Raw genomic sequence first — 576,716 nt, 5'->3', positions numbered from 1 at the left:
AGCCTGCGGAGGCCCTTTTGCCCACCCCTGATCTAGGTTAACCTTCTGTACTCTGTACATTTAGTAGTCACTATTGATTTGGTAGCCACATATTGTGAGGCTATTCCTATTTGTTTGACTCTAACATGGTATTTTTGGTTCCAGCTAAAGGACACTACCTCCGGCATGTTCAGATTGGAAATGATCTTTTTGTGAATAAATTTTACTTAAAACTTTTTGAACTAGAATCTGTACGTATATTAACCAATCTACTGTATTGAGTTATATCCTCATTGTATATAAGTAGCCAGCTCTACAGCTTGTGGTGTAAATATCCATTGACTTCAGCGGTTCTATGATGATTTATATCAGCCGAGAATCTTCTCGTGACCCTAAGAGGATCCCAGTGCCAGCAGACAAGGGTTTCCTGGTATGCAGCAGTGAGTCTCAGATGGCCTGACCTGTGAGCATACACCAGCTCACTGCTGGCATCATAGGCTACGTCTAGACTACATGGCTCTGTTGACGGAATAGGCAAAGAAGCAGGGATTTAAATAAGGCACGAGGCATACCAGAGTGGTTGATAAAGGCTTCCCTTGTCGACCGTGGCGCATCTAGACTGCCGCGCTGTGCCGGATCAGCTGATCGTCGGCACAGCGTAGCGGCCATTTTAATTTTAAGTAAGCGGGGATTATTTAAATCCCCACTTCTTTGCCTATGCTGAATAAACTATTTTATATAGCTCCGTCAACAGAGCCATGTAGTCTAGACATAGCAAAATGTGTATCTAAAAGGTGTCATGTGAGGTATCTTATCTGATCTGGTAACATGCTGGTTTTCCTACAGTGGCTATGGAAGAACCCCTATCATATTTATCAGTGAGAACCTCACTCCAGAAACCAGGGTCCTTGAAATGATATAAAATGATATACAGTTTAAAAGTGTGAAGCTTGGTGGTGGTAAAAGATATTGGCGCCCAGCGCATGGGAAACCTGAGGTCATGCCCAGGGCTGTCCCTATAGGGGTATGGAGCCTGGGGCAAATGCCTCCCAACAGGCTCCACCCTGCCCTGTCCCTTCGCCACTCCTTTCCTCAAGACCTACCCTCTTACCTGAAGCCTCCTCCCCCTACAATGCAAGCAAGGGAATAACTGGGGGCTGGCACAAGGCAGCAGCAGAGGTTGCTCCCACCCCACTGAACGTAACATAAGAACGGCCATACTGGGTCAGACCAAAGGTCCACCTAGCCCAGTATCCTGTCTGCTGACAGTGGCCAATGCCAGATGCCGCAGAGGGAGGGAACAGAATAGGGATCCCAAGCAGTAGGTCTTCAAGCAATCCCTCTCCTGTCACCCATTCTGACAGAGGCTAAGCACACCATTCCTATCCATCCTGGCTAATAGCCATTGATAGACCTAACCTCCATGAATTTATCTAGTTCTTTCTTGAACCCTGTTAAAGTTCTGGTCCTAACAACCTCCTCTGGCAAGGAGTTCCACAGGCCAACCGTGTTCTGTGTGAAGAAAAAACTTCCTTTTGTTTGTTTTAAACCTGCTACCTATTAATTTCATTTGGTGATCTCTAGTTCTTATGTTGTGGGAACAAGTAAATAACTTCCTTATTCACTTCCACACCATTCATGATTCTACAGACCTCTGTCATATCCCCCCTTAGACTCCTCTTTTCTAAGGTGAAAAGTCTCAGTCTTTTTAATATCTCTTCATATAGGACCTGTTCCAACGCCCTAATCATTTTTGTTGCACTTTTCTGAAACCTTTCCAGTGCCAATATCTCTTTTCTGAGATGAGGCAGCCATATCTGTACGCAGTATTCAAGATGTGGATATACCATGGTTTTATATAGAGGCAATAAGATGTTCTCTGTCTTGTTCTCTATCCCTTTTTAAATGATTCCTAACATTCTGTTTGCTTTTTTGACTGCCTCTGAACATTGAGTGGATGTTTTTAGAGAATTATCCACAATGACTCCAAGATCTCTCTTGATTAGTTGTAGCTAAATTAGTCCCCATCATATTGTATGTATAGTTGGGATTATTTTATTCAAGCGTGCATTACTTTACATTTCTCAGCATTAAATTTCATTAGCCACTTTGTTGCCCACTTTTTGAAGCTCTTCACAGTCTGCTTTGGTCTTAACTATCTTGAGCAGTTTAGTGTCATCTGCAAATTTTGCCATCTCACTGTTTACCCCTTTCTCCAAATCATTTATAAATAATTGAGTAGGATTGGTCTCAGGACAGGTCCTTGGGGGATACCACTAATTACCTCTCTCCATTCTGAAAGCTTACCATTTATTCCTATCCTGTGTTTCCTGTCTTTTAACCTGTTACCAATCCATGAGAGGAACTTCTCTCTTATCCCATAACAACTAACTTTACTTAAGAGCCTTTGACGAGGGACCTTATCAAAGGCTGTCTGGAAATATAAGTATACTATATCCACTGGATCCCTCTTGTCCACCTGTTTGTTGACCCCCTCAAAGAATTCTAGTAAGATAGATGTCCAAAACAAAGAAAAAATACCCTGACCACAACTAAATATACTTTTTTCCCTCTATTCATGATCCGTGCTGATCTGTACTTCAGTTCACTCCCATGTCCAATATTTCTTATAGGCATGGCAATTCTGAGTATTGCATCTGCTCCCTCCAGCCCTTAACTTAGAATTTTCTTTCAAAGAGAGCAGGCAAGGTATCTAAATACAATTCAAATTTCAGCACTGTATCCCCATTGGTTCTTCTGGCCCCCTGCCAACACCTTGCTAGCTAATTGAGTTTAACCCTTTAGTTACTGGATGCTGGCCAGAACTTCTATCTGTCACAATCTCTCACTGCTTCTTTTACTTGGTTGTTAAGCCACAGTGGCACTTTTTTGGTTCTCTTACTGTGTTTTTTTAATTTGGGGTATATATTTAAGTTGAGCCTCTATTATGGAGTCTTTGAAAATTTTCTGTGCAGCTTACAGGGATTTTACTTTTGTCGCTGTACCTTTTAATTTTTACATTATGGTCACTATCTCCGAGCGGTCCAGTTGTATTTACCTCTTTGACCAGATCCTGTGCTCCACTTAGGACTAAATCAAGAATTGCCTCTCTCCTTGTGGTTTCCAGAACCAGCTGTTCCAAGAAGCTGTCATTTAAGGTAGCAAGAAATTTTATCTCTGCATCCCATCTTGAGATGACATGTACACAGTCAATATGAGGATAGTTGAAACCCCCCACTATAATTGAGGTTTTAAAATTTTGATAGCCTTTCTAATATTCCTTATCCCTTATCACTTTGTAGTCACTATCACAATCCTAGTCAGGTAATATTTCCCTACTGCTATATTATTAGAGCATGGAATTACTACCAATAGAGAGTCTATTAAACATTTTAGTTCATTTAAGATTTTTACTTCATTTGATTCTACATTTTCTCTCACGTATAGTGCCACTCCTCCACCAGCATGACCTGTTCTGTCCTTCCAATATATTTTGTACCCTGGTATGACTGTGTCCCATTTATTGTCCTCATTCCACCAAGTTTCTGTGATGCTTATTATATCAATATCCTCCTTTAATATAAGGCATTCTAGTTCACCCATCTTATTATTTAAACTTCTAGCACTTGTGTATAAGCACTTTAAAAATGTGTCACTATTTATCTGTCTGCCATTTCCTGATGTTTTAGACTTTTTTTATTTGATTTTTTCTCATCTGATCTTACCTATACTTTATCATCTTCCATCGTCTTCTGTTTACTAGAACACAGAGAATTTCTATTAATAGACCAGCCCCTAAGAGATGTCTGTCCAATCCATGTGCTTCTCCGCACCCATCAGCTTTCCCCCAGCCCTTAGTTTAAAAACTGTTCTAAGACCTTTTTAATGTTAAGTGCCAGCAGTTTGGTTCCATTTTGGTTTAGGTGGAGCCCATCCTTCCTATTTAGGACTTCCCCTTTCCCAAAAGTTTCCCCAGTTCCTAATAAATCAAACTCCTTCTCTCTACATCAACGTCTCATCCACACATTGAGAGACTGAAGCTCTGTCTGCCTACCTGGCCCTGCGCGTTGTAGCCTGGGAAGGAGTTCTATAAAATTTGGATGGGTAAGGCTCGCCAATCTGGTCAGATTAAATCTGAGTTCATCCTTTATCCCAGATTACAATTCCGTGGAACCACAAGGCTCCCCCACTTGAGGGTCAATAGGCAACGGCCAACAACCACACCTTAACTCAAAAAGTGAAATGGAAAACAGTTTTATTGCTAGTGGAATAATGATTATGATCACCACAGCAAAAACTACAGTAAGAACACAAATCACCTGAATTCCTTCCCAATATGTCATTAACACAATTAACTCCAAACTTATCTAAGTGTACCAAGAGTAATAATAACAATTCCTACACACACAAGGATCCCAAGGTTGAATGGAGAAGGGTGGCTTCCCTCCCCCTAGAAAACCTGGGAGCAAGTGTTAGTAGGATTCCTAAAAGCAGACTTAAGCAAGAAAAGAAGTCGTTATAAAAGAGAAGAATAGAGATAAGTCCTAAGCTTTCTCTGACCTTATACTCACACGTCCCTGGAACAGACTGATCTCTCCACTAAGCGCCGGATTACAGCAGCCCTGATTTTCCAAATCACTAGGTGTAAATACCCCTTTTGGGCGCCAAAGCATTCCGGATATACCACTCTGTTTCCATAACTAGGCCTAACACCCCAAGATTTCTGAGGGTACCATCTTTGATTGGAAGAAATCTTTGGGTATCTTATGAATATTCATTATGGGTGCCAGATGACTTTTTGGACCCTGTCCCTATACCACACAGAAAGGGCGGGAAGCTATATGGAAGCTGCAGTTGACAACTTTCCAGATGCTAGCGATTGCACCAAGAGATTGGAACATTTGTAACTGTCATGTTAGCAGGTTTATACCATAAATTCTGCGTAAGGCTCAAGAAAAAAAAAAACCCAACTTGCCCTGACTGCAGACTCTTGCTTCACCCCTTTATAGAAAATTATAAACACAAGGGCTACGTCTACACTGGCCCCTCTTCCGGAAGGGGCATGTAAATTTCAGCAGTCGTCGTAGGGAAATCCGCGGGGGATTTAAATATCCCCCGCGGCATTTAAATAAAAATGTCCGCCGCTTTTTTCCGGCTTTTAAAAAAGCCGGAAAAGAGCGTCTAGACTGGCCCCGATCCTCCGGAAAAAGTGCCCTTTTCCGGAGGCTCTTATTCTTACTTTGAAGTAAGAATAAGAGCCTCCGGAAAAGGGCACTTTTTCCGGAGGATCGGGGCCAGTCTAGACGCTCTTTTCCGGCTTTTTTAAAAGCCGGAAAAAAGCGGCGGACATTTTTATTTAAATGCCGCGGGGGATATTTAAATCCCCCGCGGATTTCCCTACGACGACTGCTGAAATTTACATGCCCCTTCCGGAAGAGGGGCCAGTGTAGACGTAGCCAAGGCATATAGTTCCCCACTTATATCTTATTGCCATCAGCCATCTTACAGAACCTGGATTCTATAGGCCCCCTGCATTACCAGCATATTTCAAATCTATATTAAAAGGATATAAAGATAACAAAACTATTATTTAACTAAAGCAAATATCATATTAATAGGACAAAATAAGGCAAATAACGGTTAATAGGCTACAGCGTGGAACTGGAAGCATTTCAGAGAATGCTACCACAGTGGTCCTGGATTTCAATCTCTTTCCTAGCAGACTAAATTTGGCCTCCAAAACCTCTCTCCTACTCTTTCCTATATCACCTATATGTACCATGACCACCAGCTCCTCCACAGCACTGCACATAAGTCTATATAGATGTCTCAAGGGATCTGCAACCGTCGCACCAGGCAGGCAAGTCACCATACAGTTCTCTTGTTCTTCAGAAACCCAGCTGTCTATATTTCTAATGATCAAATCCCCCATTGATAACACCTGCCTTTTCCTAATGACTGGAGTTCCCGCTCCCGGAAAGGTATCCTCAGTGCAAGAGGATACCATAACATCCTCAGGAAGGAGGGCCCAACTATGGGATGGTTTCCCTCTGCCCGAGATGAATGTTCTCCTTCCCTAAGCCTTTCACCCTCCTTAACAGCACAGGGGCTGTATGACTGGAGGTGGGACAGTTCGACAGTGTCCCAGAAAGCCTCATCCACGTACCTCTCAGCCTCACTTAGCTCTTCCAATTCATCCACCCTGGCCTCCAAAGCCACTGCACTCACTGCGGTGGCAGGTGCCAGAGTTAGGCTCCACATAGCTGTCCTCGCCTAGCATGCTGTGCTCTCCTTCAGCCTGGCAGGAAGCGGAGCACTCTGAGGTTGGGGTGCTTTGCTTCCCGCTGCCATGACAAATCAGAGAGCAGTGGCTGGGAGAAGGTGTTGGGGCGGGGCAGAGAGGAACAGGCTGCCAGGTTGCTCTGGTTCTTGCCATGGTGAGTGTGGGAAGGTCACTCCTGATGCCACCCTGCACCAGGCCCCCTGGCAATCCCTTGGGTCACCTTTGGCTCCATCCATTGGGGACAGTTGAGACAGCTGCCACAGGGCCTCTTAAATTGTGAGGCCTGGGTCAATCACCTGAAACCAATGGCTCTGATCATGACATCCCTGTATAGCAGATGAGGTATCTGAGATATCATGTGATTACGTGACTTGCTCATGGACACACAGGGTATGTCTAGACTACATGGCTCCGTCAACAGAGCCATGTAGATGAGCTTACTAGACATAGGAAAATGAAGCGGCGATTTAAATAATCGCTGCTTCATTTACATCAAAGTGGCCGCCACGCTGTGCTGATCAGCTCTTTGGTGGCACAGCGAGGCAGTTTGGATGCTCCACGGTCAACAACGGACGCCTTTGTTGACCGCTCTGGTAAACCTCATTTCACGAAGCATAATGAAGCAGTTGACAAAGGCTTCCGTTGTCGACCACCCCCACTAGTAATGGGACTGCTTGAGGGCCTTACACATCCTCTTCTGTGGTGGATGGTTGCCAGGGGACGCTGTACCATGAATTCTGTTCCACCTCGGCAATTAATTCAGCACCTGACGTGGAGCAAGTGACCTAGTTAAGCTATTGATGCTCATTTTCCTGCCAGGAGACTGGGGACCACAAAACACGTATCAAATTCTGATTTCAAATTACACCCAACTGTCAGTTTACTCCTATGTAGCTGAGATCAGCATTTGATACATTGACTATTACTGCACCTATTTTACAAACAGAATCATAGAACACTAGAACTGGAAGGGACCTCGAGAGGTCATCAAATCCAGTCCCCTGCCCTCATGGCACGACCCAGTACTGTCTAGACCATCCCTGATAGATGTCTATCTAACCCGCTTTTAAATATCCCACAACCTCCCTAGGCAACGTATTGTAGTGTTTAACCACCCTGACAGGAATGAATTTAAGTGACTTACCCAATGCCATGCAGTGAATCGGTGGTAGAGTTAGGAATACAACCTGGCCCTTTGGTTTCCTAGTCCTCTGATACAAAACCACATTTCCTTCTCTATACAAAGAAGTATGGTAGATACATTTCTCTGTTTATTCTCTCCTGACTTTTTTTTTCTTTTTCTTCAGGTTTTATTCTCTAAATTCATTCTGTACAGCAAAGGGCCTCTATTTACACTGTAGAATATGGTCTGTTCTTTTGCTTACAGTTTGCTTGGGAAAAGCTTACACAGTCTGGAGGAATTATAAACCTTGACTTGACATACTGGGATTAATAATGCCAATTCAAAAAAGCTAATTTATGGAACTGAGAACTACAGGCACAGCATCTCTAAAGCTCCCAACAAAGTCTGCTGCCACGATATTCAAAAGTGATTGCTGGTTTGAGGTGCATCAAGTTTTTGGTGTCTAACTTAAAAACACTTAAAGGAACTTGAATAAATTAAGCAACTGATCTCTGAAAATCAGATCCCTGTTAAACCTTCAAAAATAGAGCCCTTCCCCCAAAAAGCTATGGTCAATTGCAGGATAAGGGGGTGCTTATCCTGCAATTATTTGTATAAACCCCACATCTTGGATTGCATTGTAATTGCTTTTATATAAAAACCTAGAAAAACTGAGAGCAACATGGCTGTGGCCTGACTGTCTAATTGTACTGTGTCTACTAAATATTAGAGAGAGTTTGTCTGTCTGTCTACCTGTTTGTTCAAGAACTCCTCCTAAACAGTAAGAGCTAGGACCACCAAATTCAGTATACTGCTTCCTATAGATAGGTGCCCTCCTATTTAGGACTACCCCAGGTCTAAGTCTCCCACCCCCCAGGCACCCTTTAGGTAAGGTAGCGTAAGCTGATGCTTCCCTCATTCCAGTTTGTACGGGAACATTGCTGACTGTTCCCCTTCATCAGGGAGCGAGGGGAAAGTGCACCGTTTGCTGCTTTCCTCACTCTGGCTGTGGACCATGGGGCAGGTGAACCTGGACCTACCCCAGCCTACTGCAGAGGCCAGCAGCAGAGGCCATGAAAAGGTGCTTCTCACCTGGCCCCAAACTGCTGCAATGAGAGAGAGCTGAGGTAGTCCTCTCTCCCAGGGGCAGCCTGCACCCTGAACCCCTCCTGCCTGCACCACTCCAGAGCAACAATTCAAATGAAGCCGGGGCATTTTCATTTTATTTTCCCCAAACCCAAATTTAATTGAGTTAAGGATCTGAGCAACATCATGGAAATCTTCAAGTATTTTCATCATTTAAACCCTGTGCTCAGATCCTATGGTTTTTCCAAAGCACTGTACAGACATTAATGTATAAATCCTGGCTCCACTGTGCATCAAGAAAGACTCAGTAAGGGTATATCTAGACAGCAAAGTTATTTCGAAATAACTTTCCTAGCGTCTACACAAGCCAACTGCTATTTTTAAATTAATTCAAAATAGTGGAGGGCTTATTTTGAAATTGGTAAACCTCATTCCACGAGGAATAGTGCCAATTTCAAAATTGCTATTTCAAAATAAGTGCTGTGTAGATGCTTATTTTGAAATAGGGGGCCTCCAGACCTTCCCACGATGCCCTGCTGGCCGTCCAGGCCACAAGGCAACTTCTGACCTGATGCCCTGCTGGAACTGGTTCCAACCAGCCTTAAATGTGATTCAACATCCAGTCAGTGTGGACGTGCTATTTCGAAATAGAAAAACACTATTTCAAAATGCATTTTGTCTGTAGACACGTTATTTTGAAATAAGCTATTTTGAATTAACTATTTAGAAATAGCTTATTTCGAAATAACGCTGTAGTGTAGACATTCCCGAACTCTGCCAGTAAAATGGAGAAAGTGAGGCACAAAGTGGTTTCATGACTTGCCGATGATCACACTAAAAGCCCAGGACAGATGGCATGACAGAACCCATCGCCAGACTAGCCTCTTAGGAACATGTTTGGGCATCTGCCTGATTTTCAAAAGTGATGAGTACCCACTAAATCGTATGATCTTCCATGGGCACTTAGCACTTTTGAGAACCGGGCAGGTGCCTAAAGGTGGCCTGAGGAGGCTAACTTTAGCAATTGCAAAACTCCAATGAATTTCAGTAGGGCCTGGATTTCACCCCAAAATCTAAAGTAAAATAAGCAACAAAACCATTAGCTGTCTTTTTTTTAACCATCTTAAAGTGCAATATTAAATGCAGCTTAGACCTTATCCATCCCCTAGTGGAACTTTACAATTTTGACAGTTAATACTGGTCCTGCAATTTAGCGGCTGACATTTTGAAGCCCATTTGTTGGGAATGGCCCAAAATATAGCTTTTCTGGGAATAAATATCTAGAGAATCCTCCTTGCCAGAGGATGCAGTGAAGGTTAGGACTTTAACAGGGTTCAAAAAAGAGCCAGATAGATTCATGGAGGTTAGGTCCATCAATGGCTATTAGCCAGGATGGGTAGGAATAGTGTCCCTCCCCTCTGTTTCTCTGGAGGTGGGTGACAGGGGAGGGATCACGTGAGGATGACCTATTGTGTTCCCTCCCTCTGGAGCATCTGGCATTGGCCGCTGTCGGCAGACACAATACTGGGCTAGATGGACCTTTGGTCTGACCCAGTATGTCCGTTCTTATGTTCTTAATGCATGAGCCTATACCACATGAGCTAAAAGCAAACTGGCTAGTATCTAGGCTGTAGAGCAGACTCATTATTCTCTCTGTAAGTGCCACTAGATGGGACTGTACACCATGCCCGTAAAGTATGTGGGTAACACTGACACAACCAAGCCCTGACCTTCCTGTAAGTTATGATAAGAGGAAGCTGCATACCAGACTTGGTGGTCCTAGCTCTTACTGCTTAGGAGGACTTCTTAAACAAATGGATTTACATGTGGATGGATGGACACAGAGACAGACAGACACACAAACTCTCTAAAATATATCATAGATTGTTAGTGATTAAGGGAAACTAGTTTTTTTTTAGTAAAATGTATATTCTTTAGCCTAATAATGTCCCTTTTAAAGGTGAATTGAACACAAAGTAAAACTCATTTTTGCTTGTGCCCTTTACTCCTCCTGTATTATTTGATAATCTTAAAAACATTTATGTATTTATGTGTTTGTTTCTGGCTTAATGGTTTAACTGTGGAGATATTAGGAATAGCAAGCTTTGAATTTCCTGGTTTTGCTTCAAAACCGTTTGAAAAAGCTAAGTCCTTCTGCCATCCACAGTAGAGCACAAAGAGCCAGAATTATGCCCTGATCCTGCAATGACTAACATACTCAAATGTAAGTTAAACACATACATAAATCTGGATAATTGCTATTGTGTCCAAACTGACCCTTCTTGAAGTTGGGTTTTACTTTCAACTCAAAAATCATAGCTCAGTTTAAAATTCTTCATATATCCCTTCTCTGGCTGTTCTTGTTGCCTCCAGGACTAAATCTGGCTTAAAGAAACATAGAAACATGCCATTCTTTACAGTACATCAAGATCATCTCATCTGAAGAAGTGGATTTTGTCCATGGAAGCTTATGATTATATATATATATATATATATATATATTTGTAGCCACAGGACTACTCATCTTATTTTAAAGCTAATTGCTATTATAAGTAGCAATACTCTCTCTAGCCAGTAGAGGGAGGAGATTGTTGGTTTAACTAAGAATTATACACAAATATTGCATCAGACTTAACATTAAGGAAGGTTGTTAAATAGTTTATATTTTAAGGTGACAGCAAACTTAATGTAAAACACTGTGCATTGGGTCCACACATTAAAAAAAGTCTATATAGGTGTTTCATTGAAAATCATAGAATCACAGAGTTGGAAGAGACCTCAGGAGGTCATCAAATCCAGCCCTTTGCCCAAAGCAGGACCAATCCCAACTAAACTATCCCAGCCAGGGTTTTGTCAAGCTGTGACTTAAAAACCTCTAGCGATGGAGATTCCCCCACCTCCGTAGTCAACCCGTTCCAGATTTTCATAATTTTTCTGTCTGTGTGTGTGTGAGAGAGAGAGAAGAGAGAGAAAGCTCTGAAATTTTCCATCAAATTAAATATATTTATATTTCAAAATAATTTCCTTTTAGAAGGCATTTTCTAATTTTTCTTTGAAAATATAAGACACTAAAGCTCATTTTTTACCTAAAACCATTTTCAACCTACACTGGTTTTTTTCTGTGTGTTTGTTTTTTAACCAAGACTTTTTTTCAAAAAAGTGAACATGTTTCAGTTGTGGACTCAGTTTTTCCTTGGAGAAAAAAATTACAACAAAATGGAAAAATTACATGAAAACATTTTTCCTGCATAAAAAAATAAATGGAATTGTTAGATCAGCACTTGTTTCCTTGTAGAAAAGCTATGATATCTTAAGAAAACAATGGAAGTACCAAGCAATTAATCCAATAGTTGGTTGTTACTCGCACCACCTCCTCCACCCGAACACACACACTGCTTGTTTCAGCAGATTGTTTTGAGCTTATTAAACGTGTTCAAAACTTGCTTGGAACCAAATGAATCTCTCAGGGTATGTCTACACTTGCCCCCTAGTTCAGACTAGGGAGGCAAATGAAGCATATCGAAGCTGCAAATCAAGCGTGGGATTTAAATAGCCCGTGTTTGATTAGCATATTCGCTGCCAGTTGCCATTTTAAAATGCCGGTCGCTCGAATTAACTCGCCGCATGTAGTCTGATTTAAAACCCTTCCCTTAAATTATTGCAATGAGGAGTAACAGTTAATTCAATGAAGAGTAACAGTGCAATGAGGAGTAACAGTTAATTTGAGGGAAGGGTTTTAAATCAGACTACTGTGTCTACACGCAGCGAGTTAATTCAGGCGACCGGCATTTTAAAATGGCAACCGGCCGTGAATATGCTAATCAAGCACAGATATTTAAATCTCACGCTTGATTTGCAACTTTGGTAAGCTTCATTTGCCTCCCTAGTCCGAACCAGGGGGCAAGTGTAGACAGACCCTTAGAAAGCTTTGGGGTGGTAGAAAATGTCTGTTGTTTATTGTGTTTTTATCTATCTGATCTTTCTGTTTAAATGTTTCAGTTAATATGTTATTTTGTTATACATTATTGAGATTGCAGTAGTGAATATGAGCACAGTTCCCAAATTGTGCAGCAGCACTGCCCAGTCATCTCTGTACTCCAAGTCTTGCACCTCTCGCTGGGAGGGGCTGATTAATCAACTGTGAAGCTGTGATGCCATGCAGCTTAGAGGGAATGCTGCATATGAGCTATAGTAGTGGATCAGGACCCCATTGTGCTAGGCTCTGTACAAACTCTGCCGGCTTAGAGAACTAACAATTTAAATACGGTTTCCAAGCTTAGTAACTGCTTTTAGATAGATAAGTCCAAAGAAAACTGTGAAGAGCTTCAAAAGATTCTCACAAAACTAATATTTTTCTTCATAAGTAGTCCTACTGATTTCAAACATACAACGACCTTATAAGATAGGGAAGTATTATCATGCCTATTTTACAGAAGGGAAAACTGAGTGTCTTGCCAGATGTCACAAAAGAAGTCTGTGTCATCAACAGGAATGGAATCTGCAAAGATTCACTTTTAATTCTGTGCTTTGTTTTGGCCAGAAAACTTTCTTGGTTCAAATTGTGGCTCTTTAATTAAGAGTAAATATCTGTGTTGAAAATATTGTGTTGCCTCCTTTCTAACAACTCCGCTTTTAGAGAGGCCTTAACTTGGCACAATATTTGCAAGTTGTTACCTTGCAAAATCTTCCATATGCAAAAATGTCAATTGCATTAGAGGGTACCTAAACTTTAATGGTGAAAGCTTATTATCTTGTTGTTTGTGATGAGCAAATGACCAGATTTAGTCCAGGGTCCACCTATTGACTTTCCCTGCTTTAATTGGTCTGCATGATAAGGTAAATGCCCTCCTCAGTCATTCAATTGCCTGTGAGCCTCTCTGGACCAGTTGAAGTCCACCTGCCCCACCCTCTCCCCCACCCCCGGTGATGCCGAGACCCCCGCACCTGCAGTGCTGGGAGACAGGTGGGCCAGCAAGACCCCCAACCCTGAGCTTCTCCTCCCCCTTCCTCCCCCCACCTTCCCCTCCCATTATGAAGATTGGGTTGTAGAAGAGCATCTTTGAGATACCCCCACAGTGCCTGTACTTTGAGATAAGAACAGGAAATGCACCTGAAGGAAATCTATTCTCCTGTCACGGAGATAAGGCAATAGAGTGTTGACTTTCTTTTTGTCCAACATGTTGTTACAATGTTGATATTTAACAGGAATCCTTGAAGCCAAGGAAGAGGTTATGGTATGGCCGGGGTTATCTTTTGATCCTCTCTTCATGTCTCTGAATTTTTTGGACAGCCACCTACGCTTCAAAGGGTTGCTGGCCCTTCATTGCTCAGGAAAGAGAACTGATGGCAAGAAAGGGCATCAAAGCATACAATACTTAATATCCAGCAGATCCAGGGTTTGTGGGTAATGAGTCAGGGGAGGTCAAGGACAACTGGTGAATGCAGTGCATGAATTAGCTCAAACTGGAGGATTTCTTGGTGGCTTCAAAGGGGAGTTACTCTAAGGATCAGTCCCAATGAAAGGATCAACCCGTCTATGGATTCCACTAACTCAAGGGAATCATCATGTTGAGTGGAGGTATTGTGTACTGAGATGAACTCTATATCCATGAAATTCCCTGAGGTAACCTAGTCCACTAGCACTGCTAGATTGGACATAGCAGGGTGCCAGACCGAGAGAAGGAGTTGGAGATATATTGAACACCAATTACCAACAGACAAGCATTAGATGGCCTGTTGGGGTGAAGAGAAGAGCATCTGTCCTACGTGGAGTCCCATGTTGGGGCTTGACTTTCCTTGACCTGGGTGCAGCTCAGATCTGGCCTTGATGCAAAGTATTTTGGTTCCCCCAAAGTACAGACATAGGCCTGATGCCCAATGTCAGTTCTTCTCTGCGGCAGAGAGGCAGGTCCAGACCTGATAAATTTGCATGGGAAGGACTTGACAGGGAGGGACCTAGGAGGAACTTTTCTTTTCTCTTGGCAGCATTTGGTTAGGCATTCATCAGTCTTGACACATAGGTTAACTAAAGATTAACTCACGGCCAGTGTAGACAGGTGGCAAGATTTTGTGCAAAAGCAGCTGTTTTTGCACAAAATCTTGCCAATGTAGACACAGCCTGTGTGTTTGTGAGAATGACAGACACACACAGGCTACGTCTACACTGGCCCCTTTTCCGGAAGGGGCATGTAAATTTCAGCAGTCGTCGTAGGGGAATCCGCGGGGGATTTAAATATCCCCCGCGGCATTTAAATAAAAATGTCCGCCGCTTTTTTCCGGCTTTTAAAAAAGCCGGACAAGAGCGTCTAGACTGGCCCCGATCCTCCGGAAAAAGCGCCTTTTTCCGGAGGCTCTTATTCTTACTTTGAAGTAAGAATAAGAGCCTCCGGAAAAGGGCACTTTTTCTGGAGGATCGGGGCCAGTCTAGACGCTCTTTTCCGGCTTTTTTAAAAGCCGGAAAAAAGCGGCGGACATTTTTATTTAAATGCCGCGGGGGATATTTAAATCCCCCGCGGATTTCCCTACGACGACTGCTGAAATTTACATGCCCCTTCCGGAAAAGGGGCCAGTGTAGACGTAGCCACAGTGTGTGAGAGTGACAGAGATTTGCATTGCCAAGCTCCCTCCATCCCCTTCTCTCTGTATGAAGATAGGGTACAGAAGTGGGGGATGGAGGGACACCCTGACATCATCACCCCCCTCTTCTTCTTCCCACGCCCTGCACAGAAGCAGGAGGCTCCCGGGGGGCAGCTCCAAGGCAGACGGTAGGAGCAGCAGGACAGAGGGTGGAGGGGCAATTGAAGTGCTAGCACTTGATAGCTTCCAGGCCAGACAAGTCAAGATCACCTGTCAGACGCTCCAAGCTCTACCAGTAGATCCCAATCTACGGGTTGGTGACCACTTGTGTAGTGAATCAGACAACCTACAACAGGCCAGCTGTACTCATTGGGTTGCCTAGCAACTGGCACTGCTGAAGGCCCTGCTTCCAAACTGGCTCCCTGCAGGCCTTGCTTCCAGACTTTCTGGTGCTGGGAGCAACAGATACTCCAGAATTGTTGATGTGGAGAGAGCGCCTCGGGTTCCCCAGATCAGCTGTGTGAGGTTCACCCCAGGACCTAGAATCTGCACAACATCCTGTGCATCAATTAAGAGTTGATGTGATGCCTAGGGTCTTGTGCACAATCTCTTCACAGGAGTGATTATAATCTAGACAGAATTGTTACCAGAAGGTTTGGATTTGGCTGTTCAGATTATTGTTTTTACCCTTTTATATCTGTTCTGGTATTGAAAGTGATAGTTCACCCTATGAACTTTCCAGAGAAAAATTGTTAACTAAAGATTAGCTAGCTTTTCCCCTGAAGGCCACAGATACAGCCCTTCAATCAAGACTAGGCAAGAAACAATAAATTCTTTGAAAACAGAAATAACATTTATTTTGAAGCAAGGTTACAATGGAAAGGAGAGAGAGAGAAATAACCAAGTAAAACAATACATATTACAAATACAGTCTAAAGAGGGTGGCACATAATATAAGAACATAAGAACGGCCATACTGAGTCAGACCAAAGGTCCATCCACCCCAGTATCCTGTCTGCTGACAGTGGCCAATGCCAGGTGCCCCAGAGGGAGTGAACCTAACAGGTAATGATGAAGTGATCTCTTTCCTGCCATCCATCTCCACCCTCTCATAAACAGAGACTAGGGACACCATTCCTTGCCCATCCTGGCTAATAGCTATTCATGGACTTAACCTCCATGAATTTACCTAGTTCTCTTTTAAACCCTGTTATAGTCCTAGCCTTCATAACCTCCTTAGGCAAGGAGTTCCACAGGTTGATGTGTGCTGTGTGAAGAACTTCCTTTTATTTGTTTTAAACCTGCTGCCCATTAATTTCATTTGGTGGCCCCTAGTTCTTATATTATGGTGTCACGAGTCGGGCTACCCCTCAGTCTTACAACCTATTCATCATCGGGGCTGGCTGCCCATGCACCTTTCCCTCACTCGTGCTCCCCGTACTCCAGTACCGCTTTATGGCTAAGTTCGTGGCTCCGCGGGGAGCACACTTGGTCTCAACCTCGTCGATGAGGTGCCTCTTGCTGTGAGGTGGGAGGGGGACACGGACCCACTCCCACTCCAAGTCCTGACCCAGGACCCTTAAAGGCAGTGGCACCCTAGTGCCGCCCAGTTGGTGGGGCGTTCCCCGAAACTCAACAACCCTCGGGGAGTGTTTGTTCCCCATCCTGGGTCACTTCCTCCTGGTCCTCTGTGTCCGTTCCGGCTCCCAAGCTGCCTCGCCCTGGTCCTCCCGGCGTTCTCCCTGGGTCTCGCCTCTCCCCCCGCTTTCCTGTTCCGGGAATCTTTTGAAAGGCCCGCTCCTCCTGGCCCCGCCTCCTTCCTGGGGGTGATGATGTCAGCCGTGGGGAAGCTCCGTCTGAGACATCCCAGATCTCGGCTGCCCCGGTACCTCCTGGGCATGCGCATCAAGGCGCAGCCCGTACCCGACACTGTGCCCCGCTGCCGCGGCTGGAGCAGTGTTCTCCTCGCCGGAGGCTTCCCCACCCTTGGCTGGCCAGAGAGTGCGGGGTGCCATGCGCTTCTCCGCACTGGAGCCCGGCGCCCCGTCACATATAGGAACAAGAAAAATAACTTTTCCTTATTCACTTTCTTCACACCACTCATGATTTTATAAACCTCTATCATATCCCCCCCTTAGTCTCCTCTTTTCCAAGATGAAAAATCCTAGTCTCTTTAATCTCTCCTCATATGGGACCCATTCCAATTGCCCTTCTCTGAGCCTTTTCTAATGCCAGTACATCTGTACTCAGTACTCAAGATGTGGGCATACCATGGATTTATTTAAGGGCAATAAGAAATTCTCCATCTTATTCTCTATCCCTTTTTAAATGATTCCTAACATCCTGTTTGCTTCTTTGATTGCTGCTGCACACTGTGTGGACGTCTTCAGAGAACTATCCACGATGACTCCAAGATCTCTTTCTTATTTAGTTGTAGCTAAATTAGCCCTCATCATATTGTAAGTATAGTTGGGGTTATTTTTTCCAATGTGCATTACTTTACATTTATCCACATTAAATTTCATTTGCCATTTTGTTGCCTAGTCACTTAATTTGGTGAGATCTTTTTGAAGTTTTTCACAGTCCGCTTTGGTCTTAATTACCTTGAGCAATTTAGTATCGTCTGCAAACTTTACCACTTCACTATTTACCCTTTTTTCCAGATCATTTATGAATAAGTTGAATAGGATTGGTCTTAGGACTGACTCTTGGGGAACACCACTAGTCACCCCTCTCCATTCTGAAAATTTACCATGTATTCCTACCCTTTGTTTCCTGTCTTTTAACTATTTCTCTATCCATGAAAGGATTTTCCCTCTTATCCCATAGTAAATAAAGGCACAGTAAATAAAGACTCGACACAACAATAAAAATTTCAATTAACTTTATGACATGTAGCAATCTAGCACTATGTCATTTAATATTAACTACTTAAAATTAAATACTTAACTCTAAACATCTATTAAAAGTTGATCAGGTAATTGTCAGATGGGTGGGAAAAGATCTCATGCATAATTCACTCAGCTTTACTAAACAAGAAGAAATCCTGTGGCACCTTATAGACCAGGGTGGTCAACCTGCGGCACGTGAGCCGCCTTGCAAAGAAAAAAATTGCGGCTCCTGACGGAACTGGGACAGAACCCGAAACTGCTCAGGTCAGCCGCTCTCACAGCCGGGCCACTGTGAGCCACATGTGCACTCAAGGCCCACACCATTCTACTCACGGCCCCCAGCGCACTGCGTCATATCCTGAACATGCAGGCTGGGTCGCACACAGCATCCCAGCCTTCACATGCTAGCAGCTGGCAGTTGAGCACAGGCAGCAACAGCGGCTCTGGGTGCGACGAAGGCGCCAGCACCAGTGGCGTCTCCAGGACCTGGGCATAAGGTTAGTGGGGAAGGGGGACTGGGTTAGAGCGGGGAGGGGAGGTGTCTTGCTCTGGGGGAGGGGAGCGTGCACATGGCATGCTGGCTGGGGCTTCAGCTGCTTTTTTTTGCTCAACAACTTTGCCCTCGGCTCGTCACGCTGTCTCCACTGCTATTGTGGCTCTTCATCTGGAATGGGTTAGCCACCCCTGTTAGGGTATGTCTACACTACCCCCCTAGTTCGGACTAGGGAGGGTAATGTAGTCATACGGAGTTGCAAATGAAGCCCGGGATTTGAATTTCCCAGGCTTCATTTGCAACTCTGTATGACTATATTACCCCCACTAGTTCGAACTGGGGGGTAGTGTAGACATACCCTTAGAGACTAACAGATTTATTGGAGCACAAGCTTTCGTGGGCAAAGACCCAGTTAGTCTATAAGGTGCATGCATCTGACAAAGTGGGTCTTTGCCCACAAAAGCGTATGCTCCAATAAATCTGTTAGTCTATAAGGTGCCACAGGACTTCTCGTTGTTGATCCAGCTTTACTGGAAGCACACTATAAACATTTCAGGATGTTAAAGAGGAGCAGATTTCTATTTACTTACATTGCATTGTCTATTTATCTCTTGCATTGTCTCGGGTCCTTCTGCTCTGTCAAGAAGATTGCAAGTGATGATGCTGGAGCTTGGTGGCTGCAGTGGTAGGCACACGGGGTTTTTCTGGGTAGCTGTCTGCTAGCACTGAGATAAAACTCTGCTCAGGTAGAGGATATGGAAGCTGGTTGGGCCCTGCTGCAGTGGAAGCCTCCTGCTGGCTGGGTGCCCAGAGCGGGTGTTGCTAGGTAACTCCAGTGCTCTGCCATGGGCTGCTGCTGTTGCTGCAGTTGCGAAGCTCCAAGCAGCCCTTCTCCCACAGGGCTCCAGAGCCACTTCTCAAGTAGCTTCTTTTGTGTTGATATCTTCTCCAGCTCTTCTGCAGTCTTCCTGTGTCTTATCTCTCACAGAGCTTTGCCTCCTAGGGTATGTCTACACTAGCTCGTTAATTCGAGTTAGGTAGGCAAATCAGGCAACCAGAGTTGCAAATGAAGCCCGGGATTTAAATATCCCGGGCTTTATTTTCATGTTCCCATCCGGCCACCATTTTTAAATCCCCCTTAGTTCGAACAAACTGCCAGCGGCTACATGTGGCAGTTTAAAGTTAATCCAAACTAAGTCTTTAGTTTGGATTAACTGTTACACCTCATTCCACGAACAGTAAGGATTTAGTTCAGATTAACTTTAAACTTCCACATGTAGCCACGGGCAGTTTGTTCGAACTAAGGGGAATTTAAAAATGGCGGCCGGACGGGAACATGCAAATAAATCCCGGGATATTTAAATCCCGGGCTTCATTTGCAACTCCGGTTGCCTGATTTGCCTACCTAGCTCGAATTAATGAGCTAGTGTAGACATACCCCTACAGAGCTTCAGCTTGCCAGCTGTGGCCCTAACATTCAATGCAAGATCATGTATTAATTTATTATTTTAATTCCCCTAATCAGTTTTCAGGGATTGTCTATGCTGACTGATGTCAGGTGTACAGAGGTATGACAAATTACAGTAAAACAAATTACAGCAAAACCTCTATTATCTGGCACACTCGGGGATTAGGGTGTTCTGGTTATCTAAAAAGTCTACTTATCTGGGGGCCCCTTTTTGGAGCTGCAACCTCTTCACTGCAGGGGCCACCAGCTGCCCAGCCCTGCTCCCAGCTGGTTGGATCATAGTGGTGTGCTGTGAGGCTGCGCCCAGCCTCGCGCCAGCTGGATCAAAGCGCTGGGCCGTGCCAAGACCCTAGAAATTTTGCCGATTTCTAAGTTTTCTGAATAGTTAAGCACCAGATAGCGCAGGTTTTACTAACATCCTTTAGCTGAGCTGTGACATTATCACTTAGTCAATGGATCAGCATTCTTGTTGCTGCATCTGCCAGGACCTCACAGCCGTCCGGGAAGCTAACAATCCAACCTGCATGCTGAATTCCACAAGCACCAGCTCAATGGATCAATCAAGCTGTTGTCTCCGCTATTTATTGGCAAGAAACACGTGTGCCAGCTGCTGAAACTGGGTGTTATTGTATTGATGGCTTCATCCTGTGGCTTCAACTTGGGCCATGTGGTACACTCACAGTATGGCCGAACCACATACATTCGGTCCGACATTGCAGATACCATTCAGCTGATGTCCACTGAATTCTGTGATACCATCCACGTTTATAAGCCTCCAAGCATCAACTGGAACCAACAGATTCTACCAAGCCTGCCATATCCAGATGTTTACATTGGAGACTTCAATAGCCATCACACAGATTGGGAGTATAAAGAGACTGACACTAAAGTGAACAATTTGCAGACTGGGCATGTCAAAAAGACCTCACCCTGATCCCTGATGCTAAGGAGTGAGGCACAGTTCTTCTAGATGTGATGGTCACTATTTTCCTGACTTGGGCTGGGTCAGTTCAGTTCACGGCCAACCAAGCCAGTAACATGCCAAGTCTGGGATAATTTTCCATGCAACCAACACAGACCATCGCTGGTTCATATTGAACTAAAGCTCCCAGTTGTTAAGAGTTCCAAAAAGAAGTGGTGGAACTTCTGGAAGGCCGACTGGGAAGAATACAGAGAAGTGCTGGAGAGAATGTGGTGACAATACCAGCCCAGCATATCTTAATAAATGACATCCACCATCACTTCTGCAGTGCTATTTACAAAGGACCCTGCAGAGCCATCTCATGGATTGCCACCCTGTCTACATCCTCTGTCTTAATGAAGAGATTGGTGCCTTGCTCAAGCCGTATGAGGCATCTTGTGACCCAGATGTAACTGACCATGTGATCGAATCACTGAATGCTGCCTGCTGAGCCAAATGTAATAAGAAGACCGAAAGGATGAGCTTTACCCACATCAGCTACAAGTGTTGGAATCTGCTCTGATGCCTTGGAGTGGCAGAGCAGCCACCTGTACTCCACTGAGCTCAGTGACACCGAACTAGGTAGGCACCTATATAAAGTGGGCAGTGCACCTTTGGAGAGATAGATGCAAAGACAAGTGAGGAATGGGTAACATATGTTTAAATGTGTACACCAGATCAGAAGCTGCATAGAACCATTCACTGTAACAGAGTTGCAAAATAGACACTGGGTGTCATCAAGTGTGGAACGTCTGTGGGCTTTGACAACTTATCTCCAGAATTCCTGAAAATCTTGGCCCCCATGGTTGGCTTTGGCCTATGAAGTTCTTTACTAGGGTCATCGTCTTGTCCCCATGAACTTTGTCATACTATGCAAAGCACATTTTAACCAGAAAAAAGAATCTGGCCATTAGGTCTACCAGAAGAAACAGAGCAATTCTTTTGCAAAGCAAATTAATTGCACCCAGTTCATTAGCAACTTTATCTGTTTTGCTGGGGAAAATTGTTCAAGGGTCAGAAGAGAAACTGGGATCTCAAACAGTTATGTTGATCAACTGACAAGTTGATGGTCCAATCAGGATGAGAAGCATTAGCAATGACACATTTGTATATGATACTGTTGAAAGGAAGTTTTACAGGAATGAAACTGTTTAGTAGATTGTTAGGGGAAAAATACTAAATTAAAGGCATAGAGAAGAACCTAGAAAGAGAAGCTGAAAGAGAGAAAAATGTTGTAGTTAAAGGATTAGTCTCACCCATCTGTTGAGGCTTTTTCTACAGCAGCACAAATGTTTGCTTTTTTTAAAACACTACCTGTTGCATTCCAATTTGGTGTGAAATTTATAATCTCTTGCTTTTATTTTTAGATTTGAGTTGCTGGTTTTGCTATAATGTGAGCTCTTCAGGAAGGGGGCTGAGTGTATCTTAGTGTGTTTTATAAATAAATCACTGTGTAAGCTTATGGTGCAATATAAATACCTAATAAAACATCAGAGCCCCATTGAGACACGGAGTCCTGTGGAATTGCATGGAATATTTTATTTAATTCTCTAATACAGAACTCTCTAAGTCAGAGTTCACAAACTAGTAGTAGCTTGCCATATCTGCAAACATTTGGAATCTTATAAATAATGATAATTAGCAATAACTTTTTTTTTAGTGTAAGTTATTTGGGCCAGAGATTGCCCTTTTGCATGCCATATTTGCAATGGTAGTCTTTGAAGATCAAAATGCTATTAAATAGTAATACCACAAATCAGGTCAACACTACCATGTCTCACAAACTCAGCATGCTTATGCACAATATCTATTGCACCCTACCTGCTGTGAGATTACATATTGGATACACTGCTGGGATCTGTTTAATGGTTTCATGGGGCTTCACTGACTGAGCACAGTGCAGGGGAACAGGCATGCACTCTGATCTCTGAAACTCTAACCAAGATGGATTGAACTTTCCTGACAGATGGGGAAAACAGAATAGATTCCACCAACACAACCCTAGTCAAAGGGATCTTCAAAAGAGCTGATGTCTCCTGAGGAAGTAGTCAGAAGTGTAAAAAGTCCTGAGAAGTGTGACATTAATGGAAAAATCTTTCACTCTGCACACAGCTGTTAAATGTTGTGTTTGAGATCGCTGAGTAAGTGATATTCCACTACTCTTGCTATCAGTTATCAGCAGTGTGTGTTCTCTCTGCATGTTGCACCAGCTCTGCGCAGACCTTGATCAAACTGTCCAAAAAGATCACAGACTTGGTTCAGTAGTAAGGGCACTCAGACAGGTTTATTGTCAATGAAGCATGATATTAATACCCATCTTTTTCTCTGAGGATACTAAGATGTGTGCCCATTATAAGAGACTTGGTTCAGTGAGGGGCAGGACTTTCTGCTCCTCCTCAGCTAGTCACAGACACTTACTCTGTGACCCCACTGGCATGGTTAGTTATCACCCTTTACATTGTGCCTGTTGGTTCAATAAAAACATCTCTATCCATCACCATGTCATCCTGACCTTATATTTAAGAGGGATCAGTGTGTCCTTGTGTCATGAGCACTGGTCCACCTCATCCTTGGCCAAATGTCCTCCATCTGAGGGCAGATTCAATCTCAGTTAAATATTCAGGTAGTTGACTTCAACACACCATAATCACCTAAAGCATAACAATAAGAACATAATACATTATTTAATAATAATAATTGTGGCTAAATAGCACTTATGCAAAGTCTTCAATAGTTGTTTGCATCCATTTAGGAATCTGAGACCATGCCAAGTGATATCAAAGATGTAATTCTCTTTCCTCTATATAACAGAAAGAGTGACAGATTAGTGTGTGAAAATTACCAAGGGATCTACTTTCTATTCAGGTAAAGCACTGGCAAGAATCCTCAATCAGCTTCTACACCACTGTCAGATTTCTTTGTGAGAAACACTTGGATATCTTAATGATAAGTGCTTTATAAATGCTTGGATTCTCTGTCACAAGTAATTTCCAAGATGTGGTGCCATTGATGTGATCTTTATTTTGTTCCAACTCCAGAAAAAGTAAGTGAAGAATCCCAAACATAATAAAAGGGGTTGATTAATCTACAGAGGGTCTTTGAAAGTCCTAGAAAGATGTTTAGGAAACTTGTCAAGAAAATACAGCTTCTCAGCAAGTCTGTGGCAATCAGCTGTTTATTTCATGAGGCTATCTCTAGAAGAAACAATTATTGCAATAATGTCTTTCATGATCCCAGTCTCATCAGTACAGATGTGATATAGAGATATAGATTTGAATTGGGATTCATTCAATATATTCTTTGTTCTTTTTATTGGTGAAGCTTGTACAATTTGCAGCCAGGAATCTACACTCACGTTGGAGAAGAGAGATGGGTTTTTTTCTCAATACATCTTACCTAAAATTGCAAATTAAAACCATTGAGTGTATCCAATGCTGTTCATTTTCATCCATTCTGTTTTTTGTGAATTTGATATTAGATTTGAATACTGGCATCATATTGCAGTAAAGGTAAAAACAATATATCTGATTTTATTATCATGGCTTTTTCCACTGTTCAGTTTTAGCTCCTCTTTAGCAGAACACCATATAATATTCTCAGTTGAATACATTACTATATGATCCACAAATACAAATTTAGCTGATAAACATGAGACAGGAGGAAGAAAGTTGTGAAGGTTTCCATGTGGCAACTACCTGTCCCTCACTTCCAGCTTGTGTTTCTGGAGGCCATAGAATAAGGCCAAATCCCCATGTCATGATATTTGCAGGGAAGGCAGCTTTTCCACTTACTCCACTTCCTGGAGCTAAAGAGAATAGAAGTGTTACTATTCCAGGCCTCTGAAGTCTTTAAGTAGCCCATGAATGCAGTGGTTAATTCTCAAGTTCTTGATTATGTGAGGGTATGTCTACACGAGCCACCCTAGTTCGAACTAGGGTGGCTAATGTTGTCATTCAAACTTGCAAATGAAGCCCGTGATTAAAATATCCTGGGCTCTATTTGCATGTTCCTGGGTGCCTCCATTTTTAAACGCCCGGTAGTTTGAACTCCCTGCCCGTGGCTTATTTCAAATTTGGGAACATCTACACAGCACTTACGTCAAATTAGAGCACTCTTCCTCCGACTTCTCTTACTCCTCATACAGTGAGGTTTATTGAAGTCAGAGTAAGAAGCCTGTTATTTCAAATTGATTTTGAAATAACGGGCTTGCTGTGTAGATGCACAATACCTTATTTTGGAATAATGTCCGTTATTCCGAAATAACGTTGCTGTGCAGACATGCCCCAGGTCACATTATTCTGATTTGGTCAGTTAGAAACAGTAAAGTTCTGGATATCATCAAAGAAGAGGGCAAAATGAAAGCTGAAATAAATCCTAGAAATTTTCCATCTATAAACTTGAAAAACATCAGATGGTCTGGTAGCACTTTATAGACTAACAAAACATGTAGATGGTCATCTGAAGAAGTGGGCTGTGCCCACAAAAGCTCATACCATCTACATGTTTTGTTAGTCTATAAAGTGCTACCAGACCATTTGATGTTTTTTAAGTTTATCCTGTACAGACTAACTCGGCTACCCCCGAAGCATCTTCCATTTAGTTTGAGTTGATAATGATTTTAAGAAATGTTTTCCAAGAGGCAGTTAAAGGCACTTCTTTAACGGTGTCCAATTATGCACTGGCTTCATCTTGACAGTATCTATCAAAGTGTCTCAGATGCTTTCATGTTTGCAATACATTGCTTTGTCAGACTTCAGAAAAGGGAAGAATTGAGCACCCCAGGGTCGTTGACTTAAGTAGGTGTTGAGCAAATTACCCCATTCCATTTCAGCATGCATTAGTCCATTAAAGAGCAGGAGATTCCTTTGTGTAACCAAATGGATTCAGTATGTACTTATACTAGTCATTTCCTGTAATTCCATGAAGAGCATTCCTATTATCCTGTATTTAAAACATGAATTTTAAAGGAGAGTAACTTAATCATTTGATAAAAGGAAACATTATCTTATATTTGGCAAAAGCAATTAACTGATTCTTTAATTAATAACACTAAACCTAATTACTTGGTGATATAGAAGACTTTTTTCTTAATTATCTTAAACTTGTGTGTAGCTGTCTAATAAATTTAGTTTCTTACATATAAGAAAAATCTGTATGTCTTGACTTAAGTCCATTATTTTAAAATATCCTGCATTGAGGAGGCAAAGGACCTCATGACTATGTAATCTAATTGGTCTTTCCCATCACTTGCTTTTATTTTTATAGAAAAGCTGAGCTTCACTTTTTATTGTCTTTTTCTCATCTAGTACATTTCATTTTTGGACTTTAAGTGAGGAAAAGAGGCACACACAGTTCCCACATACATTGTCATTGAAGTTACTCTATGATTCATCTTGTATAAGATGTATACAGTGGTGAGATTTTCCTCTGGAAAATAAATAATTTTGGAGCATAATTTTATGTGGATGGTGTTCTCAATTTTTTAATTCCCTCTGCAGCCTCTTGACCTTGCATGGGAGTAAGATCTAGGAGATATATATATATATATATATATATATATATATATATATATATATATATATATATATATTTTGAAATTATAATTCCTGCTTTGCATGATGAATATTGCTTAGTTTGAAATAGTTATTTTGAAATAGTTGTAGGGTGGAGGTTCTGCTGCTGCCGTATCAAAATAACCAGGGCTTGACAATTAGGGCAACCTACTCGCCCATGGCGAGTAGATTTTAGCCCGGCATGGCACTGCAGTGCAATCAGCACATGTGCAGCGTGCCAAACCGTGCGGCTGGCGAGCAGGGCTCACCGCCACTTGTCAAGCCCTGAAAATAACTACTTCCCAGTGTCATTCAAAATAAATACTCCCCAGTGCTTCCTGGGACTCTAAGTCGAGGTAGCATGCCACATTAAGGAAGTCTGCCTCAGACTAATTTTGGTGCTTTCCTGTAGTGTGGACACACTCTTTCAAAACAGTTATTTGGGGAGTTATTTCAAAATAAGTTCTTTTGAAATAATTTCCTAGTGCATGCATGCCCTTACTGTGGTTCCCAAAATACATTTACCTTCGAATGAATGGCTGCAGCTGCAGTAATCATTCTTTGAGTTAATTATATAGTTAGCTTTAAAACTACATACATTGCTACACGGGTAAGAATTTTAAAGGGAGGGTTTTACTTGCAGGAAAACTGTCTGGTGTGATCAGTATACACACTGGCTGTGTCTAGACTGGCCAGTTTTTCAGGAAAATCAGCCGCTTTTCCGGAAAAACTTGCCAGCTGTCTACACTGGCCGCTTGAATTTCTGCAAAAGCACTGACGATCTCATGTAAGATTGTCAGTGTTCTTGCGGAAATACTATGCTGCTCCTGTTCAGGCAAAAGTCCTTTTGCGCAAAACTTTTGCGCAAAAGGGCCAGTGTAGACACCTCAGCTTTGTTTTCTGCAAAAAAGCCCTGATCGCAAAAATGGTGATCGGGGCTTTTTTGCGGAAAAGCGCATCTAAAGTGCTTTTGCGGAAAAGTGTCTGTGCCAATCTAGACGCTCTGTTCCAAAAATGCTTTTAACGGAAAAGTTTTTCGTTAAAAGCATTTGCAGAAAATCATGCCAGTCTACACGTAGCCACTGAGTAAAAGAACAGACTATTTAAGAGGTAAAGAACTTACTGAATGCTGTCCAACTCCTTTGTATTTTAGCATGGCTACACTGGAGTGGAAAGAGGAGATATAGAATATGTCTTCATGTAGTTCTAAATCAAAGAATTCAGGACAATAAAATACTAGTACAAATTACACATACCACAGAGGAAAGAAACCTGCTTTTGTGGCTGGATAACATACAAGTGAAAAATAATTTGTCCTTTTCATTTAACATAAATGGTATTCCCTCTTCCATTCAGAAATATAAAGTATCTACTCCCTCTTCTTAAGTCTTATCTCCCTAATTTTTCTGTTCCTCCTCCTCACCTGAGGTAGAAGGCTTTAACAAAACTGTAAATACAACTACAGCATTACAAGAACAAGAAGATGTGATCTCCCTAATTGTGAAATATGAATTGGGTATTTTCTGTACTGGGCATCATACTCCTAGTTAAAGTCTTTGAAATTGGGCTTCATTCTGTTCTCACTTATACGCGCATGAATCAAGACTGAGTCCATTTAATGAAGTTACTGTATTGTAAAACTAGTGAAACTGAAGACTGAATCAAGTCCATTATTTTGTTAAGGAGAAGAGTAATTTTTACTCATGTATGAAACAGAGAATAAATAAATCATACAAATTAAATGTGTAGATGTTGACTCTCCACTCTTCCTTCAGGATTATGCTGATTTTCATTTAAATGACATTGGTGGAGAAATGTAGTAACCCAGTGGTGAATCAGTCATAGAAAGTGAAGATCAAATGTTTCCTCTTCTCACCCTTTCCTCACTGAAGTGTAACCAAAATCTACCCAACTTTGTATGAAAGTTAAATGCTGTCTAATGTGAGCCTATTCTTTTCTCATGAAGATCATAGAGGCAGAAAACCCCCCTGAGATAATAGAAGTTACTCGTGATAATTTCACCCAAGAGAGAAAGGAATCAGGCTTCTGGGTTTTGCATCTTCATAAAAAGAAGAAAAAAAGACAGAAAAAAGACAAATACTAAATATAGCCCAATGATTTGGTTATACATTTTTCTGAGGGTGCTATTAAAATGAATTCTTAGAAATGTGTGTGGTTTTATATGATGAAGTCAATAAACAAATCTTTCAAAGAGTAAATAGCCCAGGGTTGGTGTCATCATGACAAACCAGTAGATTTACTTAACTTAGTTGGTACTCGTGTTGCTCGCTTTCTAATTTGACTTTGAGTCATTACTGTAACTCAATACAGTAATTCCTCGTTTAACATGTGCCTGTTTAACACATTTTCGCAATAGCACGATTTTTTTTTAGGGAACGTTTTTTAAATTACATGACCATCCCCAGAATAACATGATTTCCCCAGCCGGCCTGTTGCTGGCGGCTGTGCAGGGATTCCCCCGCCTCCCTGCAAAGTGGCGGAGGGTTCACTGCTCGCCGCGCTGTTCCCCGCTGACTCCCCATTGCTGGACACCTTGCCCCCCCTCGTCCGCCCCCACTTGCAAACTGGCGGCTGGGTTTCCCCAGCCAGCCCGTTGCCAGTAGCTGCACTGGGCTTCCCCCGCCTCCCTGCAAAGTGGCAGAGGGTTCGCTGCTCACCGTTCCGTTCCCTGGAGACCCCCCCTTGCCAGACACAGTGAGAGTCCCAGAAGACCCGTCACAGGGGCATAGTCCCAACCCAATCCCCCTCCCCTCTCCTACCCTTCCCTTCCCCAGAGCCAAACACCTCCCCTCCCTGCTGTAACCCAGTCCCCTTTCTCCCCCAACCTTATATCCCGGTCCCAACAGACACCACCGCTTGAAACGCAACCCCCACCTTTTCCATTATTTTCAATAGGAAAATTGACCCCACATAACACATTTTCACTTAACACGATCATTTTCTGAAACATATCTATAGTGTTAAAAGAGGAATTACTGTACTGCTTAGTTAGACCACCAAGAGGAGAAAAATGGTACTATGCTGAGTTTTCTACTTAGGTAGATGATAAACAAATGTTCCTGCTGTTTGAAATGTGCATTAAATCATTTAGCTGAATATTACCGTTTATAACAGAATGCTTTCAATATGTACTTACAATAAAAGTCATTTCCTGTTATTCTGTAATACCAACTATCCATTTAAGAGTTTGGATTTTACATCAGTGTGATTTTTTTTATTTCATTCTCTGATAGAAGGAAATGGGAACCATTTATACTAGCTCTTTATTTTGTCAAAGATGCCAATTGACTACTTTATACAATTAGACTCCACTATAATGTGGACTGCAAAATGGCTTGAATTTTTCTCTTAGAAGAAAACCACAATATAATATCAAATCTATTCCAGTTCTCCATTTAATTTAAAGTCACTGTAAACTACATAGGCTATAGCTATGCTGGATTTGGGAGTGAGCCTCCCAGCCTGGTCACAGATTTTTTGATGGTGAAGGGGCCATGCTTGTGTGTTAAAATTAGGTTTGTAGACGGTGTTTGATGATGTGGGCTGGGCTGGAACTTGGGCCTTGAAGCTACGCAGCATCATGTACTTAGCCATTTTTAGTGCACTAGTGTGAGCCCTGCTTCCTCAAGTCTGTGGACCCGGGCCTGGCAAGCTTATGCCCAGATTCAGTGAAGACATACTCTTTCCCCAGCCTTTAAAATGGGTGTGGAATCTTCATGCAAGTTAATGCTTATTAAGCCAAAACTGATATATGAAAGTTTCTCCATGGTACAGCAGCCCTTTTTTGCCCCAACAAATAAGCAGAGTTCAGAGAGGAGGCTGGCAGTTGTGTGGAGTCATTGGATTTTTGTGCAGATAGACCCGGACCCCACGATGTTCGGAAAATATGTATTTTGATTGGAATTTCCATGTCAGTTGTATAGGATTGAAGGCAACTCCCACAACAAGATTCAACAGATGTTTTAAATGTGAATCAAACTGTGTTTAAAATACTTTCTAATTCACTTCAATTACTGTGCTGTGATACGTCCACAGAAGTTGCAAAATTCCATATTTCCTCTAAGAAACTAGAAATTCCATTGTTTGCAAGTAAGTGGCTCTTCTTTTTTATTTTAAATTTGGGTATATCTACTGCAGTATTCTACAAGTCTCTTGATGAAGTAGTATACAATTGTTGCAGAAAAGTCAATACGGAGGCCGGAGACCTGATGAACCGAACTTTATTACACAGCGCTGTGGAGAAATCACAAGGGGATTTCTACTGGACGCAGCCAGGTGAACTCTTTTATACAGTGCAGTAAACAACCACTACTTGACATGCCCAAACTTGTTGCTGGGAAGGATACAGCAGCTATCATGTTTGGCTGAGAGCCAAACATGTTACAGTTTTTCTTTTCCCACCTAAACATGCTTATCCTGCCCCCACTCAGTATTCCCCTTTGACCTGCCTCCACTTATGTTAGGAGCCTGCTTCCACACAGTTCTACACTGAAAGCCTGAAATCTGTCATAAATGGAAATTCTGGACATAAGAGTGGAAGAGAAAGAACATGGTATTGAAAAAAATTCTGGCAGTTACTTGAGAAACTTTACCTTGCCTTTTACTAAACTTTCCATATAAACCTAACTCATCTCTTAAGTGTTATAACCTCACCTCTGGCATAAAGTCTAATTGCTTGAGTTCTGACTGCTGTGTCTCTATGAGACAAAGAACCAGCCCCGCCAATGAGTCTTTACTGAATCCATTATTTTTAGTCTCCAACAGAGTTAAGAATATAAGTTCTCATGCTTGTCATTTTAAGGTATTGTGTAGACTGCCTTTGAGTACAAGGACAGAGAGAGTAGTTAAGGGGTGATTAACCAAAAATACCAAACACCTCCCTACTCCCCAAAGAAAAATACTGGGGAAAAAATTCTGTTGAAATAAAATGGGGGGGGGGGGGGAGACCAAAGTTGTTGAGGGAAAAAAAAGGACTCCTAGACTTATTAAGTTAAAAAAAAATAAAGAAATAAAAAAAACAAAAAAAAAGCATGACCCCTTTTTAGAGCAGGGGCTGGGCTCTGCCACTCTTAACTGGCTGCTCAGTTTCACCACACATGCTCAATATGCCCTAGGTATGACTTTCTGAGAGGAAGCTGTTTGCGATGCTCCTCCCAGGCAGGCGGTGGTGGCAGTGGGCATCTTCTCTGCCTTCTCTCCCTGCTCCAGACCAGACAGCTCCCCTGCAGAACCAGGTAAGGGGGGTTGGGAAGCGCCAGGCTGGGCCCGGTTACTTAGGGTTGCCAGGTGTCTGGTATTGCTCCGGACAGTCCGGTATTTTTGCCCCCGGGCTTGGAAAAAAATCAGAAAATACTGGACATTTTAGGCGTCAGGTATTTTCTGAAATTTTTTACCGGACAGGAGGTGAAAATACTGGACTGTCCAGGTCAATACCGGACACCTGGCAACCCTGTGAATGAGTGATATGTTGGTTTTGTGCATTATTATTTTTCTGTGTGAGATCATCTGAAAGATTATGATAGTCTAATTTGACCCTCATAGTTGTTGTTGGGACATGTAGTGCCCTGCATGAGTTATACCACATGTTCTGATCAGCACGTGTAGGGCCAATTGATCTTGAAAGGTATGTTGTAGGAGGGGTATTAATGATCACAGTGGGGGCAATATGCCTGCAGATTTTGCATCTTGTTAAGGCAGGCTCTGGTGCTGCTTTGGGTTGGATGTCTTTTTGGGTTCTTGCTTATGATGATGAGCTTGATGTTGTTGGAGGTGGTTTGAAGCCAGAAAAAAAGCGGGGGCTAGGGAAAGAATTTCAAGATTTGGTCACCATGAATTGTCTACCGGTAACTCATATGGGTTTCACAGAGGTGTGGCAGTTGGTAGTTTAGGTTGTGCAGTCAGAGGACTCTTTCTTCCACTGTATTGAAGAAAATTATCTCAGTGTATTTGGATAGCCCATTCCATGATGTGATCTAATTCTGTGATGGAATGCCCTTGTTTGATAAAGGCGATTTTCAATGAGTTAAAGCAGGTATCATGAGACTGTCTCCTCAGAGAATATTCTCTGATATCTGAATGCCTGGCTGTAGATAACAAATTTCTTGGTGTATGTGACAGGGCGTTTGCCCTGCATTGGCCCTTTAAGGGCAAAACCCCAGACCTCAGTGAGGGCTGAGAGTGAACCCCCGCTGAGGCAGCTCTGCTAATGAGGGCTCAGCTGGGGGCCATATAAAGAAGGACTCCTGGAGGGAGAGGGGGAACTGAGTGCTGCTCTAGACAGAGAGCAGTAGGGACCTGATTGTCAGGGAAGCAGGAAGCTTCTTGGAGATACAGCAGTGCTGGAGAAGGAAGGCAGGGCTGGGGAGCCTCTGGCCAACCAAGCCCCCAGGCTGCGGGGCCTGAGGCAAGACCTGAAGCTGCTGGGGCTGCCATGGTAGGCAGGGGCAGCAGGTGCATGCCCCTTTGCTGGTGGTGAGTGGCCATCACAGACTACAGTTTGCACCTGAGGCAGGGGCTAGATGAAGACTGACAGTGGGTCACTGGCAAGGTGGGTATGGGGGAACTGGGTGTTCCCTGGGAGAAGAACTGGGGGGGCCTTTGGGGAGGAGAGGATCCTGGAGTGCACAGTGGAGTAAACACCACCACTCCTGGAAGGGGGGCATAGAGAGACTGGAGTGGGCGCTGTTGGAGGGCAGCATCCTGAAGAGGTGAAAGAGAAACATGGGGACACCACCTACAGGGAGGTGTTCAGCCAAACAAGCTAATTCCTAGGACTGCTGGCTGCAGGCACGATGGTGGTGAGTCTGCCCTGGGATAGTGTGGTTGGGGGGACTTAAGCATGGTGATCCATGGGTTCAAGGTTATTGGAAAAATCTGTGATAGCCGTGCCATGTTCTGTGGCCTGCAGTAAAATCTTCTGCACCCATGGCAGCACTGGAGTAGCAGTTCACTTTGCCCTGACTTTTTTTGCTGACTTATTATCCATTTTGGGGGAGGGCAGTAGTGAGCTGTGTTCCCTCTAAGCTGTGTGGTTGGGTGGCCACCCAGGAGAGAGTCATGTGCCACACAGTTGGTTAGCAGATCAGCATATGCTCAAGTTAGGGGTGTAACCTCTGTTAAACTGATTAAAGGGGAGGACAGACAGAGGGAGGGGCCTGCTCCAGGAGGGCAGGCAGTGGGGCCCAGCTGGAGCAGCCCCTGTTCTCAGTGCCCCCTCCCCCTCCATGGGGCTGGAACAGTTTCCCACCCATGTAGGAAGCTGCTCCAGCCCCCACTGGTTAACCTTAACCAGTAAGCCTAACCTGTTAAGGATGAGGATTACCAGTTAACCAGCTAAACATTCATATCCCAAGTTAGGTGCCTCTGCTCCCAGTGCTTTGCAGCCACGGTCCTCCTTCGGGGGTGGGTGTGTGTGTGTGTGTGTGTGTGTGTGTGTGTGTGTGTGTGTTCACATTCCCTGAAACAAAATACAGGACTATGTAGCACTTTAAAGACTAACAAGATGGTTTATTACCAAAGGATATATATATATGGTTGTGACTATTTTCTTCCATTATTTGATCTGAGGAAGTGGGTCTGGCCCACGAAAGCTCATCATCTAATAAACCATCTTGTTAGTCTTTAAAGTGCTACATAGTCCTGTATTTTGTTTCAGCTACACCAGACTAACACGGCTACATCTCTATCACTATCTCACATTCCCTGTCTCTGTACTTCTTCTCTGCCAGAGGGGACAGCCCAGCTTAGGGACTGGAGCTGCTAAGGTCTAAAGACTCCAACCTTCAGATGGTGTGTGCGGCTTTCTTAAAAAGATAGTGCATGAGCTCCAAGACTTCCACAGCAGCCTATTTCTCTCTCTCTCTCTCTCTCCCTCTTTCCGTACCTCCATCTATAGAACAGGGTAGAGGAGACAGCATTCAGAACAGAAGATCTTTCTGCAAGTGCCTTAAAAAGACGGCACACAGCATCTCTGGGGAAACTTCCCCAGCAGCCAGCACACACAGTCCACATCTAGACTGCAGGCTTCTTTTGGAAGAAGCTTTTTGTGGAAGAGATCTTCTGCAAAAACTACTTGTGCAAGAGTGTGTCCACACTGCAAAAGTGCATTGAAAAAGTGATGTGCTTTTGCAGAAGAGTGTCCAGACTCATTGGATGCTCTTTCACATAAAAGGCCACCCGGAACCAGTTCAGGCAGGACTTCAGGTCGCCAGTTGCTTCTGAGTGCTGGTGCCATAGCCTTGCAGAGACATGTGCTTAAAGGCCCCCCCCCCCCCCCCCCCCGGGACAGCTGTGCTGCTGCTGCTGTGTGCTTACTACCTCTTCGAGGGACAGCAAGGCTCTCACACTGCCTGCTGTGGTTGCCCTGCTTTTGTGGATGCCACAGCTTTTTCCTTTGTGCCATGGAGCGGGAGCTGCCTCGGGCATGCGATGGCTCCCCACGGCCATGCTGCAGTTTTTGCAGCACTTTGTGCCAGCTGCCTTCCTGCTCCTGACTGAGCTTGACCCCAAGCTCATTCTGGGGACCCTCTCCTTGGGTGTGAGAGCTACACTCTGGCAAAAACACCCCGCTGTGGAGAGGTGCTTTTGGAGGCTTGACATCAGTTTGGACTGGTGGGACTGGCTGGTGGAGCAGTGGGATGAACAGCAATGTCTCTAAAACTTCTGCATGCGGAAAGCCACCTTTTGGAGCTGTGTGCCTGGCTCCCCCACACCCTCTGGAGATGCAACACCTACCTGCGGCCAACCGCCCCCCTGGAGAAGTGGATTGCAATTGCCCTTTGGAACCTCACCACCACCGACAGCTACCGGTCGGCGGGCAGCCAGTTTGGCATGGGGAAGTCCACCATCAGGGCCCTCCTCATGGAGGTAAGGCACTCTTGGGTTGCAATCCCTGCATTAGGGTGGGGAGTCCTGTTAAAGGGGGACCTTTGGGAAAGGGAGTTGGGGACTGTCGGGGTGGTGTGGGAAAGCCCTGTCTGAGGTGTTGTGCCACCTTCATACAGCCCTGCTGCTGGGGGGGGGGCAGCCTCATAGGGGGTGGCTCCTGGGGTGTTTGAAGGGCGGTGGGGATAGGAGGGGGGCAGACACCTCCCAAGGGCCCAGGCACTCCCTCTCTTTCTCCATTTTATGTGTGTTTGTCTCCTTCTGCAAGTGGTGAGGGCCATAAACTCGATCCTGCTGCAGACGGTCATCCGCTTTAGAGACCTGGACATGATCATGGCCAGATTTGCTGCCCTGGGGTTCCTGAACTGCGGTGAAGCTATTGATGAGGCCCACATACTGATCCACGCTCTGGAGCATCGAGTAGCCCAATATATCAATCACAAGGGCTACTTCTCAATGGGGCTGCAGACCCTGGTCGACTATCGTGGACACTTCACAGACATTTTCATCAATGCCTGTGTCTTCAGGAACTCTACCCTGTACAGGAAGCTGGAGGTGGGCATATTATTTCCCTGCCGTGACTTTGTAGTTGGGGGTGTGCAGATGCCACTGTGCATCATGGGGGACAGGGCTTACTCCCTGATGCCATGGCTAATGAAGCCATACACATGCCACCAGGATCCCAGCAGTGACCAATTTAATGCCCACCTCAGCCGGGCCTGAATCTAGGTTGAGTGCACCCTTAGGTGCCTGAGGGTGTGGTTCAGGTGCCTGCTGGCCTGCCTTGATGTGGGGGAGCACTACATCCCTGAGGTGGTTGCAGCATGTTGTCAACTCCACAAAATGGTGGGAGGAAGGAGGAGGCCTTCTTCCTGGGGTGGAGGGCAGACACTGGCAGCGAGGGTCAAGCCTTCTAGCAGCCATGGACAGCTGCCATCCACCAGGCCCATCAGGCTGGGGTGGGAATCTGGGAGACCTTGAGGGAGAGGTTCTCTCAAGCACACCAGTAACTGTCCCCAGGGCCACCCCAACAAGGGCCTCTGGCTTGCCACCCTATCCCTTTCCCCACCACAATCCCTCCCTTTGCCCCTTCCTTGACCTCTCAATAAAAACACCTGTTTGATTTTGAACAAAATGAAGCCTTTATTTATATTACATTCAAAAAAGGTGTGCGGGGGGAGGGGGCTCAAAACTTGGAGGGGGGGGCAGGTAGACATGCCACCTTGGATGTGGGGACCTAATCAGAATTGGGGTTGGGTGGGTCCGGGTAACACAGGGGGAGAGGGGCTGGAGTGGGGTCAGGGATGGCAGGGAGCTAGGGGGAGGGGGCATAGGTGTCACTTGCTGAGGGAGCAGAGGCATCGCATGGGGGGGGAAGAGGGGTGGGCATAGCGTGGGGGGGCAGAAGGGTGAAAGCTAGGAGCAGCAGCAGGCAGGTGTGCATGATATGATGGCACACGTTACCACACTGCTGCATGAGCTGGTCCCATGTGGGGGTCCGTCACTCAGCATCATTGCATATCTTCTGTGCCAGAGTCTGCCTCATGTTGTGCAGGGGATGCTTGCATGCTGGCGCATGAGGCCAGCCCGGCGCACTTTCGGGGCTGCTGGGTTCTGGCGGCTGGCTGCGGTGGCGCGGCTCGTCCCTCATGTCCAGCTGTGGAGAACACAGAGATCAGTCCTCCATGCGGACACTGTCCCTAACGCCATGCCCTCCTCCGAGCAGTGACTAACAGTCCTTGGGTCAGAGGAGGGAGATGTTCCCAGCAGCAACGCCAAGTGCAGCCCAGGGGACCGTGCTGCCTGCTTCCCACCACCCTGGCCCATGGACAAGCAGGCAAGGGAAGTGTCCAGCCACAGTGGGATCTCCCCATGGGCAGCAGAGGAGCTGGGGTCAGCCTGGCCCTCCCTGGGGTCTGTACACACGCCTGCGGCTCACAGTGCTGCCTGCGGGAGTAGCTGGTGCCTCGCATGTGCAGGCATGCCCGTGTGCTGTGTGGCACTCCTGGAGGTGTCAGGGGTGATGCCTACGCCCTTGTGATTAGCCTCCTTCCAGCCGTGGCAGGTGCTGGGAGGGCTCCCCCTCTGCAGCAAGACGTCTGTAGCCTCCCCTGAGTCTGGCAGCAGGATCCCACCCATGCTCAGGGGCTGCCTGCTGCATTTATGGGCCACACACTAATGCTTCACGTGCATGGACCGCAGCATGATGTCCAGCCCGAGTGACACTTGCCCCCTGTGCACCGGCCTCCCCCACCCTGTGTGTGTGACAAACTGAAAGCACTCACCTGAAGATCTCTCCCCAGCATCCAATGAGGCCTGGGAGAAATCCTTGCTGACAAGCACCGGCTCCAGGGTCAGAGTGATGGTCTTCTCCTACTCCAGCTGGCCCTAGTCTTCCTGCTCCTCCTCTGCTGTGACTTCCGGCCAGGCAACGATGGGGATCTCGAGGCCGGAGTCCATGACAATGGGTGAGGAAGACATTCCACCCATTTGGTGCCACTCCTGGTAGTAGGGGCAGGTGTGGGGTCCTGCCTCTGAGCATGAGCTGCGTTTTCTGGCCTGGACATATCCCTGATGGAACTCTTTTACCTTATTCTGGACCTGTTCCAAGGTGTCTGCACCCTGCCAGGGACTCAGCCATGCACTCAAATATGTCAGCATTTTGGTGCTTTCCGTGGAGATCCTGCAATGTTTTCTCCTCACCCCACAATCTTGAGGAGGGACAGGATCTCCACTCCAGACCAGGAGGGTGCACACCTCTTTGTCCCCCTGGGTGGGTCCTGGGACCCCTGGGGCTGATCCCAGCAAGGAGTTGCGGGGGGCATGAGGCTCTGCCATGGGTGTCAAGGCTTGTGGCAGGGATAGCTGCATGGTGAGGTGCTGATCTCAGGCTGACCTGCCACAAGGCTTGTCCAGGGTACGTGCAGCTTTAAGAGGGGCTAAGAGACAGGAACTATAGAGTCCTGATTCCTTTGGATGGAGTGTCTACCAGGGCACCTGGATTTCCTGGAGGCCTCTTCTTCCCAAAAAAAAAAAAAAAACCCTTCTTCCCCATCCACACTGCCTTTTTCCGAAAGAGCTCTTTCGGAAAAAGGCTTGTTCCTCGTAGAAAGAGGATTACCAACACCGGAAAAAAAACCTCTGTTCTTTCGATTTACTTTCAGAAGAAAGTGATTGCAGTGTGGATGTAACCCAGGTTTTGTCGGAAAAACGGTCACACACTTAGGTTACGTCTACACTATAAGATTTGCTGAAAAAGGCAATGCAAATGAAGCACGGATTAGCATTGTCTTGTGCTTCATTTGCATAAACTATTCAAGCCTTTTTTTGCTCAAGGGGTTTTTGTGCAAAAACAAGCAGTGTGGATGTTTCCTTTTTTGCACAAAAAAACCCTTTTGCACAAGGTTGTTATACCTCCTTTTTTGAGGCATAAGGCTCTTGCACAAAAGGGGGCTTTAGCGGAAAAAGGAAACGTCCACACTGCTTATGTTTGCACTAAAATGGAACGGAAGAGAATATGCAAATGAAGTATGAGAAAATGCTAATCCGCACTTCATTTGCATTGCCTCTTCTGACAAATCTTGTAGTGTAGACATAGCCTTAGAGTCTTTGTGCATATACCACTCACATTCAAAGGCTGTGTCTATACTACAAGCCTCTTCTGCAAGAGGAAATGCAAATAAAGTGCTCATTTGCATAGGTCGTGCTCTCATTTGCATTTCCTTTTCTGATCCCTTTTTCGCAAGAGGTTTTTGTGGGGGGAAAAAAGAGCTGTGTAGCATCTCTAGGCTTGGCAGTTCATAGCCCAGGAACCTCTGAGTTTACTGCCACAGCTACAAATGTTAAAAATTGCTTGCGCCCTGGTGGTACTTTCATGACAAATGAAGCACTACAGACAAGTGGGTGAGAGAGGGAATGAGTCACAGATAAGGACCTACGGATCTCACCACATCATTTCTTTATCCAATCCCCCATTTTAACAATCCCATTGAATGTGAGCTGGTGTTAAACAAGATCTCACAGCTCCTGGATATAGGACTAATAGAAAGGGCTCCCTCAGATGACAGATTCTTCAAAGTATATTCCATTTTTGCCATTATTCAGAAGCATATGCAGGGAGTGGGATAGTGGGAGAGGGGAGGTTAGAGTCGTCCTGGATCTCAAGTGGGTCAGTAAATGGATGAAGAAAATCATTGTAGAGAAAGACTCTAGTTTCAGTGGTAGCATCTATATCTAAAGGGGACTTCCTTGGTTTTCTGGTTCTATCACATGCAAATCTCCAGATTTCCATACACCCATGCTGTCACAGACTGCTGGGATTTTGCATATGGCATCACCCACTGTCTGTAACAAATGCTCCCTGGTGGTCTTTTGATGTCATCCAGAGGGTACATCTACAGTAGCCCCCTAGATCAATCTAGAGAGGCTAATGAAGGCGACCAAAATTGCAAATCAAGCCCGGGATTTAAATATCTTGCACTTGATTTGCATGTTCCTGGCCAGTTGCCATTTTAGAAATTGACTAGCCCAAAGTAACTGCCCACATCTACACGCGGCAGTGAAACGGGATTCTGATTTAAATCCCCTAAATCAAATTAGCTGGTAAATCTCATTGCAGGGGGCTAGTGTAGACGTACCCAGAGTCCTTACCAAGATGTTAGTGCTAATAATACCCAGTCTTAGTTCTGAAAGCATTCACCTGTATCCTATCTAGGGAGCATCTTGTTCAGATCTTGCACCCGAGCAGTGACACACATTGCCAGAGCCTAGACTTTGGATCTATTAGAAACTCATAGATTTGTGATGAACACCAAAAAGAGCTCCTCGTTTCCCTCCACAAAGAGAGAAAATCATAATCCTAGCTATACAAAATAATGATGGGGGTCTCAATTAACTGTTACCACTTGAGAAAGAGAATTTGGACTCATTATGGACAATTCTCTGAAGACGTACTCACTGTGCAGTGGAAGTAAAAAATGCTAAATTTTAAAAACCATTAGGAAAGGAATAGATGATAAAACAGAAAATATGATAATGCCCCTATCTTAGTCCATGGTAAGCCTACTTCTAGAATACTGTATGTAATTCTGGTCATGTCACCTCAAAACAGATATACTTTAATTTGAAAAAAAATACAGAGAAAGGCAACAAAATTATTAGTGACATGAAACAGTTTCTGCATGATGAAAGATTAAAAAGACTGGGACTGTTCAGCTAAGAAAAGACATGACGAGGGATCTAAAAAATTATGGTATGGATAAGTGAATTAGGAAATGCTATTTACCCCTTCACATCATCTAGGAAGCAGAGGTCCCAATGAAATTAATAGGTCACAGGTTTAAAACAAACATAAGGAAGTACTTCTTCACACAGTGCACTGACAATGTGTGGAACTGGTTGCCAGGTGATGTTGTGAAGGCCAATCGTATAAGTGGGTTCAAAAAGAATTACATAAAGTCATGTATGATAGATCTGTCAATGGCTATTGAGATGGTTGGGAATGCAGCCCTATGCTTGGGGTGTCCTGAGCCCTTTGTTTTCCGAATCGTGGGACTGGACAACAGATAACAGATCATCTGGTCATTGCCCTTGTATGTTCATTCTCTCTGAAGCATCTGCAACTGGCCACGGTTGGAATATAGGGTTAGAGGGACAATTGTTCTGATCCATTATGGCAATTCTTATTTTCTTATACATAGGAGAAAATAGCAAAAATGAAATTACGAGTTTGGGTCCCTCCTGCCCCAGTGTAATGGTTCTCATTTGGTATTTGGTGGGGAGTTGATCCTTGGGGTAATGGTGTTTTACTTCAGAGGCTGGGCCAGCCAGACTCTGCTCTCAGGTTCGGGGGGTAATCAAGAAGACACAAATTGCTGAATGCGAATAAATGCAAGGTTTATTAGATATTACAGAAGGAAGGCAAGAGAAGGCTTACAGCATCCCTTTGGCTTCCTGGGGACTCCTGCTCAGCAAAGGCTGGACTCCTGGGCCGTATTGGAGAGGCATCTCTGTACAGTTCCAGATCCTTTGGGAAGTCCAAAGGGTGTTGGCAACATTAAGCAATATATAGTCTATACACAACATCCTAGAAGTAGTAGCTAACTCTGTGCTAAAGCAGAAACCAAAACAACAACTGCCTGTGCGGAGTTTCCCACAGACAGGCTCTGGTTACCATAGAGCTTATCTCAACTATGTGATGAGTTTCCCCCCCCCCACAAACACACTAGGCACAGCCTATCTCTCTAACAAGTTAGATGCTGGGGATTTTCCCTTCTAATAGCAGGCCAAAGCCTGTTTTCTAGTTTGCAGACATGAGAACTGGGAAGATTCACTAACTCCTTGAAATACAATGGTCTTCCAGTTTTCCAACCACAACACATGGCCACAACTCTTGACTGCACATAGGGTTGTGAGGAGGGGAGCCAGGGCTTTCCCACTCTACAGGGCTCTGACCCAGGGTCCTTTGAGCTATTAATAGTCACAACCAGGGCTGCTTAAGGCTCTCCTCCCTGGGCCTCTTCATTTTATCCCCCCTTCCAGTCCAAGGCTTTCCCCTCGTGGGAAAATCCAAACCATAAGTAAGAGAGGGTTACTAATGTCCATAGGATACTTCCCTGTCTGGTTGTTTCTGGGGTGAATCCTCCCTTCCCTCAGGGAGGGTCTCTTTGGGCAGTTGTGTCCAAAGAGTCTTAGGCTTCCTTCTGCACCGCATTGCACGAGCTATGAACTGTAGGTCTGCTCACCTCCAGCTCTGCCACTCAAATGAGCTAACTCCCTGTCTTTAAATTGATCCAGCAGATGGAACATTCACTGCACATACGGCAGAGTGGGACTGGCTGAATCCAAAAGAATCCCTTAATCCCAGGTTGCCCAGTGTGAGTTTGTACGTCCCATCATGCCCAGGTTTTGCAAAGAATGAATTCTGAACTGTATTATTTATTTTATATCCTAGTTACACTTTGTCTGTATGAACTATGTTGTAGCTTGTTATATGCTTGTATAAAAACAATAGCAATAACTTTTTTTTTAATAAAGGAAACTGCCAAGTGAAATTTACCATTCCTGGACATAGCACTCCACATTCTTGGTTACAGAAAAGTATTGTGCTGCTAGAGAGAAGTGGTGGATTCCCATGGAAGGCACTAAAATAGTTTGAATCCTTCCTGGAGGGATGTTTCCAAAGTGTAGTGATAGGAAACCCCTACCATGAAACCCATTACTTGTAAATCTCCACCAGGGACAGTTTGCTCACCAGTCTTATTTAGCATCTGCAGCCAGCCACAGGAGAACTGATGAGATGTCATGAGTAATAGAAACTCCTGTCCACTGCTGCACACTCTTTATTTATCCCATCTGATTAATCTGAATTCATTTGCCACAAATATTTTTTCTTAAAATGACAAATTCAGTGATTTGGGGGCTTGTAAAAATAATATTGTATAGCTCTGATATAGAATCATAGAACTATAGAACTGGAAGGAACCTCAAGAGATAATCAAATCCAGCCCCCTGCTCTCATGGCAGGACCCAGTACAGTTTAGACCATCCCTGATAGACCATTTTTATATTTAACTCTCTAAGTTGTTTAAAAAAAAAGTTTAAGAATGGGGATAACCAAGGCACAGGATGAGAGGTGACCTGTCTATGGTTACATAGTGAGGCCACAGAGATAGGAATGGAGCTTGGCTCACCTGCGTCTCAGTCTAGTGCCTTGTATCCTAGACTAGTAACTGAAAATGAAAAATATGTAATTGAAAGTGGGCTGCAATCTTTCAGTTCTCTAAAGGTGAAACTTTTTTTGTCAATTACCATATTTTTCTCTAACTTTAATATTGTTCTTTCAATATGCTCTTCAGACTTGGCATTCTGTTTCATGTGGATTAATGAAAAAGTAGGAGATGGAATAAAATATTCATATCTGGACTTATTTACAGTCAAAGTGTTTGCAGTACAGACAAGCAGAGCCCATTAGATGCAGAGAAGAGTTTGGAAAAGTGATTTTGCGTCTGTGTTTCCTACCCACTTTATTCAAATTCAGTGCAAACATTCTAATTATTTTTATCAACAGCACACTCTTTTTTGCAAGGATATAATAATATTTTAAAGGAATACTCTAGTAGGAGCCTCCCCAACTCTTTGCTTACTCAGGCTACAGCTTTTCCCATGAGATCATATAAAATCACATTAGTTAATTTCACATCTAAACAAACATACACGCCTCCCTCTCTTCTTTCTCCACATATACACAGCCCACATGCAAATAACACCCTCTCCGGAGTAAAAGCTTAGCCAGGGTGAAGAAGAATTGCTTAAGACGGAAATAGCGAAGTTGGTACCATGAGAGAATTTTCTAATCCTCTGGAGATAACTGGACTGAAACTTTTTTCTCCGAGAATATAACCTTTGTTTAGAAGATGTGGAAAAGAATGTAAGCCTATGCTTAATACGCTCTTGTTCTTCCAGACAACAGCAAGATAAATGCTGGGAACTTTTACATGCTTAAGAGGCACTCAGGAAGATAAGAAAAAACCTTTTCTTAAGGTGAGTGATTTATATGAGGCATTAATAGTTAACAGGAATTAAAGAAAATGTGAATACTTACTTCTCCATTTAGAAGAGAAAAAGAGTTTCTTTCACTCCAATTTTGGTGAATTTTATGCCTGTAATTTCAGATAGTGTGACCAAATTATGGACAAAGATAACATATAAAAATGTAATAGATGGATCAGTAAATTTGTATGTGCTCTTATGTTGAGATTCTAGATGTATGAATGGTATAAAACAAAAATTCCTTTTGTATATTTTTACTTCAGAATAAAAGGACCTCACATAATCTGCAATTATTTCAATAAATTAAAGTTTGATACCTCATTTTCATATCTGAAAATGTCAAACTGACTGAATAACTTTTATATTCTAAAAGTGGAAAAGAATAGATCTTTACGTTATTTAGCCAGATGAATAAAAAAAGAACAAGAACAGAAGTGGGGCCACTCTGCAGTGAATATGGGGAGGAAGAATAATGGAAGTATGAGCCAAAACATAAATGAATATCTTGCCTCACTTTTCAATAGGGGTGATAATGTAGAAAAATGGGGGGGGGAGGCCAAGGAAGGATGGTGAATAGGAATCACTGTATAGAAACTTAAATTTTCACATCTGAGGTGGAAGCAAAACTTAAATGGCTTAATGAGCTCCAGTCAGGGATAACTCATCTCCATCTCAGAATAGTGGAAAATTTGGCACATGAAATAGCCAATCTAGTAACCAGAATTAATAAATCTACCAAAGTAGGTAGGAACAGTATGAATGGATCATGTCAGACTTACTAGATATCTAACTTTGACATGACAACTGATATTTTAATCAAGGGAAATCAGTCAATATGATCTACCTGGACTTCAGTAAAGTATGAAAAATTATTAAACTGGAAAAGATGCAGATTAGTACAAGAATTGGTAAATGGAAATGCCAACAGGTTGTGCTAAAAGGAGACGCATTAGACTGAAAGGAGAGTGCTAGTGGAGTTCCTCAAGGATCAAGTTACTAGTGGAGTTCCTCAAGGATTTGTCTTGACACCCATCTTATTTAATATTTTCATTAATGATTGTGGGACCAAAAGTTGAAAAGGGCTGCAAGACGTTGCAAATGAGACAAAGATGGAAGGCATTATCAATACACAGGAGGATTTGAGTATTATATAGGAAGAACTTGGTGATCTTGAGGCCTAGAATAATAAAAGTGGGATGAAATGTAACAATATAAAGTACAAAGTCATGCAGTTAGGGTCTAATAAGAATTTCTGTTATAAGCTGGGTACTTTTCAGTTGGAAATGCTAGAGGAGGAGAAAGACTTGGTTGTAGGGTTGTCAACACACAAAACCAAACATACTTGACCCTCCCCTAACCTGAGGCACTGTCCCCCTCTCATTCCATCCCCCCTCCCTCTGTCACTCACTCTCTCCCACCTTCACTCATTTGTTCATTTGGTACTAGGTTGGGGCAGGGAGTTGGGGTATAGGAGGGGGGTTAGGATGAGGGTGTGAGCATAGACTGTAGACTGGAGTGCAGATTCCAAGGTGGGGCTGGAAATGAGTGGTTTAGGAGGCGGGAGGGAATTCTGAATTAGGGCAGGGATGTGGCTGGCAGCAGGCTCCAGGAGAGAAGGGGAGTTTGGGTGTAGGAAGGCGCTTGAGGTTGGGAAAGGGGATTGGGGTGCAGACTATGGTGTGGGCTCTGGGTGATGCTTACCTTGAGGGGCTCCCTGGAGGTGGCGAGATGCCCCTTGGCTCCTAGATGTATATGGCCAAGCAGCTCTGCAAAATGAGTACACCTGCCCACTCTCTGCAGCTCCCATTGGCTGTGTTTCCTGGCCCATGGCAGTTGCAGAACTGGCACATGGAGTGGGGGCAGTACATGGAACCCCCTGGCTATCCTTGCACCTCAAAGCCAGAGGGACATGTCACTGTTTTCTGGAGCTGCACAGAGTCAGCTAGGGAGCCTGTGAGCTCCACCCACCAGACTCTTAATGGCCTGGTTAGTGGTGCTGGAGCCACCAGAATTCCTTTTCAACTTGGATGTTCCAGTCAAAACCAGACATCTAGCAACTCTACTCGGTTGCAGTGCTTTTTTTGTAAGAAAAAAGGCGCCGGTACTCCAGGCTCAAAGTTGTTGAGGAAAAAAAAATCCAGCCAAAAAGTTTTTGAGCCCCCCCCCAAAAAAGGAGGGGGAACCCTGCACAAGGGGCCAAAATGTCTTGGGCGGGCTTCCATTGGGAGCCAAGCTGCCCCAGGAACCAGGAAATAAATGCTGGTACACAAGAGGGGAATCCCATTCAATTCAAGTAAGATGGGAAAATAGGTGCCATCCCAGGGTGTGCTGTCACACAAAAAAACACTGCTCGGTTCTATTAGTCAGTTGCAGAATGGGTGAACCACCAATGTTATATGGCCATGAAAATAAAAATGCAGTCATAGGATGTATCAGGTGAGCTATTTCCAATGGAGTAAGAGAATGATTAATTACATTATACAAAGCACTGGTGGTACCTCATCTAGAATATTATGTACAAGGCTCATCCCATGTTCAAGACATATGAATTCAAATGGAAACAGATACAGAGACCGGGTCTACACTTCAGTTGAAAGCCAGCTTAAGGTACGCAATTCCAGCCACATAAAAAATGTAGCTGGCCTTGATGTACGGTAAGCCAAGCTTTGGCACCGTCCTAACAGCAGGAGGTTAATAGGAAATGAGGAGTAGGAGTTCCAGCATCAAGGGGAGGGAGCACCCTCAGCACTGCTAGACCCACTAAATCAAACACCAGAAGATCAACCGCTGTAGTGTCAATCTTCTCTGTAGGCTAGACATGGCCAGAGAAGGGCTGTAAGGGTGATTAGAAGAACGCGGAGCCTAACTTTGGAGAGGAGACTAAAAGCGCTTGGCTTGTTTAGCCCAGGGGGAAAAACTGAGGGGGGAGATGATTGCTCTTTATAGAGGAAGAAGAGGAAGCCCAAGAGGAAGAAAGCTATTTCAGCTAAAGGACTATGTTAGCATAAGAACAAATGAGTACAAACAGGCCATGAATCTATATTAGGCTGGGAATGAGAAGGTTTTTAACCATCTAAGGAGTGGAACTCTGAAACAGCATCCCAATGGAAGTAAAGCAAACAACCTAACCCATTTTAAGATGAAGTTTGTGATCCAAGTTATATGATGGGGTTGCACGCAATAGCAGAGAATTGATCTGATGGCCCTGGAGGCCCTTCCCAATTCCATGTCCCTACTTTAGGGTGGATTTTTTTTTATCAGAATCTTAATTCGGTCTCTGTTTTGTCTGTCAAACCAAAAACACTTGGGAGTCTTGGAAGATGATTAATAATTGTGGTTTTATCAAAATGACCTTGATAACCAATAAAGACAGCATTGTTGGTGAAATAAATTACACAGTAGTGAAGTCAAAGGAAAAGTGTCAAAGAATAAATTGGATAGGTGGTGGGATTTGACCAGAAAAGTGAAGATAAACTCTTGAAACTTATCTAACTGACAGATACAAGTCCCTTTGGTTGAGTAGGAGGGATGAGAGGTTGGAAGGTTTGTGTCTGGGGGAGCTAATGGAGATTTTATCCATATATGGAGATATGTATATGTTCATTTCCCCACAGGAACAATGGATGAATCTCTGGAAAGATGGTATGAAGTAGAATAGAAGCACATGATGCATTTTGTCAAGCCTAGTAACAAGTATACCTGTAGATGTGCCAACTTGGAGACTTTCAGAGGAGACTGTTGTTGGAGCTTGTGCACATTTCATTGGCATATTAAGTGTTTTGTACTGCTGAATCCTGAATAATATTTAAATGGTGTGATCTTTTAACAGAGATTGTTTTCTGGGATGAGAGAGATAAAGTGTTTGTTTTTAGTCTTGGCCTTTTGCCTAGGATAAGTAAAGCAGGTGGAGATATCGCAACGTGGCTTGAGCTTTCCCTGTCTAGATTGCCTAAGACCTTCATAGATGAATTCTGCTAATATGACTTTCAGCTTCTTTAACAAAATGAATTCAAAAAGTAGACAGCCAAATTGCTAAATAATACAGGATAGAATTTGATATCAGCTGTGAACTTTTTCTAAGTTGTGAATATTTTTCAAGTTTAAGTTCAAAGTTTTCAGTTTTTGATCCTTCTATAAGTGTTTTATAATTGACCAATCAAATTTAATGCAGAGATAATTTAAAACAATGGTATTAAACCTTGTGGGCTTAAAGTTTCCTTATTGTGTTTTATTGCTAGTTTATTTTTTCTCGAGTTTATTCTAAAGAATGTATGGCTCGTTTTAGACGTAATAATTCAATTTCTGTTGGCATTGAGGAAAAAAGTTCTCTTGGCACAGGTTAGAGTAGGGTCAGGGCTAAGAATTATAAGATCTTTGACACATATACTAGAGAGTGACTTCAGCCACAGCAGTGCAAATCTAATATATATAGGAGAATGTTTGTATGTTTGTGCACTAATAACTTGGACACTATAAGAGCTACCGCAAACAAACTTTGCATCTAGGAGAAGGTTTTAAGGTACTGTGGGAGGGAAGAGATGAGAGACCAATGCCTCTCCCTGGGGCTGCATGGAGCTTGGCAGTGTGGGGAGAAGCGGTTTCCCAAAGAAACAGCGGGGACAGTCTCTCACTAAGGCCAGCTGAGGGACAAGGAAGTGGAGGGCAGGCTCGGGTGCCAGCGGCAGGCGCGCGGCTCCCTTCTCCCTCCCTCCCCTCAGGCTCCTCACCTCAGTTATATAAACTTTCCCAAGCAACGCGGGTAACTCCAGCTAGTCCAGAATAACTCCATTACTTAACATAATTACACTGGGTTACACTTTAGAGTAACTAAGATTAGAGGAAAGCTTCTTGCAAACTGCTACAAATAGGTAAGTAAAAAAGCGGGAGTTAAAGACAGCATGGTTTTTCCAGCTCTTCGTTTCTTTATTTTCCATCTTACTTTATATCTTTAAATTATTCTGTGTGTTTTGCATTAGCATTTCTTTTTTGATGGAGAACTAAAATATGTCTTAAAATATAAAAATTGTATTGGTTTGCTTTAAAATATATGTTAACTACATTAATATCATACCGTCAGCTTTATCTGTTCATTTAAAACTATTAGAGTTTCATGGAGTACAACAACAAAGTGCCTAATTTGTAGCTTTGAACTTCTCTACCAGCTCTAATGCTGACATACCTCTATCCTGGAAGATCCTAGTCAGATGGCCTAGATCAATGGTTCTTCACATATTTACCATTGTTGGAACACATGGTTATCTCTCTTTTTGTTATGTGGGCTACATCCACACATAATATATATATATATATATATATTATGTGTGGATGTAGCCCACATAACAAAAAGAGTATATATATACACCACCTGTGCAAAAAAAAGGGGGGGGGGTTGGTATTTGTTATATGACAGCAATAGTATTCAAATCAATATAATATCTTCCTTTCAACAGCAGCAAATGTCTATCAAGAGCACTTTAAATTAGCAAAATAAGTAAAAAATATCTGTTAAAATTAATTTTACTGTCTGGATGGCATGGCGTGATACATTCCTACCCTCATGTCCATGCTGTTGGGCTGAGCTCTAAGGGTACGTCTACACTAGCCCCCTAGTTTGAACTAGGGAGGCTAATGAGGGTGACTGAAATTGCAAATGAAGTGCGGGAAACCATGAGGTTTAACTGTTAATTCGAACTAAGGGGTTTACCTCGGAATCGCGCTTCTCTGCCGCGTGTAGACGCGGGCAGTTATTCCAGGCTAGTCAGTTTCCAAAATGGCGACCGGCCGGGAACATGCTAATGAAGCGCAGGCAGGGGCAACTCTAGACTAGCTGCCAGGAACTGGCACCCTAGGCGAACCATGCAATCGGCGCCCCCACCTCCAAACCCCTCAATGATATTGCACCACCATTTGGCACCCCATTTAGCTTGGCACCCTAGGTGACCGCCTAGTTCACCTATATTGACGGGCCGCCCCTGAGTGTGGGATATTTAAATCCCGCGCTTCATTTGCAATTTCGGTCACCCTAGTTAGCCTCCCTAGTTCAAACTAGGGGGCTAGTGTAGACGTACCCTAAGAGAACTCGACTGCTGAGCTTGCCTGCAAAAATGGGGAATTCTGCCCAATACAAAACTCCACCACAGGTAGGGACTGCACTTCCATGCATCCAGCTCCTCACCCAGGTACCCCAGCCACACCCCAGACTGCTCCCCCAGCCAGAGAATGCTCCCCATCATGCAAACAACTTGGCACCGTCTCTCACCCCATCATCCAGACATTCCCTCCAGACACATACTGGGTCAGCTTGTGTGCCTGCCCAACAGAGACAGGATGCCCCGCAGCACTCCCCCCAACTCTCCCCAAACCAACAGGACTTTCTCTCAGCATTCAACCTCCCCCTCCACAGATTGTACCCCAGTTTCTAGCTCCACATCTAGGGACTGAGTTGAAGGATGTCTTTCGTTTGGGCATTTTAAATTAAAGGTGCTGTCAAACTGATTTTGAAGACAGTTGTTTAACGGAGGCAAGCAACAGCCTAATGTAAGGACGTCATTAGGAATCATGACAAATAGGATCTTTACAAACACAGGATTAATTAAATGACAAATGTATTAACCAATGAAGACCAACAATCTAAAGTTCAATTGTGGGTTGAAAGGTTGGGTGTCTCAAGCAGGGGTGAAAATAATTTTGTATAGGTTGTATTATAAAACTGCTGTATTACATGCCCTCTCCCCACCTCCCAGGAGGGCTTAGGGCAGGGATGGGTGTGTGTGTGTGCAATGCGACAGTATCTGTAAGAAATTTAAGTGTGGGGTGGAGGGTATGTGTGTGTGGGGGGGGGTCAAGACAGAGGGTTAGTATGTGTGTATATGGGGGGCTCAGGGAAGGGAGTGGGAATGTGGGGTGGTGAGTCAGGGCAGGAGCTTGCGAGTGAGAAGGAGTTCAGGGTGGGGAGTTGTATGGGGTGCAGGAGTCAGGCTTGGGGGGTCCCGGAGCTCAGAGCAAGGTGCTGGGATGTGTGTGTGGGGGGGGAGTGCAGGAGTTGGGGGATGAGGAGCCCAGGGCAAAGGAATGTGGGGGGTTCAGGAGTCAGGGGTGGGGGTTGTGGACTGCAGCTGCACATAACAAGTCACTACTGCTCTTTTCCCTCTGACTCTGAGGGTATGGCTACACTGTGGGGTTTTTTTTTTGGAAGTATGCAAATTATGCTTTTATTTGCATATCTTCTTCCAATTTTTTCCATTTTACAAGGAATAAGAGGCCTTCCAAAAGACGGTGGGGGGGGGAGGGGGGTTTGGCATTTGGCCCTGTGTAGACAGCCCAAATATCAGAAAATCCTCTTCCAGAAAAAAAACCCTGAAGATATGCAAATGCAAGCACAATTTGCATACCTTCTTCAGAACCCCTCCCCCCCCCCCCACACACAGTGTAGCCGTACCCTCAGGGAGCTAATGGAAAATTCACAGCTGCCTGCATTCCTCCTCTGCCCTCCTCTGAACAGCTAGGAGCAAGAGGAGATACAAATTTGAACACTTTTCCATCACTCCCTTATAGTCAGGGGAAGAGGATGAAGACCTGGTACACATGGCAGCAGTTCCCTCCCACTCCCGAATGGCATGGGGAGCTAGAGGCTGGGGCAGCCCCGTCCGAGGAAGGGGGTGCATACCCTCAGCCAGTGTTTTTCACCTGGCTGGCTGGCTGTTGCTTAGCAAGTCAGTCTGCAGGAGAGACCCGAGAGTCCAGCTGTGAGCAGCTGAAACAGTGTCGTCTTCCTTTCGGAACACTGCACCATGGTTTACCGGCTTACTTTCCCCTCTTGTCTCAAGAGAAAAATAGAGGACATAAATGTGTCCTGTATCATATCAACAGAGAATAGAGTAGCAAAAAACAGGGCTGTCCTCTATAAAAGAGGATGACTGGCCACCCTAGACCTAAGTTGCTGGTACACCTTAGAGCTGCTACCTTTGCAGTTTGGATTCTCCATGGGCTGGGGAAAAATAAAATTGTGTAAGAAGAAACAAGTGTGAAATCCTGCCCTTACTGAAGTCAATAGTGAAATGACAATGGAATTCAATGGGACCAATATTTTCACTTCAAGTCTTCAAGCAAGACTTTTCCCAGTTATTTACAATACAACATATGTACATGTTATAGAAATGTCCTTAAATGCTCAAAGAAATCTCCCAAGAATTAAGAAACTCACTAATGATAAAATTGGTCAATAAATGATGGTTAAACTAATTAATCATACTGTTCTCCCCCATAATCAACTTAATGGGTCTCAGAAATCACATTTCTGATCTCTCGAAATGGGTGTACTGCCATTGATTAACTGAAGACAGAATTGGGCTCATAGTCAGTGCAGGAAAAAGGGAAAATATTTTCTAACATATTGTAGTTTCCTTGCACATCAATAGTAACATCCCTTAACAGAGAAAACAAATTTCAAGGAAAACATCTTCAGTGTAATAGTTTCAGTATAGGAGTCATCTGATAAGTCATAATTCACAGGAAAAATATCAAAAAGCTAAAATCACAGCTCCTCATTCGTAGCTGTGGTTGTTCACTTATTATTTTGAAGCTTCAGCGGGGTAGTTGAGTTAGTCTGAAACAGGAAAAACTTAAAAAACAACAAATAGTCTAGTAGCACTTTAAAGACTAACAAAACATGTAGATGGTATCGTGAGCTTTTGTGGGCAAAACTCATTTCTTCAGATGACCCATCTACATGCTTTGTTAGTCTTTAAGGTGCCACTAGATTATTTGTTGTTTTATTATTTTGAGTCAGTCTTGATCTCAGCCTGGGTGTTCAGAAACTGTCTCTGACAAAAAACTCCTTCTTTCAACAAATGAAAATTAAATCTCCCTATTTTTTTTCATGTCCCTCTTAAAAAAACAAGAAAGTTTGTGAACTGCTGTTCCTTCCATAACATCAGGGGAAAATACACCCTTTATTACTTTGGATTAACAGCTTAGTCCTTTGGTGATCAAATTGCTAAATCTAGGCATGATCATGTACAAATACAAAAGCAGAGTGCACTTTTAGGTAATATAAATGTTTTGTTGGGGTATAATCAGGGCCGGATTAAGAGGTGGGTGAGCCAAGCAGCTGCCTGGGGCGCCAACTGATGGGGGGCGCCTGATGGCAGCTGTAAGGGACGTGCGGCGTCCCTTATAGCTGCCATCAGGCACCTCACACCTGGCTCCCACAGCGCCGGCCAGCAGCCCCCTTCTCCCCATAACCGCGGGCCCCGGGCTGCATGCCAGCGGCCAGGCAGCACATGCGCCGTGCGCACCGGGGCAGGCCTGTGCATGCACTGTGCACCCCGGGAGCGGGCCTGTACTCCTGGACCAGAAAACACTGGATTGTATTCCCAGCTCTGACCAAGGCATGATCAGCAGAGATTCCAGAGTCCTTTTTGAACCCTACCTCCAATTTTAGGACAGCCAGATGCCTGCCTGTCCCCTACCTATATATTAACTTTTGCACTAGCTGATAGTCCTCAAGGGAGAATAATATAACAATATTCATTTAAATGTAAAGATTTTTTTTTCATTTTGAAGGGTGTTTTCTCTCCCCCCTCTAACATGTTAATAAAGTCTTCAACAAAACAACAACATTAATAGTGAGGAGGCATTTAAAATTATTTTTAAAGAAATCTTGAGCCTTTGAGACTGGTAGACTTTTATGGAAGCATTTGTGCTGATGAGCTTTTGTGTAACATTTGGCAAATAGCAAAGCAATTATTGTTTTCCCTCTGTGCATTGCACAGAAATGGTGTCATTTCATACATCATTCAACAACTCTCATTAACAATACCAGAGCGTCTGAATTATCCTGAAACAACAAATAACAAATATGGGTTTGGACATCAATACATCAGAGCAAGTTTTATTTTAATTTCACAACATTACAGGCTGCACTGATTTCAAAGTCACATACATAATACAAAATTGCAAAGAATGTTAGATATATTGGCCCTGATTCAGGAAAGCACTTAAGCACATGTTATTTTTTGTAAGCTGGGGACACCTGCCCACATTTCGTCCCCCTACATTGGAAAAAAGCTCTCTTGACCACCAAATTCTACTTCCTTGAACTTTTGATGTTCTCTATTTTATTGGTTTTGTGTCTGACTCTGCAATCGCACCCTTCTAGCCTGATGTTAAAGATTACAGTTCTAGAATGAAATTCAACCAACTTTCAAAGAAACTGAAATGGTGAAATACCATATTGCCAATACCCAGAAAGGCTATTTTAGAACACCAAATCTTCAGGGATTTGTTTCTTATCAGAGTGATCAGTCAACACTACCAGAATATATAGGGGAATCTTACTGTGATGTATTCAAAACTATGTTAAAATGGCAAGCTGTCATTTTAAGTTTGAAGGCTAAGGCTAGGTCTACACTATAGCCTTTTTTTGGAAAAAGCTATGCAAATTGCGCTTTGCAATTTGCATAGCTTTTTCCTATTGTTTTTCTGTCATTTGGCTCTGTCTAGATGAGACCAAATGGCGGAAAAGCCTCCTCCATGTTTGCTGTTCCACAAAAAAAAAAAGTGGATGAGCGATGCATTCCCTGGACATGGTGGAGTTTTTCCGGGATACCCTCTTGTACCTCTGATATCCTGGAAAACCCCTGCAGTCTAGACATACCCCAAGGGATTCTGCAAGGAAACACACGAGCTGGGCTTTCAGTAGTTAGTATGCAAAAAAACAGCCTAGAACAAGGTGGGTCAGTTAGGCTGCCCCTGGCTTTCAGAACAGCCTGCTTTGTTTCTCTCTGTTTGGTTCTTGTGTGTTAGGATTCTAGATTCTGCATCAGAAATAGTTGTGTCTCCAAATCTTTGATCTGAACAACTCTCAAATTATCAATTTTTTTGACAGAGATTTTTGGGCCAGAAAATCATAAAAGGATACTATTTGCTAAGTAAATCCAGGAAGTTTCCTCCAAAATGACAAAAGTTCTGTAGCTCGCAGTGCTCCCATGTCAAATACTTCTATAAATATTTAAATAGGAGATATTTCCAGGCTCCAAAGACAGGGAAGCCAAATTGTTGCTGAAGATCTACAAATAGTTTAAGTTTATCATTGTCAATAAATTGCCACACAGTTATAATTTCTCCATCCAGTCCCTCAAAATCTGCCCGAGGTTGACCACGTTTGTCTCCCAGTAGTTATTGTCAGAGTTCTGTAGTTATCAAATCTATAATAATTTGATCCTACAATTCCCAAAAAGGGAAGAAGATATGCCAATTTTCATTCAATCTGAACTCATTTTGCGGTCTTTGCAGTCTTGGCTAACAGCCCCGAAGATGCTTGTCTTAAGGGAGATATGATAATTTTTCAATTTGGGAAAATGAAATCCACTCATAGACAGGGGGAACAGTAATTAGTTCAAAGGAAGTCTAGACTTCCTAGTTGCTCCCCCAAACACCATTGAAATCTTACTTTGAATGGCTAAGTTTTCTTTGCGCTAGAGTCTCAGAAAGAATGTGTCCTGCTTCTATGTACCTCTGTCGTTTTATCTCAAATAGACCCAGGCAACTGTGCTGAAGTTGATGGAGTGTTCTGTTCTCTGAACGGCTGACATCTGGGGTGTTGGTGGGAATCCCAGATGGAGAAAACATTCTAGCATTAAGAGTCTCAGATTTTTTTTCTGTTGATTCTTCCTTGCCCTGGCTTTAAAAGCAGAGAAAGCACTTTTGTTGGCTATGAGAATCCCCCAAGCATTGGCTACAATGCCATCATGATCAGGATAGTTTCTCAGCAAGAGACATACCACATGAAGCCTGGAAAAACTGGTACATCCCAGATCAATGGTAATCTTAAAAGGGGAAGGTCCCTCCTTAAATAGGGAAGGGATTAGATTGAAAAGAAACCCTCTTGAAACAACTAAATCAAATAAAAAGTAGTAGTAATCGTAGTAAGGCATACTTATGCTCTATCTCAGGCCAAGGAAGTTGAAAATAAACTGAGCACAGTTCACCCAAGCAGCCCGATATGGCTTCAGGGCGAGGCATGAGGTTGTGTTTGGGGTATTCGTGGGCTGAATGTGGACTACTACCAGAAACCTCCTTTTGTAGGCTCATGGGGGTTGAGCAGCCCTGACATGGAGCACCCATAGGACATACTTCATGAAGAAATCTAGTTACTGCCCCTGGTGAGCAAAAGCTCTCTTCTGTATTTATTTTAGGGATGCCTTGAATATTATTGGGAATCAGTATTCCTAAATATTTCATGTAGGTGGATTGCCATTGAAAATCCTAATTTGAAAAGACCTCTGTGGGTATATTTGTTAATGTCTAGGATTTCTGATTTACCCCAGTTTGTTTTAAATCTGGAGAACTCTCCAAACTTTATTAATATTGTTTAGACGTTAGCAATGGTACCATTGGGTTTAGTTACAAATATAGGAGAATAGGCTGCATAAAATAGGGGTGGCCAAACAGTGGCTTTCAGTTAAAAGTGTGACTCTTGGAGTCCCCGTGCTCCTCCCTTCTCCACCTACCAGACTTGTGGGGCGGGAGCCTAAGGGGAGCCCTCTGTCTGGTGGTGGGGTAGAGGTTCTTCCCAGCGGTGAGAGGTGGGTGTTTTAGGGTTTCAGCACTGCAAAGCGTACATGCTGGAGCTCAGGGCTTAAGCAGGATTCAAATCCTGTGCCCCAATAGAATGCCTCCTGCAGGGCCGAAGCCATGAGTTTGTCAGATGTATCCTGCTCTTGAACTTCTGAAGATTATTATATGCAGCTCAGAGGGTAATCTTGGCTGCCATTGATATAGAGCATAACTGTGTGCTCTGTTTGACCCAGCCTGAGACCATGGAATGTGTTGATTTGCTTGACTGGGAATGACCAAGGTTCTAGAGCTAATTTAAACAGAAGAGGAGAAAAGGGATGGCTCTACCTCCAACCCCATTTGTACTGGAAATGCATCAGAAATAAAAACAATTGTAAATACCATAGAAATCAGGTTAGACTATAAAAACTTAACCCCAGCCATAAATTGGATACCAAGTCCAAATTATGCTATTATATGAAAAAGATGGTCCCAGGTGTCAACATGTTCAGCATTGCAGGACATGTAGTGAAAATGCTCTATGCTGACAGGGCAGAGCTCTCCCATCAGCATAAAAAAGCCCACCCTCACGAGCAACATAAGACATGTTATTGGGAGAAGCTCTCCCACTGACATAGCACTATGTACACTTGCACTTATGCTGGTATAATTTATGTTGCTCAGTGGGGTGGAATGTTCCCTCCCCAGAACAACATAGTTTTGCTGCCACATGTGGTAGTGTAGACATAATCATCGGACTGGAAAGGACTATCGAGAGGTCATCTAGTCTAGTCCACTGAACTCATGGCAGGACTAAGTATTATCTAGACCATTCCTAAAGGGTGTTCATCTAACCTGCTCTTAAAAATCATGGAGATTCCACAGCCTCCCTAGGCAATTTATTCTAGTGTTTAACTATACTGACAGCTAGGACATTTTTCCTAATGTCCAATCTGAACCTTCACTGCTGAAATTTAATTCAGTTACTTCTTGTCCTATCTTGAGAGGTTAGGAAGAACATCGCGATGATCTGGTCCGTTACATCAGCGATCTAAAGACAAAGGGACAAAGGATCTTAATTATGGTTCAGCATGCGATCAATTCAATCAAAAGAATTTCTAAAAAGATTGAGAATTATGCCACTCCTTTGCATGGGTGGAAGAATATTTTTAAAACCAGATTAGGGGAATATCAATCTGTTGCATCAATATTGTTCAATCCTGTGATTATCTTATTAATATTCCAAATAATCATGATCGTGTATGTAATTGGTTTAAGTGTTTATATATGTATGGTTAAGAAAGCTCAACAAGGTTCCCTATCTTTTAAACTTGTGGAGTTCGATTCTTATATTTGATATGATGGTATTCTCCGACTCGAGTCCTCATTACCATCAAGGAGGGGATATATTGGGACTAAAACAGTTCAGTTAGAACTATGCAAAATGGAGGCAGTGAACTTTTGACCCAAGGACTCCATTGTGATCAGAATGCTTGGCAGCAGCTGGAGACTTGGAACTGTGCTGGCAATTACCAGCCAGAACTGGTTTTCAGAACACCCCATCACCTCAGGGTGGCACGCCACAGAAACATTTTAAGGCCCTGCGCAGCTGCGGAGGGGGGGCTTTTTCCATCTGTGTTCCTGTCAGCATCAGACCACCACAGCTGTGGCGAGGAAGGGAGAAGAGTTACCATCAATGATCAGTGATCCACCACCATCACAAAAGTTCTTTGCAGGAATCTCCCTGGAGCTCCTCCCTGTGAGCTTTCAATTAGCTCGAGGGTAGCAGGTCCTAGGCCTTGCCAGCACAGCACCATCCAGCTTGATAACACCAGCACCTCTTAATGGAACAGGGTTTACTTTCTTGGGGTTCTCTCCTGTCTTCTCTTCTCTCCCTCCTGACCAACGGGAACAATTTGGGTCCAGGCTTCATGCCTCCTTGATGAAATCCCTACACTGCTACATACTGTTATTTAATCACAGTTGAGTAAAGATGCTTACTATAATTTGTGTTATTGTTTTAGTTCTTATATGAAATACCCATTTTCCCAGTTATTGTTATTTAATTCCTCAATACATTTGTTATCTTATTTTAGACTGTCCTTCTTTGTTTATACATCACACTGGGAAGGCGCACTAAGGGGTTACTCCAACCGATCATATATGCAGGAAAAGGGGCCTGCATCCTCTGAAACAGGTCCCCCCCCTGATATAAGGGGTCACTTTTTAATTTCTATTTTCTTAGTTGCCCTTGCCCCTAGGTAACACCTGGGAGCCAAAAAGGCACACATACTGGAGCCTGATCAGACATAGCAATAGTACCAATACCACAATCAGGACAGAATTTGTCAAGCCTTGTGCTATTGAGAAATAACTCAATCTTGAATATGTTGAATGAGTTTCAGCAAAAACAAACCAAAAAAAGCATACAAACAAAAACAGAAAACCAAACCCCCAAAAAACCCTAGTCTCTGGCAATAGGATTTTCCAATTTTATACACTTAAATCAGCCATGTATGTATGAAGTGTTAGTATTTCTATGCAGAAATGGAGATGAATCATGAAGTACCAGACCTACTTTTGCTGAAGTATCCATCTATAATAATAGGATGATGGCCTTGTTATTTATATTTGAGTTTCAGAGCTCAAGCAATCTGCATCCATGTCAATCACAGAGCTGTATAACAATACTGCCAACAATGAACTATTACTACTGCTCATTGGGGTAAGAGCATTGGGGTTAGGTTTTATTGTTGTCTTACGATTAATATCTTTTAGTAATTATTCCCATATTGCTGTGAGACAGAATGCTTTTGCAAGAATTTTCTTCCTACTTCACTTTTGAAAATGGAAATTTGGCTCTTCCATTACTTAGGCACTTTAGAAAATATTACCCTCTGTGGATAAAAGATTGCATTACTTTTATCTAGCTTCTAGACTCTTTGCTTGCAAAACCTAATTAAGTACAAAGCCATATGAATATGTGCATTGTGCGCTATTGGTTCCTGACTCTGAAGCACAGTAAGTTAAAGAGCTTTCAATTTTAGCTTTTATAAGAAAAAGACATCAAAATGCCTTTACTTTTACATGACCAATATTGAAAAAGGAAGGTAACATACTATTTTGTGTTACATATGTTTTAACTAATTTTACTGTGTTTCCTGGACTACCTTTATCTCTGGTAATATTTGTTTTCTTTTTGTTTATTAAGTCTTGGAAAGCCAAAAGGGATGTTGCAAGGACATAAAGAGAAGTTGAAAATACCCCCTTTTCCCTTTTGAGCGGCCCCCTCACCCCTTTTCCCTCCAGCACTCGGTATTCTGTGCAGGCATATTAAGTTGCTTTTAAATTTTTGGTCTGTATGCCACTTTACCACAGAAGATGGAGATAGAACACTGAAATCAACAAGTTCCATGGCAGTTGGTGTTTGGCAGTTGGGCTCTAACTGTTAGTTCTTAAGCTTCAGGGCTGTGCCCATGAAAGCTCATGATACCATCTACATCAGTGGTCCCCAACGTTTTGGGGCTGCTGGGCGCCTGGGGGTGGGGCCGCTCACGCGCCGTGCATCCGGGGGTGGGGCCGCTCACAGCCCACGTGCCTGGGGTGCGGAGCCAAGCATGCACCACGTGCCCAGAGCCGGCACCGGCATGTGCCGCGCACCCAGGGCCAGGGCCAGCACCGGCATGTGCCATCACCCCAGGGCAGGAGCCACCCATGCGCCCGGGGCTGGCACCTGCCGCACACCCGGGGGCGGGGCCAGCCCAGATTGCTCCGTGGGTGCACATAAATGGCCCGGCGGGTGCCATGGCGCCCGCGGGCACCGCATTGGGACCACTGATTTACATCTTTTGTTAGTCTATAAAGTGCTACCAGACTATTTGTTGTTTTTTAAGTTTGTTAGTTTTTTAAAAAACTTTAAAAAACAACAGATAGTCTAGCAGCACCTTAAAGACTAACAAAACATGTAAATGGTATCATGAGCTTTCATGGGTACAGCTAACTTCTTCAGATGACGATAGGATAACAAGCCATGTGGATAAGGGAGAAGCGGTGGATGTCATATACCTAGACTTTAGTAAGGCATTTGATACGGTCTCGCATGATACTCTTATTGATAAACTAGGCAAATATAACTTAGATAGGGCCACGATAAGGTGGGTGCATAATTGGCTGGATAACCGTAGTCAGAGAGTTGTTGTTAACGGTGCTAAATCCTGCAGGAAAGGGATAACAAGTGGAGTTCCTCAAGGGTCTGTTTTGGGACCCGTATCAATGATGTAGATATTGGAATAGAGAGTACGCTTATTAAGTTTGCAGATGATACCAAACTGGGTGGGGTTGCAACTTCTTTGGAGGATAGGGACATAATTCAAAATGACCTTAGCAAGTTAGAGAAATGGTCAGAGGTAAACAGGATGAAGTTTAATAAAGAGAAATGCAAAGTGCTCCACTTAGGAAGGAACAATCAGGCTTGTTATCCTATCGTCCATACATACAAGATGGGAAGCGACTGTCTAGGAAGGAGCATGGCAGAAAGGGATCTAGGGGTCATAGTGGACCACAAGTTGAATATGAGTCAGCAGTGTGATGCTGTTGCAAAAAAAGCAAATATGATTCTAGGTTGTATCAACAGGTGTGTTGTAAGCAAAACTCGTGAAGTCATTCTGCCGCTCTACTCTGCACTTGTTAGGCCTCAGCTGGAGTACTGTGTCCAGTTCTGGGTGCCACATTTCAAGAAAGATGTGGAGAAATTGGAAAGGGTACAGAGAAGAGAGACAAGAATGATTAAAGGTTTAGAGAACATGACCTATGAAGCCAGGCTTCATGAACTGGGCTTTTTTAGTTTGGAAAAAAGAAGATTAAGGGGGGACATGATAGCGGTTTTCAAATATCTAAAAGGGTGTCACAAGGAGGAAGGAGAAAATTTGTTCCTCTTGGTTACTGAGGACAGGACAAGGAGTAATGGGCTTAAAGTGCAGCAGGGGATGTTTAGATTGGACATTAGGAAAAAATTCCTAACTGTCAGGGTGGTCAAATATTGGAATAAATTGCCAAGGGAGGTGGTGGAATCTCCCTCTCTGGAGATATTTAAGAACAGGTTAGATAGACATCTGTCAGGGATGGTGTAGACGGAGCTTGGTCCTGCCTTGAGGGCGGGGGGCTGGACTCGATGACCTCTCGAGGTCCCTTCCAGTCCTATTATTCTATGATTCTATGATTCTATAAGTCCAGATCCAAGAATAAATAAGGGAAGGTTGGAGGGGGGAAGAAAAAAATAGAAAAAAATAGTGAATTAGATTGTTCAAGTTACAAGAGGCTAATAAGAACAATTCGCACCCTCTATAAGTGCCCATTATTTGCACTTATAGAGGTGCAAATTGTTCTTATAAATCCAAACAGTTATTCATACCATAAATGTGGGGGGACTGGTTGGCTGTCCCTTCAATGGAGGGTCTTACTTTTGGTGGTGGTGGGTAATAACTAGAAAATGGCATGAAACAATTTAGTCATTATTTAACAACAATGAAAATGTTGTTAGAAGTTTAGTACATATTGTATTAGAGTGTGCTCTTTAGTTTGTAACATCATATTCATACCTGGTCATTGTTGCTGGAAAATAAACATATTACTTTCCAGTATTCAGTTATTAACTTTCATTTTCTTATATAGGAAATTTGAATTTTGTAAAAAAGGTAAGTTATTTAATCTGGGGGAGGGATTTTTGGGGGCTTGGTTATTTTTGGATAATTGCTCTTGCTCTAGTTAGCACACAGTGATATCTGAGATGCTATATTGTTTCAAATGCTCTCTTAATCTTTAGCAGATGTTGTAATAGGTCGCCATCATACTTATAGCACCTGGAAGAAAATGATTTTTTTTTATACTGTGATGTTGCATGTTTAACATGTTGATAGGTACATGATGCAACATATATAGCAGGAGTGGGCAATAATTTTTGGTGGGGAGCAATTCCAAGAGTTTGGAAAGTGGTCAAGGTCCACACTTCTCTGTGAAGGGGGTCTAGGATGGAGATCAGGTACAGAAGGGTGCATGGGGTAAGGGATGGAATGCAGGAGATAGTGTGAAGTATGAGAGGGAGTTTGGCTGAAGGAGGGGATTGTGACCTGGGTCAGGAGATTGGGGTATAGAGTCAGGGAGGGGATATGGGCACAGGAGAGGATTCTGGCCTGGGGGAGGGGTGTAGAAGAGTCTGGGAGGGAGTTGTGACCTGGGGCAGGAGGGTCCAGAAGGTTTTGATGGTGACCTGGGAAGGGAGTTGGGATGTGGGAGAGGCAGGGGTGCTGGAGACAGGCTCTGGCTGGGAGGCTCTTATTTAAGCATCTCTTGGCCAGCAGCCAGCAGTCCTGCAGCACCTCAAAGGCAGATGGGACTTCCTGCCTGCTGTAGCCCTAGATCACTTAAAACTGCAGGCTCTCCCTCAGTGTGGCTCTCAGCCCCATCTCCCAGGCCAATCTCTCAGCTCCTAATGGCTTATTGTTTCCAGCCAATAGGAGCTGAGGATTGGGCTGGGAGAGGGAGATCACACAAAACCTCTCCCTTCCTCCAGAGCAGAGGCACATGGAGCAGCCCTGTGCTTAAAACAGCAGCTGCTGCATGCCTGAGGATCCCAGCAAGGGGGTTCATAGGCCAGATCTGGTGGCTTGGCAGTCCGGGAGACATATCTTGTCTACTTATGATGTATAGGTATAGAATACTAGGACTGGAAGGGACCTAGAGAGGCCGTTGAGTCCAGTCTAACTTTTTCCTAATGTCCAATCTAAACCTTCCTTGCTGCAGTTTAAGCCCGTTGCTTCTTGTTCTATCCTAAGAGGCCAGGAAGAACAATTTTTCTCCCTCCTGCTTGTGACACCCTTTTAGATACCTGACAACCACTATCGTGTCCCCTCTCAATCTTCTCTTTTCCAAACTAAACAAGCCCAGTTCTTCCTTCATAGGTCATGCTCTCTAAACCTTTAAATATTAATGAGAAAGTGAGAACAGCAAATAATGCTGTTCACTTTGGTTACTGTTTCCATTTTAAGAACACTGGATAATTGTAGGTGCATTTTAGAAGTATCTATGTACTTTTAAGCCAGATATGAGAGTCTTCCTCTCTTTTCCTCTTCAGTTACTTCTCAAGATTGTAAGATTTACAAGTTCCATGGAAGGTATGCCTTTGATCTTGGCAGAGAACTCTTTGCAGAGCTTGCCAGTAAAGAGTCTAGAGAATGTAATGGACAGTTTTAAAGAAAAATAATGTTTAGTTCTTTTTGGCTGGAAGGACTGTGGCTGAAATTCAAGGCCTCTTGGATATGTTGAGAATTGAATGGAAGAAAAAAATCTGAGGAGGTCCTCATAGGTATGGTCGACCATCCTAGATATCTGGAAAATTATTCTATTAAGAAGTGCTGGTCACACCCACAATTCCACTTCATCTATAAAAAAAATACCTAGATCTACCAAGTATCAGAGGGGTAGCCGTGTTAACACAGTCTGAATCTGCAAAAGCAACAAGGAGTCCTGCGGCACCCTTTTAGACTAACAGATTGATTGGAGCATAAGCTTTCGTGGGCAAAGACCCACTTTGTCTTTGCCCACCAAAGCTTATGCTCCAATAAATCTGTTAGGGTACGTCTAGACTACAGGGTTTTGTCGACGGAAGTTTTGTCGACAGATACTGTCGACAAAACTTCTGTTGACATAGAGCGTCTAGACACATTCAATTGTGTCGAGAAAGCAAGCTGCTTCGTTGACAAAACTCTGTAGTCTAGACGCAACCCTACAGGCAATAACACCTTCTGTCGACAGAACTCTGTCGACAGAAGGTGTTATGCCTCGTAAAATGAGGTTTACCAGTGTCAACAAAATTGCTGAGTTCTGTTGACGTTATGTCGACAGAACTCAGCGGTAGTGTAGACGCAGGTATAGTTTTGTCGACAAAAGTCCACTTTTGTCGACAAAACTCAGTAGTCTAGACACACCCTGTGTCTATAAGGTGCCACAGGGTTCCTCATCGCTTTTCTAGATCTACCAGTTACATCTACCAAACTGGGTGGGGTTGCGACTTCTTTGGAGGATAGGGACATAATTCAGAATGACCTTAGCAAGTTAGAGAAATGGTCGGAGGTAAACAGGATGAGGTTTAATAGAGAGAAATGCAAAGTGCTCCACTTAGGAAGGAACAATCAGTTCCATACATACAAGATGGGAAGCGACTGTCTAGGAAGGAGCATGGCAGAAAGGGATCTAGGGGTCATAGTGGACCACAAGTTGAATATGAGTCAACAGTGTGATGCTGTTGCAAAAAAAGCAAATATGATTCTAGGTTGTATTAACAGGTGTGTTGTAAGCAAAACTCGTGAAGTCATTCTGCCGCTCTACTCTGCACTAGTTAGGCCTCAGCTGGAGTACTGTGTCCAGTTCTGGGCGCCACATTTCAAGAAAGATGTGGAGAAATTGGAAAGGGTACAGAGAAGAGCGACAAGAATGATTAAAGGTTTAGAGAACATGACCTATGAAGCCAGGCTTCATGAACTGGGCTTGTTTAGTTTGGAAAAAAGAAGATTAAGGGGGGACATGATAGCGGCTTTCAAATATCTAAAAGGGTGTCACAAGGAGGAAGGAGAAAATTTATTCCTCTTGGTTTCTGAGGACAGGACAAGGAGTAATGGGCTTAAAGTGCAGCAGGGGAGGTTTAGATTGGACATTAGGAAAAAATTCCTAACTGTCAGGGTGGTCAAATATTGGAATAAATTGCCAAGGGAGGTGGTGGAATCTCCCTCTCTGGAGATATTTAAGAACAGGTTAGATAGACATCTGTCAGGGATGGTGTAGACGGAGCTTGATCCTGCCTTGAGGGCAGGGGGCTGGACTCGATGACCTCTCGAGGTCCCTTCCAGTCCTATGATTCTATGATTCTATGATTCTATGATTCTATGTAACCTAAACACAAAACATTTCTCATTTAAGAATATAGCGCAATTCCTCCCTTGCCTCCTTTTTTTCCTCTGAGATTGATTGCTACAAAGGCAGAAATATAAGATAACTGGAAATCTTAATGTAGTTGTTTGTCTTTAAGAGCTTACCTTTTTGGTAAGTGACTTATCTTGCTATTTCTTTTTTGTTGTTTCCACTGTCAGGAGTAGAATCTACTACAGAAGGAAAAGGATGAAAAGATGGATGACTTTTCACTACCGTGTCCTAACAATTTCCACCAGTTCACACGTGAATCTTTGGCTGCCATTGAAAAAAGAATTGCCGCCAACAAGAAATGCAAAGACCACCAACCTAAAGAGAAACTTCGACCACAACTTGACCTGCAAGTTTTTCAGAAGCTGCCTACTCTCTATGGAAATCCTCCTCAGGAGCTTGTTGGGAAACCATTGGAGGATCTTGATCCTTATTACAATGATCACAAGGTCAGAATCAGTTTATGCCAAGGGGTCAAATTTCTTCCCTCCCTGATCATTTATCAGTAGAGAGGTTTTTCTGGTTTAGGTGTCGGATCTAAATTTGACATTTGCTTCCTTGGAATAATTGCTGTAAGACAGTTGTATTCAATTAGATTATTATAAAAAAGACATCATACTTTGAATACTAAGTGATTGTGTAATAAAACCTTAGTTTTAAACCAGGGCTACTTAACATGTGGCCCATTTGTTTGCGGCCAGTGGGTAGGAGCTAAAACAGAAAAGGATTTGATATAATGGTCTTCAGTTGATATGCATTTAGTAGTTACATTCCTGGACTGTCATTGCTCATTAAAAGTGCTGTCAGATGGGTGGAAATCAAGTAGATACTGCATTTTATTAATATCAGCAAAACTGACTTAAATGAGGCTGGCATGTTGTGTAGTCGTGCCTTAATTTTTATATTCATGCCCGTCAGTGTGAAAGAAGATATTTGCATATATATGCAACCACACTTAAGTTGCGGCCCTCAGCATGTGCTGTGAGTATCATTGTGGCCCCCAGGGCTTCCAAAGTTGAGTAGTCCCGTTTTAAACCCTACTAATCATAGAAAATGAAATTAATCAGAGTGAGGGACATACACGATTTACATACTGCTTAAGCCCTACAAGTAGGGCTTAGGTAGGACTTAGGAGGTATATGTTAGCCCTTTAGACATGGATGAATGTCACCAGCACTGCATATAACACAGGATGCAGTCTATAAAAATCTAGTGCTGCATGGTAACTAAAAACAGAATTATTGTTTTTTATCTAAAGTGTCTTCCACTATATGTAGGCTGAATCAAAACAACTACATTATGTACAGCTTCTCTCTATATGCTAGAAACCATAACTATTTAATATAGTCTATTTTCAAATGTTACATATTTTAATAAGGAAATACTGCGTGTAAGCATATGCTTTTTTCAGAACCATCTGTTCTTCTAAGATCAAAATTATTTCTAGAATATATTTTAGATTTTAAATATGAACCCAGCTCTCTCACATCCCAGGCTATTTGCTGTACCAGGATGGTTTGTTCTAATTCTCCTTGTTTAAATAATAAAATATCAGTGGCATAGAGACTTGTGTTCATAACTCTGGCATTCTAGATGGGTGCCAAGACCAATGGGCAATGAAGTCACCCCCCTCTGGCCCAAATACTGTTTAATTATTTATATTTAGTGGAACAGCTCTAACAGGAGAGAATGAATAAGGGAGACAGATTGAATGTAGACCCACTGTTAGGATATTATAATCAAAATTAGAGAGCAAGAGGAGAAAAATCCTCCCTGGATCTGAGACATTTTCCTGATTAAAGTTCATAGGAAAAATTTCAGATTTGACAAATCTATATATTTCAATGAAAAATTGTTTTGTTGAAAAATTCATGATCAACCCTCCTGTCAATGTTAGTGAGTGAGTGCTGAGTCAGTCGTTACGCAAATAAAGACCTTGATTAAAGGCCCAGTTCCTGGAAATGCACTCAAATGTTATATAATTTAGAGAGTTAGTGCATCTGTCTTTGTGTCTGTCTGTCTGTTTGGGAGTCTATCTGTTAAAGAACTCCTAAACGGTAAGAGCTAGTGCTACCAGATTTGGTATGCAGCTTCCTCTTATCCTAACTGAAAGCAAGGGCAGGGTTTGGTTGTGCCAGGGTAATGGGATGTGTGTGAAATTCTATTGTTTCACATCAAACAGAAAGGGAGTGGTGTGATAGCAGGGGCAGTCATTCTCACAAATTACCACAAGATTGCAGCAAGCACCCCTGACCCATGGAGCAGCCACCCACCATGCTGTGTGGCCCCCACTCTCTAAGCCAGCCCTTTAAATCATCCTACAGCAGCTGTCCACCTTTCTGTGTGGCCGCCACTGCTATGGGCCAGCCCTGGAGAGCAGCCAGTGAGGCCTTCACTCACCCTGGCCACCCTTGGAGAGAAGGCAGTGGGCAGCCTGCATGCCCCCCCTACCCCAAGCTGGCCCCAGTGAAAAGCTGGCAGATGGGCTGCATGGCTCCCACTTTCCTGGACTGGTCCCGGACCAATACGTCTTTTACTATACATACACACTTCACTCACATGAATAACCCCATTTACTTTAATGAGAACGCTAACATGACAAAATGACTTAAATGCACATTTTGTGGGATCAGGGCTAAAGGAAGAAGTTTCAGAGTGAGAACTTCCAATTCAGTAATAAATTGCCTAAATTTACCTCTAGAGTACACAATATTTTTTACTGAAACTTTAAAAATGTGCAGTACAAATATATAGCAAAGCAAGAAAACAACCAACAACAATTATTAGGAATCTTTTAATTTAAACAAACAAACAAACAAAAATTAAGTTAGGAATCAAACTTTTATATATAAGTATTTGCACAGCTCTGGCCAACAGTAGAAACCCTTAATGTCCACAGTTCATTTTCTGGAACAGTTTGACTAATTAAAATTGCCTCTTTTTTCCTTAAAGACATTTATGGTACTGAACAAAAGGAAAACGATCTTCCGATTTACTGCCACACGTGCCTTGTGTATACTTAGCCCTTTTCATCCCATCAGAAGAGCAGTGATTACAATTTTGGTACATTCATATCCTTTCAGTTGGTTTAACTCAGTTTAGTTTTTTTTTATAATGGGTCTAATATGGGTATTGTACTATGTGTGTCATATTTAGAACATATCCTAGATCTAACCTGTTTCTATAAGCAACTGTATACCTGTTCCAGATAACTGCATAGATAATTATGAATTATTTTAGAAATGATTGTTGCGGCGGTCGCATCGGTCCTGACAGCTGGGGCCCTTCCAGGTTAGGAGCTGGTTTGGTCCATCCTTCCCCTTCGGCTGCCAGCCCTGCACAGCCGTGAGGGTGGGGCAGTCTCCGTCAGCTGGATCCTCTCAGCCAGCTGGGCCCGGCCCATAGGCTCCCTTAAAGTGCAGGGCGGGGCTGCCCCGTCACAGCATCCCAGAATCATGTTTGCTTTTTTTGCAACAGCATCACACTGCTGACTCATATTCAGCTTGTGGTCCACTATAACCCCTAGATCCCTTTCTGCCGTACTCCTTCCTAGACAGTCGCTTCCTATTCTGTATGTGTGAAACTGATAGTTCCTTCCTAAGTGAAGCACTTTGCATTTGTCTTTATTAAACCTCATCCTGTTTACCTCAGACCATTTCTCCAATTTGTCCAGATCATTTTTAATTATGACCCTATCCTCCAGAGCAGTCGCAACCCCTCCCAGTTTGGTATAATCTGCAAACTTAATAAGCGTACTTTCTATGCCAATATCTAAATTGTTGATGAAGATATTGAACAGAGCTGGTCCCAAAACAGACCCCTGCGGAACCCCACTTGTTATACCTTTCCAGCAGGATTGTGGACCGTTAATAACGACTCTCTGAGTACGGTTATCCAGCCAGTTATGCACCCACCTTATAGTAGCCCCATCTAAGTTGTATTTGACTAGTTTATTGATAAGAATATCATGCGAGACCGTATCAAATGCCTTACTAAAGTCTAGGTATACCACATCCACCACTTCTCCCTTATCCACAAGACTCATCCTATCAGAGAAAGCTATCAGATTGGTATGACATGATTTGTTCTTTACAAATCCATGCTGGCTGTTCCCTAACAGCTTGCCACCTTCCAAGTGTTTACAGATTATTTCCTTAATTAGATACCATCTGGGAAAGCATAAGATACAAGTTTCAGTACTTCTTGACTTTTTTACAAATATCATTCTGGGATATATAAACAGAAATGTTGTAAGCAATTCTTAATTCTTCTGGTCTACTCTGCACTGATTAGGCCTCAGTTGGAATAATTCATCCAGTTCTGGGTATTTCATTTCAGAAAGGTAGTGGACAAACTAGAAAAAGTCCAGAGAAAAGCAACAAGAATGATTAAAGGTCTAGAAAACATGACCTACAAGGAAAGATTGAATGAACTGGGTTTGTTTAGTCTGTAAAAGAGAAGACTGAGAGGGGACATCAGCTTTCAAATACCTAAAAGGTTGTTACAAGAAGGATGGAGGTTGAACATTAGGAAAAAAATTCCTAACGGTCAAGGTCATAGGATTTTAAAAATGGTGTATTTTATGATTTCAGATCTTTAAATTGAAATTTGATGGTGTTTGTAGTTGTAGGAGTCCTGACCCTAAAAAGAATGGTGGGGAGTCTCAAGATCATTGTAGCGGGGTTGCAGTACTCTTACCCTTACTTCCATTCATCTGCTAGCAGCAGCATTGCCTTCAGAATTGGACAGCTGGAAAGTGGTGACTGCTGGCCACAATTTTCCTAAAATAACCTTGTGATCCCCCTGCAACTCCCTTTTGGGTCAGGACCACCACTTTAAAAAGGCTGGTCTCCTCCATGAAATTTGCTCAGTCTAGGTTAAAAGCATACAAAAGTCCAGATTTCATGGGAGGACTTTAGATTTCATGGCCTCTGTGAAGAGATAGTATGCATGGCTCTTGAACAATGCACGGAAGGTAATTCATTTGATGGTAAGTTCTCCAGGAGGTGGGGTGGGACTCGCATTGGTAGGCTAGCCAAGTTCAGGCACATCCCTTCGCCAACAGGGCTGCCTGTGTTCAGGTCCATGGTGCAGCTAATGGGCACCATCTGTCCTCTGCACATTCTCCACAATCGAGTGTGCATGGATCACATCTGTTATGTGGTAACTGTATGTACCTACCTCTCTGTACCAATTGCAAGCAAATGGTAGAAGGAGAGCATTGCGGCTGAATTCCCCAACCTGGCACTTCAAGTGTAGGTTAGCAAAATAAAAACACTGTCTGATCCTGTCTCTGCAGTTTCCGGAGACAAAAAAGTTTTCCTGATTTCAGTTTCCCCTGAAATCCATTGGTACTGCCACCACCAAGTGTACAAATCCTCTTTTCCAGGGAAGAAATTACTTGGAATCTTTTCCTTGAGGGCAACCCCCCAAGGAGTTGAAAAAAACCAAGCAAGACTACCCTCAGAAAGAACAATGAAACTGTGTGCTCTCTGGTAATGTGTCTGAAGCCAGGCATGTAAGTTTAAGGACATGAAAGATCAACCAGTACTTGAACTCCATTTTTATGATTAAAACAAGACTATGGTTGCATGCATAGTAAATGACTTGGCGTTAAAAGCCCTGAACTGAAGCCAAAGCTCAGGGATTCTCCCTGGGATTACTTCTTTGTTACAGGAGAGAAAAAAAGAAAAATTAACCAGCTCAGACATAATTTCCAAACCCCAAAAATGAAAACAATAAATCTCATGGACTACCTAGACTTTTTGCTACTTGGACATTCTGATGAACCCAGGGAATCTATTTGGGGAGAGCTCATTTCTTCCCTCTGTAGCTGGAGAAGATCCCAGTCTCTTTCTTTCTTTAACAAAGGAGACTGCTGCCCTCAGTTTGAAATTTTTTAGCTGCATTGGGTCAATGCCCAAAGCTTCCTTCTTCTTATGCAGAGTAACTTAAAGTTAGCTTACCCCTTTCCTTGCTCTCCAGGTAAATTTAGGCTCTCCTTTGCAGCTTCCATTCATGACAGAGGGTAGTACCAAGCAATAATACTTTCCATGCATCTTCTTGAACAAACTATTCTTGGGTGAGGAACAATGATTTTCTGGCTCAAGCATTGAACTGGGACAATCACATCTGGGTTCATTTCACATCTGTCAATTATACGAGCATGTCATTTGAGCCCAGAAATGCAAACTTATTTAGGTTCCTAATTTCTATTGAAGTCTTAATATCATTCTGGATCTGGCTCTTTGTCTTCCTATATAAAAGCGGAGGATAAAAATCAATCCTGATTGATTTCTTATTTGTTTAGACTGAGCTATTTGGGGGTAAAGATGGTCTCTTATTAAGTTTTAAACATAATGCCTACTGCTTGAGTGGACTGTGGTCTAACATCAACATGATAACATACAAATGGAACTGTTAATTATGTCCTAGAAAACAAAAGATATATCAGCAGTGGCTTAAACACTTTTTGTATTAGCACATTGTTCTGATTAAACTGTAATGTTTTTACCTTAACTCCTCCTACATTGTTCACAGTTTTCATTATGTGCACTATTTTAGCCAATTGTGTTTTCATGGCTATTTCTGAGACTCCTAAGAATTCTAAGTTATTTGCATCTTCTTTATGGAAAAAATATGTTGAGTAAGTATTTATATAGGAATTGTTCCCTTATTTTCTAATTCTTCAGAATTACTGCTTTGTGGATATAAAGCCAGCTTCTGTTTTCATTTCCTAGACTGTAAATCCAGAAGCTTCAGAAGGGTAGATGAGTTAGTCAATAACTGGAAAAATTTATAAAACAATGAATAGTCTTGCAGCACCTTACAGACTAACAAAACATTTAGATGGTATCATGAACTTTCACGGGCACAATCAATTTCTGCATTCAGCTGAGGCAGTGGGTTGTACCCACAAAAGCTCATCATACCATCTAAATGTTTTGTTAGTTTCTAAGGTGTTGTAAATCCAGAGTAACTCTTTGGAGTCACTCTGGATTTTCAGTGGGGTAAAAAAGCAGAATCCACCATTTAGTGCCAAAAAAGTGCTAAATTCTTTTCATTATCTTTTGTCCACATTTAATTTATTGGAATCCTAAAATCATCTCTTAATTTTTACACATTTTTACTGAGGCAAGTCTCCAATCAATGCCATGGTTGATGAAGGCTTTTTCTATACTGCAACTTGAATGACAACATTTTGTCATTCATAGGCCTTTCCCCTAAAAGACAAAAGTTCTGCTGCCGCAAGAGGCAGTGTGAATGGCTTGTTGTCAGCAGTTAGCTTTTTTCAACATTCTTTAAAGAAAATTCTACGAGATGCACAAAGTGAACATACAATGCATTAAACAGCCATTTTGGAATCTAGAACGGTTGACAACATGGAATATTGTCAAAAAATTCAAATTGATGGTGATTTAAGATGTCCAACCTGAGACACTTCAAAATTTTAGCAAACAAAAATTTGTCAGAGGTAAGCAAGTATACTGCAGGCACCAATGCTTCTAGCCACATGAAGATTGTTGGCAGCTAATAGCTCAAGTTAACTATAGGAGTTAAGTCCTAATCCAATGCCCACTGAACTCAATGTGTGTGGGGGGAGGGATTCCATTTCTTTAATTTGGGGGCACTGGATCAAGTTCTTGGGTCAAAGAGATAGCACAAAGTGAGTAAACTGCACGCGCCATATAACCTCCTCCATTAATGGCTAATGGTCTCACATTTCTTGGATACTTTACTCTCCAGGTACATTTTCACTGGCATTTACACTTTTGAATTATTGATAAAAATATTGGCAAGCGGATTGTGTCTGAATGAATTCACTTTCCTTCGAGATCCATGGAATTGGTTGGATTTCAGTGTGATTATTATGGCGTAAGTAAGAACATATGCATTTTAAAGAGCTATCATGCAGCTAATTTATTTTTGCTTGTGTTTATTTTCCCTAGAACTTCTCAATGAAGTGTTATATTGTGACCTTAAGACACAACATCGTAAGGAGTGATAATTGTATTTAGGGCTCCTGCAGTCCCTTCTTTGAATGGTATATGGCAGGGGTTCCCAAACTTTTTGGCACGGGGACCAGTAAATCCATTCACAAGCTTTTGGAGGACTGGTAACATTCATTTGCATATTTGCATATTCATTAAGCAAAAGATGAATATTCAAATAAGTTGTTTCTGGTCCTCCCAAAGCCCCCAGTGCTAGCGTTAGCAAAGCTTTTGATACAGTCACCCACAATATTCTTGCCAGCAAGTTAAGGGAATATGGATTGGATAAATGGACTGTAAGATGGAAAGAAAGCTGGCTATTTCAGGGTTTCCCAAACTTTTTACTTTAGTTGGAAACCATTTTTTTCAGTACTGTTTTTTGCAGCCCCAAAATATAAATGCATATACAAAAAAGCATTAAAAATGAATAAATGTTCAGTGTTTCACCCAGCTGCATCCTCCGCCCAGCCTGGGCCAGGGCTTGGGGACCTGGTGCTGCATGGGCACTCCAGGAGGTGGGAGCAGGAGCAGATTGGGGGTAGAGTATCTGGCTAGAAGGGAGGGTGCAAGGAGGGGTAAGGTTGCCAGGTGTCCAGTTTCATACTGGATAGTCCGGTATTTGAGGGTTTTGTCCGGGAAACAAATTGAGAGAATACCAGACATATAAAATGTCTGGTGTTTTCTAATTAGGTAAGTTTTATTATTATTAGGTGTATCAGTCCTTAGCTGCGAATTGCCTGGCTGGTAGATGTGCTCATGCTGCGTGAGTCTACCAGCAACTACTCGAGGGAGAGTATGGGGCAAAATGGAATCCTGCTCCCCCCCTTCTCCTCCCGATCTCCCCAGTCCAGCCCTGCTTCTGACGGCCAGTTCCCCCCCACCCCCCACCGATCTCCCCTGGTCAGCCCCGCTCCCCCGATGACCCCCCCCCCCCGACCAGCCCCACTGCCTCCGTCCAGCCCTGCTTCTGGCAGCTAGTTTTCTCGTTCTCCTCCTCCCGATCTCCCACGTCCAGCTCCCTACCCCCCACCCCATCCCCTGGCCAGCCTGCTGCCCCCATCCAGCCCTGCTTCTGGAGGGTGGTTTTCCAATCTTCCTCCTCCCGATCTCCCCCAGCCAACCCCCTTGCCCCCCGTCCGGCCCTGGTTCTGCCGCCCGCCCTCCCTGATCTCCGCCGGACATTCCTGCTGCCCCCAACCCTGCTTCCGCCAGCCGCCCACCTGCCAGCCCCGATCTCCGCGGAACAACCCCGCTGCCCCCAACCCTGCTTCCGCCGGCTGCCTGCTCCCCCCACCCATCTCCGCAAGATAGCCCTGCTGCCCCCAACCCTGCTTCCCGGTGGCCAGTTCCCCTTGAAAGTAGGAATAAGAGATCCTCCGGAAAAGGGCTTTATTCCGGAGGATTGCGCCAGTCTAGATGCTTTTTTCCGGCTTTTCCCCAAGCCGGAAAAAAAGCGGCGGTCATGTTTATTTAAATCCCACGGGGGATATTTAAATCCCCCGCGGATTTCCCTATTCTGACTTACCTGCTTTGCATGACTTTTCCGGAATTAGGGGCCAGTCTAGACGTAGCCTCATTGTGTGAGAAATAAGGGAAGTTGCATGAAGAGTGCTCTATTTCAAAATAAGTGCTGTATGGATGCTCCCTATTTCAAAATAAGCTATTTCGAAAGAAGATACGCAATTGACGTAGCTCAATTTGTGTAGCTTATTTTGAGTTAAGTCCCGCAGTGTAGACAGACTCCATGGCTGTGTCTACACTGGCATGAATTTCCGGAACTGATTACAACGGAATACTATTCCATTTTCAATTTTTCCGGAAAAGGAGCGTCTACATTGGCAGGCTGCTTTTCCGGAAAAGCCCTTTTCCGGAAAAGCGTCTGTGGCCAATGTAGACGCGCTTTTCTGGAAAAGAGCCCCGATCGCCATTTTTGCGATCAGGGCTTTTTTCCGGAAAAGACTACTGGGCTGTCTACGCTGGCCCTTTTCCGGAACAGTGTTCCGGAATAAGGACTTATGCCCAAGCGGGAGCAGAATAGTTTTTCCAGAATAGCGGCTGATTTTATACAGTAGAGCGTCGTTGCTTTTCCGGAAATTCAAGGGCTAGTGTAGATAGCGCGCAGCTTATTCCGGAAAAGCGGCTGATTTTCCGGAATAAGTGGCCAGTGTAGAGACAGCCTATGTGTTTGTGTGAGAGAACTAGAAGGTGTCAGAGCCATTTTGTGAATCAGTCTGTTTGATCTGCACTCTGGAAATAGAAGAGACTGCTACAGGTTAGAATTACTTAATTTACTTATAGTGGGGAGAATTGATTTTTTTTTCAGGAAGAGACTGTGATAGAAAGGAAAATGATAGATGTATTGTGGCCTGGGGAGGAAGTATACTTTGAAATATTACTTGGGAATTTGATTAAAAAAATGTTCTCTCCTTCCTCTGGCCAAAATATTTTTAATAATAATTTTAATAATTGATGTGGGTTTTTGGTTTCATTATAAGTTCATTGTATTATAGGATGTTGGCACCATTCATAACCAAGCACTAACTTGTAAGTATATGCTATTTGAAATAATCAGGAACTGGATCCTTGATAAATAATACTCAGGATGAGCCCTTGACATTAGATTTGTTAAGGCTCAAGATATTATATGCTCAGAAGGGCTAGCAATTAAGAAAAGTTGTATAAAATATTTTGACTGTTCATGCAATTCAATAGGATATTTTGTCATGTCTTGATTTTACAGATATGTAGGGGAGTTTAGTGATCTAGGCAATGTTTCGGTCCTTCGTACATTCAGAGTTCTGAGAGCTTTAAAAACAATTTCAATACTCCCAGGTAAGAAGCCCAGGTTTTTGAATACTTTCTGCTAACTACAAGTGATTTTCTCCTCCAACCATTTCATTGGTTTGCAGGTGTTTTTGCCTTTAAAAAAAAAATTGAGTGACTTTCAGTGTTACATCTACAAATTCAATTGTTTTTGAATGTGGTTTCTCCAGATTCTTCACCTAGTCAGAATAATTTAAGCATTGGAAACAATCTGCCATTTTATTTATTTTGATTGTTCATCTCTGTGAGCCTGTTGTTTACCTTATACAAGATCTCTTATACAGAAGGCTGTTCTTATTGTCATTATTTATTATTGCTTTGACTGTTCAATGTCCATAATAACTCATCAGACATAATTTATGATTATGATTAATATGTATTAGAATTCATTAATAATGTATCATTAATATTTATCATTGTTGGGTCATGCCCTGTTCAGTTTTTACTCATTCTTAATTAGGCAAATTGATAAGGTGTTAGCTGGTTAACAACCGTATACAAATTAAAAAGGGTCGATGTATTTGGTCCATTGGTCTCTTTCTGGTCTCTTTTGTGTTATTTTTCTATGGGTATGTCTACACTACAAAGTTAATTCAAAATAACAGCCGTTATTGGTGGTCTACTGCAGAGATCGTGGACCTCATTGAGGTTTGAGGGGAGGCCTCCAATGCCCACGATGTCCACACTAGGCCAGGAATGCGGCCGTCTACAGCCACATGGCTGCCAGCTTGGCCACCAGAGGCCACATGCACAGCCAGGAGCAGGTGCACAGCAAAATTAAAGAACTGCGGCAGGCCTATGCCAGGGCCTCCCAACCAGGGACTAACCTGGAGGACTGCCCGCACTTTGAGGCCCTGGGCTGCATCCGGGGGGGGGGGGGGGGTCAGACAGTCCGTGCCCCCCTGGTTGTCATTGACCCCAGGGCAAAGGGCCCTGCCCCTGACACAGGGGAAGAGGAGGAACAGGAGGATGATGGCAGCCAGCAGCCTGCAGGGAGCATGCCCTGCACCCAGGATCCCCAAGCCAAACCGGAGAGCCCGTCAGCAGCCTCATCCGAGGCCGGGGAGGCCTCCACATGTGAGTGACATCCCGGTCCCCTTATGCAGGGCAGGGGGAGAAGGGGGAGCCCAGGGACTGTGCACGTCGGCCTTGACAACCACGGAGCAGGTGGCAACCTGTGCATCTGCCATGCCATCCAGGACATGTGGCCCCAGCTGGGTGCCATGCAGGGATCCTGGCCTGTTCCCCACATGTGTCTACCCGTCAAGGCACATGACAGGCTTCTGATCCCAGGGAGAGACACTGCACACTGCCCTCCCTCCAGATGCCCCCTCTACACAGAGGCAGGGCACATCTCCCTTCCCACCCCCCACACACTATAGGCAGCACAGGGGCTGGGGTGCAGTCCTAGGCCAGCTCACACTCCCGGGGATAGCAGGTGCAGAGACCTGCCGTCCTCACCTTGCAGAGGGGGCTGGGTTTCACCCACTGTGTCCCCAGGGAGAACTGACCACTTCTCTTGTTTCACCGCAGCCGCAGCACCTGCGAGTGCAGGATGCACCACCCCGCCTGGACCATCCACCCGCACCCGGGCCAGCAAGCGCACCCACAACCTGGAGGAGTTCCAGAGGCAGCACCTGTGGTTGCAGGGACGGCAGGTCCACAGCCAGGAGCAGTGGGTGCAAGAGGACCTGCAGCTGCTGCAGGAGAGCTTGCTGGAGCAGGGCCATGCCCTCCGCGAGCACCTGCAGGCCCTGGCAGACCAATTGCTGCCTCCTGCTGCTCCAGCCCCTGCGGCAACCCCAGATATCACTCCTCCTCCCACCCCTGCTCCCCTCCTGCTTCTTCCACACACCCCCCCGTCCCTCCTGCCCCACCCTCCATACTCACTCCCCCCCGGGAATGCCGAGGCCCCCGCACCCGCAGTTCTGCAAGACAGGAGGGCTGGCAAGACCCCCAACCCTGAGCTTCCCCTCCCTCTTCCTCCCCTCACCTCCCCCTTCCAGCTCCCTCCTCCCAGGTTCCCCCCTCCCCTCTTTCACTCTTAGTCCCCCCTCTCTCCACCCCAGTTCTGTTAAATAAAGAGATTTTTTTTGTGGCAACACAGGTGTTTTTATTGTATATCAGGAAGGGGGGTTGGGAGGGAAAAGGGGAAGGAGGTGGGGGTGAAATGTAAGGCACAAGGCCCCAGTGGGGAATGCCAGGGGGACTTCAGTCCTCGTCTGCCTGGACGCTCTCTCGCAGGGCTTCCCGGATGTGGACAGCCCCCTGAAGGGCCTCCCGGCTGGCAGCCATGCGGGGCTGTGCGTACTGGCCAGCCAGACGGGCAGCCTCTGGCATCCAGGCTGACAGGAAAGCTTCCCCCTTCCTCTTGCATAAATTGTGGAGCACACAGCACGCTGCCACCATGTGCGGAATATTGTGCTGGGCGAGGTCGAGGCGGGTGAGGAGGCTCCTAAATCGTGCTTTCAGTTGGCCAAAGGCCCTCTCGACCACGATGCGGGCACTGATGAACCTGGCATTGAAGGTCTGCCGGGAGGGGCTGAGGTGTCCCGTGTACGGCTTCATCAGCCAGGGCTATAGGGGGTAGGCTGCATCCCCCACCAGGCACACTGGCATATCCACGTCCCCGACCCTGCTATGGCAGTCAGGGAAGAAAGTCCCAGCGTGCAGCCTCTGGCACACGGAGGAGTTGCAGTACACCCGCGTGTCATGTGCCTTGCCGGACCAGCCCACATTGATGTCCGTGAACTGGCCCCAGTGGTCAGACACAGCCTGCAGGACCACAGAGAAGTATTCCTTCCTGTTGATGAAGAGGGAGGCCTGGTGTTCTGGGGCATGGATGGGGATGTGCGTTCCGTCGATTGCCCCCTGCAGTTGGTGAAGCCCAGGGTGCCAAACCCCTGGATGACCGTGTCCAGGTCACTGAGGCGGACGACTCTTGCAGAGCAGTACCCTATTGATGGCCTTCACCACCTGCAGAGAAGACACACAAAACCGAGGGTCACTGGGGTGCCCAGGTGGCTGGGAGTGTTTGTTCCCCGCCACTGCCCTGCGCCTCACTCCCAGGAGCAACTCCCACTGCAATCCTGGCCACCGTGGGCCTTTTCCGGAGGCTCTTATTCCTACTTCAAATAAGAGCCTCCGGAAAAGGGCGCTTTTTCCGGAGGATCGGGGCCAGTGTAGACGCTCTTTTCCGGCTTTTTTAAAAGCCGGAAAATAGCGGCGGACATTTTTATTTAAATGCCGCGGGGGATATTTAAATCCCCCGCGGATTTCCCTACTACGATAGGTGAAATTAACATGCCCCTTCCGGAAAAGGGGCCAGTGTAGACGTAGCCTATGTGTCTGCAGTGGTTACAGGTCCTCCCAAAGTAGCATCATTGCACATTTAATTAGCAGGGTATTTATTCCCTTTTCTAGATTATAGAAGTCAGATTATTGCTGCGCAGATGAGGGTGCAGTTCATGCAGTAAGGACAAAAGGAGCCTTATTCCTTCATGTACTTCATGCTCCCTGCAAAAGGATTAGGGACAATTGTTAGAGGAAAATTTCTTTTCTTATTTTGATAATTTTTGTTTTATTTAGATGATGTTTGAACTGAACAGATACATGCTACACTGGTCAAATAACTATGAACGTGTGGCTACAATAGGTTGTTTTGACTTTCAGAAAGAATGATACATGTATTTCAACTTTTTAGTTCTTATATTCCCAAATGTTATCTTCCCTAGGACTGAAAGTCATTGTCGGTGCACTCCTCCAGTCCATTAAGAAACTTGCTGATGTGATGATCCTGACTGTTTTCTGCTTGAGTGTGTTTGCTCTCATAGGCCTCCAGCTGTTTAAGGGCAATTTGAAACATAAATGTGTCAGGAATTTTAATTCCACGAATGGAACTATTTATTTGGATGAAAAGAAATGGGGCTCCTTTGATGAGTTTATTCATGATTCAGGTAAGTTGTCTTCTTTTTTCTTTTTAAGATAGTTTATTTATTGGTGATAGTCAATATAGATATTCATTCCTGAACTGCAAATTATGTTGAAAATACAGATGAACTTCTACCACAGAAAAAATGTTACCCTTTAAAATGCCAGAAAGGTTTGCAAAGGTCCAGGGATGATTTCAGCTATTGGTCCCACAATTCCTTTATTTTTTTTTCCAGCTAAACCATTACTGGAAGCTGTTTACAAAGTTTTCACTAATAGTCTTCTGTGCTTCCCAGGATGATACCATAGTAACTGAAATGTGCATTAGCTCACTTTCTGACATAATTTCCAGAAGATTGGTCTTGTACAGTAAACTAAGCAGTTATACACATACAGTTTTCTGTACATTTAAGAAGTCTGTAGATATCTATGTTTTGATGTGGACCATGAAGAGTACGTCTACACAGCAGCGTTATTTCGGAATAACGTCTGTTATTCTGAAATAACTATGTGAGCGTCTATACAGCTAGTCCGTTATTTCAAAATAATTTCAAAATAATGGGTGGCTTATTGCAGTGTTTGTAAACCTCATTCCATGAGGAATAATGCTTCTTTCAAAATAGCTATTTTGGAATAGCAGTAGTGTGGACGTTCCACTGCTGCTATTTCGAAATAGCTCCTCCCCCAGTACTTCCTGGGCTTCTAAATTGAGGTAGCTCATCCACATTAGAGGAACCTGCTTGGACCAATTTCCAGGCTTTCCTGTAGTGTAGATGCGCTATTTCAAAATAAGCTATTTCGGAGTATTTCTTCCAGAATAGCTTATTCCAAAATAATCGTGCAGTGTAGACATAGCTAAACTAAATGTTCAGCTAAAATGTGTGTTTTCCTTATAAATAAGCTGTATAGCTCTTTTTTCCATATGTGTATCTTGAGTATAATTACTGCTGAAAAGATGGATGAGTAGAACAGATATCTGAAAACACAACACAGGATTGTTAGAGGAAAGAAAAAATAGGTGCATCAATGGAAGAAATAACTTTATGATTTCAAACTACTTATCTCTCTTTTTTTTCTTTTAGTTTTTATACACATTAACTTTGCTATGTTGCACATCATTCATATTTCACTGTAGGATACACATTTGTGGTTCATAGTGTAGCCCCTCTTGTGAGATGTGACTCTCACATCCCCCAGGACACTTGCTACTCAAAGTGATTTCTCCCCTCTTTTGCCTGGGTTGGTCCCGGGCTCTTTACTGTGATGCCTGTTACCTCCACTGAAGGTGACTCTTCATTGTGCCCAGGGCACAAAGGGTGTTGTCTTTTGGAAAACTGACTAATGCTATAAATGGGCAAGGAGTATAAAATCCACTACATAATGACAAAAGAAAGCACTTCTACAGAAACTAAAGAAATGAAATGATACACCCAGAAATAACAATACAACAAAGGGGGTCTTTATTGGAGCAGAAAAATGGCATCCAGGAAAGGAAAGCCTTGGGGTTGTGTAAACTAATTAAAGAACTAACACATTTCACATCTGCCAGCATTCACTACTCTGTGGGGTCTTGGCCTGCCTTTGGTAGCCAGTGCTAAGTTAGGTCACTGACACTCTACATCCTGATTGGCACAAGGCTGGAACTTCCTGAAACCAGGATCTACAGCACATAGCCCTTTAATTTCCTGGCTTATGAGTGGGAGTTAATCAGAGACTTCTTGAGCTGTTTTACTTCTTTTTCAGCTCCTTGGCCTCCCTACAGTTCTTCCCTTTTGATGTATGTTACACTTGGTCATTTTGTGTTATATTAAAATAAATTGTCATTTGGGGGGATAGCACAATTTTTGGGCCAAGAGCCGGGCAAAGTAGCCAAAGTCTATCCTAGGTCCAGTACTATTCAATATTTTCATTAACAGTTTGGATATTGAAATCGAGAGTTTGCTTATAAAATTTGCAGATGACACCAACCTGGGAGAAGTTGCTTGCAGTTTAGTTGACAGAATTAGAATTCAAAATGAAAATAGCAAATTGGAGAATTGCACGAAATCTGTAAGATGCAGATTAAGTGAAAAGTATGATACTTAGGAAGAAAAATGAACAAATACAAAATGGGAAATATCTGGGTAAGCGGGGGGTTGAGGAGATCACACTGAATATAAGACAGCAGTGTGAAGATATTCCAAATGTCAACTGTCATTCTGGATGTATTAAAAGGTATATTGTATGTAAACCATATAAGGGAATTGTCCTGCTGTTTTTGACAGTGATAAGGTCTCTATTGGAGTGTTGTGTCCATTTTTGGATACCACACTTTAAAAGAGATGTAAGCCAATTGGAGAGTGCAGAGGAGATAGAAAATACGATCTATAAGGAAAGACTGAAAGAACTGGGCATGTTTGATCTAGAGAAGAGAAAGCTGAGGAGAGGATGTGATAAGTCTTCAAATATGCAAAGGACTTCACATTGAGGATGGTAATCAATTGTTTTCCATGTCCACAGAACACAGGACAAAGAATTAATCTGCTTAGTTTTCAACAATGGAGGTTCAGGTTAGATATTACAAAAAACATTCTAAATATAAGGATAGTTAAGCAGTGGAATAGACTTCTTGGGAAGTTTGTGGAATCCCCATCTTTGGAATTTTTTAAAGAACAGGTTAGATTAGAGGTTCTCAAAGTGCACTGTGTTAGAAGGGCATGGAGGAACATTTGGGGGGAGGAGTGTAGAGGGGGGTGCAGTGGAACCCTGGCCGGCCCTCATGGGGGGCAAGAAAGGAGCACCATCCAGCTACACCCCACCCCAGCTCTTTCTTGGCACTGGCTCCTGGCTCCAACCCTAACTGGGGCTCCACTCATACTAGTGGCTACACCCACCAGTGTCAACCCTGGCTGGGTGCTTTGTTCCCAGCTGTGCCCCCCCCCCCAGCCTTGGTCCCCAGCCAGAGCTCTGTTCCTGACCCTGGACCCAAACCTACTTTCTGCTACAGCCACAGCCTCAGCCCCTTTACCCTGTCCATATCCTCCCCCATAGAGCAGCTCTCCTGCTCCTAGTCCTGGCTACTAAGGGGGTGACATAGTCAGGGCAAAGGAAGCATGACCCTGATAGGTTTGGGGTCCACTTGGTGAGACAAACTCATGCCAGGGCTGGTCTCTGTGATGCCTCAGATGACATCACTGGATCGTCAACCAACAGAGGAGCTTCCTGAGCAGTTACAACCTCAGACTGAAGATTTATAGGCATCTCTGACTATTTTGTCCTTATTTTCAAATGAGGTAGTGATCCCCTGTATTTTACCTCATCTGGATAACTACATGAACTTCCAAGAACTGCTAAAGCTGATAGCTGAGACCTTCCAAATTCCATTAGAAGAGATACAGGAGTTTCCACAGAAATTGCTGCACATTCTTCATACCATAATGTTGAAGTTTGTGGCACTTCCATTAAAGAGACTTCATTGGACCATGTCAGAAAGATTTGGCAAACCCTTATATTGATCACTTTCACCTCAAAGAAAAGTGACAAAAGGTATCACAGGCCGCCTGTTGAGAGCAGAATACCTGTACACAAATCCAGTGCTTGTCTTTTGGGTGGCGTGGCAGAAAATGAGAAACAGAGAAGGCCAACCAAGAATGAATGCTTATGAAAAAGAAGCAAAATGACTAGATTTAATTGCGGCGAGGAGTCCTGTGGCACCTTATAAACTAGTTAGATTTAATTGGTCATTAGTGTTACTCATCTGCCAGTTTAAAATTCAAAATTTCGAAGTGTCAGAAATCATTAGCATATTATGCTCTTCTAAACTAAAATAAATATATGGATTTTGTTGATAAACTGCAAAAATAAATTAGGGAGGTATTTAAATTTTTATTTTTGGAAGGATAGCCAATTGCTAGAATGTCTGTACAGGCATCTGTGGAAATTGCTAAGTCGGCTTCATGACCTATGGTAGCATAACAGAATATCTTCCATTTGCAGTTCAGACCTTTTCAATGTTAAAACCAACCATACGCTCCAAAAATTGAAATGTCCCTAAACCACACTTTGCATTCTCGTAGTTTATTCATCTGCAACTACACCCACTGATGGGGTGGGGTAAAAGGGGCAACTGTCCTGAGGCCTGGTGATTCAAAAGGGGCTGGGACTCCCATCAGTCATTGCTGATGGGTTGGTGTGGGGAAGAGGGAGTGCGGTAAGGCATGCTCCTGCAGTGCTGAGGTCTTGCTCCCCTCAGCCCCGTCCCTTACAGAAGTGTGGAGCCAGCCCCTCTATGCCTTGAATTGGGGCCTGGCAGATCTGTCAGCTTCTCTGTCTGCAACCAAAAGAAAACAAAGGAGACTTTGTAGCTATTCTAAACAGAGAACATTACATGCATTTTCTGTCACAAGAGAAAAACTCCATAAAAAGAGGAAGTGTTTCCAAAGAGAAGAGTGTCTGCATCAGTCACCTTTCTGTTCTACCCTGAATCTACAAACAAGCAACTGTTTTGTCAGGTTGGTCAAGATTTGCACCACAACCATATTGATAGCTGTAGACTCCTTTCCCCTTCCATTTGGGAACCGTTTACACCCTTCCCAAAGTGGTAGGATTCTCTAACACAATGCTGGAGTCTGAAGATTGTCATACAATCCCATTCTGCAGGTGCCTCTCAGCTCCTTCTCGTGCCTTTTAGGGACCTCTCTCATGAGAGACTATTATAGCAGGAACTAAAAACCCTTCTGTCTTTTTGAGTAGTAGAAGAAGAAAAGTTTCTGCTCCAATTAGTACCTCAAACTTACCTCCACAGGTAAATAAAGTGTCTGGCATCCCACCAGGGTTAACCCTGGCAAACTGTGTCCAGCCCATGGGCCACTTGTTGCTCATTGTTGATCCAGGACGTACATGTTAAAATTAGTCTGAGTGTATTATGCCTTCATTTTTCTTGTAGAAAATTATTTCAAGAAGAATGACACTACAGATTTCTTATTGTGTGGCAACAGCTCAGATGCTGGGTAAGTGCAGTTAACCTTTCTTTGTCCTGACCTTTTAAATTTGTTTCAGTTATTTTTTGGTTTATCTCAGCCCATCAGTGACTAACATGAAAGGCAAATCTCACATACGTAAAGACAATAATAACGGGATCAAGAATAATTAAAATATAACAAATAATAAGAGAGTTTAATGAATGACAGAGGATAGAGTTTGAACCCATGATTTCCTTACTAGGAAATTCTTCCTAGGCCTTTTGGCATGTTTTCTTTCAATTACTTTAACTTTATTCTCAGAAATGTATTTAATATGCTTCCACTTAGTGAATTAAATTTAAAAAGAATGAGGTGGAGAAGGAAGTAGAGTCAGAGTAATCTGCAAGTGGGCCACAAGACATTTTGCTGATGTAAGCTGCTCGTAGGCATGGCCACCACAGCTCCAAGTGGCCTTGGTTCACAATTCTCAGCCAATGAAAGCCGTGGGAAGCAGTGGCCAGCATGTGCCTTTGGCCCGCGCTGTTTCCAGCTGCTCCCATTTGCCAGGAATAGCAAACTGCAGCCACTCGGAGCTGATGGTGGGGACATGCCTACAGAAAGTCTCACAGCCCACCTGCAGATTACCCAGAGAGGCTGAATATTGCCCACCACTGTTCTTATAATCAGACAGAGTATTGTTAGAATTACTGTTAAACTGGACACTCTGACATGTACAGTTGCAACCCTTCCACTTAAAAAAACCTTTAGAATTAGCAATCGTTTCATTAACAGTTAGCAAAATCACAAACACTCTGCTGAGCAAGATAGAGAGAGATAATACAAAATGAGATCTGAGCATCCATAAATTCATACCATCCTTTGCAAAAGCACCTGATTTTAGTCATTCTCATCATGATTGTCATCCTGACATCTCCCAAGGTATGCAGACTAGGAAACAGCTTTTATAATGTGCTACATTGACGCCACTATGCCTTATGCATATTCAGACAGCCTCTTTCCTGAGGGACAGTAGGTCAGAGTCCAGAGATAACCTCAGTTCACAGTGTAAAAGGCAGAGATAGGTCCTCTAAACAGTTACTCTACTACCAGTTCTCCAAATGATTTCAATCAAACTATGGATACGTGTAACTGCAGAACTGAGGCTTAAGAGAAAGTACACTGAAAGAAGCAAAGGAAGTGTTAATTTACAATGTGAAATATTATTTTGTATATAGATAATATTAACATATATCATAGGGCATGTGTTTTTGTATTGCTCTCTCAACCCTTCTACCGTATGTCCGTCTTTCCCACCAAAATATTGTAGAGGTGTGGAAGACTTTTACTTAGCATGAGTTAGTGTTTGCAGATCTCATGGAAGAAGTGAGTTCCTATGTTTGAGTTGTAATATAACTGAAGGTATAATTTGAGTTTTCACAAAAACTGAAACTATTTGCCTTTAAAGTTGAACATTTAAAGCGTTCATCGCTTTTTATTAAACATCTTTAGCTCCTGTCCAGATAAATATGTGTGTCTCAAAGTTGGGGAAAATCCAGATAATGGCTACACCAGTTTTGATACGTTTGGCTGGGCCTTTCTTTCTTTGTTCCGCCTGATGACACAAGATTATTGGGAGCGTCTGTATCAACAGGTATCATATTTACTTAATTCAAATATTAAATAAAACAGTAATGTAGCTGGATAATGTGTAAAGAAAAAAGAGATAAGGAGGTTTAAAATGTACTGATGGGTGCAAGTCACAGAATAAGTGGATTATCTTGTGCACATCCCATTAGCTGGGAGTACTGCAGCTAATTCACTATCTAAGTTTCTGATTGTTTTAATTAAGAATATTGACAATGAAATTGAACATCATGGCAAACACTTAATAGCTTGTGTGTGATGGGTCAATAATTGCAAAGCAGAAGATTTTATTAGACTGAAGGAAAGATTCTAAACAGGGTACATATCCCCTAAAAGGGGGACCACAAGGAACTGGAAGTGATAACATAACACAGAACTTTTCACCTCTTAGTCTGACTGACACACTCTTCCTATTTGATGGCTGTTTGGCAAGGGCATAGGCTCTTTGTTCCATGGTGTTTGCCAGACTTTCTGTGAGGGGGCAACATAATGCTTCCTCATTCCTTTAAACTAACCCGAATGTTCTAGGGTATGCAGTGTAACCGAAGGGGTTTGAAATGTCACTGTGCACTGATCCAGTAGCACAACAGAGCCTCCCCCGCAGAAGTGCAGCTCCCTTTCTGTTGAGCTGAGCTGAGCTGAGTACTGTCCACCATCAGGAAGGTCATTGAAGCTCATTAAGGGGGTATAGGAAGTGGGAAAGGAAGCACATAGGCTGTGTGGATTTAAAGGGGTTTTTTTAAGTATTTTTAAATACACCTTAAAATAATATTTACTACTTTCATATAGTGCTTTACATCTCCAATGTACTTTATAAGCATTAACTAATCTAATTAAATGAGAAGTGTCATTTCAGACTCCTTACTTTAGTGCGTTCTTTATGCTTACAGACACTCAGAGCTTCTGGGAAGATCTACATTCTCTTTTTTATGCTGGTCATCTTTGTGGGCTCATTTTATCTGGTCAACTTGATCCTGGCTGTAGTGACCATGGCATATGAAGAGCAGAACAAAGCTACTATTGCTGAAACTGAGGCAAAGGAAAAGAAGTTTCGGGAAGCCATGGAACTGCTGAAAAAAGAGAAAGAGGTCCATGAACTATTCCCTTGTTAATGTTCGGCACTTTCCACTTGCAATATGTAATATCTGTAGTGTAATTTATCAGTCTTCCATTATCTTTGAGTGTGTATATACAATGACCCTATGGTCACTGATGAGATCAGGTACTGGCTATTATCTTATTCAGAGTTATCACACTGTTTTCTAGAGCAAATATAAATGGTTCCTCATTTGTTGGTAAATACTAAGTGTGAGTAGTGAACAGAGAAATGCAATATTAGTTCATGGTACTGTAAGCAAAATAATATTATAAAAGCTGACAGGGCTAACATTCCATCAGCCTAAAGTTTCAATAGGGACACATGAATATTTGTTTTACTCTTAGGCTGTGTCTAAACTGGCAAGTTTTCCCGCAAAAGCACCTGCTTTTGCGGAAAAACTTGCCAGCTGTCTACACTGGCTGCTTGAATTTCCGCAAGAACACTGACTTCCTACTGTCTGAAATCAGTGCTTTTTGCGGAAATACTGTGCTGCTCCCGTTTGGGCAAAAGTCCTTTTGCGCAAAGCTTTTGCGCAAAAGGGCCAGTGTAGACAGCTCAGATTTGTTTTGCACAAAAAAGCCCCGATCACGAAAATGGCGATCGGGGCTTTTTTGCACAAAAGCGCGTCTAGATTGGCACAGACGCTTTTCCGCAAAAAGTGCTTTTGCGGAAAAGCGTCCGTGACAATCTAGACGCTCTTTTCCGCAAATGCTTTTAATGGAAAACTTTTCCGTTAAAAGCATTTGCAGAAAATCATGCCAGTCTAGACTTAGCCTTTGTCTTTTGGCCTATTTGTGTGGGTAGACTAGGTATTGAAACATACAACAACTCTTTTCTTTGACTCCTTTAGAGTTTGATCTAAAGCCAAGTGGAGTCAATTAAAAGACTCCAATTGACTTCAATGGATCAAGTTCCTAGAGAGCGGAGGGATGGGGAATTGAATATCTGAAATACCACTAAAAACACAGATGGGAGCAATGACCACATACTACTGTGTGACTGTAGTCCTGAAGATAGCCCACAAAGCAACTGTGATTCTCAGTATTTAAGTCTCCATTTTGGGAAATGGATAGATGTGCTACTATTTGAATTTTAAACTGATTCTGCACAGTCTGTAATATACACATAGAAAGATAGGAGTTAAGTGATATGAATGATCCAAAGTTTTATATTTTGTCTTTGACAGAAGGAACATATATTATCACAGAAACACTGCATGTAACCAATTGTTCAATGTTCTATATGGAGTGGGAAATCCTAATATCTTCAATGATCAGCTTGCATTAGAAGCATGAAGTTAGTATTTTAACAATCAATATGAAATGATCATTCTTAACAAGAATTCTAGAGCACAGCAGTACTTTCCATTAGGATGTGTTTACACAACAAGGGTATTTTAATTTGAATGGCTCTGGTGAGGAGCTATTTCGAAATAGCAGCAGTTGTGCATCCAGACACACCCTATTTTGAAACAGGCATCATTCCTCATGAAATGAGGGTTTATTGTTCTGGAATAAGAAGCCTGTTATTTCAAAATAATTTTAAAATAATGGGTTTGCTGTGTGGATACTTACCTTGTTGTTTCAAAATAATGTGCGCTATTTCAAAATAATGCTGTAGTGTAGATGTGCCCTTACTGAGGGTATGTCTACACTACCACCCTAGCTCGAACTAGGCTGGTTAATGTAGTCATTCGAAGTTGCAAATGAAGCCCGGGATTTAAATATCCCGGGCTTCATTTGCATCTTGCTGTGTGCCGCCATTTTTAAATTCCCATTAGTGCAGACTCCGTGCCCGCGGCTACATGCAGCACGGAGTAGGTAGTTCGAATTAGGCTTTCTAGATCCACGAGGAGTAACGGTAGTTCAAATTAGAAAGCCTAATTCGAACTACCTACTCCATGTCGCGTGTAGCCGCGGGCATGGAGTCCGCACTAACGGGGATTTAAAAATGCCGGCGCCCAGCAAGATGCAAATGAAGATGATATTTAAATCCCGGGCTTCATTTGCAACTTCGAATGACTACATTAACCACCCTCGTTCGAACTAGGGTGTAGTGTAGAAATACCCTGATATCCTAATTCTGTATCTAGAGTAACGGCTATGTTTTTTGTGTGCTTACTTTTAGGCATTGGCTGCTAAACGAAATGATACCATGTCACTTTGCTCCTTTGAAATGTCACCTTTATCCTCCAAAGAAGTTAAAGACAGAAGCAATAGGAGACATAAAAATAAGTCCTTAGGGATAGAAGATTATAGAGAAGAACAAAAAGGTCCCAGTTCACAGTCCAGCGGCAGTCAACAAAACTTGGTAATTATTTATCTAAATCTGCAATCCTTATAGTGTCAGTTTTAGAACAGAAATTGTTAAAAAGCACAAACAAAACCCATTAAGAAATAGAATATTGTATTAATAGATACAAGCTAGCATCTGTTTCTTTGGTTTTTAAAACAAAATCTCCTTTCAGCTGAGAGAGGAGACAACATTTCAATGCAAAAGGAAAACTTTTGAGAAAGTTCCATATAAATGAATGCCAAGATATAAGAGTGAGGTGTCAACATGCATTGAAGCATTTTGCTATAACAAAAATATTTTCATGAGCATTTGGAATATGTGTAGATTAAAATATGTTAACATCCCGTGTAATATTGGAAAATTTTAAAAACTACATTGGAACTGGAACTTAATTAACATTCCATAACAGACTTTTGCACCAGTGCAGCTAAGCTGCGTCTGGTGAAGATGCTATGTGTTGATGGGAGAGGGCTCTCCTGTCAGCATAATTACTCCACCTTTCTGAGGAATCTCTGAATAACTTTTAATATTGGACTTACAGACCTTATGTGACTGATTGAGGTACAGGTTGGACCTCCCTTGGTCCAGCACCCTTGAGACTCGAGTGGTTCTGAACCAGAGAGTTTGCTGGACCAGGAAGGTCAATGGTCCTCCACTGGCTGCTGGCCCTGCTCCCAGAATCCCCTCTGGGCCCTGAAACCACTCCTGGCTGCCAGTCCTGGCCACTGGCCTCTCCTCCTGGTACATCAGGGCTCCCAGCCATTGGTCTCCCTGCCACTGGGGCTGCAGCTTCCCAGCCCTGGCCACTGTAGCTTCCTGACTGCTGCTGGCGCTTCCTATCACTAACCTGTCTGGGACATCCCAGCTGTCAGTCCTGCTCCAGGGGCTTTCCAGCCTTGGACTTTCCAGCCACTTCTGTCCCCTCTTCTTCCAGCACAGCTTGGGCCTCCCAGCTGCCAGACTCCCAGCTGGCCCCTACTCCCAGCTGGCCCCTGCTCCCAGCTGCAAAGGCTCTGCGCCAGCAACATCCAACTCCAAACTAGAGCTGGCCAAAATTTTAGACAATGTGAAAATAAATATTTCAAAATTTGGTTTGATGTGAACCAAACTTATTTTTCAAAATTTCCCATACATTGGAAATTGTCAAATTCTTGCTTCGGAAATACTGACACTTGGTATTTTCAAAATGACAGATATGTCCTGGCATGATACATGTAAATTTCAGTCTGCAGTTGCCAGGGTTCCACAGTCAGTGTTCCCTTTAAGCTGAGTAATTGGGTGGCTGCCCAGGAGAGATTCAAATGCTGCCCAGCTGATTAGCAGAGCACCCATGACTGGAAGCAGCTGGCAGCATGTGTTTGTAATGGTGGTGCACATCTGCACATGCCTTGGTGCATATAGCAAAATGTATTCTGCACATGGATGGAAAAAATTAGAGGGAACACTGTCCTTAGTTCATGTGAACTGATCCAGCCAGGGACATCAAGGCTTCTAGACTTCTAGACTGTCTGACTCTCAGGGATGATAGCACACTAAGTTTTTGGATTTGTACAGCCTGTTGGCTAGTTGGTACAGGACTCTAGAAGCCCTGAGGTCCTTCCAGGGCAGTTGAGAAGGTGAGGCTTTCCAAGAGCTGCAGAATGTGGAAGTCTAGCACCTTTGGCCCTGGGACAGTGCACATATTGCAGCTGTTCAGAACTATGGACACCAAAACCCTGGAGTCCCGGTAGTCCACTGGACAAGCTGGCAGGAACCTGGCAGGGGTCCGTTAAAAGCTTCTCTGTGGTTCATTGAGCCATACAAGTTTCATCAATATATTTCAGGTTTGATAAATTGGCATTTTCTAGGTAAACCCAGTTTTGTCAGAAATTTCCCATTGTAAACAAACACAGAATGTCAAGTGGAACAGCATAGATGGTTACAGTGGTATGTCAGCATTCATTTTAGTTTCCCTGTGTAATTCTTATTTCACTTTGTATTGTTTTCTGTTTCTGATGTTGCTCACTTCTTTAAACAGACCCCTGTATATGATGAAATGAGCAAGAAACATTTGCCCCATTATCTGTTAGTGGATTCTTATAATGAGCCACATCAAAGAAAAAGGGCAACTGAGACAGTTAATACCATTACCTGTGTGCTGGATGGTAAGTCATTTCTCATTATTTTTTAATTCAGACCTAAGCATATGTTGATGTGAAAGATCAAAATCTTTAAAAGGGGTGGGGGGAGCTAATAGGGTCTATTGCAAATGCTTCAGTTAGCTAATGCCAGAATTATTATTGCCTGCACATCTTTAATTTGGCTCCCTGTGAATATGTATTATCATCTTACACCTGCCTTTCTAGAGGGGATCTATCTTTAGACAGGATAACAAAGAGGAGCCAGGGAATTATGGTCCTGTCAGCCTCACTTGGATATCTGGAAAAATACTGAAACAAATTGTAAACCAATTTATAAGCAGTGTGACAGACCCAGACCAGCTGGCTGCCCCACACTAATAGAGGGAAGACATCCTGGGGCTTGGGTGAATAGCTTTCTCTTCCCTGAATAGGCTTGGCCCTATTTAGTGCAGCATAATCAATCAGTCATCTGGGGTCAATTAAAACTTGCTGAAAGCCTCAGGCTAATTAGGTACCTGCAGCCAATTAAGGCACATGGAGCTGCTTGAAACGGTAAGGAAGGGGAAAGGAAAAGAGTGAAGGAATGGAAGGAGGAAGTGCTGTGTGGGTGTGAGCTGAGAACTGATGAGCAGGCCAGGTACCAAAGGAAAGGGACTGGGAGGATTGTTTGGGGGAAGTGGCCCAGGGGAAAGCTGCCAGATTGAGAGAGCTACCATAATTCCATCCTTAGATACAAGAGACTGATTCGTTGTCCTCAGTCTTCAGGATGCCTATTTCCATGTAGCCATCCACCCCTTCCACAACCACTGCCTAAGATTAATGATGGGGCACACCACTCTCAATAGTGTGTTCTCCCCTTCAGACTCCTCAAGTCTTCAAGCGTGTGCGTAAAGATTCTCTCAGTGTTAGTCGCTCACCTCCATCAGTGGGAACTATCAGTGTTCCCATATTTGGACACTGGCTTTGCAAAGGCTGGTTGGCAAAAGGTCCGGTTAGCAATATTTAGAGGATTAATACTATTTCAATTTCTGGGCCTCCACATCAACCACAAAAGTCCATGCTAAACCCAGTACAGAGAATAAACTTCCTAATAGCTATTCTAGATTTCACAAGCTTGAGTTTACCTACTAGAAGACGGATTCTCCATCCTATCAACTTTACAGTGCAGAACAACAGGGACGACCTGTCCACAAGTCTTGAGACATATATTGGCCTCTACCGATGTGACTCCCCATGACAGTATGTACCTTAGGTGCCTCCAGACATGGGTAAGAACAGTGTATGCCCCCCAAAAGACACAGTGTCCAAATGTGTCATGGTGCCTTGGAAGATGTTGGATTCTCATATATGGTAGAAGGATTCAAGGAGAGTCTGCATTGGATCCCCATTCTTGCATCCAGCACTCTCAAAGATCCTCACAACAGACGCGTCTCTGAAAGCATAGGGGCTCATCTACAGAAGAGGACAGCACAGAGGAAATGGTTGGCACAGAAACTGGCACTCTATATCAATATCCTGCACTAAAGCAGGGCAAGATGTTGGGCAATGTTTAGTTCACTCCATACAAACTCACTCCAAGTAATGCTGGACAACAGGGCACTGACACTGGGCAGAACAAGATCCCAATCCTTATGTGAAGGGCTGTAATGGCTGTGGAGCTGGTGCATTTCTACCATCGGATAGAAATATCAGCAGTCTATCTAGCAGGCCTCCAGAATGCAAGTGCAGACCCCCTGAGCAAATACTTCTGACAGGAGCACAAATGAGAGCTCAAAGACTCTGTCTTCCATGCATCTGCCAGAACTGGGATATACCTTTTTGGCACCATGAATGAGCCAAAATCCCATTAGTTCTACTCCCAAGGAGAGTATGGCCCCAACACTCTGGTAGATAATCCCATGGCCCTGTATCTTCCTCCTTTAGGTTTACTGTCCTATACCAATAATCCTCAAGATTCTTCTCCAGCTGCACCATATGGAAAAACCACACTGTTCTTTTTTCATCTCTCAATGAGATCCTCTTAGCTAGCAGTTAACCTTACTTCCAGTTTTAATAGCTCTGTCCAAATCTAATGGCAGTTTGGAGCTTAATAAATGTTGCCTATGTGTTTGTATTGAGTTTTACCTGTGGTCATTTAAATGAACCTGAAACTTTTCCAAAATACAGGAATGATTGCATGTGCATGTGAATTAGACCTAACCAATATGCAATTATAGTACTGTTTCATTTAGACACAATCACTGAGCTGTTTATTTCATTTGGCATGGTTATTAGTGATATTGCACACAAAATGCAAGTTGGGGGAGAGAGCACAAAAGTAGTTGTAGTGTACAGGCAGTCCCCGGGTTACGTACAAGATAGGGACTGTAGGTTTGTTCTTACGTTGAATCTGTATGTAAGTCGGAACTGGCGGCCAGATTCAGCCGCTGCTGAAACTGACCAGCGGCTGACTACAGGAAGCCCGAGGCAGAGTTGCCCGGGCTTCCTGGAATCAGCCGCTGATCAGTTTCAACAGCGGCTGAATCTGGACGCCAGTTCCGACTTACATACAGATTCAACTTAAGAACCCCAGGCGTCCCCAAGTCAGCCGCTGCTGAAACTGATCAGCAGCTGATTCCAGGAAGCCCGGGGCAGAGCAACTCTGCCTCGGGCTTCCTGTAGTCAACCGCTGGTCAGTTTCAGCAGCGGCTGACTTGGGAACGCCTGGGGCAGAGCAGCTGGGGTGCTGCTGGGTTGCTCCAGTAGCGCCGCTCCTCGGAGCAAAGCCGCGGAGGACCCGGGAGGGGGGACTGCCCAGATGCACCCCCCCCCCCCAGCAGACCAGGGAGACGCAGAGCAGCTTTTCTCGCCCCGGAGGACACGGGCGGCGGGACCGTGGCGCGTCTGGGCGGTCCTGCCGCCCGCGTCCTCCAGGGCGAGAAAAGCCCTGTTCATAAGTGCGGATCCGACATAAGTGGGATCCGCGTAACCCGGGGACTTGCCTGTATATATTTCTTGCTGAATCAGAATGAAAGCTGTTACCTCAGTCGTATTTGCCAGTGTTCTAGACAATTGCAAGGTATGTCTAAAATGAATAAGGTTCTGAGTAAAAGCCCATTGAAGTTCAGTGGGTTTCGAATCAGGACTTATCTAAAGTAAATGAGTTTAAATACTGATTCATTGATCTGGGGTTTGTCTTTAAAATGAATGTAAGATTGAGTGAGTGACTTACATAGTGATATGAATGGAAAAAGTCTAAAAAAAAGGAATTTGGTTTAAGTTTCACTTTTCTCTGCTTTCATTAGTTGTGGTTCTTCTCTTGTCACATACAACAGCACTAATTACCTGGTTATTGCTTTGTTTTCTTTATCATTTGTAACTTGAAGAATCGCAACAGAAATGCCCTACCTGCTTGAAGAACTTTGCCCTAAAATATCTTATTTGGGACTCTTGTCCACTGTGGTTGAGAATCAAGAAAAAAGTGGCAATTTTAATAATGGATCCGTTTACTGACCTCACTATCACTCTGTGCATCGTGGTAAATACTGTCTTCATGGCACTAGAGCACTATAACATGACACAAAATTTAAAATCCATGATTAAAATAAGCAACATGGTAAGTGAATTCTAACAGTTTCTATCAAGAATAAACGTATGTGTATTTCTACCCAGGATACAAAGAATGGTTATAAGAAAGAAAGATTCATTCATTTATTCTTTCTGTCTATTAATTTTCAGGATATGGGATTCCCAAATGTTACTGTTGTTTCACAATTGTTCTAAACATTCTTTAGAATAAGAGCAGATAAGTCCAGAATATTTATTGAAAATACATTATATAAATACATGGTAAAAGTAGAGTTTGCTATTCAGCTTTTATTGATGTACCTCTTATCTATGCTACTATATTTGTGGGAGGAATTTTCTAGAGAATTGTGCCCCAGGAACTTTTAGGCTGATATGACTTACTGTTTCTATTGTAACAGATCTTCACTGGAATTTTTACTGCAGAAATGATCTTGAAAATCATTGCTCTAGATCCCTACTACTATTTTCAGCAGCGCTGGAATATTTATGACAGCTTAATTGTCACGGTTAGCTTAATTGACCTGAGTTTACGCACCAAAAGTAAAGGAAGAAAAGGACGAGGAAACCTGTTAGTTTTACGTACCTTCAAACTGGTAATGACTCATATATATTCAGTCTCATAAAACTTTTTGCATGAATACAATAGCGAGTATTTCAGTTCCTCCATTCACTGTAAGGAAAATTCATTTCTGCACCCACATATTAGGAACTGGAAACTCATTTTGTCTAATTTCAAACCCATTTGAAAGCTTGAGAAACTAATATAACATTTGTATTTCACTCTGGGATGGTTTGAAAACATGGAATGAAAGGAGCAAAAGGAATCCAGTGTCAAAATGTAGTGAATGTTGGAGCAGAGAATGAAAAGAATGAAAAACAAATTCAGAGGCACTGAAAAGAAATGGAGGAGAAAACATTAATAAAAAGACATGTGCTATCCTAGATTTTAGGAGGTGGATGATACACTACATCATAGTCTTCTTTTTTGTTAGAAACACTTTTAAAAAAAACAATCAAACAACCTTTGGAAAAGTGTGATTTTTAATTTAAAGTGAAAATGGTGTGCAAACACTAACCTGTTTTGTAAATCATATAAACCCCTGAAATAGTATTTCAGGTTTATGAAATCTTCAGGATGAATAGTTCCCTTTCATTACCTCAGTTTGGTTAGGAATGGAATGTTGTTATTCTTCATATTGACTATTGCAACAATATAATCTCCAGCAACAATATTTGGTGTTGTCAACTAGTTCATTCTCCTCCAATATACCTTTGCAAGTTGTTCTTCTGCCAATCAGATATTATCACGGAAAGCAGCTCCTGAGGTGAAAATATTATCAAAATTCAAGGAGTGGCTGACAAGAAAAGTAAATCATGTGATGGACTCTAGTTTACTTTTGAAAAGTTAGACATCTGACCCTGACGTAATGTCTACACAGCAGCATTATTTCGGAATAACATCAGTTATTCCAAAATAAGAAAGAGCATGTCTACAAAGTAAGCCATTATTTTGAAATAATGTCAAACTGAAGGATTTCTTACTCCTACTCTTGTAACCTTCATTTTACGAGAAGTAAGGGAAGTTGAAAGAAGAGAGTTCTTCTTTCTATTTCCTGTTGTGTAAACAGCGCCAAAAGCCGAATTAAGCTATTGTGACTTCAGCTACACAATTGACGTAGCTGAAGTTGTGTAGCTTAATTTGACTTATGACCTTCTGTGTAGATGTGCCCTGAGAGAGGGAAAAGAGAGAAAGAGAGAGAGAAAAAGATGTGAACCTCTGGCTGTGTCTAGACTACATGGCTCCATCGATAGAGCCATGTAGATTAGACAGATAGGCAAAGGCAACTGAAGCCGCGATTTAAATGATCATGGCTTCATTTAAATTTACATGGCTGCCGCGCTGAGCCAACAAACAGCTGATCAGCTGTTTGTCGGCTCAGCGCGCTAGTCTGGACGCTCCCCTGCCAACATCAAAGCCCTTTGTCAGCAGCCCCGTTATTCCTCGTGGGATGAGGTTTACCGGGGCTGCCGACAAAGGGCTTTGATGTCGGCAGGGGAGCATCCAGACTAGCGTGCTGAGCCAACAAACAGCTGATCAGCTGTTTGTCGGCTCAGCGCAGCAGCCATGTAAACTTAAATGAAGCCGCGATCATTTAAATCGCGGCTTCATTTGCCTTTGCCAAAAAAACAAATCTACATGGCTCCGTCGATGGAGCCATGTAGTTTAGACGTACCCTCTCTGATAAACAGTCTCAGGCTAAGCTCATTGTTTTATAGTGCTGACATGAAAGAATAAAGGTGCTTTACCTATTCTACAAACTGTCAGGGTGCGCTAGACTGGCAAGATTTTTCGCAAAAGTGGCTGCTTTTGCGCAAAAACTTGCTGCCTGTCTACACTGGCTGTGAGAATTTTCACAAGAACACTGACTTCGTAATGTACAAAATTAGTGCTTCTTGCGCAAATACTTTGATGCTCTCACTCAGGCATAAGCCCTCTTGCGCAAGAATACTTGCGCAAGAGGGCCAGTGTAGACAGGAACGTTAATTTCTTGCGCAAGAAAGCCTGATGGCTAAAATGGCCATCGGAGCTTTCTTGCGCAAGAGAGCGTCTACACTGGCACGGATGCTTTTGCGCAAAAGCAAATCTTTTGCGCAAAGGCACATGCCAGTATAGATGCTCTCTTGTGCAAATACTTTTAACGGAAAAATTTAAAACAGAGACTCAGAGTTATTTTTGTGCATAACTGTTTGGAGGATTGGTGCTTGTGTGGTGGTTAGATGGACAAGTGGGGATATAACATACATTCTCACTAAAGTGTTTTTGGGATGTTTCCTAAACACCAATTTAGGAACTGCATCTCTGTTCCAGAAAGTACTTAAGGATGTGTTTAATTTACAACACATACTTAAGTGCTTTCTCAAATAGGAACAGATTTAAGTGTTCATGTAAGTGCTTTTCTGAATTGGGATTTTAGCTGGTATTTGTAATTTGTTTGAAGGTATCTCATTTTCTCCCAATGCACAGAAAAGTATATGATGGAGCAGGGCTACTCAACTTTGGAAGCCCTGGGGGCCACAATGATACTCAGAGCACATGCCGAGGGCCGCAACTTAAGTGTGTTTGCATATACATGCAAATATATATGCAAATAGCTTCTTTCACACTGATGGGCATGAATACAGAAATTAAAGCAAACTACACAACATGTAGGCCCCATTTCCACCGATCTGACAGCACTTTTAATGAGCAATGACAGTTCAGGTATTCAACAACTAAAATGCATATCAACAGAAGACTCACCATTGTGGAGTGTGTTCTCAGTGGAGGTCATGTTCAGAGGATCCCACCTGCAGGCTGCGTGTTGAGCCCCGTGTAAACCCAAACTGCATTGTGGCCCACAAACAAATGGGCCAGGAGCCGCATGTGGCCCACGGGCCGCGTGTTGAGTAGCCCTGTGATAGAGGCACACATATTTCCATGTATTTATTTCCCCCTTTGCTCAACCACTACTATTGCCACCTTGTCAATCATACTTGTTGCTTCTTCCTCTTTGTGGTAACGTTTTCTTTTTCATTAATTAGGATTTCTCAAAGAGATCCTATAAGAATTTTATTCTTCAGGATTGGAGATCTACTATAACATTTATCTTTGAAGAACATTACTTACCTATTTTTATTCTCTAAATGCATTGTAATATGGTTATAATAGATCGTCATTCACCAACTCAGAATTATAAGATTTTATCATTTTTACCATTTTATTTTCAAAATGGCAAAGAAGGAACTGACTATTTAAAAGATTATGGGCTTTGGAACCTGACATTTACCAGAGGCAGAGATCTCAAGAGTCGTAGAATGTCATAATGTCTATAAATACAAAGAACAAAGAATTACAGATAAGTAATTATCTTTCTGCATCAGCACATAGACCCTGGTCAAGCAAAATCCTACAATTTTAAGCACTGAAGCTACATGCTTAAAATTAAGTATGATTCATGTGGCTTGCTGGCTTGGTGTGTTTGATACTGTGGTGACAGATGCTATAAAAACTTATGATAGATTGTTGGCTTGATTTACAGAGGTGCTGAACAGCTATAACTCCTATTTAAGTCAATGGGAATTCTGTATGCTCAGCACCTCTAAAATTCAACACATTTGCATGTAAATATTTGTTATTGAAAATGAAAATAAAGTAGTGATTATGATAAGCAGGAACTTAAGTTCTAATTCTAGAAGATATGAAAATACAGAAAGAAAGAAACTCCAATGAGAGGTAGTAATAAATTGCTAGTGATACAGTAAATTTATGTTATAGAATTGTGCAGGATTGTTGTGTCACTGTGCTAAAAGACACATGGATGAAGAGAAGGGAACAAAGAAATAAAATATTCTGCATTTCGTAGTGTTTGAGTAATCTGAAATGTCTGCATAAAAAAGATAATGAGGAATATCTAATTGTCTGTTGTCTAATGCTATGTTTTATGATTACACACAGCTAAGGGTCTTCAAACTGGCAAAGTCCTGGACAACTTTGAATACACTTATTAAAATCATTGGTAACTCAGTGGGTGCCATGGGTAACCTCACCTTGGTTCTGGCCATCATAGTCTTTATTTTCGCTGTGGTCGGAATGCAACTTTTTGGGAAAAGCTACAAAGAGCATTGCCATAAAATGAGTGAGGACTGCAAGCCACGTTGGCATATGATGGATTTTTTCCACTCGTTCCTTATTGTATTCCGAATCTTGTGTGGAGAATGGATTGAGACCATGTGGGATTGTATGGCAGTAGCTGGGCAACCATTATGCCTTGTTGTCTTCTTGCTGGCCATGGTGATAGGAAACCTCGTGGTGAGTTTCCAGATATGTTTATCTTTTTATTACATGTACAGTATAAAATATACTGACTTATAGAGAAAAGGTAGTTGAGGTAATAAGTTTTATTGAACCAACTTAAATTTATGAGAGAGAGAAGCTTTCAAGTTTCTGCAGAGATCTTCTGGTCTGGATTCAGCAGACCAGAAGGAGAGCTCTGTGTAAATTCAAAAGTTTGTCTCACTCACTAACAGAAGTTGGTCCAGTAAAAAATAATACCTCACCCACCCTGTCTCACTATTATCCGGGGACCAATAGGACTACAAAACTGCACAATATATTGACTTGTCTTTCTATGTATGGTAAGTCTGCTAGAGATGGTGGCAATGTGGCCACCCCAACTCTGCTGTGTCCAGTAAATCCCATTTGCCTTTAACCTTCAGAACTCACGCTCATATTTAAAGTAAGATGCTTTCAATATTGCGTCACCAAACCTTTTTACAGGCCAATATTCATTCCAAAGTGGAGCAATTTTCTATCAGAAAAAAGTTATCAATAATTTTCCTTTTAATCTCAAGACTCTGGGGAAATAATCATTAAGGTCTGAATACTCAAAAATATTTAAGCTCCAAATGTCTATTTCAGATCCTAACATCTGTTGAAATCAGTGGAAGTTTGAAGTTTTTGATAAATAAAAATAGAAGTTAGTCTCTTAACTTCTATGTATTTATAGTTTCCATCCATTTCAATTGGAATTAGAGTCCTAAATAGAAGTTTCTGACTCCTTCTGAGCATGAAGCCTTAAGTGTTTGTATCACAATCTGTTTTTTGTTAAAGAACTTGTTTCTCTTCTGAGCTCTTTGCAGGCAGTCCCTGCACTCACACCTGAAGCCACTGAATGGATAGCTCAGTGCAGGCTCCTAGTTCAGTTCTCTTTAGATGCAAGACATCTGATCTTTTTCTTATCCGAAGCTAAATCAGAAATAAAATACACTGAAGTCAATTAACCCTACTGTAAATAAGGTTTCTGAGAGAAAACTAACTCTCAGATGAAGTTTTCATATCCAATAGGGTTTTGAATTATTGTGGGCTTTCTGTGAACCAGTGGAATCTTTGTTTTTAAACAAATATTAAGAAGTGAACATTGTAATTTGTGGAAATAGTAAAAATTTTAATCTAAAAGTAAGGATGAAAGCATTTATCAGTAACTTAAGAGCCCCAAAATATTATTGACAAGGAGTCCTGTAGCACCTTATAGACTGACAGATGTATTGGAGCATAAGCTTTCATGGGCAAAGACCCACTTTCGTGCTACAGGACTTCTTGTCGCTTTTGCAGATCTAGACTAACACGGTTACCCCTATGATACTCGACACCAAAATATTATGGCTCTTTCAAATGATCCTCCAAATAAGCATTATAAACGTAGCAAATTTAGAGTTGATGGGAAAACATCAGCCTAACATGTTTACATGGCATTATCCCACCAATACTCCTTCATTTGCAAGCAAAGTGCAAAATTAAATATGCCAAAAAGATTTATAAGAGGGTACAGGACCTGATTCTTCTCTTGCTTATGCCAGCATCATGAGTCACTCCATTGGAGGAAGTGTGAGGAGATCCATGACCAAAGATTCTCATTTGATACTGTTTTCAAATAGTAAATTGGAGCTGGCAATGATTGTTTTTTAGTGCAATAAAGCCAGAAACATACAGGAAGCTGGGATTGAGAAAAGAGAAAGGAGAAATGGTAGAAGTCTGCTCTGTGGTAGAAGTCTGCTTGGAGATTCAAGGCTCTTGGTTAACCTGCACAGCTCTACATGTGGGCAGGGAAGGACTGTCTAGTTATCTTAGATGTCTATACATAAATGCAAGGAGCCTAGGAAACAAACAGGAAGAATTGAAAGTCCTGGCGTGATCAGGGAACTGTGGTGTGATTGGAATAGCAGAGAGTTGGTAGGGTAACTCACATGTCATGGATGGGTAAAGCTGTTCAAGAAGGACTGGTGAAGGAGAAAAGGTACAGGAGTTGCATTGTATGTAAGAGAGCAGTGTGACTACATCTGAACTACATCCCTCTGTTGGAAGAAGAATGTAAATTAGACATATCAAAAGTGCAAATGAAGCGGGGATTTAAATATCTCGCACTTCATTTGCATAATGACGGCCACCGTTTTTTTTCAAAATGGGGCTTTTCGAAAAAACGGCAGCTTAGATGGGGCATTTTTGACAGAAATGCCCCATTTCAAAAGATCGAGGAGTACCATCTAAACTGCTGGTTTTCTTTCAAAAAGCCCCAGTACGAAAAAAAGGGGCGGCTGCCATTATGCAAATGAAGCACAAAATATTTTAATCCCTTGTTCATTTGCACTTTCAATATGTCTAATTTACATCCCTCTGCTGACAGAGGGGTGTAGTTTAGACGTAGCCTGAGATTGCTCAGAATTGCAGTGCAAAACTAGAGAAAAGCCTGTTGAGAGACTTTAGATTAAGATTAGAGTTGAGAACAAGGGTGATGTTGTGATGGGTATATGCTATAGATCAGAGGGTTGAGGTAGATGAGGCTTTCTTCACACAACTGAAGTTTCCAGAACTCAGTGGTTCTCCCCACTACAGAAAGGATGTGGACAAATTGGAGAGTGACCAGCAGAAGTCAGCAAAAATAATTAGAAGGCTGGGGCACAAGATTTGTGAGGAGGAGCTGAGGGACCTTGTCTTATTTAATCTGCAGAAGGAAACAGTGAGGGGGGATTTGATAGCAGCCTTCAACTGCCTGAAAGGAGGGTTCCAAAGAGGATGGAGCTGTATTATTCTCAGTGGTGATAGATGACAGAAAGACGAGCAATTGTCTCAAATTGCAGTGGGGGTGGTCTAGGCTGGATATTAGGAAAAACTATTTTACTAGGAGGGTGGTGAAGCCATGGAACGGGTTGTCTAGGGAGGTGGTGGCATCTCCATCTTTAGATGTTTTAAGGTCTTATTTGACAAAACACTGGTTTAAATGATTTAACTGGGGTTGGTCCTGCTTTGAATAGATGGTTGGACTAGATGGCTTTTGAGATTTCTTCCAAACGTAATCTTCAATGACTCTATGATCCTATTATCAGGATGGGTAAAGGAAACATAGAGTAGTGCAGGGGTTCTCAAACTTTTTGGGCTCCGGAGCCCATTACATGCATAAAAATTTATATGGAGCCCCAGCGGTCCACTGATTGTATGTGTTGTACCTATCGATGTTTCCAGTTTGTCAACCTTACGGAGCCCCTGGAGATGTCTCACAAAGCCCTGGGGCTCCGCGGAGCACAGTTTGAGAAATACCGGAGTAGTGCATCTGTTTCCCACAGAGTTCTCAGTGATCCCTGGATGGAATTTAAAGCTCTTGGAAATCTTTTGTGGCAGCAGGGTGAGGGTATGTATGGTAACCACCTGGGGATGACTGTAAATTACAATTATACATTTTCAATGGTTTTTTTCAGCTAAAGAATGTCCAGCAGGGGACTTGATAACCAGCTGCCAGGGGATTAAAAACCAAGGAAGGGGTTAGATTTATTTAGTGTAGATTGTGGACTCAGCGCATATCCAAAAAAAAACCATTGAGAGACTAAATCAGTCCCTCAAAATCCTTTGCTGTGCTGGATCTGTGGTCTGCGCCTAATACAGAGGTTGATAGCTCTATTGTACAAATTATCTCCAGCTTTCTTATATCATTTCTGACCAGCTAAATGAACAATGTCCCCATAGTTATGTATATCAATACCTTTGTAATTGTCTGCCCCTCAAGGAAGTGATGGAATGCTTTGATACATCAACTTTTTTTCCTTTTATACCACTTGGAAGTGTTCAGAAGAAACTGAGTATAAGGCAAAAAAGTTTCTTCAAGTGCTAGGCTTCATAAACAGCAGCACATGATGGGTCCCACCATGCATTTCGTGAATTGTCTCCAAATTGATAGTCTTCTCAGGCCCTTCAAACCTTCTACTCACAAACATCCTTCTAGCTTCCACAAAATCTTCAGATGACGTAACTTCTCAACTGATCCATCACAGCTGATGCTATTAGAATTTATTCCTAGACAAAAATGTTCTAAACTAAAGAGAGCATTACAGTAATTTAAAGGTAATTAACATTTTAAAAATGGTGAATCATCCTCAAAACAAACATAAACTGAGAATGTTCAGAGTGAAAGATTAGTGTAAAGGAAATCTAAACATATCAAGCTATGGAATTGCAAAGTTAATACCATAAAAATCACTGATGCATTTTAATCCATGTGGTTGCAAATTAAATTGATTTTTAAAGATGTATTAGATTTAGGATATGTCTACACTTGCCCCCTAGTTCAGACTAGGGAAGCAAATGAACCATACCGAAGTTGCTAATGAAGTACTCGGGGGAGTAACAGTTAATTCGAGGGAAGGGTTTTGGATCGGACTACCACGTCTACACGCGGCAAGTTAAATCGGGCAACCGGCATTTTAAAATGGTGACCTGCTGCAAATATGCTAATCAAGCGCAGGATATTTAAATCCCGCGCTTCATGAGCAACTTCGGTATGGTTCATTTGCCTCCCTAGTCTGAACTAGAGGGCAAGTGTAGATATACCCTTAGATTTCATGGGTTTGGTTGTAAATGGTCAGACAATTCATTCAATGCTCAAACAATAAAGGCTGTAATTATAGGGAGGATGTAGAATATTCTTCAGAAGTAACAAAAAGATTAAATTCTTGTTTGAGGAGCAAAACTCCACTCAACCGTAGTCATTTCCACAATTGATTATTAATTTACCATTACTGGTGTTATCATTTTAAAATATGTTTCAGTAAAATTGTGTGATTTTCATTTACAGTCCTGTATTGGAGATAAGGTCATTGTTTCATGCCACAAAACTTGTTTTTTGGTTTTTATTTTTTGGAGGATCATGAAAACATACCCTTATGATATCTAAATATTCTGCATGAAAAATAATTTGTTAAACAATAATATTTTCATTTTGTCCTGTTAAGGTTGGTGCATTAAGAACAAATTGTTTAGAAATTTACTCTAATTTTAAAGTCTCCTATTTAAATTTCAAAATTATACTGCCATTATTTTCTTTTCCCTTCAATTGTTTTCAGGTTCTCAACCTGTTCATTGCACTGCTGCTAAACTCCTTCAGTGCTGACAATCTTCAAGCACCGGAAGAGGATAGAGAGATGAACAACCTTGAGATTGCAATTGGTCGGATCCACAAAGGACTTTACTTGCTGAAACATGCAACATGGGATTACTGTTGTGGAAAGCTCAGGAATCCAAATAAAGCTACCAAACTGAAAATGAAATTAGCCACTAAGAACACAAATGTGGAGAGTGGGAAAGAAAGAAAGAAGTGTAAAGAAAATTACAGTAACGATGTGACTAAGAAAAAGGGGGACAAGTGCTCAGTTAGCATCCTTGAAGATTTTATTACCAATCCAAATGTGTTTGTCTGCGTCCCTATTGCTGAGCCAGAGTCTGATATTGAGGACTATGAAGAAAATGATAATAAGTCGAGCATATTCACAGAAATGGATTACAATAAACAGGTAAGAAGCCTATGCAGGGAGAATATTGTTGAGACTACAAGTACCAGAGGAGTGGCCATGTTTGTTTGTATCTGCAAAAACAATGAGATTTATTTGGGCATAAGCTTTCATGGGCAAAAAGATAAAGTGGGTCTTTGCCCACGAAAGCTTTTGCCTAAATAAATGTTAGTCTTCAAGGTGTCACAGGAATACTCATTGGTTTTTGAAACTACAGGCTCTTTAATGGAGCTGGCAAAGGCATAGTATGATCTATCTGCAGGAAGTTGAATTTAGAGAAATGCAAAAGAAAACTAAAGGTGCAATAACTAAAGGTGCATTTTTTTTAAAAAGTCAGGGTAATTATCCAGTGGAAGAACTTACCAAGAGGTTTGGTAATTTTTTTTGTATCACGAAGTATTTCTATCGAGGCAGATGTGTTATTTTGCTGAATACAGGAATTACTAGGTGAAATTCTAAGATCTGAATTGGGTAGGAATTATACTAGCTACTCATAGTGGCCCCGCCGATTTGGAAATCTGTGAATCCATGTTCAACAACATTAACCTGAAAGAGGAAATGTATTTGATGGAAAAAGTACATAATGTTAAGGGCTTAAACAGTGAATTTTTAACAAGGCCTCACCTTTTTTATCCTATCAGCATGTCCCAGAAAATAATCCTTAGAACTAGATGGAAGTATTAAGAATGACATGGCTCTATCAGATTTTAATTTTATTATATTATAGTTCATAGAATCACATTTTTTTACATTTGCCTGAATTTTTGCATTTCCTTTTAAACTATGAAGTTATGACTGACTAGACTCTAAAATGTTCTTCTTCACCTAAAGGCTGCTAGATAGTTATAGAATCATAGAATCATAGGACTGGAAGGGACCTCGAGAGGTCATCGAGTCCAGCCCCCCGTCCTCAAGGCAGGACCAAGCTCCGTCTACACCATCCCTGACAGATGTCTATCTAATCTGTTCTTAAATATCTCCAGAGAGGGAGATTCCACCACCTCCCTTGGCAATTTATTCCAATATTTGACCACCCTGACAGTTAGGAATTTTTTCCTAATGTCCAATCTAAACCTCCCTTGCTGCACTTTAAGCCCATTACTTTTTGTCCTGTCCTCAGAAACCAAGAGGAACAAATTTTCTCCTTCCTCCTTGTGGCACCCTTTTAGATATTTGAAAACCGCTATCATGTCCCCCCTTAATCTTCTTTTTTCCAAACTAAACAAGCCCAGTTCATGAAGCCTGGCTTGATAGGTCATGTTCTCTAGACCTTTAATCATTCTTGTCACTCTTCTCTGTACCCTTTCCAATTTCTCCACATCTTTCTTGAAATGCGGTGCCCAGAATTGGACACAGTACTCCAGCTGAGGCCTAACTAGTGCAGAGTAGACCGGAAGAATGACTTCACAAGTTTTGCTTACAACACACCTGTTGATACAACCTAGAATCATATTTGCTTTTTTTGCAACAGCATCACACTGTTGACTCATATTCAACTTGTGGTCCACTATGACCCCTAGATCCCTTTCCGCCATACTCCTTCCTAGACAGTCGCTTCCCATCTTGTATGTATGGAACTGATTGTTCCTTCCTAAGTGGAGCACTTTGCATTTCTCTTTATTAAACTTCATCCTGTTTACCTCTGACCATTTCTCTAACTTGCTAAGGTCATTTTGAATTATGTCCCTATCCTCCAAAGAAGTTGCAACCCCACCCAGTTTGGTATCATCTGCAAACTTAATAAGCGTACTCTCTATCCCAATATCTACATCATTGATGAAGATATTGAACAGTACGGGTCCCAAAACAGACCCTTGCGGAACTCCACTTGTTATCCCTATCATGTGAGATGGTATCAATTGCCTTACTAAAGTCTAGGTATATGACATCCATCACTTCTCCCTTATCCACAAGGCTCGTTATCCTATCAAAGAAAGCTATCAGATTAGTTTGGCATGACTTGTTCTTCACAAACGCATGCTGGCTATTCCCTATCACTTTATTACCTTCCAAGTGTTTGCATATGATTCCTTAATTACCTGCTCCATTATCTTCCCTGGGACAGACGTTAAACTGACCGGTCTGTAGTTTCCTGGGTTGTTCTTATTCCCTTTTTTATAGATGGGCACAATATTTGCCCTTTTCCAGTCTTCTGGAATCTCCCCTGTCTTCCATGATTTTTCAAAGATCATAGCTAAAGGCTCAGATACTTCCTCTATCAGCTCCTTGAGTATCCTGGGATGCATTTCATCAGGACCTGGTGACTTGCTGACATCTAACTTTCCTAGGTGACATCTAACTTTCCTAGGCGCCAGTCTGGACGCGATCCTCCTGAAAATAAGCTCTGAAAGTAGGAATAAGAGATCCTCCGGAAAAGAGTTTATTTTCCGGAGGATCGCGTCCAGACTGGCGCTTTTCTCCGGCTTATCTACAAGCCGGAAAAAAGCGGCAGCCATGAAAATGCAAATCCCGCGGGGGATATTTAAATCCCCCACGGATCTGCCTATTCCAAAGTGCTACATTTGCATCCCTATTACGGAATAGGGGGCAATGTAGACACAGCCACCCTCTCTCTGCTTGTATTCACTATTTTAGGCACACCTCCAGACTTCTCAGTGAAGACCGAAACAAAGAAGTCATTGAGCATCTCCGCCATTTCCATGTTTCCTGTTACTGCTTCTCCCTCCTCACTGAGCAGTGGGCCTACCCTGTCCTTGGTCTTCCTCTTCCTTTTAATGTATTTATAAAAGGTCTTCTTGTTTCCCTTTATGCCTGTAGCTAGTTTGATCTCATTTTGTGCCTTTGCCTTTCTAATCTTGCCCCTGCATTCCCGTGTTGCTTGCCTATATTCATCCTTTGTTATTTGTCCTAGTTTCCATTTTTTATATGACTCCTTTTTTATTTTGAGAACATGCAAGATCCTCATTAAATCCAGATGTAAATATTCTCATTGATATCAGTAGGCTTTGGATCAGGCTTCACTCCACTGTGGGTTCCTTAATTTATTTTAGGTCACCAATGGAAACTTTCCTCCCTTTGTTTCTGTAAAAATAATATTTGAAAATGAGCAGGTCAAGGTTCTTTGTATTCCATTTGGAGAGTTCTGCTTTTAAATTATGTGCCATGTTTCTGCCACCAAAACAAAAAGACAAAATCCAATAAACACAACTGAAATTATCTTCAGCAGGAAAACCACCTTAGACTGAGGGGAGAACAATGTAAAAAACCAGGAGCTTGGTGTAAAGGATCTGAGATTTTCTCTGAGGACTTAACTGAGTTTAACATAGGAAAACAATGGAAGGTTGAGTCATCATCTCTACTTCCAAAAGAGGTAAGTGTGTTTGTATCTAACATGGAATCACCAAAATTGGCTGAGTTCTTATGTATCTCATTAATTTGTTTGGAATCTTATCAAGATTGTTAATCAAGAAACAATTTTGTACTTTAAAATTTGTATTTATTACTCTGTTTTGTGTTAATGACCAAGAACTTCATAATTTGCTAATGCTATGGGAGTCCATCTTAGCTAAACAAGTGTTCACAATTGCATCATATCATTCCTGATAAAATTCACTGGATTAGGTGTATTTAGCTTCACTATTCTGTTTTATTAGTGAAGGGGAGAATAAGTGGATTTCAGTGAATGATAATAGCACCATACTGTGTTTCTAATACTGATAAAAAACGTTAATGCAAGTTGGAGCTTCCTGGTCCGGTGCCCTAGGAACATCTGTGGTCCCACTGGAATGGGGAAGTCAAGGCTCCCCTCCCAGCCATCAGACCTGTCCCCAGGGGCCAGCCCAGGCCACGGGGCTCCATTTCTGACCTTGGCACTCCCAGCCCCTGCCACCAGCCCCAGCCTGGGCTGTGTTCCTGGCCACAATTGGGACTGCGCTTTCAGCCGTGCCAGCCCCGCTGCTGCCATCCCTGGACAGGACTGGGCTCCCAGACATGCTGACTCCGCGGCTGGAAGCCCTGGCTGGGGCCATGCTCTTTTCTGCTGTCCTGGGCTCTGCTTCCAGCCGCTGGCCCTGCTGCCACCAGTTGGGGCTGTGCTTCCAACCCTGGCCACTCCCTATGGGTATGTCTGCACAGCAAAGTTATTTCGAAATAACAGCCCTTATTTCAAAATAAATTTCCTAGAATCTACACAGCCAAACTGCTATTTCAACATAAATTTGAAATAGTGGAGTGCTTATTTCAAATTTGATAAACCTCATTCCATGAGGAATAATGCCAAATTCGAAATAGCTATTTCGAAATAAGTGCTGTGTAGTCTTCGCAGGTAGCCCTGATGGCCACTCTAGTCTCAACCAAGAACACTCCACTCCCTCCCCCTCTCCCCTGGAGCCCTTAAAGGGGTAGACTCTGGCCACAGTGCCTGTGCCAGCTTCAAGCCTGCCAGACCACTGCCCCGACCCAGTGGCCCCAAAACATGAGCCAGCAAACCACTGGCAGCCACTCCCCAGGAGCAGTCTGCCAGCTCCCAGGAGCCTGCCAGGGCCTGGAGAAGACAGATGCCTTCCTGGTCCCAGGTGGAGATCATGGACCTTATTCAGGTTTGGGGGGGATGCTCCCAACATCCATGATCTCTGTACTATATGGAGGAAAACAGCCATCTATGGCAGGATAGCTGCCAGCCTGGCCACCAAAGGCCACATGCGAACCCAGGAGCAGGTTCACATGAAAATCAAGTTGGTCCAGCAATACCCCCACCCCTGAGCCTTGAGTTTCCCCTCCCCTTTCTTCCCCTTGCTTCCCCCTTCCAGCTCCCTCCTCCCAGGTTTCCCCCTCCCCTCTCCTGCTCTCTCTTCTCCCCTCTCCTGCCTCCTTTCCCCAGTCTCACCAGAGTTTTATTCCCTCCCCTCAGTTTTGTTAAATAAAGAGAGTTTGTGTTCATGAAAATACATGTATTTTATTTTACATCAGGAGGGGTAAGTGGAAGGACATGAGGGAAGAACGAGGCACAAGCCCCCAGTGGGGCAGACCAGGGAGGCTCTTAGTGCTCCTCAGGGTGGAAGCTCTCCCACAGGGCCTCCTGGATACTGACAGCCCCCCGATGGACCTCCCAGATGATAGCCTGCAGAAAGTGCAGCCCGGCTCGCAGCAACGTGTCCACAAGAAGCATCAGAGTGCTCAGGGGCAGCTCTGGCTCCACGTTGCAGAGTCCTGTGGTATCCTGAGTGAAGGCAACCAGAGCATGCAGAGACAAAATGCTTTGCTGTGCCTCATCGAGGTAGATAAGCAAGCAGGGAAACCTGAGAACTGTCTGTCCGGGAGTTCCCTTTAAGCACAGACCTCAGATAGCCTCAGACAGCAGCCCCACACAGTACGTCCTGACCTGGTGCCCTGCCGGAACTGATTCCGGCCAGCCTTAAATGCAATTCAGAGTCCACTCAGTGTGGACAGGCTATTTCAAAATAGTAAAATGCTATTTTGAAATGCATTTTGTGTGTAGACATGTTATTTCGAAATAAGCTATTTCAAAATAACACTGTAGTGTAGCCATACCCTACATCTAGCCAGGCTCTCTGGCCCAGCAATATCCATGGCCCTGCCGGATCACAGATGTTGCCAGTACCAGATTTTTTAGTTTCAACCTGTAATCCTGAGTTACTGAAACACTGTGAAATAATTTTATTGAAAAGTATTGTAAAATTACCATTGTCTGCTTTTATTTTTCTTGAAATCTGAATTGCTGAGAAAAGAGGTGCAAAAAGATTGTCCCAGAAAATTCTGGTGTGTCCAGTGTGCTCTTTATGTATGAGTTGAAAGACCGTTAAATAAACATGAATATTCAGCTTTGAAATTTGCTCCCCCAGTCAGAAAAAGGAAACATACCATCTGGCCTGTGAGACAAACCAAGACAGTACAAATTTCAAACACAGAATATTTTAAATGAATTGCTCACAAATAAACTACAGTTGAATTATTATTCTCAGAAATGTTTTAGAAAGTGATTTTGAATAATGAATATATGCAATTTGGAAACAGAAAATATAATTGATTAAATTATTAGTTATGCATTATTCATACATCCCGAGCAGTGTGGCATCCTAAATATGTTGGAATAGGAGGGAAGTCTATGCCAATGAAGAATACATTGTATAATTATATGTGCCATTTCAAGTAAACTGCCATGGGCATTTCATAGTTTCATTCTCAACAGAAATTTTAGAACTCTACAAAAGTAGTCCTTTGATGAAATTATATTTCCACATTTTGCTTTCTCTATTTTTTCATGTGTTGTGCTCTGTTTTAATTGTTTTTAGCCCCAGTTAGTAGAATGTTTTAAAGCCTATCTATGTTTGAAAATCACATGTACCTAAATTTTAAAAAATGGAAATCATTATCATTTGTGAGATTTACTAGAATGATTAATTTGGTTCCTTTAAATATATTGTAGCCTTCTGTTTGAATTGATGTGCAAATATTTCAGGGATCATATACCGTACACTGTAAAGCTGGAGGGGAGACCCATTCCAGGACTGCCATATTATTAATAAGCACAGTACCCAAATACAGTTTTATTTTTTTAATATCTCCCTTAATTATAACTGCTTACCAATGAACTTATTCAGTTTATTTTAAAGCATTATGATTTCATTAAGGGAAAATTGATGTATTGTCTTTCTTGTGCAGCAACTGGATTACATCAGCTGTTCTGAAGGCAGCACAGCGGATCTGACAAATCCTGAGGAGCTTCTGAAACAGATCCCTGAGCTTGCTGAATACTTAAAGGAACCTGATAACTGTTTTCCAAAAGGTAAGAATCTGCTGATTTCCCTATGACTAAGAAGAGAGAACAGCTCACAGTAGCCTCTTCTCCTAGCTAATGCTGAAACACTCAGATTCTCAACACCAAGCCACTCTATTTGCTGAGTATTTAATGATAAAAATACTTTAATGATAATAATAATCAATAATACTTAATTCCTAGTACTTGGATAGTACTTTTCATCCACAGATCTCAATAACAGTGAAAACATATGTGAAATAGGCAGAGAGAACTTGTTGGTATTCGGTTGAATTTCTCTAGGATGGTGAACATGGAAACCCACTTTAAATTGCTATATAGCCAATGCCAGATGCCCCAGAGGGAGTGAACAGAATAGGGAATCACCACGGGATCCTCTCCTGTCATCCATTTCCAGCCTCTGACAGTCAAAGGCTGGGGACACCAGTCCTACCCGCCCTGGCTGATAGCCATTGATGGACCTAACCTCCATGAATCTATCTAGTTTATTATCAAAGTATCAGTTTAAGCTTAATTGGATGTGACAGTGATGATGTCCCATTTTAGGACAATATTCTGGAATCCTAAAAGAGGTCCAGAATACTGTGTAGGATATCTCATGTAACACAAGAGTGACCATACTGGGACACACCAAAGGTCCACATAGCCCAGGATCCTGTCTTCCGACAGTAGCCAATACCAGGTGCCCCAGATGAAATGAACGGTTATCGTGAAATGATCCATTCTCAGTTGCTCACTCCCAGCTTCTAGCCAAAATGTGATGAGACAAAACTGCTTAGTGAGAACATGGACAAACCTCTCTACCTGCAGGGGTTAGGAAAGAATTTCTCCTTGGTATGTTAGTTGATCTCCTCCCTTTGAAGCATCAGGGATGGCCATGGCTGAAGATGGGACAGTGGAAAGGGAAGATCAAGATTTTGAGGCTGTACTGAGCATTCTTTCTCTCAGGTATTTGTTTGCTTGGTGGGTTCTTGCTGACTTGGCCAGGGTCTAATTGATTGTCATATGTAGAACTGGGAAGGAATTTGCCTCCAGATCACATTGGGAGTGATTTTGGGGGCGAGGGTGTTTCACCTTCCTATGTAGTGTGGGGTGTTGGTAATTTGCCAGCATTAACATATCTCACTCATTTCCCTGCCACTGCAGGGGTCTTAGGCATTAGTGTGCCTTGGTGCCTCCTATTTTCTGTCTGTGGCACATAAGTCATCTCCTTTAAGCAGTCTAATTTAGCAGTACTGTCAACTTTATTTGTTTTGATGGTACGAATCTATTGTTAGAAAACACCATTATTTTAGTTGAAGGAGATACCATCATTCTGGATTTTTGTTCAAAATTGCAGAATTGAAGAGATGGGGAGTCTGAAGTAGTTGGGTGGGAAATAAGGATAGGTTATTTATTGTGTACAGTATCTGGAGTTTTTCAAGATGTTTTTTCCCTCTGGGTGTTCTACTATAGATGTGCATGTGTCTCATATCAAGAGATTTTTGGTAACAGTCTGTTCAGTCCACACATGCACCGTAACTATCTTGCACCCTATGCTAAGGGTACACAAAGCAGTTCTGGATCAAATGCAATTCCAGTTACTTTCTTACTGCAAAATCCAACCATGCTAACATTGCCAAAGGAGGTCAGGCAGTGAAGCACCCACAGGGACAAAACATCTTGAAGACAAAACATCCAGCTACTGTACAAAGTAAATAATTTCTCCTCCTCCTTTGAGTAAATTTCCTTAAGGGAGATTTGGTCTGTGTGACTCCCATGTACTATCCCTTCTGTGGTGGTGGGTACTCTGGAAGTCAATCTGGTTCAGAACAACACTCCTGAAAGCAACATCTGCCCTAGTAGTGTGCGCTAGTACATAGTGCTTAGAAATGGCACGAACAGATACCCAAAGGCTGTGTCTACACTGGGCCACTTATTCCGGAAAATCAGCCGCTTTTCCGGAATAAGCTGCGAGCTGTCTACACTGGCCCTTGAATTTCCGGAAAAGCAACGACGCTTTACTGTACAAAATCAGCCGCTATTCCGGAAAAACTATTCTGCTCCCGCTTGGGCATAAGTCCTTATTCCGGAACACTGTTCCGGAAAAGGGCCAGTGTAGACAGCCCAGTAGCCTTTTCCGGAAAAGCGCGTCTACATTGGCCACAGATGCTTTTCCGGAAAAAGGGCTTTTCCGGAAAAGCAGCCTGCCAATGTAGATGCTCCTTTTCCGGAAAAACTGAAAACGGAATAGTATTCCGTTTTAAGCAGTTCCAGAAATTCATGCCAGTGTAGACACAGCCAAGTGGTAATTTGGCATGCATCCACAATAGGAATATTTTTCAACAAGAAGCTGATTGGTACTTAGTGGAATGAGCCATAACAACTGAAAGGCGCTGAAGATTAAAACTCTACCAATAAGCTTAAAAGATATAAGAATCTCTTTGGGAGTCTGAGGGTGGAGATTAAGTTCCCCTAATTCTAGCTGCAATGTGATTAAAAAGTCTAGGAAAGGGTCTAAAAGATTTTGTTTTTTCAAGTAAAAGGCAAATGTTCTTCCAACAGCTAGAGTATGTAAACTGACATCTGTCCTACAAGTATGTCATCTGGGGTAAAACACTGATAACTGTAACTATCTCTGGCTTTGACCTTTGCCTTGATTTCTCACCTTCTCTAGTTCCATTCCCAGGCTCTGGCTCCTGATTCCAGCCCGTAGGCCTGACTGGCCATTCCTCAGTCCTCACATACTTTTCCTCCACCTAAAGAACCTTCCCTGTTGTCTCCCCTTAGGAGAAGAGCCATGTCTAGAGAGCTAGGGTTTAAAAATCATGTTTCCTGCCCTGCTTCTTCTCGGTGGAGACCATGGGCATAGCCTTTTCTGCCGGGCGGAAACTCATATCGCCACCAACTGTAGCACTTGCTGTTCCTTCCCTCCCCATGCCCGAGAGGGACAAAGAGCTTCATATGAGGAGTTATCTTGACCCATGCAAGAGTTTCAGTGACTGTTCTCTTAGACAACTGCAAATAGCTCCACCAGAGTATGCAGAAGAGGAGGACACTGAGCTGGAATCACAGCAATACCAACAAGCATATAATCAATCTTACCTGATGAGGTTAGCATTCAGACAGCAACATCTCAAGACTATCCCTGCAGATAAGGAAGTTTAATGTGTTGACCTTCTAAGGAAGAAGGTATTCTCAGCATCCAGCCACCAGTATAGAACTGCTCACTATAGGCCCTGTTAGCAAAGTATATTTCACAAAGTATTCCAAATTCCTGAAGCTTAAGGACAAACTCCCTCAGTGAGGCAGGGTCCAATTTCAAACCCTCATTGATGAAGAAGGTAAACTGGTAGCAAAGACACAGTAGTCATTGCTAATACCACGGCTAAAGCTATAGCAACTGTAAAAGTTATGTGGTGTGACTTATGGCTTCATTGTTTGGGACTCTCAAGGGAGGTTCAAAATACAGATCTTCTCTTCAAATCTGATCTTTTTATTGAGGACACAGGTGAGGCTTTACACTCGTAAAAGGACTCTAGGACAATCTTCCACTGCAATTGCATTCTATTCCAGCCTGTAAGAGGAAATAACGTAAACATTTGTACAAGCCAATTCCTCTCCCACTATCTTTCTACCACCTTCTCCATACAGACTGCATTGCAAGTGCCAGAAGATCCAAGGAACAAAATCTGTAGCCTCATCCACTTTGATAACAGTCACCCAATCTCATGCTCCAACAAAGGGTTACTTATGTTGGGACATTGAAGAGTTACAAACCTCACAGACACCACCCCATGCTGCTTTCTTAACCTTTTGTGGTGGTCTAGCATACTTCACCCACAACTGGAGGGACATAACAATGGAAAAATGGGTTCTAGATATCATGTTCTTTGGCTACATCTAGTTTCTTTCCCAAGCCCTCTTCAGAGACCACTCTCACAAGGAAATCCTCCATCGGGAGATGGACTTTCTTTCCACAAGGGGCTATAGTGAGTGCTACCTCAATATTGTGGTAAATGAACCTACTCCAAATATTTCTCATTTCTCAAGAAAAGGGGAAGATGGATAGACATTCTCTACTTTTGTCAACTATACATTAATTTATTTTCAAATTTAAAGTTGTTTTGCTTACACTGGCATTCATAATTCCCTCCCTGGAAAAAAGATACAGGACTTTCAGTTTTTGACATGAAAGATGCTCTACTTTCATGTGAACTTTCACCCATACTATAGGAGTTTCTGCAAATGTAAGGTAGGAAAGAAACACTGTCAGAGTTCTCTCATTTGGGCTGGCAACAGAACCCCCGGTTGTCTTTTCAGTGGTGACAGTAGAGATGAGATGACACTGCTCCACCATTTTCTCTTATCTAGATGACTAGCTCCTAACAGGCAGATCCAATTGGGAATTTCAGGTGGCAATCTTATACTTGTTCCATCTTCTGGCATTTTTGAGAATCTGCCTAGATATGGAGAGATCCATCCTGACTCTAACACATTTCTTAGACTTTATAGGTATGATCCTAAACTCAACCTCAATTTCCAAGACAGTTTCCAGGTTATGAAAAGCCCGATGAGACAAGTCACTCACAGACCTGGAACTACAGGCAAGATCTGTCATTCTCTGCTAGGATGCATGTTCCTTGTACTTACATAACAGTAGTTTCACCTCTGTTTTCTACAAGCCTGGTTTTGGTTTCTATTTACCAGACAGATATAGCATGAATTCCAAAGTAGCAGTGTCAGCCAATGTCATAGCTTCCTTTGTCATACCTCTCTCCCACACCCAACATGATTACAATAATAGATGTATACCTCATAGGCTGGAGAGCCTACGTGTGTTTCCATACAACACAAGGTACGTAGACACCTTGAGCAGCCAGTATGTATATCAATTTCCTGGAACCAAGAGCAACCAGACAGGCTGCAATGCATTCCTCCCACCTATACTGCCTCTCTGTGTCCAGATAATGTTGGACATTATGACTGTCTTCTACATAAACAAAGGAAAAGAAGTGCTACATTCATGGATCTGATATATCTAGAATCATTCCCAGGTGCACAGAACTTGCTGGCAGATAATTTTAGTGGGTACTTATTCACCAACTATGAGTAAGTGGTATACAATTCTGTGCTCAACAAAATCTTCACTCCTTGGGGAACACCATCTTGGGGCCTTTTTACCTTAAAATAGAACAAGAAATTCAGCATATATAGGTCAGGATTTCAGGGCTAGTGTACTTCTACTAGCATGAGGTAGACCCCCGCGGTACGTTTTTCCACCCATTTTATGACTACCCTGGTTTTGCAGAAATTTTGCCACAACAAAGCATGTGTTGTTCTCAGTGCACCCAACTGACCCATGCAATTCTGGTTTCCAGACTTGCCCCACCATGAATGTCAACCACCCCTCCCATTAGCATCTGATCCTTCCTGGATCTGCTAACTCAGAACAATGGAATCAGACATTCCAACCAGGATTCTCCTCACCTCATAGACTTGTATTTGGATGAACTTTCATTACCCAAGGCTGTTAAAATGATTTTCAATCACAGGAGACAAACTTTAACAAAAAAAAAATTTCTAATTAAATGGTGGCATTCTCTAGCTGAGTGCAACAAAACTAGTTGTCCCCATAAATTGCAGGTATTCCTACAATTCTCGACTACCTCCTCACTCTCAAGACGTCAGGCCTTTCTGTTAGCTTGCTGCAGATCCACCCAGTACCTTCCACCATTGGGGATAGATCTACTCTGTTTTTACTCAACTGATAATAACTAGGTTCCTGAATGTCTCATTAGGGCTATCCCACCAACACTGTAATGGGGCCTTAAACTTGTACTTTAGTTAGTAGACCATGGTTACTTTACTTAGTAGGCCTACCTGTCTATGAAGGTCACCTCCTTGTTGTTTTCATGTCACTCAGAAGGTAAGTAGGGGTCACTCATAGCCCACACTCCTTATAATACTTTAAAAAAAGAGCAGGGATCTCTTCATCTCTACCTGAAATTTATTCCTAAATTAATTTCCACGTTTCTCATGAATTAATCAATTTACTTCATTGTTTTCTTTCCAAAACCTTTCAGTATGTAAAGCAGCACATGCTTCCCTGAATGTGATCGGTCAGATGAGCTTTGCATTTTATCAGCAAAAAATTAAACCATTTAGGAAGACCACTTAGATTATTTGTTGCTAGAGTGGAATGAACACTGGGTCAAGCAACATTTGCTCAGAGATTCTCTCACATGGATTTCTGGCTGTTTTCTCCTTGCTATCAGGTAGCATGGCTCCCTGCCTTGAATGGGATGAGGGCCCATTCCGCTGGAGCATGAATTACTTCAGAAGCTTGTCTTTGACATATGTCTATGCTGAACATTTTATAAGAGAGCAACCTGGAGTTGCATCCACACTTTCACAAACATTAAGCTTTAGTCCCAGTCTCTTCTGCTGACTTAGTCTTTGGAACAGCAATATTAAAAAATCTATGCCCTCTTCCTTCCTTCTTGACTACTGCTTATTCCTCGCCTATATATGGAATACATGTAGAAACCAGGACACAAAGAAGAAATTGAAGCTACTTACCTGTAACTGGAGGTTCATTGAGATGTGTGATTCCTATATGTATACCACTACCTGCTATCATTCCACTCTGGTTTGGATTGTGACTGGATTTGTAGAAGAGAAAAAGCTGGAGAAGTGGTCAGTCTGCACCTCCCCTTATATTTTGAGTACTGAGCACAAGGATCTCCAGAATGCAAAAATGGACCAATAGACTCGGCTCAGAAGATTTCACTGTCTCTGATACATTGTGCTCACCTGTACCCATATGTGGAATGAAGATAGGGATCACACATCACAAAAAACTTCCAGTTACAGTTAAGTAACCTCCATATCTTCTATCAAGGTGCATGGTGGAAATTCAGTTGCTTTGTACATTTGGATCTAGAATGATTAAATGACTAGAAGTTAGAATGTAGGGAACAGTATTTCACTGTTAAGGGGGTAGACTAGATGACCCTACAACTCTTTTTTATCACTAATTTCTATGATGCGATGACTCCTTCCTGTTACTTTATCCTTCCACCTTTCTGTGCTAACTGCTGTTGAAAAAGCTGATAAACATCTACCAAAGCCATGAGATTCATTCTGTTATGTTGTCTATGTTATGTGAATCTGATCATCATCTCTGTGAGGCCTGGTATACATTAAATGGGAAGGTCAAATTAAGATATGCAACTCCAGCTATGTAATTTACATAGCTGGAGTCAACATATCTTAAATCCCCTTCCACACAGCAGGAGTTTGATAGGAGGAAAGGCTCCTGTTGGCTTCCCTTACTCCTTGCGAGGAGTAGGAGCACCAGTGCTGATGGGGGCACCCTTTGAGTTTGATGTAGCAGGTCTACGCTACACCAGCAGAATTGAATCCTGGAAGATCAACCACAGCAGCATCAATCTGCCATGTAGCATAGACATGCCCTGAGGGTGTTGCCAATACTCTCAACAATATTTGTTGGTCTGGAAAGTAGCTCACTAAAGTGTGCGAGATCTTCCTCATTGATTAAAAATATTGTTGTAGTTTATTTTCAAGGGAAAATGAAAATGGACCCACAGAGAGAGAAACCGCAGAGAGGCAGGTTTAAGGTGATCAAGGTGCTTCCCCTGAACCCAGACATTTCCATAGTACCCCTGTATGTTCATGTACAGTTAATAATCATGTATCCCTCTTTCAGGCTGTGTTCGACGTTTCCCTTGCTGTTTAGTGAATGCCACAAAATTTCCAGGCAAAACATGGTGGAACCTGAGGAAAACATGCTACAAAATTGTTGAACACAACTGGTTTGAAAGCTTTATCATTTTCATGATTCTGCTAAGCAGTGGATCCCTGGTAAATTTAACTTAATCTGATATCTGTCTGAATTTTAAATAAACTTTTAGCACAGGAAAGAGGGTATATTTTCAAAGCTGGTGTGGGGGAGGGGAAGAAGACTGTCCTGGTAAAGGACTAACTTATTTTTAACTGGAAAACACTGTAAGTCAAAAGACAGAATGATCAATTCTAACAACTAGTGATGATTTCCATTCTGGTTGTTTATTGGATTTTTCTGAAGCTTTGTCTGATAGCTATTTAACACACATAGACTATTGGTTTTATATGTTCATCATTATAATCTTTCCTGGTGCTCATTCTCTTGGAACATGAAGCTGAAACTACTTCTGAACTAAATGTTTGTATCCATATGAAAAAATACTCCCCTAAAAGCTATTAAAAATAAAATTCCTTGGGATAGAAGTGGAGTATATCTGCGTAAAATTTACAAGTTGGTAAATTAACGTGAATCTAAAGAGTCTAAAGGCAGCATAAGTTTGTATAACTTATACATTGACAGCCAGAAGATATAATTAACTTTGTCTCCCTCTTGACATACACTTCCTTAGACTTGTGGTGCCCTGCAGTCTTAGGTTTGGTCACTCTGTACTCAATTGCAGAGCCCCACTTTTGTGTTAGTTTCTGTTTTGCATCCAGAACAATAGTGGAAATCGAACAACCTGTTAAACCGCATTCCAGGAGGAATAACAGGTAGTTCGAACTAGGGCTTTATTTTGAACTACCGGGTCCCTGCTGCATGTAGACACGAGCAGTTAGTCCAGACTTGTAAATTTCATAAATGGTGATATTTAAATCAGCAGTCCCTATGTCTATCTTCCTGTCTGCTGAGTCCAAACATAACATTGGTGACAAGGAGCATCCATTTCATGGGTGTCCAGCATAGGTCCCTTTAAGGTGTGTGCCTGTGCAGCCACCCACAGAAGATTCTAAGCCTGCCCACCTCCTTTGAAGAGCCGCGCAGTAGCACTCACCACTCACGTTCCTGCTTGGTGGACACTTCATAGGTTGGCTAATGGGGCAGCACTCTACAGCTTTGGTGGGCAGCTGGGGCAGCTTCACCACAGCCCCGGTTCTAGCTCCAGTGGCAGCCATATGGCCCGGCTGGCAGGCTGCTGCCCTGGTGTACTCTGACTGCAGAGAGGCTGTCCCTGCTGTGGGTTGCGTGTGCTAGCATTGGAGCCAGGGCATGTGCTAATGATTGCTTGTAAATAGGTAAGGATCTCCTCCCTCTTCTGTCATACTCAGTGTGAGGTTTTTAGCCCATTACAAATGTCTATGACATTAAACAAATGTATTCTGTCAGTTACATGCAAAGTTAGCATGAATCTGTAGCATAGAGCTAGGATTAATTTGTTTTTATAATATACATATCAGTTTCATAGATTAAATATTCAAAGGGTTCAGTTAAACTTCTTGTTTATTTTCCTAGATCATTAGGAAAATCAGTAGATAATTAATGTAACTTTACTGGAGGTCTTAAGTGCAGAATTGTGAATTAGATCCTCCTTTTCCTATCTTGCTCTCTTTTACAGTTGTATTTGTTACAAAAAGAATGGGGCATTGTTTAACCTGAATGAGTAGTACACCTTTGAGTTTAATTACAGTGTAAAGAAAATAAGAAAGAGTTCCTTTGAAAAGTACACATTTAAACTAAGAATTTAAATGTTAAAATTAAGACCCTGATTCAGAGATACACTTAATTGTATTCTTAAATTCCTTTGAAGTCAATGCAATTTAATCATGTGTTTAATGCTAATCATGTACTTGGGTGTTTGGCTGCATAGGGCTGGAAACATCAGCTTTAATTTTAAGTACACGATTAAATATTTTTCTGAAATCAAATGTCAACAATAAAGCATACATCTCAGTTCTAACAATTGCTTGTCCTAAAAAAAAAGTATTGCAATCCTGAAAATAATGTCTGTCAATCTGTTAAATCCTGGGCTTGATTTGCAACTTCGAATGCCTACATTAGCCTCCTTAGTTTGAACTAGGGGGCTAGTGTAGACATACCCTAATATACTGAATCTGGTTTAGTGTTTGTATCGTAATCATTTCAACAGCAGCTATATGTCATACCACAATAGATGGTTGTGAACTTCCTCTAAGTCAATGTAGTTAGTGAGAGAGAGAGGCCTTATGCATAAGGTGGTTTAATACTTTGGTTAGTGGCCAGAGCTAGGAATTAAGAGTCAGATTCCCACTGGTAGAAGCTGAAATCAGTGGAACTAATGTGATTAATATCTGCTGAGGAGCTATATGTCTGGCAATGCAAAAGAGAGACAAAGCAAGTCTGATGCAGAGGAGCTGAGGTCAGGACTGCATGGTGGCTTCCCAGCCACTCTTGGGAAGGGCTGCGCGGGTTACCTGGGTTGACATTAATACTACTATAAATGCTATATGAATTGTATTCTTTATTTTGGGGAGTTGGCAAAGAGAGAAACCTGCATATCTAACTGGAGCTATTTGGTCTTCTAGCTGTGATTCACTGGATAGTGCCTTTCTGGGCTACAGTGGAGTATTAATTTTATTTCTGATTTCATATTAAATAAACATTTAAAGTTGTTAATTATCCCTTTTTTTAGCATTTTCTTCCATATCACCTTCCAACACCCACAATATTCTTGCCAGCAAGCTAACGGAATATGAATTGGATAAATGGACTGTAAGATGGATAGAAAGCTGGCTAGACTGTCGGGCCCAATAGGTAGTGATCAACGGCTCAATGTCAGGTTGGCGGTCGGCTTCTAGTGAAGTGCCCCAAGGATCTGTTCTTGGACTGGTTTTGTTCAGCATCTTTATTAATGACCTGGATGAGGAAATGGATTGCAACCTCAGCAAGTTTGCAGATGACACTAAGCTAGGGGGAGATGTAGATACGCTGCAGGGAAGGTATAGGGTCCAGAATGACCTGGACAGATTAGAGGATTGGGCCAAAAGAAATCTGATGAGGTTCAACAAGGACAAGTGTAGAATCCTGCACTTGAGACAGAAGAATCCCAAGCATTGTTACAGGTTGGGGACTGAATGTCTAAGTAGCAGTGCTGCAGAAAAGGACCTGGTGATTACAGTGGATGAGAAGCTGGATATGAATCAACAGTGTGCCCTTGTAGCCAAGAAGGCTAATGGCATATTGGAGTGAATTAGGAGGAATATTTCCAGCAGATCCAGAAAATTGATTATTCCCCTTTATTCAGCTTTGGTGAGGCCACATCTAGAATATTGTGTTCAGTTCTGCCCCCCCACTATAGAAAGGATGTGGACGCATTGGAGAAGGTCCAGCGGAGGGCGACCAAAATGATTAGGAGGCTGGAGCGCATGACCTATGAGGAGAGACTGAAGGATTTGGGTTTGTTTAGTCTGCAGAAGAGAAGAGTGAGGGGGGATTTGATAGAAGCCTTCAACTTCCTGAAGAGAGGTTCCAAAGAGGATGGAGAGAGGCTTTTCTCAGTAGTGACGGATGGCAGAACAAGGAGCAATGGTCTCAAGTTATAGTGGGAGAGATCTAGGTTGGATATTAGGAAAAACTATTTCCCTAGGAGGATGGTGAAGCACTGGAATGGGTTCACTAGGGAGGTGGTGGAATCTCCATCCCTAGAGGTGTTTAAGTCTCGGCTTGACAAAGCCCTGGGTGGGTTGATTTAGTTGGGATTGGTCCTGCCTTGGGCAGGGGGCTGGACTTGAGACCTCCTGAGGTCTCTTCCATCTCTATGATTCTATGAAATGGTAACTCTTCCGGGCAGTGATAGTGAATTTGAAGAAAATTGTGACTCATGAGTTGTGTACCTCAAATATTTTGGGCAATTTGTGACCTGCAATTCCATTTCAGATGAATAATGAGTTTTTGCCATGCTGACAGGGATTGGTCCACAGGCATACAGACTGTGGCATGCTCTACTGTATCAGAGATGGGAAACCCAGGCAAGTGAGTGGGTTGAATGAGTGGCCCTCCTTCTCAGAGGACCACAAGATTATTGTAATCAAGAAGATTTCCTGGGATGGGTTAGTTTTTCTAACTGCCCTTGCACACATAGAATTTGTGGTGTGTGCGAATTGAACTGTAGCAGCACTTTGGATGCAGAAGGAGTGCATGGCTCTTACTGTCAATGTTATGTGCAATCAGAATACACCTCTCCTTCTGTGCCCTTGCTTTATGTGCATATCACTTTAGTGATATTGGGTAGGAAGAAAATTACACAGATGGAAACCTGCAGAATCTGGTAACAGTGCACATGGGCAATGGTGAACAGAATGCGTCATGGGTCACACAGTAAACCCAGAGGCCACATGTGGCCAATGGTCTGCAGGTTCCCCATCACTGTATTATATCCATATATACTATAGTTACTGCAGCAATGAAGGAAAGTTTCTCTCCTGCCCCGTCGATAACAGCAGAATGGTAGCATGCAAGGCATCACGGCAGAGGAGAGTCAGTGACATGGTTTGTTGCTGCTTCAAGGACAGTATTCAGAGCACAGTCAGTTTGGACAAACATTAAATGATACCTTGGCAGCCATTTTTCCTCTGGATTACAAAATGAGTAGATCCAGACATTCTTACTGAATGTATGAGTGCTGCATTCAAGAAGGCCCTGGAGATGGCTATTGTCATTTAAATGACAGAGAAAATTCTCTGGAATTTAGTGTGAACCGGGAAGTATCTCTCCTGTGTTGATGAGAGACACAACCATGAGAACAACCATGAGAGAGACAGCCATGAAAACATGAGGCATTTCTGTGTGGCCATTGTGCACAAACTACACGTGCTGAAAAGGGTTACAGGGCAAACCAGTTCATGGACACACTTAAGTTACCTGTTGTGCAGTTCAACCTCCAGTGCTACAGAGTAACCATTCACCCACCCGATAAATGCTAAATGTAGATTGATCTGCCATCTCACAATATCTCACAATCAACATGGGCGGGGGGGAGTTTATTTTGCTGCAAATTGCCTTTTGGTGTCACATTGGCATCTTCCCTGTTCCAGGAAGCCATAGATGTGATCTTGAATGGAATTAAGTGCTACTTGGACAAAATCCTTGTTCTAGGAAATATGAGTTATCTTTCCAAAATCAATTCAGTCTCATGTCAGAAGCTCTTTAGCATAATCATTCTGACACTGTATGGATGAAGGTTATAGCCTGGAATTCGGTCTGGTGGCTAGGGATAGATGACGACATTGAGACTATATCTACACAGCAGAGTTTTTGCACAAAACTCATGGAGCGTCCACTCCTCAAGCACGTTTTTGCGCAAGAAAATTTTCAGTGAATCAACAGAATAGAGGGGGGTTTGCGGTGTAGATATTCCTCTTTCTATGAGGAATAAGCCTTTTTGTGCAAGAGCTCTTGTACAAAAAGGTGTGTGTGGATGGGAAACAGGTTTTTTGCGCAAAAACAGCCCATCGAAAGCAGCACAGGTGCCCTGGTGGTCATTCTGTTATTGGCAATCAGAGCTTTCTTGTGAGAGAGTGTCCATGCAGTCTGAATGCTCTCTTGCGCAAAAGCACATCGCTTTTCCAATGTGTTTTTGCAGTGTGGACGCGCTCTTGCGGAGTTTTTGCGGAGCTACTTGTGCAAGAAGCCTGCAGTATAGATGTAGCCAGAGTGGAAGATGAAGTGCTGTGTTGTTCCAAAGAAGTGCAAAAAACAATGCTTGTTTCTGAACTGATACATTGTTTTGCTAGAATTGCTATTCTGGAGTAGAATAATTCCTAGCAATTTAAGAGTCTGCAGTAATGCATCCACAATTTTACTTAAGCTATAAAGGGTTTTGTTATCCATGTAAATGACAATGTGCATGTGCCTGGAAAGTATTTTAATATAGAATCATAGAATATTAGGACTGGAAGGGACCTCGAGAGGTCATCGAGTCCAGTCCCCTGCCCTCCTGGCAGGACCGACTACTGACTAGACCATCCCTGATAGACATTTATCTAAACTGCTCTTAAATATCTCCAGAGATGGAGATTCCACAACCTTCCTGGGCAATTTATTCCAGTGTTTTGACTACTCTGACAGTTAGGAACTTTTTCCTAATGTCCAACCTAAACCTCCCTTGCTGCAGTTTAAGCCCATTGCTTCTTGTTCTATCCTCAGAGGCCAAGATGAACAAGTTTTCTCCCTTCTCCTTATGACATCCTTTTAGATATCTGAAAACTGCTATCATGTCCCCTCTCAGTCTTCTCTTTTCTAATCTAACAAACCCAATTCTTTCATCCTTCCTTCATAGGTCATGTTCTCTAGACCTTTAATCATTCTTGTTCCTCTTCTCTGGACCCTCTCCAATTTCTCCACATCTTTCTTGAAATGCAGTGCCCAGAACTGGACACAATACTCCAACTGAGCCCTAACCAGCACCGAGTAGGGCAGAAGAATGACTTCTCGTGTCTTGCTCACAACACACCTGTTAATTCATCCCAGAATCATGTTTGCTTTGTTTGCAACAGCATCACACTGCTGACTCATATTCAGCTTGTGGTCCACTATAACCCCTAGATCCCTTTCTGCCGTACTCCTTCCTAGACAGTTGCTTCCCATTCTGTATAGGGTGGAGATATGAGATGTTCTGCGCCTTTAAATAGTTTGGTCTCTCTGCACTCAGCTGCAGAGTCTCACTTTTATTTTATTTTCTATTTTGCTATCAGAAAATGAAGCCACTGCAGAAGACAGTGACATATGTCAGCTTCCCCCTATTCATCCCTTTTCTGCTAAATCCAAATATAACAAAGCTTGCCTCTTAATTTTGCTGTTTGTTTCATACATTGCATCCAGGAAACCTATATAATACTTTGTGGTAGTTGTTCAGGTCTTTTTTTTTTTAATGAGTCTATCCTTGAAACCAGGGCACCTATTTACATTTATCTTAGGGTCCTCATAGAGACAGGTGATGCAACTCACAAACTTCCACATGTAACAAACAGGTTCTGAGGGACATCACATCTGTTGCTGCTCTCTCTCTAAATTCTCCTAAGGGCTTCCTTTCACTACCGCTCTTTGTCGGTACAGTTGTGTCAATGCAGCTGCACTGATGTAGCATGTCTGGTGAAGATTTGTGGCGTCCACAGAAGAGTGCTTTTCTGTTGACATAATTACACCTCACTGAATGGTGGAAGATGCTGCTTTAAGGCAACTTCATTGCGCAGGTGGATGGCTTTTCAAAACCATGAGTGAAATAAGTTACATCAACTTAAAAGTGACAGTGTAGACAAGACCTAAATTCCTGATTTCTCAGGTAGGGGAAAGGGTCTTCTCTATTTGAAGAAACATATCAACTCTCCAGGAATCTAGCTAGAGCAGAAATGTATGCACAGTTTTGTTCAAGAACCTGCTGCTCTTTGCTTGTTGAAATAAGCAAATATGTATGATTTCTTCGTCATTAAAAAAATGACTACACACAATGTCCTTTCACCTTTGATACTTGGAAGATTCATAGATGTGATATCACATGTGGAAAAGCAAAAGATGTATCAGATTTGGCCTTTTCACTGTTCATTTTCACTGATTTTGTATCTTCTCTTTCTCTGTTTCACTGTTGTCACCCACTTTTCTGCCAAAAATATTGTTGTGACACAAAATACATTAAAAAGAAGTTCAAATATAGAGTGGAGCAAGGATTCACATTTTTCTTCATGTACGGTAATATTTTGTAGCCTCTCCATATTGTATAAGGTCCATTTCATGATGATTACCTTCATAGTACCTACTTATGTGTAAAGTTAAACTCCCATGTAACTGTTTGCAGGATGAGGGTCCAGGTTTCATGTGATTTGGGGTTTCATAATTAAGGGTCTGCAGGTCTCTAATCTCAATACAACATTGCAGTGTTTCACTGAAATTCTGTTGAGCGGGTTTATATCTAAGCATTATTATTTCAGGCATTTGAAGATATTTATCTTGAAAAAAGAAAAAACATTAAAATTATGTTGGAATTTCTTGATAAAATGTTCACTTACATCTTTGTCCTGGAGATGCTTCTGAAATGGCTGGCTTATGGCTTCAAGAAGTATTTCACCAGTGCCTGGTGTTGGCTTGACTTCCTAATTGTAGGTGTAAGTATTGCATTTGATCAGTTCTGCGAACTGGATTACTAAATACAGTCCAAAATTGAGGCACCTTCATTTGATGGGGAACTGATTTTTTAAAAATAGTGACCACCCACCCAAGATTTTGAAATTTGGTTAATAAAAGTAGTCATTTTGTTAAAAATTTTGGTCTAAAAATTTCTATAGCTTTAATAATGTAAGGTAGCATTAGTAACACAGGTCAGATACGTTTGTTTTGTTAAAAAAAATGGGTGAAATCTTGGCATCCCTGCAATCACTGTGTGTGTTATTATTAATTTCAATTGGGGCCAGATTTACACTTGCTACTTTATACCTGTTAGTATCCCTTTTAAAATGTATTTCTGCTTGTACTGTGACATTTCACACTTTTCATGGATAGGATTTTGTAAGCATGATTTTTAAAAATGGAAAATAAGAACACCAGAAGGTAGGATTATGCTAATATTTTTTGTGTGTCTCCATTCAGATCTCCTTAACAAGCCTCATAGCTAACTCTCTTGGATACGCCGAAATAAGTCTCATGAAATCCCTTAAAACCTTGAGAGCCTTGAGACCATTAAGGGCATTGTCACAGTTTGAAGGGATGAGGGTAAGAATAAATAAAGCAACCATTGAAACCCCTCTGTGTGAACATCAAGTATGTAAAAGGATCCTTTTTCATATGGTTTTGCTTTCATTACGGTTCTGCACAGTAGTTACAGTTACATTTAGTTGCGGTTGGTCCTGCTTTGAGAAATGGGTTGGACTACATCAGTGTTTCTTAAACTTTTTGAGGCCACGGAACACCAAACAATATTTTTGTATGTGGAAAACCTATGAAAATGTTCTTAAAAAAAACTTGTTGACAGGCAAAAAAAGATAAAAACAAAAAAGTAAAAACAAAGAAGAGGTCGTAGCATACCTGTGAGTTGTTCACAGAACACCAATGTTCAGTGGAACATAGTTTAAGAAACACTGGACTAGATAATGTCCAACCCTAATATTCTATGAGTCTATTATTTGAATTCAATTTTAAGAGGTGTTTCTAAAACTTTATTTTGTAAAGAATCTCACTGAAATGGCAAAACAAAGTTAAATCATGTTCAAAGTTTATATGTTTGTATTTTCCTGGTGGTTTGATGAAAAATGAAAAATACACACAAAAATAAGACTTCAAAAATCATCCCTTTTTGGCCAATTTTCACTGGATTCCCTCACTTTTCTTCCATTTGAATTCAGACAGAGAAACAATCACAAAGCATTTGAGGATTTTTTAAAAATGAAAAAAATTAACCTTATACTTATAAATCTAGAAAACTAATAAGTAAATTTACCCCTAAAAAATCTTGATATACTTCAGTTTTAATCTGGAATGCCAGGTTTACCTTATAACCATGTGACATGTGTTCATTGTTTGTCTGAACATTTTCTTGATCACTTTTGCATTTTTTTGACAAATGAATAATTCTCTAGGAGTTTGCTTATCTCTTTGGTTTTGCTTGGTGATCTTAGCAAGAACACAAAAGGATAAATCAAGATGCCTTTGAACCAATGGCAAAAATCTCATTGACTTTAATTGGACCAGGATCTAGCCATTAGCACCTGGTTTTGCTATTTTTGTATTTCCTAAATAAGAATGGTCATAGTGGGTCAGAATTAAACTCAATCTAGCTCACTCTCCTGTCTTTGGACAATGACCAATACAAGGTACCCCAGAGGGAATGAAAAGAACAGGTAATCATCAAGTGATCCATTCCCTGTTGCTCATTACCAGTTTCTGGCAAAGAGAGGCGAGGGACACCATTCCTGCCCATCCTAGCTAATAGCCATTGATGGACCTATCATCCATGAACCCTGTTATAGTTCTGGTTTTCACAAAATCCTCTGGCAAAGAGTTCCCCAGGTTGACTGCTAATATTTCCTTTCATTTGTTTTAAGCCTGCTGCCTGTTAATTTCATTTGGTAACCTGGTAACAGATAATTGAGACTGTATAATTTGATATGCATATTTGGGATTATGGTTTCACAATTTGCATTATATTGCATTTAACATTGAGTTTCATCTGCCTTTCTGTTGCCTAGTCACCCAGTTTTATGAGGTATTTTTTTTGTAGTTGGACTTAACCAGCTTGAGTAATTTTGTATCATCTGCACATTTTGTCACCTCACTGTTTATCCATTTTTTTCCAGATCATTTATGAATATGTTGAACAGGACAGGTCCTAATACAGACTCTTGGGCTACGTCTAGACTACATCCTTCAGTCGGCAGAGGGATGTAGTCTAGACAGACCCTTGAGGGGGGACCGCTATTTACCTCACTCCATTCTGAAAGTTGACCATTTTAACCAGTTATCAATCCATGAGAAGACATTCCCTCTCATCCTCATCACAGCTTATTTTCCATGGCAGGCAGACTGAATCCTGCATAAGTGTTTCAAATCTGTCCACAGTTAAAATTGAGCAACCCCTATAGAATTCCACAGCAGTTGCACACGTACAGCTGAAGGCAGTTGTGTAACTAACATATCTACTGCTTTTCTTCGTTCTGTCCTCAAATCATCACCTATATGTGGGAGAATCTTACATAAAGAATTTGCCGCTGCTCTTCCTATAGAAGAAATGGGGCAACTTCCACATTCTGGTAGAACCAGTGACAGTGACGCCTGTCCATGTGAGGGTCCTGTGCCTGTAGGCACAGCTGCTGCTCCTCCTCCCAGTTCTCTGGCCCCACAGCATCAATTGGAGAGCCTTTCCTGGGACAAGGAAATGATGTTGTACGAGTAGCATTCTATATCTCTGCCTATGGCAAGTTGTACTAGCTGTATATTTACAAGTCTGATGTGATATCTTTGTTGTCTGTGGGCCACAGAAAAAAGGTGATATGAGGGATTGTCAGCCATATCAGCTGTCTATATTTCTTATTTATATGAGGGACTTGAACTGAAATGATATACATTTGTGTATAGGCCATTTGCAATCGGTGGTTCATGATGATTTTTAATCCAGACTGGATATTATATTAAACAGGACACATAGAGATGAGGGGTTTTGGTGTATCAATAAAGGCAACATGAGGATATTGGAGCAGAGTTAAGACAGTTTGTACAATCTTATCTAGAGATTTGTTCCTCATTTGTATAATCCCAGCACTCTAAAAATGTTGTTCTCAATAAATACATTTATTTATAACCTTAAAATTATCTTAAAGTTTTTTTCTGGGGATGTCCTTAGTTTCTGTACAAACTATATAGACCTTGAAGGCTTTTCTGGCCATGTCAAGCCCAAAAAGTATAAACTTGACTAGCATAATATTTTATGTTTCTTCTTCGAGTGGTTGCTCATGTCCATTCGAAGTAGGTGTGTGCACCGTGTGCACCGCATCTTCTGGAGCGTTTTCCTTAGCAGTACCCCTAGCGCCGGCAGGACGCCCCCTGGAGTGGCGCCGCCATGGTGGGGCATAAGTACCCCTGCCGGCGCTGCCCCACCTCAGTTCCTTCTTACCGCAGTGACGGTCATTGGAGCGTCTCTATCTCTCTTAGTCTATTAGCTAGTTAATGGTTCCCGTTCTCACATTGGTTTGTAAATAGTTCTTGCAGTTAGATAGTTAGGTTCTTTGTTTTGTTCCTTCCCCCTTGGGGGTAAGGAATGCCAGGGCCGCAAGGCTTCAAGACGTGCGCTGACTGCGGGAAGTTTATGCCCAGGGGTGACCCACACGACAGTTGTCTTAAGTGCTTGGGTGAGGCTCATCTCGCTATTGCCTGTAAGGGTATGTCTACACTACCCCCCTAATTTGAACTAGGGGGGGTAATGTAGTCATTGCAAATGAAGCCCAAGATTTCAATTTCCCGGGCTTCATTTGCATGAAGCCAGCCGGCGCCATTTTTAAATGCTGGCTAGTTCGGACTCCGTGCTATGCGGCTACACGCGGCACGGACTAGCTAGTTCGGATTAGGTTTCCTAATCCGAACTAGCTGTACACCTCGTTCCACGAGACGTCGAGGTCTCGGCACCGGTCTCACTCTCCTCTGACTAAGGGTATGTCTACACTACAAAGTTAATTCGAACTAACGGACATTAGTTCGAATTAACTTTGATAGGCGCTACACTAGCGCTCTGCTAGTTCGAACTTAATTCGAACTAGCGGAGCGCTTAGTTCGAACTAGGTAAACCTCATTGTACGAGGACTAAGCCTAGTTCTAACTTACTAGTTCGAATTAAGGGGTGTGTAGCCCCTTAATTCGAACTAGTGGGAGGCTAGCCCTCCCCAGCTTTCACTGGTGGCCACTCTGGCCAACACCAGGGAAACTCTATTGCCCCCCTCCCGGCCCCGGAACCCTTAAACATGCCTGGCTACGGTGCCCGTGCTAGGTGCAAGCCTGCCAGCACCCAGCTAGCAGACCCTACACCTGGCACGGCTCGAGCCAGCCACCCGATGCCCCCCAGCCCTCCCCCTCTTCCCGGGACCAGGCTGGCAGCTCCCGGGAACTTGCCTGGGACCGCAAGAGGCGGGCACCCGCCTGGTTTAGTGCGGACATTGTGGACCTCGTCCACGACCTCCGCACTAGGCACAGGAAAGTGGCCCGCTAGGGCAGGAGAGCTGCCAGCCTGGCCACCCAGGAGCAGGTGTGCATGAAAATCAAGGTGGTCCACTGAGACCCCCGACCCTGAGCCCTGATCTTACAATGGCTGTACTGGGTCAGACCAAAAGTCCATCTAGCCCAGTAGCCTGTCTGCCAACAGCGGCCAACCTTAGGGGCCCTGGAGGGGATGGACCGAAGACAGTGACCAAGCCATTTGTCTCGTGCCATCCCTCTCCAGCCTTCCACAAACTTTGGGTAGGGACACCACTCCTACCCCCTGGCTAATAGCACTCCATGGACCCAACCTCCATCACTTTATCTCACTTCTCTTTAAACTCTGTTCTAGTTGTAGCCTTCACAGCCTCCTGCAGCAAGGAGTTCCACAGGTTGACTCTTTGCTTTGTGAAGAAGAACTTTTTGAAGCCTGCTACCCATTCCTTTCCTTTGGTGTCCTATAGTCCTTCTATTATGGGAACTAATGAAGAACTTTTCTTGATGCACCCTCTCCACCCCACTCATGCTTTTATAGACCTCTATCCTATCCCCCCTCAGTCTCCTCTTTTCTAAACTGAAAAGTCCCAATCTCTTTAGCCTCTCTTCATATGGGACCTGTTCCAAACCTCTGATCATTTTAGTTGCCCTCCCCTCTCCCACCCTCTCTCTTCCCCTGTCCCACCTCCTTTTCCCAGTCTCCCCGAGTTTTGTTCAATAAAGAGAGATTCTATTTTTGAACACACGTTTTCTTTATTTTGTACATCAGGAAGAGGGGCTAGAGAAGGGTAAGTGGAAGGAGGTGAGGGAGGAATGGGGTACGAGCCCCCGATGGGGAGGACTGGGCTGGCTCTGCGGGCTTCTGGGTGTGGAAGCTCTCCTGCAGCCCCCCAATTTCCCCCTCTCCCCAGATGGCAGCCTGCGGCAAGAGCAGCCGGGCTGATGGCCGAGTGCTATGATGTGCCCAGTGTGGGCACTCAGGGCACTCCAAGCCAGGACTGCTTTGCAAGTGGGGCACCCCTGAGAACTGTCTGTCCGGGGTGGGGGTCGGGTCCCTTTAAGCACAGCCCTCGGCTAGCCTGAGGCAGCAGCTCCACGCGCTAAGTCCTCATCTGATGCCCTGCCGGCACTGCTTCCGGCCATCCTTAACCCCGGTTCAGGGTCCACTTAATGTGGACATGCTAGTTCGAATTAGCAAAATGCTAATTCGAACTAGTTTTTTAGTCTGGATCCGTTAGTTCGAATTAGCTTAGTTCAAATTAACTAATTCGAACTAAGTTAGTTCGAATTAGCGCTGTAGTGTAGACATACCCTAAGAGAGTGAAGAAATCCCGGGGAAGGTCCCCTTCGAAGAAGGCAACTTCGGCTGGGCACCGCGCCGAGGGCTCACCGGTGCGAGTATTGTCCCCGCCGCACTGTCAGCGCCGGGGAGGCCTCGATAGTCCTGGTCACCTGCCTCCACACCGCCCGTCCACGCTGAATATGTTCGAGGCGGCGCAGGATCTTATTAGCCTCACAACCTCCCCTCCATCCTTGGATGACTCGGAAGGGTCGAGGTCACCATCGTCGGAGGCTCGGCTGGCTACGGCTTCGCCTCAGCATGGCCCAGGTTGGCATGCTAAGGTGGCTTATGAGTCGAGACCACCGCATGTGGGGTCAGTACCGATCGCTACTTCGGCACCTTTCTCGACGCCGAACCGTCATTCTCAGGGAGTTTCCAGCCATGCGCGAACTTCGTTGCAGATGAGCTCCTTGCCAGCTCCCCGCCTGGCGGTACCAGTGCCGTATATAAGTAGCCATGTGGCATCCACTCAGACATCTCTCTCCTCCATGGAGGTCACCCAGGAGCCGGCGTCCGTCTCCGTGCCTTCATCTGCACCGGCATCGACGCAGTGGTCTCACCAGCCACTGGGCCTGGGTGCCGCAAACGCCGGCCACAACTCAACTGGCACTGGGCTTGAGCACCCCGGTACCACAGCCATCGGCGGCATCTCAACTGGCACCGAGACTGAGCACCTCGGTACCGCAGCTGCTGGTGACTCAACCGGTACCGGGCCTAGGCACCCCGGTGCCGCAGCTGCTAGCGACTCAACCGGCACCGGGCCTGGGCAACCCGGTGCCGCAGCTGCTGGCGACTCAACCGGCACCAGGCCTGGACACCCCTGTGCTGCAACTGGCGACGTCGCAATCGGACCGAGCCTGAGCACCCTGGTGCTGCAACTGGGTGCCATAGAATCCTCGGCACTGGGTCTGGGTCCCCCGGTGCTGCAACCATCAGCAAGCCTCCCGGCACCGGGCATGGTTCCCCCGGTCCCACAGATAGTGCGGCCCCGACGTACTCATGCTGGTAAGCCCGAGTCCATGGCAAGGTTTGCACCGCATTCTTCCTCGGCTCCACCCTGGCCGGAGTCAGATTATTCCTCGGACTCGGATGCTGTCTCCGTCCGATCGGGCTCTTCGGGAGCATCCTCGGCCCGCAGGTCCAGGTCCAGACATAGGAGGGACCACACTCAACAAACGTGGCCTCCGCACCCGCAGTGGCCTTTCTGGACCCCCTGGGCCTACCATCAGTGGCAAGGTCAGCTGCCTCCTTCTCTGGAGTTGGGGACTTCAGGGCACCGCTCCCAACCATCGGCATGCCTGTCCCGGGCCCCCCGCTCCCCTCTTCGGGCACCGCAACCTGATCCAGCGGCACCGCAATCTCCTGCTCCGGAGGTGGACCCATTGGGAGCGCAAGTTGCCCAGATGGCACCGCAGTTGGCGACAACCGTTCCTGTGCCAGTTCAGGAGTCCTCATCGTCGTCGTCTCCGGACGAGGCACTAGCAGACCCTGCATCGAGTTTGCCGTCAATGGATGCCCGCACGCACCAGGATCTCCTCCGCCGCATGGCTTCCAACCTGGCCGTTCCGGTGGAACCTGTCATCGAGGACACGGATCCAATGGTGGACATCCTCACGGAAGATGCGCCTACGCGATTGGCCTTACCGCTTAACAAAACGGTGTCAAAGATTACTAATGCCCTGTGGCAAACGCCGGCAACCTTGACCCCTACCTTAAAAGGGGTCGAGAGGCGTTATTACGTCCCGCACTCGGGGCATGATTACCCATCCCCGGTTCCTTGTTCGTGCAGGCCGCGGCCCAAAAGGAAAGACTCCCTCAGCCTGGTCCTTCTCCAAAGGCGAGGGAGCCTAAGCGGCTGGACCTGTTGGGCCGTAAGGTGTACGCCACAGGGGCGCTACAACTCCGCATCGCGAACCATCAGGCGATGCTAAGTAGGTATGCCTTTAACACCTACCAGGCCGCCAAAAAGTTCCGAGACAGACTCCCTGTGTAGGATCGTCAGGAGTTCGCGGCTATTGCCTTGGAGGGTAAAGTCATCGCGCGAACCGCTCTCCAGGTGGCTCTGGACACTGTGGATTCAGCAGCCCGCACGATGGCGACTGGTGTCGTTATGCGTCAGGGGGCATGGCTCCACGTCTCGGGAATTCCCCCGGATGTGCAGCATACGATACAGGACTTGCCTTTTGAGGGCAAAGCTCTGTTCTCGGAGCACACCGACTCTAGGCTCCATACCCTAAAGGACACAAGGTCCACCTTGAAGTCCTTGGGCATCCACACACCGGCTCTGCAGCGGCGGCAGCTGCCTTATAGGCAGCAGGGGAGGGCACAGCCCCAGGTCCCCTGTGGGGATTACTGGAGGCGCCGCTCCCAGGCCTCCGGTGGAGGTTCCGGGGCAGCCGCGCCCCCTGGGGGGGGTAGGGGTCGACGTCATCGCCCCAGGACTGATACCCAGTGGGGAGGTCCTCACGGTCCTTCCCATCAGGGGAAGCCCCAATTTTGATACCCTGTTCGAGAGTCCCGTACCAATCTCCCACCCTGTCCCCTCGTTTGGGGCCAGGCTATCCCTTTTTGCCCATGCATGGGCCCTAATAACATCGGATGCCTGGGTTCTGAACATAGTAAATGGAGGCTATTCTATCCCTTTCCTAGGCCCACCGCCCTCAATACCCCCCTAACCGGCCTTAGTAAGGGACACCCCTCACGAAGACATCCTGTGTCAGGAGGTGTCTGTGCTCCTTGAAAAAGGAGCAATAGAGGAGATTCCTCTGCATCTGCAAGGAAGGGGTTTTTACTCCCGTTATTTTGTTGTCCCCAAGCCGAAGGGTCATAAAACACAGGTTCAGAATGGTGACCTTGGCATCGGTCATCCCAGTGCTACAATTAAGAGACTGGTATGTGACTCTCGACCTCAAGGACACATACTTCCACGTGGCGATCAAACCCAGCCACGGGAGGTTCCTCAGGTTTATGGTGGGCCAATACCATTTTCAGTTTATGGTGCTCCCTTTTGTTTTATGTACGGCACCGAGGGTATTCACGAAATGCATGGCGGTGGTTGCCGCATATCTCTGCAAACAAGGGGTGCACGTGTTCTCGTACCTCGACAATTGGCTGATCCGAGTCGCTCGTACGGACAGGTAGAAGCTCACATGGCACTCACAAGAGCCCTTTTCCTAAGGTTAGGACTCATGATAAATGTCGAGAAGTCATCCCGGACTCCCTCCCAACAGATAGAAATCGTGGGAGCCCTCCTCGATTCGAGGGTGGCAAGGGTGTTCCTGCCCAAGAGCAGGTTCCTCTCCATAGTGGAGCTGATCTCGGGGTTAACTTGGTCCCCTATCACGACTCCTCGGGTCTGCTCCAGGCTCCTGGGCCATATGGCGGCGTGTACGTACACAGTCCGCCTTGCCAGATTGAGGATGAGACCCCTGCAGGCGTGGTTGGCGAGGGCCTTCAGCCAATCCAGGGGTCTTTGGGACTCGATAATTACGGTGCCCACAGAAATTCTGGACTCCCTCCTATGGTGGACCCAGGAAACTGTGGTACGCAGTAGGGTTCCCGGAGAGGAGTACACCCATCCTCGGCTCCTATTCCAACTATTCTTGACTACCTTTTCCAGCTTCGGTCTAGTGGCCTATCTTTTTATTCTATCAAAGTCCATGTGGCATCTCTCTCCGCCTTCCACATTGGTATGGCAGGAGTCTCCCTTTTTTCCAACCCGGTGGTTAAAAGGTTTCTTACTGGCCTGGAAAAGCTGTACCCCTCGGTGAGGGCCTCGCTTCCCGCCTGGGACCTTAACGTGGTCCTCCACAGGCTTATGCTACCTCCCTTTGAACTGCTGGCCACGTGTTCCCTGCTGCACCTTTCATTGAAGGTTGCTTTCATCGTGGCCATTACATCGGCTCGAAGGGTGTCGGAACTAAGGGCGCTAACTGTAGACCCGCCCTACCTTGTTTTTTCTCATAACAGTGTAAGGCTACAGCCTCATCCAGCCTTCCTCCCGAAGGTGGTATCACCATTCCACCTGTCCCAGGAGATTTCTCTCCCGTTTTTTTCCCCCAAACCTCACACCTCCTCTAAGGAGCGGGTGCTGCACTCCCTGGACGCCAAGCGGGCGCTGGCATTCTACATTGATAGGACCAAGCCGTTCTGTAAATCACAACAATTGTTTATTGCGTTTGGGGACAGAGTGAAAGGGTCTCCTATTTCGACACAAAGGCTATCAAGATGGGTGGTGCAATGCATCATAGAATGTTATCGACTGGCTGGTAAAACCCCACCCAGGGTGAAGGCACACTCTACCAGGGCGCAGGCGTCCTCGGTGGCCTTTGGTGCCCAGGTACCAATCACAGAAATTTGCAGGGCAGCCACTTGGTCTTCCCTTCACACGTTTGCAACACACTATGCGCTACCTCAGCAGGCCAGGGAGGATGCAAGGGTGGGCTCTGCAGTCCTCGAATCTGTGATGTAAATATGTAAATATATATATCCGGTTGTCTTTGTTCTTAATATGTGCCTTATCAGTGTTGGATTGTTCAAATAAATCCATTTATTGTTCACCTTCCTTCATGACTCTGGTGGTATGACTGCTCCGACCCCTCCTCCGTGGGGTTAGCTTGGTAGTCACCTACTTCGAATGGACATGAGCAACCACTCAAAGAAGAAAAGAACGGTTACTTACCTGTAACTGTTGTTCTTCGAGATGTGTTGCTCATGTCCATTCAACTCCCACCCTACCTCCCCTTCGTCGGAGTGTCCGGCAAGAAGGAACTGAGGTGGGGCAGCGCCGGCAAGGGTACTTATGCCCCGCCATGGCGGCGCCATTCCAGGGGGCGCCCTGCCGGCGCTACGGGTACCGCTAGGGAAAATGCTCTGGAAGACGCGGTGCGCACACCTACTTCGAATAGACATGAGCAACACATCTCGAAGAACAACAGTTACAGGTAAGTAACCGTTCTTTTCTTTCCTTCTCTCCTATTTTGAAAATGGAGTGAAACTTGTAAGAAACAAAAATAAGAAAAACTTGCCTGGGTTTGGGATTTGTTATGAATCTGAAATGTATTCATTTGAATATAGGTCAAGTGTTCTGCTAAACTTATACTCAGCTCTGGATTTTCCCACTCCATTTACATGCTATTCCTGCACTTTCCAGGTTACTCTTGAATTGTGAAAAGACTCCGCATTATCTGCAGCATTCTTTACATATCAACCTGAGATTCATTATTGATGTTCTAATAAGTAATTTTCCACACAACTTGAATAAATGTCACGTTGACATGCATAAAAACAGACCTTTATACTAATCCTCATGATGGAATACTGTCTACTTAGAATCTTGTCTAAAAAAACAAACCAACCAACCAACTAACCAACCAACCAACAAACAAAAACCTTACGCACCAAAAAGGAATATTCAACCATGACTTTCAGATACTTTATTGTTATTTAACAGTGCTCCCTGTTTCACAGAAAACACAGAACAGGTTCCTTGTCCAAAATAACTGACAATCGAAGGGCCTGATCTCACAAACACTATAAATGTAAGAATCTAAGGTGGGATATGATAGGTCTATAAAATCATAATTGGTGTGGAAAAAGTGAATAAGGAAAAGTTATTTATTTATTCACACAATATAAAAACTAGGGGTCACTAAATGAAGTTAATAGGCAGCAGGTTTAAAACAAACGGAAGGAAGTTTTTCTTCACTCAGCACACAGTCAGCCTCTGGAACTCCTTGCCAGAGGATGTGGTGAAGCTAGGACTTTAACAGGGTTCAAAAAATAGCTTGATCAATTCATGGAGGTTAGGTTCATCAATGGCTATTAGCCAGGATGGGTAGAAATGGTGTTCCTCGCCTCTGTTTCTCTGGAGGTGGGTGACAGGGGAGGGATCCCATGAGGATTACTTGTTGTGTCCCCTCCCCCTGGGGCATCTAGTATTGTTCACTGTTGGCAGGCAAGATACTGGGCTGGATGGACCATGGGTCTACCCAGTATGGTTGTTCTTATGTTCTTAATATAATCAAAATAGTTGTCGCTTCAATGTAAGCATTTATGGGAGTAACATTACTCATGTGTGTAACTTTTTGCTGAAAAAGTATTGCTTAGTTTTTCAAAACAATTTAATGTTGCAAAAAGTGGTTTAAGGCCTTATTCATGCGAATACCTATAGTAACTGCATTTTTTAAAATTTTTTCCTAAGGTGGTTGTAAATGCCCTAATAGGTGCCATTCCTTCCATTATGAACGTTCTGCTCGTCTGCCTCATTTTTTGGCTCATTTTTAGTATCATGGGAGTGAGCCTGTTTGCAGGGAAATTTGGAAAATGCGTTACCAAAGAAAACCCTGGATTCACTAAAACTATTAAGGATAAAAAGGACTGCGAAAACAAAAATGACACACAACAATTATACTGGATAAATCCTAACGTCAACTTTGATAATGTTGGCTCTGGTTATCTGGCTCTTCTTCAGGTGGTAAGCTCTATTTTGCCTTTCTGGCATGCAGTGAGGTGGAGTGAAGTCAAAGTTTTTCCTGTTGTTTATCCACATCTGCAAGGAGCGGGAAGCTGTATCTTTGCAGAGTCTGCTGTCCCATTCCCATACCATGTTCAGAGTAGACATGTTAAGTAGCAGTTAATTGGCTAATCGAGTAGTCGATGCAATTTCCATCAACTACTTGATTAGTCAATAAGGAAGGGCAGTTTCAGTGGCTCGTGCCAGGTCTCAGCACAATCTGCTGCTGCTGCTCTGCATTATTAAAGGGACAGGGGAGCTGGTCCCGCAGGTCTACCCACCACCATCTCCCCTGTCCCTTTAATAGTGCAGAGCAGCAGAGGGGATAGAGAGATTGATCAAGTAGTTGATAGGGCTATCCGATAAGCTGCTGCTTGTTGAGTAGTCAACTACTCGGCTACTCGTTCACATCCTTAGTTCAGAGTGGCAACATAGTTCACCCATGCACAGTCACTTATTCCAATGTACACATATATAATGTCTAATGGTACTCTACAAATTGATTAGGTGACCATTTGAAAATCTGCTCCTCTGATTTGCAGCTTTATCCTGTGAAGACGGTACATGTGTTATAATTTCATTAAACTAAAGGCAAAATTCTCTCCTGCACTGAGTAAAGCTCAATGCAGAAATAGGAAGTTGGGGAACGAGCACCAGTAGGCTGGTTCCAATTCCCTGATTCTGGCAATCGACTCCCACTGCAGATAGTAAATGAACCACAAACAACATAAAGTCCTTGCCTTGCATGAAGAATACTGGTGTAGTGGACTGTTGTTGCAACACGCATCCTTCTGGCCCCTGGCATGTTTCCTACAGTGGTAGAGGTGACAGGGGCCCAGCTCTATCACAAACATGTCAGCAGGGAGAGCCCCTACACAGCAAGGGAGTTCTGTGCTGAGCACTTGTGGGCAGTCAGCCATTCCTTTGCACCATCCAAGAAGCACAAGCATATTGTAAACAAATTTAAAAAATCTCTCCCTAAAAGCTAAATATGATTTTAATATTTTTTTTGTTATTCTAGGCAACATTTAAAGGTTGGACAGACATTATGTATGCAGCCGTAGATTCAAAAGGGGTAGGTCATGAATATTAAAATGTTAGCCCTTATAACAATCTCTCCAATTTTTACTTGTGTTTTGTAATTTTCAGATGTATTAGTGTTAATCAATACAATGTATAGGTCAAATCTGTTCATTGTTTTGTAGAATGTATAGGTGCTATCTATTCATTGAATTAAAATGGATGACCATCCATTCAAAATAAGTGGTGTATTATTATTGTTGTTGTTATTATTATTATTATTCCACCCAGCATCCAACCAGGATCAAGGCTCCAGTGCATTAGGTGCTTAACAAATGCAGAGTAAGATACAGTCCCTCATCCCTAGGACTTACATTGAACAAGATAACCAGCATGCAGAGGTGAAAGTAAGCCAGGACAGCCCAGTATACCATATTGGCAAGAAAGAGGCTGGCAAGATCCAGTATGCCATGCTAGCTATTGAGAGCTGGTACAACATATTGGGAAGACACTGTAGTGCCCCCAGCCCCTCCACAGAGCTGCCTGTCTTCCATTTCCATGTGTACAGCAACATCTCCTCAGGAGAACAGGGGTGGGGTGAGGAGACTGGGAGCACTATAGCATCTGCTGGAGGTGTTCTGTTCCTTTCTTCCCTGCCTCTCCCAGCAGGGTAAGGAGTAGATCCCCCCAGCATCCCTCAGCCACGTCCTTCAGCAGGGCTGCTGCTGTTCAGATGGAGTAGAGGAAACAGCTCTGTGGAAAGATAGAGAGTAGGCCTGGGGCTTCTGTTCCTTTCCATGGTGGCAGAGGAAGAGTGGGAAAAGCAGCAGAACTGCTGACAGCTCTTCTGACTGCCATACCACTCTTAGCCCCCTGTCTAGAATGGGGAGATGAGGGACAGGGGAAGAGCATGGGGACCCTGGGCTAAGGAAAGGGATGAGTTACATGGGGAAGTCAGGTCACCCCTCTTCGCTAGTATTTCTCCCTCCCCCACCCCCCCCATACAAAGAAAAAAATTACTTTAACTCCTGCCAGCATGTCTTCTGAGGAAAGGAATGAGCTCAGACATAACCACGTTAGAAAATTATTTTCTCAGGCTTATTCAAAACTTAGTTGCTTTTGTCCAAAAGTAATGGAATATCACTTTAATCAAGGGGTTAAAATGGAAGAAACATTTAGACCAAGCTTCTCAAAAGAAAAAGCTTAAAGTTACGCTCCTAAATAAGTGATATAATTTTCTAATGTTGAACAATCAACAGTTCCCACTGACCTTGATCAAAGCTCTTGGCTACTTGCTGTCTTTGAAAATCATTCCACTAAGGTTTGATTCAAATCTCATGGAAGTCATTAAAGACTCTGGTCAACTTCAGTGGACTTCAATGAACTGGGCATATATTTAGTCATGATGGATAATATTTTAAACAGATGATTAAAAAAGAGAAATATTTTCTTATGTGTTCCTGCATGAAGACAGAATTGTAACTCCTTTTGCTCTCCTTAAAATAATTCTTCCTTCAGTCATTTTTTTTCTTTGTCAGCAGTGTTTGTGGAATGTCCTACAACTTCCTTAGCATAAGTATAAGCAACATCAATATAATTTACAGTAGGGGTGGGCAATCATTTTGGATGGGGGGGCACTATATAAATTTTGGAAGTGGCCACTGGCTGATCTAGAAGTGGCGGGGCCTTGTGCGGAAGGGAAGAGGCCTCAGGCGGAGGGGACGGGGTTGAGAACTACCCTGCTGGCTAGGGTGACCTTGTTTTCTGAACCAGCTGCAGCTAGTAAGAACAGTTTAATTTAAATTATGAAACAGATTAAGCATTTTAACTTTCTCTTGTTAGTTTATCAAACTTCATTTTAAATAAAGTAAAATATTAGTTCAGCACAAAAGGTTTCAGTGTTTTCTTTATTTATGGCAGGGTTCAGGGGCTTCCCATAGACCAGATTTACTTTTCTGGGATTCTGGATTTAGTGGATTTTATGGACTTCCTTAGGCTCCGGGGTAGGGACAAAAATGAGAGGTACAGTGTGTGAGACAGGGCTGCTAGCAAGGATAGCAATAGGGTGCAGGATCTGGGAGGGAACTGGTGTGCAGAAGCAGGTTGGGAATAGGGTGTCCGGCCAGGTGGAGGGAGCAGGAACAAGGGGGGGTGCAGTGAGTGGCCAGGAGAGAGAGTGCAAGAACAAGGGAGGATGTTGGAGCAAGTTGGGGGTCCCAGATCTAGGAGGAAGGGAAGTGAGGGAATTGAGGTGGGAGGGTGTCTGGGTATGATGGGGAACCTTACCTGGTTTCGTGCCACCTTACAGCAACAGCTGCAGCCATGCTGTCCTAGCTGCCTCGGTGGGAGGCCTTGCAGCCACTGTGGCTGCACAGTCCAGGGCCGGAGGCACCTCTGCCACAGACATGTGGCTGTGGGTCAGCACCAGAGGCTGGAGGCACTGCTGCCACAGTTATGCAGCTCAGGGCTGGAGGCACTGCTGCCATGGCCATGCAGCCCTGGGCCAGCCCTAGAGTCTGCATAAGCTGCAGCAGCAGCTACACGGCTCTGGGCCAGCCTCAGAAGCTGGACATGCTGCTACCATGGCCACGTGGCCCCGGGCCAGCCCTAGAGGCAGGAGACACTGCTGCTGCAGTCCGGAGCTGGCCCCAGAGGTGCCGCCACCGTGGCCACAGGTTGCCCTGGAGGCACCATAGCCCAGGGCCAGCTCCAGAGGTGCCACTGCCATGGCCACACAGCTTGGGGCAGACCCCGGAGGAGCCGCTGCTGCAGCCACATGGTCCAGGGCTAGCCCCCTTCCCTCATGGCAGGCATGTCACAGGTTGGGCACGTCCATTAGCGGGCGGGGCCTGGAACTGCCTCACGGGCTGGACCAAAACCCTAGGGAGGCCCGATTTGGCCCGCTGAGAGGCTTTTGCCCACCCCAGATTTACAGTGATCACTTCCATACATGGACAAGGTAGACCTTCACAATTTCAAAGAAAACAAAACAACAGACAGTTGCAATAATACCAGTAAACTATATTGGGCCAAATTCTCTGCCCACTTACTCCATTGGAAATCTGACCACAGGAAATCTGGCATATTTATTTTTAGAAGATATTTTCAAGTTACCAAGAAGGATAATCAAATGCTAAGAGAAACATTGTTTTCAGATAAATTGTCATCCGCATCTGCTATGGTGTCCTTTGATTTAATTTTGTCCAAAAGTCATACTGTAGATTTTCTCTCCCCTCCTCATGTATACTCACTAAAAGCAAGATTTATTGCTGTGCACTATGGACAGTTTTTAACTAAACAACTTTTTTCAGCATTTGTAGTGATGTGGTAAATTTGATACCCAGTAATAAACTGCCTGGGAGGGGGGAGGATATCAATGAACTTATAGGGACCTAATTCTAGGATCAGAGCCATATTATTTTCAGTCGTTTTTTGTCTTTATTATTTTTGCAGAAAGAACAGCAGCCACAGAGGGAACGCAATCCATACATTTATCTCTATTTTGTGTTTTTCATCATCTTTGGATCTTTCTTCACACTGAATCTCTTTGTCGGTGTCATTATTGACAATTTTAACCAACAAAAGAAAAAGATAAGTATATTGGCTTTGTTTCAAGACCCCTAATATATCCCTTGCATGATGTCTTCAGAGTACACTGAAGATCTAAAACTTTGTTTATATGTATTCACGTTTATTACATGGAACAGCATCTGTATTGAATGTAATTGAAGCAGCACTACAAATGAAGTGCATTGCCATTCCTTTCCCATGTTTTCCATTCATATAACCCTTGGTTCCAGGGGCAGCACTTATTCGAGAAGATGTGAAGTCAGCTGTACCATCCCTGGAATGTTACTTCCCTCCCTGGAGCTGACCACTCTAGGACAGGCTCTGAGGAGCAGCTCTGTGATTGGGCAGTGGGCCAAGGCTGGTAGAGAGCACCAAAAGTTGGAGATCAAAGGACAGGGAGTGACTTAATCATTTCCTCGTGTGCCTGAATTTTTAGTAACCTAGTAATTTTTCTGCTTTCTGAGCCAAAGGAGTGCCCCCATAGAACTTTTTAAAATGCATATGGGCCTAATTAGGACAAGTAGGCAAAAGCTAAAAAGGCAGAAAAAGAAATGTTGGCTTCCAATATTTTTGACTCTTTCTCGTCCATAATAATATCATTATCTCCATATACTTAGGTAGACAAGACATCTTTATGACAGAAGAACAGAGAAAATATTATAATGCAATGAAAAAGCTGGGATCCAAGAAACCTCAAAAACCTATACCAAGGCCATTGGTGAGACCACTAAAGTTCTTCCAACTAAAATATTTCTAAACAGTGAAAAAATATAGCAAAATTAACATAATCAGCCAAAATGTATTAATTATATGTAATATATGCATTATATGCAATGCATTTGTTTCCAGTGATGTTTAGAGAATGTTCATAGATTTATTTCTAGACCATGAAATTGCCACTGAAGAATTATAAAGAATAAATATGCATGAAGTCATTCACAGATATACAATTACATATTTACCCTGGAAGTGATTATCTTTCAGAATGGGAAGGCGCTATATTATTATTTTTTACACTCTTCCTTGCTCTAATATATCTGTCTAGAATGGAATTAAATAACATTGAAATATATAAAAACTGAAAGTAAATATATACACTTGCCAAAACAGGGCCACATTTTCATAACTAATAAATACTCCCTTTTTCTCCTACAGAACAACTATCAAGGTTTTTTTTTTGACATTGTAACAAGCCAAGTCTTTGATGTTATCATCATGGTTCTCATCTGCCTTAACATGATCACTATGATGGTGGAAACTGATGATCAAAGTACTCGGAAGACTAACATTCTTAACAAAATCAACATGTTCTTTGTTGCCATCTTTACTACAGAGTGCATTGTGAAATTGTTGGCCCTAAGACGCTACTACTTTACCAATGGCTGGAACATATTTGATTTAAGTGTGGTCATCATGTCCATTGTTGGTAGGTAAAAATGTACAAACAAGCTCAGTAATAGCCCTCTATATTTTTTTCATATGTTTCCATGACTCCTTGATGTCATTTCCTCCCTGCCCCTTCTCCCCATAGAATCATAGAACACTAGAACTGGAAGGGACCTCAAGAAATCATCAAGTCCAGTCCCCTGCCCTCACGGCAGGACCAAGCACGGTCTAGACCATTCTTGATAGATGTCTATCTAACCTGCTCTTAAATATCTCCAGTGATGGATATGCCACAATCTCCCTAGCAATTTATTCCAGTTTTTAAGCACTCTGACAGTTAGGAACTTTTTCCTAATGTCCAACCTAAGCCTCCTTTGCTGCAGTTCAAGCCCATTGTTTCTTGTCTTATCATCAGAAGCCAAGAACAATTCTCCCCCCTCCTTCCTGTGACACCTCTTTAGATACCAGAAAACCGCTATCATGTCCCCTCTCAGTCTTCTCTTTTCCAAACTAAACAAGCCCAGTTCCATAAGTGTTCCCTCAGAGCTCATGTTTTCTAGACCTTTAATCATTTTTGTTGCTTTTTTGAGCAACACACATAGGGTATGTCTACACTGCCACCCTAGTTCGAACTAGGGTGGCTAATGAAGGCATTCGAACTTGCAAATTAAGCCCAGGATTTAAAGCTCCTAATTCGAACTACCATTAAACCTCCTTGCAGGGGAAATAACGGTAGTTTGAATTAGGAGCTTTAATTCGAACTACCTACTCCGTGCCACGTGTAGCCGCGAGCAGGTAGTTCGAACTACGGGCATTTAAAAATGGCACCCGCCTAGGAACATGCAAATGAAGCCCGGGATATTTAAATCCCAGGCTTCATTTGCACGTTCAAATGCCTACGTTAGCCACTCTAGTTCAAACTAGGGTGACAGTGTAGACATACCCTCAGCGACTGTGCAAAATTTCCCATATAACATCACGTGCTTGTTACACTTACATGTTTTCCATGTGAAGCAACTGTACAGCTCTTGTGGGCACAACATACATTTCAGTAAAGTTTTTTTTTTTAAACTTTTAGAGATAAGTAATTAATTTTTTTTAAAATGTGTAAATTTTCCCATCAAAGCTGCCAGTGCTAGATCATCAACACATTAATGTCAGGCATACATCAGTTTTATGAAAAATATAATTCTTTCAGTTAATAATTCAGAAAAATTAGAAATTCTAACTGATTATTCCTTTTTTTAGGTACTGTGCTTTCTGACATTGTTAATGCATTTGAAAATTACTTCTCACCTACACTCTTCAGAGTCATTCGCTTGGCTCAGATTGGACGAATACTAAGACTTGTCCGAGCTGCCAAAGGAATTAGAACACTTCTTTTTGCTTTATTGATGTCTCTTCCTGCTTTGTTCAACATTGGCCTCTTACTTTTTCTGATCATGTTTATTTATGCCATTTTTGGCATGGCTAGGTTTGCTTATATTAAGTGGGAGAGTGGGATTGATGACATGTTCAACTTCCAAACTTTTGCTAACAGCATGCTCTGTCTCTTTCAAATCACAACTTCTGCTGGCTGGGATGGTTTTCTCAATCCTATTTTAAACACTGGACCACCACACTGTGATCCAAACATACATGGTACTGTGGGGGAATGTGGCAAGCCTACTGAGGGTATTATATTCTTTGTAAGTTATGTCATTATATCTTTTCTTATTGTTGTAAACATGTATATAGCTGTTATTTTAGAGAACTTCAATGTTGCCACGGAAGAAAGTACAGATCCTGTAGGTGAGGATGACTTTGATATGTTTTATAAAGTCTGGGAGAAATTTGATCCAGAGGCAACTCAGTTTATTAAGTATTCTGCACTTTCAGACTTTGCAGATGCTCTGGCAGAGCCTTTACGCATAGCAAAACCAAATAAAATTGAGCTCATTGCTATGGACCTTCCTTTGGCCAGTGGAGACAGGATTCACTGTTTTGATATTTTATTTGCTTTTACCAAACGAGTATTAGGAGAATCTGGGGAGATGGACAAACTGAAAGAACAAACAGAAGAAAAGTTTTTGGCTGCCAATCTATCCAAGTTTTTTCATGAACCAATCACAACCACTCTCAGACACAAACAAGAGGAAGTTTCTGCCATTATTATCCAGAGGGCTTATAGAAGTTATTTGATTCAACGGTCCATGAAGCAGGCCTCTCTCTTATACCATCATAGAACTAGTGATGGTGATAGCCTTGAAGATGTTTCACAGAAGGAAGGACTTATTGCATTCATGATGCATGAAAATTATGGTAGGACTCTAGACACGTTTGAAACTGTGTCCTCGACATCTTTCCCTCCATCCTATGGCAGTGTCACTGGGGACACGAATGACAGTCCCCAAGAAGATGGCAGACATGTCTAAATGTAATATACTATTGGTTGTCAGCTGTCTTCAGACAAAGATGAACAATCCATTGTTTAATATTTTGTTATTAATGCTTTAAAACAATCACAGTATATAATGATGTAAATGTAGAACAACGAACACAGTCTTCTTTTTAAACAGCTTCAAAAGAAATGAGGTTGATTCTACCCTTAATTATGGAAGTCCATAAGCTGTAACATTTGTCCTTTCTACCTTCAACTTTATTCAGTGTTTGTATTTAGCTATAACTAGGAAAAATCTGGGTGGCATCACAGCTGTTATATTAGCAGCAGTCCCGAATTAAGGCAGAATTCTTGGTCCAGTCATAGACTTAATTAGAAGAGCACGCTGCTTACTTCTAATAAACATCCATCTACTTAGATTGTTTTGCCTTACTGAAAACCAAGTTCAAGGAGTGTTAGGTAAGTTTCAAGGTATCTGGGAACAAATAGTTATCTGGCAAAAGGGTGGGAGAAAATCTAATGGTTTGTGAAGGATTTGAAGAAGGGTGGGGGATGAAATGTATCCTAATTAACACTTTGATTACAAACCTGATAGACTAAGGCTCCCAATCTTTTCAATTCTGTGATCCACATATCACAAACATAGCTATTGCATGACCCATTGATATGTCAAACTGTACTGGAACTCCTCCAATATGATGAATTTAAACACTAGCCGTGCTATGTATATTATTGTAGTCAAGTTACTGCAGTATAATAATGTAATGAATGTAACACTTAACATTACAGAAACAGTAACGAATTAAGTGAGACTTTTTTTACACAAAATTGAACTGTGAACTGAATTGTGAAATTGGCATCTTTTCTTTCTAAAGATCTTCACAACTTTTATGACATCATGATCTCATTAGCCAGGACTTGTCCACAAAGATTCTATCATAAAATCTCGAATATAATGCGCACCGATGTATAATGTGCACTTTGACTTTTGAATTTTATCATAATGAAAAAATCTATACTCCTATATATAATGCTTACTCCGACTTTGCCTATTGTACATGTATTTTATGATACCTGTCATCATAGATACGAAGGCATCATTAAATATAGTCTATTCAATTATAAGTCTATGGTATGCCGGCACGTTGTATTTCCTGCCTTTTTGTATTGCCGGTTGATTGCACGTACGACTATAGAATACGTGGCATTTTGACGCTCTATTTCCTTTAAATTCGGTTAATTTTAGTAATGTTTATGACTTATTTTCATAAATGTCAGCAATTAATTGACTATAAAGTATTTCATACAAGAAGTAAGACGTACATTTCATATTATTTATTGTTTTTAAATATTTTAAAGCATTCTAGGAATCTCTGCCATTTCAGTTGATGTTGATTTCATGTTTACTGCCGTCTTAGCGTGGCGCCAGCATAGCGGAGGTTTGTCGTCTTCTGACACGGAACTGCCAAAATAAAACTTTAAACAATAACTCCTATATATAAAATGCGCACCCTGACTTTGACCCAAAAACTTAGAAAAAAAGTGTGCATTATATTCGAGATTAAACAGTATACCTTGGCCTAGCTTTAGTCTCTTCTACCACGCATGTAAATCCTATTTAATATAAATGGGTTCATATGATTGGTATGAACCATTTTGCTTTTCATTGTCTGATTTGTCTTCTTTTCTGTCACATTGTCAGATATTCAGAGCCATAAGACCACTCCAGTCTCTCTTGACATTTACATTCTATATTTTAAAAATCTGTTGATTTTTATAGTAACTCTGTTTTCAAGATAAGGTAAAAAATTGCAAGATTCCTGTAACTACCAAAGGTTGCTGGTCTAGGGGAAGCACAGCTTTCCTTTCTTCACTGCAGTGATTTCAGACTAAAAAGAAGCTGAGGATGCGATATTAGACTGGGACTCTGATGTGGGTTCAGTTCTGTGCTTGGCTACAGACTTCCCATGTGACCGTGGGCAAATCATGCTTGATTGCAGTGCAGATGTACTGTAATTTCTCTTTCATTCAGTGCTCCCTCTATAAAATGGAAATAATAATACCTCCCTTTCCCCCACTTTTGTCTGTTTAGATAGTGAGCTCTTTGGGCAAGAATTGGCTCTTACTATGCATATGTACAGTGCCTTGTACAATGTGGTCCCAATCTTCCTCAGAGCTTCTAAGTACTATTTGAATACAAAAATAATAAATAATATTTGTAATGCCTTCTCTCTCTCTCTCTTATTCCCTCTGCTTTGCCGGGACTATGTAGTTTCTCAGTTTGGAGCTTTGGGCCCATGCTATTAAATTCTCCCTATACTTTGAAAGTACACACCATGGGCAATATCCCTTATTAAAGCGAATCAGCTTAGTTTTATTGAAGTCTGTGACTGCACTATTGAAATCAGCAAAACTATGCTAATTCACACCAGATAGAGATCTGGCAAAATTGCTAAATTCTTACATTGTTTTTATTAGAATTACACAATTTTAAAAATGATCATTCGTCTTGTAACCCACCAAAAAACAGAGGGTGGCCCAAAATGATTGCACCTGTAGTGCATGTATTGGGAATCATGCTGCTGGTCCCAGTCCCTTGATTGGCACTTTTCCAACTTAAGGGCTGCAGAATCAGACACTACTCCTTCATTTCCCTTCCCCTTCTCCTCCCTCGCCTGTGCGAGTATTTGGACACTGGACCTGAAGAACAGAATGGTTCTTGTGAGTCTTGCAAAATGACCTACCTTGAGAAGTTAAAGCTACTACTTCATTAAATGGAAAATAAATCACTGAGTGAGCACAATTACATTTACTGATATTTGGGTGGTTAATTGAAAAAAAAAATCCAGGTTTGCAAAGTATTAAAACATATGGGTGTGTTGATGAGATGTGTGATTAGAGATTCAACAATGAGTCCTTTTTCACAATGAAAGTATCATGTGACTCATGAATATATACACATTGAGTTAAACATATAAAATGAAATGTGTATTTAATATATGCTCCTTACACTGTAAGAGCAGTTTAAGGCATCAAAATGTGGGCTTTGTCTCTCCTGGCCCATTGGCCATGTGCATAGGGCATAAACTATGGGACCTTTCTTTCCACTCATTACATTTAATAGTAGTAGTCAATTCTGACTTGATAGTGGTTTCCCACATATTGTTAGCCTATATGCTAATCAGCTAAAGAAATTACCCCAGGCATGTTCCTGGGGAATTATCTTTTTGTAAATGAACTTTACCCAAGCCGATTCAAATGTAAATCATTATGGATACTAATGAGTTATCTCGATTGTACATAAGAAGCCAAGTCCTCAGCTGGTGTAACTCTCCATTGACTTCATGGGAACTGGGCTGATTTACATCACTGAAAATGTGGCCCAAAAAATAGGTAATTTAATGTGTCCAATGGGATATATGTTTAATTAAAAGCCTTCTCGGAAAGTCAACAATCATTTTTAAACACATTTTTATAAAGCTTTGTGTAACTAACCTAAATCTTTCTTGAAAATATATATAAAAATACATGTGTACACATGAAAATACACACATTCATATTCTCTGGCGGTAGAAGACAAAGGAGAAATTTCAAGCCAAAGTGGTGTGACAAGGTGTGACGTAGTGGGGGTACTTGCTGGGCTGTGGTGACCCCTGCTGTCTGGAGCAAGACCCAGCAGGGAAAACCTCGCTAGGCAGAGGTAATGCCAAACTTGTTGAACCAGTGGCCAGACACCCACCATGGAGAGGAACAAAGGAAGGTGGAATGCTGCCCTGACTGGGGGGCAGGGCTGGAAGGGAATTTAGTTAGTTACTGTCTGGGAGCATGGAGGAGAGCCTAGGGAAAGAGGCTGGAGTTTAGGGGCCCAGTCTCCCCCATCTCAAGGGGGCCTGAGGCATCCTAGCCCAGCTCTGTGACCAGACTACATCTGTGCTGTGCTGTATCCTGGAGAGGCAATAAACTTCCTCTAGTCCACCGGCTGGTGCAGTCTGTTTGTGCCATTTCGGGGTGCAGGAGACGGGGGACCCCAACGTGCTGTCACACAAGGTCAGGCCAGAGGGATACAAAGAGTAATGGAAGGGAGGTATATTAGCTTCAGACTGAGTAAATCTTTGTTCCTAGGGCAACTGGCAGAGGTTAGTCCAGAACCAGTGAGAATTTACCAGAGTCAATCAGGGCAACTGTGCACCTGGAGCTAATTAAGCAGACTTACAGAATCAAGTATGCTTATGCTGATTAGAACACTAGGGGCCAATTAAAGAACCAGTGGAGACTGGTTATAAAAAGGCTCCTCTACAGTTAGTGTGAGAGGAGCTGGGGACAGAAGGTGCGCTTCTGGGAACTTAGGAGAAACAAGCACCAGTGAACACGAGGAGGATGACCCTGACAGAAGGAAGGTGCTGGGGAAGGTGTGGGGAAGTAGCTCAGGGGTTTTGTAGCTGTCTTGCAGCAGGTGTTGGAGACTTGTATAGGCGGCTGCTATTACAGGTCCCAGGGCTAGAACTCAGAGTAAAGGCTGGGCCTGGGTTCCCCCAAACACCCATTTCCACTCAGGGAAAAGACTGGCTGAGGAAAAGAAAAGGGTTACCCAGTCCTGCACCACTTGGAGATCCACCGAGACTATGGCATTTGGTTTCCCTTTATAACTTATGCTGGCCAATAATGAGAGGAGCTCAACAAACAGCTAGCTGATGCCCTAGGTGTGATGCCTCAGTTGAGGGCTGCTGTGAGCATCTGAGGCAAGCAAACCCACACCATAGAATCATAGAATAATAGGACTGGAAGGGACCTCGAGAAGTCATCGAGTCCAGCCCCCCGCCCTCAAGGCAGGATCAAGCTCCGTCTACACCATCCCTGACAGATGTCTATCTTACCTGTTCTTAAATATCTCCAGAGAGGGAGATTCCACCACCTCCCTTGGCAATTTATTCCAATATTTGACCACCCTGACAGTTAGGAATTTTTTCCTAATGTCCAATCTAAACCTCCTCTGCTGCACTTTAAGCCCATTACTCCTTGTCCTGTCCGCAGAAACCAAGAGGAACACATTTTCGCCTTCCTCCTTGTGACACCCTTTTAGATATTTGAAAACCGCTATCATGTCCCCCCTTAATCTTCTTTTTTCTAAACTAAACAAGCCCAGTTCATGAAGCCTGGCTTCATAGGTCATGTTCTCTAAACCTTTAATCATTCTTGTCGCTCTTCTCTGTACCCTTTCCAATTTCTCCACATCTTTCTTGAAATGTGGTGCCCAGAACTGGACACAGTACTCCAGCTGAGGCCTAACTAGTGCAGAATAGAGCGGCAGAATGACTTCACGAGTTTTGCTTAAAACACACCTGTTGATACAACCAGCCCAAACCAACGGTACAAATTACTACTGACGCCTCCCTACTGGGCTGAAGCACGCACCTATGACACCTTACCGCTCGGGACAGGTGGCTGCCACACAAAACTCTGCTACACATCAATCTCCTGGAACTCAGAGCCAAGAGGAATGCATGCACACACTTCGCTCCCAACATTACCAACTGCATCATCCACATAAAGCCTTTCTCTGACTTAGGAACCAGTTACAGACGAAGCAATTGGTCGTAACTCGGTTTGTTCGTAAGTCAGACCCCATAGAGTTACACGGGACCTCGCTGTTCGTAAGCGCGGATTGCGTTTGTAACTCGGGGTCCGCCATTTACAACAGCTTCGGTCGTAACTGTGAATGATCATAAGTCAACCGTGTGCAACTTGGGGACCAGCTGTACTTACAGAAAATACAAAGACCAAGTTCTATATAAAAAGTCAGGGCGGTGCCCATTCCCAATCCCTTTGTGCAGAGACCATCTGTTTATATAATTGGTGCATTCACCACGGAGTCACCTTAAGAGCCTCATATCTCTCGAGTGTGAACAATGTCACAGCGGACATGAGAAGCTGCAACTTCTCCACCAACCTCGAGTAGGAGTTTCACCCGGCAGAGCTCACCCCCACATTCTATCGATAGGGCTATCCATCCATAGATCATTTTGTCACTCGGCGGAATACTAAGTATCCTCACTTCTGTTCCTTTGTGAGTCTCAGCCAGGGGTTGTTGGGAAACACTTTCCTGATGAATTGGAGCGAACCACTGCACTACGCATTTCCACCAATCCCACTCATTCCAAGGGTCCTGTGCAAGATTCACCCCAACAGGGCCCAAGTCATCCTGATAGCCCCCTCATGGTCTAGGCAGACCTGGTTTTCATACCTCCAATGCATGTTGCTAGAACCACCATATCCATTTCCTCACCATCACAACCTCGTCTCTCAGAACTGGGGAAGACTAGTCCCCCCTCAGTCTCACATCCTTCACCTACATGTATGGCTCCTGTCTGGTTCCACAGGACTGAATCCCAATGTTCTGAGCAAGTGAAATCTGTTCTCCTTCATAGCAGGAGGCCATCTACCAGAATTACTTACCTGCAGAAATGAAAGCCATTTTCTTCTTGGTGTCAACAGGCACACATCGATCCCCACACAGCTCCATTTTGCTACATTTTTCATCTAAAGATTGGGAGTCTATCTGCTTCTTTCCTCAAGGTGCAGCTGGTGGTGGTAATGGTCTTTCATGATCAGGTCCATGGTTCATCTCTCTATGCTCATTCTACTACGAGGAGATTTCTCCAGGGTCTTCTGAATCTCTACCCCCCCCCCCTCCCCACACACACACAGCGTCCCAGCACCCTCATGGGACTTCAATTTTGTGCTCAATTGCCTTATGCGACCCCCATTTGAACCTATGACTACGGTTGTGTCTAGACTACACCTCTCTATCGACAGAGAGATGTAGTTTAGGCACATCGAAATTGCTAATGAAGTGAGGATTTAAATATCTCACACTTCATTAGCATAAACATGGCCATCGCTTTTTTTAAAAAAAACTCCAACTCCTTCGACAGAGAGGTGTAGTCTAGACACACCGTACATGTCCACTGCCTTTCTTTCTGATGAAGGTACTGCGTCTGATTGCTATCACCTCTGCCAGGAGGGTCAGTGAGGTAGGAACGTTGATGGTTGATCCACCTTACACAGTTTTTTCAAAGGACAAGGCGACTTTACGGCCACATCCTACATTTTTGCCTAAAATCAGTACTTCATTCCACATCAATGAGTCCATAGTTCTTCTTCAAGTGATGTCCTCATGGGTGCATTACTGTTGATGTCAGGCTCATCCCAGCACTGCAGATCAGAGACTTTTATTAGCAGTATCTGGTTGGGCTGCGCATGTGCAGGAGGGTGCATGCTGTTCTCACCTTTGGAGTATGCACCCACGCAAACTCCCCTCAGTTTCTTCATTACCACTCCCACCTGCAGACAGAGCTCCAACCTCTCTCCTCCTCACTTTCTGTAGATAAAAACTTAGTTATAGTTAGTTAAATATTGTTCAGGTTTTCATTCTAATAGTAAGAATTAGTTAAATAAAAAAAAATGTCTTTTACATAATGATCAGTTGTAAATAGTTACGGCACAGTCCCTTAGGGGCAGCACGCTGTGACTAGCAGGCCACCTCGAGCCTCTACTTAAAAAAAAAAAAAGCATTGGGACAGCGTTGAACAACAAAATGCCAGGATCCCCTGGATTTAACAAATGTGAGAAATGCCACAACCCTATGCCAACATCAGATGGCCATGGCTCTTGTATTGGCTGCTTGCATGAAACTCATGTCCCCCAAAAATGTATTTATTGTCGCAGTCTCATGGCCCGCAAGGATAGAGAACTGAGGGTATGTATGCTACTGTTTGTCAAAGCGCTCTATCATCAGTTAAACAAGGAGGGCAGTAATCATCCCAAAGCTGCTTCTCCACAGAAGAAACCCTTCAGCTCTCCTGCACCTAAGATTCTGGCAAAAAGAAAGGTCTTGCCAGCCCGCTCCCACCCATCACGAATTAGCATGGGAAATAAGCTAGGCTCGGGCACTGAACGTCTCTGTGCCACGTCCATAACAGAACCCAAACCGCAATCCCTAAGAGAGCTGACACGGGTGCCACACTTGCCAATGTGGTTCTCTCATCTGCACGTGTCACCTAGCCGAAGCGCACCTCCCATTTCTTTGGGTACCACTGTGTAGTCGTTAACAATGGAGCACCGACAGGGACATCACTTGAAATAGAAAAGGAAGTTACTCACCTTGTGCAGTAATGATGGTGCTTTGAGATGTGTCCCCCCATGGGTGCTTCATGACTCACCCTGCTCCCGTCTTCTTTGGCTCCAGAAATATGAGACAGGGAATACACGAAGAGTCGGGCTGCACATACAAACTCCAAAGGTGTGATTAGTATGCCCCCTTCCACTCATGCACGGCCTGAGCAGATACTGCTCAAAAAAGTGTCCACTCTGCAGCACCGAGATGAGTCCAATACTAACAGAGGAGCACCCATGGGGACACATATCTCAAAGAACCATCATTAGTGCACAAGGTGAGTGTCGAAGACTAACTTCATCAGTGAGTAAGTTTTTTTGCCTACTTTCTTTCCAAAACCTCATGCTTACCCCAGGGATGCCATGCTTTATACTCTAAACCAGTGTTTCTCAACAAGTGGTATGAGTACCCTTAGGAGTACTCAAGAGAAGGCTGGAGGGTATGCCAACACAACTGAAATTTGGAGAAAATTGAATTTTTGTTTTAAGTTTTACAGCGCTTTATTATTTTTGTACTTTTTACACCCAAAAATTTCATCTCCCACCCAGCTACAATTCAGTTGTTTAAACAAATGTGTTGCAATGGCAGAAAAAATTGTGCTTGTCTGAAAACTATATGTAATGGGCTACTTATAATTTTTTTTAAAAGGGGGTACTTTATAAAAAAGGTTGAGAAACACTGCTGTAGGGGCATTGTCCTTTTATGGGCATTGTCCTTTTATGTAGACAGGACACAAGCACCCATGAAGACAATCATCTCAAAGAAATCCAGTTACTGCACCAGGTGAGAAACCTTCCCCTTTCCTTAAATTGCCTTGTCTTTTTGTCTCTATCATGAAGCGTTCCTGGGGTACCCCAATCTTGATCCAGAGGATTTCCAGATGGTTATCATCCTGTATAGCCTGCTGTTATTCCATCTGGGAATAGGTCACTCACATCTCCACCAAGAGCACACTCCACTCCACTTCTACTGACTTTTTGAATGTACCCCTCAGGAGACCACACCTTTGCCAGGCATTACATCATCATGCCTCAGCTTGCGGCTGATACAGCGGTGGCTACAGCACTGTCATCCTAGGCCACCAAGTAGTGACTCTGAGTCCCACCATCCATGCTGAGTACTGCTATGTAGTCACAAGAGGGATGTAGATTAGACATACCGACATTGCAAATGAAGCGGGGATTTAAATCTCCCTTGCTTCATTTGAATAAAAATGGCCACCACGTTTTGCTGAGTCAAAAGTTTGTTGGCAAAAAGCAGCTGTCAAGATGGGGATTGAGTGACAAAGAAAGCCTTTGTCGGCCGATCCCTTATGCCTCATAAAACAAGGCAGGCACAAATCTGGGCACTGGTCCTGGGTTTGATACCTGATGATCCTGGGGAGAGGAGTGAGAGATGTAGTCCATGGGAGGGGCAGCTGGTCAAGGGAGTGATGCTGGAGGTGGGACTATAGAGGTGCCAGCAGGCTCAGGTAATTGACTCATAGTTTCATTAAAAAGATGGGAGAAGAATTTGAGGTGTCACCTTGAAATCTCTCAGATTCAGTAGGGCCAGCCCCATTGATTGAGGCATCCCTATACTCAGCTCTTGGATGGGAATTTGCAGACCCCAGCATGCCTATCTCCTACTTCCCTACCAAAAAAACACTAGCTTCTACACGGAAATACCATCTGATATGAAGCAAAACATTGCACTGTTGAAGAGGGGCCTCCATAAGCTTCCAGCAATGGTGGGGAAACAAGCCATGGTGATTTGGGGGCTCTCCCACTGTGCTTTTAATGTCTACAAGACTCATGACATGGGAAGAAAACAGAGACATAGTTTCTATTGTGATTTTTGTACCTACGTTTGCCAAGTGAAATAGCTCTGATTCTCAACATGGCAATGCCTCTTTTTTTAAGTCAGAGATTTTGCTTTATGCAGCAGTAGAAAAGCATGGGGGTCTGCCATAATGGCCAGATGTCAGGCACTGGCAGCTGCGGTGCAGCTGGAGGCTGTCAGGACCAGCTTCTGCTTTTCTAAATTTTGTTCCTCCGGTTTCCCGGGCAACGCCGAGTAAGTCCAGCTAGTAATATATAAAGGAGAATGTTTGTATGTTTGTGCTTTAATAACTTGGACACCATAAGAGCTAGCGCAACCAAACTTTGCATGGGATAACCTTTCATCCAGGAAAAAGTTTTAAGGGACTGTGGGAGGAAAGAGATGAGAGACCGACGCCTCTCCCCACGGCTGCACTGTGCTTGGCAGTGCGGGGAGAAGCGGCTTCCCAGGGGAAGCAGTGGGGACAATCACTCACTAAGGCCAGCGGAGGGACAAGGAAGTGGAGGGCAGGCTCGGGTGCCAGCGGCAGGGGTGCGGCTCCCTTCCCCCTTTTTCCCCTCAGGTTCCTCACTTCAGTTATATTAATTTTCCCGAGCAACGCCGAGTAACTCCAGCTAGTTTCAAATTCAGATCATGTGCGACTAGGCCGGAGGACTGAGTTACCTAAGAGCCATGGCAAACAGAGTGACAGAGTAGAGACACACACACTCGGGCAGGGGGTGCTTGCGAGAGGTGAGTGTGCTTCATTTCAGGTGTGCATCAGAATGGAACATATCCAACAGCAGTTGCACCAGTGCCAAATACAGAGGTAACTTAACATACCTACTCGATAGTCACCTGTGTATGCATCCAGTTATGCACTGGTGCTTTTTGCCACATCATCATACTGGGAGTTCATGTTCTTGTGATTAAGAGGAGTACAGCTCCACGAGGAGTACAGCTAGTTCGGATTAGAAGCCTAATCCGAACTAGCTACTCCGTGCCGCGTGTAGCCGCGCGGCACGGGGTTCGAACGAGTGGGGATTTAAAAATGGCGGCGCCCCGCTTATGCAAATGAAGCCCGGGAAATTCAAATCCCGGGCTTCATTTGCAAGTGCGGTATGCCTACATTACCCCGCTAGTTCGAACTAGCGGAGTAGTGTAGACGTACCCTCATTGACTGTGAGGGTTTTCTCCTCAGACCTGCTAAAGTCAATCCCCTCCTTTGGGCTTTCTAAGGATAGCTTAGAGGTTGGCACCTCCCTTCAGAAATAGCAAACAGCAGCTTGTGGCATGAAACTAGAAATACAGGGTCTGGCCCATGAAAGCTCATCACCTAATAAACCATCTTGTTAGTCTTTAAAGTGCTACATAGTCCTGTTTTTTGTTTAGGATAGCTAACTGTTAAACTTGTTGAACACTTCCACCTAGTGGTTTTGCTTAAGATGACATATAAAGTGAAGCTTGGAATCTAAGGATTTATATTGTATGCTTCAAGTTCTTGTTCATAAGTTACTATGATGAAGTAAATACTAAAGTGGGTGAAGCCAAATAATTGGTTTTATGATGTACTTTTTACAATTTAGACCTCAGTGGGGAATAGATAAGTAAATAAGACTCAGAGTTATGGGCAGCTGATGAAGGTGGAGTGGAGGAGGCAAGCCCCCAACCCCGCCCTCAGCCCCACCCCTTCTGCTCAGGCCCCCCATTACAGGGAGGGAGAGTGGTGCGTGGACCCAAGTCTCCCTGGCCCAAGAGCATGGAGACGGCGGGTGCTCGGGGGCAGCAACACTGAATGCCTACTGTAGGTGTTCTGAGGGCAAAATGTGGGCGGGGCCATGCCGGCAGTTTGGGAAGGCTGTGTCTTCCCCCATCTAGCATACCAGCTGCCCATGCTCAGACTCCTAAGTCATTTTTTAAAATAGAACAGAAACTCCTAAGTCACATAGGTGCTTTTCAAAATTTTGCCCAAAGGCCTCCTGGCAGAAAAGGGATTTTTTTGTAGGCTAGCCCAAACTGCAGTCAAGGATGCAGGTTATCTTAGGATCTATCCAACAGGTGTATCCTGACAGATTGTATTTTCTTAGCCACTGAGTTACCTGACCATGCTTACCACTTTAGCTCCCTTTTATCATGAACAGAATAGGGAGGCAAGAAACCTGCTTCCTGTTCCCATCTCTGACAAAAGCTTCCAGTGCAAGCTTGCACAAGTCACTCAACTTCTCTGCCTCAGTTTCCCCATATGTGAAACTAGTTCCCCTTTGCTTCTTACTAGGCATAATAGGGTGCTCCCTGTCTCCATAGACCTGGGGACAGACCAGATTTTCACTGTGATCCTGGGGTCCAGCAGCTGCTCAAGATTTGTAACTCAACATCTATTTCTCCTCAGGCCTGTTAAACTCAACCCCCTCCCCCTTTGGGGAGGATGGCACCTACCTTCAGAAATGGCAGACAGACAACAAGCCACAGTGAAATCTGGCTCCCAGCTACAGTGTTATCGAGGTCCCTGCACAGACATCTGAGCAGGCTGCATGAAAGTTCCCTTCACTGAAACAAGGCCAAGAATGGGCGGGGAGAGGGGAGTTTTTAAAACTCCCTCCTATTCCCTCAAATTGGAGAGCAAGCAGGAAAGTTCAATGGAGCCTCTTGAGTCACAGGAGAAGACAATGTTGGACGGTATACGGAGGAAGAAATCTCCAATCTTCGCCAGCACATTGGCTAGGTCTGTGCTGTGATGGCTGAAAAGGCAACAATGCTTTCTCCTTCCAACACACTTATTTACGTGAAAGACCTCATGAAATGTATGGATATCAGTGAGTCATTTGTATACAGTTGCTTATTCCTTGTTCTCTACAGTTGGCCCCCTCAGCTTGGAACCAGCATAGGGTGAAGTGATTCAAATCTCCTTCCTATGGAGACTGGTTTATATTCTCTCCCCTTCCAGTCTCCAAGGTCCCATGTGAGGTCAGGAAGTAGCAACTATTTCCCTGAGGAAGACTTGTAGAAAACCTGTTTGCAGACTGTCCTTTAAATTCTTAATGACAATTGGGAATTAAGAACAAATTACTTAGACCACCCAAAAAGCCACAGCCAAGGAAGCAATATTGACCTGATTTAGAGGGAAAGTGAAGGCACTTATAAAAAGTTAAAAAATAATATATCATATGCACAAAAGGGGAAGATGATTATAATTAATATCAATGAGAAGCTAGGGATTGTCGATAATTGAGAAGTGAAGAATAGAGACAAGGAGAAAACTATGGCTGGCAGAGTTAAGTACAATAAGGGTACAGCTACACTGCAGGGCAAAAGTTGAAATAAGCTATGCAACTTCAGCTACGTCAATTGCGTAGCTGAAGTCAAAATAACTTAATTCAACTTTTGGCGCTGTCTATACAGCAGGAAGTCAAAGGAAGAACACTTCCTTCGACTTCCCTTACTCCTTGTGAAATGAGGGCTACAGGAGTGGGAGTTATTTCGTCATTATTTCGACATAATGGCTTGCTGTGTAGACACACACTGTGTTATTTTGAAATAACATCAGTTATTCCAAAATAACGCTGCTGTGTAGACATATCCAAAGAAGGAGTTAATTAAGTACATTAGGAACAAACAATTATTATATTGGTATTGGTCCAATAGTATGGGTCAATTAATAGATGAAAAGGGTAGAATTATCAATAACAATGCAGAAAGTCAGAAGAGTTCAATAAATATTTCATTTCTGATCTGTATTTCAGAAAAAAACAGATGATGTAGTCATAAATGATAGCACTCCATTCCACTATAATGGATTGTCAAATCACAGATACTACAATAGATGTTTGCTTCAAATAGTGTCCATATGGATGCCTCACTTCAAGTGTGCATGTGCCCTGCACCTCTGTGCAGAGGCCTTTTATTAGCAGTGCATGTTCAGCCTGTATATTCATCCTACACATTCTCATGCCAGTCACCAAAGCTATATGGGCATGTATGGGTAAGCTGCCATCAGTTCTTTCTCAACCACCTTTGGCCAGAAATGGCATTTAGTGGGTGTCCGTTTTTCTTTAGATTCAGGATATAGTTTTTGCTACTTTAGCTGGAAATGTTCCCATTTATTTTTTCCCTTAAAAATGTTTCCCTGATTGATTCATGACTGTCTCAGAATGTGAGTCACTCACTTCACCAAAAGCTGGACGTTTTGCAACTCCAATCATAGTTCCTCAATGATTTTTTGACTAGGGGCAGCCTGTTCATTGAAAGTACAACAGGTGCTGTTAAATAGTAGGAAGGAATAATACAAGACAAACTTTCCTCCAGAATTGGTAAAGAGATCATCTTTGATGTAATGGCATCATCTTTTTATGCAGTCTTGGATTACCTTTTCAAATTGAAAACATCAGGACATTCTGTGTATTCGGTCAAGGTTCACTTAGCATCGATAACAGCTTTCCTCTTCATAATAGAAGGGTTCTGAATTTTCACCCATCCACCACAACGAGGTTCCCAAAATGTCTTATGAATCTTTGTGCAGAAATTAGAGAGCCTTCTTTGCTTTAGGATCAAAATTTTCTTAATCATCTGATGAAACAGCTGTTTGAGCTACTAGTTGCCTCCTGTTACACTTATCTATGACGACAGCTTTTTGGTGGTCATCACAGTGCCCAAAGAGTTGGGGAAATTGGGGTTCTAAATGCAGGCTCTCAATTTACTGTGTTCTCCAGGGAGAAGGTATGATAACTCCATCCGAAACTTTTATCAAAGGTTTCTTGTGAAGACCACATTAACCGAACTATTCACCTGCCAGTTTTCTTTTCTAAGCTGCTTCCAACTATGCAGAAAGCTGTCTTCCATACACTAGATGTCAGAGGAGCAATAGGGCTTTACAGAATCAAACCATACAGAAAGTCCTCTAGACTTTTTGTGTCTATTGTGGATAGATCTATGGCAGGGGTGGGCAATAATTTTTGACAAAGGATCCACTCCAAGATTTTGGAAAATGGTCAAGGGCCACACTCTTCCATGATATTAATGGAGGAGGTGCAGGGTCTGGGATGGAGGTTGGGTGCAGAAGAGAACTTGGGGTAAGACACTGGGATGCAGGAGGGAGACTGGAGTCTGGGAGGGAGTTGGGATGAGGCAGGCGGTTGTGACCTAGGGCAGGGGACTGGAGTGCAGGGGTTTGGGATGTGACCTAGGATAGAAGGGGATTATGTTCTGGGGCAGGAGATTGAGGTGCCAAATCTGGGAGGGGGTATGAGTATAAGAAGGAGACAGAGGGTTTAGGTATGTTGAGTGGGGGATGCAGAGAGTTGGGGCAGAAAAGGGCTGGGGTGCCAGAAGAAGTCTGTGGCCAAGAGACTTAGGGTATGTCTACACTACCACCCTAGTTCGAACTAGGGTGGTTAATGTAGGCAACCGGAGTTGCAAATGAAGCCCGGGATTTGAATTTCCCAGGCTTCATTTGCATGTTGCCGGGCGCCGCTATTTCTAAATGCTGGCTAGTTCGGACTCTGTGCCCGCGGCTACACGCGGAACGGACTAGGTAGTTCGAACTAGGCTTCCTATTCCGAACTACCTGTACTCCTCATGGAACAAGGAGTACAGGTAGTTCAGAATAGGAAGCCTAGTCCGAACTACCTAGTCCATGCCGCGTGTAGCCGCGGGCACGGAGTCCGAACTAGCCGGCATTTAAAAATGGCGGCGCCCGGCAACATGCAAATGAAGCCCGGGAAATTCAAATCCCGGGCTTCATTTGCAACTCCGGTTGCCTACATTAACCACCCTAGTTCGAACTAGGGTGGTAGTGTAGACATACCCTTACTTATCAGCTGCCAAACTAGCCTGCCTGCCTGCAGACCCTAAAATGTTTCCCAGCCAGCCTGCCTGCTTGCCTGGCCATGTGCTTCATGAATAACTGAGGCCAGGAGAAGGGAGTTGATTCTTCTTAGCTGCCTTTTAGTTCAACAAGCAGCTTTTATTGACTGGTTTCTGCCAGAAATTGGCCAACGGGAATGTGTGGGGGTGGGGTGGCTCCTAAAACTTCCCTCCTCCCCTCCAGTTTTAAAACAGAAATGGAGCCTTGAAGCTCCACGTGGTGCTGCAGGGCAAGCGGGGGAGCCTGCCTGAGGCTCCCTGCTGCCTCTGTGAGCCGGATCCAGTGGCTTGGTGGGCCGGGTTTGGCCCACAGGCTGTATTTTGCTCAGACCTGATCTATGGGATCCACTCTCTCCATTCACAGATTCTCTAACTGGATCTCTGGATAGGTGACTGTTTGATTGTAGTTCCAAACTGACTGCACATGCTACAAAATCACACGTGACATTTATAGGTCCACTCAATGACATGGCAGATGCTGCTGTCTTCAGGGCTGCAGTGTGGACCTTGGCATATAGTTTTTCCTGCCGTTATGCTTTGGCTTGTACTGCTAGAATGGATGCTGCAGTAGACAGTGCAATTCTTTCTTCAGTAGTGGTCTCTGTCCCAACCGTTTCACCACCTTAGGAGAGTTACATGAAGTAGTGCACCTGGAGGGAAACTTCTTGAATAAAAAGGAAAAGCTATGCACCTAGTGCAGTAAGTGGAATTCTTCAGAATGTGTACCCTCCCCTGAGTGCTTCACTACACATAGTCCCACTCTGCTTCAGTTTCCTCTCCGGACTTTGCAGAGAGAAGGAACTGAGGACAGTTGGGCTGCACAGCCCTGTATAGCCTTGGTATGGAGCACAAGGATGTGTAATGTGCATGTATAGGCCAAATCCACATTCCTTAAAAAAATTTCCAAACAAAAGTGACAGGTCCATGCACACCTGACGTGGAGCATGCACTAGGAAATCTCAATGAACTCCCAGTCACTGTACAAAGTGAGTAACCTCTCCATTTTTAAATCAGCTTGTCCAGATAACTTGCACCCAAGAGTTTGAGAAGGGCTAACTGAAGAGCTTGCTGGACTATTGATACAGGCAGTCCCCGACTTACGCGGATCCGACTTACATCGGATCTGCACTTACAAACGGGCCTTTTCTCGCCCCGGAGCTCACGGGCGGCGAGTCGCCACCCGTGTCCTCCGGGGTGAGAAAAGCTTCTCTCGGTCTCCCTGGTCTGCTGCGGGGGGGGGGTCCAGCAAAGCCGCTGGACCCCCCCCAGCAGACCAGGGACACCTGAGCAAAGCCGCCGTGTCTTAGCTTTGCTCGGGTGTCCCTGGTCTGCTGGGGGAGTCCTGGACCCCCCCAGCAGACCAGGGGGACAGGAGCAAAGCCGCCCAGGTGGCAGGGGTCCCGCCGCCTGGGCGGCTTTGCTCGGGTCTCCCTGGTCTGCTGGGGGGGAGGGGGCACAGCTAGTGCGCCCCCCCAGCAGACCAGGCTTTTGTTGTGGGACGCCTCGGGTAGAGCAGCTGGGGTGCTGCTGGGTTGGTCCTGTGGGAACCTACCGGGCAGCGCCCCAGCTGTTCTGTCCCAGGCTCCAGATTCAGCAGCTGTTGAAACTGATCAGGCTGATTCCAGGAAGCTGGGGGCAGAGCAACTCTGCCTCCGGCTTCCTGTAGTCAGCCCCTGGTCAGTTTCAGTGGCAGCAGCTGAATCTGGAGCCAGTTCCGACTAACATACAAAATCAACTTAAGAACAAACCGAAGTAGGAATAAGAGATCCTCCGGAATAGGGCTTTATTCCGGAGGATTGGGCCAGTCTAGATGCTTTTTTCCGGCTTTTCCCCAAGCTGGAAAAAAGCGGCGGACATCTTTATTTAAATCCCACGGGGGATATTTAAATCCCCCGCGGATTTCCCTATTCTGAAGTTGAAAATTAGCATGCCCCTTTCGAAAAAGGGGCCAGTGTAGACGTAGCCAAGGACTATAATAGAGTTTAAAGAGAAGCTGGATAAATTCATGGAGGTTAGATCCATAAAAGGCTATTAGCCAGGGGATAAAATGGTGTCCTTGGCCTCTGTTTGTCAGAGGCTGGAGAGGGATGGCAGGAGACTAATCGCTTGATCATTGTCTTCGGTCCACCCTCTCTGGGGCACCTGGTGTTGGCCACTGTCGGTAGACAGGCTACTGGGCTAGATGGACCTTTGGTCTGACCCAGTACGGCTGTTCTTATGTTCTTATGTTATATGTTCTCAGTCCTTCTCACAAGGTTCCTGGAGAGGCCTGCCTTATTCTGGCCTCCATGGTCACAACAAGTCACCACTAAGGAGTTTGGGGTCATGAAACCACACAGCAGTGCCACACACAGCACAGGGTCATGCCCGCACTCAGTCAGCATTCACTCCTGGTCAAGTGCAGCAATGCAGAGGAGACTGATCCCCTGACTGGGTACCTGCCGGGGGAAGGAAGAGGAGGGGACCCCAGTAGCACTCTCTTTGCCAAGCAACCTCTGCCACTCATGTACATCTCCCCCATCACACTCTCCTCCAGTGGACAGGGATAGAAGTTCTATTTCTGTGGGATACCGCCAGTGTTGGACCCAGTGTGTGCGGGACACAGAAGGAAGCCGAGCCATTCCATCTCCCTCCTCCTGCACATAGGCTTCTAGCCTGGTTGGCACTTTCCCATGTCTGCTTGTCCTTGGGCTGTGGGTGTAGCGATGCTCCCCTGGGATGTCTCTGCCCCTGCAAGAAAGTGGCTGATGTCTAGGCAACAGATGGCTTTGCTCGAAGCACATTGCCCAGCTCAGAGATCTCAGAGATTAGAGCTAGGGTTCATTCACAGTGTCTTCTGGCATGACTGCCCTTGTAATTCTTCTTCACAGCTGGCCCAGCTACAAGTGTGGCACATCCACCTCCTCCCACGCCATCTTCCCGACTCGATGGGATCTGCCGGAGCAAATGTGTAAACCACGCATCTAGTGTGGTTCACTGACCAATGCAGTGGCACCTAGACCACAGCAACAGTTAAGATCAAGAGACCTCTCCAGCAGGGGCTGAGAGCCAGCTGGCTTTAGCTCAGAGGGTAGAGGCTGCTGTACTCTGCTTCAGAGGTCTCAGGTTCAAAACTGCCTGGTGGTGGTTACAAGCAGGGGCTTGTACAAATACACCTGGGGAAAACCCAATGTGCGAGCACATGGCCTGCCTCTAGTCCCTCATCTGGTGGCTTTATGAGGAGCACCGCGAGCAGGCTGCTGACTGGGAGGAACGCTGGCTGACCAGGAGCAGTGAAAGGCCACCTGGGACCAGCTGGCATGCCAGCATGAGGCCATGTGCTCCTCCCTCACCTTGGTGATGGAGCACATGGTCTCACACATGAAGCAGATTATCAGGCACCTCCCCACTCCATCCCCCATGGTTTCCTCTCCAAGTCTTCCAAGGACTGCTGGGGCCCCTGAACGCAGGGCAGTGGGATCTTCAGAGTAGCCAAGCTGACCAAGGCAGGTGCTGGTCCCTGAGCCACCCTCTCCCTTTTTCTCCCCCCTCCCAGCCATCGGGTAACTGTGGAAACACTCGGAGGGCAGAACAGCCCAAGCCTATAAACTAAAGAACATGGGTGGAGGGTGGTGACTTTGGGGGCAGGCGACCCCGATGATGATTGGGCTGTAAGCCTGAGGGGGAGCCCGAACATCTTTTGGAAGAGGTGGGATTTCCAGAAGATGTGGGCGTCGTGCGCCTTCCCTAACCAGGGGAACATCTAGACTAGCGCGCGAGCCGACAAACAGCTGATCAGCTGTTTGTCGGCTCAGCGCGGCAGCCATGTAAATGTAAATGAAGCCGCGATCATTTATATCGCGGCTTCATTTGCCTTTGCTGATTTGTCTAATCTACATGCCTCTGCCGACAGAGGCATGTAGTCTAGACACAGCCAAAGGGGGAGAGAGAGGAGGAGTGGCATGTGGGAAGCGGCCATAGAGAGAAGCCTTGAAAGCACGAGTTGCAGCTAGCCTGACCAAGCAGCCGCAGGAAGTGTCTGCCCTCCTGGTGCCCTCTCCAGTGTGCTTCCAGGGGCTCTAAATCCAAGGCAGGCTCCAATCACTGTGGATGGGCTAGTTCAAAATAATTCTGAGCAATGTCGATGCTCCCCCAGAGTGGGGGACACACTTTCGATTTGTTATTTCAAGGGTAATTATTTCAATTTTCCTAGAATCATAGAACTGGAAGGGACCTCGAGAGGTCATCAAGTCCAGTCCCCTGCCCTCCTGGCAGGACCCAGCACTGTCTAACTCATCGCTGACAAGTGTCTGTCTAACCTGCTTTTCAATATCTCCAGTGATGGAGATTCCACAACATCCGTAGGCAACTTATTCCAGTGTTTAACCACCCTGACAGTTAGGAAGTTTTTCCTGATGTCCAGCCTAAACCTCCCTTGCTGCAGTTTAAGCCCTTGCTTCTTGTCCAAGGAAAACAATTTTTTGTCCCTCCTCCTTGAAACACCCTTTTAGATCCTTGAAAAATGCTATCATGTCCCCTCTCAGTCTTCTCTATTCTAAACTAAATAAGCTCAATTCTTCCAGTCTTCCCTCATAGGTCATGTTTTTTAAACCTTTAATCATTTTTGTTGCTCTTCTCCGGACCTTCTCCAATTTTTCCACATCTTTCTTGAAATGTGGTGCCCAGAACTGGACGCAGTATTCCAATTGAGGTCTAATGAGCACAGAGTAGAGCGGAAGAATTACTTCTCATGTCTTGCTCACAACACTCTTGTTAATGGATTCTAGAATCATATTTGCTTTTGTTGCAACAGTGTCACACTGTTGACTCATGTTTAACTTGTAGTTCACTGTGACCCCTAAATTCCTTTCAGCAGCACTTCTTCCTAGACAATCACTTCCCATTCTGTATGTATGAAACTGGTTGTTCCTACCTGAGTGGAACACTTTGCATTTGTCCTTATTAAACTTCATCCTATTTACCTCAGACCATTTCTCTAATTTGTCCAGATCATTTTGAATTTTGACCCTGTCCTCCAAAGCACCTGCAACCGCTCCCAGCGTGGTATCATCTGCAAATTTAATAAGCATACTCTCTATGGCATCATCTATCATTGATGAAGATATTGAACAGAACTGGTCCCAAAACAGATCCCTGCAGAATCCCACTTGTTATGCCCTTCCAGCATGATTGTGAATAGTTAATAACTACTCTTTCTCTTTGCACGCAAGCACTGATTGAAAGGCTGAGAACTATCTTCCTTTCCAGCTGATGGAATGTTGGAGACTGTGACAGAGCCGCTGGGCTCTGCACTCCTGCGGCAAGCACCGCCCGGGGAAGGAAGGAATGGCGTCGGTGCTGCCAGCGAATTATTGAGACATCTCCAGGCTGAGGGTTCACGGTGAGGAAGCCACCAGACACCCTAATCTCATAGCCAGTGCTGAGGTAGGGACAGCGCGGCGGCAGTGGGATGGGCGCGCAGGCGCAGTTGGACAGGTGAGTTGCAACCAGGCGGTACCTGTCCCGTGCAAGGGTCGTGGTGACGCACAGCTCACTTGCATCAAGCAGCAAGCGTGGCGCTGAGGTGACATCTTTAAAAACAGCTGCCGCAGCCCAGGAAGGGGGAGGATTGGATGGTAAGGTGAGGAGCAGCAGGAAGGCTCCGGAGAGGGATAGTGAGGAGAGCGCACCTCCGGCGACAGTCGCGCTGTGACGGGTTAGGCTTCTGAGGTGCGAGCCAACAGGAGGCAACTGGGGGAAGGACTAGGTGGGTAGGAAGTGGCTCAGGGCATAGTTTAAAGCCTGCAGGTCAATGTGTTTCAGGTGGCGTCCCCATCGACCAAGGGGAGGTTAAGGGCGAAAGAGTAATCGTCCCCCCCTTACGGCCCTAGGCCGGAACCCAGAGGTGTGGGCAGGCCCGGATCCCTCTACCCGCCATCCCGCTGGCATAAGGCGAGGAGCATTGAGTGGCAGGTGTTGTATCGAGTTGTAAAATACTAACTGAATTAAAAGAAACTAAGCCTATTTCAAGGAGGCTGATAGACTAAGTTGTGGGAGACAGTCAGGTTGGGTAAGGGCACCAGGACCCTGATTGTGACTACGGGGCGACGCGCCTCCTAGGACACAGGGCGCACTCACTCACAGAGACAAGAAATTCTGTGAGGGAAGGAGGCTGAATACATCCCTTAATGTGCGCTCTACTGTATATATCAGACACTGAACATTTTCTTCATGCTTGGACACATTAGTAGACTCAGGGTATGTCTACACTACCCCGCTAGTTCAAACTAGAGGGGTAATGTAGGCATACCGCACTTGCAAATGAAGCCCGGGATTTGAATTTCCCGAGCTTCATTTGCATAAGCCGGCCGGCGCCATTTTTAAATGCCGGCTTGTTCGAACCCCGTGCCACGCGGCTACACGCGGCACGGGCTAGATAGTTCGAACTAGCAAGCCATTCCGCACTATCTGTACACCTCGTTCCACGAAAGCTCATGACACCATCTACAAAGCTCATGACACCATCTACATGTTTTGTTAGTCTTTAAAGTGTTATCAGACTATGTGTTGTTTTTTCAGTTTATGTTAGTAGCAAGACAGTGATAAGATAGAGCTGATATCCTTTATCTGTTCTGTTCAACCTTCTGTTTCCTACTACCTTTTTTTGTTTTGTTTTTTGTTTTGCTAGTGCTCAGCTTAAAATGTCTTCATCTGAGCAGTCCCATTGGTTTTAACAGCTTTCAGTGATATTTAGTTCTATTGACCCAGCCAACTAAAGTAACAATGCAATTTTTTAGAACACTGATTCTCTGCCTTTTTGGTCAGTGACAAAAACAGGGCCACAAAATCATCCCATGAACCCACCATCTTTCATGATCCTTTATGGCCACATCACAGGAAGAAATAATGGAAAGGTTTTGGTTCATATTGCTTTGGCATGGGAAAGCTGCTGGTAGTGGGCTAGTTCTGCTGTGTGGTGAACACTGGTATATTTGTTTGTGCAGTGCTCTGCACACTGATTTTGACTGGTCCTTGGGCATTGCCATAATAAATACAATTAATAATAAGATTCTTTTCTATCCCCCATTCTTTCCTTCCCTACAGCACACAGTGCTGCTTCAGGAGCCTATGAAGCCAGCTCTCCAGCCCTTGAATTGTTCCTTCCCTTGCCCTGGAGGTGAGCCCTGTGCAAGTGAGGAACTATTTTGAGACTGCATGATGAATAGGAGGGACCTGAAGCAATATGCTCTTTCCTTCCCAAGACCAGGATGTATCTGGATCTGATATTTTTTATAAACAGAGTCTAGCGTAATGGTGGTGTTGCCAACTTTTGCAATTTTATCACAAACCTCAATAATTATTACATGTGTTAATTCTCCAGCTCTTGGAGTCTTGGGATTGTCTTGATAATTCATTTGAAAACCAGGATGTGTTTTTTTAAATTAATTATCTTTAAGCTAATCTCATGATTTTTGAGGCCTGATTTACAAGGGTTGAATGGTTGGGGTTAGGAATGTTAATGTGTTACACTCACACACATACCCACATTGCTGCCTCTGTATCAGAGGCAGCAGGGCTTGAGGAAAGCGGGAGCCAGTGTGTGTGAAGAGCCGGCTTTTAAGACGCAGCAGCTCAGGGAAGCTGCAGGGAGGCGGGAGCTGGTGCTACAGCAGAGCCATCTTAAAAGCCAGCTCCCCACAAGTATCAGCCTCCGCAGAGCCACTTGTCTTCCCACCTGCCCTCTATGGTGCATGTAAACATGTAAGTGCTACATTTTTCAGCAGTTACACATTTATACAAATACATATACTTTTATTTTAAAAAAATAAAATAAATTGATTTTCTGCATCCAGAGTGAAATGCATGAGGGTAGACCAGCACTTAATGGAAAGTAAATGAGATTTTTAAAAATATAAGGTGCTGTTAGTAAGACGTGAAATGGGTTTTTAAGCTATTTTCTTTAACCAAGTAATGTTAAAGGTGAACTGAACACAAAATGAAAATGATTATTGCTTTTGCCCTTTACTGTTCCTGTATTATATATAAAGATGATACCAGCAAATCATTTACTTATTGTGACTTCATTATTTCTCATACAAACTGCAGCTGGTGTGGCCGGCACAGAGGAACCAGGGCTGGTGGAAGGCCAGACCAAGCAAGTGGTCGGATGGTGGAGCAAGCAAGGCGCCTTCTTTCCCTGGGAGGGAGGTAAACTCACACGGATACAGACCAAGGACAGCCACTGTGAGTGGGATACAGTAAGGGAGCAGAGAGGAGCCCAGAAAAGGAACTTTTGATTGTAGAATTTAAGAACATGAGGCAGAAGCCACTGCCTCTCACACTGTGTGGTAAGATACCCTGCTCACAGTTTTATGAGTATGAATCCTGTTTGTTGCATTATCCTTAATTAATGTCAGGTGACTTCCCTCTTTCATTATAAGTTTCTTTTCTACACTCAAGGGTGCGTCTAGACTACAGGGTTTTTTGAAAAAAGTAGCCTTTTTTAAAAAAAAACTTCCCCTGCATCTAGATTGCTACTGCATTCTTTTGTAAGTAAATCGAAAGAATGCAGCAGTTTTTTCGACTGCAGAAAACCTCATTTTACGAGGAAGAACGCCTTTTTTCGAAAGTACTCTGTCAAGAAAAGGCTCTATGTAATGCAAACTGTGCTTTTTCAAAAGAGAACGTCCAGATTGCCTGGTGGGTGCTCTCTTTCGAAAAAGCGGCTTGCTATTTTGAAAGTACTGGTTGTAGTCTAGACGCTCTTTCAAAAGAGGCCTGCAGTCTAGACGTAGCCTCAGACGTTGGCTTTGTGAGTATGGAAGTATTGCTTCTCAGTGGTGCCTCAGGGTGGTGTGTGATTTTTTCCCCCCAGGTTACTGGATGGGATATCGAGCCCATTCTGTGTGGAATTGTTGGAAAGGAACCCTTAGATATGAACCTGGCTCTGCCTGCTACTGGCTCCTCTTAGCAGAAGGGTTACATGTGATTAAATTTTTGCAGGATTGGGGCTTTAGTATCTATAATTGACTGATTCTTGGATCTGCTTTGTTGGCAACTGAAAAATAATAGTTCAGTTTAAGCTTCTGTGTAGTTCTGCTCTTCTGGTTGTTCCTATTGTTTACCATCAAGGCATACTTTACTCAAAGAAACATGCCATCTCCTTTGTTTCTTTACAATTCATTTTTATTTTAAAGGTAATTGCTGCCACAAATAGCAATATTTTCTTTAGCCAGTAGAGGGAGATGTTGGTCTGACAGAGAATTATTCATAATTACTGCATCACAAGTATCAGGAGAGAAAGATTCTTAAACAGTTTCTGTATTGAGGTGATAGCAAGCTTAATGTGGAATCTTGTGTCTTGGGCACATAATAAAAAGTAAGTTATATCATGTGCTTCACTGAATAGCTAATGATTCATCATCTACATGAATCATCAGTCTGTGTTTCTCTGTTAGAGCTATTTGGCCATTTTGCATCAAATTAATGTGGAAGAAAATATTTTATTACAAACAAAACACAAGGAATAATTTAATTTTTAAAGAATTTTCCAGTTTTTCATTGCAAAATTGCAAACCAAAGTCCATTTTTAATCCAGAAACATTTTCTAAAACTCCAAATAATTTTCAAAAGACAAACATTTTTCAGTTTTTGAATGTCAAGTTTTCCTTTAAAAAATATTAGTTTGAAATTTAGAAAAAAATTCCAATTTTTCCATGAAAAGTAATTGGAATACTTGCAGAACTGATGCTGCCTTCCTCTTAGAACATCTCCGATTGCCTGATTGCTGGAAGGAGCAGCGGAGAGGGGAAGGCAGGGGAGGGGGAGAGAACAGGGACACATTTCTGGAGAAAAGAGTGTGGGGTGGAAGGCAGACAGCAGTTGATTCACTGGCTAGAGCTTATCCGGCTTCCCATAAACATACACATTTAGCTTATGTCAGCGGTTGTTTGAACATATTAAAGTGTTCAAAACATGCTATTGTGTTTCCCTTAAAAATAAACTTTTTAGGGTGCAGAAAATGTTTCTTTCATTTTATCTAATTAATTTGGATTTTTTTATCTGCTTTTTCCACTTTTTAAGTGGTTTCAGTTAAAATTGTTTTATTATTATTATTATTGTTGTGTTTCTGTAGTACCTAGGAGACATTGTCAAGTACCAAGATCCCATTGTGCTAGATATGGAACAAACATAGAACTAAAAAAATCTTGTCTCTGCCCCAGACACTTTACAGTCAAAGTAACTTACAGTCTAATTAACTACAAGTTAAACCTCTCTAGTACCCTTGGAACCTGACTGGTTCTGAACCAGATAATCTTCTGGACCATGGGAGGTCAATATCGCCTAGCAGCATTACCAACACTTCCACTGCTTACTGAGCTCTTAGAAGACATTTAGGGGTAAACCAGAGCTAAATAACAGCACAGAACACCGAGAGCTAGGACTTGGGACTGTAAATAAACTGTATGGGACCGCAGGAAACTCGAACACACATCCGACTAACTAAAATAGTTCTGGATGATGGATATTTCTCGGTCAGAGAGTTCTGGACTAGAGAAGTTGAACCTGTACCTTCAGTTATGTTCCTTCATTAACAGTGTTATGACTGAATACTGTATGTACTGAAGTGATGTTCAGAAAGAAAGACAGTTAAAAACAAATACTCAAATAACATGTACCTTTTTATAGGGAAAGTTTATGAAACTCATAAGGAGAATTGTTTTTGAGATGGGACCCTAGACTTGTGAGATTTAGTTCTACTACTAGCTTCACCACTGACCTACTTTGTAGCCTTTGGCAAAACCCTTTCATTCTTTCTATTTCCCATCCTACCTTTTATTCATCTTGGCAATTTACAAGTAAATAACATAAATAAATATTTGACTTCAGTATTTCCTATCTATTTGGATTGGTCTGAACAGAAGAGCTCATTTTATTAAATAAATAATATTATTTTGGTGGAATGGGAGTAATTTCCCAATTTTTAAAGAAATTAATCATTTACCTGATGTATTGTAACATGCTGGTTTTTGTTTGTTTTTTGCTTTCAGATGAAAAATGGTAGATGAATTAAACATTTATGGTAGTGTAGCTCAAAAAAAGCCCTTGATCAGGTGTAGGGAACTAGATTCACCCCGGCTGCAAATAAAAGAGAGGAACAACCAACTCATTGCTAGGGCATGATGTTAGTGTGTGCATTTAAAATGCTAGCAGACAAACCTTACTCTCCTTAAATTTAGCATCGCAACTTGTTATACCCATAAAATACTACCCAGCATTTTCCATTGACTAAAGTTACCAACTCCATCCTTGTTTGCTTCATTGTGTTACAAAATGCATGTAAAGCTGTACAAGTGCATCATCTTGGGGGGAAAAAAACATTTTAACTGAAATATATATGTACTTGACATTATTTTTAGTAGTAATTAACCATGTATAATCCTGAATAAGTTTCCACTAAGATGAAGTCTTACTGGAGATCCCACATGATTATTTTTTAGAAGAAAGAAGGCTGTGGAGATTTCAGATGGGAAGCAAGAACAAAAAGGGATATGAGTAGTGCAGATTCCAAGAGGCATTCATTTGGAGCAGGAACTGGGGGCAGCAGTGGTATTCTGCTGGCAGAGCACAAGATTGGGATAATGAGAGTTGGGGAATGAGAGCTTGGATTGGGTGAAATAGGAAGGAGGTTGAGTGGGAGTCAATGGTTAGGGAGGTGGAGCTATAGTTGCTAATCATCAGTAAATTCATGGACAGTCTGTAAAAAAGAGCTAACATTGGACCAGTCTATAGAATCCACAAAACCTTTTAAATATCAGTAAAAACCAGTGGTTCTCAACCGTGGGCCATATGGCTCCCCAGGGGCCATGCCCTACCTCTTGGGGGCCTCATGGAAAAAACGGAATATTAAATTATGTACCTTTTTTTCCAACTAACAGCAGCTATTAGGTGGGGCCACAGTGGTAAGCGAGGCTCAGAAGGGGGCCATGAGCAAAAAAAGGTTGAGAAACACTGAGTAAAAACCACCAAGCTTTGCAGTGGAGCTGAGGAATCCCTCCCCTTTGGCCCCGAGGTGAGCTCAGTGCAGTGGGTCAGATCCAAGGAGTCTACAATTACTGGGAGATGGGACCAACACTTCCCCCTCACTCCTTCCCTGCAGTTCCCTCCTCTGCCTCTTCCCACCTCCCCCCTCACAGCTGCCTCCCATTCCCATCTCTTCCCTTCCCACCCTCCTCCTCACTACTGCCCTGCCATTCCCTCTTCTCTTCGTCCCACCTCCCCCTCATAGTTGCCCCACCATTCCGCTTTCCACCCTCTCCCTCACAGCTGCGCTGCCATTCCCTCCTATCACCTTCCCCCTTTCCCTTCACAGCTGCCCTGCTATTCGCTCCACTCCCATTTTCACCTTCCCCCGTATTGCTGCCCTGCCACCTCATCCTATTCCCTTCCCTGCTTTGCCCTCACAGCTGTCTCGGCCATTCCCATTTCTTCCCTTCCCACCCTCCCCCTCACTACTGCCTTGCCATTCCCTCCTCTCCCCTTCTTACCTTCCCCCCTCACTACTGCCCTGCCATTCCCTCCTCTCCCCTTCCCACCCTCCCCCCTCACTACTGCCCTGCCATTCCCTCCTCTCTCCTTCCCACCCTCCCCCTCACTACTGCTCTGCCATTCCCTCCTCTCCCCATCCTACCCTCCCCCCTCACTACTGCCCTGCCATTCCCTCCTCTCCCCTTCCTACCCTCCCCCCTCACTACTGCCCTGCCATTCCCTGCTCTCCCCTTCCCACCCTCCCCCCTCACTACTGCCCTGCCATTCCCTCCTCTCCCCTTCCTACCCTCCCCCCTCACTACTGCCCTGCCATTCCCTCCTCTCCCCTTCCTACCCTCCCCCCTCACTACTGCCCTGCCATTCCCTCCTCTCCTCTTCCTACCCTCCCCCCTCACTACTGCCCTGCCATTCCCTCCTCTCCCCTTCCTATCCTCCCCCCTCACTACTGCCCTGCCATTCCCTCCTCTCCCCTTCCTACCCTCCCCCCTCACTACTGCCCTGCCATTCCCTCCTCCCTCCTCACTACTGCCCTGCCATTCCCTCCTCTCCCCTTCCCACCCTCCCCCCTCACTACTGCCCTGCCATTCCCACCTCTCCCCATCCTACCCTCCCCCCTCACTACTGCCCTGCCATTCCCTCCTTTCCCCTTCTTATCCTCCCCCCTCACTACTGCCCTGCCATTCCCACCTCTCCCCTTCCTGCTCTCCCCCCTCACTACTGCCCTGCCATTCCCTACTCTCTCCTTCATACCCTCCCCCCTCACTACTGCCCTGCCATTCCCTCTTCTCCCCTTCCTACCCTCCCCCCTCACTACTGCCCTGCCATTCCCTCCTCTCCCCTTCCCACCCTCCGCTCTCACTACTGCCCTGCCATTCCCTCCTCTCCCCTTCCTACCCTCCCCCCTCACTACTGCCCTGCCATTCCCTTCTCTCCCCTTCCTACCCTCCCCCCTCACTACTGCCCTGCCATTCCCTCCTCTCCCCTTCCTACCCTCCCCCTCACTACTGCCCTGCCATTCCCTCCTCTCCCCTTCCCACCCTCCCCCCTCACTACTGCTCTGCCATTCCCTCCTCTCCCCTTCCTACCCTCCCCCTCACTACTGCCCTGCCATTCCCTCCTCTCCCCTTCCTACCCTCCCCCCTCACTACTGCCCTGCCATTCCCTTCTCTCCCCTTCCTACCCTCCCCCCTCACTACTGCCCTGCCATTCCCACCTCTCCCCTTCCCGCTCTCCCCCCTCACTACTGCCCTGCCATTCCCTCCTCTCCCCATCCTACCCTCCCCCCTCACTACTGCCCTGCCATTCCCTCCTCTTCCCTTCCTACCCTCCCCCCTCACTACTGCCCTGCCATTCCCTCCTCTCCCCTTTCCACCCTCCCCCCTCACTACTGCCCTGCCATTCCCTCCTCTCCCCTTCCTACCCTCCCCCCTCACTACTGCCCTGCCATTCCCTCCTCTCCCCTTCCCACCCTCCCCCCTCACTACTGCCCTGCCATTCCCTCCTCTCCCCTTCCTACCCTCCCCCTCACTACTGCCCTGCCATTCCCTCCTCTCCCCTTCCTACCCTCCCCCCTCACTACTGCCCTGCCATTCCTTCCTCTCCCCTTCCTACCCTCCCCCCTCACTACTGCCCTGCCATTCCCTCCTCTCCCCATCCCACCCTCCCCCCTCACTACTGCCCTGCCATTCCCTCCTCTCCCCTTCCTACCCTCCCCCCTCACTACTGCCCTGCCATTCCCTCCTCTCCCCTTCCTACCCTCCCCCCTCACTACTGCCCTGCCATTCCCTCCTCTCCCCTTCCTACCCTCCCCCCTCACTACTGCCCTGCCATTCCCTCCTCTCCCCTTCCTACCCTCCCCCCTCACTACTGCCCTGCCATTCCCTCCTCTCCCCTTCCTACGCTCCTCCCTCACTACTGCCCTGCCATTCCCTGCTCTCCCCTTCCCACCCTCCCCCCTCACTACTGCCCTGCCATTCCCTCCTCTCCCCTTCCTACCCTCCCCCCTCACTACTGCCCTGCCATTCCCTCCTCTCCCCTTCCTACCCTCCCCCCTCACTACTGCCCTGCCATTCCCTCCTCTCCTCTTCCTACCCTCCCCCCTCACTACTGCCCTGCCATTCCCTCCTCTCCCCTTCCTATCCTCCCCCCTCACTACTGCCCTGCCATTCCTTCCTCTCCCCTTCCTACCCTCCCCCCTCACTACTGCCCTGCCATTCCCTCCTCTCCCCATCCCACCCTCCCCCCTCACTACTGCCCTGCCATTCCCTCCTCTCCCCTTCCTACCCTCCCCCCTCACTACTGCCCTGCCATTCCCTCCTCTCCCCTTCCTACCCTCCCCCCTCACTACTGCCCTGCCATTCCCTCCTCTCCCCTTCCTACCCTCCCCCCTCACTACTGCCCTGCCATTCCCTCCTCTCCCCTTCCTACCCTCCCCCCTCACTACTGCCCTGCCATTCCCTCCTCTCCCCTTCCTACGCTCCTCCCTCACTACTGCCCTGCCATTCCCTGCTCTCCCCTTCCCACCCTCCCCCCTCACTACTGCCCTGCCATTCCCTCCTCTCCCCTTCCTACCCTCCCCCCTCACTACTGCCCTGCCATTCCCTCCTCTCCCCTTCCTACCCTCCCCCCTCACTACTGCCCTGCCATTCCCTCCTCTCCTCTTCCTACCCTCCCCCCTCACTACTGCCCTGCCATTCCCTCCTCTCCCCTTCCTATCCTCCCCCCTCACTACTGCCCTGCCATTCCCTCCTCTCCCCTTCCTACCCTCCCCCCTCACTACTGCCCTGCCATTCCCTCCTCCCTCCTCACTACTGCCCTGCCATTCCCTCCTCTCCCCTTCCCACCCTCCCCCCTCACTACTGCCCTGCCATTCCCACCTCTCCCCATCCTACCCTCCCCCCTCACTACTGCCCTGCCATTCCCTCCTTTCCCCTTCTTATCCTCCCCCCTCACTACTGCCCTGCCATTCCCACCTCTCCCCTTCCTGCTCTCCCCCCTCACTACTGCCCTGCCATTCCCTACTCTCTCCTTCATACCCTCCCCCCTCACTACTGCCCTGCCATTCCCTCTTCTCCCCTTCCTACCCTCCCCCCTCACTACTGCCCTGCCATTCCCTCCTCTCCCCTTCCCACCCTCCGCTCTCACTACTGCCCTGCCATTCCCTCCTCTCCCCTTCCTACCCTCCCCCCTCACTACTGCCCTGCCATTCCCTTCTCTCCCCTTCCTACCCTCCCCCCTCACTACTGCCCTGCCATTCCCTCCTCTCCCCTTCCTACCCTCCCCCCTCACTACTGCCCTGCCATTCCCTCCTCTCCCCTTCCTACGCTCCTCCCTCACTACTGCCCTGCCATTCCCTTCTCTCCCCTTCCTACCCTCCCCCCTCACTACTGCCCTGCCATTCCCACCTCTCCCCTTCCCGCTCTCCCCCCTCACTACTGCCCTGCCATTCCCTCCTCTCCCCATCCTACCCTCCCCCCTCACTACTGCCCTGCCATTCCCTCCTCTTCCCTTCCTACCCTCCCCCCTCACTACTGCCCTGCCATTCCCTCCTCTCCCCTTTCCACCCTCCCCCCTCACTACTGCCCTGCCATTCCCTCCTCTCCCCTTCCTACCCTCCCCCCTCACTACTGCCCTGCCATTCCCTCCTCTCCCCTTCCCACCCTCCCCCCTCACTACTGCCCTGCCATTCCCTCCTCTCCCCTTCCTACCCTCCCCCCTCACTACTGCCCTGCCATTCCCTCCTCTCCCCTTCCTACCCTCCCCCCTCACTACTGCCCTGCCATTCCTTCCTCTCCCCTTCCTACCCTCCCCCCTCACTACTGCCCTGCCATTCCCTCCTCTCCCCATCCCACCCTCCCCCCTCACTACTGCCCTGCCATTCCCTCCTCTCCCCTTCCTACCCTCCCCCCTCACTACTGCCCTGCCATTCCCTCCTCTCCCCATCCCACCCTCCCCCCTCACTACTGCCCTGCCATTCCCTCCTTTCCCCTTCTTATCCTCCCCCCTCACTACTGCCCTGCCATTCCCACCTCTCCCCTTCCTGCTCTCCCCCCTCACTACTGCCCTGCCATTCCCTACTCTCTCCTTCATACCCTCCCCCCTCACTACTGCCCTGCCATTCCCTCTTCTCCCCTTCCTACCCTCCCCCCTCACTACTGCCCTGCCATTCCCTCCTCTCCCCTTCCTACCCTCCCCCCTCACTACTGCCCTGCCATTCCCTTCTCTCCCCTTCCTACCCTCCCCCCTCACTACTGCCCTGCCATTCCCTCCTCTCCCCTTCCTACCCTCCCCCCTCACTACTGCCCTGCCATTCCCTCCTCTCCCCTTCCTACGCTCCTCCCTCACTACTGCCCTGCCATTCCCTTCTCTCCCCTTCCTACCCTCCCCCCTCACTACTGCCCTGCCATTCCCACCTCTCCCCTTCCCGCTCTCCCCCCTCACTACTGCCCTGCCATTCCCTCCTCTCCCCATCCTACCCTCCCCCCTCACTACTGCCCTGCCATTCCCTCCTCTTCCCTTCCTACCCTCCCCCCTCACTACTGCCCTGCCATTCCCTCCTCTCCCCTTTCCACCCTCCCCCCTCACTACTGCCCTGCCATTCCCTCCTCTCCCCTTCCTACCCTCCCCCCTCACTACTGCCCTGCCATTCCCTCCTCTCCCCTTCCCACCCTCCCCCCTCACTACTGCCCTGCCATTCCCTCCTCTCCCCTTCCTACCCTCCCCCCTCACTACTGCCCTGCCATTCCCTCCTCTCCCCTTCCTACCCTCCCCCCTCACTACTGCCCTGCCATTCCTTCCTCTCCCCTTCCTACCCTCCCCCCTCACTACTGCCCTGCCATTCCCTCCTCTCCCCATCCCACCCTCCCCCCTCACTACTGCCCTGCCATTCCCTCCTCTCCCCTTCCTACCCTCCCCCCTCACTACTGCCCTGCCATTCCTTCCTCTCCCCTTCCTACCCTCCCCCCTCACTACTGCCCTGCCATTCCCTCCTCTCCCCATCCCACCCTCCCCCCTCACTACTGCCCTGCCATTCCCTCCTCTTCCCTTCCTACCCTCCCCCCTCACTACTGCCCTGCCATTCCCTCCTCTCCCCTTTCCACCCTCCCCCCTCACTACTGCCCTGCCATTCCCTCCTCTCCCCTTCCTACCCTCCCCCCTCACTACTGCCCTGCCATTCCCTCCTCTCCCCTTCCCACCCTCCCCCCTCACTACTGCCCTGCCATTCCCTCCTCTCCCCTTCCTACCCTCCCCCCTCACTACTGCCCTGCCATTCCCTCCTCTCCCCTTCCTACCCTCCCCCCTCACTACTGCCCTGCCATTCCCTCCTCTCCCCTTCCTACCCTCCCCCCTCACTACTGCCCTGCCATTCCCTCCTCTCCCCTTCCCGCTCTGCCCCTTGCTGCTACCCCACCACCCCTCCCTCTCCCTCCTATTCCTGCTCTGACCGCCCCCACCCTGGCTGCGCACACCCCGCCTGTCCCGGAGAGGCGCCCCGGCCCGTTGCCCCGTGAGACGCGGCTGGCGTCCAGCAGGGGGCGCTGCCCGGTCGCGCTGGCGCCCGCGGGGAGCGCTCCGAGAGTCCGGCGCTCGCTGCTGGAGCGCGGCGGGGGCTGTGCCGCTCGGGCGGGAGGGGCGGTGCCTGCGAACGCCTCCCTTCGGCTGGGCGCTGGGCGTCCCCACACTCGGGCAGGGCGCGAGGGAACCATGCTGCCTCTGGCGCGCGCGCCGTCCGGGATGGGGAGGAATCGCTCCAGCGCCCCGGGGCAAGAGGCGCCGCAATGAGCTGGAGTTTCTCCCCCCCTGGGCAGTTCCTAAGCTGGGCGTAAAACTCGGTGGATACAATGCAGTGACCCCGGGAATAAAAACCATGTGAGTGGCTCTGGTTCCTTTGGGCGGCGGCAGCGACAAAGCAGCGCCTTTCGGACCGCGCCGAGCAGCGGGAAGCTGCACCGTGGGCGTGAGCCTCCTCTGCCCCTCTTGGTGGATGGGTGCCAGCAAGAGACACCGGGAAACCCCCTGAGCGCCCCTCGCTCCTGGCTGCTGCCCTGTGCCCCTCGCGCCCTGCCGGGCTGGCGAGTTCGGCTGCGGACTGGGGAGAAGGAGAAGTTGTGGTCCCAGCCACGCTGATGCTGGGGTGTGAGAGCCGCGGCGTGGCCCCTCTGGCGAGTGACTTTTTAGTAAGTGATCCTGTGCGTTCCCTCCCGCTCGAAAAGCTCCTTGACGAGAGCAAACAGCAGAACAGATGTGGAGAAAGTGATGTTGGAGCCAGTTGGTCAGAAAATAAATAGTTGGGGCGTGGGAGGGGGCAGTGATTTAGAATTAAAAATATATAGTGAAGGCACCGGTGGGGGGGGGGGGGGGAGAGGTATATAGACTTGTTTGGAGTAAGAATAAGCCTGGTGTTGATCTTATTTGTCAAAAAGTTAGCGGGGGAGATCCCATGTCTCCCGACGCAGTTTGCAACACACTCACATTTAAATCGTATGTAAAGGGTACCGGTCCGCATTGAGATCTCTGCTTGGCTAACAGTAATAATATGACAATAAAAGCACGGGGATATCCGGAGGAGATTTCTCAAGACATCTGGGAGGGAGACGGTGACGTCCTAGGGCACCGCGCGAGAGAAGAAAAACAGAATTAAAGCCAAAAATCTGCGCACCCGAAATGGAGCTGCAATGGGACTAAATCGGATTTTTCATGAGGATTTGGACGGGAGGGTTCAGTTGAGCTTTTACAATCACACAGGCACGCACAGAGCAACAGGTCTGGTTTTGCTTCGAAAGGCTGAATAAAGGTGATTTGTGGTGCTTGATCTTAACCTTTCCTGTTGAGTTTGGTGGCATTTGGGGGTTTTTAGCCAAGAGGGGAGAGGTGTGTTAAGGGCTAGGAAACGCAATTCGTTTTTACCAGTTTGGCAATGAGTAACTCTCCCGAAAGACAGGGCATCTTGTGAACTAAACACTGGGTGCGATCCAAAAAGGATTTATCAATACTAAAAATAAACCAGTCCGCGGATGTGTCCAATAGGCTGGTGTCCAGTGTCAACGTTTTCAGGCTGATTTGCGGATTTTAAAGTGTTATTTATTTATTTTGGGGGGGAAAATGTCCTGTCCAAGGTGCTGAAATTCGTTTTAGTGTCATTTCCCAGGATTTATATGTTTTGGAGAGGTGAATTCCGAATTCTTTCTATGTGATTTGAACTGAAAGGTGGCAGCCAGAGGAAATTGGCATGTGTTTTTAAACATGGACAGTCTATTTGATCTTTGCTTTTGGCCTGGGAAAGCAAGGCAGGTGGAGACGCAGATGGAAGTGGCAGAATCCTATAAGCTTTTGGTGGCGGAGACTGTAAAAGGTCAGAGCTGCTGAGTGCCGACCACTTATTTTAATGGCATGAGAGGACAGTGCTGTTTTGGGGGCATGTAATTGCCAAGAAATGTTATACTATCTGGTTCCCGTAAAGTTGGGGAGGACCAATGTCAGAATGAGATGGAATCTGCTGGTTTCGAGATAGCCTCTGTGTGCATAGTCTTATCAGATGGCAAGTGCAGGAGAAAGAAACACAGAAATATAGCTGTTTAGAAAAAAATCTAATTTCTGTAGGCAAAGTAGCTCAGTGATTAAATAATTTTAATGTTGGCCTGTGGTACAAGTTGTGGTATTTTTAGATTTACATGTCAAAAGGTTTCAGCCTTAAGAAGTGGAGTCTATGTAATTCTTCCTACGTGACCAAAGTTAAATCTAGCAATATTCTTATACAAATATGACAATGAACTCATCATACATGAGGGGGATCTAATCTTTGATGTATGTTTCTCTCTATGTTTACTCTTAGGCACTGGTTTTCAACCAGGAATATGAATAGCCCCTGGGGGTATTCAGAGTTCTTTCAGGGGGTACATTAAGTCATTTAAATATTTACTGAGTTTTACAATGATCTACATAAAAAGCACTTGCAAAATTGGTATAACTAAAATTTCATACAGACAATGACTTGTTTGAAGTACTCTATATATTATACACTGAAATGTACATACAATATTTATATTCCAAATTATTTATTTTATAATTATATGGTAAAAATCAGAAAGTAAACATTCTTTCAGTGATAGTGTGTCATGAGAATTTTGTATTTTTATGTCTGATTTTGAAACTTGGGGATGCACAGTACAAATTAGACTCCTGAAAGTGGTGCAGTATTCTAGAAAGGTTGGTTATTAATGATACAGTTTTGTTTTTCTATAGCACCTTACATCTGAGGATCTCAAAGTACTTTACAAACATACAGTTCAGATGCGCACTCCTTTTTTCACATGGAGAAATGTTTTTCTCCACAAGTAGTTCCACTGGTTTCAGGCATGCAACAACCCTAGGGAAGTATTGCCATCCCTATTTCACAGAAAGGCAAACTGAGTTTAAATAATTTACTAGCAGTCACATAAGAACAGTCATACTGGGTCAGACCAAAGGTCCATCAGCCTAGTATCCTGCCTTCTGACAGTGTCCAAGTGATTCATTCCCTGTTGTCTATCTTCTGACAGTAATCAAGTGATCCATTCCCGGTAACGCATTCAATCAATCCACTCCCTATCACTCATTCTCATCTTTTGTAAAACAGAGGATCTAGACACCATTCTTGCCCATCCTTGCTAATAGCCAGGAAGTTTGTGGCATCACCAGGAATTGAAACCACATATCTGCACACTTAGTTCTGAGCTTTGGCCAGAAGGCTTCCTAGTTCTCAGTTCTGGTTCTCTTGCTGGGAGTAAATACACAGTGTACCTGAATTCTAGCACAAACTGACCCCTGTAATCTGTGCTTTTCTTTTTTTTTCATCCAGAACTAAAAGTCTGGGTGTACTTTGACCTAAGAGTGTCTCTTTAGGCTTATCTTGCAAAGTAACAGTTTCTAAATGAGGATGGAAATCAGGTCACATTTCTGGTTCTACAGGATTTATCTCATTTCTCTTTTTTTCTAAGTAATTAGAGTCACTAGTAATGAGGAGAAGAAAACTCTTGCAGCTCTGGAATGTGCCTAATCTCTCTTGCCTTCTTCTAATATTTGTGACATAGAATCAACCCAGGTGATATGTTAGTTTGACATGTGAGGTCCATTAGTGTCAATGCATAGGAAGTGGTTACCTTTAGGGGTTGGTACAATTTCTTGGTCACTCTTACAAATGTATCTGTTTTTCCTATGATAAATAATGTTGCCTTGGTATTTCCTTCTACTTACTACAGGGATCAAGTAGAATATTGCAGATACTGAGGTGAAATTCTTTAGTACTAGGTCATGCCTGACCATATGCAGTCATGCATGGGATTAAGATCCTTCCGTGTGCTACTTCTCATGTCTCATTTTAGGGGTGGGGGAGGGGAGGTGGAACTGTATACCTGATAATTCCTATCTGTCACAAGCTTTTTAAATGTAGAAGTGCCTGTCAGGAAGTAATAAAATAGCACCAACTAAATAATTACTTTACATTGACACATTTAGAAATTCTGTAGTAACATTGAAATGACACCCTTCTTGCCTATTCCCCTCCTCATCTAAAACCGGCCAAACTTTTAAAAATAATTATTAAATGTAACAATCATACAAACAGTGTTTCTCTGCTGAAATACTACATAATTTTTCAGATCAAACTGAACTTTTCCAGTTCACTCATAAGCTTCTCCAAAGGGGTTTATACTGTTAATGCTAACATGCCCTGAACTACAGCAGCGCTACATACCATGTTACATAAGTCTCCCCGTAATTTACAGAAACATATAGTTGTAATAATACTCTAAATCCAGATTATAATTTGACAGTTATCAACAGAATGTGCTTTAACTAACTTTATAATTTCATGCCACATTAATATGGAACATTTTAAAAATAGTAATAAATGTTCAAATTTGGGTGCTTAAAGTTAGATACCTAAATCAAGTGTTAGGTGCCCATAAAGTATCTAATGTTCAGAAGTGCTCAGCACTTCAAAAGAGTCTTTGGAATTACCAGACCGGACAGGACCAGTGGTCCATGTAGTTCTGCATGCTGTCCCTGTTAGCTTCAGGTATTTCAGATGAAGGTTTAAAACACCCATGCAATAGGTGGTTATAGAATAATTTACCGCCTCCCCTCCCCTAGGAAAGTTTCTTTCTATACCCATGCGTGAGAAACAGAAAAGTCCTGTTTTTATTCATTATTGTAAGATAATGTTCTTGTTATCCAGATAAAAGTCCATTTTTGAAACCTGGTGCCTACATATGCAAAAATTACTCTTGTTTATAAAATGCTGTCTGGGAGTCCAGTTCTATAAGCATTCCAATTGTCAAACCCTTGTTGTCTCAAGGCTTGCAGGATCAGGTCCTGAATCAGTTCTAAGTAACCAGCAAAATAATATATATTTGAAAAAGATAATTTCTGCAAAATTTACAGGATGAAATTCACCCCTGCCCAGAGGGTCAGCACAAGTCTTATGCAGCACTTAAATCCTTAGAATAATACCTGTGTTTACTGTACTACGGTGAATTTCACTCACATTGAGGAATAGACTCATGTAAAATATAAACCTGTTTAAAATAATCTTTGTGAGTTTCAGATGAAAACAACCTAGAATGTAAACAAGTGCAAAGTTTATCTATGCAAATATATGGAAAAACTTTAAATTTAATCTGTTCTCTATAAATTATTAGTTGAAAAAGTGGTAGGATCAGAAATGTTAGATTCCTATTTCCCATAGTGAAAGCAAGCCTTGCAAATCTCATTCACTTGGTGGAGTTGTGGTAACAATTATTCAGGAAAAAAATTATTCCAGTTTTACAAGAAGTCAGCTTTAGAACACATCATGTAAGGATCATAATGTGGTGAGTGCCTGTCCATTTAGTATATTCTAAAATCTGATATTTAGAGGTGATTACATAATGTACAATTTAAAAAAAACAACACTACAGCCACTTTAAAATACCTGCCTTGTTATAAGAGGATAATTATGTTGTTTTAATGAAGATGGGTGCTTAGGGGAAGGCAGCTTTATGTACCAATAGTATTATTTTCAATGACATTGACAGTGTTTATGAGGACTTTGTAAAAACTATAGAATAGTGTGTATAAGTTTTAAAATACTGTGTAAGTTTAAGATAACTATGTCCTCCCACACACTAAATAAAGAGTTCTCTTGGTCCCTGTGATAATCCCAAAGCTCACCATGTTTGTGTCTTTACCCCAGTTCCCATCCTGCTGTGGTTCTCATGTTACAGGGATTGTCTTGCCCTTCCCGCAGAGGATAGCTGGATGTGAGTACTTCCCATATTAATATAGAGAATGCTACAGAGGCTCTCTCTGCCTCCTAGCGGCTAAGCATATTTCTTCCATTACATTGCCAGCACAGAGTGAAGATCTGATTTTAAGTTTCAAACATGGTAGAACAATGCACTACTCTGATGTTGTTGGATTGGCTGGTAAGATCTGCTACAATTGGTGCACATAATATTTTACTAATACAAGGATATGGGAAGAACATCAAATAATTGAATGATCTTTCTTTCTTGTCAACAGTATCATTGAAAGGTTTAATCTCCAACTGATGCATTCACATGAATATGAGAGTTAGTGCATCTATGTATATTGATGGGGGAAATAACCACTTTAAATGTTCTAATATTCCATACAATTACCAGGGGTGAAGGATGTTCTTCACAAGCCAGATCTTTTAAGTTCTTATGCAGTTTTTGTTCCTAAATTTCCAAAGCTAATGGTAAAATTCTGCTCCTTGTTCCATTAGTATAAATGCAGACTAATTCCTTTAACTTCAGTGAAACTAAACTGTATTTACACTAGTGTAACTGAAAACAGAATTTAGCCTAAAGGCTTCCAGTTTCGGGGTACTTTTGTGTTGTAATGTCCAAATATATCAGATTTAGTCATATTCTTTGTCTCAAATAATTAATTATTCTGTAAAAGTTTCCAAGAAAGAGTTGTGTATTTAAAATACTTCCACAAAAATTATTTACAAGACTCCTTAGAGATTAATTTTAGAAAATGTTTTCCCTTCTTTTGAAACCAGATATAAGTTGAAAGGTAATGTACTAAGATTAAAATATAGCATGTAATTACATATGGCGCATAAACTGCTTTCCTGATTTTTAGTGGGTTTAGTTTTTTAAAACTTTCTCAACAGACAGCCTGTTAAAGAGAGAACAGTAAATGATGTTATGAAACCACCCATCTTAACTTAAAAAAAGAAATCACCTACAGCAAGCTGAGAGAATGGAAGAGAGAACCAAAAAATCTCTCCCCCCATACCTTTTCTTTAGTAGGCACTACTATAATACAAATATGTTATGTTTTTCAGTAAAACCAATGACTGTAGTATATAAGGGCTGACCAAAAACCCATTGCAGTCAGTGGACGGTTTCTTGTTGATGTCAGTAGGCTTGGGTCTGGACCTAAGTGCTGTATAGCAAAAATAGATCTCTAGAGAGAGATTCATGGTACATTCTAAAGAGTGTTATGTTCTTTTCCTTTCCCTAATAAGACAAAGTTGAGCTAGGGGTATATAATTTAATTTTATATGCAGTACATATAAGCTTTACCTCACAAAGAAAGCTTTTAAACAACCAAGTGGCCTCCAAACAATTGGGAAGAAATACCGCTAACTACTGTTACTTACTGGAGTACCAAAGTGCTCTCATATTCTTTTTGGTGGATTATAAATCATGGTTATGAAAATGTAACCATAAATGGAACTGGTAAATGCAATGTTTATTTCCCTTCCACTGTTCCTTTGATGCACTATTAAATACTCTAATCTGTAATCAAGTATTGTTCTATTTACTGAAAGAATCATTCACCTTTCAGCTACATTTCACACCTTTTTGCTTGTCTCAAAGGATGCTAAGTTAAAAACTTTCAACCTGTTTGCTCTATCATAAACAGAGCCAAGATCCTTCTGGGATTCTCTGGTTTACTGGATTATTTCCAACAATTTCTCCTCGGATTCCAGAAAGACTCTCCAAAACACTTTCATTTACTACACTGTCTCCTTTGAAGTGGCATGGGGAGTGGCAAAAAAGTAATGCTGATGTCCTGCTGAGGATAGAGTGAGTGGCTGAATGTGAGATTTTGCCTGAAAAGTTTGAAAGATCTTGTTTTAGAAATCAGCTATGGTGTTATTTGATCAGTGAGCTAATGTGATATTCAAAAAGTGAAACCAACACTTTTAGATGTGTTTTTTGTGCCTCACACCATGGCAAATCTAGAGCACTTCCCCATGTGGTCATCCTGTAAAAACCTAGTGTTGGGAGACTGAAGTAAGTGAGATCAAACTCAGCCTCTGAGTGAGGCTGCACATATGAACTAAAATCACTATGAACAGTTAACTCCCGCATATCACAGCGTATAAATCCCATTCAGTAGCTTCATAATAAAGGGCATAGTATACCTGAAGTTTTTCAGAATGCTGTCAAAATTATTGTAAATGGTTGATCCAAAGCCTAGTGGAAACAACAAATAGATTCTTCTTGACTTGTGTAGATCAGGCACTCCATTTCTGAAACTTTATTCTTCTTCCTGTGATTTGTAATTTTTAAAAATATTTTTAGATAAATTATGTGATGTGTTGTTTATTGGATTATGTATTGCTGGAATCTGTTAGGGTATGTCTAGACTACATCCTTTTTTCAGGAAAGGGATGTAAATTAGACGTATCGAAATTGCTAATGAAGTGGGGATTTAAATATCCCATGCTTTATTAGCATAAAAATGGCTGCCGCTTTTTTTCGGCATGGAGCTTTGTTGGAGAAAAGCGGCAGTCTAGAGGTTGATCTTTTGAAAAATAAAGCCTTTTTCGAAAGATCTTGTAAATGTCATTTCACGAGGGATAAGGGATACCTCCTTTTTTGGGGGCATAAGGATCTTGTAGAAAAAAGGGGTTTTTGTGCAATAAGAAAATATCCACACTGCTTGTTTTTTGCGCAAAAAACCCAGCGCAAAAACGGATTGGCACAAAATATGCTAATGAGATCATAACTTATGCCAGTGAGTCCCTTATTAGCATATTTTCTGCCAAAAAAACTTGCAGTGTAGGCACAGGAGAACAGGGCTTTTGTACCTTTCATTGCTTTGATGCTCACAGAAGCACAAGAGCTGGCTGGACAGGGCAGAGGAATGGAGTGGTATGCACATATGCTGATAATATTTTTTAAAGGCAGCCCAATGCTGTTGGTTTGTTGGGAGTTGCTGGGCTAAGAATCTCTATCTCTATTGCAAGTGGTATTCTGAAGGGCTGTATATTTATCAAGATTAGGAAGAAATATTTAAAGCCTTTAGGGTTGGTTCAGCGTTAGGCCTATTGCGACTGACAGTCTTCTCCCCACTCCTGCCCTAGGAACATTTTTGGAGGATATTTCTGTTTCACTGGATGAGTCCCCCTTTAGTGAGATGATGATACACTGTATCCCTTTAGCTGCATTCCTGTTGTAAAGCTTCATTTCATTCCCTCAGTCCCTCCTTTGCCATGACTGATAATGACTTTTTAAATTCATCATCACATGGGGTGTGAAATTCCAGAAGTGAGTGCATAGCCCAAGGATGCAGACTCTGCTCTCAGCCACATGCATGTGGAAAAGACCCCTCTGCTCCGGTCAATGCCAAACTCTGCAGCTGCTATTGCAGGCTGGGCACCACTGCTTCCCTACTATGTGTATCTGCATGGATTGCAGATCCACCATGTGCCTCTCTCCTTTTGCACTTCTAGGGAAATGCTCCATGGTACATGTAGTCCAATACCCCTGCTGGGCCTCTCCACCGCAGCCCCACCAGATGTTCTTTCTTCCATAGTAGCCACAGTGGCATGGGGAGCATTACTCCTTAATGCTGGGTGTGTCTAGACTACATGGCTCTGGTGACAGAGACATGTAGATTAGTTTACTAGACATACCCAATTCATTTAAATTTAAATGGCTGCCGCACTGAGCCGATCATCTGTTTGTCTAGTCTGGACACTCCAGAGTCGACATCAAAGGCATTTGTCGACCACCCCGGTAAACCTCATCTCACGAGGCATAACAGGGCAGTCGACAAATGCCTTTGATGTCGACCGTGGAGCATCCAGACTAGTGCGCTGAGCCGACAAACAGCTGATCAGCTCAGCGCGGCAGCCATTTAAATTTAAATGAAGCAGCGATTATTTCAATCGCCGCTTCATTTTCCTATGCCAGGTAGTCTAATCTACATGCCTCTGTCGCCAGAGGCATGTAGTCTAGATGTACTCTTAGATTAATTGAATCCTTTGTTCCCATGTAGTTAGTTCAGTGTTAAAATGGTGGCAGTGATAAGTATCTTTATTTGTTGACTTTTGAAATATTTTTTCTCCCTCCCTGCACTGTCCCTCACGTCCTTATTTGATATGCAAAGCTGAATTTGAGAGCCCTTCATCTTCAGTTCAGTTCAAAACCAGCTGTGTGAAGTAGGTATCAGAATTGCTCTGTTACACGAACACCTGGACTTGGACTGTAGACCATCTGTGTGAGCTGTACGGCTGATTGGTTCATTTTATAAGTCAGGTCACTCATGCTACTTTACAAGTTATCCCTTTGTGGGATAGTCATGGAGTGACACTGGCTTTAGTTTCAAGGGCTTAGTGAGTTTTCCTTCTCAAATGGTGCTTAAGAGCAGCATTGTTGATTGCAAATGGGGAGTGTAGCAATCAACAAATGTCAGGAAATTTGGTGGGTTCTTTCAAATAAACACCTAAAATTTAGCTGCCTGTTTGGCCTAGAAATCGTGCTAGAAATTGCATGCATTCAGGTATTCTTAGAAGAGTTGAATTACTCCCTGATTCCAACCAATCCAGCTTTTCTCATCTCAGTGGATTTTGGTAATTCTGGTCCTGAATAAAACCAGGAAGAATAGAAAAACAAGAAAGTAAAGGTCAGAAGTGTTATCAAGCTATACAGACATGAGGGTGGGATTAACTCCCATTTTAGGCAGTTAAATCCAACATGTAGGTACCCCTTGCCTTCACAATTCCCCTGCTCATTTTCCACATAACCCTCTGAGTTTCTTGTTACAGCCCCCACGGTGCCTAAATTTTACCTCAGTCCTGACACTGCTCACACTTAGCTCACACCAAAGCCCCAGTAGGAGCCACAAGTCAGACTTTCCCTCAAGTAACTTGTCTTCAGGGCCTCATCTAGCAGACATGCTCAGAGCATGCCTTCACCTGCACAAAAGATGGTATGTCATTTTTACGGGGTTGGGAGCAGGTTGTGAGGCACCTCACTACCTCCTACCCTTAGCATGAAAAAGGTCTAGTTTACACACACGTCAATCTAACCTACATAACTCCAGCTACGCAAGTAGCAGCTGAAATCGACGTACCTACTACAGTGTCTTCCATACAATAAGGTGAGTGGGGCTGCTTTCCCATTGAGTTGGTGGAGTACCTGAGTCAATGGAAGATTTCTTGGTGGTTGATTTATCACATCTAAGCAGACAGATAAATTGATCGCCAGTGGGTTGATCGCTGCAGTGTCAATCTACTTTGTAGTGGAGAGAAGCCCAAAGCCTTTCCTGTGCCTTCCAGGGGTCAGCTCCCCACTTCTGCGGTCGGTACAAGCTCTGCCCACTCAGCCTACACAGGCTCTGCTGTCCCTCTCCAGGCTAGTGATAGGTGCACACCAACCTCTGAGCATATGCATCCAGCTCTTGATCCACTGGACATCCCCAGAATTCTCAGATCCTCTGCAGCCAAAGAAAGAGGAGCCTCAGCTGATGAACACCACACCGCTTAACACACAGCACTCAGATTTGTTTGCAGAGAAAGCGAGTACAGTGCAAGTTTGTGTAACAAAGAACAGAAATTCAAGTGACAGCCAGCAAAAAATAGTGGAAACGAAGGGTTATGTATTCAAAAAATCATGCCATGCATTTCACAGCCTAAACTAAGAGAAATCACCTAAAAATCTTCCTACCATGCAACAGCCAGATTCAGCTTTGGTCCTCTGTCCTCTTGCCTCCACACTGGAAGATGCAGCACGTGCCTTTGTCCCTAAAGTTATACTCCAGAAATCCATTGTCATCACTTGCAAACAGGAAACCCCTGACGCTTGTGTTTTCCTGTTTAGAGTCTCCCCTGGAGACTTTGTAATCACTTGATAAGCATTTTGTTCAGACTGTAAATAGATGTTAATTGTGAAGTATACAATACTCAATTATATGTAGACAGACAGATTATAAACTTCTCATGCCCAAAAGAAACCTGCTTCTCATCTTTGGGTGACCAGTGCCAAGTCATGGACATTAAGAACCTAATTGTCAGTGTATATACATAACTTCTTACCCATTATTGGTACATACATTTCACAGTGATCGTGAGGACCAAGGTGACCTAGAGTTTTAGTAGAAATGTTACATAAGGCTTTTCAGTGAATTAGTATTCATGGATCCCTGTGACCTAAGAGAATAACTTCCCAGTGCCCTCGGCCAGCTGGCACAAGTGGTCCAGTGGTTCACAGTCAGCCCCGGTCTTCACTGGGGAGTTATTTTGAAATAATGCTCCTTATTTCAAAATAATAAGCGGAACATCCACACTACCAAGCCCATAATCTCAAAATTAGGGGCCGCTTATTTTGAAATCTGTACTCCTGCTTTCCTCGGGGAATAACACTTATTTCAAAATAGTTATTTTGTAATAGCGTTACCGTGGATGCTCCGCTGCTGCTATTTCAAAATAACTACTCCCAGAGTAATTTTCAGTAACTACTCCCCAGTGCTTCTTGGGGTTCTAAGTCGAGGTAGCGTGTCCACCACAATGGAGCCTGCCTCACACTAATTTCGAGTCTCCCCTATAGTGGGGACACGCTATTTCAGTTTTGTTATTTCGGGAGTTATTTCAAATTTAGTTATTTTGAAATAATTTCCTAGTGTAGACGTGCCCTTGGGGTGCCCTCTAATACAGAGGTTAGAGCCTTTATCCAGGATGTAGTATCTACCTCTGCTTGACATGGAATAGGGATTTGAGCGTAGGCCCCCCCCCCCACCTCCCGGACAGTACCCTAATCACTGGATTATGGAGTATTCTGGAACAAGCCAGCTGGGGACCAACTGACTAAATAGCAGTTCTGTAGAAAAGGATCTGGGGATTACAGTGGAAGCTGGACATGAGTCAACAGCGTGCCCTTGTAGCCAAGGCTAATGGCATATTAGGGTGCATTAAGAGGAGCATTGCCAGTCGATCCAGAGGTGTGATTATTCCTCTTTACTCGGCTCTGGTGAGGCCACATCTGGAGTATTGTGTCCAGTTCTGGGCCCCCAATTACAGGAAGGATGTGGATGCATTGGAGAGGGTCCAACGGAGGGCAACCAAAATGGTTAGGGGGCTGGAGTATATGACCTACAAGGAGAGGCTGAGGGAGTTGGATCTATTTAGTCTGCAGAAGAGAAGAGTGAGGGGGAATTTGATAGCAGCCTTCAACTTCCTGAAGGGAGGTTCCAAAGAGGCTGGAGAAAGGCTGTTCACAGTAGCGATGGATGGCAGAACAAGGAACAATGGTCTCAAGTTGTGGTGGGAGAGGCCCAGGTTAGATATTAGGAAAAACTATTTCACTAGGAGGGTGGTGAAGCACTAGAATGGGTTGCCTAGGGAGGTGGTGGAAACTCTATCCCTAGAGGTGTTTAAGTCTCGGATTGACAAAGCCCTGTCTGGGTTGATTTAGTTGGGATTGGTCCTGCCTTGGACAGGGGGCTAGACTTGATGGCCTTCTAAGGTCTCTTCCAGCTCTATGATTCTATGATTCTAGGCCTATTTAGTAACTCCTGCTGAAGCCATTCCATTGTATTTAAATATGCATTAGGAAGAAAAAGTGATAATGACTCTGTAGCCCAGTGGTTAGTAAACCCCCCTGGGAGGTGAGCAACCCAGCTTTCAGTCTCCTTGCTCCAAAGTATTTAATTAGCTATATGGACTGGAGAAGCTTCAGCAGGAGAGATTGACATTAGCCCAACGGTTACAGCTCTCACCTTGGAGGCTAGAGGCTCAAGTCCTTACTGTATATCAGGCTATGAGTGTAATTGATGTGAACTCCCATGTCCTGGGTGAGTGCCCTAAACAATGTGCTAAAGATTATGAGAGAGGTTTCTCCTCTTCAGTTATTTTACAATATCCCAGTAACCTGGGTTAGGCAACTGACTTCTGGAGCAGGTTTACAAGTGGAGCAAATCAGTTCCCTCCATTCCAGACGTAGCTGTTCACGTCCCTTTGGCTTCACCCTTCTCCCTAGAACTTGCTATTGGCTGGCTTTAACACATCATTATGTTGGCATTTGTGTATCCCATTCTCAGGCACTTAACCCTTTCTATACTTTATAAAGGAAGCCTGGGTGTCTAATTCAAGGTTGTGAATTTCACTAGGTAGCAAAGTCTCTCTTATGACTCCTTACCCACACTGCCTGATTTTGATCCCACTTGCACCTGTGTAAATCAGCATAACTACATTGAAATCAGTGTGCTCTGATACTCTAGTAACAGGTGATGGTACAAAACCCTGAAGGCAGAGGGGAGTCACGCCAGGGTGAGGCAGGGTGACTCTGTGCTTTGTAACTAGATAAACAGCAACAAAGAGGATGCTGCTAGAATACCTCTGCACATTAGAAGTTTAGTTCCATCTTAGTCTGAGTTTTGAGAGACGATTCAGGACTTTGCTTGTTTTATATGAAACAATTCGCTCAAATGGAGAACCAAAGGGAAAAAATATAAAAGGGATGCCTTGCTGTTAGCTGGATAGAATTGCTAGTATCCAGGCTCCATGAAGTAAGCTGTAAAGGGCCATGTTCCCTGGAGGAATTAACTCCCATTGATGGCAATGGCCCAGATACTCAGCCTGTATAATTCAGCATAGCTCCATGGACGTCAGTGGAGCCACACTCATTTACAGTAGCTGAAGATATAGCCCAGTTACATGTTGGTGAAAGACATCCTAAAACAGTGGTTCTCAGTTAGGGGTCTGATGCCATGAGCAGTTTGCAGGGGGGCCACCAAGCAGAGCCAGCATTAGATTCCCTTGTGCCCAGGGCAGAAAGCCAAATTGAAGTTGAGGCCCTGAGCTCCACCACCTTTTACCATTGACTCCCAACAGGATCCTGGGTGATCCTGTGAAGTGATCCTGCTGAGCAGCATCAACGCCTATTGGTTTTTATTCAGGGAAGCTGAAAAAAAGTACCATCTTGCAGGAGCATTCAACACAAAACAGGGCTAGGTCCTCCTCAACTCAGTTTTGGGCCCATAGTGTTCCAAATTGCACTTCAAATTTTTTTTTTAAATGGCAACTTCTGGGTAGGTTAGGTAGGATTTCATATGCATGCTTTTATGTTTTTCCCAGTGCAGTGTTTCTTTGCCGTTCATTTAATAAAGAAATGGTAATGAATGTGAAAATCACTGCTTATTAAAACATGCTTTATTTATAGGAATGTCATGATTTGTTCTGCTTTCTATTAATCTCAGTGTTTCCTATTGCACCTGTCCTCATAGTATGGCATATTGTATGGTTCAATAAGTGACATTATTTACATAATCTTCTTTACTAGAATGAGGCATTACAACAGGTGTTATAATGTAGGCAAATAGCTATTCTGAAAAGCAAGCTGACTCTATTGATCAATGCTCTTTGCTGTGGTTACCAAACAGCATGCTAAAAATAAAAAAAATATATAATCAAGATCAATGTCTAATTGATTTTAAGTTGTCATGTCCAGTTGAAAAACAGAACCAGTGCTCTCTGGAATGTTGTTAATGTTCTGGAGCTTTATAAAGCTTGAAAATAAATGCCTATGTTAATTGCTGTGTCTGAGATCTGTGGTTTCCAGCTTTGTACAGACTTTTAGGCACTTAAAAGTCAGAAAGAGTTCAACTGTTCATTAAACACCTTTGTGAATGTGCAGTTGTAGCCCACACACGTGTTTCACTGCCTCATGTAGTGACACTTAGACCACTTACAAAGAGAAAGAATGAGTTTCCTCTATAGCCTTAGCTGAGAGCCAGCTGGCTTTATAGTTCAAGCTGGAGAAGAGGCTCATGCACTAAGCTCCAAAAGTCTCAGGTTTGGGAAATTCCTGTAAAAATACTCCCCTGTGAGGTTTGCTGCCTGGGAATGGTGGTTTCTTGAATTATAAGAAAATGCAGTGTGAACCACTGACTGTTCAGAAAAAGGACCCGGCATCATTCTCAGATCAGCATTACAGTGATGTGAATTTAAAACACATACAAAATGGAGGAACTCTAATGAGATCTGATTGTGTAAAACACCTCTAACTTGGGATCAACTCTTAGCTGCATCATAATTTTTTTCTCTTTTGTCTCTAGTATGGAACCAAAGCCATGAAGGGCAGAGAAAGGATGCTGGGGTTCAGAACTGTGTTCTCATGTCTCCAGTTTTGACCTATTTCTGGTTGTAGTCAAGGTGTAGTCCTTAGGGCTGAGGAAATTCCTCGAAAGCTTGAGGCTGGGCAAATACCTTTATGCTGCCCATCCTATCCTGAAATTTGCCATTCTTTCTCCTTCCATTGGCCCCGCGCTCCTGGGGTTCTCTCTTCTTCCTCTGTTTAAGCGTGTATGTTTCTGGTTTTACTGCACCATATGCTGTGTGAATTTGGCAAACAAAAAAAAACCCAGCATAATATGTTTGCAGTATAAACATTTCCTACTCTATGGGAGGCACTGTGCCGGTTAGTGTCCCTGGGACAGGTCTGTCTGTCTGTAATGCAGCCTCCATTTGATGGCAGTCAGTTTTGGGGTATGTCTACACTATGGGACAAAGTCAAATTAAGATACGCAACTTCAGCTATGTTCGTTGCATAGCTGAAGTCAAAGTAGGTTAACTTGCCTTTTGGCGCTGTCTACGCTGCAGGAAGTCAAAGGAAGAATATTCTTCCTTTGACTTCCCTTACTTCTTGAGAAAGCAAGGTTACCAGCATCGACTGGAGTGCCCCTCTCACTTTGAATTAGCTGCCTTAACTAGACCGCTGATTCGAACCATGGCAATGCCTGGTATTTTCTGAATTTCCGGCTGGGTGCCAGACCAAAGCCAGGCGGGGGAGCGACTGGGAGGTAGGGCGCAATTGGCGCTGGGAGCCTGTGGTCGCGTGCAAAAGCCGGGCGGGGTGGGGTGGGGGCTGGGACTCCCAGCCACTCCCCAAGCCCGGCTTCTGCTCGCGACAAGAGGCTCCCAGTGCCAATCGTGGCCCCGCCTCCCAGCTTGGGAGCCTGTGGTCATATGCAAAAGCCAGGTGGGGCGGGGACTGGGACTCCCAGCCCTGCCCCCCGCCTGGCTTCTGCTCACAACTAAATGGAGCACCTGCCAGGGGTGCGGCCTCTTGGACTCCAGGTGAAGCCAGTGGCTGCACCCTCCAGCCTCTCCCCCCCCGGCCACTTTGCAGGGAGGCAGGGGAAGCCCTGCGCAGCCGCCAGCAACGGGCCAGCTGGGGAAACCCAGCCACCGGCCTGCAAGCGGGGGTGGAGGAGAGGGGACAAGGCATCTGGCGAGGGGGAGTCAGTGGGGAACGGTGCAGCAAGTGGCGAACCCTCAGCCGCTTTGTAGGGAAGCGGTGGAAGCCCTGCGCAGCCACCGGCAATGGGCCAGCTGTGGAAATCGTGTTATTCGTGTAATTAAAAAAAATCGTGCTATTGTGAAAATGTGTTAAGCGGGCACATGTTAAATGAGGAATTACTGTACACCTGTGTATGGGCTTGGCAAAATCTGTCTGTCACGGAGTGACTGGCCCCTTTAAGAGGCAGTGGGTGCAATGCACCTGTGACTGGATACTTGCTGCCCAGTTAGGCGTAAGAGAAGTCATGTTGGCTTTATAAAGAGAAAGACAGCAGCAGGGCTGGGGCATGTTACCAACTGATCTTTCTTAAGCTAGTGAGGTAGAGCTACTATGAGAGGAAGCTGTGCAAGAGTGTAGGAGCCCCTGAGTTACTAGAGGAGAGCAGCAGAGGGACTTGACAAAGCTTTCTGAGTGAGTTGAAGAAGGCTAAGCTCCTGTCAGGAGGATACAGGAGTAGCTGTTTGGTGAAGAGCAAACTGGAAATGAAGGCTTGCTCCCGGCCTGTCTCGATATGCCAGAGTGAAGTATGAACTGCTGTGTTGTGGTGAGAGACTCTGGGGGTTGTTTTGAACTGTTTGTTATTAAACCAACCCTAGGCAGGGGTGGTGTTCGTGTCATCCTGTGTAGAGCTTATTAAAAAGCATTGAGAAGGGGAAACTGAGGCAGGCTTGTGTGAAGTAATGCTTTACCAGCAATGCTGTTACCGGTCAAGCAGTCCTTTCTATGCTGGCCATTAGAAAATGGCAATGGGGTCAAATAATGACACACACAATCTCTCCCTTTTTTTTTTTGGCCAGTAGCTAAAAACATCACTGTCATTGGTTTGTCCCCTTCCTATGCTAGAGACAGTAAATAAAAATGGCTCTGTTTTAGATATCCAATGGCCACTCGCATTTGCAAACTGAAGTTAGTTAGAGCCATGACATTCTATAAGCAAAGAGAAACCTAGACAGACAGACATAACTATTCATAGTGGGTATTTGGCCATTTTCTACTCACCTTTTTCCAGATGCTGTAAAATAGACATGTCTGTCTCTGGATACAGTCTGCAGACATGGCGGGGATTACGGGGTGGAGAGGAAGGGAAGGGTGTTGTATACAACTAGTCTATGTCTACACTGGCAAGTTATTCCGGAAAATCAGCTGCTTTTCCGGAAAAACTTGCCAGCTGTCTACACTGGCCGCTTGAATTTCCGGAAAAGCACTGACGATCTAATGTAAAATCATCAGGGTTTTTCCGGAAAAACTATGCTGCTCCCGTTCAGGCAAAAGTCTTTTTCCGGAAAACTGTTCCGGAAAAGAGCCAGTGTAGACAGCACAGTAGTGTTTTCCACAAAAAAGACGATCGGGGCTTTTTTGCAGAAAAGTGCGTCTAGATTGGCCACGGACGCTTTCCGGAAAAAGTGCTTTTCCGGAAAAGCGTCCTTCCAATCTAGACACGCTTTTCCGAAAATGCTTTTAATGGAAAACTTTTCTGTTAAAAGCATTTCCAGAAAATCATGGCAGTATAGACATAGCCCTACTGTTCCAGTGCAGTACCATCAATTATCAGAGATAAATCTAGAACTCTGTCCTTCAACTTGCTTGGTTGTATGGAGGGACTGTGTCACTCTTGAACATGTACCATGCATGCAACATGAAAGGGCACAGCCAATCAGATAGGGACTGGCCAAGTTACTCACTTTAGGGCTTGATACTCTAAGGCTACGTCTAGACTACATGCCTCTGGCGACAGAGGCATGTAGATGAGGCTACCAGGAATAGGAAAATTTAAATTTACATGGCTGCCGTGCTGAGCTGACAAACAGCTGATCAGCTGTTTCTCGGCTCAGCGCTGTAGTCTGGACGCGCGGGTGTTGACATCAACGGCATTTGTTGACCACCCAGGTAAACCTCATCCCAGGAGGCATACCTGGGTGGTCGACAAATGCCTTTGATGTCGACACCCGTGCGTCCAGACTACAGCGCTGAGCCGACAAACAGCTGATAAGCTGTTTGTCGGCTCAGCACGTCAGCCATGTAAATTTAAATGAAGCGGCAATTATTTAAATCGCTGCTTCATTTTCCTATGCCTGGTAGCCTCATCTACATGCCTCTGTCGCCAGAGGCATGTAGTCTAGACGTAGCCTGAGACTGGAGGCTGATTGGCATGTCTTCATCATGGGCTGGATCAAGGGCAGCAATTGATCCAGCAGGGGCTATTGTGTCTGTGATGCAATAAATCGACTGCTGAGCACTCTCCCATCAAGTCTGCTTACTCTTCTCATTTTGGTGGAGTATTGGAGTTGATGTGAGAGCATTGGTTGTTGACTTACTACTGAGAAGATACCACAGTAAGCAGACCTAAATATGTCGACTTCAGCTATGTCATTCACGTAGCTCAAGTTGTATAACTGAGGTCAACAGCCTATGGTAGTATAGACAAGGTCAATGAATAACTTTAAGCTCCTGTTTTTAGTATTGGCCTGTGCATATTTAAAGAAAAGTCCATAATAGCTTTGGTAAGGTATGGAAAGTTTACATAACTTTTCTTTGTTAGTAGTTTAGTTTTTGAAGGGATAATGGCTTCTTGCCACAAAGAGATAGGATTTGAATAAAAATGCAATTGAATCCTCTCCTGCTGTAATTATTTATGCACCTGCTTAACTTTAAGTACAGACTCACTAAAGTCAGTTACAAAAGCACCAGGGGCTTTGTATTTTCAATATTCTTTCTTTTTATTACCTTGACCAGCTTTGGAAACATGGATGCACTGCCAGTATTGGCCTTGTAAACCTCAGCATTTGTAATTTACTTCATTCTATGTCTTCAGTAGAACAAACTTTCAAATTCTTTGTATAGAGCTTCAGTCAGATTTTTACATCAATGACTTAAAACCACAAGTGATGTGAGTCCCTCCATCCAGGTTCGTCCTCTCAGCACCCCATTGTAATAGGGAACTACTGTTTTCCCTCTTTGACAGATGAGAAGACTGGAGGCATGTCTATACAGGCAGTCCCCGAGTTACGCGGATCCGACTCCGCACTTACGAACGGGGCTTTTCTCGCCCCGGAACTCGCGGACGGCGGGACCACCCAGACGCGCAGTGGTCCCGCCACCGCATCCTCTGGGGCAAGAAAAGCTGCTCCGGGTGTCCCTGGTCTGCTAGGGGGGTCCCCAGCAGACCAGGGACACCCCGAGCAAAGCCGCGGAGGCGGCGGGGTCCCGCGCCTCCAAGGCTTTGCTCCGGGTCTCCCTGGTCTGCTGGGGGGGGCGGCACACCTAGTGCGCCCCCCCCCCCCCCCAGCAGACCAGGCTTTTGTTGTGGACGCCTGGGGTAGAGCAGCTGGGGTGCTGCCGGGTTGGTCCTGCGGGGAACCTACCCGGCAGCACCCCAGCTGTTCTGTCCCAGGCTCCAGATTCAGCCGTTGTTGAAACTGATCAGTGGCTGATTCCAGGAAGCTGGGGGCAGAGCAACTCTGCCTCGGGCTTCCTGTAGTCAGCCCCTGGTCAGTTTCAGCAGCAGCGGCTGAATCTGGAGCCAGTTCCGAGTTACGTACAAATTCAACTTAAGAACAAACCTACAGTCCCTATCTTGTACGTAACCCGGGGACTGCCTGTACTATGCAGAAGATCGACGCTGCCATGGTCGATCTTCTGGGGTTCAGTGTAACAGGTCTAGTATAGCCCCGCTAGATCCAACTGAAAGGGCATCCCCATTAGCATTGGTACTTTACTCCTTGTGAGGAATAAGAGATGCTGATGGGAACCTTTGCTCCCGTCTGCCTCCCACTGTGTGGACAGTGTGGAAATGCGATGGAAGATACATCGACTCTAGCTATGTAATTTACGAACTTGGAGTTGTGTATCTTACTTCAGCCTTCGGAGGTAGTGTAGACCAGGCCTACGTGACTCCCTAGGTCACTGAGGAAGCTGATGGCACAACAAGGAATTAACCCTGTGTCATGAGTCCCAGATGAGTGTCTGGACCACTGGATTATCTTCCCATTAGCCTGTTCCTAAAATTGCCCTCAACTCCTCTTTCCCCAACTGCTACCCCAAGTTGCTCCAGATCAGGGGTGGGCAAAAGGGCCTCCTTAGGTCGGGGGAGTGTGTGTGGATGTGCCCAAAGACTTCTCCACTCTGCCCCCGCCTTGTGAGCAGCGCGTGGCACTTTGAAGCACCACGCGCTGTTCGCAGGGTGGGAGGAGACATCATGCGCTCCCCCGCCCCCAAACCCTGATTGGCCTGGGGGCAGGAGGAGTGCGTGAAGTTTCCTCCACCCTCACCCCCACTCTTTGAGGAGCACACGGCACTTCAAAATGCCGTTCGCTCGCACAGGCTGGAAGAAGGGCGAGGGAAGCTTCGCACAGCTTCCCCGCCCCCAGGCCAAGCAGGGTTTGGGGGTGGGGGAGCGCTTGATGGCTCCTCCCACCCTGCTCACAGGGTAGGGCAAGAGGAGGCTTTGTGCACTCCCCCCGCCCCCAGGCAAAGGGGCTCCCCCACCCCCAGACCAATTATGATCTGGGGATGGGGAAGCCCAGAAGCATTCTGGCCTAAAATGATTGCCCACCCCCTGCTCCAGATGTTTTCCCCTTCCATCTCCCCAGAAACCTTTAAGACTCTCCCTCCCTACCTCCCCACTGCTTTCTCCAGACCCTCCCACCAGCTCCTTATTCCTTCCTACAACACCTCAGCACCATATTCTAGGTATGCATCTCCCTTAGCACAGCCATACATATGGGAAGGGCTGTTCTCATAGCCTTAGGCCAGCAGGGACTTCCCCCTTATGCCAGAGGTATTCCCTAGTAGGTAGATGCACTACCTTACTGGTCCCTCTCTGCCTGCAGAGTTAAGGTACTCTGGAAGCTGGAACTGAGTGCGAAGTGTGCACAGAGGGATTGGGCTATAGCAAATATGTATGCCAATGCTCATACCTGAAAAGTGCAGATATTTGTGTGTGTGCAGAATTGGAGGCTCACTTGAAGCCCTTCTGAAAACGAATCCCAATGCTAGTTACATCTGTCCATTCTGAAACACCATATTATGGAAAACAGCTCTGGAAGATGGTCACTTTCCCTTTCCTTCTCTGTAAGAAGTGAAATTCACCCCTGTGCAGAGGGCCAGCACGAGGAGTAAAATCCTGGTCTTGTTTGGAAGCAGTGGCAAAACTCTCCCTGACCCTCCCAGTGGGGTTATGATTTTGGCCAAGGTCTGTGTGCCATTTAAGCCCTCAGAATAGGGTTAATTGGGGACATATGCCTACCTCTTACAGGTTGGATTTTCAGAGCTAAAGGATGAAAGAAAAGCTATTGTTGGAATAACAAAGAATTGAAGCTTGTGTTTTCTTGTGATTCAGTGTCAGTGGTCCCAACCCTGAATTTCCTTAATGCAATAAAAACCCTGCAACTCAAACAGAGGAATCTTCAAAACTGCTGAAAAAGGAATGACCGTATTTCTGAGATTAACCGAAAAGGGGAAATGTTTTTTTAAAATGTAAACCAAAGGGAAAGTGCATTTTTAGTTCAGCCAAAAGACTGATTGTACCTGCTAGTAGCAAAAACAACTTCATCAGCTTGTCACAACAGATACTATACACCCAAGGCCATTTGTAGCATTAGCAATACAATAACAAGCATAGAAAGCTGAAAGCTCACGTCACCTGGACACTGGTTACAATCTGTGCTTCCATGCAAATATGCTGTTGGTTTAGCAAGTGAAAACCTGTGGTGGTGTTAGCATGAAAAGCACATTTAATCTCCCTTCTCCTTTTAGATTGTGGCATTCAAGACAAGGTTGCTAATCAGAACTATTATTATAAAGTGCCCATAACCATGCTAGCATTATTTACTTTGTGATTGCTCTATTTTAACTATCTTCATCACATGATGAAGGAGCATAGTAGCTGACCCATTCTCCCAGATAGCAGCCAGAAGATTAAATGTCAGGAGGATTCTAGACCTTGCATTTGTGAATGAAGAGAGAGGCACTTTGGCCCTGAAATGGCAGGGAGCAGGTCAGATGCATTTCCAGTGGACTGATTTCCACTGTCTCTGAAAACCCCTGCCCTGTTTCCTTAGCTTTGACCATATCAAAATCATTATTTCCAGGCACAGTTATTGAGCTAAGGCATCAGAGGGCAGGTAGGCTCTAAAACAGCGGTGGCTAAGAGCATTTTTCGTCTTTAGAGCTAATGATCGGCACCTGGATTTTCACTCAGGTGTGAATTAGCAGTCAGTTGAGAGTGCAGATCCCAAAGGTAATATACTCTTGATGTGTGCTATGCAGACGGTAAGCAGCCTCACATTGCATTGACTGAAGCTTGTGTAGTTGTAGGGTGATTATGTTGCAACAATTCAGTCTTGAAGTGACAGTTGTCTGGGTTACTAAGGTTAAACTTTCTGTTTATAGGAATGGTTGTAAAGACATCCCTGGCCAGTGCTGCTATTTGAGCACTCAGTATACAGCCCTCACATTGCAAACCACTTTACTATGAAGATATATGAGGCAGATACCTTCAACTTATTGAAGTTTTTGCCTTTGCTAGTTCTCTGGTGTTGCCCTTTCTGGCCAACTATTAATCCTGATTTTTCTAGTTTGAGCCTTACCCAGTTTGCTTTTATCCAGGTCTCTCTTTCTCTCTCACAAGCACTTGGAGATCAGGGAAGTAGTTCACTCAGGGTCAGATTATGAGGAGAACTGAGGTTGTGTGTAATTGTAGCCACACACCTGCTGAGTATGGCTCACTGTCCCATGTAATGACACTTAGAGGGAGAATGAGTGTGCTCTACAGCTTTAGCTGTAGAGGCTCATGCACTAAGGTCCCAAGTTGGGTTCTGTCTATTGACATTGCATAATCAGTGTTTTTGTTAAAGCCATTGTATCTTGTATACCCGTGGAGCCCATCTGGTCCTTAGTGCTTTCACATAAAGATTGATTAGGGATAGTAACAGGCTTGCACCTGTAGCACAGAAATCTGAGAGCTTTCAAAGAGAAAGTTTTACAACATTGCCCTAAGTTTGTGATGTTTCTGACAGCAGTAAACAAAGACACTTCCCTTATCAGGTCTTGCAGTCAAATAGTGCTTCATAGTAGATGGGTTTCAAAAGTATTAATAGACTTTGTAGAATCAGCATGCATGTCTGGCCTTTATCCATTGCTCTGGAGAGGTCATTGACCAGTGAGATTAATGCTGTTTTCAGAGCTGGAACCAGTGTTTGTCAGGTCATTTGAAAGCTGACCTGCACAGGTGAACATGATTGTTACATCCTATATCTGGGAGACAAAACACAGCAAGCCTGAGTGTAATGCTTATGTGGAAATGTTACCCAAAGCTGTCCCATTGTGATGGGAATGCCTGAAATGACTCCCATAGGCACCATCAAGCACTCCTAGAAGTTTGGTAGGAAGCCATCTTAAAGTTCTTTGAACAACTTGGCTTCAAAGTAGATGCTTCAGTCAAGTCCTTCCACTAAATTCTAGGACTCTGTGAATGCTGCACATGATGATGTAGTTGCAACATTCCACTATGCTTATCTGTTTAAAACGGCCACCATTGGATGCATGTGCATCTCCTTGCCTTCAGTTGGAGATACACATCTGCATCCAAAGAATCCTGCACAGTTAATGGTATTGAGTACACCGGAAGAGCTCAATATAGGGATATAATTCTGACCACAGTTGATAGTCAGGTGGTCTGTCAGTATTTCAGATGCATCAGTCTTTGCTCATGACCTGATGCCTACCAGCTGAGTGAAGTTTTTTATGCAAACGTTGAATTTGTCATGTGGGCAAATGCCCTTTTCACCTTACATTTGTCCATACATACCATAGCTAGAAAAGACAACATGTACATTTGCCAGGTATTTTGTTTTGGCCTACTAGGAGTTTCTCTTTCTCTCAATTTTCTTTTCAAGAAAGCACTGTGGGAATAATATAATTACCCTTATTCTAGATTCAGATGTGCAATATGCCATACATTGCTGGGGATCTAAAATAAAATCAGAAGTGTGCACAAATGCAGAAGCCTATTGTGAAGTTATATTGAACTACATGCTGCCCACAAAAAACTGGAATCTGCCTCCAGAGGGGTCTTTGTTTACTGAGTGGACAAGGGGTGATTGTCTGAGATTCACATCTTTGTTATCTGTTCAAAGACTTTGCATGAAGCTGAACCATAGTCCCAAATGAGGTAGGTTGGATTCAGTTGCTCTGTTTGTGATTGCTGAAAGATTGCTTAAGGGTAGTGTAAGGACTTTCTTAGGAGACAGCTGGTTCTTCCATTGCAGAATTCCCAGGAGGAAGAGAGCAAGTGTGTGCCCAGATTTTGACACCTGCAAAGAAACATGGATTCTTACCTCAAATTTCCTTTTTTATTAGTTTAAAGACAGATGCTTGGAAGGTAAGGGCCATCATGTAGTCTTCAGTATACCCTGTTGTGTTCAGCATTTGCAGAGTAGTATATGATATCTGCCATGTTTATGAGCATTCTGATGTACCAGTGCATGACATAGTAAATCCAGAAATAGAACAGCCCTTTTCTCTTATCTCTTGTTGGTTTACATCAAACCTTTAATGTTAGAACAAGACCGGGTAGCTCAGTTGATGTGATGTGGCACATTTTGCTTCCCAGAGTCAGCAGTTAAAATCCGTCTCAGGTTAGCTGTAGCTCCAGGTTATTAGCATTTGATCATTGTGTTGCTATAGGCTAACATGGGCTGCTGTGAATCAGGCATTTGCCTTTTGGACCAGTCAGTAATCTGGGCTGCAAGGCAAACCAATAGGTTGGTCATACTTTGTCCCACAGCAGCCAGCAGATGCTGTTTTTGGTGGCTGAGTGATCCTAGCAGCTGATTGGCAGTCTACTTGCTTTGCCTGTTCCAGGAATGAAAATGGAAATGTTTCTGTTGAACAAGGACATGAGACTATGCTGGTCCTATAGCCACAGATCTGACACTGGCACCTTTCACAGCAGGCATCATTTTGCTGTTTAGAAGCTGTCAAGCCAGTTTATAACTTCTGATTTCTAAGTTTTGGAAGCCTGAGCACTCAATGGGGTGTTATGTTCAGTCTCTGGAGACCTGCTGTACCCACTCGATATGCACAGCTAAGCTGATGGCACTTTGATTCCTGTCAATTACTGTGCACTTCTCAGATCAAAGAGTATTACAAAACATCCCACCGTTCTAAAAGCAGTATTGAAAGGGGGATGGCAGTAATTGAGGCTTTCATTTGAGAAAAGGTGCTGGGATGGGAGCCAGCAGCAGTTACGAGAAGAAGAAAAGTTAAGGACTGTAAGGCTCTTAATACAGGAGTCGTCTGTTCTAGGAGGTAACTCTTAAAAAGAAGCAATATGACTGGCGTAGTGCTTTTATTTTGATTTTATAAAGCGAAGCTGGTACAATTTTTTTTTAAAACCTAACTACTAATCCAGAGATATTAGCTTGACCTGCCACCCACACGAATATACTCAGTGAGCCAGTATAAGTCCTCCTCCCATCCTCAAATCTCAATCATTCTGACAGTCAGAACACAGAGGAGCCCTACAGCATGTCCCTACGGTCAATACACCTATTTCAAACTAGGTTGGGGGAGTGAATGTCAAAATGCTGTATGGAAAACATCCTCCCTCCAGCATAGAATCGTAGGACTGGAAAGGTGCATCTACACTGAACCCTTAGCTTGAAATAAACTACACAATTTGAGCTACACAAATTGCATAGCTTATTTCAAATGTATTTTGAAATAAACTGCTCTTCTGAAATGTCCCTTAATCCTTGTGTAATGAAGTTTACAGGGACATCAGAATAGCAAGCTTGTTATTTTGAAAGCTATTTCAAAATAACAGACTTGTTTAAAAGATGTGGAATAGCTATTTCAGGATACCAGAGGCCTCCCTCCCTGTCTAGATGCACCCGATGACCTCTTGAGGTCTCAAGAGGTCATCAACTCCAGTTCCCTGCACTCATGGCAGGAGCAAACATCATCTAGACCATCCCTGATAGGTATATATCTAACCTACTCTTAAAAATCTCCAATGATGGAGATGCCACAACTTTTGCAGCTTCCCTTTTATGGCAGGAGCTGACTTCCTCCAATAGCAGCAATGACAGTATCACACAGGAAGAAAAGCTGGCTCTCAGTCAAGCTGTTCACAAACCAACTATAGCCTTATAGGGTAAAACCAATGCTTTGAACTCTATCTGGAAAAATGCCAGGCAACTAGGGCAGGTAATAGAGAAATGTCATGATGTACTTGTAGTGTGAAATAAAATTCAACAAGCAGACAGCCTTATTTTGCTCTGAATTGAGTCTGTGAACAGTCTTCATTGACAATGTAGTAGTACAACCTCCTGGTGACAAGGCAATGTAATCTACTATATATCTGAGAGAGTGACTTTGTTTGTTCAAGAACTCCTTCTAAACGCTCAGACCTAGGACCACCAAATTCAGTATAGAGTTTCCTCATAACTTAAAAACAACATAAGGGCTCAGTTATGCCAGGAAAATGGGTTGTGCCTGGAATGGGATTACTTCTCATAAAACCATACAGAAAAGAGTAAAAATCACCAGGTACTTGAAAGGGGCTGGCTGGAGGCATTGTCCCAGCTCCGAGCCTCAAACCGCCCAGGTATCTCTTGCGGGGGGAGGAGGAGGGGGGAAGGGATGAAGTTCCCTCCCAGATTAATATGGGGACATTGCTGGCTATTCCCCCTTGTCATGGAGTGAGGGGAAAGTACACATTCCTCACTCTGGCTAGGAGCACTGGGTGCAGATGAGTTGTGCACTTTGCTCTTGCTCCCTGACAGGGACAGGAAGAGAAAGAGCAAGCAGACCTGGTATGAATTGGGGGGAAGGTGGCTTTGCCACACATACTCACCTGCCCAGAACTCCTCCTCACCCCCCGACCATGATTCTTTCACATCCCCAGCTCCCTGAACTGAGACCCTCCTTAATGACCTGAGCAGCAGCTGGTAAATGAGCTAGTATTATATAACAAAAGGAAACATGGACCAGTGTACGTAGCACTGGACAGGAAGTCAGAAAATGTGAGTTCTAATCTTAAATCCCACTGGACTCCTGTATGACCTTGCACAACTTCCTTCAGCTCTCTGTGTTCCTGGTTTCTCTCCCACCTTTCATCTGTCTTATTTAGGCAGGGGGAGAACAGAGGGGAGTGTCTCTTTTTGAACTAGGCAGCAGGCAAGCACACAATAAAACTAGATCTCAGTTGGGGTCTCTCTGAGTACGTCTAGACTGCAAACCTCTTTCGAAAGAGGCTTTTTCAACAGATACTGTAGAAAAAGACTCTTTCGAAAAAAAGCGTCTAGACTACAAACAGTCTTTTTCGAACAAGCCGCTTTTTACAAACAAGCTGCTTTTTTGAAGGAGAGCACCCAGGCAGTCTGGATGCTCTCTTTCGAAAAAGCACAGTTTGCGTTACATAGCGCCTTTTTTTTTGAAGGAGCACTTTCGAAAAAAGGCGTACTTCCTCGTAAAATGAGGTTTTCCATGGTCAAAAGAACTGCCGCGTTCTTTCGATTTACTTTTGAAAGAATGTGGCAGCAGTTTAGACGCAGGGGAAGTTTTTTTTGAAAAAGGGCTACTTTTTTCGAAAAAAAACCAAAACAAACCCTAACACCCTAAGTGTTACTGTAATATGATTACTAGGGCTGAGTTGGAATTAGGGCTTCAAGTTGGGGTCTGTCTATCATTGGACACACCTGCAAATGTTTCCCAGCTAGGCACTGAAACTAACATTTCAATGAAGTTGATTTCAATGCCTATTTTGCGATTGCCATGCCCAGTGTATTCATTAACACTATCTAAAGCCCCTGTCTGCACAACAGAATCTTCTGGGCCAAATTCACCCTTGGAGAAGTATAGAGAGGAAAACAAGAATTAATCTGTCCCATGGTGATTAAACACCATGCTTAAACATGACCAAAATCCATATGTGTTAGAGCATAATTTGGCCTTGCTGATATAAAAGGGACCAACCTGTACTAAACAATGTGGATACCAGGAGTGGCAGATCTAAATTGATGGTATTTGAATTATGATTATTTAATTCCAGCTGAAAACCTTGATTTTAATTAATCAGTTTTCATCATGTTTTGTACTTGTACTTTATTTTCCTGAAGAAAGGTTGATTCTCATTGGTTGATAACCATAAAAACATGTTGATTTGCTACAAAATGTAGCCTTTATGCTAAATTAGGTTCTACTTTTTGATAACCAACAGGATGCTCTGTGTCTATATGTACTTTTATTTTAGCAGCTATACTGTGTAGCTTAAATTATATTTATTCTTCTGAATTTTTTACATTTTTATTATGGTAGAAAATGGGGAACAATGCATTTTCCCATTTAACTTTTTTTTTTCTGCATATGATCTATGTCAAACTCTAGATGGAAATTAGAAGTAAATTAAAATGCACAGAATAACATTTTAATGTTTTAATTAAATAAAACTGCCTCAAATGTGTTAAATGCATAAGAGAAAAGTTCATTAAAAGTTTATCAAAACATTTTGCATTGAATACTAACTGATCTGTTAAGCAAAGGAAGTATTAGCCGTAGTTGGTCAATGGAACTGACTGATTTTATCCTATAAAACTTTAGAACTAGTAGAAATCATCCTCTTACACCTTGTTTTTATTCATTGACTAGAAGAGGAAACCCATTTTTTTCAACTCCCAGTTGAATTAATGGATTACTCATTAAACTGAATTGGTTGAATAAAGTGAAATGAATAAAACATACTCTCTGCACCTGCAGAAGATGCTGAAGTATCAAAAGCTGGTTTAGCGTTTCAGCAAACTCCAATTCCATGTACTTAGCCAGCAACTTCCATCAGTTCTGTGGTTCAACTTTCTTTAAAACACAGCAGTAAACATAGGCTGTGTCTAGACTGGCAAGTTTTTCCGCAAAAGCAGCTGCTTTTTCAAAAAAACTTGCCAGCTGTCTACACTGGCCGCTTGAATTTCCGCAGGAACACTGACTTCCTACTGTCTGAAATCAGTGCTTCTTGCGGAAATACTGTGCTGCTCCCGTTTGGGCAAAAGTCCTTTTGTGCAAAGCTTTTGCGCAAAAGGGCCAGTGTAGACAGCTCAGATTTGTTTTGCACAAAAAAGCCCCGATCACAAAAGTGGCGATCGGGGCATTTTTGTGGAAAAGCATCCGTGCCAATCTAGATGCTCTTTTCCACAAATGCTTTTAACGAAAAACTTTTCTGTTAAAAGCATTTGCGGAAAATCATGCCAGTCTAGACGTAGCCATACTGCTTAATGTTATTTTTATTTAATTTAAATGATTATACATTTTAAACTTTCACATAAATGATAAAAATATAAGTTTAAATTGTTTAAGTAAAAATATTTTTTTTCATTCAGCTTTGGTTTTAAACCCATTCCAGTGCATATCATAGAGTAAATGGGGCGTAGTGAACCCTCTTCTTGAGCTGAGATGCTTTAAATCATTGTCTTTGATTGTCACCCCATTCCTGGGATAGCACAAGAGTAGCTGTATGTCAGGGGGGATAATTTCCACTGCTTGGTGTGCACAAGGGGAGCATGTATTCTAGCATTTATTAAGAGGGTACAGACTGCTTCTGTTGGCACCAGCCCACAGAGCAACTCCTTTTCAGGCAGTTTGCTCAAGGAATCATAGAATTATTGAATACTAGAACTGGGAGGAACCTCAAGAGATCTTCAAGTCCAGTTCCCTGCCCTCATGGCAGGACCAAGCACCATCTAGATCATCTCTGATGGATGTCTATCCAACCTGCTCTTAGGTATCTCCAGTGATGGAGATTCTACAACCTCCGTAGGCAATTTATTTCAATGTTTACCCACCCTGACAGGATTCTTGTCCTGTCATCGAAGGCCAAGGAGAACTATTTTTCACCCTCCTCCTTGTAACATCCTTTTAGATTCTTGAAAAATGCTATCATGTCCCCTCTCTGTCTTCTCTTTTGTAAATTAACCAAGCCCAGTTCTTTCAGTTTTCCCTCATAGGTCATGTTTTCTAAACCTTTAATCATTTTTGTTGCTCTTCTCTGGACCTTCTCCAATTTCTCCACATCTGTCTTGAAATGTGGTACCCAGAACTGGACAAAATATTCCAATTGAGGCCTAATCAGCAGAGTACAGCAGAAGAAAGACTTCTCATGTATTGCTCACAACACTCCAGTTAATGCATTCCAGAATCATGTCTGCTTTTTTTGCAATAGTGTCACACTTACTTAGCCCACTCACATTTAGCTTGTGGTCCACTATGACCCCTAAATGTCTTTCAGCAGTACTCCTTCTTAGACAGTCGCTTCCCATTTTGTATGTGTGAAACTGAGTGTTCCTTCCTAAGTGGAGTACTTTGCATTTGTCCTTATTAAACTCTAGCCTGTTTATCTCAGACCACTTCTACACTTTGTTCAGATCATTTTGAATTATGACCCTATCCTAGAAGCACTTGCCCCCTCCCAGCTTGGTATCATCTGCAAACTTAATAAGCATACTCTCTATGCCAATATCTAAATCATTGATGAAGAATATAAACAGAACCAAAATATAAACAGAACCAAAACAGACTCCTGCAGTACCCCATTTATTATGCCCTTCCAGCATGATTGTGAACCATTAATAACTACTCGATGAGAATGGTTATCCAGCCAGTTAAGCACCCTCCTTCTAGTAGCCCAATCTAAGTTGTATTTCCCTAGTTTATTGATAAGAAGGTCATGCGAGACTTTGTCAAATGCCTTACTAAAGTCTAGGTATACCTCATTTACCGCTTCTCCCCTATCCACAAGGCTTGATATCCTATCAAAGAAAGCTATCAGATTGGTCTGATATGATTTGTTCTTTACAAATCCATGCTGGCTGTTTCCTATCACCTTATTATCTTCCAAATGTTTGCAGACGAATTCCTTAATTACATGTTCCATTATCCTTCCTGGCAGAGAAATTAAACTGACTGGTCTGCAGTTTCCTGGGTTGTTCTTATTTACCTTTTTATAAATGGGCACTATATTTTTCCTTTTCCAATCTTCTGGAATCTCTCCCAACTTCCATGATTTTTCAAAGATGTTAGCTAAAGGCTCAAATATCAGCTTTATCAGCTCCTTGAGTATTCTAGGATGCATTTCATCAGGCCCTGATGACTTGAAGACATCTAACTTTTCTAAGTAATTTTTAACTTGTTCTTTTTAAATTTTAACTCCTAAACCTACCCCATTTCCACTAGCATTCACTGTGTTAGGCATCCTGCCGGCATCAAACTTCTTGGTGTAAACTGGAACAAAGAAGTCATTAAGCATCTCTGCCATTTCCAAGTTTCCTGTTATTGTTTCTCCCTCTTCACTGAGCAATGGGCCTGCCCTGTCCTAGGTCTTCCTCTTGCTTCTAATATATGTATGGAACGTCTACATTTGGCTCATTTTGTGCCTTTGCCTTTCTAATCTTGCCCTGTGGTGTTTGCTTATATTTATCTTTTGTAATTTGACCTAGAAGAAGGAGAGGGCAAACAGTTCCTGCTCAGAGGGACTTGGGGTTCAGGAGGGTCAAGGCTGTGACAAAGGGTTGGTTTGTGTGTGTGTGGGCTTTGTGAGGGAGTTTGAGTGCAGGAGGATACTCTAGGCTGTTGGTTGGGGTGCAGGGTCCAGGCAGCGCTTACCATGGCTCCCAGGAAGTGACTACCAGGTCCCTGCATCCCCTAGGCTCCAGCAAATGCCTTGTGTCTGCAGCTGCTGCACTTGCAGCTCCCATTGGTTGTGATTCCCCGCCAATGGGAACTGCAGAGCTAGAATTTAGGGGAGCACTGCAGAAAGCCTCCCTGCACCTCAGGGCCACAACATTCTGGCAGTTGTTTCTGGAAGCTGTGCTGAGTTTGGACAGGTATGGAGTCTGCCTTAGCCCTAGGCCCTTGTTGAAATGCCAGATGGACTTTTAATGGCCCAGTTGTCAGTGTGAACTGGAGCTTCTTTTCAATAGAGCATTCTGGGAAAAAAACAGACTCCTGGCAACCCTGTCATGGGCCTGTGTTCATGCCACTCATCTTGTTCTTACTTCGTCTGCATCTCATCTTATATTTACCCAGTCCCTCCAGAGTAGCCCTTAGAGCAATCCACATGCTAGAAGTTACAGAACCAGTTGCGTTAACATTAGGAAAGATGAACAAAGCTAGGCTGGCAGAAGGTTTTTTTTCTGTATTGTTTTGCATGGGGATGGCTGTGACAGCCACCATTTTGGAACAATCTGGGGACTGAACTGGAACCTTCTAGAGCTAAATGATTGAGCTTTTGTCATTTCAATCTAAGAACCTGGCTGCTGCTGTAAACGACTCCGACCCTTTTCAGATTGAACACGTAAGTAGGTTCGCTGTTGGGTTATAGTATTCAGTCTTATTAGACAGCAAAGGGGCTTGATGAAGAGATGTCAGGGTCTGTTGGAATTATTTAAAAAAAATACATGCTGGACCTTTGCTGACTTTGCTACCTGTGGGGGAAGAGCACGTTCATAAACAGCCAATATTCTTATTTATTCACATCACTCTCCAAATTGACCAGCAAAACCCAGTATAAATATTGGACACTTTGCACAAATCCAGGAGTGATGGTAACTGTCAGTCTTGAATGTTATCATTATAAGTCAGTATTAAAAATTGCTTGACTGTGTGACTACATGATAACGCAATGCCTGCAGGGCTAGTAAATCATACTTTCTGATTGCCACTGGTTTAACATAATCAGAATGCTTGATGTCTTATTCAAATACTGCAAGAACAGGAAGTCTTGATTAATGCTGAATTAGCAGTCTTTGTTGTAATGTAGTTTCTGGTCCAATGGATATCTTGATGATAGTGTTTGGTCTGAAGGCCATAGATTTATTGGTGGTCACAGATCAAAATACCTTCATTTTCATAAATTATGCTGCTGTATTTATGTTAACAGATGCATGAAAGTCCAGAATCCATGAGCCTGAGGGAAATGTTAACATTCTCAACAATTAACTATAACACTACTTCACAGAACGATAGTGAATGTGAACCATGACTGCACCTTGTCCTCCAAAGTGAAATTCAGAAAATGCAGTTGTTAGGTTTGACCGTGCCATTTCATCTACGGACCATGTAGCAAGATCACATAATCTTAATTAATGGATTGTTCTCATGGAACTCTGAATTTATGCTTCCCCTGGTGTACATCTCCTTTCATATTTCCTCTATAGTCTTTCAGTGATGCCAGCCCTTATGTTTCCTCAGACATACTCATCTTTACACATTCCATGAGGGTCCTGTCGACTTGGTTGCCATCTGTGATTCAACTAGGGACCTCCAGAACTAAAAGCATCTGCCTCTAAAGCGTGCACCATGTATTGTAGCCGATAACTGTGCCCCATTTCTCCTCTTTGGGATGGACAAACAGGAGATCAATTAACACTCCCACTGGACAGTTGGCTACACCCCTTATGTCTGGATGATCCCCCCTGGTGCTATTTACCAAGTTACTTCCCTCTCTACACCCTAATCCGCCACTAAAATTTCATGCCTGCTATGAAATCAACCAGAAATAAAATGTACAAGGGAAGGGGGGAACCCTGTAAAAAACAAAACTATCATGATGTCTACATATTCCTGAGTTAATGTGCTTTCTTCTCATCAGTGTTATTCTCCCTCTTTTCTGTTTATGAGCCTCTCTTGACGTGCATTACTAAACTTTATTTTGAATGCTCATCACAGCAGGGAATAGATCCCCGATTGCAGGTTCCACCACAGTCCCTGAATACCTCCAGAGCCAATGCACAGGAGCTGCAGATAGAGTGGATGTGCCCATTAGGAAACACCCTAGGTGTAAAGAAGAATTCCTAGTGGCTCAGGGCTAGTGGAGTGGTGATACATTGTCCATTATTGGTGCCCCTGAGTAGAAATGAGGCTGAAGCAAGGCGGTGGTGTCTTACCGGACTGCGGAGGGAGGAAGTGTGCAGCAGTGTTTTCTTCACTCTAACCATTCTCTGGTGTTCCAGCTTCCTGGGCCTGCTGTAGTTTGTTGTTTCAGAATCCAGTGAGGCAGCAAAGGTGATGTGTTGATGCTGGCAGACCAGGTTTGTGTATTCAGGCCAATTTGCTTGTGTGTTAGTATAGATCAAAGAGATTGTTGAAGATAGAACAATGTACTTTGGTGCTTAGACTTCATAAAACCCATGGGATGTTGCCTGTTATGTTAAGCAGCAAACATTTACACTGCATATACCCCTGTAACTAAATATCCCATCAAAGAAGCCTTGTGGATTACTAATGAAGGACTTCATCAGAAAAGAGTGCTAATTTCAAAGCAAATGTGTCAGAGGTCAGAGACTCAAAATGTGTTCCTCACGCCCTGCTTCATCAAAAGAAAAGCCCGTAGGGACTTCAGAAATGCCAGGGACACTGCCAGCTTATTTTCTGTGGACCTCCTCACCATATAAAACTAAGCTGTCCAATATTTAATGTCACCCCACAATCTGTACCCCCAATTCCCACTATCAGTGCCAATATTATCACCTTGATCTCAGAGGAGATTGTAAAGGATCAGAATGACTTCATAAATTATATTAGGACACAATCTTGGGAATGTAGTGAGGACTTTAAGAGTGAGAGCGTGAATGGCATTGGGTGTAAAGGGTGGAGAGATACTGCATCAGAAGTCACTTTGGTTGAGGAAAGTTTGGTAAGGGAAGAGGACAGACTCTTTGGCAAAATTCAAAATATTTTAGTTTTGACTTTTTTGTGACTGTTTCTCTGGCAAAAGTTCTCTTTGAATGAGAAGGTTTTAAGGGTGATGATGTGGTTTGGTGCCAGGTATTTGCTGCCTGCTGATATCTTAATAGGCAATACTGTAGCCAGGTCTAAGCATGTAAATTATTATTATAACCAGGTCCCAGGGTAAGTATGGATCTGATTTACCTGTTTTGTTGGTGGTCATCAGGGAAGGCTGCAAAGAGGAGGGAAATGAGCTCAGTCTTTGTCTGTTGTGAGTAGCAACTTGCCTTCTGAGGAGGAATTTGAAATTCTTCTCTTGGGCCGCAGCCTGCTCTCTCAAAAAGAGATTGTCACACCCCACAAACTAGTCCTTCTCTGGACTAAGAGGGGACTGGAACTCCTAGCGATGCCCTAGCTAGGGAGATTGTTTTATGGATGCAAGATTTGTACTATAGGAAAGTTCTATAGTAATCCTGGCAAGATTTGCAAGCAGATAGCTGAGCCTGAGAAATGCAGGAGAGAATTGTGTGCTTTCTGGCACAGTTGCCCATTTGCAGGACATTTAGGAGTGAGGCAGGGGAGGGAAACTGACTGACTGAAATAGAATCGTTATTAGCCTTGAATGTTTGAGTCTGTGAAAGATTACGGTAAGAGTTGTGATTGCACCTCAGACATAAATCAAGGGATTAAAGAGGCATTTGTGAGTGTGTCTGTAGGTATTGTGAGACCTCTCACTCTACCTTTCAGGGATGGAAGGAGAGAGTTATTTATTGTGATGGATTCTGAAGCCACAGCCTTGTCTAGCATTGAAGCTGAAACATAGGCTTCAGCTTTAGTCACCATTTTCAGTAGAGTAGATTTGTCCCAGAGAAATTGTGACAGACCATGGTGCAAATCTCATTTCTGTAGTTTTCAAAAAACTATGGTAATTTATGTTAAGTAAAGTATATAAAGGCTGCTTCCTGTCACCCAGAAACGAATGGGCTAGTGGAAAGATTTAATGGAACTTTAAAGCTACGATAAGAATATATGTCTCCAGGCATGAAAATTACTCTGATCTTATATATGTGCACGGAATTGTAAATCTACTGGGTTTTCCCCCTTTGACCGCCAGTATGGAAGGCATGTGAAGAGATCATTAGATTTGATTTGAAGCTCTTGGGAGAGCAGTACTGAGGAAACAGAACAGCCACTGGGGGAGTAAATCACTCAGTTTCAAGGAGAATGTACAACTTATGATGAATTTAGTCATGCAAAACTTTGAGAAAAAGCAGGAAACTGAAAAAGTTTGGTGTGATTGTTATACTGAAGAAAAGTTGTTTGAGACAGGTAATTTGGTGTTAGTGCCAATCCCTAGAAGAAAAAAACAAAACACAGGATTATTGAGAAGGATCTTTGGAGGTGATTGAAAGAATGAATGAAGTCTTACAAGATACAAGGAAGCCCAATGGCAAAAGGGCCGTGCAAGCCCTGCATGTCAGTAGATTAAAAGCTCATCATGAAAGGGAGATGACAGTAAGTAAAACATGATTTCTGGTGCTGATGAAGAAACGATTTCCATCTAGGGTTGCCAGGTGTCTGGTATTGAACCAGACAGCCTGGTATTTGTGCCTTCTGTCCTGTAAAAAAATTCAGAAAATACTGGACACCTAAAATTGTCTGTTTTTCCCGAGGCCGATGGAAGGATGCTGGCTGGGTGGAGGGGCCTTGGAATTAAAGGATCCGCGGCTGCATTTCAGCCTCCCCGCCTTTTTTTGTTGTTTTTTTGCTCAACAACTTTTCTAGCTTTTTTTTTTTTGCTCAACAGAATTTTTTCCTGGTGTTTTTTTGGGGGGGTTCGGTATTTTTTGTGAAACCATCTGGCAACCCTATTTCCATCCCTTATTTGACTTAGTCAAGGAATGCAGGGAAGAAACTTCTGCTGAAAAACACTGAATTCAGGGAGGATTTAAATCCAGTCGTAAAGCAGGCAACGCTGTCTTTTTTTTTTTTTTAAAAAAAAGGCACCACAAACAGGTATTTTCCTAAAAAAGCAATTTTTAACTGACAGTGTTGTACACTCCATTCAAATCGTGGGGCACCACTCTGTTGTTAGCACAGCATACTCAGGTAAGGGGGAAAAATTCAGAAGGAGATGGAATACATGCTTGAAATGGGGGAAAACACTAAGAAAGCCTTTGAGTGTTGCTGATTGTAACTATATGTAGAAAGGACAAAGCCATTAGCTTTTGTGTGAATTACAAGAAACTAAATGTTATCACACAACCTGACTGATAACCCACACCCCCAAACAGAAGATTTACTGTAGTTATTGGGGGTTCAAAATTCATAAGTACTTTGGATTTGATTTGTGGGTCCTGGCAGATTGTCCGAGATTCTGATGGCCAGAAAAAAATCTGCTCTTCTAGTGGAATTTTGCCTATATGAGTTTAAGGCTATGACTTTTGGATTAATAAATTAAGGGGCTACCTTTCAGCAGCTTGTCAAACATTGGCCAGAGCATATATAGATGAGCTGGGTATTTTCAGTAGCTCCTGACAAGTCCGCTTAAACCATGTGCAAATTCTGTTCCAAAATCAGAGAGAAACCAACCTCACTGTCAAGGACTCCCAATGGGTTGCTGATTTTTCTTACTTAGGACACCAGGAAGACACTGGGTTGGTTTGCCCTGACCCTTTAAAAGTGGAAGGCATTCATAGCTGGCCTGCTCCTTGAACCAAGAAGCAGGTCCAATACCTTCTTGGCCTGGCCAAGTATTACAGAAGGTTCATAAAGAGATTTAGTAACACTGTGACCCTAGTAACACACCTGTTTGGTTAGTTCCGATTTCAGCAAACCATCTGAGCTGTGTACTAATGCTTCTAACATTGGTTAGGGCACAATACTGATGCAAAGTGGTATGGGGGGTAAGAGGCATCCCATTGCTTACTTAACTGGAAAACTCATTCCCATGCTGAACAAAACTATGCTGTAATTGAGAGAGAATGCTATGCCATTGTCTGGGATTTTAAGCAAGTTAAAACTTATTTATGCAATGCAACATTTACTATTTTAAGTGATCATGCTCCTTTGGCATGACTGCACTGAGCTAAGAGATCCAATTCTAGTTTCTGGCAGACCAGATCACACCATAGTGCATTCTGGCCACTTGTGTATTAGTTTAGATTACTGAAGACAAAAGAGTGTATTTGGTGTCTAGACTTCATAAAACTAATGGGATGTTACTGGCATTATTTTATTTTTCTCTGTAGCCTATTATGATGCAACAGCAGCCCTGCCTACCGTGGGGGGCAAAGGGATATTTGGCCCAGGGCACAGTGATTCAAAGAACACTGGGCCCATTAAATCACCACCGGAACATTGCGCCACATGCTTCATGGCTCTACCCCTGGCTCTGCCCCTTCTCCCCAAGGCCCCACCCTTTCTGGGAGCGTGGAGCCATCCCCTCCCCCTCGTCTCCCCTGTGCAGCATCAATCATTTTCAAATATCACAAACTAAAACCACCAAAGAAGCCTTGTGGAATACTAATGAAGGACTTTATCAGAAAAAGCGCTAATTTCAAAGCTAATGGCCATTGTGTGTCAGAGGACAGAGACTCAAAAAGCATTCCTCACTCCCTGCTTCATCAGAGGAAAAGCCCGTGTGTGTAGAGCCACTGTCAACTTGTTTTCTGTCAGGAGAAGTTATAAATATGGATTTAAGGAAAGGCCCTCGATCTCTGGACTCTTATTGGGAAGCGTACCCAATAGAAGTGGAAATCTCCAGAGATAATCTGGTATCCTGCAAAGATTTTGGGAAATCTGGCAGGTAATTATATCACTGCCACCATTTTCAATTACAAATTGTGATTCACCTGTATATGCATTTTACCTGCCTTAGCATCCCAATAACTCTGTTCTTGGCTCATAATTTTTTAGTTAGTTTACTGTAGAATTGGGTACTAGTATTGTCTTTGGTGTGAGAGCCAGAACACCAGTTGATCTGGAGGAAGTGACTAGTCTCTTGGAACTGGGAGCAGCAACCAGCAGAGTCTATGGCAGGGGTGGGCAATAAAACAGTTCACCAGGGTTGGCCCCTGTTGGGCCACCACAGCTATATTTACCTGCACCTCCGCAGGTAGGGGCGATTGCAACTCTCGTTGGCCACGGATCGCTGTTCTCAGCCAATGGGAGCTGTGGGAAGTGGCATGGACCAGGACACTGCTTCCTGCAACTCCCTTTGGCCTGAACAGTGATCCATGGTCAACAAGAGCTACACTCACCCATACCTGTGGAGGCACAGGTAAATATAGTGGTGGCATTTGCCCACCCCTGGACTCAATTGTAAGACTATTGTAGTGATCTCTAGATGCACATTTTGTTACTGGCTTGTTGAAATCTAATTACAGAACACACTACCAGCTTCGGGTGTTTGTCCTGCTTTCTGACAGTCTGCCCTGAGGTAGGCACTCACAGTTGTGAGCCACTCCAAAGAGTGTGACAGGTGGCATATGACCAGCTTTGCCTCCTCTCTGAAAGCTCGTAGACTGTTGTAGTGCTGTGTTAGGGAAAGAGTGGTGTATGTTCAGTGTTTCTATGGAATGTGCATGTTTTATGTGAGGAGCAACAGTACAGAGAAGAGGATGAGTGCAGATGTCAGAGCATGTGATACATGTTTGTAAAAATAGGTGGGCAGGCAAAGTTTTGTGAGTTAAAAAGTTAAAATCTAAGTTAAAAAGGTTTTAGGCATTTTGGTTTAATATATGAATATGAACTATAACTCATTTGTAGAATTCCTGGCCCCAGGAATTCCTGATTTCTAATCCCAGATCTGCCAGTGACTTGGGTCCTGAGTCCAGGCCTTGTCCAGGTCCTTTAAAACTGGACTGCGGTGCTGGCGGGGTTGTGGAGGGACATTGCTACTGCCAGTACCCCTGGAGGAATTGTAGCTGACTCACCCAGAATTCCTCCTGGGAGCTGCCTGAGAACACATGCTGCTACCTTGGGAGAAGCGGCAGCAAGTTCGCTTCTTGGCACCTGACTGCCAGGCTAGCTAGTGGTATGGATGAGCTGTGCTGTAGCCTCTCTCTCACCTGCACAATTCTCTGTTCCCTGTGTGGGGGCTCAGGCTGTCTGAGCACTTTACGTGTCTCAAGCACCTGAGCTGGACCAGCTACAAGAAGGCTCTTACCTTCTGATCCTACTGCCAGCAGGTGTAAATTTAGTGTCCTGCCATTAACCCTGTAGGAGGAGATTGGGAGTAGGGATGTGATAGTATAGTCGATTAACCTATAAGGGTGTCTGGGACCTACGCCTGCTGCGGCTCTGCATTTAAAATGTATTAGGAGCCACGCAGGCATGTAGCCTGGCTCAATTCCAGCTCGCATGAGGTCTGGGAGCTTACACCCGCCTCTGGACAGTGGCTATTGCCACCCCATGCTACTACTTCTATAGTTTTTAAACTGTCTCCCCTTGTGAACCAGCTCCCACCTGGCATCCCACCCTGCTGCCTCTGATACAGAGGCAGCAGTGCAGAGTGGCAGGGGGCTTCTCGGCTGTGGGGCTGGAGCGCCCTGGCTGCCATCCCCACCCTTGAAGACTATAGAACAGTCGAGTAACTGATAAGAATTCATGAGGTTAATCGACTATTCAATTAACCAATATTTAACATCCCCGGTTGAGAGATCATCACTTCATGCAGCTCACAAGAGGCCTGGGTTTTGGAGTGGGGAAGAGGCACAGCTTCCTCACCCTAAACATCCTGGAGCTCCAAGTGGAAAAGGTTGTCTGAGATGAGAGCTGGTGGAAGTCTCCCGTGTGCTGGGGCTGCTCTAGGTTCCCTCCTCCTTGGCATCCTTCCTCTGGGTGATGGGATTTGAATGGCAGAAGAGGCACCACACAGAATCCCCATTGCGGTACCAGCCAGGCCTGAATTTGGCCCCAAGTGTGATAAGTTTTAAAGTTTTCCTCTAAGATGAAAGTCTTTATTTAAAGCCCATTTAATGTAAGTTCCAAAGCCAAAATGCAACTGGCCCATTTGCCCAAGACATCATTTGAGAATACTTTTATCCGACAGTTATTCTGAGATTAAAAACAACTGGCATTCTTCAGTTTCTTGGATTCCAGGCCATCATTTATTCATCAGAATCAAAGTGCTTTATGTTTTTATGTGACCAGTTAGACAGAGTCTTACTGTCTGCCTCCTTTTTGTTTTTGTTTGCTGTACACCCAAGGTTTTGAAGCTGTTCCACCAACTAATTTTTTTGCTATACCCTCATTTTCAGTCACTCAACATTCAGAAAGAGCCATTTCTCTGGTTGAATGTTTCCATGTTGCAGTCTAATTCTGAAGCTGTATTTTGGTACTGAAAACCTTAGTTTGTTCTTTTGTTTTTTGAATGCGACAAGGAGGAGAAAATGGGAAATGATACTTTATCAATTTAAAATATACTGTCAAGAGTATAAAATATTCTTGATATCACACTAGGACAAGCAGGGCTCCAATCAAGAGCCCAGTTCCTATTTTGTAAGTGCAATCACAAACACATAGCAATAGATTTCTGTCCCCAAAGGTGTGAGAGTCATTTTAGCTGCTCAATATCTGAGTTGGGGAGAGGGGGACTCGATTCTTTTTGGGTCCCATTCCTATGCTCATATTCATTAGGCCTTGTAGGAAAATGTCCTCTCCCCCCTCCATCCACCCACACTGGGTACATCTAGACTACAAGCCTCTTTCAAAAGACATCATCTAGACACCCACAAGACTTTTTAAAAAGCAATCTGCTTTTTTGAAAGAGCACCCTGGCAATCTGGACACTCTCTTTCGAAAAAGCCCTGTTTGTGTTCAAGAAAGAACTCTTTTGAAAAAAGGCATTCTTCCTTGTAAAATGAGGTTTACCGTTGTCGGGAAAAAAAGCCGCATTCTTTCGATTGAATTTCGAAAGAATGTGACAGCAGTCTAGACGCAGGGGAAGGTTTTTTGAAAAATGGCTACTTTTTTTGAAAAAAACAGAGTAGTCTAGGCATAGCCACAGGGAATTTTGGCTTTTCCTCGACAAACCAGTTTTCTTTCCAGTTTTCAATTTTGCTTGACAAAAAAAAAAAAAAAAAAAAAAAAAAAAAAAAAAAATTGCCATGGAAATTTCTGTGTTTAAAAACTTTAACCTGGATTTTTTCTATTTAAACAGAAGTTTTGATGGAATATTTCCAAGCAGCTCTCCTATTCTGTCAACCCTGAAAGGGAGCTTTATATAGTACTTCTGCTTACATAAAATCATGGAGGATAGGTCCAACAAAGGATGTTAGCCAAGGGGGTGGTTAGAAACATAACCCTATGGTCTGCGTCTCTAAATCTCCAAGCGTCAGAAGCTGGGATTTATCATCTGTTAAATAACACTGTTTTATTTGTTCCCTCTGAAACATCAGAAGACAGGATATCTGGCAAGCTGAACCACTTGTCTAGAATGATCTAGAATGGCCATTCTTATGTTCTCAGTGCACATACCAATGTTTGTGTTTTTAATGGGACTTTAAAAAAAAATCTCTCACCTATTACTCTGTGAAAGACCCATAGCAACTGAGGAAAGGAATTAACAACTATTCAGGGGAAACTACAAAACCAATTACAAGTGTAACCCAGAGGCACTGAGACCACTGAGAAAGGGAGCATGAGATCTGATCTAGAGACTTATCTAAGAGCCAGCTGGCTTTGAGCTCCTAAGGTAACAAGTTCAGTCCCATCTGCTGATGACCTGTGTTTGTTACCTCTACACAGGCAAAGTGTTATTACGTGCACACACTATCAAAAACAGATTTAATAATAATCTGCCATTGGAATTCTGACTAATACAGCTGCTTGAAAATCTTTCTTTGAAACTATTTTTGATAGAAAAGTAGGTGTTTGACTACATGAAGTTTATTAAAGTTTCTGCTTTCCCCAGAAAATGTTGAATTTTTGTCAGTTATGCTGCCCCATAGGAGCTGTATTTCAGTTGCCTCAAGCCTCCACTCACTTCTATGGACAAGGTTCCCTAGCTAGGATATCTCTCTCATAATGCACCATGGCTAGGTACAGTAGACTTCCAATAATCCGGAACCTTTGGGACCTAGGTGGTGCCGGATTATCGGATATGCCGAACTATCAGGAAGTATTATAAGGTGGCTTGTATATATGTAGAAGCTGTAGAAATCATTTTCATATTTAGCTAGAAGCCATCTTGTATAACAGAAACCATTTCAGCTTTTCTCTCAAGCATGTAGACCAGAGTGAACTTTCTATCACCCCATGTGCCAGGCCAAGACAGATGTGCTATTGGAATGTGTTAATTGGGCTGGTTTAGATAGGAGAGGTACTCCCTTGAACCTGTCCGCCATCTAGGCTTTCTTTTCCTAGCTTAATCGATGACTTCTGTAATTAGATGCCCTGACGTCAGGCTATTTGGTCAAGGGTATAAAGATACTAGGATTGATTGTATTAGGCAGCCTCACTGGGCCCGGCTCTGCTGGGACCACTTTTGGCTCACTTTGCTTTTATTGGCCAATAAAACTGTCTGTTTAGCCGCGTAAACTGAGTGAGGCTTTTGCTTCAACATTATATATATATATATATATATATATATATATATATATATATATATATATAAAATGTTTTTAACCCTTTTTATTGTAGCACAAGCACTGTCCAGTGTCACAGAATGCCAGTGGCAGACTGACTCGGTCCCGTCCGGTTTCACTCGGTTCAGTTGCCGCCGCTGCTGCCTTGTGACTCGTTTTTTGCAGAAGCTCGCTCACTAGGCTCTTGCCATTTTGATGCCAGACTATCGGGACTGCTGTACAATTGGATGCCGGACTATTGGAGTTTTACTGTATTTCCCTAGGCACTGCCTGCCTTCTCTGAGTCAGTCACTTGCTACATATTTTTAAAATGACTGTTCAGTTAGGAAGTCTGGACCAGTTCCAGACCATTGTCGAACCCTTTGTTTCAAAAAGCATGAGGTGATCTTCTCAAATGTTTCTGATTTTACACATTAACTATTTGGTCCCATAATATAAATCAAGCAAGAAGCCCTAATAGAGTTGCCACTGTTGCACTCTTTCCTTTTTCCTCTTCTCCTGAAAGAACTCCCTCTTCCCCGTCCACACACGCCTTTTTGTGAAAGACCTCTTTCGCAAAAAGGCTTCTTCCTCTTAAAATGAGGATTATAAATGCTGGAAAAACCCCTCTGTTCTTTCTATTTTCTTGCAGAAGAACGCAATTGCAGTGTGGATGTTCCTCAAGTTTTGTCGGGAAAATGGCCATTTTTCTGTCAAAACTCTGTATTTTAGACATACCCTTAGAGTCCTGGATTCCATTTTCAAAAGTGTCTTCAGTGCTTAGTGGCCTAAGTCCCATTGAAAGTTAATTCAGGTTCCTAAGTCACATGAGTACTAAAGTCAGCATCTGTTTAAGAAAAAGTAAAAGCAGCCAGGCTATTTGCAAAGTACAGCAGCTAGGCTGGGAGAAAGGGAGCTTGATGTAGAGGCTAAAAGCTACATAGTATTTATTTTTAAAAATAGTTGAAAAGACGGAAAATAAAAAAGTTTACCATCTCTCCTCCCCCACATCCTTACCTTAATCTGTGTCATTTACATACCTGGTTGTAGTGTAATGTGATGTTAATCTATTAGTTGCTATTCAGTATCAGATTTCATGTGGGTTTTCCATGGGCCAGACAGAAATTTTCATTTTTCCTACTCCAGGGCCATCCCCAAAGTCCACTGAAGTCAAAAGAAAGATTCCGTTTGGCTTGAGTGGGCTGTAGATTGTTTCCCCACCTCCACCCCTGAGTCTAGGTAAGTTCTTAACTCTCTGAATGATAAACTTGGCCTCCAGACATACGCAGTTTTTTATGGTAATCAGTCAGGATATCCTGCCTTCTTAGAAAACAACAATCTGTCACTCTCACAGGGTGAAGAATCTCTTTCCCTCTATCTGAGTGGGATATCTGCCAGCTTTTCCAAACAGCACTGTCAATCTCCATTCCACCAAATAACCAAGTACATTTCAATACATTTCAGCAAAAAAGGCAAACCCTCTTTCCTCATGATACTGCTCTGCAGTTTGTCTTTCAAGATCCTCCACTTCCTTTACCCACAAAGATAATTTTGCTGCTGTAGTTCTAAATGTCTGCCCTGTGATTTGGCTCATACAGGTCTTAAGTCACAAATATTCAGAGTTAGGGTCCCACCAAATTCATGGTCCATTGTAGTCAATATCATGGTTATAGGGTTTTTAAAATTGTAAATTTCATTATTTCAACCCTTTACAATGCCGTGAAATTTCCTGACCCAAAAAGGAGTTGTGTGCGGAGGGGTTACCAGGTTATTACAGGGGATCTTGCATCTTACTTCTGTGCTCCTTCTAGAGGTGATGTTACCTTCAGAGCTGGGCAGTTGAAGACTGGCAACTGCTGGCCGGGAGCCTGTTTCCGAAGGCAGAGCCACCACCAGCAGCGACGCCGAAGGAAGGATGGCATGGAATGGTATTTCCACCCTTACTTCTGTGCTGCTGCCTATACAGCAGGGCCCAAAGCAAGCAGCTGTCACTCTCTGGCAACCCAGCTTTGAAGTGAGCAGCCCAGGAGTATGAGTGGCATGGTGTGACTTCTGCACTGCTGCTGGTGGGGTGCTGCCTACAGAGCTGGGTGTCCAGTCAACAGCTGCCTCTCCAGCCACATAGCTCTGAAGATAGCAGCACAGGAGTAAAGGTGGCATGATGCCAGCTCTGAAGGCAGAACCCCACCAACAGCTACTGTTCTCTGGCCATACAGTTCTGAAGGCAAAGCAAACGTGAGCGGGGCAATACCACAACCCCCGTAAAATAACCTTTCAACCCTCCTGGGTTAGGACCTCACAGAATCATAGAATCATAGAATACTAGAACTGAAAGGGACCTCGAGGGGTCATCAAGTCCAGTCCCCTGCCCTCATGGCAGGATCAAGCACCGTTAGATAACCGTGATAGATGTCTATCCAACCTGCCTATCCACAACCTCCGTAGGCAATTTATTCCAGTGTTTAACCACTTTGACAGGAAGTTTTTCCTAATATCCAACCTACACCTCCTTTGCTGCAATTTACGTCCATTGCTTCTTGTCCTATCATCAGAGGCCAAGGAGAACTATTTTTCTCCCTCCTCCTTATAACATCCTTTTAAATATTTGAAAACTAGTATCATGTCCCCCCTCAGTCTTCTCTTTCGAAACTAAAACCCAATTCTCTCAGTCTTCCCTCATAGTTCATGTTTTCTAATCCTTTAAACATTTTTGTTGTTCTTCTCTAGACCTTCACCAATTTCTCCAAATCTTTCTTGAAAAATGGTGCCCAGAATTGGACACAGTACTCCAAATGAGGCCTAATGAGCAGAGAGTAGACAGAAGAATGACTTCTCATGTCTTGCTCACAACACCCCTGTTAATAGATTCAAGAATCATGTCTGCTTTTTTTGCAACTGTGTCACACTATTGACTCATATTTAGCTCTCAAACCTCCAATTTGAGAAATGCTGATCTCCCCCGTTAAATGTGTATTGTAGTGGGTAAAAGATGTAAGAGCAGATTTCATGGAGTGAGACCAGATTTCACAGTCCATGATGCATTTTTCCTGGCTGTGACTTTGGTAGGACCCTCTTGATAATTCATGTTCCAGTAGCACTTGGCGATCCCATTCAGGATCAGGGCTCCACCATGCTGAGCACTGTCCAAACACAGGTAAGGAGAGTCCCTGTTCACAAGCACTTACAATGAAAGACAAGTGGGAAGAAGGGGAATGAGGTGACCGTAATAAGACCACATGGGTCAGCTCTGTGTGCAACTTGGGGGAGTGGTTGAAGTGGAAGGAGATATATGGAAGAACCATGATGAAAGGAGTATGATGGGTGAGACAACCCCTTGGGGGTGATTTCCGGGGTACTGACAAGACCACTGCCATCCTCCTTTTTGCTCTCTGAGGCTTCTCGCCACCCTGTCCTGCTGGGCCAGCTCCCTGGTCTAACTCAACGAAGGCACAGAGCTGAGAATTATGCCCCCCCGTGCCCCTGAAAAGCAATGCAAACACTGAATCTCTTCAGGTCCAAGGAAAATGAAGTTTTGGGCCTAGCTTCCTGGGATACCAAATGGGATCAAACCCCCCAATGAATTATTTGGGGAAGCCCCTTTTAACAATGAAAGGGGGAATGTATACACTGATTGCTTCTCCAGGTAATAATTATTTACACTGGGCTTGATAGAAAATAAGAGTGACTTTATTAAGTACAAGCAGTAGGATTGAAGTGGTAATAGGTAAGAACAGGCAGAGCAAAGTAGATTAAAAATAACAGAAATCTCTTAGGGTATGTCTACACTAGCCCCCTAGTTTGAACTAGGGTAGCTAATGTAGGCATTCGAACTTACAAATGAAGCCCGGGATTTAAATATCCTGGGCTTCTTTTGCATGTTCCTGGGTGGGCGCCAATTTTAAATCCCCTTAGTTCAAACTGACTGCCCACAGCTACACGCGGCAGTCAGAAATTAATCTGAACTAAGTCCTTAGTTCGGATTAACTGTTACTCCTCCTGCAATGAGGTGTAACAGTTAATCCGAACTAAGGACTTAGTTCAGATTAACTTCTGACTGCCGCGTGTAGCTGCGGGCAGTCAGTTTGAACTAAGGGGATTTAAAAATGGCGCCCACCCGGGAACATGCAAAAGAAGCCCAGGATATTTAAATCCCGGGCTTCATTTGCAAGTTTGAATGCCTACATTAGCCACCCTAGTTCGAACTAGGGGGCTAGTGTAGACATATCCTTAGCTACTTCTACACTAAAACTTCAGTACAAACTTATTACAGACTTATTACAAACTCACTCTAAAACCAGGGCTGTTCCTCACCATGGGGTCTTTGGTTTCTTCCCTCGGGTGTGCCAGCCAAAGACCAAAGATTCCTACTTTCCTATTGTTTTTAAAGATTCCCTTTTTGCATGGGAAGTCCCATAATGTATTTTGCGTCTTAAATCCCATAATGTATTCCCTACTCCATATGTCTGATTTTACACACAAAAATGATACACGCACCAAAATAAGGTAAACAGATCCAGCAGATTATGACATGAAGATTGATAGGTTACCTGAAGCAATTTGTCCATAGCCCTTTTGAGTTATATGCATTCGTGTCCATAACACCATTTCGTAAAGCATGGGGGGGGGGGGCGGTACGGCACAAGAAGTAAGGGAAGAATGAGGGTATATGTGAGGGAGATAATGTGAAGGGGTGATCTGTTGAAAGAGATGAAAGGCAGAGCGGAGGAGATGCCCTGGGAGTAGGAAGGAAGGTGATGAGAGGGGAAAAGGCAGAAGGTGAGGTGTATGGTTACAGATCTTAGGAAGGTTGGGACCACAGAGGGGGACAAAAGGAAGTAGCTAATCATTGTCTCCAAGCAAAAATGAGCCACAGCCTGTTGATATTGCAAGCATTTGGGAAAGTGTGTGGTGGGGCTTGGTGCCTCACACTGAGTCTTTTGGTCCAGTGGAGCCCTGGAGGAGTAGTGGAGGGCTTGGAGCATCTCACACATTCCCTACACGTGCTGGGTTAACTAGCCTGTATTGCCTGGCTTTCCCTTCTCTCATAGCCAGCATTCTACCCAATCATCTACTTTAGTCTCTTTGTTTCCTGTGAAGTAGGGAAAGCTTCATTTCTCCACGTTTTTGGTTCAATGGGGGCTTGAAATGCATGCTTTATTCCTGACCTAATTAAGTACCAGTTGATGGAAATCCTGTTATTGCTCCCAGCATGCAACCCAGCCCAATATGTAAGTATAATCTGCTCATTGGTTTCTGTATCTCTATTATTTCTTCCAATGAATGAAAGACCTCTGTATCTCGATGAGGAGACTAGTGATTAGCTCTGTATTCTGTAGGTGTTCTAACAGAAATCACAATTCTAAAAAAGGCCCACTGAGTCATACAGACTCACTAGTGGTCTGCGGCCGCCTTATAGGTGGTCCGTGGGAAGGATGCCCCCAAATGGCATCTCTCTAACCGCCACCCTCTGGGGCAGGCCTGGCTGCTTGCTTTCCCTGCCGGCCTGGGACACACGCGGTGTCTCCCAATTGCAGCCCACCCCCCACCAATGGCCCCTCATTACCAGCTACAGCTCACGCCACAGCATTCCCCAACATCTACCAGGCAAGTCCGCACTACCTCCGTCCCACCGCCCACTCTATCCTTCTCCCCCTGCGGGATTGCCTCTGGTGCGCAGGGCCCCCAGTCCAGCCACGCCGCCTCCTCCTCCATCTCCAGGCAGCAGACAGCTTGTTTTTTGTTACAGTGGCTGCCACTGCTGCCAGAGGCACCAGCCAGTCTGAGGCAAAACCCGACAGAGCCGCTCCTGCACTTCGGCACCTTGGAGCTGTCACCTTAGCTCTGGCAGGGGCCGTGCGAACCCCCAATTGGTCGCTGAGGGGTGGGGCTCACTTGGGCTCGGCAGGTGCACTCCTTGCACTGCTGCTTTCTCTCCTCCGCCCCATTCCTACCCCACTGGGGGACCTGAAGTGCACAGAGCTGCTGGCTCTGCAGCTCTCCACGAGCAGGGTCTGTCAGGGAAGGTCAAGGCTTTCTTCACCTTCCCTCCCGCCGCAGGCCCTCCAAGCGTGAAGCCAGAGCTGGTGCTGCAGCCTTGTGGCTGTGCGGGCTCCCACTGCGTGGCAGGGGCTGAGTTCCCTCCCCTTCCCCACCTGCTGGGGGAATGGCAGAACACTATCTGGAGGCTGTCCAAAGCCAGGTAAGCGTTCCCCCTCATGCCCTGACCTCCACACCCCTATCCTTCTCATTCACTCCACTGCCCCCGCCAAGACCTGGTATCCCCAGCTTGCTCCAACACTCTCCCTTGCTCCTGCACCCTCCCTCCTGGTCAGATACTCTACCTCCACCCTGCTCCTGCATCCATCATTGCTCCTGCACCCTCCCTCCTGGCCACACACTGCACCCTCCCTTACTGCTGCTCCCTTCTCCTGGCCAGACACCATATTCCCAGCCTGCTTCTGCACCCCACCTCCCTCCCAGATCCTGCACCCTATCCCTATTCCACTTGCTGACAGCCCTGTCCCACACAGCGAACCCTCATTTTTGTCCCCATCCTGGAGACTCGGGGGGGGGGAGGGGGAGTCCATAAAATCCACTAACTCCAGAATCCCAGTAAAGTAAATTTGGTGTATCGGAAATCCTGAACCTTAGTCCTCCCTGTACCTTCCCCTCGCCCCATGGGCCAGAGGAGTGAGATGTCTCAGTTGTGGGCCACATCATTGGGAGTTGGGGTTTTTTGGAAGCGTTTTTTGCTTCTCACTTGTGTGGTCCTCAACTGATTTTTCTATGAGTCAGTGGCCCCCAACCCAAAAAAGGTTCCCCATTCCTACCATGGAAATAAAGAAAACATTGAAAACTTTTGTGTTGGATATGAATTAATAGTTTACTTTATTTAAAGTGAAGTTTGAGAAAGTTAAAATGCTTAATCTGTTTAATAATTTAAATTAAACCGTTCTCCCTAGCTTCAGCACTAGCAAAATGGCTCAGGCGGTAATTATGTAATTAACGGTGAGTTTCCATTAGCAACTGGTGGTTGGTGGAATGGTTTATATTGAGCCAGGTGGTCCACGGACCAAAAAGTTTGAGAACCACTGCTTTAGGCAATCAGTATACAAAGTTGTGTTTTATTTATCAGCATTGACTATCACATAATATTTTAGGACATGTTTAATCATCATTTGATACTTACTGGTTATGGTTAACCAGAGCGGGGCTGGAGCAGAACCCCACACAACATGGGCAGAGGGCTGCTTTCACCCGGAAGGACATGCTATGGACAGGGACACTTCAGCCCCGCTGGAGCAGGCCATGTCCATGGTGGGACCAGCCCAGCCAGAGCAGCGTACTATGGATGGGGTCACTCCAGCTCAGCTAGAGCAGCCCCAGCTTGCGGCAGGGAAAAGGGCTTGCTCCAGCCCACCCACCCTCATTTAAGTGGTTAACCAATTAAAGATAAGTTTTAACTAGTTAACTGATTAAATGGGATTTTAAATCCCTAACTGTCTAGGGCTGAATAGATTCCAACTGCTCACCCCATTACACCAATTTTATGCTGATGTAGCTCTATAGTTTTCAACATAAGAACATAAGAACGGCCGTACTGGGTCAGACCAAAGGTCCATCTAGCCCAGTATCCTGTCTACCAACAGTGGCCAGCACCAGGTGCCCCAGAGAGGGTGGACCGAAGACAATGATCAAGCAATTTGTCTCCTGCCATCCCTCTCCAGCCTCTGACAAACAGAGGCCAAGGACACCATTTTATCCCCTGGCTAATAGCCTTTTATGGACCTAACCTCCATGAAATTATCTAGCTTCTCTTTAAACTCTATTATAGTCCTAGCCTTCACAGCCTCCTCTGGCAAGGAGTTCCACAGGTTGACTACACGCTGTGTGAAGAAGAACTTTCTTTTATTCGTTTTAAACCTGCTACCCATTAATTTCATTTGGTGTCCTCTAGTACTTCTATTATGGGAACTAATAAATAACTTTTCTTTATCAGCCCTCTCCACACCACTCATGATTTTATATACCTCTATCATATCCCCCCTCAGTCTCCTCTTTTCTAAACTGAAAAGTCCCAGTCGCTTTAACCTCTCCTCATATGGGACCCATTCCAAACCCCTAATCATTTTAGTTGCCCTTTTCTGAACCCTTTCCAAGGCCAAAATATCTTTTTTGAGGTGAGGAGACCACATCTGTACACAGTATTCAAGATGTGGGCGTACCATAGTTTTATACAGGGGCAGTAAGATATTCTGGGTCTTATTTTCTATCCCTTTCTTAATAATTCCTACCATCCTATTTGCCTTTTTGACCGCCGCTGCACACTGTGTGGAAGTTCTCAGAGAACTGTCCACGATAACTCCAAGATCTCTTTCCTGATTTGTCGTAGCCAAATTAGCCCCCATCATACTGTACGTATAGTTGGGGTTATTTTTCCCAATGTGCATTACTTTACACTTATCCACATTAAATTTCATTTGCCATTTTGTTGCCCAATCACTCAGTTTGGTGAGATCTTCTTGGAGTCCCTCACAGTCTGCTTCTGTCTTGACTATCCTAAACAGTTTTGTATCATCTGCAAACTTTACTACCTCACTCCTTACCCCTTTCTCCAGATCATTTATGAATAAGTTGAAAAGGATTGGTCCCAGGACTGACCCTTGGGGTACACCACTAGTTACCCCTCTCCAATCTGAAAATTTACCATTTATTCCTACCCTTTGTTTCCTGTCTTTTAGCCAGTTCTCAATCCAAGAAAGGACCTTCCCTCTTATCCCATGGCCATGTAATTTACACAAGAGCCTTTGGTGAGGGACCTTGTCAAAGGCTTTCTGAAAATCCAAGTATACTATATCTACTGGATCCCCCTTATCCGCATGCTTGTTAACCCCTTCAAAGAACTCTAACAGATTAGTAAGACAGGATTTCCCTTTACAGAAACCATGTTGACTTTTGTCCAATAAATTATGTTCTTCTACATGCTTCACAATTTTATTCTTTACTATTGTTTCAATTAATTTGCCCGGTACTGAAGTTAGACTTACCGGTCTGTAATTGCCAGGATCGCCTCTAGAGCCCTTTTTAAATATTGGTGTCACGTTGGCTACCTTCCAGACATTAGGTACGGAAGCCGATTTAAAGGATAGGTTACAAACCACAGATAATAGCTCAGCAATTTCCCATTTTAGTTCTTTTAGAACCCTTGGATGAATGCCATCTGGTCCCAGAGATTTGTTAACATTAAGTTTTTCTTTTTGTTCCAAAACCTCCTCTAATGACACTTCAATCCGGGACAGTTCCTCAGATTCATCACCCACAAAGGACGGTGCAGATTCGGGAATCTCCCCAACATCCTCAGCCATGAAGACTGAAGCAAAGAAATCATTTAGTTTCTCCGCAATGGCTTTATCGTCCTTGATTGCTCCTTTTATAGCTCTATCATCTAGGGGACCCACAGGTTTTTTAGCTGGCTTCCTGCTTCTAATGTACTTAAAAAACATTTTGTTATTTCTTTTTGAGTTTTTGGCTAGCTGTTCTTCAAAATCTTTTTTTGCTTTTCTTATTACATGTTTACACTTGATTTGACAGTGTTTATGTTCCTTTCTATTTATCTCACTAGGATTGGACTTCCACTTCTTAAAAGATACCTTTTTGTCCCTCACTGCTTCTTTTACATGGTGGTTAAGCCACGGTGACTCTTTTAGGTCTCTTGCTATGTTTTTTAATTTGGGGTATGCATTTAAGTTGGGCCTCTATTATGGTGTTTTTAAAAAGTTTCCATGCAGCTTTCAGGGATTTGGCTCTAGTCACTGTGCCTTTTAATTTCTGTTTAACTAACCTCCTCATTTTTGTGTAATTCCCCTTTTTGAAATTAAATGCCAGGGTGCTGGACTGCTGAGGTGTTCTTCCCACCACAGGAATGTTGAATGTTATTATATTATGGTCAGTATTCCCAAGCAGTCCGGTAACGGTTATATCCTGGACCTGATCCTGCACTCCACTCAGGACTAAATCGAGAATTGCCTCTCCCCTTGTAGGTTCCTGCACCAGCTGCTCCAAGAAGCAGTCATTTAAGCCATTGAGAAATTTTATCTCCGCTTCTCTTCCTGAGGTGACATGTATCCAGTCAATATGGGGGTAATTAAAATCCCCCATTATTATAGAGTTCTCTATTTTGGTAGCTTCTCTAATCTCCCTCAGCATTTCAATGTCAGTATCGCTGTCCTGGTCAGGTGGTCGGTAATATATCCCTACTGCTAATTTCTTATTATTGGAGCATGGAATTACTATCCATAGCGATTCTATTGAACATGTTGATTCACTTAATATTTTTATTTCATTTGATTCTACATTATCTTTCACATACAGTGCCACTCCGCCACCCACCCGGCCTGCTCTATCCTTTCTATATATTTTATATCCCGGTATGATTGTGTCCCACAGATTTTCCTCATTCCACCAGGTTTCAGTGATGCCTATTATGTCAATCTCCTCATTTAATACGAGGTACTCTAGTTCACCCATCTTATTAGTCAGACACCTAGCATTTGTGTAGAAGCACTTTAGAAATTTGCCACTGGTTATTTGTCTGCCCTTCCCTGATGCATTGGATTCCTTTGTATGCGGTTGTTTGTCTGCTCTGGCCCATGGTTTGCCCTCTCCCCTCTTCTCTTTCTGACTACAGCTTAGAGAATCTCTATCAATGGATTCTCCTCTAAGAGAAGTCTCCCTCCGATTTATGTGCATCTCTGCACCAATCGGCTTTCCCCCATCTCTTAGTTTAAAAACTGCTCTACGGCCTTTTTAATGTTTAGTGCCAGCAGTCTGGTTCCACCCTGGTTTAGGTGGAGCCCATCCTCCCTGTATAGGCTCCCCCTCTCCCAAAAGTGTCCCCAGTTCCTAATAAATCCAAACCCCTCTTCCCTACACCATCGTCTCATCCATGCATTGAGACTCTGAAGCTCTGCCTGCCTACCTGGCCCTGCGCGTGGAACTGGAAGCATTTCCGAGAATGCCACCATAGAGGTCCTGGATTTCAGTCTTTTTCCTAGCAGCCTAAATTTGGCCTCCAGGACATCTCTCCTACCCTCAGTGCGAGAGGATACCGCAACATCCTCTGGGAGGAGGGTCCCAACTACGGGATGGTTTCCCTCTGCTCCCAGTAATTGCTCTGTTCCCTTGAGACTTTCATCCTCCTTAAGAGCACTGGGGCTCTCAGACTGGAGGTGGGACAGTACTACAGTGTCCCGGAAAGTCTCATCAACATAGCTCTCTACCTTCCTTAGCTCCTCCAGTTCAGCCACCCTGTCCTCCAAAGCCCGAACTCGGTCTCTGAGGATCAGGAGCTCCTTGCAACGGGTGCACACATACGCCACCCGCCCACAGGGCAGGTAATCATACATGTTACACTCGACGCAATAAACAGGATAGCCCCCACTCTGCTGCTGGGCTGTTGTGTACTCCATTTTTCTAATGAATAAGTTTAAGTATAAACTGGGATTCTTTTTAAACCTCTGGAGTATAGATTATTCTAAGAGTTATGTTTTAAAGAAGGTCACAAGTGCCCTCTAAACTCCCTCTCCAAACTCTCCTGTTAGCTGTTCCTGGTCGCGCTCCTGTGTAATTAATTGGGAAGCTGGCCCTAACTCTGAAGTCTGAGTAGCTTAAAGTGAATGAATGAATGAATTCTAAGGCCAATCTCTGATGATTATACAGAGCAGATACCAAAACCTGATGGGCTTCAGTGAATTGTATGAGCTGGAAAATGTGCCTTAGTAACTGTATAGCACTGATCTCCTCTGATGTATTTGTGCAATCCAGCGTCTGTCTATTTTGAAATAGCAGCACCTGCAAAGAAAGCAGTACTGTATATGTTAGCTCATTAAAAGTAATATTAAGTATTTTATCATTAGAGAATTGTTACTTTGCACCAGTATTTAATTCTAGGCATAGCATTTATTTTTCACCAAATACTATTTCAATATGAGAATGAAATCCTCTAAATTCATTTCCTTTTAGCTCATGTTAGTTTTCACAGGATTTTATCTTATCAGTAAGTCAATGGTAATGTCAGAATGCGATGATTCTGCTACAGTAGATGCCAGCAAAACTCATTAAACTGGATTTACAAGCAGATACAGTGGTGGAGGCAGAGTTGGTTGGAAGCTGATAAAGGGCTTGTAGGTCAGTTATTCAGAGGTTTCATTTTTGATGTACTGTGGAGGCTACTGCTTTTTCCTGACATGATCGTAATTAAGTTGTGTCCCTCTTTTACTTACGTCAGTTATTCTTCACTTTTTGGTTTTAGGGAAGAAGTGTCTCACCATCACATTATGTGATATCATAACAACCTATAGGGTTGCCTGCCAAAGCATGTAACAAAGAAACCAAATCTCATGGCTGTATTTACATGACAGTATCAATATGGCTAGTTACTTCAATACTGTACATTTCCTAAAATCTAGCCTCCTGGAATAATAAAAATCTTAGCTATTTCAGTGAGATTTTGTTGGAGAGTTTCAGAAATGCATACTTCTGAGTTCTTTTCTTCTGAGTACAATGTTTGGTATGTGTGGCTCAGGGGATTGGTAATATGATCTGTAGGTCACCAGTTTGAACCTGACCCAGGTTAGGAGGGAGTGCAAGTTATTACCACTTGTTCACTGTTCATGGAACTATGTGAAATTAAATCAGAAGAATTTAAACCCATTCCTAACAAACAGGATGTTTGTGTCTCAAAAACTACTACCAGAATGGTCAGTATTCCTGTTTGCACTTTCAACAAAGGGGCTAAGTCTGGTTTGAATGCTTGTACAGAGGGAACTCTCTCAGCACATGCACACCAAAGAAGTGCTCAGAATTTCAGGTTACTGCTTTTGTTGTTTATTCTAAAAATAAACAGAGGCTGTCAGCTTCCTGTGCTGTCTTTCATGAGCAGTAATTTAAAAGAAAACTGCCAGCAACATACTTTCTGACACATATGGCAATCTTAAAGGTTTTTATGTACTTTAAAAGCATTCCTTTCCATCTGTCTTTAGTCACAATAAATTACATCCTCTGCTGTTGTAATTGGTGTAGCTCCATTGAAATGAGCAAAGCTATGCTGACTTAGACCAGATGGAGATCTGGCCGATGATGATCCACGTTGGGAAAATTCACTTTGTAAATCATCTTTTGTGGACTTTTCTAAATTATGCTTCTTTTTTTTAAAAAGGAAAGAATAAAACTGACATCAGCTTTTGCAGAAGTAACGAGTGCATTCTCTGAGACTTCAGGGATTGTTTTGCTCTGTTCAGTTCACCTCTCCTTGTTCTCATGTGTTATACCCTCCTAACATACATAGCAAAGGCAATGTAAAAATCGTTCAGTATACAGAGACTCTCCTATAACATCTTCCAGTGAACAAACTAGAAGTACTTTACAACTATGACGTAAGGCCTTGTCTCCACTTACCGGGAGATTGATGCTGCAAAGATTGATCTCCCAGGGTTCAATTTAGCTGGTCTAGTAAAGAGACACTAAATCAACTGCTGATTGCACTCTTGTTGACTCTGGTACTGCACCTGATAACAAGGAGTAACAGAAGTCAACGGAAAAGTTTTTCCCTTCAGCCCCCCACAGTGGGGTGCTGTGAAATTCAGACTAAGGTACATAGACTCCTGCTATGCTATTCACATAGTGTGCGGGTTGCATATCTTAGTTCAGTTTTGTCCCCTAGTATATACTTGGCCTAAGCTTGTGATTAGAATTTTTGGAAGAACCCAAGTGACTTAGGAGCCTAGGCCATGTTTTTTTCAATGAGACTTGGGAGCTTAGGGGGATTTAAATGCTTTTGAAAATTGTATTTTATTTGACCATTTCCAAACTCTTGGCAATAGAACCAGTATGCCACCCCATTCTGCTTTCTTCATAAATTAGTTTATGTGCGTGTGCACACACATGTGTTTCTATACCTATGCCTGTAACCCTAAATAGGACATGCTAATCATTTCTTCTTCATGTCCCTGTCTCAGTAGCTGCATGTTTTGCACTGCTGGAGGCAGCACTCCACTCTGGAGCCAAAGGGAGATGCCAAAGAGAAACAAAGGGATGGGAAGAGGAAAGCAAATGTGATCTGCTGCATCAAATAATTTAAAAGAAAGTTCATCTTTGATTTTTGTAGCTGGGCTTGCTCAGACAGTAATGCCCATACTTAGATCTAGTTATCTCTTACACAAAACGTACCACTGTGGGATACTGGGTTCAGTTTGTTTTTGTTTCACTTTTACATTGATTATAATTCCAGTGGAAACAACGTTGCTGGTTAAGGGCCAGGGTCTGTCACCCTAGTTCATGTTGAGCAGAATCAGGCTCTCTTGGTCTTTGGACATGTTTGTTTACCTGGCTCTGACTAGCACAGCATGTGCACTCCTGAAAATTAGTAATGTATTTATCTTGAACCTACCTGAGGTGGGAAGGGAGTGCTATTGGAAAGTGAGGCACAGAGAGATAGTAGCCTCCGCAAACTCGCAGAAAGAAGCTGGGGAACAGCAGAGACCTGAACCCAGATTCCTGAGTTCTAGACTAGTGTGCTGACCACCAGGCTGTTCTGCCTTTCTTTTAGGGCTAGATTGTGTCTCAAGGTCACTGACTATAATAAAAAACAGCCTGTTGTTGTGTTGCCTGAGGCATACCTTGGGAAAGGAATTGTAAACCCCTATTTCTGGCTTCACGGAGTAGTAATTTGCTGCTAGCCTTCACCAGGTGGTCAGTTGCAGGTGCAAACTCCTAGGCACTCTGGCCCAAGGTATAGGGAGCAAATCATAGAATCATAGAATCATAGAATAATAGGACTGGAAGGGACCTCGAGAGGTCATCGAGTCCAGCCCCCCGCCCTCAAGGCAGGACCAAGCTCCACCTACACCATCCCTGACAGATGTCTATCTAACCTGTTCTTAAATATCTCCAGAGAGGGAGATTCCACCACCTCCCTTGGCAATTTATTCCAATATTTGACCACCCTGACAGTTAGGAATTTTTTCCTAATGTCCAATCTAAACCTCCCCTGCTGCACTTTAAGCCCATTACTCCTTGTCCTGTCCTCAGAAACCAAGAGGAACAAATTTTCGCCTTCCTCCTTGTGACACCCTTTTAGATATTTGAAAACCGCTATCATGTCCCCCCTTAATCTTCTTTTTTCCAAACTAAACAAGCCCAGTTCATGAAGCCTGGCTTCATAGGTCATGTTCTCTAGACCTTTAATCATTCTTGTCGCTCTTCTCTGTACCCTTTCCAATTTCTCCACATCTTTCTTGAAATGTGGCGCCCAGAACTGGACACAGTACTCCAGCTGAGGCCTAACTAGTGCAGAGTAGAGCGGCAGAATGACTTCACGAGTTTTGCTTACAACACACCTGTTGATACAACCTAGAATCATATTTGCTTTTTTTGCAACAGCATCACACTGTTGACTCATATTCAACTTGTGGTCCACTATGACCCCTAGATCCCTTTCCGCCATGCTCCTTCCTAGACAGTCGCTTCCCATCTTGTATGTATGGAACTGATTGTTCCTTCCTAAGTGGAGCACTTTGCATTTCTCTTTATTAAACCTCATCCTGTTTACCTCTGACCATTTCTCTAACTTGCTAAGGTCATTTTGAATTATGTCCCTATCCTCCAAAGAAGTCGCAACCCCACCCAGTTTGGTATCATCTGCAAACTTAATAAGAGTACTCTCTATCCCAATATCTACATCATTGATGAAGATATTGAATAGTACGGGTCCCAAAACAGACCCTTGAGGAACTCCACTTGTTATCCCTTTCCAGCAGGATTTAGAACCGTTAACAACAACTCTCTGACTACGGTTATCCAGCCAATTATGCACCCACCTTATCGTGGCCCTATCTAAGTTATATTTGCCTAGTTTATCAATAAGAATATCATGCGAGACCGTATCAAATGCCTTACTAAAGTCTAGGTATATGACATCCACCGCTTCTCCCTTATCCACAAGGCTCGTTATCTTATCAAAGAAAGCTATCAGATTAGTTTGGCATGACTTGTTCTTCACAAACCCATGCTGGCTATTCCCTATCACTTTATTACTTTCCAAGTGTTTGCATACGATTTCCTTAATTACCTGCTCCATTATCTTCCCTGGGACAGACGTTAAACTGACCGGTCTATAATTTCCTGGGTTGTTCTTATTCCCCTTTTTATAGATGGGCACAATATTTGCCCTTTTCCAGTCTTCTGGAATCTCCCCTGTCTGCCATGATTTTTCAAAGATCATAGCTAAAGGCTCAGATACCTCCTCTATCAGCTCCTTGAGTATCCTGGGATGCATTTCATCAGGACCTGGTGACTTGCTGACATCTAACTTTCCTAAGTGATTTTTAACTTGTTCTTTGTGTATCCTATCTTCTAAACTTACCCTCTCTCTGCTTGTATTCACTACGTTAGGCACACCTCCAGACTTCTCGGTGAAGACCGAAACAAAGAAGTCATTGAGCATCTCCGCCATTTCCAAGTTCCCTGTAACTGCTTCTCCCTCCTCACTAAGCAGTGGGCCTACCCTGTCCTTGGTCTTCCTCTTGCTTTTAATGTATTTATAAAAGGTCTTCTTGTTTCCCTTTATGCCTGTAGCTAGTTTGATCTCATTTTGTGCCTTTGCCTTTCTAATCTTGCCCCTGCATTCCCGTGTTGCTTGCCTATATTCATCCTTTGTTAGTTGTCCTAGTTTCCATTTTTTATATGACTCCTTTTTTATTTTGAGATCATGCAAGATCTCCTTGTTAAGCCAAGCTGGTCTTTTGCCATATTTTCTATCTTTCCTACACAGCGGAATTGTTTGCTTTTGGGCCCTTAACAACGTCCCTTTGAAATACTTCCAACTCTCCTCAGTTGTTTTTCCCTTCAGTCTTGCTTCCCATGGGACCTTACCTACAAGTTCTCTGAGCTTATCAAAATCTGCCTTCCTGAAATCCATAACCTCAATTGTGCTGGTCTCCCTTCTACCTTTCCTTAAGATCATGAACTCTATTATTTCGTGATCACTGTCCCCTATACTGTCTTCCACTTTCAAGTTCTCAACTAGTTCCTCCCTATTTGTTAAAACCAAATCCAGAACAGCTTCTCCTCTGGTAGCTTTTTCAACCTTCTGAAACAGAAAGTTGTCTCCAATGCAGTCCAGAAACTTATTGGATAGCCTGTGCCTCGCTGTGTTAGTTTCCCAACATATGTCTGGATAGTTGAAGTCTCCCATGAAGGAACATAAGGGCTATAGGTCTTATTCCCCTTTATACCTCTGCTTAGGTATGCTGCCCAGACTGTAATCAGACCTTTAGGGTAAACGTCACCCATGTGAATTATTGTATTAATTTAGATGGACTAAAGGGGACCAAAAGGTCAAAGGGGTTAGTATAAACCAGTCTTTGTCCAAAATTAAATGGTATAAAATAAGGTGCAGGGTTTGCTATACAGAGACCTCAGCCTGCTTAGTACCATAGCAAACACACCATTAAAAAACTTTTGTAACTGCAGAACACTTAAGTGCTATTGAAAGTTAATGGGATATAGATTCTGCAGATAGAGGAAGGAAGGAAGGAAGGAAGGAAGGAAGGAAGGAAGGAAGGAAGGAAGGAAAACAGAGCATTTGAAATATAACATTAAATAAGGCTTTTGTTTTAATAAGATCTCTTTTTCCTTTTCCCTTTAGCTGGGGAGTTTTTGCAAGGGAAAACTCCTCGTTTGACAGTCTTTTAGATGGTATGTCTTATAAGGAAAAAAGTGAAGAAATTAGTAGCGATGGGATGTGGCTGCTTAAAGTCTGATCCTGTTCCTGAGAAGACAAAAGAACAGCAAAGCTAGAAATACTGCTTGTGCCTCAGGCATCGACTTTCACTTGCAACCTTGATTCTGGAGAAATGCAGGCACAGTCTCATCCGCCACCCCCAAAATTGGCAAACTTGTACCAGCTGGTATTGCTTTTAGTGGCATCTTTCTGGTCACAGGCTTACAGCAGTGTTGTCTTGGCTGGCTAAGCCTGCCTCTTACTAGACAGCAGGGAAAAGGACATGGATAAGAAAGAGAAGAAATAAGGTGAGAAAAGAAAGGGGCACATGGAAAAGGGGCAGAAGGAAGAATAGACCAAACTCTCATATTCCAGGTTGTATTCAGAAATTAGTCAAAGTGGTAGTGTCATCTGGCTCCTTCTTTGTGGCCTGTTCAAGATATCTCTCAGGAGTAGGACAGAGAAGATGTAGCATCTGAGGAGACGGTGAGGGTGGCAGCCATGATGGTGAAGGTCTATCCAGTAGCCAATTATGATCCTAAGTCTCTCTCTTTAAGGCTCTGAAAAGAGAGTGATGGCTGGAAGAGTCCATCCCTCCTTTGTTTTGCCCCTCCCCGCCCCCCGACTTAAGTGATTCACTGATTTCTGGTCCTCCACTCTTCTTGTTTACCAGTCATAATGTTGATACAGACTTAAGTGGTCTCAGTAGGTCTTTTTGTTTGTACTAATTCAGTCTTTGTACTAATTTGATTCTTTTATTTTTTTCCGTCTTACTTTTGTACCTCTTCCCATCCTCATTTGTTCTGGAGAGTGTGAAATTCCATGAACTCACTCACTTTTCAAATCGAACTCCCAATTAGGGTAAATCTGTAGACCCATTTATCCCAATGCTGGAGAGACAGCACAAGCCTATATACCACACAAACCCTGTTTTGAGAACTTGAGTGAGTCTTAAATGGTGCCCGGGTCTTGTACACAGCAGTGAATTTACCTGTAGAAATAAAAACTGAAAGACATCTTCAGGGTGGAAAAAAGTAGCTGAAGGGATACAGTTCCCAAGGAAATACTGATCTTATCAAATATGACAGTTTTAATGTTGACATTTTATTGGTGGTTTTCATTCAATGCTATGACATAGTAACCAGTTGTGTTGATACTTTGATATCTGATCAACCTTTTGTTTACATAACCAATCCATTTTTATCAGCACAGGCTGGTGTTGCCTGGATTTAAGTAGGATTAAGGAGAGAAATATTCGTTCTGTGCATAATGATACTACTGAAACAGTGTATTGGCTAGGTCTTTGAAGCTTAATGCTTCAAAAATGTGACTGAGAAGAGTGGAAAGATACAGACTGTTATGAAAAATGTGAGTCACAATAACTATTATCACATAAAAAACTGTGTTTCAGCTCTTTGATTCAGTCATTGATGATTTTCCTTTTTAGGTTGTGTGCTTTCAAATTGTATTTAGAAACATCTGGGCTGACCGAAGCTATTTGTAGAAATGTTTGTAATTCATAGATTAGAAGAAATTAAACATAATAAATACTCATTAAATTTCAACCATTTCTTTAATGTGTCTGAGTTTGAAGAATAGTTCTTCAAAATATACACTTTGAAATGTAGTAGGTTTGGTAAGAGTAGTGTAGGAATGAAAAAAAAAGACATTTAAATCTTTTTTTCAGAATGAAAATGATGGTAAATATGAATCTTGATAAGAGATTATAAAATAAGTAGCAGTAACTGCTGTAATTAAGATTGCATAACCATTTCCACTCTAACATTTTAGTTTTAGTCACTTGCAATTTGCTGAAACTTCCATCTTTTGATTAAAATCAAAAGGTTTGATCTATGTTTGGAGCATTTTTGTTTTCTTTTTAAAAGAAAGTTCAAGCAAAAATGGTTCAGCCATTTTTGAGCATATGAAGAATGCAGAATTCTCTTTCCCATTCCCTTGTTCACTAGGAACTGCAGATTTCAGTAAGGTATGAAAGTAGTGCTCATTAAAGAGAAGTGTCTTAGGTTAGTTCCACACCACAGGGCAAGGTTGGAGTTGACTTACCTTAAGCCGAGCTTCGGCGCCATCCTCCCGGGGGACGATAGATGGGAAAAATGCTCCTGCTGACTTTCCTTACTCCTCATAAGAAATAGGAGTACCAGTGCCATTGGGGGCACCCTCAGCATTCGATTTAGTCGGTCTTTACTAGACCCACTAAATCAATCACCAGAAGATCTACTTCCACAGTGTCGCTCTTCCCACAAATGAAGATGTGGCCTTCAAGTGTTCTAGTGAAAATTAAATTTGATGTGACTACATTATGGACCCTTGAAAGTTGAATGATACACTTACACAGTAAAGTTTCCACACTTTCTCACATTATACTTGTGTACTATTAAGGAAGGCTGCACTATGCATACATATGCAGCTAGCTCGGCTTTGTCCGTAAAATGTAGTCAAGGACTGATTCAGGTTTTGACCAGTAAATTGCATGACCTGAAAGTGTGCATGGGCTGAGCAAAGGAGCTCCTCTGCAGCTCTGGGGACAGTAAACATAGGATATAATCATTCCCCTTCTCCTCTGAGCACCATTTTGGTTCCATATTAGAGTTGGGCTACTGGTCCTGATATTCATATACATTGCACTCTCGGACCTGAATTAAGCTTCTCGTGTAGTAATTTTCATCTGTGCAACAAGTATAAAAGCTATTACCTGTGTATGTGAGTGGGGAACGCTGATTTGGTAGCATTCTACATTCACTTAATAAGTGCAAGTCAGGAGAATCCAACTCACTTAGACTAAGTGCCCGTCTCAGTTCCTGGCTCCACAAGCCGATGATTTCCAGTTGATTAATTGTGATTGCAGCTGGCATTTGAAGGTTTCTCCAGTGAGAATGATGGGCAGGAACTGAATGGGCAGAAATTACTGCTTGACTGTACTGTGTCCTCTTTCATCGTTCTCTGCATTGCTTCTCAAAATCTTTTCATCTACTTTCATGATAAACAAGCCAAAGAAGAGAACATTCTACACCTTACCTCTTTGGTGATTGATTTGTTTAATTTTTCTTTGTCTCAGTAACAGCCCTGCAGTTCCCTCACATGATGGCCTCTGGGATGCCCACTTCTGACATAGTTACTTCAAGAGATGATTGCTCTTCTCTCTGTTGTGCATAGACACTTGAGATCCATTTGGATCATTCTACTCAGGCAAACTCCTGCCTTAAGAAACCACATTAAAATATTCCTCAAATATACTGTCTACATTCCTCTCTCTCTATTAGGAAACCACCTCTGTTAATCAACCAATTTTTGTCATTCCCTTCAGTGGTCATGAAGACGTGTTTCACATTAGGGTCAATAAGAGGAATAGCTGGCTTCTGTCTGCTGACGTTATTTATGGGAATGAAAATGCCATTTATCTGTAGTTGTGGGGTTGAGTCACAGAACAATGAGAGTATAAGAAAACTCATTTCTGTTTTGTTGAAAGGTTTTTGTAATTTCTTATTTTTTATGACAAAGGGGAACAAGTTGGTAATTTAAGGGAAGATATAACTGAACCCAAAGACAGTGTACTAATTCACCTGAATCCTAGTTGTTCAGATTGGGAGCAATGTAAAGTATGATACACATCAGTGATTCCCAAAATTTAGAGTCGTGACCCAATACTGGGTCACAGGGCTTGGAGCACTGGATTGGCAGCCGGAGCTCTCCAGCAGCCATTCGGGGTGCTAGGTGAGTGGGGAGGGGACTCTAAAATTATAATTATTGGGTCACTGGAATACACAATTTTTCCCAACTGGCCACAAGAAAAAAAAGTTTGAAAATCTGTGATATACAGGATAAGGCAAGTCATTCTCTATGATATGCCATGATCAATGACAATCCAATGAATTCATCTTAAAACAAAGTCAGAACAGGAAAATAATAGCTATTTGAAAGACTACTTTACTCAAATAAATTGAGTCAATAAATATGTTCTTTCTCATACAGAAGTGCAGTTAAAGGTTTGTTTGTTAACATAAATGCTGTCATTACAGAGTTTAATAGAAGCAACCTATGTGGACTTAGCCTGTATAAGTAGATGAATAATATTTGAAAGCAGAGAAAAATAATAGCAGCTGAACCAAATACGGGTGTTGCCAAAACCTGTGTAGATTTTGTTTGTCACTGAGTTAGATTTTAATTTAGTAAGAATGGTTGTGCTGCTGTGAATTAAAAAGCTTCTTCATTTCCCATATGTTATGAGTTTTATTGATACATATTAGAGAATGAAGCTTATTCTTGCTGACAACATTTTTTTAGTCCATCCTTGTATAGGAGACCACCTCATGGCCTAAGCGCAGTTGAAGTCCCACAGAAGACTTCAAAATAGGGCTTCAAAAGTTCATAGGTCTTGTGCAGGCTCTTGGCATGTGGATGGATTTACCCCAGTTTTCTTAATACTGTACTTTTAAATTCATTTTAATAGCTATCAGTGTGTCCTTTAGGAAAGATCAATAAATCCATTATAATGCTGGTGAGTTAATACAGATGCAAGAATTCCCAGTTCCAGACACTTATTTTCCTTTCTGACAGGTGTTGAGAATGTTCATGAGGATACATACTCAGGCCAAGATGTTCAATCTTGGGTGCCAAAAGTTCAATCAATCTGTATTTTGATAACTAAATAGTACTAGGTTGATTTTTTCAGAGGTACTGAAGTGGATGTGTTGATTGCTCAGCACCTGTGAAAATCAGACCACTTTTACTAAGATGCCCAAATATGGATTTAGGTGCTTAACTTTAGACATGCATATCTGAACATTTGCACCTCCGCTTTTCTAGGGTAGTGGGAGGTAAAGCAAGAGAAAACATGCAGCCATTAAAGGCACTGATAGGAACAAGGAAGATGCCCCTTCCTATCCGTAAGCAAAAGTAAGTGATGTAAGAGAATGCTACAGAAGCTTAAGGTGGAAAGTTACAAATGCTCATAAGTGACTGCAGAATCTATATCCCATTGACTTTCAATAATACTTAAGTGCCTTAGCACATAAAAGTCTTTTGAAAGTGGGATTTAAGTGCTTTTCAAAATTTTACCCTCTTCAGATATGACCACTCTGACAACTCCTTATTTGGATTCCTTTTCCAATTAGTTGTACAGGTTGAATGTCTCTTCTCATAACCTGACTGGTACCAAACCAGAAAATTTGCTGAACCACAGGAGGTCAAAACTGTCTAACAGTATTACTAACACTTTCACTGCTTACTGGGCACTTAAAAGACATTTAGGGATAAAATAAAGCTAAACAACAGCACAGTACACTGAGATCCAGGACTGGTGGCTATAAACAAACTTTATAGGACCATGGGAAACTTGGTCACATCCATGGTAAGTGGACATCTGGCTACCTAAAATCATCCTGGACTACAGGGCTGTGTCTACACTGGGCCACTTATTCTGGAAAATCAGCCGCTTTTCTGGAATAAGCTGCGAGCTGTCTACACTGGCCCTTGAGTTTCCAGAAAAGCAATGATGCTCTACTGTACAAAATCAGCCGCTATTCCGGAAAAACTATTCTGCTCCCGCTCGGGCATAAGTCCTTATTCCGGAACACTGTTCCGGAAAAACGTGTTTACATTGGCCACAGATGCTTTTCCGGAAAAAGGGCTTTTCCAGAAAAGCAGCCTGCCAATGTAGACGCTCCTTTTCCGGAAAATCTGCAAACGGAATAGTATTCCATTTTAAGCATTTCCGGAAATTCATGCCAGTGTAGACACAGCCCAGATGTTGATGGACCAGAGAGTGCCAGATTAGAGAGGCTCAACCTGTATTTTCTGTAGTGTTTTATTGAACGTTTATGAATGGGCAAAATACCAGATTACTGCTAACTCATGTGTGTTCTGGTTTGCCAGTTCTGCAGTCACTTACCTTGATTCCTTTTGTTTTAGTTGCTTCCCCTGCTAAGAGTAAAGACCAGTACAGAAGAAGCAGGATGAAAAGATGGCCGACTTCTTGTTACCACCAGGTTCTAACAGCTTCCACCAGTTCACGCCTGAATCCTTGGCTGCTATTGAGAAGCGAATTGCAGAGAAACTTGCAAGGAATGCCAAGCAGGAATACAGAGATCAGCCAGAGGATGAAGAAAAGCCTCGGCCTCAGTTTGACTTACAAGCTTGCAAAAAGTTGCCTGGTATCTATGGGACTCTTCCTCCAGAGCTCATTGGGGAACCACTGGAGGATCTCGACCCTTACTACAGTGACCATAAGGTTAGAGTCTTCAGAGTTTGCATTTGCTTTCTTGGATGGGAGACATTTTATACAGGGGACTCTGGTTTTGTCTTTCCTCGCTCGGTAAAAATGGTTTCTTCTGGTATAAGTTTGAAGAGCGAATGTGGGCAGAACTTCCCCCAAAGAACTAAAGAGAAGGGCATAGTGGAATAAGGGCACATCTACACTAAAGGGGAAGGTTGACTTAAGATATGCTACATCAATGTAGCTGGAATTGATGTAACTTAAATTAATGTCCATGCTGCCAGGTGGTCAATAGGAGCAAACACGCTCATCAGGTTCCCTTAGTCCTCATGAGGAGCAGGAGTACCAGCGCCGACGGGAGTGCCCTCTCAGTTGAATTAGTGGGTCTTTGCTAGACCTGCTAAATTGAATCCCGGGAGATTGATCGTGGTAACTTCGATCTTCCACATAGTATGGATGAGGCCCAAAAGCTTGACTCAAGTAATTCTGAACGTTAATTTATATTATGTGAGAGAAGAATATTAGATGAGTTAAATGAAACTGTGGGTTCCATCTAATGTATCCCTCCCCCCCCCCTTTTTTTTTTTTGGCTGACATTCATGCCTGGATCCGGGTCCTGTGCGTTACTTAAGCCTAACTTTTAAGCCTTTCTTGTTAAAAGTTGATGTAGTAGCTTGGGGTTTGTGCTGACCATTTCCCCGGAAGGGAACTTCACCTACATAGCATAAGAGGTATATATGCTAACCATTCCTGAAAGGTGAAATTCATTTCTCTGTGGAGGGACAGCAAGAGTTGGGATTGGTCCTGCCTTGGATTTGATGACCTCTGAGATCTCTTCCAGCTCTATGATTCTATAATTCTCTGATTCTAAGAGCCCAGATACCATTTCATTCTAATTTAAGATGTCAAAATAGGGCTTAGGGTGGAATTTAACTGGTATAATGTGCTGGCCAGTTGCTTCAGGATGAATTTCATCCTGGAATGAATATCACCTAGTGAGAATTGTATGGGCTGGACCAAAGCTACTCTAGTATGAACAGGTCCCTCCAAAGACAGTTCACAGTATGACTGCATATTTTGCTTGCTACAGCTTGTTTATCCTGTACTTCAACCACGCTATAACATGGATGAGAAAATAACAATGCCAACACACACACCATTTACATTTTTCATGTGTTCCTCTTGACTATCTGTTTTTTCCCCATTAAGCTTGCAATTATCATATGCTCCCTGAAGTAATCACTGGCATTTTTGTTTATTCCTTCCACAAATGTACATAGCAAAAGTTAAACAGATTCAGAAATAGATTATTTATTGGAGATGTCTGGAGTCAGTCTATAATAATCAGTGACTATCTAAATATAGTGTGCCTAAGCAGAGGCACAGATGTAGGATTTTAGTCTTGAAAGTAAGGTTCTTGAAGGGTGAATTCTGAAACTGCTTAAAGCTCATATTAGAAGTGCCTTCATCTTGCTGCCACCATTCACAGGACAATCTCTCTGTTGCCTAGCTCTGTTCATTTCCCTGCTATGCTGGCAGCAGGAAGGATGAACTGCACAAGGAGATCTATTCTAACTTTCTGCCTGTTGAGGATCTCTTCTACTTGGGGTGACCTTGGAGTGAACCTCTCAGACCCAGCTATTTTTGGCCAGGAATCACTACTTGGTGAATGAAAGAAGGAATTAGTGTATTTTGTATAAACAAGCTACTGTATGTAGATGACTACCACTAAGTGCATCCTCACATGGAAGATTTAGAAGAAATACTAAACCACTGATATGATCAGGTGAAATAGCAGGAGACACAAAGGAGCCTGACAAAGGCCAGGTCTATGCTAGCACCAGCAGCTTGGTGTAAGGTACACAACTCCAGATACATAGAATACGTAGCTGGAGTTGGGTTACCTTAAGCTGAGCTTGGTGGTGTCCCCACAGTGGGAAGCTGACAGGAGCATTTGAACAGGAGTACTGAACATCGGCAGAGGTGCCTTCTGAGTTTGATTTAACAAGTCTTAACTAGACTTGCTAAATCAAACTCCATAAGATTGATCACAGCAGTGTCGATCTTCCATGGAGAGAAGATGTGGCCAAAGATTGAAGTCATGCTGATGATTGAAGGTGTCACAGGTAAATTGGACATAGAGATTAATGGAGTCAGACTAAACTAGACTGACCAATTCAGATACTTCTGTGCATAGTAACATAGCAGGTTTGAACATGAGATAGAGTCCTGATTAGGGAGTGCTGAAAGAGAATGGAATAACATCATAGAGGTTGTGTATGATAAACCTATGCCATTGAAATGAAAACCACAACTATGCAGAAGGGTGGTGCACACTACAACATTACTTAGTGCGAGAGCATTGTTGAAAAAGATGGCAGGTTTGATGCTTAGAGGTATTTGAGATGAGATGTCTTCGCACCATAAGAAGGGGGTCTCACAAAGAGACAGAATATGAAATGCAAGCATTAGGATAGAAATCAAAGTTGTGATGTGGCTGACAAAGTCCAAGAACTGCAACTCTATGGATCTGGCCACATGGAGGATGAATGAAGAGTGCCAAGTGAAAATAGCATGGGAAGAGAAGGTGATAGGAAAGAGATTCTGAGGAAAGCTGAGATAGCAATGGATGAACATTTATTGAAGATAGAAAGTAGGCGGTCCTTAGTGCTGCCTTTGCATGATGACTTAACTCCAGCTGATGAGATCAGGGGAAGAAGATAGGTATACATGAACAGATCTGTCATACTTCAGTCAGATCAATTTGTTATCATTCAGGAAACATGTTCAACAGTCCTGGATCATGAGGGTTGATATAGCTCTCGAGATTACGCTGTGTTACAGGTTTGGATTCTTATGGCCTGACTCTGCAAGGTGCTGAGCATCCAACTCACCAAAACAAGGTCATCAGTAACCACACACTTTTAGAATGGGAGATAAATGTTATATCTCAGGCACCACTGTGGGTGACACGGGCTTTCAGAAGAATCTGTATAGGGAGGAATTCACAGCTCAGAAGAAAGGAGAGGAGGGAGGCTTGGGGCATTTTTCATGAGGCAGACAAAGACTCTGACGTAGGATAGGTCTTTTGGGGAAATTGATCATTGGATGAATGGAAATTTGCATCCAGAAGGAACTGAGAAGGAAGTTAAGGACACTGGGACAGGAGGGAATATGCTGTTGGAAACTGTGTGAGAGGGCCCTGATGTATAAATACAAACACTAAATTTTCTCATTTAATTTTCCATTTTGTTTTCCAGACATTTATAGTCCTGAACAAAGGGAAGACAATCTTTCGATTTAGTGCCACTCCTGCCTTGTATATGCTTAGTCCTTTCCATCCAGTCAGAAGAGCAGCAATTAAAATTTTGGTACATTCATATCCTTTGACGTGAATTCTCACCTGTGATGGTTATGTATTACATGTGGCTGTGGGTATGATATTATCTGGTTTTATCAAACTATTTAAAAGCTGGATATTTGCTTTCATTTACTGCAGACATGACTAGAAATGTGCTGGATTTCTCCTAAATAAGATATGGAAAATGTCATTTTTTTTAATAAGAAATACAGAGCTAACTCCTACTTGCTTTATTCATGCAAACAGACTTCAGTGAAATTGCTTGTGTGAGTAAGAGAAGCAAGGCTTGAATCAGAGGTAATAGAAGGCACCTTTGAGAGTCAGTGTGGGAAATTTGCTGTGATACATCAACAGGACAAATTTCATCTGTTCACTTCCCTAGTTCGAAGCAAAGTTTGCACATTTGATAACTTTCTTCTGGAATGCATACATACCTCCTTCAGCACTGTTCCACTCCCATTTTGCACTTGTATGTGGCGGTTTAATTGAATCACTGACTCTTTTCTTGCCAGAAAATGAGAATTGGTGATCATGTGATGATTCTGTTGATTCCTGCTGGGGCATGGTCATTGTCAGAAGACAAGATACTAGGCTAGGTTCATGTTTGGTTTAACCCAGTATGACCGTTCTAATGCTCCTATGTTGTGGTTGAGTGCATACAAAACTGTGTGGGGTTAGCATTGCTGTTCGCTCTAGACATCTCACAGTGGGTGAAGAGAAGGCAGGATTGTTGTCTCCTCTTCAACTTTATGGCTACATCTATACTGCACCCTTCTTCCACAAAAACTTATGCAAATGAAGTGCAGAGTAGAATATCGCCACCATCATTTGCATAATTAATTAGGGGCCGTTTTTGTGTAAGAGGCTTTTGCGCAAAAAAAAGCTGTCCTTTTTGTGCAAAACTCCCCTCTTGTGCAAGGGCTGTTCTTTTTTTCAGAAAGCCTCTTGCACAAAAACAGCCCCGTAATTAATTATACAAATGAAGCGCAGCAATATTCTACTCCACGCTTCATTTGCATACGCTTTTGCAGAAGAAGAGTGCAGTATAGACATAGCCTATATTGGGTAGCGAACCGTGCAAAGAAAGGCACAACACAGTTCTGAAGTCAAGCTGCATATGGCTGCTTCCCAGTGCAAAAGGCCTGATCCTGCACTCCGAGATAAATGAGTCTTTACATCCTTCCCCATAGCCTCTTAGTGATTTGGCTAATGACAAGATATCAAAATTAGAGCCACACTCACACAGCTGTTCAGAATTCCTAAAACTTGTATGACGATACGGAATAAATGAGGTGAGCTTCCTTAGCCCTGAGTAAGGAGATTTTGAGGTAAAACCCTCTTAAACAAGCATACACCTGAATTTAAATAACCTAACCAAAGACAATTTTCTCTGTGGTTCTACCAAGATTCATGTTGGATTCTCCAATTTAATGAAGAACCAATCCGGATTGAAATATTTTGCAATTTTTTATTTGATTTTTTTTAAACTTTCCATTCTATGAGAATTGTTGATATTTCTACCTCCAATTCAGGATGAAAACAAATAGTGAAATATTGGAATTTCAGCTCTAGTCCTGAAGAAATTTAACTAAGATATAGTTTTTTTAAAGTATTATATTCCATTTTTCTCCATCTGTCTAGGAGATTTTAAATATGCTTCAGCTAAGTCCAAACACCAATTCATCTATTTGGTATAAAAATTCCTGTAGTTTGTTTATATGCACATCTTACCAATTCCACTGCCTTGCTTTTTGCTGTATTGTCTTCTCTCAAGTTCTGCACAAAAGTTCCAGTATTGATAGCCTCACACAGCTCAGAATCCACGCATTGCTAAAATGACTGGATGATATTCTAGTATGAACCCAATCCACATGAGCAGTGTCCATAGTTACAAAAGAGTAATGATAGGCATCAAGGAGATGAAATAGAATTACAGGCAGTCCCCGGGTTACATGGATCCGACTTACATCAGATCCCTACTTACAAACGGGGTGAGGCAACCCCGCACTAGCTGCTTCCCCCCAGCAGACCAGGGAGACGCGAAGCTAGTGCCTCTCCCCCCCCCAGCAGACCAGGGAGATGCAGAGCGGCTTTTCTCAGCAGACACCTCAGCTTGAGAATATGTACCAGTTCCAACTTACATACAAATTCAACTTAAGAACAAACCTACAGTCCCTATCTTATACGTAACCCGGGGACTGCCTGTATTGATTTGTTATCAAATTCAGAAAATTCCCTTGAAATGGATACATCATCCAGGGGAAAAAATAGCTCATACTCTTCCATCTATGTTTCTCTCAGAGAAAACATATGTGAAGGTTTAGAGGACAAAAATTCAACTTAAAAATGAACAAATATCACCATGCAAGACATTCCCCCAATTACTCTCTTCATAGTTACATCTGAACAACTTTGCTGAAGTCAGTCAAGATCAGTGGAATCCGATTGGTCTGAGAGAAGAATTTGGTAACTCCCATCTGTTAACAGAAAACATAAATATACAACTAGACCTAATCAATTACAGGTCTAGGGGCCTATCCTGCCTTCACACATGGCCATCTGAAGCCAATAGATATGGTGTATATGTTGCAGAGGGCAGAAATATGCTGCCAGAAGTGGATGGGGACCCAAACCATAAGAAGGAAGGAAGAACTTTTCTCAGTACTTTCAAGAGAAAAAGCAATGAAAGTCTGGGGCATACATTTCAGAGACACATTGAAACAAAAAAATATGGTCCAATCAGAAGCATAAACTTTTGGGAATTAAAGACCATAAAGCTAATAACATTTTAGTTCCAGAAACACCTCAGTTGCACTTCGTAACAGTTGTCTCATGCATCAACAATCAGAAGGAAGGAAGAAAGGGATCCACTCTCATTAGAAGAGCATTAGAGTTCCTACATTAGTCAGTACACCCTTGTCAGTCGATAAAGGCTATTCATGTCAAAATAACTGTAAATATAAAGGGCAGCTGGTGAACAGGAAGTCAATATTCCAAGCAGAATGGAGCCTCAATTGGCAAATGCTCAAGCAGATAGTATCACAGACATGAACTCAGAAGCTGGATCTAGTGCATTGCCTGAGAGTATTCAGCTGTCTTTTTTTTTCCTCTAGGAGAAAAACCAGAAGAGTGTCAGCAAATGTGGTACATTGTCACAAGCATGAATCAGGTTGTTTAGTAGATACGATCTCTCCATTTCCAAATGGAAAAGGACAGCATAGGAGGCAAAAGGAAGAATCTTCCTACAAACAGGATGAGGAGCCCAAGTTTCTTAGATGAAACAGATTTATCTGCAGCTCCTTTTTGGGGGATTTCCATAGAGAGAGGACCTAATTTTTCAGTGAGACACATAGCCTCACTAGTTCAGTTTATCTTTGACAATCTGACTATTGAGAAAGATGTTCTGCTAGGGAAAAAAAATCTGTAAGATGTGATAACACTTTAATTGAAATATTTTGCATTATTAATGTGTCAAGCATGTTTTTGTATCTTTTCGCCCATTTTAATGCATTTGGATTCAAATACATTATTTGGTGCAGCCACATTCTTGAGAACATCAGGCTTATACACATTCTCAAAAAGTGGGAATAGATGCTATATGGAGGAACAAGTGGTCTTTGGGGTGAGGTGGACCTACTCTGAGGGCCCTCCTTCCCATTCCAGGATTAGTCTGCAAGAAGATGGAGCTGCTTTCTTCTCTTCCTCCTCCTCCTCCTCCTCCTCCAAGAGTGGCATTGGGAAGGAAAGACCAGCTTCCACTTCCAGCCTAGTGCCACCAAGGATAGATCATATCTTGAATGAGGCCAGATTTGTGTCTCCTCCTAAATGAGACCAAAGTCATATCTAATGTGTTTAAGGAGTTGAAAGGGTTATTTCTGCTTCTAGCTGATAAATGAAGTCCCAGCTCCCGTCACGAAAGAAGATACTGAGTTGGTGCATTTCTCCCATAAGGACAGGCAGGGGAGATCTACAGAGATGGAGCACCTCGTCACTTTTCTTGCTTTTGCCATCTTTCTCCCAGATCGTACCAGCCTCCTGACACTACTTTTGCTGGAGGTCAGTAATGTTGGAGATTATTGCTCAACAATGTAGACTCTTTTCTCTTTCACTACTCAAGACCTAATCTTGTTCTTTCTCATCCAGGGCAGCTGGATTTTTATGAGGAAATTCTACATTAAAGTAATGGGACAGGAAATGCATCTGTGGCAAATATATAAGGCTTTTTGAACTTGTTTAGCAGTTTGGAACATTACAGTATGTCCCAAGGGAAAATGGATTAGTGGAAAGAGGGACATTCAAAGAGGGACAATACATTCAGTTCCTAAAAACACTAAGCACTTGGATTATTATTATTTTGGGTTTCTATTTTACTACAGTAAAACTCCATTGGTCCAGCATCCAATGCTCCGGCACTCCTGATAGTCCGGCACCATCGGGAACCCGGAAGTGCTCCGGGCAGCCGGACAATTGGAGCTGCTCTGCGCCCGGCTTTCCCGATTCAGCAGCTGCTAAAACTGACCAGCAGCTGAATCGGGAAAGCCGGGGGCAGAGCAGCTGGGGTGCTGCCGGGTTGGTCCCGTAGTGCTGCCCCTCGGGGCTGCGGGACCAACCCAGCAGCACCCCAGCTGCTTTTGGGGACTCCTGTGGCAGAGTAGCTGGGGTGCTGCCGCGTTGGTACCGTAGCACTGTCCCTCGGCGCTGCGGGACCAACCTGGCAGCACCCCAGCTGCTCTGTCCCAGGTGTCCCCAAGAGCAGCTGGGGTGCTGCCGGGTTGGTCTTGCAGCGCCGAGAGGCAGCGCTACGGGACCAACCCGGCAGCACTTCAGCTGCTCCACCGCAGGCGTCCCCGATTCAGCCGCTGCTGAAACTGACCAGCAGCGGCTGAATCAGGGACGCCTGGGGCAGAGCCGGACTATCGGAAGGGTAGTCTATGAGGGGTCTGAGGTGGCATCCCCGCCACCCCACCCCAAGCCCCTCATAGCCCCCCCCCTCTGATAGTCTGGCATATCTGATAATCTGGCACCCCCTGGGTCCTAAAGGTACCGTATTATCAGAAGTTTACTGTAGTATGAAGTCAGTGAAACTCTCATGCTTGGTAGAACTTTGACCCTTTGGGGAAGTTGGAATGGGGGTCAACACAAACCATATCGTGTTATTTAAAAAAGCTTGTGATTCTCTCTATACATTTTGTTAGTCTCTGAGGGTATGTCTACACTACCCCGCTAGTTCGAACTAGCGGGGTAGTGTAGACATACCCTGAGGTGCTACAGGACTACGTTTTTTAAGGTCAGAGACTAGCATGGCTACCTCTCCAAATCTTTTTACCATATCCTCTAATATCCATTGTGTGCCATCCTGTGGTGAATAATAATCCTAATATTTCAGACAATTTCCTGATTGTCATAGCTTCTGGGCCACTCTTACTCTTCAGATCTGCTATCTCCTTTCAATAATTATCCCTTCCTTTCAGTTCAGTGAGTTGCTTGAATTGTTAGGCCCTTGCCCTGGCCTGTGTGGAGCTGTTCTGGCACCTGGGGTAGGGAATCTCACTACTTCAACAGTAACCTGCAGTGGCCTTGGCTCCCGTTCTTGGTGGTTGGCACTTACCTTTCGTAGTTTCTGCAGGTGATTTCAGATTGATATATGAAAAGAGAGATTGGTGTGAGTTTGGGGGCAGAAGTGAGTGGTAAAATTTGAGTTCAGATCCAAAGTTCAAGGACTGAGAAGGTTGGCCTGGGAGTTTTGTTTGAACATAAGAATGGCCGGACTGAGTCAGACCAAAGGTCCATTTAACCCAGTCACCAGTCTCTCAACAGTGGCCAATGTCAGATGCCCCAGAAGGAAAGAACAGAACCAGATAATCATCAAGTGATCCATCCTGTCTCCCACCCCACCTTCTGACAAACAGAGGCTAGAGACACAATCCCTGCCTGGCGTGGTTCATAACCATTGATGGACCTATCCTCCATCAATGTATCTAACTCTGTTTTGAAACTTGTTAGAGTCCTGAACTGCACTACATCTTCTGGCCAGGAGTTCCACAGGTTGACTGTGCATTGTGTGAAGAAATACTTCCTTTTGTTTATTTTAACCTGCCACCTGTTAACCTCAGTAGCTCTAACTTGCCAAGGAATAGTGGGGACTAGTATGAATGGGAAATCCAGCATTGTCCTTTCTGGGCTTTCTTAGTTAGCCCGTTGATGCAGGTGCAGTCAAGATTCTGCTCTTCTGAGCTCTCAGTAAGTCTAAAACAGGGGACGGTGTCTTTAATATAGTGGCAAGTCCTATTTTTACCTTTTGCATCTTTCCTTAGCAGGTTATAACTGGGACTTATTAGCATTCCAATCATCTCATCAGGTTTCGTTCATCCTAATTACACAGCTCCTCTTACTTATTACTCCACACTTCTAGTACTGGTACATAAACAACTGAAAAAAATCTTTTCATGTTCTTCATCACATTGGCTCAATTTGTTTGTGGCATACTGAGATTTATTTTGCACCAGAGTTGTCGCCTTAGCACCTTCCCCTGTGGTGTTAATTTAATGCCCTCTTGACTACTCCAGCTAGTTTCAAACCAAGAAGATTAGTTTCTTTTACCTCTAATAAAGACATCACAGGAATGTTACTAGATTCAGTTTCTTACCGCTTTATAAGACTACATGGATATATAAGATGAATTCGGGGACTGAGACAGGGTGATTATAAATCTTTAAACTGAAAGGTTTTCCTTACTTAAGCTTAAATGAGGCTTTTGCTAGTTTGAAAAAGTGTTAAAATCACTTCCTCCCCATTTTTTTCATAGAATTTTCACTGTATTTGAAAAGTAATTCCCAATTTTCTAGATGCAGCACAGTCTTTTTGTACCTGAAAATATGGAAGAGATAAAACTGTTACTCTCCAATCTAAGCCTGAGTTAAGCAAATTAGGCTGACTCCCAAACATGCTCTTTCAGTCACTCACTAAGAGGCATAGGCCTCTGCAGTGGAAAATGTGTTTGGGTGAGTATTCCCTCTGAGTTCAATTACTGGTTTCTAAGTTTGCACATGGGAATACATGGAGCAGTTACTATCTATTTAACTATATGCTGTTGTGTACGTTGTAGATCAGAAAACATTCCATGCTGAATTCAGCACAGATTGTAGTTTCATAAAAAGATGATTTTCATGTGACTTAGATGCAGACATTTCAGACATACCCTCAGAACTCATGGGAGATTGCTATTCTGTAACAGAAAATGATCACAGAACTATGATAAGGGAGGGAAGTGGAAAAGATGTGCATATTTTCTGAATTAACAACAGAAATTCTCATTCAGGTTCTCCTTTCTCTCTCTTGCATGTATCTCAAGTCATTTTGACCATATGCCAGGTCATTTTCCTAGGCCTTCTGTGCTTCTCATTAAAGATGATATCAGTAAAATGTGAATTAATATTAACAAATGAGAGTCCCATTGCAGTTGGTAATTTTTACAGTGTGCAGCTTTTGTTTTAAAGGAAGTGATTCAGGAAACTCAGTTTTCAAACTTGGGAACCAATTTAGGATGTCCAGTTACATTAATGGGATCTCAATTTGCTATTTAGAGGAGTAGAATGCATATTTAGTCCAAATAGCCTAGTTTCCTAAGGGATATCTTGGTGTCCTAACTGAGGCACAATATTTGCAAATTGGGCTTCTACATGTGCAAAATTCTGGTACTGGAGCTACTAGCCTTTGGTATCCTTCCATACCCACAACATGATTCAAAGCCTAATAGAGTGAATGAAAAGACATGATCTAGACTAGAGCATGCCCCGTTCCCAAGAATGTTCAGATGACCCAGTTCTAAGAGCAGGAAAGCAGCAGCTTTGAGGGAGAGTATAAAGAAATTGAAGATGAATACATGATTTTCAGACAGTTTTTTTTACACAGTCTCACCCTCTGTATTATTATCGGTATATATACTGATATTTTATTCTTTGTTTCCTGGTACAACATAAAGTACTAAAACAGAATTAGCAGATGAATGGTTTCCCTTTTGTAGTTTAAAATGCATAACTGCTCCTCTCATACTCAGAAACGTTCACACTTCAGCACACTGTCACAAAATCCAAGCCTTCCCATGATTATATGTTTTGAATGTTTTATTCACTGAATGCCGCACAGTAAATGCCGCCATTTTACTGTAAAAAAAAAAAGATGCATAGAAGATGCAGGTGATTTTAAAAGGGGTAGTGCCCACAGATTGTACTATAATTAGGGGTTCAAGAATGTCTTCATTTATAATTGCACACAACTTCTGTGTGTTGATGTGTAAGCATGCTATACAATATGAATGACTCATTAGCTCAAATATGCACAGTGCTTGAAAAAATTAAGGACCTTTTATGAGGTCTTTTTACCCAGTTCCTTTTTTTCCTTAACTCGTGTTTACATTGTTCAGTATATTTATCATGTGCACTATTTTAACCAATTGTGTGTTCATGGCACAATCGGAGGTTCAGTCATGGAATAAATATGTTGAGTAAGTATCTCTGCTGATCTGTATATGCCCTGTCTTTAGCTCTTTTATACTCTCTTTTGTTGTTGCTTTCTCATTTTGTTTGATTTCCAATGTTATCCAATTTCCTTCCATTAATATTGACTTCTGTGCAATATTTGTCCTGACAAAATGTTTTGCCAGGTGTTTCTCGTCTCTGAAAACTGCCTTAGAAAGTAAGTTAACAATTTTCAGTCTACCAAGCTCATACTTTCTGCTGAATGCACCTGCTATGCTACATTTGGATGGAATCATGGTATGATGAGAGCTCCATTTGAAATTGGCCTACCTTCCTGAGTTTCCATTTAAGAGATTAATAAACTGCATACAGTATTTATAGAACATACTTAGCTCAAACCTAAAGGCACAATCCAAAGCCTGTTGATATTGATGTTACTGAACTTCGGGTCAGACCCATGATGAAAATGGCTGTGGTACATACAAAAAATTGTAGATATATTTTATGAGCAACCACCAAAACTTTGAAATTTTCTGTGGGTTTTTCTGTATTTCAGACGGTCAAAGTGCAGAAAACCCTCCAAGCTTTAACTGACAGTTTCCCTTTTTTTTTAAGCTGGCTTTAAAATTAAGTGTGATAAGTTTGCATTTCTACAAGTTATTTCAAAATGTTCCTTATGGAAATAGATATGCGAGCTAATCAACATACAGTGCATTAAACAATTACTTTGGCTCATTGAACCAATCAGCAGGGACTTTTTATTTTTGTCAGATATATGATAAACACAGCCATCTGCTGTTCTCTACCCTGGAGGCTGGTCAGTTAGGGCCTCAGGGAGAGACAGCAAAGTATCCTTCTCTTCTTTAGGGCTTCTAAGATCATGGAAGGCACATCTTCTGGTTAAAAAATTGCTTCCAGAAATTACTAACTTTAAGCCAACTCTGAACCTAACAGCTGATTTGATCATCATAACATCCTAATATCAGGATGCATCATGTATTTCAGTATGAGTATACTATCCTACAGCTATGTCAGTGGCTTTCTTCCAGACCTCTTTCCCCCAGTGTTGTCTTTTTCCTGTTGGAAATTGTTACAAAGTACAGTGCCTATCTTGTATTTGACTAAAGTATGGACATAACATGTATGCATGAAAAACTTAAAAAACAACAAATAGTCTAGTAGCACCTTAAAGACTAACAGAACATGTCGATGGTATCATGAGTTTTCGTGGGCAAAACCCACCTCTTCAGATGACCATCATCTGAAGAAGTGGGTTTTGCCCACAAAAGCTCATGATACCATCAACATGTTCTGTTAGTCTTTAAGGTGCTACTAGACTATTTGTTGTTTTTTAAGTTCTTCCTGTTACAGACTAACTCAGCTACCCCTCCGAAGCTTTTGATGTATGCATGAGTCAGTCTACAGGTCTGTACTTTGAAAGTTGAATATTTTAGAGGGAAAAATTAATGTGCTAGACATTTCTTTCAGTGAGTAAAATGGTAATAGTGTCTCCAGTACACCAAATAGGCTGTACAACAAATCATAGTCAGAATAGAAGCATTCATTGATCACGCAGCATGGAATGAATCCTTCCCTTTTCATTAAAAAAAATACCTCTCAGTCTTTCCTCCTCAAATTCAAAGCCCAAACTCAATGGTAGCTCATTTTGAAGACCGGAATGATCCAGTGAATTTTAATTCAATAATTATTTGTAAAATTAGACCAATAATACATTTAGAGAAATGAAAATGAATCTCTTTTGCATCATGCCTCAGTAAGGATGCAGAACCCTACAATAAAGAGAGCAGTGCTCTATACATATATTATAAAGCATCACTTAAAAAGAAGTGGAATAAACACTTAAATCCATTTCTTTTTTAAAAATGTAACTTGGTCCCAAAAGATCAGTTATCATTGTGGCTTCTGTTGTTATAGAAACCCTTCAATTGCTGAAGGACCTCCTCCACATCCATTCAGACTTAGAAGATGACTGTGAAATCAATTAAACTGTCTAGCAGGTTGAACAAAGTGTCATTTTAAGAAGCATATGTTCAGCAACGCGATTTTTAAAATTTTTTTGTACATGTTTTCACATTTATTAATGAAAAATAAGCTTAAAGAGCCCCTGTCAATTGCACGGCCTGTATTTTGGATTCCTGAAGCAGCACCAGATCTAGAAGCCAGGAAGATCTAAGTAAAGGACATGCTGCCCTAGTGAGAGCTCGGGGAGCATTCCTCTTTCAAGACTGCAGGGAGGCTTACAGATACAGTAGGACTGCTAGCTCACACCATAAGATGGCGGGGGTACTGGAGCAATCTCTGTGGGGGCCGGGGAGGTACCGAGAGTCATTGAATCAAAACAGAAACAACTTCTAGCTAGCAGGTGCGGTAGCCTCCTATTAGTGATGTTTGATTCCCACTGGCTGGTGTGGAGGCAGGGCAGGGCCACTGACTCTTTAGTGGCTAACACTTACAGGGCCCTTGAGAGGGTCTTTCTTTATTTGTGCTCAGCTGAAGAACAAAGGGCACCAAGACAAGGAGACTTTGCATCCTGCCTTCCTCTTGGTGCACAGTCTGGCCCTTATTTGCTACACTACATATTCTTGCAAAATCTCAAGCCAAACTATGGCATTTGCGTATTCATACCATTCTCTAGATTATAGCCAAAGAGGTCAAATCTTGGCCATCTTGAAGTCACTGGGAATGCTCCCATTGACTTTAATAGAACCAGGATTTCACCCCAAAAGCCAGAGTCTAGCACCCGTTAGTCAAGTCATGATTCCTGACTTAGTGGTTTTGGGATCAGGTGATATACGCCCAGGTGTGAGTGGGCAGTAAAATTCCAGGCATGTATTTAGTGCACAAAGGCTAGAACCTGACATGACCAGACAGTATCAGTAATCTGGGGAATGAGAATTGCACACCAACTGCTATTTCCAGTGAGGAGGCCCAAAAATGTGGTAGCCTATGACTTGTGAGGCTTTCTTGTATATGGAGGCAGGCCTACAAAAATAAGAATGAGAATTCTGCCTCATTATCAAATGTATCATCACTTCATCAGAGGAGTTAAAAATAAGAGGCTAATGGAGGTATGTGATACAGAGAACTGTTGGTGATGTGTTTAAAGGCTATTATTAATTATTATGATTTCTTATTATTATTATTATGAGGCATGTGTCTGTTAGAGAGATGCCCAAAGTAAGCACTTACAAATGGAAAAATGAGGCTGTCTAGTCTCAGCTGGTTGGATCATGTAAAGGACAGTCTTTGTAACTATGTGGACAAACAAACAAACAAATCAAGATTGATGGGAAAAGCTACAGAAAGAGGTTCAGAAGTCAATTGAGTTGAGACTCTGCATAAACACAAAGCAAAGAGATGGCCCCTGCCCTAAAGCACTTACAAATTTTCTACTGAGGTTATTAAAAATCCATTTCTTTTTGAAGTTCTGGATCTATATAATTTCTGTTCTTGATTAGAAATGGTCCTGAGGGGAAATCCTCCAGATCTGTCTAATCGTCGGGTAAAATCTTGGCTCCATTGAAGTCTGAGGCTGGGTTTCACTCATAAACTTTACGGGGTGAAAGAGGCCCCAGCTCTGAATCTTATAGCGTGGGTCCACGGCTACCATCCATACCAAATGTGCTCAGTTTTGTTCCAAATAGGTTTATTGCAAAGGAGAACTCATAGGCTAGTTCTCTCTGTTTTGTCATTCACAGTGAAGAAGCCATTGGTAATGCAAATCTTACTTTAGTAAATGAAAACACATGGCTTCCCCCTTTTTAAATTCAGGCAGGTCCAAATCATTATATGTAATCCATATTTTCAATTAAGGCATTACACTGCTATTTAATGCTCCTGGCAGGTATTACGTACCACAGACAGTGAAATGCCAGGAACTTTGCTGTTGGAAATCTATTTCTTTTTAATGAATAAGGAAGAACCAACCCATTATTTAATCTATTGAGCATTGATGTGGCCTGGGTAGAAAGAGATGAGAGGTATGAATAGAACCTTTCACTTAAATACAAGAAATAACAAGGAATGCTGCATAACCCATTCCTTTCCCATTGACTGTGGCAGGCGTGCTTCAGAGTCCAGTAATGTAACATTTCTAGATAGTTTTCATGCCTGACACAGTGACTGCAAATTCATCTGGATACACTGCAATGAAGCCTGCATTCATTATAAGGCTGTCATATATGCTTCCCCATTTCTCACATGGTCATCTGGTCCACACATGAAGCTGTTCACAAAGGGCCTGATGCCACATGAGTAATCCTGTTGTAATGAGTACAAATTTCTCATCTGAGTCGGTCTGGGCCCAGAGTGAATAAGCTGCGTGTGCCTCAACTCCTTCTCCACTAACTGCTAATGGTCTTGATTTTTCTTGGACACTTTATTCCTCAGGTACACTTTTACTGGCATTTACACTTTTGAGTCATTGATAAAAATATTGGCAAGAGGATTTTGTATGACAGAATTCACCTTCCTTCGAGATCCATGGAACTGGCTGGATTTCAGCGTCATTGTTATGGCGTAAGTAGCACTCCATTGTTCTCTTTCAAGAGTGTGATATGCAGTGTAACTACTTTTCACCTATTCTTAGAAAATCACCAATGTTCTAGCGCAATAATTCAGCTACAGCAGATCACCGTGGAATTATTCCTGAGTGGTTCTAGAGCAGGGAAGTAGGAGCCTGGATTCCTAGATTCCAGTACAGATTTGGGCAGCTTGCTGGGTGATCTTGGGCAAGTTATTTAACCTCTCTGTGCCTCAGTTTATCTATCTGTAAAATGGTTATAATAATATCTGCCTACTTACATGGTTTTATGAGCATTCATGTTTGTAGGTGCTGTTAGATCCATAGATGGACAATGTTATGTGAATGCAAGTGATAAAATACATAAATACATCTGGAAAAACTTAAAAAACAATGTGTAATCTTGCAGCACCTTAAAGACTAACAAAACATGTAGATGGTATCTTGAGCTTTCATGGGTACCACCTACTTCTTCAGATGAATGGAGTTATTAAAGGTCCAGTTCTAAATAAATAGGGAATAAGGGGAAGAAAGAAGGAAAAAGAAGGGAAAAAAGGGAGGGAAATAGAGTGTTCATGCTACATGAAAGCTGACAGAGAAAGTGCAAATTGTTCTTATGTACCTATTGTTTGGTTTTTACGTTTTTCCAGTTACAGACGAGCTCGGCTACCCCTCTGAAGCTTATAAATGTATCTTAGTGATAACTGCACTGCAAAAAAAAGGAAAGCTTTCTGCTTTGTAATTCTTCCATCCCTCACACAGACCACAAAAGTAGCTCTCATGTTTCAGTTGTAACTGTTTCTTTGTTGGAGACAGAAAATAGTAATTTGTATGTCTAACAGGGACTGTTAATAATAAATAACACATTTTAATTAGTAGTTACTAAAGTAAATATTCTGTTAAAAAAAAACACCTCACTCCAACCCCTAATAACACAACAGAAGCCAGCAAAATAGTAAGATGACTGAAAAGGAAACAAGAAGTTCTGAGCTTTTCCCTGAAAGATGCCTTGCACCGCTTTGGCATATGTAGAGTGTGGAAGTGCTCAAGAATCTCTGGCTCACAGAGGACATGGTATTGAGAGGAAGTTAGAGCATAACAAAGCTTCAGGCTTTGCAACTCTCTTGGGCAATTCTTTTGGTCACCAAAAGAATATTGAGATCACAAACCCTTTTTGTTCCTGCTCCCTCCCCTTGTAACATAACCAATACTTTTTCTATGGGGGATTTAAGTAGAATCTCCTGTGGTGGTTGTTAAGCTAAGCAGAAACGTATTGCATATACTGGGAACAAGGTCCTTTCACTACTTCCTACCCCATGGTTGAGTGCCCTATGCACTGTAAGGGTAGTATATTTTGGGTCTTGGTGAGCTGTTCTATCTGCCCAGCCAAGAATGTCTCTGGTCTACAGCAGCTCTTAGCTGATGCAGTCACTCATGTCTGACTCTGTGCCCATCTCACCATCTGGCTCCAATGTAGGCAATGTGAGTGGTCAGAATGAAATGAATTCCACCCATTTCCAGCTGAAACATGGGCTCATATTACAGGCTCGTACACGGGGGAATGAGGGGGATGAATGCACCCCCATGGTTTCCCAAGTTCTCCCAGGTTGTCTGAGCCTCTCCCCCATGCTCCGGCCAGCCAGGGAAAGACGGGCTGATTTCCCTTCCCTACCCCAGGAATGAGGCTGGGGGTGGGGCTGGGCCACTGTGTCAGGAACGGAACAGCCACCACCCCTTTCCACAGTTTGGGTTGGGCTGCCACATGGACTGCTTCTTCCCCACTCCTCCTGGGTGGCCGGGGAAGTGGGCTGCCAGTCTGCTTCGTGATCCACCGGTTGACTGTGATCAATATCTTGGGCACCCCAGATATTGAGCTATAATTGGGCTATAATTGGCCCTGCTGGGCATCCCACAGACACTGGGCGATTAGCAGACTGTTGTTCTTCTCAGTGCAAAGATGGCTGCCAGTTAGGATGCCAATATAAAGCAGACAGTAGACAAAATGATGACATGTATGTATTAGCTTTCCATCGCTGACAGTTTATTTTGAAACGGCTGTATACAGGCAATTTCACCGCAACTGTGTTGATTCCTTGTGTTAATATTATTCTAGTTTAAATTAGTATTTATTTTTGAAATTTTTAGGCACAACTGGAATATAACTGGAAAATAAGGGACCATTTTAAATTTAAATGAAAATAATTTAAAAATAAATCCCTTTGTAAAAAAATGGTCCCTTATGTTCCAGTTGTGCTGGTTTTTATTCAAAAAAGATTTAAATATCACCCTGGGGAGAAAAGAGCAGCAGGAAAGATACATTTTAAAAATTATATTTTAAAAAATTGCAGTCCACATTAGGGATGTTAGCGACTAGTTGACTACCTGATAAGCATAAGCTTATTGGGTAGTCAACTGCAGTATCAACTACTTGCTTCACCCCCCTTGCTACCTCTTTGAGAGGCAGCAAGGCAGGGGAGACAGGAGCTGGTACTAGGGGGTGCCAGCTTAAAAGCCAGTTCCCCCCAGCACCTCTATGAGAGGCAGCACAGAGGGCGGGAGATAGGGGAGGCTGCTGTGAAGCAGACCCTGTCTGCGGGGGTCCCAGTGGGGAGCTGGTTCCTCCCCTCCCCCCACAGACAGGGGCTGCTGCTGCCAAGCAGCCCCTGTTCACGGTGGCCCGTGCTGGCCATGCTCAGGGGCTGGTCTGGCAGCAGCTCCTGTCCATGGCCAGCCCTGGCTGCCATGAACAGGGGCTGATGCCGGAGCAGCGCCTGCCTGGAGCCAGCCCTGGCCACCACGAACAGAGGCTGATCCGGCACCAGCCCCTGTTTGCAGTGGACAGGATTGGTCCAAAATGCTCGCGCTGGTCCAAAATGCTGCGCCACCACATTTTAAATGTAGCAAGAGCTCTGCGGCTCTGCAGAGTGGTCCTTATCGACTAATTGTGTAGTTGATACAATCAACTACACAATTATCCAGAAAACTGCAATTTCACATCCTTAGTCCACCTTTACAAAAAAAGCATCCCACCCTAAAGAAATTCCTGCGTATGGGCCTGTCTTAAGACTGAGGCCCATATAGATCACCTCAGAGAGGTCAGAACCAGTCAATCAGCTCCTTGATACACTTTCACATCTTTCTTCAAGCAGACCTGAGTGTGCAGGAGAATCTGGGCCATCGATTTCTGTGGAATTATAGCAGCATAATCTGGAGCGATTCCATAGGGAATCTTGCCACATGCTATATTTTGCAGCACAGAATACACTGTGTTTATTTTGTCAATACCTTCTTTTCTCTCTTCCTCTTTGCTTCCCCAACCACCCTCCACTCTTGAAATTTCTGCCTTTGCTTTTCTTTTCACCTGTTCTCTGCTACGTTTTTCTGCTGCTTCCCCGCCCCGTTCAATTTTTGTTCTCTCTCCCCCTTTCTCCTCATTTGTTTAAAGTCTCCTTCCAGCAGAATGCAAACTCTGATAACACTGATATTTGAGCTGAACACCTGACCCATCATATTTCAGTGGGTCCAATTAGGTAAAACGTGTCCATTCATCCCTGGCCCAACTAAGGGCATTGAAGTTCTTTGCAAGATTCTAATGGGGGTAATTTTGAGACCTAACTTTCCATTAATATTAATGAAAAGAATGTAATTTGGAGGTATAAAATAATTATCATTATTTTCTATAAATATAGTCCCATTGATTTCAGTGGTCTTTGACTGGGGCATAGTATTAAGATGGCCAGATTCTGATCCTATAATCCTAAATTGCTCTGGCTGAAATCAGCATGTGGACATACTTATGATAAGCATTTAAAAATAGCACAAAGAAGAAGAGGTCCTTTTGGGGGCCAGCCCTATTGTAGTTGTCTGTTTGCATTAGTTCACGTGAAATATGTTCCTCCTGCACTGCTGTGTGTGATTCTTTTGCATTGCGTTTAAAAGTAGAGTGAAACAATGCACAGCCAGGGACTGGAACTGTTCTGCCATCCCCCCTACAGGCATGGAATGGCACCAAAATAGCAGAAGCATGGTTGTGTAGTTCTGTTCATGCAGGACTCTCCCACTCTGGTGTATTATGGAGCCGTGTTATTCATCGGCTTCCTCTACACTAGCAAACAAAGGACTTTGAGGGTGGACCAGGAAAGAAGAACAGTAAGAGTGGTGGACCTGCCATGATGCAAAGCCTACCTCTCCTTGCGGCTGCAAAATGGCTGTGTATCTCCTGCGCTGTTGCGCCTCAGTGGAGTGGGTGGGCAGTGTAGTATTCTACCCTCACACTACTTGGAGGGGACATTCTTTCCTGAGAAGACCATCACAAAAGAGAAGACCATCACAAAATTTATGATCTACTTAGCTTACCTAGGACTTAGGCAGTTCACAGGTCTTTTGCTGGCTCTGCTTCAGTAGGATGATTTTCACCCACTGTGTGCAGAAGCCAGCATTTGGCCCCCAAGAGCCTATGGGATTTTTGCTCTTTGTGATAATGTGTGGGTGTTTTAGTTCTTGAAGTGGTACAAAAACTATGTGGGGTCCAGTTCTCCTGCCAGCAGCTTCATAGCACCTCCACAGCAGGCTCCATTAAGTTCTCTAGCAAGTGTAGAAATGCTGCACTTCCTGTGCACTGTACATACCATCCTGGGGTTTCCTGGGACCTTTCTTGCTGGGGCAAACCCAGGACAGGGCAGTTTCTGGCTGCAGTTACTCAGAGTAGTAGAAAGTTTTGTTACCTCATTTCTGCATATAGCAGCTGCTAATATTAAAGAGTTATCGAGAATGTCTACTGAGAAGCCAACTGGTGTGGCTAGAGAATAGGGCCCCAGTATTTTGTTCCTAGGATGCATGCCAAATTACTGACCAAATGTTTTTAATCACTTAAAAATGTTTTTAATCACTTAAAAATCACTAAAATAGAGGGTCTGCAGTGGGGAAAAAGCCGCAGATGAAACAAAATTATGTCAATAATCAACTGCTTCAGATTCAGTTTTTACTCCTGTCAGTTTCTATTCCAAGCCATTCTGTATTAACATATTTTAATCAAATGTGTTTTTGACAGAATTGAGGGGTTCAGTGATTGGATAGGGCTGGAATGGAATGGAATGGAATACTGATGCAAACCACGGCAAATGGTTCTTCAGGCACTCAAGTAGCAGTGAGCGAGTTAAAATTGATTGCAAAATGATCTGAGTGTTATGAATCCTGTTTCCTAGGTATATAACCAGAAGACAGTTAGAAGCTATGGATAATGGGCTCTACTCTGACACATTTTGTACTTTACATAAATGCAATTTGCAAACCATTAAAACCAGAAGTGTACTAAATCTCAGGCAGCTCTATAGTCTTGTTTGCTTACAGTTCGATTGATACTACTGGAAGTGCGGCCTATGCGCCTGGAAACATGAGCAGTGAATAGTGTGTAAGGATTCAAACTGGGATGGAGAGCACTGAAATCTGAGGTTCTCTCCCAAACAAATTCATGGGTGTAAAGCTTTGGTGTGCCCAGCCAGAACATATACTGGTGATCTGAGTTAACTGAACAGCTATCAGGAGGAGATAAAGTCATTTTGTTAGCTAGTATTATTGTACAAATCCCATATTTCCTTTTAGAGTTATTGGGTCATTACTGTGAAATAACCATTACTTTCCTTCCTAAGCCCATAATGGACCAGTTGTATAGGCCTCTTGTAGTACAATAGATCAGTAAGCATTCCAGATTGTACACAGGATCTGTTTTCCATATTGCATGGGAGTATACATACATAGTACCCTGCACACTCACTGGGATTGCTCTTTATTATTTAAAAGCTAGACTGTGTACAAAAGGCAGTATCATTTGATTATATGCTTATCTACAGATTATTAATATGCTCTTACAAATCTGCAGTGAGTAAAACCATAGCCATGTGCCATTGGTTACTTATAATTTCTGGACATTTTGGGAGTTCAGCTGCATACAGCCAGGATGGTATTCAAACCAGTCTGGAGGAGGCTCTGCCATTAGGAATTGAATAACAGCTGCAGAAAGAAGTTTTCATACCATCTCTAGCTGCCAAAGAGGGCTTTAGCCCTCATTTGACTCGAAGAGAGAGGTAGTGAGGGTACACTAGAGGAGGAGCTACTGATTAGATAATCCTGTGTGCACCAACTCTCCCCTAAAACTCGGGAGAACAGAACCAGTGTTGCTATTGCTAGGTCATATTAGTAGGCGTGGAGAGGCTGCTCTGTAACACCTCCAAAGGTATCTGTCCAAAACTCAGTGAACTTCATCCTTGAAACACCAGTTCCACTGGATAGTTACCACAGGATTGAAAGTTACCACAGGATTGCTTCAAACCTGTCTTCTGCAACTGCAGGCAAAGACTCTGTGATAAATAATTTTTTCATCATCTCTTGGAGCTCACAGTAGTTGTACAATGTTCCAAAGCAATATATGAGAAATAACCCTATGGAATTATTTATGTTGATATTTTCTCATGTATTATATGTGATTGATTTATTTCAGGGAATATTTTATACTTAAATTTCCTATCGTAGTTTTATAACTTATTTTCCAGGTTTTTTTCTTTTTTAAGTTTTCAATCATTCTTGCGGGGATTAAAATGGAAACAAGATGGTATAATGTGTATAATATGCACAGCTGAGCACAGTTACAACCAACTCCTACTTATGGTTTTAAAGAACATGATGCCTAATTCATAAGATTTATGATGTAAGAAACATTTAACATCCTGTACAATATGATATACTCAGGAAGAATGGCATCTAAGAACAGCCTTGTAAAGTGGGTGTACTGTTCATTCAGGTGTATTTATTTTTATGTGTGAATGCACCATTCATTCAATCCAATAGCATGCTCTACCGTATAATTCCAAATAACTGTGATTTAATTCTACAGGTATGTAGGAGAATTTGTGAAACTAGTCAGTGTTACACCTCTTCGGACTTTCAGGGTATTGAGAGCTTTTAAAACTATTTCAGTAATCCCAGGTAAGAAGCCCTGATCCTTGCATATTGGCTCTCAGCTACAAGTGATTCTCTCTCTGTCTCTCCTTGTCCCCTTGACTGTTGTTTTTTGCTGGCGTTTTGTCATTGTCTGTGTGTGACTTTCCCTTGTTACAGATACATAACTGAATTTGTGGACCTGGGCAATGTCTCAGCCTTACGAACGTTCAGAGTACTTCGGGCGCTGAAAACAATCTCAGTCATTTCAGGTGAAAATCAGGTTAAACACTCAGGCTGCGGTTAAAGCCTACATGCCATTTCCAGTAGTAAATACAGTGAATACAAATGACTTACGACAATAGATACTGAATGGGAATGGATGAATGTAGGGAATGTGACCTGTCAATAGAAGACTTTTTCATATGTTTTTCAATTCATCTTTGTGGGCAAAAAGAATCACAATTGTTTCCATAATTACAAAGCTCACTAAAACGAGTACTATTGTATAATAAGCTTTTTATACAGTGTATCATTAATCATATCCATAAAGTACTCATTCATGAACCATATGAAAATGGCAATGAAATTCCATTAACATCTTCAGATTTTTATATTAAAAATGAAAGAATAAATGATAATGTCAAAACGTATTAGAACTTGCAAGTGCCTCTGTTGACAACTTAAAGTTTGTGCTAAAAACTGAACTCATTTCAAGGCTGAAAACATAGGTAGCTTAATTCTTCTGGCGCTATCTTGTTTACATTAATTCTTGTCGTGTTGAAGTCAGTGGGAATTTTGGCATTGACTTCAGTGGAGATCAGGTCTCTCCCAATTGATTTTTCACCTTTTTAATGGAACAATCCCAGTGTTTTGACCCGGTTCCATTTGTGAATTAACCCTTTTCCCAGAGCATAGTTTTAATCAAACTATTTGATCCCTTTTATTGTTGTTCCTTACAGTGATTAATAATTGTTTCAAATTAGTGATTTATTCAGAGATGAGCCCATTTCAGAGCTAGCTCTTTGAAGATACATTCTTGCCAAGTGTTATCTATGGACAGGTCTCATTCAGCCTCAGTGTTTAAAATATACAACCTGCATGGCAAGGTAGAGAAGATAGCAAAAACCGTGCATGGTAGATCCTGTCAATGATTATCCTGAACAGATGTTGGCAATTACATGTCAAATATATTTGAAAAATGAAGAAGATGGCACAAAATCTCAAGCACGGTCATTAAAGTGTAGTGAAATGTTTCAACACAGTAGACTAAAAACACTTGAATATAACGTGAAAATCAAGACAAATGACCTAGCATAAGCCTTTATGGGCATGTGTGTTATCAGCTATGATAACCAACAGCCACACATAGCTTAAAATTTAGGCATAAATTCACTGATTAGGATGTGCAAGTTTTAAGAACACACCTTGTGCAATTACAGCCAGATCCTGCAAACCTTGATCATGCTGAGCAGTACCAGACTCCACTATTAGTATCATTAAAGTCAGTGGAACTTCTTGCAAAGTAAGATAATAGTCAGTGTGAGGAAAGGTAGCAAAATCTGGCCTTTAATGAGTAGTTTTAGAGGTTTGAAGCTTCTGGACACCTGTAGTGTTTCTGTTTTTTCTATTTAATTTGTCATCATGGAAAGTTAAACCCAAAGTAGCAGGCAAAAATAAGATTTTTACAATTAAGCTGTTCACTGTGAAAATGTTTTTGCTTGGGAAATCTTTGGCTCAACTGCAAGCAGAACTCAGTGATTTACAAATCGCAAAAGGCAATAATAATAACTAAACAAACAAACAAATAAAAACTCCTAACAACAAATGATCTCTCTCGCCTTTGCCAGTAATTTGAAGATTAACCTGAAGGGACAGTCGTCTCCAGGGAACGCCTTTCAGTTTCCATCTTGTCTTCAATCCAGAACCTCCTCAGAGCATAGCCTACCAATTTTGCTGTTATGTGTGGTGATTCTGTGATGTGTTAAGAAATCAGAAAGTGGACAGAAGCTTGTTTTGATTTCAGACAATAAATAGTTGTTGCTATTTTGTAATGAGAAGAGGGAGAGGACAAGAGGCTGTTATTTAAAATACACCCAATCCTTTCTGTAGTATTAAATACTTGATTTGAGCCATTTGTTGGTGAAAGAAGATATCAACTATAATTTGTCAGTGCAGTACACTTATATCACATGTTTTCTTATTTTCCCCTCTAGATGTAGACTCAGCTTACTTTCTTGTCGCTATTTCAATACCTGGTTGCAAGGGGCTGAATATTTTGCTAATAAAACTCCAGGGAGTTCTGCCAGCAGAGAGTTTGGTCATTGGATTTTACCATCCAAAATGTCTGTGTTTTGAGCATGCAAAGTTACACAAATGGAGAGCTATGAATCATTAGGCATCTATTTAATTCCTAGTAAAACAGAGATGCATGAGACCTCTTGTGCTGTTTGATAATTTCAGCTGAGTTATCCTTTAAAAAAAGTATTAAGATAAGTCTATTTTGGAGCTCAATTTGAGACTTTAATAGTAATACTGGGTTACCTTGAGATGAAATAGTACAACATGTGTTGATTTAAATATGAAAAAATGCTAAACAGTAATATCTTAAAGGTATTCTAAGGCTGCATTGTGTTTTTAATGCCTTGGTTATTTCTTAGTTGAAGAGGGTTATTGCTGGAATTCACTTTCTTTTGTCAAGATCTGAGGTGATATCCAATCACACTTTTGCAATATCTGGCAATTTCTTTTTTGAAATACCTGACATTTGTGAGCTCAGGGAAATTGCTTTCTTGAAATAATGGGCCAGATCCTCAATTAGTGTAATTCTTCCATCCAGCAAAGTGCTCACTGACTGATTTTTCAGAAACATTCAGTATTATCTTAACTCTGCATTAGCCTAAATCAGTGGGAGTTTTACCATTGATTTCAGTGGGAGAATCCAGACTAATGTTTAGTGCTTTTGAAAATCACACTCTTAAGTGTGTACCTAATTGGAGTAGACCCACTGAAGTCAAAGTGTCCATTGAGTTAAATAGACACCTTTTCATTAGATTTCAGCAGCATGCCATTTCCATGTATACTGGCTCAGAATCTGACCCAATCAGTCTATGTTAGGAATTTAAGTGCTGCTTTAAAAAAATGCCTTGTCTCTGATTTCTTCATATATCTCCATCCACTTCAGCTGCTTCACTTGGGAATAATCAAGTCCTCATGTATGTAAACTTAAAACATATTGTAGGTGATTTTACCTATTAATTAGAACTTTGCACTTTGCTTATAATCATGTCAACTAGACATTGTCCATTTAATTTTAAAATGACATTCTTGAACCAGCCCATGGGCAACTCAATAACACCAGTCAATGCCCCATTTGGTACGCAATCTAAATATCATGGAAGTCTATGGAAATCTTTCCATTGACTGCAGTGGACTTCAGATAATATGTGCAGAGAAATCCCATCAGTCCTTGATAACTAATAAATAAAACACATTAAGCCCCAGTACAGGTACTCATTGAAAAAGGCTAAACTCGGGCTGTGGAATATTGTTAGCAGGAACAAGGGTCATAAGCAAGAGCCCTCACCTACAAAGGATGAACACTGGAGACTGCAGTATAAACTCTGCCAACGGGAGCATCTCTGCTTCAATGTTGGGATGTGAGAGAGAGGTGGTGTCAGAGGTTAATAGATTGGAGGCCTTGGGGACCTGGTCCAGCTCCCATTGAAATTAGCGCACGTCTGTCATTGACTTTGGGAGTTGGATAGGGTCCTTAAAGGCTATAAATTACATGCTGGTTCCCATTCCATACTGAATTTATAGGGAGAGCTCAGAGCGCAAATCTTTAGACCTTATGGTTGAAATTTATCTGTGTGTGGAGTGACAGCAAAGGACCCTGAGCGCCATTTAAATCCCACTTATGTCCAACTAGAAGATTTACCCAGCATTGCCCAGGTCTAACTCTAATAAATTTCATTTTTCTTCTTTTAAATCATTGTTGTGGCATGGGTCTGTAGGCCACCCCGGAGAGAGAGGACAACCCCAGCCCTCACTCACCGCAGCAGCTGGGGGCCAGGTGAGAAGTGTTTCTCCATGGCTGCTGCAGCTGTAGCGGACACAGCCAGGGGAGGTGTACATGTGCCCTGGCTGGGGGACAAACTGACACACAGACAAACAGACACACCCAAAAGCTCTCTGAAATATGTTATTGATGCAATCACTTTCTCCACCCCTGCCTCCTACTATATGGAGTTATGGCTGTCCAGGTCAACACCTCTGGCCTCTTGCTGCCCCAGTGGTCATTCAGCAGTATAACTGGCCCTCCCGCCTGACTCCTCCCTTTCCACTTTATGAGAAACAATTGAATTCCATGCATATCCCATTGTCCTGGTACAACCAACCCCTAACCTTGCTTTACATTAGGATAAGAGGAAGCTTAATAGCAAATTTGGTGGTCCTAGCTCTTAGGAGGAGGAGGAGTTCAGCCGTTTAGGAGGAGTTCTTAAACAAACAGACTCAGAGTTGGACAGACGGACACACAGACACACATTTCTAAAATACAGAATAAGATTTAAGCCCCACTTTAAAGATGTATTACAGGAGGTCTTGTTTTGTCCCTCCCTATAAGATTCAGTTTCATCCTTACAGTATCTATGTACTCCGCTCAGGAAGCAAGCAGCAGGTGGGAAGCTGTCTAGAGGGCAGCAATCAAACATGGAGGTGGAAAACACATGTTATATGTTAATGTCTTTATATAAGATGGGCCTAGGAAAAACTCATCCTTTTCACTGAGAGATGATCTGCAGAATCACTGACAGTCTTATACATTTTCCAAGATAATAAAAAATTCTCAGCCACAAAAAATACACGGTAGCTAACAACATAATACACTCACTGAAGTGTATTCTTTTCTTGCTACATACAAGTAACTCCAAGAGACATTAGTGAGAAATATGCATATCTCAGGAGATGAGAATAGACAAAATGATAGCAACCATAGCGCAAATCACACTCTGTGGTTTGATTTTGTTTTTCTTTTCTTTTTCTGGGAATATGCAGGAAAGTGTCTGATGTGCAGTAAGTGATTGCCAACATCTGGTATGGAAGGCATACTCAATAATGCTAATAATCTATTAAATTTTATAGAAAGAATGGATGGTTGGGGGGATGACTGTTTTCACTGTTTGATGTTGCTTGCATTGTTTATGGTTTATGATTTGCTTTTGAATACTTATTATTTGATTAACCTTTGGTGGTGTCCTAATGCATTAACCTCTACTATTATTAACAGTAATGTTTTGGGCCAAATCCCACTTGTTTACTCCCTCTGTTTATCTAGGTACACCACAGCATCTGAATTTAGTGGCTCTACCCATGTGAGTAAGGCAAGCAGGATTTGGCCATAAAAGTGTGGAAAGAATTTAGCCATTCAGAAGACTATGTCATTAATTAATCAGTAAGGACCTGATCCAAAGCCAATTCATGTTAATTGATTTGTGACTTCAGTGAGTTTTGGATCAGGCCTTAAGACTTTCTGCTGCATGCTGCCCTGTTTGGTACTTGACCTGCAAGAGTTAAATAAATGCCTTTTAATGCTCTATAAATAGTACATTCTATTAAACTGTATTGCAGTGTTCTCATTGGCATTATTTCAAAGGAAGATTAGTTCCATAGAAGATTTAATAGTGGTCTAAATTTGAATACATCTAGCAATTATCTTTACAAAACATGGAGACAGGATCTGGGGAAAGCAAAGCACCCGCAGCAAGGTTCTGAGTGCCCTCAATTCTTGTTGACTTAGCTCTCATAACACCAGCATTGTAGTGTTTTGTCTAGTGATGATTTAAATATATTAGCTAGTGATACACAAGCTGAGTGACTAAGAGAATGACAGTTACCTCTGCATATTGATTTTATGGGATAAGACAAAAATACAGTGATCCTGCAAGAAATATTCCAAATCGCCTTCTGGTTTTACCCATAAAAATACAACATACCAATAAAAGTGAAATAAGAATAATTTATTTTAATCAATAATTATAATTGAATTACTAAAATGCTTTTCCACTAAACTGCTCAAGTTCTAAATAAATAAATAAAATGGAGAACCCTCTAAAAATTGAGTTCTCTGGTCCTTGCAAAGATTAAACATATAAAATGAACACTGGAGGATAATCAGTCCATTTAAAACCCTAGCAAGTAAACTGCTAGAGTAAGTTTCAGAAATTGACCTTAATATTAAACAGCAGTGGGTCCTGAACTTGCAAACCTTTCCTCATGTTACATATACCTTACCAATGCAAATAAATATTCTCAGGGTTGAATCTTAATATTCTCCTTGCTCATACAAGGAGTCCCAATTCTTCTCTCTCAGGTGAACAAAAGTTTGCGGTTTCAAATTTTTAATTGTCACACAGTGTGGGACATACACCACATTAAATTGCTGTGTGAGATATCTTGTGATATGTCAAATGCTATCAAGACATCTGGCAAGCTAACTAATGGGGCCACAGTACTAAAGGAATACAGATGGACAGTCTGATCTTGAATTCATATGAATATAAGTGCATGTCCTGCAGGACTTTCACATGGATTATTGTGAGAAAAGTGTAAATGATTAGAATTTGTGGGTTAGATGTTTTCCCCTATCTAAACCCCAATTCTTAGTCATACATACCACATTTGAGTAACTGCAAAAAGACAAATGACAATATATGTAAAGAGCAGCCAGTGATGAAAGCTCCAACAAAGCATGTCAGTGAGTTAGATAGAAAACAATTAGAAGAACTGCTCTAATGCATTTAGAATTGATTTTCCTCACTGGCTGTTTTGTTACTGTTCAATTTAAAACCATTAACTGTCTGATACTGTTTTTCTTAATACCCACTCTGCCCCCATTGACTTGTGTGGGAGTATTGCCTGAAGAAAACCTGAAAATTTGAGGTGTAACCAAACTTTCTGTAGATACACAGCAAGGCAGAATAAAGTCTCCTATTGGGACACCTGTTTCTTCTTGATTTGTTAATGTTAATTTGGGGCCCGATTATCACTGCCATTCAGGCACCAAAGTAAGTGGGCAGGTTTCCAGAAGAGCTCAGTACGCTCAAAATTCTGGTCCTTGTGTAGGTCCCTCAAAAAAGGGGAGAACTCATCTCAAAAAATATTACTTGGCATTGATAAAGGTTTAGAAAAGGGCAACAAAATGATTAGGGATTTGGAACAGGTCTCATATGAAGAGAGATTAAACAGACTGGGACTTTTCATCTTAGAAAAGAGGAGGCTAAGGGGGATATGATAGAGGTCTATAAAATCATGAAACGTATGGAGAAAGTGAATAAGAAAAAGCTATTTACTTGTTCCCATAACACAAGAACTAGGGGGTCACCAAATGAAATGAATAGATAGCAGGTTTAAAACAAACAAAAGGAAGTTTTTCTTCACACAGTGTGTGGTCAGACTGGGGAACCCTTGACAGAGGATGTTGTGAAGATCTGGACTTTAACAGGGTTCATAAAAGAACTAGATAAATTCATGGCGGTTAGGTCCATCAATGGCTATTAGCTAGAATGGCTAGAAAGGTGTCCTTAGCCTCTGTCAGAGGCTGAACATGGATGACACGAGAGGGATCCTGTGATTATTACCTGTTCACTCCCTCTAGCACATCTGACATTGGCCACTGTTGAAAGACAGGATGTTGGGCTAGATGGACCTTTGGTCTGACCCAGTATGGCCGTTATTATAAAAACTGGACCCCACTGTGGGTGCTGGGCACTTGAAAATCTACTGGACACTTGAAAATCTAGCCCTGAATTCTTTTGAAAAACTAGCTCTGGAATAGTGTTTCTACAAATCTTTCTTTTCTTTTCTTTTTTTTCTTTTTTTGCCACTGTACAGAGGGACAAATGTTACAGCCCTTTCTGTCCCACCGTGGCATAAACTGGCTTTGCACAGGAGATCCAAGAGAGGTTAGAGAGAAAACATGACCTTCCTACAGCCTAATTTAGTTCAGTAATGGCTGCATGACCATTCCACTGTCATTAATATACTGAATGGCTTCTGATAACCATTGCACACTGCACAGAAGTGTAATTTGCTTATGTTTGTGGATCCATGAATGGGCAGATTCGTTGGCCCATGCTGAGACTTCAACCTACTGCAGAAAAATCTATTTCCCTTTTTTCCCTAAAAGTTTGAATAGAGAACAAAATTGGTTTGCTTCCTTACAGCTCCTTGTGTACATTTTGTTTTTGTTTTTGTTTTTTTTAAGCTTTTAGATTTTTTTTCAACCCATCCAGCTCTAACCCAGTGTTCATAGATATTTAGTGCTATGGGGTGGAATTCCTTGAGTATCAAGACCTAATATGTATGATAATGTTCAGGGGACAGATCAACTCATTGTGAATATTTCCCATAAAAAACCTCCCCAGCTTACTCTTACATTTTTTCTTTTAAATTAATTCCCTTTAATGGTACCATATTAGTGTTGTTAAGGACCAAAAGCATTCGTTATTGTAATGGAATGGTCATTAAAATGAAAGTTAATTAAAAAAACCATAGCTGCTAGTGGCATGCAATTGCACTGGAAGTCCTGCTAGATATGTGACAAATAAGAAGGCTTTTTAAAAAAGAATGAGTCTTCCTTGGTGCTGTTTACCTCATGTAGCACCTTGACCTCATTTTATGTGAACTAATTGAAGTTAGTGGGACTATTTGCATGAGTCAGTCAAGCAGGATTTAGCCCTATTACATAAGGTGTCCACACAGAAAGCAGAAAACAGATGCTTCTTCATGTTATTAAAAGTTTTACGATTTTCAAAATATCTTAGTGACTTAGACTCCAGAATCCAATTTTCAAAACTCAATGACACCTATACTCCCAAATCACTTCAGTATTTTTGAAAATTTTAGCATGTGTTGACAAGTCCATTATGTAAATTGTTAATATGTTTAAAGATAATACGCACCAGGAATTTATTGAAATACTGCATACTGTCTATTCAGTTTTATTTTACATATGATCAATTTTGTGTCTCACTGTTTGTCTTTTAGCTCAAATATTTTTTTCATTAGGTTTTAATGTTTTTTTCAACAAACCTAAATAGGAAGAAATTTGTCCAAAATATTAGGCCCAAACTACATTTTCACATGAATCACTTCTGCCTTGTTTGTGCTATCAGGTTGCAAACATGTCATATAGACCCTTTGGTTAGGCACTATAGCTTTGGGAGTTTCAGCTCTCAAATGGAATTAACAATGCCGTTGTTCCCATTTTTAAGTCTATGAACTCTTGGCTTTTATCTCCCTAGGACTGAAGACCATCGTAGGTGCACTTATCCAGTCTGTTAGGAAACTTGCTGATGTGATGATCCTGACCGTTTTCTGCTTGAGTGTCTTTGCCCTCGTAGGCCTCCAGCTCTTTATGGGCAATTTGAGACACAAGTGTGTTAGGAACTTCACAGAATTTAACTCTACCAACAGCACATTTTATTCAGGCGTTCAGAAGTGGAACTCCTTGGATGATTTTCTTAATGATTCAGGTAACCCCTTCTCTTTAACCTTTAAGTTAGTTATCTGTCTCTGCATTATGATAATTCAAACCTATGTACAAACCAATAACTGCTTAAAATATGGATGGACCAAACTCCTCCCCCAGAACAGTTATTCTTCACAATGGCCAAGTGATTTGAAAAACTTCAGATGTGGCACCTGTTTTTGCTGCATTGTTAGAAGCAGGGCTATCTTGTTGGCACTTCATAGGCTCATGTGATAATTGAAACAATCACTGTGGTGTTGCCATTTCTTGAGACTTTTTGAGTCCCATGATATTTGATGTTTCTTAAAGACCCAGTCAGATGGTTATATGAAAATCTGACCTTTCTCACTCTTTTTTCCCCTTTTATTTTTAGTTCTCATAGTTAATTGGAAAAGCTTGAAAATGGGATCCCAAATTACTCCAAAAACCAAAGGCAAATAAAATGAATGCAATCTTTTACTAATGACAAAAATCTCATGATTTGGACACTTGACTCCCGATGTGGAGTTGGCAGTAGTGCATTATCTGGTGCTGTGATAACATTACCAGAAGCTCTGCTTTCTAAATCAAAGCATTTCCAAGCAATCTATAGGTTGTTTTTCTTTGAATTACAAGTAAAAATATGTTCACACAACAAATTTTACAAAATTACCTTTTGGGTAAATACATTTCATTGTCAGAATGAATGCCTCCACTGTTGATAAAAGGTCTGATCCGAAGCCTGTGGAAGTCAGCAGATTTTCATTGATTTCAATGAGCATTGGTTCAGGCCCTAAATAATTTAATGATGCTGCTGAGGAAAAGTAAATAATAGCAGCATGACAGATGTGATTCATGGTTAATTTATGAAAGGTGAAATCGGCGAGGATTTTGTTACTTTATTTTGAGAAAAAGGACACCCTGGTGGTTATTTTGAGAAGAAGGACACCCTAGTGGTTAGGACACTAACCTGTAATTCAGATTGGAGTTCAATTCTCTGCTCCACCACAAAATTCTTGGGTAACTCACTTAGGGCTAGAACTTTCAAGGACATTGAGTGTCTAGGTGTGGATCTTAAAATTCTTTTAAAAATATGGTTGTTAGCATGCCCATGTCTTAGGTCTTGAAACCCTGTGCAGATTCAAATGTGTATCCCTGGATGCAAAACCGTATCCACAAAGCTGCAGGGCTCTGCCAGGAACCGCAACAGCAAAAAGAGCATCATGTTGGGCCATTGCTCCCAGGAGCCAATGCCCTGTGCCAGCAGCTCCTCTGATGTGATTGTACTGCCCCTTGGATAAACAGATAGGATGGAGTGGGAAGAGAATTTGGCTCTGGATCACTGTGTATAAAAGTCAGGAATAGCCTATGTAGCAATTGTCTCTGTACAAACATAACTAATATGAAATATTAATTATCTGAGTTACCAGGTGTTGCTCAGGTCTGTAATTTGGGAATTCCATCAAATGTACTTTGTTTCTTCATCCCTATAAACTCTTATCAATTACAGTAAAACCTGTGTTATCCGGCACACTCGGGGATTAGGGCGTTCTGGTTATCTAAAAATTCCGGTTATCTGAGGGTCCCATCAACCTAGGAAAAACCAATGGACAATAATAGTAACATTCAAGTTTTTAATATTGGCAGTTCTGTAGAGTGAGGCAGTTGGTCTCACATTTCTATTTTGAGTTAAAGATGATTAGTACTTCTTAAATAAAAAATTGTTAAGCCAATCAAGGTAACCAAGCCAGGTCTGTGCACCTGAAGATGTAATAGTATTGTGGCTGGAGGAAATGCCAGTAAACAAAGTTTTTTGGTTAACAGAGTGCTGGATAACAAAGGTTTCACAAATGTTTTAACATTAAAGGGCTATACTCAATTTGGTTTCCAATAACATTTTCTTTCAGTTTTCAAACCTTAAGCATTGATTTGACTGTGCCAAAAAAGAGTACTAGTGCAAATGTCTCTACTTCTTTTCTGTACAGTTTATTGAAAAGCAATCATATTGTGAAAAATCATCCTATTTTTCTGGTTCATCATGGTTCAGTTTCTTTTAACAGTCACTCAGTTAAGTCAGTTTTGAGGACTGTACTTGCTTTAGTGATTCTGACTCTTTTTCTGTTTGATTTTATGTAAAGCAATCCCATTCCAGACACATCCCATTTTCCCAGCATAAGCAAACTCTTCCTTAGCTTCCTCTTATTATAACTTAAAGTGGTATACTGAATTTGGTGGTCTTCGTTCTTGCCATTTAGGAGCTGTCCTTGATTAAACAGATAAATAAACTCTCAAATATATAGTAGATGTGATGGGGAAATACCTTTATTGGCTGGAGGAGTGGAAGGGGAATGTGACCTCGTAGATGAATAACAGCCTTAGTGTGATGATGGTTTTGACTGCCTTAGGGTTTGGCCTTGCGGTATACGTAGTAAATAATAGTAATACTAATTAAAGGTTTTAACATGTTTTTATAATGATGGAAAATGAAGACCGAGTGAGGTAGCAGTGTTCAATTACAAATGGTGGACAGGATTAATTAAACAAAATGGAAGGAAGTGTTGAGTCAGTTTGGAAAGATATTGGGGGAGCAATGAGAATGAAAGAAAATAAAGAATCAAATGAAGTAAAAATCTTAAATGAACCAAAATGTTCCATAGAATCTCTATGTGTAGTAATTCCATGCTATAATAATAAGAATATAGCTGTAAGGATATATTATCGACCATCTGACCAGGATTGTGATAGTGACTGGGAAATGCTAAGGAACATTAGAGAGACTATAAAAATAAAAAAACTCAATAATAGTTGGGGATTTCAGCTATCCCCATATTGACTGGGTACACGTCACCTCAGGATGGGATGCAGAGATAAAATTTCTTGATACCTTAAATGACTGCTTCTTGGAGCAGCTGGTGCTGGAACCCACATGGGGAAATGCAATTCGTGATTCAGTCCTAAGTGGAGTGCAGGATCTGGTCCAAAAGATAAATATAACTGGATCGCTTGGAAATAGTGACCATCATGTAATAAAAATTAATGTCCCTGTGGTGGGAAAAACACTTCAGCAGCCCAACAGTATAGCATTTATTTTCAGAAAGGGGAACTACACAAACAGGAGGAGGTTAGTTAAACAGAAATTAAAATGTACAGTGACAAAAGTAAAATCCCTGAAAGCTGCAGGGAAACTTTTCAAAGACATCATAATAGAGGCCCAACTTAAATGTGTACCCCAAATTAAAAAACACACTAAGAGAACCAGGTTAAGTGCCACCATGGCTTAACAACCAAGTTAAAAGAAGCAGTGAGAGATAAAAAGGCATCATTTAAAAAGTGGAAGCTAAATCCTAGTGAGGAAAAAAAGGAGCATAAACTCTGTTAAATTAAGTATAAAAATCCAATAAGAAAAGTCAAAAAAGAGTTTGAAGAGCAGCTAGCCAAAAACACCAAAAAAGTAATAGCAAAATGTTTTTAAGTACTTCAGAATCAGGAAGCCTGCTAAACAACCAGTAGGGCCCCTGGATGACTGAGATGCAAAAGGAGCACTCAAAGATGATAAAGTCATTGCAGAAAAACTAAATGAATTATTTGCTTCGGTCTTTACAGCTGAAGGTGTTAGGGAGAGTCCCAAATCTAAGTAGTTTTTTTAGGTGAGAAATCTGGGGAACTGTCTCAGATTGAGGAGTCATTAGAGGAGGTTTTAGAACAAATTGATAAACTTAACAGTAACAAGTCACCGGGACCAGATGGCATTCACCCAAGAGTGAATGTACAAGTATACAAGAGGAATGTGGGGAGTGTCTTTCTGCTTCTCAATTGGGGGGGCCATGTCTCTGAGGGTTTGGTTGCAGTTTTTGCTTCTCACTTGTATACAGCCCCTGACTGATTTTTCTGTGGGTCAGCAGCCCCCAACCCAAAAAAGGTTCCCTATCCCTGGTCTAACAGGTAGTCCCGAGCTAATGTAGTATGTAACCCCTGTGATTCTGTGCTGTTGCTTTTTAAAGCTCTAGTTAGCTAACTCTGTCTAATTTCAGTCACCTTTATAGTTCATTTGGAGGGAGGTTCGCACTAGGCAAGCAAGATGATAAAAGAAATTGGAAATTCTTCGATATGAGGTGAGATTAAAAAATCGGGACTGTTTATTCCTCCAAAATGACAAAGGAAAGGTGACTTGAAGTATTTGAAGCATGGGTTAATATAAAATTAAATTTATTGGTTTGTTTGATGTGCTTGGACAAACTAGGACTAAGAGACATGGATTTCAGCTTAAAGACACTTTATGTAAAAATGGTTGGTTTTTTTTTTAAAGAAATAAGGTGAAATCGGTGGAATGAGATTCCAGTGCAAGAAGGGGCATCAAGCAATATTCATGTATATAAGTAACAGAAGGGGGCTGGATACTGAGCACTTCTGAAAATCTGGCCTTTATTTACCTACTTAGATAAGAGCTGTGCTCTTTGAAAATCTGGCCCCACTTGTGGGTAATGCACAGTTGAGAAGCTGGGTCTTAGAGACCAAGAGTTTTAAAAGTGACTTTTGGTTTTGGATATCTCAGTTCTTAAGTATCCAGTTGGAGAAGTCTTAAAGGGGTCTGCTTTTTAGAAAGTGCTGAATACACTCCTTTTAAGATGTCCTCGGTTGGGCACCCAAATATTGAAATACTTGAAATCATTAAACACTTTTGACCAGCTAACTCTACAAAATTTGATAAATTAAAGGTGTATTGGTTCTGTTTTGTGCAGTAGCTGACTGCCCTTTTTGTGGGTCGGGAGAGAATTTTCCAGGGACCTTCCTTTTTCTCCAGACTAGATTATAGGCTTTTTGCATGGTAGTATTTTTATTTTCCTTTAGCACTAAACGATAGATGTACCAAATGTCTGAAAGAGCGTTAACTTTTTTAAAAAGTCTATATGATACTGACTAGAGATTGCAACTTTTTTCAACTTCACTTTAATCAATTTTTCACTGAGTTGTCCACAGTGGTGATCAATTCTGAACAATTCACTTTCTTGAGCTGATATTTGTTAATTTAAAATGCTATATGGCATAAGACTACTTCCAGTGACTGTGTGTGTGTATGTGTATTACTTTCCATTTATCTTTCACCATGTTGCCCATTTGCCTAGTTTGCTTAGGTCCCACTGATGTTCCTTCTCTGGATTTGCTTCATGTAAATAATTGAATCACATTATTCACTGCTTTCTTCATTTTTGCTATCATTAATAAATATACAGGTTGAACCTCTCTAGTCCGGCACTCTCTCGTCTGCCAACATCCATGGTTCAACATGATTTTAGTTAGCTAGATGCCCGCTTTGTATGGGCGTGGCCAAGTTTTCCATATTCCCATAAAGTTTGTTTACAGTCACCAATCCTGACTCTCAGTGTTCTGTGCTGTTATTTAGCTCTAATTTACCCCTACATGTCTTCTAATAGCCCAGAAAGCAGTGAAAATGTTGGTAATGCTACTAGACAATATTGACTCTTGTGGTCTGGCAAATCTTCTGGCTTAACAAAGGTCAGGTCCCGTGGGTGCTGGACTAGAGAGGTTCAACCTGTTTTAAAAACAACCTGGCTTAGGTTAACTTATTGTTAACTTTCTTCCATGACATTTATTCATACTCTTTGCTTCTGTCTCTGCTTCTTTTGTATTTAAAAGTCTGAACATTTTTTCCTTTCTTTGTTTTACTATTATGAGCTGAGTAGGTTTTCCATATTCCACAACTGTCTCTGTAATCATAAATGCACCTGGTTCATCTAAAGCTTTGCTTTCAGTTTCATCATGTGAATTATGCCAAAAAACAGCATTTCCAGAGAACATATTTAAGCACTTTGTTGCATATTGCTGAAAAACATATGTCTGAGCAAGTGGTGCTCAGTATGCCTTGTTATGTTCCGTTCAGCTTACAGTTTCAATAGCTATGCCTGCTGTGGCTAGCCAGCATGGGAAATGTGGCATGAGATTATTAAAAGACTATTAAAATCCACAAAATGCATATTTATCTTTAGACATCTCATGTCTCATCTGCCTTGTCACAGAGCCATAAGATGGTCTGCTATGGAGGAAGCAGTGGTGACCACTCTAGTGAAGGTTGTGTAAGTCTTTCAGTTCCAATCCTTCTTTTCAGTCATAGATATATTTTGGAAGTGTTCCTCTTTTGAGCTGATGGTGGCATGAGGGGGTAATTCTAATGTGCTTTTAAAAATTGATTTAATTTAATCTGGGACCACAAACAGTATTCTGCTCATAATAATAGTTTGGCTATTGTGTGTCATCATTGCAGGGCAGAGTTAAGGTTATTTGGGTGCCTTCACCTTGTGTTTCCATAACACTAATTATTTTGGATTTCTTTTATGTTTAAACTTAATTCTGAATTTCCTGGGTTAGAAACTCTTGGTTTTGGGATAGGGACAACATTCTTACATTGTTTTTCCTTTAGGGCATGTTTACACTAAGGAGCTTAGAGCAGCACAGCTGTACCACTGCAGCTGCACCATTCCAAGATCTCCTCTGTCCCCACTCTATGCTAATGGGAGAGAGCTTTCCCATTGACATAATTAAACCACCCCATCAAGCGACGGTAACTGTGTTGGTGGGAAATGCTCTCTCCACAACAGTGCTTCTGTCAGTGTAATTTATGTTGCTCAGGAAGGAGGTTCACACCACTGAATGACATAAATTATACAAAAAAATGTGCTACTGTAGACATAGCCTCAGTTTACTGGCACCTACTCTGCCTTTAGTATAATTTACAATCGTTTTTCTCTAGGACTAACTATGAAGGCTTCTATCATTGCTCAGATGTCTGTTAGTCTGTTATGAAGACATTTCTTGCAGCCAGAGGGAGATGGGGAGGAATAAAGTGGTTTAAAGTCACCTTTGCACTTTCCCGATCCTGGCCTTCTCTGGGTCCTAGAAAGCCCCACTCTAACAGAAACAGCTCTGTAAACCTTTCTAAATTTTTGCAGCCTCCCTGAGCTGCCCTATGGGCAGGGTCCCACCAAATTCAGGACCCTCTTTGGTCAATTTCATGGTCATGGGATTTTAAAAGCCATACATTTCATAATTTCAGATATTTAAATCTGAAATGTCGAGGTATTGTAATTGTGGGGTTCCTGAGGCAAAAAGAAGCTTCTTGTGGGGGCCATGGTATTGCTCCCTTTACTTCTGTGTTGCTGATGGCAGAGATGCTGTCTTTAGAGCTCTGTGGCTGGAGAGAGGTGGCTGCTGGATAAGACCCCAGCTCCTGCTGCTAGCAGCAGTTCAGAATTAAGGATGGCATGGTATGGTGCTGCTGTCCTTACTTCCATGCTGCTGTCTTAGGAGCTGGGCTCTCTGCTGGCAGCTGCTCCTCTCTGGCTACCCAACTTTGAAAGCCGCTTTGCAGAAATAAAGCTGGCAATATCAAGCCCCCCCTACAATAACTTTGTCTCCCCCCCCCCCCATGACCCTCTTTTGGGTCAGGCCTGCCAGTTGGAGAAACGCTGGACTCCCCAGTGAAATCCATACAGTATAGGGTAAAAACACACAAAAGACCAGATTTCACAGCCGTGAATTTGTTGGAGCTCTGCTTAATGGGCTGCTGTGCTGTATGCTGCAGTCCTACCTCTGGCGGGCCCTTCTTGCCCTTATGCTCCAGTTTCAGCCAGGCCTTGAGGAGGGAGGCCTTTTGAAGGTAGGGTTATGGCTCTTTCCTACAGTGCCTGCATTTAGGAATTCCTGCCCCAACTGGTGCTGGGTCTTTTGAAGTGCCTTTCCATTGTAATGGCTTTAACCCTAGCAGTGAGGACATAATATAAGGTCCTTCTGTAGCAATGTCTTTGATCAATAGCTGAAGAGTTGTACCAATTCCCTTTAATGATCATTTGACAAGAATCACTCCTTTTCACCTGACTTCTGAAAATCTTTACTTTAACAGCAATTATTTTGAATGAACTTTAATAGCATTTACACAGGCAAACTGCTATTTTGAAATAAATTTGAAATAGTGGAGCCCTTATTTCAAATTTGGTAAACCTCATTCTATGAGGAGTAACACCAAATTCGAAATAGCTATTTCGAATTAAGTGCTGTGTAGAAACTTAATTCGAAATAGGGGGCCTCCAGCTCTTCCCAGGGAGCCCTGGTGGCCACTCTGGGCACAACCAGGAAACCTTACTCTCCTCTCCCCCAGCCCCAGAACCATTAAAGGGGTAGACCCTGGCCACAGTGCCTGTGCCAGCTCCAAGCCTGCCAGCCCAGAGCTAGCAGTGGCCACCGGGGCCCCTGACCCAGTGGCCCCAAAACATGAGCCAGCAAGTCACTGGCAGCCAGCCCTCCACCGCTCCCCAGGAGCAGTCTGCCAGCTCCCAGGAGCCTGACAGGGGCTGGAGAAGGCAGGCGCCTTCCTGGTCCAGGGTGGAGATCATGGACCTTATTCAGGTTTGGGGGAGATCCCCCCAACGTCCATGATCTCCGCACTAGAAAGAAGAATGCGGCTGTCTATGGTATGATATATGCCAGCCTGGCCACCAAAGGCCACATGCGAACCCAGGAGCAGGTTAGCATGAAAGTCAGGTTGGTCCAGCGAGACCCCCAACCCTGAGCTTCCCATCCCCCTTCTTCCTCTTGCTTCCCGCTTTCAGCTCCCTCCTCCCAGGTTTCCCCCTCCCCTCTTCCACCCTCTTTCTTCCCCTCTCCCACCTCCTTTTCCCAGTCTCCCCAGAGGTTCATCCCCCCCTCAGTTTTGTTCAATAAACCCAGTTTCTATTTTTGAACATACGTGTATTTTATTTAACATCAGGAAAGGGGGCTAGGAAGGGGTAAGTGGAAGGACGTGAGGGAGGAATGGGGCACGAGCCCCCAGTGGGGAGGACTGGGGAGGCTCTGAAGTCTTCTTGAGGTGGACGCTCTCCCTCAGGGCCTCCTGGATCTTGACAGCCTCCTGATGGACCCCCCGGATGGCAGCCTGCAGCAACTGCATCTGGGCTGATGGCAACGACTCCACGAGACGCCCCAGCATGCCCAGGGGCAGCTCTGGCTCCATGTGTCTGAGTGCTGTGGTGTCCCGAGTGCGGGCACTCAGGGCACTCCAAGACAGAACTGCTTCGCTGTCCCTCATCAAGGTAGACAAGCAAGCGGGGAACCCTGAGAACTGTCTGTCCAGGGTGGGAGTAGGGTCCCTTTAAGCACCGAGCTCAGTTAGCCTCAGGCAGCAGCCCCACACACTAAGTCCTAACCTGATGCCCGGCTGACACTGGTACCGGCCTGCCTTAACTTCGGTTCAGGGTCCACTCAATGTGGACGTGTTATTTCGAAATACAAAATGCTATTTTGAAATAGTTTTTGCGTATAGATGCATTATTTTGAATTAGCTTAATTCGAATTAACTTAATTAAGTTAATTCGAAATAGCACTGTAGTGTAGACATACCCTCATAGCCCATGTACAGCACAGGCCTGTGGAGGTGGTAGTATGGAGCATCGTCACCTGAGGGAGGAGACTAATTGTAACTGTACCTTGGGGAGGCACATTTCTTCCTAGAGCTTCATAATACATTTTCCTAAGGCCTCCCCCAGGCTTCTCCACATCTCCTATGGGTTAGTTAGCGCCCCGGGAGGAAGTGCCTGCACGTAAGGGAGCTAAGGGACCCCAACTGTAGTTGATCCTTCCAGAAGAGAGTACAAAAGGGGAGGCATCTTGCACTCTGCCAACTGATGTATGCACTCCAGGGCTAGGTACAGGTTGAACCTCCCAAATTCAGGACTCTCTGGTCCTGCAACATCCGTAGTTGAGCCCCAGGAAACACCCGGGGGCATCGGGGCTCTCCCTGCTTCTGGGGACTTTGATTCCCCTCATAATTTCTTTGACATTTGCTGCGCCTCTCACCTACACCTGGTACCCTCTGGCGGCCAGGCAGCCTCTGCCACCCTTTCTTCTCCCCCACCCCCTGACTGAAGCAGGGATGGCAGAGGCGAGTGGCTGCAATCCCAGCGGCAGCAGGGTGGCCTTAGTAGTGGGGAGGGGTGGCTGGGCAGCCCTGGGTGGGGAATCCCTGGCAGCAGCAGGGCCAGTGGCAGCTGGGTGGCCCCAGCCTGGAACCCTGGAGGACACCCTGGAGCAGTGGGACTAGCAGTGGCCAAGCGGTCCCCACTAGGGACCTTGGGGCAGCGGGCAGGCAGCAAGGTGGGAGTGGTGCCAGGCCAGCTTTACCAGGGCCAGTGGCAGGGCAGGGAGCCTCAGGGGAGGAGTCCGGGAGTGGGGCAGCCAGCCGGGGAGCACTGACCTCCCTGATCTGGCAAACCCCCTGATCTGGGAAGCTCAGGTCTGGAGGGAGCAGGATTGGGGAGGTCCAACCTGTACAATAAAGCTCAATTACAATTCCCAATATAGATTTATTTTTCAGATGCTGTTTTGAAAGTTCCTTGTGCAACAGCACTGTTTGTTGGGTGGTAGGAAGCGCAAGAGACAGGAGGTGGGAATGCTAAAAATATTGGGGGAGAGGGAGACAAAGTGGAGGGAAAGCAGAATATTGGGAGATGCAGTGTGAAAGGATTTGCAGAGGAGCCAGAGGGTACCGGGTGTACGTGAGAGTAGCAGCAAATGTCAAGGTAAGTACGAGGGGAATCAAAGTCCCCAGAAGCAGGGAGAGCAACAGGAGAGCAGCTGAACATAATAATTATATGCAAACCCTGAGAGTGGGAAAGAACTACCTGGCAGTGCCATTTATTCCTGAGCATTCTTTCCTAACAATACCTTTGATACAGCATGTTCCGTGGCTTTTGTGTGTGACATGTTTTTCATCTTCAAACTCTATTTCTCTAGTAGAGATTTCACTGTGTGTGATATAGCCAAAATGCAATACAAATTTGTTTTAATCACTGCAGGTTACCAGCAGGTGTGTGTGGGAAGGAAACAGGTGGGAGAAAAATAGTTGGGGAGATTCTTTGTTGATTGGTTTCTTTGTCATACAACAGCACTGCACAATTATGGCGCTTTCAGAGTCATTTTTAAAATTGGGATCTGGACATTTTGGTGGCCTCTACTTCTCAATGCTGTCAGATTTCTGAGAGGGGAAATTTACAAGCCAGTATTCAGCCATGTGGCTGAAACAGAGAGTCCCAAATAATAGCCACTTCTGTGCAGCTTTTAATCGGCAAAAGGGCTTTATTCTGGGCAGTGAAGAACTATAATTGAACACCACTCAGATTTTGCAAATGAATTTTATTTTTTCACAATTAGAGTAAATTTATTACACATCACATGCATTCCATGTTGAACAATGAACCGAAGCATCATCTTAGCTGGGCTTCTTAAGATGGGAGCAGTAGTTACCCTCTAAAATTGTGTGGCTTACTGTCAGGGTAGCTGACGGCTTTTGTGGCCCCCTGGCCAAGGTGGCATGGAGCCTGGCTCTGTATTCCTGGAAAGAGTGGGGCCTCGCGTGAACGGGAGGTCCAGTGCAGCCAGCCCTCAGTGCTGCATTGTGTGCTGCACTCCCCCCTCCCCCCCCCCCCCAGTCCTCACAGCTACACAGGGAGCACCACATGGCCCTCCCGTGGCGATTTACAATGCCCTGGTCTCCAACTGCTGCCACTGCCACTGCCACTAGAAGACCCAGGCCCTTTTGAATCACTGGGCCCTGGGGCAATTGTTCTTTTTGCCCCCCGTCAGCGTGCCTACTTACTGACATGACACTATCTTATTTCTCTTCAGTGGTCCACAAGCCACTGACATGTTTGATGACTTTCCTTCTTTTGTGTGTGTGTGTGTGTGTGTTGGTTTTGCAAGAGAGATCATGGCTTTTTGCCTAGTAGCCCTATGTAAGTGCTGACTTTTATGCACAGTTCTGCCTTGTAGGTCTTGACATAAGCTGATAAATATTTTAATTTGGAATGAATTACCTTTTCCAGTAAATCTGCCTTTGTTTACTTAATAGACTATGCTGTGAACATTTGCTTAGAACCTTTCTATTCAAGGAGCAATGTGCATTTGAGTGGTTTTGTCCTGTGCTCCCTATTCTGCACGGGGTGAAAATGAGCCAATATTTTTAAAAAGCTATAATAAACTGGAAAGAGCTTAGAGAAGAACAACAAAAACTATGAGAAGCCTAAAGTATTGATTTGGGGAAAGACTCTAACAGAACAATGTATCCTATAGGCAGAGTTGGAAGGATGCCTGTTGTTAAGGTTCCCTGATATTTTCTATTGTCCAGTTTTCAGTTAGGTACAACTTTGCCAATCTTCAAACATTTGGGATGACATTGCCCATACTAGGTTTCTGTTTTAGTTGATTTTTAATGGTTATTTTTTTAAGCTTCCATAAAAACAGTTTTAGCTGTATCCACACTTTGTGTGTGCAGGGGGAAATTGGTTTGTTCATGTTAAATTGTTTTGCTTTTGTAAACACAAAACACAACAAATCCTCCTAAAACCACTACTTGGAGAAACTCTAGCACCTCCATGCTTTTGGAGCCAATTTCGAAATTTGGTAGGAGGATAGCCATGGGTACATGGAAGGCTGTCCTTCAAAAATTCACCTAGGTTTATCCAAATTAAAAGCCCATGAAAAATCACTGTTTGCACATAATCAGTAGTGGTTTGTTACGGGTTGGCAGCAAAGACCTCCACACATTCCATCTGCTGTGAGCTTGCTCCTCTGCCACCAAAGTGCGTCCGGCTCCAAGCACCTTTATCTGTGCTGACAACGCTCCCTGACCTCACATAGCATGAGCTCCTGACTTTTAATCTAGAAGAAAGAGTGACCTTTTGACAGCTGACCTGTTCGTCTAGAAGAAGGAGTGTGGGGAGAAAGCTTTGTATGACATTATTCAAATTGCATATTGCACTATCTGCAGAAACTTGCATAAAATTGTACGTTTAAGATTAGCACACCTCTGCTCTTGGCAATGGGAAGGGTAGGACGTGGACCCACATGCAGTTTGGCAGTGCTTTTGGTGAGCTCATAGATGTTTGAAGAGTAGCTGAGTTGGTACCATTGTGCTCTAGGAGCTTCTGGAAAACAGGGGCTGCTGGGAGTTTTTGGGCCGCAGAGGCAGGGGCTGCTGTGGGAGGAGGCTGTCAGTGGTTAAGGATGTGTAGGGGCAGTGGGTGCTGGGGCTGCTGGAGCGAGGCTAAGAGTGGTTGAGAGATGTAGAGGGGCAGTGGATGCTGGGGTAGGGGCTGCTGAGGGTTACTAGAAGGAGGCTACACTGTATAGTGGGTGCTGAACCTGGTAAGGGGCAGAGGTGTTGGGAGTGAGGGGGCTGCAGAGGCAGTGAGTGCTAAGGAGCTGGGAGGAGAGACAGTTGTTTGTGGGGCCTATTTGGGTCACTGCTGGAGGAGATGAAGTGCCTGAGGGCTTATGCTGGGGGGAGCCTGCTGCACCTGGTTGTGGAGGGTGGCTGAGAGCAATATCAGGCCCTTCACCTTGTGGTGGTGTTGCCATCGCTTTCGCATGGAGAGGAGGAGCTGCGGGGTCTTACTAAGCTGGTATCACAGCAGTAGGATTTCTGCCTCATTCAGAGCACACAGTTATGGACAGTTAAGGCAGAGAGTTGTGAGAAGTTAGTTTTCCTGTGTTTAAGACACAAGATGAGGACCCAAGAGAGCTGGGTCCTATTCTTGGCTTAAGATTCGCTTACATATTGGCAACAATAATTTGGTCTAATTCCTGATTTTGCAACCTTAAAGTTATTTTAATTCAATTTTAATGTACTGCTTTTGTTTATTATTGATAGAATAAAGGAATAAAACCGGTGTAGTTATCTGTCCACTAGCATTTGCATACAAATCTGAGGGATGTTTTGGAAAAAACACAGATATAAACATTGGCTAAACAACCTATTTTCCTATTTTTCCCAAACCTTGTTCTTGGAAATAACTGAACTGCTCTAGCTGACGCTTTCCAAAATATTCATCTTGAAGTAGTGACCCAAGATGGAAAATTTGAACCCACATGATTAAAGACTGGCAAAATAATAAACATTTGAAAACAGCAGCTTTATAACTGAAAGCATAACCTACCTTAGCAGCATGGTTTTGTTGATAGTTCATGCTATAATAAGTAGAAATATAGACAAATTAAAAGTAAAATGTGGACAGCTGGCTAAGCAACAACTAAGGGAAGGATTGGAGATTTTCACAGTTTATGAATAAGGATGGAAATAGGAAAGAATCGAATGATTTAGGATAATAATGGGAGGGGTATGACTAAGAGTACACTAAGGGTATGACTAAGGGTGCACCTATGATGTAGGTGCACTCTTCTGTCGGAATAAGCTATGTAATTTGCACTATGCAAATTGTGTAGCTTCTTCTGAATCTAAGTCAAAAGATCTTATTTTGAAATTTGGTGCTGTCTACACAGCGCCAAATTTCAAAATAAGGCGCTATTCTGACAAATCCCTTAACCCTCCTGAAACAAGGGTTACAGGGATGCCAGAATAGCATGCTCACTGTTTCAGGAAATAGCAGGTGCTTTTAAAGATGCGGCATTGCTATTTTGGGATACTTCCAATATCCCGAAAGAGCAATGCAGTCTAGATGTACCCTAAGAGTAATAGGGTAAAATTAAGAAAAAAAAACATTTGAGGTGAATATCACGAGAAACCTGTTTTGAATAAAGACTCTCCCAAGGGAAACAATAAAAACTTTGTAACTGAAACATTTAAAACTGGATTTTCAGAAACAGTGCTAAATGTTTGGAAGAAAGATGTACCTGGAGACCTAACTGCTTCTTTCCATCTTTAATTCCTGTAAATTCCTAATTCTGAGAATAATTTGCAACACTAGGGCCAGGCCTACACTAGACCCGGTAGCTCGGCTTAAGGTGCACAACTCAATGTGGAGTGCCTTGTCTTAAGCCAAGCTTGGCAGCATCCCCACAATGGGAGGCTGATGGGAGCAAATGCTCCCATTGGCATCCCTTACTTCTCGCAAAAGGAGAAGTACCAGATGCTGGTGGGGGCATCCTCTGAGTTTGATTTAGCGAGTCTTAACTAGACCCACTAAATCGAACTGCAGAAGATCGATCACGGCAGCAGCAATCTTCCTTTTAGTGTAAAGACCTTACTATTCTTTGATATTATTGCTGACTTAATCATGCTCCCACTAAAATCTATGAGAATTTTTACGAGTGAACTCAGTGGGAGCAAAATGAGGATGCACATCATTCTCTTGTGTTTTACTGGAGATGGTGTGGGTCAGATGCTGGGAACTCATGCAGCCTAAGGGAATGTATCTTTCTCTCAGCCAGCGGTAGAGCTTTCTTTTGGAATTTATTCCATCTTAGAACATTTCTTTCTGACAGCAAATGTAGCTAGAAGTTGCCTACTGCAGAGAAAAAGAAAGATGGTTCCTATTAAGGATGCGAAGAACAAAATAAGTTGGCAGTTATTAGTTTATGGCTCCATACAAATATGACACTGGACCTTCATCTGTAAAAACACAGAGGAAAAAAAACACTTGTAATAATTGTGGCCTGCTCTGGACTATATACTTATCTTAGTTACACCTGTGTCAACCCTGAATGCCACCGGACCGAGTTATTTCAGATTGACGTAGGTGTAACTGAATACTGGATCTGGCCCTTTATCTTTTGTGTTGTGGTTGGTATGAGGTCGCTTGCTTGTGATGGGAAAAGCAAACATTCCTTCCCTGCACAGTCATGCTGTTCTGCTTTATAAGCTCTCTGTCACATCGAAAAACATCTGAGCACCAGTCAACACCATCTCACCCAGTGCCTCTGTTGAGAGGAGAGAATAGGTTAGAGAAATAGTCATTGTCCACTGACATAAGTGGATATGTATACATTAGACTACAATAGGCTGATAAACTTGGAAGCTTGGACTATAAGGCTGGTTGCACGATATTCAGACTTGCTGAGCATCAGCAGTGCAAATTTGTTGTTTCATTGGACCCCTCTGAAAATCAAGCCCTAGAAATCTAGTGCTGGCCCACTGGCTTGGGAGGCTCACTTATTGGGAACTGTAGTATTGTAATAGGAGATAGAATTGATTAGTCCTAAGTGGCGGCTCTGGAGATCACAGGATCTGATTGAAGAGGTGCATGTTGCTGAACCATTCAGCAATGGATACTACATTTTAATTACATTTAATTAGTCTCCAAGTGTGGCAAATAGAAGAAGCGTAAACTCTGGCAACTCCAGTGTAGAAGCATAATTAGGCAGGCCAAAAAAAATTTGAAAGGCACCAAGCAAAAGATTAAAAAACAAGCAGCATTTTTAAGTGCATCAGGAAGCTTGTCAGACAGTCAGTGGAGCTGCTGGATGAGTAAGGTTCTAAAGGAACACTCAAGGAAGATGAGATAATTGCAGAGAAGCTGTCATGGACTCACAGGACTTGTGCTCTCTTAGCTCCATAAAATCCCTGGGAGAAACCCCCTTCAGTGCGGCAGCCCTTTTTGGGGACGGGGGTCCACACTGTGTTGGGGGTGAAGCCAGAGGCCCCTCCACCCCCTGGAACTGCACCTCTCTGAGCATCCAGGTTGCCTGTCTCTCGCTGTGGGCTCTGTCAGGGAGTCCATCTAGTCTGGAGCCCCAGGGCCTCCCCTCCCAGAGGGAATAATACAACTCTCTGATCTCTAGACCAGAGTGTGTCTCAGCCAGTGTAAAACCAGAGGTGAAAGTAAGCAAGAGCAAAAGCCAGCAGGGAGCTATTTAAAGAGCTGGCAGGGAGCAGGATTGCAAAAGGACAGTACCTGTAAGAAATTTTAGTTACTTTCACTGGCCCAGATGGTATTCACCAAAGAGCTCTGAAGGAACTGAGATATGCAATTTCAGAACTACTAATTGTGGTATGTAACCTATTGCTTATATCAGTCTCTCTGCTAGATGTAACCCTGATTTAAAAGGTGGGGGGACGGGCCAAGAGACAATCCTGGCAACGACAGGCTAGTTTGCCTACATTCAGTGCCAGGCAAACTGATTGAAATTATAACAGTAGAATTGTCAAACACACTGATGAAATCTATGATTGGGAAACAGTCAAGGAGGTTTTTGTAAAGGATAATCATGGCTCCCTAATCTATTAGCAGTTCTTCAGAAAGTAAATAGAGGGAGCCCCCGACATGCCACCGCCCGAGTTCCAACCTCCCCTCCCCGCCCCCCCCCCCCCCAAATTACAACTATTTTTGTAAGTGCAGAAGGGGCCAAAAAACCCCAACTTACATCCTCGGCCCGCATTTACGACTTGCGATGCTTCCCCAGGAACCAATCTCGTCCAAAGTTGGGGGCCGCCTGTAGGCATGTGGATAAGGGTGATACTGTTAATGTACTTGGACTTTCAAAAAGCCTTTGACAACATCTCTCACTAAAGGCTCTTGAGCAAAGTAGGCAGTCATGGGACAAGAGAGAAGGTCCTCTCATGGATCTCTAACTGGTGAAAACATAAGAAACAAATGGTGGAAATAAATGATTAGCTTTCACAATAAAAAGAGGAAAATAGCAGGGGCACCAAAGATTTTTACTGGGACCTGAGCCCTTCAGCATATTTATAAATTATCTGGAAAAGGAAGTGAACAGGGAGGGGCTAAAATTTGCAGACAATTAAAAAATTATTCAAGATAGTTAAATCCAAAGCTGACTGCAAAGAGTTGCAAAAGGATCTTATAAAACTGGGTGACAGAACAACAAAATGGAAGATGAAATTCAGTGTTCTTGAATGCAAAGCATATTGAAAAATATCCCAACTATACAGACAACATGATGGGTTCTAAATTTGCTGTTACCACTCAAACAAGGCATCCTGGAGTCATTAAGGACAGGTCTCAGAATTTTAAGAACTATAAGGGAAAAGAATAGATAAGACAGAAAATATAATGTCACTATCTGAATCCATGGTATGTTCATATCTTGAATACAGCATGGTATTCTGGTCACCCTATCTCAAAAATATGTACTGGTTAGACCTCCCTTGTCCAGCACAGTCACTGGTCCCGAACAAGGGGATTTGCTGAATGAGGGGAGTTCCCTCCCAACATGGTTCATGCAGACCCCAGCTAGCACTCCATCTGAGCACCACTGTTGCCTGCCCAGCCATGGTTCCCCAGGCGGGAGCTCCATGGCTGCCACTGCTTCTGGGGCTGCCGGGGCTGCCAGGACTGAGACGCTGTAGCTGCCAAGACTCGGCAGCCACTGCCAGCCCCCCATTACCACCCAAAGCAGGGGCCAGAACTCCCTGTTGCATCCCCCTCCTTCAACATGGAGCTCTTCGCTGTGTCGTGTGGCCCAACATCCTTATACCTGGACTCTGTGGTCCAGGAACATCCATCCAGTAGGACCACAGATGTTGTCGGACCAGAGAGTCCAGGTTAAGGGAGGTACAGCCTGTAACAGAATTGGAAAGGTATAGAGAAGGGCAACAAAAATGTTAAGAGGAGTGGAACTTCTTTCATATGAGGCTGGATTAAAAAGACTTGTGCTGTTCAACTTAGAAAAGAGATGACTGTGGGGGACATGGTAGAGGTCTATGGTGTGGAGAAAGTGAAGAAGGAAGGATTATTTACTCCTTCACATAATACATGAACCAGCGGTCATTCAATGATGTGAATAGACAGCATGTTTAAAATAACAAAAAGAAGAACACAGAATGCACAGTCAACCTGTGGAACTCATTGCCAGTGGATGTTGTAAAGGCCAAAACTCTAACTATGTTAAAAAAGGATTAGATAATTTCACAGAAGATGGGTGTAGCAGTGGCTATTTAGCCAAGATAATCAGGAACGTAATCTCGTGCTCTGGATGTTCTTAAACCTGTGACTTTCAGAAGCTGGGACTGGATGACAGGGAATGGATCAGTCAATAATTGTGCTGTTTCAATTATTCTCTTTGAAGCATTGGGCGCAAGCCACTGTTAGACCTAGTATTGTGCCTGATGCTTGTGTTCTTATATAACATTTGGGTCATGGTATCTAAAACTGATCAGCAATTTTTTATTTTGTTTTGTTTTAATTCTTTTTTTCTAGCCAGCCTTATTGGTATACTATATGTTTATGTGGCTGAATTCTGGTATACATGCAAATGCATTTGCACTGTAACCTTTCTGAAAATGAGTGCTGACTATTGAGTACTAATTGCAGATGTTTGATTTTTTTGCAAAACAGAGAAAATAATATAGCACCATCAAAGTAAATGCATATAACTTTCAGTTGATCTTGGGCCATTGTTGTTGTGCCCTTTCTTTCATTATTTAATATGGCAGGATGATTATCTTGGGTTTTTTATACTCCTTTAGAGAGAGGCATACACATATGTTCAAATAAAAGTGCATGGCACATTGCACATCTACCTTTAAATACACTCTCCCTTTTAGTAGAGCTAGTCACACATTTGTATTTAAAACTTTTCTTTTACACAAAATGGTTTTTTGTCAGAAATAAAAAGAAAGGGGATCAGAAAAACAAAAGAAAATTGGTTTTCAGTGTTTTTTTATTTAAAAATCAGATTTTTTTAAAAAGTAAAAATGAAAGAATTGTCAACATTTTCCTCAAAACATACTTACTATTTTTAAACCATTTCTACCTTTTAGAGCTAAACTGTGTTGAACGTAAATAGCACTGTGTTGCGCTGACTGTACTTGTGTATGATACAGTCAAGGGAGGTAAAGCTGAGGCAGGAGGGAGCAGTAGAGCATAGCCTGTGGTGTCATGGGAAGGGTTCTGTTCTGTTCTTCATCATTGTTGTTCAAAGATCTGTTTTCCCCAGCACAGTAGGATATGTCTGCACTGCATAGAATTTATGGTGACATGTGTGGTATGTGCACAACACACACCCTAGCACAGCTATAAATAGCTGTATAGCTGGTAAGGTTCTGCGTAGGGCGAGCGGAATACAGACATACTAGATCCATGGAGGTATGTATCCTACATGGTTCTCTATGTGCCCAAATAGTGCATCCCCTGTCTACACTGTCTCCCTACTGCTTTTCCTGCTGTAGGGAGCTGCCAGGGCCTTTTCTCACCCCAGGAAAGACTCCAGCAATGGGGAGCTGCCGGAGCCTTTTCCTAGTGCTTCCCTTCTGCCAGAGCCTTTCACTGCAGCATGTAGCTAAGCATACCCTGCATGCCACCACCAGTAGTGTGCTGTTTAGCCCACCATTAGACAGAAGGCTGCACCAACTTCCTTTGAATGATGATGTGACCAGTGTGCGAGCTTATGATAAAACAGCAGTTTTGTTCTTCAGTGATACTACTGAAGTTACCACTGGGGAATCAGCAATTCATCCCCTCTTCGAATTCACACTTCACATGGTAACTGTCACTCTTGCAGTGCAGACTAGCCTCCATTGCTTAGATATCTTCCACCAGCAGTGCCTCTGTACTGATTCTCCCCAGTGCATTTCATAAACCTCTTTGGGATTTAGCATCCTGTTGGCTTTAGGAATATAAATGTTTGAGTCAACAGCAGATGACAGATCATATGTGCACTCTTGGGATTTTAAAACTCATCCTGAACACTGTGACTTGTTTGTACACATTCTGTCTTTCTAGTGCTCTCGGTCCTGTCTTTCCTGCATCAGCTTTTTGCACTGTATCAGTGTAAACAAGGATGAAATGTCACTCCAGTGGCTCCAGTCAGCCAAGGAGGTAGAACTCTAGCAGTGGTGAGGAGTAATTGTGCATCACCACCAAAAGATCTGAAATGAGATCCAAGGTCTGGAAGCTGAGGCTAGACAAATTCAGACTTAAAAATAAAGTGCAGGATTTTAACTGAGAAGGTAATTAGCCATTGGAGCAATTTAGCAACAGTTTTGATAGATTTTTCCATCATTTGCAATCTTTAACTCAAGATTGGATGTCCTTCTAAAAGATATCCTATAGCTCAGCCAGAAATTATGGGCTTGAAGTTGGAATCACTAGGAGCATTATGCAGGAGATCAGACTAGAGGATCATAATGGCTCTGTCTAGCCTTAACATCTAAAAAATGACAGCCCTTCAGGGTATATTCTTTTCCATATTGTTCAGCACCTACATGCATTGATATAATTCCTTAACAAAATGCAGTGCACCAGAAGTGTGCTGTTTATCTCTTATCATATGGTCTCCTCAAGTATGCTCATTACCCTAGAGATATGCCAGGACAATATCTGTTGAAGGGATTCTTCAGAAATAGCAAACAGGGTTAAAAATCTTGGCAGTGTTTTGAACCAAGATCTTTCCTATGTGGGGCGAAATACAAAAGCACATAGTATGAGCAATGTGTAACATTATCCTCTGATGACTTGTGAACACCAGCAGATGACCTCATGATCACGAGGCTCACTAACTGCAATTTCCTCCTAGTAGGAATCAGAACAGGTTTTTGCATTGCTGGTAGCTTATTGGAAATGCAACAGCATATTGGGTCACTGGCTTAAACTGTGTTCCTTGCATTGGTTTTGTATATAAGCTTTGACTCCTGGGAGAATTCTGCACCATTACACAGACATAGAATTCATGTTCCATGCGGAAATTATTTTCTCTGCAGAAAATACATTCTGCTAAAGAGGTGCTGCAATTGCACCTTTCACTCATCAGGAGGTGCTGGTTCCAGAACAGAAAGTAGTTCCTCCTGGGCAGGAGCAGTTAAAATTCTGGATAGGGAAGAGAAGAAGCTAGATTCCTCAGAGTCAGGAGGCATGGTCTATGGGGGGGGGACGGATAGCAGGGGGCACATGGAGCTCCTGGAGGATCACAGACTGGGTTTCAAAAGGGTTAGTGGGGGCAAGACTGGAGCAGGAACTGAATGCAAGGGAGGGTGCAGGGACACATGGTGATGGGTGGAAGGGGTTGGTTGAGAGGGAGTGTAGGGGCACATGGGGAAAGAAAACATGGGTGCAGGGACATGTGGGTGTTGGGGGAGAGGGGGTTGTCTGAATGGGGATGCAAGGGACACATGTGGCAGAGCCTGACTAAATGGGAGAGATTATAGGTCAGCAAGGGTCTAACAATCCCTCTCCCAGAAAAATAACTCCCATGCTTTTCCCTCCCACATGCAACAATCCTCCAAGTTCACACTCAAGCTACTTCTCAGCAATTACTTCCCTGTTCCTTGGCTCCTCCATTACTCCTGACTGCCCCAAGCCTTTGCACTGTTTCTGACCAGTGTGGGAAATGCATTTCTGTGTTGTAGTTTCAATGAATTGTTGCTTGGTGTTCTGTATTTATATGCCTATTAAGGAATCTATTTGTCAAAAATATTTCCTGAATCTTTCCATTTTCTGTATTGGTACAGATGTACTTGCTAAGAGGTAATTTGAAACAAATTTACAAAATAATTGAAACTGGCATGACTTTATTATGTTATTTTTACAATAAAAACACAGAAGTTAAAAAGATTGTGCACAGAACTTTTAATTTTTTGGGGGGAAGTAGGGACATAGAATTCCCCCAGGAGGAATAAGCTAGCATTCTTGGATTCTAAAACCATTAACAATGTAATCTCATGCAGAAAAGGAAACCTCTTTGAGCATCATCTGGTTCTGCTCACACAATGCTTGCTATGTAGTGCTCTCAGTCTTATGTGTTAAGTCAGCAGGGAATTACCACTTTGATATGAGTTCTAATATATGTAGAATATGTAGGGTCTGCATGTATGCTAAGCAGGGTATGCATCTTGCTCCTTGCTGAAAACCATCTCAATCCACTTTCACCTGCTTCTAGAAAGCATCTATTATTATTGAATCCAGATCAGCAATCAGGGCCTGATTAGACTCTGTACTCCTCTTCTCCCCTCCCCCCCCCCCATTTGCTTTTTAGAATGGCTATTGTTTATATATACATTTACCCTTATATTCCTATTTCTTTTAATATTAGGGTTCCATGTTTGTTGTCTATTTGGATGTTAAAAGAATGTATTTTAATTATGCTATTGTTACCTTTATTTTGTGTTCTTTGTCAAATAAAGGCTACTAATGAATTTTAAATACCAATGGCAATATCTAAGAAGCTTTAAAATTAGATATTTTAGTTTTTACAAATTATTCCACAAGAACTGAGTATGTTTGTTCCTGAAATTTAAAATCAAACTAATCTCTGTATGCAACCCTGCATAGATTATTTTAAATATAGATTACTTTAAATATATATATTGTTTGGTGGATAATTGTCAGTCATTGTATTCATTTGGGAATGTGTTTGTTAGAAAGCAAGTTGTCAATTCATGATTCCTTCCCTTTTGTGACAGAAAACTACTTCATAAAAAATGGAACTACAGAAGCACTACTCTGTGGCAACAGCTCAGATGCTGGGTAAGTACAATTAAAAATATCTTTTCTTCATCTCTTTTTCTTTCTTTGCTACATTTTGATTCAGTTCTGTCCACTTCTAAGACCATGTCTTCACTTGCCACGCCAGAGATCGATCTTCTGGCATTCAGTGTAGTGGGTCTAGTTAAGACCCGCTAAATCAAATGTTGAGTACGAGTTGGTGCCGGTACGCTTCGCGGTCATAAGTTGTAAGAGAAGTCGGTGGGAGAGTCTGAAGATGGTGCCAAGCTCGACTTAAGGTAAGCTGACTCCAGCTATGTATTTTACACAGCTGGAGTTGTCTACCTGAGCTCAAGTTTCAAGGTCTAGTGTAGACCTGGCCTAAGTGGGACGAAGTAGGGATTTCAACTTCCTAGTGTCAATAATGATGGAAATAAAGATGATAATATCATACATAATAATACAATTTTCAAAACACTAGCGGAAAGAGGTTGGTGTAGCTCACTTGTCAAGGTGTGAATTCTTCAGCAACCTCATTACAAGCTCTTTTTCAATCTATTTAATTTTTTCCTCAAAAAGGTGCTTGAAACTCAATATCGTTTTGGCTGAGTGATAGTAGTTGAAAGGAAAGATGAAGAAAGAAACAGAAAAGGAGGATGAGGAAATAGACTGATGATTAACTCCAGTAGTTCTAGCAGAGGTAGTACAGAATAATAAATTCAAACTTTTGGCTAGTACTGAAACCAACATGCTTTGGACATGCAAAGACACTTTAATTTGTGAGCTGCATGTGCATGTAATTGAGGGGCAGAAGAATGTATTCCAGTTTTTCAGACCTCTGTTGGCAGCAGAAATAGCAGATAATATAGGCCTCATGAGATGTTAATTCAGGTTAGCTGCAGAGAGGCAGGGTAGATACGTTCCTTCAAATACCATGTGTACACACAGTCCTCATCCTTCTCAACTACCTCTGATCCTAATTCTCCAGGCTCAGTGGAAGGTGGTGTTGTGGTGAAGGGATTTTACCTGGGAGGGAGTGGCTCTTGTGAACCTGAAAGGATTTGGAAGGAGGTTAAATTATGAGGTGAGAAGAATTTATGGTGGGGCCAGGCAGAGGGTTTTAAGCCTGAGGGAGGTTGTGCAGGAAGGAAGAAGGGGGAACTCAGAGTGAGGGAGAGAGAATTCTGAGGCTGGTAGGTAACTGAGAAGAGAGGGTGTGGATCTGGTTGAGATGGGCTAGAGAAGCACCTGAGTAGGTTGGGGTGGCTATATTTGGACAGATGATTGTGGAGGAAGAGAATGGGGATGTGATTGGCAGGAACTGTGATGTGTGTGGCTGAGGGGAAGGTAATAGGAAGTAGGAGGATAAAATCTAGAGTGGACTGTAGGGAGAGGCGGAGAGAAAGAAGAGGTCAGGACTAGGATAAAACAGTAAAGGGCCCCCAGAGAGAGAAGCACTGTTTTTGCCTGCCACTGTCTATATCTGTATTTACATGCACACAAAGTATAACTGGATGTGTCAACCTTCCCCCTGCATGTCTTGTATGTCTGATCTGTATTGCCAGGCTGATTTAGACTGTAAGCTCCTGGGCAGAGGGATTTGCTTCAGTAAAGGTTCATCGTCAGCATTGAGTAAATAAACATGGCTGTTAATAATGCACTGTGTTAGTCCAAGCTCAGGCTGGACTCCAAGGCTGTAGGGGAATTTTGTAGGAGGTCTCAGGACTTAGAAGTTCACTGAGGCCCTCCAGATAGTGACAGTTTAAACAAAGGTCCTGCTAATAAGTAGATTTGAGTCCTGGCTGGCAGCAGGATACCCAGACCTTAGTTCTGTAATGCCACTGGGGCTAGTGGGGAGAGCAATTACTACTGGAGGAGACTAGGATCAGGAGGTTTAGAAGAGGTTGGGTACTGGACTTCGTTTCCTCCCATTGGTCTCTGAGTTTAAATTAGTGCCTGTTACAGAGTAGTCAGCTCTGTTAATGGCCTGAGAGGCTATAGTCTGGCAGCCCTATTTCTTTATTAGACCCAGCTGCCGAGAGTTCGGATGATGCCCATAAAGGGCTGACAGCTCACAGCTGGATGTGGGGAGGACACTCATGCAGTTATATCCCGGACAGTTCTCTTTTTAGCTGATTTGTCCTCTGTCCGATAATAGAACAAACCCTGATGTGCTTTGGTCTGGTATCAAATAGGGGGACACCCTTTTTAATAGCATGCCGCTCCACCCCAGCCAGCCTGAATTCACATGCAGTGCACACTTGAAAATGGTGTCTGTTCTGCAGCGTGATTTCACACACACCGTTCATTCAATGTCATCCAGCAGGGCTGGGTCACCCAGACACAGGGATGGACCCACTCCATTCCCAGAAGTGCCAGATTTGTCCAGTGTTCTGGGAACATGCGAGCAGCCACCCTAGTTGGATGGAAGCTTCACGAGGGAGGTTGGTTCCTGTAACTGGCCCTGGAGGAGAATAAAAGTCTTCTGCAATCTGTGTTGCTCAGAGAGTGTCTTCTGCAATCTGTAGTAGAGAGATAGAGAGAGACTTCTGTTTGCATTAATAAACTGTGCCTTGAGGAAGGGCCTGAAAGTGATCTGGGCATGGTGTTTAGTCTTTCTGGGGCTAGAAAGATGCACCAGCAGGGTTATATTCAGGTTTTCCAGTTTGGAACAAAAGCTGTCAGCACCTCCACTATAAAAATTGTTTCAGCATCCATGCAGTAGGTAATTTTTCTGCTTTATCCAGTTTGAGTACGGTGTCCAGTTTTAGGTGCCAGATGTGGACAAATTGGAGAAAGTCTAAAGGAAAGCAACAAAAATGATAAAAGATTTAGGAAACCTCACCTTGGGGGAAATATTAACAAAACTGGGCATGTTTAGTCTTGAGAGAAGAAGAATGAATGGGCACCTAAGAACACTCTTCATCCTTTTATGACATTCCCCTATCATATTGGATGCTCAATTGTTCTGCATGTGTGCTGAGGATAGAATAAGAAATAATGGATTTAATCTGCAGCAAGGGAGATTTAGATTAGATATTAGGAAAAACGTTTTTACCCATAAAGATAGTTAACCTCTGGAATAAGTTTCAAAGAAGGTTATGGAATTCCCATCACTGGAAGTTTTTAGAAAGAAGTTAAACAAACACCTGTCAGGAATGGTGTAGGTTTACGTGGATCTGCTACAATTCAAGGGACTGGACTAGATGATTTTTGAGGTCTCTCCCAACCCTGCATTTCAATTATTCTTTTTTAAAAGTTAAGGTGTGGAAACATGGTAGGGTATTTTAAAATGACCATTTGTCCCAGGAACTTCCTTCAGAATGCCTAAAATGCACCTTTAATATTTAATCAATTCAAATACTTTTAAAAATCTAACTACAAAATGTTGGTTCTGGATATAGTGCTGTATCAAGCAGAATTTGCTGGGTTACCAGGTATAACAGTGAAGTAGAAACAAGGCTTAGCATCTGCAAAAGTGTTGGAATGAAAAGTCAAATGATTACAGACTGTCCACTGTTGTTTGCATTGTCATTATAGCCATGTTGGTCTCAGGACATAAGAAAGACTAGGTGGGTGAGATAATTTCTTATATTGGACCCACTTCTGTTATCGCCCTCTCCAATAGGTGTTGTTCCAATAGAAGATATTATCTCACCTACCTTGTTTCTCTCAAATGAGTGTGGGTGAGATCAAAGCTGTTCTTTTTCTCATAGGGCTCGTCTACACTGGCCCCTATTCAAAGTAGGAATAAGAGCCTCCGGAAAAGGGCACTTTTTCCGGAGGATCGGGGCCAGTGTAGACGCTCTTTTCCGGCTTTTTTAAAAGCCGGAAAAAAGCGGCGGACATTTTTATTTAAATGCCGCGGGGGATATTTAAATCCCCCGCGCATTTCCCTACTACGACTCATGAAATTTACATGCCCCTTCCGGAAAAGGGGCCAGTGTAGACGTAGCCATAGTGAACGTCAGTGACACTTATTCAGTGTTTCACAACAAACACATTCAGGCACTAAGTTACTGGGAAAAAATCCTCCTCTTTGAGGCTGCATCTAGACTGCAAGCTTCTTTCGGAAGAGATCTTCCAGAAAAGCTTATTTCGAAAGAGAGCATCCATGCAGCAAAAGCGCAATAAAAAAGTGACGTGCTTTTTTGAAAGATAGCATCCACACTGATTGGACGCTCTCTCGCATTTAAGCTGTGATTAGTCTGGACGGAGTGGCCACTAGGGCACCCGAGTTATTTCCTGGAGGCCTCTTCTTTCGAAGAACTCCCTCTTCTGCATTCACACATGCCTTTTTCCAAAAAAGCTTTTTAGGAAAAAGGCTTCTTCCTCGTAGAATGAGGTTTACCGCCATCGGAAAAACCCCTCCATTCTTTCAACTTTCTGTCGAAAGAACTCAATGGCAGTGTGGCTGCAAGTATTGTTTTTCCGTGAAAATGGTAATTTTTCCAGAAAAACGCTGCAGTGGAGACGCACCCTGAGAAATAAGCACATGTCAGGAGTCAGCAGTTGGAAGTAGTGACATGACCATGATGTTTTTAAAATTCCTTTTTGTTTTGTGTGACTAATTCCCCATGGCTCCCAGCCACCTCTGGGAGATGGGGATGGGCGGGAGGGGGCTAACTGCTGCTGTCACACACACACACCCCTGTTTGAGGGATGGGGTGCAGTGGGGGAGGGATGATAGGACAGTGACAGAAAAGGGCAGGACTTGGGGACAGGAGAGTTGCGAATATGCAAAATTGTGAATAACTAACACCGTCTCTGATGTGAGCAAGAGCTGGGCATGTATCACCAGCCACCCCTCAAAATAGACATATACAACCATGCAGCTGGCTTATCTTTGAAAAATCCCATAGATGACATAGGTTTTAAAGAGAGATTTGAATAACAAATGGGAGGTTGATTGATGCACTGGTCAAGGAAGTCTTCCAACCATGGAAGGAGATAAACAGAACAGAATGGAGGCTGATTCAGAGGGGGCTAGCAGGCAGGCTTGGGAGCAGTGGAGTGAAGAAGATGAGTATAACTGGAAGTGAGGAGAAGGATGCAGGTGGTGCACAGATGTAGAGGCTTGTGGAGGTGAAGGACTGGAAACTTGAGCTTAATGGGGAAGGAGAGGAGAATCCAGTAAAGGGATATAGGAGACTTGATTATTAGAGTGATCATTACAATTGAGCTGTCTGGAGTGGCTTATGATCCTGAGTGCCTGCCTCAGGACAGACTGTCAAAAGCAGAGCAGACACTCCAAACTGGTAGTGTGTTCTATATTTAGATGTCACCAAGCCAGTAACAAATGTGAGCCCCTAGGTCACTATACCAATCTTATGATAGAGTCATATATAGTCCACTTAGACTCCTTAGTCCATCTTATGACCCAGACAAACTGGACTTTAGTGATAAATGGTCGCTAAAATCACACCACGTTCAGGTTGCATCCAGTCCCAAGAGATCAGTCACTTTCCCCCAGATTTTACATCAAAGGTAATGCCTCTGATCAATCCGGGTATGTCTACACTACAAAGTTAATTCGAACTAACAGATGTTAGTTCGAATTAACTTTCATAGGCGCTACACTAGCGCTCCGCTAGTTCGAACTTAATTCAAACTAGCGGAGCGCTTAGTTCGAACTAGGTAAACCTCATTGCACGAGGACTAAGCCTAGTTCAAACTTACTAGTTCGAATTAAGGGCTGTGTAGCCCCTTAATTCGAACTAGTGGGAGGCTAGCCCTCCCCAGCTTTCCCTGGTGGCCACTCTGGGCACCACCAGGGAAACTCGTATGCCCCCCTCCCGGCCCCAGACCCCTTAAAGGGGCACGGGCTGGCTACGGTGCCCGTGCCAGGTGCAAGCCTGCCAGCACCCAGCCAGCAGACCCTGCACCTGACACGCCATGAGCCAGCCACCCGATGCCCCCCAGCCCTCCGCCTCTTCCTGGGACCAAGCTGGCGGCTCTCGGGAGCCTGGCCAAGACCGCAAGAGGCGGGCACCCACCTGGTCTAGTGCAGACATCGCGGACCTCATCCACAAACTCCGCACTAGGCACAGGAAAGTGGCCGTCTAGGGCAGAATAGCTGCCAGCCTGGCCACCCAGGAGCAGGTGTGCATGAAAATCAAGGTGGTCCACTGAGACCCCCGACCCTGAGCCCTGAGCTTAGAATGGCCGTACTGGGTCAGACCAAAGGTCCATCTAGTCCAGTAGCCTGTCTGCCGACAGCAGCCAACTCTAGGTACCCTGGAGGGGATGGACCAAAGACAGTGACCAAGCCATTTGTCTCGTGCCATCCCTCTCCAGCCTTCCACAAACTTTGGGCAGGGACACCATTTCTACCCCCTGGCTAATACCACTCCATGGACCCAACCTCCATGACTTGATCTAACTTCTCTTTAAACTCTGTTCTAGTTCTAGCCTTCACAGCCTCCTGCAGCAAGGAGTTCCACAGGTTGACTCTTTGCTTTGTGAAGAACAACTTTCTGTTACTAGTTTGAAGCCTGCTACCCATTCCTTTCCTTTGGTGTCCTCTAGTCCTTCTATTATGGGAACTAATGGAGAACTTTTCTTTATGCACCCTCTCCACACCTCTCTTGCTTTTATAGACCTCTATCATATCCCCCCTCCGTCTCCTCTTCTCTAAGCTGAAAAGTCCCAGTCTCTTTAGCCTCTCTTCATATGGGACCTGTTCCAAACCCCTGATCATTTTAGTTGCCCTCCCCTCTCCCGGCCTCTCTCTTCCCCTCTCCCACCTCTTTTTCCCAGTCTCCCCCAGTTTTGTTCAATAAAGAGAGATTCTATTTTTGAACACACGTTTTCTTTATTTTGTACATCAGGAAGGGGGGCTAGGGAAGGGTAAGTGGAAGGAGGTGAGGGAGGAATGGGGTACGCGGCCCCGATGGGGAGGACTGGGCTGGCTCTGCGGGCTTCTCGGGGTGAAAGTTCTCCTGCAGCCCCCCGATTGTCCCCTCCCCCCAAATGGCAGCCTGCGGCAAGTGCAGCCAGGGTGATGGCCGAGTGCTGTGATGTTCCACGTGTGGGCACTCAGGGCACTCCAAGCCAGGACTGCTTTGCAAGCGGGGAACCCTGAGAACTGTCTGTCCGGGGTGGGGGTCGGGTCCCTTTAAGCACAGCCCTCGGCTAGCCTGAGACAGCAGCTCCACGCTCTAAGTCCTCATCTGATGCCTTGCCGGCACTGCTTCCTGCCATCCTTAACCTCAGTTCAGGGTCCGCTCTGTGTGGACATGCTAGTTCGAATTAGCAAAACGCTCATTCGAACTAGTTTTTAAGTCTAGCTGCGCTAATTTGAATTAGCTTAGTTTGAATTAAGTTAGTTCGAATTAGCGCTGTAGTATAGACATACCCTCCCATAGTAACTATCCAAAGGTTTCTTAAGTTGGAAAAAGAGAAAGGAGTTATTTACAGGTTAAAACGAGCAAATTAGTTGCCATCTAAATCGTAAGAGCAGCTGAGTTGTAAGTGATCTGTATCTCTGGTTTCAGTTTAGTCTCTGGTCCTGTCAAAGTTCAGACAGATGGAAAATCATTCAGTGGCTTTGTTTTGTTTCCTTTCTTCAGCTTCCAAATCTACAGGAGGAGCTTCCTTGCTTATAGTATTTCTCATGTGTGATAGGGCCGTTGCACTCACCCAGGAACCTACCCCTGCAACAAATCCCGTTGCCAGCTCTGTCCAAGCGACACCATCACAGGACTTAACCGCATAAGTCACAACATCAAGGGCTCATATAATTGCACATCCATTAATATGATCTATGCCATCGAATGCCAGCAATGCCCCTCTGCCATGCATGTTGGCCAAAATGGACAGTCTCTATGACAAAGGATAAATGGACACAAAGCAGACATCAGAAATGGTAACACACATACACCAGTGGGGGGAGCATTTTAACCTGCCTGTTCACTCAATCATGGATTTAAAAGTATCCATTCTTCTACAAAGGAATTTCACCATCCAGTTACAGAAAGAGACTACAGAGCTGGAATTCATTTACAAGTATGACACTGTTACCCTTGGCTTGAATAAAGACATTAACTGGTTAATGCAATTTCCCCTGCCTGTAACATCCACATTTCCACATCAAAAGGTATAAATGAGACACATCCAGCCTATTTAATTATCCTCATTACCATGGGTCCTACAATTGACAGGTACTTCTTTTGCTGTTACATATATATTGGATTCTGTTATTTCCACTCCAACTCATCTGATGAAGTGGGTCTGACCCACGAAAGCTCATGACCATATATATTTTTGTTAGTTTCTAAGCCCTGGTCTACACTAGGGAGTTATTTCAAAATAACCCCCCTTATTTTGAAATAATAAGCAGAGCGTCCACACTACCAAACTCACTATTTTGAAACTAGCCAATTAGCCCGTCATAAGACGGGATTTTCAGGTCTTCTCTCCTGAGTGCTCTTGCTCTGTCTCTCTCTCTCTCTCTCTCTCTCTCTCCTCCTACTGCCTCTCCCCTCTCTCTCAGCTCTCCTCCGCCTCCTGTCTCTCTCTCCCCGCCCCCCTTCCCTTTCCCCTTCCCTCCCGCCATGGTGCTTGGCTGAGTGCTGCCTGCTCAGTGGGGCTGCCGCGAGGGAGGGGGACGGGGTGGTAACGTACACGTCCAGGGGGCAGGGCCGTGTATGTCACCGCCCTCTCTTCCCCTCCCACCCCGGGGGAGCCCAAACAGCCCTCTGCACTGCTGGCTCCCCTGGCGGCCCGGCTGAGGGGCGCAGCACTCAGCTGAGTGCCACAGCGGGAGGGGACGGGGGAACAATGACGTACACGGCCCCGCCCCCTAGCCGTGTACGTCACCGCCCCTTCCCCTTCCCCTCCCTCTGTGGCGGCTCAGCTGAGTGTGGCGCGCTCAGCCAGGCCGCCGCGGGGGAGGAGGGCTGGGGCGGTGACATACATGGCCAGGGGGCGGAGCTGTCTACGTCACTGTCCCTCCCCCTCCCGCTGCGGCTCGGCTGAGGGGTGCATCTCTCAGCGCCACAGCGGGAGGAGGAAGGGGGGTCGGTGATGTACACGGCCCCGCCCCCTGGCCGTGTACATCACTGCCCTGCCCCCCTTCCTGTCCCACTGGGGCTCAGCTTAGTGGAGCGGCGCACTGCCAGCGCCACTCAGCTGGGCCGCGGCCGGGGAACAAGTGGCGGCAAGTGCCCGTTTGGGGTCCGGCTGCGGCCAGTGGCTGTACCCCCCCCGCCAAGTCTGCTTCCTGCCCCCCTCCTTCCATCCAGCCCCACGGCCCCCGATCTCCCCCCAGCTCTGCTTCCCGACGGCCAGTCCCAGGACCCCCTGGACATCCCCCTCCTCCCCCTCCCACCAGCACTGCTTCCCTTCCTCCGGGCCCCCCCCATTCTCCCCTCCAGCCCCACAGCCCCTGATCCCCCCAGCTCTGCTTCCCGCCCCCCTTCCAGCCAGTTCTGCCTCCCTTTCCCTCCCTGAGTGGCGCCCCGTCCCCCCTTTCCCTCTCTCCATGGTGCGCTGCGCTGCGCCGCTCAACTGGGCCCAGCTGAGCGGCGGTGCTCCCGCCAGGCCCAGCTGAGTGGTGGCCATTTGCCGCCCAGGGCCCAGCTGAGCGCTGCGGGTGAGCAAGCGGCGGCAAGCGGCCTTTTGGGGTCCGCACTCCCCATGCTGAGCGGCACAGTGCACCACGGAGGGAGGGGAAAGGGGGCCGCTCAGCTGGGCACCGGGCGGCTGCTTGCTCTCCCGCTGGGGCCCAGCTGAGTGGTGCAGCACTCAGCCAAACTGCCATGGAGGGAGGGGAAGGGTGGCGGGACATTGATGTACACGGCCAGGGGGCGTGGCCGTGTACGTCAGCGTTATAGACTCACAGACAATGGGCTACTATATATATGATAACTGGCTGGTTATTTTGAAATCCTACTTTCCTTGGGGAATAATGCAAATTTCCAAATAGTTGTTTCAAAATAGCATTAGTGTGGATGCTCCGCTGCTGCTATTTTGAAATAACTACTCCCCAGAGTAATTTGAAGTAATTACTCCCCAGTGCTTCCTTGGGCTCTAAGACGAGGAAGCGCGTCCACAATAATGGAGCTGCCTCAGACTAAATTTAAGGCTCCCCCACAGTGTGGACACTACCTCAACTTGGAGCCCCAGGAAGCACTGGGGAGCAGTTACTTCGAATTACTATGGGGAGTATTTTGAAATAGGAGCAGCGAAGTGTCTACACTAACAAACAACCTGGATCCCTCGGCTTACATAAACACTAAATAAGATACTGATCTGGAGCAAAATTAACATGCATGTGAATTGGTCTGGTCTCCAGCTAGAAGTTTATCAGTTCTCAGCTAATGCCTGCAGCATGAGCAAGAGCAGGCACCTGGCCTGCCCGTGTCCTATCTCTAGGATGGAGAGTTAAAGGATCTTGCAGTCGTACTTGCTTCATTTTGAATTTAGCTAGTTAGTAATGAACAGGAAAATGTGTATCATGTACTTTGGATTTAAAAGACAAATCTAACACAGTGTAAGTGAACAGTTAGCATGAACGCAATGGGAGTTTGAGTTAGGGATATTAATTTAAATTAATTGGCTAATCGAATAGTCAATGCAATTTGCTTCAACTATTCAATTAGTCGATAAGGGCGCCTCTGCCTTTGAAGTGTAGCAACGGGGTGGTGAGTGGCTGGCTAATTCTCCCCTCCCACCCCCCACCGTAAATTAGCAAATATACCCCTGGCACAGAAAAGTCTTGTATACCCCACGGGTTATTCTCATGCGCAGTGTATACAAGATTTTTTTTACTGAAATAGAAAAAACCACGGGGTATATTTTGGTGCAGGGTATAGTCACTAAATTACGGTATACGGATCTTGTGCAAAAGGGGTTTTTGCGCAAAAAGGACCCGTCTATACTGCTTGTTTTTGCGCCAAAACCTCTTGTGCAAAAAGCATTGGCCGAGATATGCAAATGACAGCATGACAAATGCTAATGAGCGCTTCATTAGCAAACTCTCTGCCAACAAATAACTGCAGTGTAGACTTAGCCTGAGGGTCCTGCCTTACCTTGCAGTGGCAAAGCTCTAGCCTATAAGCAGAGATGTTGGCACCAAAATTATTAGTGCAGGCTGTCATTTAAAAAGACCAAACCAAAACATAACAACCCACCCTCAACATTTATGTTCGTCCCTGCCACATGTTTGTAACTCATAACAATAATGGGAAAGTGTTCTTCTTCATGTAACCAATTGGCTGCTGCTCATCATCCAACTAGAAAACACCGGCTGTGCTGCTGAGTGGACCAGATACATGCCCATTGTCTTTACTGGACCACAACCGCATAGCTGATGTGATGGTGGAAGACTGTCAGTGAAAGGGTTCTACCAACTTACATCAAGCTGATATATTATTAATGTCATTACATTATGGGCGTGCTCTTTTTTCTTACTGAAATTGTAACCTGCTAATTTTGTAAAAATGCTTATAAACCTGGAATCTGGTGTTTTTCCTTATCAAAATAGGACACAAATTTAGAGGGGCGACATCAGCTTGGAATCTAGTCAGATTTCTATTTGTGGCCTCACTTCCTAGTCCCCTTCCCCGAAAAATGAAAATGAGTTTCAGCTTCTATACTTGTCCCTGAGTTTTCTCCCAAATTTTGTGACTTTTGCAATGATATTTTCCTATTTTTTTCAGATTTTTTTTCTCTTTCCACACAAACAAGAGAAATTGTCTGTGGGGAAAGTGTGACACTGACTAGACACAAAGTGCTGTCATATGCACAAAGTAAACAAACTAGGCAGCACAAGATAAAAGATCCTTCTGTTCCATTTGTTTTCATTGTTAATAAACTCACATGCTACTTGTACCAATAGTAAAGAAAACAGTTTTTCTGAGCAGCCTGGGTTTTCAGTCAGTGGTGTTCTTTTCAAGTCTCAAGGTCAGACAGTTTAACATATTTTTTCCTTTCTCATGACATGTACTATATAGTCAGCTTTTGGGCTGTAGTCTACACTATCATACTAACAATGCAAGTACATTTGTATCATGTCTGTACTGATATTGCCAAAAAGGCTAGTGAAGAGGAAGGAAAATTGGCCTCTAAAGCTACTTCAGGATATAAAAAGAAGGTACCTTTGGCAACTGCATCCTAGTAACTGTTGCTATAGAAACTTTAGCTACCTTTATTCTCACTGTGACCTTCATTTTTCTTAGCAGGCTACATTAAAATAACATATGTATAGAATGAAGCATATTTCTAAACAACTTTGTAACTCTCTTACTCTCACCTTAGTTTACAAAGAAAAGGAATTCAGAATGGTAATCCTCTCAAAGCGGGTGAAAAGTTATAAGATGAATCCTAACCCTGATTTAAAATATCTTTATAAACGTATTTGTTGTGTTGCTCTTTCATGGAGGCAATCTATACCAATACACAAAACTCTATCTGCAACCCATTTTTGGTCATAGTTACCAAGCAAACAAAAATGGCATTTTAGTGACAAGCTTTGCTTGCAGACATATTAACAGCCCTTGCATACAGTGTATCACAATGATGCTATAGTCCTATGCCCTTCAACTGGAATAATAATCTTTGCACTTGCATATCCTCGATCAAATGATTTCAAAGTACTTCACAAATATTAAGACACTCACCACACTCCTCTTCAGAGGGTAGTAAATATGCCTCACCCTGAGGAATAGGACATTGCATTTCCTTCATTTTATATACATTGCACTATACTGCCCCATACTGTATCTCTCACCTGGACCTTGGCAGTTTGAAAGGTATGAATAACTTGCATGCCCACATATACCATTCAGTATACAACATCCTCTCCCTCAGCTGCTACTCCATGGACAATAAGGAAGCAGTGTCATGTCACACAGCTCCAACTGTGCTGGAAACCGTGGCATTGAAATTAATAAGCCTCCATTTATTGCTATTATTGATTATGTATTGTATCGTCCAAAGGCTCCACTTGGAATTAAGACCCCATTGAGCTGGGTGTAGGTACAGACATAGCAAAGAGATCCTTTGGCTGGAAGTTTACTATCCAAAAATGCAAACAAGCAAAGTGTAGGGGTTAGTGATACAGGTTGCAAATGAATGAAATTGGTGAAGATTTGGCTCAGCTGGGCTTTGTTATTTATGCAGGGGAAGGGATGGGAAGCAAAGGAATAGCTGCAGCTCATTGGCTGCTTAGCTAGCATCATCTAGGTCTCTTGGACACCTCAGCAGAGGTGAATCATAAGGAGGATAAGGTACTGGCTGCTGGGATCTTATCGGGAAATATTCACCATGCATACAGGCAGCCTGGAAGAAAAAGTGGAGGTGTTTGAGGGCTTAGACATGCAGAGTACTAAGCATGCTGGCCCCAAATCAACAAAGTGTGTGAGTAACTTTAAGCAAGAGTCATTCCACTGAAATCAATGGGACTGTTTGTGCTTAAAATGAAATACGCTTAAAGGCTCTGTTGGATTGGGGCTGGTCTGCTCAGCATCTGACAGGCGTGAGCCCTACAGGAGAAGTTGGCTGGTGTGTGGGAAAGGCTAGGAATGCTGACAGAGCGAGGACAGACTTGCTGTTTTCCCTTAAACCCGTGGCATCTTAATATGCTGTTAAAGATGATGTCATTTGGTGTAGAGCTCGATGCATTACTTTAAATGTTAAAGCCCATGATCCAATTATGTGATAATTTAATCAGCAGCATTAATAAACTTATTACAATCCCTCTTAGTGTATCGCCTATTTGAAATGAATGTAACTAAGTTATGATGTAAATAACACTTGTCATCTACTTTGTGCTGGTTCAAATCATGCTGGAATGTGGATAGTATGTTAGTGGCAGAAGTGCTCTTCACATCAGTGTAAAAAAACCACAAGAAAGCATGCATACAATCTTGTGAAAAATTCTAGAGCTGGCGGCACACATTTTAGTACCCAGTTTGAGGCTAGGTTGTATATTTGTAATGCCACATCTCTGAGTCAGTCATGGGCACCAAAGACTGAATCCAAGACTTCTGGATCTAAAAAAATAACATCTCTGCTAAAGTAGCCAGCTCTGTTGGTCCAAGCCAAAGTGGGCTCACCAGCCACACCCAGGACTTGTAGGTTATACATTTACCACCTGTCCCTGTTAAGGGGCAGTGAATTGCTATGCTGCAACAATACAAGAGCTTCCTCTGCTACTGGCCCATACTAATACTAGGATATGTCTAGACTACATGCCTCTGTCAGCAGAGGCATGAAGATTAGGCTACCTGACATAGTCAATGAAGCAGGGATTTAAATAATTCCCACTTCATTAAAATAAACATGGCTGCTGCGCTGTACCGACAATCAGCTGATCTGGCACAGCGCGGCAGTCTAGACGCAGATCTGTCGGCAGGGGAAGCCTTTGCTGACCGATCCCTTATGCCTCATGAAACGAGGGTTACAGGATCAGTCGGCAAAGGCTTCCCCTGCCGACAGATCTGCGTATAGGCTGCCGCGCTGTGCCGGATCAGCTGATCGTCAGCACAGCGCAGCAGCCATGTTTATTTTAATGAAGCGGGGATTATTTAAATCCCCACTTCATTGACTATGGCAGGTAGCCTAATCTTCATGCCTCTTCTGACAGAGGCATGTAGTCGAGACATACCCCTAGAGTTCAACCTCCCTTTGCTGGTTTGTGCATTAGGGGTGGAACCAAATGCCCACTTCCTACCCAGTGCCCGATAGGGCTGTTGTAGGTACACAGTGTTTGTTTACTTCTGTGTGCCTAAAGCAGAAGGGGTTCTTACTTCCATTTGCATGGGTGTATAGCCTTGGCCATGACCTGGCTCTCAGGATATAGGTTTTACATGTGCCTGAACTGAAAGGCAGTGGGATGTTTTTGCACAAGCCAGTGGACAGAGCCTATATGCAGCCCCTTTGAGGGATACCCAGACCAGCTGATTGCTTAAGCTGCCAGAGCCTCTCACGGGGTGCACTCTCCTATTTTATGTCTATTATTATTGCTAGGCCAGTGGTGGCCCATCAGGGTTCTGTGTGCAGCTCACAAGACATTTTGTTTGCTGTTGCTCATGCACAGGGTTGCCGGATTCTGTTGGTTTCTGTCCAGATTATGTTTTGTACACACACGTAAAGGAAGGCCATATGAAGTGAGGTACATGCTCATTGCCCACAACATTGACTATAAAAGCCACATGCTTCCTCTACCTCCAATCAAAGTGCTGTTACAATTCAGTCGGCACACCTCACCAATTCTAGGTACACCCGCGCAGTGAGCAAAACTACCCTATCCCGGGAAAGCGTCTTGGTTATGACAGTCTTGCAGCCCATTGAGGTGAAGGAGGGTAACTCATGCATCCCGCTCACTAGTCTAGGTTTCCCATTGCTGTGCTAGGCTCATTTAGTAAGTCCCACAGTTCTCCCTTCCTTTCCCTACTTGGCTTCAAGCCTAAACAAACCTGGGAAGTCCAGTGGTCCTCTCTTTACCTGCTAAACTCAGGCTTTCCCCTCTGCTGTGTTGCTAAGAGGTGGGGGGGAGATTCCTGTTCTATTAAAATTTGCCAATTAACTTTTATTTCAGTGATTTCAGTTATAAATAGTTTTCAGAATTTTTCACCTTTTTGTTATTCCAAACTACAACTTTTACAGGAGCGATTCTTTATCACAGTTCTTTTAATTTAAAAAAATTCAGTTGGTATGTGTCTCCAATTTTTGTTGTCTGTTTATAAACCATCCCATTTAATAGATGGAGTTGTGTTTTTGCTACTTAGGTCAATTGGGAGAACAGACCTTTGCATAGCTCCTCATATGCTTAAAGACTTCTTCTGGGATGACAACATCAGCAGCTGTGAATTGCTACCTCCTAATATCATGTGACTATCATTTTGTATATTTTCAGATTCTGAAATATTGTGATCCAACACAGAGTTGTTCACCAATCTTCTTTCACTGCAGAGCCCTATTAGTTCATTAGAGTTTGGATCAACAGGTTGCTTGGTTTGTCCAGATTAAAGTCTTAAGCCAGAGCATTTTGTAATTATGCCCCTCAGCTATTACTACCTGGAATGTCCAATCTGAGTCATTATTTAAAATGAGACCTATTCTTAGATCCTTTAATTTTCTGTACTGGTGCCAACAAACTATAGTGATTATGGCCTGATGGATGGATGAGTAGATTGGTGCTTTTAACTGTTCTTAATCGATGTCACCGTAATTGTATTGTGATTAATTGTACAGCACCCTGTGAAGGATGTTATATTCATGTGGTTTCTCACTGTTGCCAGTCTGAGTGAAATCCCATCACTCTCTTTCCCCTGGAGTTGTCAAGCATAAAAAAGCAACTAGAAAATCCAAAGGGAAAGATGCAACATCTGGAGTAAAATCCAGAGTTGGTTTTTTTTAAAAGAAAAAGCACCTCAGAAGGCACAGGGGTGGTTCTAAAATAATCTAAAATGGGAGCCCTTCCAGCTAATAAGTCTCCCATGGCTTTTTCATGGGAAGCAGCCACTTGTAAAAATGTTCTTTCCCACACAGTGCTTCAATAGTGTGTGTACAACCTATGGATCACCGCTCCTTGTGGGGGAGTTTTTCTACAGTAAGCTCCCTTGGAATTGCAGGTCGGAGCAAGTGTACACGATACTAGGGAAGTATGGATCTTTGTCTCCTTGGGTTGAAAGGCTACTGCAGATATTGGTTAATGGAGTTCTTTAGATTAAGTGATAGAGGCTCATGCTTTTAGTACCAAAGGCCCCCAAGTCTGAAAACTGCTGATGTCCTTGGTAGCGTAGGTTGTACACGTACTCCATGATCATGCAAGATTTGTTATTAGCAATCTGTGATATACCTGTCAGGTCATCTTATTGTAACCCAGAGGTACTGACACTACTGAGAGGGAGAGTGACGTCTGCTCCTCAGCCTTAGCTCAGAGGCAGCTGGCTTTTAGCTCATGCATAGAGGCTCATGGCTTTAGCTCCTAAGGTCCCAGGTGCAATCTCACCTGCCTATGACCAGGGTCTGTCGATCTTACCACTGGGGTTTTGTCTGAGATGAGCTGCTGGGAGGCTTCTGAGGCTCGGGATTCACGAGGTCCAGTGTTGTTCAGGAGCAGGCCTGGAGCTTCATTATGTTAGTGAGAAGACTACCATATTGCAGGGAGATGTAGGCATAAGAAAACTTGCACAAATTAGGGTGGGATTATAAACAGAAGACACTGACAGGGTTTCTGTCACTCCCTGCAGCACCAGGAAGGGTTATGGCATCGTTCCTAGTGCTTTTCAAAAGAGAAAACTGGCATCCCTCTCAGAAAACTGTCTCACGTACATATAAGTAGCTGGTTCAATTCTCATCCACTCAAAAATAAGTCACCTCGGTTAGTGATGGTGGCAGTGAATCTGAAGGGAACCTTCTCGTGGCAGTGAGGTCCAATCTCAGACTCCGTCATATTCATAATTGATTGAAGAGGGTCTCCAGAGGGAACACATTCTAGAAATCCTTTATCTGTGCTGTATTTGGAGACAAAGCTCTTCCATTGACTTCATTGGGAGCAAGGTTAGGCCCAAAGGTAATGAAATATGATATCCTTCAAGCCACATATCAGATGTCTCAGCAGCATCTGCTCTTTTCAGATCATTACAGTAAAGAAGAGAATAGTGACACCACCCAATGGGACCACTTGGGATTGTTTTCAGAGGAAAGCCTTTCCATCCTTGAAAAAAAAAAACCGGATTCCAAGCAAAGTTCACTCAGCTTTCCTTGAAAAAACGAATGAGACTTACAAAAACTTCTCACATCCTGCCTGGACATGCTGCCACGAAGCAGGCAAAATTAATGTTTCTCCAGATCACTGGAAAAATATCCTAAACATGCCATCGACACTGTTAGGTGTCTGCAGTATCAGATCAAAGACAGAAATCTGGCAAATGGTGACAATAGATGCCTTTGTGCTGGGACAGGAGGCTTACTTAAAAGGTTTACTTTGCACAAGAGAAATGGTCAGGCCACAAATTCAGAGGAACCGCGTAGACTTTAGAAAAGAGAACAGCTGGATTTTTATCCCTTTTCTTCTTCCCCAAGCCAGTCATGGTAAAATCATAGTAATGCAGGAGCTGTGGCTCTCAACAAAGGGAACCAAAGTAGGGAAGCTCAGGAAGGAGGTCCTTTTCTTAGACTGGGAGAAAAATAATTCCTTTTTTCTTCTAAGATAGTCAATATGACTAGATCTTCAGGGAGTGTAAATAAGCAGGAATCTAATGAAGCACACGCAGTCACAGATTATATTTTCACTTGTATGTCTAATCAAATGTAAACTATGAGGTGGAAGGTTTCTATCTTCATCTAAAGTCCCATGCAGAGATAGATATGGATGCATTTTTCAAAGTTTCAGTATTCTTTTTTTCTTTTTGCTTTCAAAACAGATTTATTTCAACACTTGTGCTTGACTAATGATATTAGATTAAGCTTCTTAAAGTGTTGCTGAATTCATAATATCGGTGTCTGACACTGGAAGAGATTTGGGCAAATTCAAAACTGACAGTGCACTGAGGAATTATCTGAATCCTGAGGTTGCATTGCTAACTTGTAATATGGAGATATGATCTATACCATATACATAACTGTTCTGTTCTTAAAATAGTATTTTGTACTATGACCTTTTTCCCTCCCCCAGAATCACCACATGACTAACTTTGAATCCATTCTAATTTTGGCTTACATGCAGAGATTTACTTTCATTTGCTTATTATTTTTGTTTTGTTATTTTTTTATGTTTATTATTGCTTTTTGTCTTGTTGTCTCTTTGTATTTTGTTCTGCTAAACATTGTGCTAAAAACAATCGTGGTTGAAACACCTTAATCTATAATGGAAAGTGTGCATGGTGGGGTCTTATTATTCTGTCATAAAATATGCCATACTTGTGGGATGTGTTTTCCATTCTGCATGATAGGTGAAGAAGTGTTTTACAGGATCAACTGACTGGATATTGCTGACTAATAGCCCTGACTATAGATAGGATTACCATATTTCCCTATGCTGAATAGGGACACCTGGTAAAATAACTTGTATTCAAGCAAATTCAATGGCAATTAATCAGAACGATAAAGTACAAAATTTAAATCATCACCAGATTGAGGAGATGTGTATGCACGCACACATCTCTCACATTAGGGGATGATGACTGACCTTCCCCTGCGCTCTCTGCTCTCGGTGCTCGGCTAGATCCCTGGCACAGACATGCCTCTCCTGGTGCCATGTCTTCTGAGGCTGCCTTTGGAGGGTGGGGGGTGAGAGTTTCTGCCAGGGTTTCTTCCAGATTGCTGCCAGGGCCCACACAAGAATGTAGTGAGCAGCAGCAGAATGTTGACACTGTGTGAGACGGAAGGGACAGGAGCTGTTTCCACTGGCCGGGGAGGATGGGGGGAGATCGGTGGTCTGGCCCATGACTCTGTTGAGTTCACCTCTTCTCCCCGCCCCTTCCCCCAACCCCCGCAGCTGGAAGCAGTTTCTCCCTTTCTGCCTGCAGTGTTGAAAGGCAGCTAACACTTCCAAGCTGCTGCCGGCCACAGACATAACCCAGGCAGCTCCTATCCCCCAGCTACAGTGCAGGCAGGAAGGAGTTAAGCCTGAAGGCTGTGTGGTGCACCAGGGCCCAGGGAACCTGACCTCAGGGGCTTCAGCAAATGCAGCCAGAAGGATGGTTCAGCAGGTGAGGGTGCCCAGGGGACAGAACAAGTCCCCTGCTCCCTCAGGGCAGAACCCAGAGTGTGTGCATCTCCCCCTCCCCCCACTGCGGAGCCTGTAGGTTCGGGATGTGAACAGGCTGGAAATCATTCCTTCCCTCTCCCACGCCCCATTCCAGAGTCAGAGAGGCTCCTATGCCAGCACTGTGCTAGGTTTGGTAAGTGCAGGGCTTGGCTCCTCCATGCCAGCATCCGAGGTTGGGAGGATCTTGGGCTTTCTCGGGGGGCTGCCAGCCCAGTCAAAGGTGGTAGGCAAAGGAGCCGGCTAGCCGGAATGTTAGTGTGCTGAGTGCTCTGGCCAGGGGCTTGTTCTCTGCACGGCTCTGGAAGTGGAGTGCACCCTCCTGGGAGGGACTTGGAGGAGTAGCAGGGCTGGATGTGAAGGGGCATGACAGGAAGAAGAGGAGCATGTAAAGGGGTGATGGGTGGAGCAGGTAACTGGCTGCCCGCCTCTACTCACCAACCATCACAGCTCACAGCATGCAGCTAGTCTGGGGGGGGGGGGGGGGAGGCAGGTATGGCCCTGCCAGCTGAGAGCTAGCACACAGCGGGGGCTGTGCTGACAAAACAGCAGCAGGGGAAGCAGCTGGCCCCATGCTTTGCCTCTTTGCCCTGTCACCCCAGCCTTGCCCACTCACCCCCATCATTGGCCCCTGAACCCCAGCCCCTCCCATTCATAGCTGCTGAGTAAGTGGCTGGTGAGCTGGCATCTGCCAAGCGGTAGGGCTCACCATTACTGATCGGGGTTGGGGAGAGGGGAAGAGAAACAGACTATATGGAACAATTTGCCCCTTTTAAAGAAAATGTCGGGCTTAAATACAAGACTGCCCCTTTAAAAATGGGACATCTGGTCACCTTAACGATAGACAAGTTAGAAAATTGATTCCTCTTTTTCACTGGCAGAGGTCCACATTCACCAAGTCCAATGTGCAGCGTGTTGCTCTGTTCAAAAACACGGTTTGGCAATCATTCTGTCATTAACATGCCTTCACAAAGCCATGTTATTGTAGCCCTTCCTAACCATGTCTACCAGAGCTTTTATAGAGCTGGGAGATCCTTTTGAGGCTCTTTGCTTATGTCCTGGATAGAGGAGAGCTGCTGGAACAACTGTGTGAAAAAAGGCATGCAAGTTTTGTGGAGTTCCTCTTTTCCTGCCTATTAGATGGATCTGGTACCCTTTCCAAATGACTACTCACATGGTTGCTTTAGTAAGTGGTAGGGTTAGTTGTAATTAAAGGGCTTGGTTGCTGTGTAGGGCAGAGTGTTTTAGAAAACAAATATTTGTAAGGAGTTGTGAATTTTAATGAGAGAATGTTTTCCTTGTGGCGTGGCATGCCATGCAATAAGGCAATTTGCAAGATGCATGGACTAGAAGCTTTCCTGAAAGAAGCAGCCTTGTAGGTAAGGGCTTTTCTTGGCGTGGATGTGAAATCTCAGGCTCCTCTGGTGAGTAGACAGAAGGATTGGGCACTTTGGGTGTGTCTGCACTATAGAGGGTTTTTTGGGGGGGGGGTTGGAAAAACTTCCCTTACGTCCACACTGCAATTGTGTTCTTCTGGAAGAAAATCGAAAGAACAGATGTTTTTTTCCAACATTGGTAATCCTCATTCCATGAGGAAGAAGCCTTTTTCCGAAAGAGTTCTTTCAGAAAAAGGTGTGTGTGGACGGGGAAGAGAGCATTCTTTCAAAAGAAGAGGAAAGAGGAAAAAGCACAGGCCACTCTGTCCCTAATAATCACTGCTGAAATGCGAGATAGTGTCCATTCAGTGTGAATGCTATCTTTTGGAAAAACAGATCGCTGTTTTGACGCTCTCTTTCGGAAGAAGTTTTTCTGGAAGATCTCTTCCGGAAAAGCATCTTCCAAAAGAAGCCTGCTATCTAAACATAGCCTTAGATGGAAGGTTCACTGCTCCCAGGGAGTGCATAGTAGGTCAGGCTGAAGATCTGATAGTTTGAATCACATAAGAATATTGAGCCTAAATGCTCAGCTGGTATAAATCAGCATAGAGCCCATGGGTACACCAGTTTAGGGTCTGTTCCAGTATCTCAGCTGTTCTCAAGATGACCACAAGGGGTAAGAGAAACCTTTTTTATTGTTGTAGTTAAAAACCTGGTGATCAAGCTTCAGTTCACCTGTTTAGGATGGATCGTTTCAGTGCATTATATATATATTAAACCATAAATATATTTCTATGTAATCTGAATGTTCACATGAGATGGAACAACTTGCTTGTATATTTCTATGTTTGTAGCTTTTGACTGAAAACAGCCAGTGTCAGCTGTAGGAAAACCAGTTCCTCCACATTTAAGCTGCCTAGAATGAGCTTTATTTTCTATTTTTATTTGTAGCACGTGTCCAGCAGGATATAGATGCCTAAAGGCAGGTGAAAATCCTGATTATGGCTATACAAGCTTTGATACGTTTGGCTGGGCCTTTCTCTCTTTGTTCCGCCTGATGACACAGGATTGCTGGGAACGTCTCTATCAACAGGTATCAGATCCTCTTGTGAAAATATGAAATAAACCAGTCATCCAATTACAATGATAAACTGGTTTCTCTAGGTAGTGAGTTAGTGTCTGGCAAACCGGGGTGTGAATCTACTGTAAAGTAGCTTGATGTTCCCTATCTTTTTGTGTGAAACACTTTCATGTTGTAGTGCACTGCAGAACTTTTAGTGCAGAAAAGCTACACAGCAAATTAGTGAGTGGCAAGCTAGTGTGCTTTAAACTCATGGCCTGGCTTGCAATGCACTAACTCACTGTGTAGACAAGTCCAAGTCGAAAGTTGAAGTTAAGAGAAATTGGTGGCAATTAGACACAGAATGAATTACTGTCCTGTCAGGACATCCTGATTAGCAACCATCAGTTGCTGCAATGAATTTTTAGGAGATTATTAGTGAGTGGATGGCTCGAGGGGTTGTTAAATGTGAGAAAGAAGTTCTAAGTAACTTGTTTGACTCTGAAAGCTATCACCATATAATGATGGTTGGTGTAAAATGAGGTGGTGATCCCAGTCCCGCTCAAAGGAGAGTGATTTTCACCTTACAAAAACCATCACTTCCCTTGGCATGCTTCTTAACAGTTGCAGTGGAGACCCAGAATTAAATGAATATAGAGACTAAATTGTATCCACACACCTAGAAGTGTTCTCCCCAGAGCAAATTTTCCAACAAGAAGGCCCTGAGGTTCTTGTGCAAAAATTGTCTGAGCAATAACTTCATGCAGTTGTAGCAACTGTGTGTGCAAATGGACAGGTCAACTAAATGCTCATTCTTGCATGCATTTGCTGTAATTGTATGTGCAGGTTTCAGGAACTGCATGCAGAAATAAGGCACAACATTGCATCCAGATGGTTGTGTGTTCAAATGGGCTTCTGTCCCCTGAAAATTTGGTTCTCAGTTTCAAGACTGAAACGCGTGGGTATGGAAATCAGGAAAGAGTCCATTTTGTATGGTTCTTTGAATAACCTGAGGACTCCAGTTTACTGTGCCACCATCTGCATAATTTAATTGTATCTCATGAAAACTAGTAACACATTGAAATAGAAGTCAATTAAATGACTGCAATTCATTTAATAGGTACAAAATTATAGGTATAGATTTGGAAGTTTCAAGTTGTGACTGAAATGGAAGGCTGAACAATTAGCACTTAGTAAATTTACCACTGTCTGAGGGCAAGTTGTATATTAGCCCACAACATTTATGGTCAAGGGGCAGGTTTCTGAAGGTCTGTCAGACCTCAATATGCTGACTTTTCAGTGGAGAATATTTTTGCTACAGTTGATTTTAAGTTAATCTGTTATAAAACTCAGACATGATATTCATGAGGAAAAAAACACTCATTTTAAAAATGCATCTTGCTGCATGACACAAAGATCACCTGATTAAATTATGGCAATTTCATGATAATTTTGCGACTTATGATTGTTTCTATATTGAACAGGGTTCTGTTTAGGCTGTTAGAAAATCTAATTCAATCACAAGTAAATAAATATAAGTCCTTTAAAACATTGTGTAAACCTTAATCGTACATCAGATTCTTTATTTTTGTGTTTATAGACTCTGAGATCTGCTGGGAAGATCTACATGCTTTTTTTTATGCTGGTCATCTTTCTGGGCTCATTTTATCTGGTCAACTTGATCCTGGCTGTAGTAGCCATGGCTTACGAAGAGCAAAACCAAGCCACTATTGCTGAAACAGAGGCAAAGGAAAGGAAGTTTCAGGAAGCCATGGAAATGTTAAAGAAAGAGCAGGAGGTCTGTAAACTATTCTCTGGTTCGTCTTGGCCTGAACATGCAATACCACAACACTCAGTCTCTTTATTTTAAAGGTATAAGACCAATGAAAGAAAGGCTCTGTTTAAAATGAGTTGCTGGTTATTGTCTTATTCAGAGCAGTTACAATCCTTTCTAGAAGAAATGTATTGGTAATGGTTTGTGACTGGAAAGGGTTTGCCTACACACAAAAGCTGTACCAATATAGATAAAATGGTGCAACTTCCACATGCCCCTACACCTACCTGCCCAATGGCATGGACACAGTGATATTGGTACGGGACATAAAACATTTGCATAATGGTCTGTCTGTGTCCGCACCAGTACATCTTTTTTGGTAAACATGACACTCCGAACTGCAGCAGTTACATTGAAACAAAACTTTGTGAAGTGGGCTGTGCCCATGAAAGCTCATGATACCATCTTCCTGCTTTGTTAGTCTTTAAAGTGCTACCAGACCATTTGTTGTTTTTTAAGTTTATCCTAAAGGGTATGTCTACACTACCCTCCTAGTTCGAACTAGGAGGGTAATGTATGCATACCGCACTTGCTAATGAAGCCCGGGATTTGAATATCCCGGGCTTCATTAGCATAAGCGGGGAGCCGCCATTTTTAAATCCCCGCTGCTTCGAACCCCGTGTAGCGCGGCTACCCGGGGCTCGAACTAGGTAGTTCGGACTAGGGTGCCTATTCCGAACTACTGGTACTCCTCGTTTCACGAGGAGTAACGGTAGTTCGGAATAGGACCCTAGTCCGAACTACCTAGTTCGAGCCCCGGGTAGCCGCGCTACACGGGGTTCGAAGCAGCGGGGATTTAAAAATGGCGGCTCCCCGCTTATGCTAATGAAGCCCGGGAAATTCAAATCCCGGGCTTCATTAGCAAGTGCGGTATGCATACATTACCCCGCTAGTTCGAACTAGCGGGGTAGTGTAGACATACCCGTACAGACTAACTCAGCTACCCCCTGAAGCATTTGGATTAAAATACCCACACTTCTCATCCATGCTTTTTAACATTTTTTTTCATTTGCTTCATTAATTTTACAGTTTCAAACCACTGCTGTTTGACAAATAAGAGCGTACGTTTACCTCTTCAAATATTTACAGTTTAGGGCCTACACAGCTAAAACCCTTTGTTACAGACAGTTTAACAGGTGTTTCCTGAGATTAAGCTTTCCACAATGTGAAATGGAGCTTGATTTAACTTGAGCTTCTGGTGGTATCTACTCCCCACACCTTGATTCCTTCCCCTGCCCCACTCATTCCCAGTACCCCTCTCCCTGCTCCATCAGCTTCCATCTCCACTCAGTGCCTCACCCAATCTCAGTCCCCCATAATCACTTCCTCCCTGTCCTCCCTTCATTTACTCCTGGTCCCAGTCTCCCTCATTCTTACCCACCTGCCAGCCTTCCTCCCACCAAACTACGTCTCTGTTCCCCTCCCCTACAGGTCTGTCTGTCTTTAATTTTTCCTCTGCATTTGCACCTCAGCTTCCTCCTCCATGCTGCCTATGCCCAGTGGAGGGTTCATTGAGAACACGAGGGAGACAGGCTCTCTGCTCTCTGTTCTAGTGTCTCACCCTGGCCCATCATAAGCAGATCTGAGGAGAGTCCTGCTCAGCCCCCATGTGCATGCCCAAGAGCAGACAAATTCTTTAGCAAGCTCTTAAGCTCTTGCAAGTATCTGCTGAGCATATGCAAATGGTCACAGGTGGGCAGGTTTCCATGGGACAGCAAAAGTTACATCTCTGATATTAAGGACAGTCCCTTCCCCAATTTCAAGTGGAGACACTAGAGCTTCTCACAGAAAAGGCTACCAGGATTATTTATCATGGACAAAACAATGTATTTCAGTAGCATTGTTCTCTGAAACATTTTGGCTGAAACTTTCAAAAACAAAAAATTAGCCTGAGGCAAGCAGGGAAAATTTCAGCCCAAACTGTTAAAGTTTGACAATGTCATAAGTAACTGAAAACAAGGTCTCATACTGGAAAGACTAGGGCAACCTTAATAGCACCATTTTTGTAGATAAAGCAGAAAGGAAAATTTCAGCTGTTCAGAATGGCATTTATGGTACGTGGTACAAAGAGAACACAGTTCTAATTGAGAGGCTTGCTTGGGGCTGATCAGTCAACTTATGTAATTGCTCTAACACATTCCTAAGGCTGAAGCTAACACCAAACGAGTAATCTTTGAGAGGGAAAACACGTCAGCATACCAATTAAATCCATTGATGCAAATAGACAAGATGGGGAAGATCAAATCTTTTATTGGACCAATTTCTGTTGGTGAAAGAAGCTTTGGAGCTACACAGAGCACTTCTTTTGAAACACAATGGTATATGAGAACAATGCCCCAGGAAAGTGTCTGAAACCTCTTTCTTCTTCTTTGCTGTAAGCAGTGTGTTCAGAGATGTATCCCAAAAGAGTTAACTTTTGCTGTTGTGTTGTACACTGTTTGATGGAGGGTAATAGAGCTACCTCCACTCCTTAAAATATATGCCTGTTTCTTTTTACAGCTGTTAACTTGCTGCATTATTTTGACTGATACCTGGGGGCGGGGGCGGAATCCTCTGTTTCTTAAGGGCAATTGCTTGTTTGATTCTGATGGCTTACAAAACATAACAATGAAGATTCATAAGTTTCCACTGTAGGAACCTTTAGCATTGTTCAGTGATCATCTGATACCTTCTGTATTCTGGCAAGGAACCTGCAAATGGGGCCATGCTGAGTAGGAACCCTAAACCTAGTTCTAATGCTCTCCCTCCACATTTTATCTTATTTTGTGCAAGTCTGATATTTGCCAAGTTTCATTTGCCTCTTGGGAGGTGCAAAGCTGCCTGTTCCTACCCGAGAGAGTCTCCAGCTCTCATCAAATGCTTCATCATGGATTTGCAGCTTATTTTCTAATATTCTGATTTTTCTTTCCTGGCTTTCCACTGATTTTTCAAGACCATCAGTTTGTGCTGGCAGGCTTATTTTAAGTCAGCTGCCGCTGGGTTTCTAGCCACGCTCCTGTTATCAGAATTTTTGTGCAGTGATTCCATACGATAGCTGACGAAGAGAACATGATGCGGAGGCATGTGGAGTTGAAAAGTCTGTCTTATCTTCTTTTACACCCCTGGTTTGCATTTGTCGCCTCGGATCCCTGATCAGCGCTGGCGCTGTCATTACTTGGGATAAGATTTCATTTATAAAAATGTGTCAGCCGAAGTACCTTGTGTTATTAGTACCATCCTGTGAAGAGTACAGAGGTCTTGCAATGCACAGCCTGTTGGCAGCCGGCTACGTGCTATGCCTAGTCAAACTTTTTGATTAGAAGAGCACTGCCAAGGCTTGGTAGCCCTAAAATTTCACCAGCCTAGTTCATTCTGGTTAGAAGTAATACATCATGTGTGCATGCATTCATGTGTGTGTGTGCACACTTTTTGCTGGTTGCCCATGTTGGTGCACTACCTATTGAATGATATAAAAATCTCGCTCTGGAGCACTTCAGAAAACAGCGTTGCCATGTCTCTGCCTAAGCACAAGCAAGGAGGCGAGTGCTTGGATAAGAACATGATATGAATCTGTGAACTTATGGTCTAAGGCTACATCTACACTACAGAGGTTGGGTTTTTTTTTTGAAAAATGGCCGTTTTTTAAAAAAAAAAAAACCTTGCGGAGCATCCACATCTCAAGTACGTTTTTTCACAAAAAAAATCAAAAGAACAAAGGGGTTTTTCTAGTGTAGGTATTCCTCATTTTACAAGGAGGAATGCCTTTTTGCAAGAGAGCTCTTTCGCAAAAAGGTGTGTGTGGACGAGGAAGAGGGGGGTTTTGTGCAAAAAAGAGGAAAGAGGAAAAAGCGCAGGTGTCTTGGTGGCCATTCTGTGCATAACAATCAGAGCTTATTTTTGAGAGAGCGTCCATGCAGTTTGGATGCTCTCTTTTGCAAAAGAAATTGCTTTTTCTATGCGCTTTTGCAGTGCGAACACACTCTTGCGCAAGAAGTTTCTGCGGAAGATCTCTTCCGATTGCAGGCTTCTTGCACAAGAAGCTTTTGTCTAGACGTAGCCTTAGACTGGAAGCCTAGTATCCTGAATATATTGCTAGTGAGTCATCCTGTGGATAAGTGGAGATGTTAGATTGTTGCAGTGCTGAGATGAGAGGGTGGACAGAATTTTTTAAAGACCAGTATAAGACAAATGGAGTCTTTTTACAGTTAGTAAAATATTGTGACCTATCCATTTTATAGCATTTTAGCCTTCTGTGTGAGCTGAAACTTATGCATGAAAAATAATTGCCAAAATGAATAATCATGATTACTTACTGACCTAAACTTGTATCTGCTATGTTCATTTTTAAGGCACTGGCTGCTAGAGGAATTGATTCAATGTCACTTAGCTCATTTGAAATGTCACCTTTAGCATCCAAAAATGCCAAAGAGAGAAGAAATAGAAGAAGGAAAAATAAATCCTTGGGGCTAGAAGATTATGGGGAAGACCAAAAAGTTCCCAAATCTGAGTATAATGATAGTCAGCGAAGAATGGTAAGTTATCTGAAACGTCAATGATGGTTTTCTTTACTCTGTACTTTGGTGAATAATCTGAGCTCTCAATGATAGTATTATAATTAAAACAACAAAACCTTTAATAATAAACAAGGATTAAACATTGAGCATTGTAACTAGCATGCACAAATTCTTTTATGTTATAAATGTGGAGAGAAACTTATCTACTCTAATTTCAAAGTCATCTTTTCCAATGCCTGCTCATTTTTCTCATTTTTTTGGAGTTTTTTTAAAGCATTTCAAACTTTCCTGTCTCATTTATTTTCATTGTAACATGTTCATTGTACTTTTCATCCATCTAGTTATATCAACCATATTCCTACTAATAGGCTAGTGTCTATTTTGCTTTCTAGCGGTGTGCAATGAATACCTGAAAATTTTTTCTTAGCTTTTTAATATTTTTCCAGTCTCTTCTCAGTACACACTTTTTGGTGCTGTTTTCACATTACACTGTAGGAAAAAAAAGAATATAGAAAAGCCTGTTGTTGAAAATGGTCTAGATGGTGCTTGGTCCTGCCATGAGGGCAGGGGACTGGACTTGATGGGCTCTCAAGGTTCCTTCCAATTCTGTGGTTCTATGTGTGAATGTGAGGCTGCAGATATTAAAGATACTGATGACAGTTGCAGATATTAACATTGTCTGGTTAATAGGGGGCAAACTTTAAAGCAGTTTATTTGTTATTTTTGAATAGCCATGTAATGGGCTAAGTCTTTTTAATACTTTATTGTCAATATATTTAGGGACATTTGGCAACCATAAAAAGTGCATGGAAAATGTGAAAGTGGTATAAGTAGATGTGACAAATTAATGACTCCCCAGCTCAAAACATTTATACGTGACACATTTAGGGTGTTTTATCCTGAGAGGCTGAGGCTTTCTTGATATTGTTTAATTAGCTGAGTGAATTGCATTACTAATTGCACCATTATTAATGCTAGAATTGCTGTTTTAATTAATTCTGAGTGGGTTTCAAGATACCAAATACCAAAATGATCTGGAACCAGAGCTGTACATTTGTAAGTGTGTTTCTTAGGTTATATTTCTTCTTTGCATTTTTTTGCCCCCTGGATGTCATATGCATGAAGAACATGGAAGTAACATTTCAAGGCTTATAGTAAATCATCTTTGTGAAGTTGTGCCTGGCATGGTTTGAGGGAATACGGCTGAATCATCATCACTCAAATGAAATCTGAGTGGCTGTAAGCACACTGCCAGCCGGAATCAGTTTCAATGCCTGTGTCGTGGAAACACAGATATGGATTTTTGACCATATAGTAAATGGTAGCAGTCAAAATGAGCTGCCCTTCTATACAGTGGGCTTGTTATCATTCTTTCTTACACTGGTGTAAATCAGCAGTAATTCCACTTGAGTCGATGGTGTCTCTCTAGTGTAAATGAGATCAGAATCAAGCCCAGAACATTGCATTGGGATGGTTGCTGCTGAAAAATGTTGAACTCTAGTAATAAAGAATTGGACCATGGAAAAAGTTGAGATGGAAGTAACAAGTACACAGGCCACAGAGGTCACAAAGGTAAAAAAGCCAAACCGTATATTCCTACCAAATAGTGTCTCTCAGTTTATTTCCGCTTTACGGATGAGAGAGAAGAAGGACAGGCTTTATGTCTACGTACATTTCCAAACACTGTTTTCAGTATTCCTTTTCTGTTTGTTTTTAAGTTTGCTTAATGTTGGGCTTAATCACTGCTGATGATTTCTCAGGTTTGCAGTCTCTTTTTAGCTGATGACAGTGTATCATCAAAATAGCCAGTGTTTCTATTCACGGGATAATGCGTTGTAGTTAAATGATCTGACACTTTCAGAGACAGCGATACATTTACATTGGGATCCACCGCTTCTCTTGTCATTCTGTTTCATTTTTTCTTCTTCTTCTTCCTCCCTCCTCTTCTTATTTTCCTTGCGATTCATTTCTTCCCTTGTTTTTTTCTCTCTTGTTCTCTGACTTCAAAGTTCATTCCTTAGCCACCTTTGAAGATGTACTGTGAAACCTTAAACAGGGTCTGGATTCACCAATCACACTATTCATACTTCTCATCTCCCTTCCGCATGTCCTTTCACTCTGATCACATGGAGAGGGAACAGGAGCAAAGAAAATGTTATGGTACTGTGTGAACATAGCCCTGGCCCTTTACGTTTCAGTACATCTTTAACAGCTGTGTATGAAACAAATTGATGGCTAGGAATGGTTATTAAATCTCAAAATCATATTTTGATTAATACAGCTAAAGTAAATCCTTATCTGAGGCATTGGATTTAAAATGATACTTAATGCTTGTCCTCATAATGGGGTGGATCAACTCTGCAGTAATTGATACACCTGCAGTCGATTTAGCGAGTCTAATAAAGACCCACTAAATCAATTGCCAGTCATGCTCCTGTCGACTCCAGTACTCCAGCAGAACGACATGAGTAAGGGGAATCAACGGGAGAGTTTTTTCTGTTGACCTTCTGCAGTGAGGACCCCATAGTAAGTAGACTTAAGCTACGTCGATTTGAGTTATGTTAGTAACGTAACTCAAATTGAGTAGCTTAGATCCTTCTGTCCTTGTAGTGTAGACCTGCCCTTACTGATCTCCTGCAGTAGATTGACAAACTCAAAACCTTCATGGCTCCCCAAAATGTGTTGCAAAATGTTACTTCTTTTTCCCCTTTTTCCTTTCTGGGGGCTTCCAGACTCTCCTTGACATTAGCTATGGTCCAAGTGCAAACTCAGTGAAACGCAGAGCCAGCCATGGAAGTATATTCAGTTTCCAATTCCGTGGCAGAGACATTGGCTCCGAAACAGATTTTGCCGACGATGAGATCAGCACTGCCGGGGAAAATGAAAGTCAGCATGGCTCACTCTTAGTTCCAAGGACTGGGAGACGTTCAAGTGTGCAAAGTCAAGCAAGCTATAGTTCTCGCCCTCCTACACCAAACTACATGCAGAATGGCAAGAGGAACAGCTCAGTGGATTGCAATGGTGTGGTTTCCTTGATAGGAGGAGGCACTGGGGTGCACAGCCCAGACACGACTTCTCCCTCAGGGTTACTGCTGCCCCCGGTTATTATGGAAAACTCTGGAACAGGTGACATGGTGAGTACAATATGAGTTTTGTATGGTTTACATTCTTGTTTCTTTCACCAATGTTATTGGCATTTGCTATGATCTCTGTAAGTAACACGCAGCCTCAAACAATCACCAGTCCTCCCCATACAAATTGTGTGAAGAACACAGGTCAAATCTCACATTGATTAGCATATTGTTCAGCCATAGAGAAGTTCATGTCCCTCGGATGGAAGTTACTCACAGCATTCTGTGTGGAGGCTAATATTTGTACTTTGGTCTTCATCTGGATTCTTTTGCTCAAAAATGCAAATATGTATGAAAAATGAAATCCTCCCACACCATTCTTCATATGGTAGGTCTCTGGTGGGTTACTTCTGCCATTTCCACCTCTGGCATTTTCTGGTGGACAAAACCAATATTTTAAAAATACTCCTATGTGGACTTCATTCCATCCAGCAATTTCCCCGCACACATCTCTGTGCTCCTACAGTTTCTACCTGGATACAGCTAGCCATGAGTTACTCTAGAACTGTTTGGGGGTTGCTTTACAGATCCCACATAGCTACCAGGGAGACTTTAGCATCCACTTCAAATCAATCTCAAATTAGTACAGCAGATGATTAACTGGGCTTTGACTTCTTGCAGAGTCTTTGCCACAGAGTACTGGGGTGTAGCAATGTAATAAAAATAATTGGCTTTCCTATTGAAATGACCTCTTTATTTAAGAATAAATAACAAGGGTAATACTTTTAGGCCCTCATAGGGGGAGCAGAGCAAAAGGGGCAGTTGCCCTGGGGCCCAGCAGTTCAATAGGCCCAGGGTTCCCAGCCATCACTGTGAGTTGCCATGGAAGCACTGTGAAGCCTGCTCTGGGCTGCTGTCAGGACTGGCTGGAAGTCGGGGGGGGGGGCAGTTTAGCTTGCTACAGGTGGTGCTGAGGGCTGACAGTCCCAGCCCTTCCCCTTTTGCCTGAGGTCCCGCCCCTCCCAGGAGGATGAAGCTGCCCTTCAGGATCTGGCAAGTCTGTTTGTCCTCCTGTTCTGCACCATCGTTTGGCAAAACATCAGCTGCCATTTGCAAATGCCAGGTAAAAAAGGCAGGTGCAGTATGGAAAAGCTGACTGCATAAAACTGGCAATGCCCTGGCCTGCTCTCGAATTATTGTCAGATTATCAACAAGTGAGACTTGAAGTAGCTATTTTCCCAGATCTGAATAGCTTCTTCCATTTCCAGCTTTGGACTTGATATATTCCTGACTCTCTGATCTGCCCCCATTCAACTTGGAAAGATCCCTGTGGGACCTCTAATCTTCCCCATAGTAGTCAGGAACCTCCCCCCCCCCCACCACATACCCAACATTCAGTACTTCCTAGCATGTCCTCTCAGCTCCCCAATACACTCCTGCACAACCTCTTTTATAATTCATTTTAAAAACCGACAATAGGTTTGCAGTCTCTTCAGTGGTCATTTCATTGCTCCCTTTCTGGAGGCTTCCTGAAATGTGTTCTGCTTCCCTGGACTGAGATCCTCACAGGCTCTTACACAAACTTGCAGGGGGACAGGAGTGTACAAGGACCTTCTGTTCTTCTTGCATGGCCTACACAAGGGACTACAACAATGGCAGTCCCTGTACAGCCCTGTGGGTGCACAACACTTCAGAAAGGCTGGCAAAGGAGGCGTCTGGTCTAGAATTCTATCACCTCCCCTCTGTGCAGGGCTGAGGAGCAGGACAGCTGCACTGGTCAAGCAAGCTACCCCATCTTAAGTGATGACATAGCCTGCACAGTCCTGCAAATAGAACCACTTGTAAACTTGAAGATGAACAGACTTTAGTATGATTAACAAAAGTATTTGTGTTCTTTTTTATCTGTTCCCAACATTAAAGAGATGGATATTCTTCCAAATATTTGCACCTCCATTTTATGTAACCGCTAGAAGATTTACCTGGTGTTGCTTGGATCTTTAACTCAATTAATTTTTGTTTTTTGAAAAATGAAATGGAAATGTGCATGCTTTATTTAAATCATTGCTCTGGGGTGGGGCAGGAGGATGTGCGGTTCAGTATGCAGGCTGCCCTGGGGAGAAAGGACTACCCCATGCTGCTGCGGTGAGAGAGGGCCCCATCCGAGAGCAATGATTTAAATAATGCATGTACATTTTCATTTTATTTTATTTTCCAAGAAACAAAAATTAATTGAGTTAAGGACCTGAGCCATGCCTGGTAAATTTTCTAGTAATAAATAAAAGTCAAACTTAAGGACATTAAAATAAATTACATAATGAATGCTATGGATAGTGGGATTCTGAGATAAAGCAGTGTGCCTGTTGTAATTCTGAATTCATTGTTATGTATTTAACGTTTATTAAGGTTGATCCGATACAACAAACCATACAGGACAGTTTGATTAAGTGTAACTTTGCATGAAACATGCCATAGGTGGGCCAGCTATGAAGCACGAGGTTTCTGAAGAATCATTTTCTTGTGCATTTATGAAAGCTGCCTGCACCAAAACAGAAAAAATGGTGATAGTTTAGTGGTGTTCCCTCTTTTGTTTGTCTGCCAATGCTTCAAGGTGCCAAGCACCCTCCACCCCAGCTCTTTTGGTCAGAACTTCACAGGGAATATTTGGTGCTTTGGCCAAATTGGGTGGGTTCTTACGGAAATTTTGAACACTGCCAGCAATTGCTCTTTATTTGCCAGCTTCTTTCAAATACATATGTTGAAAATTAGCTGGGCTAGGTGGCGGGAGGGAGTGTTGGAGGCACGTCTGTGGTTGTCTAGGAAATAATGCTAAAGCTCTATAGCAACAGATGTTCATTTAGTGATGCAATGTGAAGGATGTTGTGTCTTCTGTGAAACAGGTTTGATATCTAATCTATCCAGAAAATGTGAGCTGGAGCTAAAAGCTAATTGGCAGCAAGCCCGTTGTCTTACAGATTCATTATTTAAGAGAACTGTGCGCAAATTAACTAAACTGTGGTGCAAATGCAGAACAACTGATAAATTGAACACGACAGTGTGTTTTAAGATAAAATGGACCTCCTTTTGGAGTATTGTTTGTATTTTTGAAGATTTCGTTCAAACATGTTTAAACGAACTGGGTTGCTCAAGAATGAAGTTATTTGTTTCCTTAAAAAAATCAGATATAAGAATAGTGAAGTTGTGAGGTTCTCTGTATTACTAATGTATCTTCGCTCCTGACTGTAAAGGTCCATTGCTTGAAGTGTTAAGGCAGTTAATGTGATGTTAATATGTTCCCTGAAATGATGGAACCAATACAACAATGAATTTTGAGGAGTTCACATCAGACAACAGTCATCCTCTATAATTTTGCAAAGATATTTATGTATTTAGACATTTCTGTGGTGCTCACCACATTAAGATTTGAGTATCTTCATTTTTGAGTGGCCCAACTGAGACATTTCAGCAGGCCCTGATTTCAGATTACAGGTGCTCTGTGCCTTATGGAAATCATGCCATTTTAAGACTTCTCAAACTGATCACTGAAAAACAGAAGCAAAATACAGGACTATGTAGCACTTTAACGACTAACAAGATGGTTTATTAGATGATGAGCTTTCGTGGGCCAGACCCACTTCCTAAGATCAAATAGTGGAAGGAAGTGGGTCTGGCCCACGAAAGCTCATCATCTAATAAACCATCTTGTTAGTCTTTAAAGTGCTACATAGTCCTGTATTTTGCTTCAGCTACACCAGAATAACACGGCTACATTTCTATCACTGAAAAACAGAGGCACCCAAAACCACTAATCACGCATGGAAATATTTATCTGTAGGTTTGTCTGAAGTAACTTTCGTACTAGAGATTTTATGTCAGATACAGTAGTTCAGATCCTGAAGAACAACATGGTGGCTATGTGTTATTCAGCTGCCCAGCCAAGGGCTAAATCAAGATCCTGCCCATCTTTGGGAATGGGAAATATCTGTTCCTTTCTATTTTTCATCTGGTGGAGTAGCAAACCCTGCAGCCTGCAATCTGAGTCGAGTAGCAAACCCTGCAAGCTTGTTACCTACACGAGTGATCTGTGAAAGCTTGGTCTGTAGACATTCTGGTAGAGGTGGGATATTGTCTAGGTGTATGTATGTGAAGTGAGGGGGCTACTTGTTAGACATAGGTAGCAATGATGCTCCATCAGTGAGGAGCCAGGTTTTTTGGTTTTCCTCTCCTCTAATTCCCAAAGACCGTTACAAAACAGTACAGAGATCGCGTCATGGCCCATGTCGTCCTGTCTGTTGATGTTCATAGATAGTGTTCTAATTGCCTATATCGGTGTCTGTACAGGAGCTCTGCTTGTTTGCTAAGCCATCCTGCTGTCTAATGTGCAGCCTCAGGGCCTACTCTACCCTAGAACATTAAAACAGCTTAACTGTGTGACTCAGGGTGAGAAAAAACCACGTCCCTGAGCAGTGTTCCCTTTAAAGTTTAAACTGTGCAGCAGTACAGGTGATTAATCAGCCCCACCCAGTCAGTCAGCTCCCTGCACAGAGCCCATAGCTTCTAACTGGGCAGGGCTGATTAATCACCTGTGAAGCTGTGCTGGGAACACTGCCCCGAGTGGTGAAGACAACTTAACCTTACTACAGACAGTCCACAGACAAATTCTTCCATCCACCTAGCCATTGCTTCTAGGGGAGGTTCATCCTCTATGCCATTGTGAGAACTCCTCTCCTCGCTATAGGGCTACGTCTAGACTGCATCCCTCTGTCGACAGAGGGATGTAAATCAAGCACATTGAAATTGCTAATAAAGCCGGGATTTAAATATCCTGCACCTCATTAGCATAAACGTGGCCGCTGCTTTTTTTTCGAAACAGAGGTTTTTTTAAAAAAAAACGGCAGTCTAGACGCGGATCTGTCGAAAATAAAGCCTTTTTCGACAGATCCTGTATTCCCCAAAAAATGAGGTTTACAGGATCTGTCGAAAAAGGCTTTATTTTCAACAGAGCTGCATCTAGACTGCCGGGGGAGGGGGTTCAAAAAAACTTTGTTTCAGAAAAAACTGGCGGCCATGTTTATGCTAATGAGGCACGGAATATTTAAATCTCAACTTCGTTAGCAATTTTGCCGAGCTTAATCTACTTCTCTCTGTCGACAGAGAGGTGTAGTCTAGATACACCCTAGGTAGTGTCTATACTGACACATTGTAGTGTTTGAAGTGTGGACATACCCTAGGTAACACCTAGAGCACCTGTGTAAACAATTGCTACTTTGCCACGTGTTTCTTTGCCCTTCACCACACCTGTTGACATTTATATGCCATATACAATCACCTGAAAAACTGGAGAAAGAGAGACAAAATTCTCAGGCATTTGCCAAAACAACAAATTGTTTTTCAGCCTGTGTAAAAGCAACAGACCCTGGTTGTCAGGACCAAACATGAGGCCTTTGGAGTTTAGTGTATAAACCTCTACTGCATGAGCTAAAAGCCCCACGCTGCCTAGCTAATGGTGTAGACACATTGATCTCCGTCTAAGTGGTCTTGAATGGGACAGAACACCACACCCAGTAGGTGTGCAGGTTACACGTGCAATCTAGAAACCCAGTGAGATCACCTGGGGAATAAAGTAACATATTATAAGAGTACGGTGCACATTCCCTGAGTACAGGTAGCCCAGTGTCAGGCAATGGCAGCTCAGATACAAAGGAGGAACTGACATGGAATTCCTGACATGGTTTGTGAGCTCAGTCCAAGAAATCTAAGCCACGTCTGAGTTGTGAGCACTCTTGGAAATTTCCCATATTTGATATAATAACATGCTGTGTATGGCCTGATCCTGTCATTGCACCCATTGTATTAACATATTGTAACTCAACTGTTTCATTGCTGTTACCCTCAATGCACACCAAAGTGAGTGAGAAAGAAACTAGGCTCTTGTACTCCAATCCTCATTCCTGCTCTGGCTCTGTCAGCCCTTGAAATGAGGAGTTTCTGAAGTTAATGTCTCTTCCCCTCTCCTCAGGTATGCTGAGCACTGTTCTGGGATGCCGAGAGTGCCAGCCCTTGGTTTTTAATAGAAAAGGCTTATGAATTAAACAAGCAAATTGATGCCATGCTACAAGCTTAGGCTTCAGTGCATTTGCAACACAGTTATTTGTACACAGGTGACCAATGGCTTTGCTGTGCCGTGATAAGAATTTCCGTAGTTATTGAAAAGGTGAGAATAACATCTTGCCCACAACAGGTTAACCAATTTGAACAGAATGGTATTAATGAGCTACCACAATGCTATCTCCTGTAGCTTGACACATCAGATCCACTGAGGATTCTTAAGTAAATAGCAAGAGATCTCTGCTTGCTGGAAAGAGTTTCATTAGGGTTAAGTTGTAGACAGTATTCCATCCTCTCTTGCCTTCCAAAGCCAGCCGTAGCCCTGGGGAAATCTTGGGGTTTTGGCATTGTTTGTTCAGTCAAACAATTGTTTTTAGAGGTTAGAATAGGCAAGGAGCTAGAGCTGAGTATAAACCTCTGGGGTCATTGTTATTTATAGCTTCTTAGTATGTAGGTACACACTGATGGCCAGCTCAAGTGTTGTTGGTGAATCAGCCTCAGGAGCAGATCCACGTCTGGGACTTGGGAATAGCAAAGTCACTGATTAACTTGGATTTTGAGCATGGAGGGACAGCCAAATATAAGCAGAGGTGAAAGAGCTTGTGCCACAGCAGTGGCAAGGAGACCCTGAACAGCACCAGAACTAAGCTTGCAGAGACTAGCTTTCAAATGGAACTCCATGTTTCCAGTTTGAACTGTCGGACTGGTGCTATATTATAGGGTTAGGTCTAAAGCCCACTATATCAACAGGAGTCTTCCCTTCCCTAGGACAAGCAGATCTAGTTCTTCATTGCCAATCTGAGCAGGCAATGGATGTCTTTAGATTTCTTACTAAGGAGTCTGTTCACACTGGTCAGTTCCTGAGGCTCCTATTGGTCAGATTTCCTCCACCTCTAAAATAACAGAAATGAACAACAGAAGTTGCTCACTTGACTTCTGGGGGGGTGCTGGGCCCTCAGCACTTTTAAAAACAAGACCATGTATTTAGGCATCCATTTTTGAAAAGATTGGACTTTGGTTTGACTAATCACAAAACCATTTGCTGACCAAACCAGCTTTTGATTGTTGACTGCTATACAAAAGCAAGGATTTTTTTCCTCCTAGCTTTCCCCAAGACTGTTGAAAAGGCAGAATGTCAGTGTGTTCCCTATACTGAGGAAAAGTGCTTGTTGACAAAGAAAGCAATCCAAAAATCACCACTCCAACGTAATGCAGACAAGGATTTGCTAAAACGCTAAAATCAGATTGGTTTTGCCCTTAGCTGCTACCACTGCACTTGCAGAGCTTTTACACTGTTGCTAGTTTCAGCTTATTTGCAAACTTTGCTTAGGTAAATCCTGAATGGGCATATACCTGCAACTGATTATGCAAATCTGAGATAAACATTGCAGGCTTCTTTAGCATGCAGTGCTGCTTCTCCTTCTATAATGGCATTTCCGCAAAATTAAAGCCCTTCATTTCATGGTTGTGTGCTATGATAGTCTCCTTCAATCTTATTAAATATTTGTGCTGTCACTTTATTGGGTCCATTGTTTATACTGTGGCCTGTCCACCCCTTTTTTATGCTTGAAAAGGCTTTTACAGTACAGGGGAAATTAAAGCTGAACCAGCTCCAAATGCAGCCTTTAAAATGCTTCCATAAAGGTGCCTATCTTCATATAGCAGCACCAGCACCCTTCAGAACTGTGGCTACTCAGAACAAAATATGACTGCAGTGTTATAGATCCTCATTTGCATGAAAATTACAAATATGTATATATGTGTGTCTCTATGGAATTAAACTAATACAAGTGAGAAACATTCCTGACAAACAAAGAAACCACATAGAAATATTCGTTTCTTGCTGGAGGTGTCTTTTTTGAAAAACTCTGATGTGCTTTCATAGCTGGACTTTAAAACGATCTCTGCACTACTTTAAAAATTGTTAATTTTGTTTCATTTCTATTGAAGAATAAGTACCGTGAATTATTATGCCTGTTGTCACAGACTCACAAGTTGTGCCCACACTTGGCCTGTGTGGTCCTCAGGGGGAATCCTCTTCAGTGCGACAATCCGTTCTCAAGGATTCATGCTGTCTTGGGAGTTAAGCAGCTCTTGCCTCCTGGGATCGTACCTCTCTGAGCCTCCAGCATGCCTGTCTCTTGCTATTGTCTCAGAATTGGGTATACTGTGATTATTGAGAGGAAAATAGAGAAATTGGAAAATCCAGTTGGATTTGAAATTTTCAGGTACTACAGCTCAAACCTCTCTAGGCCGGCACTCTCTGGTCCAGCAACTTCTATGGTTCGCCATGATTTTAATTAGCTGGATGCCCACTTATCATGGGTGTAGACAAGTATTCTGCAGTCCCATAAAGTTTGTTTACAGCTACCAGTCCTGGCTTTGTGTTCTGTGCTGTGATTTAGCTCTAAGGGTAGTTCTAGACTGCAAGGCTATTCCAAGGAATGCATCTGCTATTTCAAAATAATTTTCAAAATAACAGATGCGGTATTTCGGCATCTCTGTAAACCTCATTCCACGAGGAATAAGGGATGTGTCGAAAGTGCTTTATTTCAAAATTTGGCTCCGTGTAGACGTGCCAAATTTCTAAATAGCCTATTCTGAAATAAAATCAAAATAAGATACGCAGTTTGCGTAGCGCAAATTGAGTATCTTATTTCGATTTTAGAGTGTAGTTTAGATGTACCCTAATTTACACCTAAATGTCTTCTTAGAGTCCAGTAAGAAGTAGAAGTGTTGGTAATGCTGCTAGACAATATTGACCTCCCATGGTTCAGCAAATTCTTTGGTTCAGCACAGGTCAGGTCCCAAGGGTGCCTGACTAGAAAGGTTCAACCTGTATAAATAACAAAGAAGGTAATGCTTGACTCTGTATTCTATTATGTTGACAGTCCTATGCAAACAATACTCTAATAGTGATATATTTTATAATGATAAATATAACAGGAAGTTTGCCTATGAACAACCCTGTTAGAAATGTAATGTGGTAAATCTGTTAAATTGATTGTTGCAATTTTGGACCTTAAGGAGTATATCCTGTGGGTTCCTGGGAGTAAAGACCATGTTTTGCATAATGGCAGCCAAGGTATGTTTCTTGACATAGCGCTTCTACATAAGACAGCAGAGGTATAATATTTTTCCTTATAACCAAAAAGTTGGGTTACACAGGACAAAAAAACACTGGTATGTGCTAAACTGTGTGACAGCAGGTAGGAGGATGAAATCATGGTTTTAAAAAAAGAAGGGTTAAATAATCCAGAAGAATTTGAAGTGGGAGATTAATTTATACTTCATTCTGCAGAGAAGGAATTAAAAGAGCAATTTCTTCCCTCTTACTCTTTTTCGTTCATTTGTTACTTCTTTTTCCTTTGGAATTTGTTTCCACAGTTCCTTTGCCAGACTATTTCTTTCCATTTTGTTATATTTCCTTTTGCCTTTATGTGCTTTATTTTGTATTCCAAATGGGTGTAAATGGCTATGTAATTTTGTGAATGTTTTCTTCTTTAATAAAATGTTTTTGTTTCTTTGTTTAGTGGAGAGAAATTGAAGGGAGGAGGGGAATAAACAAGCTAATTTAGCTAAAATCTTTTTCCCTGTTCCCCTTCTCCATAAACTCCAGATAACTTGATGAGTTCTTGTATTGTTAACATTTACAAGATTTTGTTTAAATAAGTTTGATTACAACAACTTTTCCTTTGTTATGATTTTGACTTGACGTATGTTGATCAACTTCTTTTATAAAATAAATTAATAAAGCATATTCTTTAAATGTCACTGGTGGTAGTCTGGTTTAGCAAGTGGTTGATTTGGTATTTTAAAATTCCTTATAGTAATTTGCTCTGATCTGCCAGTGGTTGATATTTCTAGCTACAGAACTCTGATGTTCTATATTGTTAGGATGATTATTATTTTATTTGTTGTTGCACCTAATGGCCCCAGCCCCACTGTGCTAGAGTTTATACAAACACATAACAAAAAGGGCAGTCTGTACTTTGAAGAATATACAACATGCATGCAGAACTGGTCACTTACCTATAAAAAATGTATATATATGAAAAGATGAAAAGGGCAACAAAAATGATTAGGGTATGGAACAGCTTCCATTCAAAGGGCAGGAATTGTGCATTTTTAAAAACTAAGGAGGGGTATATGATAGAGCAAGGGTTTCAAGCTCACAGCCTGTGGGCCATCTATAGCTAGAATATTTCTGCAATTCAGCCTGGGAGTCTCTGTGGCCTGGGGCAGGCTTGTCCATATCCATCCACCAAGCCCCGGCCCTTCCTGCTCTGCACTCTCCTCCTCCCATTGCACCCTTTTCCCAGTCCTCTTTCCCCACAAGAAACACAACCTAAGAGATTACAATGGGGCTTGATATGGGGCAACAGCAGGGATTGACTCCCATACCCGCATGCGCTGCAACAGCAGGAGCCACGGGGAAATGGAGCACACACACTCCAGGGTTGCAGGGAATGCTCCAGCCATAGATGGCCTGTGGACCGTGAGTTTGAGATCCTGTGATGGAGGTTAATAAAATTACAAATGGCCTGGGGAAAGTGAATAAGAAAATGTTATTTGCCCAATTGCACAGCACAAGGACTAGGAATCACCTGATGAAATGAACAGGCAGAAAGTTTCAGACAGACCAAAGAAATACTTCTTCACTTAATGCACAGTCAGCCTGTGGAAATTGTTGCCATGGGACACCATAAAGGCCAAAATTATAACTAGGTCCAAAAAAGAATTAGATACATTAATGGAGGTAGGTCTATCAATGGCTATTATAAGATGATCAGGGATGCAGCTATGTTCCAAGTGTCTCTAAATGTCAAAAGTTGGCACTGGACAAGAAGGGATGAATCCCTCAAAATTACCCTGTCCTTGTCATTCCCTCTGATGCATCTAGCACTGTCTACTGCCAGAACGAATAATACTTGGCTAAATGAACCATTGCTCTGACCCAGTACGGCCATTCTAATGCTCTGAAAAGCTCACAGTCCAGACTAGAAAACTAGTTTGTAGGTGTGTTTTGTTTTTCAAACATGTTATCACTGTCACTGAATTACACTTCTTGCAGAGACCCTTCTTTGGTAGAGAAGTCACCTCTAAGAGGGATCATAGAAGATTAGTGTTGGAAGAGACCTCAGGAGGTCTACTCCAACCCCCTGCTCAAAGAAGGACCAACCCCAACTAAATCTTCTCAGCCAGGGCTTTGTCAAGCCAGGCCTTAAGAGCTGGAGACTCCATACTTCCCTACGTAACCCATCCCAGTGCTTCACCACCCTGCTAGTGAAATAGTTTTTCCTAATATCCAGTCTAGACTACCCCACTGCACCCACTGTGCCTTGTTCTGTCATTTGCCACCACTGAAAACAGCTTAGTTCCATCCTCTTTGAAATTCCCCTTTAGGTAGTTGAAGGCTGCTATCAAATCCCCCCTCATTCTTCTTTACATGAAATAAGACCAGTTCCCTCACCCCGTCCACATAAGTGATAAGCACCAGCTCCCAAATTATTTTCGTTGCCCTCCACTGGACTGTCTCCAATTTGTCCACATCCTTTCTATACTGCAGGGCCTAAACCTGGATGCAATACTGCAGATGTGGCCTCAACAGTGCCAGACAGAGAGGCATAATCACTTTCCTCGATCTACTGGCAATGCTCCTACTAATGCAGCCCAATGAACTATTAGCCTTCTTGGCAACAAGTGCGCACTGTTGACTCATATCCAGCTTCTCCTCATATCCTTTTCTGCAGAACTGCCACTTAGCCAGTCAGTCCCCAGCCTCTAGCAGGGTTCTGGTATAGGTAATTCTGGACCCTATCCTTTCCCTCCGGTATATCTACCTCTCCCTCCAGCTTAGTGTCATCCATAAACTTGCTCAGGGTGCATGCCAACCCATCGTCTAGATCATTAACGATGATGTTGAACAAAATTGGTTCTATGACGAACTCCTGGGGCACTCCACTTAATACTGGCTGCCGCCACACAGGGTATGTCTAGATTGCATCCCTCTGTCGGCAGAGGGATGCAGATTAGGCAGGTCAATATTGCAAATGAAGCAGGGATTTACATATCCCGTACTTAATTTGCATAAAAATGGCCACCGTTTTGGCCGACTCAGCACTTTGTCAGCAAAAAGCGGCAGTCTAGAGGGGGATCTGTTGAGAAAGAAAGCCTTTTTCGACAGATCCTGTAAACCTCCTTGCAGGGGAATCAAGACTGAGGGGAAAAACAACTGAGGAGCGTTGGCAGTTTTTCAAAGGGGCATTATTAAGGGCACAAAAGCAAGCTATTCCGCTGCGTTGGAAAGATAGAAAATATGGCAAAAGACCGCCTTGGCTTAACCACGAGATCTTGCATGATAGAAAATAAAAAAGGAGTCATATAAAAAATGGAAAGTAGGACAAATGACAAAGGATGAATAAGGGAAACAATACAGAAATGCAGGGGCAAGATTAGAAAGGCAAAGGCACAAAATGAGCTCAAACTAGTTACAGGAATAAAGGGAAACAAGAAGACTTTCTATAAATACATTAGAAGCAAGAGGAAGACCAAGGACAGGACAGGCCCACTGCTCAGTGAGGAGGGTGAAACAGTAACAGGAAACTTGGAAATGGCAGAGATACTTAATGACTTCTTTGTTTTGGTCTTCATCGAGAAGTCTGAAGGAATGCCTAACATAGTGAATGATAGTGGGAAGGGGGTAGGTTTAGAAGATAAAATAAAAAAGAACAAGTTAAAAATCACCTAGAAAAGTTAGTTCCATGCAAGTCACCAGGGCCTGATGAAATGCATCCTAGAATATTCAAGGAGCTGATGGAGGAGGTATCTGAGCCTCTAGCTATCATCTCTGGAAAATCATGGGAGACAGGAGAGATTCTAGAAGACTGGAAAAGGGCAAATATAGTGCCCATCTATAAAAAGGGAAACAAGAACAACCCAGGAAACTACAGACCAGTTAGTTTAACTTCTGTGCCAGTGAAGATAATGGAGCAAGTAATTAAGGAAATCATCTGCAAACACTTGGAAGGTGGTAAGGTGATAGGGACCAGCCAGCACGGATTTGTAAAGAACAAATCATGTCAAACCAATCTGATAGCTTTCTTTGATAGGATAACGATTCTTGTAGATAAGGGAGAAGCAGTGGACATGGTATACCTAGACTTTAGTAAGGCACTTGATACGGTCTCGCATGATATTCTTATCAATAAACTAGGCAAATACAACTTAGATGGTGCTACTATAAGATGGGTGCATAACTGGCTGATAACCATTCTTAGAGCATAGGTATTAATAGTTCAAAATCCTGCTGGAAAGAACAAGTGGGGTTTTGCAGAGGTCTGTTTTGGGACCGGCTCTGTTCATTATCTTCATCAATTATTTAGATATTGGCATAGAGAGTATGCTTATAAAGTTTGCAGATGATACCAAGCCGGGAGGGGGCAAGTGCTTTGAAGGACAGGGTCATAATTCAAAATGATCTGGACAAATTGGATAAATGGTCTGAGGTAAACAGGATAAAGTTTAATACAGGTAGTCCCCGAGTTACGCGGATCCGACTTATGTCGGATCCGCAGTTACGAATGGGGTTTGCTGCCCGTCTCCCTGGTCTGCTGGAGACCAGGAGACCAGGGAGACGGGAAGCAAAGCCTTTGAGGATGCTGGCAGCGGGACAGCTGCGGCGCGTCTGGGCTGTCCGCTGTCCGCTGCCCGCGTGCTCCGCGGCTGTCCCGCTGCCGGCGTGTCCCGCGGCTTTGCTCCCCGTCTCCCTGGTCTGCTGGAGACCAACAGACCAGGGAGACGGGGAGCAAAGCGGAGCAAAGCCGCGGAGCACGCAGGCAGCGGACAGCCCAGACGCTTTGCTCCCCGTCTCCCTGGTCTGCTGGTCTCCAGCAGACCAGGGAGATGCGGAAAAAAGCCGCGGAGGACCCAGGCGGCAGGACCGCGGTGCGTCTCGGTCCCCCTCCCGCATCTCCCTGGTCTGCTGCGGGGGAGGGCGCAGCTAGTACGCCCCCCCCCCCCCCCCAGCAGTCTAGGCTTTTCTCCGGATGCCTGTGGTAGAGCAGCTGGGGCGCTGCCGGTTGGTCCCGAGGAGCAATCCAGCAGCACCCCAGCCGCTCTGCCCCAGGCGTCCCCAAGTCAGCCGCTGCTGAAACTGACCAGCGCTGACTACAGGAAGCCCGAGGCAGAGTTGCTCTGCCCCGGGCTTCCTGGAATCAGCCGCTGATCAATTTCAGCAGCAGCTGACTTGGGGATGCCTGGGGTTCTTAAGTTGAATCTGTATGTAAGTCGGAACTGGCGTCCAGATTCAGCCTGTTGAAACTGATCAGAGGCTGATTCCAGGAAGCCCAGGGCAGAGCAACTCTGCCTCGGGCTTCCTGTAGTCAGCCGCTGGTCAGTTTCAGCAGCGGCTGAATCTGGACGCTAGTTCCGACTTACATACAGATTCAACTTAAGAACAAACCTACAGTCCCTATCTTGTACGTAACCCAGGGAGTGCCTGTAAGGACAAATGCCAAGTGCTCCATTTAGGAAGGAACAATCAGTTTAACACATACAGAATGGGAAGCGACTGTCTAGGAAGGAGTATGGCAGAAAGGGATCTAAGGGTTATAGTGGACCACAAGCTAAATAGGAGTCAACAGTGTGATGCTGTTGCAAAAAAGGCAAACATGATTCTGGGATGCATTAACAGGTGTGTTGTGTGCAAGACACGAGAAGTCAGTCTTCCGCTCTACTCTGCGCTGGTTAGGTCTCAGTTGGAGTATTGTGTCCAGTTCTGGGCACCGCATTTCAAGAAAGATGTGGGGAAACTGGAGAGGATCCAGAGAAGAGCAGTAAGAATGATTAGAGGTCTAGAGAACATGACCTATGAAGGAAGGGTGAAAGAATTGAGTTTGTTTAATTTAGAAAAGAGAAGTTTGAGGGGGGACATGAGAGCATTTTTCAGTTATCTAAAAGGGTGTCATGAGGAGGTGGGAGAAAACTTGTTCATCTTGGCCTCTGAGGATAGAACAAGAAGCAATGGGCTTAAACTGCAGCAAGGGAGGGTTCGGTTGGACATTAGGAAAAAGTTCCTAACTGTCAGGGTGGTCAAACACTGGAATAAACTGCCCAGGGAGGTTGTGGAATCTCCATCTCTGGAGATATTTAAGAGTAGGTTAGATAAATATCTATCAGGGATGGTCTAGTCAGTACTTAGTCCTTCCATGAGGGCAGGGGACTGGACTCGATGACCTCTCGAGGTCCCTTCCAGTCCTAGTATTCGATGATTCTATGATTCTATTAATCTCCTCCAAATGCTTCAAAATGGATTCCTTGAGAAACTGCTGCATGATTTTTTCAAGGAACTGTGGTGAGTTTGCAGTTCCCTGGATTCTCCTTCTTCCCTTTTTTTTAAGATGGGCACTACATTTGCCTTTTTCCAGTTGTCCAGTATCTCGCCTGATTTCCATGAGTTTCTGAGGTAATGGCCAGTGGCTCTGTAATCGCATCACGCCCTTGGATACATTACATCTGGCCCCTTGGACTTGTGCATGTCCGGCTTTTCTAAATAGATTCTGAGGTACCTAAGGCCAGTGGGGGTTCCTGGTATATATGGAGCCAATGATGCAGTGACAGCAAATTTCCTAGATTGGGTTCAGGACATACCCCCATTAACATAGCATCTGAGCAGCCTGTCTTTAATCTGTTTATTCCTACTACACCTATGTGAGGGAGGGAGCTATTATCATCTCCCTTTTACTGATGGGAAACTGAGGCATGGGGAGGCTGAATGAGTTGTGCAAATCACACATGAGATCTGTGGGGAGCAGGGAATTGAAACTTGATCTCCCAACTCCACTGTCCCTTCCTGCTGTGAGAACATTAGCATAAGTAAAGCAAAAGGGCTTTGTCTCTGTTTGAAGCTGTAGCTTGTATGGAAAGAATTCCTGCTGTTTGGATTCTTGTAAGGTGACAGTAGTAGGTCTCATCTTAGATACCATATGTGCATGAAAGTATACTATCCTCTTGCCTAGCTCAATATTACCAACCCCAAACTGTCAGAATCATGAAACTGAAATAAAAATTAAGATTTTTTTTAAATTGTTTGCAGTGCTTTTACTTGATTACTGGGTTTTGTTTTTTCTTCAGCCATGAAGGCTAGAAACTTATATTTTTATATTTATATTTTTTCTTAAAATGAAAGCTATGATGCTCACAAAATCACAGATGGAACACCAAATATCGTAACACTTATGATAAATTCCTAAGGAAAGCCATGTGATGAATAGACCCTTTTCATCTCTAGCATTTGTTTTGTTTGGTATCAAAGGCCAATAACTGAACCTTTTGTTCATATCCCTTTTCCTCTGCTACCTATATAATTAAACAGTTAACACATTTCAGAAATAATGTTATAATTATTGTAATTAAATGGAGTTTCTTTCACAAGCTGAGCCCTTACTGAGTAGATGTTTCTCTGATGTTAGAAATACCCTTCATACTCACTTGCAGTTTTTTACATGTTCGGTCCGGATCAGTGCATCTAGTTCAAGGGGCAACATTTTCAAAAGCATGTGTCAAACTTGGATGCTTAAGTGATATTTTCAAAAGAAACATTGCCCCAAATCTTTAAGGGTAATTAGAGGATTGTTCTGCTCGGTGTTGCAATGCCCAAGTCCCATTTTCGAAATAAAAGTCTCCTGAAACTTAGGGTTGTACCTACCTAACTGACTTTTGAAAATGGAATGTAGCTGATTTTGAAAATTCTACTTCATGTCTGCCCTGACTTCATCCTCTCTCGTACCTTGCTGACCAAGTATATCCATTTACAGACCTCTCCCTCTGATGAGGCGAGCAAGAAGCAGCTTTTGATTCCCCATCGCCTTTCTGTGGACCAATATGATCAGCCATTTCAAAGGCAACGAGCAGTGAGCGCAGTCAGTATCATTACCAGTGCCATGGAAGGTAAGACATTCCTCATTGCTTCCTTAATTCAATCCCACCTACAGGTTGGTAGGAAGGACTATAATGGTTTACATGTCAATATCTTTTATGACAAAAAAAAGTTGCTATGCTAGATGTTAGTTAGAATCATTCCACACATCTAGTGGGCTGGATTGCAGCCCTACAATCCAGAGGAGTCGGGAGCAGAACAGAGCTGTGTTTCCCTGAAGCAGGGCTGGAATTCGGACTGTGAGGGTCATAGGTTAGCTTCTGCTTCCCTCTGGCTTCGGGGGGAAGTCATCTGCAGGAGCCCTACTGACAGAAATTACTGCCTACTCTGCTCCTCTCTGGAGCAGGCCAGTGCATGGATGAGGTGAGTCAAGATACTGCCATTCCCCTCTTACATGCATGGGAGAAGTATCCCACTAAGAACTGCTCCCCTTTCTCCACAAAAGGTCCAATGATGCGAGTAGCCCGCACAGGAATATAAACGAGGTCTCTACATCCATTTTGCATCCAATTTAACATACAAAGGAGAAAGGGCAATTCAATGACAAATATTTGTAAATAACCATCAAGATTATATGTTCAAAACTCTCCCACTGCCAGTCAACTCAGCTGCATTGCAGGTGAAAAGTTGTATGAGACATGTCTCCAAAAAACAAAACCATTTTCAGTCTTATCTCGAATTTTCCCTAAAAGCAAAACTCGGTTTCTGAAAAGAGCAGAGTAGGTGAAAATAATGAATTTCCAGCCGCATCAAGTTCATGACTTTGCTCAAGCATGTGGACTTTCACCATCCCAGCCACTAAAATGTTAGTTCAGTGGCAGGGAGGGCAAAATCTTGGATCGTATTTATGATTCCCTTCAAAAATATTAGTATTTGTCCATAAGACAAAAAATACTAGATTCCCAATTGTATTTTGAGACATATGCAGAATATAAAGTAAAAATTGCTCTTTTTATGTAAGATATCTTTATTACTTGTTCTTTATTCAAAGGTCTTTAAAAGGTTCTAGAACAATATTAGCTTATCAGATTGCATACACTATTAACTCTTTTCTAACTGCATCCTCAGTCATTAATCACTTTGGCTACATCTAGACAATAAGCCTCTTTCGAAAGAGGATTTTTTGAAAGATACGTTTGAAAAAGCCTCTTTCGAAAAAGAGCGTATAGACTACAATCAATACTTTCGAAAAAGCAAGCCGCTTTTTCGAAAGAGAGCACCCAGGCAGTCTGGATGCTCTCTTTAAAAAAAGCACAGTTTGCATTACATAGCGCCTTTTTTTGAAAGAGCACTTTCAAAAAAAGGCGTTATTCCTTGTAAAACGAGGTTTTCCACGATGGAAAAAATTGCCGCGTTCTTTCGATTTACTTTCGAAAGAATGCAGCAGCAGTCTAAACGCAGGGGAAGTTTTTTTGAAAAAAGGCCACTTTTTTCCAAAAAAACCCTGTAGTCTAGACACACCCTTTGAGGGTAGGGAGGTTATTTTAATCCCTCCTTCAAAATGTTACATCTGGCAACAACTATTATGGTTGGAAATGATGGCCAAAACTGAGACATTTCAAAATATTTCTAACAAAGAAATGGTAACAGGCACTACTTTATGGGCCAATATATGTAACCCACTGTAAGGTCACCAACCTCTTTCAATTAGACTCAATTACTGAGTCTCACATGCTTCCAAACCATGTGTGTCTAGATAAAGTCTGTGCACAGATTCTTGCTCTTGAAGATTTTTCAATTGTGAGGTTTAATTGGTTCTTTGTTCTTGGGATGTTGTGTTCTGTTTTCAGTTTATAAATATGGATTATGATTATATTTTTGTCCTGTTTGTATATGCATCCAGCTCATGGGATGGACAAATATTCATATATCTACCGTAATTAAATAAATAAAAGTGCCCTCTAAAAGTAAGCACACATCAATTGCCATTCACAAAACAGCATTTGTGCATAAAAGCCAGCATCTGCAATTTCAAAATGGGTAGTCAGAAGTTGGATTACCCAATCTATATCCACAAATATGAGGTTGCACATGCAAATTTGGATTATGTTCACACAATAAATTATTCACGTTTTTTCAAGCCTGGTTTTTACATGCTTCTTTTGATATTGTTGTGCCATATACACCTTGGTATATCTCACCTCAGTCAAAGTTATAATCAGGCTATAGCTACACAACAATAGTAAGTCGACTTAAGTGATGCAACTCCAGCTACGTCAATAAAATAGCTGGAGTTGATGTTCCGTAAGTCGAGTTACTACTCTGTGAGAGGGTCGATGAGATAAACTTTCCCATCAACATCCCTTACTCTTCTCGTCTGGAGTAGAATAACCGGGTCAATGGGAGCATGATCTGCAGTCGATTTGGTGGGCCTTAACCAGACATGTTAAATCTACCACCAGAGGATCAATCTCAGAGCATCAACCTAGGTTGTAGTGCAGATGTAGATATAGGGTAACCATATTTCTCTATGGTGAATACAGAAAACCTAGTAAAATTGCTTGAATACAACTGAATTCAATCACAATCACTTAGAACTATATAGTAGCCCTTCCCTCCCTGCCCAATATACTATAAAATTTCCAGGGCCTCGTGAGGGAAGGGAAAGGCATGGACTTGGTTATAGGTGTAGGATGACTTCTATTTTGAGCGTAGGGGCCAGCAGTGCTCAAGCTAGCTCCACATGAGAGATTTGGGGAGGGACCTCAACTCTGATTCACCCTTGCAGGCCACCCAGCCTGTCTTGGTTGTAGCAGGGGAAGTGCTACCAAAAATTATTATTCAAACGGGCTCAGCTCAAAAAGTTTGAAAACAGTTTAGGGTGCAGGGAGGGAATAGCTTAGGGTGTGGAAAGAGGTGCAGCGAGGGGCTATGGGCAGAGGGAAGCTAAGACTGTAGATAGAAGAGTAGCTAGAGGCTATGTGAGAGCAGGATGCAGGGAAGAGGTTGCTAGGGACTGTGTGTGGCCAGGCAATATCCCAGAGATGGGCAGGGAGAAGGTAGGGGCTGTATGCAGGCAGGGAGTAGCTCAGAGTGCAGGGAAGACATAGCACCCCTTACTGTCCATGCACCCCTTACTGTCCATGTAAGAAAATGGGGCTGGGGGCTGAGAGGCAGCTCAACCCCCTGCACCAGCAGCAGCAGGAGGAGAGGAGAGAACACCACAGCTGTGTGTGCCAGGGCATCAGCCAGAGGAGCTGCTGCCCTGCACTGCCAGGCTCTAGCATCCCACCGCCACACTGGCCAGGGATCAGGAAGAGAGAAGAGGTCAGGCTACCCTGGAATGCCCCTTTGCATTGATGTTTGGGGGGCAATATACCCAGTGCCCCTCAGCTCTGCCCATGGGCTCAGGAGGCTTCTGTGGTGTGGGGAGCACCGGGGAACCAGGATTCAGCCCTGCCACTTATTGCGTCAGTGGGGAGGCAGGACCGGAGCTGCAACCCCCCAGCTCCTATCTTCAGCCATGCAGCTGTCACCAGGGCTTGGGCATTCAGCTCTGCAAGGGGAATGTCAGGGATCGGGGCTTCAGCCCTGTGAGGGGGGTGCTGGGGATCAGAGCTGCAGCCCTGTAACTCCTGCTTCAGCCCCGCAGGGGTGCTGAGGTTCAGGCTCAAAAGGCTTGTGGAACCCCATTCAGGGCACGTCTAAACCACATTCCTCTTTCAAAAGAGGAATGTAAATGAAGCAAATCGAAAGTGGAAATGAAGGGCGAATTTAAATATCCTGCACTTCATTTGCATATTCGCATCCCAGGGCTTTTTCACAAAAGGGTTTTTTGAAAGTGAAAGCACAGTTTAGATGGGGTTCTTTAGGGGGAAAAAACACCCCTTTTTCAAAAGAACCTGCACTCCTGAAAAAATGAGTACGGGTTCTTTCGAAAAAGAGTTTTTTTCCTAAAGAATCTCATCTAGACTGCACTTTCACTTTCGAAAAACCCTTTTTCGAAAAAGTGCTCAGACGTGAATATGAAAATGAAGCACGGGATAGTTAAATCTGCGCTTCATTTGCACTTTCGATTTGCTTCATTTACATTCCTTTCAAAAGAGGAATGTAGTCTAGACATAGCTTCAGAATCCCTGCTTTAGGTGACACACCCCTACTCCGTCCTTGCGCGCATACACATGCACTCATGTGCACGCGCGCACACACACACATACACACACACACGCTCACACACAGGGCTGCCTCTCCTCCTAACTGATGTTCCCTCTTCCTGCTTCTCCACCCTGCCTGAAGCCAACACATGCTCCCCCTTGCCACCACGGGCTCACATTCACCCGCCAGACGCAAACTAGGGGCAGCCTGGGACTGCACCAATTGCCGATTGACCTATGAGAGAGCAGAAAGTACTGGCCAATTTGCCCATTTTTTTTAAAAAGGCAGAACATGTAAAAGAGGGCTTGAATATGGGACATTAAAAATGGGATGGATGGTCACCCTATATAATCTGCTTAATGAGTATCATTGGCACTCATGCTACATGAGAATGTATCAGTTTTCAGATGAATCCACTTTAACATAATTAGCATTAAATTTAATGAGTACATCCAGCTTTGTGTGTGTCACTTGGTCATCAGTGAGGATGCCACTGATCACTGTGGCTTTGAACCTGTATCATACTCCTTACGGCGCCTCCTTGCAGTCACTTGTGTGTATACTTACACTGAGCCAGCTCCAGGATTTGTACCTAGACACTGAGCCAGCTCCAGGATTTGTACCTAGCCATCGTGTGGGTTCTGTTCTGTATTGCATGCACTCCAGAGTAAGGAAGGGTTTAGAGCCAGTGTTTCATTTATTAACACTGGGACATTTTTAGAAATTCAGATCCACATCTGAGTTTGGCTTTCACACTCTTTGTCTTCCCTTCCTCCCCTGACTCAGAATATTTATCAGGTGGCTTGGTGAGAGCTCTGATTAAAGATAAGTGATTGCCAAGTAAACATTTCTATAACAGCCATTTCTGTAATATTGATTGTGAGCAAGCTTTTTTTCTGGGCTTCAGATTCATGATTCTGTTTGAATAGAATCTCATCATAATTTTTTCCAGAATAGATCCTTGGTCACCATAATGTAGAAAACTCTTTTTCCTTGACATACAGAAAGACTGTGGAAAGGAATTCAACTCTTGGTCCACAAGTCATAAGCCATGACAATGAACTGTGGTCCCTCTCCCCACCATTTCTTCCATTCAACAGCATTTCAGTGTATCCTGGCTACAGTTTCGTACTTACTGATACATTGTTATTAGCAGAAATAATTTTGCAAAACATATCCCCTCACAGAACCATGCACTGAACAAAAGAAGTAACAGAGATTTGCATTCAGAAACCATCTTTGTTATACGGCTGTGTTACAAATCTGTTTTCCCAATTTGATAAATAGGACGGTGAGCCCTTGCTGATAAAGCTTAGCGGAACCCGCCATGTGTAATTCATAGATATTTAGAGTGCCTGAAGTTTTGTTGCTAAACCAAATCTAAATGTTTGTAAGCTGGCCTGGCCACAACTGGTCATTCAGTAGCTGTGGGAGCCTGAACTAAGTATATCACTCCAGTACCGGTCATGGACATGGTAAGCGAGCATGCTTATCTTAACTTGCTCCGCTCTCCATGGCAATCAGCACCCTATTTGTGTATCCTTGTAGCAGCAGGTGTGCTGTAGACGTGGCCTTTTAAAGCCCTCAGAGCCTGTCCATAGGAATACAGACATACTGAAGCTAAAGGCCAGTTACTATAGGCTAAGACATTTCCCAGGGGAAAGGGAAAAGGGAAAGGCCTAGGCAGGAGAGAAGAGCAGACAATGAGCCCACATAACTCAGGCAATAACTTGAGTGTTGTCCCTAACAAGTTTGATCTGAGGAAGTGGGTCTGGCCCACGAAAGCTCATCATCTAATAAACCATCTTGTTAGTCTTTAAAGTGCTACATAGTCCTGTATTTTGTCCCTAACTCAAGCACTATCCACATACAAAAAAATATTAGCCTGTGTATAGCGGCGCTTTTAACCCCAGCTGGCTGGTCCCTCGCAGGGTAGAGGCTATAGCTGAAGTCAGCACATCTTGTCAGCTGCTATCCCTGCTCCCTCTGTGCAGCAAAAGTTACTTCACATGTGGCCACTCTCACTCAGGACTTGCTAACTCAAGCGGAGTTAACGGAAGGGTAGGTAACTGGAGTTACTCTGCAGGGAGGATAAAACCTTGGTTTCTCTGCCCAATGTGTCATTATTTACATCAGTTGAAAGCAGGTGCACATTATGCTGCCGAATTACTGAAAGCTTGATTCACTGGTGTCCTAGCTGGGCTTTCTGCCAGCACAGTTGTTGTGTGTAGTTTTCAGTCCCTCAGTTAAGGTAACCAGGACCAATGCAAATTTGGGAAATAAATAAATGACACTAGAAAATATCCCGAGTTCATATCACCAAATTCTCTTCAAATAGGAAAATGATCCATTTTTCAGCCAAATAATCTGTACTTTGGATAGTTAAATTATTGTGGAGCATCTCAATGTACTGATGAATCCATCATTACACATGATGTATCTTTACTAACCCCCTTGCTCCTGGATCTTGCAGCTGTTTTTCTGGTGGCTTTCCACGGAAAGACCAATATTCCAAAATGGAGTCTTGACTCTACAAATGGGTTACACATGAATTCAGTTGCTCCCATGCAGAATCCTATTGGCCTGAAGTCCCAGCTGGGGAGTAACTCTGTAGCTATTTTTAGACCTACTGGGGATGCTCCTTCCAGCCCTATCCCTCCCCTGCTTTGCTTTAAAGTGTAGACCACATATTGAGTATGTGAAGTTTCAGGTCTCATTATTGATATAAGAACATAAGAATGGCCGTACTGGGTCAGACCAAAGGTCCATCTAGCCCAGTAGCCTGTCTGCCGACAGTGGCCAGCACCAGGTGCCCCAGAGAGGGTGGACTGAAGACAATGATCAAGCGATTTGTCTCCTGCCATCCTTCTCCAGCCTCTGACAAACAGAGGCCAGGGACACCATTTCTACCCCCTGGCTAATAGCCTGTTATGGACCTAACCTCCATGAAATTATCTAGCTTCTCTTTAAACTCTGTTATAGTCCTAGCCTTCACAGGACTCTGGCAAGGAGTTCCACAGGTTGACTACATGCTGTGTGAAGAAGAACTTTCTTTCATTAGTTTTAAACCTGCTACCCATTAACTTCATTTGGTGTCCTCTAGTTCTTCTATTATGGGAACCAATAAATAACTTTTCTTTATCGGCCCTCTCCACACCACTCATGATTTTATATACCTCTATCATATCCCCCCTCAGTGTCCTCTTTTCTAAACTGAGAAGTCCCAGTCATTTTAACCTCTCTTCATATAGGTCCCGTTCCAAACCCCTAATCATTTTAGTTGCCCTTTTCTGAACCCTTTCCAAGGCCAAAATATCTTTTTTGAGGTGAGGAGACCACATCTGTACACAGTATTCAAGATGTGGGCGTACCATAGTTTTATACAGGGGCAGTAAGATATTCTGGGTCTTATTTTCTATCCCTTTCTTAATAATTCCTAGGATCCTATTTGCCTTTTTGACCGCCGCTGCACACTGTGTGGAAGTTTTCAGAGAACTATCCACAATAACTCCAAGATCTCTTTCCTGATTTGTCATAGCCAAATTAGCCCCCATCATACTGTACGTAGAGTTGGGGTTATTTTTCCCGATGTGCATTACTTTACACTTATCCACATTAAATTTCATTTGCCATTTTGTTGCCCAATCACTCAGTTTGGTGAGATCTTTTTGGAGTCCCTCACAGTCTGCTTCTGTCATGACTATCCTAAACAGTTTAGTATCATCCACAAACTTTACCACCTCACTGCCAGATCATTTATGAATAAGTTGAACAGGATTGGTCCGAGGACTGACTCTTGTAGGACACCACTAGTTACCCTTCTCCATTCTGAAAATTTACTATTTATTCCTATCCTTTGTTTCCTGTCTTTTAACCACTTCTCAATCCATGAAAGGACCTTCCCTCTTATCCCATGGCAATGTAATTTACACAAGAGCCTTTGGTGAGGCTAAATAGTAACAGAGAGGTAGCCGTGTTAGTCTGATCTTGCTAAAACAAAAGGAAAAACTATGTAGCACTTTAAAAACTAACAAGATGGTTTAATAGGTGATGAGCTTTCGTGGGCCAGACCCACTTCCTCTGGCCCACGAAAGCTCATCACCTATTAAACCATCTTGTTAGTCTTTAAAGTGCTTCATAATTATTCAGCTAGTGCTGCCTTACGTACATGGGGCCTGTGTCTCCACTGCCTTGCACCTTGTGTAATTGTGTGTGCCTTTGCAAAGTGTGTGCAACATACTTCTGTTCTGATTTGATAGCATCCTGCAACCACATGGCATGCACTTTACACAGATGTAAATGCTGTAAGATGCAGGATGGAGGAGATGCAGGCCATGCATCTTACCATGCATACATATTCTTCTCTTTTTATGATAGAAACCAGGCTCCCTTGCAAAGTCTGATTAAAAGAGTTATATTCAGGAGAACTGCTTGGGCATTGATAGCAAAAGTCTCCTTCATTAGAGGCCACAACTAAGGCCTGAACTAAGTACATCAATTCTTGTGTTAACAAAGTACATTGCACCCCATTGTGTGAGGCTCTGTACATACGATAAAGGACAGCCCTTTCCTTTACAATCTAAATGGATAACACAGATAGGGGATAGAAGCTATTGACCGCTATTTTACAGCGGACGAAAGAATGCAGAAGGAGGAGCGGTGAGATGACTTTCCCAAGGTCACATAGGAAGTCTGTAGCAGAACTCAGAATTGATCCTAGATCTCCTGAATGCTAGCTCACAGTCAACTCCTAACTGCAAGGCCACCCTTCCACTGTTTTTAACATGACATTCCTGCAGTAGCTCACTGTCTGCAGGAATCGACCCACAAGAAGAATGACCATCATTTGCCAAAAAAATAGTAAGTGCTTTCTGTATTTTTGTTTTATTATGTCTCAGAGGTCTAGCCGTGCTAGAGGTGTAGCCGTGCTAGTCTGTACGTACGTACGTACACACACACACACACACACACACACACACACACACACACACACTCACACTCTCTCTCTCTCTCTCGCTCTACAATGAGCTTTCATGGGCAAAACACACTGCTTCAGATAAGCTTGAGTTGGAAGGGAGAGGAAAAAGAAAGTACCTGTCATTATAGTGCTGGTGCTAATGAGGCTAATTGAGTGGGCTGGAAGTGTCCCATACTTAGCTTTTTATGTCAATGAGGTGTTAAATGTAAGGAAGGCTGGTTTTATAAAGGGACATCCAATTAATGTCTTCGTTCTTACCCAGGGAAACAGCATCAAATTTGCATATGAAGGTCAATTCTGTACTGTCTCTCTGTAAATGGCTTATGAATTTCTTTGTAGAAAAATGGCTACTTTTAAATCCTAGATTGAGTGACGAGGCAGGTTAAAATGTTTCCTTGCGGGTTTATGTTGTTATCATTTCTAATATCTGAATTGAGTCCATTTAAGTTGTTTTATTAGAGCAAGAGTGCTAACAGCAGTCATAAATAATTGTGTCCGAGAGTTTCCATTTTATATTCCTCTGGGTTTGGTCTCTCATAAGTTTCTGAAACTTTTACCTGTTGGGCTGAAAATTTTCAGGCCTAGAAAATTTCATTATCTGAACTTTTTTAAATTGGATTTTGTGTTTGAGTACCAGGAAAGAATTCTTAAAAATCCATTCTCCATTATAAATATGATTCTTGTATCTATTTTTAAGTTTTCTTGTATTGAAGAGACTGAGTTAGAAAGTTACCATTTGCCAGGGAGGTAGTCTTCTTTGAGAATAAGCATCTTTGAGTATTCCCGGAAAAAAATTGGTTTTGATTTGACTGAGTCATGATTTTTATGAGTGCGGCTACATTAACAATAGCCTGCCAATTTTACAAATAGATCTGAATGGATATCTGCTTTGTTGGCCTACTGGGCAGACTGAAAAATCAGAGGGAAGGAGGAATTGTTTCAGGTGAACCCGAAATTGATATGTTTTTAATTGTTACACAAAATTTGAAAAAAAGAAAGTTCAAAGTCAAATAAAATGTTTTTGTTCAAAATTGAGGAAAATCCTTACACCTGAACAACACAGGCCATATCTAAAGTGCAAAATTATGCTGACCTAACTTATATCAGCATATAGCCAACACAGTTACAAAATTACTTGTGTGTGTGTGTACACATTACTCCTTGGTTTAGCAATATGCATTCTCATCAGAGCTTGTATTCATTGTTCTGTCAGTGTAGAGCAAAGGCGGGGAACGTTTTTTGGGCTGGGGGCTACTGACCCATAGAAAAATCAGTTGGGGGCCGCACACAAGTGTTGTAGCCCCCGACTGAGAAGGAGAGACACTCCCATATTCCCCTCACACACCAGAGCCTAGAGGGGTCCGGGCTAGTAGATTTTGTGTGTGTTCCAGCCCCACAGGAGGATGTTGGGATGGCTGGAATGCCAGTGCAGGCGCCCCAATGCTGGGGAGGAGCCCTGAGCCTCAGGGACCAGATCCAGACAAGCCGGTGGCTGCATCTGGTCCTCAGGCTTTAGGTTCCCTACCTCTGTATAGAGTATTGTGGGATAGCTCCTGAAAGCCAGTAACAGTCAATGGAAGCAATGCAGTGTCTGCACTGACACTACATCAACCTAATTACATTGACCATGATTCTATGCCACTTGGGGAAGTGGTATTACTAAACCACCAGTGTAGAGAGGCACTTTTTGCAGGAGCCGAATATACGTCATGACATTTCCACAGCTAGGTTAATGCAAGGCAGGTTACATTGACCTAACTGTGGAATGCAGACCAAGCCTAGTTATAGTGACCAAGCCCTCAGTGTAGGCAGCATTTGGGATTATTGTCCATTGTAGAGGACCTACTCCAAAATGAGAAGCTCTCCAGTCAACCTACATAGCAACCTCACTCATGTCTACCTCAGAGCAGCTGTGCTGCTATAAGTATAGACACGCTCTCAGACTCCTAAGTGCCTTAGTTACTTCTGATAATATGATTTGAGCCATTTAAAAAAAATCTTACCCTATATTTATGTTCAGTGAGGTAACTTTAAATTAGTCGGTGTTCTCTTTTCTCCATTGTCTAGGCTATCACACCTAAGTGGGAAATGCATTTGAACCTTCATATTAAATGAGATCTGTATCACTGCTTTGATTTACGTTTTTCCTAATGTTACTTTTGTGACGTTATACGGTTTGAAGATTAAGCCAACATTGATTTTGGTACTATGCGCTATGCAAAAAATAAAGATATTTTATACACCCAAGGAGTTTATATTTTACCCAGTTGTTGGGGGTAAACTGGTTAAAAAATAAACTTAGGTTCTACCAAATTCACAGTCTATTTTAGTCAATTTCATGGCAATAGGATTTTTTAAACAGTAAATTACATGATTTCAGCTACTTACATCTGAAATTCCATGGTGTTGTAACTGTAGGTGTCCTAACCCAAAAATGAGTTGAATGGAGGCATAAGGTTATTTTAAGGGTGGTTGCAATACTGTTACTCTTCCTTTTGTGCTGCTCCTGGTGACGGTGCTGCCTTCAGAGCTAAGCAGCTGGAGAACAGTGACTGCTGATTGGAAGCCCAGCTCTGAAGGCAGTTGAAGAAGTGTGGATGACAACACTGTAACCCCCTTCAAATGACCTTGGGACACTTTTGGATCAGGACCTCGAATTTGAGAAACCCAGGTCTCCCCTTTGAAATATGTATCGTATAGGATAAAAGCACACGAAACACCAGATTTCATGGGAGAAAACATGATTTCTTGGTCTGTGACACATTTTTCAAGACTTTGAATTTGGTAGGGCCCTAGGTATGAGCAAAAATCGGATTCTTGATCATTTCAATGGATGCTGGTGGGGTGTGTGTGTGCTTTCATTCATTTAACATGTTCTCTTCTCACATAAATCAGTGTTAATTGACTATGCCTTCATATTCTGCTTCTCACTTAGAGCTTGAGGAATCACAACAGAGATGTCCCCCATGCTGGAATCATTTTGCCGTTAAATTTCTCATTTGGGATTGCTGTCCGTTGTGGTTGTTAATCAAGAAATATGTAAAGTTCGTGGTAATGGATCCATTTACTGACCTCACAATCACCCTTTGCATCGTGATGAATACTCTCTTCATGGCCCTGGAGCATTACAAGATGACAAAGGAGTTTGATGACATGCTTTACATAGGCAATCTGGTAAGTGAATTTGAACCTCAAATTGTATTTGGAGAGTTTGTTTCTGCTCTTTCAAGTCCTGATGGCTGAAAGCTGTTGGTGCTAGAGGTCTTGTGAAGAACCCAGTCAGGTGCTCTCAGCAGAAGGGTATCATTCTTGATATGGCTGCCCTCCTGGTGTTTGAAAATAAATTAAGAAAGGATGTGTATGTACTATCACTAAGCAAGCATACTCTGCTGCTTAACCATGGATAGTAAAGTGTCACTTCACTGATGAGACCAATAGATTTCTAGCAGGTAACTGTTATAGGAAATAAAGGAAGAGGGATCTTAGAAAGCTTTTAAAAATCAATAATAAACATGTGTAAGTCACTGAACATTAATTATTTTTAAGTTAAAAAATACTATGGAAAAATAAGCTAATTACCTGGTGGAGCAGTAACCTGGAGTTGTCCCATTTGTAGTTATACCACAGCCAAGATTTTCAAGTGTTTAACAGAGTTTAATGCCAGGCGGTACACCACATCATCTAGTCCAATCTCCTGAGTATCACAAGCCACCAAGATCTCCTAGGACTTACACATTAAACCCAACAGGTTTTCTCAGTCTGGGGCTTTCCAGCTTGAGAGAGTCTATAGTGCTCTGATTTCACACAGAGCTGAACACTCACCTTTTTGGAAATCAAGTCCTTTTAAGTGTCCTCAAGTCAGGCAGTCAGAAATTGAGGCACTCAAAATCACAAAACCCTTTGAAACTATTAGCCATATTCTAGAGACAATACAAACAGTACACAGGCAGTCCCCGGGTTACATACAAGATAGGGACTGTAGGTTTGTTCTTAAGTTGAATTTGTATGTAAGTTGGAACTGGTACATATTGTAGGGGAAACTCTAGCCAAACATTTCTCCAGAGCTCAGTTTTATTCTCCCACACCTCACTTCCCTCAGTCCTTTATTCTCAAGCTGAGGTGTCTGCTGAGAAAAGCCGCTCCCTGGTCTGCTGGGGGGAGGGGGTGCTAGCTTTGTGTCTCCCTGGTCTGCTGGGGGGAAGCAGCTAGTGCGGGGTTGCCTCACCCCGTTTGTAAGTAGGGATCCGATGTAAGTCGGATCCATGTAACCCAGGGACTGCCTGTATGTTCCTAGAGCAGGGGTGGGGAACCTAAGGCTGAAGGGGCGGATCTGGCCCCCGGCTTGCCTGGATCTGGCTCCCGAGGCTCAGGGCTCCTCCCCACCTGAAGCATTGGAGAACCCATGCTGCCACTCCACTGCAGGGCTAGAGCACTCAAAATCTACTAGGAGGGGGCCCCCCTAGGCTCTGGCATGCGAAGGGAATGTAGAGAGCGTCTTTCTCCTTCTCAGGGGCCAAGGTAGTGAGGGTTTGTGGTTTTCTTTTGTTTTTGGCTTTTCACTTGTGCAGCCCCCGACTGATTTTCTGAGAGTCAGTGGCCCCCAAACCAAAAAAGGTTCCCCACCCCGTCCTACAGTTATTATCCAAAAAGAAGCACATACTGGATGCAAGGTTATTTTCATTTTTGTAAAAAACCTGGAAGTAATCAATTATTAAAATATTAAACAATATATATTTGTGGGTCTGTCCATTCACATAGTTTCACCAACATGTACACAAAGAGCTGATAGGTACAGATAAGCACAAGCAATGGCTAGGCTTCTCAGAGTACTCCTGGCTCCTGGAATCTGCTAATCATCTGATACAGAATTTTCCCTTACTACTCCTTTCCATTCTCAAAACTGCACCAACTGGCTTCCTGCAGCAATGTCAGTTACTGTCCTAGGCCAATGGACCAATCACCACATCATAAGTCTTTCAGTCTAAAAAGATTTCCCTTTGTAGCTATAGTCAGTGAAGGATTATGTCTTGCTCCAAGACCTATGTTGTTGCTCTTAGTAGATACAAGGAGCTAAAAAAGCCCTCTCATTGGGAGATGTCAGGTCCCCTCAGCAGCAGACTCTTGTGCAGGAATTGTGGTACCTCCTCTTACTCCTCATATGGACAAAATGGAGGTCACTCAGAACCTGGGGCTTTTCAGCAGGTGACCAAGTGGCAATTCTGCAGCTGCCCACTCTGATAACCTAAAGCAAAGATGTTCATTCTCCCTGCTCCTTACCTAGCCTGTCATCTTCTCCCTTTGCCCAAGCTGCAGGTAACTTTAGACTCCAGCAGTCCCTGTGTGACTCCCCCACCATTCTGCCTGACCGGGTCTGGATGACCTATGTGCAGTCACTTGGATAGAGACTGAAAACAGAGATAGGGGGTAGGGAGAAAGTAGTTGATAAGCAGTTCATTTTATCTTGCTCCAAATTTCTCAGTCCTACTGGGTTTAGAGCCATGTCTCCTGTTTGTAATAAAGATGACATAATAAAACCAAGCAGGCATTCTTCTTGCTGTGATGTTTGCAATTCAGTGTAACTTCAGTTGTTCAGGTGAAGTATCAGTGGTGCAAGACCACGCTTAGCCCTTTCCCCTCAGTTTTAATAAACCCAGACTTGAATGGGCACAGAAGGGTAAATCTGTCTCCTCAAGGTTTTCACTATTGCAACATTCAGAATGAAACCCCAACATTTCAAAGTGGAATGGAGCATCAGTCTCAAGACAGTCAGTCTGGCTGACTGGAGCAGTGGACATTGGAAGTTCTAGGTCCCCAGTTTTGAAGAGGTTCACTTGGTGGGACATGGACCTCAGAAGCCCTACAGCGCCTGCTGCCTCTACAGCCCCTTAGACTGGCCATCTAGCAGCTGGGCTGTTGAGGACACAGGTGCATGAACTGGCAGGAAACCAGGCAGGTTTTTGACAGAAGTTCTGTCGCAGCCCTAGCTGAGTTCAGTTGGAACATCTCTGAGATGAGTCTCTTCAAAATGTTTTGATTTCGGCAAATTAGCATATTCCAGTGAAACAGTATTTCAGCTAATAACTAGCAACTGGCTAGTTATTAGCATGACTTTATGAAGAATCTCAATCTGTCTCAAGTCACTGCACTGCAAATTCCTAAAGGAGCAAAATCAAGATTCTTTTCCTCCTAACCCAACTTAAAAAAAAGACAACAAAAAAAACCCCTAATAGTTCTCTGCTGCTTTCTGATAAGAATATTCCCTATAGTTATCCCTCCAGCCAGTAGGGTAGTATTAAATGGGAGGAAATAATAGAGAATAAAAGACTATTTTTTCTCTAAAAGTCGTGAAAGAAACAATAGGAAAAAAAGGAAGCAAGTGCCCTCTTCCTCTGAGAATAAGTAGAGAGAGTGCAACCCTTTCTCTGGTACTTGTGAGAATTGGTTCTGATTATGTTATTTGCATCATAAAGTTACACAACAAAGCTCTGATTCTCTTGGCTCCTTGGGCTCTTCATTTAAAAAAGATAATGTTTTTACCTGATATCAAGAAAACTAGCAGAACCATACATACGTCTCTGCATATTTCATCTGACCAGGCAATCTTCAGTAATGCTAGTTCTTCAATACCAGACAGCAATATTTTCTGTATTTTTCATCCTTCCAAAGAAATCAAGAACTTAGTGATTTACATTAGGGATTTTGTGGCTAGATACTTTTATTACAAGAAAAGATTTAAGATGAAATCCCTGAAAACTGTGACAGTAGCATTTAACTCTAAAAGGATTCCCATCATCAGTGGGATTCCAATATTCTTATTTTTACACACACACACACGCACGCGCGCACACACACACACGCGCGTGCACGCACACACACACACACACACTAACAACATCAATCATTCTTACCATAACCTGTATTATAGCCAATACCAGTTCACTGCTCTACCTCTGAAGACAATGTCTAACATAATCCCCTACCTGGATGATTATTTAGTGGAAGCAGGTTTTTTGTTTGTTTTTGTACAATCACAGTTAACATTGAACAAGGTTCCAGGGATTTTCCAGCTTGGAATTTATAACTAATACACAGAAAAGTCACTTTTGCCTTTACAGATTCTGGTTCCCTCAGACACTCTGATGTCTTGTTAGCCCTAGCTTTTCCATCTCAAAAGACAATTGATTAAAAAGCAATTGTTCTTCCAGAGTCATCCCTCAGCAAGACAATGCATGATGTGTTCAGCATGATAATATCAATTTTTGGGTCAGGATTCTCCAAGCAACTTCACAGATACTGACTCTTGTGATTAATATCCCCATGGAGTTTGTAGTGTCCATCACTAGAATCCTAGGTATCTCTACCCATAGTGACTCAGAAATTATTAACTTGTTGTGCAGTACTGCTGCTGGAGATCAGCTGGGCTGAAGTAATTTAGCATGCTGGCCTTCTAAGAAAGGTGGGCCACCCACAATGTTTTGACCAGACACATTTTATCTTCCTGATCAGAAAGAGAAAGGCATTTTAGATATGGGAAAAGATAAAATGCTTATCTGGAAGTCTGTCTATGTGTTTATTCATTTCCTAAGCATTATAGAGTAAATGTCATGGCTTTCCCAAAAGTGGGTTTGGCCATTTGTTCCTTAGCTTTGCCATTTTATAATTCTATGTGATCCTCCCTTATTTTATTTGGTTTTCCTACTTATTACTTAGAGACAATTAATCTGTCTTGCTGACAGAATTTCCTCTTGTATGAACATTAGTAGTTGACTCAAGTCCATTATAGGGATGTAAAATCCTGATGAATCAGTTAACAGGTTAAACCTTAGGTTAACCGATTAAGCAGAATTCCATGGGGCTGCCAGCTCCTATTCCCATGTGTGGGGCTGGTGGTCCCAATCCCCCCCCCCAGGGCTGCCAGCAGCAGGAGCCAGCTTCTGCTCCCACTCCTCCCTTTTCTCCTATGCATGCGGCTGCCAGCTCCTGACCCCCACGAGGCTGGAGCAGCCCGCCACAGGCAGAGGGCTACTCCTGGGTACCAGGTAACTGGTTACCTGTTCACATCCCTAGTCCACAGCATATACATATCTTCTGATCTCCAGTGTGCACTAGCAAAGGCTGTTGTGTCATAGAAAATCAGGTGCTGCAATATGCAAATGCAGTAGATGATTTTTCAAGCCACACAGACATGTGCTTCTTTCACTAGAGGGTTGGAGCCAAAATAACCCTAAAATATGTGGAAAACTATGCAGCTACATAATAACTTCTCTTCTAAGCCCACTATTTACAACATTGGACTTAAGGAAATCTATTATTATGAAGGGATTTTAAAAAAGCACCAGGCTTGGCATTTTCACACAGTTTGCAAGTATGGGTTCAAATAAGACACCTCCTTTAAAATCAAGTCTGGCATCAATAAACAGACTTCCCTTCCCCATAAGCATATGCATGTTATACAGAAAAATGTTTTCAAGATTTAAAAAGTTTCTCTATGTGACATTTGAACTAAGTTATAAATAAGCAAAGTGTTTTCAAGGCACTTTCAAAAGCAAATTGACGGGTCTATTTTTAAAAGAATAATAAGGCTCTATTTGGAGTCTCTAATCACCATCACGGCCAGCAGTAATCTGAAAGTGTGAGGACTACACTGCATGGGATTGGTGCAATAACTGAAACAAAAAGGGCTAACTCAACAGGTACTGAAACCCAGAAGTACATCTTTAACTGTGTCATGGCAGTCACTCTCTCCTCTCCAATGAAATGGACGGACTTAAGTTTAAAAAAAACAACCTTTATTTCCTCCCCTTATTGTTGAGATTCCTTTTTATGACAGAGGGAGATGAGAATAATGTCTTAATGCAAAGGTTCAGCTCATTCCCTGCTGTTGTCTGTTGACAGCAATTCTAATGTTATAAAAGGATCCGACAAGCCCAGAGTACTAATAATAATGACAGTCAGAACCCTGCATCTTAAGATGGGGAGCTGTTTGACTGGCTGGCTGGAAGGAGAGAGGAAGGAAGGGTGCTGGTGGTGAGAGGTAAAACTACTGGAAAGGAGGCCAGCTGGTGGATGGCATCACCCAGGAATGAGGGGTATTAAAGGTTCCGTCTGTGCTGGGACCCTCCCTTATTCAAGGAGCAGAGTCCACAGTGCTCACCTTCCTTCTCATTTCTGGTGGTAAATATACTAGGTTATTGGCTACATTGGCTGTGGGCATTACACTAGCCACCACGTTGAGTGGGGCTGGAAAGGAATGTTTCCCTTTCCACCATATTGGCCCAGGAGCAATTGGGGTTTTTTGCCTTCCTCACAGCAGGTTCTGGTGGACCCTGTTCATGCAGAACATGATGGGGTGTAGGCCATATGGCGCAACTCATTGTGTCAGTGTATAGCGGATGTGCAGTGCAGGTGCCCTATAAAAGAGGCATATAGTAATGGATAAAAGTCATTGGGAAAGAACATAATGGAGAAGTGCTTGGAAAATGAGTGAGCTGGGGGTAGATGGGGACTCCTGCGTCTGGTACAGCATAGTGCCAACCCCCCATCATTGTTGTCCACCTTACCCCTCCTACAAGAGGGGCGGTTGGTAAGGTCCCAGCAAGGGAATTGCTGGAGAGATCTGGATGGAAAGGGGGGGAGTTGTTTGAAGGGGACTGTAAGGTCCTGGCAGTGGATCTGCTGGAGGGACCTGAGTGGAAAAGGGGCTGGGGAGGGAGAGCTAGTAAAGGCACTCCCATTGCCCTGAGTTAATTGTGGGGGAAAACAAGGGAGGGTTACCTGCACTGTATATGCTATCTACCGAGTAGTCACAAACATCTAAAGATAATGTTGTGTCCTGATTAAACCCATATTGCATGTCTCCTCTCCTTCTTTCAGCATAGCCAGACAATAAGTATTCATTGTACAGTAGAGATGAAATAAGAAAGATTTGCTGACAAAATGTTGTCTCTGTATTTTAATTCAGCATATCGGCAGGATGTCATTCATGCCAGGGAGATATGTTTACAGACTGATCTCACTTCTTTTTTTCTTTCCACAGGTCTTCACTGGGATTTTTACAGCAGAAATGATCTTCAAAATAATTGCCTTAGATCCCTACTACTATTTTCAGCAGGGCTGGAATATTTTTGACAGTATAATTGTAATCCTAAGTCTAATGGAACTGGGTTTATCCAGCATGGGAAATCTATCTGTTTTACGCTCATTCAGATTGGTAATGTTTCCTTATTCTCTTTTGCAAAACTTAACCCCTTTCAAGAATTTAATAGATTATCTTAAAATTACATTCATTGAAAAGGAAATTAAATTTTACAGTGCCTGTAGTGACACTAATTGTAGACTGTGGGCCAAATGGAATTATTCCAGATTTACAGCAGAGTAAATGAGAACAGAATTTGACTCTGTGTCTAGCTGTGTCAGTTATTTGCAACACATTTAAGCTGAGTTTGCATAGAAGTTAATACAAAAGTTGGTACATAATTAATGAACTGTGAAGCTCGAGGAACTAATAACGTGTCACTTTAAAGATTTTTATTTCTTAAATATATAATAAACATGCCACTGTATTTTAAATATAGTCAAAAATGGATAGCCCTGCATTAGTCACAAACTGATTTTTTTTCCTCCAGAACCTATCACCAAAACACAGAACCTGTCTTTCATTGAAAATCCTTAACTGTCAGGGCCTCTCAATGTGTGGGAGGGTGACACTCCATTAATGGGAGAATTTGTTGACGTGTTGGATCAGAAAAGTAGTTTTCTTGCCAGCCTGATCTTTGCGTCGCATTCACATGCCAAGATGTCCATGCTAATCGTTATGACCATTATGTTGCTTCAGAAGTTTTGAAAAGCAATGAAAGCAAACTTTTTAATTGCCCTAACTTTACCATCTGTAAATATTTGCTGCTTGAAAATGCAACTGCATGGCCTGATGTTGCCAGTGGCTGAAAGCTTCCCACAATCCTTTTTCAGTAGGGATGAAATTAACCCCTGTGCAGAGAGCCAGTATAAGGATTAAGCACCATTAAGTCCTCAAAATAGGTCGTATGTGGGATTTAGGTGATTTATAGGCCTTATGATCCTCTGCACAGAGGTGAACTTTACCCAGGGAGCTGAAAAGTAGCAGTATCTTATGCCTACTCAGGAAAACACAGGCGTTTCATGGGATTGGGCCATAGAAAATCCAGCACAGCGCTGGGCAACCTAGGCTAGTGAGTGGGTCTCATGAGTGTCCCTCCTTCATCTCAGTGGGCCACGAGATTGTCATAACCAAGATGGTCTCCCAGGAGAGGATAGTTTTGCTATCTGTGCTTGTGTACCTAGAATTTGCAGGGTGTGCTGATTGAACTGTAGCAGCCCTTTGATTGGATGCAGCGGGAACACACAGCTCTCATAGTCAAAGTTGTGTGAAGTTAGCAGGTAATAAAATCCCCAAACAGATTCCCTGACTTACTAACTAAAAATTGGTGCACTCACACACTCCATGAATGAGCCTCAGGTTCACAGATGACTCAGTCACTGCAGAGGGGCTGGTCTCTTCTGGCAGGGATCCTCTTCAGGCGGGAATCAGGCTGCTTTGGTCCCAGGATTTCCCCTCACCGCAAAGGGGTGCAGGGCTCAAGATGCAGGCCACACAACTGCACCAAAATTCAAACTATAACCTCCTACCCCAGCATTCAGACCCACACAGCAGGCAGCAGCCCCAAACCAGCAGATAGAGCAGAGCTGACCATGCGGTGACTGGTCTCACCCAGGAGCTGGAGAGCCAACTCAGCCTGGCTGGGGAAACCTCCCAGCAAACTCCACAAACTGGGAATCAACAGTGGAGACATAAAACCCAGCTGAGGGATCCTGCCTTCAGGTCCCTAGAGGCTAGTTCTCAGGGGGAAACTCTGCATGCAGGCCTGGGGCTTACTAGCTCCCACCCAGCCAGTCCTCCCCTTGCCCTGGCTGGCCCAAGACTCCCCCAACAATGGCCTCTCCTTCCCACCCTGAACTCCCTTGGAGGGGCATCTCACTCCCTATGGGTTGCCGGGCAGACTCTGACCCTGGTAGGGAGAGGGAGCCAAGGCAAACTCAGAGTGCCTGTCCCTGAGCTTCCAGCATACAAAGCCCCAGGACTCTAGGTCATCTCCTGGGGGTTACACATGGGCTACTGAAAACAAATCAAGCTCCAGGAAGGGGTACAGTAGTCTGGAAAGATTGAGAGCCATTGACATAGGACACACCCATCTGATCGTAATGCTGCATAGCTTATTTGCAGAAAAAAATCTTTGTCTGTCATGGGAGAAGCACAAATTGTAGTGTAATTACTATACCTATTGGCTGCGTCTAGACTGGCAAGTGCGGAAAAACTTGTCATCTGTCTATACTGGCCGCTTGAATTTGCGCAAGAACACCGATGATCTGATGTAAGATTGTCAGTGTTCTTGTGCAAATACTATGCTGCTCCCGTTCAGGAAAAAGCCCTCTTTCGCAAATGTATTTGCGCAAGAGGGCCAGTGTAGACAGCTAAAAAGTGTTTTGTGCCAAAAAGCCCCGATGGCGAAAATGGCGATCGGGACTTTCTTGTGCAAAACCGCGTCTAGATTGGCACGGACGCTTTTCCGCAAAAAGTGCTTTTGCGCAAAAGCATCCGTGCCAATGTAGACGCTCTTTTCCGCAAATGCTTTTAACGGAAAAACTTTTCCGTTAAAAGCATTTGCGGAAAATCATGCCAGTCTAGACGTAGCCATTGTGATTTTAACAAAACAGCTGCACAAATCATGCTGTATTGCACATTGTTTCCTAGTATTAAAAATATTCAACATTTTACCCATTTTTAAACAATTGAATACCCAGAATGTCTGTCATTCTATGAGCTGACACTGTGCTTTTCTGTTTTTTTCACAGCTCAGAGTCTTCAAGTTGGCAAAGTCCTGGCCAACCTTAAATACTCTCATTAAAATCATTGGTAACTCCGTGGGTGCCCTGGGTAACCTCACCTTGGTTCTGGCCATCATAGTCTTTATTTTCGCTGTGGTCGGAATGCAGCTTTTTGGAAAAGACTACTTACTAAAAGTCGAAAAGATAAACAATACTAACAAGTTACCCCGCTGGCATATGTATGACTTCTTCCATTCATTCCTTATTATATTCCGGATTCTCTGTGGAGAGTGGATTGAAACCATGTGGGATTGTATGGAAGTGGCTGGGCAACCACTGTGCCTTCTCGTCTTCTTACTGGTCATGGTGATAGGAAACCTAGTGGTGAGTTTTCAGGATTTCTTCACCTATTTCTATTGTTTATGAGCAAATGTACTCCCTTTTCGCTCAAGAAATTGCAAATCTCCCATGATGCACAGGTATTGTTCTATATCTATGACTTTCTGGAAAATTGCCTTTCATTTTCATCCAAAGAACTTCTTTTCATGTCTCAGGGACAAAAACTGCAGAATTGCTTTACTGATCTTGAAAAAAAGCATTAATTCTCAGAGGAACAGAATGGCTTTCATTAGAAAAAAGGGACTTGAATTGATGATCATGATTGCTTTACTTAAGTTCAACCAAAGTCTTATGTGTTTTAGTGGGCCATAAGTGATTCATGGCCACGTGCTATACAAGAGTAAATTCAATTTAACTGTCTCCCTACCAGAATCTATTTTTAGTTCAATTCATTTTTGTTTTTGAATGTATGTAGCCTACTTGATCTATGGGGAACTTAGGTTATGTTTACTGTAAAGTCACTTTCTTGTTTGTTTTGTGGTAGAATATTTCATAAGTAAAGGATGAGTTACACAAGCTCTGAACCAAGTAAGACTGAATCTTCTGTCCCTGTTGTTTTATGGAGCACTTTGCTGGCTTGCAGTCATTTTGGAAATGTTTTGCTTATTCAGCTTACAGAATGTTTCTGGCATTGTGGATCTGGTGGGCTTGGTGTTGACACTATAAGCTGTTTAAAATGGGTTGTGCTGAAGAAATCTTGGAGTTGGTCCCTGTTTGTTTTATAGTATTCTTTTCAGAACTCAGCATTTTGGTTTGAAGCTCTAAGTATAAGATACCGACTATGGGGAAAGCAACTGAAGGAAACAGAGTGAGGCATTTATATCTGAAGCTAAACTAAATTTAAAAGATCAGATTTATACTGAAAACTTTTGATACAGATTGCAACGTCAGTTTTATAGCTGTTGACTGCAAAACAATGGAAAGATTAAAATCTGGTTTAACAAAAGGCAATGAAACTTTTTTTACAGATTTTCCTTTGAAGCTACATTTGGCCTGAAGAATTAGGACACAGTAATTTTTTTCCTGCATATCAAATGTGCTTCTTTCTTGAGGTTTGACATAGGAGCTGGAAAATTAACCCGTCCCTGCATGTCCTCCAAACAATTGTTTTACTCTTATTTAAACAATGGACACAACCTTTGATAAAGAAAAATTAAAATCATATTTAGCAAATATGAGAGAGAATATATGACTATGCCAGATCATTCCTTTAGGAGAGAGGGGGATCAAGTAAATTTTTCCCTAGTTATTAACACTCATCGTATATCCTTAGACATCTTATGTGAGGATCAGGAAATATAAATCAGATTCAGATGAGATTACACTAACATGTATATATTTAAGCTTTTGTGTTTATCAGCAAATCTTTCTAAATGTAATATTGACAGACTGCATCACCATGAACAATTCTAAAATTACCACTCTATCAGAAATACAATTGTTAACTTCATCAATTTCAGGAAATAGTTTTGTAGGCATGCTGTAACTGCTAAATAATTTGGAAGCGATTTATTTTAGGTTAATTAGCTCATAAAAGGTAGAAGAAAGGATGAAAATGGTTTTTTTTTGGGGGGGAGAGGTTTAACCTAAGAGGAGAAGGGGAAAGTAAACAGGATGATGAATACTGAATCACAAGAATTATGTAAATGGACCACGTTACACATAGCTTTCACAATTTTGGTTTTAATGATCAGATTGCAGATTGTGGACTCTGTTCTCTTAGTGAAATCAGTCAAAATATCCAGTTGCCTTCAAGTGAGCATTGGGTTGGACCCAGACTCTTTTACTCACCTGCTAAATAGAATTAGTCACAAAATGTGTTTAGAATATCATTAACATAAATTAACCCTTCATCCTTTGGTGGGAGAAGGCTCCAGTCCTGTGTGTGCTAATATATATAGGAGATTTCGTTCTATAAATAACTATCAAGCACTGACACTGGCATCTCATCAAGAAAGTTTTTAACTCCTTTTGCTCCTTGTTTCATGTCTCTGTTTCATGTCTGGGTTATAGAGCTCAGGGCTGAAAAGAAAAATATTTTCATGTTGGATCCTACCTCAGTTGTACTCAGAATCTTTCCTAGATCCTGAGAGCAGGAAGGGAAATTCTTGCCATTTATTCATATAGACAAGGGTTTTCATGCACATCAAAATTATGTATGTGTGAAATCATAGAATCATAGAGCTGGAAGAGACCTCAGGAGGTCATAAAGTCCAGCCCCCTGCCCAAGACAGAACCAATCCCAACTAAAATAAATGTATAGGTACTTGGAATTGTGTCCATGGCATCTTTGCCTTCTGAATCTGTAAAAATTCCCATAATGTGAAGTATATTTACTTTTTAAATTCCTCCAGGACTCCTTTTAGCAATGAGCTGGATTGGCCTTCAGTGAAGCTACATATATACAGGTGATTCAGAGACATAAATGTTATGATCCCATGACATTTGGCTTCTGGAACCTGGTTTGTATATACTGTAGTGCCATACCCTAAAGGGGACACATGATTGCTTAGTGGATGTCTTGAGTAACCTCACGCTGTATAACAATTTAACTTTTTTGGGGGGGGAGGGATGGAATTTTAGTAATTCCTAAATCTTCCATGAAAATACATACTTCCTGAGAAGTACATTGGTGCATTATGGTGTAAATGTGGAATTCTGCTTATTGTTAGGCAGCCCATGTTGGAGTCATCCTTCTAACACTGAACCCCAGATCACAGCCACAAAATTATGTACTGTGTAACTGTTCTTAGCACCGTTATACAATGATGCTGTCATCACATTGCATTTCAAGTGTCATTGATGTTGCTCTGGAGGTTATTACAAAATCAGAGGAGGAATGTAATAGCTATCCCACACTTACAGGAAACAGCTTCTGAATCTCTAACTGCATAATTATGTTTACAGTAAAATCTTACAAATGAGCTAGCATGTTTCAGATACAAATTTGGGTCACTGGGGTTAATAAGGCAAACTATAGACAGACAAGTTATTAAAAAGGGATATAGTCAGGTCTGTAATGAGGTACTATCTCATTCCTGGCCGCTGTTAGTGAAATCTACTTGTGCCTCATCATGTCATGTGCGCTGTCACTAAGGACCCAAGTGTGATGCCACATGCCTCTCAGAGGAGAATTTTGTAAGATGAATTTGAAAACTTTTGAATACTAGCACAGGACTTTGATATGATTGACAAAGCAAATGCCAGAAGCGGCAACTTTGCAACCTGCTTGTTTTCACGTACACACGTTCACACGCTTCTCCTTTAAAAGGATTTGCGAAGTATTTTCCTTTTTTACTCCAGAAGATGAATACCAATCTGACATCCTCTAATGAGAGTCCACCAAGTAATGCCCGCCCTGATCCAAGCACCTCCAGGACATCATTTTCTGCAGTGTCAGGATCCATGAGCCTCTGCCAGATTTTACTGCTGCCTTTACACAACTGCTTCCCTCATTCTGAGGTCATAAGCATCTCAGGATGCATTGTGTTTAATTAGAGAAAACAATTGAAGTAATCAAGCAGTTGGTCAACAGGACATGTCTTAAAGATAAAAGGGAAACAGGCTTACTTTACAAGATCTCTAGGGTTTCCCTAGTTATTTCATGGCACTTTGTGGAGCATCTTATGTCACAGAATGTGGTAATTAGCATTGGGACCTGGAGGAGCGGTAACTAATTAAAAGGGCTTGGGCATGAGGCTGATACATACAAGAACCACCATATGGAAAGCTCTGTATCAGAGGTATTATTTAGTTTTTAACCTTTGTGTCAATTTTATCTCAAGCCAGAACAATTTTGTGTAATAACAAACTCTAACAACAATGATCATTTAAGTGCCTGGCCCCAGAGCTGCCCCGCATGTCTTAAATGAGACTTTATCAGGTCTGCTTTAGTTAAACTTAGTGGAAACTTTTCTGTTTGAAAAAAGTTAGATGTGTCTAACATGTATTTCTCTCCCCTCCCCCCAACGCACACACTGTTTCCATTTCTCACAACAAGCCTCTAAGGCATATTCTTTCTGCCTTACCATAATGTGCTGCGTGGTTGTGACACACTTAGAAATCTGAAAATGTCAGCATTCTTGAAACATTCGTCCTTCTCTGCTTTCAGGTTATAACTCTTATCACACAGGATGGAGTCTCTAATTAGGTTCCTTGAAATGGAATTCTGGGAGGATGACAGTACATTCAGGTTAAATTAAAACTGTAGTCTGGAATTGGTTTTATGCCAGCACATGTCAAGCCTGGTTCGCCACTTTGTTCCTCTACTTTTGTCAAATGTATAAAATAGTACAAAACTGGTTTGGCTTCAGTACAATTTGCAGTGGTGTGAGCAGAAAATCAGGCCCAGTTACAGAAGATATGATCCAAGCATGATATGTCAGATGCCGCACATTGTATCACCGCAGACATCAGTGACGGAGGACTTGCTGACAGTCCCATGATTTGTACAGCCTGAGGCAGGATATTCTTGATGGAGGAAGGACTCCTGAACTCACTTCTTCCTTTGCTATGACAGAGCCTGACCCTGTGTACATTGAGTACATGTTTCCACAGACCAGGCCTGTAGTCAGGCCTGCCAAATGGCAGGGGCGGGGAGAAATTGCCTCGAAGCTCCATGATTCAAAGGGGGCTGGCGCTCTCAGCTGCTGCCACTATTACTACACTGAGGGTTGGGGTGGTGCGCTGCACTCCATGTGGCACTGAGGGATGGCTGCCCGGGCCCCGCCCTTCTGCCCACCTCCTTCCCTGCATTTTACCCAGGGGCCCACAGAGGCTATTTGCCTCCCTTGCCTGTAGTTCAGGCAGGCCTATGGTGGCAGAAGCAATTGAGAAACCAGACATGGAAAGTAAATATACCCTCTTCTTGCAGCAGATGCCTATACCTGGGTGCAAGAACCATCGCTGTGACATGTCTTTTCCCTTCCCTTGATGCCTGTCCCACTTCTCACCCCTTTGCAGCTGTGACTCCCCCCCCCCCCCCCCCCGGCGCTTCTCTTCTCCGAAGCAGAGATTCACGTAGATTCCCTGCCGACAGGCTGATTGGGACACAAAAGGTCCTGCTTAAACTGAGACTAGACCAGACGAGACATGCTAAGCCCTGATTAGTCCCCATCTCCTGGAACTATAGCAGCATCTTTTCCCTTCAGGGAGTGGAGTATAGAGAGACCAATGAAAAGTAGCCCTCCCCCCCTCCTTTTGAGAAAGTGAGAGAGTCTGAAAAAAAGCGCTCCTTTTTCCAAGTGACTGACAGTCTCTTAGGCTAGCCAGTGAGTGGGGATTTGTGTGTAGACGGGAACTGAATGTAAAACACAGATAATTTTGCATGGGGCCAGCAACTATGTGTGAGAGGCTCAAATTGAGTGGGGAGGGGTGAGGCTGTGACTGGGAGTGAGGGTGAGGAAGGCAGGGAGTGAGTGAGGAGGGGAGAGGGTGTGACTTGGAGTGGGGGGAGAGGGGGAGAGAGTGTGACTGGGAGTAGGAGTGAGGAGGGCAGGGAGTGATTGGAAGGGACGTGAGGCTGTGAAAGGGTATAGGACATGTGAGAAAAGTAGGGGGTAAATAGGGAGCAGAGAGAGTCTAACATTGGGATTGGGGAGGGGAGAAAGCGGGACTGGATTTACACCTAGGGTTCTGGGCTTGGGGGGAGCTGGCTTGGGTTGTTTTTTTTAATTAACGACAAAAGGGCACATAGAATCTTTGGAGTCATGTGTTTCAAGAATTCTGTAGATGGAGTCCTTTACTGCTAACCTACATGCAAACTCCAATCTCTGTGTGTGTCCCTGAGATCCGGGGTCCCCTGACTAGCGTGTCCATCCCCTGTGCTCACCGCCAGATGGGGGAGAAGGTGACCCAATCCCTCTTACCCCATCTCTCCTGCATCACCCATCATTGCCAACCCCAGCCTCCTGAAATCAAGGCCCACCCAATTGTCCTCCTTTGGCTACGCCACTGTCTGACACATTGCTTCGGTTCACAAGGGCAGTGGCAACAAAAGAGCCTTTCAAACTAGAGGACTAGTGTTTACATTCTAAGGCCATCACCTATTGTAACACTGTTTAATATTGGACCACCCAGTGTTGGTGCACAGGACAGTTAATTCATGTTAGTATGTTTCCGTGCTTAAAATTAAAAAGTTTCTGTGAACTTAGAGCAGGGAATGCAGATTTACAGATACTAGCAGGCAAACTTGCCTTATATGACGGATAAATTGTGCATGCAAAAATGTGCATCAATGTCATGAAATGGCTACAAATGCAGTAGAATATAAGGCATTCAAAAGGTTAACAAACCACAGGGCCACTGATGAAGCTCCTTGTCTGAGGTGCCATTTGCCTGGTTCTAGATGTATGAGACACATAGTGAGTAACAGTGCTGGATCTAGCTGGGGCAGTGAGGAAAGAAAGGTGGTTGATGGAAACAGCATCGCTGAGGAAGGAGTGATGGAAAAGTGAGGAAAGAAAGAACAAACACATTAAGTTGAAAGAAGTTCGTGGTAAATAGACTTCCCAGAGCCAGTTTTTAGTTAACTAAAATATAACAGGGACCACGGGACGAGACAGAATCGATGGACTGGGCAGGGCCAGAGGGAAGGCACTGGTGAGTGTACTGCAGTTGTCACCAGGCAGCCAAGTGCCTCAGCCTGACCCTGCTCTGAGTTTGTGAGGGGAGTTGGACTGAGCTCTCTCTTTCCTGGTTTTGGTTTGTTCTGAGTTGCATGATTATATGTTATGTGAAATTGAGCTGAAGTATTTATCCTCTTATTTAGAAGCTTATTTTTCAAAGCAAAGCAAAAAGTTCCATTGACTTTAATGGAAGTAGTGTCATATCCTATGTGATGGGGCGTCTGCCCCAAACTGACCCTTTAAAGAGTTAAAACCCTGGGAGAGGGGTGGAGCCAGCAGCTTGTGACAGAAAGCAGCCAGATGGGGCCCAGCTGAGGGCAGTATAAATAAAGGGTTCTGGAGGGGAGGAGAGACAGACTCACTCTTGCTTAAGCTGGAGAACAGGAAGGATCTGGCTGCCAGGGAAGCTAGAGGCTTCCTGATAGAGAGCAGGGCTCTGGGAAGGCAGGCAGAGCTGGGGAAGCTCTGGCCAGGCAAGCTCCCAGGTTGCAGGGCCTGAAGCAAGGCCAGAGGGCACTAAGGAATATAGATGGGATAGCAAAAGGCAGCAAGTCCACACCCCTTTGTCAGTGACGAGTGGCCACTTCAGACTGCAGTTTGCCCCGGTAGCAGGGACTAGATGAAGACTGGCAGTAGGGTCACTGAGGCAAGTTGGGCATAATACGTAGAATCATAGGGTTTAAAGAGTCCTTTGGAGGACATCTAGTCAAATCCACTGCTCAAAGCAGGACCAGTCCCAACTAAATTATCCAGTTAGGGCTTTGTCAAGCCAGGACTTAAAAACCTACAAGGATGTAGAATCCACCACCTCTTTAGGTAACCCATCCCAGTGGTTCAGCACCCTCCTAGTGAAATAGTTTTTTTCCTAATATCCAACCTAGACCTTCCGGCACTGCAACTTGAGACTATTGCTCCTTGTTCTGTCATCTGCCACCACTCTAGAATAGCCATGCTCCATCCTCTTTGGAACCCCTCTTCAGGTAGTTGAAGACTGCTATCAAATCCCCCCTCATTCTTGCAGACTAAATAAGACCATAGGCCAAGAAGGATTAGATCGTTAGCAGTAAATGTCAGTAGACATCTATTTCACTGAGCACACACAAACTGAAAAAATATTTCCATCCATAATAATTGAAAGGTACAGATAGTCCAAGAAAGAAAAATGCTCCTGGAGACCTTATTAGAGTTTGACTTCAGGGCATTTACTTTCTGATATTGACAACTTATGTTTTAACTGTAAATCTTTAACATTTTGAATCTGAGTCTTTTGCCATGAAATACTTGTTGTGACCTGCCCTTCTCAAACACCTCTTCCCCCAATATTTTCTTGCAACTGTGAAAATGTTTATAATTTTTAAAAAAAAATCTTAAAAATAAATACCAATATTGTCTGTCAGGTATATAAATTGAAATATTGAATCTAGCCAAGCCTAACTATATTGATTCCCTAGGGGGGCAGACAGATTTGTGGACCCTGAGCAAGGTGTGGGGGGCAGCTCTATGCTCCCAGCAAGGGCAGGGCCATGGTCCGAAGAGATGGGTCAGGAGCAGCCAGCCCTCAGCGCTGCCTGGAGCACATGTAAAGGGCCAACAGCTCTGACTGCCACCACTTCTGCAGTAGCAGCTGTGGCGACTGGGGGTAGCCGCAGACCCTTTTGAAATGCCAGGTCCCGAGGCAACTGCCCCCTTTGCCGCCCCCTAGGATTGCCAGAAACCAAAAATACTGAACACCCAAAAATAACCAAAAATACTGAACACCCTCTCCTTCCCCCCCCCCCCCCAAAAAAAACACTGGGGAAAAAATTCTGTTGAGAAAAACAAAAGGGGGGAGACCAAAGTTGTTGAGCAAAATAAAATAAAATTTAAATTTAAAAAACAGCATGGCCCCTTTAAGAAACGTTTTTGAGACATTTTGGCCTTTACAGGCTGCCGGCGGTCGCCCGCCATCTTGCCTCCCTGCGCCGGGCTGGAGAGCTCCCCTGCAGAACCGGGTTAGCACCCGGGATTTTCACCTCCTGGCTAGGAAAAAAATCAGAAAATACTGGGCATTCTAGGTGTCCGGTATTTTCTCAATTTTTTTTACCGGACAGGAGGCAAAAATACCGGTCTGTCCAGTTCAATACCGGACACCTGGCAACCCTATGCCTGCTACTCCTTTCCCCCATGTTGGTAGACCTGATTACTCCTTTCCTTATCTCTGATCTGCGGTCTTGAAGTTTGTCTGGCATAAAATGGGCAGGGAACAGGCTTTCTAAAGTTGCTTTTATAGTCCTAATGCTCCATGAATATTTGATAGGAATAACAAAGCAAATCCAGGATGGCAGCCAGGATTCTGTGACTCCCTCAGTCGTTCCATAAGCCTGCAGTTTGTCCCACAGGTCCAGTTTTAAATAAGAGGACACTACTTGTCTGTCTAGTCCCTGCACTACCCTACACCAATCCTGGCTACACAGACATTTTCATAAAATGATACATTCGATCCATCAAACTATGGGCCTATTCATAATTAGAGCCCTGTGTATATCAGAGCTTTAATGTAATTTTTAAGTATTTCTAAAAGGAAAAGGTCTACGACAAAGCCTTTAGTATAAAATTTACCTCGGCTATTCAGTGTCAAGAACTGAATGAATTAAGTTGCCATTTAGAAGTGGTGAATTTTCTTTTACAAATAAAAACCTTGCAGTTTACACAGGGCCCTAATCATAGCCATTAGGATTCATGTATGGATCTCCCCTTTTCCACAAGGATGCTGAGATCAGCCCACTGGAGCAGAATCTCCCTTGCTTCTAACTTCAGAGGTAGGCAGTGGGCAGGCCAGAGTAATAGTATGCAGGACTATTTGCAGGGGGCAAATGAGTGTGAGTGCAGCACTTTACAACCAGGGGGGAAGTGGGATGAAAAGTCTGAGGAAAAATTCATAGTGACTTTCTACCCGAAATCCCTTCCCATGGGCATCTATGTGAGAGGGGACCATCAAGCCCTTTGTAGTTGCCTACTAGCCAGTAATTATGAATGTCATTAAGTAGTTATGTACTTGATGAAAATGTCCAAATTATTTATTTATCCAGTCACAAAAATTCAGGGTTGTTTTCCCCCTCTCTTTTTAAAATACTGTACTTAACAACAAAGCAAAGGGACCCGCTGCTAACCAAAGCATTAGGGATGTGATAAATATTTGATTTTGATTAGACTGGCATACTAATGTTGCCTTTTGTTCAATGTTTGCAATCGAGTAAACAGAACATCAAGGAACGGCACAAATGATGAGTTGGGATGCATTTCTAATTCAATGTGTTGCGTGGCTCCTGTGAATATCTTTTAGATTGCACATTTTCTAAGGCATGGACTGGGCCATCATTGGCAGGGGAGCAGATAATAAGGCAACTGGGGAAAGAGAGAGGCCTAGTAGTTACCAAGTATCCAGTAATTATGTATTTTATCATGTAGTTATGTACTTGGTGAAAACATCCAGATTGTTTGTTTATTTAATCATCATAAATTCAGGCTTGCTCTTTTGCTCTCTCTTGGAAGTACTTGGCAACAAAGCAAAAGGACTGCTTCAATAAAAATATCAAATATTTACATCCCCTGACCCTCAGCCTCTCTAAAAGAGGGGTCAGAAAGTGTCAGGTTTATATGTCAGCCACGGTCTATGTCAGCTGTGGCCAATCCACGGCTCGTGAGCCGCATGCGGCTGTTCCACCCCTGGGGTGCGGCTCACAAAGACTCCCCCCCACCCCCGGCTCATAAAGCTGCTCCCGTGCCCCCAAAAACGTCCCTCTCCTCCCGGCTCCCCGTGCTGACCTGTGCAGGGGAGCTGACTGGTGCAGCCAATAATGATGGAGAAATAAAGACGGTATCAGCCAAAAAGCCTCTAAATGCATTTTCTTAAAGGGGCAGAGTTTGGTGGGGGTTTTTTGTTTGTTTGTTTTTTGCTCAATTAGAGCAAAAGTACTTTTAAAGTCCTTTTTTTTTTTCTCTCTTTTTTTTTCTTGCTTGACAACTTTGCCCCGGCTCTTTGTGCTGGATCCACTGATATCTTGGCTCTTTGCCCAGAATGGATTGGCCACCCCTGGTCTAGGTGAAGTGATGACTTACACTGTTTATAAATTCTTTGACTAGCACAATGGACAGAGGTGCTTACTTCAAAAAGTCCTGGCTTGAGGGCCAGTCAAAGCTTGTTGAAGTTAATGGAAAGATTTCAGCTAAAGTCACTGGGCTTTGGGTCTGGCCCTTAATGACTAGGTCTGAGACATTCTCAGACATTAGCAGTATCTGTACCAGGCACTGTTTAGCACTGCATAAGAACAGCCCTATTGGATCAGACCAACGGTCTCTCTAGTCCAGTGTCCTGTCTTCCTACAATGACCAATGCTAGGTACCCCCAAAGGGAATGAACAGAGCAGGTAATCATCAAGCGATCCCACCCCCGTCACTCAATCCCAGCATCTGACAAACAGGCTAGGGACATAATTCCTAACCCATCCTCCATTGATGGACCTATCCTCCCCAAATGTATCTAGTTCTTTTTTGAACCCTGTTAAAGTCCTGGCATTCACAACATAAAAACCCACACTCTTTTTGGAGACCAGAACACTCAGTCTCTTGCAGCTTAGACCAGTCGTGTTCAACCTTTTTTTATTCACAACCCCCAGAACACTCAATTGGGAAAAAATGTTTTTCAGCAAAACCAAAAAAACCATGGCCCCTTTAATTTAAAGCACCGCTCCGCTCCTCCCACCCCTGCTATGCATACGTTGGGTGCCGAGCCGGGAAAACAAAATGGTGGCTAGCCCAGCATTGTGACCTCCCAGCAAGACAGCCACAACCCACGGGTTGCGCACCACTGCCTTAGCCCACTCAACCATTTGTTCACTTACTCCTTGTATGAGCCGGAGGAAGAGTGAAGAGAAACAAGGACCTAGATGTGTGGGACTCTTCCCAGACTGTACATATACCTGCCACTACAGGTCAGAACCAGTCCTGAAAAGGGCCTTTGTACAGTGCCACCATCTATCTCTGCCATAAGACATGTGACAATGATCAATGAAGTCAGAATACTTCTGTGTTCAATTGAAATGTGATTTCTAATAGGATTGACTTTGTGGAAGTTTAGTCCAAAGGTCAAATTTCAAGAATTTAAGTGGCAAAAGCTTGTAAGAGCTGTCACTAAGGCAGTAAAGGATGCATGCTGGGGACCAAAGATAAGGTCAGTAGCTTTGTTTGAAGCACAGATAAGGTCAATGACTGAAGCTCTGTCAAGATGCCAGCATTTTAAAAACACATGAAGTATTTTGGGAAAAGTTTTCAAGACCTGAGCTTCCATTATTATAAAATTAGTTAAGGATGCTTCATCCCAGAGGAATGAGGCCTTGATTCATTAAAGTTTCTTGGCCCCAAAAATGCATGAAAATGGAATTAGGACACTGGCTACAGTTTTTAACAAGTTTCCAATGATCTTATTTTCTTTTCAGATTTGCGGTATGTCAAACTAGAATTGCTATGGCCAATTTCCTTATTTTTCATTATATATCCCCAGAGGGATTTACCACCCAAAAATTACTGCTTAGCTTGACCCAAATGATGCAATTCTGAATTAACTTATTATTTAGCACCTAACAACAAACATTTTCTTGTTCAAATGCGGGTGAAACATTTTTCTGAAAATGAAGAGCTGATTAAGAGGGTTGCTAACAAGTGCTACTGTGAAAGTAAAGCAATCTCCTTAGAGGGGAATAAAGTATTTATACTGAAGGTCTTACCCATCACCCATAATTTACGTAAACTAAGGTGCAAAACTGCAAGAAAAGAAGTATACTTTTGCAGGAAACTCTGGGGAAGATTATTGAGTCTTCATTTGGGATTTAGTGGGAAGCTCTGAAGATGATGAATAGTTCTTTTCCTGTTCCCATGTGGCAGCAGTCTTCTTGCATAGGTATTGACAGAGATGTTGAGACTATATCAGACCAGAGGTCTAGCTACTCTAATCCTTGACCAACACCAGACGTTTGAGACATAGGTGAAAAAGATTTCATACACGCAGAGAAATCCTCATCCATTTGATGGGGAAACTAGGCAGGCATCGAGGAGTCCTGTGGCACCTTATAGACTAACTGAAGTGTAGGAGCATAAGCTTTCGTGGGCAAAGACCCACTTCGTCAGAGGCATGCATCTGACGAAGTGGGTCTTTGCCCACGAAAGCTTATGCTCCTACACTTCAGTTAGTCTATAAGGTGCCACAGGACTCCTCGTCGCTTTTGCAGATTCAGACTAACACGGCTACCCCTCTGATACTAGGCAGGCATCGATACCAAATAGTAACAAAAGAGCACAAAACCTAAAGTATCCCTTTATATTTCTCTTTGTAATAAGGTTAGTGTCACTGGAAATTAAATTATCCTGATCCCTCGACTAACCTAGTATGGTAAAGTCAGGAGACCTTCTTTTGAATTCTTTCTCAATCATTTTTGGCTACAGTCTGTATCGTTATTTCATGCCTGACTAGGGATGTAAGTGACTAGTCGAATAGTTGATTAGTTGTGTTCCCCACCCCTAGCAGCAGCAAGCAGCGGGGGAGAACAGGAGCCAGTGCTGGGGGAAGCCAGCTTAAAAGCACTGCACTGTCTCCTGCTGGCTCTTAATACATTTAAAAATCAGAAGTGAAGCAGGGGGACCCAATGCAAGCTGGGACAGCTGATTCCTGGCTTGCACTGGGTGTCCCACTGAACTTTAGACTTTTAAATGTATTAAGAGCTGGCAGGCAGGCTCTTAATACATTTAAAAGGCTGGTGCGCAGCGGGAGGGAGGGAGGACCCTGCATGAGCTGGGATTCAGCTGTCAGGCATGAAATAACAATACATTTAAAAGACAGAGCCGCAGTGGGGTTAGCTCCCTGGCTGGAAGCTAAGCCCGCTGCGGCTCCCCTGCTTATCGACTAATCAACTACTCAATGGAAAATCAATCGACTAGTCAATTAGTTGATTAAACTAAATTTAACATCCCTATGCATGACATTGCCAAAGGATTTCCAAAATAGGTGAAAGAACATGTGCTGACTCTTCCACATCAGAAGTGAGCTCTTATTGTAAAGACTGGAATGCAACTTGAGCTTTATCCTTTTTAGGATTAAATATGGCTCATGGCCAGGCTTCTTCAGGCTTACAAAACGTTTGCAAAATTAAAAAATATATTGTTGACTCCTAAAAAGAAAAAGATGTAACGTTGTGTATTAAAGGCATGTGATATCACCTTGCTAATGCTTAGATTCCTACTGTCCCAAATTTAGAGACTAGATATATTTTACAATGCAAAATGACTCCATTTTACATTTTAGACAAGGACTATTAATTATAATATTAAGCCAACTGTGCAGTGTCTAGCCAGAACAATCTTAAAGGAAAGAAGTGAAAGACTCGCTTTGTAGTATCTCTAAATCAATAATTGGTTCCTGTGTTAACTATGATGTGGTATTTGGTGTTAGTAATTACAGTAACCAATAGTTATGGGAGGTGTTAATATCTTGTTATAAGAAGTGTACTTGGTAACAGTCAAATATAGAGGTTTGCTTTACATTCATGAAAAAAACTGAGCAAGTATCTTGAGTGTTGGAAGTAGTTGTATATTTGGTTTCTGCTTCACAGATAAAAAGTGTGTGTTTGTACAAGATGTGTATTGTATTAGTGTCTGGGGACTCCTCACTGTAATGGTCATAGTAAGGATGTTAAGGACTAGTCAACTGGTTGACTATCTGATAAGCAAATGCTTATCAGATAGTTGAGTCGACTAGTTGATTGTCCCCCTCTTTGCTGCCTCTATTAGATAGAGGCAGCAAAAGGGGGGAAACAGGGTACTTCAAAACGGCAGCACTGCACAGCTGATCCAGAGCTCAGCTGTGTGGCACTGCTCCTTTGAAGCACCGCTTCAGTGTTTCAAAACAGTGCCTCACGGAGCTGACCCCGGGCTCTGTGCAGCATTGCCCCTTTGAAATGCCGCCACGGCGTTTCAAAGGGGCAGCACCGCATGGAGCCCAGGATCAGATATGTGTTGCTTCCCAATTGAATCGCCATCACAGTGTTTGCGGGGAGCCCAGGGTCAGCACAGGTTCTCTGAATCCCCTGCTCGACCCCAGGCTTTATGAGGGCACTTCCACTTTGAAATGCACAAGAGCCCTTGCTGGGGACTCTTGTACATTTCAAAGCTGGCATGCGTGTGTGCAGCCCAGAGTCAGCGGGACTTTCCACTAGCCCCAGACTGCACACGGAAGTGCCTATCGACTAGTCGAGTAGTCAATGGAAATTCCATCAACAACTAGACTATTAAATTACTTGATATTTAACATCCTTAGTTCATAGCAATGAGCAAAAGGTCATAAGGAATCTGAACAAAATTTCCACTCTCTAATAAGGCTTAATAAATGCAGTGCTTGTACCTTAAATATAAGATAGATAAGGTGGTTGAGGTAATGTCTATTAGTGGAGCAAATTTTGTTGCTGAGAAAACCAAGTTTTCAACTTGTCCAGCGAGCTCTTCTTTTGAGCTGGGAAACTCCTCTGTCACTCCTAAACACAAGGTGGAACAGATTATTACCATAAGTAGTTAACATATATTTCAAGGTACCATTCCAGGTGAAGCAGCCTATTAACATCCCTCCAGAGTAGGGAGGAAAGGAAGAGGGAGGAAAACAACTGGTGTGAGGGGGTTGCTAGTGGGTTGTTATCATGTTAACGAAGCCAACAATGTAAAGTAGTAACACTGCCCAGTCAGGTCACTACACCGGATTGGGGCCTGCATAGTAACTTGCTAAAAACCTCCAGATTTACCCTTTTAAATTTAAAATACTGTCACTTCTCTGCTAATTGTATGATAACTCAGGAGGCTGGCGTTGATACCAAGAAGCTGCTGTGGTGGTTTTACTTTATGGCTACATCTACACTGCGGAGTTATTTTGGGTTACCAGAAGTACTGTGTCTTTTGAGCAAGCCTGTTATTTCAACATCTAATGGGCTCACTGTTCCAACGTTCCTGTAAACCTCGTTCCACAAGGAATAAGGGATGTTTCGGAATAGCTCTCTATTTCGAAATTAACTTGAAATAAGTTATGCAATTTGCATAACAAATTGTGTAGCTTTTTTTGAGCTCCGGGTGCAGTGTAGATTCACCCTTTGACAATTAAGACCAGTGTGAACATTCCAATGGAAAACATGATTTGTCCCTCCCCATAATCACATCCTGGTGAGAGACAGTGGTAATGATCTTCAAACTTGTATCCATTACAAATGAGTATAATTGATCTGCCTTTCTTGGCATATATGCCATACTCCTCACCAGGCTATCTGCAGTTTTGATGACATAACACAAACAAAATCCATCTACTTTATCTCTGTTTGTTGTTAACCAGTTTTAAACTGGATAATTTTTTTCTAATGCTTTTGGAATATATTGAGCCCCTAACATCCCTTAAATAACTGCCTTGCCAGAATAGGCTTAACAACACATTTGGCTGAGAACAATTTTGCCATTCTAATTATCTTATTTTGTCTCTCTAGATAGCTACTTGAGCTGGCCTAAATAACACTATTAGAGTTCTAATTGTACTGGTGAATTATAGCCTCTTTTGATGTCTGTTGAGCACCCTATGGGAACATATGTGATTTTACATCATGGCTGCAGTATGGAAAGGAATATGTCTTGCCAGTGTTCCCTGTAAGTTGTGTACTTGGGCAACCACCCAGGAGAGTTTGAAATGCTGCCCAGTTGACTAGCAGAATACCCACCATTGGTGGCAGCATGTGTTTTTATTGGTGGCGTGCACAAAATACCTCATTGCAGATAACAAAATTGATTCCACACATGGAAGGAAACAATTAGTGGGAACATTGCTCGCCACCACCAATCTCACTCACTCGCTCACTTACTTACACACATGTACAAATGTGCATGTTCTAAATTACAAAAAGCAATAGTGCAAGATTTTTAAAAGTGGAAGTGATTTTGAGTTTCTCTGTGCGAAACAGGAGACACGTTAGAGCAGTGGTTCTCAAACTTTGTGGCCTGCCGCCCACCCTGTTCTGAGCACGTCTTTTTGTGGACCACCAGCCAACCATCCTGACAAAATGGGCACAGGCCAGATTCAGCCCACCAGACTCACCTCCCCAGGAATCCGCCAACCTTGCCGGGGACCGCTGCTGGAGCACCAGTGCAGGCTTCCTGATGCGGAGGCGTAGGACAAACCCCGAGCCCACAGGCCACCTGCAAGATGGTTGTGGACCACTGTTGGTCCACAGACCACACTTTGAGAACCACTGCCCGAGAGGGACTTATTTTCAGAAAATGCTAAGCACCCATCTTCTCTCAAAATATGCCCAAGTTGGACTCTCAGCATTGCGGCACTCGAAATCACTAGTCACTTTAGAAATTCTTAAATCTTGTCTACAGTGGTGAATAGTAAGCCATACATGTTACATTAGTTTAAATGATAAAAAATGAGCAGTGTAGATATCTGCTGAGAGATAAGGAGTGTCACATGGGTCACTTTGAATCAGTACTTAGCAATATGAACATGCCACATGTGCTCAGCCTTGTTTTAGGAAGCGAGGAGGCAAGAAATTTGGATTCCCAGGCTTGGAACTTCTTAGAGCCCAGGCGAATATGCACCTAATCTCACATTTTAAAAAGTCACTTGCACATTATAGCACAACATTTCAGACACAGTCTAGCAACAATAATGCTTACAGAGTGCCTTTTCTCAGTCATTCCCAGGCCAGATTCACCACTGTTTTATTCCAGCTTTATGCTACAAGATAGAAGGATTGGGCCTTATTCTACTCTCTTCCTTGTGTAAACCATAAGACTTTACTGAAATCATTGGAGTTATACCAGTTTTACATGAGCAGATGAGACAGAAGCCAAGCCATTATATTCACCCAATTTTTCTCTGTGGATAAAATGTATTTTTAACTAGCATAACAAATTGCAGACCATATATTCTATAGAGCTATTTTGATTTATACTAGATGAGGTTCTAATTCGCTATTTCATTATATTAAATTAGAAGATTTACTCATTGTTGCTCAGGTCCTTAACTCAATTTTTGGTTTTTTTGGAAATTAAATTGAAAACATTTAAATAATTGCTCTGAGGATGAGAGGTTCAATATGCAGGTTGCCTTGGCGAGATAGGACTTACCCCAGCCCTCTCTTACCAGAGCAACTTGGGTCTAGGTGAAAAGAGCTGCTTCATGGCTGCTACAGCTCCAGTGGGTGCAGCCAGAGGAGGGGTTCATGTTCCCCAGCTGTGGCAGGTTCAGGCTTGTCTACCCCTGCACTCCGCAGCCAGAGTGAGGACTGCAGCAAACTGTGCACTTTTCCCTCATTCCCTGACATAGAGAAACAGCCTGTAGTGTTCCCATACAAATAGGAAGGTGGGTAGGGTTGCCAGGTGTCTGGTATTGCCTCCTGTCGGGTAAAAATTTCAGAAAATACTAGACACCTAAAATGTCTGGTATTTTCTGTTTTTTTTCCCTGCCAGGAGGTGAAAATAGCAGACACCTGGCAACGCTACAACACACTCAGCGCCCAGGCCCAGCCCCCGGACCCTCCGATGGGCCCTCCTGGACCCCTCGCCAGGCCCCCGTGGACGTTCCCCCATCCCCCTGCTTACCTGGTTCCGCAGGGGCTTGTGTTATTGCTGGAACAGAAAAACAAAATGGCCACTGGCAAACAAGCCTCTTCTTAAAGGGGCCATGCTGATTTTTTTTTTAATTTAAAAATTTTTTTTTGCTTAATTGCTGTTTGGGTGCTTTTTTTTGACTCAACAACTTTGGTGTCCCCCTTTTTTGGGTTTTTTTTTTTTGGAGGGGGCATGTTCGGTATTTTTGGTTAATCCATCTGGCAACCCTAAAGGTGGGTGCCTGGTGTATGGGAGGCTTGGGTCTGGGGCCATGCTGGATGGGGAGCCCCTTTCATCTGCCTAATGATTCTGTCTCTTTTCTGTATGGTTTTGTGTGTCCTCGTATGAATCGGGGGGAGCTTCACCCCCTCCCCTCCCCTGCTGTCCCTAAAGGGCACCTGGGGGTGGGAGACATGAGGTTGGAGGAGTCCCAGATGGGTGGGGTGCATCCCCGACAGCCCTTTTTACCTGCCTAGTGATTTCTGTCGTTTTTTTCTGCATAGTTTGATGAGAAGCAATCCCATTCCAGGCACATGGTAGGAGGGATAGCTCAGTGGTTTGAGCATTGGCCTGCTAAATCCAGGGTTGTGAGTTCAATCCTTGCAGAGGCCATTTGGGGCAAAAATTCATCAGGGATGGTACTTGGTCCTGCTGAGAAGGCAGGGGACTGGACTTGATGACCTTTCAAGGTCCCTTCCAGTTCTAGGAGATAGGCAATCTCCATTATATATCACATCCCATTATCCTGGCACAACCAAACACTTACTTTGTTTTAAGTTATAAGAGGCAGCTGCATACTAAATTTGCTCATACTAGCGTAATCCACACACCTAGGCTATGTTTACACTCGTGTCTTCTTGCGTGAGTAATATGCAAATGAGGCTAAGCGTTGAATATCGCCGAGCCTCATTTGCATACCTAATGAGCCACCATTTTTTTCAGAAGAGGCTCTTGCGCAAGAAGGTGCGTCTACACTGCCCTTTCTTGTGCAAGAAAAACCCTCTTGCGCAATGCCGTTACACCTATTACTTGAGAGGAAGAATGGCATTGCGCAAGAGGGTTTTTCTTGTGCAAGAAGGGGCAATGTAGACAGCTCCGTCTTGTGCAAGAACCTCTTCTGCAAAAATGGCGGCTCATTAGTTATGCAAATGAGGCTCGGCGATATTCAACGCTTAGCCTCATTTGCATATTACTCGCGCAAGAAGACGCGAGTGTAGACATAGCCCTAGTGTGGTTCACTGTTCTATGCAGTGGCACCTAGACCACAGCAACAGATAAGATCAAGAGACCTCTACAACCAGCGCTGAGAGTCAGCTGGCTTTTAGCTCAAAGGGTAGAAGCTCCTATACTAAGCTTCAGAGGTCCTAGGTTCAGAACCTCCTGGTGGTGGTTACACTAGCTCTTATTGTTTAGCCTGTTGAACAAACAGGCAAATGGGTGAAAGACAGAGAAACTCTCTCAAATATATAATAGATTAAAATTAACAAATCAATAGACAGGACATAGTTTTACAAAATATGGTAATGAAGAGTTGATGAGAGAAAGTGCCTTATAAAAGTTTCCCTTCCTAGCATCAACCCGTTTTATAATGTCAAGTACGATCACCTACAGACCTAGTGTGCAGGCCAGGAATACTACATCCAAATTCACACTTATTTTCATTGCTACATTTTAAAATAATTGGTGAGAAACTTTAAACAAGGTATTGTCTTTCTCCATCCTATATTCTTATTTTGCCATGAATCCATAATGCCGAATTTATGATATCACGATCATTTTGATAGCAAGAGACTGGGATGTCACAATCCTGGGATTATGACTTCGCTGCAGGATAAAGGAGAAAGTGGACTGAGAGCAAATAAGCCTCTTATCCAGGCACAAATATCTGAAATAATAGAAAAGGGAATATAGAAAATAACTGTTCATGTAAATTGCTTTTTGCAGAAGTGTTCTCTCTTTGTAAATTTTGCCCCAGGGTGAAAATGTACAAAGGACTAGAAAATATACTTCCAATATAGGAAATAATCCTCCACTGGCAGAGAGATGGACTAGATGACCTTTCATTACACATTTCTGGCTCTAACTTTAAAAAAAATACCCTCTCTGAGCTGGGTTTGTTTGCTGCCTCTAAGATTTCGCTGTTATAAAAAGTTAATTATTTCACGGTATTTAGTTTTCTAAAAATCATACAGATCATAAAGCATGAAATTGCAACTTTACAAGCTGCCCTGAGTAAGGGGAGCATGTAGCTTTATCACCCCAGGAGCAGACTAAATCCCTCTCCGGGCCCCTTTTTCAGCTACGAGCATATTATTCCACTCATGGAATGTTTAAATCATCTGTGTTTAACTGGCTACTCTAATTAGCAAGTGGGCAGGAGGATAGTATTGCGCTGTTCCTTCCCCCATCCCACCCACAGAAGGGAATATCAAGTGAGTACTGTGTCAGGCGAGGAATATCTCCTAACCAAAGACAGAGTCAAAATATAAGCAGGCCAAGCACAGAGCCTTACTTCCCCTTGCTCACTTGTAAAGGCTGCAGTAATCTAACCCCACGTTTTTTCTTGTTTTGCAAGACAAAGTGATACATGGAGTGGGGGAAGGGGATAAAACGAAACATAATGCAGACAGCCAATACTATAAAGGCCAGACATCTACTATACTCCTGCTAGAAAACCTGCTAACCCATCTAGCTGGAGATTCCTCTTACATTTGGTGGAATCTTCCGATGGCGCAGTGTTTTTCAAACTGACTCAAAAGGTGGTCCCAAGGCTATTGTAAGGGGGGGGTCACAGGATTACTAAACAATTGCTGGGGGAAGGGGATGTTGGATGGGATGGAAGGATACAGCAGCTGCCGCTTTTCAGATGCCCAACTTGGAAGGCAGCAATAGCAGCAGCAGCAGTGCAGACATAAGGGTGGCAATACCACGACTATACTCCTAGGAATATGTACAGTAGTTTACTATCACATTTTTGTGGAGAGGGGTCATCCCAGCCTGAAATACTTTCAAAGGGAGGGTACAGCAAAACAGTTTGAGAACCCTAAATAGGGACCTCATAGTAGCTGTACTTTCGCTTCTACCGCCTACGCCTTACAGGAAATGTTTATTACTGGTAAATGAGCAATATGACTAGCTCTGGCTACCAGAATGATCCTATAGGACAAACAAAAGGAAGCCTTTTTTCACCCAGCTGCCCATCTTTGAAGTGTCTGTTCCTGGGTCTGGTCTGGGTCTACTAGCTAATCTTGTGCAAGTGACTTCAGTGCCTCAGCTTCTCCATGTGTAAAATGGGGGTAATTATATTTACTTCTTTTGCAATGTCCTTTGAAATCTATTGATTACAAGCATTATCTAAGGGATAGCTAGCTAATATATAGTGAGTAAATATATTTTAAGACCATTAGTTTGAATTTTCTGAAGGACCTGGTGATTTTTTTTCTCAACTTTTGGGTTCCTGACATGAAGGAGTGCAAAGGGAGCTAATTTTCCAGCACTGTCTGAAAATCAGGCCTCTCTGGAAAATGTGGCATAAGGTCAAATGCTGGGAGTGAGTAAATATGAAGTGCTTATAAAGCAGTTCACTCTATTTAAGCACTGAACAATATACCTCTGAGGCAATCTTGTCATAAAAGAGGGGGCGAATGAGATGTGAGGTTTCTTTTTTTTTTTGTTAAAAGCATGAACTGTAAATAGGGCTTTGTGCAAAATGTCAGCTGCATTTCGGAAAGGAAAATGATATTGACTTGATAACCCAGGATAAATAATACTAAAAATAAGAGCTACTGTATACAGCTGCAGGTGTGTTTGTATAAAGTTGCAGCTCGGGAAAAGGCCCAGAAAAGCAGTGATGAATAGACTAACTGCAAACTGAGTTTATTTCAAATAACGACACTAGGACTCAGTCGATAATAAAGCGTGGTCATCTGCGGTTGGTCGTGTTCCATGCCCAAAGGGAGGTTGTTGCTGGAACTGATTCCCTACCATGTTCCCTGTGTAGTCCTTTCATGTACAAAATGGGTGTGAAGGGCTAGGAAATCAGACTGTTTTCTACCCATTGTGTACAGGTGCAAATGGTTGAACAAAAGTAGAAGCAAGTGGGAAATCAGGCCCCCAGGATTTAAACAGCAGTCACTTGAGGAAGATTGATATTGATTTCAGTTCATCCTTAGTTTGCATCCAGCCAGTCTTTCAGATTGTGATGCTTAGGGGTCTTCTTTCCACAGTGATAAATATCTCTGCCTTTAAAACCTGTCTTAGGACTTAATGACTCTCTTGGTAGCTTGCTCACCATTACATTTTCTGTTTCTATGTATATGTGTCCAGCTCAGTTTACCCCTGATATACAATACATCTAATTGCTTGGTTTTTAATTACCTGATTGGCTGCATTTCTTTGAATACCTCCATCTGAGCACAAGAGACCCAGGTCTCTGTCATTTTAAATTTTGATTATGACAAAGGAGAGGCACACAAACTGTTTGTCTAGCATTCTGAACATGAGTTTACAGAATCCAAAAGGTGACTAGTTACCAAACAATTAGCTGTAATTTCACATTGGTTTCTAGTTTGAATACATGCTGCTAGTTCAAACATATCTGTTAAGTTTCAAGGGAGACAAATATAATTCTAAATGGACACAGGGCATCTGCATTCATTATAATCATTGTGATTACAGCGAGTACTTTGTGAATCAATCATTACAGGACACTTCAGACAAAGTGTTACCAGTATAATGAAGACCATACTCATTTGCAAAAGGTTACAGACCATGCATTCTGAGTAATTAAAAAGAGAGAGAAAGAGAAACTTCTAGTTAACTGAAAAGCTTCATGCCAGCATGGATACATTTTTTGTATTTTTTAATATATATACTAATAAAAATCTCAAATAAAAATTTATCAGAAAGAGGAGGATCTGACTTGGCTTTTGTACTGACCTAAACTGTGTCAGAGTACAAAAAATAAACTTCCTACACAAAAGTCTATTGTGCTGGAAAAGACAGTGAAAACTGTCTATGCTAAAAACTCCGTGTGAATTCCAAGGCCTAGATGTATATCTCATTCATTGGTTGGATGGTTGTTTAGGAAGCAATCAAGGGGATACCGGACTGTTTCTTAACTTTTTTTAATAAATGTCTATTATCTTTTATATTTAGCCACCGCACCTGTCACCATGGCAGAGCTAGCTGCACCTCTGCCTGTTCTCTGCGTGCATCCACCTTAGGCATCCAGCCTCTTGTCCTTGTCTGCCTGGGGCGAAATAATGTGGCATTTGCAAGTGGCACAGCTGCACTGATGCAGTTGTGCTGTATAGAGCTGCTGGTAAAGATGCGCTAAGACAGCAGGAAAGAGCTCTCTCGTTGGCCTAATAACTCCTGCCTCTGCAAGAAGTGGTAGCTGTGTGAGCAGGAGAAGTTCTCCCACCTACATGTCATTGTCCACTCCGGTGTGCGGATCTGTATAACTCACGTTGCTCAGGTGTGTGGATTATTCACATTGCTGAGCAACATGAGTTATATTGATATTATTTGTGGTTTAGCTATCGCTTTAGGTCAATACCAACTTCACAGCTGTGAAAAACGTGTCATGGACCCTGAAATAAGCCCTTCCCCGTGACATCTGATATATCCTTGTTCCTAGGAGCACGCCATCAAAGGGAGCTTCCTACCTCAGACTAGGGATGTTAGATAGCGGGTAATAGAATAATTGAGTAACCACATGAAATCTTATTGGTTACTCAACTATTTTATAGCCCCCAGGGACAGGGTTGGCAGCCAATGCACTCTGGCCCCACTCCCAGGGAGCCCCCTGCCACTCTGCGCTCCTACCTCTGTGTCAGAGGCAGCAGTGTGGGGTGCCGGGCAAGAGCCAGTCCATGAGGGGAGCGAATTTAAAAAACAGCTCCCCTCGTGGACTAGCTACCTGCCATCCCGTGCTGCTGCCTCTGTATCAGAGGCAGCAGTGCAGGGAGGCAGCAGCCCTTGTCCTTGGGGATCCAAACTCCCCACGGGCAGAGGCTTCTGCACAGGGGTGGGAAGGCTGCCACACAGAAGCCTCTGTCCACAGCAGCCTGGGCTGGACACAGACAGAGGCTTGTCTGGCAGCAGCCTCTGTTCACGGGGATGCGGGGGTCCTAACTCCTCACAGACAGAGGCTGCTGCAGCCTCTGTATACAGGGAGCTCAGACAGTTTCACAGTAGCCTCCCCTGTCCTGCCCCCCATGCTGCTGTCTCTGGTAGAGACAGCACTGGGGGAAGGACAGGCAGCACCACAAAAACAGTACTGGGGGGAATTGGCTTTTAAGCCAGCTTTCCCCAGCACCAGCTCCTGCTTCCCCCGCCTCCCTTTGCTGCCTCTGGTACAGAGGTAGCAGGGGGGAATGCGAGTAGTTGGCAAGGTTAACCGATGAGCCTTGGCTTATCGATTAACTGTATACTCAATTACTTGTTTGCATCCCTACCTCCGACTGGGCAGGGAAAAGACAGGAGACAAACTGCTTTTGTCGGTGGGAGGGGAACCAGACCAGACCTCTTGGAACTTAAGGACCCTACCAGTGACCCAAGAGTGTTGTTCCACGTTGAATCAGCCATTTCATAGAACACTAGAATTGGAAGGGACCTTGAGAAATCATCAAGTCCAGTCCCCTGCCCTCACGGCAGGACCAAGCACTGTCTAGATCATCCCTGATAGATGTCTATCCAACCTGCTCTTAAAGATCTACAGTGATGGAGATTCCATAACCTGCCTAAGCAATTTATTCCAGTGTTTAACCACATTGACAGTTTGGAAGTTTTTCCGAATGTCCAACCTCAACCTCTTTTGGTGCAATTTAAGCCCATTGCTTCTTGTCCTATCATCAGAGGCCAAGGAGAACTATTTTTCACCCTCCTCGTAACACCCTTTTAGATACTTGAAAACCACTATCATGTCCCCTCTCAGTCTGCTCTTTTCTAAACTAAACAGGCCCAGTTCTTTCAGTCTTCCCTCATAGCTCATGTTTTCTAGGCCGTTAAACATTTTTGTTGCTCTTCTCCGGACTGTCTCCAATTTCTCCACATCTTTCTTGAAATGTGGTGCCCAGAACTGGACACAGTACTCCAGATGAGGCCTAATGAGCGTGGAGTAGAGCCAGGAGAATGACTTCTTATGTCTTGCTCATAACACTCCTCTTAATGCATCCCATAATCATGTTTTCTTTTTTTGCAGCAGTGTCACATGGTTGACTCATATTTAGATTGTGGTCCACTATGACCCCTAAATTCCTTTCTGCAGTACTCCTTCCTAGACAGGCACACCCCAGTCTGTCTGTGTGAAACTGATTGTTTCTTCCTAAGTGGAGTACTTTGCATTTGTCCTTATTAAACTTCATCCTGTTTACTTCAGACCATTTCTCTAGTTTGTCCAGATCATTGTGAATTATGACCCTATTCTCCAAAGCACTTGCAATCCCTCCCAGCTCTGTATCATCTGCAAACTTAATTATACTTTCTATGCCATCACCTGACCCAACACAGACCCCTGTGGAACCTTACTTGTTATGCCCTTCTAGCATGATTGTAAACCATTAATAACTACTCTCTGAGAATGGTTATCCCTCCAGTTACGCACCCACCTTATAGTAGCCCAGACTAGGTTGTATTTCCCTAGTTTATTGATAAGAAGGTCATGCAAGATTGTATCAAATGCCTTACTAAAGTCTAGGTATACAACATCCACTGCTTCTCCCTTATCCACAAGCCTTGATATCCCATCAAAGAAAGCTATCAGATCGGTTTGACATGATTTGTTCTTTACAAATCCATGCTGGCTGTTACCTGTCACCTTATTTTCTTCCAGATGTTGGCAGATGAATTCCTTAAAGTCTTGCTCCATTATCTTTCCTGTCACAGAAGTTAAACTGACTGGTCTGTAGTTTCCTGGATTGTTCTTATTTCCCTTTTTTATAGATGGGCACTATATCACTCTGTAGGTCCAACTGAATTTTAGGTACCTACTTTTTTTCCCTTGGGAAATATGCAACCAACTACCTCTTTAAAATAAAGTGGTTTTATGTAGGAGTTGGAACAAAGCATGAGAGAAAAAAAGAAGTTTAAAACAATGAACAACTGATAGACACATTTAATCTAATCTTACGCTTCACTACAAGCTAATTAGAAAGAGCTGAAGTTACAGGAACGAAATAGAACGAATTAATATTCTCTTACCCAGCCCAGATTTTCCTGTGTGCATGTGGGTGTTTAAATCTGGCTCTGTTCCTGGCTCTGTTTTTCTTTGGTCAGCAGAAGCATCCGTTAAGGCCTACCCTGAAGCATGCCCTATGATGGCAGCTCCATTGTTTGAACAATTAGACCCATTCAATCTCAATGGGTTTAAATCATGGGCCTATCTCTCGTGGATGAGCATGTTGAAACTGTCAGATCCCCTTGATTAGTCTAACACACCATTATAGACGTCAATTACATTTTGGTTACAGAACAAAATAGGCATTTAATGCAGCCACTTATAGTCCTATATTGTCACAGTTACATGCTTCCCATCAGAAGACAGGACCTGTAAGTAAGAGAAATCCAGATTCTCTGACTAGTAATTTGAAAATGAATTGAGTTTTCAAGAGTTGTCCAGCCTTTGGGCACATTGTGCCTGATTTTCATTAACGGCAGCTCATCACCTCTGAGATTGAAGCCAAAGGTGTTCCAGTTAGACTCCCAAAAACACAAGCAGCCCAAATCAGAGGCCACTTTTGAAAGTGTTGAATTTGGTATCTGTAGGGATGTTAGTTTGGTGCTTAGCCTGAGTGGACTGCATATCAGATATCTCAACTGTTAACTAAAGTATGTTATCAACATCTAATTAGTACTATATTCTATATTTTTAAATGTACATCCATAGACATCCTATAGACAACCACCTAACCTCAGGATGATTGTTTCCAACAACCACAGGACATATCACACTAATACCAACCCTGGAACTTTCCCTTGCAACAAACCCCGTTGCCAACTTTGTCCACATATTTACTCTGCTGACACCGTCATTGGACCTAACTATGTTAGTTACAAGATCAAGAACATATATTCCTGTTCATCCAGAAATATAATTTATGCCATCATGTGCCAACAGTGTCCGTCTGCTATGTATATTGGACATACTTCTCAGACATTTTGCCAAAGAATCAATGCACACAAAACAGACATCAGACAGTTTCACAAAGAAAAAACAGTTTCTTGCCATTTCAACCAGACTGGGCATTGTCTCAATGACCTCACTACATGCGTTCTGCTTCAAAGGGACTTTAACACAAGACTACAAAAGAAAGCCTCAGAACTGTCATTCATGCTTCAATTTGACACTTTACGAATGGACCTTAGCAAAGATGCTAATTATCTTACCCATTACAAAGATAGCTTCCCCAATTATCACCCCTAATATCATTATATCGTAGACACTAACTTCCCCCCCTCACCCACCCTCTGTTCTAAAATCTGATTTGTCAGTTTTATATGTGTTCACTTTTTTTTGATTGTATCCCTCTGGTATATATGGTCATGCCAATTTTCTTCCACAATTTGATCTGAGGAAGTGGGTCTGGCCCATGAAAGCTCATCACCTAATAAACCATCTTGTTAGTCTTTAAAGTGCTGCATAGTCCTGTCTTTTGTTTCATTTATAGTATGTGATGAATGAACTTTAGATTAGGTTCTGCCTTTTCCACCTTTAGAGCATGTCTACAGTAGGAAATTATTTCAAAATAAGTTATATCAAAATAATAACTCCCAAAATAACTATTTTGGAATACCGTGTCTTGAAATGAGTCCAAGGCAGGCTCCCTTAATGTGGATGCACTACCTCGTCTTAGAGCCCAAAGAAGTACTGGGGAGTAATTACTGTGAATGACTCTGGGGAGTAGTTATTTTGAAATAGCAGCAAAGCATTCACACTACTGCTATTTCGAAATAAACGTTATTCCTTGTGGAAAACAGGAGTTATTATTTTGAAATAACCAGTCCATTATTTTGAAATAATGAGCTCGGTAGTGTGGATGCCCTGCTTGTTATTTCGAAAGTCGGGGAGTTATATTGAAATAAAATGGTGTAGAAATTACCTGGTGTAGACCAGAACTCAGATTCCTAAGTGAAGAGATGGCATCCCAAATACATTACCAATGAATATTTGCTTCTGGTACATGCTATCATAAATCTTTGACAGACAAGGAAAGTACATTTATTTCAGTCCAAAACCATTAAAACCAATGCAGATATTTGAAAGTGTTTCCAAATTTATTGCCATAATTAAGTGTTACAAACATTTATGTCATTTTATACTGTGAAATATAAATAGCATTGTAAAGCTGAATAGAAACCAAAGGAGCACCAGAAGCATTTTTCTTACAGTATTTTATTACAACTACCAGAAACCATTTTGCTGTACAATTAGTTTCCTTCTTAAAGCTAGAATGCTAGTCATATTGGCAATCATAGTAAAACTTGAGGATATTTTCAACTGTGTCTTAACATGAAAGTTATCACTCTCTTCTGTTCTTGGGTTTTGTTTTCTGCTTTTAAACTTTTTGGAGGGTCATGACATTACTATCTATGCTAAACTGTTATTCCTGAAAAATATATATTTTTTAAATCTGTGGGATTCTGAGTCTCTCATTACTTTCAACATTGTAAATCAGGAGCAACTCCATGAATGTCACAGCAGGTAGCAGTATTAGTCTGTAACTTTAAAAATGAGTAGTCCTGTGGCACCTTAGAGACCAACAAAAATATATATTGTATCATGAGCTTTCGTAGGCAAAACCCACTTCAAGATCATCTCATCTGAAGAAGTGGGTTTTGCCCTTTGCTAGTCTCTAAGGTGCCACAGGACCATTCGTTGTTTTCCACAGATGCCCGTGGGCTTTCCTTGGTGTAAGTGAAATCAGAATGAGACTCTGTAGTTCCCAAGCCTAAGTGTTAAGTTTCAAAGCAATAGTACCATTGATTTTCTTTTGACTTTAATTAATTTCAGGTGCTCAACCTGTTCCTTGCCTTGCTTCTGAGCTCTTTTAGTGCTGACAACCTTTCAGCACCGGATGAAGATGGAGAGATGAACAATCTGCAGCTCGCTTTTGCTCGGATCAACAGGGGACTTCAATATGTGAAAAACACAACATGGGATTTCTGTTGTAATTTACTTAGGCATCCGAAGACGACAGCTGAAAAGAAGGCAATGATTAAACTTGCTGCCCAGAACACAGATGTCCTTCACAATTGTGTGAACAGCCATACCATTGCAATTGCAGAGAGTGGTAAAGATGTGGAGAATCATAAAGAGAACAATGCTGAAGCCGGGACTGACAAAAATGGGCAGAAACACCGATTGATGAGTGACAATGATGATTTTCTGACCAACCCTGACTTGTCCATCTGTGTTCCCATTGCTATGGGGGAGTCTGATATTGAAGATCAAGAAGATGAGGAGGAGCAGAGCACATTCACAGAAACAGAACAGGTAGGGAGCCAAAATGTTTATTACCGGTAGTTCATGGAGAGGACATCCATTTCCACATACAACTCTAGATTTGTATGCAAACATTTCAGGCCATATCCTGCCTTGGATATGTACCTGCCACTCTCATTAAACTTCAGAAGAAGTTGCGTGTGCATATCCAAGGGCAAAATTCAGCCCTTAACAAGGGAACATCTACTATCATTGTATCCTTTCTCTGTGTCTAAAGGAATTATGTCCACAAGAGTAACTAAAGTCCCCTCCCACATCCAGCTCAGTTCTTTACTTTGAGTCACAGGAGTGCTAGAGAGGTCCCTTTGGTTCTCTGGCAATTTAAAATGATGGTGGTTTCCATATATGATGAGGGGGAAATGGATTGATTTGGGTCACATAGCAGAACTTCAGCACCAAGTAGTTCAGTGGCTGATTTAGGAAGTACATTTTCTAGACAGGAAAACAAAGAGTTAGTAACATGCCTTCATTGATATTGTAGACTTATTTGTTCTACAGAGCTCTCAATAGAGCCGGTTGGAAAATTCTGAATGTTTTGAAATTTTAATGAAAAATGGAGAGAAATCATTCACAACAAATCTTATTTCCTCTCACTTTTTGAACAGCTTCTGCCTCTTAGGTTCATGGATCATAGTTAATTACGTTGCAGACAAAGCCTTTAGCTCTGACCCAGCACCCATTGAGCTAAATGGAAATTCCATGGATTTCAGTGAGCCCTTTGGATCAAGCTGAAGGGGTTTTTTGGGTCTCAGAATGTAAGGAAGCATGTTCAAACACTGTGTTCTGGGCCTCCTTGGAGAGGCATAATATGAAAAAAGCATAACTAAATGACACAGTAGAGAGTCACAAATAGATAAATTTTAACCTCTTATGTTTCACTTTGGAAAACTTTTTCAGTGTTATTGCACTCTGTCGCCAGCAAATATTGCCATATTGATTAATGAGCTGACAACAGAGAAGATGGAGAACTAGAAATCTAAGTGTTATCAAGCTATGTCATCCAAATAGACACTGGGATAAGGGAATATGCAGTCAGAAAATATTTGTAAATACCTGAAAGCAGGGGTGGGGAACGTAAGGGCCAAGGGCCAGATGCAGCCCCCAGCTTGCCTGGATCCAGCCCTGAGACTCAAGGACCTCCAACATTGGGGACACCACGCTGGCACTCCAGCCCCCTCACTGCCCAACTGCAGGGCTGGAGCACACAAAATCTACTAGGCTGGGTCCCTCTAGGTTCTGGTGTACAAGGGGAATGTGAGGCATGTCTTTCTGCTTCTAAGTCAGTGAGGGTTTGGTGATTTTTTCACTTCTCATTTGTGTTCAGCCCCCGATTGTTTTTTTTTTCCATGGGTCAGCAGCCCCTGACCCAAAAAAGGTTCCTCACCCTTGCCTTAAAGGGTTATTTTTCTTTCCCTTAATTTAAAGGGACATGCATATTAAAATAATCCATTTCAGTGGAGGTGGCATGGAAAGTAAATTAAATCTAAACTTGAATGTGACTATCTTGATCACATCACAGGTACTGAATAGGAAGAGGGAAATGGGATGACTTAAGAGTTTAGTATTCAAGCCTCATTCACTAGATTGATAGTTACTAGGCATTATAACTATGCTAACTTCATTTTTGTGGGAAACATATAAGAAGCTGGGAAATAAGCTTCCTTATTCATGTTGCACTTTTAAAACTTAGATCATGTTATACTTCCGGATTCTGCACTACTCCTTATCCCAAGAAATGCCTATGTTGCCATGATAATCACAGTGAATTGTGCAAAGGGAAACCAAGAGAAATGCAAATGCAATTTATATAAATGCATTGAAAGACCCATGATTATGGCTAAATATCTCTTCTAGTTGAGGGCATTACATACAAAAGAAACAAGAGCTCCTTGGGAAAGATTGTTATGCATTCAAATCTATTCTAACTTTCCCCTAATTGTAATATATATAAAAACAATTTTGGAACCAGTGAGAATGATTGTATGCTTGTGTGTCTAAAGAAGGATGCTTGGATGAGAAAATGTCTCCTGCTTCACTGAAAGATGTTGGTTGAAATGGGATTTAGTGGTCACAGTTTGGCAGTTACTTAGAATCTTGCTTTATTTGCTTCTGTTAAGTAGAATATATTGTTGTTGCCTGGGAGAGGAGGTAAAGGAAGTGTATAAATCAACATGTATTAATGAGTATTCCTGTCTGACATCCATGACAAGGAAGCTCACAGTTCTGCCCACTCATTGCTTCTCGTGGGGCTTCCAACAGTGAAGTAGAGCATCTGACGCAGAGTCACTGGAAATGTGCATTAGAGGGGAAAAAAAGCAATTTTGATGCATCTCATAGAATGTTGAGTGCAAGAAGAGATTTTTCCCTGTATACGGGAGACATTTAAAACTTCTTCTCTGTGCAGCCGGTTGCCACTGTGATTAGCCTATTATATTGTCGAGTGCCTAGAATTTTGATGTACTTCTCTTAGACTTCATTTGCTTCTGTGCTTCTCAAGTGCATTGTTAAAAGAATTAACACAGTTGGTCAAATTCTGTAGTCCTTTTTCAGGCAAAACACCTATTAAAGACATTAGATCATATTCTGCTCAACATACATTGGTGATAATCCAGTTAGCTGGCATAATTGAGGGGCTGATGTCAGTTTGCCTAAATTGGGACTGCAAGATTGGATGCAACATTGCTAGAAAATATGTATTCTTGGTGCAGTAGAAGCCTTCTGACTTCAAGAGCCTTTACATCAAAGGAGAGTACCAGAAAACTCCACAGGAAAGAATAAAAAGCCATTTTCAAGAAAGCCTCAGTAGTTAAGTAAAACTGCACCCATGTTGGTAAGTGTAGCAGCCTGAGCATTCAAATATTAAGAAACCCTTTTACAAATGTATTTTCTATTCAATGAATTAGGAAAAGTTTTAATTTCAACTGGCATTTCTATTATCTCAGCCAATGCTGGCAGCAGCCATCTTGCTGAAAGGTACCAATTTGTGACACTGTCAGTATGGGAGCCTGTAATAACCTGGTACACCTGTGAACACCTTAATCTCCCTTTTTATAACTGAGATACACTGACAGTAAAGAAATATGGAAGAGACGTGTTTGCAGCCTACGCATATAGCTTAGAAAGAAAAAAAATCCATAATGGAATAGAAAATGACAGGTAGGACTTAGGTCCAGAAAATATGATTGGGTAGGTGATGCCTCCACCCCATCCAAACTTAGTGGATCTGTCTTTCTTTCATGTATTTATTAGGTGCCAGTCCTTGTAGCATTCCCAATGAGTACTTTAAGATACAGAGACTAAAAAAAATTCATCATTAATTTAAGCATATCACAGGAGCAAGAATCACCATAGTAAGTCATCTGTGTATTTTCTGTATGTTCAATTGTCAGTTGTCTGAAAACAAACTAATGATAAAGATTTTTCCAGTACCTTTGAGATAGAAAGTCCAAATATTGATTGTTCTCTGAGGAATGAAAAAGCCTTTCTGTATAGTTAAACTATTTTAACGTACATCTTGTGATGCAGCACAATGGTGCCACAGTAAGTGTGTGGTCACAACCTTTTCAGATTGTCTTTTCAAGCACTATTTTTGCCTCCTTGAAGGCTTGAATCATGGAAATCATGTTCTAAACCCATGTAAAGTCCTTTCAGAACTCTAAGCATGACCACCCTCGTAGCTGTGACATCAAATTCACAGCTCTGAAAGAATGGGAGGAGATCAAGGAGACATTTCATCCTTCCACCATCTTAATCTGCAAAAATGAATTCATCTCACTAACAAGGCCCTATAGGAAATTATCTTAAAGTTACCATATTACAAGGTTTTAGAAATCAAAATGGGCCTGATCCAAGCCCCTTTTGCATCACTCCACATGCTACCAGGGGTGGTTCTTTAGCTTTGACCCTACTGCTTCCTCCAGAGGAGAGTGTAGCTTGCTCAAAACAGAGCATCTGGCTCAGAGTCTCTACAATACTCTTAGACTGACTCTTACTCTACAGTACTCTTATCTTGGCTGTTTGGAGACTATGTACTCTGACTACGACAGCTCGCATAGGGTGAAGTAGCTGTGTAGATGGTGAGGCATGGCTTAGGAAAGTAGCGTACTGACAAATTGGACCTGTGTACATCCCTACACAGCTCTATACTCCCCCAGAAGGTGCCTTTCCATCCAGACTGCTACTTTCAGCCATGCAGTGTCATACTGGCTCCCACTTCTAAACCCTTTCCTGTCCCAGGCAGAGTCTAGCAGGGAGAAGACAACTGGGAAATGGTCCACCCAGCTCCCCCTTGCTAGAGCCTTTTCTCACCCGGGCGAAATGCGTTGGCAGTAAGGAAAGGCCCTGGCAATCTCCTACTGCTAGAGCCCTCCTGTGCCATAGTGTAGGTCTCTGGCAGTAGAGAGAGCCTCTGGTAGAGGGAGGCAGAAGGGATGGCGGTGAAAGGTTCTGGCAGTGAGGAGCTGCTAAAGACTTCCACACTAGCTTCCTCCACCAAGGCTTTTCACTGACGCATGTAACTACATCCTGGGGTGTGGACACAACTTGCTCTTCACTGCTGCATGAAGCTACATATGCCCTGTACACAACCCAAGGTGGTGTAGAGCGTAGATGTAGCCTCAGGGAATGTCTACACACCCCAGCCCAGATGTGAGTAGCAGCCTGTGTACATGTACCCATGCTCTCTGTGTTCTGGCTAACTCACTAAGAACCGCAGTGAAGATACTGCGGCACAGACTTCAGTTTGGATACTGCATGCCTGCCTAACCCGAAAAGACCAATTCAAGTAATTGAATTTGGTCAGCAGAGCCCAGTCCTCTGTCTGCATCGCATGCTGGTTGTTGATTAGCTCAGTGACAGCAGCAGTGCACTCACATGAGACTATATGTCAATGTCAAACACAGTGGGCCTGACTGAGCTCACCCAGGGGAGTTACTCCTGATTTACACTTGTGCCAGTGAGAAGAGAATCTGCACTGCAGTGACTAGTATGGGAAAGTTTTCTGTCACACGCGGTGTTAAAGCCGTGATAAAGCTGTGCCTGGGTCCTGTGCTCAGCAGAGATAACACCTCTTGCAGTGTCTTATTCCATGCAATTTCCAGCCAGTAGGACTCGCTCACTTGTTTTTGAAAAGTGCCGTCATTGGTTCGTTAGGATGGTACGGCTCATTGGGTCATATGGAATGTGCTTGCCGCCGGCTGCCATAAAGGAGTGCATCTCTGCTCATTATACTCCCTTGCAGCCGGCAAAGGTAACTCTGAATAACACCCCCCCTTTGTGTTTCCTAATGGGCCAGATCCCACACGGCTGCTTTGTGCCTCCTTGGTTTTGCAAAGAAGCTGAAAAGCCAACAGCTCCAGCCACCTTGGGATTCCCCCTGAAAGGGGAGATTGTTATGTAGCATCAAGTTACTAGAGTTGCTACTAGGCCACTCCATTCGTTGATGCATATGGGCTGTGGGTGACCCCATAGCTTGACAAGCCAACCCCCACCCACCCTACCCACCAGAGCCTCTGCCTGCCCCCACTGTGGCTACTGCTGGCCCCTCCCCAGATTGCCCCTAGCCCTCCTGCCCTGTGTCCTGCACAGTTCCAGTAGGGCCTGGTTTTGCAGACATCCTAGTTTCTTACCTGAGTAACTGCAGTGACTCCAACGGTATAACACCTGATTTACCCTGGCATCACAATCAATCCCATTGACCTCCATAGGAACCGAGCCTGCAAAGTCCAGGTACCCAGAATTCCAAACTGGTGTCAGTTACACTCATTTTGCACAACCATTGAATACCAAATTGGTCCAGGTGACACTACTTTGCTACGTGCTTTCATTGTCTGATCCATGATTCTTCCTTGAGGGAACTCGCACTGAAATCAGGGTTAGTTTCACTGGTCCCCAATATCTAATTTACATTACTAATGTATGACCGCAACTGAGCTGTTTGGAAAACTGAATGTCCATTCCACAGGAAATTCAGACATTTTGAAATATGTTTTCATTTGGAATTGGAACAAAAAGTCAAAATTTCCCATGCGACAAAGTGGATGAAGTAATGTCTTTTATTAGACCCACTTCTGCTGAGACAAGTTTTCATGCTTAAAGAGAGTCCTTCTTAGGTCTTGCATCTATCAACATCTGTTGTTTTAATAAGGAAAAATGCTTTGTTTTACTCATGTAGAAACAAAATATAATATCATAATATATATTAAAATAATATTTTATATAATACAAAGGTTGAAACAAAAAAAAACCTGATAATGTCAAAGCAAAACATTTTGACATGATCAAAATGAAATGAGAATGTAGAACATTTCGTCAAAATTGACACATTCCCCCAAAACCTTTCAATTGCGATGAAAACCTGTCCCAGAAAAAGTGTTTGGACCAGCTTTTGTCATCAGCTTTGAATCTAAGTGTAAGCCAGGAGTGGGCAAATACCAGCCAGTGGGCTGGATCCAATCCACCAGGAATAGCTTCTGGTAGGCCGCCACCACTATATTTTCCTTCATGGCCATAGGTACCATTGACTGCAGCTCCCATTGGCCACAGATTGCTTTTCCTAGTCTATGGGAGCTTCAGGAAGCAGTGTCCTGGTCTGTGATGCTTCCTGCTGCTCCCATTAGCCAGGAACAGCGATCCACGGCCAACAAGAGCTATGATTGCCAATACCTGTGACTGTGCAGGTAAATATAGTGGTGGCAGCCTGCCAGGACCTAACCCTGGTGAATCGCCACCATGTTATTGCCCACCCTTGGTGTAAATGAGCACAAGTTGATGTAACTTACCAGCTGAGTGAAAGTGCCTGGAAAAAAAGATTCAAGAAAATTACTGTGGCTGAAAAGAAGAATGTGAACGTCATTGGCAAATATTAACCAAGAAAATCTTTACATTTGTTTTCACATTCACATATGTGTCAGCATTGAGATTTGTTACATCAGTTTGTTACATCAAGATATAGCAGACAGGACTAGACGACTTGCTGCCAGTCTCTTCATTGATTTGATTAGAGCAGTCACACTGCTAACAAAGGTTTAAGGGTTATCATTTAGTATAAGATGCCTGGAAATCTATTTCTCCATAGCATAATGCCTAAGGTCCATGAAACATTAGAGGGCAATTTTAAAAAAAAAACAGCCTGGCACTGAAGGAACCGATATCGGGTATAGCTGACTTGACAATATGCATTTGGACAACTGCCCAGACTATGGACTACATGTCAGTCACGGTCTACTGGGCGCCATTTCCTAGTACCCATGTTCCCCTAACCCCTAGCAAAATGCTGCCCTGAAATGAGCATTTCTCGTTTTCTCCCTTTAGTAAAGAACACACTGCCACTCAACATTTTTGATCCAGTTACAAAATGATTTACTTCCTAGGCCCAGAGGGATGTGTGCATGGAAGTGAGTGTGCATGTGAGAGACTGAAATTGTCATGTCTGATAATGAACACAAAATATCTAAATTGAAAATAATGGCAGCGATAAGCCAGTCAGATGTTCTGTTATTATTGGTTGTAATAACACGGCACTCTTGATGATGACAGAAATATTAAGGCCTTAACTGACTGAAAAGATCTGTGGTTATTTCAGTCACTGTGTTAAAGCACATGGTGTTTCTAGGTGAACTTTAGAAGTACAATAACTAGAACTGAAACTTACATTGGAAAAGCTCATTTGTTTAAATTCCCCATATTATATTGTGATGAGATCCTAATTACCAAAAAAATATAAAGTGTGCAGTGATTAAGCATCAGGATGCAATTTAGCAAAAGATATTCATTTGAACTCTGAACAATGAACACTTACGAAACGCTTTTGCTGCCTATTTAAGCCTTTTGAATTGATAGGATAAATTAACTTTGGCAGTGCATCCCTTCGCCAAGTTCCCCTACTTTGACTCATGGTAAAACTGAACTCTTAGCGGAATGAAACTATTTGATTATGGACAATGCACTCCTGGCTGTGGAAAATGATCTTAGACCATTAAGACACAGCGATTAGAATTAATACTCTCTACTTTTCCAGGCCACAGTTCAAACTCTTTTAAATGTTCTGGATTAATTTGAGAGAGAGCATTCCAAAAGTGTTCTATTTACTTTCCTGAGAGAAGGCTTTTGGCAGAGAATCCATACGTTGGGCAGAGACAAGGAAGTTAGTTCAGCTGTGTCTGGGATGATAGATAGCCTCAGAAGTTTTAGATATGATCTTCTGTAGTACCCAAAAACTGAAAAGCATCTGGACAGATTTGACTTCAGCACAGCTATGACAATTTACATCAGCTGAGGATCTAGCCAGCTATAATTGCGTTGATATTTAAAGGCCAGATACTCTTGCTTGTGCTGACTACTCGTGGAGTAAGGTGTTGTTCAGTAGGAATAAGTGTGTACAATCTGTCTACAAATATCTGAATTGCCCCAGTGATTTACAGGAAAAAAATGTTTGGAGATCATTTGGTGACCAAATACTGCCTTCTTGTACATGCACGAATGAAATCAATTGGCCAGTTCTGCCCGTAGCTATGCTGGTGTAAATCCAAAATAAAGATTTAATTGACTTCAGTGGAGTTTTTCCACCACACACTAGTACAAGAGAACACTATTGGATGTCCTGAACTTATTACCTGAAGGCAGTATTTGACCCACTGACTTTACAGACAAATATAATTGTGTTTTATGTAACCAAGCCTACTTGTGGAGCTCACAAGCACAGTTCAAACCTGGTATCTTAGCTGCTGCTTCTGCATTGTTTACTGAAATGCTTTTCTGTCTCTCTATATAAACTATGCTCCCATTAAAGTTGTGCATGATGTCATCTTTTTAAAAACCAAATCACATAGAATTTGTATTATGAGTAAATTGATCCTACTTCCTTTGGGACAGATTGTATCTATATATAAGAACTGGTCAAATGGATTAGATTAGTATTCTGTCTACTCTGATTCCGCTTTCATTAACAATTACGAGTACCAAATGTTTCAGAGAAACGTACAAGAAACTCTTTAGTTACAATTTTAGGATATCCTGCCCCCCAGGAAAGTTTCTTCATAACCCTAAACCAAAAGGAATTATATCCCCTCAAAAGGTCTTCTTTATTATTTAATGTTTTATTTGATTAATATGACTTGGGATATCCTTGTATTCATTTTCTCTCCCCCCCCCTCTCTTTCTCTAACACTCATACAAACAGAGAGAGAGAGAGAATATATCTAATCCATTTTTAAAATCCTGCTGCACTTGACCTCAAGGTACCTTGTGGCAATAAGTTCCACAGACTACTTTTGTGTTGTGTAAAATGTATTTCCTTTTATTCACTTTGAATTTGCCACCTCTCAGTTTCATTTCATGTCCCCATGTTCTTGCATTGAGATACAGGGAATAGAAGCTCCCAACCTACCTCCCCATGACCATTCCTTATTTGGTATATTTCCTCCCTACTTGCTTAGCCCACAGAACAGGCAGTTACAATTACCGTCCATGTTAAAGCACTGGGTCTATCCTGCTATGTTCCCCCAGCGGCACTGAGACCTCCAGAGGGGATAGAGAGGAAGTAGATCCCTGGAGCTGGAGGGGGAGTAAACTGTGTCAGAGAGGGCATACGCTGCCTCTCATGCCGGTGAGCTCCAGGAGGTGGTGTCACATGCCTCAAAGCACGACAGCACCCCCCAAGCTTTAACTGAAATGCCTGTTTGAGGTGTGGGAGTGAAGATGTTCCTCTGGCTGCAAGGTGCTAATAGCGCTGTCTGGGGGCAGCTCTTGTGTGTGTGCAGATGCAGTTATTCAAGTGGAATGATGAATTGGGTAGTAAGTGAGGGAGGAGGAGACCTTTCCATAACACTTAGGCAACTTGAATTTCTACCATTGGTTTTTCTTTTTCTTTAGACAATAGTTTCCTTGTGGCCCGAATGAGTCAGTCAAGCCTTCTTATGGAGACAATTCCTTCTCCCAGATCCTCACTGTCCAGGAAGTGCTTTCCTTTGCAGTCTTCATGTCTTCTCTGACAGCCTTTGGTCTCATGACTAGCTATGTGTTTCTGGATTACCCCTACACTGCTACAAGCTTGCTCAGTGCACTGCAGATACTGAGATCTGCACAATGCAGAGTGATTACTCTCTCTCTATGTTACGATTCCCCTGTGGTATAATAATTGCTGGTTTGTCTCTGCTTTTTCATTTAATTTGGTAGTAGCAGCCCTGCTTTTCTGATGTGATTCTTCAAATGTGGATGGGACGTTGCTCTTATGAATACACTTAAAAACCAGCAGCTTCATAGCAACCCTCCTTTCCTCTTATTAGTCTTTTTCTCTAATTAAGGGAAGAATGGAATTTTCTATGCAAATTTGGGGATTATTTTCTAATTTGCACCAATCTTGCACCAGCATAAGGATGAGGAGAATCAGTTCCATATGTATTTAGCACTGGCAGAAATGAACAGCAATTAGTAGTTTCTTTGGGTTTATTATATTTATTTCAATCCTTTTTAACTACATTTTTCCAGGCTCTTTTTAAAAAAAGAGTGAATTTAGCATTTCTGAAGCAGTGCAAACTCCTTACACAGCAACATTTATGTGCACTTTTTTATTAATCCCCATAGCTAGCAGTTAGATAAATGGTAGTTTGGTTTTCATGATCATTTAATTCTTGAACTTTGTGCTGAGGAAGGGTTACTGGGTGAAAATGGTTGCAAAGGAATGGTGCCAATCACTGACAATCATGGTGATGTTGTGATTTTCATGGCTATCCCCAAAATATTTGCATTAAGTAGCAATTTCCTAAATGTAATAGATTTTAGGGCCCGTCGAGATCATTTTGATCATGTAACCAACTTCCTGTGTAACACTGGCCATTAGAATTTCATCCCAAATGTCCTGCATGATCAAGCCCAATAATAGAGCTGGGAAAATCACTGATTTTTGGTTCACTGACAGTTCTAAAAATTTGGTTCTGGGTCAAAGCAAAATTGAAAATTGTCAGAATGTTCAGTTAAGCAAACAGTAGGAAAAATTTCATGGTGGGTGAAGTAACATTTTTCATTCATTCCAAAATAAGCTGTATTTGGTGTATTTTTAATAGAAAGAGTGAAATAAAAGGCTAGACTGAAAAACCCAGCAATAGAAGGAAGTGCTAGTACCCCTTTATATCCACTAAGCAGGCTCACTGATAGCTAGGCTGGGGCAGAGGTTGGGGAGTGGGAGGAGGTGAGGGCGTGGTACTTACCTCAGGTGGCTCGTGAAAGAGACTGACACACCTCTCTGGCAGAAGCTTTGAGGCAGAGGGATCAGAGGGACTCCACATGCTACTGCCTGCAGGCACTGCCCCCACAGCTCCCATTGGCCACAGTTTCCGGCCAATGGGAGCTGTGGAGTCAATGCTTGGGACAGATGCAGCACAAAGGGCTTCTCTGTTCCCTCCCCTCACTTAGGGACAGTGCTTAATGCATCCAGGAGCAGAATGCGGAGAGAGCTTCCAAATGCTTTTAAATCACCTTGGCCCCCAGGCATTTGCACCCTTTGATCCCCCTCTTCCCCCCCCCCCCTTCATTGGCAGGCCTGCCATTAGGAATTGGGAAAGACATCTCCATTATTTCACATAGCCCAGTAAACAACCATGAAGCCTCCATGTCCCATTATCGGTGTTATTAGCCATTCAGTCTTTCCTATTATTAAATTGTTTACACTCAAAGACTGAATTTTGGAGGCCTTGCAGTTTAAAATGACCTGCCAGTGATTAAACCATTCATTATTGCAATGCTGACTTGTGTTCCTCCAGCAAAACAGTGAAGCCATGATGTCAGCCATCCTGCATTGGCTAAAACTGTAACATCACTACTATTGGCTGTATTCTCTTCCGACAGTAATGGCGTGACCATTTGACAACTTCCTACAATTATCCTGGTATTTTAATTCTCACCCATGTCAAGGGGTGTTGTGCATTCCTAAAATGCCAGCACAATCCCATACGCTATATAAATCCTACATAATCTCTTGAAATAGGTCTTCAATTAATCTTGAGTGGTACATACGCCTAGTACTGGCACATTGCACAGGGGTGAATTTCATCCTTGGTGCACAAGGCTGGATTAGCACTCTGCGATATGTTCTGGGCAAAGGCCCTTTTCCAGGAGTCACAAATCAGTTTATGGTTCCATTGTGGAAATAAAGTGAGGCAACCCATAGCCTGATCCAGTTGACATACCTTTCCAGCTCAGCTCATCTGTGTTGGCCATCAGTTGGGATGTGTCTGTGTGTGTGTGCGCACATGCCCTCACCCCTGTTTACCCACATGCTTGGCAGAGGGAGTAGCCACTGAGTTTCATATGCTTTATGCTTTGTGGGGTTGCCTAGAAAGGACAGTCAGGGGCTACGTCTACATTGGCATCCCTTTCCGGAAAAGGGATGCTAATGAGACGAGTCACAATTGCAAATCCGTGAGGGATTTAAATATCCCCCGCGGCATTTGCATTTGCATGGCTGCCGCTTTTTTCCGGCTTGGGGATAAGCCGGAGAAAAGCACCAGTCTAGACGTGATTCTCCGGAAAATAAGCCCTTTTCCAGAGGATCTCTTATCCCTACTTTCAAGATACAAATATTCCCTGTATCTCAATGCCCTTTCCTCCGGCTTATCCCCAAGCCGGAAAAAAGCGGAAGCCATGTAAATGCAAATGCCGCGGGGGATATTTAAATCCCCCGCAGAATTTGCAATTCCAAAGTCTACATTAGCATCCCTTTTCTGGAAAGGGGTGCCAATGTAGACGTAGCCAGGGAGTATAAGCATAGTCAGAGTCATGATCAGAACCAACAGTGAGTGAACTGTTGAAAAAATCAGTTTTAGTAGCTCACCTCTGAAAAATATGACATGGAATTGTCTTTCTAACTTGTATAGGGTGGAAACCTTATGTTTCCACTGGGAAGGAATAAAACGAGCCCTTGAAGGTGACTGGTATTTGTTTTGTTTTGCCAGCACCAAGTCTTTTTTTCAGAGGCCAGGAATTAGCACTGTCCCCCTTTGAGCCTCTGAAACTTAACCACTTTCACTTCTACACACGTGCATTCCAGGGGCAATGAGCGTTCCTCCGTATTTATGTGTGTCAACGACAGGCAGGTGGATCCATACACCAATGAACTTGAGACACCACGCTGATTACACGATAGTTTCAACACAAAGCCAATGTGTCTGTTTTTCTTGTGTTCTAATCAGCTCCGAGTATGTTTTTGGGGTTTCTTTCTACTTGGTGGTTTAATTTTAAAATAAAATATACTGGTTTGCTTCTTGTTATAAGGGGACTGAAGACCCAAAATCAAAACTAGAAATGAGAACAAAAACCAAAGTTTTTGAGGTGTGCATACCACTGATTTAAGTGTAGATGTCTAAAGGGGAAGGGGCTGATACATAGACTCTGGACCTCCTAACACTTATTCTATATGCATGACATCAGGGTACTAACCCATGGGGGGCCCTGAGCAGGAATTCTGGGGGCAGGGAGGGAGGCATGCCACATATAATAAAAAGTGAACGGCTTCACTCTTGAGCTGCTTGGGGCCCTAAGCCATTGTTCAACCTGCTTATGCCTAGCTTCAGCCCTGCAAAAAAAAGTGGGAGGGGAGTTGTTTTGCTTTATGTTTTCACTTCATAAATTAATAAAAACAACCGAGTCTGTCAGTATTAACACAACACATATTGCTGTGACAACTCAGCACTTGACACAAAAAATTCAAAAGAAATTACATAAACCACCTACAGGAGGGAACTTTACTGGAGATAAATCTACTGCCGTTCATGCCAGAAGAACAGATGGCCTTGAATCAAAACAAAACCACAAACAGTCCCACGTTAAACGAAACAAAGTCAATACTTCTTGGAATCTGTGAGGAAGCTTGGATGACCCTGCAATGTGTGCTGACAATGAGAGAGGTCATGCTAAATGAGAATGGGTTTACCAGAACCAGCATCAGTTACTTCCAGTACTTGATCTCCTGATACTCAGAGTGGGATTGACAGGCTGTTTTTTTCCTCAGGTCTCCCCCTCAGCTGTAGCTTGCAGGCCTAATCAAAAGGTGCATTGTAATGACATTCCATCCTGATACAGTATCCCAGTACCATTGAATTTTGTCCCAATGGGATAGTTTTGGACCAACACAATAACATCATATTACTGGGGCTGTGTCTACACTTAGGGTATGTCTACACTACAAAGTTAGTTCGAACTAACGGACGTTAGTTCGAACTAACTTTCCTAGGCGCTACACTAGCGCTCCATTAGTTCGAACTTAATTCAAACTAACGGAGCGCTTAGTTCGAACTAGGTAATCCTCATTCCACGAGGATTAAGCCTAGTTCGAACTTACTAGTTCGAATTAAGGGCTGTGTAGACCCTTAATTCGAACTATTGGGAGGCTAGCCCTCCCCAGGTTTCCCTGGTGGCCACTCTGGCCAACACCAGGGAAACTCGTCTACCCCCCTCCCGGCCCCGGACCCCTTAAAGGGCCACGGCACGGACCCTGCACCTGGCACGGATCGAGCCACCCACCCAATGCCCCCCAGCCCTCCCCCTCTTCCTGGGACCAGGCTGGCGGCTCCCGGGAGCTTGCCCAGGACCGCAAGAGGCGGGCACCCGCCTGGGCTAGTGCGGACATCGTGGACCTCGTCCACGATCTCCGCACTAGGCACAGGAAAGTGGCCAGCTAGGGCAGGAGAGCTGCCAGCCTGGCCACCCAGGAGCAGGTGTGCATGAAAATCAAGGGGGTCCACTGAGACCCCCGACCCTGAGCCCTGAGCTTACAATGGCCGTCCTGGGTCAGACCAAAGGTCCATCTAGCCCAGTAGCCTGTCTGCCGACAGCGGCCAACCCTAGTGACCCTGGAGGGGATGGACCGAAGACAGTGACCAAGCCATTTGTCTCGTGCCATCCCTCTCCAGCCTTCCACAAACCTTGGGCAGGGACACCACTCCTACCCCCTGGCTAATAGCACTCCATGGACCCAACCTCCATGACTTGATCTCACGTCCCTTTAAACTCTGTTCTAGTTGTAGCCTTCACAGCCTCCTGCAGCAAGGAGTTCCACAAGTTGACTCTTTGCTTTGTGAAGAACAACTTTCTGTTACTAGTTTGAAGCCTGCTACCTATTCCTTTCCTTTGGTGTCCTCTAGTCCTTCTTTATGGGAACTAATGAAGAACTTTTCTGTATGCACCCTCTCCACCCAACTCCTGCTTTTAGAGACCTCTATCCTGTCCCCCCTCCGTCTCCTCTTTTCTAAGCTGAAAAGTCCCAGTCTCTTTAGCCTCTCTTCATATGGGATCTGTTCCCAACCCCTGATCATTGTAGTTGCCCTCCCCTCTCCTAGCCTCTCTCTTCCCCTCTCCCACCTCCTTTTCCCAGTCTCCCCCAGTTTTGTTCAATAAAGACAGATTCCATTTTTGAACACAATTGTCCTTTATTTTGTACATCAAGAAAAGGGGCTAGGGAAGGGTAAGTGGAAGGAGGTGAGGGAGGAATGGGGTACAAGCCCCCGATGGGGAGGACTGGGCTGGCTCTGCGGGCTTCTGGGTGTGGAAGCTCTCCTGCAGCCCTCCAATTGCCCCCTCTCTCCAGATGGCAGCCTGCGGTAAGTGCAGCCGGGCTGATGGCCGAGTGGTGTGATGTGCCCAGTGTGGGTACTCCAGGCACTCCAAGCCAGGACTGCTTTGCAAGCGGGGCACCCCTGAGAACTGTCTGTCCGGGGTGGGGGTCGGGACCCTTTAAGCGCAGCCCTCGGCTAGCCTGAGACAGCATCTCCACGCTCTAAGTCCTCCTCTGATGCCCTGCCGGCACTGCTTCTGGCCATCCTTAAGCCCGGTTCAGGGTCCACTTAATGGGGACATGCTAGTTCGAATTAGCAAAACGCTAATTCGAACTAGTTTTTAGTTCTAGACGCGTTAGTTCGAATTAGCTTAGTTCGAATTAACTAATTCGAACTAAGTTAGTTCGAATTAGCGCTGTAGTGTAGACGTACCCTTAATAGTTTCAAGCTCAGCCATGGCAGCACTTTAAACTGAATGTGCCGCCACAGCACGAGTGCTGGGAGAGAACTCTCCCAATGCTCTGTGTAAACCATCTCTGTGAGGGGAGCAGCTAACAGCTCTGGGAACATGGCTCCCAGCACTATAACCTGGTTCACACTGGCATTTTACAGCACTGTAACTTGCGGTGCTCAGGGGGGATGTTTTTTCACATCCCTGAGCCAGAAAGTTACAGAACTGTAAAGTGCCAGTGTAGACTTGGCCTGAGGGACATCATGTCATGAATGTTGCGGACAAGCTAGGTTAGGTTAGAAGTTCTCAAAAGCTAACCTCACGGGAAGAGTCCCTGATGCCAGCTCTGGCTGTTAGTAAATACTGACAAGTTTTTGATTGACTTTACCTTAGCTATGCAATATAACAATTCCTCAACAATTCAAATCAACCGAGTCACACAGTTTGTTCTCAAAGGCTTCACAGTTTCTCATGTCTACGGGTGCACAACCTTTAGTGCACAAATGAGCTTGAGACGTCAGCCAGATTACCCTGAACTTTCAACATGAAACAATTGTTTCTGTTGTTCTAGCGCTATAACTGATACTCTGCCATTAAGATTACTTGGTGCTAAGTTGCATGCACATTGCATTAAAAACCCTTTTATGGCTGAATGCCTTACTAGTGTACAATATACTTTGCATATTAGGCATTTCCCCTGTGCGTTTTCCTATTTCTAGGGATATACTTTTAAGCCTGTAACTTCCAGAATAAACCAAAACGGTAACCCAATGATTTGGGAGAACTCTTTGACCTGTATGTAACTGGTGCCGAGCTGTGCCTGGCAATTTTATGTAGTATATACTTAAGCACAGAGTACAGACTTGGTCATGCATAATTTAATTTATTAAAGTTAAAATATACATTAGACCTCATGCCCTCTGAAGCAGGAAACTAGTAATTTAATTTAAAATTAATTTGCTACGAAAGCAGAAAGACATTTGAATGGGGCCGATACAAACTTGACATTCTGAGAACATTTGTATGAAAAGCAATTTACTTAACCAACCACTCTCTTTTTCTCCGGTGTTATTTCAGATAGTTATGGTTTGAATAAAGAGCTCTTTCTCTTCTCCCTTCTTCTGCTGCCTCCTGCAGTGAAAAAGCTGTAGAATCGAGGAAGGGAGGGTACGACATGGAGGGGTAGAGAAGGATACAGAGAAACTTGTTTAAAATACTGTTGTTAAAATCCAGTTACACTTGTAATTTTTTTCTCAGCATGGAAGTCCCTCCTTAAGCATTTCAGCACAAGTCTTTGAAATCAGCCTGAGCTTGATTAATATTTTAGTAGCAGTGGCAGTAATGACATGGAGCATGGTAATACTCTGTTAATGTATTGGAGTTATAAGCTAGAGTCTCAGCTTGACTGATTTATACATATCTTGCTTTTAGGAGGCCTGGGGGGAGGGAGGCCAGGGGCTGGGCCCAGTTGCCGAGTGTGCGTAGGGTTGCCAGGTGTCCGGTATTTTCACCTCCTCGCGGGGAAGAAAACAGAAAATACCGGACATTTTAGGTGTCCAGTATTTTTCTGATTTTTTTACCGTACAGGAGGCAAAAATACCGGACTGTCCGGGTCAATACCGGACACCTAGCAACCCTACTTGTCTTACAAATTTAGGGCTCTATCCTACATACACAACTGGGCATAATTCTTAGTACTGTCAGTAACATAGAATTCAGCAATAGTAATCACCACACCCACTAATAGGTGTCAGAATGTAATGGTACTGCTTGTAGTACTACACACTAGGCCTAGTAGAAACCATTGGAAGAATATGGCATTCATTGTCATTCAGAATCTGAGCTCCAAACAGTCCCTGTTCAGCAAACATCTGTGCATGTGCATAACTTTAATCATGTGGTTAAATCCCATTGATTATGGCTCCAGGATGTATTTAAATGCATTGCTGAGTGGGGTGGACATAGTCATGTGTTTAAATTTGTTCCTGAATTGGGGCCTATGTAGAAACAGAAAGCTGACAATAATGGGAGAAGGTTATGCTTCTCCATCCCCTGCTTTAATATTGCTTTATTTTTTTCAATGTTCTGTAGGTTTCCTTCCTCTTGAATTTATGTGTTCTTTTTCATATGGTTTTCTTTCCACCATTAAGTACAGATGCATACTATCCCATAAGATATTGCCATCTTACCTACCTCCTTCACACAGAGCACAGTCAACCTGTGGAACCCCTTGCCTGAGGAGGTTGTGAAGGCTAGGACTATAACAGGGTTTAAAAATGAGCTAGATACATTTATGGAGGTTAAGTCCATTAATGGCTATTAGCCAGGACCGGTAAGGAATGGTGTCCCTAGCCTCTGTTTGTCAGAGGGTGGAGATGGGTGGCAGGAGAGAAATCGCATGATCATTACCTGTTCGGTTTACTCCCTCCGGGGTACCTGGCATTGGCCACTGTTGGCAGGCAGGATACTGGGTTGGATGGACCTTTGGTCTAACCCAGTATGGCCATTCTTTGTTCTTATGTTCTCCTATGCTTACACTAAGGCTGTTTAGCCTTTTGTTGGTAAAACTTTTGTCAATCAAGGGTGTAAAAAAAAAACCATATCCCTGACCTACAAAAGTTTCACTGACAAAAGCACCAGTGTAGTAGTCAGCACTGTTCCAACATAGCTACTCCACCTGTCGGAAGTGGTTTAATTGTGCCAGCAGGAGCGCTCTCTTCCATCTGCATCGAGCAGTGACACTGGAGAATTACAGCGTTGCAGCTGTAGAAGTACAGCTGGGCCTCTGTATGGTCTGTAATGTAGATGTCACACTGCTGCCTGATTTTGTGACTGCAGATTGCATCTCTTGATTATTTGACTGAACTGAAAGTGCCTCTCTCTGTTTACGGTCACTGGAGAAAAATTCTCTTGCAAAAAGCAGAGACTGAAAATAGTCAAGATTGCAGAATGATTCCTCCCTCTAGCAACAATATCTGGGAAGAAAGCTGCCCTCACATTTTTTACATCAAAGAATCTTAACATATACAACTGCTAACCCTCAAAAGTTACAACATGAGCATGTGTAATCCTCCTGCTTGCTATTTTGCCTTAAAGTGTCATCCCTCAATGAGGGCAGTGCTTGCTAAGGAGTTTTGTTTACGAAATAAGCATGCTACCAAAGAACAAGAAAATAAACATATCTAGGGTTATCTCCAGCAGGAAAAACAGCTGCAGCTAAGGGGGCAGCAATGCAAAAGCCCAGAAGTCCGGAGTCAGACCTCTGAGATTTGTGAAGAGTTAAGTGAGTTGTATGTGGATAAACAATTGAAGGTTGAGCCACCACCATCACCACCACCATTACTACTAGGGCAAAAAGAGGTAACAAGAAACTACTTTCCTACCTGATATTGCATGAAATCAGTAGACCAAGATAATAATGCATGCAATAGAAATTAAGGTGGGTTTATTTGCTTTGAAAAAACAACGTCTCTGATGGCAAGGAAGAGATGATAAGAAATTGCTTTGGTAGCCTTGATAAAGGAGAAGAGATTCTTTATAAAAACACTAGAGAACTTGGAAAATGCATTAAAAAATAAAAATATTTGCAACTGTTCTCCAAGTTGTATCAAGGTATGCAACCATCGAGGAAACCTTAATGTTACCATCCATGGCTTTAGGATCTGAAGTGTATGCAATTCCCTTCCAAGAATGACTATGGAAACAAAGCATTGTTTTTTGGATACATTTAGAGGCATGTCTGCTGACTTCACTGGATCAAAATAAATTTTTGTTCCTTTTAGCACTGCAGCCAACACAGCTATGACAATATAAGCACCAACCACACCAATAATTAAGAAATTGTAATGCCTGGTGTAATTAAATTGGTGTGAGCCAAAGTATGAGTTTCCAACTGACTCTCAGACTTGTCTGGGAGGAATGCATATTATTTTTACAAATTTGATAGAATTATTGTGATATTCCACAAAGTTTGACATTAAATAGCAGAGCAAAAATCTTGACAAATTGTATCACAACATTGAGTTACCCATGCTGCAATATGCAGATGTACTGATTTACTTTTTTTCCATATGAATTGAACATCTGATATAATAGATAAATCTATATCTGTGTTGTCTTTGTAATCCGGAATTCCACATTTTGAGAGGTATTGTTTTTTGTAGTTCTAATGTTGCTTGAATATAGGGACCATGATCTCTGCAGGAACGAATTGGAAGGAAAGAAAGTTGTTCAGATTTATGTAATTTTAAGGTCCATGCTTGCAAAAAATGACTATTCCCCACCCACAACGTAAAATACTGAAAAGTCTGAACCCAGCAGAGGTCACATGGAAGGAGCTCTGTGGTATTATGGAGAATTCACTGAGCCAGTGTTCTCCTTTCAATACCCATTGATTCACACATGTATTATTGTGACTAGAAAATCCATTAGCCATACGCTCTTTAGTTAGAATAATTCTCAGCATTTCATTTGAACCCTTGTCCCCAGATTAAAAGGGCCCTAAATTTAAAAAGAGGGAGACTTTGAAACTGATATTCCAGCCTCAGGGGGGAAATACATTGTAAAGAATGAGAGATCACAAGCTAATAAAATCTAGAGATATCTCTGGCTGAAGATGAAAGTCCATCAGGAATTCTTTGGCATGAGGAGAGAGGCTTTCTACGTGTCACATAATAGTGAGGAGAACCTAATTTCAGGTTTACATTGTGTTAGCCTGTTGTTATTGCCCTCTCCACCAACAGTAAATTTTAATATCTCTACAAGAGAACTGTACTAATGCAGGAAATTGGAAAAAAAATCTCCTTTGTTAGTTTTGGACTGAAATGCCCAATTCTGGTAAAACATTCTATCTATGATATATTCAGCAGCACAGTGATAAAACAATAATCCCCATTTCCTCCTTCACCTTTAAATGGGTCCCAAAATACAAAAGCCGTCTTCATCTAGTAAAATACAACTGATCCTATTTGTGGCTGCTCAAAAAGAGGTGGAGAAACATGGCAGTATTCCATGGAACACTGGAAATCAAATGGAAGTTCACATCAGGCTGTGAATTCCGGCATTAAAGAGTAAAGCCCAAAGGATGCTATTTTTGAAGGTCAGTGTCTGCATGGACATTAAATGCCTAGAGTCCTACTCTTCACGAATAATTTCTGTGAGGTCTCTGGGGGCAAACAAGGACAAGTTGATCTATTTGATAAATGTCCTAGGAACTTGTGACTAGCCATATAAAATAAGTAATTGCTAGGATGTCTTTTAACAGATTTGTTAGGCCCAAGAGAGAGGATTTTCAGTGATTCGTTCAGCAAGAGGAAGTCATAAGAAGCATTGAATGAGTCAGGAATAAAACAATGTTGATGTCAGTAAAGAATAAATTATATGATTAAAAATTCATCTCATCTGAACTGTCAGAGGCATTTGAGAAATAGAATCATTGATGTCGGAGATGGAAAAGACCAGTTAGGATGATCTGATTCATCTTTTCTATTGAATATTGCCCTGAATGTCTTTAAATGTGTCAAGCAACTGGGATTTCCACTATTTCTCAAAGCAGACTGTTCCCTAGCCTAGTAAATCTCATTGGCAGGAATTTTTTCCTGATAACTAGCCTAAATTTTGCTTTTCTGACCTTTATCTCATTATTCACTTGTACCATCATAAATCATTCCTCTTCTTTCATGAATTTATACTTTGTAAATTTTAGAATACTCTTATCATCCCCCTGCACCATTTAGTCTTCACTTAACTAAGAAACACATTAATTTTCACATTTAATCTTTCATTCTAACCCAATCCCTTCGTCCCGCTAATCATTTTTGTTATTCTTTCAAGTCTTTATCTCTTTTTGGTGTTGAGATACCGAGAGCTAACACCGTATTCCAGTGGCAGGAACCTGAGACCGGCATAAAGAGTAAACGTTACTCTGCTGTTAAGACATGATGCTTCTGTGCATGCAGAAACCACATAAGTCCTCTGCACTTCAATATTCCACTCATGTCTGATTTGCTTTCTGATATTATTGCAGCTGTGCCTTGAAGTCACATTTCTCCTTTCCACTGAATAAATGTCCTTCGGTTAAACTTTCCCCCAGATGTATTGGTTTGTACTTTTCCTCATTTTGCTGTCTTCCATCCATGTTGCTAATCTCTTTTCCTCTGTCCTTCATGTAGGTCATCACTCTTTCCAGTTTTGTATAATCTACCAATTTTAGCATTCCGTCCCTCGTCTCAATCATTCATTAAGATAAGGCTGGAACTAATTCTGATTCCTGGAGTAAACCAGTTTCTATTTGCTGTTTGTCACTATCTTATATTTATTGTCCTTCAGGTAGCTATCAATTAATCAGACAGCGGTTGAATCCAAGCTAATTTGAATGAATGTTAAGAGAAGATTTTTGTGTGGCACTGAGTCAGGTGCATTACTAAACTTTATGTATGGTATCTGCCATTTTTCTACCATCCACTAACTCTGTGAAGTAAGACTAGGTTTTTCAGCTGAAGATAATACGTTTATGAGAAACATTAGGCCCTGATTCTTCTGTATATCTGAGTGCAGGTGACCAGGGCAGACAGATGTTTGTTACTCCCTGATTTAGAGTGGCTCCACGCAGAAGAAAAACACAGGAACAGTCTGAAGTTATGGCACTGATGGAAGTTGCCTCAAGGATAGGTCTCCACAGCAATTAGACTCCCACAGCCTTAGGGAAAACGATGCCCGTAGCAACCTCGAATTTTGGTTGTCCCCCTCTCCCCGCCATTGCTCCTGGCCCCATCTGCCTCTCCCAAGAGCCTACCCTTCCCTTTTACCCCTGCTTCCTCCATGGGTTCCGCTGCCCCATTCCCCCTCCTGCTGCCTCTCCATCTGTCCCTTCCATTGCCGTACCATCTTACTTTCACCTCTGGTGCCCCCTGATCACGGTACTCTGGACGGTTGCCCTCATTGCCCACACACAAAGCTGACTTTGTCCATGCTGACCCAGGCCAGCTCACATGAGGCTCGGGCTGTAAAATTGCTGTATAGATGATAGGGCTCAGGCGGAACCATGGGTTCTAGGATCCTTTCCCTTCATGGGGTCCTAGAGCTCAGGATCTAGCTCAAGTCTGAACAATCTACACAGACATTTTCAGCCCCATAGCCCAAGCTCTGCGAGTCAGTCAGCTGACCTGTAGTAGCCATGGCCATACCATGCATCCTTTATTCCAATGTAGCTGTGTCCCTAGTGGCCCACCAAGTGGACCTTACACTGGTGGAAGATCTGGCATAAGAGACACTGTCCATTTCCAGCTCATGCTCTGCCCCTGACATGCTTCCTCTTTCCCCTTATGCCAGGGAAATAAGTAGTGACAGCTGTCCCTGTTGTATGCTAGTAAAGGGAATCCCCCTTTCCAAGACCATTTTGCAATGCTGTAGTGCACAGTGGTCTAGACCATCTAGGGAGTCCATCCTTAAGCCTTTGTAAATAATCTACAGTTCATGGTCCTCTAGGAGTTTACTGATTTTATCCTCTTTATTCCATTATTTTAATAAAGATCTACAGACAAAGACTTGGGGTAGTTAAAGTGCAACAGATAACAATTCTTTTGCCAGGATCATTCTCCTTTCCTTTCTTCAAAGCTCAAGACTATATTTGCTGCTGTGTGGTCTTCTGGTCTCTTCCCACTTTTCCATGAATGTTCAATAATGGTTGTCAGTGGTATGTTAATTGTTTATCAATTCCCCTTGGGCCTCAGAATGTATATTGTCTGTATATATTAATGAAAATAGAATATACATTATATATATGCTATCATATATACTACAGAATGTATATTGTACTGTAAAAATAATTAATGTTAATGTTGAAGTGCATGGAAAAACAACTGAGAACATCCAAACAGACATAGTATCTGCAGATTTGTGTACGTTTGGATGTTCTCAGTTTGTTTTGTCATGCACTTAAATATTAATTATTTTACAGTATCGTCCTCACTTGTTACTTATCTAGATTTCAACAATTTTTCATGGTGAAGATTTTGAACAGGAGATAATTATTTTTATCATTCTTTAGTTGTCATTAATGACAGCTCCTTCATCAAATGATACTTTGGGTCTTGAAAATATCTTGCCATTAATATGTTTGTGAAACCTCTTCTTATTCCTTTTAGCTAGACAAATCCGAAATTTTCATCAAAATGATTTTTTCTTGAAAAATACCATTTTGGGCAAATTTGAAATGTTTAGAAAAGCGTGTTGATTTTTGACAATTGTGTTAGAAAAAACAGAAATGCAACATTTTGAGAATGTCAGAATATCCTCTTTAAATGTTTTCAGAATGGAACATTTCAGTTATTCATTTCAAAATAACTTTCTGAAAATAAATTTGTTTTTATATTAAAACATTTTGAAAGTTTTTAAAGGATCGAAACCATAATGAAAATGTTTCAATTTTATCAAATCGAAATGTTTGGATTGACTTGAAACAAAAACAAATGGAATGTAATTTGGTGTGAAATTTCAAAATGTATTCTTTTCATTTCTGGCTAAGATTAACTTGATTTGCTTTTTTTTAATATTTTTTTGGGAGGGTAAGAGTGGCGGCTGGTGTTTCTTTCTCCTACAAGTCTTTCCTCTTTTTTCTCCTGATTCTTCAGTGATTGCAACCATTCTTTTCCATCCCCTGTACAGACCTTTAGACTTTTGTCCAGTGTCTTCTGAAGCCACATTTGCTGCTGCTGCTGCTTATTCTTTAAATGCTTCTCAAAAGAACTATTATCTTTTGCACTTTAAGTACTGCCCACTTGCCTTTCGCACTGATATATTTTAATGCTTCCCCATAATTCCCTTCCTCCATAGATCATCCTTATAGATTTTCTAATTCTTTAGAATGTGTGTTCCTGAAATCTAATACAATTGTACTGTTGTAGTATTTTTTGAATTCCTTAGTCCTCCAATGCTGAACTCCCATAGCTACTGGTACCAAGCTGGGTCTCTTCTCACATTTTCTGACATTTTCTTTCTATTAGTGGAAAGTACATCCAAAACGGTTTCCCTTCTATTTGGAGTTTCTACTTTTTTTATCATCAAGTTGTCTTGTAGTGTGTGTAATTTAGGAAGAATCTTGATAATCCACTTTAAACATTGACTGTGTTTATAACTCAATAGATAAATGGGCAAATAAAATCCATTATGAATTTGTATCCAGTGGTTCCGACTGTGATGATAATTGTCCCAGCATTATTTTCATTCTTGTCCTCATCTAACCTTATAGACTAGTCTGTAGCCAATGAGCCATTCTCTTCATATTTTCATTCCAAATAGGAATTTTTAGAAAATTTTCTTAATTAAGACTGTGATTGACTTTGTTTTTGCCCTCTCTCTTGAAATGATATTTCTCCGTTCTTTAATTGTCTGTAGCCCTTTTTCCTAGCCAATTTAGAGACTTGTTAACCCTGTCCATAACTATGACCTAAGAAGTGTTACAATTAATTGCAGATGAATAGGTTTTGTTCCTGTATGTAAGCATTTCTGGAGTGAACAATCTGGTCCATTTTAGTATAACTTTAGTTTCTGTTTGCAATTGGCTGTAGAGTTTTTACATGGACTCTGTACATTCCACAGCAGAAGGCTCACTTTCACATTAATAATAAGTATTAAAGTTGTAGTTGTTCTTTAACTGCATCATCGTCTTCATTACAAATATGTTGCAAGCACATCTCACCTTTCCCCTAAGCATCTCAAAGTACTTTACAAGTGTGGGCAAGTATTATGATCTCACCTTGTGGATGGGACATAATACTAGTACAAACTGAGGCTCACAGAGGTTCAATGGTTTATGAGAGTGAGTTACTGAAAGAATAGCCCATGCCTCGCGACAGTGTGTATTAATATATTGCCTAATAGACACTAACTGAATTTGGTTGCTCCATTGTGATACACACTAATACAACACATTCTATGACACACTGTGCCCTTAAGAGTTGCTAATCTAACCAAAGAAGACAGGTGGTGCATCAGAAAAAGAGATTATTATCCCCATTTTACAGATGAGGAACTGATATGTAGATAGAGGCAGTGTCACTTTGGAAAAATCGCTTAAAGCCCCAAGCCCAGGAATAAATGCAGATCTCCTCATCAAGTATCTTGACCACTAGATCACATTATATCATAATAGTATTGCATGCTCTTTTCCAGTGTATAAAACATGAGTAAAGAACGCAGGCCATAAGAAAACTGTCAGGAGCTCTCCCATACTAAATCTCAAGATACAATTATGTGGCAAAAGAGAACTTTATTTTAATTTATATATAAAGTTTTAAAATAATACCTCTCAAGTTTTCTCTTGTGAATGATTTTGTTGTAGATAACACGGTGATTGTGCTAACAAAAAACACACACAGGAACAGGTAGATTTGTTATCGTGGAGAATGGACAGTATATAAAATGCATGGCAATTTTTTCCTCTGTTATAATTCTTTGCTGGGATGTTGTTCAGCTGAATTAAAAACACAGCAGCTTCCTTAAGAGAAAATTGATCAATTTGTTCTCCTCATCTTTGCCCCTGTTGCCCACAAGCCTGATGAAATCAGTCTCTCTGAAGGCAGCACAGTGGATTTGGCAAATCCTGGAGAACTACTTGAACAGATCCCTGACCTGGCTGAAGAGTTAATGGAACCTGAGGACTGTTTTCCAGAAGGTAAGGCTCCGCTTATTTCATTGTGATTGTAACGTGAGAATGCTTCTGTTCACCCATCAAACACGTCTCCACATTAACACCAAGGTGTTCTGGCTACTTGCATGAGTATTTCACCGATGCACTTCATTTCACAGATACCACTATGCTCCAAACACATATGCAATAGGCAGCCGTTACTTGTTAACATTTGTCTGTGAATTTCTAAAAGCCTGATAAGACAGGAAGCCTAAAATTGCTGTTCAGCTTTTAGCTTGATAGGCTTTTCGCATCCTGCTTTGTGCAATGCAGCTTATTTTATGAAGTTGTTTTGACCTGGCGCTCTGTCTTCAAAGACAAGTATGTACTCAGAATCAGCACAAAGTTATCTGAGCTCATTGGAATGTAATGGGTTAATAGACACCACGTAGAAAGTTCATGATTCTCAGGAGAATGGTTTGAATTTATTTTCCTGTCTGTTCCTTACTGTTGTTTCAAAGTTAAAAAAAAATGAATTGTGAAAGAAATGAAGATTAGCATGCTCACTAATTTTGATTGGATAGATGGTATGATACAAACAGGGCATTCAAGTAAATTATATTAGATAGCATCCTAATGCTTTTACATATTAATATCAAAATATGCCAGCATTTTACCAGTTTAATCTCCACCCATCACTGAAATGCGGGGATAAAACACAATAACTGTATTGACAGCCCTTAGCTTTAGTTAAATCCTTGAGGGAAATGTCTCTTAAATGCAGTTTCTTCTCCAAGTGAGTTTCTGTTCCAATTGATTTTTCAATTAGATTCTTCAGTTCCATTAGGTCTCTGTGAGAGAAAGAAGGTTAGTTGAATTTTAGTTAATCAATCAGTTATATTCCTTTGAAAATTCAAGGCATATTATACTCAGAAAAGGCAGCTCAGATGGGATCAGACAGGGATAATTCCCAGGGTATTTGAGAGCCCTTGAAGTCAGCAAAAATGTGTGTCTGAGTGTGAGAGAGATGATTGAATGAGGTAAGGAAGCCCTGCAGGGCTTACAAATGTCTCTAGGACCTAAATATTTTCTTGGCAGCTCTGCTTAAAAGCAGTAGTCAAGGAGTAATGCAGTTAACTGACGATAGCATGCTACTATGCTGCAACTGTTCCAGTCAATACAGTAGATTAGATGTGGTGTTTCCATTCTCTCATAATGTACTTCTTATTGAGGCCAGTGAGCTATAATCCTTGCTACTAAATTGTAATTCTAATTGCACACAAACCCCCCGCAGTTAAAGAACATTATTACAGCTGCAAAGTCAAGCACTCAAAAGTTAGGGATAACGGGATTAAGATTGCTCATGCTTCATGGTACAGTCTTTAAGTAGAAGATAACTATACAAATTATTTTCCAGGGGATCCCTGCCTCATTCAGTGAATTAATAGCTATATGATATTTCACCATCCTTTCTTCTGCAGTGCCCAGCCTCATTCACGATTCATCTTCTAACATCTGCAACAGAATAGGCAGGGTTGTACAAACAATTGCTTTGCTGCACAATCCTGATTTTTTCTGAGAACACCATCCCCCAATGTAATTAACAATTATTTTTAGAAAAACCACCAGAAAGCCTATTGTATCACACACATCTCTGTCACTTGAGCTAACACAGTAACTGTTAACAATAGTAAGCTGTTATCTGCTCCATGGACCAACAATAGGAGAGAACAAGACAGGCTTTGCCAGTTGTGAAATCACTATACGCTGTCTGCAAATGACTGTAGAAATTCATACCCTTTCAGTGTTTGGAAAGGGAATATGATTGTAGACCAGAGATGGGCAACCAAGGCTAGTGACTGGGTCACGAGTGGTCTTCCTTCATCTCAATGAGCCACAAAAATTGTCATAACAATTGTTGAGGTGGATGAGGCTTTTTTAAAACAACAAAATCATCTGAAGCACAGGATTTGGTGCTGATGGGAGACTTCAACTATCCAGATATATGTTCGGAAACTAACACAGCAGGGCACAGACTATCCAATAAGTTCTTGGACTTCATTTAAGACAACTTTTTATTTCAGAACGTTGAAAAAGCTACTTGGGGGGAAGTTGTTCTAGATTAGATTTTAACAAATAGGAACTGGTTATGAATTTGAAAGTGGAAGGCAGCTTGGGTGAAAGTGATCATGAAATCATAGAGTTTGTGATTCTAAAGAATGGTAGAAGGGAGAACAGCAAATTAGACACAATGGATTTCAGGAAGGCAGATTTTGCTAAGCTCAGAGAGCTGGTAGGTAAGGTCCCATGGGAAGCAAGACTAAGGGGAAAAACAGCTGAAGAGAGTTGGCAGTTTTTCAAAGGGACATTATTAAGGGCCCAAAAGCAAGCTATTCTGCTGCGCAGGAAAGAGCAACTATGGCAAAAGACCACGTTGGCTTAACCAGGAGATCCTGCATGATCTACAAATAAAAATGGAGTCATATAAAAAATGAAAACTAGAACAAATTACAAAGGATGAATATAGGCAAACAACACAGGAATGCAGGGGCGAGATTAGAAAGACAAAGGCACAAAACGAGCTCAAACTTGCTACAGGCATAAAAGGAAACAAGAAGATATTCTATAAATACATTAGAAGCAAGAGGAAGACCAAGGACAGGGTAGGCCCATTGCTCAGTGAGGAGGGAGAAACAGTAAAGGAAACTTGGATATGGCAGAGATACTTTTAATGACTTCTTTGTTTTGGTCTTCACCAAGAAGTCTGACAAAGGAATGCCTGATATAGTGAATGCTAGTGGAAAGGGGGTAGGTTTAGAAGATAAAATTAAAAAAAGAACAAGTTAAAAATCATTTAGAAAAGTTAGATGTCTGCAAGTCACCAGCGACTGAGGAAATGCATACTAGAATACTCAAGGAGCTGATAGAGGAGGTATCTGAGCCTTTAGCTATCATCTTTGGAAAATCATTGAAGACAGAAGAGATTCCAGAAGACTGGAAAAGGGCAAATATAGTGCCCGTCTATAAAAAGAGAAATAAGAACAACCCAAGAAACTACAGACCAGTCATTTTAACTTCTGTGACAGGAAAGATAATGGAGCAAGTCATTAAGGAAATTATCTGCAAACACTTGGAAGATAATAAGGTGATAGGGAACAGCCAGCATGGATTTGTAAAGAACAAATCATGTCAAACCAATCTGATAGATTTCTTTGATCGGATAACGAGTCTTGTGGATAAGAGAGAAGCAGCAGACGTGGTATACCTAGACTTTAGTAAGGCATTTGATACAGTCTCGCATGATATTCTTATCAATAAACCAGGCAAATACAACTTAGATGGGGCTACTATAAGGTGGGTGCATAACTGGCTGATAACCGTTCTCAGAGAGTAGGTATTAATGGTTCACAATCCTGCTGAAAAGAAAGAACAAGTGGGGTTCCGCAGGGGTCTGTTTTGGGACAGGCTCTGTTCATTATCTTCATCAACTATTTAGATATTGGCATAGAGAGCATGCTTATTAAGTTTGCAGATGATACCAAGCTGGGAGGGGGAAAGTGCTTTGAAGGACAGGGTCATAATTCCAAATGATCTAGACAAATTGGATAAATGGTCTGAAGTAAACAAGATGAAGTTTAATAAGGACAAATGCAAAGTGCTCCACTTAGGAAGGAACAATCAGTTTCACACATACAGAATGGGAAGGAGTACGGCAGAAAGGGATCTAGGGGTTATAGTGGACCACAAGCTAAATATGAGTCAACATTGTGACACCGTTGCAAAAAAAGCAAACGTGAGTCTAGGATGCATTAACAGGTGTGTTGTGAGCAAGACATGAGAAGTCATTCTTCCACTCTACTCTGCGCTGATTGGAGTATTTTGTCCAGTTCTGGGCACCACATTTCAAGACAGATGTGGAGAAATTGGAGAAGGTCCAGAGAAGAGTAACAAGAATGATTAAAGGTCTAGATAACATGACCTATGAAGGAAGACTGAAAGAATCGGGCTTGTTTAGTTTGGAAAAGAGAAGATTGAGAGGGGACATGATAGTGGTTTTCAGGTATCTAAAAGGGTGTTACAAGGAGGTCGGAGAAAAAATGTTCTTCCTGGACTCTTAGGATAGAACAAGAAGCAATGGGCTTAAAGTGCAGCAAGGGAGGTTTAGGTTGGACATTAGGAAAAAGTTCCCAACTGTCAGGGTGGTTAAACACTGGAATAAATTGCCTAGGGAGGTTGTAGAATCTCCATTTCTGGAGATATTTAAGAGTAAGTTAGATAAATGTCTATCAGGGAAGGTCTAGACAGTATTGGGTCCTGCCATGAGGGCAGGGGATTGGACTCAATGACTTCTTGAGGTCCCTTCCAGTCCTTTTATTCTATGATTCTATGATAACCAAGACTGTCTCCTGGGATTGAGTAATTTTGCTAACTGCACTTGCGTACCTAGAATTTGTGCAGTGTGTCCATTGAACCATAGCAGGAGTGCATGGTTCTCGCAATGTTGTGTGCAGTCAGCATGCACCTCGCTTCACGTGCCCTTGCTTTAAGCGTGTGTCACTTTTACGATACCACTAGGAATAAACACTATATCAAGGAAAATCAGCAGAATCTGGCAATCCTGTGTGTGGGCAACAGTAAACAAAACATCTCACGGGCCACTCATACAATCCCAATGGACAGCATGTGGTCCCAGGGTGCAGGTTGCCCACCACTGTTTTAGACTTTCCTGCAATTCTCCAACCTCCGCAGTCCATCCCCCAAGCTTTTCCTCCCATGCTGCACCTATTCCTCACCCTCACTCTGGCTCCTATCCTTCCTCTTGATCCTGTTCTCCTCTTCTGCTCTCCCTAATTCCTTACCTCTCTGCATCCGTATCTAGGTTTCTTTCCAACTTTTCCTGGGCATAAGCAGGAGAGCACTGAGTGCACAGGTCCTGAGCCTTGCACCACAGTGGCTCTGGCAACACACGGAGGCTCTCGAGTTTCTCAATGAAAGTTTTTAAAAAATGTTTTTCACATGGACAAAGCAATACATTTTTCCCTTATTTCATTTTCAGAAATGCCTGAACCATTTATCCTGAAATGTTTCAAATCAATTCAGCCTGAGTTACAGTTCAACACTATTGTGCTACTGCTTCCACTGGCCCATGTTCTCTTTGGATTGTTTGCAGAATTACAACTGGTTCATTATCTTCTTGCTTCAAAACAAGCTATTCAAAGGGACACTCTGGTCCCCGTTTTCTCCTCACTCCTTAATGGGGAAGCAGTTTTTCACTGAGCACTTCACATGTACATTTTCCCACTACCAAAGTCTTTAGACTTGACAGTATGCTTAAAAAATATCTTCAGAGGAATTGCTGAAGTAGATGCCTTGCTCTGCAATCACTTAGTACCAACTAATAAGCATTTTGTTTTGCTCAATTTATTGACTTCCATGAAAATATGACATGCACAACCTGATGTTTCAGAAACAATTAGAGTAGAGATCATGGCTGGATAATTCAATGGCAAGGTGAAATAAATCTGGTATCAGCTGAATAGCAGTGAAAACTCAGGTCACAATCCCTAATAACTGCTGCTAGTGGCAATTTATAAATGCAAAAGAGAAAAGGGGCCTCAAATAGATCCCTGTAAAACACCACAGCACAAGTCTAAAATGACCCATAGACACTGTCACCGGATAATGTTTCAAATATGATTAAAACCAAGCCAAGGCCAACAAAAGACTCTGAACATAGGATACAGTAATTAATAGTGTCAAATGCTGCCAAGAGGCCCTCAAGAACTAGAACAGAAATAAGACCTGGTTTGGTTTTGTTCAGGTTATTGTGCACTCTGAAACCTAGGAAAGAGAGTTGTAGTTGACTTTGAATGATTCTTCAGGTATTTTAGATGGAAAGCACCAGATTTGAAACTGAACTAAATCTCCTCATCTACACAAGTTGGCTTCTCTCACATAGGCCTTATTATTATTATTATTACTATAGTGTGTTCAAAATGTGATGGAATATTCAAAATTGAATAGCTACACTCACAACCTTTTAGTTTTAAATGCCCCCCGAGAAGGAAATAGGGGAATCTGTAGTCTGCAAAGCCATCTACAGACTGAACCAAATCTGTGGCTTTGTCAGAAGCCCATTTCTATATAATCCTAAAAGCAGAGCAGGAGGCAGATTGTGATTCAGAGATCCTGTTTCTGGTTTGGGTGTGGTGTTGGGAGGAATTGCCTTGTGTCAGCCACTAGCTGGCATAGCCTGTAACCCCTGATTTGCCAGCATAGCTGTGCTAGCCAGTGCATTTGTGATTAGCCAGGACTGGACATCACAACCCAACTTGGATAAAATCTGTTACCTCAGAGATCTAAGTGTACGACTCTAGGAGCTCATATATTAGAGGAGTTCTATGGCTTGTGTTGTACTCAAGGTCAGGTTAGAGTTTCACAATGATCCCTTCTAGCCTTCAGCTCTATCAATCCATGATTCACATCCATGTCGGTAACAGCCTTCCATGTTCTACAGCAGCCCAACTTCATTACCCAAGTATAGTTACATTTCATGATGTTTAAAAGTGATTGTAATTAGGACCTTACACCAAAAGATAACTACAAAATGGCTTTAAATTAAATATAACACTAACCAAATACATTCTAACAAATATTATTCAAGCACAGATTATTCCATCGAAACATACAAGAAATTAATCTAGTTTTATTTACAACAGATAATCAACATCCCCTTCTAACTGATACAGTTTTGACTGCTGTGTTTGAATATATCTCTGCATAGTAAATGATTGTGGATTTTTAACAAAAGGTCCACAGAAAGCCTCAATTTCATTACTCATCAGGTTTTTAATGTGACATCATGCTAGCATTTTAGCTTATAAAGTAATAAGTTAATATAATACAGCTCACTTGCCTTTAATGGAGATACTTGCATGAGAATGCACAGAGGTAGTGAGATTAGCCCTTAACTGGAGAAAACAGGAAAACTTGAATGCAACACAGAATATTCACACAAACTGCACTGGACATTTGCTATTATTGTTTTCATAATTCATTTGCCATTGTTGCAGGCATTCGAGTAAGAGCTTTCTCTCTCATCATAGAGCCCTCTCTTCTACTTGTACCTGAAGTGAAATCTGCTGTATAGGATGCATCACACTCTGCTCACAAGAAAGCTATTGTCAGATTGCAACTTTAGCATTACGTAATTTATGGTTTCACTACTGGAGACCATAGTGGGCAAAGGAAATAACTCAGTAGCTGTGAAAAACAGGCAAAAAGTAAATGACATTATATGAGACTGATGCATTTGGACATGTTCCCAGATGAAAAAAATCCCTCTTTTGGTCAGAAATTACATCCACTCTTCTGATTTGAATTGAAAACACATTGTTATTGGGCTAAATTCACCACTATATAAGCCAGTGCAACTTTATTGATTTAACAGGCAATGCCTTAGACTAGCAATGGTGCTCTCTGTGGGTCTGATATTGTCACTCCATACTTATGTCAAATAGAACCTTAATCCTTAAACAACACTTTGGGGAATCAATGGATTTAATCACAAGTTAGGATGGCAGAATCTGTGTATCTCTAGATCATCAGGTGGAATCTGCCCAAGTCAATAACGACCACTTATTAGTACTTCATACATGTGTAACAGACTGAAGTGATTTCTACTTTATGTGATGCCAAACATCATAACACTTATCTTTTTGAGGCCTAGATAATCACTGGATTCACCGGGTATGAATTTGGCACCTAGGCTCCCTGTATGATGAATGCAAAGATATAAACCTATAAGAATGAAATTCACAAAAGCCCAGCATGCTGAGCAGCCTAAGATAACCAATGGGAGAGGGGGATGTGCTAAGCTTTGCCCTTCGCAGGTTGTTAGAGGCCTACGTCTACGTTTCAGGAAAGTACCCATCTCTGGATGGGATTCCCAGCCAAGAATCCTCACCTCAATGGTTTGTTTGCACCCTCAGCAAGTTCCAGGATGACACCATGTCGGAGCTTTCTGATATGCCCATGTCTATGAAATACACAGGCCCTGGATGTTAAATATTCCTGACTGTTTTTTTTTCCCTCTTTCAGTCTGTGTCCGATTCTTCCCTTGCTGTTCAGTGGACACTACAACATTTGCAGGCAAAATTTGGTGGAGGCTGAGGAAAACCTGCTACAAAATAGTTGAACACAACTGGTTCGAAACTTTCATCATATTCATGATCCTGCTGAGCAGCGGTACACTGGTAAATTTAGCATTATCTCTTAATAGGTTTAAAGTATATGTGTTTCTAAAGGGTGGAGATGATGAGCTAGTTACATTCCACTGCAGAAAAACTCAACCCGGCTGCTAGTTTTCCAAAATATGGTTCGTTTGGGAATAAAACTTGTCTTAGACCTTGGTAAATTCACTGTCTTGCCTCAGCATTTTACAAAGATGTTCACTAAAAAGTTAATGCCAGATCCTTCCACTCTTATTCCCATGCAGTAGTACATAACTCCATGCATCATCCAATGGCAGCCAAACACCACATGAGTTGAAGATGCTCCAAGATGGAGCAATAGTCCTCCTCAAGGGTTGGTTTCTTCAGGAACAGACTACAGGCAGTCCCCGGGTTACGTACAAGATAGGGACTGTAGGTTTGTTCTTAAGTTGAATCTGTATGTAAGTCGGAACTGGCGTCCAGATTCAGCCGCTGCTGAAACTGACCGCCAGTTCTGACTTACATACAGAATCAACTTAAGAACCACAGGCGTCCCTAAGTCAGCTGCTGCTGAAACTGATCAGCAGCTGATTCCAGGAAGCCCGGGGCAGAGCAACTCTGCCTCGGGCTTCCTGTAGTCAGCACTGGTCAGTTTCAGCAGAAGCTGACTTGGGGACGCCTGGGGCAGAGCAGCTGGGGTGCTGCTGGGTTGCTCCAGTAGCGCCGCTCCTCGGTGCTACTGGACCAACCCAGCAGCACCCCATCTGCTCTGCCCCAGGCGTCCTGATTCACCCGCTGCTGAAACTGACCAGCAGCGGCTGAATCAGGACCTGGGGCAGAGCAGCTGGGGTGCTGCCGGGTTGGTCCAGTAGTGCCCAGAGCGGCGCTGCAGGACCAATCGGCAGTGCCCCAGCTGCTCTGCCCCAGGATACAGAACAAAAGCCTGGTCTGCTGGAGGGGGGGGGCACACTAGCTGCGCCCCCCCCCCAGCAGACCAGGGACACGGGGAGCAGAGCCGCAGTGGCAGCGGGGTGCCGCACCTCTGAGGCTTTGCTCTGGCAAAGTCTCAGAGGCGAGGGACCCCGCCGCGGCTGCGGCTTCAGTCCCGGTGCCTGTGGTCTGCTGGGGACCGTCCCCAGTAAACCACAGGCACCGGGACTGAAGCGGAAGCAGCGGCGGTTCCCCCGCTTCTGAGGCTTTGCTCTGGCAAAGCCTCAGAAGTGCGGGAACCCGCCCGGTGCCCCTGGTCTGCTGGAGACGGTCTCCAGCAGACCAGGGGCACCAGAGCAGCTTACGAACGGGGCTTTCTCGCCCCAGAGCTCGCAGGTAGCAATCCGCCACCTCAACCTCTGGGGCGAGAAAGCCCCGTTCGTAAGTGCGGATCCAACATAAGTCGGATCCGCGTAAGTCGGGGACTGCCTGTATTGAATTCTGAAGTAATGTTGGAAGGTTGCCCTTTCCTAGATTTCACTGGCTAAGAAAGACACAGATCTCTTTTTTAAGGTGTGAGTCAGATGTTCCTTAGAGGATGGAGTTCAGAAGAAGGTCCAAGGTCAGGACCATCCTTACTTTCTCTTTTGCTGGTGGTGGAAGGGACAGATCTCAAAAAAACAATTTGTTGTAACATGGGTTTAAGCTTATTGGAGCAGCTGGTACAGGAACCCACAGGGGAAGGCAATTCTTGATTTAGTCCTGAAAGACTCCATAATCGAGGCCCAACTTAATGTATACCCCAAATTAAAAAAACATAGAAGAACTAAAAAAGAGCCACCGTGGCTTACCCACCATGTAAAAGAAGCAGTGAGAGATAAAAAAAAAATCTTTTAAAAGTGGAAGTCAAATAGTGAGGTAAATAGTAAGGAGCATAAACACTGCCAAATTAAGTGTAAAATGTAATAAGAAAAGCTAAAAAGGAGTTTGAAGAACAGCTAGCCAAAAACTCCAAAGGTAATAACAAAATGTTTTTTAAGTACATCAGAAGCAGGAAGCCTGCTAAGCAACCAGTGGGGCCCCTGGACGATCGAGGTACAAAAGGAGCACTTAAAGACGATAAAGTCATTGCAGAGAAACTAAATGAATTCTTTGCTTCAGTCTTCACGGCTGAGGATGTTAGGGAGATTCCCAAGCCTGACCTGTCCTTTGTAACTGACAAATCTGAGGACTTGTCTCACACTGAAGTGTCATTAGAGGCGGTTTTGAATTTAATTGATAAACTTAACAGTAACAAGTCACCGGGACTGGATAGCATTCACCCAAGAGTTCTGAAAGAACTAAAATGTGAAATTGCGGAACTGTTAACTATGATTTGTAACCTATCCTTTAAATCAGCTTCTGTACCCAATGACTGGAAGATAGCTAATATAACGCCAATATTTAAAAAGGGTTCTAGAGGCGATCCCGGCAATTACGACCAGTAAGTCTAACATCAGTACCGGGCAAATTAGTTGAAACAATAGTAAAGAATAAAATTGTCAGACACATAGAAGAACATAATTTTTTGGGCAAAAGTCAACATGATTTCTGTAAAGGGAAATCATGTCTTACTAATCTAGAGTTATTTGAAGGGGTCAACAGACATGTGGACGAGGGGGATCCAGTAGATATAGTGTACTTAGATTTTCAGAAAGCCTTTGACAAGGTCCCTCACCAAAGGCTCTTATGTAAATTACGTTATCATGGGATAAGAGGGAAGATCCTTTCATGGACTGAGAACTGGTTAAAAGACAGGAAACAAAGGGTAGGAATAAATGGTAAATTTTCAGAATGGAGAGGGGTAACTTGTGGTGTTCTCCAGGGGTTAGTCCTAGGACCAATCCTATTCAACATATTCATAAATGGTCTGGAAAAAGGGGTGAACAGTGAGGTGGCAATGTTTGCAGATGATACTAAACTGCTCAAGGTAATTAAGACCAAAGGAGACTGTGAAGAACTTCAAAAAGATCTCACCAAACTAAGTGATTGGGCAACAAAAGGGCAAATTAAATTTAATGTGGATAAATGTGAAGTACAGTAGAGTCCCGATTATCCGACCTAAACGGGACCGACAGGTGGTCGGATTACCGAAAATGTTGGATGATAGGTACTCTACTATAGCCAGCGCCGCTTGGTTCCCATCCCTGCATGGCCCTGGCCCCTTCCCTCCCTGCAGCTCCCAGGCGCGGGCCGGGAGAATGACCCCACTCGCTACCCCATTGTTCTCCTGGAGCCGCTGATGCCTGCAGTTCCTGGGAATGAAGTGTCGCCGGCAGGAGCAGCATCAGCGGCTACAGGAGAGCGATGGGGCAGCAAGCGGGGCAATTCTCCCGGCCCACGCCCTGGAGCCACTGATGCCGCTCCTGCTGGCGCTGCTTTGTCCCCGGGAGCTGCAGGGTCGGATAAAACGGAATTTCGGATTACCGAAGGTCGGATAATCTGGACTCTACTGTAATGCACATTGGGAAAAATAACCCCAACTATACATATAATATGATGGGGGCTAATTTAGCTACAGCTAATCAGGAAAGAGATCTTGGAGTCATCGTGGATAGTTCTTTGAAGACATCCATGCAGTGTGCAGTGGCAGTCAAAAAAGCAAACAGGATGTTCGGAATCATTAAAAAAGGAATAGAGAATAAGATGGAGAATATCTTAAATATCTGAAATACTGCGTACAGATGTGGTCTCCTCTTCTCAAAAAAGATGTACTGGCATTAGAAAAGGTTCAGAGAAGGGCAACTAAAATGGTTAGGGGTTTGGAATGGGTCCCATATGAGGAGAGAGACTGGGACTTTTCAGCTTGGAAAAGAGGAGACTAAGGGGGGATATGATAGAGGTCTATAAAATCATGAGTGGTGTAGAGAAAGTGAATAAGGAAAAGTTACTTGTTCCCATAATAGAAGAACTAGGGGCCACCAAATGAAATTAATGGGCAGCAGGTTTAAAACAAATAAAAGGAAGTTCTTCTTCACACGGCACATAGTCAATCTGTGGAACTCCTTGCCCGAGGAGGCTGTGAAGGCTAGGACTATAACAGGGTTTAAAAGAGAACTAGATAAATTCATGGAGGTTAAGTCCATAAATGGCTATTAGCCAGTATGGGTAAGGAATGGTGTCCCCAGCCTCTGTTTGTCAGAGGGTGGAGATGGATAGCAGGAGAGAGATCGCTTGATCATTACCTGTTCAATTCACTCCCTCTGGGGCACCTGGCATTAGTCACTGTCAGCAGACAGGGTACTGGGATGGATGGACCTTTGGTCTGACCCAGTATGACCGTTCTTATGTTCTTATGTATGGAAAGAATTGAGAACCACATGAACTCAGTCGGTCTTGGCTTTATGATTATAGTTCTAGTCTTGGATCCCCTCCACAGAGGTTTCCCCCGTACTCAAATTAACTTTTCTGCAAAATAGGATGAAAATCTTAATTGCTGCCTTTGGCTTTTCAGAATGCTAGCATTCAACATGTGGCTTAGTGTATTGGGCTGATTAACCATTTTGCGCTCTGGAATAATTATCGAGGTTCTGTATATATGGACTGGGATGGACACACATGCACACTCTCACTCACTTGCTCTCCCTTTTGTGTTCCCTATAGTCCGCATTCAGGTAAAGAAAGATCAGCATGTTTGTGCTTATCCATTTAGGCCCTGATCCTGCAAGCACTCATCCACATGGGTGACTTTACATATGTGAGGAACATTACTGGCATCAACAGAGCTCCTCACAGATATAAAGTTAAGTATACACAGATGTCTTTGAAGGACTGGGGCCTTATTTTGTTATTCAGAAACAACACACTAAACACTCTCCATCAGAGTGAGGGACACAAAACCAATTCAGACACAAGACAGTCTTGTAAATTTAGAACATAAAATATCAATATCCTACTACTTAATATCTGGTTAATTTAAAAATCTTCTCAGGAAAAATAAGTTAAATTATGAGCAACCCTATGCATTTATTTTATTTTTGCCATGACGATTATTTCATATCTTAATTGGATTTTGATTGAGGTAGGAATAGTAATGGTTTGCAGTAGCTCTGTTCAGCATAGCATTTTGTCCTAGATTGTCAAAACATGTTATAAATGTTAAGTAAACCTATGGTTGTGGGATACTTTGTAATAAATTAACCCTGCAAAGAGCTATTAATACTCAAAAAGCTGGTGTGTTTAGTTGAGAGGCCCCTGAAGAAGAAAGAATCTGAGCACTTCAGGGCACAAGGAGGTGCATGGGAGGCAGTCACTCAGTTACAGGGATTTTCAAATGTGCATATGGAATTTGGAAGCACCAGTCCTATTAGCACATCATTGTTTTTGAAAATCTCCCCCAAAATCAGAAATAAAAATAAAGAAAGATGAATAGTCTTCATGCCTAGAGTTTAACAATCAAATTATGTAGACTAGACACCTCCCTTATATATGTCATAACATTTCTGCTTGTCTAGCAAAATACAGTTTTAAGTGCATCTTCATAATGAACAATTGTATGCAGGAAAAAAAGAGAGTTACTCATTACATTTAGAAATACAAAATATACATTTACTGTGACTTCTGGTATTAGTGACTTCACATCAGACAATACTGTTGACTTGGACTGTGATATTAACATTTTCCACTGTAGTACTTCAGGGCAATTGTAAAGTGATGCTTTATATTTCCAGGCATTTGAAGATATTTACCTTGAAGATAGAAAAAACATTAAAATCTTGTTGGAATATGCTGACAAAATTTTCACTTATATCTTTGTCCTGGAGATGCTTCTGAAATGGGTTGCTTATGGCTTCAAGAAATATTTCACTAATGCCTGGTGTTGGCTTGACTTCCTAATTGTAGATGTAAGTATAACTTTTGAAATATTATGGTCCCTGCTTTGGGTTATGTAACATGCGGAAATGCAGATGAAGTCAGATGGCATTCATTCATGTTGATTACCACGGGAGCATACAGCCTCGCAGGGCCCATGGGCTAGTTGTAGGACTGGCCTTGTGTTCCTGTAAGGGACGAGGCCTTGGGAAAAAGGGGCAGGGCCAGGGCAGCTACCCCTCAGCACCACCTGGATTGTGATGCATCCCCATAGCCCTCAGCACTACCTAGAGCACACCACATTAAAAGGCCCAGGGCTCTCCTACCAGTGATGTGGCCTGGAGGCCAAGGCCTGGGGCTGTTGCCCCTTTTTTCTTCCCTCCTCCCCCTGTCAGTTGGCCTCATGATAACTTAATATTTATAAACAGTTATGACTAACTGCTCCTTTCAATGCAAAACAATCCACGGAAGCACTTATTTGAATTCATTTGCCATGGAGAAATCTCAGTGTGGCATAATAGCAAACATATAACTATAATTTCCCTTCCTACCTTATTGGCATTAATAAAATGATCTTCATCTCTTAATGTTCCCTCTCTGTCCTGATAAGTTTGCCAGTACTTGCACTTGCAAAATGATAGGCATCGTTCTGGGAGGAAGAAGCAACCTTACATGAACCTTGACATAAAATGCAAGGCTTGGTATGTCATGGAGCATCCTCTGGCAAACAGGGTGCCAGAATGAAAAGCAGCTTTGTATCATTACACAGAGGCGTTAGTGTGCTAATTTAAGTCGCACTTCATTTTCAGCCGTAAGAACTCACTCTTTCTCTTAGCATTTCACATCTCATTCCACACGCCAGGCTCACACAAGGTCTGGTTACCTCGGACTGCGCAGCACATGCCCTCAGCACACAAGTCTTTTAGCAGATTAGTGGAGCTATCTCCTGGCATAGCTTCCTAGGGAGGTTGCCAGGAGTACGTAACAACATGTTCAGTGCCATCTCCCAAGTATTTACAGTTGAAGAAGTCCAGGAGATGAAGGCATGAAAAGTGTTCTTGAGCTGAAAGTGGCTTCTCCAGTATAAAGTCTTACAAGAGAATCTGATTCCCTCATACTGTCAGATAGTGGAATTTGCTGTTCTTAGTTTTCCTAAAAGGGAAATCCCTAAAACTAGACAGCAAGACTGAATCCAGGTAAGCCCACTACAAGAATGATAGATCCAGATTTTTATACTTTCTTCCCCCAAAATTCATGGGTCTTTAGGCGCTGGTAGAGATCAGCACAGATACAAATATGTAGATCCCAAAATGCTGCTGTGCTTGGATGTGGGCTTTGAACCTGCATCTGCAGCCTATTAACAGGGCTGGTGAATTCACTCGAGACTAAATACACTGGACCAAAGCTTTTTTTTTTTTTAACAGACAGATGAACAGGAATTTTTCATCTGATTGTATCAAAAATGGGTTAACTATCACAGTTATCCCCTTTACTCTTTAAAGTGCTACATTGTCCTGCATTTTGCTTCAGCTACCCCAGACTAACACGGCTACATTTCTATCACTAGTTATCCCCTTGGCACTTTTACTATCTTGACGTATTTGTGCCTAAGACTAGTGAAGCTCTGTGCATACCTGTCATTTAGTTGCTTTTAACAAATGCCCTTTTTCCCATTTTACACCAGAACCTTGTGTCTAGGGATAACTGCACTTTCTTTGACCCCAGTCCAGAGGAGTACTTTATGTACTTCAGTGTTCCCTTTAAGCTGTGCACTTCTGTGGCCAATCAGGAGAAATTCAAAGGCTGCCCAGCTGATTAGTAGTGCTCCTACAAATAGATTTTGTGTTTCTTTTAGTGGTGCACATTTTACACATGCCTTGGTGCACACACAAAAATAATTTCGTACATGGATGGAAAAGTTTAGATTGGGAACACTCACATGTTTAATGCTGTGAAGGTGTTTAAGTGCATTGCTCACTCAGGGCTTCACCTAAGCTGTACTATTTTTTAAATTAATGTGCATAAAGTTCATTAAATTATACCACTGTCTCTTCCTTCTATGTATTCTGAGAAACCTCTTAAAGAGAATGCATTTACTTTTCGCTCAATAGCTTCAATGACAGAACAAGGCATGGTTTAATGGTTTGACCATAAGACTGTAAGCCACCAGCTCCAGTGTTATAATCCTGAGACTGGCTCTCAGCTGTGGCTTTGGTAAATCACTTAGCATTTCTGCCTTAGTTTTTCCATCTGTGGGATGGGGATAGCGGGAATTGCCCATAGTACCTCGTAGGCATTCAGAGGATTAGTTGCAGATGTCAGTAAAGTGCTTTGGAAAATAGGAAGTGCCATATAATAGCTGAGTATTGTCCCTACTGTATACTGAGTAGAAAATTTGTGCATTGAATGCATCAGAACAATTTGAAGCTTTAATGCAGCTTCATTACAAACAGTTTCAAGTGAGTTGTACAGTTGTAATGAATGTATACTTATTAGAGTATTATGTGTGTAGCATTTAATTAACACCGAAGGGAGTAAAACTCAAAGCCCAAGCTAAGATTCTGTCCTCCAGCTGTAAACCTTTCATTTAATAAGTGTTACTTTTTAATCCTAAATCAGCATCTGACCCAGAAAGTTTCTTTGAATAATGGTGTTTGTACATGTAACACTATGACACACTGAACATTTACTCTCAGATATTTCTGGTGATCTAGATATTTTGGTTTCTCAAAACATATTTTAATTTTTGCTTTTGCAAATCCATTTAGTTAACCAAAAATTGCTTCTGACTTGAGTCACTCAAGTAACTTAATTGACCCAATCACTTGTCTATAGAGTTCCCAGTTGACAGATTTTCTTCTTGTCTCTTTCTGATCCCCAAAGTCACTTTCCAATGTTTATGAAAGTCTTGCCCTACTTTTTTGAAGGTTTTAACAGATGCTCCTCTCCAACTGGTATTGTTTATCCATGCAGTATGACTCTGAAGAGGCACACTGACATGCTCTGATTTTCCTATGCAATTTTTCCTTTCATTTTAATTTCTTCTGTCCTTTGAGAACCAAATCTACTGCTGCAGAAATGAGTCAGGGAATGAAAGGATGAAACTATTTGTCTGACTCTCTTAGTTGTGTTTGTTATTCAGAATTAATCACTTAACGATTCTCGACTTGCCAATTGATCCTGCCTTGAGGGCGGGGGGCTGGACTCGATGACCTCTCGAGGTCCCTTCCAGTCCTATTATTCTATGATTCTATGATTCTATGAATTGTTCATGAACAGTTTATTGTCAATATTCAAAATTCAAGTGGTGTTGGCTGAATTTTTTCATTGGAGATGTTAGTCAGATGGTATCATTTGTGTTCTCTGGCCTTACTAATGCAAGTCTTAGAATCAGTTTTCCAATGCCAATGCTTACATAACCAGTTCGGAATTTGTTTTCAGTAAATATTTGCTGGTATTCCATTAAAATTCAATTTCTACAAACATTTCTGCTAGGGAATTAGCTCCCTAGAATCTAAATATTAAGTGAACACAAAAAGGTTTTAAATCATGTTACATTTGTTATTTAAGTAAACATTTGAAACATATTTCGGAGGTCTTTTTTCAGCTGTGACAAACCTTTGGTACCGATTTGTGCCTGTAGAACAGCAATGACTTTCTCATAATTGTAGATTAGTAAAGTAGATTCCAGATGTCAAAGTCTGGACACCAAAAATACCACAGTAATCCACATTGCCAGATATAGCATCCCTGAAGGATGATCTGTGATAAAAAGCCTCAAAACATCTCAAATGAATGTGCCGATTTAACAGAAAGTGCAGGGTTTAAACATATAGCAATACAATAATGCCATATTAACAGCATAGCAACAGATTTGTTGAGGGAAGTGGCCAAAAAGCAAAATACACCCTGATTAAAACCTAGCTGGGAAGGACCTCTGTAGAAATCTACTCAAATACTGGATACACCTACCTAGTTTTCAAATGTATTAATACAGACAAATCTAATGCAATCAATTTACAGTGAGCATGGATTTCTGTGTGCACATGAGGCAGGATGGTAGCCATTGCAAACACACAGTTGTCAATTACGAATATACTGAGGATCTGAAGCTTGAATACGTGTGAATATCATTTTGATTTGCACCAGATAGAAAGAAATAGTGATCATGCACAATTTTCTTTATTAGGATGTACATGTATATACTTACACAAAGAATAGCCATTTATCTAAACATTTATGCAAACAAAAACTTAGAAAGACTAATAGAAATGTGGGGCTGGAAGGGGTCATCTAGTCCAGCTCACCTTCATTGAGCAAGGCCTTGATCATCCTTGATAGGTGGTTGGCTAACCTGTCCTTAAAAAACTCCAGTGATGAAGATTCTACAACCTCCTTTTGTGCTTAACTATCTTTATAGCTGGAAATCTTTTCCTAAACCTTACCTAAACTCCAATGCTGCAGATTATTTCTTGTCCTACCTTTAGTGAATGTGGAGAACAGTTGATCATTGTCCTCTTTCTTATAGCCCTTGATACATTTGAAGACTGTTATTAGCCTCCTCTCCCTCCCCCCCTCCCCCAACCTTCCTTATTCAAGGCTAAATATTCCCAGTCATTTTAACCTTTCCTCTTAGGTCAGGTTTTCTAACCTTTGTATCATTGTTATTGCTCTCTTCTGGACTCCATCCATTTGTCCACATCTTTCTTAGTGTGGCACCCAGAACTGGACACAGTATTCCAACAGAGGCCTCACTACTGCAGAGTAGAGCAGACAGTTACCTCCAAAATGTCCTATATGACACTCCTATTAATACACTTCAGAATAATATTAGCCTCTTTTTTTTTTTTTTTTGCAATTGCATCACATTGCTGGCTTATATTCAGTTTGTGATGCACAGAACTCCCCAGATCCTTTCTAGCAATATGCTCCATAACCATTTATTTCCCATTTTGTAAAAGTTCATTTGATTTTTTTTCCTTCCCAAGTGTAGTACTTTGCCTTTATTGAATTTCATATTATTGATTTCAAACCAATTATCCAATATGTCAAGGTCATTTTGAATTCTAATCCTGTCCTCAAAAGTGCTAGCAACCCCTCCCAGGGTGATATCATCAATAAATTTTATAAGCATATATTTGACTCCACGATGCAAGTCATTAATACTGGATTCCACTAGATATAGCTTCCCAGTTTGACAGCAAACCACTGATAACTACTCTTTAAGTATGGTCTTTCAGCCATATTTGCACCCATGACATAGTAATTTCATTTCAACCATATTTCCCTAGTGTTCTTTTGAGAATGTCTTGTGGGACTTTGTCAAAAGCCTTAATAAAATCAAGATATGTGGCATCAACAGTTTCCCCCATTCCACTAAGCCAGTAGCCCTGTCAAAAGAAATACATTTTCTTTTGGGGGGGGGGGGAGGGAGTTGGAGGAGTCGGTTGCAGTGGGGCTATGGAAACAGGAGGCTGGCACTGGGAGGGTCTGGTGATGGGGGACTCTAAAGGGAGGGGGCCTGGCACTGGGGGGGTTGCGTGCAGGAGACTCTGGGGTCAGTGGCTGGTGCTGGGGGGTAGTGGAGGGTGGGGGCTCAAGGGGTTAGGGCTGGCACTGGGGAGTTCTGGGGGCCGGGGCTACTGGTGGACCGGTAACATTTTGTTTGCATATTTGCATGTCTGTTATTGGCATAATTAATATGCAATTATGCAAATAAAATTTTACTGATACGCCAAAAGCTTGTGAATTGGTTTGCCGGTCTCTGGAATAAAAAAGGCTGGGAACTACTGATCTAGACTATCCCTGACAGGTATTTATCTAACCTGTTCTTAAATATCTCCCATGCTGGAGATTCCATAACTTCCCTAGGCAATTTATTCCAGTGATTAACCATCCTGACAGCTAGAAAGCTTTTCCTAATGTCCAACCTAAACCTCCCTTGCTGCAATTTAAGCCTATTGCTTTTTGTCACAGGTTAAGGAGAATAATTTTTCTTTCCCCTCATTGTAACTGTTGAGGTACTTAAAAACTATTATCATGTGCCCTCTCAGTCTTCTCTTTTCCAGAGTAAACAAATTTAGTTCTTTCAGTCTTCCTTCATAGGTCCTGTTTTGTAGAACTTTAATATTTTTTGTTGATTTTTCAGGACCTTTTCCAATTTCTCCACATATGTCCTAAAATATGGCACTCAGAACTGGACACAGTATTCCAGTTGAGGCTTAATCTGCATAGAATATAGTGGAAAAATTACTTCTCATGTCTTGCTTACAACACTCCTGTTAATACTTCCCAGAGTGATGCTTGCTTTTTTGCAACAGTGACATACTGACTCATATTTAGCTTGTGGTCCACTATGACCCCTGGATCCCTTTCTGCCATACTCCTTCCTAGATAGTCGCTTCCCATTCTGTATGTGTGAAACTGATTGTTCCTTCCTAAGTGAAGTATTTTGCATTTGTCCTTGTTGAATTTCATCCTGCTTACCGCAGACCATTTATTCAGTTTGTCCAGATCATTCTGAACTATAATCCTATCCTCCAATGCACTTGCAACCCACCGTTCTCCCCCCCAATTTGATATTATCTGCAAACTTTATAACTGTACTCTTTCAATTACATAGAACAAATACAGGAGCAAGTAGACTTCATCAACCATGTATGTTTGCATAGTTCTTAATGTTCCTTTCAGTTGTTTTTTCTAATCTAGTAATACTAAATTAGCCTTACCTAGTTTGAGTTTCATTCAGCTATCTCTAATCCAGCTCCCAAGTTTTGTTGGCATTACATATGTCATTCCATCACACTAGCAGGTTCACACATACACAAATGGCAGTTTAGAGACTGGTGTCATTCAAATATTTAAGGAACTGCAATAAATAACATCCTCACTAACCATATCCCAATGGATCAATGTACACATTGTACAAAGGGGGAACAAAATAGTACTCTAGAGAACCTGTCATGAAAGACTTTTTGGAGAAGATGAGCAATTACCTTAATTTATATCTGGGAGCGCTCAAAAAAGCAGCCACTTTTTCAACTTCTCTAAACAGCTACAGTATACTCAACAAATCCTCATCGTCAATAGTATCTATGTCATCTTATTATATCAGCATAGGCATATAATCTTCATCCTTCTCCAAAAGATAAACAATTAGTCTATATCGATGCAATTTCTGTAATATCATCATCATCTTGGAAAATCCCAAAAGGACACGGTGTCTTTGCAAACTAAGCACCCGCTAGAGCTCTAGCAATGTTGTTAAATTTTCTGGCTGGATGTTCAGTTTATGTCCATAATTGTCAGTCTTATCAAGCCACCCAAAGCTTCTGACACCAACATGACCACCAGCCATATGGTGGCAATCATTGGTACACACTTGGGAATTTTTTAGTCTTCCATCCTAATAATGTATCCATACCAAAAAAGTCACTGAAACCAAACATGCTGATGGAGGCTGTTGCTGGGTTTGCCTTTGAATATCTTCATCTCTGATCTTCTCCTGCCACCTGATATGGAGCAGCTGATAGACTTGACTTAAGAATCCAAAACATCAAAAGTTCTTCATCTTTCATCCATGCCCACAATTTGACTTCTTTGTAATAGAATTGGTATAAATACCATCCTATAGACTTGTAGCTTTGTAGCAAGCTTGATGTTGCAGCATTCTCATAAGGGCTCCTGAAAAGTTCAACACCTTCTGTGTCACTTTCCATATCTTTGATGGTTACTACATGCTCAATGTCTGGCCAAGACAGATTAATACTGATTTGGTTGCAATCTAGAGGCTGCTTGATAGTAATGGCCAGGAACTGAGTTTTATATGGATTAAAAAAGAAACCATTGGGTGCAGCTTCTTACCCAACCAGATTGGCCAACAAGACATTTTCATTAGTATATTTGGATTGTGATGAAGAATGGTGTTCAGCTCAATATCACCAACAGCTATCTCCTCAACTTTATCCAGAGACCAATTAATGCTGATATTGAATAAGAATGGTGAGAGTATCTAGCCTTGCCAAACTCCTGGGGAGACAGGAAACTATGCCATGTATCTGCTGTTGATTCAGACACAAGATTCCATTCCATTATAGAACTCTGGGACACCGAGTCGCCTCATCAGATCCTACATGCTTCCTGAAGACACTGAGTCAAAAGTCAGATGGAAGTTTATAACAAGTGTCATGCATGGCTTATTTAATTCAGCCATCTTTTCCCAAAGCTGTTTCAAACTAACTATCTGGCTGACAGCGGAACAACCAGAGCTAAAGCTGCACTGAGTTATTCCAATATTTTCTATAAAGTTATTACTGACTCAATGTATTCATGCCAAAGGGAAGACTTTCCTGGGGATGGACAACAGCAGAACGCCTCTACTGATGCTATTCTGTCTTATCAACCTTTTTGAACAGAAGCAGAACGATACCTTAATAATGTCATTGGGGATGGTAGTAATGCTCCAGATGGTTCAACAGAGCCTATGCAACCTCAGGGCAATTATACTTTCTCCTATCTTCAGTAACTTGGGAGTAATGTTACAAACCCCTGGTGCCATCCCTGGCTTCAGCTCATGGACTGCAACCTGGATCTCTTCTGGATTGAATGAAAGTGTGTGTACTGGAACTTCCTGTCACTTTTCAAGTGAAAGTGAGACTTCAGCCACCAGGCACTGCTGAACTTGAGGTGAACCATCCACTTCTGCTGACTAAAGTGCATCTCTGACTTTGATGGCAGCCATTAATGAGCAGAAATTAGCTCAATGCACCCCAAATCTCTTCTAACCAAGCAATCAAATTGCTTTCTCTTCTGTCATTTCAAGACATCTTTGCTGAGCAATGCCATCTCAGTGCTGGATTACTGCAGTTGGAGCTCAGAAAAAGGTGACCCTACAATCTGAGGTTCCAATACACATTCTTCAAGAACAAAAGCAAAGGTTGAATGGGTTTGACTTTAGAATGCCATCAAGCCATTGTGTAATTAAAATAAGGAATCCTGATGGTTGACTCAGGTGGCCAGTTTAGAACCAGTTGCCACCAGCCATCATCTCTGCACTCTTTATTTAACATTATGATGTTGATGGGTATATGTGGCATCAGCCTCTGCATTAAAGAAGCCAGTCAGTAGTAGCATTCAGAGCCTACAGGATCAGTGTATCAACAGGAAGGTCATTCTAAGACATTCGTCAATTGTCCACTTCCATGTTTTATACCGGCCTTAAAAAAATTGAAAGGTGTCATTCTCCACAATTCTGTCTGACAAAAGTGATAGTTGGAGACACCTCAGTCAAGAGGTGAATGGATGGGAAGCAGATTAAAGGTAAATTGAGTATGGGCCCAAAACACAATACTTTGTCTCGATTTTCAAAAAAGATAATGATATGGACCAAGGGCATGAAGGCAGAATGGCTATTGGAAATGAGTGTACAGAAATGGAAATTTCTGTGGTAGCACATGAGATTGCTAGTCCACTTTTTTAGATAAATGAAATGCAGTAGATCTGATATACTGGGACTTCAGGAAAGCATTTGTCACATGGGAAATTATTAGTTAAAGAAGATGGGGATGAGCACAAGAATTGAAATGTGGATAAGAAATTGGCCAAAGGGGAGAAAGCAACAGGTTGTGCTGAAAGATGAATTATTGGAATGGCAAGTTAATAGTGGAGTTTCTGAAGGATCAGTCTTGGGACCAATCTTACTCAATTATTTTTATTAATGACTTTGGCACAAAAAGAAATGTGCTAATAAAATTTTCTGATGATACAAAGTTGTGAGGCATCAAAAATAAGGTCTAGCTGACCTTGAAGATGTGAGCAACAGAAATGAAATGAAATCCAATAGTATAAAATTTAAGGTAATGTACTTGGCATCTAATAATAAGAATTCCTGCCATCAGGTGGGGGCTCATCAATTGGAAGCAACGAAGAAGAGAAACCTTGGTGCATTGGTCGATCACAGGATGTAGACGAGCTATCCATGTAATGCAACAGAAAAAGACAAATGACTTTTTGAATTCAGAACATCATGAAATCATTGTGTAAGAAATAAAAGGAATCTTAGGACAGGATACAGTAGGTGTCAAATTTCCAATAGAGTTAGAGAAGTATTAATGCCATTGGATAAGACACTGTACGCCGTCATATGGAATAGTGTACAATCCTGATCATCCATGTTCAAGAAAGATGAGTTTAAACTGGTTCAGGCGCAGAAAAGAGCATGATCAGAAGAATGGAAGGCCTGCCTTTTGATAAGAGACCGAAAGAGTTTGGCTTGTGTAGCCCAGCCAAACAAAGGCTGAGAGGGGGATATGATTGGGCTCTATAAATACACTGAGGGAACAGTCAAAAAGTGGTTTGTTTTCCCCAGTGGATGGAGAATGGGGGCATAGACGGGGTTTGCTTTTTTTGGTTTTGGTTTTTACTTTTCTTCCTCTGAAGCCCCAGAGATGAACTTATCTGGAGATGGGACATTGAACAGAGTGGGCTATCTTGCTAAGCTGGCACTGACTGTTATGTCTCCCAGGAGCTTACATGGCAGGTTCTTTCTCACATGTTCAGGATCTAGTTCTTTGCATATGTGAGGTTGGGAAGGAATTTTCCCCTGCGTCAGATTGGCAGTGAACTTGAATGCTTTTCACCTGATTCTGCAGCATGAGGTGCAAGTCACTTGACAGGATTATCAGGCTAAATCTCACTGTCACTGTGGGAGCCTCAGGCATTGTTGCATCTTGGGTCCTCCTATTCTTTTTGTGGCACATAATAGTTTAGTCTCCTGTGGGCTGTAGCACTTTGGTCTAACTTTGGTTGTTGGGTTTATTGTCAGGTGTAGGGAGAGGGGGTGGTTCCCTGTCATATACAGGAGTTCAAACTAGATCTGATAGTCCCTTCTGTACATAAACTCTATAACTATGGTTCTATAACTTCATTTTCTTGAGCAAGTAATCAACCATCATGTTCTCAAGAGAAACTGGCATCTTATTCTTTTCCTTCTGGAAGTATTGGCAGTATCCTGCAACATAAGTCCCAATACTTCCTACCTTGCATACATCAGACAAAAGGGAAAGAGATCTAATTCACAGATCTTGACCCAGACACCGTCCCTTCTCTCTCTGGCTGGGATCCTCACAAGTGTCACCTACTGAAAAACTTTAATAGAGAAGATTGTGTTTGTCCCACCCCCACTTTCCCAGACAATCTCTTCTACTGCCATAACAGAAGATATTGCTCAGAATTGCAGTGAACTACAAAATCATTTGAAAACCCTAATGCGAGAAAAGAGATTTGACTCTGGTGCCACATGCAAACTAGCAAGATTACTCAGGCTGTCAGTGACAGTTGGAGTCCACAAAGGACTTTTCTTCACTTACTGAAGGATTGATATTCCATTGATCAAGCTACCGGAGTTTGAGTTAGCGGGTCTAGTAAAGACACTAAATCAAACACTGAGGGCACCTCCGTCGACCACGGTACTCCTTGTTGTCTCGAGGAATAAGGGAAGTCAATGGTACATCGACTCCAGCTATGCAATTCACATAGCTGGAGTTGTGTATCTTCCATCAATTCTCTCCACTATGATAGACCGGGCCTAATTGGGATTTTGTCGTTGCTCTTGTGGAAGTGAAATAATGTTTTAATACAATTTGCTGGCCAGAAGATGTTTCAGGAGGATTATCCCACTTCTTTGTGAATGGAGCTGTAACAGAATGTGCCATTGCCATTGGCTGCGATCTGATTGGCTTGTACTTAGAGACTTGTATTTTTTTGGAGACAACATCCTGTGTTTTAGTTTGAGACCTGTTCACAGGTGTTCAATTGTTAAGTGCAGCACCATTTTCTGCAGAGTACTAAAATCAAACACAGAGCATTACTTTCCCAATTAGTTACCCGGAAATTATGTGTTCTAAGATCCCTATGATGAACTTAGAAGGAATGCCTGGCTGCTCTGTGCATTACACTTCTAACAGGTTTTGAGACCAGCGGTTTGCAACTAGCAAGTCTTGCTACTCAGCAATCCCAGATCAGGAACTGAATTGAATTATGCCCTGATGTTTTATTGCTTTTACATGATAATTAAAAATTTATCTGAGGTAAATATTGATGGCTTGTGATTACTAATTTTCTATTTTTGTATTCCTTGTTGATTAGTGAGGTGATTTCTGTTTGCTTAGTCACTAATTGCACAATCTGCAGTAATCAGTTGTTCCCTAACAGCACTGAAGCTCTGTTTGTATTGTTTGGAAAATATCTTAAAATCATGTGCTAAATTTCATCTCACCTTTGTTAGGAAAAATGTACAAGAATAATATGATGACAGTGGAGAGAGCTAAAGAAAAAAATAGACCTTTTCACATGGAAGAGTCATAAGAGTAAATTAGTTACTAAAAATCTACATGATATAACAAAAAAATTATTACTTCAGAACAATATTAACATTTTGTCTAGTTTTACTCCAATTCCACAGACCAAGTATGGTTATGGGATTCTTTAAAACTAACCCATTATGCCTCTTTCCAGGTCTGAAAGCCCAAAGACAATTAAGGAAGAAAGTTCCCACCCTTCAGATTTTGCAACCTTTTCTTCAGTAGTAAAAAAAGGTGTGCTTGCAAACATGTAACTAACACAAGGCAAAACCCTCATGAAGAAAAGGCAGCTGCAGTTTCAACATGTGTTATGAGATTAAGGTGAAACTTAGAATCACCCTCAATTTGCTAACTCATGTTAAAACTGCTACTCTTCTACTCTTCACCAGGATTTTAACTTGTGTTAATTTTGAGGTTAACTAACATGGTAAAAGTATCAGAGGGGTAGCTGTGTTAGTCTGAATCTGCAAAAGCGACGAGGAGTCCTGTGGCACCTTATACATGCATCTGACGAAGTGGGTCTTTGCCCACGAAAGCTTATGCTCCTACACTTCAGTTAGTCTATAAGGTCTAGCATGGTAAAAACACACTTCTTTTACTAGTGAAGGCACCAACTTGGTCTCAGAGTGCTAGCAGGTGAATGAATCAGACAAATGTTGTGTTGGGTGGATAGCAAAACAATTAACAGTAGAAAGCACAGTTCCGCAAGAACTTATCACCCACTGCCAACGGTAGTGAATTGTGGGATTTAGTTTAGATGGCTTTTTAAAAAGCATTCCTTATTTAAAACAAAATGCCCCTAACTTAGACATGCCACCTGTCTGCCATTTAAATACTCAGGTAGCTAATTCTGCAGTTGATCCATTTATGGGATAGTCATGGAAGGTAATGGAAGTTCCTTATACTAGTTAAATGTATCCAAAAGCAAAGGGCCGGCATGAGACATATGCAGCACTTAGAACCTATTTTCAGGGCTAAAGTGGGATTGAAGAAGGATTGACAAGTTTAATGCATTGGGTCTGGCGCCCATGCATTTGGCAGCCCAGCTAGAATCCTGGGCATCCCGGAGACTGAGCAGAATTATCCTACAGTTACTCCTCCCAGCCATCAGAAATACTGACCCTAATTAACAGCACTGCAGGCAGTCAGGGCCTCTCTCCACTGCTCTCAACATTCACCTTGCCGGTGCCCAGTTGGCATGAATCTTGTGGCAGGGAAGAGAAGGAGGAGTCAGCAGGCTGCACAAGCGAGTCATGGTTGGGAAGGTACAGAGAAAAGGCAGGAGAGCAAGTGCAGGAAGGGGGTAGAGTGATGATAAAAACAACAGGAAAGGACAGGGACAGGCTACGGTGCTGCAAGGTGAGCAAGGATAGTTGGCAGTGACCAGGTGCGAGGATGTGAACTGAAGGGCTGTAGCAATAGAGCTGGGGGCTGAATAAAAGAGCCTACTCCTGGCTTTACCTTGTATCCAAATCTGCTACTGCCCAGCCTTGACTGTCTCAAGCTCTCCTTTCATTCCCTCTGCCCTCTTCTTGAACAAGCCCCAGATCTCCTCCCCAACAGTTGGCTCCAGAGTCCCTCAACAGCTGTTCTCCACTGATGCTCCAGTCTCCACTGTCACCACATTTGTGCCACTTGCTCCTGTGGGGAGGGATCAGTAAGTTTCTGCCTCCCCCATGCCTGCCCTGTGGCTGAGAGGCAGCCTGAGGAAAAAAATAAGTGTCTTTCTCACTGGTGAAATATACCACACCGGGTATGGCACAAAACTCAGCAGCTGTGCCTATGTAATACATAGTGTTGTGGTAGCCCACTGCACAGGGTTGAAATTCACCCATGAAGTGGCCACAGTGTTGGCACTGCAAGTGGTTTGCACTAGAGAAAGCAGATTGAGGGTCAAAAGATACAGTACAGTCAATATTCTACCCTTGTTTGTTTTTGCATTATGACTCTTGAGCTGCATTTCTTGGCAGATGTATAGAATTAGTATACTCCTATTTGCTGCGCAGAAACTGAGTGTTCTGTGAGGCTTATTTGAAAGTAATAAAATGTTACATAGAATGTACCTGATTATGTAGATGCAAATCCATTTTGGGACCATTCAGTGCTGAGCAGATTCATCCACACAACTGGCTTATAACACGGAATCTTAACCATAACTCAAAATTTTAGAGACCCTGCCTAATAAATGATTTAAGCTTCTCATGTAGAATTTTTTTACATTTTATGTTTCCCACATCAACCATAGAAATTCTAAAAAAAAAAAATTAAAAAGAGAGAAACTAACATGATACACACATTGGGAAAACATGCAATTTCAGAGCCTTATCTTGTGAAAACGTCCCCTTGTATCTAATCTTGTATCTTCTTTCATCATGTCATTCGTAACATAACTCCAGGCAGGATCCTGATGTAAGTGTCCCTAAGAGATGCCCAGGACCCTCAACTCCTACTGACTTCCATAGAAATTCAGCATCCTTGGCATCTCATAGATTTGAGTCCCCAAATTGTAAACTCCCTAGATAAGTGATTGTCTTTATTTTCTCAGCAGTCACTCTGCATACTTCTGGCCCACTAATCTGAACTAATAATAAAGAATTCTCCTGACAGCAGTCCTCTGTTTCAGGGAGAATGCCAGGGAATTAGTCGGTCCATTGGCCTGCAAACCCTTTTTAGAAAAAAATCCTTTGTGTTTGAAAGTTAAGCCACCCTTTGGATCAGGGATGGGCATTCATTTTTAAAAGGAGGCCACTTCACAAATTTCTGAAGTGGCCCCAGGTTTCCCCAGAAAGGGTGTGGCCTTGGGTGCAAGGGATGAGGTCAGGAGACTTCCAGTGCTTCCCCACCCACAGATCCTGATTGAGTAGGGTCAGAGGAGTGGCAGAGCAGCTGCAGGTCAGATCCACCAATTTGTCAGGCCGCATCCAGCCCCTTTGCCCACCCCTGCTTGGGATGGACATCAAGTTTGTTACTGTACTGACTGTAACTGCAAGTGAGAACATTCTTTAACTTTAAGCTATGTCCAGATGTGAACCACTGGGCAAGGTGCGGAGGGGAGGTAGTTCTGCACTCCTGGAAGAGGCAGGCTCATCTCCCCCCACAAGCCCTTCAGCACCACCCAGCAGCAATGTAAAGGGACTGGGTCTCCAGCCACTGCTTTAGTACTAGTGTCCGGGAGCACTTGGCTCTTTTGAATTACCTGGCCTTAGAGCAACTGTCCCCATTGCCCTCTGACCCCAGGCTTAATCAAACTTTCTGAGCCAGCTTTTATCCCCATTACACCAGTGTCAGCCACTATCAATGTTACAGGGATTGCAGAGCTGTAATCAAAGGGCGTATTTGACCCTGTGTGTCAAGGTTTGGCAAATCAGGAGGTGAGCATGGTTCTGAAAATTGCCTCATCCTTTTCCTGTCACCTCGTGGATTTGGTTGTGTGTTGTGTGTGTGTTTGCAGGAGGAAGGGTGGATTTGGGAGGGCTGACAATATAAATGAAAATGTTTGTTTGTGTGGGGAAGTTGATAAGCCTGCTGAGCTTTTCCCCTTCTAGCTGTGTGTGATCTCACTGTGAAAGACCTGAGAAATTAGCTGAGCTTTAACTTTTGATTCCCAGTCATCTGCATTGGGAATTCACTGGAGCTGTTAGAAAAAGCCTGAACAGGTGTAACGGAGGTGACAGAGAGTAGGAGAACAGATAGATGCAACGAGCATCGTCGAAAAAACAGCAGGAAGCAATTAGAGGGCAGAAATGATTTATTTAAAAGCATTTAAACCAACAGGACTGGCATATGCTATTACAACAAGGCTGTCCTCTCAAAAGGAAACATTCCCTTGCCAACTGCACAAATGATACATAGTGAAGCAATTGAGGACATGGAATATTAATAAGAAAGCTTCCTGGCCTTGGTTTGATTATTATGGCTAAAAATGAAGATAACACAAGTAAAAGTATCTCAGAGAAAAAAAAGTCTATCCATACACCTCATTTACTGAATTCCTTTGTTTAAAATGGCTCAGATCTAACTTTTTTGAGTGATCTCTGATTTTACAATTAATTATGAACCAAAAATTCTATCTAAATACTTGCTTGGCCCATAACATTGTAATATCTGTAAATACTGTATAATCAGTCATGAATTTCTCTTCACACAGTCTGCCTGTTAAGGAAGTCATTTATTTGTTTGTTTATGTTGCAATAGAGCATAGGACCTCCCATTGTGGACTAGTATCCTGTTATGTTAGGTTCTGTATAAAAAAGTAACTACCCCAGGGACTTTACTGTGTAAACATTTTACTTGCAATGAGGTGACACACAGGGAGATTGCAACTTGCTCAAATAAATCTGTAGCAGAATCCATACCACCAGAGGTTCCTGTCTAACGCTCTACAACCACAAGACAACTCCTTCTCATTTATGCTTATAATTGAAAGCACTTAGATATCCAATTATCTGATTTGTATCTTACAGTCAAGTAGCTAGATGTCTAAGGAGTACTTCACAAGCTGAAGGGGTAGGTTGATGCCTTTTTTTTAAAAAAAAAAAATAGAGGTAATGGAATTAATGCTCATTAAGAAGGATGTTGGAAGAAATGCCAGCTGTGCTAAGATTCTTTAAGATTTCAACTGACTAATTGTATTGAAGTTGCTTTTCAGCTTGCATAAATAGCTCCAACGTTCATAATTTTCTGAAATTATTCTATTTTGGGGTTCAGTCCTGCTCCTATTTAAATGAATTGGCACAAAATTAAGACTAAGAACAAGATTTTCCTAGCATAAATGGGAGTTAGGCAACTGACTCCTTTTTGTCCCTTTGCACATCTACCCCATGCCTGGCCTCTATTCAGACAACAAATTTGTAAAAAGCCAGTAAGCTAAATACAAGTAGGCATTTTTGACTAGTAACTAGAAAAATGGGCTTTTCCCACTTAAAAACAAATTAAGTCTTAAGGATAATTTAGAAATGATGACTTTAGGTGCCTGATTTTAATCTAGTCTCCTTTTTGTACCTGGAGTTTTGAATGCCCCTTAATAACAGGTGAAGTTTTGCACCTTCATTTATTCTCATTTTGATATCTAACTTCATGACAAAGGCAGTTATTTATAGACACAAACTGTAGGTTCAGAAGAAAAGGTTGGGATTAAAAAAAAAAATCTGTCAACTCTCTAACCTCCCACAGGGCTAAACCTCAATGAGAAGTAGTCTCTGAGTTTGAAAGAAAAATATTACTCTAGTATTTGGCATTTCTACAGCACTTAGCATTCAATGATCTCAAAGTACTTTTTAATACACTTTAATTAATTAAATCTCATTACATATCTATGAGGCAATTAATCATAACAATTTTACAGATGGGAAAACTAAAACCCAGGGAGAGGCTAAGTAACACAACCAATGTCACATAGGAATAGGTTTGGCAAGCCAGTCAGTCAGTTGATTGGACAAATAATATTAACTGTGACCAGTCAATTGACCAACTGTTTTTTGAACACAGTCGAATAGTGCTAAATATTTCAGCACCTGAGATAGGCAGCAGTCTACATTTTGTATTTCATCATGGTGCCATTTATTAGCAAGCCTACTTAATCTGCTCACTCTGCTATATGTTAGGAGGAAGGGGAACTAACTGAAAGATGAGCATTTTGATTTACTGGAATCTTCTAGAACAACTTTATATATATATATATATATATATATATATATATATATATATATATATATATATATATATATTTGCATATGAGTCTGCATGTTATATGGTAATTTCAAAAGCATATTAAATAAGTCAGAGAGCGCTTACAATATACACTGACTAGACAAATATTCTGAAATTAACTCAGAATAGATTGAGAAAAGAAGAGGAGGGTTCACAGTCATTAAACCTCCTTCCCCAACACAAAGTGAAAAAATGCATAGACATTAAGATGTTGGAAGAATTACTTGACACCTGCATAGCATAAATAACATTTTTAAATGATTGTTTTCCTTGATAATTTCTATATATTTGTTTTATTTCTATTTAATTTAATTTAATTGTTCAGTCTTTAATAATGCTCACACTTAAATGTGTACCTAATATTGCCAAAAAGGTGGTAATTTCTGTTTTGCTTTTTAGAACTTCATTTCATTGTTTCACATTTTTTAGTTAAAATATAACTCAGCTAAGTAACTGTTTTTTAATTAGACATAAATATCTATTTAAATCTAAGCCTGCTGGAGACCATAAAGTCTTTTTTGTTCCTGTTATGATAAATTGGTTCTTGAAAAGGCTTGGCTATTTTTAGACTGGTCAAATACTCAACCCTACATACAAAATCTCCAGCAGAACCAGGGCTAGAACTCAGTTCTTTGTGCTCCCATTCCTTGTGGCTTTCATCAGAATATTGGTTCTTTTCTGGGGTTCAACTGACAGTGATGGAGAGTGCTTTCTGTGAGGCATGACTTCCACTGGTGTTCACCATTAGCTCAGTACAGGGCTCTGTGTTACACAGGAACACTAACATGAAATGGGTGGCACTGAAGACAATGAAGATGAACACTAGAAACACTGAGGTGTCTTTAGAATTATATAGATCTAGACATTTTTGATGGTGCAGAAGCAGTCTCTGATTTCTAGTAGCGAAAGAAGCAACTTAAACTGGTCTTATTTATCACACATTTCATTAAAAGCAGGAACAATAAAAATGCAGGATGCAAACAGGTCTAGTTTTCTGTTGAAGAGGAAGAACAAAGAATATGAGCAGGTCTGGGAGGTATTCTACTCTGAATGTCAAAACAGGATATGACTTCTTATGCATAAAAACATGGAGCTTTGTTTTTTTAAAAGGTTAGTTTGTGCAGCTCTTACCCATGCGGGTGAGCATTTAGGTGCAAGAGCATTGAAGTCAGTGTGACTACTCAGGTGAATAAGGACCCAAAGTAGCTGCCAGGCTCCTTGTGGTAATCCCCAACTCCAGTCTTTAAAAAGATTGGAATAACAGAATCAGTGGATTCAAATGGCAGAAAAACATCCCTGGTTGTATAGAAATGGGCTATGTGCTTCAAGAAAGAAATTAGTCATCACATTATCTAATCCTAAAATACAAGGTTGGCCTTTGTGTGGAGTATTGTGGCCATATACAAATCTCCAGTACATACTTGCTGAGGCCCTGACAAGCCAATGAAATCCATGAAAAGACTTCCATTGTCTTCAGTGGCTTTTAAATCACACCCTGCGTTACTATAGAGGCAGAATTGTTAACAGTGGCTAGACTAATCTGCACACCAGTGGGGGGTACTGTTCTCTGGGATTTGTGATTATGCAGAGTCCATGCACTGGCATACCACTTGGGGTTAATCTGGACAAATACAAAGCAAAAAAGCAAGTATGCCACTTGGAATTTCATTTTCAGTACCACTGGAGTGATGCTTTACTCAGATCAACTTCTTCTAGGCATTTTATTGTTAAAAGCGCGGGTCTAATGAACCTGTATCAATTATTCTGAAATAATAGAGCAAGTAATTAAGGAAGTTATCTGCAAATACCTGGAAGATAATAAGGTGATAGGTAATAGCCAGCATGGATTTTTAAAGAACAAATCATGTCAAACCAATCTGATGGCTTTCTTTGATAGGATAACAAGTTTTGTGGACAGGAGAGAGGTGGTGGATGTGGTATACCTAGACTTTAGTAAGGCATTTGATATGGTCTCGCATGGTATTCTTATCAATAAACTAGGCAAATAAAACGTACATGGGGCTACTATAAGTTGGGTGCATAACTGGCTGGATAACCCTTCTCAGAGAGTTCACAATCCTGCTGGAAAGATATAACAAGTGGGGTTCCGCAGGGGTCTGTTTTGGGACCGGTTCCATTCAATATCTTAATCAACGATTTAGGTATCAGCATAGAGAGTACGCTTATTAAGTTTGCAGATGATACCAAGCTGGGAGCGGTTGTAACTGCTTTGGAGGACAGGGTCATAATTCAGAATGATCTGGACAAATTGGAGAAATGGTCTGAGAAACAGGATGAAGTGTAATAAGGACAAATGCAGAGTGCTCCACTTAGGAAGGAACAATCAGTTTCACACACACAGAATGGGAAGCGACTGTCTAGGAAGGAGTACGGCAGAAAGGGACCTAGAGGTTATAGTGGAGCACAAGCTAAATATGAGTCAACAGTGTGGCAAACATGATTCTAGGATGCATTAACAGGTGTGTTGTGAGCAAGACATGAGAAGTCATTCTTCCGCTCTACTTTGCGCTGATTAGGCCTCACTTGGAGTATTGTGTCCAGTTCTGGGCACCACATTTCAAGACAGATGTGGAGAAATTGGAGAAGGTCCAGAGAAGAGCAACAAGAATGATTAAAGGTCTAGATAACATGACCTATGAAGGAAGACTGAAAGAATTGGGCTTGTTTTGTTTGGAAAAGAGAAGATTGAGAGGGGACATGATAGCAGTTTTCAGGTATCTAAAAGGGTGTCACAAGGAGGAGGGAGAAAAAATGTTCTTCCTAGCCTCTGTGGATAGAACAAGAAGCAATGGGCTTAAAGTGCAGCAAGGGAGGTTTAGGTTGGACATTAGGAAAAAGTTCCTAACTGTCAGGGTAGTCAAACATTGGAATAAATTGCCTGGGAAGGTTGTGGAATCTCCATCTCTGGAGATATTTAAGAGTAGATTAGATAAATGTCTATCAGGGATGTTCTAGACAGTACTGGGTCCTGCCATAAGGGCAGGGGACTGGATTCGATGACCTCTCGAGGTCCCTTCCAGTCCTAGTATTCTATGATTCTATGCATTTTTAGGTCCTTGAGAGGTGACTTCCAAAACAGAGATGTGGTCCTCTGTTCCAATAGATACAAATCTTCCAGTTAATTGCAATGACCTCAATGAGCCATCAGTCTGAAAAATTTCCCATTTAAATCAGTGGGGTACAGGAAGATTTCTTGACTACAAATGTGTGTGTGTTACTAATATGGTATAGGTTGAATCTCTCTAATCTGGCACCCTTGGGTATGTCCACGAGGAGTACCGGTAGTTCGGAATAGGAAGCCTAATCCGAACTACCTAGTCCGTGCCGCATGTAGCTGCAGGCACGGAGTCCGAACTAGCGGACATTTAAAAATGGCGGCGCCCGGCGATATGCAAATGAAGCCCGGGAAATTCAAATCCCGGGCTTCATTTGCAACTTCGGTTGCCTACATTAACCACCCTAGTTCGAACTAGGGTGGTAGTGTAGACATACCCCATGAGAGCTAACCAGTTCCAGACAAGAGAATTTTCTGGATAAAGGGAGATCAATATTGTCTAGACCATCACCAACACTCCCATTGCTTACTGGGCTGTTAAAAGACATTTAGAGGTAAACTAGAGCTAAATAACAGCACAGAACACTGAGAGCTAAGACTGGTGGCTATAAATAAACTTTATGGGATTATGGGGAACTTGGCCACACCCATGAAAAGTGGACATCCGGCTAACTAAAATCATTCCAGATGACAGATGTTTCCGGACCAGAGACTTCTGGACTAGAGAGGTTCAACTTGTAATAAAAATATCTAGTTGTCTGTGTATATAGGAAAGGGAACTAAACATTGGAAGGTAGATATTCAGCTGCTATAAACTGTCCTAAGAAAAAACAGCATGTGATCCTGCAATTAAAGACTGTACCATAATGCATATGTGCAAGGGGGGTGAATTATAGTTTCACAAACCCATTGGCTTTTGCTGCCTTGCAGTTTAGGGGAGCACACCACAGCATCACTTGGTGTACTCATCTATGCTCAGTTGCTGCCCTTTCCCATCCACAGCAACTCCCTGCCCTGCCTCCTTCCTGGCCTGGCTCTGGTCCTGGCTCTGACAAACATGGGGCCACAGGATCTTTCCTTTCCCCCAAGACTCCCTTTCCTCATCCATCACCTCAAGTTCTCCCCTTCCTTTGGAATGGCCCTACTCCCACCAGTCCTTCAACATTCCCCCCCCCCCCTTCCTCCAGGATTCTCGCCTATCCCAGCAAATCTTCCTAGGAAGAGCTGCTTAGGAGCCAGAATCCAGGACTGAGGAATCTTAACTCCACCTTCCAGGAAGCAAGTAGATAGGCAGGGCCCACCCCCTGTGAGATCTTGCCCCCTTTCTGGCTCTGGTGCTGCCAGATTTGGGCAGGTATTTGGGTGGCTCAGAAAATTAGATTGGGGGAGGGGGGGAATTGGGGTTGCCAAACATCCAGTATTGGCCTGGAGTGCCCCAGAATTGGCATTAATCTTCCAGTGACTATTGAACACAATCCTGGAGATTTGAATTGGATATTTTAAGAAAATGACATTGTCATGTTAGGGGAAAAAACCTCCCCGAATAGCTTCAGTCAGAGTTAGCAACCCTAGGTGGGACTGACCTCCCTCGAGCTGCTATGTTGTGAATAATGCTGGATATAAATCAAGACTGTCCATTTGTGCAGTTGTGGAATATAGACAGCACCTACATAAAGTGCCACTGCATGTTCTGGGATTTAGTTTGATTTGTTTTTAATTTAACTATTAATACATTTTTAAATCAACTCTTTTCCATTTATAATAAACCAATTTAAAAGTAACTGATTTTGTATGTTGCACATTCCTTTTCCCTATGCCCTATCCCTCTTATCTGTAAAGATTGTAAACTCTTTGGGGCAGGATCCACCTTTGGCTCTATATACGTTCAATGCCAAACACAACTTATGATAAATTCCATTTCTTATTTATTTATGCCCCAATGGTGCCCAATGAATGTTGGGTTCTCATTGGCTATGTCTACACTCGCGGCTTCTTGCGCGAGAAATATGCAAATGAAGGTAAGCATGGAATATCGCCAACCCTCATTTGCATACCTAATGAGCCGCCATTTTACAGAAGAAGCTCTTGCGCCAGGGGGAGCTGTCTACACTTCCCCTTCTTGTGCAAGAAAAACCTTCTTGCGCAATGCCGCTACGCCATTTATTTTTAGGAATAACAGCATTGTGCAAGAGGGTTTTTCTTGTGCAAGAAGGGGCAGTGTAGACAGCTCCCCCTGGCGCAAGAGCCTCTTCTGCAAAATGGTGGCTCATTAGGTATGCAAATGAGGCTCGGCAATATTCCACGCTTAGCCTCATTTGCATATTTCTCGCACAAGAAGCCGCGAGTGTAGACATAGCCAATGAGAACCCAACATTCATTGGGCACCATTGGGGCATAAATAAATAAGAAATGGAATTTATCATCTAAAGAAAATGCCATTATCCTTTTTAAATATTGGATTTTAATCCATGACAATCACTCATAGAAGCTTTATTTAACTAACTCCTATAGGGTATGTCTACACTACCACCCTAGTTCGAACTAGGGTGGTTAATGTAGGCAACCGGAGTTGCAAATGAAGCCCGGGATTTGAATTTCCCGGGCTTCATTTGCATATTGCCGGGCGCCACCATTTTTAAATGTCCGCTAGTTCGGACTCCGTGCCCACGGCTACATGCAGCACAAACTATGTAGTTCGGATTAGGCTTCCTATTCCGAACTACCAGTACACCTCGTTCCGAACTAGCGGACATTTAAAAATGGCGGCGCCCGGTAATATGCAAATGAAGCCCGGGAAATTCAAATCCCGGGCTTCATTTGCAACTCCGTTTGCCTACATTAACCACCCTAGTTCGAACTAGGGTGGTAGTGTAGACATACCCATACAATGTATATTTTACAGCTACATATTACTTATCACCAGACCCTAAAGCTGATTTACAAATTCCACTGTTTATCTCACCAGAAGCAGTTTAGCAAGAACTTTAAACATTTATTAATTGGCTAGGTTTTTTTTATGTTTATTTTATCAATCATTCTTGCTCCTGCCGTGGAAAAAAGTGTCTATATTCTGTGAAGGGACAGTTTAGATACATGTTACTAGTTCTGTTAAGCCACAGAGATAACACGAAGCCTGCCTATAAAATATTTGGCATGGGCCTGGCTATCCCCAGGGCTGTCTGGAATGGGCACGGTAAGTGGTTAATCACCACTTTTTTTTTAAAGCCAGTTTTTCTTGAGCACAGCATTGAAAGAACAGGAAATGAAAGCATTAGTAAATAAATGTTGATAGAACAGTGATGGGACTAGTTTGTCTGTATCTTTCCTGATTGCAAGAAGCTTAGAGCACCACTAGAGCCGACAGCTGAAACCAGCTTCCTCTCGGTTTGAGTTATATCATCAGCTTGGCAGGGGAAATCTTTATACATGAAACTGTCCTTGACCAATCATAAGGCGCGGGTGGGACAATCTTCCCTAAATACCAGGATGAGAGGGTGCCCTACAATGCAAGCCTTTCCACAGCAACAGGGAAAAAAAGCCACAGTAGAGCAGGCAACATCATGTTTATTTTGGTCTGAGCCCCGGAGGTCTTCCTGGCAACTTTAATTCTATATCTGAGCTGGACATACTGCTTGTTTCAGAAGCAGCATCCGTGGAACAAATGTTAGGAAGTCTTTAATATAGCGACCGACAACCTAGGCTCGTGAGTGGGCGTCATGACTGGTCCTCCTTCATCTCACTAGGCTGCAAGATTGTTGTAACCAAAATGGTCTCCTGGGCTAGGGAAGTTTTGCTAACTGTGCTTGCATACCTACAATTTGTGGGGTATGCAGTGCTTTGATTGGATGCAGAAGGAGTGCATGTGCCCTTGCTTTTAGTGTGTGTCACTTTGGTGATACTGGTATAAAAAGAACAACATGGATGGAAACTTATGGCATCTGGCAACACTGTGCATGAGTATTTGCAAATAAAATGTCTTGTGGGCCACACAGAGAACTCTGACAGGCTGCCTGTGTCCCTCAGGCTACAGGTTGTCCACCCCTACTTGAATAGCATTTGGGCTAACCTCTGGTTTGTTTCCGTAATGAGATGAACTGTGGCTGGGTGCAAAAAAACACCTTATATTTGATGAAACAATACGTGTGCCATCTGCAACCTTACTCCTATTGCATAGCACAAGAAATCTCATTGGGTGAAACCCCGACCCCACTCATAAGAGTTAACTTAAATTGATTTAAATTCATCCATTGACTTTATGGGCGTATTCAGCTGAATTAGTGCTACTCATTGCTAGTAAAGTTTGCAGAAATAGTCATACAAAGGGCAAAAGGCAGAAAAATTCTAAACAGGTTTACTGTGTAGTCAGTAGTGTCTGTGGGACTCCTGCTCCTTGAGCCAATGAGGAATCATTAGGGCTGCCAAAAAATGGCTTTTTGTTATGATTTGATGGGTACATGGAAGGTCAAGGAAAGGCTAGGGAAAGCACTCTGACAGTCCAGTTTGACACATATTGTCATGTCTCAACATGTAAGGAGACAGCAACTGTGAAAGTTTATCATTAGTATTACACAATGGGTGGGCTATAGACATGGGGTGAATTAAACTCAGGGTGCATCCCACATTGTCATAACCATCCTGGGCATAGAAACATAGGGTTGGAAGAGACCTGAGGAGGTCACCGAGTCCATCCTCTTGCCCAAAGCAGGACCAACCCCAACTAAATCAACCCAGCCAGGGCTTTGTCAAGCTGAGACTTAAAAAACTCTTCATCACCTCCCTAGATAGCCCATTCCACTGCTTCACCACCCTCCTAGGGAAATAGCTTTTCCTAATGTCCAACTCCAGCCTGCCTCACTGCATCTTGAGATCATTGCTCCTTGTTTTGTCATCTGCAGTCACTAAGAACATCATCTCTCCATCCTCTTCGGAACCTCCCCCCTCCCTTCAGATAGTTAAAGGCTGCTATCAAATACCCCCTCACTTTTCTCTTCTGCAGACTAAATAAGCCGAAATCCCTCAGCGTCTCATAAAACATGTACTTCAGCCCCCTAATCATTTTATTGGCCTCCAGTGGACTTTCTCCAATGTGTCCACATCCTTTCTGTAATGAGGGGCCCAGAACTGGATGCAATACTCCAGGTGTGGCCTCACCAGTACTGAAAAAAGAGGAATAATCACATCTATAGATCTGCTGGAAATGCTCCTCCTAATGTACCCTAATATGCCATTAGTCTTCTGGGCTACAAGGGCATGCTGTTGACTCATATCCATCTTCTCATACACTATAATCCCTGGGTCTTTTTCTGCCAAACTGCTGCCTAGCCTCTCGGTCCCCAGCCTGTAACAGTGCTTGGGAGCAGGGGCGGATATACGGCAGGGCAAACGGGGCGGCCGCCCAGGGCCCCGTGCTTCAGAAAGCCCCGCGCATGCGCCATGGCGCCACTGCGCATGCAGCGTGGCAAAGGGGGGGCCCCGCGGAATTATGCTGCCCGGGGCCCCACAAAACCGTCATCTGCCCCTGCTTGGGAGTCTTCTGTCCTTGAACTTCATCAGATTTCTTCTGGCCCAATCATCCAATTTGTCTTGGTCACTCTGGACCCTACCGTCCAATGTATCTACATCCCTACCGTCCAATGTATCCACCTGCAATGAGGTGTTGTGATGGGCTTGCCTCCTCTTCTATCCTGGAGGACGAGGGGTGGGAAGACGCGAGTCCGTCATGCCCAGACCTGTCCCCGTCGGTCCCGTCCTGGGACATCAGGCTCTCTATGCGCGAGGCTCCTTAGCCCCTCATCATTGGGCACTCCTCATCTGTCACGCTCCCTCACGTGGAAGGGAGGGGAAAAGGGGGTCCGGGCTCGGGCCCGCCCTCACTCACGGGCCCCAGCCCAGGGCCCTAAGGACTCAGACTGCCTGCCAGTCTGGGTCCGGCTGATGGGGGTGTGCCCCTAAACGCATCAGCCCACGGGCTTCCTCACCACCCTGCCCTGGGCTACTTCCTTTCCCCATTCCATGGTCCTTACCCCGGCGGCGTCGGGTCTCAGCAGGGCGAAGTCTCAGAGTCCATCAATGTCCCTCCTGTTGGGTCCAGCCTCTCGGTCCAGCTGCTTCCTCCCCTCTCCTGTGTTATCTGGCGGGTTTTAAAGCTCCTGCCGCCCCGGTGCACCAGAGTCCATCCCGCCCCCTACCTCGTCCATACCATTGATTGGCCTCTCGGCTCGTCGGGGCTGGTCTCTGCACCTCTCTGGCGGCGCCTCTGCGCTCGCCCAGCTGAGCCGCGCTTTCGCGCAGCTGAGTCGTGGCGCTGCCCCGCCAAGTCACGCCTCCGCTCAGCTGAGCCGCGGCTTTCCTGCTCAGCTGAGCCGCGGCACTCTCTGGCCGAGCCGCGGCTTGGGAGCATGCGGCGCACGGCCGGTATCTGCTCCACGGCTTCTCGGCCAGGGCACAGACCCCCCTGGCTCTTAGTGCGGGGTCTTGATGCCCCGTCACAGGTGTGACAGTTAATCCGAACTAAGGACTTAGTTTGGATTAACTTCTGACTGCCACGTGTAGCTGCGGGCAGTCAGTTCGAACTAAGGGGATTTAAAAATGGCACCCGCCCGGGAACATGCAAATGAAGCCTGGGATATTTAAATCCCGGGCTTCATTTGCAAGTTCGAATGCCTACATTAGCCACCCTAATTCGAACTAGGGGGCTAGTGTAGACATACCAAGAGAGATGAAATTTCTGTACTGCAGACCCCTTTCTTTCTTTCCCTTTGTTTTCATGATGCCACAGCTTTAGCATGTGAGGCTATAACCACTACCTAAGATGGTTTTCGTATAAGCAAAAATCTGTAGCCACTCATCCAGTCCTATAGTCAGGAAAACATAAAGTAATGCTTTTTTGAAGCTATCCTGTTTTCCTTGTATTCTTAGCAACCTATATTCCTGTCTTCTTGCGGTGTCTCAGTTCTTCATGGACAATCTTTCATTCTGTGTAATTGTGCCTGCATTCCTACAGCAGATACTAAATTGTTTCTTGGACTTTGAATATGTCTCATAACCAGTCTTTGTGCTTCTTTAGTAACTATAAATTACCATTCAGGTTACAGTGACCTGTTAGCACTCTAAATGTAGTGACTTCACTTCTTCTATAATAGTAAGTATACTTTTAGCCTCAAGTTTAGGACATGTTTATAGAACATTCATTCTTTTTTCTCTTCGGTTTATAGATCTTGCCATTCTGAGATAAGTTTTGTCTTAACTGAATTTTTGAAGCCTTGTTTACTTTTAACATTAGCCCAGCAGGTTCAAGCTTAACAATTTCATCCTTAAATTTATAGGCATTTCTACTTTTTCTACCTGCAGCATACACAGTGATATCATACTACTCAGTCCATATGCAATTTGCGGAGTGTGGGCCTGGATTGACTATAATATTTCTAACTAGGACTGTCAAGTGATTTAAAAATTAATCACAATCACACTGTTAAACAATAACAGAATGCCATGTATTTAAACATGTGGATGTTTTCTACATTTTCTAATATATTGATTTCACTTCCAACAGAGAATACCAACTATACAGTGCTAACTTTATTTTTATTACAAATATTTGCATTGTAAAAGCCCAAAAGAAATATTCGTCAATTCACCTAATACAAGTAGTGTAATGCAATCTTATTATCATGAAAAATGAACTCTCAAAGATAGATTTATATAAAAAAATAATTGCACTCAAAAATAAAACAATGTGAAACTCTGTTGCCTACAGTCCACTCAGTCCTGTTTCTTGATCAGTCAATCACTGAGACAAACAAGTTTGTTTACATTTGCAGGAAGTAATGCTGCTCATTTCCTATTTACAATGTTACCTGAAAGTAAGAACAGGTGTTTGCATGGGACTTTTGTAACCAGAATTCCAAAGTATTTATGTGCCTGATATGCCAAACTTTGATATGCCCCTTCACGAGGTAGCAGTTTTAAAATAAACAAACGGAAGTGTTTCTTCATGCAGCACACAGTCAACCCGTGGAACTCCTTGCCAGAGGAGGTTGTGAAGACCTGGACTTTAACAGGGTTCAAAAAAGAACTAGACAAATTCATGGAGGTTAGGTCCATCAATACTTATTAGCCAGGATGGGTATGAATGGTGTCCTTAGCCCCTGTTTATCAGAGGCTGGAAATGGATGACAGGAGAGGGATCACTTGATGATAACCTGTTCTGTTCACTCCCTCTGAGTCATCTGGCACTGGCCTCTGTTGGAAGACCAGATACTGGGCTAGATGGACCTTTGGTCTGATCAGTATAGCCGTTCTTATGGCTACCGTTCCAGAGGACATGCATTTATGCTATTGTTGCTTGTTAAAAAAAATAATGTGTCAATTAAATTTGTAACTGAACTCTTTGGTAGAGAATTGTATGTCTCCTGCTCTGCTTTACCTGCATTCTGCCATATATTTCATGTTATAGCAGTCTCAGGTGATGGCCCAACATATATTAAAAACATAGGAATGGCCATACTGGGTTAGACCAATGGTCCATCTAGCCCAGTGTCTTGTCTGCTGACAGTGGCCAATACCAGATGCCTGGCGGTAGGGAACACAACAGATAATCCCCATGTGATCCCTTCCCTGTCATCCACCTCCAGAGAAACAGAGACTAGGAACACTATTCCTACCCATCCTGGCTGCATATTGTTTAAGAACACTTTAACTACAGTTTTGACAAAATGCAGAGAAGGTACCAATGTGAGATTTCTAAAGACAGCTACAGCATGCTACCCAAGGTTTAAGAATCAGAACGGCCTTCCCAAATTTTAGAGGGCTGAGGTGCGGCGCATGGATTCAGAATTCTTAAAAGAGCAACACTCCATTGTGGAAGATACAGAATCTCAATCACGTCCCCTCTTTCCCCCCTCCCCCCGCCCAAAAACAAAGTCTTCTGCTGGTAGCATCTGGTTCAAATTAAGAAAATTAACATACATTGGTTCATACCTTTTTTTACGTTATTATCAAGCAGAATCTGTCATCAGCATGACCTCTGGAATGGTGGTTGAATCATGCCAGGAGCATATGAATATTTAGAGAATCTGGCATGTAAATATATTGCAATGTCAGCTACAGAAGTGTCATGTGAATGCCTGTTCTCACTTTCAGGTGACATTGTAAACAAGAAGTGGGCAACATTGTCTCCTGCAAATGTAAACAAACTTGTTTGTCTGAGCAATTGGCTGAACAAGAAAAAGAACTGAATGAACTTGTAGGCTCTAAAGTTTTATGTGAATTGCAAAATATTCTTTGCCATTTTGACAGTGCAAATATTTGTAATAAAAGATAATATAAAGTCAGCACTGTACATTTTGTATTTTGTATTATGATTGGAATCAATATATTTGAAAATCCCAGAATATTTAGTATATTTCAATTGGTAATCTATTGATTTAACAGTTCAATTAAAACTGTGATTAACCACAATTAAATTTATAATCATGATAAATTTTTTTAGTTAATCACATGAGTTAACCAAGATTCATTGACAGCTCTATTTGTAAGTATTGCTTTTGAAGCGGAATTAAATGTTTGATATCCATAATCTATAACTGGCCTTATTAATGTTGTATATATTATCAACAAAGTATTCTTAACTGTACCCCAGCAATGCTTTTAAGCAGATTTATTATATCTTTGTATTCAGTCTTGATACTATCTATATGACCCCCTCCATGTTAATTGGTTATCGAGCATAACACCTAGGAATGTACAATTCTGAACTCCCTGTATTTTTTCTACGTGTAGATATAAATTCTGTTTCCCCCACTCTCCCTTCTTGTGAAGACCATTCCTTTTGTTTTGGCAAGTGAGAATTTACCCCAAGTATCTCCATATTCTGAAATTCCCAAGTGCCTCGTCAGTTCTGTCCACAGCTATCTTAAGATTTCTATATTTGGCCCATATAGCAGTCACCTAAAATAGTGATACCTATTCCTTCCTATGGATTCTCCAGGAGATCATTAAACAGGATTGGGCTGACAATACTTCCCTGTGGAGTGCTGTTAGTGAGTATATAAATATTCAGCAAAGCTGACCCCACCCTCACTTGTATGATTCTATCTCCAAGGAAATCTCTATCCACCAGAACATTCTTTCTCTTGTTCCAATTGTGGTGAGTTTACACAACAAGCCTTCCCTCCATAACATGCATACACTTTTTCTATGTCCAAGAAGACAGCTATTATAAACTCTTCTTCCTAGGGCTTTTTAATTTCTGCTTCTAATCTTCCAATATGATTAACTGTGCATCTTCCTTTTCTGAAATCAATTTGTACACAGTTTATAATTTCATTTTTCCAGGCATGCAGATAAGGAAGAACTTAGTTATGTAGCGGGCACAAAGGAGAGACAAGAAGGAACATGGGAAATTAAATCAGTATCTTAGACATCTGTATGCTAATGCAAGAAGGTGTGGGGAATAAACGTGAAGAACTAGAAATACTAGGAATAATCACAGCTATGACATAGCTGGCATCACAGAGATTAAACTAGCCAGACACATGAAGGATAACAAGAAAGTATTATACAAATAGTTTAGAAGCAAAAGGAAGGCCAAAGACAGGATAGACCCATTACTCCATCATGGAAAGACTAACAAAAAATGTGGAAATGGCAGAAATATGAAATGCCTTCGTTGTTTCATTTTTTACCAGAAAAGTTAGTAGCAATCAGATGTCTAACACAATGAACTCCAGTGAAATTGAAATTGGATCTGGGGTTAAAATGGGAGGGGAAACATGTTAAAATTACTAAAAGTTAGATGTCTTTAAGTTAGCAGAGTCTGCTGAAATGCATCTTAGAGTATGCAAGGAGATGAATGAGAAGATATTTGAGCTATTAGTGACTATCTTCATAAACTCATGGAAGATGGGAGGTATTCTAAAGCATGGGTTCCCAAACTGGGGGGGGGGGGGGGGTGTGAAGAAATTCCAGGGGGGGTGTGAGGCAACCCAGCCTCCCCCCATCAAGTTTTGCTGCCCTGTTCAGTTCCTTTTTTTTCCCCTCAAGTTTTGCTGCTATTTGGAAGGGGGGCGTGAGGGTTTTTCAAAAATCAAAGAGGGAGGCATGATGCCAAAAAGTTTGGAAACCACTGTTCTAGAGGATTGGAAGAGAGCAAATATAGTGCCCATCTATAAAAAATGGATAAAGGACACCCTGGGGTGTCAGCTTAACTTCAGTAGCCAGAAGAACATTAGAACAAATAATTAAGCAATCAATTTGCAACACCTAGAAAATAATAAGGTGATAAGTAACAATCAACATGGATTTATCAACAAAAAGTCATGACAAATCAACCTAACAGTTTTTTCCGGTCATCTGAAGAAGTGGGCTATGCCCACAAAAGCTCATGATACCATCTATATGTTTTGTTAGTCTATAAAGTGCTACCAGACTATTTGTTGTTTTTTAAGCTTTTTCTTTAACAGGGTAAAATGCCTTGTGAATAGGGGGAAGTGATAGAGGTGATATAGCTGCACTTAGTAAGGTTTTTGACACTATCTCATATAATCTTCCCTGTTTGCTTCCTCTAATTCAAATACAGACATTTCTCATAGGGGTTGCTGTGTTAGTCTATAAAGTGGGTTATGCCCACAAACGTTCATGATACCATCTACATGTTTTGTTAGTCTTTAAAGCGCTGCAAGACTATTCTTTGGTTTTTAAGTTTTTCCCATTACAGGCTAACTTGGCTACCCCTCTGAAGCTTTAAAAACAATGGGTAGTCCTGTGGCACCATAAAGACTAACAAAAATATATAGTATCATGAGCTTTCGTAGGCAAAAAGCACTTCATCAGATGATCAGCTGAAGAGGAATAACCAAAACCAAGTATTTTATAACAGGGAAAGGAACGGGCGGGGGGGGCGGAACCCTGTTAATTGTAGGACCGGTGCTATTGAGGCTAATTAAATAGACTGGACATGTCCCATACTTAGCTTTCGATGTAAATGTGAGGTGTTAAAGGCAGGGAAGACAGATATTTCTGTTCTTTTTTCTTCTTAATCCGAAGCCATTCCTTATCCTTTGCCTCTAATCTCCATTTTCAGTGTCGTTTCCAGCCTTTTCCTTCCAGCCTACACAGCCATCCTGCAGCGCTGCAAACAGTCCGCTCCCCCTCCTCTCCCACCCAAGACCACCAGCAGCCCAACTAACTCCCTTTCTCATTATTTTTCTTTCTTTATGGTGAAGCAGATGACTGAATAGCCTATAGCCACCACCATCTGGGTCTGTAATTCCTCAGTATTTAGCACTTTGTTTCCCCTCACTCTGCCTTATGTAGTATCCCAGCACTTTTTAATAATACTCTTATTTCTTCAATGTTTTTACTAAATCACGCCATGTAATTATTTTAACATTAAGTTATTTGAGTGCCTCAACAAACTTTGTTCCTTTCTTTGTCACAACCCTGATACACCCACCAAAGGTGGCCAATTGTTTCTTCCTCCTTACAGAATGCACAGAGTCCATCTTTGTGTCTTTGTATTTATAAAAGATTTTTGTTTAAGCCACAATTGCCAGTTAGTACTCTAAACAAATCCCATCATTAGCCCTATTCAAGTCCTGATGTATGTCATAAACCTCCATTCTAGGGCTCAATTAAAAAAATCTTCATTCTCTTTTTTCATTAATCTACATTTTTTACCATTCCTCTTTTAAAACTTTTCTGTGCTAGGCTTTTGAATTCCTGTTTACTCAAGGGTATTTCTAGATCAGCCTTCTACTGCTTACAGCATTTTATCAGCTGTGTCCACCATTTCATTCCCTGTTATCCCACTGTTGCTGGGATTCAACCTAATGCTACATGTGTCCCCATGGGTACTAGCTCTCTTATTAGACATATAACTTCATTGATTTAATCACTTCTGTATACTGAGACACCCTTTTTTTAGTGCCATAAGGCCTGAGAATGAATCTGAAAAAATGATTGCTGCTCCTGTGTCTACCTCCCAGAGCCAATTTAATGCTATCATTATTGCTGCTAGTTCAGCTATTATGACAGCTACATAGTCAGATATTCTTGTAGATGTACTAATTCTCAATCTTGGTATATAACATACTGTCTCTTCTCTTCCTGTTCTTTTTTTTTTTCTTTTTGGGACACATCTGTATATGTTTGACAAAACTAAATTTACTTTTCATGCATATTGGTACACTTAATCTTTAATACCTACCATCTCTGTTTTACCCTTAAATTTATAAAATCAATCTCAATCCACATTGGGACCTACAGCTTTCCATCATAGCTAATTTTCCCATGTCTAAAAGTTTTGACTTCATTCAGCTGTCCCTTGTCTTCCAGCTCCAGCATACATGCTCTTAAGTCAAGCAGCCTACAGAGTTCTAACATCATGTGCTATATTTCACCTATTGAATTCCAAACAACCCTCATCAATTTGTTTGGAACTTGAATCATTGCAGTTCTGATTAACTTTGGCCTGGGAAGTTAGTTCTAGTAGTTTCATTCACAGCATAATGCATTTCACTAAAACCTATATGTAGCACACATGTAGGTCTTGTAGTAAATTCACCTCACACCATTTGCAGTGTCTGGCATTTTCAATCAAGCCAAACTCCCCATCAGGTGTAGCCTATGTAATTAATTGGCCTTGTCTATGAAACCTTAACCCCTTCAGGGTTGGAAGGAGGGCAAACACCTCATCAAAATGCTACTGAAATATGATTGTTTTGATGTAAACATTCAGATGAACTCCTTGAGGGACAGACACTTAGAATCATAGAATCATAGAATAATAGGACTGGAAGGGACCTCAAGAGGTCATCGAGTCCAGCCCCCCGCCCTCAAGGCAGGACCAAGCTCCACCTACACCATCCCTGACAGATGTCTATCTAACCTGTTCTTAAATATCTCCAGAGAGGGAGATTCCACCACCTCCCTTGGCAATTTATTCCAATATTTGACCACCCTGACAGTTAGGAATTTTTTCCTAATGTCCAATCTAAACCTCCCCTGCTGCACTTTAAGCCCATTACTCCTTGTCCTGTCCTCAGAAACCAAGAGGAACAAATTTTCTCCTTCCTCCTTGTGACACCCTTTTAGATATTTGAAAACCGCTATCATGTCCCCCCTTAGAGATGCGCTTGTTTCCCACAACTCTTTTAGAAGGGGACTGCAAATAATTTTTTTAATCAAATGCCATAGAAATATGTGCTCAAAATATATATCTGAATGTTCTGTATAGCACAGGAAAAGGAACTTGTGGCACATTGGGAACTTAAAGCGTCCCCTATTCTCTTTCCTACTGATCTTTAGAGTCCCGACCCACCATAGATCACCACTCCCACTTGTAAGTCTCTCTGTCCCACACTAACCTCTTGGAGCTTGTCTTCTCTAGGGAAAAAAGCAGGCCCGTAGGCAGGAATTTCTGGGTGCAAGAGGGTGCTTTTTATGTAAATGTGGACTGCAATTTTTTTTAAATAAAGGAGTTCAAAATAGTCATGCATTGAGTGTGCATAAGAGAGGTTAATGAAAAATGTGAGTGGAAACAGTGATTGGTAAAATGATTTTGTTATAATATACTAAAAAGCTAAACAGTAATAAAGGTTTTATAGAAATTGCCTTCTGGGATCATGGCCGGCAGTGTGGCCACCATGGCCCCTCGCTCCCTCAATCACTTCTGTCTGCTGCTGCTCTACCTGCTCGGCGAGGCCAGCACTGGGTGACTGTGGGTGGGGCTTCTGGCCAGCAAGGCTGAGCCTGGGCCGCTCCTCATGGGTAGGGGGCGCTGTTCCCCCGACCCTGCTGTGCTGACACTAGCTCTGCCCTCCCATCCCCCCACAACACAGCGCTCTCCTATTCCCCTACCACAGTGGTTCTCTAACTCTTTGGCCCATGGCCCACCTGGCTCCGTGCAAACCTTTCTATGGCCCACGAGATGCTAATGGAAACTCGCCGTTAATTACATAATTACACTCAAGCTGTTTTGTTAGTGCTGCAGCTAGGGAGAATGATTTACTCTAACCAGTAAGAAAGGAAATATTAATTTACATTAGTAACAGACTAAGCACTTAAACTTTTTCATGTTAGTTTATCAAACTTCATTTTAAATAAAGTAAAATATTAATTTATGTCCAATACAAAAGGTTCCCATGTTTTCTTTATTTGTGTGTGGAGAACCTTTTTTGGGTTAGGGGCCACTGACCCACAGAAAAATCAGTTGGGGACCACACAAGGGAGAAGTAAAAAAAAAAAAAAAAAAAACTTCCAAAATCCCCATCACTCACTAATGGCCCCCCAGCCCCACCGTGGGAGGGGGCGGCACAGGGAGGACTGAGGTGCAGGGCTTATGATAGAATTATAGGGTTGGAAGAAACCTCAGGAGGTCATTGAGTCCAACCCCTTGCCCAAAGCAGGATCAACTTTGAGATTTACTCTTCTGAGGATCCAGGGTTAGTGGATTTTGTGGACTCCCTCTAGGCTCTGGGATTGGGCCAAAAATGAGCAGTGCTCAGTGTACAGGACAGGGCTGCCAGCGAGAGGAATGGGGGTGCAGGATCTGGGTGGGAAGTGGGGTGGAGGAGGGGGTGAGGGTACAAGGTCTGGATGAGAGATAAGGTGCAGGAGCAGGCTGGAAATAGGGTGTCTGGACAGGAGGAGAGGGCAAGAGCAAGTGAAGGTCCCATGTGTGGCCAGGAGAGAGGGTTCAGGAGTGGGCTAGGCTATCTGGCCAGGGACGAGGGTGCAGAAGCAAGTCAGGGATAGGTGTCCGGCCAGGGGAGAGTGCAGGATCAAGCTGGGGGTGTGGGATCTTGGTGGGGGGCATGGAGTGCAGGAGTCTGGTCATGAGTAGGTGAGGGGGCATTTACTTGCCTTCGGGTCCCATGCTGGTCCCAGTCATGGCCTCCTGCTGCTCCCATTGGCTGGATTTTGGTCAATTGGAGCAGTGGGGAAAGCTTCCAGGCAGAGTGCCTGTGTGCTGTTGTTCCCCCTGCCAGGGGGAGGGGAAGTGCTTCTTCCCTGTGAGCTGGATCATGCAGCGAGTCTCGAGGTGTTCTCCCCTCCACCCCAGTGGGAAGCCAGCACTGGTGCTCCAACTTCATGGGGGGGGGAAGAGGAGGGAGGGCGAGGCTGGAGCACCAGCATGGCTCCCAGCTGTGGGGAAAAGGAGGGGGCCTGAGCTTGAGCCACGGAGCCCTCTCACGCTTATTTAGGGGCATGGAGGGTGCGTTCCCATCCTTCACACACACTCTGTGCAAGCGCCCGAAGAGTATGTTCTTAACTGGGGTCAGCTAACACATGGTGACTTATAAAAGGCAAACTAAAAATGCCACGGCAGCTTACAATGATAACATGTTAGCAGTTCTGTGTAAACCCTAGGTTCCCCTATAGTCTTTGTCTTGACCTGCTAATACGTGTGAAGACTACAAACTGCCTGGTCATCACTAGGATTTCACCTCATCTTCGTTATAGCATGTTAGCTAACATAAGTTCATATGTTAATATTTTTTCCCTAATGAAGATAGGAAATTTAATTTAGTTTTAATTTTATGGAGACCACGGACTCTCCATAGGAGTATGCTTCATTTTATAATGTTACAATATTTCATGGTTTTTAAATGTATTTTTATCTAGCAAATCCAGTGGGCTATAAAATTCAAATATTAAAAGAGTTAGAAAAATGTGCGCTATTGTTAAAATTGGGGCTTACATTCTCTCCACCAGTGCTTTCCAGATTCTTGCAGGGTTCAGGGGGCAAGTTTTATATAATACAGAACAAGGCGGTAAGCTATCAAGCTTGCAAAAGAAAAAAAAACACAAATTAGAAAAACGCTGACTTTCTTTTTTGCCATGCTTATGTGGGGCAGTCAGCACTGATTTTGAAAGCTGTTTGATTTTTATATGGCCTTTAGGGTCACAGTTAATCAAGTCCAAACAGCCAACGCTCTGCTGTAGTGATTTTCCTATAAATAAAATTTGTCAGGGAGCTATCACATACCTTTGAAATCAACAGTAGAGTATTTAGACAAGTTGTCTCGAACTGAGGGAGGACTGACTCCAGCCTTGTAAATCATTGCCAAATATCACACAGCTTGACGGGTTAATCCTCTGGATAGATACCTAATACTGTGTAAATCTGTGTCAGGAGGGTAGCAGCACCTGTGTTGTATTTCAGGGTGACATATGTGGCACTCTGGAGAAACTGGTAACCCAGTGTGGGCTGAAATCTGGCTTATAGGATTTGAGCAATGTACCTTCTCCCTTGAGCAGAGGTGGACCTATGCCCCATAAAACTGGGACTGAGGGATGAAGAGAAGAAAGTACATGTGTGGGCGACCTGAAAACCTATCAAAAGTTTTGCCTTTAAACCATGCTGGGTAAAAATAACAGGCGGAGAAAGATCTTGGTCGCACTACGTTTTAATCATTTTCTTATAAAAATACATTTTAAAAAACCCCCGAAGAGCTGAACTTTTTAGCAAGTGTGTGGGTTTTCGGTTTCTGTTTTTCATATAATCTCTCATCCTATTCATAGGAATGCACACGGCTCTCTTTTCCGTTCACCTCCCCCACAGGCAAACAACTGTGGACAAGCGCTTAAGGACTCCGCAGGACTAGTGCCATTGTCTGGTTTTGCCAGACAATAGAAAAGAGACACCAGGTGTGGTTTAATTAGACTGTGACGTTATTCGCTTGAAATATGTGGGAGTACCTGGCAAGAAATTGTACCATAGAGGAAGGAGAAGGGTCATCTCCCCACTGTTAGTTCCAGCCGCCCTTCCTCCATTTCTTTAAAGAAAACTAGGAAAAGGAAGGGGTTGCCTCCCTGCTGTACAAGATAGGGGACCACCTTCTTCCCTCTTATTCAACTCCTTTAAGGGAGGATTTCCTTCAGTCCCTTTCCTACTCCATGTTTTTTGATTCCCGTATTCCTCCAATATTGAGTAACTGTAGTGAACATCCACCACAAGATTCATGTAATCAGTTGAGACACTATAACCGAACCCTCTTACTCCCCCGCATTGGGTCTCAGACCAGCTGTTGGAAAGGTGAAAGAAAAACCCATTGTGGCCCATCTGTGAGGAAAAAATTCCTTCTCTGGCCCCTTAACAAAAAGAGCAACTAACATCACGTCCACACTAGATCAAGGAGTAACCGGTCTTTTTGCCATATTCCTGGTGGATGTATGCTGATACCTTGAGCCTCATAAAGGTAGCCTCTGTGGTGCTGCAGGAGTATAAATATCCTCCTACTCTTCCAGTCAGTGAGAAGGTGAGTGCCATTACTTTTTCCTGGCCTGGGCACAACTATTCCCTGTCTATCCCTGTAAATGTTCCCTCTTCTTCCCACCCATTTAAGAAATTCGGAAAGGAGAAATGCCCCCTTTTTTCCCAACTAGCTGGACAAAAAGAAAATGTTTGTGCCAAGGTTGCAGTGGGCACATTACTCATTTTTTCAAAGGGGGTACGGATAGAAATAAGGTCAGGCACCTTCTGAAATTCCTGCTGGGGCAATACACCTCACAGGGCTGTGTATATACGCTGTGATGGAGTCCTTAGTAAACAGGGAATACCTCAGTAATGGCAATGACGTTACAACGTTGAGATCAACAACCGAAAAGCTATTTTATATATGCACACAGCACATGTGGGCTGAATCATAAGAACTTCCAATACCAGATGCCCCAGAGGAAGGGATCACAACAGGTAATCCACACATGATCCCTCCCCTGTCACTCACCTCCAGAGAAACAGAGGCTATGGATACCATTCCTACCTATCCTGGCTAATAGCCATTGATGGATCTAACCTAGCTCTTTTCTGAACCCTGTTAAAGTTCTAGCCTTCACCGCATCCTCTGGCAAGGAATTCCACAGGTTGACTGTGCGCTGAGTGAAGAAAAACTTCCTTTTGTTTGTTTTAAACCTGCTGCCTATTAATTTCGTTTGGTGACCCCTTGTTCTTTTATTACAGGAATAAGTAAATAACTTTTCCTTATTCACTTTTTCCATACTAGTCATGATTTTATAGACCTCTATCATATCCCCCCTTATTCTCCTCTTTTCTAAGCTGAAAAGTCCAAGTCTTTTTAATCTCTCTTCATATGGGACCCGTTCCAAACCCCTAATCATTTTTGTTGCCCTTTTCTGAACCTTTTCCAATGCCAATATATCTTTTTTGAGTTGAGGCGACCACATCTGTACGCAGTGTTCAAGATATGGGCATACCATGGTTTTATATAGGGGCAATAAATTATTCTCTGTCTTATTCTCTATCCCTTTTTTAATGACTCAACATTCTACAGAAAAACTCCACTGGTCCGGCATCCAAAGCTCCAGCACTCCTGATGGTCCGGCACCATCGGGAACCCGGAAGTGCTTGGCAGCCGGACCATTGGAGCTGCTCTGCATCTGGCTTCCCGATTCAGCTGCTGCTGAAACTGACCAGCAGCTGAATCGGGGAAGCCAGGGGCAGAGCAGCTGGAGTGCTGCCGGATTGGTCCCTTAGCTCTGCCCCTCGGGGCTATGGGACCAACCCGGCAGCACCCCAGCTGCTCTTGGGGATGCCTGGAGCAGAGCAGCTGGGGTGCTGCCGGGTTGGTCCCGCAGCACCGAGGGACAGCGAAACGGGACCAACCCAGCAGCACCCCCGTTGCTCTGCCCCAGGTGTCCTGATTCAGCCACTGCTGAAATTGACCAGTGGCTGATTCCAGGAAGCCTGAGGCAGAGCATCTGGTGTGCTGCCGGGTTGGTCCTGTAGCGCTGCCCCTCGGCGCTGCAGGACCAACCCTGCAGCACCCCAGCTGCTCTGTCCCAGGCATCCCCAAGAGCAGCTGAGGTGCTGCCGGATTGGTCTCGCAGCCCCGAGGGGCAGCGCTACCAGACCAACCCAGCAGCACCCCAGGTGCTCTGCCACAGGCGTCCCGATTCAGCCACTGCTGAAACTGACCAGCAGTGGCTGAATCAGGGACGCCTGGGGCAGAGCCGGACTATCGGAAGGGGGAGCTATGAAGGGGTCTGAGGTGGCATCCCCCCCACCCCACGCCCCTCATAGCCCCCCCTTTCGATAGTCCAGCATATCTGATAATCCGGCACCCCCTGGGTCCTAAAGCTGCTGGATTATCGGAAGTTTATTGTATTTGCTTTTTTGATTGCCGCTGCACATTGAGTGGATGTTTTCAGAGAACTGTACACAATGACTCCAAGATCTTTCTCTTGAGTAGTTGTAGCTAAATTAGTCCCCATCATATTTTATGTATAGTTGGGATTATTCTGTCCTATATGAATTATTTGACATTTATCAACATTAAATTTATTTTGCCATTTTGATGCCCAATCACTTAGTTTGGTGAGATCTTTTTGAAGCTCTTTACAGTCTTCTTTGGTCTTAACTACCTTGAGCAGTTTAGTATCATCTGCAAATTTTACCACCTCACTGTTTACCCCTTTCTCTAGATCATTTAGAAATAAGTTGAATAGGATGGGCCCCGGGACAGACCTTTGGGGGATCCCCCTGGTTACCTCTCTCCACTCAGAAAACTTACCATTTATTCCTCCTACCCTTTGTTTCCTGTCTTTTAACCTGTTATCAATCCACAAAAGGACCTTCCCTCTTATCTCATGACAACTTAGTTTGCTTAAGAGCCTTTGGTGAGGGACCTTGTCCTGCAATCCTTTCTTCTTACATGGGCAGCATTCCCACTAAAGTCAATTGGTAGAGTGAAGAATAAGGATGACAGAATTTGACTTTATGTTCATGCCATATTAAGGCTGAGATTTCAATCATAACATTCAAGATTCTGAGAGTCAAAGGCAAAGTAAAAGTAAATAACCACTTACAGCATGAGGCCTGAGTAGGAGTGCGGAAGGAAGAGTGAAACTCCTCGGTGATTCAGGGCAATGTGGTTCTAAAGGTTGTCGCAGCACGAGATTTGGTTGGCTACATTAATAAAAGATGGTGACGACACTACCAGGTGGGACGGAGCATCCCAAATGAGTGTCAGTAAAAGCTTTACACCACACTAATTCTAATGAAATTCAGAAATGTTGCAGAGTTTTAAAAGTTTTAGTACGACTATTTTTCATAGGCCTACCATCTGTAAAAGCTAGGCTGACACAGTAAATCATGAACCCCAAGTGAGCAAACCTCACAAAGAGCCAGAAAAAATCACTACTTAATATATGAAACATACAATATATCTCATCTCTCTACCTATTGAGCTTTTATACCATGCTTATCACCATAGTATAGAGACATTTGCTATCAGTTTTCTTTCCACTCCAGCCACAGGAGATGAATCAGTGAGGTAAGTTTGCCTATTGCACCATGTTAAAGAATGCATCAGTGGCCAGTGCTCTGTTCTCTAAGCTGTTGGGCTTCATCCCACACAGCTGTGCTGATTTACACCAGCTGAGAATCTGACCCATTGTGTCTGCCCCCACACAATGAGTCCAGGAGCTGCTACCCCACAGCTGGCTGTGTCTAAAAAAGGCAACAGAACAACTAATTTATTTTTAAAAATTAAAACATTGATTGAATTGTACGGTTATGTAGAGATAATTACTGTCTAGCCTAGCTTTCTGTAGTGAAATGACTACACTCAGAAGAGTAGGGATGCCCCCAGGGTTAGGATGCTAGCTGGGACTTATTTTCTGCTCCATCACAGACCTCCTGCATGATGTGTTTCTGGCGCCATCTGTAAAATGGAGGTAATAGCCCTTCCCCACATTACAGGGTGGTGGTGAAGGTAAATACTGCAAAGCACTCAGATATTACAGTAATGGGGACCATATAAGCATCTTAGATAGACAAAAATAAAGGATTTATCAAGGTGAGCAATGCACATATTAAGGCAGGTAGCAGGTAAAATCTCAATTCCTGGGAACAAAAAAGATTGTAAAGATGAAGAAACAATTACTCAGCATATTTTACTTATGAAAGCCAGAGAGATGCTTAAGTGTGTGGGCGTAGCTTCTTTTTATCACTCGCTGGTCAGTAAGAATGCAGGCTATGAATACCAACTGTGGCTGTGAAGCCCATTTACTCCGTGTTTGTTCCTCTGACCAGTAATCTCAACTTCCATTCAATCTGCACAGATTTCAGTTGTTTGCCTGATAGCAACAACACTTGATTATGACCAGCTGGGCGCTATGAAATCTCTCAGAACACTGAGGGCATTGAGGCCCCTTCGAGCCCTATCCAGATTTGAGAGCATAAGGGTAAGGGTATCTTTTAGTGTCTATGAATGAAGTATGTGCACCTTCTCATATTTAATGCCCAGCACCTTCTCATATTCCTTACAGGAAAATAACATGGAATCTTCTCTTTTAGGTGTCGTAGGGGGATCCAGATAACGGTGAAAGATTATATACATAATTCTTTTTAAAGAATCCATAATAAACTCAGAGCTAGTTTAGGGGGAGATTTTTAAATTGTTTTTTAGGGTTGATAATTCAGAATGCAATGGCAATCTTAAAATCTTCCACCAGTTTAATAAATCATTGGATCTTGCAAGATCGTAAGGTGATTTATTGGGCGAGAACTAAATTGTAGTACTTACATGATTCAGTAATACTTTTAATGGTGATAGATGCAACACGTTTTACGAGGCATAAGGGATCTATTGGAAAAGGCTTTCTTTAGCAAAAGATCAGCCTCTAGACTGCTGCTTTTCTCCGACAAAGCTCCGTGCCGAAAAAAAGTGGTGGCCATTTTTATGCTAATGAAGCGCAGGATATTTAAATCCCCGCTTCATTAGCAATTTCGACCTGCCTAATCTGCATCCCTCTGCTGGCAGAGGGGTGCAGTCTAGACATACCCTAAGACTCCATTTCTGTGAGTTTACATTAAACTGGAAAGCAAATTTTTATGTTCTGAGGGCATCATGGAAAGAATTGTGTATATATCCTGGTGTTAAAATCTTTTTCTTTCTGCATTCATCTAATTCTATGGCTTCCATTTAGGGTATTTCGTCATTGTCCCACTAACTGGTTTTTTCTTTTCAGAAAGGAAAGGCAGAGGAGAAGTAAAATGGTAGGATTGTGCTAATAGTTTGGACTTTTGCTTTATGTCTCCATTCAGGTCTCTTTAATAAGCCTCATAGCTAATTCACTTGGATACTCCGAAATGGGTCCTATTAAATCCCTTAGGACCCTCCGAGCTTTGAGACCATTAAGAGCATTATCACGATTTGAAGGGATGAGGGTAAGAGTAAATAAAGCAACCATCAAAGCCCATATGTGTGAACATCAAGCATGTAAAAAAGCCATATTACTTTGGCTTGTTTTCATTATGACTGCAAAGGAAATGAATGATAATGCTGTGTGGGGAAAAAAAATCCTCCATTGTATTGATTGCATTAGTATAGCTGCAGCTTTTACTCTCTTGTGGATTTCATGACAAGCTAATCCAGCTGCATAACTTGTCATCCTGTTTTAAAAACAGCTTTTTGGCTGAGGTAACATCTGGCTAACAATTATCTCTTTAATGATCAGGCACATCAGAGATAATAATTTTGCTACAGGTTTGCTCCTGTCACCAAATTTTATTAAAATTAGAATGAATCACAAAGTTGTTGAGGACTTTTTCCACTAATAAAGAATATGAATATTAGAGGTACACTATATATAGAAAACAAATAGGCAAATTCACCAAAACTTTTCTCTGAAATATTTGAATTTTAATATAGAATGCCAGGATTAGCCTTGGAACAATGTGACTTGTGTTCATTGTTGTGTCTTGCATGTCTGTCCTCTCCCATTTGCATTTTCTTGAATGTATGGATGGGTTTTCTGGTACCATACATATTTATTTGTGCTTGTTTAGCATTGCAAGTATGTTTAAGTATATTTTGGGCTTTGTTTTTTAAACTGTTATTATCATGCATGACTATCAAATGATGATAACTGCATTCTGTATCAGTCATGGTTAACACTAATACTGTAGATCACATGGCAAAATAAAACAAATCTCTGTGTGTCACAATCTGGAACATTGAGGAGTATATAAAGTATCAATGTAAGCTCCATTTCCAAGATTGCTGATTCAGATATATGTACAATGACATCTGTCTTATCGGAGACCTAAAATCTCTAAAATATGTCCCTAAATTCGTAAGGTATTAATGATAAAATAAGATTGGTACATGGGGGCTTCTTTTGCTTCTAGATCACAAGTTCAAAGTTAAGATAAGGCACCCTAATGATAAAAAGCCTATATATTTTAAAGAGTTCATGGTTTCAGCTGACATTCTAGTGCTTCATTTTCCATACCATAATTGTACATAGTAAAACAGCCAGAGGACTGAATAGTCCTAGAAATTGAGCTAACCCTATAAATTAAGTCCATTGTTGGAGCAATACCAGGCATCCAAATTTGAACTGTTTTGGTGCGAAATACTGCATTCTTCATACAATGCCCCTATGATACCATATTTTAAAGAGTATTCACATACACACACAAAATAGTGCAAATAGAGCTTCAGTGATGTCACTTTATCAGAGCTTCATCAATTTAATAGAACTACTTCTGTTAACACCAGCTGAGGAGCTGACCCCATCTCTTTATTCAGAGTGGCTGTGTCTACACTGGCCACATAACCCGTAATAGCTATGGAAATGAGAGAAGTCAGAATAGGGAAATGCGCGGGGGATTTAAATATCCCCCGCGGGATTTAAATAAACATGGCCGCTTTTTTCCGGCTTGGGGAAAAGCTGGAAAAGAGCGTCCAGACTGGCGCGATCCTCCGGAATAAAGCCCTTTATTCCGGAGGATCGCGCCAGTCTGGACGCTCTTTTCCAGCTTTTCCCCAAGCCGGAAAAAAGCGGCCATGTTTATTTAAATCCCGCGGGGGATATTTAAATCCCCCGCGCATTTCCCTATTCTGACTTCTCTCATTTCCATAGCTATTACGGGTTATGTGGCCAGTGTAGACACAGCCAGTGCCACATACCCAGATTGACCTACTATAGGCCACATTGCTTTTCCACATTCAGGAGTCCTAGAAGGAGCAGAGCAAATATGCCCACAGCTGAGAGTGATAAAAACCTGATCTAGACCCAATGTCGCACCAGTTTTACTAAAGATGTGATTTGTGTGCAGACATCTTAAACTGTTTTCCACCTGACTTACACTGGATTTGCTTAATCAAAACCCATATAAACCAGTTTTAAAGTGTTATAAGAATGTCCACACATGATTTTATATCAGTATAACTAAATGATTGTTAGCCCAGCAACTTCGGTGTGTAGACAAATCCAAAGTATCGGGCATTGAAGAGATCGAAAAGCTGAGGGAGTAGAGAAACACTGAGGGAAGGTTGTTGACAGAGCTAGAGAAGTTGGTTTGTGGTAATCCTGCATGAAGGAGGCCATTTTCTGTTACATCAGTCCCAAAAATTCTGTTCCTAAAATATCCATATTCAGAGGTATCTAAGGTTTCTTCACATTACGTTCTTTTGCTCAATATCCCATCAGTATAGTTGGAATGTATACGTGTTTGTGCCTCTTTCTCTGAGCTGTCAGAGGTACTGAATTCACTTGTAAATTATGCTAAAGTATATTTGAGAATAAATGTTTAGCATGTCTAACGATACTTATGATAACTAGGGACAATAAGACCTTTCATTATTAGGGACTCATATTTTCCAAAATGCACAAGGAAAATTACCCAAGGAGAGAGAGATTAAATCATGTTAATGTTGAGATGCAAACAGAGTGGGGAGATAATAATTTGTGCAGTGCCTTCAGTTGAGGATCTCAAAGTAGTTTACAGAGCTCAGGTATAAGCAAGAAAATTCTCATAGGATGCTTCACTCATCTGTATTTTGCCTAGGCTTTGAAGTGAAGTGGTCCCAACTAAAGGATAGTGAGATAGATAGGTGATTTGGGACCAGTGAATTGGAGGCATTGATAAGTGGTATCTCAATGATCCTAACCACACAGAGGGTCCCTGATGGCATGGCAAATGGGTGTATCATGACAATGCCTTCCACATCCCATTGCTTCCTATCTGGCAGTGGGCTGAGTCCTAGTGCAGGCAAAAGAAATCCTTGGCTTGCACCAGCCCAACAGAAGCTTCTGTGACATAGGAGGGAGCTACCCTTTGGCTATCCAAAAGGAAACCCCTATGGAAGGAGCCTCCCCCAAAGAAAGTTCAGCAGAGGCTTCTGCTTATGCCCAGGGGAAGCATAATGGTGCATATACAGCTGCCAAATCTTGCTGCCAAAAACTGTCTGACTGATAGATCTCAAAAAGGAATTATAAATAAGCAACTGTTCTCCAGGGAGGCAGTATTTCTAGTGTGGTCTCAGGGATCTGTTCATGACTGAAAGTTCAATGTCATTGTCAATGACGATAGAAATGTAGCCGTGTTAGTCTGGGGTAGTTGAAGCAAAATGCAGGACAATGTAGCACTTTAAAGACTAACAAGATGGTTTATTAGATGATGAGCTTTCGTGGGCCAGACCCACTAAGTGGGTCTGGCCCACGAAAGCTCATCATCTAATAAACCATCTTGTTAGTCTTTAAAGTGCTACATTGTCAATGACCTGAAAGAAAATATAAAATCATTGCTGGTAAGCTTGCTTATGGTACAAAATTGATGGAGTGGTAAATAATGTTAAGGCAGATCAATTATACAGCACAAGCATGATAGGAAACTGGGCTCACTTGAACAACATTCATTTTAATACAGCTAAATACTGCATGCATCTAGGAACAAAGAAAATAGGACACACTTGTAATATGGGGAACTGTGTCCTGGAAAACGGTGATTGAGAGTAAGCCACAGAACATGAGTTTCTCTTGTGATGTGATGGCTAGCAGAGCTTTTGTGATTCTTGGAAGATGGGCAAGGGAATATATCAAGTTGGCATAGGGAGATGATATTACCTCTTAATACAGCTTAAGTCAGACCATTATTAGAATGATAACATTCTAGCATCCATGTTTTAAAGGGGGCATTGAAAAATTGGAAAGAATTGGAAAAGAGCTGCAAGAATTATTCAAGTTCTGAAAACTCTGCTTTGCAGAGAGAGATTTAAGAAGTTCAGTCTATTTTGCTTATCCAAATGAAGGCTAAGAAGTGACTTGATCACAGTCAATACTATAAATACTGACTTGGGGGGAAAGTTCTAATAGTAGAGGGCTCTTAATCTAACAGACAAAGGCATAATGAGATTCAGTGTCTAGAAGCTCAAATTCAGACTAGAAGTAAGACATACATTTCTAACACCGAGACTAATTAAACACTGGGACAATTTACTTAACCATGTGGTGATTTCTCCATCACTTGAAATCTTTAAATTGAGATTGGATGCTTTGCTAAAAGATATGACCCTAAATTATCCAAAAGGTATGAGCTTTATATCAGAATTACTGGGTGACCTTTTCTATGGCCAGTACTATACAGAAGATCAGACTAAATGTTCACCATGGTTCTTTCAAGCTTTAAAATCTATTGGGCATATGATCACCTGGTGTAATTGTCCAGGAAGTCAGTGGAGCTATAACAGTTTACACAAACTGAGGATCTGCACCATTATGGATCTGAGAAAGGAAATACTAAATTTAGATGACCTCCAGGTGCCAAGTAGGACATTAGGTGGCAAAAGGCTACCCCCAACAGAAATTATGTGGAAAGAGGTTTCAGGCACAGCTTATAAGGTATTAATGGGAGTGTGGTGTTAAGAAACTATATTTTATAGATGACTGTACAGTATATGTTATTTCTAAACATAACAGACATTTGGTTATTATCTTTGTGAGGTTTGCATCTCAACTTTCACATAAATTCTTAATAGTTTCTTCTGTTTACATAATCAGATCCTTAACCAGCTGTCACTTGCATTGGTAGAAATTAGAAGTAGCTCCTTTTAAACAAATGGCATTACATTGGTGTAAAATTAGTATAAATCAGAGGAGAATTAGGCCCTTAGTTAATAATTCATTCATGGAGGTGTTGCATGATTTCCTTCAAGTCTTGTGTCATATTTTGTTATCTACAAGCCACTGAACATAATTCAGCACCAGGAAAAAAAGGAGGATGCATGCATGACCATCATTTGTATTATCTAGCCTTGTATGATTGTGTTCTGTTCCTATGCATGATCATATGCATTGTAATCTCTCTGTCTGTAAGAGCCATAATGTTTTCCTCTATGTCATACATAGTATAGCTGCAGTAATTTGGGGTCGCATGGATGGACGTTGAACAAAAACATCACTACACTAAAGAGCAAATGAAAATTATTAAGACATCAGTTTGGGCAGTATTCCAATGATCATTTGCTTTGAAATTATTTTGCACTCTGGCTTATAAAATAAAGGTTCAGTTAAAACTATAAATTAAGAATGCACTAAATCTAAAAGTAAAAGAAAAAATAGCAAAAGGGACGGTGGTTGTAAAAAGTCCACATATGGCAAAATAGGTACACACAGCTGGTCTTGCAAAAATTTGCTCCTTTCAGAAATGTGCAAAATGTAGTTCCAGGCCTTGAAAGAGTTATGCAATTGTGTATTTTCTTCAATATACCAGAATAAACTGCCTGCTCTAAATATGTAAAATAATTTTACTGTGCTCTTTTATCCTTTCCAGAAACACACAAGTAATGGTGAAATGAATTTGATATTATTGGCTTGTGAGAATATTGAGCACTAATATGAAAGAAAACAAGAACTGACATTTTCCATAACCAGATTCAAAACTGAATAAAATCTCATTTTTATGGATCAATATCACTTTGTCTCAGTTTATGAAATGTAAACGGAGAAGGGGAAAAGCTTAATGTCTGCGTATTAGATTCTAATCTTGAAAGCATGAAACAAACAAGGAGACAAATTCATATAGTAAAGTCTGGAATCTGTAGAAAGAATGCCAGTATACTTTGTGTTGGTCCTGCAAAGTAGTGGCAGAACCTAGAGTAGCTGTGGATATGTAAAAAACAGTACAAGCCATTAATATAGAGTGAAAAATACATTTGTGATAATGATTTTTCTTGGGAAAATGTCTTTTATGTTATGCTTAGCATGCATCAAAGGCTTTGACATTTTGGATGGTGGTTTAGAATGCTGAATAACATATATAAGGTGGTTGTTATATTAACCTTATATTTTGGAGTGCATGTTGATATTACTGAAATGTTGTGATTGGAAACTATAGAATGCACATTGTGTATTCCATTTGCATTGGTTCAGATGCATATTCCAAGCACTGAGTTTTCTTCCTATGACAATTGTTTATAAGTACTTTAATTGACTGGGTCCTTTCTGTGCAATATTTAGATGTGTTTTTGTATATATGGGTTTGCACACTAATCCTGCCTGGAGCTGATAGGACTGTGCAGAAAACAGAATTATATAGATTTTGGTACAGTATGTAGTGAGATAATGTGAAGCTGATATATATTAAATCAGGATGTGTTGGCTGTTTTAATGCTACATCCTGTCGAGATAGGAGTAGTAAATGAAGGGATTAAATCATAAGAGTAGATCCTCCATATTGATGGTCAGATCTTCTTCCTAGCTGCTCTGGTCCAAGAATTTCAATGAACCTGTTTTCTCACAGTAATAGTGACTTCCAATCAATGGTATCTTTGACAGATGAGACATCACTGGATCAATTACTACTAAGATAATCAATACTCTTCATAGAATTACAATTTCAGGGATTGTCTGGGTGGGGGCTGAAATCAGGAAGAGGTTTAGATACTTTGCTGCTTCTCTTCCTCTCTCCTGGTACCTTAACTATTGTACAGTAAAACTCCATTAGTCCGGCATCCAATGCTCCAGGACTCCTGATGGTCCTGCACCATCAGGAACCCGGAAGTGCTGGGGCAGCCAGACAGGCTTCCCCCATTCAGCTGCTGCTGAAACTGACCAGCAGCTGAATTAGGGAAGCCGGGAGCAGAGCAGCTGGGGTGCTGCTGGGTTGGTCTCGTAGCGCTGCCCCTCGGGGCTCCGGGACCAACCCGGCAGCACCCCAGCTGCTCTTGGGGACGCCTGGGGCAGAGCAGCTGGAGTGCTGCCAGGTTGGTCCCGCAGCGCCAAAGGACGGTGCTGTGGGACCAACCCGGCAGGACCCCAGCTGCTCTGCCCCAGGGGTCCCCGATTCAGCCGCTGTTGAAACAGAACAGCGGCTGATTCCAGGAAGCCTGGGGCAGAGCTGCTCTGCCCCGGGCTTCCTAGAATCAGCCGCTGATCTGTTTCAGCAGCGGCTGACTTGGGGACGCCTGGGGCAGAGCAGCTGGGGTGCTGCCGGGTTGGTCCTGCAGCGCCGAGGGGCAGCGCTACAGGACCAACCCGGCAGCACCCCAGCTGCTCTGCCTCAGGCTTCCTGGAATCAGCCGCTGGTCAATTTCAGCAGTGGCTGAATCGGGATTCAGACGCTGCTGAAACTGACCAGCAGCGTCAGTTTCACACAGCAGGCTGAATCCGGACGCCTGGGGCAGAGCAGCTGGAGTGCTGCCTGGTTGGTGCCATAGCGCCGCCCCTCGGCGCTGCGGGACCAACCGGGCAGCACCCCAGCTGCTCTATTGCAGGCATCCCCGATTCAGCTGCTGCTGAAACTGACCAGCAGCGGCTGAATCAGGGACGCCTGGGGCAGAGCCAGACTATCGTAAGGGGGGGCTATGAGGGGCCTGGGGTGGCATCCCCTCCCACCCCACTCCAGACCCCTCATAGCCCCCCCCCCCCCTTCTGATAATCCAGCATATCTGATAATCCGGCACCCCCTGGGTCCTAAAGGTGCCGGATTATCGGAAGTTTACTGTAACTATTGTGTCCTGCTGTCCTCCCATTATGTGTTTAACACATCACTAAACATAGGGTCCAATATGAAGCAGGAAGATTCTGAGAAGTACGGCAACATTGTTGTTGTTAAGAACAACAATTGGTTGCCAACTGGAAAATCCTCTTTGCATGAGTGAGATACTGACAGATTATTTTTAAGGTACAAAAAAGAAGAGTATTATGTGTTCTTAAATTTTTCAAAATAGCAATTCAGATATTCAGCTAGTGTTAATCCAGTTTACATCAGCTGAGGACTGGCCCAGTTACTTGAGTGTGCAAAAGAGCTACTTAGGGCTGTGTTCATGTAAAGGCCTACAGTAACTATATGTTTTTCTTTCATTTCACTTATTTAAGGTGGTTGTGAATGCCCTAGTGGGAGCCATCCCTTCCATCATGAATGTTCTGCTCGTCTGCCTCATTTTCTGGCTCATTTTTAGCATCATGGGAGTGAACCTGTTTGCAGGAAAGTTTGGAAAATGCATTAACAAGACAGCAGGAGATATGCCTTTAGACTCTAAAGTTATTAATAACATGAGCGAGTGCATAATCTATAACGTGACAGGCAATTTGTACTGGACCAAAGTTAAAGTCAACTTTGATAACGTTGGTGCTGGTTACCTGGCTCTTCTGCAGGTGGTAAGTTCAATAAAAAATGCTTGTTCTTGTTAGGTAGACACCCAGTGCTTCGGTCATACAAAATGCTGTCATAAGCCCCCACTAAAATCAGTACCTTCTAGGATCTGATTCCAAGTTAATAATTAAACTTTTCCTTTTTACCTGAACTGCCAAACACATTTTTAACTGGTATAACTGATTTATACTTTTGCTGATTTATACTTTTGCCAACCCACCAGTTGCTGGTTTTAGACGGAGAGTAAGAGTTTCCAGGAATATACTCCATGCACCACTCTTATGGGGGTCTTCCTGGAGGTTCTCCGACCCCACGGGTAGATAGGAAACCATTTTGTTCTTCTTCCTTTTGTAACCTAAAGCAACATTGAGGCAGAGTTTCCAAAATGAAAGTCACAGTGTGTGAAGGCAGGTGTGCCTGGATAGAGTTGATTTGCTTTACTGAACCTATGATGGATCACCAGTGTTCCATTTAGACCTTAAGTGAAAAAGGCCTGGGTTCTCTTCTCATGTGCATGTCATAAATTGGCAGTAACTCAGATGAAATCAAAGTAGTTAATCCTGGAGTATGTGACAGGCCCAGACCAGTTGGCTTCAGTAGCTTGATGGAAGGGAAATATAATGGCCGCTGGATGAACAGTGTTCTGAGTGACCAGGGCAGGGGCTGCTATAGAGCAATTAAGTCAGGCAGGAACCCAGAGTCAATTAACAGCATGCCTGAAACAAGACATGCTAATCAAAACTCCTTCAGACCATTAAGGACCCGCTGGGGCTAGTTTAAAAAGCTTCCCGTTAGAGAGGGCAGGGGAGCTCAGGACTGGGCGTGAGGAGATACACTGGGAGGAGCAGGAAGGATGTGGGCAGGTGCCAGAAAGAAGGTACCTGATAGGAGTCATTTGGGCAGGTAGCCCAAGAAAAGGCTGCAACACTGGTAGTGAAGGAAACTCTGCCTGTTGCCACTGCCTTAACATTCCTGGGCCAGAACCCAGAATAGTGGGTAGGTCCAGGTTCTCCCCAACGCTCCCCTCACCACTGCACAATGTTTCCCTCAGAGGGAAAAGTGGAACTACAGAGGAGTTTCTCCCCAGACTTGTTGACTGGCCTGAGATTAAGGTGGCTCAGGAGGCTGTGACCCTTGCCCCTCCTAAAGGGTGAAAGGCTACGTTGAGGAATTAAGGACAAAATCACTGACTAAAATCCTTTGACCACCTAGTAAAGAAGTTCCAAAGTTGTCATCCAACAACCACTAGCAGTCTGCAGAGGACATGCTGTGTAGCTGGTCACATGATGCTAGCTCTGCTTCCTCCAGCTGCTAACTTTAATTAAAAGATAGCTAATTGCTATTAATGCCCAGCCCCTCACCTGCTTTAAATTAGAGTAGCACCACTGACTTCAGTAGAGCTCGGCCCATTTATACCAGCCTTTCGTGCATTCTAATCATTTTGTTTTATGTCAACCGTTGATTTAGTTGTAGGAATGGGAAGGGAAGTGATCCATACAAAATGAAAGACAAGGTGTCTATGAGATAATCTGTCAGCACAGTGAAAAAGTTTGACCCTTCCTTGCTATACTAGGATTCAGATATGTCCTGAAGTGATCATAGCCAAGCTCCTAGTTCTTCTTCAAGTCATGTCCCTATGGATGCTCCGCTTCAAGTGAGTAGCCACTTCCTGAGACCTCGATCAGAGATTTTCTGCTAGCAGCATCCTTTGGGCTGTGTATGCATCCTATATATCCTCATGCCACTCACCAAGGCTGTAAAGGGCTGCACCTCAAATTAGGGATGTAAGCGACTAATCAAATAGTCAACTATCTGATAAGCATAGGCTTATTGGGTAGTCAAGTGATGACTCAACTACTCGCTTCCTCCTTTCCCCTGTTGTCTCTGTACCAGAGGCAGCAAAGGGGGGAGGAGCAGGAGCTGGTTCTGGGGGGAGCTGGCTTAAAAGTGAGAGGGCAGGGGAGGCAGAGCCACAGCAGTCCCGGCTTGTGCCGCCCCTGGGAGCTAACCCCTCTGCGGCTCTGCACTTTAAATGTGATAAGAGCCCAGCAGCTCTTACTACATTTAAAATGCAGAGCTGCAACGGCAGTAGCTAGCACCCTGTCCTATCGACTAATCGAATAGTCAATGGAAATTCCATCGAGTACTTAATTAGACAGTTAACTGTTACTTAACATCCCTACCTCAAATCACTCTGTTTCTTCTCAACCACTTCAGCCTGAGACAGAGCCCTATCATGTCTGCCTTGAGTGTGCCATGGCTCACTTCTTATTTTTAGTTAACTATTATTTAATATTAGATTCAGTCATTGATAGTAGATAAGTAGTAGGAGGATTAACTTTGTTCCTCTCCCTTCCTTCAGGGAGCCTTACTTTCTGGCAGGATATGCCTGGCTCTCCAGGATTCAAATGTTTCCTTTCTTGTCAGGAAACTATTCCGATGAGCAAGAACCACTCTGTGGGTATGTCTACACTACCCCGCTAGTTCGAACTAGCGGGGTAATGTAGGCATACCGCAATTGCAAATGAAGCCCGGGATTTGAATTTACCGGGCTTCATTTGCATAAGCGGGGCGCCGCCATTTTTAAATCCCCGCTCGTTCGAACCCCGTGCCGCGCGGCTACACGCGGCACAAACTAGGTAGTTCGAACTAGGCTTCCTAGTTCGAACTACCGTTACTCCTCGTGGAATGAGGAGTAACGGTAGTTCGAACTAGGAAGCCTAGTTTGAACTACCTAGTTCGTGCCGCGTGTAGCCGCGCGGCACGGGGTTCGAACCAGCGGGGATTTAAAAATGGCGGCGCCCCGCTTATGCAAATGAAGCCCGGTAAATTCAAATCCCGGGCTTCATTTGCAATTGCGGTATGCCTACATTACCCTCCTATTTCGAAATAGGAGGGTAGTGTAGACATACCCTGTGTGTGTCTGCTGCCTGGGGGAGTCATACATCTGCCAGAAGTGTAACATCTGCCTGGCCCTTAAATCTTGAACAAGGAAGTACCAAGAGATCAAGTTAAGGCTGCTAATAATGGAGTGCTCCCTTTGACCCACTTCATAATCAAGTCTGGAGAAATTCTTTCCTCCTTCTCCCCCCACATGGAAGTCTGTCTCTGGGAAGATCCAGCACCCCTTTGGCATCAGCAAAGGGAAGATTCCTGGGCCTCCATATAGCTCCAAAGGGAAAGAGCTTTAACTCCCTCCCATAAGGAGTCTGCTCTCTAAAGACTTCTGTCCTCTGCTAAGTGCATGTTCTCAGAAGTCTTGACCAGTTATGGTACTCAGTTTAGTACCATAGACATGAAAGGTTCTCAGCAGTCTAAGGAGAAACATAGCTCTGCCATATTCCTTTTACCATCTCCCAGGAACAAAGGAGGTAAAGATAAGCACTCTTCCAGACCAGTGTCATTGTACACAGCTCCATCTTTGGCACCTCCCCAGTCAAGACCTTGGGTAGTGTGCTAAGTGAAGCATCAGATACCATCAGTGCCTACTTTGGTGTGCTCTAAATCCTTCTATTGTCAAGCACACCACAACATTAGTACCAATCCTCCACTTGGTACTACAGGGATTTCAATACTCAAAAGTGGCGGATGAACCAGAATCTCCACTTCTCGTGGGTACTGACTACCTCTCAGTACCAAATCCCCAATCTCCATGCCACTTTCACTCTCCAGTACCACCAGACTTCCCACCTTTTTCTGTTTGTACCCCCAGTTAGAGGATATTGAAGGGGATAAAGGAGGCCTCCATTCATTCTCTTTCCTCTAAGGGCAGGCTTCTCCCACCCACATGTACAGGAAGTAATTCTTTGACATACATAGGGAAGATCCTCATGCATAGCCCCAAAGTGGTGGGAGCAACCACAGGGGCCATCCACACTATATGGACTAACCCAGTGGCTATATTGAAGTCTCTGGGCTGTGTACCAACAATTTGCCAAATCACCAACTCAGACACATCAATAAGTTAGAGATATTCCATCCTGTTCTTGTTAAACGAAACCCCAACATGAGGAGACATTTCAGGAACTAGGGCAGATAAAAAAGCCATCCCTCAAATGCCTGTCTCTTTATTGTCTCCAGGTGAGGCCATGACACCTCCACCACCACCAATGGCCAGTGATTTCCAGCTATATCAAGATCTTTTAAAGCAGATAGCCAGCATTCTTCAAATTACCACCCAAAGATGTCAAGGATTTGCAACACAAATTATTTGACATTTCGCAATCAACACCACCTACAAGAGTTGTGTAACTCATTAATTAGGTACTCTTGGACCCAACTAAGATTGGCTGGTGAATAGCCACTACTATCCCACCAGCTTGCAAATGGGCACACCAAAATATTATGTTGCCTCCAAAGATTCCAAAATTTTATTCTCCCTCACAACCCATGCAATGCTCTGGTGGTGGATGCAGTGAATGGGCTGGTTATGCAACACTATACCATGTCTGCCCCACATGACAAGGACTAAAAGTGTGTAAAGCTCTTTGGACAGAAGTCCTATTAATTTGTGACCCTGCAATTTCAGGTCACAGACTATCAGGCAGTCATGGCTAACGATAATTTCACAAACGGTAATACATTTATGACCTTTTATTGATCATCTTCCATGGGAACAGAGGAGACAATTTCAGACCATCATTATAGAGGGGCCAGTTATTAGTCAGGGTGTCTCTTCAACTGTGTCCTTGGATGCTGCAGACACCAATGCCAGGTCAATTTTTATGATGGTTGTTGTGCATAGACTCCAGGAGTTCCCATGAGGTCTCAGTCTCCTCTTGGATGTTTGAAAGTTGTTCTCTGAACCACTGATGAATCTCTTCACACACTAAAAGACTCCAGAGTCATGTTAACATCTCTAGGTATATGTAACTCCTATAAAAAAAAAGAAAATTGAAGAGGTCACCAACTGCTCAGATATCTCATCCTCTCATTTCTCTGGGTTTCACAGATCTACCAAACCCCTAGGAAGAGACACAAATTCCAGCCAAAGAAAGCTTCTCATCCTCCTTTCAAGTACCTAGTAAAAATTGAAACAACAGTTTTGATGCGTCATTCAAGGATTTAAATTCTTCCACACATGTAGTTTACCAGCTGCAACCCATTGTTCACTTCCTCCATTTCCTATTTCCAACATAGTGGGAGGGGGGTCACTCCAAACAAGTAAAACCCAGAGGTCATAGTGCTCAGAATCTCAGGTTGCATCATCCACATTACATCTCTGCCTTTCTCCCTTGCTTTCCCCATCCCTCTTTAGGAATAACTCTCACACACTTCTGTTGAGACAAAAAATAGACACTCTCCTTAATTTAGAAGTGAAAGAGCCAGTTCGAGCTCTTCTCAAAGGAAACCAATTTGAGATCTAAGAGTATCAAACAAATTTGAAAGTCTCAAAAGTTCAGGAGGGCGGCCTCTGGCAGATATGACCCATTGACTTGAAGCAGAAGATTGCATTTTGGATCTCAATCTGTGAGATGCCTCTTTCCAGATAGTGATAGACCCATCTCACAGAAAATAACTAAGCCTAACAGTCAGCCAGAAACATTTCAATAATGAATACTTTCCTTCCACGTCTTCTCTGTTCCAAGGGTCTTCTTAAAGGTCCTAACCATTGTATCTGCTTATCTTCTTTGAGAGGCAATTTTAATCTCCTTGCTCAAGTTTAAGTCTTACAAAACTATACTGTCATCCACTCGAACAGTCCTTTCCCTTTTCCAAGAACTGTGTCTTCAGCTCAGTGTAAGAAAATCCATAATAAACTGTGCAGAGAATACAGTTCATAGTGGCATACTTGGATTCATTGGCAGCCAGGGCCTACTTTTCCACAGACATACTCATAACTATCAAATCTACTCAGAACCATTCAAAGGAGATTCTGAACCTCAGCAAGGAACTCTCTATAGGCCCAGGATCATATGACAGCTTGCACTTTAATAACTAATCACAACTTCACTGCTTCTAAGGTTGGCACAGAACAATCTATTCACCAACAAGCAACTGATTGGAGAAGCAAGTCGCAGTTCCCCTTCATGTAAAGTACTCCCTAGACTCGTGGAAAAATCAATTGAATGTTGGTGCAGGCATTCGGTTTTTTTGCCCTACTCCAACAGTAACCATGGCAACGAATGTATCCCTACTGGGTTAAGGAGTTCACCTCAAAACACTCATGGCTCAAAGCACATGGTTACCTCATTTCATCTCAAAGGCTATCTAACTTAGTCTCATACTTTATTAAACTTTGTTACTAGTTAGCTAGTTTAGATTATCCAGGTATAGCTCAGAAAGCCTCCGCAGCAGCTTTCAGAAATATTCCCATTGCACAAATATGTAGAGCAACTAATTAGGAATCTGTTCCTATATTCACGAAACACTACTCCCTAGCAAGCCATTTAGATTTGACACCTCTTTTGGCTAAGCTGTTTTATAATCTCGCATCAGATAGGAAAGCTGTATGCCATGAAAGTCTTGTATAATTATATCAGGCCATGATTATTCTGCAGTACCTTCCAGAACAAATGATCATCATAGCATTATATAAATATTAGTAATAAAATAGCATGGATTGGAGACATGCTTCAGAGTGAAAATGGCATAGAACAAAGTTAGCACAACTTGTCCTTGTTTGTTGCCGAAAGCTCTGAGCCCTTTAAATCACCACCACAGCGTTGTGTAGCTTGCTCCGGGTGGCTGTTAGAGCTGCCTGTAGAAACGGGGCACTACACGGCACGCTCTAAGCAGTGCTGTGTGGCCAGCTACCCTCAGCCCTCCCCCCCTAGGAGCATGCAGCCAGCTCCCTTCTCCTCCCCACACACATACACACCTTGCCCAGAAGTCCAGCATGGCTGTCGACTCTCCTGGTGGTGGCTATCTTGGATTTCCTCCCTTTTAAATAGAGTGTCTCCCAGCCCCAAATTTGAAGTGTTTGTTTTATTTTAAGATAATTGGCTTTTGGTTGCCTGGTAAATATTGAGGGCCATTTTCCCACAGTCCACCTATCCTCTCCCTCTGCTGGTTTACTGCATGGTGTCTAACCAGTAACCTCATAACAAAATGTAATCATGTCCCAAGATGAGTTTATCCCCAGATAATCTCATCACATGACAATTTTAGTTGAAAATGATGTTTCTCTGGAGAGCTTCCAAGCAGGATAATATCACAAACACTCCTATGAAGATTTTTGTCACTTCTTGATCCAGTATGTAAGTGGCTAGTAATTCCAGATAAATAATTTCCTTTCCCAGTGATGTGTTTCTTTCATTCCTGATATCTGCTCCTCTTTGCAAATGAAGTGTCTAAGGAAGTCTTCCAGAACCCTAAGAGGATTTTTAATTATCTCACTTGTAGACCATTTGCTAAAACATAAAATCACAGTTCTGCAGTCCCATAATGTTTTATCTTCAGCAGATCAATTCACCAGCCAATGTCAATAGGTACAACCATGTTGCATGCTAAATGTTACACTCTCACCCTGGCTGGAATCTAGCACATTTCCTGTAAATAACCAGGGATAAAATGCCTAAAGATAAAAGATTGGGAGAATGGTGCAAGTTAAGATCATATTGCAACCTCTTATTTCCTCCAAACCCAGTCTCTCTGAACACCAGATGAAATTGTAAGTGGAAAGTGACAATAAGAAGATGGGAAAGCTCTTTCATGGGATTAGAAAAAGAGCAGCAAAAAGAAACCATTAGAGCATCTGAGAGGGATCAAAATGACAGGGTTAAATAATCATTTGTTTCAATGAAATCACTGACCACCTCACTGGCCTTCTAATCTCTTCTCAGATTCTCTAAACAGTTATATAGATTTTCCAAAAGGTGCTGCTTTTCAGGGGCTAATCTGTTTTATCCAGTAGGTGAGAATGGGTACAAAGTTATGAACACCATTTTATGTGTATTCATTAAAAATAAATAGTGTTGACCTCGGTATGAATTTTCCATTAGCTAAGCAGGATTTAAAAGCAAGAATAGAAAGCATTACCTTAAAGATTTAATTTAATAATAGTATATAATGGCGCTTTTGAAAAAGCACTTTGAATATACCTAGCATAACACAAAGGGCTGGGTGCCCATTGAGAATCATGCACAAATTCCAATTAGGGAATTATGTGCTTAAATGCCACAATAAAAATTCAGAACAAGTGTCCTGAAGATACTGAAAAATGTTGGAATGTTCTGCTGTCCTGCACTCATGCTCTCAGTATGCTGCTGTAAGTCAAGATAACACAGTGGAAGTAAATGTAGCTAATTCTTCCCACACACCAGTTTTAAAAGCAATGCAAATCCATTGATTTACTCCCACATTACAGTGGTGTGAGTAAAATGAGAATGAGGTTCAGTGGAAGTGCACAGGTGTAAAACTAGCATAATTTAGGCTAGAATTAGGCCTAGTGTTGTATCAGTTTAGTATCATGGCAGTAGATTTTGATATTCTAAAAATAGGATCGTGGGCTGCATTTTCATTCTGAGAGGCTATACCAAGGCCCTTTTACACTGCATTGGAAGTTTGAAAGGGCTTAAATTATATTCATAGAATCATAGAATCATAGAATAATAGGACTGGAAGGGACCTCAAGAGGTCATCGAGTCCAGCCCCCCGCCCTCAAGGCAGGACCAAGCTCTGTCTACACCATCCTGACATATGTCTATCCAACCTGTTCTTAAATATCTCCAGAGAGGGAGATTCCACCACCTCCCTTGGCAATTTATTCCAATATTTGACCACCCTGACAGTTAGGAATTTTTTCCTAATGTCCAATCTAAACCTCCCCTGCTGCACTTTAAGCCCATTACTCCTTGTCCTGTCCTCAGAAACCAAGAGGAACAAATTTTCTCCTTCCTCCTTGTGACACCCTTTTAGATATTTGAAAACCGCTATCATGTCCCCCCTTAATCTTCTTTTTTCCAAACTAAACAAGCCCAGTTCATGAAGCCTGGCTTCATAGGTCATGTTCTCTAAACCTTTAATCATTCTTGTCGCTCTTCTCTGTACCCTTTCCAATTTCTCCACATCTTTCTTGAAATGTGGCGCCCAGAACTGGACACAGTACTCCAGCTGAGGCCTAACTAGTGCAGAGTAGAGCGGCAGAATGACTTCACGAGTTTTGCTTACAACACACCTGTTGATACAACCTAGAATCATATTTGCTTTTTTTGCAACAGCATCACACTGTTGGCTCATATTCAACTTGTGGTCCACTATGACCCCTAGATCCCTTTCCGCCATGCTCCTTCCTAGACAGTCGCTTCCCATCTTGTATGTATGGAACTGATTGTTCCTTCCTAAGTGGAGCACTTTGCATTTCTCTTTATTAAACCTCATCCTGTTTACCTCTGACCATTTCTCTAACTTGCTAAGGTCATTTTGAATTATGTCTCTATCCTCCAAAGAAGTTGCAACCCCACCCAGTTTGGTATCATCTGCAAACTTAATAAGCATACTCTCTATCCCAATATCTACATCATTGATGAAGATATTGAACAGTACGGGTCCCAAAACAGACCCTTGAGGAACTCCACTTGTTATCCCTTTCCAGCAGGATTTAGAACCGTTAACAACAACTCTCTGACTACGGTTATCCAGCCAATTATGCACCCACCTTATCGTGGCCCTATCTAAGTTATATTTGCCTAGTTTATCAATAAGAATATCATGCGAGACCGTATCAAATGCCTTACTAAAGTCTAGGTATATGACATCCACCGCTTCTCCCTTATCCACAAGGCTCGTTATCTTATCAAAGAAAGCTATCAGATTAGTTTGGCATGACTTGTTCTTCACAAACCCATGCTGGCTATTCCCTATCACTTTATTACCTTCCAAGTGTTTGCATATGATTTCCTTAATTACCTGCTCCATCATGTCCTCTTTAAGGTCTTATTATAATGCCAAAGCAATAGGGTAAAGGAGAACTAGGCCTTGTAAGTTCACTGGTGTGTTAACAAGTGTGGGGAGGAGAACAGGGAGGCTGAACGTCCCTATTAAAATATATATCCTCATTAATAGCAGAGGGGGACAAAAAATCACTCACCAAACACATTGTTTCTCTATAAATGTTCTTTTATTCAAGTTTCAGTGGAAAAAAACAATCCCTCTGAAGAGCCATCATTAGTACCGGTTGAACCTCCCAAGTCCAGCCCCCTGGGGACCATTCCGAACCAGAAAATTTTCCGGACCACGGGAGGTCAATATCGTCTAGCAGCATTACCAACATTTCCACTGCTAGAAGACAGTTAGGGGTAAATTACAGCTAAATAACAGCAGAGAACACTGAGAGCTAGGACTGGTGACTGTAAACAAACTTTATGGGACCGTGGGAAACTTGGCCACACCCATGAAGAGTGGACATCCGGCTAACAAAAATCATTCTGGATGTCAGATGTTTCTGGTCCAGAGAGTTCTGGACTAGAGAGGTTAAACCTATAGTGAAACTTTTGTAATGGCTTATCTCCAGATTAGTCTTATGTTCTTCACACAGACCTTATCTTCCTGTATGCATTTTTAACATGAAATGTAATCCTGATCCAAAATGCAGGACAATGTAGCACTTTAAAGACTAACAAGATGGTTTATTAGATTATGAGCTTTCGTGGGCCAGACCCACTTCCTCAGAGATTTTGATCTGAGGAAGTGGGTCTGGCCCACGAAAGCTCATCATCTAATAAACCATCTTGTTAGTCTTTAAAGTGCTACATTGTCCTGCATTTTGCTTCAGCTACCCCAGACTAACACGGCTACATCTCTATCACTGTAATCCTGATCCACTGTGTATGATGGGAGCATGTTCTTTACAACTTTCCCATCATCCTGTCTGCTGAGCATGGTGTGCACCTGCACATTCACAGCATTTGATTACTCTCTTCCAAGCTGAACAAACCCCAGGAGCCTGATTTTGCTCTTATTTATGCTGCAATGAGACTCTATTGATTTTCATAGTGTTGCCCCCAATTTATTCCTGGAAAGCAGAATTGGAGCTTCACAGTGAATGCACCCAGGAGCTGGTGCTCACCAACTTGAATAAATGGGTCCATAATTGGGTCCTGAGTCTTTAGAATCTTTCTAATTTTAAATCAGCTTGAGATGATGGTTGAAAAGATCATGATTTAACCTCAAATGAAGTTAATAGCAGTCCTTTGTTTTCCTGCAATCTGGCAGATCTGACCCCCTCTGGGTGTGGGGTTTAGGGGGTGTAGCAAAGAGAAAGGGATGAGACCAGGATGCCTCTGATCCAGCAGTACCCAGCTATCAGAACAGACTGAATTAGGGAGCCACAAAGATAGGATAAAGCTCCCTTCCCTCCCCCCACTTCAGGTCCGCAATGAACGTAGCTCTGCCAGGTGCAAGAAGCAAGGCCCTATTTTGCTTTTTCCTGAAATCAGCCAGGCGTATTTTTATTCTTCAGTGACGCATTAGTATTTCCCATTTACTTCAATTTCTTACCTGCAGAAAGAAGCTGTTCTGAATTCTGGAGATTTAATTGCCACGTTTAAAAAAAAATAATCTCTATTAAAAGCCATTATTTCACCACTAAAAAGTTCAAGAAAGAAAGAAAGAAAATAGCATGAATAAGAAAACCCGTAATGGAAAGTGACCTTGCTGTGATCTCAAGCACCTATATGAACAAAAATTAATGGATATATTTTGCTTTCAAGAAAAAAGCAATTTATTAACAATGATGAAAAATGTTCACCATAATATTTTCCAGAAAAACACAAAGCAGCAATGTACATTTGAACATAGGCTTATGATGTTCCTAATTATCTGTTTTTGATTTTTCTTTCTAGGCAACATTTAAAGGTTGGATGGATATTATGTACGCAGCAGTAGATTCACGAGGGGTAGGTTACTCAAAATGAATGCTTTCTTCTTGCATCCTTCTTTCCTGTTTAGTTGAATTGTGCACCATTCTCGCTGGTTAGCAATAAAACTAGCTGTGTGCAACAATGATTTTCTGTTTTGAGTAAAAGAAAGAAGGAGTATTGTTTAAATTAAATGGACTCTAACTATACTATAGTTTATACTACAGTGACTAAACACTTCAACTACATTGCAATTAAAATGTAATTACACTGTAGTAACATTATCCCGGGTTATCTGAATCCAAAGCTATGGTAACTAACATCTATTTTCCAGATGATGTCAAGAAATAAATCAGTGGGGGACACAGCACCTCTATCTGCTAAATGATTAGAACACACAGGAGTGCTTTCACTCAAGAGTAATTGTTTTTACTGAGTACAAAGCACATATCAAAACTAGCAATCCTCTAGAAGCACTGCAAATATAGTTACCCCAAAGTCTGACATGGTCTTGATGGACAGCCCACAGTGGCCAGCCTGTCTTCTGTAGCTGAAGAGTTTGTTGTAGATTCCAAGCTTGTAGAAATCCTGTCAAAAGAACTTCTTCCAGGCTTCTCCAAAGTACACGCTCTAACTAAACTCTTTATAGGTTTTCTCTTGACCAAGCATATACGCGATAAGAGCCCCAATAGGCTAACAATCTCCCCAGCAATAGCTTAGCAGCAATGAATAATAATTCATTATTCTACTTATCATCAAAGCAACTTCAGCAAGAAACTTATGTCATATCTCCACTTACTGGAGGATCAACGCACCAGCAATTGATCTTCTGGGGTTCAATTTAGCAGATCTAGTAAAGACCAGCTAAATCGAATGCTGAGGGCACCCTTGCTGACTGCGGTATGCCTCGCTGTTGCAAAGAGTAAGGGAAGTCGACAGGAGAGTTTCTCTTGTAGACCTCCCCCTGTGGGCCCCCCCCCAGAAAATTGATGCAAGGTATGTCAACTCCAGCTATGCAATTCACAAAGCTGCATCGATTTTTTCCACCAGTGTAGACCTGACCAAATGCAGGCTCACCCAAGCCAGGGTCAGCAGTTCACATTCTCTCCCACCACTATCCCCATTCTCCTGAGTCTGTCCTTTCATTTTATCAACACTGCAATTGTGTAGATGTTTTTGTTTTGTCTGCCTAAGCCGAGGCCAGATTTTTCCTGACTCTGTGGTACCCTCATTTCTAGCTTACAGTGACTAAGTGCACAAGATAGTTGTGGTTATATCAAATCAATTTCTCTCATAACAGTTATGCTACCAATATCCATGATTACCACTAGTTCATATAAGCAGGAATGTAGCCAGGAAATTAATTTATTTGTTCCCCTTTTTGATTTCATATTTATGCATTACAGTGGATATATTCTGAAGGTGCACTTTTTGATGCATGTACCCAGTACAAAATCTTCTAACCAAAGATTAACTACATGAATTACACTCTATATTTACACAGCAAACAAAGTGTAGTGACATTGTGACCATAACAAAAGTATTATAAAGTATACCTAAAATGATTGTGGCATTTGAGATACCAATGGTGACCTTTTAATGGCAAGCACTGACTACTTAAACACTGAATGGGTACTTACATTTTATAATATTTTCTGGGTTATTGAGTGACAGTTTATTTTTAATCTTTTGATGTGTATGATGATGGCACAATTTTTTCTCTCTCTTCTTTTTACAATTGCTTTATATATTTGCAGTGTGAAGAACAACCTGAATGGGAATGTAATTTATACATGTACCTCTACTTTGTGATTTTCATCATCTTTGGGTCTTTCTTCACATTGAATCTCTTCATAGGCGTCATTATTGACAATTTTAACCAACAAAAGAAAAAGATAAGTATTGTATACGCTGTATGGTACCTTGTGATGCAACATGGAGGCGCTCTCAGGATAGATTTAGAAACAGCAGTGCAGCCAGTTTAGCATCTCAATTAACAGAATATCCCTTGGAACCATCTTGCATTGCTGTATGAATTCACAATTGTAGAAGCCTCGTATTGCTACACAGGGCAAGTGCTCTGGAACACTGAGAGTCAGATTTTGCTCGTACTAATCAGGCAGCAGTGTTAAAAGCACTAGCCTAGGGCGGGGACCCTTTGGGCTTGTCTACACTACACTCCTGCTCCTTGTGAGGAATAAGGGAAGCCGATGGGAGCATTTGCTTCCATCGCCTTCCTGCAGTGTGGACGGTGATTTAAGATACGTTGACTCCACCTATGTAAATTTGTAACTAGAGCTGTGTATCTTAAGTCCACCTTCCCCTTTAGCATAGACCAGGCCTTAAGGATTAATTGTGTCTCAGGGCACAACTTTTCCCAAGTTCCCCACTGTGCAAGGAACAGTGTGTGCAAATGGACACCATCCTTTAGAATGTTTCAGCCTGTCTGCCTCAAAGCAGCTGAGCCTTCCACCTTTGCTACACTGTGTATGCACCCAAGGTTGGAGCTATCCATACATGTGACTATGTCCATACACACAAAGCAAAGGAGGATGAAACTCCTAGCATCCTCCCTCCCCCCATGTATCTACACCAAGAGTCATAGTGTGGGTTACTTCTTACAGTATTACAGTACTAAACCCCATTGGGCACTTATTGGGTATTAAAAGGAAGAAAATAGAAAAGAAAGGAAACTTCCAATACCACAAACTTTGTTTACATAGCAATAATATTTATTGTTCAACAAAAGTAATAGTAGCTTTATCTCCCTATACTTAGGTGGGCAAGACATCTTTATGACAGAGGAACAGAAAAAGTATTATAACGCAATGAAAAAACTGGGCTCCAAAAAACCCCAAAAACCCATCCCAAGGCCACTGGTGAGAATATCTAGGTTATTCCAATTGAAATAAATATATATATATATATATATATATATATATATATATATATATATATATATATATATATATATATATATATATAATCAGTCAATGTCTTTCATTATGCGAATATAATCCCCTGGAAAAATGCCCCTTTTATAATTATAATTTGTTTGATTCAGCCATTGTTTCAAAGTATATCTTGTAATCATCTCTGCACTGAAATGATTTCTGGTCAAATCCATGAATGCTGTAACACCATCAGCTATTGAGGCCTGTAATAAATAAACTGGGTACCCCAGTCCCAATTTGTAGTAAACAGGCTACAATTTCATAAAAGCTACCACTGCCATGGGCAGGTATGTTGGTAGAGTCAGCAAAGAGCCTTAGGATTAAATGGACATGAAAATCCAATCAATCCACCACCCCTTTTTTCATTTACGAAGTTCTATGTGCAAACTGTGACCTATTTTCTTCAGGATTCCAATTGTAAAAGAGAGGGAAATATAATTTTTATATGATCTAAGTCTTATAACTAACCCTCATGATCCTTTTCTTTGTTTCAGAATAAATACCAAGGTTTTATTTTTGACATCGTTTCAAAACAAGCCTTTGATGTCTCCATCATGATTCTCATCTGCCTTAACATGGTTACCATGATGGTGGAAACAGATGACCAGAGTCAAGAAAAAGTTAACATCCTTCATAAAATCAACATGCTCTTTGTTGCCATCTTCACAGCAGAGTGTATCATCAAAATGTTGGCTCTAAGACACTATTACTTCACCAATGGCTGGAACATATTTGATTTTGTTGTTGTGATTCTATCTATTGTGGGTAGGTAAAACTCAGGGGTGGAGAAGTCTTTTTGCCAACACTGAAAAAATGAAAAAAGGCAGAAAGAAAGAATTGGGTTTTGCCTGTATTACATGCTTTCTGCAGTATGATGCTGAGTACCTTCTGTGAGTCATTGGGTACCCTCAGCTCCTCCAGTGGGTAAGCCAGCTATGGGAATGGGTCCTAAATGTCTAAATTATATTTAAAACATATAAAAATAATGCTGCATAACGATCAAGTGTGGCATTACCAGGCAAAGTTAGAGAGGGTGGTGGATATGCCGAACATAACATAACATAACATAAAATATGCTGAACAAAAATGGCTGGCTAAGTGGATAAGGTATCAACCCCTGGAGACAAGTATCAGAGGGGTAGCCGTGTTAGTCTGGATATGCAAAAGCAACCAGGAGTCCTGTAGCACCTTATAGACTAACAGATGTATTGGAGCATAAGCTTTCGTGAACAAAGACCCACTTCATCATCTGACATGCATCTGACGAAGTGGGTCTTTGCCCACGAAAGCTTATGCTCCGATACATCTGTTAATCTATAAGGTGCTACAGGACTCCTTGTTGCTTTTGCCAACCCCTGGAGACTGGGTTTGTGGATTCAAATCCTGCCCCTGCCTGCACTAAAAGAAGTGAAGGCTATTATTGGAAGGTGAGGAGGTGCCTGAGCTGGCGAGGTTCTTTGTCTGGCCGAGGGCAGCCAAAATGATTAGGGGGCTGGAGCACTTGACCTACGAGGAGAGGCTGAAGGATATGGGCTTATTTAGTCTGCAGAAGAGTGAGGGGGGATTTGATAACAGCCTTCAACTTCCTCAACTGGGGGGTTCCAAAAAGGATGGAGAGAAGATGATGGCAGAACAAGGAGCAATGGTCTCAAGTTACATTGGGGGAGCACTAGATTGGATATTAGGAAAAATTATTTCACTAGGAGGGTGATGAAGTCCTAGAATGAGTTACCTAGGGAGGTGGTGGAATCTCCATCCCTAGAGGTTTTCAAGTTTCAGCTTGACAAAGCCCTGGCTGGGACGATTTAGTTGGGATTGGTCCTGCCTTGGGCAGGGGGCTGGACTGGATGACCTCCTGAGGTCTCTTCCAGCCTTAGGATTCTATGATAACAGATAAACCCAGGTAAAACATACATGTTGTGTTCTGAAAGTAACAAGTAACACCCTCCCATGCCCTGGCATTGATTTCAATGGTAATTTAATGGCTGATGGAACAAAGGCTGGTGTGTTACAGAAATGGAAAGGGTTAGTAGTTTCAATGCGTCAGCCTGTAAAAGGAAAAATTAAAAAAAAAAGCCCACATGGGTTTTATTTATTTATTCATTTGTAGTTCAGTAGTGTCTAGCAGACCCAGTCAGAGACCAGAACACCATTATGCCAGGTGATGTCCACGCACAAAATAAACACAGCATTTATGTTCTACCTGGATGTCCCTGCCCCAAAGAGCTTACAGTCTGAGTATGAACTACTAATTAAAAAAGAAAGTAGCAATGAAAGAGTGTGATACTTTGAGATGAAGGACTGATCAGATGGACAAAGGTAACCAAGGAATTCTAGAGATTATTTCCTCTAAAACCAGCGTTTAACTTTCATATCTCCTAAAGATGTTACTGCTGTGCTTTTTTTTTTTTTTAGTCAGGGGGAGATGAACACACGGGGTATTATAGACTTTCACCTCAGAAGCAATGGCTGAAATGGTAGTGACTGAAAGATATAACTGTTTGTGATCTCAGACCCAGTTTGCAATAAGCAGGCATTCGCATCATAAAAACTATCACTATACATCTTTGTAGACTTAACAAAGAGCCCAAGGATTGAATGGGCATGAAATCCAACTAATCCATCCCTCACTTAGCTGGGTGTCTGCAGATTCTCAATCTTTTTTGTTTTTCCTGAGGCCTCCTCCAACATGTTATAAAAACCTCCACAGTCCACCTGCGCCACAACAACTGGTTTCTGCATATCCAGTAGATTCAAAGCCGATCTGGCATTAGTTAGCAGAGAGCTGGACAATTGCCTCTGATCCTACACTACACAGGGGTCCCTGCAAAGCTGACTTGCTTTAGCTTCAACCTCATGTAGCTTAGGATTTGGCTTTCTGTCCTGAGCCCCAGGAAGTCTAATGCTGGCCCTGGTCTTTGGTTTATTTTGGAGAACCCCCAGAACCTGCTCCCAGCCCCCCGCCCTCCCCCAGGGCCTCAGAGTTCTGGCTGAAAACTGCTGCTCTGGGGGAAGGCACAGGCATAGTTACCAGGATAGCTGGGAGGGAGTTCATTGTTTGGGTTGGCAATCTGGAATGGTCATTGCTGTCCATGTATTGATTGGTTGTTTCTTTTTCTTAAAGGTACCGTGCTTTCTGACATCATTCAAAAATATTTTTTTTCTCCTACACTCTTCAGAGTCATTCGCTTGGCTCGGATTGGCCGGGTCCTAAGACTTATACGGGGAGCCAAAGGAATTAGAACTCTTCTTTTTGCCTTAATGATGTCCCTCCCTGCTCTGTTCAACATTGGTCTCCTCCTTTTTCTGGTCATGTTTATTTATGCCATTTTCGGAATGGCTAATTTTGCCTATGTTAAAAAGGAGTATGGGATTGATGACATGTTCAACTTCCAAACCTTCGCCAACAGCATGCTCTGTCTTTTCCAAATCACAACATCAGCTGGCTGGGACGGGCTTCTCAATCCTATTTTAAACACTGGACCGCCACATTGTGATCCAAACCTAAAAAATGCAAATGGTTCAAAGGGAGACTGTGGAAGTCCCGCTGTGGGGATTCTATTCTTTGTTACTTATATCATTATATCATTTCTCATTGTGGTAAACATGTACATAGCCATTATTTTAGAGAACTTCAGTGTCGCCACAGAGGAAAGTACGGAGCCTCTAAGTGAGGATGACTTTGATATGTTTTATGAAATCTGGGAGAAGTTTGATCCTGAAGCGACTCAATTTATTGAGTATTCTGTACTTTCAGACTTTGCAGATGCTCTGGCAGAACCTTTACGCATAGCAAAACCAAACAAAATTAAACTCATAGCTATGGACCTCCCCATGGTCAGTGGAGATAGGATCCACTGTTTGGATATTTTGTTCGCTTTTACTAAACGGGTACTAGGAGAATCTGGAGAAATGGATGCCCTTAAAATACAGATGGAGGAAAAGTTTATGGCTGCCAATCCATCTAAAATTTCTTATGAACCAATCACAACCACACTCAGACGGAAACAAGAGGAAGTTTCTGCTATTATTATCCAGAGAGCCTACAGGAGTCATTTGTTTCAACGCTCCTTGAAGCAGGCCTCTTTCTTATACCGTCACCAGGCTTGTGATGGTAACATGCTTGAAGATGAGGCACCTGAGAAAGAAGGTCTCATTGCATTCATGATGAATGAAAATTATGGTAGGCCAATAGACAAATCAGAAACTGTGTCCTCAACATCTTTCCCTCCATCCTATGACAGTGTCACAAGAGCCACTAGTGACAACCTCCAACTAAAGATAACAGACTCTACCAAAAGTGATGAACATGTAGATTATTTGCTATCTCCAGACAGAGATAAAGAGTCAATTGTTTAAGTGTTTGTTTAGAATGCTTTAAAATATTGTTTACAGAATGTAATGCTGTAACTACACAACAATTGAAGCAGCCTTCTTATTAAATATTAGTTGCGAAAGAAACAATGAAGTTTTTACCCTTAACTATGGGAGTCGATGCGTTATAACCTTTGACCCTGCTCTTTTCAACATTGCTCAATATTTATATTTATATTTATATATGCACAGGAAGAATTTGTGCAGGGTCATAGCTGTTATATCAGTGGTGTGATTATGAATATGCTAGACTGTAAAACAGTAAACACAGTGTATCTATCTATCTATCCACAGATAAAGCCAGGCTGTAAACATTCATTTAAGGTCTTACTCATATTAGTGTGTTTACTTATGGCAATGTATGACCTTGCATTCTAAAAAGAAAAAAATATATCACAGCTGCTGTAGCAAAATGTAACACTTACTGTATATGTTGTGAATGGTCTTTCATAAATTTATTATATTTGATATTTTTTTACTTAAATCAAATAATTGTCTCTCTTTCCATGGAGACAAATGATCCTTACACTCTACATGTGAAACACTGAACCAGGGTAACAGTAATTGGTGGGACTCCCATCTTTCACAGAGGAAAGTTGTTGCAAAGTAAAATATGTACTCAACAATATATAACTGTTTATAACAATATGACCTCCCCTTTGGGACATGTTATCAGTAAGAAAAAAATTAGAAGAAGGAAAGTGATGTCAGATATTAAAGAGAGAAATGGCTTGTTCTACCCTACAAGAAATCAGACAGTAATGGGTGCTGCTTGTGAAACTATTAATAAAAATACTAATTTTAGTATGTTTAAAAAAATATGCTTTGCCTGTTGCAATCAAACTCTTTGGGAAATAGGTTATGACCCTGTAATCAGATATAAAGTGCCCCAAAGCACTATTTTCTGTTAGAGTGGGATAGGATCTGTTTTCTTCAATGACACGGCACTAAGCATGCTTACTGCAAACTCCATGCATCAACATTACTCTCTAATGCTTTGATGCAGGTGATTGTGCAGTGTGGAACGGTTGTTACAGTGTTATCAATGAGGTGAGAGAGTCTATACAAAAGTTCTGATATTTGGAACCCCATCTTGGCTTCCATCTTTTACTTAACTGGAGGCCATGTTTCGATTACTGGAATACTTTCCTTTTTGCAGGCAGACTGAGGAATATTTGCATGTTAAATACCGATCAGCCTCAGACCAAATGTAATCAGCAATGGTATCCCATTATAAGTGACTTAGGAGCAGACATTTTAATGGTTTTATACTGTAAAAAATGTAATTTATTATCTAACTTCTAGCCTTGTCAGAATGTGAGGAAGTGTCTATGGAATATAAAGAGATACGTCCATGGTTACAGAAAATCTTCTCTTTGTTATTTTCAAATATAATGGTACTTGGATTTGGTTGTTCTTCATGGGAGGTCTTGCCTGAGAAGTCTGTAATGAGCCATTGCACCGCAAGGAATAGTAGCCATGTTTTTCACCTCGGAGAAAAAGAATTATCAAGAATGTATTTAAAATATACTGTAGTTGAGATTTAGTTACATTCTGGATTATAAAGGTGTCAAAATCCATGTGGTGCTGTTACTGAGAATCTTAGCTGTCCAGTAACAAGACCATGTCACAATGAAATTTTCCTGTGACCACATTATCTGTTGACAAAATAAGTCAGAATATGTGAAGAAAACACACAAAATAGTATGAATACATAGATATTAATGAATTTTCTTCATCCAGTAAGAGGTGTCTCAGGCATTCAATTATGTGAGTGGTCTATTGGTTATTCAGGGGCCTTGGTGTCAGGACCTCTGTGATCTGTTCCTGATTCTTGTGTGTGATGTTTAGGTAAATAATTTAACTTCTCTGTGCCTCAGTTCACCCATCTGTAAAATGGGGATAATAATACTTATCTACCTCACAGGGATGTTGAAAGACTAAATTAATGGCTGCAAAGCACTATGAGGATGAAAGGCACTCTGTAAGTATTATTATAATCATTCTATATTGTCCCCAAATCCTCTTTTTATGGTGTACACCATAAAGATGTTCCTTCTGGGATTTTGTTGCCTTTGAATCTTGTATGTAATTAGATTCCAACTTAAGGGAACTACTCCAGATGTGTTTCTCAGAGTGGAATTTCTTCCTCTCCCACCCCACATCCCAATAAATTTTGCTCATGACTTCTCAAGTTAGAGAACCTTTGCACAGATTCCTTGTGTAATTTATGCTGTAATATTATACTGATTGTACATATCACCTGGAGAGAATATGTGATATTTTATATTTATATGTGTGTATCATGCAAGTTTTTAGAGTGTCTGACACTCAAACAACATGACCTACTGATTAAAATTTTGTCTCTTGAAAGAAAATTATTGATCACTAGAAATGAGCTGCTTCCTGTAATTGAAGGTTTAATTAGGAAAGACTATATACATATACATACCAAACTTCATCACATTTATTCATTGACAACTAATAGGATTATTTTCAAAGTTGAAGAACAAAAGGGGGGGGAAGAAAATGCTAATTGAATGGATATTGTTCAACTAATTTCTTTAAAAAGATCCTATTTTTAGACCGAAAGAGTGAATACCTTACATGATGTATTGAAAATTGCTCACATTGTTTTCTTATTTAAATTGTGTTACTTGATTTAGCAGATTCTATATTAAAGTGTAACTTCTTAATATACGGTAAATAACTTTGAAGCCAAAAAATAGAATGATGTGATAGAAGATTAGCTCGCCACTGATTATAATACAAGAAAGGTTTTCCAGCACTCATTGGACCCCTGAGATGAGCATTATTTTAATTATTGCAAGACCCTATCAGATCAATACAATTGCAAACCATATTATGTTGTAGCCCAAAGCTGTAAAAAAGTCATTCTGAAAGAGGGCCTGAACTATAGATGTTTACAATAAAATTTCTAAAAATAAATTGTAAATCGGGTTCAAAAGCTTTGTAAAATGAAACATTGGTTTTCTATTGGATTTTTCTATTGTTTTCTGGAACATTTCTTGAGAACTGAAGTATAATTACTGCATTTGTATTATATGTCGGATTCCCTTAAAAACTTCAAATACCTGACCTGCAAGTCTTTACTAAAGGAGCTATGGATCGCAATCTGTCAGTGGTACAACCTCCCAGTATAGTGATTTGTAGTTAGTGACTTGATAGTGCATACTGACTATACGCATGATGGGTGCTGTCATTTTCTGCTCATTTGTTTAATAAAAAGTACAGCATGAATCATCGAACTACAAAAAGAGCACACAAAATTTCAGCCAATATAATAGAATATACTAAGCCATTTGTATATGGAAAAAGCCAAGTTTACTATGTTTCTTTATTAAATAAATAAGGATAACACATGCTTTCTGTGCCAAATTATTTTCTTATTATAACCACATTTACATGATTTCTCCAAATCTTGCTCGGCAGCCAAATTTGGTTGACAAGTGCAGAAAAACTTTTTTCGTGTGTATTAAACGGTAAAGTAAGGTGACTGATGCACATTAAAGGCTTGATCCAAATCTTGTTAAAGTCAGTGAAAAGACTTCCATTAACTCTAGCAGAATTTAGATCAGGCCCTAAAAGCTTCTGTCCAAAGTGAGTAATATATAAGACCCATCCTGCATGTCTAGCTCAAACAATCCTTGCAAGCAGACTTTGCAGGAATATGGAGTGTGTTAGAAATGTGGAATCAAGCCTCAGTAATGTCAAAACCTTTTGCACATGTAATGTTCTCTCGATAGTAACACAGATTTCCCGTTTAACCATATTGTTATGATTATTTTATCTGCTTTGAATTAGGTCTTGTCTACACACAGACTTGCACAAGTTTAGTTAAACCAGTGTACGCCAATGTTTGGACACTTTGATTTAAGAGAGACTTGTTCCTAATCACTCTAAGATGAACCAAAGTGAGATTGGTTTAAACTGAAATTAGTGTTTGCACAGTCTTTTTAGCACTGGTTCAACAAAATTGCTTTAAATCACATCTGAAGTTAAAGTAGTGTATCAATACATATAGACAAACCCTCATTCTCCTTAAAAGATAGAAGTAGTTCTGAAGAATAAATAATCTACTGAATTCTGAGCAATCATGGGTAGAAAGCATAGAGGGGTGCAGATCCTCAGTAGGTATAAATCTGTGGAGCTTCACTGAAGTTAGTAAAGCTATGTCAGTTTTCCACCAGAGTTGGGCCTGTTTTGCCTGTGTGTAAATTACATAAGTTCCTGATTATGTTAATACAGGCAGTCCCCGGGTTACGTACAAGATAGGGACTGTAGGTTTGTTCTTAAGTTGAATCTGTATGTAAGTCGGAACTGGCGTCCAGATTCAGCCGCTGCTGAAACTGACCGCCAGTTCTGACTTACATACAGATTCAACTTAAGAACCCCAAGCATCCCCAAGTCAGCTGCTGCTGAAACTGATCAGCGGCTGATTCCAGGAAGCCTGGGGCAGAACAACTCTGCCTCAGGCTTCCTGTAGTCAGCGCTGGTCAGTTTCAGCAGCGGCTGACTTGGGGACGCCTGGGGCAGAACAGCTGGGGTGCTGCTGGGTTGCTCCAGTAGCACCGCTCCTCGCTCCTCGGCGCTACTGGACCAACCCAGCAGCACCCCAGCTGCTCTGCCCCAGGCGTCCTGATTCAGCCACTGCTGAAACTGACCAGCAGCGGCTGAATCAGGACCTGGGGCAGAGCAGCTGGGGTGCTGCTGGGTTGGTCCAGTAGTGCCCAGAGCGGCGCTGCAGGACCAATCAGCAGCGCCCCAGCTGCTCTGCCCCAGGGTCCACAACAAAAGCCTGGTCTGCTGGGGGGGGGGCACACTAGCTGGGCCCCGCCCCCCAGCAGTCCAGGGACACGGGGAGCAGAGCCGCAGCGGCAGCGGGGTGCCGCGCCTCTGAGGCTTTGCTCTGGCAAAGTCTCAGAGGCGCGGGACCCCGCCGCGGCTGTGGCTTCAGTCCCGGTGCCCCTGGTCTGCTGAGGACCGTCTCCAGCAGACCAGGGGCACCGGGACTGAAGCCGCAGCAGCGGTGGGTTCACACGCTTCTGAGGCTTTCTGCTGCAGACCAGGGGCACCGGGAGCAGCTTACGAACGGGGCTTTCTCGCCCCGGAGCTCGCCGGTAGCAATCCACCACCTCGACCTCCGGAGGGAGAAAGCCCCGTTCATAAGTGCAGATCCGACGTAAGGCTAAATTCTTGGGCAACTTTGAAGAGATAGTAGTATGTAGTTTGGATTAAATTCATAGTGCGCCATGAGTGCAGGTCAATTTAGGGAGTGCGGTTATAGTAAGCTATGGCAGCTTGCTTTGGTTTTAGTGGGAATTTTCATAATGACGTCAGCTGTAGCAATAGGAGCGCAAATAGAAAAAGACATGTTGATGGCTTTGTAATCAGAGGCAGGCCACTACCAAGGTCTAGTAACAAAGGACTCCTGTGCAGAGTGACAATAAGACTTATTTTTATTGCTATATGGTGTGGGTGCTGAGAAGAGACCAGAATGTGAGTTAAACAGAGAGTAAACAGGCAGGAAAACAACGCAGAAAAACAACTTTGAAATTGTAAGTGAGAGAGGCAGTTTCTTTGTGTTGATTTTTACATTTTGTTGTGACATAAATTCCCTTTTTTTCCCCCAAAGAACAAACATGCTGCTGAGTGTTTACATCGGAGAAAGAAATAGCACCCATGTCAAAGGGAAAACATGTGAAAGCAAATAGTCCAAGTGGAATGGCTCTTGGCAGCAAGTAAAAAATGCTTCAAAGTCAAACGTCACTGATAACCTCTGGAGGACTGAAGGTGTTGGACTGCAATGAGGGTATGTTTTTGTCAGCACCTCTGCAAAAGCTATTTTAGCAAGCTGACAACTCTGCCGTTTGAGTCAGTTTAGGTGCCATGTGGTTTTACATGTGCCATGTTCTTAAAACCCATTAAAATCACAGTTCTGGAGTACAGTGTTTCTCAACCTTTTTTTATAAAGTACCCCTTTTAAAAAAATTATAATACCCCCAATACCTGCAGTTTTCAGACACACAAGATTTTTTCCACTATTGCAACACATTTGTTTAAACAACTTAATCGTAGCCAGGCAGGCGATGAAATTTTTGGGTGTAAAAAGTACAAAAATAGTAAAACACTGTAAAACTTATAAGAAAAATTCAGTTTTCTCCAAATTTCAGTTGTATTGATGTACTCCCCCTCCCCCGGACTTCTCTCAAGTACTCCTAAGGGTATTCGTACCACTGTTTGAGAAACACTGCACTGGTATATCCTACAAACGACAGTGCCTTGCACTAGAGGGTTGGAATTTTGCTATTCTAGGGAATTCCAGTACTCTTTTGTTTTGAAAAGTGGCTATGGACAATGTTACACACCGTAAACATTTCACAATCAAATCAGATTTCGAACTGCTACGAGATTGGCTTTAAAAAATCAGGAGTTGGGGTTTTTTTAAGTTTTGGGTTTGTTTTATTTAGCTGTAGGTTTCTAGGCCTTTTGGATATCTTTGGGTCACATTTCAAGCTTTTCTTCTAAACAATGAAGGCTAGAAGGTTCCCACACAGCCACATGACTCCACAAGCAGGAGCTTTAAGGAAAATATCAAATCTTGCAACGCTTGTGACACGATTGTGAGAGGTGGCCTCACTGGGAATGAAAATGCCAGGCCGTGCTGAAAAGGGACTATGTCCAAAGTCCTTTTTTTACTCAAGTGATCCACTCTTGCGTGAAATCCTGGCCTCATTGAGGTTCCGAGAAGTTTTGTCACCTACCTCAGTGAAACCAGGCTTTCACCCCTCACTCACTTCTATCACCCTAGTCCTAGTTTCTCCCCTTAGTGACAATAATATAGTTTTATTGCTCTTAACCCTGCAGCAGGAAACCAGTTAAAGGAAAATTAGGTAATTTCAATCCAAGGAGATTTTACTAGCATCACATACAGGGCTGGATTACCCAATAGGCAGACTAAGCACATGTTTAGGGCACCAGCAAAGCAGGGGCACCAAAAAAAAAGAGATTTTTACAGTATAGTATTGTTTTAATTTTGAATTACGTATGGGGGGGCACCATAATCTTGTCAATGCTTGGGGCCTCTAAGGGTCTTAATCCAGCCCTGATGACATGTTGTAGAGGGGGAGGGATAGCTCAGTGGTTTGAGCATTGGCCTGTTGAACCCAGGGTTGTAAATTCAATCCTTGAGGGGGCCATTTAGGGATCCGGGGCAAATCTGTCAGGGATGGTTCTGCTGTGAGGGCAGGGGGCCAGACTTAATGACCCTTCCAGCTCTATGAGATAGGCATGTGTTACTAAAGCACAAAGAAGACAGAGACTACTCTGGTGTCACTCAGAGGATGGTCCATCTAGGACAGAAACATACCCACATATTGGCTTTGATCTCCTCTCTGTCCAAAATGCCCTTTTGTGATCCAGTGGGAGGCGGCTGTAGTGAAATACTAACTCTGTCATCTCACTTTCTATCTGTTTTGTTAATTTTTAATCGCTGCTTTTTAATGAGAGGTTGAATCTTTTGTGTACATCATGAGTGGCTTTTTTCTTAAGCTGAGTTTACACCTGTGCATCCTCACTGGCAGTGTATTTTGGAAACCATTGGGCTGCATTAGCAGTAAAATGGGGACATAATCTGGCCAGCAGAACCTTTATTATTCATGGTGTCTGAAAAGGAAAGAACTCAGGGTTGATTCTGTAGGGCTGGTTAATAAAACTTTTTATGTGTAGCCTCAGCACACTCGATAGGTGATTGGCAAACAAACAAATGTGGAACCCCACAGTTCCATTTTACAGTTGCTCTCCAGAGCCTAACTGAATCGGACTTTAAATGCCTGGCCACGCTGACATATTAATTTCCACTGCCATCTAAGGGAGAGTTGCAAAACAATTTTGAGAGTGTGTCACAGGCAGACCAGGTGACCTGGCCACTTAAGGGCCATTAGGCCTGCTGCTAGCCAGCCCTGTTCAATCACTCTACCTTTCTCATAATTAGCTCTCCCAGCTTATTGGGCCTGGACTAATTTGGATCAGGTGACAGTCTGAAGCACCAGGGCTTCATAAAAGGGCAGAGAAAAATCACCCCTGGCATGGTGTGGAGGCAGGGGTTAGGCTCTCCTGCATTCCCTGCGATGGTAGGAGCCACAAAGGAAGTGGAGGGCACTGGACAAGTTCATTCACTCAGCTGCACTCTGCTTCCCTTGAGTGGCACCAGCCCCTTTCCCACAGTGATTCCCGAAGCCACATCTCATGGGGGATGGGGAGCCATAAAGGGTGAGTCTAGACTACAGGGTTTTTTTGAAAAAAGTGGCCTTTTTTTAAAAAAACTTCACCTGTGTCTAGACTGCTGCCATGTTCTTTTGAAATTATATTGAAAGAACCCGGCAGCTTTTTCGACCATGGAAAACTTCATTTTACAAAGAATAGCGCCTTTTTTTGAAAGTGCTCTTTCGAAAAAAGGCGTTATTAAACGCAAACTGCTTTTTTGAAAGAGAGCATCCAGACTGCCTGGGGTGCTCTCTTTCAAAAAAGAGGCTCTCTTTTTCAAAAAAAAAAAAGAGGCTGCTGTCTAGATGCTCTCTTTCGAAAGTGGCTTTTTCGGAAGATTCTTTAGGAAAAGCCTCTTTCGAAAGAGGCTTGTAGTCTAGACATACCCAAAGGGAAAACGACAGGACGATGGTGGGAAGGGACAGGGCTTGAGGGCCAGTAACCCTAACCCCCCACCCCCATTGTCCTCTGGGAGTCCCAGGCCTGATGGCAAAATTGCTCCAGCCAGGGATGGCCCAGGAGTTTGAGACCCCTGCTATACAGAGTCTACAGTTTCATTCAATGGCTTTCAGTTCTCCCACTATGTAAATTGTTCCAACCCCACTGGATGAGGGTTAATACTTCCTCACATGTTGCGGGGAGGAGGCAGGCTGAATGCTGCATCCAATGGACTGTGAGGTGCACTTTCCCACAAATGTAACATGGACAACATAGAATGCAACAAGCAGAAAGGATTTTCCCCCTAGACTCACAGGAGGCTTGGAAAACCTGTTGAACTAAGCTGGGTCATATTGGAAGAATTGTGAGAGAAAAAGTCCATTGGAAATGTGAAGGCTTCCATTGTATGGGACACTCCAGACCCTAAAATACTTGAAAGATACCCCTAAGCATTTCCCATGGTGTGTTGGCTGGTAATTATTATTGTTCATTATCCCTTTGGAAGTGCCCTAAAGTCTGTCAAGAACATATAATCCAGGCTTGGTACAGAGCAAATTAGGCCTTGAAGGTGAATACTAGTCCAGCTCCTACCTATGCTCAGTTTTTTCTCTGCAGGTGACAGCCATGCCAGATAGGAATAGAGTAAATTTCCTTTCCTTGTCAGGGGAGTAACAGGTCTAAGAAAGCTCTCCAAGGGCTAGCTTGCTGTGTGAGGAAACCGGGAGCACAGCCTATGAATAAATCCTTTTACTTCACTGAAGACCAGGGCTGGATTACCCAATAGGCAGACTAAGCACGTGTTTAGGGCACCAGCAAAGCAGGGTCACCAAAGATAAATCAGATTTTACGGTATAGTATTGTTTTTATTTTGAATTACATATGGGGGGCATCATAATCTTTTCAGTGCTTAGAGCCTCTAAAGGTCTTAATCCAGCCCTGCTGAAGACAATTATAAAGATTACGGAAGGGGTCTGTCTATATTTGAAGCATACTTTATACCTCAGGGAAATGTGGTTTAGGAAAGATCATGTTGTCACTAGAAAATTCAAGAATTTCAGGAGGATGATATTCCTCTAGATGACTGAAATCCAGATGACTGGTCCCGTACTGCCAGACAGACGTCATCTTCATAAATAAAATGCCTGTAAGTAGTGTTAGGAAAGTCATTTGTGAAAAAGTTGAAGTGCCGGTGCTAAAACTGAGCCCTTAGATAGACTGTTGTTTGGGGGCCTCTAAGAGCCATTTCTTTATCCAAGTAAAAATTGAAACAGCAGCCTCTCACAACACTCCCCTACCTGTGGCAACCCACTCCAGTAGGACATTTTTTTTTTAATTGTATCCTTTGGTATATATGGTTGTGACAATTTTCTTCCACTATTTGATCTGAGGAAGTGGGTCTGGCCCATGAAAGCTCATCACCTATTAAGCCATCTTGTTAGTCTTTAAAGTGCTACACCGTCCTGTTTTTTGTTTCAGCTGCACCAGACTAACATGGCTACATTTCTACCAGTAGGACATATGGCATTTTGTACAGTAGGCCTATAGGCCACAAAACCCTGACGCTCTAAGGCTTGTCCAGGCACTGACCCATCATTAAAACAGCTGCTGTGATTGCTGCAATCACTGGCTGCCTGGATTAAATATATGTGAAGGCCTTTATAGCTCCTGGCAAAATATGCTCAGACTTCTGACTAGAGGTGGACTGGCCCGGCAGGATACCAGGAATTTCCCGATGGGCCGGCGTCCGGTGGGCCATTGTGTCCACATGCTGTTGCCCCTCATGCCGAGCGGCTCCGCATCCACGCTGTATGTGGCACGCAGAGCCCAACCCACCGCCTGCACCACCTGCCTGACATGACGCAGGGGACGGCACTTGAGGGGCATGCAGAGTGATGACATGGGGAGGGCCATTCTCAACCCATTTCCTGGGCCTATTTTGATTGCCAGTATGCTCCTGCTTCTGACCCATATCTAGGTTTTTGCACACCTTTCCCAGGGTGTCAAGCCAATGCTGTAACACTCTGTATATGATCCTCTAAGTTCTGAGGGATGCCCAGGTGCTACCAGCTTCCAACTCACCTAATGTGCATACAGACTTTCCTGCCATATTCGTGTAGGCATTTCAAATGCCACAGAGCATGAATACTTCTGACCGGTGCCTTGACACCACAACCAGTCTGTTTGACTCGCTGTGACTCACTCTGAAACACCTTTGTTGCTCCTCTGTGATATAGTGTCCTTGGCCCGTCATGGAGCGAAACTAAGGTTTATATTCCAAACTCTCATCTGTCAAAGAAGCTAATGGGTCAGACAGGTCTGCCTGCAAGGTACAGATTTGCTTAGTGGTTATCTCGTCACAGAGAGATGCTCTGAGAAAATGGCCCCTTAAATATAACCACCAAAGCATTCTCGAATCATAGCACTTATTATGCAGCTGTGTGCAATGCCACAGAGACATTAGGCAGCATTATACAGAAATGTTTACTTCTGATTTCCCCCAAGCCTTGCTTATCCCTACAGAAAAGTAAGCTATGAAATATAAGTGTTCCTGAAGGAATCACATTAAACTTGGTTTGTCTCTTCCCTTAGCTGGAGGCTTCCAAATAAACCCGGCTGAAGTATGCATTTATTTTATACTTTTTGCATTGCCTGTTAAACCCACTTGTCCCAACATTACTGGGCTAAGTTGGATTGATCTCCTACTCAGTGTTGCCTTGGACTCCCTCAAAGCCATATAGTGGCTAAATTGATAGGAATTATCAAGCTCTTACACGCTCTAGGCAATGATACCTTAATTTCCTCAGGGGGACTGTTTCTCCATCTCTGTCTTTATTAAGAGGAAATTTTGACGCTGTTGGTCTACCCTATTTGGACACTTACCCACTCCTGTTTAAGAGCTTTCCCACACAATTTCAAAGGTCATTGAGACGCGCGACTATAAACTGGACAGAGAATCTCCTAGAGATGAGCACCAACGATACCCATGAAACGCAGGGGTGAGGAGCCACCGGCCCCCACACAGTCCACGAGGGATAGATGCTGACAGACCCTGAAAGGCTTTGTTTACATGTCCGGAGTCACAGCTGCTCGTAGTGCCAGTGGTTCGCTGTTCCCAGCCAATGGGAGCTGCCGGCCAGGCAACTGCTTCCTGCAGCCAGGGCCATTCTTAGAAGAGTGCACAACCTGGGGAATCTCCCCCTGCCCAAGTACCCCAGACCCAGGGCTCAAGGCAACCCCCACAACTGCAGGTCCCACCCTGCCTCTGTTACCCACCTCCCCCACACGATGCAAGCTGGAGAATTGCTGGGGCATGGCACGGGGAAGCAGCAGACGGTCCCCTCTCCCCTGCACTCATTGCAGTGGACTAACTACTGCGTCCCACCCCACTGTCCTCTCCCGGCCTGCTGCTCTTGGCTTCTCTGTGGCAGCAGGAAGCACCACACCCTGGTGCCAGAGCACTCTGCTTCCTGCTGCCACCGAGAAGCAGAGTGCAGCAGGCCAGGAGAGGACAGTGAGGCAGGATGGAGCAGAGCAGCCTACCAGACCACTCTAGCTCCCACTGCTGCAGTGAGTGCATGAGGTGTGTGTGTGTGGGGGGGGGGGTTATCCCTGCTGCCACCCCACACCAGGCACCCGGGTAATCCCCTGGGTCCCTTCCATAGGACGGTTGATGTGACCACCATAGGGCCACGTTGAATCTGGCTGGCTGCCCTGAATCATCCTTTGGACATAACAGGAAAAGCGAACCATGGCCACCGGGATCATGGGTAATCGTGCCAGCCGATGCTCAGGAAAAACAAACCATCTGGTGGCCTGTCAGGAGCTAACCCTGAGGAACTGTCTGCAGCCCGCATGCTGGAGGTTCTCCACCCCTGATGTAGAGTCTGAATGACCTGAAGTCAATGGCAAGACCCCCGTTCACTTCAATGGGCTTTGATCACACTCACACAGGATCTGCTTGAGCTATAGGCAAAGTAGGCAGGGGCCTCCGGCAGCAGAGTGATGGCCATGTCAGATCTGAGAATTGTAACTTGGGATATGGGCGTGCAACACCACTCACTCAAATTTGGCCCTGCTGCCCCTCCATTATGAGAGTGGGGCAGGTAGGCCAAATCTGCTGCCTTAGGCCTGTGAAGAGGGTGGTGTCACACTAAAATTTTGTCTAAGAAGCCCTACACGCAGATCCAGTTTAAATCCACAGGCTTTAATGAGGATGGGGTGGGGAATATGGTTAGGGTTGGTATTTGTGGGGAGGTCAGAGTACTTTTGATTATTTTTGTGGCTAAATCAGGGAAGGTAGTTGACTAGCTTTGCTTAAATGCTTATGGATTATTAATAAGACATCAGAACAGAACATAAAAACATAAGAACATAAGAATTTCCATACTGGGTCAGACCAAAGGTCCAGCTAGTCCAGTATCCTGTCTGCCGACAGTGGCCAACGCCAGATGCCCCAGAGCAAGTGAACAGAACAGGTAATCAACACAAAATCCCTTTCCCATCACCCATTCCCAGCCTCTGACAGAGGCTAGGGACCCCATTCCTATCTAATAGCCATTGATGGACCTAACTTCCATGAATCTATCTAGCTCTTTCTTGAACCCTGTTAAAGTCCTGGTCTTCACAACCTCCTCCGGCAAGGAGTTCCACAGGGTGACCATGCACTGTGTGAAGAAAAACTTCCTTTTGTTTGTTTTAAACCTGCTACCTATTAATTTCATTTGGTGATCCTTAGTTCTTATGCTATGGGAACAAGTAAATAACTTTTCCTTATTCACTTTTTCCTCACTAGTCATGATTTTATAGATCTCTATCATATCCCCCCTTTAGTCTCCTCTTTTCTAAGCTAAAAAGTCCCAGCCTTTTTAATCTCTCTTCATATAGCACCCATCCCAAACCCCTAATAATTTTTGTTATCTTTTTCTGTACCTTTTCCAATGCAAATATATCTTTTGAGGTAACCACATTTGTACGCAGTATTCTAGATGTGGGCGTACCATGGTTTTATATAGAGGCAATAAGATATTTTCTGTCTTATTCGCTATCCCTTTTTTAATGATTCCGAACATTCTATTTGCTTTTTTGACTGCCACTGCACATTGAGTGGATGTTTTCAGAGAACCATCCACAATGTCTCCAAGATCTCTCTCTTGAGTAGTTGTAGCTAATTTAGTCCCTGTCATAGTATATATATAATTGGGATTATTTTTTCCAATGTGCATTACTTTACATTTATCAACATTAAATTTCATTTACCATTTTGTTACCCAGCCACTTAGTTTTGTGAGATCTTTTTGAAGCTCTTCACTGTCTGCTTTCATCTTCACTATCTTGAGCAGTTTAGTATCATCTCCAAATGTTGCCACCTCACAAAAATGTCTAGAATACAGCTAGGGGTTTATCTAGACATAAAACATACAGCAGCACAGCTATGCCTCTGTAGTAGGTCAGTGAAGACACATCATCTATGCTGATAGGAGGCTTCTCCCATTAGCATAAGAACTCCAGCACTTCAAGAGACAGTAGCTGGTTTTACAGGAGATTTTGCTCATCAACCTAGTGCTGTCTACATGGGAATTAGATGGGCTTAACTACAGTATATCCATAATTCACAAACGTGAGTGACATAGTCATATTGATCTAACTTCCCCTTGTAGGCCAACCTTAAGTGATATTTTTCCACTATACCCTTTCTGGGTTAAAAAAAAATTAGAGATCTAGCGATCCTGAAACACTTTGCAAATTTGTGTCAACTTTGCTGAATTATTTCAATTAAAATGAACCAAAAAATAGAAACATTTCAAACAACCCCCACTTTGATATTTTTTATTTGTAATGAGCAGGGATGGCCACTCACTGATCCCCGGGGAGGAAGCTGGATGGGCTGAGCTGAAGCCTGCCCCTTTAAGTCCACAGCAGCCTGGGGGAGGGGCAGGAAGTATAAAAGCTAGGCCCAGACGCTCACTAGGAGACCAGCTGTTGGAGGGCAGAGGTCTACCTGAGAAGGCTGAGGAGCTGGCTGAGGCAGACAACTGGCCTGAGCCACCAGGCCCTGGCCTGGAGGAGGAGATGACCCTTTTCTCCCTACATCTAGACTGGGACCATACAGACCCTGGTGACCCACCCCAACCAGGAGAACAGGTACAACCAGAGGGGGAGTCTGGAAGTGGCCCAGGGGAAGCAACGGATGATCAGGCAGATGTCACCTTTTAAAATGGGTCACTGGGCTTCGGTGTGGATCCCCTGCTGACCCCAGTGGCTGCGAGGCTGACACTGCTTGGGCTGGGACGTGGTGGAGTAGGGAGGGCCTACGTCCCTCCTGCCACCTCTGCATTTGGGTGGCAGTCTTCCCCCTCCCCACTTGTGCTACAGAAACTGTTTGCTTGCCTGGGCTGCCATTGGACTGCAGAAACTGTTTGTTTGTCAGGCCCACCCTGAACCAGGGCCTGAGCTATGAGTTTCACTGTGGGGAATTTTGTTTGTTGGCCTGCCTTCCAGCCCTAGTCTTAAAGGGGCTGCTGGGCTAGGATGTAGGGGCCTGAGCATTGGGCAGGGACTCAGGACTGAACAAGAAGTCTCACATTATTCAAAACCACTTTTTGTTTCAAAATTTCCTTTAGTTTCTTTTTCAAAACTAGGCATTTGATATCTTCATGAAATGGTTCATCTTGGGGCAAACACAAAAATCATTCTGACCCAAAATGATTTTTTTTAAACTTTTTGATGACCCAAAGCAAATGTTTTAATTGCCAGCAAACCAACAATAAAAAATACATGCATATGTAAGCTTGTTTAAATCTGCTCAGTAAACTGAAATAACATTGGGAAGGCTGAAAAATATGTAACTTCTAAGAGGCATTTCTAGGAGATGTTCATCTGGTAAGGACACCCCTTTCCCAAGCTATGTAAAGGATCAGAAATCCTCTTACCTTCCAGGGATATTTGTGGGCAGAAATGTACTCTTTATTTTAAGGAATGTGAGAGCATTTATAATTTAAAAATGTTAAGTGTTAAGAGGTACAAAACATTGAAGGACTCAGTTACAATTGCATAGCGAACTGACAACAAAACAAAATGTTGGCAGAGCTCAAAGGTGTGGTAGCAAAATGGTCAGAAGGAATGCAAGGCATGGTCTTTGTCATGCAGACTCCTCTGTAGAAAAGGTCGAGAGGTTTTCAAAAAGAAGCTGGCAGCCCAAGGGTGCAATGAACTTGGAGTTTGCTTTGTCCTTGTTTCTGGACCCTTCCTACCATATAAATCACATCGCAAGAGATAATGGAGGGAGCGAAGGCAATCCTTTCACTATAGGCGTCTTGTTAAGTGGCAACAACAAAATCTGTTACACAGCCTGTGGCGAGGAATATGACAAGTGTATCTGATTCAGTTGAAATTGAGCATCACTCCTCCCCCCTGCATCTTACAACAGCATAAATACTGCCAATCTGTCCAGGATGCTCTGGGCATGTCTGCCAGCAGCTGTCCCTCCGTGAACAGAGAACAGGTATGTAAGAACTTTGGTGTACTTTGTGCCCCACTCAGCAGGAAAACTCCAACTGATGTTGCTGCAGATCCAAAAGGTTTAAGACTTAGTCACCCAATCTACCTAATCACTCTTTAAAAGATCTCCAGGTGGCTGTCTTGTCCAGTTCTACAAGCCAAATACACAGAGAGGCGTTGGAATTACAATTCATCCACAAATTCAGTTCTCACACTGATGACCTCCTCAATCAAGAACGGATGGCTGGGATATTATCAACCTAATATTCAATGAAGGTGCCAACAGTTCTTTGTCTGTGTAGATTCTTGTACTTGTACCCTTCCTATCTAACTTCTATCCTGTGATCCTTACCAGCTTCTTTTAACTAGCCAATCTTCACATGCTTATAGGTTACCAGTTCTGCCTACTTGTTTTCCCTTTGATATTTTCATACCCTCTGCTCCTTGTTTCCCACCCCTTCCTTTTCTTTTCCTCCCTCCCTGCCCTTCTCCCCTATTTTGGGTCTGCACATCCTAAACTCAAACCTCCGGTCATCTGAAAAAGTGAGCTGTGCCCAGAAAACTCATGATACCATCTACATGTTTTGCTAGTCTATAAAGTGCTACCAGATCATTTGTTAAGTTAAAAAATACATAATATTTCAGTTGTACAGCCAGCAAGGCCCATTATGTTATGCAAATTTCATTATTTCTATCAATTGGTGCAAGAAGCAGCAGGCAAGCTGTCAGCATTAGCTTTAAGTTGCCACTTAGATATTGTATGAAATAGTCAAGCCTGGTGACAGACATCAGTGATGACACTCAAGGCAAAGCTGTCCAATTTCAGCCCCCTCACACCCTATTTCCTGGGCACCAGCCCATGACCATGAGCTCCAAGTTCTGGCTTCATTCCTGAGCCAAATCTGGAGTTTGGTGGAGAGCAGGCCTAGAGTTCTACAGCTTAGCCAGGCTCCAGCCTTGCAGCTTGCTAAGCAGAAGTCATTTTCTGCTTGCAAAGCTCATTGGGCACTGGGAACGTAGACATAGGTCCCCAACTGCTCCATGTTAACTTTTGGTGATGCTCTAAAACAGCATCTCCCCCTCCAGCTTCTTCTGTCTCTCTTCCCCATGGCTACGTCTACATTGGCCCCTTTTCCGGAAGGGGCATGTTAATTTCAGCTATCGTAATAGGGAAATCCGCAGGGGATTTAAATATCCCCCGCGGCATTTAAATAAAAATGTCTGCTGCTTTTTTCTGGCTTTTAGAAAAGCCGGAAAAGAGTGTCTACACTGGCCCCGATCCTCCGGAAAAAAAGCCCTTTTCCGGAGGATCTTATTCCTACTTTGAATTACCATGCCCCTTCCGGAAAAGGGGCCAATGTAGACGTAGCCCTTGCCTTTCTGAGGGCTTATTCTGACAAGGATTACTTTCTTCTTGTTGTGCCATCTTGACTACTCTGAAACCAGATGTCTCCTAGCCACAGAGCAAGCACGTGAGATCCACTACATTACTCAGCTCATGTTTGGTATCCAAGGCCTATTCAACTTTAGACTCCCCCAAGGAGGCAATCAACAGGAGTTGTGAAGGCATGGCCTACTGTGGAAGGTGTAGTTGACCTTTGACTTGGATGTCTGAAGGGCAGTTCATTCCTGTCATTAGCTGGCCCAAGCTGGAAAAGCTAATGATCCAACCAGTGGACCAAATTCAGTGATGAGTCCTGGTCATGTGCCGCCTGAGGCATGTTGCACATATGCTAAGAAGATTTGGGTGTCTAATTCCTGGGAATGGGACTGGCAAGCCCAAGCCTATTCCATAGATCAACGATGACTTTTGACTGTTACTACAAGGTCTTTGACTTGCAGCAAAACCAGAGTCAGATGAAAGGACTATGAATCTGGGTCAAGTTTGAAGGTATTTAGATGCTAAACTCACATTGATTTGCATGGGGATTAGGTGTTTAAATACCTTTGAGAATCTCTGCTTTAGACTCGTTCTGATTTCTCTGAATCTCTGGCTCAAGAACTGCAAGATGGGGCCAAAAGCCTCTATCTGCTAGCAACGTGGCCTGGAGATGCACGTATGTCTAGAGATGAACAACTCTGCAACTCCTTAGCCCATTTCCATGACTGAATATTTTTCATATTTTATAAGTGGCTTAAATATATCCCGTCAAACATAAACTGAACAAAGGAGATTAAAATATGATCCTAATGCAAGGAAACAATTGAAAGCATTTACTCGAAATCCCTATTGGTCTCCTCTTTATGCTGTTGCAGCAAATCTTCTCTCCAAGGAATAGCCCAAGTGAATGGCCACTCTTCTGAGGGATTCTGTCAGGATTATAGAATCCTCCACCCATCACACCACGGGTCATGTATTGGTAGCAGCATGTCTCCTCAAATGTTGTTGCAGCCTTAGGAGCATAGCAGTCTCTATACTTGCTGTGACTTTCACTGAAGGGAGGTATTGACCTGGTAGGTAGAGAGTTGTCAGTCAACTCTTTTGTTGCCCTGCTGTTGTGGTTCAAGATATTATCCTGAAGGATAGCCCCATATCATGGGCTCCATGATACCTGCTCTCACTTGTTCTGCTGAGCACGGAATCACACAAGCTCAGGAAAGAAAGTAAAGAATGTATTCATTTAGAACCGAGAGGTAAGACAACTATAACTCAAGGGGTTACACACTTTGTTAGTGGGTTTGAAATAGTCTTGAAATTCTCTCCCTTTTGTTCTTCCAATATCTATCAGGCATACAGAGGATTCCATAACAGAGGTCAAACTGCGTGCTTTCGACCATACCTAGGTTTGTGTTACTACTGGGAGGCCAGATGTTCTCTGGGGTGGGCCTCTGGCTCTGGAACGTTCTTACCCCACTGGTGTGGCTTGGCCTGTGGCTGGCACAATGCAAGCCTCACTTCTTCAGGGTCTGCAGTAATCCTCTCATCTTGCCCAGGTGAGATGAATGTGGAACTGGCCTGCTGATCCTTCAAGATGGGAATCTTCAGGCTGGGTTTTGATTCATTTGATTTATACAAGATATGATCTGTAAATTTGGCCAATATTGAAGGACACATTTGGTCAAAAAAGTAACATCGATGGTATTTCTTCAAAGCACTGCCAACAGTGACTTGTTTCTCTTTAGTTCCTGATTCTCTAGTTTTTTATCTACTTACTCTTTCCCACAGAAAACAGCACCTTGATAAGTGATAGGGCTTTGAAAAACTCAGTGATGTGTAGGATGAATCCCTTGAGGTCGCATATAGACAGTGGGCCCCGATTCTCCTCCCATACTCATTTTACAGTGATGTAACTTCACTGGAGTGCCTCTTTGTTTTGTTTTTTAACCAAGTGTGAAGGGAATTGGGCCTATAACTCTCATACGCTGCAATGAGAGTGTCCCTGTGTTGACAGATCCTGTACTCCTCCCCATGGCCAAGGGGGGATTGGGTCATTGATCAGTGCTCTATAATGGTCACATAGAGGAGCAGTGGTATTGACTAGTGGATAGGTCTCTCCAGTGCTCTGTATTCTGGTCCTGACTGCTGTTGAGCTGTTCTGTAACCTTAAGGAAAGTCACAACACCTCAAAGTGCTTCTGCTTCCCTTCCCACGTTGTGCCTGTCTGTCACCTTGTGACAGAGGCTGTCTTTTACCATGTTGTATAGGTCTCTGGAATTGGTTGGTGTCTAGCTGATACCTAATTACAAATACTTGCTGGAAATATTACTGGAAAACCTACTGTCCATGTAGGCCATTTTCTCAAGAATAGTCACCGTCGAGTCACTATTAAGATAATGTTTCACTAGCTAAGAATGACAACATATTTCTTAGGGGCACACAGTAATAAAGGCCGCACAGTAATATGCTGCACATGCCACACAGCAAAGTCATGATACTGAAAAAGGTAACTGGACACTTGATACACCAAATGTGGCAAATCACAAAGGAACATGAAGGAATAATCAGTCAGATCCTTAGTCACAGGAACACTCTAACCACCCCGAAGCATTATATATCATCTTCCTCATAGTGATGATATGCCCATGCCTAACAACTGTTACAGTCCATCAGTTCCGAAAAGCACACACGTCCATCCGCATATAAATTGAGCTAAGTTGATCCAGACTAACTTTTGCTGCATTCATGACTTCTGGTTGTGTATCTGACAGAAATCTAGTCCAATTTCTTCTCCCGCCATCACGTTTTTGGTAGGATTAGTCCCTCCTTACAGGAAGAAATACCAATCACTTTCCATTTTATATTTTAATTTTATTTTTTTTACCCAGGAAGTCAAACTGGTCCAATCCATTTAATATTTGACAACTGGATATGTGCTGCAGAGAGTGACCAAGAATCTTTGTGTTTCCGGACAGATACATTGAATGAGACAATTGGGAATGACTGTCTGGTTGTTTCATCTGGCTGGCAGGAAAGACTGCATTTGTCAGAAAGCTTCCATTAGTTGTGCATTCCAGTTATAATCTCCCTGCCCTTGCATGGTAGCATCTGTTTCAGAGCCAGTATTATATAACCACAATTGGCTTGCACAGAGCATGCTAAAACTGTGTTTAGGAGAGCCACTGATTCCACAGTATAGGCGTCAGAATGCTTTTTTTTCCCCTTGAATAAAATTGCATGCTACACTTCACCAGGAACACCAGGCATCTCTTCTGTTGATTTTGTGTTTTTTAAATCCCCCAAATTTCATTAAAAAAGGTATTCATCAGTCATTGAGCAGTGTTGCTCTAGATTCCCAATTTAGAAGTGTGCTGGAAACTGCAGGGTTCACATGAGATTCAAAATAGTTTTAAAGAGATTTAACAAATATTTAGAACTAGTGACAGTCGGATTAAGTGCTGGGTAACTCCAGTGTCAAATGTGGTGAGAGGCTAAATTTTTTTTTTTAAGTGACTGGCAAATAGTCTGAAGCAGATCGAGGGATTAAGAAACAGCTCACTTAGGATTGTAGAATTCATTTCAGCAGTTCCTTTTTAAAACTCTGATGCCTACGCATCTGTTGGACATTATATTGGAAGGCATTGTGATGAACAATGGGTGGAACTTTGCATACCTGTGCAAAAACCTCTCCATGGAATTCTATTAATGACACTGGAATGTGCTGCCCACACCACCACGTGGGACTACGGTGGAAATTTAAAGGGCCCAGGACTCTGACAGCTACGGCTGTTGCTGCATCCCAGGGCAATGGCCCCTTTTGCTTCCCATATCAGCGGCCTTCTTTAACCCCATATGGCTGGGCTTTGGCCCACACTTTCAAAATTTCTCATTCTGCATCAGCACCTCCTCCCTAGTAAGAAAACTGCCTTTCTGGTCCTGCTAGGGAGAATTTCCATCAGTGCAGGCATTTGTCAGACAGCCATACGCTTCCCTTCACAGGTCCCCCGGCAAGCCTTGTGTGGGGCGGGTGCTCAGAACAGGAGGGGCCCTGTTAGTGGGGAGAAGGAGGGGAGTCCCGATCACATACATAACTGTGCAGACTCTTGGTTGCACAAGATCTCATCAGTATCTCAGACTATGTCTACACTGGGGGGGGGGGGGGAGAGGTTCATAAAAAGATACACAAATTGCTAAACGCAATTTGCGTATATTTTTCCACTTTTTTCGGAAAAGGCTTTTCCAATATTTGTCTACATGGGTCAAATGTCAGGAAAAACCTCCTCTTTCGGAACATCCCTTATTCCTCATACAAGGATGCTGAAAGAATGCGCCTGCTTTTTCAGGAACTGTTCCAAAACAGTGGATGCGGCAGAGCTTTTCCGGGATACCTCCGGTATCGCCAAAAAGCTCTGCAGTGTAGACGTAACCTCAGAGTGGGTATGAGGAGAGACACCAGACTCAGAACAGCGCCTGGTTGCTGTAAATTGCATTAGAGAAACCTTGAACAAGGAAGGTGGAAAGATGACTTGAAGGCACCGTAAGTGCCCCATTCCCAATGGGCTGCACCCTTCTCTTCTGAATTGCTAGAGGTGCAGTACAGAATCACTGCCCTGGGGTTTGATACAGGAGTGCTATAGACATGAGAAGTGTCTATGTAAATAGCCCCAAGTGCTACTATCTATGTGGAGTTGTTTCTGTCAGACTAATAAAACTAGTTGTGCCCTGAAAATGGCTTCCTCTGTACCACTCTCTACATCTTCTCATCACAGGGATGAGCTGGCTTCCTAAAGGTAACATGTAGGCTACAATTCTGGATCCTCTTTGACTGGATGTTTTATTTCAGGACTAGAAAGCAACAAGTTTTCCAAGATGAGATTTTGGGTACGTCTACACTGCAATGCTATTTCGGGATACCAAAGGTAACTTGGGATACCAGAGGTCTTTTGAACACGTGCACTATTTTGAAATATAGCAGACACGCTATTTCACCATCCCTATAAACCTCATTCTATGAGGAGAAAGGGATGACTTGAAATAGTGCTTTATTTAGAAATACGCAAAATAAGCTACGCAATTTGCATAGCACAGTTTGCATATCTTATTTTGAGTTTTGGGTGCTGTGTAGATGCACCCTTTGACACACTGCGCAGAAGCAAAGCGTATCTGATGGGGCATATATGACTCCCAGAGAGGGCTATCGAACTTCTAGGATGATGCTATGCAAAAGATGCGATTAGTGAAGAATTCTTTTTATGAATTTCAGTGGTCAAGAAGGCTCTCTCCCAGTCTGGCAGACACAAATCTGACCTCTGTTGTTTATGCTGCTAATAGAATCATAGGCCTGAAAGACTTAAGAGGTCATCAAGTCCAGTCCCCTGCATTCATGGCAGAATCAAGCACCATCTAGACCATCCCTAACGGGTGTTCGTCTAACCTGTTCTTAATCTCCAGTGATGAAGATTCCACAACATCCCTAGGTAATTTATTCCTGTGCTTAGCCTCCCTGACAATTAAGAAGTTTTTCCTAATGTTCATCCTCCCTTGCTACAATTTAAGCCCTTAACCTCTGATGGGACAAGAAGTAAAAGAGAATAATTTTTCTTCCTCCTCTTTGTAACAACTTTTTAGGTACTTGAAAGCTGTTATGTCCCTTTTCAGTCATCTATTTTCCAGACTAAACAAACCCAGTTCTTTCAATCTTCCCTCACAGGACATATTTTCTGGACCCTGAATCATTTGTTACTTTTCTGTGAACTTTTTCCAATTTGTCCACATCATTCCGGAAACGCAGTGCCCAGAACTGGAAACAATGCTCTAGCTGAGGCCTATTCAGTGCAGAAGAATCAATTCTTATTTCTTTTGTCATCTCTTGGCTGGACTACAGCAATAGGATATACCTGGTCACAAAGGGTTTGGTGCTTAGAAAATTCTAACTGGTACAGAACATTGCAGGAAGCCAACCTAAACTACTTACTGAGAGTACATCAGAGCAATCCTCTCCTCCTTACATGGGCTTTCCAACAATACTGAATCAAGTTCAGGATCTTTCCTCAAGGTGTTCCATGGCTTAGGTCCAAAGTATGTAAACAGTTGACTAAAGCTGTGGGATAGAAGACTGACAGCTTTGCTCCTTTGACACAATGGCGCACTCTGAGGAGGGTAGAATTTGTTTGTGTGTGCAACTGAATGCTCTAAGAGCCAAGACTGAAGTGAACTCCCCAGGCACTAAGGACCATCACAACCAACAAGAGGCAGAATGGCTATTTTGTGATACCTCCCAAAATAGCACTGCAGAGTAGATGTAGCCTGGATGGGAAAGACTCCAAGGGTGCATCTACACAGCAGGGCTTGAAATAAGCTATGCAAATTGAGCTATGTCAATCGCGTAGCTTATTTCAAAATAGCTGATTTCGAGTTTTCAATTATTTCAAAATAGAGCATAAAATGAGGGTTACAGGAGTCAGAGTAAAAAGTCCTCCAGCTTGACATTATAGCCAAATAGTCTGCATCTACCCAGCTGGCAGTTATGTTATTTAGAAATAATGTTAGTTATTTTGAAATAATGTTACTGTGTAGACATGGGAAAGTTCTCTGTAGTAACTTAGGCTATGTGTCTGGCTGTAAAGTCTTGCTGAAATGCTCACGGTGCAACTGAATTCCATATTTGGAGTTTGGAAGGAATTTTCCCTGGATCTAGTGGCAGAGAGCCTGGGGGGTTTTCACCTTCCTTTGCAGCATAGGGTACAGATCACTTGCATCTTTAAATTAGTGTAATTGGTGGATTCCCTGTAACTTCAAGAGTTTAACTCATCTAAAGATTATGGGTCTATTAAAGGAGTGAGGGGGAGAGGTTCTGTGACCTGCAATGTGTAGGAGTCAGACTAACTGGTCATCTTGGTCCCTTCAGGCCTTAAAATCTATGCAGCTATGATGGTGTGAAATCTCTGAAACAGACAAAAGCCATGACACAAAGTTAGTCTCATGTAATACCATCCACTTGTCTGCCAATACACAGAAATAAGTCTTACATTTGATTTCAGTTTTCACTCCAAGTGTCTGCCTAGAAGGCAGCAGAATGAGCTGAGAACTTTTCCTGGTCATGTTCATATGATTCGATATATTCCACTATTTCAGTAATCCTTCCAGGGTGGTACCCTTGATTTGTACTCCTAATTAATTTAAGGGATAGGATTTTCAACAATCCCAGATGCTTCAGAGGAAGGTGAAAACCCCTATAATGGATAAGTGTAGAATAAAGTATCTTCCTAACATTAGGCACTCAGACTATGGCTAGACTATGTTCTATTTTCAAAAGAGGATATGCAAATTCCCATGGAATTTTTCCTTTGGGGGGGGGGGAACCTTTTTAGGAAAAAATGCTTTTCCTTAAAATGAGGCTTATGGAACTTGCATATGCTCTTTTGAAAATAGAACGTAGGTTAGAAGTACCCTCAGTGTTTGGTGCACACCTTGTAATATACTGTGCACTGGTTAGAGAAATGTGTATCCTAACAACTCTGGAAGTTCTCACTGTTCACGCAATCTTTTAACCCTACCAACAATATCTTAGCCTCCATGTTATGTCAATGAGTCCAACAGTTAGTGTAGGCATTGTCTGACTTTTTTTTTCATAACTTATCATTTTTAAACTGGCCTTTTAAAGACACTGATTGTATTCTTGTTTGTTGAGCAAAGGTAATTTAAGAGCTCCCAATATATCCTCTCTAAATCATTCATTTTCTTATACCCATACAACATCAATACCAGTAGTTTTCTTTCTAACCTGCAAGTAGTCAAAGTGATTAGTGAGGTTTAGGTGCCTCAGTTGTGGGGTACCATCTAGGATGTCAATAAGTAGTTGAATAGACCATTAACCAATAAGCCTGCTGCGCCCACCCTATGCTGCTGCCTCTATTGGGGGGGGGGGGGGAGGAGAGATCAGGGAAGGCTACTGTGAAGCAGCTTCTGCCTGCGGCAAACCCTGAAGCGGCTTCTTCGCAGCAGCAGCCCCTGTCCACGAGGGGTCCTAATAATACCCAGGTTTTCCTGAACAGTTGATTTAGAGCCAACAATATATGAGGAGTTTAGGTTATTCCTTCCACTGTGGATTATGTTGCATCTGTCACTGAGCTTCATCTGCCACAGTCCTGCCCATTCCCCTAGTTATGTGCTGTCCCGGAGGACGGAAGCTCATTCTGAGGAGGGAAAATGTGGCTTGTGTATTCTGAAGAAATGTTTTTATTTTCCAACTGGGATAACTTGAAGAGACTAGAATCTATACTTTGAAACAATGTTTTTCCTTCCACTTACAATGAGTCTGATTTCTTCAGGAGACTAAACTCTTCAATTTGTATTTCCCTTCTTTCTCCCCCCTCCCACCCATTTTTTAACTCCTCCCCCTTACTATCTTGTGTAGAGATACCCACAGAGTGTGGAAAGCCTCTTCTCACATCAGAGTTATTTGAAAATAACTTTACTAGCATCTACACAGCCAAACCGCTATTTCAAAATTAAATTGAAATAGCGGAGGGCTTATTTCAAAATTGGTAAACCTCATTCCATGAGAAATAACGCCAATTTTGAAATTGCTGTTTCGAAATAAGTGCTGTGTAGACCCTTATTTTGAAATAGGGGGCCTCCAGCCTTGCCCAGGGTGCCCTGCTGGCCACTCTGGCCGCAACCAAGAACACTCCTCTCCCTTCCTCCCTCCCCGAGCCCTTAAAGGGGTAGACTCTGACCACAGTGCCTGTGCCAGCTCCAAGCCTGCCAGCCCAGGAAACAGTCTTTCCTGCCCTGAGCCAGTGGCCCCAAAACATGAGCCAGCAAGCCACTAGCAGCCAGCCCTCCACCGCTCCCCAGGAGCAGTCCCCCAGCTCCCAGGAGCCTGCCGGGGCCACAAGGCAGGAGCCTGCATGGTCTAGTGCAGAGATTATGGACCTCATTGAGGTTTGGGGGGAATCCTCCAATGTCCATGATCTCCGCACTAGACGGAGGCAGCCCGGCCACCAAGAGCCACATCTGTACTCAGGAGCAGGCGCAGATGAAAATCAAGGAGTTGCAGGCGGCGTATGCCAGGGCCATGGGGGGGCAGCTCCCAACCAGGGCTGACCTAGACCCTTGCCCCTATTTCGATGCCCTGGACCAACAGGCGGGACAGGCCATGTCCCCCAGGTGATTGTCAACCCTGCAGCAGATGGCCCTGACCAGGGCATCGAGGAGGAGAGCCAGGAGCTGCAGCAGACCAGATGGAGGGTGCTGAGCAGCCAGGTCTCCTGAGCCACCCCAGCAGGCCTGTTGCTGGTGTTGGTGGAAGCCTAGTTCGTGCCCCGTGTAGCCGCGCTGCACGGGGTTCGAACCAGCAGGGTTTTAAAAATGGCGGCTCCCCGCTTATGCAAATAAAGCCCGGGAAATTCAAATCCCGGGCTTCATTTGCAAGTGCGGTATGCCTACATTACCCTCCTAGTTCGAACTAGGAGGGTAGTGTAGACATACCCGTATTGACTGCTTCTCATTGGGATTGAGAGAAACGCTGCCTTCTCCGGAGTGAAGATCGCAAGGGTGAGAATATACCTGCTACGTGTCTGTTTTTGTGTATTTGTGCGCATTTAATAAGATCTCAGAGAACCAAAAGGGTTTCATGGTACCTATAAGTGACTTTTTATTGTAATTTCTGTCTTGTCCTTTTGTAGTGGCTGTCATCTGTAACAAAGCAGTAACATTTAACAGCTAAACTTGCCTTGTAACAATAAAATAGTAACTGTTGAAGCTTTAACCTGACTCCTCCTGTTGCTGTAACAGAACCAGACACAATTAAAAGAATCCTAGCCAGTCAGGGGTAAATGCTCAGAGCTGAGCATTGAGCTGTGCCGCCTCCACAGGGCAGACGCTTGGGGCACCCATCAGCCTCCCTGGCTGCCCACTGCAAAGGGACTCTGTCCTAGCAGTTGAAGACTCGGGTGTGTGATAAGGCTCACAGACCACTCACTACCCTGGCCACCAGATGCAGCAGGATGCCCTCCCTCCACACAGCCACTCTACACAGGCAGGGGACACTTCCTCCTTCCTCTGCCCCCCTAACACACACTCTATATAGCACAGAGGCATAGGTGTGGTCTTGAGGTAGCTCCCACTCCCAGGGATAGCAGGAGATTCTGAACGTGGCCTGCGTGCAAGCACATCGACTCTGATGGTGCGGGCCACAGTCATCCTTGCCTTGCAGAGGGGGACTGGGCTTCACCCACTGTGTTCCCAGGGATAATTGACCACTTCTCTTGTTTCTCTACAGCTGCACCCTCTTCCCCCCCCCCCCCCCCCCCCCGCCCTGGGACATGCTCCCACACTCGAGGGCTCTGCAGGACCACTCGTGCAGTGGAGAGGTAACAGCAGCAGCACTTGGGGGCACTGCAAGTCCTACACTGCATCCTCCAGAACTGGGTGCAAGAAGACCTGCAGCTCCGGCAGAAGCAGCTTGCCCAGATCCTGGGGCAGAACCTGCTGCCTCCCCAGCTACTGCTGCTCCTCCCACTTCTCCATCCACCTCCTCTACCCCATTCCCCTGGGGACTCCAAGGCCCCCCACACCCGCGATGCTTGGAGACAGTTGGCCCAGCAAGACCCCCAACCCTGAGCTTTCCCCTTCCATCTTCCTCCTCCCAGGTTTCCCCCTCCTCTCTCTCCCTTCTCCCACCTCCTTTCCCCAGTCTCACCAGAGTTTCATTCCCCCCTCTTCCCCCCCCCCATTTTGTTAAATAAGGAGAGTTTGTATTTATGAAAATACATGTTTTATTTTACACCAGGAAGGGGGTTAGGGAGGGGTAAATTGAAAGTCATGAGGGAGGAATGAGACACAAACCCCCAGTGGGGCACACCAGGGAGACTGTTAGTGCTCCTCAGGGTGGAAGCTCTCTCGCAGAGACTCCTGGATACTGACAGCCCCTCGATGGACCTCCCAGGTGGCAGCCTGCAACAAGTGCAGCCAGGCTCGCAGCAACTCATCCACGAGAAGCACCAGAGCACCCAGGGGCAGTTCTGGCTCCATGTTGCAGAATGCTGTGGTGTCCTGAGAGCGTGCTCTGGTTGCTCTCAGTCAAAAATGCTTTACTGTCCCTCATCAAAGTAGACAAGCAAGCAGGGAAACCTGAGAACTGGCTGTCAAGGGGTCGGCTCTTTAAGCACAGACCTCAGTTACGGTATGTCTACACTACCCCACTAGTTCGAACTAGCGGGGTAATGTATGCATACCGAACTTGCTAATGAAGACCGGGATTTGAATTTCCCGGGCTTCATTAGCATAAGCCGGTGCCGCCATTTTTAAAAGCCGGCTAGTGCGAACCCCGTGCCGCACGGCTACACGCGGCACGGACTAGATAGTTCGGATTAGGAAGCCTAATAACCATAAAACTATGGTTCACCTACATCTTGAATACTGTGTACAGATGTGGTCTCCTCACCTCAAAAAAGATATTTTGGCCTTGGAAAGGATTCAGAAAAGGGCAACTAAAATGGTTAGGGGTTTGGAACGGGTCCCATATGAAGAGAGGTTAAAGCTACTGGGACTTTTCACTTTAGAAAAGAGGAGACTGAGGGGGGATATGATAGAGGTATATAAAATCATGAGTGGTGTGAAGAGGGGGAATAAAGAAAAGTTATTTATTAGTTCCCATAATAGAAGAACTAGAGGACACCAAATGAAATTAATGGGTAGCAGGTTTAAAACTAATAAAAGAAAGTTCTTCTTCACACAGTGTGTAGTCAACCTGTGGAACTCCTTTCCAGAGGAGGCTGTGAAGGCTAGGACTATAACAGAGTTTAAAGAGAAACTAGATAATTTCATGGAGGTTAGGTCCATAAAAGGCTATTAGCCAGGGAATAGAAATGGTGTCTCTGGCCTCTGTTTGTCAGAGGCTAGAGAAGGATGGCAGGAGGCAAATCGCTTGATCATTGTCTTCAGTCCACCCTCTCTGGTGCACTTGGTGTTGGCAGCTGTTGGCAGACAGGATACTGGGCTGGATGGACCTTTGGTCTGACCCAGTATGGCCATTCTTATGTTCTAAAGCCCCCCGATGGACCACCCCGGCTGGCAGTCTGCAGCAAGTGCAGCCGGGATGATGGCAACAACCCTACGAGATGCACCGGCGTGCCCAGGGGCAGCTCTGGCTCCATGTGGCTGAGTGCTGTGGTGTCCTGAGTGCAGGCACTCAGGGCACTCCAAGACAGGACTGCTTTGCTGTCCCTTGTTGAGGTAGACTGTGACGGGACAGTGGTGGCCTGCACTAGAACGGGGCGGGCAACAGCCCCGCCGCCGACCGAAACCCCAGGAGGGACGGCTGTGCCGGCGCACCGGCAGGAAAACACGCCCGCCGCTCGTGGCGGGGAGCAAAGCCTGGCAGCCGGTGCAGGCAGCTGGGGCCGGTGGAGCGAGCCGGACATGCGCGGCCCCGGCAGGGCGCGCCGAGAGATGGCCCCGCCCCCCACGCCGCTGAGGACAGAAGCGGGGCATTGAAAAGGAGGCGGCTGATCCGGCATCGAGAAGGGACGCCGCGGAGACGATCCCTCCCGCCGCGGTGGAGCCGGACGAACAGGACAGAGGGCAAGGACCCGATCCAAGAACCCGGCGCCGCGAGCGAAGAGGGGAGGCCAGGCTATTCGGGGGGCAGGGATGACCCCACGGGGGCGGCTAGGAAGCAGCCCGGGACAGGGACCTTTTGGCACCCAGGGGCTGACGCACTACGGGTTGGAACCCCGTCAGCCGGGTGAGGGAGTGGTAACCCCCAAGCCCTTAGGATCCCGGGCTGGGACCCGGTGGAGAGGGCGGGCCCGGGTCCCCCTAGTTCCCGCCCGCAACACAGCACACTTTCCCCCACGGGGGACTAGAGACAAGGACCCGGAGTAGGAAGTGATCCCTGGGAGGTGGGACCGACACCTCCCGGACCGAAGGGGTGGACTAGGGCTCGCTGGGCCGTGACCCTCGGGGAGGGGCACGAGCTTGCGCCCATAACGGACCCTGTCACATAGACAAGCAAGCGGGGAACCCTGAGAACTGTCTGTCCGGGGTGGAGGTAGGGTCCCTTTAAGTACAGAGCTCAGTTAGCCTCAGGCAGCAGCCCCACACACTAAGTCCTAACCTGATGCCCTGCCGGCACTGGTTCCAGCCAGCCTTAACTTCGATTCAGGGTCCACTCAGTGTGGACGCGCTATTTCAAAATAGCAAAACGCTATTTTGAAATAGGTTTTGTGTGTAGATGCATTAATTTGAATTAGCTTAATTCGAATTAACTATTTCGAATTAAGTTAACTTGAATTAATGCTGTAGCGTAGACATACCCGTAAAGAGGCCTGAGACAGCAAGGTGGTAACAACCCTGCATTAGGCTGCCTCCTAGGAAACAGCCAGGAGAATGAAAGATGATAAACCCAGAAAGTGAAGGGCTGATTTGTTAAAGAAGGTGAGGGTCCAAGAACCTGACCTGAGTGAGAGCAAACTACAAAGGGTCTGTCTGGAGAAGCGAAGAGGCCACCCCAAAAAGTGGTGGCAATGAATAAAAAATAAACCCCAAAGCCAAAATGGAGAACCAAAACGGACGCTCTAAAATGGCTGACTCAAAATGGAACGTCCCAAAGAATTTTAGTCTCAAAATGAAACCACAATTTCCAATAGAAATCTTGAAAGAGGCCTTCTTCCTAAATCTCCCACAGGGAGAAATTTGGATCATCCTACCTTGCTCTAGCTCCCATTATCTTCACTGAGCATTTAAAAGGTCAGAATGATCACTTCTTGCCAATACCATTGCAGAGCACGATGTACACTGTGTAGGCTGGTAACCCCTTCTGGGCTTTGGGGAGGTAACTCCCAACAACCAGTCAAACTGGTGTATCAAATGCTATACCTGGTCAAATTTAGTCAGAAGCAAAGCTTGACATCGTTCATCGGGTATAGCCCTTGATCGCCAATAAGCATGTGCACTCAGGGCCTCTGCTTTGTCTCATCTAAAAACCAGCAGCACTGTACCTTTTGTCACCACACTAGAGCTTTATTTCAGGGCTGGCTCACCAGAAAGGAGATCACCTGCCAAATCCCCAGCATCTACCTCAAGTTGGAGACCTCTCAAGTGTATCTGCCCTGATGCCAATGAGTCTGTCAGATACACAGGAATGGCAGTGCAACGAGGCATGACTGCAAGCAATGCCTTAAACGCACAATCTTTTCTCAGTCTGTTTTTGTGAATCTACTTTCCTCTTAGCTGTAGAAATTAAAGAGCAGGAGAAGAAACAGAAATAAATATTTCCCTTTCTGCTGGAGCGAAATACACAAGACATAGCTGCTAGAGGCGAACTGAGGGGCGAACTCCAGATTCCTGTCTAGAGCGGAGAGTGATTTCCAACTTAAAAGCTGATTAATCCAAGTGCTTTTCAATTTACAAGGCAGAGATCAATCAATAATTATCCCATTTAATCCCAACACAAATCCTTTAATTTTTTTTAATTAAAAGCAACCAAGTACCATCAACTGGGACAAACCAAAGTGCATTAAACCCTAGAATCCTGGGGAGACATTAACCTCAGCTGTAAATTGTTCATGTGATTTTATTTTGTCACTGCCAGGTTTATTGGCTGCTTTGTTTGCTGCCCTTGAAGTTGGGGGTAGACAGACCTGAGCTCTCCTTCCAACTAGGCGGGGACTTGCAGATCAGACAACAATACCTCATCTAGCAGTACAATCAGAAACAGAATGTGGTAAACTCCATCAGATTTCTTCTTTCTAGCAGCAGATCCTCCCCCCCCCCCCCAAGGAAGTCAATGGCAACAGAAGGACCAACTCAAAGCCTGGTTCGCTGGTCCCTTGTAGGCTTTTTGGCATTGCTAGTGGCTGGCTGGCATGCCTGAAAATCACAAACCCAGCCCGGGAGGGTAGAGAATTACAAGCGAACATAATGTCATTCTACAGGCTCAGATTGAAGTCTTTTTTCTTGACTAGAAATTAGTAGGTTGTAATTATAGATCTAATCAATTATTTAGCATAAACAGCTCAAACGTCCCTGGAGTGCTAACCTGGTTGCCGTCAGCTTCCACAGAGATGAGAACAATGCCAGTCATCAGGGTAGGACGGCCCATGGGAATATGGACGTATGCTTTTGTTCTCAGCTTTCATTTGGCGGTTGAATCAGGAATCGTGTTTGTAACGGATTCTCAGCTAACTCAGAGTGACATTTCTATTAGTCCTTACAATGAAGCTAACTCGTACCTTTCGTCAGAAGGGCAAACAGATCTCCATGAAATGGGCACTTTACATATTAATTTGATCCTGCTACCACTTTACACTAAAGCTTACATTAATTAAAAAGGCCATTGATGCTGTTCAGCTGAGTTTGTCAAGTCATTCCTAAAATAAAGACACCAGGCTACAAGAAACAAAAGGAACCCCCCGCATCTTGTTTCCATTCCATAGATTTACCTCCCTATTGCTTCAGAGGGATAGCCGTGTCAGTCTGTAACTGAAAAAATGTAAAAACTAACTAATAGTCTTGCAGCACCTTATAAACTAACAAAACATGTAGATGGCATCATGAGCTTTAGTGGGCACAGCCCACTTCTTCAGATTAATGGAGTTAAGAGGTCCAGTTTCCAAATAAATAGCAGAGAAAGAGAGGGGATGAGGGAAAAAGAAGGGAAAAAGGGGGGGAAATTGTTAATTATTATCCCTGCTAAATGAAGCTGATAGAGTGGGTACTAAGGCTAGGTCTACACTACAGCTTTTTTCTGATTTTTTTTAAGAGGCTTTTCCGAAATTTGGCCCGTCTACACTGGGCCAAATTTCAGAAATTCCCCTCCTTTGGAAAATCCCTCTTCCTCATGGAAAAAAAGGTGAAAGAGCAAATGTGTTCCTGGAAAACCCCTTCAGTGCAGATGTACCCTAACTGACAATTTTCCACCCTTTCTTTCCCCTTCTTTCCTGCCCTTCTCCTCCCCCCCCCCATTCCCTTCTCTTGCTGTGCTGTTTATTTGGAAACTTAACTCCATTCAGCTGAAAAAGTGGGTGTGCTCACAAAAGCTCCTGACACCATCTATATTTTTTGTTAGTCTCTAAGGTGCTGTGAAACTATTCTTATGTTTTAAGTTACCTCCCTATGCAATCCACTGGTGCATGTGTACATTTCAGATCCCTCTGTCTGCCTTTCCATGGAGGATATGAGTAGTCCCATCCATAATGGCTTGGCTGTTTAGCTAAACTCTGACCAATTGCATGCCACAGGTCAAAGACAAGGGCTAACAGATGCAAATACAACCAAACAGTGACACACTCCCCTTAGCTTTTAGAATGGCTTTACAATGGTGCAGCTGCAATTTTTCTTTTTGCCTAATGTGACAGCCTTTTAAAGAGCTGTTGAGCTTTAAAAGCCTGTTTATATTAGGCTTTAAAAAAATAAAGTCTTTGCAGTACTATCCTGTACAGTAATGTCTTTGCTGGCATCCATGGAGGAGGCAGCTTCCTTTTAAATGGTTTATTATTGGTGTGCCTACTGCTTTGTTTTCATCTAATTTAACAACCTCTAAGAGCAGTCCCTCCCCAATCCCCCCCCCACCCCCCCCGAGCTGGCAACTATTGCTCTTTAAAAGGCATTTGGATAAAATAGACGTAATAGATAGCAAAATAACTTAAAATCCCTTAGGACAGCAACAACCCAATATACATCAGGTTTGATGAAAGAGAAATCCCCTGCCATACAGGCAGTCCCCAGGTTATGTACAAGATAGGGACTGTAGGTTTGTTCTTAAGTTGAATCTGTATGTAAGTCGGAACTGGCGTCCAGATTCAGCCGCTGCTGAAACTGACCAGCGGCTGACTACAAGAAGCCCGAGACAGAGTTGCTCTGCCCTGGGCTTCCTGGAATCAGCCTCTGATCAGTTTCAACAGGCTGAATCTGGACGCCAGTTCCGACTTACATACAGATTCAACAAAGAACCCAGGCGTCCCCAAGTCAGCTGCTGCTGAAACTGATCAGCGGCTGATTCCAGGAAGCCTGGTGCATCTGGGCTGTCCTGCTGCCCGCGTGCTCCCTGGCTTTGCTCCCCGTCTCCCTGGTCTGTTGGTCTCCAGCAGATCAGGGAGACGGGGAACAAAGCCGCGGAACATGCCGGCAGCGGGACAGCCGCGGCGTGTCTGGCTGTCCGCTGCCCACGTGCTCCGTGGCTTTGCCCTCCGTCTCCCTGGTCTGCTGGAGACCAGCAGACCAGGGAGACGGGAAGCAAAGCCTCTGAGGACGCCGGCCGCGGGACAGCTGGATCCGCGTAACTCGGGGACTGCCTGTATACTTCCTTCTACATGGCAAATAGTCACCATACACATTAAACTAAAATGCCTTGCGCTCTTCCCCAGAAAAGATGCCTTGGGTATACCTTAGCACACAAAGAGACCTAAGGAGTCCTTTAATCCAGGGTCACTTGCATAGTAGTACATTAGTAATACCCAGTGTGACGTAGGCATTCCCAACAGGCTGTTGGAAACAAGAATGTTGGAATTGCCTAGTGACTTTTGGCTGCCCAGTTTGAAAAGTCAATCCCCTTTCAAATTTCTCAAAATGTCTCATGTTGGGCACCTAAATCAATAGTCGTGTATGGAAAATGTAGACTGTGTCCTAGATACTAAACATGGTGCCTTATTCTAGACTCTTCTTGCATCTTAGTGGGGTTCTGTCATCCCATTAACAATCCTGAGAGCCAGGAGTCAGTAGGGCTGGTAACATTTTTGTGGCAAATAGTATTTTTCAACTGAATTTACTATCAAAGGGCCGCCAGAACTATTCATGAACTTGGGTTACACTTGGTGAATAGTTCCAGCCCAATAAAAAAATGAGAAACATGTTGAAGTCAGAACAATTCAGTTTGACAGTTTCAAGATGAACCTTTATGACGTATCAGTTTGAATCAAACCATTTCTTTTCTGGAAAGGCATGTTGAATTGCCCCAAATCAATAATATTTCAATTTGATGAGGAAAACCACCAATACAACAATGTTGATTATCAACAAGCACATTTGGAGAGGGGATTGTTCAGTCTGGCCACCAAATCAAAAACATCCATTCTTCTTCGAGTGCTGTCCCGGTGGGTGCTCCATTATAGGTGTCGCTGCGTCCTCGCACTGGTGACTGGAGTTTTTTCAAAGCAGTGCTCTACCGCATCGCACATGTGCAGAGGCTGTCTCCTAGTGCCATTGGCACCCGTTGACTGTGCGCATGGTGCAGCTCCCTCACTTCCTTCTCTACCACCCTCAGCAGCAGATGGAGCTCCTCACAGTCATCTTTTTGCCTGAAAAAAAAATACAAAATAGAGACTTTAAACTTCTTAATTTCTTCCCCAGTTTGAACTCCAATTCATTCTAAAAAAAACCCACCCATAACTATTTTTTTGTTCAGCCTTCCCCTGTTCATTGGACTTGTACTCTAAACTTCCTTGGGGTCTAACTCCCACCCCCTTTTTCCTCGAAACAACAGTCACTATACCCAGTTCCCCAGGGTTCAAGAACTGTGACACTTGCAGAGATGCAACCCTGTCTCTGGTAAACATTCCTCTTGTGTCAAATGTCCAGGAAAAAGCCATATTCCACAGAAGTGCTTTCACAGCAGCAGCTTGAAAGCCAGAGCCAGGTAAGAGAGAGAGCTTCACCTGAAAATGATATTACTGGAAAAATCACCACAGCCTTCAGGAGAGGACCCTGCCAGTCAGCATAAAACTGAGGCTAATAACAAGGCTCAAACTTCCAGCAGTGCCAGTAGGCACAATCAGCGACTTATCTCTTCATAAGTCAAAAGCTTCTCTAGCTAGGTCGCTGCTCGCAGGGCTGAGTTCGGCTACAGTGAGCACCATTGACAAGCCAGGCACCTTTGGAATCAGCTCGGCGCAGAAGTGGGTGGATTCAGAGCCAAAACAGAAAGTCTCCACAGCAGCATTGTTGATGCTGACATGAGACTCGGCACCAAAGTTGACCCGTAACAAGATGCCACCCCCTCTGGCACTGACATCGGCACAGACTATGGCATCGACACACAGAGCACAGTCAACACCGACCAATATCAAGGCGGCACCAAAGCAGAACAGGCCGAAGCAGTCTTCGGCTCTAAGAATCTTTTCCAAGACAGTGGCAGTGGTCACAGCACAGTTCCAACAACAACACGGAAGGTCAGTGGGTGCCAATGGCACCATGAGATGCCTTCTGTGCATGCGCGGTGCAACATGCACGACTACAAAAAAGTCTCTGACCGCCAGCATGAGGATGCAGCAACACCTAAAGTGGAGCACCCACAGGGCACACATCTTGAAGAACCATCGATACGGCACAAGGTGAGTCACTTCGTATTTGTTCAGTTCTAGAAGCGAGCCCAGATAATTTTATAAGCCCATTTGACCTGAATTTATCCACTCTGGACTCAATGTTTTTTTTTTCTTTAAACACATTATTGTCTCTATACAAGTGAAGATTAATTCCATAGACGTAATGCATTGTATTCCCATTCAGGCTCTCAGGCAGCTCTCAAACAGGCAGGCACACACTGCTGCTTAACTTGGCAAATCGACTACTATTCTGGATTATTGATTATGTTTCTCTACATGAGCCTTGTTAGAGAGCACTCTGATTAGAGGCTCTGCTCTCTGACTTCTAAATATGTATTCTCTGCCTGAGGGAAAATGAAAAAATTGGGATTTCTGGGGCTTTCTTGTGCACAAATTGAGCATAAGTAATTGGAGAAAAGGTGGTGAGTAGCAATGTTAGTAACTTTGAAACTGTAGTTACTGATAAAAGTGGCTGGGTGGGGGATGATCATAAGACCTATGACAGAGCACCATCTGGTTTCACCCATTATAGATAGTTTGACTGCTTTTGGGGGGGTTAAAATTCAGCTAATGGAATTTGGCAGTGTCCTAATCTTCACCCATGGGAGACACAGATGAGTAAAAGTAGATCTGAAAGAGGCTCCTGCAACGCCCATTGACTAGGATTAAATAAGTTAGTTCATGCTGTAGCTTAAATGGATCAACACTGCCATAAGTCCAAAACTTCATTCCTTAGAATGAATGTGGTTAGATTGCTGCTGTCCTCTGTAAGGCCCATGGTCATTGTGAAGACATTCTGAATGTAAAGGCCATGGCAGGGCAGCAGTGTATTATTCAGTGATGTTCTGAGTGACCCCCCAGTGCCTGGCTCCAATAAAAGCGAGCAACCACGTCCACGTGTGCTCTCTCTCTAAAGTATTTTCTTCTATTGCAAATCATTCAGAATAAAGTTTGTGCTTTTCCTGTTTGGGGAGTCCGTATTTTGATCAAGCCTCTCAATTCCTTTGGACCAATCTTTTTTTATTGGGAAAGCCTCTCTGAACTCGGATTGAGTTATGAAATCAGACAATACTAATATATATAGTCGAGAGCTGTCAGATATCCTGCTGGACTTCCTCCAGGAAGGGCAGAGGGGAGTATTCAGGACTTCTCTAGCTCAGTCTGATTTTGTTGGGGTGCCGATGAGAGCTCTGAAATTTCACTCATGCAGAGGCCTGTGTCCCTCCCATTGTTCCCTCCTCAGCTCACGGGTGCTCTGGGATTAGCATTTTTGCCGACTCACTGTGTGGCTCTGGAATGTCTCTTGGACTTGCTGCAGTTGCTGCTAGCGCACAGAAGATATGCTGTAAACTCATTAGCTGTTATCAGTACAGTGCTTTTAGCACACAAGCAAAGGCCGACCACCTTGGCAATGCAAGAAGTTTGATTTCTCACACCGCTTTTGGGCATGTACCGCAGAGGGTTAGAGCTATGGGAATCTTGCAAGCAGGGTAAAGGGGAGCACAGCTTCCCACTGCAATAGAGCTCTTTTAATATAGGGGGAGATCAGACGAAAAAGGCAGCTTCCACTTAGTATTCTGTGCAGGTTTCCATGTGCATCACAGTAGTATCTGAGTGCTTTCCAATAATACATAATGTCATATGACTAACATCTGTACTGTTTGTTCCAGTCCCCGCCCCAGAGAGAAGAGTGTGTAGTGGACTGTCTTGTTTGGGAAATTTGTATATGTACATACACGTACATACATGTGTTACCATGCAGCAAGCCGGGTCAAAGAAATGAGTCTTGTGCTTGGAGTAGAAGGTGGTGATGTTTGTGAGGATCATTAGTAGCTGAGGGAAGTGCATTCCCCGGTCTTAGTCTGGCCCCTGAGAAAGATGTGTCCTGTGCAATGCTGACAGACCCCAGACCTCTGCAGGCAGAATGGACCCTGGGAGCTCTGGAGCATAGTGCATGAGCTTCTGCCCCAAGAGCTAAAAGCCAGCTGCCCATTGGCTATGACTGTTGAGCAGACTCTCTGTAAGTGGCCTCAGTGCCACTATATGGGACAGAACACCACACCTGGAAGGTGTGTGTGTTACATACTTACCCTAGCTGAGGAAGGCTACATCTACACTGGCATGATCTTGCGCAAAAACTCTTTAACGCAAGAATTCTTCATTAAAGTAGTTGTGCAAGAGAGTGTCTACACTGGCTTGTGCTTTTGCACAAGAGTATCCATGGCAGTGTAGACGCTCTCTTGCGCAAGAAAGCTCTGATGGCCATTTTAACCATAGGGCTTTCTTGCGCAAGAAATTCATGTTGCCTGTCTACACTGGCCTCTCGCGCAAGAACAGTTGCACAAAAGGGTTCATTCCTGAGCGGGAGCATCATAGTTCTTGCGCAAGAAGCACTGATTTCATACATTAGAACCTCAGTGTACTTGCACAAGAACTCACGGCCAGTGTAGACAGGCAGCAAGTTTTTGCGCAAAAGCGACTACTTTGGCGCAAGATCATGCCAGTGTAGACACAGCCGAAGTGTGTCCCAAGCTTCAGAGCCTTCCCAGTTGAACTCTTGGAAGAGCCCCTGCTTATAATACCAATGGACCCTTGTTAGAATCATAGAGCTGGAAGAGACCTCAGGACGTTATCAAATCCAGCCCCCTGCCCAAGGCAGAACCAATCCCAACTAAATCAACCCAGCCAGGGCTTTGTCCAGCTGAGACTTAAAAACCTCTAGGGATGGAGATTCAACCACCTCCCTAGGTAATCCATTCCAGTGCTTCACCACCCTCCTAATGAAATAGTTTTTCCTAATATCCAACCTAGACCTCTCCCACTGTAACTTGAGACCATTGCTCCTTGTTCTGCCATCCATTGCTCCTTGTTCTGATCCTTAATGTAGGAAGATCTATTATGCCAGTGCAGCAAAGTTACCATGCTAAAGCAGGGGTCTGCAACTTATGGCTCTTGAGCCAAATATGGCTCAGTATGGAACCAAATATGGCTCGTTCGTCATTCCCAAAATGCATGCCACTTTTTAAATTAAAATGAAAAATTAATTCAAACTTTTAAAAACACATAATTCCTCATGTAACTGGAATGCCTACATGAACCTGAATTTGACCAGTTATGATGTAAACATCAAAGAAATGTGTGAAAAGCTGCAGCAGCAGACATCCCATGAAATAAAGTCTGAGTACAATGTTACATTGATCATTATTAATCATGTCACTTATCAATAATATGAAGTTGTATACTTTCAGTCATGCAAATGGGCATTTTTATTCAGCTCTTTGTTGACCACTTGTTCTGAATTTGACGTAGTCTGGCTCTTTGGTTTGAAAAGGTTCGTGGCCTCTGGGCTAGAGAATTAGGCAATTTTTTAAAGATTATATGGGCCCAGGCCATGGAGCAACTTGAAGCTAGGAACCTTGACTCTAATTCAAAACGCTATTGGAAGCCAGCATAAGGCAGTCGTTTGACGTGATCACAGACGTCTGTGTTGCTGAGACATGTTGCAGCATTCTGAAGCACTGAAGGCTTTATGCATAGATATAATTGTGACATTATCCAGGGTACAAACTAGACTCTTGAACAGCTGTGTCCCCTCAGTTTTCTAACCTGGGATGCCTTTTACACTGCTTCACTTGAGAGCAACCATTCCTGGGCTGCCCCCACACAGCCAGTAAATAATCCCCAGCAATATTTTCTGAGTGCTGCAGTCAGCCAATCAGCCACCCATGAATTAGATTAGAGAGTGACAATGGCAATTCCCAATCCCAGACCTGTCCCCAGAAATGCGAATCTCGTACTGCCCAGTCCCTTTCTGGACAATACAAACTGTTATCTCAAATGAGGTTCCCAAAGACTTCAATCCAAATCCAGGGGTTTAGATAAAAAAGTTTATTAAGGACGGAAAGATAGATGTTAAGTGATTACAAATAATGAGTCATAAAACTCAGAATTGGTTGCAACGAAATAAGAGGTAAAACTCAAACTAATACCTAACTTAACAAGCTAAGCGCACTAAGAGCAAACGTGTCTCTCTCTCACCACGTGTTCTTGCAGACTTACTAGCCAGTTCTTTCAGCCAGGATCCCTTCTGAACCAGTGATGCTTCCTTTGTCTTTCAAGTGTTGTCGATGCCGTAAGTAGGTATGAAGGAAGAGATAAACTGGGGCATTTGCTCTCCTTTCATTTATCAATTCTCTTCTTGGAGACTCCCACCTAGCTGGGTTTCAAGGAACCAAAAATCCGAGAGGGAGGAATTTTCAGGTGTTTCCTTGCCAACATGAAATTTTTTGCTTACGCTCTTCTGCCAGCCAAAGAATGGCCGCTTAATTACATAATAGTCCATGTAGTCTAGACACACTCTCAGAGAAGCCTGCATGAAGAGCATATTAACTGCTCCCCTGTTACCATTAGTTTCACTGGGGTCTGTGGCTACGTCTGTACTGCTTCCTTCTTGCGCAAAAGCCTATACAAATTAAGCGTGGATTAGCATATTGTCACGCTTAATTTGCATAATTAATTTGGGGCCTTTTTTTGCAAGAAGCTTTTTGTGCAAGAAGAAAAAATTATTCGTAATTTTTTCAGGAAGAACGGCTCTTGCGCAAGAGGGGGTTTTTGCACAAAAAGGAGACATCTACACAGCTCCTTTTTGTGCAAAAGCCTCTTCAGCAAAAATGGCCCCTAATTAATTATGCAAATGGAGTGTGGCAATATGCTAATCTGTGCTTCATTTGCATTGGCTTTTGTGCAAGAAGAAATATAGACGTAGCTTGTGAGAGGCACACTTAACTGTATAATGTATTTTTAAAATATCATATGAGAAGAATTGAACTGTACCTCTATGCTACAAATTGCACAGGTAATCGTAACATTGTCTTAACTTAATGCCTTGAATGAGTGCTTTAATGCTAATCATCTGCATTATTCTTTTAATCTTTCCAATATATACACTTCCTACTCAGCAATGACCTCTGTATTATAAGCTGTTGGTGAAGAACGGTATAAACTATTTTCACTTATTTGTAGTCAGTATTTGTAGAAATGTTCATTCCATCCACTTGAGAAGAGTGATAAGGAGCCCACATTTATATTTGTATTTTGACCCCCAAACTTTAGAAATGGATTCTGGAACAGTAGAAAAAATCACTCTCTCACCACTGGAAGTGCAGCTTCCTCTGGAGTGGTGCTTGGCAACAACACATAGCAACACTCCAGGACAGGAACTGATTAATCAAAGCATATTTGCTTATTCTTTTGTGGACCTGCCATCTTACTTGTCTCCCCCTTTCTACAGAATGCATAACAAGGTGTAGGTTAAAGTTCAGGACTAAACTGTATTACCACATCTGTGTGAAGACACTTGCATCAAGCCTCTCCTCATGATGCCTGGTGCTTATCAGTAATGTTATTCGCCTGAAAAAGAAATTCCAAATCAGCCACTTTTTTCAAGGCAAAATAATTTGTCTTTCTTTATTGGCACAGGGTCAGACCCTGCTGTCAGTTCCATCACTGTAAATCCAGAGGAACTCTGCTGCAGCTGGCTTTTTGCTGCAGTAACTGAGAGCAGAATTTATGCCTGTCTTTTGCTCCTAGGGGCCTCTCCATTTCAATTAAAGGTATGCTGCCACAAGAATGCTTCAGGCTACATACTTGACCTGACACGTTGCAACAGCTCTGTCGAAGTAGCTCTGATGTCTCATACCCATCTGTAGGATGTGGATATTAGGCCGATCCATGATATGATATATTGCAAGGTTTCCTAAGTATCGTTTCAATCCATAGAGGAGCATTAGGCGGATGTTAACTGTACAAGTCTAATTCAGGATCCATTAGGGAGAAGGTTATGAAAATATTCTGATGATGATGACTCGCCAGTTCCAAACAGGAGGAGCTTAGCTGTCATGACCGGTCAGTAGAGGCTTCCCTGCTGAGAAGCTAGGATTTTATTTCTGGAACAGCTTTGGGAGGGGAGGAGCAGATATCTCCTGGATGAGAAGAAAATCTATTGCCCTTATCTCTAGGGAAGGTTCAATCTGGGGGAGGAGGTGGCAGCTTCCCCTGTCAGTGTCTCTTTATGTAACAGTTCAGTGTCTATGCTGCTTTGTTACATGTGTCAGGCTGATACAAATAAAGATAAATAGAGTGTCCGCCCTTCAGAAACAGACTCTAGTTCTACAAGCAAAGGGCTGGATTGCCCTTGGCTCAGAAGGGCAGGGGCAAAGAGGGCACCTGGAGTTTTGCCCCCATTCAAGGGACAAAACTTCCCTTCATACCTCCCCAGCAGCACTAAGAAACCTGAGGTGGGTGGAGAAGAAGCAGGGCCAAAGCTGTGAACTGTCTATAGAGCAGGCCCGACACAACAATGAGAAATCACTGCACCACCCTAAGGCACAATTTTTTCTTGGGAGTGCCCTTTGGGAGCTCCCACACTACCTTTTAATTAGGGCAGTTCCTAAATCATAGAATCACAGGGTTGGAAGAGACCTCAGGAGGCCATCGAGTCCAGCCCTCTGCCCAAAGCAGGACCAATCCCAACTAAATCATCCCAGCCAGGGCTTTGTCAAGCCAGGACTTAAACTTCCTAATGTGTCCATTTTTCATATCAGGAACCCACTCTCTGAGCCACTCTAAGGGTATGTCTACACTACAGCACTAATTCGAACTAATTTAATTCGAATTAGTTAATTCGAACTAAGCTAATTCGAATTAGTGCATCTAGACCTAAAAACTAGTTCGAATTAGCATTTTGCTAATTTGAACTAGCATGTCCACATTGAGTGGAACCTGAACCGAGGTTAAGGATGGCCGGAAGCAGTGCTGGCAGGGCATCAGGTTAGGACTTAGAGCGTGGAGCTGCTGCCGCAGGCTAGCCGAGGGCTGTGCTTAAAGGGACCTGACCCCCACCCCGGACAGACAGTTCTCAGGGGTTCCCTGCTTGCAAAGCAGTCCTGGCTTGGAGTGCCCTGAGTGCCCACACTCGGCACATCACGGCACTCGGCCATCAGCCCGGCTGCACTTGCCCAGGGGGGGGGTCAATCAAGGGGCTTCAGGAGAGCTTCCACCCTGAAAAGCCCACAGAGCCACCTCAGTCCTCCCCATCGGGGGCTCGTACCCCAGTCCTCCCTCACCTCCTTCCACTTACCCCTCCCTAGCCCCCCTTCCTGATGTACAAAATAAAGTACACGTGTGTTCAAAAATAGAAACTCTGTTTATTGAACAAAACTCGGGGAAACTGGGAAAAGGAGGTGGGAGAGGGGAAGAGAGAGGGTGGGAGAGGGGAGGGCAACTAAAATGATCAGGGGTTTGGAACAGGTCCCATATGAAGAGAGGCTAAAGAGACTGGGACATCTCAGCTTAGAAAAGAGGAGCCTGAGGGGGGATATGATAGAGGTCTATAAAAGCACGAGTGATGTGGAGAGGGTGCATAAAGAAAAGTTCTTTATTAGTTCCCATAATAGAAGGACTAGAGGACACCAAATGAAATGAATGGGTAGCAGGCTTCAAACTAATAACAGAAAGTTCTTCTTCACAAAGCAAATAGTCAACCTGTGGAACTCCTTGCTGCAGGAGGCTATGAAGGCTAGAACTATAACAGAGTTTAAAGAGAAGTTAGATAAGGTCATGGACATTAGGAAAAAATTCCTAACTGTCAGGGTGGTCAAATATTGGAATAAATTGCCAAGGGAGGTGGTGGAATCTCCCTCTCTGGAGATATTTAAGAACAGGTTAGATAGACATCTGTCAGGGATGGTGTAGACGGAGCTTGGTCCTGCCTTGAGGGTGGGGGGCTGGACTCAATGACCTCTCGAGGTCCCTTCCAGTCCTATGACTCTATGATTCTAGAGGTTGGGTCCATGCAGTGCTATTAGCCAGGGGGTAGAAATGGTGTCCCTGCCTCTGTTTGTGGAAGGCTGGAGATGGATGGCACGAGACAAATGGCTTGGTCATTGTTTCGGTCCATCCCCTCCAGGGTCCCTAGTGTTGGCCACTGTTGGCAGACAGGCTACTGGGCTAGATGGACCTTTGGTCTGACCCAGTACGGACATTCTAAGGTCAGGGCTCAGGGTCAGGGGTCTCAGTGGACCACCTTGATTTTCATGCAAACCTGCTCCCGGGTGGCCAGGCTGGCAGCTATCCTGCTCTAGACGGCCACTTTCCAGTGCCTAGTGCGGAGGTCGTGGATGAGGTCCACGATCTCCGCACTAGACCAGGTGGGCGCCCGCCTCTTGCAGACACGGGCAGGCTCCCAGGAGCCGCCAGCCTGGTCCCAGGAAGAGGCGAAGGGCTGGGTGGCAGCAGGTAGCTGGTTCATGCCGCACCAGGTGAAGGGTCTGCTGGCTGGGTGCTGGCAGGCTTGCACCTGGCATGGGCACCGTAGCCAGCCTGTGCCCCTTTAAGGGCTCCGGGGCCGGGAGGGGGGCAGACAAATTTCCCTGGTGGTGCCCAGAGTGGCCACCAGGGCAAGCTGGGAAGGGCTAGCCTCCCACTAGTTCGAATTAAGTGGCTACACAGCCCTTAATTCCAACTGCTTAATTCGAACTAGGCATTAGTCCTCGTAGAATGAGGTTTACCTAGTTCGAATTAAGTACTCCGCTAGTTTGAATTAAGTTCAAACTAGTGGTTTGTATGTGTAGCGCCTATCAAAGTTAATTCGAAATAACGGCTGTTAGTTTGAATTAACTTTGTAGTGTAGACATACCCTTTGGCTGTCTTACTCCTGCAGCAATTAAGAAGAGTTTTGCCAATGGCTTTCATGGGAGCAGGAGTGGACTAATAACTCCAAATGTTCTGAAATCAGGGTCAGGTTCCTCTGGCCTCATCTGCTATCCAAGAAAGGGGACTTAAAAACCATGACTTTTTTAAAAATATGGATTTAGGTTCTTTAATTACCTTTTGGTTTTTCAGTTGTTAGGATTCATGTTTTCAGACTTCTCTCCACAATAAGGGCTAGGAAAAAAGTGAGTTCCTCATGTGATCACAGGACTCTGGAAGCTGGGACTTTAAGAGAGCATCAAACATTCCAAGACGTGATTAAATCGCAAGAGATAGCTAGCCTGGGTAACTCACATCTACCAGTGAGAGCTGTCAATTTTCTTCTATTACTGAGGATCAGATTAATCACCAGCTTCCATTTAATCTGCAGAAAACAGTCAACTTCCCCACCCCAACGCACTTGATTGGATGACTAAAACAAGTACAGTAGACTTCCGATAATCCAGAACCGTTGGGACCTAGGTGGTGCCAGATTATCAGATATGCCAGACTATTAGGAGGTACTATAAGGTGGGTGTGTGTGTGTGTGTACATATATATACAGTATATATAATATATATATATTTGAAATATAAGTCAAAACAGCTGGAGAAAACAGAAGCACTGTCCAGGGTTACACGATGCCAGTGGCAGACTGACTTGGTCCCGTCCGGTTTTGCTCGGTGCAGCTACTGCTACTGCTGCCTTGTGACGCTCACTAGGCTCTTGCCGACGCTCACTCACTAGGCTCTTGCCATTTGACTATCGGGAGTGCCGTACAATTGGATGCCGGACTATTGGAGTTTTACTGTACTTTGTTTAGAAAGTGTCACGCATACTGTCCTACCACAATTGTAGATATGCTCCTCGCTTGGGCTGCCAGCATTTTCACAGGATGTATAGGGAATTTTTCCCATTTTAACACTTGATCCCATGCTCACAGTTTTACTGCAGACATCTCAGATGCTAGTGCCAACAAAAAATCTCTGCTTTGTATTTGGTAATCTCTGTGATTCCTGAGAATACATTTCCTGACATTGTCCCACCTTGTAAAACCCTGACAATTAATGCACAATAATACACAAATATTACTCCATGGAGGAACAATCTGATATTTAGAGTCAGGAGTTCAAAGAGGATTAAGAATCACTGGCTATGAACAACATGCATTGCTTGTGGATGGGGAAGCTGCAACAGCTGCTCTTACTTTGCAGGCACTGAAATTATTTAAGCACCAGTAAGGGATGGTAGTGGAATTTCTTACAGCTACGAAAGCAGTTGACCTATATTTATTGTACTGATCAGAAGCAGAGGTCACAGATTTAGGAAAGCTATTCTAGAGCAGTGGCTCTCAATCTTTCCAGCCTACTGAACCTCTTTCTGGAATCTGATTTGTTTTCCATACCATCAGGTTTGCTTTTCTTAAAAACTGAAATCAGACATAAAAATGCAAAAGCTATTTCTGAAAAAATGCTTACTTTCCCAATTACAAATTAAAGCTGTAATTATAAACTAAATTAAATGAAATATAAATATTGTGCTTCCATTTCAGGGTATAGTGTATATAGCGGTATAAACAAGTCATTGTCTGTATGAAATATTTAATGTGCTTTATGTAGTCTGTTGTAAAACCAGGCAAATAGCTAGATGAGTTGATATATGCCCTGGAGGACCTCTGTGTAAGCCTAGGGATATGTGTACCCCTGGTTGAACAGCAGATGCAAAGAAGTTTTTTAGAAACTCTGAATGCAAGGCTGAATGTCATGTTACCAATATACACATGACACATATCTGTGGGTTTTGGGTTTTTTTGTGTGTGTGGGTCTGGAAACTTACCATTCTATATACTGTACAAAAGTGTAATAAATTAATGTCACCACTGTCACTGGCTGCTGACTTGTTCTAGTATTTGGGAATGTTGCTTCAGAGTTGACTTGTTAACACGGTATATTCAATAATGATTATCTCTGTGTAACAGCTTCGATGCTGGGTTGGTTCACTTAAATTCAGTGGGTGATTGAACTGCTAAAAATAAAACAACCAAATGAGAACAGGGATCATATCAAGGTGCAAGATTTAAATTGTCCGGAGGGCATAGGACAGGGGTGGGCAATCATTTTAGAAGGGAGCCCACTTCACACATTTTTTTAAGTGGCCCCAGGCCACCCTGGAAGGGGCGGGGGCAGGCCACTTCCATGTTCCCCCACCCACAGACTCTGATTGGCCTGGGAGCGGGGGGAGCGTGTGAAGTCTCTTGTCCTCTGCTCCACCCTGCAAGCATGCGCGGCACCTACAGTGAACTGCCAGCTGTTCAAAACAGCTGGTGATTCACTCTAGGCACCACACACCCCTGGTGGGGGGGGAGGAGACTTTGCGTGTTGCCCCATCCCCTGGTCTCGATTGGCCTGGGGGTGGGGAAGTGTTAGGGTGGCTGTGGGCTGGATCAATGTGTTTGGTGGGTTGGATCTGGTCCACAGAGGCTCTCTTGCCCACCCCGGTATAGGATGATGGTGTAGGGGAAATATACTGTAAAGTAAAGGGATTACTCTGATTCCTGGAGCAAACTTACACTCTTAGCTTGCCAACAGGAGCACTCAGATGGGATGTAACTTCCAGAGAGTGGCCCAGAGCAGTCCCTTCTGTATGTGCATGTGAAGGGGATCTTCTCTGGCAAGGATCTTTCCTATCAGTGGCACTATAAATGCTCCCTGCCAAGACTGTATCCAAGTGATGTTTTGCCAAATTTTGAGCAAGGGAATGAGGAGGCAGCCTCTTCTTCAGGAGTGGCGACAGCTATCTGAGTGGATATGTTGGCACAAAACATGATTTACTCCCCCTGAGGCACTGCTGTTTCTCGTCAGGACTATGATGGCACCACGCCTGCTGGAGCTATACTGCCAGAGAGAGGGGAGCCCCAAAGGAGCAGCTGTTCCCAGGAACAGCCTCTGTCTCTGCAGAGCCTGTGTCTGAGTCTGAGGGGTGGGGATCCCAACTCTCCAAGATGAAGGGATGCAGTGTGGTCTAATGCAGGGCCCCTAGTGGGAGCGGTGGGAGATCTATTTCCGGCTCTGCAGCTAACCTTCTGGATTATCAGAATGGGTGTTGTTGGTCTTAATTCTAAAAGATGGGCTCTACTTCATTTCATGAGGAGTAACAGTAGTTCGAACTAGGAAGCCTACTTTGAACTACCTAGTTCGTGCCCCGTGTAGCCGCGCTGCACGGGGTTCGAACCAGTGGGGTTTTAAAAATGGCGGCTCCCCACTTATGCAAATGAAGCCCGGGAAATTCAAATCCCGGGCTTCATTTGCAAGTGCGGTATGCCTACATTACCCTCCTAGTTCGAACTAGTGGGGTAGTGTAGACATACCCCCAGAGACTTGCTCATGGGAAGCAGTGATCTGGCCCAGAGTTTCTGAAGGAGACTAGAATTCTGCTGCTTTTCAGAAAGAACCAGCTGTCTTAGGCTGTGCCTAGACTACAAAGTTCTATCAGAAAAAGATACGCAACTTGCGAACCACAATTTGCATATCTTTTTCTGCTTTTCTTCTGAAAGAGGCTTTTCCAACAGTTGGTCCATCTACACTGGGCCAATTGTTAGGGGAAAAAAGCCTCTTTTGGAACATTCCTTCTTGCTTGTAGAACAAGGTTTACGGGGATGCTGAATTTTCTTCCAGAAAAGCAGACACATTTCTTGGACAAGGCAGAGCTTTTCTGGGATGCCTCCAGTACCCTGGAAAAACTCTGCAGTCTGGACATACCCCTACAGTGCTCATCGCATCAAGGTAAAACGATCCCCAAAATGACTGAAGCAATTGTCTTTATTGGTATTAATGGTACTTTGAGAGCCCCATTGCGCTAGGTGCTATTCATCAGATGGTAAGACTCGCTTTCTGACTCATAAAGCTTCCAGTCCAAACAGAAGAGGTTAACATAGGGAAGTATTTCCTCATTTTGTAGCTCGAAGGCACAGAAAGATCAAGTGACTTGCCAAGGTCACACAGGCATCTGTGACAGAGCTGGAATGGAATCCAGCTCTCTGCAGGCTCACTTCACTGCCTTAACCAGCAGACCCTACTTCCTCCCAGGATGCTAGTATTTTTTATTAAAAACAAGCATCACTACTGCAGACTCTGAACCAGTTCCAGTTACAGGAAAGGCACAGGCTTAAATGTTAATGGCAGTCCAGGAAGAAAGATGATGCTAACATTCTCAGAGGATGTCTCACAGCATCCTGTGTACAACTCTGTGAGCAAAAACTCATCGGCTAATAATGGCTTAGAAATGGTCAAAAGAAGCTGAGGGGAGAAAATTCCAGTCATTTTTGAAGTTCCTGTGTTCAGTAAGTTGTGTGCTAGAGTGAGCTGTCTTCATAAGCGACTCACACTTTGAACACCACTCCTCAGGACTTCAGCCCTCACTATCTATTTGGAGTAGGAAGTAAACTTTCTCTCGGCCCATAATGGTCTTTTGCAAAGTTTCTTGCTTCTGGTAGCTGGGCACTTGGAGTCAGGCTATTGGATGTGATGGACTGCTACACTTATCAGCTACATCTAGACTGGCATGATTTTCCAGAAATGCTTTTAACGGAAAAGTTTTCCGTTAAAAGCATTTTCGGAACAGAGCGTCTAGAGTTTTGTGCAAGAGTTTTGCGCAAAATGGACTTTTGCCCAAATGGGAGCAGCATAGTATTTCCGCAAAAAGCACTGATTTCTTACAGTAGGAAGTCAGTGCTTTTGCAGAAATTCAAGTGGCCAGTGTAAACAGCTGGCAAGTTTTTCCAGAAAAGCGGCTGATTTTCTGGAAAAACTGGCCAGTCTAGACACAGCATTCCAGTAAAACATTTCCTATCTACACCCAGTGAATCTTCCAGTACATTTTTCAGATTTTTCAGAGGGGTAGCCAAGTTAGTCTGTAACAAGAAAATCTTAAAAAACAACAAATAGTCTAGTTTCACTTTAATGACTAACAAAACATTAGATGGTATCATGAGCTTTCATGGGCACAACCCACTTCTTCAGCTGACAGGAGTGTTGGAAGTCCAGATCCAAGAATTGAGTTTCTTTGTGTAGTTGATGGATTTTCACTCTATAGGCTGAATGCAGTGCCCTTGCATGTTCAAAAGCTTCTGAGGGGCATGTTGATTTTTGCCAAATGATTTTAAGAAAATACACGTAGAGATGTTTTGGCAAATAAGAGCAAGAAAGCAATTTTGAGAGGAATAAGGGATCTTCCGGAAAAGGCTTTATTTTCTGAAAGATCCCGTCTAGACTGGTGCTTTTCTCCGGCAAAGCCCCGAGCAGGAAAAAAGCGGCAGCCATGTTCATGCAAATGCCGCAGGGGATATTTAAATCCCCCACGGCATTTGCAATTCCTACTTATCTCATTAGCATCCCTGTTCCGGAAAAGGGTGCCAATATAGACACAGCCTTAGGGAATGAAAAGCCTCAGACCTCTCTCTTTCTTGCTGTTCTAAAACTGAATATCCGAGTGGTCCCCTTTCAGACTTTCCCATAGCACTGCCCTTGGGATTAGCAAAATGCAGGACTATGTAGCACTTTAAAGACTAACAAGATGGTTTATTAGATGATGAGCTTTCGTGGGCCAGACCCACTTCCTCAGATCAAATAGTGGAAGAAAATACTCATAACCATATATACCAAAAGATACAATTTAAAAAAATTAACACATATGAAAAGGACAAATCACATTTCAGAACAGAAGGGGGATGCAGCGGGTGGGGGGAAGAAGGAAGGTAAGTATTGGGGTTAGGAGACTCTGACAAGTATTCTGTTCTTAGCTGAGTGTTTTCAAATGAAAGTTTGTGCCGTTTGTTTGGGATTGAACTATTTACGAAGGTCCAGAGTTTTCTAGATTTGGCAGCTTTGCCTATGCTTGCTTGTTGGTGGTGTGGCTTAGTGGTCAGAACATGCTTGAAGATGCCTCTCTTTGTGTCAGTTACTCTGTGACCTTAGCCAAATCACTTAATCAGTCTTTGATTCAGTTTCCTCATCTGCAAAAGGGGTCTAATGCCATTCTAAGTCACAGAGATACTGGTAGACTTAAACTCTGTAAAGTGATATGAAGTGTTTGGACGATAGGTTCTGTACCAGTGCAAAGCATTAAGGAATGATGGGCTAGCACTCAGGGCCCTAGCTTGAGAAAAAGGACACCTGGCTTCAGTTTGCTAGCACAGACGTTCTGTGTGACCTTGGGCTCACTGAACATAAGTTCTCCATGGCTGAGTCTAGACTGGCAAGTTTTTCCGCTTGCCAACTGTCTACACTGGCCGCTTGATTTTGCGCAAAAGCACTGACGTTCTACTGTCCGAAATCAGTGCTTTTTGCGCAAATGCTTTGACGTTCCTGTTTGGGCAAAAGCCCTTTTCCGGAAATGTTTTTGCACAAGAGGGCCAGTGTAGACAGCTAAAAACTGTTTTACGCAAAAAAGCCCCGATGGCGAAAATGGCGATCAGGACTTTATTGCGCAAAAACCGCGTCTAGATTGGCACGGACGCTTTTCCGCAAAAAGTGTAGACATACCCTCACTGAGGGACACCAATGGTACAGGTCACTGACCTTGCTGTGTCTTGGAATAAAAATGGATTTTCCTTGCTCACCGCCTATGAAGGAAGCTCTTACACATCACTATTAGCAGTTACGTCCCTCTCCGGTTTCTCTCTTTGCTTCTTTCTACAAGACTAGTTTAAACTGCAAATACAGTTTAAGCAAATATTATATTCTTCAAACTACTCTTCTTGTGTCCCCTGCTGTTGTTATCCCTGCTCTTTTATATGGTGCAGAAACCTAGGTCATGCCCAGCAGACACCTCAAAGTTCTTGAATGGCACCATCAAGGGTGCCTCCACAAGACCTTGCAAATCAAGTGGGATGACAGGTGCACCAACATCAGTGTTCTGTCCCAAGCAAACGCCTGTAGCACTGAGGCAGTGGTCACTACCAGCAACTCCGCTGGACCGGTCATGTTCTTAGAATGCCAGACAATCGACTCCTGAAGCACGTCGTGTTCTCACAACTAAGCTGTGGCCAACAGATAAGAGGCAGACCCCCAAAAAAGCACTTCAAAGACTTCCTTAAAGCCAACATAAAGAAGTGCAAGAGTGACGTAAGCTCATTGGAAACCCAAGCCCTTAACTGATCCAAATAGAAAAGGACCTTGTGGCAAGAATCCCGGTATTTTGAGATACGGTGAAGACAACATGAAATGGATAAATAGGAAAGGAGCAAAGAATGCACCACAGTCTGACTCAACCCGCCAGATCTGCTGCTTCCATTGGGAAGTGTCTGCCCCAAGCATGATCTGTGGATTCCAGATTGGCTTTATTGGCCACTTGAGAATCCACTAGTGATAACTGGCTATCTTTTTATGGAAGACTATCATCCTCGAACTCTGAGCAGTAGTCCTGGAATAATTTTTAAGATGGGGGAGTGGAATTATTGTCCCCCCCCACACACACACACACCTGTTTTGTGCCCCTCTGACGGCTGCCAATTCGACTGGACTGCCATTCGTGGCAATGGCATCCAATCCATGGAGAATTGGTAAAGCTAGCCCCTCACTGCCCACAAAGGAGCCACAGCCGGGGGCAACTGCTGAGCTCTGGGCGAGGCCAGGAGCAGAGCCCCAGGCTGCAGCAGAGTCTTCAGGGCTAGTGGCCTGGATCCTGGGGCCAGCAAGACTGGCAGGCTACTGATCCCATGGGGATGGGGCCAGTGGGCAATGGAACCCCAAGGACTGGCAGAGCCCACACGGCCATTGGATAGCGGAGGTGCCAGTGGTGCCAGCAGGACCCAGAAGGTTCTGTGGGATCCCACGGAGGCCAAGAACAGGAACTGGCAAAGCCAGCAGCATGTTGGCAGTGGGGCCAGCCCCTAGGCGTGGGGAAACTGGGTGCAAAACCTGGGAGTACTGCAGTACCGCGTCCCCCACACCTGTACTTTCTGTGCCTATAACTCCATGGGGCTCATTGTTGATACTCTTCATGTCAGACGTTATTTGTGAACTTCACATTGCCTTCGATGAGCCGTAAACATCTCCAGTCCAAGAGTAGGAATCTGAATGTTTAATTTTAAAATCCCTCTTCTCCATGGTTAATTTTCCTTTGTCAGGGGTGGTCTGTCTCACTGCTCTTGAAGTACCAGATGCCAAAATTTAAGCAGTTGCGACTGCACTGCAGACCATGCCCATCGAGGACACAGATAAAGGGGAACTTTTAAACCTAAACTGAGTAGATAGAGTCTCCTCCACTCCTACTTCCCCATAAAAACCCTGCACTCCCCTCAATGCCGCAGAATCCTGGAGAACCAGTAAGTTAGGCCACCTTCTGCCGTCTTTCCTCCCTATTCCTCGTGATGGGAGTATCAGTTCCACAGACACCTCCTTCACCCCAAATCTTTTAGCAGGAGGTACCCCTGGACAAATCTGTGGTCTCCCAAGAGGATCTCTCAGGGTATGTCTACATTACCCCCCTAGTTCGAACTAGGGGGGGTAATGTAGTCATACGGAGTTGCAAATGAAGCCTGGGATTCGAATTTCCCGGGCTTCATTTGCATGAAGCCGGCCGGCGCCATTTTTAAATGCCGGCTAGTTCGGACTGCGTGCCACGCGGCTACACGCGGCACGAACTAGCTAGTTCGGATTAGGCTTTCTATCCGAACTAGCTAGTTCGTGCCACGTGTAGCCGCGCGGCACGCAGTCCGAACTAGCCGGCATTTAAAAATGGCGCCGGCCGGCTTCATGCAAATGAATCCTGGGAAATTCAAATCCCGGGCTTCATTTGCAACTCCGTATGACTACATTTCCCCCCCTAGTTCGAACTAGGGGGGTAGTGTAGACATACCTTCAGTAACAACAGCAGAAGGAATGAACCAGCAGTCTCAGAACATGCCTGCAGTTTAAGGATATGTTTAATAGGAAACATATGAAATGAAAGGGAAAGATGGGTTAAAATAAACTGGAATCAGACTGATTTATATAAAATGACAATATAGGCTATGGGGTGAGACTAATATATGTAACACTTTAAAAGAATAGGAAAGAGCAGGAATGAGAGCGAAAGAGCTATGTTGCATTCCTTTCTTCCTTTATTTTTCCTTGCATTATCTACTTAGGATTTTCGGAGAACCTGACCTTTTATGCAAATCTTTGCCTTATAGAGTTCACAATCTAGTTATGATGGTAAAGAACCTAGAACATCTGGAGTGCCATTTAATAAAGCAACACATCTGGGAAGCAAGCAGTACCTAAACTAAGCTGGTTTTTCCAGCTTGGGGTAGAGGTTGCCAGGGGGTTGTACTGTGCATTTCCCAGCCGGGCCTTTTAATATCATCAGCAAATGTATAATATCTTTACATTCCAAAGACCAAAAACTAGTTTCCTTTCCATTTAAAGAGATGGGATTGTGCTGTTGTTTCTACGTCTGCCCTTTTTATTCACAACCTCAAAATAAATAACCTGGACAATTGGCTTAAAATAGCCGCTTTGAATTCTAATGAAATTTCTGTGAGACTTCAAATATTCTGCTGTTATTCAACAGCTATCCCCAGCTGCCCTGGCACATTTACAGACCCGATGTATGCTCTAAGACTAGCTGGGTAAATAACGCAAACAGTTATCCATCGCTATAATAAATGTCTATTATTAGTGCTTACAAACCCCAGTCAGGATCAGGGCCCCATTGTGCCAGGCATTACATAAAGGGATAGGAAGACACTGTCCCTGCCTTGAAGACTCTGATGCAAGAAAATAAGTGACATATGAAGCAGGCAGAGAGGGCAATTCAGTTTTACAATTGTAGCTCTTTCTCTCTGTCTCACACAATCACGCTTTAAATACGCTTTCAGGGGTTTTTTTTTCTTTCTGCTTCCAAAATGAATTTACATTGGTCATGCTCACGTTTGGTGTAGTGTTAAACTGTTAAGTTAATGGGGCGGCTGGGTTGCAAAGGGTGTCACTGCCGATTCCTGCCCATGTAGAGCTGACGAACAGGGAGCTCTGTGACCAGGAGAAAACAGAGAACTGGTGCTTGCCTATTAGTGTGGCTAGCTTGTGTGCTCTTAGGGTGGATTTTCAATCTGTACTTGACCTGCATACTGTGGAGTAAGCACGGAAGTTCAGCCCCAAAAAATTATT

General features: G+C 43.1%; 2 protein-coding genes across 2 annotated transcripts; both read left to right on the top strand.

Annotated features, from left to right (window-relative positions):
* Positions 1-65,570: 65,570 nt before the first annotated feature.
* LOC102447998 (sodium channel protein type 5 subunit alpha-like) lies at positions 65,571-151,821 on the top strand. The gene is made up of 26 exons (XM_075922836.1): positions 65,571-65,843; positions 68,347-68,465; positions 71,924-72,040; positions 73,141-73,269; positions 76,126-76,217; positions 79,943-80,164; positions 85,063-85,126; positions 86,588-86,729; positions 87,613-87,810; positions 89,949-90,131; positions 92,134-92,260; positions 95,602-95,831; positions 96,202-96,396; positions 100,299-100,652; positions 105,731-106,177; positions 109,359-109,505; positions 112,817-112,940; positions 120,643-120,797; positions 128,676-128,849; positions 129,331-129,453; positions 140,961-141,233; positions 142,294-142,347; positions 145,746-145,887; positions 146,480-146,580; positions 147,018-147,288; positions 148,497-151,821. Exons 1-26 carry the CDS (start codon positions 65,601-65,603, stop codon positions 149,660-149,662), a joined length of 5,592 nt encoding a protein of 1,863 aa, XP_075778951.1. The 5' UTR covers positions 65,571-65,600; the 3' UTR covers positions 149,663-151,821.
* A 31,838-nt stretch (positions 151,822-183,659) lies between these two features.
* Positions 183,660-524,253, top strand: LOC102452890 (sodium channel protein type 5 subunit alpha-like). The gene is made up of 29 exons (XM_075922835.1): positions 183,660-184,164; positions 251,563-251,881; positions 255,127-255,245; positions 263,641-263,730; positions 268,115-268,243; positions 275,361-275,452; positions 284,486-284,716; positions 307,850-307,913; positions 329,919-330,060; positions 331,628-331,825; positions 336,190-336,372; positions 339,087-339,488; positions 356,348-356,480; positions 368,478-368,716; positions 375,579-375,752; positions 378,431-378,787; positions 408,110-408,592; positions 427,799-427,957; positions 435,149-435,269; positions 443,325-443,479; positions 449,077-449,250; positions 492,449-492,571; positions 493,434-493,556; positions 501,494-501,775; positions 513,554-513,607; positions 515,326-515,467; positions 516,347-516,447; positions 517,017-517,287; positions 519,647-524,253. Exons 2-29 carry the CDS (start codon positions 251,615-251,617, stop codon positions 520,879-520,881), a joined length of 6,243 nt encoding a protein of 2,080 aa, XP_075778950.1. The 5' UTR covers positions 183,660-184,164; positions 251,563-251,614; the 3' UTR covers positions 520,882-524,253.
* The last annotated feature ends 52,463 nt before the right edge of the window (positions 524,254-576,716 follow it).

Source organism: Pelodiscus sinensis, chromosome 2 (assembly GCF_049634645.1).
Source record: "Pelodiscus sinensis isolate JC-2024 chromosome 2, ASM4963464v1, whole genome shotgun sequence".
NCBI classification, from domain to species: domain Eukaryota; kingdom Metazoa; phylum Chordata; order Testudines; family Trionychidae; genus Pelodiscus; species Pelodiscus sinensis.
The sequence above is the reverse complement of the archived record's forward strand: the minus strand, read 5'-3'. Positions and strand labels throughout refer to the sequence as shown.

Coding starts and splice junctions, on each gene's coding strand:
- LOC102452890 (XM_075922835.1), top strand. CDS start 251,615: ATGGCCGACTTCTTGTTACCACCAGGTTCTAACAGCTTCCACCAGTTC. Junction 284,717..307,849: donor TGATTTTCTTAATGATTCAG/GTAACCCCTTCT, acceptor CTTTTGTGACAG/AAAACTACTTCATAAAAAAT. Junction 378,788..408,109: donor TGGTGATAGGAAACCTAGTG/GTGAGTTTTCAG, acceptor AATTAATTTCAG/GTGCTCAACCTGTTCCTTGC.
- LOC102447998 (XM_075922836.1), top strand. CDS start 65,601: ATGGATGACTTTTCACTACCGTGTCCTAACAATTTCCACCAGTTCACA. Junction 95,832..96,201: donor TGATTAAAATAAGCAACATG/GTAAGTGAATTC, acceptor CTATTGTAACAG/ATCTTCACTGGAATTTTTAC. Junction 141,234..142,293: donor ATCTGGCTCTTCTTCAGGTG/GTAAGCTCTATT, acceptor TTGTTATTCTAG/GCAACATTTAAAGGTTGGAC.